Source organism: Topomyia yanbarensis, chromosome 3 (genome assembly GCF_030247195.1).
Source record: "Topomyia yanbarensis strain Yona2022 chromosome 3, ASM3024719v1, whole genome shotgun sequence".
Classification (NCBI taxonomy): Eukaryota; Metazoa; Arthropoda; class Insecta; order Diptera; family Culicidae; genus Topomyia; species Topomyia yanbarensis.
This window is the reverse complement of record NC_080672.1, coordinates 13,092,359-13,556,936: the sequence shown is the minus strand read 5'-3', so window position 1 is coordinate 13,556,936 and position 464,578 is coordinate 13,092,359. Positions and strand designations below refer to the sequence as shown.

General features: G+C 40.0%; 11 protein-coding genes and 2 long non-coding RNA genes across 21 annotated transcripts; 6 read left to right on the top strand and 7 right to left on the bottom strand.

Annotated features, from left to right (window-relative positions):
* Positions 1–16,867: 16,867 nt before the first annotated feature.
* Positions 16,868–19,741, bottom strand: LOC131686783 (uncharacterized). Its single transcript, XM_058970777.1, has one exon. It carries the CDS (start codon positions 19,739–19,741, stop codon positions 16,868–16,870), a length of 2,874 nt encoding a protein of 957 aa, XP_058826760.1.
* Positions 19,742–20,065: 324 nt separating this feature from the next.
* LOC131686782 (uncharacterized) lies at positions 20,066–21,109 on the bottom strand. The gene has a single exon (XM_058970776.1). It carries the CDS (start codon positions 21,107–21,109, stop codon positions 20,066–20,068), a length of 1,044 nt encoding a protein of 347 aa, XP_058826759.1.
* Positions 21,110–36,368: 15,259 nt separating this feature from the next.
* Positions 36,369–290,246, top strand: LOC131691208 (putative polypeptide N-acetylgalactosaminyltransferase 9). Of its 5 annotated transcripts, XM_058977436.1 has the most exons (12): positions 36,370–36,691; positions 37,687–38,097; positions 86,348–86,408; positions 171,799–171,867; positions 271,973–272,604; positions 272,668–273,039; positions 273,099–273,263; positions 273,323–273,516; positions 273,570–273,788; positions 273,852–274,085; positions 274,169–274,279; positions 288,252–290,246. In XM_058977436.1, the coding sequence occupies exons 5-12, from the start codon at positions 272,211–272,213 to the stop codon at positions 288,519–288,521; spliced, it is 1,959 nt and encodes a 652-aa protein (XP_058833419.1). In that variant the 5' UTR covers positions 36,370–36,691; positions 37,687–38,097; positions 86,348–86,408; positions 171,799–171,867; positions 271,973–272,210; the 3' UTR covers positions 288,522–290,246. The 5 variants fall into 5 exon arrangements, with proteins under 5 accessions (XP_058833422.1, XP_058833419.1, XP_058833420.1 ...); XM_058977439.1 differs by lacking the exons at positions 86,348–86,408; positions 274,169–274,279 and adding an exon at positions 274,512–274,616 and having other exon boundaries at positions 36,369–36,691; XM_058977437.1 differs by lacking the exon at positions 86,348–86,408 and having other exon boundaries at positions 36,370–36,687.
* LOC131691210 (uncharacterized) lies at positions 36,564–37,716 on the bottom strand. The gene is made up of 3 exons (XR_009305734.1): positions 37,610–37,716; positions 36,888–37,525; positions 36,564–36,701 (listed from the first exon to the last, which is right to left on the bottom strand). It is a non-coding gene; the product is annotated as an uncharacterized LOC131691210 (long non-coding RNA).
* On the top strand, positions 220,251–225,514 carry LOC131686780 (uncharacterized). Its single transcript, XM_058970775.1, has 2 exons — positions 220,251–220,324; positions 220,399–225,514. The coding sequence occupies exons 1-2, from the start codon at positions 220,251–220,253 to the stop codon at positions 225,512–225,514; spliced, it is 5,190 nt and encodes a 1,729-aa protein (XP_058826758.1).
* LOC131693911 (uncharacterized) lies at positions 266,267–266,992 on the top strand. Its single transcript, XM_058982177.1, has one exon. It carries the CDS (start codon positions 266,267–266,269, stop codon positions 266,990–266,992), a length of 726 nt encoding a protein of 241 aa, XP_058838160.1.
* Positions 290,247–314,799: 24,553 nt separating the features above from the next.
* On the bottom strand, positions 314,800–315,661 carry LOC131693906 (transmembrane protease serine 9-like). The gene is made up of 2 exons (XM_058982171.1): positions 315,610–315,661; positions 314,800–315,545 (listed from the first exon to the last, which is right to left on the bottom strand). The coding sequence occupies exons 1-2, from the start codon at positions 315,659–315,661 to the stop codon at positions 314,800–314,802; spliced, it is 798 nt and encodes a 265-aa protein (XP_058838154.1).
* A 10,825-nt stretch (positions 315,662–326,486) lies between these two features.
* Positions 326,487–327,487, top strand: LOC131688791 (uncharacterized). Its single transcript, XR_009305305.1, has 3 exons — positions 326,487–326,634; positions 326,691–326,804; positions 326,856–327,487. It is a non-coding gene; the product is annotated as an uncharacterized LOC131688791 (long non-coding RNA).
* A 1,572-nt stretch (positions 327,488–329,059) lies between these two features.
* Positions 329,060–332,715, top strand: LOC131691404 (uncharacterized). Of its 2 annotated transcripts, none has more exons than XM_058977767.1 (4): positions 329,060–329,375; positions 332,099–332,146; positions 332,253–332,423; positions 332,482–332,715. In XM_058977767.1, exons 1-4 carry the CDS (start codon positions 329,362–329,364, stop codon positions 332,702–332,704), a joined length of 456 nt encoding a protein of 151 aa, XP_058833750.1. In that variant the 5' UTR covers positions 329,060–329,361; the 3' UTR covers positions 332,705–332,715. The 2 variants fall into 2 exon arrangements, with proteins under 2 accessions (XP_058833750.1, XP_058833749.1); XM_058977766.1 differs by having other exon boundaries at positions 332,241–332,423.
* Positions 332,716–341,909: 9,194 nt separating this feature from the next.
* LOC131693900 (uncharacterized) lies at positions 341,910–342,311 on the top strand. The gene has a single exon (XM_058982167.1). It carries the CDS (start codon positions 341,910–341,912, stop codon positions 342,309–342,311), a length of 402 nt encoding a protein of 133 aa, XP_058838150.1.
* Positions 342,312–343,102: 791 nt separating this feature from the next.
* LOC131693893 (transmembrane protease serine 9-like) lies at positions 343,103–344,169 on the bottom strand. Its single transcript, XM_058982148.1, has 2 exons — positions 344,118–344,169; positions 343,103–343,892 (listed from the first exon to the last, which is right to left on the bottom strand). The coding sequence occupies exons 1-2, from the start codon at positions 344,167–344,169 to the stop codon at positions 343,153–343,155; spliced, it is 792 nt and encodes a 263-aa protein (XP_058838131.1). The 3' UTR covers positions 343,103–343,152.
* A 9,913-nt stretch (positions 344,170–354,082) lies between these two features.
* On the bottom strand, positions 354,083–354,832 carry LOC131693892 (transmembrane protease serine 9-like; the record flags this gene model as incomplete). The annotated part of the gene is made up of 1 exon (XM_058982147.1): positions 354,083–354,832. A coding segment is annotated over one exon (750 nt), but the record flags the coding sequence as incomplete, so codon positions are not given.
* Positions 354,833–366,453: 11,621 nt separating this feature from the next.
* On the bottom strand, positions 366,454–450,722 carry LOC131693502 (serine-enriched protein). Of its 4 annotated transcripts, XM_058981368.1 has the most exons (8): positions 450,681–450,722; positions 450,255–450,386; positions 450,010–450,132; positions 449,181–449,527; positions 448,722–448,760; positions 390,978–391,253; positions 390,605–390,919; positions 390,213–390,537 (listed from the first exon to the last, which is right to left on the bottom strand). In XM_058981368.1, the coding sequence occupies exons 4-8, from the start codon at positions 449,508–449,510 to the stop codon at positions 390,355–390,357; spliced, it is 1,143 nt and encodes a 380-aa protein (XP_058837351.1). In that variant the 5' UTR covers positions 449,511–449,527; positions 450,010–450,132; positions 450,255–450,386; positions 450,681–450,722; the 3' UTR covers positions 390,213–390,354. The 4 variants fall into 4 exon arrangements, with proteins under 4 accessions (XP_058837352.1, XP_058837351.1, XP_058837349.1 ...); XM_058981369.1 differs by lacking the exon at positions 448,722–448,760 and having other exon boundaries at positions 366,454–390,309; positions 390,487–390,537; positions 450,010–450,386; XM_058981366.1 differs by having other exon boundaries at positions 450,010–450,386.
* Positions 450,723–464,578: the final 13,856 nt, after the last annotated feature.

The window sequence follows — 464,578 nt, the reverse complement described above, 5'->3', positions numbered from 1 at the left end:
GACCTTCATATAACAGTATTGTTGAAGTAAAAAAAATGTGATATCCTTCTGTTATATAAATGCATCAAATTATTCAACATAGTTTTTAATATTTTTAAATGAAATAAGAGAATCATTCAAGTACTTTAAAACGACTGTCGTAGGTATGGTAGACCACTCTGCAAAGAGCTTAATTGAGTGCATCAAGTGCAATACTGAAACCCAGAAACTAAGCATGATTTCGATTATCAAATGGGGAACTGATGAGAGTTCGACTCGTTGCAGCTAAGATGTAACGATTTCCAGTATTACACACACTAGCAGTAATCTTTAAAAGACGCGCTTATTGTGGTTTTTAAATCATCAAACTAATCTTCTACTACAAAAATTAATGGGTATGATCAAAGCTTCATCGACGAAGATGAAAACAGAGAATTGCGCGAATGAAACAATTCCTATATACAGTATGTAAAAAAATTAAAGACACCCCTTTATCGTTTCAGTAGTTTTGGTCATAGGAAAGGTTTGTTGTATTGTACGATGAGCATTCTTTTAAAAATTTTGATATACCGTTTCACAGCCAACAAATAAAAAACTAAATAAGTTACTCGTCGTAATAAAGTGTGACAGTCCAGTAGTGGTAATGGGATTAAATAGAAAATAACGAGGGTGTCTTTAATTATTTTACATACTGTACACTTAGGCTTCTTTATGTAGGGGATGCGCGCATAAAAAACCGCCTAAAAGACTTCAGTGTATATTTGCATTTTCGATAGCTCCATTATGTTTGTTGGTGGTATGGTAGGGTGGAAGTAAGGGGAAAGCGATTATAGTTTCTATTGCACTCGTATACAAGTTATTTAATATACTGGTTTTCAGGAATGAAGCAAATATATTGACCCTAACGCATTGATCATAATTTATATGCATTTCAACGATTGTACATAGGTCTAGAAATTAATGATAGAGTGTGCCACCCTAACGAATGAGCCCAAAATAGGGTCATCACCCTATTTTCAATATGAAAAGCCTGCAAATGTATGTGATCCTTGAAAAGTCTTGACAAGAATTCACAGAATCCGCGTAAGACAAATATTTTTTTTAATATGAGCCCTGTAGGATTATACGCAAAATGCTTTTACTTAAATTTGATTTATTTGAGAAAGACAAAAAAGCGTTCTCCAATTTTTCAATATATTGTAGGCAAAAGTACAGCCTTTCAAATGCAATCAAAATTATCAATTTTCGTTTGCCCCCTTTTGAGATATCGACATTTGAAAAGGGCGTATTTTTAAGTGAAAATTAAGTATAACTTTTGAACCAAACAAGATAAAATTTTTCTTTCTTCAGCAAAAGTTGCCTCTAATCATCCTCTAAAAGTACACTGAAAGGTACTTTTGTGAGAAAAATCATATTAAAAAACTGTACGGAGAAAACTGCTTTTTTGAGAGACACCCTAAGTTATGATATGGAACGCACTATAAAATGAAAACGGTTTGAGATACAAAGTTAGTATCTTCAACAAAGTTGCTCAGAATTAATTGTTCTAGAATATTGCAGAAGAAAGTATCATTCTCTTTGAACTACAATTTGAAATAATGTCTATAACTTTGACATTTTAAGGGCCACCCTAAAACCGTTTCAGCCAAAAGATGCTGTTTGTCACGCACAATAAATGTTTCTAAGACACCAAATCTCTAAACCTAAAGATGAATGCGTTAACAATTGTTTCCCGCTAATTTCGCTTCCTGGACCACTGTGCAATGATCGGTCAGCGAGCTGGCAACAGTATTTAAGGAGAAAAAATAACGAACGAACAACACGAACTCGGAGAAAATCGAGATATCATAGATAGCTTACGAAAACAGGCATCGGTATCGGGAGAAATTCTGCCATCGGAAAACACTCAGCACCAGTTAGTAGATAATTAAGAACGAGTATCGCCATGAAGGATAAAAAACCCTATGAAGATGGTTGGAAAGATATGTAAATCGTTATGTTCGGCATGAGCAGGTCAGTTTTACCACGAAGGTTGCACAGCAAGTAAGAAACAGCATCAACGGAAAAAAACACGAACACAAAGCAAAAAGAGCAAGAGCACAATCCCAGGGAAGTAATACCAAAAGGTGGCTCCGGAAGGATGAAGATTGGGAGGAATAAAAGGTTTACACTGAAAATCAAAGTTACCTATTTTTTGGGTTAAATTTGCTCACTGGAAAGTTTATACATGGGCAACCCAAAATTAGGTAGAAATTTGAACATGGCGATTACCCATAATTTGAGTTGGTCGCTGTGAACTTCGTGTTGGGTAGGAATTGAATAATGACGTCTACTCAAATTCAAGTTCATCGCTTTGTACTTATATTTTGGGTAGTCCATTTCAAACAAAGTAGTAGGTAATGTTTTTGACAGCCATTGTTATTGTTGTGAATCAAATTGCATGAAGTGGCTCTGGAAAAGAATGGTAATTATAATGCATAATGCAATAATTTCAACTAAAATTAATGATTAATTTATTTCAGCCTAGAAACTTAGGATAAAGCAATTAGCGCTGGATCTAAAACATGAGTCGGTGAGTACTGAAACGTTGTTTATTTTTTGCTTGTGGGTTCATGTTGAGTTGCTCATAGTACTTAAATAGCGGCCACCGCATCATTCCGAAACCCGATCGGACCTCGAAAGACACATTGAACTCATGATGGGACGTTGATGATTCATATTTTTTGGAAATGTCTGAAATGCATATCGCTAGAGTTAAAATAGAATATAACTACTAGAGGGCAATGGCAGCGGCTAGCGGTGATTAAATATTTTCTCGTTCTTACATATGATGGGCCCATTAGATTGACATTTGTTGCCCCTGACACACGCAGGTTAAAGTAATGAGTAACAATAGCAGCTACAAAGCGATACAGTTTGGCAATTATATGCCAAATGTTCCAGGATGCAACAATTCTAATTCGAGTCTATTGATCAAAAGCAGGCAAAAACCTCAAGCGGTGTGAATTTAGTAAACGGGGTAATTCTAAAAGATGCGACGAAATGTTGAATGATAAAAGGTCGAATATAGCAAATGATTGAAAATAACAAAGGTTCCAATGTTACTAAAGGTTTAATGAAACAAAAGTTTAAAATTTAAAAAACAGAATAATGTTTTCTCACCGTTATGACGCGTCACCTCGCCTAGTTTGGTGAGGTGAGAGCGAAAAAGATGGGTGGGTAATGTCTGCGACATAACCGGAGAGATGTAGAATACATAAGGAACACGTTCTTCAAATATGTTGATACTCATTGGAATTTTCGGACAAAAGGTGATTTGGGCGAGGAATATTTCAAATTATTCTTTACAAAAATGATGGTGGTCCTGAAAAGGACCGGTTTTGTTGGCGTTGTTGGCCTTGGTGAGGGAGATGGCTAACGATGAAATTAATTGTTAGCATGAGGAAGTCGCGTAGTACTGGCCAATGGAAGAACAGATAATAATTGATTCCTGAAAATCAATTTTTCTTTATTCATGTAAATTATACATACTTACAAATCTAACAGAAGATTCCTGATCATATTTCTGAATCATTAGTGCGAACATTGTGTAATTTGGTTAAGTACAATGAAAGTTACAAACTTTCCAAACTCGACCTTCTGTTCATTCAGAAATATTGAAATGGGGTGTCGTGGTCACAATAAAAAAAGATGGGTGGGTAATGTCTGTCACATAACCGGAGCGTCGTTATTTCAATTCGAGACGTTAATTTCAACAGAATCACGTTTGAATGGGAAATTTTCAAATAATTCTCTATGGTAATAATGGTGGTTCTGAAAAGAACCTTTGGTATCGGCGTTGGTGTTGATGGTGATGCGCTGGATCGTTGGATATTTTTGGCATGATAGTTACGTGCCTGGCGAACTGTTTTGTAGCCTCGAACAAAACGACAAGACTGGCTTCTTCGGGTACCATTACGGCTGAACTTTATAAGCTTAGCTCGACTTTGAAATCCTGCACAATCTCACGAATCAGACACTGGTAGGGCCATTTTGTTTGCTACTAGCACGGAGCTGCACAAAAAATCATTTAATGCAGTTAGTTCACGGGGGCTGCCAAAAAGCTTGAATAGAAGCATGCGACTTCAACGTTTCTCTTAAACACATGCAACAACACATTCGTTTTGGTAATACTGATAATAACAGTAGAAAGTAATGGAAAAGCAGTGCACGAAACGAGCGAGAGGATAATTTAAATTTTTGTTCCGTGTGCAAGCTACTTCTTTCCACCCAACGTATTATGTTGCTTGTTGAAAATTTGCTACACACCTTAAAATAAAAGTTTCAGTTTAACTCTCACTAGAACACAATTGATTGGTCCTGAAAAGAACCGTTGCTTTTATTGTAATTTACGCCCACTCCCACAAACCGACCAAGTAGGCATCACTGGCTTCATTACGGCTGAGTTTTGTAAGCGTAGCTCGACTTTGAAGTAATACACAACCTTACGAACCAGACGCTGGAATGTTAGCCAGCGGATTAGTTGCTCCGTTGCCCTTTAGTTGGGGCGAAATACTAGCATGGCGATAGTTCCTGATCGGTAGTTGGTTGCGATGGGCCACCAGTAGCTGGGGCACTTTTGCGGACCGTAATCATCGCCAACTGCTTTCCTCCGGTGGACTGGCTGCTTGCTAGTGTTTGAACGAATACGAATGATGAGAAAAACCAACCGACCAATATTCATATATGAAAACACGAGAAAGCACTACTATCGCTCTCCCGCTCGTTTTCGTGCCATTCCTGTGCCTTTCCTTTCCGTTCGGCTACCAATACTAGCATAACCAAAACGAATATTCTGTCTTTCCATCGCCTTCAATCTAGTGGCCAGTGCTAGCAAACTTGCATGTTCAGTTTTTCAATAACAACATTTTCAATATTTTCAAAGGATGTTGCAGATTTGAAAAGAAGGAAGGAGAAGATTTTCACAAATTTAAATTCTTTTGTCTTATTTGTTAGCGCTGATAAAGGCTATTTAGTTTGCTACTAGCAAGGAGCTGCACAAACAAATCGATTTATGCAGTTAATCAACGGAGGCTGCCAAAAAGTTCGAATAAAAGCATGCGACTAGTGTACTTTGCATGTTCTATATTTTATCAATACTAGAGAGGATCAATAAAATATTTCAAATTGTTATAGCGACATGCAATTGTGGCAACACTGGCCATGAGATGGTGGGGGAACACGCACATTCGTTTTAGTTATGATGGTAGTAGCAGCAGAAAGGAATGGAAAAGCAGTGCACGAAAACGAGCGAGAGAAGATAATTTAAATTCTCTTTCTTTCTTTCCACACATCGTATTTCTTATATTGCTTTCTGAAAATTATTTGTTATACACCATAAAATGTAAATTTCAGTTTAACTCTTATTAGAACACAATTAATTGGTCCTGTAAAGAACCGTTTATTGTTTTATTGCGGGAGCATAATTCAGACGCACTCCCCGCGGACACGGTGAGCTAGAAAGCACTATTTTGCATTCTCGAACAAACCGACCAAGTAGGCATCGTTGGCTTCTCGGGGCATCATTACGACTGAGCTTTGTAAGCGTAGCTCGATTTTGCAGTCCTGCACAATCTCACGACCCAGACGCTGGAACGATAGCCTACTCTGTTGCCCTTTAGTTGGGGCGAAATTCTTGCAGGGCGACAGTTCCTGATCGGGTTGCGATGAGTCACCAGTAGCTGGGGCACTTTTTCCGCCGTCGTCATCGCCGACTGCTTTTCTTCGGTGGACTGGCTGCTTGCTAGTGCTTGAACGAATACGAATGATGAGAAAAATCGACCGACAGATATTTATATAATCGCGCTAATATGCACTACTATCGCTTTCTCGCTCGTTCTCGTGCCGTGCATGAGCCTTTCCTTTCCGTCCGGCTTCTAATGGCCTAACCAAAGGAATATGCCGTCTTTCCCCCACCAAGTGCTCTCGTCAAGCAACCCAATGCGAATAACCATACGAACAAACATGTAATGGACCTATATATAAACTTTTCATTATTTTATTGTTCGGTTGGTCTACCATAACGACGGCTCTGTGCGGGATGAGCTGAAAATTTTCACTTTTCCGAGTCGTTTTCGAAAGATTTTTCAAAACACATTTTTTTTGTTATTAGTACATGTTATACATACTTCAAATTTTAATACAGCATAGAGGAACATATTTGCAACAAATTGGTCTAAAAATCAAATCATTCCGTTAAGTATGATAAAAGTTATTAACGTTCAAAATCTGACGCGGCGCCGCAGCCGATATTTTGAAACGGGACCCCTATATTGAAACCTTAAATGTATTCTACATTAAAAGCGATCACCGCAGTCACTTAGGTGACTATAGTCACCCAAGGTGACAGAAGTCACCTGGCAGAGCGATTCCAATAATCATTTTGAGTGACGACGGTCACCGTAAGATGGGAAAAAGTGACTAAATGCACGAAAAAGAATTATCTATGTTTAATTCCACAAATTATTTCTTCACTTTTAATCAAGATAAAATTTTCATTTTAAATCAAGGAATTTATTAAACTAAAATGGATTTTTGGGTTGGATCAACCAAAATATCTATTACATTAATCTTACAGGTTTTGTTATCTGTGTTTTTCGAAGATCAACCAAATTATTGTTTATTTCAAATAAATCAGTGATTGAAGCATAAACATGCGTCTGATTGATTCCAAAAGTCTTCCTGTATTAGTTCGACAATCCTTGCTGGATTGAAACAAAGAGATAAAAGTTTGTTCTAACTAATAAGAACGTTGTTTACACGTGCGACAAACAATCGAATTCTGAAGCGATCGAAAGTAATTTGTTTTTGATGCGTTACATCGAAAACAAAATCCCAAAGAAAATATACTCTCCAGCGATTTGTTGGATTCAATAGCAACAAAGGTCAAGTTAGCATTACTGCCGGATTCGTTGAGTCGTTCGAAGTCGATGTCAAGCGAGCATTTGACCGAGGAACTAACTGAGCAAAAGCATCCCGCGGAAGTAATGGTCTTACGCGAGTAGGCCGTCGCTATGCCGAAGGTTCTAAACATAACAAAATTCTTCAGTGGTAAGTTACTTATCATTTAGTCTTGCGCAATGAGTTGAGAACAATTTATTCATTTGAAGGTACAACGAATGCTACGAAAAATCTGCTGTTGGATTTTTCGACGCATCAAAGAATAGAACAGAGACGATCGCATCCATAGAGTCTTGCTTGCTTTCAACTTCATTTTATAGAATAACTCTGCAGAAGACACAGTTCTAGTAGTACGAGATATTCGTCGGGCTACAGCGACAGTGGCGATGTTTTTTCACGCTTAAATAGTCCTTATAGATGCTACTGAAATTGGCCCAGAATAAGTGAATTCTGCAGATGAACAGGAGACACTCGATAGTGTCACGGAAAATATACCGATTGTTACTACTGAAGTTGATGCGAATGTACCAGGTGAAGGAGCGATGGTTGAAATTATATGCCCTGCAACAAATATAATTACATTTTGCAACAAAATTGGTGTTGACTCAACATTTCAAAACCATTATTTTGAACGTTTCTTATATTTAAAACAACGAAATGTACAATTTGAATTGATAAAATAGTTTTTTTTTCATTTCAATGTTTGATATGTATTGATACAAATATTTGTATTGTTTAAAGCAACCAAACGGACTTATTGAAACAACAAATTTGTATTTTTGTTTCGATTGTTGTTATGATGAGATCAATAAAACATTTTTTTGATTCAACTTTTTTTCATGTTTGACCCAATAAATTATTCAGAGTTATTTCAACAATTGTTTTATTTAAATTAACAAACATTTTTTATTGAACACTGAACAATTTGCTTGTTGTGGGTTAAAACCCTCATTTTATTCGACTTTAATAATTATTTTTCTGCGTGTGCACACCTAAAAAATGTAGGTGATTAGAACCAAAAAGTGTTGCGTTTACTTTCAGATTTTTTTTTTGAATTTTCGGGTAACATTTCCTTTTGGATAATGGCAGTTGGGAGGTTTCTGAATGACGTAAATTGAAGATAGGCGTTTTTTTGAAATTCAAGAAGGCGGCTTATGGTTACAACCAAACACTTAAAACCACCGTTAATATAGGTGCCATTTGAAAGGTAGTGTTTATTAGAAGGCAAAAAATGATGATTGGAGCCATTTAAAAATCCAAGATGGTGGATTCCGATTATCACAAAACACTGAAAACCACCATCAGCATGGGTGTCATTTGCAAGGTAGTAATTAGTAGATGGCAAAAATTGATAATAGGGATCTTTAGGGGTGTGCGGGTTAAGGCATTTTCTGATGCATATTAGTACCGTGAGTTAATATCTCAGTTCTTTTTCAATTTTAGTCCAAAAACTATTGAAAAAACATGTTTTAGTTTGTTTCCTTTTAAGACAATAACACATCCAAACCCATGCGACTTGCACAACTCTATAGGTTGCCTTATCAGATCTACCATAGTTTGCAGATGAAACGTGGGATGGCAGGCTGCTAGCGGATTGCAAAAGTACCAGATCATGCCGTGTGGGGTGCTGACCCGGTTGACAATGAGGCGAACGAGATATTTGCAGTTACGTCATTTAGTAGAACAACTGTCAGTTTGTTGGTTGAATTTAATTTGGTTTTTTTAAATTTAAAAATCAGAAAAGAATAATTAAGGTTTAAGAATGATATGAGTGTACTCGTGAGGACACCCGCTATCAGTACATATGAAACACTGACATAATTTTTCCAAATTAAAGATCCCTATTGGCGCCATTTTGAGTTCCATCATGGCGACTTCCGGTTACTACAAAATATTGAAAACCATCATCAATATGGGTGTCAATTAAAATGTAGTGTTTAGTAGAAGGCAAAAATTAATGATTGGTGCCATTCCGAAATCCAAGATGGCGGCTTCCGGTTGCCACAAAACACTGAAAATCACACCCAAAATGGTAGGTAGTTATTAGAAGAAGGCGAAAATTGATGATTGGTTCCATTTGGAAAACCAAGATTGCCGCTTTCGGTTATCACAAAACACCGTAAACCACCATCAATATGGGTGTCATTGGAATGGTAGTAATTAGTAGAAGGCGAAAATTGACGATTGGAGCCATTTGAAATCCAAGATGGCGGCGTTCGGTTACCACAAAACATCAAAAACCATTATCAATATGGTTGTGATTTGAAAGGTATTGATTAGTAGAAGCCAAAAATCGACGATTGGCGCCATTTTGAAATCTAAGACGATTGACTTGGCTTGTTTGATAGAGCCCATCAAACAAATTTTCATGCAAGAGGTGACAGAATGGGGTCAATGCACTGACAAAATCGGGGGTAGACTGAATCAGGCACAGACAATATCGGTGGCTGATAATATCAGATCTTCCCTATATTTCTAAGTACTTCGATAGTACCATTAAAAATAACTATGTTTCTAGAATCATCCATTTCGTAAACTAGCATTCGGTGAAATGGAAATCATCGTACTGACGCTCTTCCTTTTTTCAAATCATCTATCTATTGCTTTTAACCCTTTCATTCCCAAAATTTTTCTAGTGCACGTAGGGTTTCAAAACTATTTTTCCTTGAAAACAGTGATGTTAAGAAACACGAATTCTTTTTTCATAAAGATAGGAGCTTCCCTCGCAGCACTAGAAGCTGCTCAATTTCTACCTTCTAATGGTCAATACAATTCCCCTAGAATATTCGATTTGAAACAGATTTTGCTTAGTGACCGCACCCCACAACCCATAACTCTGGAATCGGAAATCGGATCGAGATGAAATTTAATAGCCATTTACGGGGATAAAACACCTTTCATTTGAGACCAAGTTTGGTCGAATCTCCGAAAAACCAATGAGACTGTAATTCTAAATTTGGATACTTCCGTCGGGGCTTCCGGAACCGACGATGGTGGCCAATGTGACCAAAGAGACTTTGAATGGCTGTTAGTGACCTAGTACTACAAATCTAAGTAGATGTGGCACCAGTTTGAAAAAGTTTTCACCTTTATACATTCATTACAGAATTTTTTAAAATCAACATTTTCTGCGTGATCGTACTCTTCACTCTGTAACTCCGGAACCGGAAGTCAGATCCATTATAAATTCAATAGCAGATAGCAGCCTACAGGATGCACGTTTCATTTGAGACTAAGTTTATGAAAATCGGTTCAGCCATCTCTGAGAAAAGTGAGTGAGATTGTGGTCACATACACACAGAGAATTGACGAACTGAATCGAATGGTATATGTCACTCGAGCCTCCGGGTCTCCGTTGAAAAGACGGTTTTCAGAGCAGTTTTCTATTGAGAAAGGCAAAACGTAAATCGTACGAACAAGTTATAGCAAATAGTGGTACATTTAACACTTTTATAATGAGTGGCTCATGTCCCTTCAGATTTGACCGCACTTACCGCTTGATGATGTCCCAGTTTGATATTTCTTTTGAGTGGTTTGAGAAAACTGAGAAAACAAAAAACGTCAACGCAGGCCTGGATACGGTTAAAGAAATATAAACAAATTTTGGTAGCCTCGCATCGTTTTCCGGAGCAGTTGGATATGTAAGGATATTTATTATTTTAAATCTAGTCCTTTAATTTAATTCTATTAATCGAATCGTATATTTAAAGCATTGTCATCAATACCCCCAGGGTTACAAAATTGATTCGGTCCTGTGACTCCGAATCTAAAGAATATGGCGTGCGGCATCGAAGAATTTATTCCGTGCATTTTAGGTCGTCTTGTTTCAAACACCTATTAAATCTATCTAAAGGGAAAATGTTGCAAAATTACACAAACTAAAAATTAAAAATCTGACGCGTTTCGTTTTGCAGATGATGATCGAGTTGCACTTTTTGTTGCCAACGAACGGAAAACAAATAAATAATTGAAAAAAAATTTCTCCTCAAAATATTTGGTAAGTAAATAAGAACAGTTTTGCATGTAATATAAGTTGTTATCGTGGGCGTGGAAACGACATTTATTCACTGTTACTTGTGGATACACTGGAAGATAAACTAATGGCGTTTTCGTTTTTGACTCTGCACTACACCAGTGTAGTCGGTGCTACACTCATTCAAACCTTAGTGTAATCAGTCTATCTCTTTTTTTGCACTACACCTGTGTAGCACCAAGAACAAACGAAAGCGCCATAAGACTAATTTAATTTCTACCACTTTTTATAGATTATTTCTGCTGCCTCTGCACTCCTTGCTGTCGTTCGATTCCGTTCACGTGGCTTCGACGTGCTGCCTCGTGGATCGGCAACTCGTTGGTAGCGAGCCGCGTGGCTTGTTTCGATATTCCACCTGTTGCTATGGGTCTTGGTTGCGTTTAGATGACCTCGCATCTGCGTGGTGACTTCAGGTATGGTTAAGACGTGGTTGTGGTATAACGTATATATAATACCATTTTTTTCAGGAAACTATTCAGTCATGTCAAACTGAGGCTTCCAATAGTCAACACCGGTGAAACAACGTCATCTCGGTTATTGACTTCAGATACATCGAGCAATACGGAACATTTGAACAAGACTGTAGCTTACCCGAGCTCCGAGCCACTACAATTCCATTTGACTTTAGTCATACCGGCTGGAATATAATATAGAATTCTGGCTGTCTAAGAGACAAGTATTTTAATTGTGCATTCATTTTTTTTTTGTTTTTTGTTGATGATTAATTCATTTCAAATATATTTGTAGCTGGGACTGTGGCCACATTTGCAATTATGGTGCCACTGACATATGAGCAAGCGTATGGGGGATAGACCACTAGTGAATAATTGTTCTTAAACCTGAGGGGTAACCACCCATATTGATGGTGGTTTTAAGTGTTTTGTTACCAGCCGCCATCTTGGATTTCAAAATGACGCCAATCATCAATTTTCACTTTCTACTAATTACTACCTTTCAAATGACCCTCATATTGATGGTGGTTTTCAGTGTTTTGTGGTAACCGGAAGGCGCCATCTTGGATTTCAAAATGGCACCAATCATCGATTTTTATCTTCTACTAATTACTACCTTTCAAATGACACCCATATTGATGGTGATTTTCAGTGTTTTGTGGTAACCGGAAACCGCCATCTTGGATTTCAAAATGGCACCAATAATCAATCTTTGCCTCCTACTAATTACTAACTTTCAAACGACACCCATATTGATGACGGTTTTCAGTGTTTTATGGTAACAGGAAGCCGCCATCTTGGATTTCAAAATGGCGCCAATCATCAATTTTCGCCTTCTAACAATTACTACCTTTCAAATGACCCTCATATTGATGGTGGTTTTCAGTATTTTGTGGTAACCGGAAGTCGCCATCTTGGATTTCAAAATGGCACCAATCATCGATTTTTATCTTCTACTAATTACTACTTTTCAAATGACCCTCATATTGATGGTGGTTTTCAGTGTTTTGTGGTAACCGGAAGACGCCATCTTGGATTTCAAAATGGCACCAATCATCGATTTTTATCTTCTACTAATTACTACCTTTCAAATGACACCCATATTGATGGTGATTTTTAGTGTTTTGTGGTAACCGGAAACCGCCATCTTGGATTTCAAAATGGCACCAATCATCAATTTTTGCCTTCTACTAATTACTAACTTTCAAACGACACCCATATTGATGATGGTTTTCAGTGTTTTGGATTTCAAAATGGCGCCAATCATCAATTTTCGCCTTCTAACAATTACTACCTTTCAAATGACCCTCATATTGATGGTGGTTTTCAGTGTTTTGTGGTAACCGGAAGCCGCCATCTTGGATTTCAAAATGGCACCAATCATCGATTTTTATCTTCTACTAATTACTACCTTTCAAATGACACCCATATTGATGGTGGTTTTAAGTGTTTTGTGGTAACGGGAAGCCGCCATCTTGGATTTCAAAATGGCGCCAATCATCAATTTTCGCCTTCTACTAATTACCACCTTTCAAACGACACCCATATTGATGGTGATTTTCAGTGTTTTATGGTAACCGGAAGCCGCCATCTTGGATTTCAAAATGGCGTCAATCGTCAATTTTCGCCTTCTAACAATTACTACTTTTCAAATGACCATCATATTGATGGTGGTTTTCAGTGTTTTGTGGTAACCGGAAGCCGCCATCTTGGATTTCAAAATGGCACCAATCATCGATTTTTATCTTCTACTAATTACTACCTTTCAAATGACACCCATATTGATGGTGGTTTTAAGTGTTTTGTGGTAACGGGAAGCCGCCATCTTGGATTTCAAAATGGCGCCAATCATCAATTTTCGCCTTCTACTAATTACTACCTTTCAAACGACACCCATATTGATGGTGATTTTCAGTGTTTTATGGTAACCGGAAGCCGCCATCTTGGATTTCAAAATGGCGTCAATCATCAATTTTCGTCTTCTACTAATTATTACCGTTTAAATGATAGCCATAATTATTACCGTTTAAATGATAGGTGGTTTTCAGTGTTTTGTGGTAACCGGAAGCCGCCATTTTGGATTTCATAATGGCACCAATCATCAATTTTTGCCTTCAACTAATCAATACCTTTCAAATGACACCAATATTTATGGTAGTTTCAAGTGTTTTGTGGTAACCGGAAGCCGCCATTTTGGATTTCAAAATGGCACCAATCATCAATTTTCGCCTTCAACTAATCAATACCTTTCAAATGACACCCATATTTATGGTAGTTTCAAGTGTTTTGTGGTAACAATAATATATATTGGAAGCCTATATTTTGGGTTATCCGAACGTTACAGAAATTTTGGGTTATCCGCTCGTTATAAATTTTGGGTTATCCGCTCTTTACTCAAATTTTGGGTTATCCGCTCAGTACTCAAATTTCCAGTTATCCGCTCAGTACTCAAATTTTGGGTTATCCGCTCAGTACTCAAATGTTGGGTTATCCGCGCGTTACTCAAATGTTGGGTTATCCGCTCGTTACTCAAATTTTGGATTATTTCATCGTTACTTAAACTTTGGGTTACCCGCTCTGTACCCAACGCTTGGGTTATCTGTAACCCAAACTTTGGGTAGTCCTCACACTACCCAAAATTTAAGTTCAAAGCTTGTTACCCAAAAGTGAGGAGATGCACTTTAGTTCATTTTGGGTAGGATTCTACCCAAAATTAGGTAACGGCCGGTAAGCGTGTAGGTTTAGTCGGTAGGCTACCACCAGAGTAAGAATCCGACACTACCATGAGCCAACAGGCGGTGGTGTCTGATCAAGATGCCTTCTCGATAACAGACATTCGCTCAATTTGTTGAGTTAAGTCGACACAAGACTCAGCGCTCCAGGACTCGAAAAAATCAAAACTCCTCCCTTGAGAATTTTCTGCGCACGGGCCTGCTGAAGTCTGACATGCACTATACTTGAGAATGTACGTTAATGCGACCGAGATTAAATACAGAATTCCTAGAACTTGGAAAACCTAAACGAGTTCGTGCATGTGCCGCTCCGTGGATGCATGCAATCGAGGAATTTATCTTACCAATGGCGCATTTAATACATTAATTTTCATAAATTATTTCTGAGAAGCTGCACCAGCATGGTCTTTCAACGACTCTAAACAACTTTTTGCTAAACTTGTTACCTGAAAAACACATGCATTTTTCGCATGGTGATTTATCGACATCACGAATTAGCTACATAGGTCTTCCGCAGGGCTCATGTCTAAGCCCCCTTCTCTATAACTTTTACGTGAATGACATTGATGAATGTTTTCTCAATTCGTGCACGCTAAGCCAGCTTGCAGATGACGGTGTGGTCTCTCTTACATGCCCCAAAGCCGTCGGTTTGCGAGGACCATTGCAAGATACCTTGAACTATTTGTCTGCTTGGGTTCTCCAGCTGGGTATCGAGCTCTCCACGGAGAAAACTGAGTTAGTCGTAAGGGTGACCGGGGCTGGTTGGCCGAGTGCCTTTTATGAAAAGGCTATTATACGCAGTAGCGACATCTATAGTGATTTTGGTGCGGTATTAGGTCACCAATGTACCGACGTAATTTCAGGTGTTTTGGTGGTGTCGTTTGTACAGGAGCACGTTTGTTCTTTTTTCGGCACTGGTGAGTAAATTTCTGTTTCTGAAAAATAATATGTGTAACGCGAATCAATCTACATTCGATTTCCAATAACTTTGTACTGCTGGAAAGGGTATTCAAAACCCAACAAAATGGTACAACGTGTAACCAAATATTAGTTTGTGTAAATCGTGATTGTTCTCGAAAATATACATTGGGGTAGGTTGACCGAGTTGTAAATTTAGTGTAGAGTAATGTGCTTTTTGATATTTGTGAACCTTTTTCAAAGCAAAATTTGATATTATGCTAATATTGATGACTACAAGGAAAAATATACACGAGAAATAAGTAATAAAAATAATTTAAAATTATTACCAAATAGAAATAAGAGATTTGAATCATTAAAAGTCGAAAGTTGTCTATAAAAAGTTGATTCCGATATTTTATGAAATAAATGCCAAGCTGGTTTCAGAGTCTTTGGCGTGGGCCCCTTCAATCCTGATTTTTTTCCTCCTGAGGAGTTTCTGGCAGAATTTGTCACAGATCGACCCAACCCCGATCAAAACTCGTCCATTAGTATAGAATCTGCTGCAGAAGACGTCAGACCTCTTCCCAAGACGAGTGCACGATCTGATTTGAAGAAGTGGCAAGGTCGTAAACGCCGATCGACTCAAATTTTGACCGAGTCCCCAATAAAAGCAGTATTGGAGAAGCAGAAAAATGAAATCAAACATAAGCGTACGCTGGCGGAGGAAAAAATCAGCGAGAACTGGTAAAAAGTTCACTAAAGCTGCCAAAACTAAGTCCAAAACGGTTAAAAAGACTGAAAAGTGAAGAGTGGATTTCATTTTTTTTTTGAATTGAAAGTTCTCTACTGATACATTTGACGTGTTTGACTTATTTTACCAAACTCGGCCAACCTACCCCAGCCCTGGGGTTGTGGTACCGGTAATACCAGTACCGAAAATCCCGGGAATACCGACCCATTATTGGTACCGCAATTCCCGCTGCTGAACTAAAGCCAGTACCGGTATTTTCGGTACCATACAATTTTTTTTTATGAAAAATTTGTAGACTCTCTAGCGAGACCCGTTTCCAAATATAGGTCTGCAAAGTGGCTTTTAATTATATTTAATTATCTTTTAAATAAATCATTCAGCTTACGCCTTTCTGGAAAAATGAGGTGGGGCCATCATCATAATAATTCTAGAAGATAACTATTGCTAACTCCCGTTGTTCTGAACGATATGTTCAAATTCCTACACTATTTATAAAAACTTCAACTAACTTCTACTAAATTTCAAAGTATTTACATCTAGCATAAGAGTAAAAATTTGTTTTGATTTTGTTGGGGCCGGGTTTCCTGGCGTACCAACTTGGTCTAACGCGGAGCGGATTCTTCGTTTCCTTCTGTGGTGGACTGTAAAACCACGGGAGCAGAATGCGACACTATGGCGGACTTAAAACACCAAACCTTTGCTATCGGTTAGCATTTAAACAAACACTTTATTTGTTTTATTTAGTCTTTAATTTTCTGAATTTAAACTAATTTACATTTGCTGAATTTAAACTAATTTACACTTTTCCGCATGGTAAAAATGGCGTCCTATTCACCTCGATTGCCAAACTTGAATGTCTTTTTTTTCTTTCTTCTGGTTTTTATTGGCGCGCCAAACCCAAAAGCGCGCGATTGTCATCGGTCGATCAAAGCAAACAGGGCTGCCGGCTTCGTTGTGCTTAATCGGTTACAAAAAATTAAACTGTGGCAGTAGGCCAAGGGTTGCCACGACACACATTAAAAATTTTCTTCAAGCTGACAGGATGTGGCTTGAACATCCTCCGCCCGAAAACTTCACGTACTCAAGCTTCGTTGTCTGGAATTGGAAGCAAACCCAATTTATGGATTGGTCGCTGCAGGATTCCTCCTCTGGTGCGCACGTCAACTACCCGAACCAACTTGTCGTCTCCGGCATAGATTTTCTCAATTTTGCCTAAACGCCAAACTTGAGGCGGTAAGTTGTCCTCCTTTATGATTACCATCATACCCGGTTTTACATTGGTGTGCCTGTGTGTCCATTTAGTTCTACCTTGCAGCTCCACAATGTACTCTTTGGACCAACGCTTCCAAAAGTGTTCGCGAAGTACTTGGATATGCTGCCATCGTGAGCGCCTGTTCACAGGTATTTCCTCGCACGAAGGCTCTGGAATGGCCGTCAGAGGACGATCAACCAGAAAGTGTCCAGGTGTAAGAACCTCTTCATCTGCTGGATCATCAGAATGCGCGAACAGTGGCCTGGAGTTGAGGATCGCTTCAATTTGGCAAAGGAGCGTGGCAAACTCTATAATATTTAGTGTCGCTTGCTTCAATATTTTATTCAGCACAGATTTTACGCTCTTTACGCCTGCTTCCCATAACCCACCAAAATGAGGAGCACTAGGCGGGATATTCCTCCATATGATTTGTGTTGTTTGACAAAATTCAAAGACTTTCTTCTCCGTCACTTCGCGTTCGAATAGCTTACGCAACTCCTTCAACTCGTTTCGTGTGCCAACGAAGTTTGTTCCATTGTCACTCCAAATTTCCGCTGGAACACCTCGTCGGGCTACGAAACGCTGCAGTGCTGCAAGAAATGCCGCAGTGAACAAATTTTCAACTGCTTCTAGGTGTATGGCCTTTGTTACTAAGCAAACGAAGACACAAATATACCCCTTCGCTGGTATGGCCTTGCGAATTCCTTGACGTATGGAGATTGGTCCCGCAAAGTCAACCCCGACCTTAAAGAACGCTGGTACTCGCTCAACGCGACCTTTTGGTAAGTCTCCCATAAACTGCTCTGCTAGCCTTGGATTTTGCTTAAAACACTGTACACAACTTCTGGTTACACTGCGTACTGTATTTCGACAGTTGGTGACCCAAAACTGCTGCCGAACAATAGCCATTACGCCGGAGGGTCCAACATGGAGATTCTCACGATGAATGGCCGCGATGAGGCTTCTTACTACCGGATGCTTATGCGGTAATATCCACTGATGCTTTACATCGTACGTTAAACTTGTGTTGCGTAATCTGCCACCAACTCGTAGTATGCCCTCATCTAGGAACGGACTAAGATTTTTGATTTTCTTGCAGGGCTCGCTGGATGATACGCGCTGGACTTCCTCTGCCAGACCTTGGTTTTGAATCACTCTAACGATGACCTTCATTGCCTGCCGAAGCTCGCTGATTGTGGGAAATCGCTCCATGTTGCGGCTTTCCTCTCTAATTCTGGCATTTCGACAAAAACGCAACACATATGCCACTACACGTTGCAATTTCCGAAACGACTCAAATCTGATGAACACTGGCAACTCTTCATATCTAGTCACTATATGAACTCTGACGATAGGCTTCAACTCGGGAATTTCTTCAATTGCCAACGGTGGCGGAGTCTCCATACGGTACGCTTCATTTCTTAAAAAAGTAGGACCATTCCAATAGATGTCGTTTGTGGCAAGCTTGTTAGCTGCTTGACCCCGAGAAACTACGTCGGCTGGGTTATCCTTGGATCTAACGTATTTCCATGCAAAACGATCGCCCGTTGAAACTATCTCGCATACTCTATTGCGAACGAACAGCTCCAGCTGTTCTGGCGGATGCTTCAACCAAGCCAATACAGGTTGGTTATCTGACCACAGCGTCATCTCCTTAAAGTCCAGATTGATTACTGAGAGAACTTTCATAACCAAACGATGAAGCAGAAGTGCTGCCAGTAATTCCTTCCTCGGAATACTCAGCGGTGTAATAGGTGCAATCCTTGACTTTGATGCAATCAACTTCATACTTGCAGATCCTTTACCTAACGACCGGATGTACACGCAGGCTCCGTAAGCTACTCCGGAGGCATCCGCAAAACCGTGAAGTTCATGTGCACTAACATTAGCCGCTACCACTCTTCTGGGAATCCTCAACTGACTCACATCCTCTAGTGCACTTAGAAATAACTTCCACTGTTGTAGTAGAGCCGCTGAGATTTGCGCATCCCAGTCAGATTTCTCCTTCCAAACCATCTGCATTATAAGCTTTCCGAGAACTATTACTGGAGCTGCTAAGCCCAGAGGATCAAACATCGTCGAAAGTAGCGATAATACTTGTCTCTTCGTTGGGTGCTCGATGTCTGATGTTGGCAAAGAAAGGTAAAGTAATTCGTCGCTATCTGGTTTCCACATCAGTCCCAAGGTCTTGATAATTTCATTAACTCCAGAATCGTGAATGCTAACAAGTTTTTCTCGATCATCTTCAGGTATCCTTTCCATCAGCTCCTTGCTGTTAGCTGACCACTTGTGCAAATGGAACCCTCCGTGCTTCAACATTTCGATCAGCTGCCTTTGTGCTTCAATAGCTTCATCTATGTCATCGAACCCAAATAACGCGTTATCTACGTAGAAGCATTTATTTACGATCTCTGCAGCTACCGGGTATCGCAACTTCTCGTCGACAGCCAGTTGTGTCAATGTTCTAGTGGCTAAAAATGGTGCCGATGCTGTGCCATACGTAACCGTCTTGAGCTCCAAGACTCGTAATGGATCGCAGGAATTCTTTCTCCAAAAGATTCTTTGCAGCGGAGTATGGCATTCTGCGACGTCAATCTGCCGATACATTTTTTCCACGTCAGCGGTCAAAACGTACTGGGGGATGCGAAATCCAAGAACTATTGCTAGCAAATCGTTTTGGCAAATCGCACCAACCATCATCATTTCGTTCAGCGATCGACCAAGTACCCTTGCCGAAGCATCGAACACCACTCTACACTTGGTTGTAGTATTTGATGGGCGAAGAACGGCGTGGTGGGGTACAAGGAGTTTTTATTCTCAGGTGATACGATCCTCAAAAACGCCAATCGGCCATGTTGGTTTAAGAAACAACAGCTAACAACATTGTTTACTATTTCTCTCCATATGTTTGCTTAGATTTCAGGCGGTAAACAAAGTTGTTCGCTGTCATTTTTCTTCCCCGCAGTATGCTGCACGCTTACCTCACTCCTCACCTAGTTACTGCCAAAGACGAATCACCTTATAACTCTAATCACCTTGGTGGGGTAGGTACCACTTCAACATTCCTTGTGTATCATTCCTTTCAAACACTTCCTTGCAGTGCCCCAGACGCTCATATTCATCCATAAATTCGATATATTGCCGCTTCAAATCTGGCTGTTGATCGAATCGCTTCTCCAGCACGAAAAATCTGCGCAATGCCATCAAACGGGAGTCGCCGAGCTCATTCACGTCATTCTTTAAAGGCAGTTCAACAACGTATCTTCCAGACGCATTCCTACAGTGGGTGGCCAAAAAATGTTTCTCGCATAATTCTTCCTCGGTAGTGATTTGGAATTGTTGTGGCACGCTTTCCACCTCCCAAAACCTTTGTATAGACTCACTAAGCTCTTCAATGGTTACAGCTTGTGCTCGAACCACTCCTTCAAAACCTGTGCCAACGCCAATCGCTCCGCCAAAAACCCAACCAAGCTTTGTTTCGCAAAGTGTTGGACGACCTTCTCCTAGTTCAATTTTGCCGGACATCAAAAGTTGAAGGAACCACTGGTTGCCGATGAGCATATCGACCTTGTCAGGTGAATTAAAACTTGGATCGGCAAGTTGGATTCCCGCCGGAATCTCCCATGTGGTGACGTTTGCCTTGCTCGTTGGAAGATCTGCTGTTACCTTCTGCGTTACAAAACACTGTATGTTGAGAAGGAAGTGCATATACCTGGATCGTAGCTGGACAGTAACCCCTCGGTTAGATCGAGACTGCATACCATCGACACCGGCGATTGAAAGGTTTGCCGGAAATTCGTCTACTCCAAGAAGATGTACCATCCGTTGTGTTATGATATTCACTTGGGAGGCCGAGTCTAATAAAATACGACAGGGTTGTGGGTTGCCGTTTTTGTCCAAAACGTCTACGACCGCTGTCATCAACAGCACGTGTGGAGGTAACTGTCCTCGACCAGTAACGCATGTTACAGTTGTTACTTGACTCGTGCTTGCCCGCGGTAAGTCATCAGACCCTTCTGTTGATAACGTTGGTGGTTGCTTATTCGGTTTATCATTTTTTGCCTTTCTCATATAAAGAAAGGCTATGCAATCACTGTAAAAATCGACTTTTTAACGGAGGGCCGAGTGTCATACACCATTCGATTCAGTTCGTCGAGATCGGCAAATGTCTGTGTGTGTATGTGTGTGTGTGTGTATGTGTGTGTGTCTCATTTAAACTCACACAATTTTCTCAGAGATGGCTGAACCGATTTTCGCAAACTTAGTTTCATATGAAAGGTATAACGCTCCCATAAGCTGCTATTGAATTTTTAGTTGATCCGACTTCCGGTTCCGGAGTTACGGGTTGAAAAGTGCGGTCAAACAGCAAATTCCCATATAAACTGGTACCACCATGATGTTCAAATGATGTAAAACATATCAAAATTGATGTAACATTACTCTAATTTGCGGGTCTGGATCACTAATGATCAATCAAAGCAGCTTGGACCACATTGGCCACCTATAACGCTTCATGATGCCTCCGGGGAACTCGCCAAGCTCCTAAGCTAATATCACACCCATTCCCCAACGAATTCTCCACCGATTTTTACAAACTTGATTTCAAATGAAAGATACAGTAATGCCATTAATTGCTGCTGAATTTCATTCGGTTCCGACTCTTGCTTCCGAAGTTATAGGGGTGTTAGTAAGGATATACTGGAATTTCCCATATAAATCGCTACAATCGTAATACCTCAGAGGGTAAAAACTATTGAAATGGTCACCAAATTACTTCTAATCGCAGATCTAGATCACTGATTTCCAATCAAACATTCTTTGAATATATTGTCCACTATCGACGATTCCGGAGTTCCGGAATTCCGGGCATATTCCACAATTAAAGTCACATCGGTTCATCGGTGATGACTGAACCGATTTTCTCAAACCAAGTCTCAAATGGAAGGCAAAATATGCAGTTGAGTATTGTGTAGCCGCCCCTTCCCCCCCCCCTCCCCACCTTGCCCTTACACCTCCCTCCTTCATCACTCCCCTCTTCTTGGATCACCCTCACGCCCAGATTTCCTTCATCCACCCCGTATACCGAAATAAGATGAAGGTTTTCTGACGCATGTCGCAACAAAATGTCCACATCGGTTTCTCGGAGATGGCTGAACCGATTTTTACAAACTAAGATTCAAATGAAAGGTATAATATTCCCATAGGTTGCTATTGCATTTCATTTTCAACTGACATCTTGTTCCGGATTACGAGTTGAAGAGTATGGTTACAAAACAAAATTTATTGATTTGTCCACATCGGTTCCTCGGAATTTTCTGAACCGATTTTGACAACCTTGATTTTAATTGAAAGGTCCATCAGCTGCTGTTGAATTTTGTGTGGATCCGAGTTCTGGTTCCTGAATTACAGGGTGATACGTACGATCACGCAGCAAATCCCGATTCTAACGAATTCTGCGATGAATGTAAAAAGGTGAAATTTTTTCCAAAATGTAAACACAACTGTTTAATTTGTAGATCTAGGTCCCCAACAGTCATTCAAAGTCTCTTTGGCCACACTGGCCACCATCGACGGATCCTGAAGTATCCAAATTCAGAATAATGGTTATATTGGTTTCTCGAAAATGACTAGACCGATTTGATCAACTTAGTCTCAAATGAAAGGTGTTGCGTCCCCGGAAACTGATATTAAATTCCATCTCCATCCGACTTCCGGCTCCGGAGTTACGGGTTGTGGAGTGCAATCACATAGAAAACTCCGATTCAAACCGATACCGCGATGAATGCACAAACGTGCTCTTATATATACTTACCAAGTGTAATTAGAATGAAAGACGTTTTCATAATGTTATATTGTACGAACCAGCTATTAAATCATAGTTTGTAGAAATGAGAAAGGCACAATTGCACCTCTAGGTGGATTAAAACAGGTTTTTTTAATTTTGAAAGATGGCAATTTTCCGTGCTCTAGTTCACCCACAAGAGGTTTGAAGCTTCTATAGTAATATATATGGAAACTCGGAAATAAAAACTTAAAATTAAATAAAAATTCCACAGTAACTTTGCATACCTCCAAATTTTTGGTCATATAGCCTATTTTATAAGGAACAGCTTTGTTGAAGGTTGCATATTGATTGGAGATTCCCCGACAAAGTTATTTAACTTTGAAGATCAGCCGATTTTTTTTTTTTGAAATTGCCTATTGTAAGCATATGCAAGAAAGAGAGGCAACACATAATTTTATATGAGAAAATCTTTTTACTTTAAAATCGGATCTACTTGCAGTCTTCGGCAATGCTGATCCTTACACCTTAAGCTTTATATCTGAAGATTTCGGGATGCACAAGATGATACTGGCATTTTGTACTGAATTTATTGTTTCAATTGCATATTTTTCATATATTTTTACATACAAACTTGAAAACTCTTGTGAGTGAACTAGAGGTTGTAACCGGCTTCTTTCTTCCTCTCAACTGAACGCATAACCTCGCGACTTCACTACCGAAATTGAAGTAACACGGTTACCAAGTTACAGTGATTTAAGCGCCATCTTCCTAAGAAGGATCACTGTACCAGATGGTGTCCGGCCAAAGACTCTTAACTCGGGCGGGGTAGGTATTCCCGATCTTACTCTAACCTACGGTAGTTCAGTATACTCTTTGATCACGCGAATCAGGACGAAATCTCGAAACCACGATACCACAGTGAAGGCGCACGATAGATTAGTCTAGCTTGAGTAAAAAAAAAGAAACAAAATAGCAAGAATCCAAACGCTTCTTAATAGCTTCCCAAACCAATACCGCGTTTATTTTGTAAATCACAACGAACCAAGACTACCGGATGTGAACGAAAAATCGTGCTATACAATTGGCCAATCTACTATCGCGAACACTTTATTCTGTTCTCTCTAGTGAGTGCGCACAACCGTAACGGAACGAGCTTACTTGTGATGCCGGCCGGCAGGGTGACGATGACAATCCCTCGGAGCTTGGGTTTTCGAGAATCTTCGGGTGGCAGTAGCGTAGTTCGCTGTTGTCGGGTCGATCAGGCTAGGAGGCCGCACCGTAGGCCAGAAATGACGACGGCCAAGTCCTTGGGGTAGATGTGTCCCCGTGTAGGTTTTGGTGGAGATCCAACGGCTTGCCAACTAGCGATTCGACCACGATGTTGCGTTCTTCACCCAGAACTAGCACCCACGTTGAATGGGTAGCGTCACCTGTTCAACGCGCATTCACATTACTAACGCACTCATTTTATTCGCAAATGGCTTACCTGATTAGCACAAAGCTTAGTTCACACAATTCACTAAACCAATTAAACGGTTTTCGCACCTAAAATCTAAAATTAGTTGGAAAAACTATTAAGAACTTTTTTTTAAATTTCAAATTAAAGGCACACAGTACTTTGCCTCACACTCTATACGCGCAACGCGAACTTTAAACTTTTACTCAAACGCAACTAATCTCCAGAACGGTCTCCACCAAAGTGACGAGCTTATCGGGAATCTGTTCATGCGTACCCTTTGGCGGTATCGTGTGTTCGCGCGTAATTTGTTCTGATTGGCTTTTGAATAAATCCCTTTTGTTCCCTTTTGGGACCGTTCATAAACCACGTAGACCGAAATTTGAGAATTTTTAACCCCCCCTCCCCCCTAGTAGACCTTAGTAGACTTTTACCAACCCCCCCCCCCCCCCCCCCACGCCCAAAGTCTACGTAGACTTTTAATTTTTTTTTATTCGCAGGTAATGTGAAATTAGCAAGAAGCACATTATAATGTTCAATTAAAAATTAGTGTTCAAATTTATTTCAAGCTTTTTAAATATTAAAGAAAGGTTTTTACATTGGTTTTTGTCTATGATTGATCAAATCAATTAATACCAATTCAAGGTGATTTCCAACGTTTGTGTAGCGGAATACTTCTTTTCAAGATTAGTAACTCAAGTATATGTAAAAAGATATATTGCTTCAAATTTTGACCGAAGTGCTACCTACACCAACAATGCAGAATTGATAAACACTTTTTGAGCCTTATTAGTGCATTCAAAATTGTTAAATTATGAGAAACAATTACAAAATAATACTGTAGGTGTGTACTATCATCTAGACTAAAATAATAAACTAAACATGCACACAAATTTCAATTTTCGTGAACAAATTTCATTATTTCTAAGATAATAAGACAATATAAATTGCCTTATGTGATTAAGGGAACGAAGCTATTTAAATTTTCCCAAAAATATATTTATTTTTCTTATGTAATAAATAGCCTTATCACCTGAGAATATTATCGTAAAGTATCAAAGTTTAACTCCGCATATTTTCGAAGATAAATATAGTAGAACCGGTCTGCACGGAGTTGCGTAGGGTCAAGACGTAAAATGTAACGGGTGTTTAATTATTTTGAAATCAGTGTAAATGATTGCAAGAGAAACTGATTAACTCGAGTAAACTCTTTGTTGTAGAATTTTAATTACACTACTGCTTTAACCACCGATATCAATAAATAAAAAATAAAAAAATTAATCCACTAATCCTAACTGAATAGACCGATACTTTGAATACAACTCTCTTTAAATCTCATTTATAATTAGTAATACGAGAATAACAAAAAATAAGTCTACGTAGACTTTTTAAAAGACCCCCCCTCCCCCCTCGTAGACAAACGTAGACTTTTGCCAGACCCCCCCGTCCCCCCTATGAGTCTACGTGGTTTATGAACGGCCCCTTTGATCATTTCCATTTGTTCGGACTTTTCATTTGTTCCACTTTTCCCGCGATTAGCGTAAGTGAGAATAATTTTACGCAGACAAGTAGGCTTTTTTGTGTAAGAGTTGCCATAATCGAGCTTTCTATATTCTAGTTCAGCTATCGTCCGCTAGGGTGTCAAATTTATAACTGGTATACAGTAAGGTAGTTTTGTTAATTGAGATGGAACAAATCAATTTGTTACAAGGTTTCAGAAAAAGCTCATATTTGAAAAATGTTATTTTTTTTATTCAGTTCGTTTATTTATTAGCGTGACGAATGAAAAAATACTTTTAAAGTCACGTAAATAAAAATAAAGTAAAAAAAAAAGTTTATTTATTAGGCACAAATGCGTTAGCTTGGCGGTGCCAAATTCTTTTTTTTAACATTTTGGATATCTTAAAACTAGGAGGTTACAATGAAGTATGTTTTTCATATAAAGAGGAAAAATTTTACAGCTATCTTATAACTAGAAATACAATTCAATGTACAATGGTGGGAACAATGGTGTTTTATAGGCAATCTTAAAACTAAGAATTCAGTTTGGTACTCAAGAGGGAGAACATTTTTATGAGAAATTTCACAGCTATCTTAAAACTAGTAATACAGAATACATTTTCGATTTATTTACAACATCGGTGTAGCAGCAGTTGTGTCAGGGACAGGACTTGATGACAGAGAATGAAGAACAAACTTTTAGGCAATCGGGAGATCAGCGACATGACTTAGAACCACTAGTATCCATGACGTCAAGAACTGGGTTGATAGGTGAAATTCATCGGACCCACGGGGATTCGGGCCACTCTCGCTACAAGTTCTTTTTATGCAGGCGTGTTAAGGGCGACTGCGGTCACATAATGGCACTTTGGTGCTGGTCGGCTCCACAAGGCAGGACAGGGAACTTCTAAAAATGAGAAATAAAAGAGAGGGGCTAAATTGGGATATTTATCGTTTTAATGAAATTGTAAATAAGGGACATATAAAGAAGATCGCGATTTGCTAGCATATCCCGGACTGGGACATTGGGTGGTCTACCTCGGGCCCGAAGGGAATTCTTTAACAGAGACCTGGCGTCACAATACTCGGCACAAACCCAGACAACGTGGTCGATGTCGTGATAACCCTCGTCACAAGCGCACAAACTACTCTCCGCAAGCCCAATACGCCGCAAATGTGCATGTAACGTGTAGTGGTTAGACATGAGCCGGGAAATTACACGAATGAAGTCCCGACCTACATCAATACCCCTGAACCATGGCTTCGTTGATACCTTCGGGATAATAGAATGTAACATCATACAAGTTCCCCATTGCTCCACGAGGTTTGCCAACTGTTGAGTGTCCTCTGATGACAGATGCTGAAAAATTCGTTGAAGCAAATTGGTCTTTCATAGATGTCACCATCTAATGCGCCCACCTTTGCTAAAGAGTCGGCCTTATCATTGCCCGGGATAGAGCAATAAGAGGGGACCGAAACAAAGGTAATCTGGTAAGATTTTTCAGATAACGTATACAAGGACTCTCGTATCTTCCCCAGAAAATACGGAAATTGCTTTTTAGGCTTCACCGCACGAAGAGCCTCGATAGAGCTGAGGCTGTCCGAAATGATGAAGTAGTGATCTGTGGGCAATGTGTCGATGATCCCAAGGGCATACTGAATAGCAGCTAATTCGGCGACATAAACTGAAGCAGGATCATCGAGGTTGAATGGAGCGGTGACATTATCATTGAGGATACCGAAGCCAGTGGACCCATCGAGATTTGATCCGTCGGTGTAAAACATTTTGTCGCAGTCGACTTCTCGGAATATATTATAAAATATATTAGGGATCACTTGTGGGCGTATATGATCCGGGATTCATGGATGTGTCGAAGAACACAGTAGAATCAAAAGTATCTAGGAGACGGACGCGGTTGGGATTATACGAAGAAGGATTAATGCTCTGTGCCATGTAGTCGAAGTACAAGGTCATAAATCGGGTTTGAGAATTAAGCTCGACTAGCCTCTCGAAGTTTTCAATCACCAACGGGTTCAGAATGTCGCATTGGATGAGCAATCGATATGAGAGTTCCCAAAATCGATTTTTTAGCGGAAGAACGCCCGCCAGCACTTCGAGACTCATCGTATGGGTCGAGTGCATGCAACCCAAGGCAATGCGCAAGCAACGATACTGGATTCTCTCCAGTTTGATGAAGTGTATGTTCGCAGCGGAGCGGAAACAGAAACACCCGTACTCCATCACCGACAATATCGTTGTTTGGTACAACCTGATCAGGTCTCCTGGGTGAGCACCCCACCATGTTCCAGTTATTGTTCGGAGAAAATTGATCCTTTGTTGGCATTTCTGTTTCAGATACCTAATGTGACATCCCCAGGTACCTTTAGAGTCGAACCAGACCCCGAGATATTTAAATGTGAAAACCTCGTTGCACCCATTAATAGAAGCTGGAGTTGCGCCGGGGCGCGCTTCCTAGAAAAAACAACCAATTCAGTTTTCTCGGTGGAGAACTCGATACCCAGCTGAAGAGCCCAAGCAGACAAATTGTCCAAGGTATTTTGTAATGGTCCTTGCAAGTCGGCAGCTTTGGGCCCTGTAACAGAGACCACCCCGTCGTCTGCAAGTTGCCTTAGCGTGCATGAATTGGCAAGACAATCGTCAATGTCATTCACGTAGAAATTGTAGAGCAGGGGACTTAGACATGAGCCCTGGGGAAGACCCATGTAGCTAAATCGCGATGTTGTTAAATCACCATGCGAAAAGTGCATGTGCTTTTCAGACAACAGGTTTAGCAAAAAGTTATTTAAAATTGGCGAAAGACCATGCTGGTGCAGCTTCTCTGACAGAATGTTGATAGAAACTGAGTCAAAAGCCCCCTTAATATCCAAGAAGACTAATGCCATCTACTCTTTGTTAGCATACAGCAATAGAAAGCAACGCAAGGCAATCGTTCGTCCCTTTGCCTTTGCGGAAGCCAAATTGTGTATCTGACAGTAAGCCATTTGCTTCAACCCAATTGTCGAGGCGAAACAAGATCATTTTCTCGAACAACTTCCGAATACAGGACAGCATTGCAATCGGCCGATACGAGTTGTGGTCGGAGGCTGGTTTTCCTGGTTTTTGGATGGCGATGACCTTCACTTGCCTCCATTCATAAGGGACAATGTTACCCTCAAGAAACTTGTTAAATAAATTCAACAAGCGCCTTTTTGCAGTGTCAGGCAGATTCTTCAGCAAGTTGAATTTGATTCTGTCTAACCCTGGGGCGTTATTGTTGCACGATAAGAGAGCAAGTGAGAACTCCACCATCGAAAACGGTGTTTCGGCGGTATCGTGAGGAGACGCGGCGCGGTACGTTTTCTGTAACGGGACAGATTCCGGACAGATCTTCTTGGCGAAAGCGAATATCCATCGGTTTGAATATTCCACGTTCTCGTTGGTACTGTTTCGGTTACGTATACGTCGAGCCGTACCCCAAAGAGTGCTCATCGCTGTTTCTCTCGTTAACCCGTTAAGTCCACGATGTTAGCAAATTTCATTAGTCCATTACTGGGCTGAGTGTCTGTTTGAAAAAGAGGGACACTTGGGGTTTCTGGTGTCCATGGAAGTGGTGGGTACTCCTTGTTTGAATTAAAATTTACAAATCCGGGAACAGATTGCTTCGGCCTTAGGGCACCACTTCTGTTGGATTTATTAGATGTTGTTGGCGCACTCTCAGAGGAGGACATCTTGGGACCTTTACGAGGTAGTCTAGGGGAGGCAAGATTTTTCCTCTTCTGGATTCCCCCGGGTTAACGAGAGATGTTCCCTCTTAAGGATCATCAGATTCTTGCTCGACGTTAGCCAAACCAGCAAAGGGATTTTTCGGACAGGACAGATGGCGAAGCATTCTTTAGCATTTCTGCATAAGAGTGCCTCGAGCGCTCCTTAAGGGAGCGCCTAATTTTATCCCCGCGCTGCTTGTACGCAGGGCATGATTTAAGAGCATGCGAAGGAAGCAGCCAACCCCGTGCTCCAACAGTTCTTCGGACTTCAGGCCCGATTCCGACATTACCCCATCGATTCCCACGGCCACACAAGGCACGTAGGCTTTAAATTCCCGCATGAAGCGCTCGCAGCGAGAAATATCGTTTGCCTGACCGAGATCATTCACTAAAACTCGTATCTTGTTTGCCCGAATACTTGTGATCTGAGTAACCGCCGGGAACTGAGTAGTCAAGTCTCGAGAAAGTTTTAATATATTAACCGGTTTCTCCCCGGTCAGAAAGTACACCACCCATGGCCCAGAGGAATCTAGAGTGTACAGTTTTATACGGGGGGCAAAGCGCATGTCAGGGGAATCAGGGACTTCCATGAGAATATCAGATGACATTTCGCCCGCGGCCATTTAAGCACGGGGGCAGAGCGTTGTATAAACGGGAATGTGTCTTATTATTTAATTACAAGGTAGAGTAAAAGAAAGGTAAAGGAAAGAAAGCAAAGGAGGGAAAAAAATAAACAAAACTTATCTGCAGCAACGTCGATTGTTCCACACTAGCGAAAACAATGTACTGGATTTGCTACCGGCACCAGCAGAACAGCAGCTATCGAATGAACAAAGGCGACCTTCACTCACTGAAACTTACACACCGAACACCACTGTAAAGTATAGCGATCTGCTCCGTTCAAAGGCTTGGAAACAACTGAAACCAAACGAATTTGAAGATCACGTTTCGCCTAATGTCTGTTCGCGTCACGTGCCCCTACAGGACGAAACCGTCGGAGGCGGTAGGTGTCATTGCCTGATTAATCACCATCTGCATCACTGTGGCTAGGGGTATGGAATGCTGCCAGCGGAGGAATATACGAAATGTAAGGTGATTAATTTGCCGTAAGAATGGGAGAACGTGAAGAATGGAAGGTGGATCCACCGATTCATCCCGAATGTGTCTACTTGGGTACATAGGATGCATAGAGAGGTGAACTTCCATTTGACGCAGTTTTTGTCCGGGCACGGATGCTTCCGGAAGTACCTGCATCGGTTTGGACACGCTTCATCACCCCTTTGCCCGGAGTGTGTGAACGTACAAGAGACACCGGAACACGTGGTCTTCGAATGCCCTAGATTCGAAGAAGTCCGAAGGCCTGGTGTGACAGTGGACAATATTGTGAAAGAGATGTGCCACAACGAGCACATCTGAGATGCTGTCAAAAGAGTATTTACGAGTAAGAGGCGAAGGGATCAACAAAGTAGCGCCATAGGCTAGAACGCCGCCTTGGAACCACAAATCGGGTTTCGGGAGAAATTCCACCGCCGGGGACATGTTGAGTAGTACGCAACGTAGCACCGGCTTCACCGGAATCGCCGGACCGACCTCGACACCCTACCGGCTAGCTCGTGAGTAGGCTAGATCCACCGCTGGGGATTAGATCGGGTAGATCGGGGCGAAACGGGAAGCTTAATTGATCACGGAAACGAACATCGGTATCAGGAGCAATCTGCCGCCGGGGAATTCACGGTTGGGTGGAATCGCCGCCGTGGACTACCCGTCAGTCGTGACGAAAAAGAGAGCCAATTGGCTCATGAAGCAAACACCGGTACCGAGAGAAATTCCGTTGCCGGGGAACTCTCAGTCGGAGTAGGACAATATTCGAGTTGATCTCGCTAAAGCTGGGAGCTAAATGGCTCAAGGAAGCGGGTATCGGTGTCGGTAGAAATTCCACCGTCGGGGAACTTTTGGTCGGAGTAGAGTCGTCGGGGACTATCCAAGTAGATCGTGATAAGGCTGGGAGCTGAATGACTCACGGAAACAGGAACTAAATGGCTCAAAGAATCAGCACCTAAACGGCTCACGTAATAGATGGAGACAAGAAGCAAGCGAAGAGTCAAGAGTCAAATCAAAGCTCAAAGGTCGAGCCATTTCATGAACCAAGTGAGGCTCCGAGATAGAACAAAGAAGAGAGGACATTTTGCGATCTTTACAAACTAAATCGATTGGTATATGACACACGGCCCTCCGTGCCTTGGTTGGAGTTGATTTTTGGAGTGATTGCATAACTTTTCTTTATATGAGAAAGACAAAACGTTCCGCCACTTCGAACTTTATTACGTACACATTTTGCTAGTTCCAGCTGTCGAGAAGTGTGAATAAGTGTGCCTCAAGGAAATCACCAAGGGCCATTTATCTTTCTCTTATTTATCAACGATCTCTGCACTAGCATCAAGTCTGGATCTAAAAAGCTTTCGTTCAATTACCTCAGGACCCAGCTCTGCTGTGCTCAAGGACGATATAGCCAATACAGAGGACTGGTGCTTGCTGAACGGCATGCGGATCTTAAATGTATGGTGATAAGTTTCGGGCGCCTAAAGCCTACCCTGCAAGCCTGTGCCATCGAGAGGGAGGATTCTATCCGTGACTAGGGAGTGTATTTCGACAGAAAACTTCGTTTTGCCGATCACATCACCACAACAATTTCGACGCGCTGAAATCTTCATACTGCGCACTGGTCCTTTGGAGCACCAAAAGGACAGAAATTTTAAAGATAAGTTCACTGCAGCTTTTGCTGTCATATCATCGTTGTGGTGATCGAAGACGGACGAAGCATTTTCTCGTAAGACTGTAAAAGCATGAGCTGACGATTTATTGGGGAATTCAATTCGCCCCCATCATATAAAAATTCGAATTAATTTTATTTTTATGAATATTTGTTAATATCTTCATTTGTACTTCAAGACCAGTATACTAAAGTGACATTTATAATGAGCTGTGACCTGGTTGGTGGATTGTTGTTTACGGTGTATAATATTAAAGTTGAATTAACAGTCTAGATGCCGTTACGACATTCTTTTTGCACAAGCGAGTAAAAGAGATGCTTTTATGATCTGCTACTGTTAATAGTTTTTACACATTTTTATTGCCATTTGCTATCGATTTTGCCATTTGGTATCGGTAGCATCCTGTCATCATCGTCAAGGTGACCAAATTTTTGTTGTTCTATCGCCTGACTCGTCTTTCAATTACTTATGTATCCAGTAATTGCTGTCTCTTCAACTTTTCACTTTATGGCGGGCTCTAGGACCGTGCTTAACTGAACTAGCTTGAATAAATCCTATTCTAAAAAACTGACACAGAAACATTCAGTCGCGAATGATATCACGAAAGTGCGTCCAAATTTGCTTGGCATTGTGATATCCTATCTAAAGCAAGCAAAGGATATTGGTGACGATTAGTATTTTAAAATCGACTGCTGTGTCTACATTCCCGCCTACAAAGTAAAGATCGACGGTGTGCCGCTTTTGCTAAAATATATGGCCACATTACATTTAAATTCATGTTTACAGCTATAGTGAATTCAAAATACTGTTTGTTGCGAAGAAGTTTTTCAATCGATTGCTGAATGCTGATTAAAATCAGAGAAGCATACATAATCCCAATGCTTTTTTTAGAAACACTGAAGAAAGCCACATCATTTACCACGACAAAACATTATGATCTCTTATCTCAGGAAGAGAGCGACTTTAACATCGCTTTGTAACTGCACATAAAAACTATAGGAAGATGAGATTCCATTGAAGGACTAAATAGAACAGCTCGAGGAAGCGTTGATAGAAAGCCTAATAAAACCTCCTCTTATCTTAGTCATTCCAGATCAAACAAAAACTTTCTAGAGCTTGCAGGAACACCAAAAACATTCAACTTGGTGCATCACTGGTTGGGTTTGAGCTTAGGGTGTTATTGCGGAAATCTTCCCGCCACCGGGAGACTTCAATTCTCACGGTACACAGTGGCTAAAAACTGCATTTTGAGGTACTTAATTCATTGGAGTCAAAACTGCCCATATCAGCGATTTAACATGTTCTACAATGTTTGTGTGTGTAAAAAGCGCCATCTTTTGGCAAAATTATTTTTTGTTTAAATTGATCATAGTAGGCTACAGAAAATTTTACTTTTGAACCAAAAGAGATGGCGCTTGGCCGTTTTCGACAAAGTTGTAGAAGATAGTATTTTTATAAATTTTGTAGAATATATGTTGTCTCTGTCACTCACAGTAATCGAGTTATGAGATGTTTTCTATGATGAACTTCTTCTATTCTTATTTTTATTTATAGCTTTTTCGTTTCTGATTTTTCGCATTACCAATGTTTGAAGGTATCTTACATCATTACATAAAACGCAATTTTTTTTGAAGAGTCCAAATGCTGTATAAAGACTTATAGTTGATTATTTTGGCTTGCTTTTGAACTCGTGTAACTTCTCTATCGGCAAAAATAAAAATTATATTATCAATTATTCTGATAGGACTGGGTTTCACCTACAAAACTAAGATAAAATTGTTTGTCCTTAACAGCCCTCCCGCAACTTGACATTTAGCCTAAGTTGCTTGAAACCACCGTGTTTGGGATGATGTCGCCACCATAGAGTGCCGTCCACTAATTGTGATACTGTAGATTTCTATGCGAGAAAATAATTTCGTGGCGTCTTTTACGAACATTTTTTCTTTATTTACATTCGGAGGAGATAATCAGGATAATTATTTCGAAACAGCATAATATTTTAATGTAAATACAAACCACTCAATTCGTCATTTTGGTGCTTCATAAAGTGATTACAAATAGTGACGAATGTGAAATGTAAAATGCATGATTATATTTATTGCGTTTCTAGTGTGAATCTTGCTTTCCCGTCGCCCTTGAAACATCTTTCGCATATGACTATTCTCGAAAGTTTGTCGTTAATTCTTAAATACATTTAGTTTTGTGATTGTCATTTTTAACTTCACATTTAACAAGGACGGAAGTGACGTCGTTTGTTTATCTCTGACCGCATGTCATCTAACTGATAGGCACAGTTACATTTTTGGTGTAAAGTTATGAGAGCTTGTTTTTTATAGCAGAAGAAAAAAAATAGTTCAGTTTCATTGTGTGCAACGTTTACATTGCAATACAAATCATACTACCATAATATATTAAAATTATATGAAGCTATTAAATAACTAGTATGCAGCGCACTGGTTTGTATGCCGATGATTCCAAAAAAATGACCGAAGTACATATGTATTATTTTTATAACAACACCAAACCTCCCAAAAAGTCTTCAAAAATGAATTATCGAATGTAAAAAAAATCTGACGAGAGAATTTTTACTGTTAACAAGTTTATGCTTTTTTTAGAAATTGGTCTTGAAAAAAGATTGATCCGCCATTTTAGACCCACAGACCCAAAAAAAGTGGTTTCATCGATTTGTATAGGAACTGTCAAGTTGTTCCCCCTCTGTGTGAAAGGCTGACTGAACGAGTAGGCGCCTACTATGATCAATTTAAAAAATACAATAGAATATGGAATATGTAAAATAGCTAATATGGACAGTTTTAATTCCAATGATGTAAGTACCTCAAAATGCTGTTTTGAGCCACATGGACATGACGTTGTCTTCTCTTCTGTGAAGAAATCTGGATGGGACTGACAACACCGTAGTGTGGTCTTTAAAAAATCAATCCGTCGTAATGGAGAGTAAGGTTGAATATCCAGCAGGTCCACAACCGCATTCGTGCATTCTAATTAATTATAGTTGCTATCAAAATTCTAGCACACAAATCTTATGAAAAAGCCCTCCAAAGAAATTTGTGTGCTTCCGTCCGATTACCATTACTTTTTGTGTTACGGCCATGGCTGAGAATGAGCTGGATATCCAAATTAACCGAGGGTCCGGGTCCTTCTATGGCTGTCATCTATTTCTTCTCCGCTAAGACATCAGAACTTTTATGGTATGTTTGACCTCACAGTACATTGAACAAATGTTAAGTCCGGTCGATTGTTAGTTTACAATTTTTGATTCTTTTTGTAGACTGTTTTAATACTTATGAGGTTTTTATTGAAAAACCCCGGGGCAGTGGATTGCACTGGTGTTGCATTTTCTAGCAGAAAAGCAGGCCACTGGGCATGTTTCATTCCCACTTCTGCTAGAAAGTGCAAAATCAGTGCAATCCACTGTCCCGGTGTTTTTCAATGAAAAACGACATTAGTTACTACACACAGTCATCGTATGTGGAATTTACATGTTTCTTCACTTTTTCACGACTCTCGGTTCTCTTCATTCATTGTAACACATTTCTGTTTGTACTTAATTTAGAATAGTTTCACTAGAACTATGCTGTTGTGGTATTAACTTTATTGCACCTTACCTATGTTTAGCATTATCAAAAGCTCTCGCTAGGTGACACCATACTTCACAAAAAAGAAAAAGCTAACCCAAACCGGTATTAGATCTTTCCGATTCGAACTTTTACCAACATCAACACAATAACCAAAACATCCACACTCATCCCCTGAACCGGTTCGAGCTTACTGCTTTCTGCTTATCGTGTAAAGTTTTGTTTATCATTTTATCCAACACACATTCCGCCCCAATGCCAGTGTGTATTGGTGTTGACGTCTTTCAAACTTTGCTGCATGGCGGCTCCATTCGCTCTTTGCGATGCTGCTGATGGTTCCATCTGGCACTGTGGCCACGATATTTGAACTTCTCTCCAGTGAGTCGGCTATCCAACCAAACCAGTTACTGTTTAGCAGAGGCTCACTCTCTTTGGCTTTATTCACCAGCGCCACAGCCAACGGATACCAGTCGGAATCGGGTTCTCTGCACGGTCGCTCGTAGTGCGGTAGTAGTACGCTGCTGCGGCTGCTTCTTTCCTATCTGTGCTGCTCAGTGGGTTCACAGTTTGCAACTTGAACCACTTGAATAATCTGCCGTTTCGAGTGCTTCCGTTTCATCCTCGGGATACGACGGGTGACAGTTCGCGAATCCACGTTTCGACAGTCCGCTTAGTGCCGGTGGGGTTCGTCCCTGTTGTGTGATGTGAGCGGATGTCACATCAAAATAAGCAGTGATTCCGTTCACGCAAACAAGTGGATACGACATCTGAAAATAGTGGGTAAGAAAAGCTACCGAAGAGTGGTCACTATTTAGCAGCAAAGGCACGTACCACCGGACGATGCTTGCTTCTCTATTCGTACGTGAACAGACGTTTTCAAAAGTCGTTCAGTGAAACGCGTACTGAACATAAAATAGGGCAGCCGAATCTTGATTCTGATCCAACATAGGAGATTTGCCGGACCTCATGTGCTCACCTGTGCCGTGTGCTAGATTCCTATCGTCGCAGCCGTCGCCGCCACCTTTCCGAAACATCGACCAGTTTCTGGTTCTTCTTTGTTTACTCAATGCTTAACAACCTCTGTGTTTTTTTTTCTCTTTCGCATCTTTGTGTGCCCAGTCAGCTCGATGAAATTCTTGGCCAGCTTCGATTTGTTATGCTCTGGTCGTCAATAGGAGATGCTACGCAAGCTTTTATCTTCGATGTTCGATTTCATTGGAAAGCGATTTTTTAGTTGAAGATGATGCTAATGACATTCCCCGTTAGATCTGCTCATTGATTGGCTTTTTAATTTAAGTTTCACTTCTCGGCGAGAGTGGAAATAGTGAAAGAAAACACCGAAAACATTCACTGTCTGGTTTTTTACACTTATTCAATTTGACTAGATGGCAACCTGAAAATGTATGTTTGTGTTGGTCCGTATGTGGGTGGAATCGTCCTTATTGTGTAGCAGAAATTGCATGTGCTAGTGTTGGTGCCCTGTCAGAACATGAATCAAGTTCCTTTCGATTCTTGCAGTTTGCTGTGTGCGTGTCCGAGCGAACGCGAGAGGGGAAATTTTGACACTGCGTAACCAAGTAGTCATTGAACCACTCTTCGTCAATGAAATGTCACCTGTGGCGGTCAGAAATCGTTATTCGGTTGTTCTTGAGGTGTGATGAAAGATGATATCAATGTTCTTGGCTCAAAAGTACTTACGTGGGCGTGTATGTGTGAATAGTGCAGTCACAACTCTAGGAGGAGAAATCTTACTGTTATCGATTTTCTTCCGCTAGGCAGCAAACCTACTGTATATGTACTCCTCCGTGATTTGATTGCTTTGGTGGTGTGCGTATGCAGGAAACAGAACGACCGTGCCGGATGGGATAGATGTGAAAGTCATACTAGAAAGTAAAATATAGAATAACAACAAAAACAACGGCAGCAATATAAATACCAGCACATATCGGCATAGTGTAAAAATATATCAATTACGAAATTACAACCGAGTTCTGATCCGAGAAGATACTAGAGAAGAAAATAGAGAGTGTGGTTCGTGTGTTCTAGCTGTGTGGTGTATTTAGTAACCAGTGCACTCGTCCGCATCATCATCATTCAACACATGTGCTAGATGACAGCTCGTAGTAGGCCGTGGCAGAGAGGAAGACAGCGTAAAAACAGCAGGCCGATGTTTCAATAATCATCAGGTATGGATAGCAGCTACTACACGCGACGTCTGGCTGTTTCGCGCGCAGGAGGCTCTGCGGAATTTGAAAGTTCATTCGGGGTTCCCCCGTTTGGCCTTCTTGTTCGTATAATATGATAATTATTTGCGATAATTTCTCAATTTACGACCCCTTGTTCGTTTGGAAGAGGTGTTCGATCAGATCTGTGTGGGGGTCTATCTCGATTGGAAACATGGATGATGAGTTTTGATGCGAAAAATATATTGCTTTCTGTAGGTTTTGGATGGTCTTTTTTGTTGCAAACGTTAAGCAGACTGGAAAGAGGAAAGTTTATATCCGGGGTACTTAAATATAAATTATTAATGTTAAAACATCGGCTTAAATCACGTTTCTGCTGGGTTGTTGTACATGCGTGTAACCTTTATTTCGCTCCTGCAGCTGCTTCGATTGCTGCAAGTTGGAGCCTTTTGCTTTTCCTTTTGGATCGAAGGGAAGTAACTTGTTTTATCTCATTGAACTGCTACCTGGTGGCTAAACCGGATTGGTTGGATGAAGCGGATGCTTTTGCGTATAATTTATGTGCTGCCGGGGTAATTTTTCTTTGTAAAACTGATTTGAATCTGCTGCAAGTGTGTCATCCGGTTTGATATCAGCATTGGAAAATTATGCTTACCCCGAGGATTATAGCAGCTTAGGTCTCTTGAACTATATTCAAACTGATTATTTTTCAAATAAAATTTTTAGTTTTATTTGTGAATTGCGGGTCCGTCTTTATTCAGACGATATTATCAACTATTTACTGCTATCTCGCATGGGCCTGTTCCACTTGAAGTAAATAGAGAATGTAACTGCAAGTTGAACTTTCATCACTTTGTAAATGGACACATACAGGTCAAGCTTATTTATATTTACGCTTAAGAAACGCACTGTTGTAATGGTAAGTAAAGAAACTGGATACGTTTTGTTGCAGGTTTATCTTTCTTAATCAAACACCAACAATGTTGCTTTGAATCAAGAAGCATTATCGTGTCCATACTGAGGTTACTAGTTTTTGGTACAGTAATCATGTTTATTTTGCTACCAGTCATACACTACTGTGGTCACAAATGGTTATGTGGTGTGAGAATTTTTACTTTCAGAGATATTACACTCTCATGTAATATTCCTTACAGGACATTTTACATGAAGATTCCATCTCGAGAGAAGTCGTTGTCTAGCTATATAAAGATACAATGGCAAGCGCAAGTGACTTGTTACACTGACGGCTCTCTGATGGAGGCACGTATAGGTGCTGGTGTCTACTATAGTGAAATGGGATTGGAACAGTTGCACTCGCTTGGTAGGCACTGTACTGTAATTCAAGCAGAAATCGTCACGATTATGTGATCTATACAATCGGCTCTTCAACAGAGTTTGTCCGGTAAAGTTATAAACTTTTGCTTCAATAGTCAAGTTGCAATATAGGCACTTAGCTTGGACAACTCACGGTCCAAGATAGGAATTGCGTGCCGAATTCCAATCGAATAAGCAGCATTGATAATACTATTAACCTCGTTTTGGTACCCGGGCATTCCGGTATTACCGGTAATAAATGGGCAGACGAATTAGAGAAGGCACGGATATTTACTTTGGTGGTGCTGAACCTGCTTTGCCAATTTAAATAAGTTGGATGAAGGAAAAGATCCCGTCTTGGGTTTCACCCGAGCACTTCAATTAGCGAAATCTACAAATTTGTTGTCAAACAAAATCTTTTTTGGACAAAACCAGGCCTAGTGAGTTCCAAAAATCTCTTGCTATTATTCTGAGAATTCTACTTGTTGCCGGACAGCAGTGAAAACTAGCAAATCTATGAATCTTCTTTATTCGTTGTGAATCAAGGTTGGATTATAAATTCCTGCATGGAGGATAATATTGTGTTAGGATTAAGTTTTAGAGTATAAATACAAATTCTTACTGTTAATATTTTCGCTGCCTTAAGAGCTGTCTAAATCGTACCCGTACAGTAATCAGTCTGTGTCCTAGCATTTAAGTATAATAGTATTAGAGATTCACGGTAATCAAATAAGCTAGGTTGGACTACTAACCTTAATGACCTGTTCGGTTTCGAAGTCTATTTAAATTGTAATTTAAATGTGCTCCTAATGGTATTGTTCGCACAGTCTTCGATCCGTACTGTTTCTCCGTATAAATTGTATCCGTACTGTTTCCTACCCGCACTAACTCTGTCCGTACCGTAGCTTTAATTCCTGTTAGGTTAAATTTTAGGTATTTATAAACATCTAATATAATTAAACTTACCACAGTACAGTTAGGGTAGATTTAGTTAGAAATGGGAACAATTATTTAACTTGAGAATTGGGTTAATTTATAACAATTGTGAAAATGTGTTCTAGCTTACGCTACTTTTTACCGAATGACTTGACTTTTTTTCTTTCTTCCTATCTGACTGTCTTGTCCGTGACCGATATTCGTGCCAATCCCTCGAGAAGGCGAAGGGCGCGGTTTGTTGATGTTGATTTGCTGTATGGGCGCCGAGGGGCTCGCTGAACTGTATGGCGCTATTAACACTACTATGGAGCCTCATATCATCTGATATGGAACTGTTCAGTAGTAACGCTATTGCGACTTCGAATATTTTTGGTCGTCCTACCATAGGCGACACCGTGTTTGGACGACTGACACTCAGAGACGTTAAAGTTCCTTATCCAATGCGGTAAACAGATTTAGGCTGTCTTGTCAGCGATTTGAACTACTTGTGAGTTTAACTTATCTGCTGTTTATCTTTGTGCTGTTATTTTTCCTACCCTTCCAATCCTACTTCCTCTCTTTCTCCTTCTTTTCCTTCCAATCAGGGAAATGATGAGAATGTCGAGGAAAATGGAGCCGTGGAACTGTCGGCGTACGGCATATTGGTAAAACGAAAGGTTCAGCATCCTCCGTGCTGCCTCCCTAAAAGCCAGAAGACGTGTTCAGAGAGCAAGATCTGAGGCAGTCAGAGAAGACTGTAAGGTAACATTCCGAGCGGCCAGGGCCATTTTTAAACGCGAGATTGTGCTAAGCAAATCCACCTGCTACAAGGAGCTATGTCTAAACGCTTGGAACAATGCATACCGTGTGGTGTTGGTCAGCGTCAAGGGTTCGTCGACGCTGACGACGTTCATGTGCGCTGACAAAATGAAGAATATCGTGGAGGGTCTTTTCCCGAAGCACGACCCAACCGCATGGCCGTTTACACCGTACGTTGATGCAAACGGCGGAAATGCTGGTGACAATCGAGTCTTGAACGACGAGCTCCTTATAGTGACATAATGGCTGAAAGCGAAGAAAGCTCCCGAACGGTATCACCAACGTGGCACTGAAGACCGCGATCCTGGCGTTTCCGGACGTGTTCAGGATAGTACTACAGAAATGCCTGGACGATAGCTAATTCCCACATAGATGGAAGATCCAGAAGCTGGAATCCACCAACGGACTATCGCGGAGAATGTTCGGGTTCCGCAAAGGGATATCGACGGTGGACACCATCAGCACCGTCATCACGAGCGCGGAGAATGCATCGAAGCTGTTCATGTGGCCCGTACAGAATGATATCGTCGGAGGTGGTATGCGTAATTGCCGGGATGATTTCCATCTGCATCACTCTGGCTGAGGACATGGAATGCTACCAGCGGAGGAATGCACGAAATGAAAGGAGACTGGTCCGAGCGGACTCATTGGCTAAGTGACAGCAGGAATGGGACAACGCGGAGAAAGGAAGGAGGACCCACCGACTTCTCCCAAATGTGTCGGCTTGGGTGCATAAGATGCATGGAGAGGCAAACTTCAATTTGACGCAGTTTTTGTCCAGGCATGAATACCTCCGAAGGTACCTGTATCGGGTTGGATACGCTTCGTCACCCCCTGGAGTTTCAAGCCTGGAGTGTGTGAACGTGTAAAAGATACCGGAGCACGGCCCTAGGTTCGAAGAAGCTCGAACAGTTGACAGAGAGTTGACGATATTTTCGAATATATGTGCCACGGCGAGCTTCTGTGGGACGCTGTCAACAGAGTATACTAACCGAGCTGCAGAGGAAGTGGCGAAGGGACCAACAAAGTAGGGCCATGAGCCGCCGTGAAACCACAAACCACAAATCGGGTTTCAGAAGACATTCCGCCGCCGGGGAACCCTTCGTCTGTGTAGACTAGGTCCATCGCCGGGGATCAGTCGAGTAGTACACGATGTAGCACCGGGTTCGAGTCGTCACGGCGCCAGTGAACGGGACGTCAGGCTTCACTGGAATCGGACCGACCTCGACACCCTACCGGGTAGACCATGTCGAACTAGATACCAGTGGGTCGTTGGGGCGCCAGTGAACCGGAAGCTGCGCGTTACCCGTATTCGATGAACAGACCTACTGGCTGGCCCGTTGAGTAGGCTTGGTCCACCGCCGGGGAGAACAACGAGCACCACCACGAAGCAACAAACATCTCTCCGGCTGCAACGCCATCTAAATTTGACTGGTGGCATTCTCAGATATGCGATCAACCGCAAATCGCACGAGAACTTCATCGCATGCATGGACTTTTGTAAAAATTGTGGTGACTGGAAGCTGAAAGCGATTTTGCTAGGCTAACCGACGAGGTGCAAACCTGATAAAGTTCTGTACCCGTTCGATTTGAAGTCCTAATAGTAGCTCCATTTTCTACCACCTTCATACCAGTGTGATCTATAGTATTTTTAGACAATACACATCATTGAGAATGATACCAAGGTCCTTAACGGATACGACTCGTTATACGGAAGCAGAACACGAGTATTCGAAGGTGATTGTGCTGCATTTTTGAATATTTACACTCATTCCGTTTCTGTCGCTCCGGTCGATGATCCTATCGACGCTCATTTGCAATGCACAACAGTCTACCATAGTAGTTATAACACTGCTAATTTTCAGATCGTCTGCATACATGATTTTAGACGACGATAATTCACTGCAGAGGTCGTTCACAAAGAGCACAAATAGAAGAGGTTCGAGATAACTTCCTTGAGGAACGCCCGATATAATGTGGAAAGGATCCGACAGTGTAGTCGCACCGAGGCGGGTACGACGAGATTTATTTAGTCAGCCAGTCCTGCAGCCTTGTCCGTTTTAACTTTTCCACAGCAAGCTGATGACGAACACGGTCCAAAGCTATCGGGAAATCGATGTACACGATCTGTTGTCATTTTTCCAATTTTTCAATCAGCGATGACACGTAGCTTATCAGATTAGTAGTTATCGAGCGCTTTCTTACAAAATCATCCTGCTCCGAAGTGATGATGTTTTTTAATGCGAGATAGATAACATCTAACAACATACCCCCGAAGATTTTTGGGAAGCGAATGGCGGCGTCCAAAAGAGGGTAACCCATAATTCACATGTCCTTTCCTTATCTTTCGGTGTAGAGTTATGGTGTCCGTAGCAAAGTTGTTGCACAGCATCTAGCGTTTTATTTGATTATTTCATATTAGTTCGAAATTTAGTCGCTAGAGCGGCGCTGTTATCAACTTTTAATGAAATAAGATAGAAAGATATCTACGACTAACATATATATGTTAGGTAGTTATAAGTATGTCTTGTGAAGATACTAACTTTGTAGGACCTACAAGTGTTAAAATATGGTGCATTTTTGGAAACATAATCTGTAAGTTAAATTTTTAATCAAAACATGCTCCATCTCGTAACATACAGGGCCTACGAAGTTTGCAGCTTTAGAAGATACATTTTACATGATAGGACCTCTAACTATCTTGAAGACACCACATTTCCAACTAGCTTTCGTAAAAAATTAATAACAGCGCCGCCCTAGCGACCGTATTCCGAACTAGTATGGTTCAATCAAATAAAGCGCTATGTGCCATACAACAACTTTTCCGAAGACACCAATAACGAAAGATAATAATTGATTCCACGTTTTCTTAATTTTCCGACCACAATGTGCCGTTTTTCTCTTGATTCCTTATTACTCGGTCAACTTCCACTTTCACTGGAATTTTCGAAAAAATGCGCTCAACAATATACATCCTTGGAATAGATAGATATTAGATAGAGCATAACCATTTTTTTTCGCTGTAGAGCCTTGATTTCCACTGCGACCATTTAAAGGAATATTGTGGTATGACTAAATTTGATGTTATGCACCTCAGCTCCCCCTTCATAATTGAGATACAAAGGGCCTTGTCTGATTTTGCATATTATCCCAGTTAGAATCAACTCGTTTAATGAATCTGATTACCTTACTAGGATTTGATTGCCAAATCTCAGAGGGCTGTAGGAACCCTTTTCCAAGAGTTGAATATCTGTTACTAACAAGAGCGCTGCAATCACAAAGTAGATGCTCCCCTGTCTCATTCTTAAATTGACTGAAACGTCAGCTCGGACTTTGAATTTTTCCCCATTTCATGTAGATGATATCTACTAGGGCAGTGACCGGTAAACAAACAAGTTATTATTCTAAGGATCCTCTTACTTAGATTAAGTAAAGTTCGAGCGGCTTTGGCACTCGGCTTTATAAATTTCCTTGCATGCTTTGCAGTATCTGTGGCGTTCCAGTTCGATTCTACCATAGCCATTTCCCATTTCCTAAGTTCCATATTTAAAACACAGGTTAAACTCGGTCTCGGAACCTTGTCTTGACAAACCATCAGCTGATTCGTTTTCTTGAATTTCACTGTGACCGGGCACCCAAAGCAAGTTTACTTCATTATTCCCTGACAGTTGCTTAAATAACTAACTTCGACTGACAAGTTGAGGCTTTCAAAGCATTAAGAGCTGCTAAGCTGTCTGAAAAGATACAGATCGTTGCAAATCTATATTTCCTCTTGAGACAGATATACGCACACTCAAGAATTCCTTTAATCTCCGCCTGAAATACAGTTGGGTAGTGTCCCATCGGGATAGTTGTTCTTATCCCGCATACAAACACCCCGGCTGCTGTACTGCTATTCATTTTTTAACCATCCGTAAAGAAAACAATAGAGCCTGAACCTAGATATGGCCCACCTGTTTCCCACACTTGTCTGCTTGTTACAGTCACATTATAGAGAATTTCTCGGTTTGCCTTCATCTGCATCCAGTCTATTATTGAATGTGAAATAGGATTTATATTGATTTTTTCGAGGATCGTTAGATGTTCTGTCATCTCCTTCTACAATTTTTGTAGATCGAGTTAATTGGAAGGCACTTTTTTCTGCCTGCAATTCCACGAACTGATGAAGCGGTAGGAGATTTAGAAGAGCATTCCACGGAAGGTGTGCTACGAATCACCCCAGTTGTTGCAATACAAGCTAGTCTTTGCAGTTTATTCAATTTTTTCTGAGCGGTCACCTCTTTAGTTTTAGGCCACCATATTAATGAAGTTTAAGTTATTCTAGGCCTTACTATTGTCGTATAAATCCATTGAATCGTTTTAGGCCGAAGGCCCCATGTTTTACCGTAAGTTCTTTTGCAGACCCAGAAGGCATTTATAGCTTTACTAATTACCTGTTCCAGGTGTAAGTTCCAATTTAGCTTGCTGTCCAAAATAATACATAACCATACGTAGCAAGAATGTAAGCCGCACTCATCTTCAGGAACGTCTGTTTGGGCCGAAACATCAACATTCAACGCAATCCAACTTAAATCAGTATTATAACGAATTCACTGATATGTGAGTTACAACATAACTTTACTCAGTTCGAGTAGATACACGGTACGTGCCGCACGTACGACCTTTTGCTCCGGGCTTTTTATTCTGTTTAACCAGCTCAATTCACACCGAATTTGCTACAACGTTTAACTTTCGCAGTATAAATCAGTGGTAGAAGTCTTCGGTTAAGTGCATTGCATTTATACTGCATGCAGTTAGCGCATGACATCTCCAAAAAGCAAGTGCGTGCTAATATAGATCCCCCTAAAAGTGCTATATTATATCAAGAATAAAAAAAAAAAATGTGAGAGTGATTTACCAGCCTGGCCTAAATTAAGCTATCCCATGGGGGTTAATAGCCCCCCTCCCGATGGGGGGGAACCATCTTTGCAACCCACCTTGCCTAATTGGATGGTGCAAGACGGGGATAGAATCTTCACCCAAACCCTTCTCCTGCAAGCGGTGAGTAACACTGATAAAGATCAAAATTCAGAGCATGCTACTATCCCTTCCTCAACCAAACTCCCCACCAACCCTGTCATCATCAACAAGTCGCTGCAGCAGTTACTTGGTCGCGATCCAAAGTTATTGGTCAATGCCTCAAAGGAAGCGAGAGGCACAAAATATATTCTTCGCACGAACTCTCAGTCGACATTCCAAAAGCTGTTAACCCTCAAGCAGTTAATCGATGGCACCACAGTCGAAATCATACCGCACCCTTCGATGAACTTTAGCCAAGGAGTGGTGTACGATGTAGACACCATCGATATGAACCCAGAAGACCTCAAAACAAATCTTGTTTCGCAAGGCATCCATGATGTTAGAAGGATCACCAAAAAAGATGGGACCCAGATTCGCAACACACCCCTTGTAGTCCTCACCTTTAAGGGACAAATTCCCCCATCTCACGTGTATTACGGACTTATCAGGTTGCCAGTACGCAGGTACTACCCATCGCCTCTATTGTGCTATGGTTGTGCGAAGTACGGGCATTCCAGAAAAAACTGCACCGAGTCCCCGATCTGCCCCAACTGCTCAGAAACAGCTCATGACACCCAAGCATGTGGCAACCCCGAGTTTTGTCGCAACTGCAAGGGCAATCACGGGCCCACGGATCGGAACTGCCCGATCTATAAAGAAGAAGAAGCGGTAATTAAACTTAAAACTGATAACAACCTTACATACGGAGAGGCTCGGGCACATTTTAGAAAGGCAAAATCGTCATCTACCTTCGCAAATCAGACAAAGTCTCAGGACGACGAAAAGGATCGGCTGATAACGGAGCTCCGCCAAGAGCTAGATAAAGCCCGGAAGCAGAATAATGAGATTAAAGCTCTGCGAGATGAAGTAATGAACCTCCGCAAACAAGCAGCTGCCAATCAACAGAATAACCCCATAATTGAATCCTTGAAGGAAGAACTCGAAAAATATAAAAACGCGTACAGAAAACTTTTAGGAGAACGCCTAGTTTCTAAAACCGAATCAAAAAGTAGTAATAACGAATCCGGCACAACTGCACACAACCAACGAAATAAAAAGGTCGGAATTCCTGCACCGCAACTAGCGGGGAAAGCGCGGACGAAGCAGCAACCAACAGCCAGCAACGAGTACCAACCTCTTCGGACAACAACGAGCTCCCACAATTCAAAACACCAACCGGTCCGGCAACTAGAACTCGTTTCAAGAAACAAAAATTAGATGGACCTAGTGCCAGCACATATTCCATTGAAAGTACCTCTCGAATTAACCACTCCAGCATCAACGAAGGTGGAACAGGCCAAATAAACGTCGAGAATCAAGAGGTGCACAATATGTCTGAATAACTATTCAACTTCAATCAAATAATTTTTATATCTATTCACGCACACCCACCAATCATAGCATCGAAAACATCAGCGGCTATGTCAGAAGACCAACTGCAATAAACTAACACTTTCTCGCTCCCGCAAACGCACAACAAAACGGCTATAGCAAAAGGCCAACTGCAGTATACAAAAACTAGACTTCAAAGAACGCAAACCACGATCTCTTCAGCTATGGTAGAAGACCAGATCACCGTATACCCGCTCAGGTTCCTGGGTAGCCGCGGCCCCGTCAGTGCGGACGCTACACTCTCACCGGAACTGACGGACAACCCACGACGCCCAGGAATCGCCGGAAGAGAGACGCACAAGGGACTAAGCGCCTATTCCTCTAGGATTTCGCACAGATCTTGGATTGTTCCCATTACTGGCCAGAGCACTGGCAGAATGCACCACCATGGGCAGAAGCCAAACCGAGCAGCTATAATCCTGCCAAGATACAACAGAGCAGCGATGGCAGAAAGCCAACCGCAACAAAATCACGCTTGCTCGCCCCCGCATAGGTACAGCAAAGTGGCTATGGCAGAAGGCCAATCGCTGTATCCAATCTGCGCCCTCTATCTGAGCGTAACCGAAAAATTCCTTATAAAAATGGGTGTTCCACGCAAAACAACGAAGTTATGGAGGCCTCTGACCAATGGTATAAATGGCTGAACAACCAAACATAGAACAACACCGGTACAAAAAACAGCACCCCGAATCAGAAACACAAAACCTTCTAGCACGAAATCGATCAGACTCAGAATCTAGCCTTATATCATCATCGACGACTTTCGCTATCCAATGGAATATAAACGGCCTTCGAACCCATCGGAACGAACTGCAAATCATACTTAACAAGTATCAACCAACAGTAGTCTGCCTACAAGAAACAAATGCGGAAGAACACAATATCACAACCAACTACGTAGGTAAGTCCTATCATCTCCTGTTAGGACCATGCTCCCCCCACGTCAGACAAGGTGTAGGATTGGCGGTGAAGGATGGAACTCCGTTCGAACGAATTCAGATACACACCAACATACAGGCTGTTGCAATACAACTCCACGCACCTTCAAAACTGACAGTGGCCTCAGTATACCTCCCACCAAGAGACAAAAACGCTGCTGAAAATCTGAAATACCTGTTGGAGGAACTACCGAAACCACTGATCGTCTTGGGTGACCTCAATGCGCACCATTCTGCTTGGGGTAGTCGTCTAATAAATACAAAAACGGAAGCACAAAAAAGAGGTAACGTAATTCTGGAAACTGTAGTCAACAGAGATCTGGTGGTGTTGAATGACGGTTCCCATACTCGAGTTGATCCTTCCACCGGAAGCACGCAAGCGCTGGACGTATCAATCTGCTCTACATCCATATCAGCCAAATTCATCTGGAAAATACTCCCAGATTGTGCAGACAGCGACCACTTCCCTATTAAGATCGATACACCTGGAACACCAGACGAACCAATTCGACGACCAAGATGGATGTACGAGAGAGCAAACTGGGATCTCTACGAAAAACTCACCAGCAGTACCATTCGTTCCGACCAGAAAATGACAGTTGAGAGCTTCACTAAAAACGTTTTAACCGTAGCCGAAGCCAGTATTCCTAGAAGTAGCGGAAAATCCGGGCCCAAGGCAGTTGTCTGGTGGAGCCCTGAGGTAGAGCAAGCAGTGAAACTCCGACGAAAAAAACTACGTGCTCTCTGTCGCATTGCGGACGGCGAACCCAGTAAAGAGGCTGCCCTCAAATCTTTCCACGAAGCCCGATCGGCCTGTCGCAAAGTCATTTCAGAAGCTAAACAAAAAAGTTGGGAAAATCTAGTGCAGAGTATCAACCCCGACAGCCCCTCAACACTGATATGGAACCGCATTAATCAACTACAGGGGAAAAGGCGCACTAACACGGTCACCCTAAGCCTTCCAAGTGGTATCACCAATAATCCACAAGAAATCACTGAAGCATTTGCGGAGGAATATCAGAAAAAATCCTCAAACGCTAACTATAACAAAAAATTTCGTAAAAAGAAAGCCGGAATGATAAAGGCGTTACCTAAATCACGACGACCGAATCTCTTCAAACGTTTTAATGGAGACTTTTCCATGGACGAGCTTATGTGGGCCCTCTCCAAGGGCGGCGGAGCATCAACAGGACCTGACAATGTTGGATACCCCCTACTGCAACGACTTCCTTTCTCCGCTAAAGCAGCTCTACTCGAACTTTTTAATCAGGTGTGGGACTCTGGCACATTTCCGGACCAGTGGAAAGAAGGTTTGGTAAACCCGATTCCAAAACCGGAAGGAGACCGCTGTAGTCCAGCTGGTTACCGCCCAATTACTCTCCTGAGCTGCATAGGTAAACTGTTCGAACGCCTAGTTAACCGTCGTCTTATCACAGAACTGGAAGAAAATGAAAGACTGGATCGCCGCCAACATGCATTTCGTCCGGGTAGAGGCATTGAATCCCATCTAGCCCAGATGGAATCGCTCATCGGCCTTAATGGCAATCAGCATGCTGAGATAGTTTCACTCGACATATCTAAAGCCTACGACACAACTTGGAGACCAGCCATCCTTCAAACTCTCGCGAGCTGGAAAATCTCTGGCCGTCTGTTCAACATCGCATCCAGTTTCCTATCTGATAGAACCTTTCGGGTCTTAGCGAACGGAGCAACATCCAGCAGTCGTATGGCAGAAAACGGTGTCCCGCAGGGATCTATTCTATCCGTTACTTTGTTTCTGGTTGCAATGGAACCGATTTTTGCAATTATTCCAACTGATGTCGAAATCTTACTCTACGCAGATGATGTACTACTTATAGTGAGAGGAGCAAGCCCCGGGCAAATACGATGTCAGCTAAGAAAAGCTGTCAAAGCGGTCGTCGATTGGGCAGCTAGTGTTGGTTTTGAGATTGCACCCACAAAGTCTAAGCTACTGCACATTTGCAACATAAAGCATCGTAAACGCGGCCGGGCCATCCGAATAAACAAGGCCCCTGTTCGGACGGCAGGCGAAAACAAGATTTTTGAAAATCCGCCTTTTTTTACTGTGCAGATCAAACTAAATAACTTTATTTTAATTTACCGTAAATAATCGATTATTTGTCTTACTCACAATTGTTTGTTCTCCTTACTTTACAGCTTCCTCTTTTCCTTCCTCTATCGCTGTCTATCGCAATTTATCTACAATTTAATATTCACATTTTTCATTTTATCGGTTTTAGTAATTAATTTGTACGTTCACTTACTTCGTTTTATCTCGGAATTGATAATCTCAACTGTACCGTTCGTATTTGTCCAGTGTTTGCCTCCGCGTATCTAGTCATAAATTTGTTGCTTTAATTCACTGCTTTATATTGTTTCACAAACTTACGTATTCTGGATCTTAGTACAGCTTAATCTTTAATCTATCCACTATCCGAATAATTTCCTTGCTCACAACTTCTAATTTATTATTCCAACGTATTTTACTATTCTACTACTATCACTTTCAAAATGGTGTTTTTCTATCCTACTTTCCTTCTTAAGTTGTTTGTTTACTTATGTTGTCTGACAGTTCCCTCGCACTACATTCGTGATGCACTTCGTCGTCTGTCAGCATGACAACAAATTTGTTGCATCTGTCAATTCGACACAGGTGCAATGGTGCAACTGCCAGTGATGCCAGAACAGCCCCCATCCCCTCTTTTAGAAAGATGCGAATCTTAGGAGTTCTGGTTGACTCCAAACTGAACTACTTACAGCATTTCACAACCATCAAGAATAGCTGCAGCCGAAGAATTAACATATTACGGATTTTGGGTTCCCGTCTAAAAAGAAGTAGTCGAGCAACGCTTTTGAACGTCGGTTTCGCGCTAGTTGTCTCCAAGCTATTTTTTGGACTTTGTATCACCAGCAGTAACCATGAGGGAATGGAACGAATCCTCGCTCCAACATATAATGAAGTGATACGTCAGGCCTCTGGTGGTTTTAGGTCCAGTCCAGTTCCGTCAATTATGGCTGAAGCAGGCTGCCTGCCGTTCAGACTATTACTGATTCAACGACTATCGCAGCTAGTAACTCGCCTCACAGAAAAAACGGTGCTGTAGCGGATTATCCTGTGGCCAAAAGATCGGCAGAACTTGTCCACCATATCACCGGATACCACATGCCAATACCATGCAATCTTCAAAGATTAACTGATAGGGAGTGGTATAGCCCAATACCAAAGATCGACGACAAAGTACGAAGAAACATCCGAGCTGGCACATCAGGTCAGATTGCTATGCCAATATTTCAGGACTTCATAAATAATCAGTACCCCACGCACAAACAAATCTACACTGATGGCTCAAAAGAGGGCGAGAAGGTAGGTGCAGGTTTGGCGACAAACAGGACAAAAAATCACTACACCCTACCAGGACCATGTAGCGTATTCTCAGCCGAAGCATATGCGCTAGTTGCCGCTGCAACGATGACCAACGAGCATGATGATGTACTCATCCTCACCGACTCCGCTAGCTGCCTTGACGCACTCCGAGGAGGTCACTCGAGACACCCGTGGATTCAGCAACTAGAGCGTGCACTTCAAGGACGAAAAATCACGCTTAGTTAGATCCCAGGACACGCAGGTATTTCTGGTAATGTTGAAGCGGACAGACTTGCAAACGTTCCCAATGTTGCAAGACGCAAAAAAAGTGAAAACCCAAAAGGCGCCGAATCACGATGAACGACAGAATACAGTGGGGAAATTACGTGTGAGGCAGCTCTACACTCAGTTGTTGACAAAATCGCATTATCCCATCATAGACGAATAGACTAAAATAAAAGTTGATTTCCGGTAGCTTCCCGGGCTCCTTTTCTTCACTGCTCGTCATAGGTTCTACGTCCCTGATGGAGTTAGAAAGCAGAAGATGTATAAATTTGCTAAACAATACATGATTTGGCAGGCAATTTGACTGTATGTAAAGCGGAGCGGCTCTCTTGTGGCCAATGGGCAGATATACTTGAAAGAAGTCACTTTGATTCCGTACAACCTTTAATATTGCTATGACAGGACGCTCAAAATCTTTTGTCGACAGAAGCTAAGTGCGTCAAGTATAGCGGATGTATTTGGATGGACGATCAAATCGGTGAGTTGATGATTAGGCAGGGTATCTTCGGTTGTGGCAGGAAAGCCAACGTTTTCATCACTAAAGCGGTATCAAAAGGAGTTTAAATTTTAAGGAATGCTAAAACATTCCCAGCCACGAATAGTGTAAATTGGCGAATTGAAAATACTCTCCAGAAAATAGTGGGCTAGTTAAATTGTCTATTTAGTGGCACTTCACAGCAGTCCACCGTTTAGTGTAAAATGTATTTGAAGTATGACGAATTGCATTAGGACAACTCTATACAAGTAGAACTTTTCCAGCATTAAGAGAAATTGCTATTGAGTTCGCATCACCCAGAATTCCCCCAAAACTGCCGAATAAAATATAACAGCAAAAGCAGGAACCGACTCGAACCCCGAAACGCGCCAGATCTCACTTCAACTCATTCACATTCACGTGGCCAACTTCACAAGCCGAAAAGTAAACACATGACGATATACCGTCCGTTATCTGCCTAGCTCGGCATTAATCAGTAATTGTTTGCGACGTACACTTATCTTGCTCCGCCGAGTTCCCTGGAGCATAGCGGTGAGAAGAGTGACTGAGAAAACACCTTCTTCTTCGCCCTCCTCAAGGAAAACTGAACCAAAAACAACACCTCCGCTACGTGACATGACAGGCTGAGTCGGGTTAGATGTACGTGCGTCGTAATTGAAGCTGTCGTATTTTCTTACCTTCAGAATAGAACAAAAAATACGTATCCGTTGGAATCTGTTTCTGCATATTTGCATGAATATCAGTGTGAAAGTTACACCAGTTTCCATTGTTACCGATAAAAACATGAACACGAACCGCGCCGCCGCCTACTGCGCGATAGCAATCCAAGCAGCTCTTATCGTTACCGCAGTCTGGAATATGTACACAATTGCATTAATCGTTCGTGCCTGTTATCATTTATTCTCGTTGGTGAGTGTGAAAACTAACTTCTCCGTTGACACATCCCGAAACTGCAAGTGAGATCACCGAATGTGGACTTTCGGTAACAGAGTCACTACTAGTGACGGTGGAATAGACGCAACGCGTTTTGGAACAATGCCAGCGATTCAGCTGGTTCTTCTCGGGGCATCAGGTACTAAAACTGTTTCGAACGAGCTTTGGTCCCAAATGAACAGACGTATCATCACGTGTTAATGAACACTCGAAAATTTTACGACTGCATTTGACTGCGTACCACCGTGAGTTTATGATCCCAATTTTCGCAGATGCCACAACACTAATGACATAATAAATGAACGGAAGTTGCCAAGGTTACCAGCCTTGGTGAGATTGGATGATTCCACCATTCTCTGTAGAGCTTGAAATTTGCAGACCCTTTTTCATTAGGCATGTTAATTATTTGTAATTATAATCACAACAATGTTTTGAGGTTCGTCATTACGACGCTATTTTTCTTTACGAGCGGTCAGTGTATACTTGAAACCTAAAACTTGTCCGTGACAAGCTCTCTCACTTCGAAGCACTAATCGTAAACATACCAAAACCGAGACTTTACTACCAGCAACGTTATTATTCTCAGCACACACAGATCAAGTATATCTACCGCAGCCTACTGGTTAGGTTGTAGCGCACGACAGAAAAAGAACTGGAAACAATGTTCTCCCCAAAACCAAGTAGGGTGATGAGCCTATTTTGGCACCATTAGGGAGAGGGTCGCACTATTTTTTGAACAACTTTAATAGAAGCCATATTATCTATAACCTTTCTCAGAATAAAGTATCAGTGTACTGTTACTTAAACATCTATACAATGCTTACTTAGCAGAATTGCCTCAATTTTCAGCATAAATGCAAATAAATGTTCCATTCTGAGCATCTATTCCCACCTCAACGATCCAATTATCGCCTCATGGGTGTGCCAATTTCCACCTCATCGAAAAACAATCTAGTTGAAACGCAATGCCTCATATTCCATTTGCGTCGATTCTAACTAGGTATCCAGATCATGGACGCCAACATGTGATTTGTAAAACGAATCATTCTGCTTTTTTCAGCCGATCAAAACAAACGTAAACATCACGCACATCAATGAAACTCATCAGCTGTTAGTAGAAGAGCGCCCAGAATTGCACACGCAGAAAAAAACCATTCGAAGGTTAGCAACTGGAATGATAAGTTTCACATCACACATTGCTTTCTCGCAATCCGAATTGTATGTGCAGATGAAAATAAAATATCTGCAATCAACAATTAGTTGAATAACTTGAAGTAATTGATTACTTATACCTGAAATTGCATTACATTATATTTACAAGTTCATGTTTTGGTTTGGCCGCACTGGTGATTCTTTTCTGTATGATGGATACAAAAAGTTGGTTTTGATTGTGGTAGTGTATCAGCAAAACATGCCAATAATAGGAACCCCCGTATTTAGTTTTATCCTATTATAACACTAGGCCTATTCTAGTGTTTGACGAGTGATTTTAAAGTGAAATTATCATAAAAAGGTTCTCCAACTAAAATAAAGGTATGTATCAGTGCAATGTTTAATATATTTGTGCTGGAATAACGAGATATGAGGCGGTAAATGCAGGCTCGTAAGTGTTTATTTTGCTAAGCGCCGTTGCATCCAGTTTCGGTTCACTACGTGAGTGAGGCGGATTAGTAGATATTTCAATAAGGTGATTTTGTTTTAATTAAAAGTTGGATTTAGAGGATAGTTCTAAATACATATGTGCACAACAAATAAAGAATATAACTTGAGCTTATTTTTTCTCACCTGTTTTAGCCAAATCGATAGTGTCATTATCTCATATGCTTGGTTCGAAACCAAGGGGTACGAAATAGGGTCACAATAGGCTCTACTGCCATAATAGGCACATCACCCTACATATGCACGAAAGAAAATCCTGCAATCCAGTGTCACGTTCAAGGGTAGAGGCCAATACCGACTGCTCGAAAATGAAAACAAAAAAGCTTCATTCGTCGCTTACATAGGTATTTGTATACTGGCTCAGCATCCGACCATTGAGACCGGTTGTCGACCCACCCGACGAGCCAGCCAATCCGATAAAGGGCACATATGAAACCATAACACGGACCAGTTAAGTCCGGAGATCCACTTTTCACTGCAACCACCCAACGTCATCGTCGAAACGTACGTAGGACGTGCAGAAGGAAAGGCATCATTAGTTTCGCAAATTTGCAAGTTTACAAATGAAGTAGCGGAACGGCAGTTTTTTTCTTCTCTTCAATTTATTTACATCCCGAGTCAAGTTCGCTGTTCCATCCAGGAATGTACACTGCAATGCAACTCTGGTGGCCGATTGATTTCCCACCGGGGATAATTACGGGAATACGTGACGGACACCGCAATTGTTTTCATAGAGAACTGGTTATTTCCATGGTTACCATGGTAGCTTAGGGCGTTATAGATTAAATGGTTACTGAGGGGGTGGGCGTAGCGTATTGGTAAATCGATTGCCTTGTACGCAGCGCACCTGGGTTCGAGTCCCGACCCCGCACATAGGGTTAGAAATTTTTCATAAGAGATTTTTCTAACCCGAAGAGGCGAATGACCTTAAGGTTAAAACCTCTATAATCGAAATAAAAAAAAAAAAAAAAAAAAAAAAAAAATGGTTACTTTGGTGTCAAAAATATCATCTGAAAAGTACGATTCGAATGTTTTTCTTGACCGCCCATGCTCATCGAATGACATTTTGCCGAGTCTGTAGTTTCCGGGTTCCCGATCAGAATGAAATAACAAGATTATAACAGAACACAATTTTTATAATATATTGTCTTATAAATTAGGTCTCGTTAGTAGTTAAAATAACAGAAATTTATAACAAGTAACAATACGAGATATAGTTTTGAAATATTTCTGTTATGTGTTTCTGATCGGGTTGTGTGGCTTAAATCGAAATTGGACACCAATATGCTTCATCCGGTGTTTAGCTCTCAGTTCTGTGTTGTTTCGTTTCTCCTCTACCGCAGATCCGACAGTGCGGGTAGATTTGCTATAACCTACACGCGTTCGGAATAAAAACGAAATGGTTTGATTCTGTTCTGCTGGCGTGGGACGGAGGAACGGAGTTTGCGATGCAGCATGTGCCCCGACAAGGTGGGTTGGGAAAAATTCAATTACTTAGAGAAGGCCATTAAAATGTATGAAGGTCATTTTGAATCGTAGAATAGAGTATATCATTTCAAAATGATTAACTGATAAAGAAAAGGTTCATATCCAATATATTAAAGTCGTGTAACCTTGGCTGAGTTTATTATTCTCAGTTTTAAAATCATTTCCAGAATCTTTTGCATTCCAAAAAATGTTAGGTAGTTCTTCGAAGAAATGTTTAAAGGTGTTTCCAAAAGTTCCCTTTTCCCCAAAGGATTGAACATATTTTTAATAAAAATAACGGCTTCCATGATTTTTTTAATTATGCTATATTTCTACCTGATGGCGAAAAATTTTGGTAAATCTTTTTTTTCCACTAAGGAGGAAATTGCTTAAAACCATCTTTGTCCGTGAAGAGCACAAAACCTTCAATCAAATTACTTAAGGAATTTCGTATCCACTCCGTTTCATCAGAACTCGACACCAACTTAGTGACAGGGTAACTGATGAGAATTTATGACACCGATATTCCATTGTTCTTCAAGATTCTGTTACTTGCTCGTCTATTCTACCGACCAACTTACATCCCTTCGCAGTCACCCTCACACGGTTTCTTCACCGGATTGCTACTCACTGTTCATTTCGCCATTTTCGTTTTTGTTTCGGTAATATTAGTGCCACAGTTTTGCTGACGACAATCCATGTACCCTCATTTCGACACATCTCAGAAACATCCACGCTAATTGAAGCCAAGACAGACAAGGATCATTTGCTGCCATGTTTTCCGACATTTTTAAGCTTACAGCTTTTACAATGGCGAAGAAGTGTGTCCGAACCGATGAAGATATTGTTTGAAGCAACCATGACCAGACAGCAACTGCGTCAAGTAGAAGACATCATCTACCCCTTCAGAAAAACCCCAATCCTATTGTCATTTGGCCATCGAGTCAGCTCGATGGCCGATGTCTTAAGTATTCCATATTCTTGGTATCCTTTCACTTGTATCTTATAAAATCACTCCAGCCATAACGCAACCGGATTCCGATGATGTACTTCTGTACGCGTTCGCGGCTCGCATCGTAATGAGCCTGAATGTATTACGCAGTTATGCACGCTTCACTCTATTCTTCTGTGTCAACAGCGCTACAGAACAGAGCATTCGTATGTTAGTAACAAAAATGAATCACTGACCAGTAGCACCTGTGTTTGGTCGTGGGGTACCTGCAAATTCTCTCCTCCAATTTGGAGATTTTTTTAAGATTAAAGGAGTAAACTAGCATTTTTAACGACAACGATCAACGACATCGATTATGGACTCGAACGGTCTTCATCAAAGACATCATCAATCCAATAGTTGAGATTTGGCAGAACAGTATTCGGTGCATTCCCAGACAACATGTTCGATGTCGTGATAACCGTCGCCACAAGCGTAGGTACCGCTATTCGCAAACTAAATACATCAGAGATGAGCCTCTAACCTGTAGTGATTGGACATGAGTCGAGACACCACACGAATGAAATCTCGACCCACTTCCATTCCTCTAAACCAAGGCTTCGTTGATACCTTCGGGATGATGGAATGTAACCACTGCCCATTGCTCCAAGGTGTCTGCCAACTTTCTAGCCTCCTCTGACGAGAGATATTTAAAAAAATGATTGAAGCAGATTGGTCTTTCGTAGACCAATTCCCACCTTAGCTAAAGTGTCCGCTTTATTACCTGGGATGGAGCAGTACGGGGGAACCCAAAGTAAGGTAATCTTGTACGATCTTACAGACAAAGCGGTAATGATCGGTGGGCAAACTATCGAAAATCCCAAGTGTATACTGAATGAAATCAATTTCGGCGACGTAAACTGAAGCAGGATCATTGAGTTTGATTGATGCGGCGGAAGATTCGATTGAATATACCTAAGCCAGTGTAGCCCTCGAGACTTGATCCTTCGGTCAGGCCCGTTGCCAGGATTTTGTTTCGGGAGGAGCTTTTAAATTTTTTTGCATAAAGCTTTTAATTCTGATGACTTGATGTAATCACTAGAAACTAAATGAAATTTTGAAAATAAATCCAAATCTAAGACAATCTTAAAAAAGATGGGTGGGTAATGTCAGAGACATAACCGGAGTGAAGTAGAATACACTTTAGACCGGTAAATTCTGCTCTGGAATAAGCAATTTCTATGCGATTTTGTCGACTTTAGCACATTCATAGTTTATTTGGAGTATTTTTGGAATTATCAAGTTGACAATTTGCAACATTCTTTGAATATATTGTTGAGCTTTTATGAATGAAGGCACGCAAACGAGCGTTTGACCGTCGTCCTACTACCAGCATCAGAGAAGTAGCAGATCAGCATTTTTCGCCACATGACCTGTACCAAACAAACCGTAAGTCCACCGGAGGAAAGGCTCCCCGCAAGCAGTTGGCAACAACTCCCTGGCAACCCTATACCATCATATGGAGTTTGACAGCGACCGACATATATGGGGCGTTATAGCTATAAAGCCCCAAAGAATTATGTTCGGCACTATGCTCGATATTCAAGCATTTCACACGACGTTTTGCATCTTGTGGGATGATTTAATAATTTAATTTAATCGACATTTTGTAACTAAATACAGCTTCTAATCATTCGGCTCAAAATCAATGTTTTGCCTTTCATGGCAGTGATGCTGGCTGTACAGAGACGTCGTCCTTGACAGGGGCTGGTTGGCAACGAAGGCCGTGTAAAAGTGCCCCAGTCACGGTTAGCGTTAAGAAGCCCCATCGCTACCGAACAGAAACAGTCGCCCTGCGAAAAATTCACAGCTATCAGAAATCGAGCGGGCCTAAATTGTGACCCAAAATAAACCACAAACCAACAAGTTGTTTTCAGGACCAGCCAATTATAAAGTATTATTATTATAAATGAAATTTTCCATTGCCTTACAACCTCCCACCCCCTTTCCACCCGGCTTGAATAACTATCAATCTTGATGATGCTGTGCGGCGGGGGCACTAGTTTTTATTATAGTGGAAAATTTAGGTTTTCGCGTTTTTCCCTAAAGTTTTTTAGCTGTGCTGTTTTCAAGGAAGTTGTAGTTGAATTCAAAATAAAATAGTTTATTTCTGTTGTCAGAGATGGACCTTCCAACGAAAACTAGTCTGGCTCGCTTGGAATCGAATTGTATGGACCAACCACTGCTTTCACAAAATCTGTTATTTTCAGTAATTGTACATTCTACAGAATTAGTCACAACTATTTCCAATCAGCGCAAAAATCGAAGATTTTCATTCAGTACAATAGCAGATTTTCACTTTTAGAAAAACAGGCAACATTCTGGCCGAAAATTTTGAAACGGAGCACCTATATCGAAATGTTAGAAAACGTTCGATTTTTGTAAATTGAATCATTACACTAACCTGTCTACAAATCACACAAATAACTTTTTTATTTTGTGCCATTCTACTTGAAAGCGACGATATTGTTCACAAGTGGCTCACTTACCATCCAACGCTCTTGGCAAGCCACTTTCTGATGCTTGTAATAAAATTTCAATTCGATTCTTTGTCGATAAATTGATGGCCCTGAAAAGGGCCTTTTCTTTGGGCAGTTTTCGAAATTTACTTGGTGCTGGTGTATATGGTAACAGTTTTGGTGCCATCGAAGACGGCGTGCTTGGCCAACTCTTCTGACAGCAGCAAATGGACGGTGGTTTGAATTTTGCGGGAGACGCTGCAAACGAACTGCTGCATGCTGATGCTGCAAGCGAACTGATCGTGAACAACAGCATGCTGAGTTTTTATACCTGACTACAGCACAATGTAAGCTCGTCCTTTTTTGTGTTGTCCTCAATATGTGTTCGTCGTAGCTCCACCCCTTGGTTGGTCGACCACATATTTTTGATAAAGAACAAAATTGAAATTGTGTTTCCAATACGGAGGTTATCGAACACTCAGGGTAAAAAGAGTAATGTAATATGGCACCTTGGTAAAATGTTTGAGAATTGAAACCTTTTTTGAATGCGCCTAGTAAACACGAAACTGTAAACAAACACACAAATGATAACTTTTTATTTTATGTCATTCTACGTGAAATCTACGATATTGTTCACAAGTAGCTCACTTGCCATCGAACGCTCTTGGCAAGCTACTTTCGGATGCTTGTAATAACAAAATTTCAATTCGATTCTTTGTTGATAAATGGCCCGTACCAAACATACCGCTCGTAAGTCCACCGGAGGAAAGCCTCCCCGCAAGCAGTAAGCAACGAAGGCCGTGTAAAAGTGCCCCAGTCACGGTTGGCGTTAGGAAGCCTCATCACTACTGAACAGAAACTGTCGCCCTGCGAGAAATTCACAGCTATCAGCAATCGAGCAGGCCTAAATTGTGACCCAAAATAAACCACAAACCAACAAGTTCTTTTCAGGACCAGCCAATTATATTCCAGTAAGATATAAATGAAATTTTCGTTTTTCATTGCCTTACAACCTCTTTCCTCCCGGCTTGAATTACTATCAATCTTGATGATGCTGTGCGGCTGGGCACAGGCAGTTTCCATTATAGTGAAAAATTTAGGTTTGCGCGTTTTTCCCAAAAGTTTTTTAGCTTTTAGCTTTTCAAGGAAGTTGTAGTTGAATTCATAGTAAAATAGTTTACTTCTATTGTCAGAGGTGGACCTTCCAACGAAAACTAGTCTGGCTTGGAATCGAATTGTATGGACCAACCACTGCTTTCACAAAATCCGTTATTTTCAGTAATTGTACATTCTACAGAATTAGTCACAACTATTTCCAATCAGCGCAAAAATCGAAGGTTTTCATTCAATACAACAGCAGATTTTCACGTTTGAAAAAACAGGCAGCATTCTGGCCGAAAATTTTGAAACGGAGCCCCTATATCGAAACGTTCGATTTTTGTAAATTGAATCATTACACTAAACTGTCACAAATAACTTTTCATTTTGTGCCATTCTCGTGAAAGCGACGGTATTGTTCACAAGTGGCTCACTTACCATCCAACGCTCTTGACAAGCTGATGCTTGTAATAACAAAACTTCAATTTCATTCTTTGTCGATAAATTGATGGCCCTGAAAAGGGCCTTTTCTTTGGGCAGTTTTCGAAATTTACTTGGTGCTGGTGTATATGGTAACAGTTTTGGTGCCATCGAAGACGGCGTGCTTGGCCAACTCTTCTGTGACAGCAGCAAATGGACGGCGGTTTGAATTTTGCGGAACATGCTGCAAACGAACTGCTGCATGCTGATGCTGGAAACGAACTGAGCGTAAGCAACAGCATGCTGAGTTTTTATACCTGACTACAGCACAACGTAAGCTCGTCCTTTTTTGTGTTGTCCTCAATATGTGTTCGTCGTAGCTCCACCCCTTGGTTGGTCGACCACATATTTTTGAAAAAGAACAAAATTGAAATTGTGTTTCCACTACGGAGATTATCGAACACTAAGGGTAAAGAGAGTAATGTAATACGGCACCTTTGTAAAATGTTTGAGAATTGAAACCTTTTTTGAATGCGCCTAGTAAAAATTCACTTCACTCCAGTTTGTTTCTGACCATATTTGCAATTTGCGTACTGAAATAAATCATAATTTAGGGTTTAACCCAAATAGCTCTCCAGGGAGAAACAGTCCATGAAACAGAAAATGCAAACTCATTCTTTGAAATGATTTTGGTGGCCCTGAAAAGGGCCTTTTTATAATGATACAAGTGAGTTCTACCTTTTCAACTTCCCCATACAAAGTGCGTCCCTGCCGCTTCAGAGTATAGACGACATTCATTGCGGTTTTGCGCTTGGCGTGTTCAGTGTAGGTCACGGCATCTCGGATGACATTTTTCTGCACACCATCAGCATTCGTTGATTAAATTGGAGATGCATTTTACATCACCACGACGAGCCAGACGCCGACTGGCAGATTTGGTGATTCCCTGGATTTTATCACGAAGAACCTGGCGATGACGCTTGGTACGGGAACGCAAACATGATACCGCTCATTGTACCGTCCGGACGAGCATGTTGCTCGTGTGGTAAGCGAGCACCCACTGATACAAAACAAGCTCGCGTGACCTGTATATATAACATTCCCGTATGTAATGAAACGCTTACATGCTCCTTTTTGACGGCTCTGCGTGGGATATGCTGACAAATTGTGCATTTTCCTCGCTGTTTCCGAAGGATTTTCTGAAAATCCTTGTTTTGGTTTATTTATAGTAGTCGCAGTAATTCCGAAATTTAATACGATATACGTGCACAAATTTCCGATCAGATAGTGCAAAAATATTGCGATTTCGTCCAGTAGAACGGAAGATACTCGCATTTCAAACCTGGGAAAATTTCTCAACTGAAATTTTTGAAACGGGACCCCATATTGAAACGTTAGAAGTATTCTACTTCAAAACATGTAATCGATCGTAACGGTAGGACCCGTTTCTACCTTTCGATCATCAACCAGCGCAAACAGAACGAAACACACGGAAAAGCGGCACTGTTATGGACTGTGATACAGAAATAGAAACAATGTACCTAAGAGCGAACAACCAACCGTCAGCGATGATGACTGGACTGGACTGACCGATCTTTACTCACATCAAATAAATCAAAATGAGTAGAAAAATATCCATCAAATGTTCGAACGAAGAGAATGTCGAAATTTTTACAAAATCTTCTGATTTAGCAAGCGATTTGTAGATGGGCAGAAACGGTTCAACTTCTATTTTCTTGATCTGGCGTCCTGCAACTATTGGCAGTTCTAAGGCGTCATGCTAACTCAATTTTTAAAATCTATTTAAATGAAACTATTTTCAAGACTGGCCTTGGTCTGGCAGATGAGAGCTTCAGTTAGGAAGGATTTTTGGTTATCAATAGGATCAAAATATACATTTCAATGAAAGGAAACTGCCCAGAATTTAATCTATTAAATAAAATTGTCCCCAAATCGAATGAAAATCTCATAAACTGATGAATAATATCTTTTAATTTACGTAAAATTTTGATTAATATATCATTGATGACACCACCAAAATAATTAGAAACTTGATCATAGTTATTATGATCAAGCTCAATAATTTCAGCATCTCTCGATTTCGACACATAGAAGGGAATACATCGCCCTTCCCGTTTGCCCAAGAATAACGTGGGTGTAAGGCCACCTTTCCATGATGGTTTCGGTTACACTTTCTTAGTCAATTCGTCACTTCGTTAAAAATATATGATCCAATTGGTTTGGTTTTTTTTTTAACAAAAAAATAGTTCGCTCAAATTTTTTTTTTTCCAAAATTACCACGACGATTGATAGATCAAAGCCCTGCGGATAACAAAGACGTAAGAGTCTTTCGAAAATGAGAAAACCAGAGTGCAATTCCGAAAGCACTCGTGTTGAGTGTATAGAAACTATAGAAGAGCACCTCATGAGTCGATTTCAATTTATTGATTCATTGTTCTCTCTTTTTCTCCGTGATTTCTGATCATCTCTCTCGTTTTATTCCGTAATGATCAAAAATATATACTGAAAACATGAAATCGAAACAATAATCCCAACTTACTTATTGACTTATAGACTCAACTAGTTGCAACATTTTAGTCGCTCTCCGTGATAGACTACTGAAGTCTGTTCACTGAATTATTATGATTGATTGACTAAAATGTGGTGTAGTATCTATTGACATCCGATGAAAAGTAAGGATAAAATCATGACAGTTAGTCCTACCGCTAATATTTACGTTTCTGTATGTCAACAGAATTAGTAATATACAAGGGTATATAATTCGTGTGTTGATGAACACCTCAGGAAAGCAACTGTTTTACCACTTTTTGGCTTGTTTTCTATTTCATGCTTTTCTTGCTTATTAAAATATAACGATTTCCTGACTAACAGTGTATTAATACGGAAAGCATTGCGTGACGAATGAAAACAAATTTAAAGTCACGTTAACAAAAATAAACAAAGCAAACGGAATGCATGCCCCGCATAAAATGAAACTGGGTGTCAATAGAAATGCTATTGCGTTAAAATGACGCGAAAACAAAAATGGTCTTCTCGGTTATATTGTCATAAGCTAAGTGAAAACTTGTTGTCTTGCACGCTTGAGTGAGATGCCTGATGTTCATACTAAGCGTACAGTGCACTGGCTTATTACAAAAATTCGTTTTTCGTATGATTTAACTAGCTTTATTCTGGCTAATATCTTGCATAATATCTGAGTTTTGTAAGACTTAATCACTAGCAATAAAGTGCTCATTTTGGGACAGTTTTTGTGCACAGTTTATTATAACACTTCTTCATTTTTATTATATAATTCGTTTATTTGGTTCGGTTCAATGCATTAGCTAAATGAAGTCTTGGGCATTTATATTAATGTTCATGATGTTACATCAATGAAAATGGTAAAACGTTAATGGTTATTCAACAGATCTCGTGCGAGCGACTAGCGATTGCGCGTGGAGACCTATTTACTAAGCCGGAGAATATTTTTTCTAATCAGCAGCGTTTTTTGGGAATTCGTTTAAGGCAATTAGGTGAGAGAAATGTATAACAACAAAAAAACAATAACTAATTACAGCAATCTATTTAATACCACAATCCATTTAAAAAATTGAATAGGGTAATGTACCCATTTTGGATCTATTATGGAGGTTGTCACATCATTTCATTAATTATGAATTTCACTAATTCAGCGTCTTTGCTTTGTCCTTAAGTATTAATATAATAACAAAAATTGCTTGAGAATGGAGAAATTTTTTGTTAGAGCGCACAGTGTTTTTTTTTCGCCAAAAACGTTCGAAAAATTACGTTGTTTGTGAATGGCCCCTTAAAATCTTTTTTCAACATAACTTCTTAAATATCGCAAATATAGCTTTTACATATTCCAGAAAGTTGTTCATCTTGTCAAGATACATTTCTAGAAGAGAACTATCGGTCTCTCTTGCGACTTAGACGTTATAGGGTAATTTTTGGGAAAATTTGCAAAAGTTTTAAAAATAATAACTTTTAAACGGGCAGCCAACTCGAGTTGCAATTAGAAATGGTACATCAACACTATAAAGCTCAATAGAGTTGACTTGTCTCTCGTTGTCTTCGGTAGAGTTATGGATGATTTGAAAAAAGACTATTGTTTTTTAAATGTCCAAAAATACACGAGATATGAAAAATTATACGTAAATAAAGATTGTGTATTTTGACGATTGAAATAACTTCGTAGAATATGTATATGTAACGCGTAGGAATGTTATTTAAAAAGATATTTAAAAAAATCTTTTTTGGGGTCATCCAAATATAACGAGCTATAACTTCTTAACCCTTGTGAAGGCAAGCTAAAATCCTAACATAGGGCTCAGGCCCGTTTAAATTCAAGCTCCTTTTTGCCTTTCTCATGTCTTATGCAATCGGTCGAAATTTCAACTGTTTAACCCAGACTCTTATACCATTCGACTCAGTTCGTCGAGATCGTAAAATGTCTGCATGTGTGTGTATGTGTGTATGTTTGTATGGATGTATGTATGTGGCAAACAATTTCACCGATTTTTCTCAGAGATGGCTGAACCGATTTGCACAAATTTAGTCTCAAATGAAAGGTACAGCCTTCCCATCGGTCGCTATTGATTTTTTGTTGATCCGACTTTCGGTTCTAGAGTTACGTGTTGAAGAGTACAATCACACAGCAAATTTCCATAGAAACTGGTACCACCATGATGTACAAATGATTCAATATATATTAAAATATGTGCAACATTACCTGGCTTTGCATGTCTAGATCATTAATGACCACCGAAGGCAGCTATGCTATGACGGTTCTTGATGCCCCGGGGGAACTTATCACGGTCCTAAGATATTGCCATATCTATTTCTCAGCGAGTTCTTTACCGATTTTTACAAACTTGGTTTCAAATGAAAGGTACAGCATTCCCATTGGATGCTGTTGAATTTCTAATTGATCCGACTTCCGGAACCGGGAACTGAATTACAGGATGATGAGTACGAACACGCAGCAAATCCCGATTTCAGTGTTTAAGGCGCTGGATGTAAAAAGGTGAATTTTTTTTTCCAAAAGGTGAGTATTAGGGTGACAGGAAAAAATGACCCCTATCGGCCCACCTCTGCGTCGATTCCTAGTCCCACTAGGAGCACTTGCACCAAATTTGAAGCAAATCGGACAAGTCTAACTACCGGACCAACGGGCCTGAAGTTTGTATGGGAATTTTCAACAATTTACATGGAGAAATCCCACCAGCACGCATTTTCGCCGCTAGGTGGCACTGTATGCATCGTATTATCACTGTAAGTGAAAATAAGAAGGATAATTGAATTGTCTACAACTTAGTCGAAGACTGCAAGTAAATCCGACTTTGTTAAAAGAAGTTATTAAACTTTTAACGAAGTGATGTCTGAGTCAGTTTTGCATGGGGCCTAGCAGTGCATGGTTGTGTATCAGTACTCGATTCACACGAACTAAACATTTTTGTGAAATAATCGTTAGGTTTAGCTCAATGGTATGTTCAGAAGAATTATAGTAAATATTACGAGTCATGCTTTAATTAGAAAATTTTAGTTCCACCTGTTACCGCATAGAGGGCGCCAACACTAACTTTTCAACGGAGAGAGATAGAAATTTGGTGTCTTCTACAAAGTTATAGAACAGGCATTTTTCAGTATTTCTTCTGAACATCTTGATACTCTATCTCTCTTCTATGAAAAGTTAGTAGTGGCGCCCTCTATGCGGTCTCAGGTGGAACTAAAATTTTCTTACCAAAACATAACTCGTATTATTTACTATAATTCTTGTAAACATACTATTCAGCTAAATCTAACCATTATTTCACAAAAATATATAGTTCGCGGGACTCGAGTACTGATACACAACCATGCACTGCTAGGCCCCATGCAAAACTGACTCAGATATCACTTCGTTGAAAGTTTAATAACTTCTTTTAACATAGCCGGATTTACTAGCAGTCTTCGACAAAGTTGTAGACAATTAAAATATCTTTCTTATTTTTACTTACAGTGATAATACGATGTATACAGTGCCACCTAGCGGTGAAAATACGAGCTAGTGAGTTTTCTCCATGTAAATTGTTGAAAAATCCCCATATAAATTTCAGGCACGTTGGTCCGGTAGTTAGACTTGTCCGATTTGCTTCAAGTTTGGTACAAGTACTCCTGGTGGGACTAGGAATCGACTCAGGGGTGGGCCGATTGAGTTTTCAAAAATTCATCATTTTTCTGGGCAGTCTAGTGAGTATTCGGAAGATCACGTCGCACAGTGATTCCTCTTCATACAAAAGTCGGAAAAAATTAAAAAAGTGTATTAAATATTTTCAAACAATGGTTTCTTGGGTAATTTTGGGTCGCTGATTACGAATATGATGTCTACATAGCCCTAATACCTGAAGATATCATGATAGGGAGGTAAATGGGTGGTGGCTGACGGTCAAGACGGCTGTCATGTGCTGAAGAGCGGAACGCGAAACGTTAAAAACAATTTCAAATAATTTAAAGAAAATTTCACGTGGTTACTTGGGTCCAGGAAGGATTGTACAAAATCTCTAAACAAGTGGTCCAGTACATTTTGAGTTATGATGGACACTGCATTTTTTCAAAGTGCCTCTGGAGATTCACTATCACTCACTCAATTTCTAACACTTTGCTATGCAAACTAAAGAAATTATTCTTCAAATGTTGCCATATACAATGGAAATTGGTTGACTATTACCACTCTCTGTATCGCAAAGAAATCTAAAAATTATTCCTTCTTTTACCAATTTACTTGAAAACTTAAAATTGTGAAATTTGCTTGAAATAAGGTGTTTGGATAAATCAATGTAACGACTATAGTAGTTTTGAATCGAAAGGACACTGAACCGTCAATAAAATGCACAGAACTTTTTTTTATAATTTTAAATTTATGTTCATGCACATATTTGGAGCATGAATATTTATGTAAAATTAGGTCCCACCACACACACACCACTTGTCGTGCTTTCTTCAACGACTTTTTTTTATAAATTTACACGTTGATTGAAAATTACAGCTTCATTAAACGGGATACCAATGCACTTTAAAGTATTTTTAAATGACATGTAATATCACACGAACGAAACTGTAAAATCGTATGCTTTTTGATGCTCCCATTGAGTACATTGCATTCAACTTAATTTTCAATCAAATTTTTGATTCAAGCTGTGTATGTTTACATTCGTATTGATTAACATGCCGTTTGAATTTCATTATTTTCTGGTGTGTGGTGAAACACATAACTTTATTTAAATAAAATAGACTCGCATGAATATTCATTTTCTCTTTCGGTAGTACTCCCATTTCAATATGTTTGATTCATTAACTTTTTACGGTTCTAAAATGAAAAAAATTCTTCTGGTTTTTGAAATTATCCAAATTAGATTTGAAATGATGCCAAATTGTAGATCCTTTATTTTATTCGATTTTACAATAAAAAAGTTGAGAGAAAAAAACAATTTTGAACTAAAGTCACACAGATAAAAAAAAACGCTTTTAATCCAGTTTAACAGTGTGATGAGACATTTCTTATAACTCTTAGCACTCTCTTCGAATATTATTTCGATTGAGAACATTTAGAACTTGATGTTTCGCGATGCTTTTGATAACACATACTCAGAGAAACGCTCAAATCAGCATAGGACAACATCAGTGCTAGAAATCTCAAAGGCTGAACCAAATCATTGGAAAAGCGGAAAAATGGCTCATAAAATAGACGGACAAACGAATTATTACTAATGCTCTGTTAATAATATATCTAAATTCTTCAATCAATGCATTGTGTAGGAAAAACTGAATTTTCCTAAAGTGCTGGGCCAAAAAAATCGATTTTTTTTAATCTATTTGAATTTCATACTCTCAATTGCGCTTACTCAAGTTTCCAACACGCGACTGTGAACTAAGAACTGAAATTGCAGCTCTTGATATCAGGCTACCTCTGAAGTGCATGCGTGAATAGTTCAAACTTTACCTCGATATCGACTTTTTTTAAAAGTGACTTCCCAGTAATATCTTTGATTTGAATTAATGTTACTAATCCTAATGTCAAAGAACATATTATAAAAAAAAACTCTCATATCTCCTCACGGAAAATCATTATCATTACTAGAACATTTTTTTCGCGAAACTCTTCGACAAACTTCTGTCACCCGCGCTAGTGCACTGTTCACGCTGCTCTGAAAATCTAGTGAAATCGTCTTAGGGGTCTGATTCAGAGCCATTTGCGCGATTTAAATCTGGATGAGTAAAATCTGTAAAGAATATTAAAAACTAACGCCTATTCTATAATATTCAGTTCAGCAATTGGAGAGATCGTGCTCACCGCAAGCCATGAAAAATAAACTGCGTTGTGGAGCGACGGTCATTACTCAGTTTATTAAAAAATAATACTCAATTCGCAACATATAAGCCCTTAAGCATACCAAATAATTTAGGATATCCTTTTAACATAAACTATCGCACGAATGAGAGTAATCGTCGACAGGTTTTTAGTGGTGATCTTACTTGAATTCTCTTTTATCGGTTCTCACGTTAAAGAGGGACAAGTCTGTTTTTGCCGTTGAGACATGTTGGTAGACTTGAGCGATTCGTAGTAATTCTGCCTATGCTCAACTGCTAGCAGCAGAAGACAAAAGATTAGACCCTAAGATTTGAAGCCTGTTTCTAATGACCTTGCCACTTCTAGTTTTCCGATCTGTATATTTCACATCCTTGCTCTCACTTGAGTACAATGGCTCTAAATTTTCATAACTTTCCCTACTCAGTAATCTCTAGCTAACTGAATATCGTTAAAAAGTAAAAAAGAAAATTTGACTACATAATAGCCGAAATAAAGAAGAGATAAAGAATGGGAGTAGGTTCGCCAAATTTTGGAAGAAGTCGATAAAATAACTCCTTGAAAACTACTAAAATATTAGTGTAGTTCGTTGCAATTGAAAAAATTATCCTCAAAAAAAATGTACCAATTAATGTGGGACACAGTGAATAATAAATACAGTAAAGAACCGTTTTTATCAGCCCCCTGGTGTATTTTAGGCTGACGAAACGGGGACTAAATCGGGACATATTTCTTTCTCTCTTTAGAATAAACCGAAGCTGTTAGAATATTTTTCTTTAGTTCCTGAAGCCTCATAACTATTTCTGATTATTTAATATAAATTTCGCTTAGAGGGAAAATTTAGAGTAGATTGATCTTTTTATTTTTGCATCTTTGCATCTTTAAGATAAGAAAAATATGCTCAAGAAAGGATTTACTCGGATTCAGCCTTGTTTGTCTGCTAGAGCTCATAGAACATAGTTTGATATGAAGCTGACAAAATCGGGTCAAAAAGCTGACAAAATCGGAGGCTGATCGAATCGGGGGCTGACAAAATCGGGGGCAGATTGAATCGGGGGCTGATCAAATCGGGGGCTGATTAAATCGGGTCTTCACCGAATTATAATGGATAAGCAGTATTCGAAGAAGTTTCTTGTGGACGAGTGTAGAACGACTTTGTTTCTACTTACTTGGAGTCAGCGGCCAGAAATTCGGTTTGGTGAAAACTTACTGTCAAAATGGCATTCCGAAACCGTCATCTTTGAAGTTTTAAAAATGTGCAGAATAAATTTTTCATAAACAATAGTAGCAGACTTCGTGTCTTTAGCGAAATGTTGAGGCTGTCATTTGAAACAACCTTGTTGAAGGCATGAATACTTCGTGTGGGGAGTATATTGAGCTATAAAATGATATCTTTCAAAAATAACTTATTATTGTGAGCTTCACAAACTCAAGCTTTGGATAAAATTTAAATTATATTGTTTATAAAAAGTAGAAAAGATTTATCATAAACAGTAAAATCATAATAGTTCATTTAAAGGGTAGATTCAAATAGCCTAAATATTTTGATACCCTGAACACATAGAGCCTTCATGTCTTCAACAAAGTGGTTTATAATAGCACTCTCGAAAACTTTGCTGAAGACATTAACTCTCGAACTAAGTTAGTTGGAACAGTGAATTCTCCATAACTACTTCTAGGAGAATTGACCGCCAAAATTATTTTATCAGATGATGTGCTGTACTATACCTCCGAAATTATCGGTTTCGAAATAATGTCCTCTTGACCTTAAATTATTTTTTTCGAACATATATTTTACCTAATCATATAATACATACAATACAACAAAAATCAGATGCTCATAAAAATCGATCAGAACCTGTTAGAGCCAAATGGAAAACGCAATTTTTCAAAAATTTCCTTCTAATTTCGGAAAGTGATATTCTTGATATTAATCATACTACGATTTCGTCTCAACTCTACGCATTCCCAAAATAAAAACATGATCAGTGAATGTTGAAAGTTATGCAATTTTTCGGTGAGCAGTTCTATGTTTCATAGACATTAAATCAGTTCCAACTTCGCTTCCTATTAAAAAAAATTGACCGTAATCCATATTTCGATACATTCCTTCAAAGGTGAGCTCAATATGACAGGAAATCTGAGGATTATGATTGATTTTGGAACTCCTGAATGGATTTCTATTGAAATGTTTTCATGCAGGTATTTGAAATTTATACAATTAGACAACTGTGAGATCTCGACCAATAGATCAGTTACAGATCAGGATCTCATTCCCAATTTTTTTCAAAAATCTTCATGATGTTTAAAACAATAGGTTATCAATGTGCTGATCATATAATTACTATCGTAATATAAAATTAAATTAGTCAGCATCACTAAAATTTTCTCTTCAAACCAATTAATTTTAGTTGGGGGGGGGGATGAACCTCCCAAACCACCTCTTGGCTACGCCGCGGCTTGGAGTTATTTATATCGCTTTTCATTTTACGAGATATGTTTCAGATTGATCCGATGGTTATAAGTTAAGAAGTTTTCAGTCAGAAGGTTCGCGCAAATGAACATTTTTGCACCGATAAGTGATCAAGTCCCATCTAGACAACTTGAAATTGTTCGGTGGTTATTTCTAGCGGTTGTAGATAGAAAAATGAAATACGAAATTCGTTTTATCGAAATAATATTTGGCTTATTTAAATGGATTATTGCTATATTGAACAATAAAGAGTAATCCACAAACAAACAGCCATAGCTTTTAAAGCATTTAAAATAGATATTCGATGTCTTCAGTAAAGTTATTCGCAAAAATAAGACCAACAAATTTGCCGAAGGCATCATTTCAATACAATTACTTTCAAGAAAATTTATGAAAATATCTCACTTGTAGGAGGATTAATCAACAAAAACACAATTCTAAAAGAAAGGGCATATTGCATCCATTAAATTCTCCGAAGATACTATTTACCTAAAATTAGCCGCTTTTGGCGTTAATAATAGATTTCAAGTTTTTGGTCTTATTTCTGGCTATGGGAAATGATAAAAATCTTTCGTCCGTGTTTAATGTTAAATATCTCTTTTGATAATAGTCCGATTGCAACTATCCATAGCTCGTTCGAAAGGTATTTGTATAAGCTGTCTAAAGATATATAAAGTGTTTATCTCTGTCGTCAATTTCGGCAGTTATTTAAAAAAAACTGCAAAAAACGCCATTTTTACACTTTTAAATATTCATATCTTGGAAACTAAACATCAGAATCAAAAACCATTTAATAGCGTTCTGTCCGGGTGATAGGCCTTTCATTTAAAATTAGTTTGGATAAGATCGGTTCAGCCATTGATGAGAAACACGAATGAGTTTGTTCATTACATACACACACAGGCATTGTCCCAAATCGTCGAGCTGAGTCGATTGGTATATAAGACTCGGCCCTGTCTTTTGAAACGGGTCAAACTTTTTTTACCATTTTTTTCAAATGGCTATAGTCTAAAAATGACAAATCCTACAAAAAAATGTCGTAGGATTGATTTTCTCAAATTTAGTCAAATTTTTGAATAAAAATATTGAAAAAACTCCTACACTGAAAAAAATCGATTTAAAAAAATTAAAGTCGTTTTACAAAAAAACCCCATTTTTGATTTGGATGAAATTTTGTTTGTTGATAGGTAATTATGTTCCCTACCTACCGTCAAAATTTCAAGTTGGGCACTTTCAAGGAAAAAAAGTTATTTGAAAAAAACTTTTCCTTGTCCAAACTGAATTTTTTTTTCAGTGTATTTTTAAACCAATGAAAGTCATAATCATCTCAGAATCCAATTTCCCAACTGCCTATTGGCCGGATACATGCAAAAAGTATCAGTAACGAATTTGGTATATATTCATAACAAACTTGAATTAAACTTTCAAATGAGCGAGTGGTCGTTACTGGTCGTTACTGGTGGATAATATAAGCTAAAGTGGGTAAGACAAAGCGACGTACTCACGCTCACATAGCAACACTCAGGAAATACGCCTTAATATACAATATTAGGTCAAGATCTTTCCACCCGTGCTTCATTCAAGTTTGTTATGAATATATACCAAATTCGTTACTGATAGTTTTTGCATGTATCCGGCCAATACTGCCCATAATCGCAAGTCAGTCCCATGTTCTATGGGATTCCCTATCTACATGGGACTGACTTGCGATTATAGGCAGAATAGGCAGTTGGGAAATTGGATTCTGAGATGATTATGACTTTCATTGGTTTAGTTTTCGATAAAAATACACTGAAAAAAATCAGTTTGTGCAAGAAAAAGTTTTTTTCAAATAACTTTTTTTACTTGAAAGTGCCCAACTTGAAATTTCGACGGTAGGTAGGGAACTTAATTACCTATCTTGAAAAAAATTCATCCAAATCAAAAATGGGTTTTTTTTTGCAAATCGATTTTAAATTTTTAAAATCAATTTTTTTTTTAGTGTAGGAGTCAATGGAGAATTTTTTCAATATTTTTATTCAAAAATTTGAATAATTTTGGGAAAATCACTAATACAACATTTTTTTGTAGGATTTGTCATTTTTAGACTATAGCCATTTGAAAAAAATTGGTAAATAAAGTTTGACCCTTTTCAAAAGACAGTCTAGATCATTTTTGGATAAACAAAGTATGCAAAGTGGCTTTTTGTGACAAAATCTTCATGTACAGAAAGTTTCATTAAAATCTGAGAGGGTGCTGCCAACTCTGAATACGATTTGGCGCGAAATTCGTTATCGCACTACTAGGTGAATTCAATCGATTTCGTCTCTCATACATGTATCTAGATATTTTATGAAAACATTTTTCTTTGAGTTTCGGTTTATTTTGGAGTTTACAAACTCTTATTTAATTTAATTTAAACTCTTCTTGATCGAAAAGAAAAAAGAAAGTTTTCTTAACAACTTTTATCATATTATTAAAATTCATACTCCTTTCAATAAAGAATACTATTTTATTATTGAATATAATTCCAAATACTATTTCAAATCAAAATGCTCATAACAAATAATTTCAAAAATGCATTAGTTTTCGATATATTTTAAATTTTGTTTTAACCAAAACTATTATTTTGTTTGATTACGACCTTTTCATAAGATGTGGGCGTTTCTCTTTCAAAAATAGTAGGTTAATGAAAATGCTCATTGAATTTCTTGTGGCTTTTCTTTTGACATCAAGGTGTTATTGTAAACCTTTTGAAAGCTATCAGAAAACTACAAAAATATGATTCAACTATATAGTTTGATCATCTGATCCTATAGCTGAATCATATATTCATTGTTTTCTTGTAGCTTTCAACTTGTTCCCAATAACGCCTTGACGTCAACAGGAAAGTTGCAGGATATTTTATGAGCATTTTGCAAAACCTTCTGTTCTTGATGAAGAAACACAAATAACTTATGAAAAGGTCGTAAACAAATGGAATAATTGTTATTGCATTTATTGGAACAAAATTTACAATATTTCGAAAACTACAATATTTAAAAAAATCAGTGTATATTTTTTCGTGTAGAAATTTCCATTCCCCGCAACTATTTCTCAGATAGTTTTGCTGTATAAAATACGGTAACCGAGAAATTTTTATTTTCATGCTGCATGCAAAAATTTCTACGCCCTTTTAAAAAAATGCTCTTGTATCAAAATTGACAGAGAAAATCATGGAGATTCGTGATCCGAACACAACTGCAAAGTTATGTTCGATTCGGAGATGGTCATATTTTATGGTCAGCCACTTTCGCATGGAATCCCTCAAGTACGCTAAATCGATGTATACCTGTACACTGTTAATACCAAAAAGATGTGGTTTGCGCAAAATTGCGCAAGATGTCATAGAGATTTTCGAAAAGCTGATAAAAAAATCTTCAAAATGGGCCTAGTGTGACAAGCGAGAAAGTGTGTGCTCCTATTCGAAAATCGAGATAAAGTTTGTTTCAGTTTCTCCATATATTTTACAAGGGAAGAAAAAATCGAACAATGAGCGCACTGAACTTTGAAATACTGTAGCGGGCCAACCACTCATCCAAACGTCCTGAAATTTTGGCAAATCATTTCTCATATACTGTACAATAATACAAAAATAACCTTGGAACAAAATTAAAAGGTGCATTTTTTGACTTTTTTCCGCCTCGGCATCACTGTGCGTCGACCGTCGATTGGTTCTGAGCTCCATTTCGTTTGAACACGACCAATAAATGTTTCTGGGTTGGTATTAACTTCTTCTGATGCATAACCGGAGTACATATTCAGATTCTTCTTCCGAGTCTGCATCAGATTCAGCGTCTTGCTTTTGACGATGAATCTGATGCAGACTCGGAAGATTTCGCATCTTCTTCCTCGCTTTGCAAATCAGTTTCGGAATCGTCTGCTGTTGAATTTGCTCGAATTTCTTCCATTATTTCAGAAACCTTGAGACGATTGAAAACATGGGCAGATCGTCTTATAGCCATTTCAATTTTCTGTTGCTTCTAGATCCTACAATTTGAATAATTACGACAACTATAACACAAACAATAGACAACAAAAATAGACAATAACGATAAAGTTAGGTTATGTTGTACCACAGTGGGTGAAATGAAAGTATTTACCCAAAAAAAAATGACACACGTCATTATCGTATGCGATTTTTTCTTATAAGAACAGGTAAAAAACTAAAATCAATCAAAACGTAAAAAAACCTGCTAATATGAAGATGAACTCATCAAAATGTTTTTTCAGATAAACATTAATGTATAAAACCTAGTAAATATTGCATGCACACCGGGCCTGCCAGGCCCGACTTGCCTTTTTGTGCATGTCAAAAATTCAAACATAGCTGCGCACCACTTCATAGAAAAAAGCTTATACTGCATACACATTTTTTGTAACTAAAAAATTGTAACGTGCCGGGCCTCTGCGACCCGCGTGCCTTTTTGAGGGTTAAGCATTACAAAAAGAAACTTCAAGTATTAAGAAAAAATATTCATGATAGCAATTTCCACAACTCTTCCAAAGACGATAGCTCAGTTTATGCAAAAAAAAATTGTATTGAAAAAAAATTAATCCTCCTATAAGTGAGATCACTTATAGGAGGATTAATCCCGAAAATCATAGCAGCAAATGACAAACCTAGCAACTCTTGGTAAGTAGTCCGAAAACATTATTGATGTAAACTCAGTCGTTTCCACGCTTACAACCAAACAGCGTTTGAAATACTTAATATTTCAAAAATTACAAAATAATTTAGAAAATATACTAGATAAGCCGTTGTCGTAATATAGAAAGTTGTCCATTTTGATAATTTAAACTTTTATATAGAATATATCGAACCTGTCAGAATGATATTTTAAAGTTATAGTAATGAATTTGCTTTAAAAGGTTCATCCACAAACAACCAGAATTTATGTTGAAGATATTTCGAATGAAGGTTTTGTGCCTTCAGCAAAGTTATTGGCAAAATCTTGCTCTACAACTTTGTCAAAGACAATTTTAATATACAGGGTGTTTAGTTCACGATTAAGAATCTCTGGAGGGGTAATTCACTGTCATATTTGGAGAAAAAAAATCGTTCTGCACGTACCATCAAATCTCAACCGATACAGAGTTATTGAACTTTTTGTGTAAATAACCTATTTATCCTAAAATACATCTAACTCAAAAAGTAAAACTTGTATTTTAAAACTTCTAGTTCCATTGGAACGGTGAGAAAATTTTTTATTGAATGGTGTTCTCATATCTTTCAGTTAATTAATTTTAATTATATTTTAGTTGTAAAGTAGTTAAACGTTGGTGTTTTTGAAGAGGTTTTTGTTAATTTTCTCAAAATAATGAATTATGATTATAGCAATACCTATTATCCAAAAGTTGGGTTTTAGAACGATTCATAATTTGTTCTTCAACACCATATTCCTATCTCGTCTCGTTTCTTTGCAATTTCGTTACTGAACTTTTCTTGTAATCTACTTGCAAGTGCTTAAAAGACACTAATCTAAAAAATATGCTTTGTATTGTTATTTCCAAGGCTTCATTGGAAAGCTAAGAAAATTTCCTTTTGACATATGTACAAATATCTTTTAGTTAAGGGTACTAAATGACTTTTTACTAGTAAAATAACTGTAATTAATGTATCGTTACTATTGTTCATTTGCTGCCGCTTAACATTCTCTATAACTTGTTATTTGACATTTTATCCCTATCGCTTTTCATTTCGCTGTAATTTAATAGTTAACACAGCATGACCTTAACACAAATGTAGTGGGTTCGAAATCGTTGTTTTTGCATATGAAACGAGGTGATAAAAATGATTTTGCTTCGAAACTAAAAGAGATATTTGAATGGAGTCAAAGAAAAAGTTGTAGAACTTGCTGAGATGTTTATTATTTACTATTTTTAGAAAATAACGAAAATGCTAATAATATTACTAACTTTAAACTAATAAACTTATAAATGAATACTAAATTCACTTAACTGAAAGATATTAATACATTTTTCTCTGCAAAATTTTCCTGGCTTTCGAATAAAAATAAGAAAAGGTACAATAAGTGCCATACTTTTTCAATAAGAGCTAGTATTAGCGAAAATGAGATAAAAATATCCAAGTTCAATAACCCAAACACATGAAAACAAGAAAAGATATAATACACTATGTCAAAGAACAAATTATGCAGCTCTTCAAGCCTAACAATTTGAATTATTAAATTGGTGATGTTAACTATTAAGATTTTCGTGAAATGATCGAAAAATCGATCAAAATTGTTAAATTTTAAATAAATAACTGTGAAAAGGTTACTTAACCTCATTAGCCTAAGCATGTGAGGACATCATTCAAAGGAAAATTTTCTCACCTATTCAATGGATCTAAAAGATTTCAAATACAAAGCATAATTTTTGAGTTAGAGGTATTTTAAGACAACTAAGTTTTTAACACCAAAAGTTCAATAACTTAGTAACGATTGAGATTTGATGGTATGTGTAGAACAATTTTTTTCTCCAAATATGACATACAATCATCCCTCGAGAGATTCTTAACCATGAACCAAACACCTTGTATGCACTTGCAAAAAGTTGGCATATATATCTCATTTTTAAGGAGGTTAATCATCAAAATAACAAAACAAAATGAAAGAGCTTGTAATGGTCACAAATTTCTCCGAAGACATCATTGATCCAAACCTAACGGTTTAGGCGTAATTAATAGATCGCACGATTTTGGCGAAAAAAAAACATTGGAGCGCAGCGAAAACTCAAATCGAGCGCCCCAATTATCGAACTGCCATTTCAGCCATTCCATTGGGTAAAAAGAGCAGGCGCTGCTCTAACCAAAGGCTTGGGTAGGGTGATAATAAACGCAGTGAAAATATAGGATTATTACCCTACATGCTATTTTAAACATGTTTTCGAAGAGGAATCAAGTATCCTAAAATTAGGGATCAAGTCTCCACTAATCTACGCAATTTCCACTTGTTTGTTGTTTTCTAGAATTTCTCATAGTTCTTGTCAAGTGTAATATATCCATGTATTTTTTTATGATTATCAGTTATCGCTAGAAACTACATAAAACTACAAAAAATACTTAACTTTTTTATCGTTTCACGGAGTCGGATTGAAAAATAGGAAAGGGGATCATGTCTCCTCAGTCTTTCCTATGGTTCACAGGAGTTTTACGACTTTCAAATCTAAATTTCGCTGAGTACATGTTACAAAATCATGAATAAATATAAGTTCATGTACCTTTGTATTAGTGTCAAAAAAATTGATTTTGTTTGGCTAAGAAAATGCAAGGAAGACAATTTAGAGAGCTTACTTTTGGAATATCTTTGATTTATTCTCTCCATCCCAAAAACATTCATCGTTTTCGGTTTAGGTTCGAAGAAATAAGAAAACAACGGCCTACCAAAGAGTTAGAAATTTGAGACTCAGTAGGTCGACAAAATAACATGTTCAAGTTCACTAGCGCCTCCTGGTGGAAGAATCCCATAATATTCGATACACCATCTCAAAAGTTTTGATCTCATAAGCAACTTTGCCGAAAGCACTGACCTGCTGAAAAATAAGGAAACTGAGATACTGTTCAGCCACTAGTTAATGCTCAACCAGCCCAACATAATAAACTGAAACACGTAGTTTTTTAAGAAATCCAATCCACGCGAACCACATCACCAAACACCTAAAAGTAGCTTAGATGCGTGTAATATCTATTTTTTCTGTAGCTAATATATTTTCATTTACTGAATAGTGTAGAAAATCTCTATATTCTTCCAGTTTTTAGATTTACTCTGCCCTAGCATTATTCGAGCAAAATAAAAATGATCTATATTTGTATTCTACCTCTATCTATCTTTGCTTGACTTATTTTTCTTTTATTACTATATCTTAAATCAGATTCATACTAACACTCACTAACACAATAAATTGCATATTCCTTCATATACACTCACAATCTCTCCCCTTATAAACGTACAAACGCTCGTGACCTTCGCGATATCACAAACGCGAACATGCAATTGCAATCATCCACACATCCTTGCGTCCGCGATTTTGCCAACATTAAAATACCCCGGTAATTACAAACGCGGTTTCGAGCATTAACCCACCGCTCGCGCGATCATGAATCAGTCCCGTCCGGAAGTCTCTACCCTCGATCTTAGCAGCCTAGCCAGATGCCTACAGTTAGACCAAACAGAAAATGTCGCTCATACCCACTGGACAACACGTTCCATGGCGATATGACCGGGAACTCTAGTTAAACGGGAGCACTCACTCTCTTCTAGCATCTGAATCCGTACACTGAAAATTAAGTATCAGATTCACGGTCCGCGCAATCATCTAAAAGCACGCGAATATGCGGTTATAGAATCGTACTTATACATGCTAAGTCACATACACGAGACACACGTTAACATATAAATGCTTGAGCCCTTCGCGATCACCTACACGACCTACATCCGCGATCTCGCCAGCATGAACACGGTCATGAATCGGTCACTTCCGGAAGTCTCTATCCTCGGTACCACCAGTCTAGGCCCATGCCTTCAATTGGACCGTTAAAAAAGAAAGCTCTCGTATCCACTGGACAACACGTTCCATGGAAACATGACCGGGAACTCTAGTGATGTAGGGTGACTGTCAAAATTTGATCCGAACACCGAAAACTAAATATCAGAATGACGGTCCGCGTGGCCATCCAAGAACACATGCGAATATGTGAATGGCATACGGTTTCAAAATCGAATTTATACACACGAAGTCACATACACGCGAGCACACGCGACAAATACGTTAACGTACGAAAGCTTAAGCCTTTCGCAATCATATACGTACACTTACTCCCGGGATTGCGTTAACTTGATAACACCCCGGTAATAAAGTGAACGTTTGTTTTAGTACTTACGAAGTTAAAAACTAGGTCTTAAACTAGGCAACACATGGCAACATGACCGAGAACTCTAGTGATATGGAAGAACTCCCATTTTTCTAGCACCTGAACCGTACACCGAAAATTAAGTATCAGATTCACGATCCGCGCACAATCATCTAAAAACACATACACGAAAGGCCCACGGTTATAAAATAGAATTTATACATGTGAGGTTACCTACACGTTAGCACACGCGACATACTAACGCACACGCGATCGAACACGTTAACGTACAAATGCTCGAGCCCTTCGCGATGATCCACGTGATCGCAAAGTCTCTACACTCGCACATATCTGAACCGTACAATGAATTTCACATTCAGAATCACGGCCCACCGCAATTGGTCTTAAGCAGTGTTTTAGTGGGCGACATTGCCTGTCTCGTCTGCAATAGCTCCAGTAGGACAACTCTCGAAGGAAGAGGTCGCAGTTATCCTACGAAAACTTGATATACCGAATGATGGTTCTAAATGCAATAAGTTGTAAAGGAGCATCAGTCGGAACATGTACCAGACTGGCCAAATTTTATCAAACTGCATCCTTTGTTTCTAACTCGAACGCGAATTATAATTTCATGAAGTTTGATGTACAGTAGAACAACATTTATAAGGAAAGAAGTTTTGGATGTGAATATCTATGTATTTAAAATTCACCAGACATCCAAGTGACCAGCATTTAGGTTGTGAACCTTTTGGTGATTTTTTTACATTTTAGTTAAAATTTGACAGTTCGAAAATTATTTTGCCTCAAATGTTAAAATTTAACCGAGGGAGCGAACCATTTCAAAAGTTGACATTTGCATAGTTATTTAGAATTTACAGCTGCGATCATCATAAGCTGGTGAAGGTGTGAACATTTATCGATATTTTAAAATTAGTTTTTTCTTTATACATTAAGTATGACCGTCGTAGCCTCGAAATGTAAGCATCCATATCATGAAACAATCCAAATAAATCTTGACACAACACGTTATCGTTTCCATCTTTATCCCTTTATTTTGCATTGAAAAATATAAAAAAAATATAAATATAAAAACAACCTCAGTTAGGTACAGAAAATGTTTCCACCTTTTTATTCTGCACCATATGCAAAATTTTAATTATTGAGCTGTCAATTCTAACAATTGCTCTGTCAATTTTAACCATGCTCCAGAGCAGGGTTATTTTGCAAATAACTTTCGAAGTGTCAGATTTTAACCAAAAGTTAAAAATTTCGCCAAATTGTACACAGCCTACAGAAAGTTGACTTTAATCGTATCGTAATAATTATCGAATTACATATATTAACTACTGTTCTGCTGTTCATACTCCACACGAAGTAAGTATGGAGCTGTCAAACAATTCTAAGCTATTGATCTGCTATATTTCTCTAATCCCTTGGTAACCTTAATTAAATGGTAAAACTTCTACCATAAACAAGGGAAATGCACTATCCGACATAGCAAAGTCTGTAAACTCCCCGCTGTCCAGATCTTTGACGTAACTTACACCCTTAGCTTAATGAACATCCAATAACAGAAATCGAATAACTTTCTTCGCCGGATTTCAAAACCAACTTTGTCAAGTTGCAGTCAACTTTCTAGGTTTAGAGTTTTCCCTCCGTTTGGGTTTTCGGCAAAACATCTTCAGACGGCAGATACGAAAACTTATTTGACCATTTATTTTCGCTATTCCGGAAGAAAAACAAACACCCAGCCCAGCACAGCGTCTAGTTTATTCATAAGAAACCAAAGTAGGCACTCTGTTGGCTAAATACACTCTCGCGTACACATTGATGGTGAGCACTTAATGACGCCATTGACGACGACGCGGCAAAGCCTGCTTTTCCGATATTCAATGCTATTTCTAGCATATTTAGCCGACATTAGAGAGGTGGGCCAAGGGTCTATGTATTGATATGTGTATGCTGTTGCTACTGCTGTTTATTATCATTCACGATGAAGGAACACAAATTTGCCTAATTGGAAACTATCTGGCTTAGAAATTGTTTACCTTACATGAACCATTCGAGTGATTGACGTACGCGCGCAACACGGACGGACGGTATGGAAACTAAAACAAACAATCGTTAAATAATCCTGCTATGAAACTGTGATTGCGTTCACGTTGAAAAGGGAAAAAATAAAACGTTGCCTTTGACTGCATAGACTTGCAAGAAAACTCAAGTGGCTGAAAAGTGCGAAGGAAAAACTTTTCCTCACCACCCATCTCTGCGCTCAAAAACCCCCGCGTTACACACGAGAGCAAAGCTTTTAGCCAAGTCAAGGTTTTCTTTTGAAACAAGAAAGCTAGGTGGAATACAATACAGAAGAAAAGAGCAGCCACAGACGGTATAGACGCAGCACTCCATACCACCGTTCCAGATGAGCTAACTTTGTCAAGCGAGGTGCGATTTTCGAGCCAAACATTAGCCCGGCGGGCAAGTGGGCGGCGTCCCATGTGCTGTGAATTTTCCCATCCAGTACGAGGTGCTGACTTCCGATCATGGTTTCACAGCATCTTGAGGAGAGCCTGCTTTGTAGAAAAAAAAGAAAACAAAGTGTGCCAAAGGCACGGAAAACGCAGTCAGTTTTTTTTCTTCTTCTGCTCAGTAGGCGAAGATTAAATGCATCACCAGTTGAGCACGATTATGATAAGGAAGAGGAAAAAGTTGAAACGCGAGAAAAAAAAACGCTGTAAGTATATGAAATGTTGCTTCCTCGAGCCTCGAGGGGTGGCTAGCGTGTGGATTGGGGTGTGTTATGTAGGAGAAGTGTTTTTTGCTTTCTGTACTGCATTTTCAGTCTTATCTGCCGTCAAGTTTGCAAAGAGGATTACGAATCACTTCTCTGCAGCTGAACGGTGGGATTAATTAAAAATGAGTCTTTCCCAGAAATGCGTGCTTTGCAAATGGGAAAGCCTTGTAAGTTTGAGATCCGTTCATGATTGCTACATTTCCTTTCGGTGGCTTTAATAGATCATCAAAATTAGTACCTATACTATTAAAGCAAACTATTTTTCTGGTTTGTGTAAAATTGAAAAAAATCTAGATCAGCTAGCAAAGCTAAATTCGATGAAAAAAGCTGCCCAAAGTAGGCGTAGATTTTTCGTAAATCAAAGCAATTTGATATTGAAGGGGAAACTTGACGAGTGTCTCTGCCGAAAAGTGGGAACTGTATACGAGAAATAAAATTTAATATTACAGTTGAAGTAAACAACTTAGCCGCATATTGTTTGTCAGATCATAAAATTTTACATGTAACAAAGTAGGCATTTCCCCCCATTTAGCCTTCTGTTTGACTTACGTCAAACTGCTGGAAAGTATTTCGGCATGCAGTAACTCCCGCATTGGCTTATCAGAGAAACTCTCGGCACTAAATATGTGTGCTGTTGACTTTAACAAATAGATTGTGTTTTTTTGTCACCATTTATGACAAGTTAATATGCTCTGCATTGTGGAGATAAGAAACGCACGAGCCGTTGTGCTATTGCTGTTCTGGGGGTTTGAACGAGCGCCACTATCGGGACAATTATTGTGCTGCGTGGGTTAGGAAACCTTAACCCTTTAGCTGTCATTGTAATCGTTTTTGGTTTGGAATTCTGTTTGTCAAAACACCTGCTTCCCAAACCCAGCCGAATAAAAATCAATTACCTAACCACAGTAGGCGATGAAACTTTCCTGGTTTGGCATGGCCAACTTTGCACCGCTCTCGCCCAAAGATCAGCCAACATCGAATATGAATTGCCCCCGTATGGAACTTCTTCGCAATGCTTCCCCCCCCACCAAGCAGCTTTAGCTAAGCGATCCGGGCGAAATAATACATCCAGATCGCACAGTTATAGTCGGTTGTGGTAAACCTCTTTACGGCGAAACGAATAAGCGTAAACGGGGGGTAGAGTAACATCCGCATGAAATATAGATCACTTATGAATAAATAAAACAGTTTTCGAACGAAAAAAGTTTTCCAAACTGGCCGTAAAAAATCAAACGGCGGTATTCTTACATTATTCAGTGCAGAAGTTTGTTTTTCGGCTGCCTTTTGGTTAGCTCTTCGCCGCGGATGCGATTGGTTGACTGCGACGAAAATGTAAGTTGCCCAATTGCCCATTAACTTGGCCGCAATATTACCGCAAAAACTGGCCCCGGATGGATTACATGATGGAAGCAAATTACCGGGTCAAAGTTCGGAGTAATAAGGTGGTTCGTAATGATCATCTATCTTTCCTGCACTCGCGAAAAAAAAACATCTCTCGGTAATAGGTTAGGTAATCCCACTTCCCCCCGAAGTAGTTGAAAAATCGATCCCATCAAAATGGGGACGTGACCGGCACCGGTTCCGCCGCAATCGTGTATCCTGTTTCACCTGATATATGGCACACCTTCGAAATTACGATTTCAATCTCCCCTCTTTGTTCGGAGGAAGGCTATTTGAGGGTAAAACTGGTCATGTATTCATCTAAAATTCCAGCCAGGTGCCATCATCATTTATTATCTACAGTATAGCTGATTCCGCCTGACCGCCCGCCCACCGGCACTCGTTTGCCCACCATTTTGATTCCCGTTTTTCGATGCTATCGGAAAGTGTTATCAATCTTTATCATTCATTGTCGAACGAGTAAAGCCACTTTGACTTGTACAATTTCGTTGGAAGGAGCAGTAATATCATATTTTCTACATGAGCTCGTATATAAGAAGTGCCAAAAACGTTCAATTTTTTCCGATTGCTCACTCTGTGACAGGTTGATAATTGCATTTTTGTGACGGTCGGTATAGGATCGAAGCAAGCCGTTTTGGGTTTGTGACATTATTTGAAGATTCTCGGTTAGGGAAGCTTGCCGGGTGAGCAGTATTATTAATGCGATTTTTTCTTTTTTTCAGGTTTGTGATGGAGTTCTAAATTGAAGAAGTAGCTGGAAAAGGTGAAACGAAGCTGTGCAGGGTAATTGTTTCATTACGATCCATTGTCTTCAATCGTTTCAATGCATTTCAATCACTTTCGATTGAATTATAAGAATTTTAATTGTATTGAGGATTAACCTAAAGAGCTATTGTCATTATAGGAATTTCTTTTATCTACGGTATGTGTGAAAAGTTAACAACATTGGGTTTGTTGGTATGACCAAATACGAACAAGTTAAAATGGAATGCTCTGACAATTTTTCGAGTACGTCGTCAAATTCCCTAGAAAACTGCCAACACGGAAGAACAACAAAAACAGAAATCACTTAGAAAATTTAAGAAATATGCCCAAGGAGAATTACACATTTTTTTGAACTTTTCGTTCAATCTTTTAAATTGATAATATTTTTAGACTACGGAATCCTGACTGTAGATGGCATGCTCCGCGGATTATGAAAAATTGGAATTCTAGATAAATACATATTTGAATCTTGACGAGGAAAATTGTATGTAAAATTCTATTTAAATCAAACGATGTTGTTGTCTACGTAATATTAACACGAAATCGATTGGTTTCGAAGGCCTGTGACCATGGGCAGATATTTGTACCAATAAAGATGCCTAACGGAGAATTCGCCACTAAGTTTGTTACTACAAGTTATTATAGACAAGTCAACCAGCCGAAAAACGTTGCAGATAGGTTTGGTCAGTCACATCCCAATTACACAAACGCCGTTGTGAACGCCAGTGAAAAGGTTTCTCCAAGTATCGCTCGCAACGGGTGCCACTTCACCATATTCCAACATGAATTTTTATTGTAATCTGGTTTGGTGCGCAATGCTAGAATTAAGTACTTTGATTTCTACATCGATGTAATCAGGAATCTGGATTGCAACGTTGTCATGTTCGACTTAGTGTTACATGTAATTCATTGCAATGAAGTTTTCTGTCAGCGCTAAACTTCTCAACGTTACTATTACGAACGTGGTGCAGCTGTATGTATGCTTAAGATTACGCTCCAATAACTGTAATACCTTGCTTTCAATAACTGTTCCACCTAGTCTACTGCTGGTCTAATATGAGTAAATAGAAACAGCGTATTCCCGTATGCATAACAATATTAATTAGTGAAATTTCGCTAAAAGGATGAGCCGAATACTAGATAATTTAATAACACTTATAAACGAAATTAAAGGGAAGGGAACAGCTTGAACGGTTCTTGAGATATTAATGGTACCAAAGACATGGTTTCTAGAAAAACGCAATTTTGTATACGATTGCTTGCAGATTGAAATCGGTTTATTTTAATGATTTTATCTCCTTGAATAATAGTCTGATTTGTTTGCTATTTTTGAGCGAATATTTTTCGAAAAATTTCGCATGTAGAAGATATAGAATAATATTTTTTCGAATTATCAATTGGACCTTAACTAGGTTCGACGATTCGGTTTGCGCACGCAGTCCGATTTGCCTACGCGGAGCTTGATAACAACAGCTGAAACTTTGTCTATCGGTCGGATTTCAACGACGCCGATAGTTCAGTAGTAAGCGTGGCAGGTTCTCACCCCAGTAGGTCTGGGTTCAATCCTAACCGAGGTCGTTGAGTTTTTTTTTTAAGATGAAAACCTATGGTCATGGTCACTTCTAATACCACATTGCTGGTTGATATTTGAAATGGGCACTTACAGTAATGTTTCGATTATATCACGCCTATATATCCATATATGTAGGGTAAGGTGGGGCAAATCCAACCGTTGGGTAAACCCGACCCCCCTCTGTTACCGAAAATCAGAAGCACTACGCGAACTAATATCAATGGTGTCGTGTAGAGCATCGAAAATAATCATAATGGTGGCATGACAGCATTTTATTAATCTACATTGAGATGCTCAAACGACAAAAAGTGTGTTTTTACAACTTTTTATTTGACTTTTGTGCATTATTGCCTACATGATATTTCTGATTGTTAAAGTGATTACATAAAAAATGTAAGTGGATTTAAATTCTTTGAATAAAGTCCTACAAAGTGTGTAGATGAATTTGGTTCAACCTTTTTTATAACTTTTTTTAATTGCATCGTAATGAAAAATGACGCGGTGGGGCAAATCCGACCTCAAAACAGTAGGGTAAATCCGATCGCTTTTTTGCTAAGAAAATGTTTATTTATCAAATTGAAATATATTTTTATTGTTATTATTTATTATTTTTTTGCAATATGGTTCATAATTACAAACGAAAGACACAAAAATGTGATGATTATAGTATTCGTCAAGCAATTGCTCCCATGCAAATGAGAATATCATTACGTGCTACTGCTCGTGATTTTAGAATTCCAAGATTGACATTGAACTCCATTTTCTTCATGTTACAATTCAATAACACAACATTCATTGATTTATCATTGAAAAACCATAAAATTTGGGTAATATCTGCGCTAAATCAACCAAGAACATAGGGGGTCGGGTTTACCCCACCATTTTTGAAAACAGCAAAAATGAACATTTTTGTTAAAAGCTTGTATCTCAAAATATTCCCAAGATACGAATAAAACAATGTATATAGAAAGTTGCCCAGGAGTTTACCCTTTAATTTGGTATATAAAACGACTTGATCCGATGTAAAATGAGCATTTTCAGCCAAAACCATTTACTAGGTCGGATTTATCCCACCTTACCCTATGCATGTATCTGTGTATCTATGGATGTATCTATGTATTTTTTTATGGTAAGGTTAAAAAAGCTTCAAAAGCCTGGCCTGTAGTGTATTGGCACTGTGTGGGACTCACGACTCACGTTCGTGCCTAACCACTAAAAACATTACTTACTTTTTACGCCCTTCTTCCACACGGATCTACGTCATCGTATTACTTCGTGGAGGGTTCGTTGCGCTTTCGTCGCACCTCTTTCTGCTGCTCTATCTCGCTTGGTTCATGGAGTGGCACGACCTTGTCTCCGTCCATTACGTCGCCGTTTATTTCTCGTCCCTGTGGTGAGCCGTTTAGATGCTGATTCCATGAGCCATTCAGCTCATGTTTCCGTGAGTCATTTAGCTCCCGGCCTTATCACGATCCGCTTGGATAGTGCTCAACGGTGAACTCATCCTACTCCGACAGATAGTCGGAGAAATTTCCCTCGACACCGATACCCGCTTTCTTGAGCCATTTAGCTCTACTAAAATCTTCCAGCTTTACAGCTTATCCTACTCCGATTGAGAGTTCCCCGACAACGGAATTTCTTTCCTTACCGGTTTTTGTTTCGTGAGACAATTAGCTCCCCTTTTCGTCACGATTCTGTCGGGTAGTCCACGGCACCGAATCTACCCTATCGTGAATTCCCCGGCGGCCGACCGCTCCCGATACCGATGTACGTTTCTGTGAGTTATTAAGCTCCCCGACTCGTCTACTCGGTCTAGTCCCCGGCGGTGGACCTAGCCTACTCAACGGCCAGCCAGCAGATGCTGAGGTCCATCCAGCGATTCCGGGTAGAGCGTAGCTTTCGGTTCACTGGCGCCCCACGACCCACTTCTGGCTATTCGACGCCGTCTATTCGATCTAATCCCCGACGGTGGATCTAGCCTACTCACGTGCTACCCGGTAGAGTGTCGAGGTCGGTCCGGCGATTCCGGTGAAGCCTGACGTCCGGTTCGCTGGCGCCCCGACGACCCGAGCCCGATGCTATATCGCGTACTACTCAACTGGTCCCCGGCGGTGGACCCAGTCTACACCGTCGGTGAGTTTCCCGGTGGCGGAATTTCTCCCGAAACCCTATTTGTGGTTCCACTGCGGCGTTCCAACCAATGTCGTTACTTTGTTGGTTCCTTCGCCACTTCCTTTGCAGCTCGGAGAGTATACTCGTAATAACTCTGTTGAGAGCGTCCCAGATATGCTCGTCGCGGCAAATCTCTTCGACGATATTGTCCACTGTTATATCAGGCATACCCCTTCGAATTTTTTCGAATCTGGGGCATTCGAAGACCACGTGTTCCGGTGTCTCTTGCACGTTCACACACTCCGGACAAAGGGGTGACGAAGCGTGTCCAAACCGATGTAGGTATTTCCGGAAGCATCCATGCCCGGACAAAAACTTCGTCAGATGGAAGTTCACCTCTCCATGCTTCCTATGTACCCAAGTAGACACATTTGGGATGAGTCGGTGGGTCCACCTTCCTTTCCCCGCGTAATCCCACTCTTGCTGCCACTTAGCCAACGAGTCCGCTCGAACCAGTCTCCTTGCATTACGTTCATTTCTTTCTTGCCGATGCGCTAGTTGTCCTCGCAGCCTTCTCACATACATAGTCGACATGGCAGTTGTAATTCAACCGATCGTCAACCATCACACCCAGGTGCTTCAACGCGCGCATCGATGGAATGGATTGTCCCCCGACGCTGATCTCGACACGCTGGATTTGCTTACGGTTGCTGACCAGCACTACCTCAGTCTTGTGGTGAGCCAGCTGCAACTTGACGTTAGCCATCCAGGTTTCCACGATGCATATTGTCTCTGCCGTCAGCATCTCCATCTCCTCAAGGGTCTCGCCCGTTATCGTCAGGACAACATCATATGCAAAGTCGATGATCTCCACTTCCCCGGGCAGTTCCAGTGTTAACACTCCGTTGTACATAATATTCCAGAGCGTTAGGCCGAGTATGGAGCCCTGAGGTACTCCCACCGTTACCCTAATCGACCTCTGCCCCGTGTTCGTTTCGTAGACCAGTACTCGGTTCTGAAAGTTACTTTTCAGAACCTTGCACAGATAGTCCGGAACCCGCATTCTATGCAGCGCTACGGCGATGGCTCCCCAGTTAGCACTGTTGAACGCGTTCTTCATGTCTATCGTTACCACGGCGCAGTAGCGTTTACCCCTTCTCTTTTGCTTCAATGCTTTCTCCGCGTTCGCGATGACGATGCGGAAGGCGTCCACCGTCGATATTCCTTTCCGGAACACGAACTGTCTCTGCGATAGTCCGTTGCCTTTTGAGGATGACTCGTTCCAGGATTTTACCGAGAGTATCCAGCAGGCATATAGGCCGATACGATGCTGGATCTCCTGGTGGTTTCCCTGGTTTTGGCAGCAACACCAGATTCTGGATCTTCCATCTATCCGGGAAGTAGCCATCGTGCTGGCATTTCTGTAGGACTATCCTGAACATGCCTGGAAACGCCAGAATCGCAGTCTTCAGTGCCACGTTGGGGATATCATCCGGTCCGGGAGCTTTCTTCGCTTTCAGCCCTTTTGCCACTATAAGGAACTCGTCGTTGGAAACCCGATTATCACCTGCATTTCTACCATCTGCATCAGCCATGCGGTTGGGTCGTGCTTCGGGAAAAGGCCCTCCACGATAATTTTCAGCTTGTCGCCGCACATTTCGATTGGCGTCATTGGACCCTTGATCCTGGCCATAACGACACGGTAAGCATTGCCCCAGGGGTTAGCGTCTACTTCTCTGCACAGCTCCTTGTAGCAGGTGGACTTGCTTAGCACTATCTAACGTCTAAAAGCGGCCCTAGCCGCCCGGAATGTTATCTTACACTCTTCTGTGACTGCCTCAGATCTTGGTCTCTGAACGCGTCTTCTGGCTTTTAAGCAAGTAGCCCGGAGGATGCTTAGCCTTTCGTTCCACCAGTACGCCGGACGCCGGTAGTTCCTCGGCTTCATTTTCCTCGGCATTGTTATATCGCATGCCCTAGTTATTGTTTCCGACAGCTCATCGGCACTCGGAATTGGAGTGACGCTGTCAGCACGAAGTGCTTCCACAAAAAGGTCCTTGTCGAATTCTTTTATTTTCCACTTCCGCTCGCCAGTCCTCACTCTCGGCATCATTGTACGATTTCGCCGACCAATGGTGTAGTGGATGGCTTGGTGATCACTATGTGTGTACTGCTCACTAACTCGCCAATTCATGTCATCCATCAGCAACGCGCTGCAGAATATTACGTCGATGATGGATTCCCGACCGTCTTTACGGAATGTGCTAGCGGAACCTTCATTGCACAGCTTTACGTCCAGTTTCGCCAGTGCTTCCAATAGGCTGTAACCTCGTGCGTTGGTCAGCCTGCTACCCCATTCCACGGCTCAAGCGTTGAAATCTCATCCTATAACAACCGGCGTTCGCCCGACTAACGAGTCGGTTAATGCGTCCAGCATCCGGTTGTATTGCTCTGGTGTCCACCGTGGAGGAGCATAACAGCTACACGTGAATACGCCGTTTATCCTGGCGAAACCTTCGTGTGTGCTATCCACCATTTCTTGAACAGGGAAACCGCCCATCACTTGGATTGCCGCCATCCCTGCACTATCCACCACCCAGTTACCGTTATCGGGAGGGACACGATACGGCTCTGCAATAATTGCGACGTCGCACTTCATTTCTGTTGTTGACTGCCACAACAGTTGCTGTGCAATGTCACAATGATTGGGATTAAGCTGGGTAACCTCCATCATTATTGGCCTGCCTTCGCCTTTTTGTACTCTGGGCATAAGAAGCCTCCCGTCATGTGGTCTTTTTCGACCTCATTTGTGCAGAGAAAGCACTTCGGTTGCTTTGTGCAGTCTCAGGATGTATCTATGTATGCATATATAAATCAGTATCTATATATTTAAATGAATATATATATATATATATATATATATATATATATATATATATATATATATATATATATATATATATATATATATATATATATATATATATATATATATATATATATATATATATATATATATATATATATATATATATATATATATATATATATATATATATATATATATATATATATATATATATATATTCATGTATTTATATATTGTTTTATACATATATACATCCATCCTTTTAATCGAAACATTACTGTAGTTTGGTCAGGGTACAACTTTGCGGTAAAGTTAGTACGCGAGCTCGCTATCCTTTCAACTTTTCGCTCGTCGCTTATATCGCTTAAAAACTGCAACTGCTTGCTTCCAGCGTGGATTGAAGAATCGGAGACATATAATAAAAACTTCAACGTCGCGATTTATGTTTACTTATACTGCGTTATTCTATTCATGCGTGCGTCGATTGACTCCAGTTATTACCGGTTAGGTTCTGGAGGCGATGGAATTTTGATTCTCGCCAAGTTTAACTCTAGGTTAGATATACTCTTTATCAAAAGTTTTGCATGGCACCAAAATAAGGTTACTTATTTTTATTCAGGACAGGTGTTTCGCTTATTTTGGAGCCGTGCTGACGGAATAACTTAATCACCACGAGACAGGACACAACGTCCTGTAGATGGACAATATTGGGCACGTAACTGGTATTACGGTACCCAAAATGGATCGCATCCCCCCAATTTGCGATTTCGGTATTACCGGTACCACAATCCTAATAGAAACAATGCTTTGCTTATTGCTAAAAAAAATCGAAATTGCTTTTGATACCAAATTTATTCTATTTGCTTTCACTTGGTTAAATAAAGTGGTACAAAGAAAAAAGAAATAAACTGATCACCTTGTTGCTCATTTCTAAAATATTGGCATATTGAAGCAGGGAAAAAGAAATATCTTTTTACCAAAACAGCTTCTGGTTGAATAGAGTGGGCACGTGCTTCTCCCTGGAGCCGCCAGTGGAACTTGTACCGCTCCTCCAGTTCTGATTTTATGTACTCCGTCTTGGTAGACACCGAATGACCGCATTTAATGGTTTCTCGAACAGCTAGTCGTGGGTAAAGTACTCCGCATTTCGTTTGTTCAGAGGTCCTATTCTCACAGTCACGTCACTTAGTGACTAGCAGGAAATTTTCTTCTAGTCACTAGTTGACGTGACTGTGAGAATGGTGGCCCAGATAGCTTCTGATTATTTCGTAACTCCCACGCGATTCGGTCATCACCGTGATCCCTATCCTAGTGTGCTCTAGATTATTTCTTTCGGTCTTAGGTCTTCCGATAACTTGATCAACCCAATTGACTACACAACAATTGGGAAAAGTCTCACTCTGGGGGTACAGCGACTTCACAGATCACTGGCAGTGTTGGCCGATTCCTTTCTAATGATACCGAACCTATTTTTCGATAAATTCTATTCTGCTCGCGTTACAAACGAAACTAAGTGGTAGAGTAAAACGAACACACTAAATCTATACACGGTGTCTCTGGTAGAACAATATTTTGACAAAAAAATCAGTATCGCTGAAATAGTCACTAATTGAATGCTTAGATACTCCTCTTTCATCTGAGACTAAATTTGAAATAAGAACAACATTTTTTAACACTTTAACATTATTTTTGAAGATTGCGTTTCAATGAAAAGTTCTCAGAAGATATATCACTTTTAGGGGGATGAATCTTTGGACATACAGTATCAAAAGGAGGGGCTTGTTACGTTAGTGAATACCTCCGAAGACACCAATGTCCGAAATTTAGCCAATTTCGGGCTGATTTAAATTTAATATTTGAATAATTTTTAATTTACTGGGGGCATTTTTTGTCTCTGGCAGAACAATATTTCCACAAACAAATCAATATCACTGATGTACTCACTATCCGGAATTGCATCTATTTTAAACAAGACAAGTTTTGAATTGTTTTTCCTAAGGTTCTAGAACTTTTTTTAATATGAAAACCTGTTTTAATCCACCTAGAGGTGCAATTGTGCCTTTCTCATTTCTCCAAACTATGATTTAGTAGCTGGTTCGTACAATATAACATTATGGTAATGTTTTTCATTCTTATTACACTTGGTAAGTATATATAAGAGCACCTTTTTGCATTCATCGCGGTATCGGTTTGAATCGGAGTTTTCTATGTGATCGCACTCCACAACCCGTAACTCCGGAGCCGGAAGTCGGATGGAGATGGAATTTAATATCAGTTTCCGGGGACGCAACACCTTTCATTTGAGACTAAGTTGATCAAATCGGTCTAGCCATTTTCGAGAAACCAATATAACCGTTATTCTGAATTTGGATGCTTCCGGATCCGTCGATGGTGGCCAGTGTGGCCAAAGAGACTTTGAATGACTGTTGGTGACCTAGATCTACAAATTCAACAAATGTGTTCACATTTTGGAAAAAAAATTCACCTTTTTACATTCATCGCAGAATTCGTTAGAATCGGGATTTGCTGCGTGATCGTACGTATCACCCTGTAATTCAGGAACCAGAACTCGGATCCACACAAAATTCAACAGCAGCTGATGGACCTTTCATTTAAAATCAAGTTTGTCAAAATCGGTTCAGAAAATTCCGAGAAACCGATGTGGACAAATCAACAAATTTTGTTTTGTAACCATACTCTTCAACTCGTAATCCGGAACAAGATGTCGGTTGAAAATGAAATTCAATAGCAACCTATGGGAATATTATACGTTTCATTTGAATCTTAGTTTGTAAAAATCGGTTCAGTCATCTCCGAGAAACCGATGTGGACATTTTGTTAACAAATCCGCACATACACACATACATACATACATACATACATACATACATACATACATACACACATACATACACACAGATATTTTGCGATCTCGGCGAACTGAGTCGAATGTTATGAGTCGGTTAGAAAGTCGGTTTTTGGAGCAATTGCATAACCTTTCTATATGAGAAAGGCAAAAGAATAATATTTAGCTTAATCAGCATGAGTTCAATAGTATTTTCATGTGATTATATTTTGAAATGATGGTGGAATGGGTTTGAAAGTGGAGGGAATGGGGGGTTAGTAGAGTGGGAGTGGAGGATGCGTCAGAAATCCTTCATCTTATTTTGGTATACGGGATGGATGAAGGAAATGCGGGCGTGAGGGTGGTCCAAGGGGAGGGGAGTGATGAAGGATGGAGGTGTAAGAGCAAGACGGAGGGAGGGAGGGGGGCGGCGACGCAATACTCAACTGCATATTTTGTCTTCCATTTGAGACTTGACTTTGAGAAAATCGGTTCAGTCATCACCGAAGAACCGATTTGACTTTAATTGTGGAATATGCCCGGAATTCCGGACTTCCGGAATCGTCGATAGTAGGCAATATATTCAAAGAATGTTTGATTGGCAATCAGTGATCTAGATCTGCGATTAGAAGTTATTTGGTGACAATTTCAATAGTTTTTAGCCTCTGAGGTATTACGATTGTACCGATTTATATGGGAAATTCCAGTGTATCCTTACTAACACCCCTGTAACTCCGGAAGCAAGAGTCAGAACCGAATGAAATTCAGCAGCAGTCAATGGCATTACTGTATCTTTCATTTGAAATCAAGTTTGTAAAAATCGGTAGAGAATTCGTTGGGGAATGGGTGTGATATTAGCTTAGGAACTTGGCGGGTTCCCCGGGGGCGTCATGAACCGTCATAGGTGGCCAATGTGGTCAAAGCTGCTTTGATTGATCATTAGTGATCCAGACCCGCAAACTAGAGTAATGTTACATCAATTTTAATATGTTTTACATCATTTGAACATCATGGTGGTACCAGTTTATATGGGAATTTGCTGTGTGACCGCACTCTTCAACCCGTAACTCCGGAACCGGAAGTCGGATCAACTAAAAATTCAATAGCAGCTTATGGGAGCGTTATACCTTTCAGATGAAACTAAGTTTGCGAAAATCGGTTCAGCCATCTCTGAGAAAATTGTGTGAGTTTAAATGACACACACACATACACACACACACATACATACACACACACAGACATTTGCCGATCTCGACGAACTGAATCGAATGGTGTATGACACTCGGCCCTCCGGGCCTCGGTTAAAAAGTCGATTTTTACAGTGATTGCATAGCCTTTCTTTATATGAGAAAGGCAAAAAGTAAATATCTATGTTTATATACATAGGGACACTTCATTAATCGTTTATATGTCGATAAATAAAATTACCTTTTTTTTTGCCTTTCTCATATAAAGAAAGGCTATGCAATCACTGTAAAAATCGACTTTTTAACCGAGGCCCGGAGGGCGGAGTGGCATATACCATTCGATTCAGTTCGTCGAGTTCGGCAAATGTCTGAGCGTGTGTATGTATGTGTGTATGTGACCAAAAATGTCACTCATTTTTCTCAGAGCTGGCTGAACCGATTTTGACAAACTCAAACTTAGTCTCAAATGAAAGATACAACGTTCCCATAGGCTGCTATTGAATTTCTGATGGATCCGACTTCCGGTTCCGGAATTACAGGGTGGTGAGCACGATCACGCAGAAAATGTCGATTTTAATAAATTCTGCAATGAATGTATAAAGGTGAAATTTTTTCCAAAATATGACCACAACTGCTTCGATTTGTAGTATTAGGTCACTAACATCCATTCAAAGTCTTTATGGCACCATTGGCCACCATCATCGGTTCTGGAAGCCCCGGCGGAAGTATCCAAATTCAGAATAACAGTCACATCGGTTTCCCGGAGATGGCTAGACCGATTCAACCAAACTTAGTCTCAAATGAAAGGTGTTGCGCCTTCGTAAATGGTTATTTAATTTCATCCCGATCTGACTTCCGGTTCCGGAGTTACAGGTTGTGGCGTGCGATCACATAGCAAATTGCGATTCAAACCGATACTCCGATGAAAGCAAAAAAGGTAAAAATTTCGCTAAAATGTCTCTCAAACAACTTAAATTTGCTGTTCTAGGTCATCGACGGCCAACCAAACTTTCGTTGACTACATTGACCACCATAGACGGTTCCGGAAGTGCCCGGGAAAAGCGGCCATCTTTCAAAATTGACGTACTCACATCAGTTTCCCGGAAATGGTTGGGCCGATTTTCACAAACACTGTCCCAAATGATAGCTATAGTATCCCCACAGATGTCTATAAAATTTCGTACGGATCGCTTGGATGCGTCCGGAGATATAGACTAATCCATCCGGTCACATATGAAATTCCCATATAAGCCGGAACTAATTTTTTTTTTCAAAGGGGGGACCCCATGAAATTTCAGAAATCAAATTCGTTTTTGATGCCAAACATCTTTAAAATGCATGAAACGTCGAGATTTTATGTTATCTCGAAAAATTTTTTTTTATGAAAATCGACTTTTTGGGACTGCCGATTTCGCACCTTTTTGCCTTTCTCATATAAAGAAAGGCTATGCAATCACTGTAAAAATCGACTTTTTAACCAAGGCCCGGAGGGCCGAGTGTCATACACCATTCGATTCAGTTCGTCGAGATCGGCAAATGTCTGTGTGTGTGTATGTATGTATGTGTGTGTGTGTGTGTGTATGTGTGTGTGTGTCATTTAAACTCACACAATTTTCTCAGAGATGGCTGAACCGATTTTCGCAAACTTAGTTTCATCTGAAAGGTATAACGTTCCCATAAGCTGCTATTGAATTTTTAGTTGATCCGACTTCCGGTTCCGGAGTTACGGGTTGAAAAGTGCGGTCACACAGCAAATTCCCATATAAACTGGTACCACCATGATGTTCAAATGATGTAAAACATATCAAAATTGATGTAACATTACTCTAGTTTGCGGGTCTGGATCACTAATGATCAATCAAAGCAGCTTTGACCACATTGGCCACCTATGACGGTTCATGACACCCCCGGGGAACCCGCCAAGTTCCTAAACTAATATCACACCCATTCCACAACGAATTCACTACCGATTTTTACAAACTTGATTTCAAATGAAAGATTCAGTAATGCCATTGACTGCTGCTGAATTTCATTCGGTTCTGACTCTTGCTTCCGGAGTTACAGGGGTGTTAGTAAGGATACACTGGAATTTTCCATATAAATCGGTACAATCGTAATACCTCAGAGGCTAAAAACTATTGAAATGGTCACCAAATTACTTCTAATCGCAGATCTAGATCACTGATTGCCAATCAAACATTCTTTGAATATATTGTCCACTATCGACGATTCCGGAAGTCCGGAATTCCGGGCATATTCCACAATTAAAGTCACATCGGTTCTTCGGTGATGACTGAACCGATTTTCTCAAACCAAGTCTCAAATGGAAGGCAAAATATGCAGTTGAGTATTACGTCACCGCCCCTCCTACCCCCGCCTTGCTCTTACACCTCCCTCCTTCATCACTCCCCTCCCCTTGGACCACCCTCACGCCCGCATTTCCTTCATCCACCCCGTATACCGAAATAAGATGAAGGATTTCTGACGCATCCTCCACTCTCACTCTACTAACCCCCCATTCCCTCCACTTTCAAACCCATTCCACCAACATTTCAAAATATAATTACATGAAGATAACATTGAACTCATGCTGATTAAGGTAATTAAATACTATTCTTTTGCCTTTCTCATATAGAAAGGTTATGCAATTGCTCCAAAAACCGACTTCCTAACCGAAGCCCGGAGGGCCGAGTCTCATATAACATTCGACTCAGTTCGCCGAGATCGCAAAATATCTGTGTGTATGTATGTGTGTTTGTATGTGCGTATGTATGTGTGCATGTATGTATGTATGTATGTATGTATGTATGTATGTATGTATGTATGTATGTATGTGTGTGTATGTGCGGATTTGTTAACAATGTCCACATCGGTTTCTCGGAGATGGTTGAACCGATTTTTAGAAACTAAGATTCAAATGAAAGGTATACTATTCTCATAGGTTGCTATTGAATTTCATTTTCAACCGACATCTTGTTCCGGATTACGAGTTGAAGAGTATGGTTACAAAGCAAAATTTATTGATTTGTCCACATCGGTTTCTCGGAATTTTCTGAACCGATTTTGACAAACTTGATTTTAAATGAAAGGTCCATCAGCTGCTGTTGAATTTTGTGTGGATCCGAGTTCTGGTTCCTGAATTACAGGGTCATACATACGATCACGCAGCAAATCTCGATTCTAACGAATTCTGCGATGAATGTAAAAAGGTAAAATTTTTGCCTTTCTCAATAGAAAGGTATTGCAATTGCTCTGAAAACCGACTTTTTAACGGAGGCCCGGAGGGCGGAGTGGCATATACCATTCGATTCAGTTCGTCGAGTTCGGCAAATGTCTGAGCGTGTGTATGTATGTGTGTATGTGACCAAAAATGTCACTCATTTTTCTCAGAGCTGGCTGAACCGATTTTGACAAACTCAAACTTAGTCTCAAATGAAAGATACAACGTTCCCATAGGCTGCTATTGAATTTCTGATGGATCCGACTTCCGGTTCCGGAATTACAGGGTGGTGAGCACGATCACGCAGAAAATGTCGATTTTAATAAATTCTGCAATGAATGTATAAAGGTGAAATTTTTTCCAAAATATGACCACAACTGCTTCGATTTGTAGTATTAGGTCACTAACATCCATTCAAAGTCTTTATGGCACCATTGGCCACCATCATCGGTTCTGGAAGCCCCGGCGGAAGTATCCAAATTCAGAATAACAGTCACATCGGTTTCCCGGAGATGGCTAGACCGATTCAACCAAACTTAGTCTCAAATGAAAGGTGTTGCGCCTTCGTAAATGGTTATTTAATTTCATCCCGATCTGACTTCCGGTTCCGGAGTTACAGGTTGTGGCGTGCGATCACATAGCAAATTGCGATTCAAACCGATACTCCGATGAAAGCAAAAAAGGTAAAAATTTCGCTAAAATGTCTCTCAAACAACTTAAATTTGCTGTTCTAGGTCATCGACGGCCAACCAAACTTTCGTTGACTACATTGACCACCATAGACGGTTCCGGAAGTGCCCGGGAAAAGCGGCCATCTTTCAAAATTGACGTACTCACATCAGTTTCCCGGAAATGGTTGGGCCGATTTTCACAAACACTGTCCCAAATGATAGCTATAGTATCCCCACAGATGTCTATAAAATTTCGTACGGATCGCTTGGATGCGTCCGGAGATATAGACTAATCCATCCGGTCACATATGAAATTCCCATATAAGCCGGAACTAAATTTTTTTTTCAAAGGGGGGACCCCATGAAATTTCAGAAATCAAATTCGTTTTTGATGCCAAACATCTTTAAAATGCATGAAACGTCGAGATTTTATGTTATCTCGAAAATTTTTTTTTTATGAAAATCGACTTTTTGGGACTGCCGATTTCGCACCTTTTTTCAATTTAATATTAATGTAGCTGTTTTTTCTTTTACAAAATTTTAGAACTCGAATAGTGATTTTTTCTTGTATATTTGTCATGTCATGTATAATAATAAAATGTAATATATTCATTTGAAAGCTTTTAATGAATATAAACAACGCAAACATTCACGTGTTCATGATTGAGAAAGGCACAATTGCACCGCTAGGTGGATTAAAATAGGTTTTTTTTTTTAAATTGATGAATAATTAGTATCAGAACATGATTTCTTAGTTAATGATTTATTTATGTTCTTTGAATTCAATTAGTTATGCATATGTATTGTTTAATACTTAAATTTAGAGCATTTTTCACAAACGAGCATCCCTTTGAGCAAGAAGTCATTTTGATGTGTACAGATTTCAATGATTACAGTGTTTGTTAGTACACTTACTATAAGTACATTGGCCTAATATTTGCTTCCTACTTCCATGGTGAAAGAGATGAAACTGTCTTTGTAGATTAATCTTCTGAAATTGGCTGAAATTTTGAATACTTTCTTTATGGATTTGCGATCAATACACTAAATATTACTACATAAAAATGCTACCATATAGAAAATGTTACAGTTTTTCGCATCTACCAAGTTGTGAAAATATTAAAATAAATTTTTTTAAATTTATTTATTTTAAATAATTGAGTTTTTGGGCCAACATAGGGTTTAAACCTGTTACAATAACTTTTTAGAATTTCTTCAAATCCGCATATTATTTATATTTTATGATAATAGAATTTTTTTGCTCGGGATACTTTTCCGGCCCTTTTCTTGTTCAAAATTATGTCATTTTTGGATTCCTCAGAACATTTTACCTTTATTTGATGTATCCTTTGTTTTGTTGGCTACTCAAATCAAAATACTTGATAAAGTGCACATTGAAATTTCAATTTTGCCCATATTTGTTATAAAAGAATTGCTACTTTGAACCAATAAACAATCCCTAAAAACACCATACTGCATTCAAACATTTTCCGCCTCTTCCAAATCAGATAGTATGAAACGATTTTGCGGAAAATATAATTTTCTACTAAAATGTGGACTACTGCTCCTATGTGTTTTTAAAGAGAGAGTCTGTCGATCGTGTTTAAACTCGTAATTTTCAAGGAAACTAAAAACTAAAACCAATCAAATTGAGCTAAACTTGTTCGAAAAAACCATAGAACAATGATAGAATTTTGAATGTAACATTAGTTATAAAGAAACCCCGAGCAAAAATATATTCCGAAGAAGAAAAATTGAAGGAAACGATTTGTTTTGTAAATTTCAACACCCCTTAATACCAATGCGAAGCTGGCTAAATGGTGTCTTCGAAGCATTTCATTAACGTTACAAGTCCGTTCGTCTGACAGTGTGTGCTCACTGATTTAACCTCCTAAAAGGGAGATGTATGTTTTGAAAATTTACCTAAAAAGTCATCAAAATGTTGAAAAAAATGTGCTAGACCCCCCGATAGAACATTTCAAAGTTATGCTCAGATGAAAGAGGAGCATCTAAGCTTTCGATTAGTGAGTATTTTGGCGGAACTGATTTTTTTGTTAAATATTTTCTACTAGAGACACCGTGTATATTTAAAATCTTACAGTCTTGCAGGGGGTTTCTCAGACTCCCCATATCTGCTTGAAATAGGCAGGACAAATTTCGTTTTTTTTCACGTCGCTTTCGAAAGAGTTTCTGAAAAAGTTAAGGGTTGCTATGATTAATAATAAAATCCACTTGTTTTGAAGTCATGCTGCTTTTTTAGTTAATAACTTTTCTCAGCGAATTTTCACAAACTTACAATGTTCCCCGAATAGTCCATCAACAGCTACCCTCCTCGGCATGCTGGCATACAGCGGTCAGGCGGAACCGGCGATGAGAAGACGTGATGCAACACGATGCCTATTTTAATGGGAATGTACGATCCTTAAAATTGAGTCGGTGCTAAAAGCATCATTCTGATAAGCGAAAGTTTTTATTGGAGCCACCATTTTCGTTCTAAGAACGAAACCAATAAAAATGCACACATTTCAAGACATTCTGACGGGACCCTGCTTGCATATTAAACAGACATGTCACATGCTAAAAAGCGTTAGAGTTGGTCAGGATGGGAGACCGTTTTCCACTTGAAGCACTCGATGTGAGTTGAAAACTGCCCATAATCGGAAGTCAGTCCCATGTAGATAGGGAATCCCATAGAACATGGGACTGACTTGCGATTATGGGCAGAAAAGTACCCCACTCTGAACCATAATGACCCAGAAAAGAAAATCAAGAAAATGCTTGAATAGCTGCCCGCAATCTTCTTGTGCGTTTTCCAAAGGAAAACACACATCTTCTATGGCAAAAGTGAACGAAAGGAGCGTTCATTTTTCTTCTTTCTGCGACAGATCCTTTAACTCTACATTCATTATCGTCGCTTATTTTTCTTTCGCATCACGACGTTTCAATTCACGTTAAAGTGTGCACATTTTTCACAGTATATGATTTAATGATGCAAAAGGAAAATAACATTCTAAACGGTAAAAAAACTTCTGTTCGGGTAGTAAACACTCCCGAACAAACTAATCCCACTTCCGTCGTCATTTCCGAATGAAACTACCTTCACGGAAACGTTTTTTCCCCCTCTTTCGAACGCATGCGAGCCTGCGGTTCAACGCTAGTTGATGTAAATGAAGCTTTATACTGGAGGAAAAGTTGACACTAACCGTTGGAAAAAGCAGCGGCAGTGAAGCTGGACGTTGATGTCATTGACGTTGACGTTAGTTTCTCATACAGACGGGTACATAAACGATGAAGTCATTATCGTAAAAGTGCCTACTAAATCTATAGTTCGAGTACCCCCTGTCTGCACTTGAGCTCTATGCCCGTAGGAGTTCCATGGCATGCTATCACATTTCCAAAGTGATACTCAATCATGAAATGTCTGCATGTGAAAAATCTTGAAGGAAAACCATCGCGGCCTACTTGAAACGGTGATCTCCTGATTCAATTGACATTTTTTTTCAAGCTAGCTGGTTTCCGCTAATTTTCTAAGTACTTTTTGGCTGGGATCCAGTGCACTGTTAATGGCTTAACGAACCGCGAAAAAAACACCAATTTATTTTCAAATGAACGAAATCAATTCTCGCGCCAACGAACATTACGGTTTGGCATCGAATGGGTACCCAATTTCCCAACTAACGCTATTTCACCAATGTAAATTTCACTCCCGCCCCCGTTCATATACGTTATTCATGTTTTTGAAAGTACCACGCGTGTTTATGATAGTTTCGATTTTTTGGTTGTAAAAAAAATGGCGTTTCATCCTAGCCAGGTGAGTGTCCGCTAACTGCCTGCTCGATGGGATCGAATTGCTAATACCATTTGGTCGAACTGCAAGGTTTAAAAATTTAGTACTTCTGGAATATGTGGCGGATATATTAAATTGCATAACAAAAATGGCACATGTAATGCTTTTTGACAGATCAGTGGGAAACCAGTCGCACACAGCCTTCTGCGACGTGTTGTTTGCTTTCAAACTTGAAATTATTTATTTGAATTTGTTTTAAAACTGTTAGCAAATTTCTGACAGGCATATTTGCTGCGGTTTGATAAACCGAGTGAGTGGCGAAACGCGTGCAATTTTATTCATCAATTTCACATCCTTAGGTAGGGTAATTGTGCCCTTTCGAATCCTATTGATCAGAGTGTCACACTATTTCATCGATAAATTGCATAAAATTGGATATAAACACTTTTAGTTCGACCACAAGAAGCAATTAAATACCAGGACGAGCTTCAAAATAAAAAGATATTCTTGGTTAAGTAACGAATCCTACTCTCGATCCTTCTATTTGAACTTAAACTTTGAACAGGTCTATCAGAAGTTGTTCCAACTAATACGCTCAAACGGATAGGATGACGAATAAAGGGACCAAGATGAAATAGGAAACAGTGACCATACAAGCGATTACAATGGATCTTATATGTACATATATAAGAAACCTTTCGCCATCTTACAACGTGAATTGCTTATCTGCGGTCCAACTAGGTTCGATCGAGTGACGTGATTGTTGCGGGTAAATTGAAAACGAAATTTATTACATTCCACTAATTAATGAAATTTACTTCGATTCGGTTCGTACCAATGCAGCGAGTACAGGGATACAATAAAACGATACACGCGAATTGAGGCAGATAAGATAAGAAGAAATTAAAGGGTGGGGGAATCGATAAGATAGCTAGCCATGAAAAGTACGCGGGCACGGCTAACTAGATTTCATGTTTGAGTATTTGGTTTACGATGTTCATTTTTGCGGGTTGGTTCATCGTGTTATTGAAGAGTGGATGAGTGTTTGGCCATTATGAACTAATAGCTTTTTAATATTTCCGACATGCAACTAATTTGAGCTTAGGTACAAAAAACGCACTGAATGTTCAGGTCCGTAGCGTGCGGTTGGCCGGGTTGGCCCTCGCCAAGGGCGCCAACTTTAGAGGGGTGTTGAAATCTTGATCTGCTCTATAAAATTAGTGAACATAATTCATAAAATATTTCAATATAAAATGTACCATTTGCATGGTTACACTAAATTATTCACTATGCTATATTTTTGTATATATGAAGATAAAGAAAGACTACGAAGGGAATTGAGCAAAATCACTATAGTCTGCGAAAGTCACAGCTGACCCGATGAGAGGGGGGGAGGGTCAGCCAGGGCAATTGCCCTGGGGTCCGGGTCCTAGTTGGGAGCCCGAATTTTTACCTGAAAGTAAAATTGGATCGACAGACGATGGGCGAAAAATTCTGGTATTCATAGAATAGCAATAAAATAGTTATTCGCTAAGCTTATTAAATGGTTAAACGATGAAAATGGGGAAAAAATTGAAATTTTGACGTTTGTTAAAACTAACGTGCTTATGAAAATTGTCTACTTTATGTACATGATAAAAGCGAGTTTTTATTGCTTGAATCGAGGGAATACACAAAAAAAATATTAAAAAGCCAACCCAAAGTGTTCTCGATTAAAGCAATAGAGCATCAAACAGGAATGCAAGTGCACGAATGAGCATATCAGTCCTCTTCTGCAATCGCTTCTTTGCCGGTGGTTGTTGGTTTGGAGACACTGGGTGCAATTGTTATTGAGTAAATATTTGTTCCGCAGATATTGGTTTGTAGCCGTAAGCGAAAGCTGCTTATAATTACAGTAGTAGGCGCTGCTTTTACGCAAGGTTTTCCTGGCGCAAACCTGCATAAAATTCACGATTAGACAACTTTCTCGGGTTTTCTTGGACTCAATATGAGATCAACTTATGTGAATTTAAAATCTTTTTATATTTTGAAGCGAGAATTACGAGCTGCGTCTGCTACCTTCTCATGTTGCTTACAGAAAAAACTAAAAATTACTCCACCGCTACTAACAATTAAATATACCCGTGTATCGCTTTGTCTACACAGCAGAAGCAAAATATCGTGCTTCAACCCACTCTTCGAAAGTGACAAAAATAAGTGACGATTACAAGTAGAAAGTGGCACTATTATTTACTTTTCGAGATGGCCCTTAAAATTATCTGTTTGAGTAGTAAAAGAATTAACAAATGTACAAATGAAGCTAAGGATGGTCAATGTTTACACCCTATAATTTCACCATGTTAGACATAGCGTACTGATTATGTTTTAGACAATTAATGAAGAAGAAAAGTTTTTTTTTGCAAAACGAAATATATCGTTTAATGTAGTAACATGAAGTCAGTACCTCTTTATACATAAAGGCGATGACACAATCGAAGTACGAATACACGAGTTAGCTCCGTATCCCTCTGATAACATTGTTAACCATTGTGTACACTTTTAACAGACCGCAAGCATGTACCCGAACCTTGAAAAACTCGTAACCATGGCCATTTTAGCTGATTCGGATACCACGGAATAAGAAGCTGTCGAAATTCACCTGTCTGGCACGCTATCTGTAGATGTGGCAATGTGAGACAACCAGAGACTAATACAAACGATAGACTTATAAGTTTTCCATGGCTCAAGAAGTACTAACTCATCTCCAACACTGGTACTTATTTTCAGAAAGGAAATTTCTCCAAGTAGACGAACTTTATTGTGTTCAACAAGTCATGTAGTTGATCTTCTATTGCACTATCTTCGATACAGTTGGAAATCATGTATTTGTTCGTTGTCGTGTCTACGGTTATTTGTAGCAACTAACTGCGTTGTGATTTCCCCATTACACGACTTTATGAGTACGTCAGTGGACACACTTTACCTATTAGAATCAACCGATGCACAACATCGCTAAAGGTTGGACGGGTAGAAAAGCCTTTGAAATCGATGACTGCTGTGTTAATATTCCACAGTCACAAGTTTTTGTTTCTGGAATTCGTTCATTTCTATAAAAGCGCTATAATAAGACACAGATCAACAGAAACATCAACAGTGGCAACGTAGTTTGATTTGAACAGTTGAATGTATACAATTCCTCTAATCAAGATTTAATTGGTGTGGGTTTAGAAGGGTCCATCAGTAATACCAGCCTTGGGGCCCGACGCGGCTCTAGACGGCCCTGAGGCACACAGCATATAACTAGATGGAATTGGCGTTTCGACTTCGTTTCATCAGGATCCAACACACACTTTGATCCAAAGTCAAAACCGGCGCTAGTTTAGTCCTGGCTTTTAGATGGTGTCGGATTCTGAAGTCCCAGCGAAAAAATTCATATATTATCGTTCGACAGTCGAACTGAAAAGGGGACCCAAACTGAGAGCTTGAGCTTGAGCTTGTGCGACCACCCCTGGCTGCTACTCAGTTATCGATCTGGACTAGCTGAAGTTGCACAGAGAATAAGTACATGATTTATGCTTGGGAAGTTAGATCACTTCTTCTTTACCGACACCAGAGAGGTGACTTCACTATCTGGAGTAGATATCGATCCACCTAACTAATAGACCGGGGACCAACGGCTTTACTTCCCTTCCGAAGGCAGACGTGACCACAGATCTTTTCACCTCAGAATAATCTCAACGACCTCGGCTGGAATTGAACCCAGGCCAACTGGAATGAGTGGTGGTCACGCTTACCACTCAACCATCGGCGCCGTCTGAAAAGGGGATCCAAACTGAGACTACACAAATGCATCAGAGACAACACTGTACGGCAGTGCTTGTCCCATTCAGATTAATTAAGAATAAATGGTGCTATTCTTTCACATAAATTGGCTAAAAGAACAGATAGCGATCGTGTTTGAGTCGTACGACAGATAATAGTCATTAGGCTTTACTTGAAACTGTAGCAAAAATCCTGTAGTAATCTATATCGAGTATCATCGAGAAGACAACCCCATGTCTTAACGTTAGAATTGAAGAGTCCTTGGTACTCTGAACCAGTCCTGCACTAAGTGTAATCTTGATGAAAATGTGTTTGGGATTTATGCGGGACATGTTAATATATCATGTGGACTCTCCCCATAATAGGCCCACTTCTCAGCAGTCTCTATGAAAGAGTCATTTTTATGAATCTCGGCGCACTTACCACACCGGGTCTTATTGCTACAATGGCCCATTTGCTTGTATTTATGTGGCCAAAAGCATGACGCGTGGTACAAACAATCGAACAGGTAGACTAACCTTGTCAGAGAAGACGTAATCAGGCAAAGAAATCCCGCTAAAGGTTTCCCGCTACGAGTCCAAGGGGATACACAATTTTGTCTCGTCCAGTGGTTTCGTTATTTCAATTCTTCGCTCACTAGAACACTAGGGTTGTTAAAATAGCCAATCCTGTGCTTCAATTGAATCGTTGACAACACCGTCGATCTCAACATTGTGAGCGGACATGTAAATGTGGTAGTCCTTTCTAAATGTATTGTCGCCAGTATCGCAATTTGCTTGCTTTAAAAATAACATCACAATTTTCTTTTGAGATATCAGTCACAGCTGAACATTTCTGAGCCAGTGTATTCGAAATCTTTAGAATACTTTCGGATCTGACCTTCATTAGGGTCAAAGATATTTGACCCTAATGAAGGTCAGATACGATCCGATCGAGTTCAATAAATATTATTTTAAACGAGGAATTGGAGGATTGGATGATGAATCTTATTCATTTTTCCATCAACTGGGTCTTTTCATGAAAATTGATTTATGAACGGCCCCAGCTCATGGTTCAAGGTGATATCTTAATGGGTTTCACACCTTTTTATTTTTGCGAAATAGGTTTCTGTATGCAGAAAAAATATTATCAATTCAATTCCTTCAGGTACGAGGAATACTTCTGTACCAATACCAATTTTTGAGTTTTGCTATTTTAGTGGATCTGAGGGACTTCTATTGTGACCACCGCAAGTCTCTTAAACAAAAAAGAGTTCAAGGAAATGATTATAACTCCACCAATTATCACTATATTTTTATGAATTAATGTTTGTTTCTTTCTCTGAAAAATGTACTATCAAAATACTGTTAATGTAATAAAATCATCATACCTATAAATAAATTCAAACTTTCTTCATTTATTCTCGCAAAAATGTAGGTAAAGAAAAAGATATCGTACGTGCCGAAAGAAAGGAACCCCACCAACTTGCCCCAGTGCCGTCCCATTGAGGATTTTTTGGCTTCCTCAGTACCCTAGTGTACAAAAATAATTGGTGAGTCAAGGAGACCAAGCAGTTGACCACCAGGATCCGGAATGGTATCCGGAAAAACTTCTCATTTTTTATTGAATACCCGTCACATGAGGAGCAATGAAAGGCACACAAGTTCTTTTACAATTTCGAACATAAGTGAACAGCGTAATCTATAAAAATATTCCTTTCATAGCTTCAATTTGCAATTGAAGTTGAATTTTAACCGAAAATATCTGAATGAATTCGTTGCACCGAACGAATGAAGGATGAGACAAGCAACTGAAATATTCCCTTCCATGTGGGGGGTATGATTTGAATTTCGTTCTCGTTTCAAGCTCACTCAAGTATATCAATTTTTCTTAGCTCTGATGCGCCTTAATCAACAATCCACCAACCAGGTCATAACTCCTAAAAAAATATCTCCTCAGTGTACTGATTTCACGAATATACAATTTAAGATATGTGGCTGGAAATTATAGGAAATGAGCGATATTGCCACAATTTACCAGTCGCATGTATTTATATGACCAAAGCATGACACGGGATACAGACAATCAAACAGGCAGACGAACCTGACCCAAAAAGGCTACCTGCTACGAGTCCAAGGGGACATACAATTTTGTCCCGTCCAGTGCTATCGCCATTTAAAATCTTCGGTTCCTAGACAGCCAATCCTGGGCATTAGTAGATCTACCCTTGATAAAACTCGAACCGTTGACAACACCGTCGATCTCAACTTTGTGCGCGGGCATGTAAGCACAGAAATTTCGGTTTCCACATCGCATCGTGAATGTACTGCTCTTCAACTTTGTGTTACTGGAATGGTAAACAACTTTTATTGTATTAACATGTCTTTATAAAATGTAAGCTGACAAGACCGCTAGCGTTGATATTACCGCAACTTTGAATTCATCAGCGAGCGCCAGCCTTAAGAGGACGTAAAAGCCCGAACTGTATTATAAAATAAATGAGGTTAAGAGGGGCGTCGAAAGTAATTTTGTTTTACGATTCTGAAAGCAAGGCAACAATGGACCTCTTGTGTAATGTACACTGAAGTTTTTTTTATGTGGGGGATACGTACCGCATAAAAAAACCGCATAACTTTGAAAATCCGCATAAAAAACACATAAGGTGTGAAATATTTTTCAATATTAAGAGCCTTAGTACTCAGGGAAGAGCAAGGATTTGAAGTAAGAAAGTTTAGAGAAAAGCGTGGAGTAGGGTCATATGAGCAAGCTTAGAGTTTCCCGGCTACTTAACTCTTTTTCTTCTGCAACGCTGGAGTCAGGATCTTTTGGCATTAAATGCGAATCACCTGAGTCTGCGGCATGTCCAGACAAGCGTAAAGTGACTTAATGACTTACGCTGTCGGAACCGTGACTCCCAGGAATCGCAAGACTGATCTCGGCACCTAACCGACCAGCATCGAGATAACGATTTCGAGAGAAATTTCAACGTCGGGAAATTTCTCCGTGGGAGTAGACTAGGCCCACTGCCGGGGACTAGTTCGAATAGATCGGGAAGTAGCTCTCGGCAGATGGTGCCCCACCTGTCACCTGGAAGTCACCCAATCACGCAATCCTCCACCGGGAATCGCTGGACCGACCTCGGCATTCTGCCGGACTGCATCTAAGTAAGAATAACGTGTCCGTTAACGGTTGCAGGAGACATTCTTCAGTCGGGGAACTCTCCGCCGAGGTAGGCTAGCTCCACCGTTGGAAACTACGCCGATTAGCACCGAACGCGACAGACCCTGGTCGTTGGGGCACCAGTGAACCGGAAGCCACCCTCCAACCGGAATCGCCAGATCGACCACGGCAACCAACTGGTCAACGTAGAGAGGAAGGCATGTAGAATATCATGCCGTGCAGGACTGATATGGCTGTTACGAGACAAGCGAAATCTAGCACGACCAGCTAGACCTGGAATCAAGTGAAGTACATTAGCACGCCTCCCCCCAAAGTAGTCATGACAAATGGAATCCGGGGGATCAGGCAAATTTCGGACTTCTTGGTGGAGTTTAGAGGAATAGGGTTCAGAGTTATCTTCTCTGTTCAGAGTCCCTCACTCTGGCACACGATGGACGAAATCGGTAATATGGTCTAACTACTGAACGTGTGCCGGGTCGGCGTAAAAGCTTTATCACCAAGTAAAAAAAATGCACGCTCAGAGACTTTTTTCCGATCTCGCCGAACTGAGTCGAATGGTATAAGAGATTCGGCTCTGCGGGCCTCGGTTAAAATATTCCGATATTCCGACCGATTGCATAAGTTTTATGATGAGAAAGGTAAAAAGGTATTCAGACCTTTTTCTGTTTTTATTTTCACTGCATCAAGAATGGTTCTCATATCCTTAACCCAAAGACTAGTAATTTATAACCTTTTGTTTAAGCATGTGCATTCACGAGGATCTATCTATCGATAAAAGTCGCTTCAGGTGATGCCCTAGAAATTAAAAGGAAGCTGCATAAAAAGAATCACATAACTTTGAAAATTCGCATAAATAGTCGCATAAAAAAATCCGCATAAAAAAAGACTTCAGTGTAAATGTTTTAATATAAAATTCGTTCACTTTTCTTCAACAAGAAGATTTTTTTTTAGTCAGTTTTCCTTTCCAACGAGCAACTATAACTATTCAAGCGATTATCCAGCTAAATTATTTGTTGGGTTAGTTCATCGATTGGCTACACATAGTACGCATTCTCTTTAAAAAAACAAGTAAATCCGTTGAATAGTTTCTGACAGACTTCCCAAATGAACATCAAACCCCATGTTCGCTCTAGTTCTGCGCTCATCTTAAATTCGTGTGCAAACTCGAACGCGCTAATGCGTACCAAACCACGTACACATGTTCGTCTGCACAACCGAATCCCATGTACGTACGCGGTGTTCGTACACACAGGTTCTTGACACTAGTTTTCTCTTTCTATCATTCATCATCACTAGTGTTGACTCATCCTGTTTTGTGTGTGCCTTTCTTGTGTACGCACACGGTGTACGTATACAGTGTTTAAACCTAAGTTTGCACATCGTTCGCTTGGGTTCGGTGTTCGAGGCGAACCTGTACACAAAGACAAAGTAAGTTTGAGGTTGAACGCGTGCACGAAATTTTATACACAGGTGCAAACTTATCGATGTTCATGGGAAGACTGGTTTCTGAAGAATGCGGTTTTGAGAAAAACGATATTAAAGTTGCCGATAGATTGAGATCTGCATGTTGTACAGCAATCAACTGGCGGATCCAGGGAAGGGAAGCATGTATCCCACCCTTTTCAGCCAAGTAATCAAAATGAAGGAACCGTTTCCAGAATATTTCCAGCTCTAATTTCAAAATTGCTTAAATTGTATGGTAGTTTCTATAAGCAAAATTCAACTAACTGCACATTTGTCAGACGCAGACTTTTGTTTTAGATTTAATTTTATATTTCATGATACAGTTTCTAAAATTTCCAGTTTCTTTATCTTTTCGGATTCATTACGAAATTAAACATTCACACTTATATTTAGGAATTTCTGTAGAAAGTACTTATAAGTTAGAAATATTTCCGATCTTTCAGGATGAATTATTTAGATCGATTGTAAGCACACGTCAAACCAATGACCAGAACCAAGAAGACACGCATTAGAGGCTAGATCATTTAGACGTCACTTTCACATGTGTGTATTTTTTTAATTTTACTTCAATCGACAACTTTGCCAAGGACAAAGAACTGACTCCATTTTCGTTGTAGCATTGTACGACGTCTATGCTATTATGGCAGCTGGTTAGATATGGCTAAAACGTAGCTGGGTCGTTATAAGACTTAATGATTGGTAAAATCTGTTTGTAGAGGCACTTTCTGTTGAATGCTTCCAATTACATACTCTTTTGCGGCACAAAAACGCCACTATTCTTGCCACAGGAATACATTCCTTGCCAAACCATAATTTTTTCGGAAACTTATTCACGAAAACAAACTTGAATCTTCTAGGAACCTTGCCGTGAGTTGTGGCCTTGTAGAACTTCAGTACAGGTATTTGCTAGAAATTCTCATATATTTCATCGTCGATCTAATCATATCCATCGAGTTTCGTCAGCACGTGGTTATACAGCTAATGCGCCTGCGTTTTGAACGAAATTGGTTATTTGAGACTCGGTTGTTTGCTTGCTCGGTAATTTGTGTTAAGTACAGCATTCAGCTTTCAGTCAAATTATAATCTAAGGTACTGGGATCAGCCTTGATTTTCCGAATGACCTTGAACTGTAGATGACAATCAACGGTTTCACTCCGATACTCGGGTTGCATTTGTTAAAATTTCCTCCTACTTTTCAATCACTCCAATTTTATTCCAACTGTATGTAACTGTACACAATTATTTTTATTTTCTCTTCCTGCTTGAGAAATATCTCGGAACTATGTTCGTTTAAGGGCCGATTTTTTCACCCTCGCCTAACTTTCAAACCAGGTACACCTGTATGTTTAAACCTGCGTTTAAGCGTTAAGTGTTAAGCGAAGGTGAAAAATTCAGCCTTAAATCTTTAAAATAAATAGACCGAGTAGAACAGTTTAAAAATACCAAAATGCTTTAAATTCTTTAAGTTTTTTTTTCCTTTGCTAAACTTCTAAAAGTAAACAACAGTTTTTGACGTGGTGTAGCTGAATGTACATAACTTCCGCGAGGTTAAGCTCCCTTTTTAACTTTAACTAGTTGTTCCTGATCCTAAGCTGTGAGTCTATCACGAATGTTATTAAAGTCGATCGAAATTGTGTTATCCCGTAGCACGGACACATTTATTTCCTTTGACAGACTCATATCACTGCGCAGCCGGGGGTACAACACTGTTTGTGCACTGGATTTAGAACAAAGCGCACGTTTGCTTATCTGGTGCCTAGCGAGTTTTTGCTTCTGCTTCAGTCAGAAGATAGACTGATCTATAACTTTTTGTTCACTTAAACGAAGATTGCACCCGCATAAAAGACTTTGTGACTTTATGGAGTACTACTATCATTTTGCAGCATTCAGAAAAGATTAGTTTTACAGAAACCCTAAAACACGTGGTTGAAAGCGACAGCGTTGAAGTTAAGATTCCCGTGTATATGGAAAATGACAATATGGAAGTAAGGCTACATGACCTACCACCACGTACCCCCCGTGAGCTAATTGAACAACACATGTTGCATTTCGGAAAAGTAGAATCCGTTACTTCGCATATTAGAAAAAAAAAAATAGAAAAAAAGACCTATCCCTTCCTACTTGACCATAAATCTTAAAACTCACGGAACTACTATTAACCCCCCGGAAGTCGCGCAAACGGCTCGCTGAACAAGCACCCGCTGGAGCCCTAAGACAATTTCGCTAGATTTTCAGAGCAGCGTGCACTCCGTTCACCAGCCGGAGGGTTAAACTGCCAGCTGCTTGAGGGTTAAACAAACTATGTTATACACCCATGAAGAGCAGAATCCTATGTACAAGTGCTGTAACCAGAAGGTACGCCATGAAAAACCTTGTGTGGATGATAGTGAGGATAATGCATCACAACCGATTGCCCACTCATCCACGGCACACCAATTCAAAACAAAGGCTTCAAACAATACCTCCATCTGAATCGCAAACGGCTGCTAACTTTGTGGCGGCCACAATGCCAATAGCAAACGCAGCAGCAAGTACCTCAGTTTCAACGGCCAGCGCTATTAGTGATGCAGTAGGTCACTAAACAAATGTTTTCGTATCGCGAAAGAAGCGCAATCGTGCTCGAGATCCGACGGGCACTCATTAATATTTGTTTTCATTTATTTTTATTTATTTTTGTTTTTATTGAAATATTGTAAACGTATAAAGGACTTGTGGCTCCGTTAAGTCATTGCAATGTGTGCCAAATAAACGAGTTATAAAAAAGGACTCATTATTCGTCACTCTCTAAATATGAACCGTGGTAATAATTCAGTTTCCAAATTCGACGCTTCTAAATTTACTAACTTTTTAAATCTTGATTAAGATATATTTTGTCAAAATGGTCTGCCCCGCTTTTGTCAGCCAGCTAGAGCCGCCTATGCAGCAAACACGCGCGAGGAACGCATGGATGTTTAAAACAAAAGAAGTTCAGCGTACCCACCGAGATTACGGGAGACTATTCTATAGCTTCAATATTGTATTGTATTGTATTGTTTATTTTGGGTTTTAACCATTAGGTCATTCGCCCATAAAAAGAAAAAGAGGATTACACAGTTTACAAGTATTTTTACAAATTTTTACGCAGTATTTGGTGGTGAGATTCTTGGTTGTCTGTGTTGCATAATTGTGGGTTTGGTTTGTTTTATTAACTGTCAAAGAGGCCGGAACCTTTAAGGAAACAGGTTATAATTTCCTCTCTCTTTCATGTTTTTGTGAAAGTGAATATGGTAACTTGTGTGAAAGAGTGCGTAAACATTAATCGGTTAAATCGTGTGAAATACTTTACTTTTCGTTGAAAACTTTGTGGGTGCCTATTGCTAATCGAAATATCATTCAGATAAGTATAGTGTGTAGTCATACAGACTATTATTGTTCTGTGATTTTCACATTTCATTTCGCTGCGGCTGGCTTTATAAGCTTGCCCGCAGTGGAAGACGCAGTGTTATATTGTTCTTTGGTATTGTCCCGCTTCCCCAGCTGTAGTTTAATTTGCCTATAATGAGCGGCCTGTGTGCAAAGTGTACGAGCACGGTGAGTCTCGCCGAAGGCCTGGTTGTATGTCTTTTTTGTGGTGATAAATATCATCAAAAATGTTCCGGGCTAACAAAGGCCATGGTAAATTGGGTGGCTGATAATGCAAGTCTTTGCTACAAGTGTGCGAAGTGTTTATCAGATCAGTCTTCTGGTGTGCAGGATGTTAGTTCGATATCCATTGAGTTGAATAAGAAGATGGAACAATTCGCTTCCATTTTTGAGTCTCTCACTGATGCCCGAAAAAACATCGATGCACAGATAAACATCGCAGTAGAAAACGGAATAGAAAAACTGATCAGGTCTTTCAACAACTCTCTCGAGAGTAAATTGGCTAGCTTGGAAAACAGTGTTGCCAAAAAGTTGGAAGATTTGAAAAGTTGTTTAAATGAAAATGTTAAGCGTGAAATTGAATTAGTTGGAATGAACAGAAAGAGGAATTTTAGTAATAGGAAGGTTCATTCTGAATCTGACGGGAATCCCAGTAGAAAACGAAAAATTTTGACGAATAAAGAAGATGAACCGATGTTAATTGAAATAGACGATGATGGAAATAATGACGAGGTTTTTGATAAAAATAGTAGAATTACTTACGCGAATGTTTTGTCGGGAGCTATTGGGACGAATAAAATTAGAACTAGAAGTCAAACGAAACGTAAGGCTCGCCCGGTCATTGTAATTAAACCAGTCGAGCCGTTGCAATCGAGTGACGCCACGAGGAATGAATTAAAAAATAAATTAGATCCAAAGGTGCACAAAATTAGCAACTTTAAAAACGGTAAAGATGGCTCGATTATTGTGGAGTGTGCAACTCGGGATAATATTGAATCGGTGAAAGAAAACATTGTAAGCAATCTGGGTGAAAAGTATAATGCTGTTATACCGATACCCGGTAAACCGAAGTTGAAAATAATGGGGATGAGTGATCGATACTCTGAGGAAGTTTTCGTTGACTTATTAAAGAATCAGAATGAGGGCATTCCGGTCGATTTTGTTAAAGTTGTTGCCAATTTTGAAAATCCACGCTTCAAATATAACAAATACAATGTTATAATTGAAGTTGATAAGAACACTTATAGCGGCCTGATGTCAGCCCGTACGGTGAACATTGGTTGGGATAGGTGTTCTGTTTTAGAGGCCTTTAACGTGCTGCGCTGCTTCAACTGTGGAGAATTTGGTCATAAGAGTACGGGATGCGTTAATAAAGAAACATGCTCCAGATGTAATGGAGCACATAGAACATCTGAATGCTCGTCAACTGATTTTAAATGTGTAAATTGTATAAAAAAGAATAGTGAACGCAAAATGAATTTGGACGTAAACCATGCGGCATTTAGCAAGCAGTGTTCAGTATATCGGAGACTGCTAGAATCTAAAAAAAGCAACGTTTTGTTGAGTGAATAGCAACTAACAAACGGGAGGCTGTCTGAAATATTATGTTTAAATATAGCTGGGTTGTCTACAAACTTTATTGCAATGCGACATCTTGTAGAAAACAAACGTCCATTGTTGGTTTTTCTATCAGAAACACATATTGTTGATGCTGATGCATTTGATCAGTATAGCATTCCGGGTTATAAAGTTGCTTTTTGCCTATCTCATTCCAGACATACCGGTGGAGTTGCTATTTACGCCAAAGAATCGATTAAATTCAACGTTCGGTTAAACGAAGCAGTTGATAATAATTGGTTCTTGGGTATATCAGTTGAAAGAAGCATGCAGATGGGAAACTTTGCAGTAGTATACCATTCTCCTAGTTCTAGCGATCGACGATTTTTAGAAATTTTAGAAAACTGGTGGGAGAATTTCGTTGATTTAAGCAAACTTAATGTAATTTCGGGCGATTTCAATATTGATTGGCTCAACGATCAAAATTCGAATCAGTTGAAGCAGTTGGCTGAGTTTTTCAATTTCAAGCAAACGGTTAGTGAGTTTACAAGAATTTCCAGACACAGTAGAACATTGATAGATCACGTGTATTCCAATTTTGATGGGGTTTATTCGTATGTAGAGGCCGATAGTAAAATTTCAGATCATGAGACAATTTCAATTTTACTGGAGAGTGAACCAAACCGTGAGGAGGATAAAGTTAAAATTAAGTGCTGGAAAAGATATTCGAAACAAGCCATGTCTCAACTGGTTTCGAGAAGCCTGGATTTTACGGAATTGAATGGAAATTTGGATAACAAGGCAGCTGTTCTAACTAATGTGTTAAAAGAGTGTACAAATAGTTTAGTTTCTCAAAAGTATATTAATTTAAATAACTCGAACAGCTGGTACTCTTTAGATCTTTTGCGCCTGAAACGTAAAAGGGATAAAAAGTACAAGAAATTTTGCAGAACTAATAGTGAACGTCTTTGGAATGGGTACACACACGCGCGAAATATTTATTCACGAGCTTTGAAAAAGACCAAATGTGAGTACATTCAAAGGAAGATCGATCAACATCAAAACAACAGCAAAGAGTTATGGAAAATCCTAAAGAATTTAATTAAACCTAAACCTAGTTCCTCGCAGTCCATAACTTTTAACGGGGTAGAAGAACAATCTGAGCAAATAATAGCTGAAAAATTGAACAGTTATTTCGTTAACAGTGTGCAACTGATCAATCAAAGTATTGAGCTGGTCAGTGAACCTGCGGAAATAACACAGCCGATTAATATTAACTGTAGATTTGATGGATTTCACCCAATCACTTTTGAACAATTGAAAGATATTTGTTTTTCTTTGGGAAAATCGGCTGGTATCGATAATGTCAATGCAAAAGTGATACAGGATTGCTTTCATGTCATCGGACACGATCTGCTGGACCTTGTAAATGAATCGCTACAAACGGGGCACGTGCCGACAGTTTGGAAGGAATCACTTGTGATTCCTATTCCCAAAGTTACTGGGACGGATAAAGCCGAAGAGTACCGCCCCATTAACATGTTGCATACATTAGAGAAAATTTTAGAACTTGTTGTTAAGGGCCAGCTGATGAGATATTTGAATAATAATAATTTGCTAATTCCGGAGCAATCGGGATACCGAGAGGGACACTCTTGCGAAACCGCTTTGAATCTAGTGTTAGCAAAATGGAAAGAGAAAATCGAAGTTAAAGAGACTATTTTTGCTGTATTTTTGGATCTGAAACGCGCTTTTGAGACAATTTCGAGACCATTACTTTTGAAAACTTTAGAGCGATTTGGTATCGGAGGGATAGCGCATAAGTGGTTTGAAAACTATTTATGTGATAGAACTCAGAAAACTAGTTTCAACGATTTTGTATCTAGTCCTCTCGGCAATCCTCTTGGAGTGCCGCAAGGTAGTGTCTTAGGTCCTATTTTATTTATTATGTATATAAATGACATGAGGCGAGTTTTACGATTTTGTGACTTAAATTTGTTTGCTGACGACACTGTTCTGTTCATTGCAGCTAAGGATATAGATGAAGCCGTGGCGCATTTGAACGAAGATTTGTATTCCCTTGCTCGTTGGTTAAAATTTAAACAATTAAAGTTAAATGTTGCTAAAACTAAATATATGATCATCTCTTCGGCTAATACTAGGCCTGACGTTAACGTTGAAATAAATGGTGAGACTATTGATCGCGTTAGTGAATTAAAATATCTTGGAATAATCATTGATGACAAGTTAACCTTTAAGTCTCACATCGACAATGTCATCAAAAAGATTGCTAAAAAGTATGGTATATTGTGTCGTCTGAAAAATGATTTAACAATTAGTAGTAAAATTTTATTATATAAATCTATTGTTTCACCACACATTGACTTCTGCCCATCCATTTTGTTTCTTGCCAATCAAACACAAATATTGAGGTTACAGCGATTGCAAAATAGAATCATGCGATTAATTTTAAAATGTAACAGATACACTTCCTCTAGTTTCATGCTAAGCGCATTACAATGGCTCTCTGTGAAGCAAAGAATTTATTACTTAACAATGGTGTTCATTTTTAAAATTATTAATGGAATGCTGCCTCGATATTTGTGTGATCGAATTGAAAGAGGAAGTGATGTGCATAGGTACAACACTAGAAACGCGTCGGATCCAAGAACACCAAACTTTTTATTTAGTAGATCACAGAACTCCTTGTTGTACAAAGGAATAAGTTTTTTCAATTCGATGCCTAGGCATATTAAACGTGCAGCAACATTAGCGGAGTTCAAAACACTGTGTATTTCACACGTAAAATCTGCTTTGTAGACAGATTTTTTGAATTTTTATATTTTGGAGTTATTTGAATAACTATGTAATACCACGAAGATTGTATTTTTTTTCTCTTCTATTATTTGCATTTAGTCACACTAAGTTATTATATTCGCTATGATGATGATGGATTTTTGTTACTTGTTTATTAAAGTTATTAAAAAATAATGAGATGTCTACAAAAGTCTGAGCCACGCGCGCGCTAAGCAGATAGAGACTAACTTGAAATCGAACATGGTGACCAGCACTAAAAGCTCATCGGGTTGAATCGAAGCTTTTAGACTTTTGTTGTGATCAGGGTCTGATTTGATGATGGAGTTGTGTTGACTTTGCTCGACAATAGAGTTAAGTTCGGTTATTGCTGCGATAGTGGTAATAACGGAGTTAGCTCGTTGAGTATGGGGCTTGATGACTCCTTCTGATAACTACTAGATATCGGGTTCAATTCCTGATCAATCAAGGATGTTCTCGGATAGGAGTATCCCTTGATTGCCTTGGGTTAATGGTAGGAACCTTTCAATAAAGGGGTCTGATGTGGATGATATAACTCGACCGGACTCTGCACTGCCACTAGGCTCGTCACTGCACACCTTAGCAGGTGGTAGTACCGATGTCTTGGTCAGGCGGGAGGAGTCTTACAGAGAATTATCGGAAATGGAAGCTATTGGGTTCAATTCCCGATTCTATCAAGTATCTTCCCGGAATGGAAATTTTCTTGATGGACCCTGGTTGTTCGCGGAATATTCGAAATGTATCTGGTTACGTTCTTTTGAAGGAAAGCTATGTCTGCAAATTAAACCAGTCCGTTTCTTTTTGTTAACTGGTTTTGTTATGGATCAAAATATTAATTATCTTTTAGATAAATCGTTCAACTCACACCTTTGTGGGGGTATGAGGTGGGACCATCATCATCAGATTGGTTCAATTGAAGGCATTAGTCCAGACTGGTAAAACTTTGGATATTTAAAGATGCCACGTTTACTTAACTACCGGGGAGTTTTCATGTAGGCGAAATCGCTGGCGTAAGTATATGTGGATTATTACAAATGCATGGCCGCGTTTGTGGCCAGGTTTGTGTTATCGCAAAGGCCACGAGCGTTTGTGCCTATATGAGTATAGATAGCGTATAGTAGAGATATACTAATAAAAGGAATCAAACCATTCCGAATAATGAAAAAAGATGCAAAGAGCTTGATTAGAAGTGTATAAATTGAACAATACTATTTTGGTATACATAAATAATGGAAAACCTAACTAATAGATGTACAAAAGAAGACTAATGAAATAGAATAGAAAAACACATGTAACATGACATCAAACTCGTCTAAATGCAGCAAATGTTGTATATTTATCATTAACGACAATTGCATGCTGTTAGACTTTAATCATGCTATGCTGGCCGGGAATGGATGACTCACGTGCGTCGGTAAATTTTTTTTACCCTAATTTATCTAACCCGACTTTCCCGAATGAATAGAACCAAACGCTCATATTGATCACCAGAAGTATTAGCCATTATTCTATCATATACGTCAGTTCTGCATCCATTCCCTAACCCAACTGTCACAAATACTCCGACGAATACATACATAGATAAACATACGACTAGCACATAACAGTAGTACACTAGTACGAAAAACTACGATTATCACAAAGCTACAACTAATAGGTTTCTACTTATTTTACTTTATTAATTTAATTATTAAATTAATTCAATTAGTATATGCATGATGACGAAGTCGACCGATAAATGGACACACAATGACTCCCTCTGTGAGCCCCGTCCACGAATACCACCAATAGAACAATATTTGCAAACATGGCACACAGCAACAGTCAATCTACGTCGATCCGCCAGTCGGCCACGATACCGCGCATAGACCAGTGGTTTAGCGTTGGTATGCGCAGGTGCAGAGTATGAAAAAACATATAACATAAAAAACGCGCATACGCCCTCTCGGTCTCCTCGATGCACCACTATCGAGGCGTAATGCAATACCCATCTTAAAGCAATTGATGCTTGATGATATTTGCAATACCGTCAAACCCCTAAACCTTTGGGGAGGGACTATACTGCCAGGACAAAATATTGACAATAAAATGTGAAAAAGTTCATTTTTGTGTAGACCCTTTCTAATATTTTTATCATATTTGTATGATATGAAAAGGTAGGAAATTATTGAACACTTTTGAAAATTCATTGTAAGAGGGCGGCAAATTTTTTTTGGCCTCGAGCGCCAAAACACTTCGCGCCGCCACTGGCGCCTACTTCGATAATCAGAAGAAGCATCTCATAGTCGCCAGTCATAGGTCGATTTGAGACGCAAGAATCTTATACCTAACAGAGTACGCTATCGAAACCAACCAAAAAGGGTCAAGCCTAGAAACCAATTGACTGACTGCGATTGAAGCTCAGTTTCCACTCGAATACCCATCGGAAGACGGACGAGATGCAAACCATTAATTTCCTCACAAAGTGTAACCCAATAGGGCAAAAAGGCCCATTGTTCGGAAATACTAGACGACCGATGCTAGTCCGTACTTTGCCGGTGAAATAGGCACATGACTATTAAAATTGAATCAACTGGCAGCAGCTGGTGGTTTCCGATTGTAAGGCTAATTTCTGCACTATTGCATCAAATTATGGCGCTAATGCAAGGGAGACTTTTTAAAACCATTCAATTGTACTGCAATTCGATGCACATTCTGCAGCTGATGGCAAACGATTCTGTTGTAATCGAAAAAATAGCAATCGAATTCAACCCTCTGGCACATCCGGACGTGGGCCGCCTTATCTTTAATTCAGCATGTGCCGCAGAACGCTGTTTAAAAACACAATAACATTTGGAAAATTGATAACTGGTTTGAAAAATGTTTTTTGATAGGAAATTTTTTTTTTACTTTATTCAAAAATTGATCACTGTTTGCAAACATAATTTTCGACCATCTGCCAAATCGATTCAACGTGACTGACAAACATTTTCCTAAGCCTACTGAATAAAAATCAGGAATCGATCTGATTGGCAACACGGCAAAGGCAATCATTACCACCCGTCGATTGTCCCCGCAGTGCAGAACGAGAAGAAGCGCTGTTGGTTGCTTGCTGCATCGTGACAACAAATGCACCTTCGCTTCGACACAATATGCAATGCGGTAGCAAAACTCGAAGAATGAATGAATGAATGAATGTTGGCCGGTGATTGCTGAGTTCTGTTGCTGCTTGCTCAAGTTCCTCCACTTCCTTCAATTGGTTGTAGAGAAGCAAAAAATGTAAAAAAATGGATTGTTATAATAGTAGGCCGTTGTGAGTGTATCGCGAGAGAATGCACCGCTGATGGTGAAAGGTGCTTCTGCAGTCGAGCGAGGTCTTTGGGGCTACCAAACACGGTGACGACGATTGACGATAATTCAATTAGGCAATCGATACGGAGATCGTTGCGAGATTCCCGCATCCATCGCCGTCCGTCCCGCCATACGATTAGGGTTGTCTCTTGGAAGCGGTGGCAGCGGCGGTAATAGCTACCGAGCCGGGTAGGTCTATAACAATGGAGTTGTTACGCGATGAGCTAGACTTGATGGTAGTCAGAGTAACCATTGCCGCCTCGAGTGATGTTGGATGGCTCTGGTAAGTAGATCCGGATATTGGGATGGTTACGATGATACTTTCCTGAAAGACTACCTTGAGCTTTTTTTGTGTAGGAGTAACTTCGTTATCCATTATTTTTCGTTTTTTTTCTATTCTCCGTGCTCCTAACGTTATTGAAACTGCAAAATGTGCACTTTAACATGAATTGAAACGCCATGATGCGAAAGAAAAAAAAACGACGATAATGAAAGTAGAGGTAAAGGATCTGTCCTGGAAAGAAAACAAAATGAAAGCTTCTTTCGTCCACTCTTACCACAGAAGAAGTGTTTTTTTTTTCTTTTGGAAGACACACAGGAAGATTGAGGACAGCTATTAAAGCACTTTCTTGATTTTTTTTTCTGGGTCATTATGGCTTTTCATCTCACAACGAGAGCTTGAAGTATAAAATGGTCTCCCATCTTGACCGACTCTAACGATTTTAGGGCTATTTGATATGCAAGCAGGGGTTTTAGTTTTTAGAACGAAAATGCTGGCTGCAATAAAAATATCTGATTCTCGGAGTGACGCTCCAAACACCGACTCAATTTTGAGGATCGTGCATTCCCATCAAAGTAGGCATCGTGTTGCATCACGTCATCTCATCGCGGCGCGGTTCCGCCTGACTGCTGCCGGCCTTCATAACGAGGGGGATAGCCATTGATGGACTGTGTGATCAGTGATTATTGGTTACTGCACTGTAGTAAACCAGAGACCAGTGATTGACTAATAAGCTTGGGTACACGTTTACTGCTTCGCAGGGGATGGTGTGATTCAGTAGTGCTGCAATGGGATGCAATTAATAAAGGGTTGAAATGATGCAATGACCTGTGCAAATGTTGTTGGCATGGGCCACACCATTGCGTCATCGATGCAGTTAATGGTAGGCTTTTGGTAATTTCTAATTGAATGTTGAGAGTGTTTCCTGCTGTAGCTACTGTTTATATGATTCCTTTGCTTAAAACGTAACGTGGTTGATTTTTGTTTGGTGGTTGCGAACTTTAAATTAATTTATTTTTCCTTTATTTCGTTTCAGGTAAGTGTGTTATCTTGTTAGCCGTAGAACACATCTATGTAAGTTTTACTTTTGTATTTTTTGGCTAAAATCAGCAACCTATTCCATGACCATGTGATAAGATTTACCTACTGAAGCACTTAGAGAATCCCGTATGTTCTTTAAGCGGCCTTCAAGGAACGATGAGCGTCAGTTCTAGTCAGTGAAGATGAAGTAGGCGTCTATGGGTAGAGCATCGAAGATACTGACGGTACACTGGGTTGCAACTAATTCTTCAACGAATATGGAGCTTTTATGATACCGAAGCTCTAAACTGTGGACCCGGTTTGTAACAAAAAAGTTATTTGACCATGGGGTACATTGGCTCCGATCATTGGAAGAATACGTGGACTGGATTCGCAGCCTCAATAGGACTGTAGATTCTGCCTCATTACTGTAATTTTCGATACAGGAGTTGTCCTTTCTTCCCCTACACTAGCAGAAGAATGTCGTCAGCGTACAACAGAATTGTTACGGTATTCGGAATCACCCGGAAAATTGGTTGGATAATGAGGAATAGCGTAACTGAGAGCACATAACTTTATGGCATTTCATTTTCTAATTGGTGCGTGCACGATAAATGTGTGTCTACGTTTACTTAGAACATTCTCTCTGCCAGAAAACTATTTAGCATGTTTATCATATTTCCATGTGTCTACCAGTTTCGAATTCTTCGTAGGATGCCAGATCACCATGTGTCGTCATATGCTTTGGACAAGTTAAGTGATGCTATAAGACAATGTTCTTCCTGATCTCTCAAGTCCTGCCAGATTAGTGTACCCCAACCAGATATAAATTAATGTTAGCATTTGTGGAATGGGCTGAATGTTTTTTCATCTCTTATAAAAGAAATGGCCCGGAATGCCAACCGACTCAGCTCGATGATTTGGGACAATGTCTATGTGTGTATGCAACGGACAAACTCTCACTCGTCTTTCTCAGCAATGGCTGAACTGATCTTATCCAAACTAATTTCAAAGGAAAGGCCTAGCACCCAGACTGAACGATATTATTTATTTTTGATTATGATGTTTAGTTTCCAAGATATGGATAGTTGTGTGCGTAAAAATGGCACTTTTTCACCTTTTGCCTTTCTCATCTAGAAAGGTTTTTGGATTATCTATCATCTGATATAGATTGGTATAATGGTACTATTATCAAAGAAGATATTTAACATTGAATCCGGGCGAAAGATTTTTATCTTTTCCAAAGCTAAAAATAAGGCAAAAATCATGGAATCTATTATTGACACCAAAACGAATAATTTTAGGCCAATAGTATCTTCGGGGAATTTAAGAAATGCTATATTCCAATTCTTTTGATACTGTGGTTTTGCAGATTAATCCCCGTATAAGTGAGATATTTCCATTAATTTTCTTTTAAGTTATTGTATTGAGATGACGGCTTCTGCAAATTTATAGCTCTTACTTTGGCGAACAACATATTTCATTTCTCTATCTACCATCGCTAAAAGTTGTCTGAATTTATTTGCATGAGTCTTCTGACAGATAATTTCTCAACTTATGACCATCGGATCGATCTTGAAAATATCTCGGAAAAAAAGGAAACAAAAGATGAACAAGCGGCGTGGCCGAAACTAATTGGATTTAAGAAAAAGTTATTGATGCTGACTGATTCAATGCCACATTACAATAATAACTCTCTGATCATTGTGAAACTATTGTTTTAGCCATTATGAAGACTTTCGGGAAATCGTAGGAATGAGACACTTATCCGTCACTGATCTATATTAAAACACTCTAATAGTAACTCATTCCGGAGTTCTGAGAGTAATCTTAATCCTGGGATGTTCAAATATATTGAGCTCACTTTTGAAGTGATTGCCGAAATATGGTAAATTTTTCGAATGGGATGAGAAGTTGGAATAGGATGGATATCTATGAAACATTGAACTGCTCACCGAAAAGTTGCATATATTGCAACATTTGCAGACTATGTTTTTGTTTTGAGAATACGTTCAGTTGAAATGCTAACTTAATATGATTGATAACGAGAATAACACTTTCTGAAAGCAGAAGGAAATTAATGAAAAATGCTGTTTTCCGTTCGAATCTAGCAGGTCCTGATGGATTTTTGTGAGCATTTGATCTTCGTTTTCTTATTAATTATATGAATAGGAATGTTCGAAAATAGTTATTTAAGCTCAAGATCACATCATTTCCAATTCGCTAACTTCGGAGGTTTAGTATCTTCGAAGAATTTTACAACGTAAAACAGCACATCATCTGATAAATTTACGGAGAATATGCTCTTCAAACACATTTAGTTCGAGACTTAATGTCTTCAGCAACGTTTTCGGAAGTGATTTAGCAAACCACTTTGTTGAAGACATGAATACTCCATGTGTTCAGGGTATCGCAATATTTTAGGTTATTTGTGAACCTTTAAAATAAGTTATTGTGATATTACTGTTTATGATCAATCTCTTCTACTGTTCATAAACAATATAATTAACATTTTTCCAAGGTTTGAGATTGCTTGTAATAAAATGTTATTTAGAAAAAAAAACCGGTTTTAATGGCATTTCGTAAATAGTGTTCTATAGCTCAATATGGTCCATACATTCAGTATTCATACCTTCAACCTTGTTTTAAATATCAGTTGCAATAAATTTGCTACAGGCACGAAGTCTGTTTGACAAAAAATTGTTCATAATTACAAAGTTTTAAAACTTTTTTGACGTTTTACAACTAAATGACGGTTTCGGAATTATGTATGTCATAGGTTCAATTTTCATTAAACCCCCACCTAACCAGATTTCGGGCTAAGCCACTGACTCATAGTAATTAGAAGCAAAGTCATTATGTACTCGTTCACACGAAACTTCGTTAAGTGCTGTCTATTAACTATAATAATTATTATTTCTTGATTCAATATAACAAAAATATTGAACAAACTTTCCATAATAAGGTCGTTAATTCTAAATAACGTTAATAAACGATTTTCTGTATTTTAATAGGGGCGTAGTTAGGGGTATGCTGTGAGGGGCTACCCTCTCCTCTCCCCACATAACATGCTACCAAATGAGCTTTAGTTTCAAATGAGACTAACGCTCATATAACCTGTTATTGATTTTTTAATTGATCCGGTTCTGGAGTTACTGGTGGAAGACCCCACCAGGAGAAAATGCCTGGGAAATAACCCGAGCATACTATATTCTGGTATCATACCAAAACCAGATATCAATTGATTATTAATACAGCATTGAGGTATTAAGCAGGTATTGAAGAAACATTCTTCAATACCTGCTTAATACCTCAATTAGGTATAATACTTTAATTTAGTATTATTTATATATTTCAGTGATTTTTACCTGGGCGGTATGGTATGGTATAAAAAAATTCGAGTGGGTCATAACCCAGCCACAATTTGAAATCCTCCTCCCATGTACCTTGCGCACACATTGCACGTGTGTGAACCCCTCGGTGCGCATGATTCTATGTGTTTTTAATGCAAGCGAGCATATTCCGGAAATGAGATCGATTTTATGCTTATCTTTCTATCGACTCAGGTTAAAAGTACCGGCGGAAAGCCACAAGGATAATTGTGAGGACTGTATATCCGGGAGATAGGGATTCTCATCTTCCTCTCTGTCAATTCCTTTATTACGTAGTGGTGGAGGCAGGCCAGTGCGCAGAAAATTCTCAAGGGGTGGGGGGGTTGATTTTTTAACGTTTATTTTAAAAGAAACACACAGAAACCCTTCAACTTTGAAGATTTTTTCAGAGGCCTGGACCTAGTCTTGTGATCCAAACGACTCAGCTCAACAAATTGGGTAAATGTTTGTTATCTAGAAGGAGTCATCAAACGACACCGCTGCATAGTGGTCGCAAACCCCAAACACCTGAACTTAATTCACTAGAGGCCAAACGATCGAATATATTCACAGGGTATCTTTGGACGGATTGTTCGTAGGAATATTCCCGACAACCTGATAAAAATTAAAATTAGGCATTGCTTACTACGATCAAACTAAAAAAATAACTTTTTATGCTGAAGAGATAGAAAGTTGATGTCTTCGACAAAGTTTTAGAAATACTCGTAATGAGGAATTTTGTTAAACAACTTGAACTTGTAGGACCTAAAGTTATCGATTTATAAAGCGTTTTCTGTGGCAACACCCTAAAATTTAGTTTTTTTAATATAATTTTTACCATTGTGATTTTTCGTGTAAACGATGTTCCAAACAAATGTGGATTCATTAATACCACATAGTATTGTTGAAGGCTGTAAGTAAAAATACTCATTCGTTTCAAAGTTATTGAAGATTTTAACATTTCTTACCATTAATTACCATTAATTTTACGAAAACAGCAAAAAAAAAATTACGTTGATTTTTATATGAAAAAAGTAAAAAAAACATTACAAAGTGAGCTTACTCTATTCATAGGGTTCTAGAGTGCCACGCATCAAACCTTCTTACCTTTATTATGCGTAGTCTGGACATTGAAAATAGTGCCTGCTCGTCCATTTTGGTTGGCACCTTTCTTTCTTATACGCAGTTGAAGTTGGTGTAAAAAAAAATTAAAATTCTTCAATAACTCTAAAACGAATAAGTATTTTTGCAGAGGTGTGCGCCCGTCGCCGATTTCAGGTTACATGCAGTCTTCAAGAATATTATAGTGGTTTTAATACCTCAAAATTTGTCTGAAACATCGTTTGCACGAAAAGTCACAGTGGAAAAAGTTTTATTAAAAAACTATATTTAAGGGGGTTGCCTTAGAAAACGCTTTATAAATCGATAACCTTAAGTCCCAGAAGTTCAAGTTGTTCAACAAAATTCTTCATTATGAGCATTTCTAAAACTTTGTCAAAAACACAAACTTTCTACCTCGTCAGTACAAAAAGGTTTTTTTTCTAGTTCAATCATAGTCAGCCATGCCTCAATTTAATTTTTAGCAGATTGTGGGGAATATTCATATGAACAATTTCTCCAAAGACACCATGTGAATATATTCGATGGTGAATTAAGTACACTTTTTTGGCATTTACGAACACTGAGTGCTGCCTGCTGGCTCGTGGTGGATTCGGATTGGTTTGTAGTAGTTGTTAAGCCAACCGACTAAACCTAAACCTCTTGTATCTCGCAATCCTCATCCATCCGGAGCAACTGTTAAGTACTGCTTTAGTAGGGATTGTGTTCTTGCTTATTTTGTTTTGTGTTAATCATCATGTTTTTCCATAGCTACTTTTCCTTACTTGCTGTCCAACCTTCGCGATATCTGACCTGCTCAGGTCTGCTGTCAGTATCGTCACCTGTTGAGACATGAACCGATCCGGAGGTATCGACCATAAGGATTTACATCTGCTTACAACCACCTTCGCCGGGTTTCTTATCCTTCTTGGTGCTAGTCGTTCTTATTTATCTGCTAGCTGGTGCTGAGAACTTCTCGGCGGCGGTATTTCACCGTATACCGATGCCGATTTTCGCGATCCATTTCGCATGCCTCTCACCGAAATAATCATCGGCGGTAAAATTTCTCTAGACAACGATATCCCGATTTTCTCCCACTTCGTGTTTTTCCTCTTTAGCTGCCGTTGCTAGCTCGCTGTCCGACATCTGCTGTCTACTCACTACTGTTGCTAATATCGAAGCTTGTCGAAACGTAAACCGATTCTTCAGAGAAGCCATCCAACTTGACATACATCGCTTTCCAGCCACCCTCGCAAAGTTTCGTCCTTGATTTCTTCATTGATTTGTTTCTAGAGTGACCGAACTCAAATGACATTTTATGTGTCAAAACGGTTTGCAGTATATTTTTTTCCTGAACAAGAAGTTAATAAATTTTTGAAAAGTAATTCAAGCCCTCATGGGTGCGTTTGAACCACCAACCTCCAAATTGTTATATTTGAGGTGTGTTAAACTAATTTGTACAACAATCTAAAATTACTTTTTTTTGAATACCTATCCACCTAACCTAATGAAACCTCATAGTTTGTAACCTCGTCGGATTCATTGAATAGTTTGGACACTAATTTGTAAGTAAACTGGAAATATTAAAAGTACATATTTTGGAAATACCCCGAGGGTGGTCCAGTCTCACAGCGCTGTCGTACAAACTAGAGATGGTCGGGTTTCAATTTTTTCAAACCCGAACCCGACCCGAACCCGAGCGCATGAAAATTTAAAAACCCGAACCCGACATGAGCCCGAAATTATAAAATTTAAAAAACCCGAACCCGACCCGAGCCCGAACATTTTAAAACTTAAAAACCCGAACCCGACCCGTACCCGAGAATGAAAATTTTGTAAAACCCGAACCCGACCCGACCCGAGAATTTTAGAATTTGAAAACCCGAACCCGACCCGAACCCGAAAATTTAAAATTTGAGAAGCCCGATCCGATCCAACTTGCTAATACGGAGAATCAACCACAGATCTCGAAGATTTTTAATTCTAGGCACCCGACCTGGACCCTTGACTCATCTAAGAATAGTAGAATCACTCGAATCTGAAGTAGCACCATACGAATTGAGTTATGGAAAAACAAATCACTGCCGAGTGGAATCCGCATTTATATTTACTATTATTGAACGTCAAATATGTAACGTGCTGAGAAACTTGATAAATCGTTGATATCTTAACCGGAAATTAAGTTAAATCAGCGGCCAACTCATGGGGAAACAGAAAGCTTAATGGTCACAGTTTCCAACAGCCTTGCCCGTCGTATTTAACCAAAATTTCTGATTTTTTATCAGAAACCATTCCTGCAAGGCAGTTTCGTATGATTTATTACATGTATTAAATTAAGCTATGGCAATTGGCAATTCGTATTCGACAGTTTACATGACGTCACCCACGTTACTGGTTGGAACGGTCAAACCTGTATCGAAGGGTATCAATCATTTTCTGACATGTTCTTGATGTCCCATCATTAGCGTTAGGACGATCTATGATTGGGTATCTAAGTTATTTTATGCTTCAGATTATACGGTATGCGCGCCAATAGAGACGCTTCGACATCTCCAATATAGCTCTCGGAACGACTCCAAACTTTCAAAAATCCGTTAATGGCTTCAACAGAACACACAAAATTTTTGCGATCATTTCGTTAAGTTCGTGGAAATACATGTATTTTCATGAAGGAAGCCGGATCATGCAACAGCTCAGCCCGGGAACAATCTGACAGAAAGTGCTTGTATCATATATGTACCACTGATAGCACCATTATGCTATTATCCCATCACCATATGAGTGTCAGCTGTGAAGCTAGGTTTAGGTCTGATGGAACAAAGACAGTCTCTAGAAAATAAATTTGGCCTAAACTATCTGCTTTTAAAAAAATAATGTGCCCTTTTTAAATTTGAACCGCCATAATGACACCAAAGTACCACCAAATTTATGAGTCCGAATCCTTATTTTTCCGTTACAGTTTATTTTAATTGCAAGAAATCTTTATCATAAACCAATTTGATTATTAATCTTCCGTGAAGGCAGGTGCAACCTATTTGTTTCATTTGACCAATTTAACAGTGCTTGATTAAAGTTTGTTTGGGGTACAAATGTACCCCACAAAACCGTTAGCATTAGTGTTTTGTCATATGTACATAATTCAAAAAAATAATATATATTTTTTAAAGCAAAATATCGATACATAGTAAGTGAGAAACTTGTGTAAAATTGTATAAGTTCCAACTCTGCTGAATAATAGTATCTGTTATTTGGTATAACAAAGCACTATAGCAAAGTAATTAGAAAATGCGTTTGGATCGCGATCGTAATTTTTGCTTTTGCGGATGAAAGAGTCAAAACACATTCGTGAATATGATCTAAATCTAAATCTAAATCTATACACGTACAATGCACCGGCTCTACCTATTCCTTCGACGCCTTTCTGTTTCATTTCTGTTACTGCATATTGCTGTATTTTTAACGTTTGTGTTGGCGTTTGGTTTTCAAAAAAGTATCGGAATAAATATACTTTTTGACCGGTTTTTGAAAAAAATTGTTCAAAAGGAAAATCAACAAGCTTTATAATGTGGTATAAAAGATCAAAACCGATTTGAAACTACCGGAGTTATAGCAATATGAAGAAACAAGGGAATTTTGACGTATTTTAAAGACTTGTTCTATACATGAAATATTACATACTTAAATAGTCAATACACGAATATTTTTAAACAGGTTACTTTACGAATGATTTTAAAATAAAACTATCTGATTTTATTATAAATTTAATAAAAATTAGACCGACTAGAGCGATTTTAGTTCTGGGGTACGAATGTACCCCACAAAACCGTTTACGTAGAGAAAAAGTCGCCGCGGCCTAAGTATCGGTTTTAAAGTACCTGTCGAAATTTATATTCCATTATAGAAATTTGAACCGATATTTTTCGATAAATTCCTGTTGACTTTGTTTATTACTAATTATCATGAAAAATAATACGCAAAGAAATTTTAGATGTGAAACACGTATTGTTGAATGATCTTTCATGAATGTTCGTTTAAAAAAATAAATAATTCAGGTAGGCGGAATTTTATGCAAGAATGAAGAAATTCAATATTTGAGCACCAGAAAATACGACAAATTCTAGCGATGCAGAGGTGCTAACATTTGGTACGGTTATATGTGTCATCCATTCGTATTACGAAGTATAATTCACTACTACAAAAAAGACTGCGTTTTGTGTATAGACGCAAACAGTGTCGTGTAATGGTTGGGTTGTTTTGTTCAAAACCCGAACCCGACCCGACCCCGATAATTTGTAATTTGAAAAACCCGAACCCAACCCGAGCCCGAAAGTTCAAGATTTCATAAACCCGGACCCGACCCGAACCCGAGAATTTCAAATTTGAAAACCCGGAACCCGACCCGAACCCGAGAAGCTTAAATTTACAGAACCCAAACCCGACCCGAAACCCGGTCCAAAAACCCGAACCCGACCATCTCTAGTACAAACTACACATCTTCAGACAAAGACTGCGGCCGACTCTGTGGAAAGATTTCGTGCAGTTTTGCTGTTCTCCTTCTAGGTTGCCGGTTGGGTTCTCCTGCGTGGCTGGTTTGTAAGTTGTAGTGTAGTGAAGTCGGTGTTCTTATCGGCCACAATGGTGCAATCATAATCAACGGGATGTGGTAAGACAGCCCGGATAGATCCTGACTAATCTTGCAGCAAGCAACGACTGCGATTAGTTGCATAAGCATAAGCTTTTACACGTGTGCTTTTTTGGTTGCTAAATCGGTTCAAAAATGGTTCACACAATTATTGAATTTGTTGCAGAAACTGCAAGTCAACAACCGGTGTTGCTAGGATAGGATAACACCTGGGTTCCTGATGTGTTGTACGTTTCCATCAGGACTGCAACGTTCAACCGAACCAAACACCAATATCGCAGCCTACTTAGTTTCCACAGTGAGGGAAAACAAGTCACAGATCCCGAATAAATTGAAATGTGCTGTTTGGCGTTTGTTATTGTGGTTCGCTCCACGCGCCACCCAGTGAATGAAGACGGCTGGCACTCGCGCAGACCAGAAAGAGCAGAGGTGTGCAGAAAAAGCGCAAACCTTCACCCATGTTTTCCTTTTGTTTACATCTACAATGTTTGCGTGTTTATTATTATTGTTTGATGCCGGTTTTGGTTACCTGCGTTTTCGGTTCGTTGTTGTTTCATCGTGCTCAAGTGGACGCTTATGAATGGTTTTGTATCATTAAAATTGGCGAAATAGTTATTTTGAAGTTTGCCATAATTACATATGTGGAGATTTAGATGTTTTGCCAATACCGGAGTGAACTTGCTTGTTTGAGTTTTTCGAACTCGTTGTATTATTTTTGGTGCTTGTAGTGTGCACCTCGGTTTTTGCCATGGTATCTTCCTAAAAAAGTTGAGATCGTGGCATTCGAAAGCTTATTTACTGAACTCAATTAGCTTAAAAATTTGTGTACATCTGAGGTGATTAATGATTTCACGCATAACCTTCTTCATTTGATAATTACCTACACTAATTAGTTTCCGCATGCTAACGGCACTTTGCTGTAATTTGTTTGGATTCAATTGCATAATTTTACCCGGTTCACCATGGCCACGACAGTGTGATCGTTTACTTCCGCCTGTCCTGGCTCCAACCGGACACTTGGTTATTTCAACTCTAACTTATTGATATTCGAATGAATGTTTATTTATATTTTCTAAACAATGTGTTTGCTTCCTACGTACTAACTAAGCGTTCAGAGCATCATCCACCCTGACCACAGATCAAAGATCCCACCCATGCTCATTCTAAAATCGCTGATTATTTTCCCGCTTCAAAGTCGATCCAAGTGAGGCACCACCGACGCCGCCTGTCCCAGCCACGGTGCGGTTTTGCGGTGTAGGTATGCAGGTACAGAGATCTTGAACTTTGTGCGGTAGTATGGCTTGGTTGTGTGATGCCGATCGCATAGCAGGCTGTGAGTCGCATACACATTTCCTTCCCTGCCGCCTGTTTTGAAAGTGGTTCTACCGGATTGCTAAGGTAACTGTTAAAATGAGGCACAGTCCGCGCTCCCACCCACCCAACACGTCACTACCGTGTCTTGTCTCCACCATATCGTCTGCGGTTCTTGTTCGCAGAGAGGGAGAGAATCGTGATTGTATTTGCTGTGGTTGAAACTGATGGCAATGCGAATGTCTACTTGGATGAACGAGGGCTGTTTTGCGGACATTCATTCTCTATATGCGAATCTCTTGATTGGATTTCTAAACGAATGGGATGTTCATTTGAGAATAACTGTTCCAATCCCGTGTAACGTGGTAAACGTTTAATTTTCCAAAATTAAGCGATTGTTCAATTATCTTTCCATCCCAGAACTATTATTTTCTAATGAAAGAACCCGCAATGAGCAGCACTGATGCCAGCATAGCTGGCCATGAGAACCGATTCTGCACCCTTCATACCCGGATTGCTTTGATGTGCAATTTACGAAAGGAAATTAGGCAATTAGACTGGAGAAGAACTAGAAATGCAGCATTCTTCTACGAATGGTCAGCCTTTTTTGGGTGGTAATTTCAGTTTGTCGAAAGAGCAGGGGAAGAGACGGCATACCTGCCACGTTGCTGCCAACGGTGAAGGGTTCTCAAGTCGATTGGCCACAGTCGGCTCAGTGGCTAGTTGTTGGGTAATAATGGTCGATTGTCTTTTCAATTGCGCGCAACAGCGGGGAAGATATCGATTGCGGCGTCTTCTTTCAAGTACACCTACCAATCGGTACTCTAGAAAAAGCAATCCGGCAGCCATCAGCATCCTGCGCCAAGCATTGGCCAATGCTTGAGGCAAACTTTCGAAATTGGTTTTGTGTAATGATGCTGGAGTAACTGCAACAACAATTGGTCAAATGTTCGCCTTACAGGATGCGAACAATCGACCAACTGACGCGGTTGAGCTTTGGTATACTAAATTGAAAACAAATATGCTGTGCTTATGTTTCATTCAATTTGCACCGAATTTAACCCTTGTGAAGGCAAGCTAAAATCCTAACATTAAAGGGCAAGCCGGGCCTCTCAGGCCCGTCTAAATTCAAGCCCCTTTTTGCCGTTCTCATATAGAAAGGTTATGCAATCGGTCGAAATTTCGCCTTTTTAACCGAGACCCGCAAGGCCAAATCTCTTATACTATTCGACTCAGCTCGTCGAGATCGTAAAATGTCTGTATGTGTGTGTATGTGTGTATGTATGTATGTATGTATGATTTTTCTCAGAGGTGGTTGAACCGATTTGTACAAATTTAGTCTCAAATGAAAGGTAAAGCTTGCATATGGGTCGCTATTGATTTTTTTATTGATCCGACTTTCGGTTCTGGAGTTACGTGTTAAAGAGTACAATCACACAGCAAATTTCCATAGAAACTGATACCACCATGATGTCCAAACGATGCAATATATATTAAAATATGTGCAACATTACTTGGCTTTGCATGTCTAGATCATTAATGACCCACCGAAGGCACTTCGACCACATTGGCCAGCTATGGCGGTTCTTGATGCCCCGGGGGAACTCACCAAGTTCCTAAGATAATGTCATACCTATTTCTCAGCGAATTCTTTACCGATTTTTACAAGCTTGGTTTCAAATGAAAGGTACAGGATTACCATTGGCTGCTGTTGAATTTCTAATTGATCCGACTTCCGGTTCCGGAATTACAGGAAGGTGAGTACGAACATGCAGCAAATCCCGATTTCAGCGTATAAGGCGATGGATGTAAAAAGGTCAATTTTTTTCCAAAAGGTGAGTACTCGGAAGATCACGTCAACTGTCGATTGGTTCTGATCTCCATTTTGTTTGAACACGACCAATAAATGTTTCTGGGTTGCTATTAATTTCTTCTGATGCATAACCGGAGTACATATTCAGATTTTTCTTCCGAGTCTGCATCGGATTCATCGTCGGAAGCAATATCATTCACATCTTCTTCCTCGCTTTGCAAATCAGTTTCGGAATCGTCTGCTGTTGAATTTGCTCGAATTTCTTTCATTATTTCAGATTCTTTGAGACGATTGAAAACATGGGCATATAGTCTTATAGCCATTTCATTTGTTTGTTGCTTTTAGATCCTACAATTTGAATAATTACGACAACTATAACACAAAGAATAGACAACAAAAATAGACAATAACGACAGAGTTAGGTTATGTTGTATCCAAATAATTGTCAAGTAGACCACAGTGGATGAAATAAAAGTATTTACCCAAAAAATATAACACACGTCATTATCGTATGCTATTTTTACATTTCTTATATAAGAAATGTATATAATTCGCTCAAACTTTTAAGATTTTTTTCTTATAAGAAAAGGTAAAAAGATAAAATCAATCAAAACATGAAAAAAATTCCTACTAATATGAAGATGAACTCATCAAAATGTTTTTTTCAGATAAATATTAATGTATAAAACCTGTGGTATTCCTAGTAAATATTGCATGCACACCGGGCCTGCCAGGCCCGGCTTGCCTTTTTGTGCATGTAAAAAATTCAAACATAGCTGCGCTTCACTCCATAGATGAAAATTTCACAATTTTTTATTTTTGTTATAGATTTCAAAGCTACTTATCAAAATTTCCATGCCCAAGCTTATACTGCATACACATTTTGTTCTAACTAAAAAATTGTAACGTGCCGGGCCTCTGAGACCCGGTTGCCTTTTTGAGGGTTAAGTGCCTACAGTGCCCAAACAATTCTGCCGGCTCGATTACAGGATGCTATTTTATTTTAAATTGTATAATTATTATTTTGTAAACCTTTTCTCCAAGCATGCCATGACCTGCTCACCGCAAAACAGTTGTGGTCACGTTTTGTTTGTGACCATCGACGAAAAAGAAGAAATCTTAAAATGAGCCTGAACAGCAAAACCACCAGCTACTTAACATTTTCGTTGAGTTAAGGCTTTTTCGTACACAGCCAATGGACTCTACCGACAGACCGAAACTTATTGCATCTTTCCGTTCCGTTAGTCGTTTTATTATGAGCAAAAAATAGAGGAGCTTCATATGGTTCGATAGTTGGTTACGACGTGCAGTCATGGCGTAGACTTGACCTAGACTCCACCAGGGTGAACTACGTGGCAGATGGAACTCGTCGAATTGAAGAAAAATAGTTGAAAAGGGTGCTTACATCAGCAGGCTGTTCTATTATTGCCATGGCAACCGGTGCTGGCCAGGCCACTTGGATGCTGCTGGAAATGTTCAATCGTACAGAATTTCGAAAGCATTCTTCAGATTGCATTCTCGAGAGCGAGTTTGCAGATAGAAAGTTGCTTTGTTCCGAATGTTACTGTCCGATGGTGTGCAGTACAGTGGAAAAGAGGTCATGAGTGTTTGTAATGATGTCATGTTGGCGAAAGAAATATTCGAGGATGGGATGTTCTTCTGATTGCAAAATTTTTGAATCACTTATAGCTTCATTATTCTTGAGTTGGAACAAAATATATTAGGCATCGTAAATGGAGAGTGGGGGATTGGATTTCAGTATTATGAAACGGGAATTTTACTTTAGATTGGGAATCGAGTTACGAAAATTGTGGATTGGGAATTCCCAATCTGAAGAATACATTAGGCTTAGAACAAAAGATTGTCTAAAGTCAAAACTTCGTCATTTTGGTTCGAATAATTATTTAAATTTGGTACGCTGAATCCGTTTTTGATATTTTAATTTATTAAAAATAAACATTAAGTATTCAATAAGGTGGCTCATAAATGTCTATTTTGTCATGTCTTTGTTTTCGATATGGGGGTGCACCTTGCAAATAATACAAAAATGGCATGTAACGAAAAGTGGTCCAATTTTAAACGCATGGAATTCAGCCATCTCACGATGAATTTTCATTTTTTTTGCGCATATCGCCACGAAATACTTCTAAGAATAGATTCCAATAGATAAACTCAAAGATTTTTGATATCATGGCATTAAAAATTTAAATAATGTACAACCTAGTCAAAATTTCGCGCATATACACACACAGAAGATAGCGCATTCCAAGTCCGGCACGACAGATTTGTGTACCTAGTGCGCTACGCTTCCATGAATGACGTCATCATCGACTATTTAAAGAACGGATTCGGCTGAGTTAGAACTCCGTTACCAGCGTTGCCACAATTAAATCTGTACCGGGAGTTGAAAAATATTTTCTATCTGTACCTTTAGAATTCTGTGCCGGATTCTGTACTGAAACGATAACAAGGTTGTTTTGAAAAAGTCATTTTTTTTATGCATATTTTTCATTCTGAGAAATCAAACCAGACATTCTAACTTGGTTGAGCTGGAAATTCGCTAGAAACTAGTTAGAATTCCGGATGAGTTTGACTGAATAATGTCAATATCAGCTCCAGTTCGAATTCTCGCTGCCACTTTGTTTGCAACCAAATGTGGCCAACAGAGTGGCGGCGAGAAACTGAGATGAGGCTGGTAATATCAATAGGATGCGAGAAACCTGCATGCAGGAATTCAAATGGAGCAGGTCAGAGTAAACGTATGCACTCCGAGAAGATTCGCTCGGCATTCACTTAGACATCATCCCTTTGATTTGCTGGAAGCAGGTTTCTCGCATATCGCATTCTAATGTCAGCTTCAGTTCAAGCCCAATCAGTACCAGCTCTACTTCAGATTCTTGCCATCGCTGCTGCCCAACTCAATGTTTACCTGCTGTTTACTGGGACGCATCGCAGAGTTGAATAATTTTACCTTACCGACATTTAAAAAAATCTTTACCAATCTGTACTTTTTTTCAAAAATCTATACCGTACATATTTTTATTTTTTATTTATTAACAGATTAAGGCCGAAGTGGCCTGTGCCGTATACAAAAGATTCCTCCATTCCACTCGGTCCAAGGCCGCGCGTCGCCAGCCACGCAGTCTGCGAAGGGTCCGCAAATCGTCTTCCACCTGGTCGATCCATCGTGCTCGCTGCGCACCACGTCTTCTTGTACCGGTCGGATTGCAATTGAGAACCGTTTTCACCGGGCTATTGTCCGACATTCTGGCTACGTGCCCGGCCCACCGTAGTCGTCCGATTTTCGCGGTATAACAGATGGGCGGCTCCCTCAACATCTGATGCAACTCATGGTTCATTCGCCGTCTCCATGTGCCGTCTTCCATCTGCACTCCACCGTAGATGGTACGCAGCACTTTCCGTTCGAAGACACCAAGTGCGCGTTGGTCCTCCACGAGCATGGTCCAGGTCTCGTGCCCGTAGAGAACTACCGGTCTAATCAGCGTCTGGTAGATGGTCAACTTCGTACGACGGCGAACTCTGTTCGACCGAAGTGTCTTGCAGAGGCCAAAGTAAGCACGATTTCCTGCCACGATGCGTCTACGAATCTCTCTGCTGGTATCATTGTCGGCGGTCACCAGTGAGCCCAAGTACACGAACTCTTCAACCAACTCGATTTCGTCGCCACCGATGCAAACTCGAAGCGGGCGGTTCTCATTCTCTTCTCGTGAACCTCTTCCTATCATGTACTTTGTCTTCGAAGTGTTGATGGCAAGTCCGACGCGCTTGGCTTCTCTTTTCAGTCTGATGTAGGCTTCCTCCATCTTCTCAAAGTTTCGTGCAATAATATCAACGTCATCGGCGAAGCCAAGTAGCTGAACGGACTTTGTGAAAATCGTACCACTCGTGTCGATCCCTGCTCTTCTTATTACACCTTCCAGCGCGATGTTGAATAACAGACACGAGAGGCCATCACCTTGCCGTAACCCTCTGCGTGATTCGAAGGGACTCGAGAGCGTCCCTGAGACACGTACTACGCACATCACCCGATCCATCGTCGCCTTCACTAATCGCGTCAGTTTGTCCGGGAATCCGTACTCGTGCATAATCTGCCATAGCTGATCTCGATCGATAGTGTCGTATGCGGCTTTGAAGTCGATGAACAAATGATGTGTGGGCACATTGTACTCGCGGCATTTCTGCAGTACTTGACGAAGAGCGAACACCTGGTCCGTGGTAGATCGTTCGCTCATGAAACCCGCCTGGTACTGCCCCACGAACTCTCTTGCAATTGGTGATAGTCGACGGCATAGTATTTGGGAGAGTACCTTGTAGGCGGCGTTCAGCAGGGTGATTGCTCGGTAATTACAGCAATCCAGTTTGTAGCCCTTTTTGTAGATAGGACACACGACACCTTCCATCCACTCCTCCGGTAAAATCTCCTCCTCCCAAATCTTGGTAATCACCCAGTGCAGCGCTTTAGCCAGTGGCTCGCCACCGTGTTTTAGTAGCTCGCTTGGTATTTGGTCAACCCCAGCGGCTTTATTATTTTTGAGCCGGCTGATCTCCTCCTGGATTTCTTGGAGATCCGGAGCCGGTAGTGTAATGTCTTCCGCGCGTGCTCTCAGGTGCGTTACCGTGCCATCCTCGTCGTCTGCTGCATCGCCGCCGTTCAGGTGTTCTTCGTAGTGCTGCCGCCACCTCTGGATCACCTCACACTGGTCCGTGAGAAGATTCCCGTTTGTATCTCTGTACATGTCAGCCTGTGGTACGTGGCCCCTGCGCGAGCGGTTCAACTTCTCGTAGAATTTCCGTGTGTCTTTAGCGCGGTACAGCTGCTCCATCGCTTCGCGATCTCGGTCTTCCAGCTGGCGCTTTTTGGTCCGGAAAACCGAGTTCTGCCTGTTCCGTACCTGTTTATATCGCGCCTCGTTCGCCCTCGTGCGGTGTTGCAGCATTCTCGCCCATGCTGCATTCTTCTCTTCGACTAACTGCTCGCATTCGCCGTCGTACCAGTCGCTTCTTCGGTCCGGGCCCACCGTACCTAGTGCAGTGGCTGCGGTGCTACCTATGGCGGATCGGATATCTCTCCAGCCATCTTCAAGGGCAACTGCGCCTAGCTGCTCTTCCGTTGGTAGTGCCACTTCCAGCTGCTGCGCGTATTCTTGAGCCACTCTGCCATCTTGTAGCCGCTCGATGTTTAGCCGCGGCGTTCGGCTTCGACGAGAGCTATGCACTGTCGAAAGTTTTGAGCGCAAGCATACTGCAACCAGGTGGTGGTCCGAATCTATATTCGCACTGCGATAAGTGCGGACGTTTGTGATGTCCGAGAAGAATCTACCGTCGATTAGAACGTGGTCGATTTGATTTTTTGTTACTTGGTCCGGTGATCTCCAGGTGACTTTGTGGATATCTTTGCGAGGGAAGAAGGTGCTTCGGATTACCATTCCACGGGAGGCTGCGAAGTTCACACATCGTTAGCCGTTGTCATTTGATACGGGATGCAGGCTGTTAGGCCCGATCACCAGTCTGTACATTGCCTCCCTTCCTACCTGTGCGTTCATGTCGCCGATGACAATTTTCACGTCTCGCAGAGGGCAACCGTCGTATGTCTGCTCCAGCTGCATGTAGAACGCTTCTTTCTCGTCGTCGGGTCTCCCTTCGTGTGGGCAGTGCACGTTCATGATGCTGTAGTTGAAGAAAAGGCCTTTGATCCTCAACTTGCACATCCTTGCGTTGATCGGCTGCCACCCGATCACACGTTGGCGCATCTTGCCCAGCACTATGAAGCCGGTTCCCAGCTCGTTGGTTGTACCACAGCTCTGGTAGAAGGTAGCCGCTCGATGCCCGCTTTTCCACACCTTCTGTCCCGTCCAGCAAAGTTCCTGCAGCGCCACGATATCGAAGTTGCGGGGGTGTAGCTCGTCGTAGATTATCCTGTCACATCCTGCGAAGCCGAGCGATCTGCAGTTCCATGTTCCGAGTTTCCAGTGTACCGTACATAATCTGTACCAAAAATGCTTCAAAAATCTGTACCTTTCCAGATAAATCTGTACTTGTGGCATCACTGTCCGTTACACTGACTGTGGAGATAAGCTTGTCCGTTCAAACACTATGCTTTTTTGTGTTGTGATCGTTTCCAGCACACTTTTATGTACAATTTCGAGCACAGTTATTCGTACACAAAATCGCTCGTACATTCGAGCTCCATTTGCAAACACGGTTAACATAGTGTCGTGGTACTAGTTGGAATAAGGCAAACTTCAACACGAGTGTTTCCATAGAGGGCCGCCTTGGGGAGATTTTTCCAGCATTTGTTGTGCTTTTCCTGCACTTTAATTTGGTTACCAAGTGGTTTGCCCGTTTTTTCCCGTTTAAAAGTTATCGGCATTGGAAAAAGAGCTATTTTCAATAAAAAAAAAACCTGTTTTAATCCACCTAGCGGTGCAATTGTGCCTTTCTCAATCATGAACACGAGAATGTTTGTGTTGTTTATATTCATTAAAAACTTTCAAATGCAAATATTACATTTTATTATTATACATGACATGACAAATATACAAGAAAAGAAATCATTATTCGAGTTCTAAAATTTTGTAAAAGAAAGAAAGAGCCACGGTAATATTGAACTGAAAAAACCTGTTTTAATCCACCTAGAGGTGCAATTGTGCCTTTCTCATTTCTACAAACTATGATTTAATAGCTGGTTCGTACAATATAACTTTATGGAAATGTCTTTCATTCTTATTACACTTGGTAAGTATATATAAGAGCACCTTTTTGCATTCATCGCGGTATCGGTTTGAATCGGAGTTTTCTATGTGATCGACCTCCACAACCCGTAACTCTGGTGCTGGAAGTCGGATGGAGATGGAATTTAATATCAGTTTCTGGGGACGCAACACCTTTCATTTGAGACTAAGTTGAGCAAATCTAGCCATTTTCGAGAAACCAATATAACCGTTATTCTGACTTTGGATGCTTCCGGATCCGTCGATGGTGGCCAGTGTGGCCAAAGAGACTTTGAATGACTGTTGGGGACCTAGATCTACAAATTCAACAGTTGTATTTACATTTTGGAAAAAAAATTCACCTTTTTACATTCATCGCAGAATTCGTTAGAATCGGGATTTGCTGCGTGATCGTACGTATCACCCTGTAATTCAGGAACCAGAACTCGGATCCACACAAAATTCAACAGCAGCTGATGGACCTTTCATTTAAAATTAAGTTTGTCAAAATCGGCTCAGAAAATTCCGAGAAACCGATTTGGAAAAATCAACAAATTTTGTTTTGTAACCATACTCTTCAATTCGTAATTCGGAACAAGATGTCGGTTGAAAATGAAATTCAATAGCAACCTATGGGAATATTATACCTTTCATTTGAATCTTAGTTTGTAAAAATCGGTTCAGCCATCTCCGAGTAACCGATGTGGACATTTTGTTAACAAATCCGCACATACACACACATACATACACACATACACATACACACATACATACATACATACATACACACATACATACACACAGATATTTTGCGATCTCGGCGAACTGAGTCGAATGTTATATGAGACTCGGCCCTCCGGGCCTCGGTTAGAAAGTCGGTTTTTGGAGCAATTGCATAACCTTTCTATATAAGAAAGGCAAAAGAATAATATTTAATTAGCTTAATAAGCATGAGTTCAATGTTATCTTCATGTGATTATAATTTGCAAAGGTTGGTGGAATGCGTTTGAACGTGTAGGGAATGGGGGTTTAGTAGAGTGGGTGTGGAGGATGCGTCAGAAATCCTTCATCTTATTTCGGTATACGGGGTGGATGAAGGAAATCTGGGCGTGAGGGTGATCCAAGAAGAGGGGAGTAATGAAGGAGGGAGGTGTAAGGGCAAGGTGGGGAGGGGGGGGGGAAGGGGCGGCTACGCAATACTCAACTGCATATTTTGCCTTCCATTTGAGACTTGGTTTGAGAAAATCGGTTCAGTCATCACCGATGAACCGATGTGACTTTAATTGTGGAATATGCCCGGAATTCCGGACTTCCGGAATCGTCGATAGTGGACAATATATTCAAAGAATGTTTGATTGGCAATCAGTGATCTAGATCTACGATTAGAAGTAATTTGGTGACCATTTCAAAAGTTTTTAGCCTCTGAGGTATTACGATTGTACCGCGATTTATATGGGAAATTCCAGTGTATCCTTACTAACACCCCTGTAACTCCGGAAGCAAGAGTCAGAACCGAATGAAATTCAGCAGCAGTCAATGGCATTACTGTATCTTTCATTTGAAATTAAGTTCGTAAAAATCGGTAGAGAATTCGTTGTGGAATGGGTGTGATATTAGCTTAGGAACTTGGCGGGTTCCCCGAGGGCGTCATGAACCGTCATAGGTGGCCAATGTGGTCAAAGCTGCTTTGATTGATCATTAGTGATCGAGACCCGCAAACTAGAGTAATGTTACATCAATTTTAATATGTTTTACATCATTTGAACATTATGGTGGTACCAGTTTATATGGGAATTTGCTGTGTGACCGCACTCTTCAACCCGTAACTCCGGAACCGGAAGTCGGATCAACTAAAAATTCAATAGCAGCTTATGGGAGCGTTATACCTTTCAGATGAAACTAAGTTTGCGAAAATCGGTTCAGCCATCTCTGAGAAAATTGTGTGAGTTTAAATGACACACACACATACACACACACATACACACACACATACATACACACACACAGACATTTGCCGATCTCGACGAACTGAATCGAATGGTGTATGATACTCGGCCCTCCGGGCCTCGGTTAAAAAGTCGATTTTTACAGTGATTGCATAGCCTTTCTTTATATGAGAAAGGCAAAAAGGTGCGAAATCGGCAAAGTCCAAAAAAATCGATTTTTACAAAAAAATAATTTCGTGATGACATAAAATCTCGACGTTTCATACATTTTAAAGATGTTTGACATCAAAAATACGAATTTGATTTCTGAAATTTCATGGGGTTGAAAAAAAATTTGAGCTCCGGCTTATATGGGAATTTCATATGTGACCGGACGGTTCAGTCTATATTTCCGGAACCATATAAGCGATCCGTGCGAAATTTTGTAGACATCTGTGGGGATATTATAGCTATCATTGTGAAAATCGGCCCAACCATTTCCGGGAAACTGATGTGAGTTCATCAGTTTTGAAAGATGGCCGCTTTTCCCGGGCACTTCCGGCACCGTCTATGGTGGTCAATGTAGTGAACGAAAGTTTGGTTGGCCGTCGGGGACCTAGAACAGCAAATTTAATTTGTTGGAGAGACATTTTAGCGAAATTTTTACCTTTTTTGCTTTCATCGGAGTACCGGTTTGAATCGCAATTTGCTATGTGATCGCACGCCACAACCTGTAACTCTGGAACCTAAAGTCGGATCGGGATGAAATTAAATAGCCATTTACAGGGACGCAATACCTTTCATTTGAGACCAAGTTTAGTTGAATCGGTCTAGCCATCTCCGAGAAACCGATGTGACTGTTAGTCTGGATTTGGATACTTCCGCCGGGGCTTCCGGAACCGATGATGGTGGCCAATGTGACCAAAGAGACTTTGAATGGCTGTTAATGACCTAGTACTACAAATCGAAGCAGTTGTGGTCATATTTTGGAAAAATTTTCACCTTTATACATTCATTGCAGAATTTATTAAAATCGACATTTTCTGCGTGTTCGTACTCATCACTCTGTAATTCCGGAACCGGAATCCGGATCCATTAGAAATTCAATAGCAGCCTATGGGAACGTTGCACCTTTCATTTGAGACTAAGTTTGTTAAAATTAGTTCAGCCATCTCTGAGAAAAATGAGTGACATTTTTGGTCACATACACACACAGACGCACACACACACACATATATACATACACACACAGACATTTGCCGAACTCCGGAACAAGATATACATTAGAGTGGGACATAGTTATATGAAAAAAATAAAATTTGGCTCCGAGTAATTTTTTGGGTCCCATTTAGCTCCCAGAACAACTCTGTAAATTTTTAGCTCGATCGGTGAAACTATATTTTTGCGCCCACGGTTTAAAGTTTACATGGGATTTCGTATGGGAAAATTGTCTTTTGCAAATTTATTCTTCCAAGAGTCGCTCGTTATCTTCTAAAAATAAGTAGATGTCTGCTTTTTATAGGAAATTTGTCAAGGAAACAAAATCTAGAAGACTGCAAAACGATCTGATGCTTGTGGAAAAAGTTATTAAGCAAAAACCGATTGATGCCCTGAAGATTGATAAAAATTTCACTTTTCATAGCATCACTGCGTCTGACGGTCTAATTGTATACAATTTTTTTTAACTTTCTCTTATTATGTACAAAAGAAGCCTCAATTTGTTCCTTAAAACCTTGCGAAGTGGCCAAATAGTATAGATAAACGATATAGACAAATTAATAGAGCATCAAAACAAAATTGCGTATAATCAGACAACCAGCAGCAGTGGTGCTAGAAAAAATGAATATTTTATCAATCGTCAGAGCATCAATCGGTTTCTGCTTAATAACTTTTTTCACAAGCGTCAGATCGTTTCGTGGTTTTCAAGACCTTGTTTCTTTATTAAATTTCCTATAAAAGCCACATAACGATTTATTTTTAGGAAGTAATGGGCGACTCCTGGAGGAATTATTTTGTAAAAGTTAATTTTCCCATGCAAAATCCCATGTAAACTTCAAACAGTGGGCGCAAAAATATAGTTTCACCGATCGAGCTAAGAATTTGCACAGTTGTTCTAGGACCCAAATGTTACCTAAAAAGTTGGTCGGAGCTGGAATCTAATTTTTGTCCCACCCTAATATACATACATACATACACACATACACACATACATACACACATACATACACACAGATTACACACATACATACATACACACATATATATTGGCGAACTTCATCTTATTTCGTTATACGATGAAGGAAATGCGGGCGTGAGGGTGGTCCAAGGGGAGGGGAGTGATGAAGGAGGGAGGTGTAAGGGCAAGGCGGGGGGGGGGGGGGTGGGGGGTTGTGCGGCGACGCAATACTCAACTGCATATTTTGCCTTCCATTTGAGACTTGGTTTGAGAAAATCGGTTCAGTCATCACCGAAGAACCGATGTGACTTTAATTGTGGAATATGCCCGGAATTCCGGACTTCCGGAATCGTCGATAGTGGACAATATATTCAAAGAATGTTTGATTGGCAATCAGTGATCTAGATCTGCGATTAGAAGTAATTTGGTGACCATTTCAATAGTTTTTAGCCTCTGAGGTATTACGATTGTACCGATTTATATGGGAAATTCCAGTGTATCCTTACTAACACCCCTGTAACTCCGGAAGCAAGAGTCAGAACCGAATGAAATTCAGCAGCAGTCAATGGCATTACTGTCTCTTTCATTTGAAATCAAGTTTGTGAAAATCGGTAGAGAATTCGTTGGGGAATGGGTGTGATATTAGCTTAGGAACTTGGCCGGTTCCCCGAGGGCGTCATGATCCGTCATAGGTGGCCAATGTGGTCAAAACTGCTTTGATTGATCATTAGTGATCCAGACCCGCAAACTAGAGTAATGTTACATAAATTTTAATATGTTTTACATCATTTGAACATCATGGTGGTACCAGTTTATATGGGAATTTGCTGTGTGACCGCACTCTTCAACCCGTAACTCCGGAACCAGAAGTCGGAACAACTAAAAATTCAATAGCAGCTTATGGGAGCGTTATACCTTTCAGATGAAACTAAGTTTGCGAAAATCGGATTTTTACAGTGATTGCATAGCCTTTCTTTATATGAGAAAGGCAAAAATCCAACTAGAATTTAGCTAGAGACCTTCTAGGCTTTGTGTTATTTATTACCATTCAATGACAGATAAATGTTCGCGAAAATTACAATTAAAACTTGTATCTGCAAGATTTAAATGTTTTGTTTCTATATTTTCTACTGTCCGTTGCTGTACTGTGTAGTTTGTCTTACACTAATTAGCTTAACATAGAATTCGAGAAGACACAGAATTCGACAAGACAAGATGAAACCATGTTTCCAATTTCGTTTAGGACGCTGCGAACATAGTTCGAAATCTGAAATCATTTAAATATAAAGTCATACAAATTTCAATATAATACATAAATTGCCCTAATGTTAGATTGAAATTCTGGTACAGGACTATTGTAAATGCACTCCTCAACTAACACTGATAAATGGTCAAAATTGCAAAGAAATATAAAATTAAAAGTAATAAAAATATAATGATTAAAATCAGTCAGAATCTGAATTCAATCCGGCATCAAAATCTTATTCTTCCAAAGTGTCTAAATTATCATTTGATCTCTTTAAGTATTGCTGATTTTTTTCATCAAACTGCGTATTCCTCAAGGGGTGAGTCGCTTAGAACAATGTGCCATACACACTGTATCACCTACGATAACACGATATAAGATTACGATTCACAGTAATACACGATCATTTCACTCGTTACCACAGTGTGTGGCACAATGAGGCACACTTCTGACAACTCAAAAACTGTCAACAAAGTGTAGTTAAATAATCATAGCAACCATTGCTTTTGTTTAACTGAACACCAAGCTACCACGCTGTTTGTTTGTGAGCACAATTCGATTTGTGCTAAGCGACTCACCCCTTGGTATTCCTCGATTGTGTGGCTTTACTAGACTTAGAGATTATGCGATCGGCGATACATGGATCCGTCCACGCTAGAGCAGCTACTAGCATATCCTCGAGATTTGCTTCAGGCGACACCTAATTCAAAATCGACATGTTTAAAAAATTAAATTACTGTTGGGAAACTTGCCTTCCGTGATTTATTTATTTATTTATTTTATTTATCATCTTACCTAGTTGGTCTTAAAGAATGTGGGGATGAGGAAAAGCCTATTTGAGTGAAACATTGACTCTTCTCAAATTGGCATAAAAACCCCATATCTTTTCAATTGAATACACAATACAGAACTTAACAATAACAATAATAACTTAACAATAAAAATAAAAATAAAAGAAAAAAAGTAACAAAACAGGCTAATACAGAAAAGTAAAGAAAAAGTAAAAAAAATATAAAAGAAAAGCAGCAAATAAAACTACAGATTAAAAAATCGTCGGTAAATAACTGTCAAGTGGGGGTGGGCGTAGCGTATTGGTAAATCAATTGCCTTGTACGCAGCGCACCTGGGTTCGAGTCCCGACCCCGCACATAGGGTTAGAAATTTTTCATAGGAGATTTTTCTAACCCGAAGAGGCGAATGACCTTAAGGTTAAAACCTCTATAATCGAAATAAAAAAAAAAAAAAAAAAAAAAACTGTCAAGTCAGAGACTCCTTAGCAGCCGGTTCTTGAAAGTGGTGGATGACACGTTGAAATCGAAATCCGCAAACACATCGTTGAATATGGCAGACATTAAACGAATCGGATCATGACCACCATATAGGGAGTTCCTATGTTCCAACAGCAAAAAGCTTCGTTGACGGAGCACACGTTCTGGTGCATAGATGTGGAGTTGACCTAATAATTCCGGCGTATCTAACTCACCTAGAAGAATCTTAGCGACGAAAACAGCTTGGGCTATTCTCCTTCTCGTTTCAAGCGTGTGTAGACCTAATAATCTACAGCGGTCTTCGTACGGCGGAAGATTAATAGGGTCCTGCTACGGAAAGCGTCTTAATGCATAACGAACGAATTTTCTTTGAATGGCTTCAATTCTTGCTATCCATGTGGCTTGATACGGATACCATATTATGGAGTTAGATTCCAATATCGACCGTACCCATGCGCAGTACAGTGAGCGAAGACAAAGAGGGGCGTTAAATTCATTCGAAATTTTAAACATGAACCCCATCTGACGGTTTGCCTTGTTAATGATATAGTCGAAGTGAGGTCCAAATCCAAAGTGACTCCAAAGTCACACACTTGTCGTACACGCTCAAGATGTTGATCTCCAATACAGTAGTCGTACGAAATTGGCTTGTGCTTGCGATGATACGATATTAGACTGCACTTGTGAATACTAATTGTAAGCGAGTTTAAGGAGCACCAGTCATTGAAAGTGTCCAAGAGCTGTTGTAAAGCTAAGCAATCCATGATGCAATTGACGATCATGTATAATTTAACGTCATCAGCGTAGAATATACGACAACCCGGAGGTAATACCGTGGCTAGATCATTGATAAAGAGTGTGAATAAGAGTGGGCCCAAGTTACTTCCTTGGGGAACACCCGAGTTGTTCGTAAAAGGGACAGACAACACGCATCCAATTTTTACTACAAGTGTTCGATATCTCAGATATGATTCGAGCCAACGAATCAGATCAAAAGACACTCCTATTAATTTCAACCGTTCCAGAAGTGTTGCGTGATCAACTCTGTCAAATGCTGATTTCAAGTCGGTGTATACAGTATCAACCTGAGCACCAGCGTCCATATTACGTAAGCAGAATGACACGAATTGAGCGAGATTCGTGGAAGTTGATCTTCTTGGGGTGAATCCATGTTCATCAGGGGAAATGTAGCTTTGGTAGGATGCAGAGAGCACATCGTTCACTATGATCTCAAAAACTTTGGAGCAGGCACACAACGATGTAATTCCGCTGTAATTTTCAACATTTCGCCGTTCTCCTTTTTTGAATACAGGAAACATAATTGATCTTTTCCAGCTGGAAGGATAATGACACTGCCTGACGGAAGTGTTGAATAGAGTTGTCAGCGGTAAAATTAGTAAATTCGCGCATTTCTTGAGAACACATGAAGGTATGCCGTCAAGACCAGGAGTAACTGAATATTTTAGCTTGTTGATTCCTGCAATAACCTGCCGAATAAAGTGAAACTTCTCAAAGGACAAATATTTAATGGAGTGTCTCTACAAGCGTGAGCAATTTGATCGGCAGATGAAATTGTTTCATTGAATGCGCTTTTAAAGTGAGTAGCGAATAGGTCACACTTCTCCGAAGCCAGATTGGCAGTCTGCTCCTTCAAAAACATATCAGTAGGTAAGCCGTTCTCCTTCCGCTTGGAGTTCACAAATTCCCAAAACTGTCGGGGATTACTGCACAGGTTTGCTTGTGTTCGAATGGAGTAGCGTTTGTAGAAGAGAAGGTTATAAGATCGATAATTATTACTCGCTAGCGCAAAATGATATTTGGCGAAACGACAGCGTGTACGGCAATACAATCGAAGTGTCTTAGATCTGATCCGTTTAAGATATTGTAGATGTGCATTACCCCACGGTGGCTTACGAGCTGGCCTACGCAAAGCAACATAATCAGCCATGAGAGCATTAATCACGGCAGTGAAATGTTCAACGGCGCAGTCAATATCTTCCATATGCTCAAGTGAATGCCAATCAGTATGAAGGAGTGCTGATGCAAGTCCCAAGAAATCAGCTCGGTGAAAGTCAAAACCAAGATCATTCGGGATATCCTCAAAAATAACAGGTTTCGGCAGACTGATAATAACTTCTACTGGTGGATGATTTGCATCAATCACAGAGATGGATTCGGCAGGTTCGCGGATCTGACAGTCGGCAAGTGCAGTCTCATTCAATAAGACAAAGTCCAGGATACGACCATAACGGTTTTCCATGCTATTAATTTGTGTGAAACAGTTGAAGCTGAATCCATCTAATAGCGCAGCGCAACCGGTAGAAATGTAAGATCGGAGTACGTTGACTACTAGTGCGACATTGTCATGTGTGTCCCAAATGAGGCCAGACTGATTGTAGTCTCCAAACAATAATGCGCAGTCATTACTTCCAATGCAAGAAAAAACAGCATCAATTGATCGCACATGGTTGTTTGCACTGACTAGATCACTCTTACGATCTGGTGGTAAGTAAATTACATCAATGCTGACAAAACGATCATGTAACTTCAGTTTAACGAACAGCTGTTCAAGTGAAACGTCAACAGGTGTTGGATCAACGAAACTATTCAATGTAGTAGATATGGCTATGAGTACGTTCCCTCCGCGTGATTTACGGCTGTTCTCAAAACTGCGATCGTTTCTATAAACAGCATATGAAACACCAAAAAACTGACGAGAATGAATTCTATCATCTAACCAAGTCTCGGTGAGAACAATTACATCGTAGTGGGAGGAAGAGATTGCTATGAAAACTTCGTCGATTTTTGTGCGCAGGCCTCGGACGTTCTGGTAATAAATCGTCAGTTTACCATTCAAGTCTGTGATGAGTACAATCGATTTTTTGTCCATATCTCGCAGTCAACGGAGACATGTTCGTCACGAATCCACACAGCGAACTTCTTTTTATCCTGACCGAACTCGAAAAAATTTAAACTTAACTCTCGGTTTGTTACCATATTGAATACTAGCAGAATGCACTTGAGTGAATGAAAAGTTATTTTGACTAAGAATGTCGAGTGAACTAGTTGGTTTGATGATTATTGATGATCTTGGTAGGCATAGCAACGCGTTGAAATCAACTGCAAAAATATTCTATCACTTGAGAGAATATTTTTGCATGTAGTAGTTTAGGAAAGAGTTTCAGGGGTTTCAGAGATAATTTTGAACAGATCTCATTAGGTAATATAAAAGCCCACAATAGATGTTTATGTATAATATATTTTCGACAACATGACGTTTAAAATTGTTCCAATATTTTTAATTATTCCTTTTTTTCCAAGCTATCCGCACAGTAATAGAGAGATAAGAGAAGGCGTCATAAACGCGTTTATCAGTGCTAGCTACGAGGCTGTAACAGCACCGTTACACAAAATGTGGGTCCCCTAATACTTTACAATATTCTGAAAAGCCTTACAATTAAACAAATACTGCATGAGAGAGTCAGAAAGGCTCAGGGTTATATTGAAATTACAAGTGTGATCGCACCTTTCAACTCATAACACCGGAACCAGAACTCCAATCGAAAGGAAATTCGATAGCAGTTAGCAACGATACTATACCTTCATTGGAGATTACGTTTTCATGCGAAAGGAAAAAATTCAATTATTCCATCTGCAGAATGATTTGTATTCTGACTCTATACATTTCAGTATGCTTGCCACCTCCTTTGTCTTTGTTCCAGAGCTGAACCGGTTAAAGTTAAATTAAAATCGCTCGGCAAAACCCAAACCCCGAAACAAATTCTAACGATAATCGCAAAAGTTCGCAGAAAAAAAGGAAATTAGCAACATCGGCCAACTGCCCCAGCTGATACCGTCAGCATTCTCATTAAGCATCCCGGGGAGAAAAGCACAAACCATGTTTTGTCAATTACCTTTCACCGCTTGCTACGTTCTGTCAGCGAAATTCAATTACATTCCAACAAACTCGGACGACGACGACGACGACTAGGACGCCCGATGGAAAATTATTTGTTTCAATCTCGGCTAGATTGTTGTAGTTACTGGCTGTTGAGTTGATGATGCAGTCACGTGATGCTGCCTCCTCCGGTCCGGTTCGGTTGTGCGAACGAAAAAGTTCATGGAAACTAGTTTTCATGGCATACTGCTGCTGCTGCGGATAAAACTTTTTCAGGTCTGCAAACGGATGATGCTTCGGCTTTGTAGTACCAACAGGGGGGCGAAGGTGGAATGATTACAAATTGGAGAAGCAAAACGAACTGGGGCTGAAGCGCATCCGGTACTCATCAATGCCGCAAGGCTTGGTCATCCGTAGCGGACGGGTTTGGTTTTGTGCTAGACGGGGTGCTACCGCTGCTGTTGCTGCTGCTGCTGAAGTTGATGATGACTTGACGCTAATGACAGCGAAGAAGGAAGCATGGCCGGTTGATGAGCATAATTGTCAAGTCCCAACAGTCGTCTTGAATGACAAGAATGTGAATAGTTGTTGAACGGGTTGCAGAGCGTGCCTGGTAATTGCTGTTTGAAGTTCAGATCAAGACGGCTCGGGTTTTGGTGGGGAACTGGTTGGTGACGTATGAGGCTTTGAAATCGCTAAAGTGTGCGCTAAATCTGTCACTCTTCATTGGAAATGACGGTAATTAAGAGGTAGGTTGCTTAGACAAAATCAGACTAATAACAGCAATTATAACTTTGATACAAATTGTAGCCGTAGGCGACGGATATTTGAGAAAGAAATATTATTTTAATGGATTGACATAAAGTATCTCAATCTAGTTAGCATTGCTAAGAAACTATGAGATTTCGTAAACATTAATTCCATTGGATATGAACAGTAGCAACACAAGGTAAACAAGAAACGGGTTTCAACTTCGGGTGGCATCTCGGGCTATATTTAGCAACGTACCGTCACCAGCCTGCTACTGTATGTTTGTAAGTGCATATCCGATGACTAGATCCCATTTCAAGATAAATATTTTCATTACCATTTGATCAAACGGTCGATGATTGCAATTATTATGTTTTACGATTTTAAATCAGCAACGGAAGCAACCAGCAGTTTTTACAAACTAGCTGAACGCTTTCCTATCAGTATCGTTCAATTGCGAAAAACTCGGAACAATATAAGCAAAATTGAACATATGTTGCCCCAAAGAGTTTTCTTTCGCTTATTAGAAATTCTCGTTGTGAAAGTTTCGCATTACTACGTGAACACCGTCATCATCACCGGTTCGGGACCGAAAAAAAAACTTTCAAGCGCAGCCTTTGCTCGCGATCAAATTTGCATTATTGAGTTCGGAAAGGGACGACACCTGTCAGGCAGCAATAAAAAAAACCTACGTCGTCAGTTCAGACAAAATTGGAAATATTTGCACGTGCTGCGATTGAACGGCCTACTGTGATGAGGAGTGAATGTTCTATGAAAGCCGCATACACGCCAGTGATGCCATTTTTGTCAGTCGGTTTTTCCGGAGATTTTGCATTGTGGTTTGTTATTCTACATTTAGTTAAATTAGTATAAGAAAATTGGGACAATGTACGTGTGTCTACTTTATTTTCATGCATGTTCCTCCGACAGAACGTTAATAGTTTACTTTAGATTCTGATGTTTACTTTCTAAGGATAATTGTATGTGAAAAAATGTGTTTTTGACAGTTAACTGTCCCAAATGACGCTAAAAATAGGCGTTGTTGAATCAGCATTACTGAAACCGGGCAGGAATGCCATAGATTCGCTAGATGTGAAGAAAGAACATACCCATGCTTGCCATCACTCCGTTCGAACTTATCGGAATCTTTCTGGTTACCGAAGTTAAATTCACTAACAACATGTTCTTAAGCCTCTTTGGACACATTGATTACTTTTGACAACTTGAGGTTCATTTGGATTGCATTCTCTCGTGTTAACGTACAGGTCCATGTTGTTATTGGGACTGCTAGCTTGCAGCCCATGGTTGGCCTTTTTTATTTGTCGTTTGTTCTTTCGGGTCGCTATTGTATACAGCTGGCTTCATCGGTGTTTGATAGTGTTGGTTGTTGATTTCAAGGTACTAGGCGCAATCTTTGTTACTTCAGTGTTTGTACTGGCGGTTGGTTTAGGGATACAAAAAGCATGTCTTGTTGGTTAGCTGTTTGATTGTGGTTTAGCAGGGCATTTCGACAGCTATTTGTTTAGGCTTAGGCAGCTTCGGCGTATGTTTCCCCCCGAGTATTTTGCTTTAAATGACGATCCGCGTTCAGAAAACCTGGTTTCCAGCATACCATCGCTTGGCACGTGGCGCCGACGGTTTGCGATTGTACTATCAAAACGTGAGAGGGCTAAGGACGAAAATCAAAGACTTGTAATTGGCTGCGGCGACTACGATGTTTACGTTCTGACGGAAACTTGGCTTGATGATCGTATTATATCGATGCATATCTTCGGGGATTCTTACGCGGTTTATCTTGCGGATCGTGGTGCTCGTAACAGTATCCATGGTCGCGGCGTGGGAGTTTTGATCACTAACCTGTTATCATCGACAACAAATCCTGCTGGCTTTTCACGGACTAAATCAAGTAAGCACGATTTCCAACCATCAATCTCGTTTTCTTGACCTTGTCTTGACGAAGAATGCTTTGCCTGAGTGTTCTCTGAGTGAAGCTTCCAGTGTGATCGTTCCTTTGGATAACTATCATCCCGCTTTAGAAATATCCATTTCCATCATTAGTTCATCACTATATGAAGAATCTTTAGCTGTGAATCGTCATAATTTTGGCAAAACTGATCTAGTAGTTCTACACCGCTCACTATTGCTGATCGACTGGAGTGTACTACTTGATCAAGTGGATGCAGATGCTGCGGTTGATCTCTATAATCGATTACTCCTTGACTGTGTTGAAAAATCCGTTCCAAATTATCAACCTCCCAGGAAGCCTCCCTGGTCGAACGCAATGCTTCGGAATCTGAAACGCATACGTGCCAAAGCTCTACGTGCGTACACAAACCGACGATGCCCTATTCTCAAGCACTTTTTCGCTATAGTCAGTAATGAGTACCGCAGTTACAAAAAATTGCTGTACAAAGGATATATGAACCGCATCCAACAAAGTTTACGACGAAATCCGAAGGGTTTCTGGACTTTTGTTAATACGAAGAGAAAGGAAACTAGTCTTCCGTCTAGGATTGTCTAGAATGGCAAAGTAGCGACTACGACGGCAACAAAGTGTTCCCTATTTGCAACCTACTTCTCGAGTGTCTTCACAACTGATTCGTCATCTTCCATCGAGCTCGTCAACGCGTCCCGTGATTTCCCCGTTGGTGCGGTAGATATGGATGTATTTATCATTTCAGAACAATCGAAATCGTTTTTTTGCTCCAGGACTGAGTGCTATGCCTTCAGCTGTTCTGAAAAAATGTTCCGATATTTTACCGATCCCACTGACGCACCTTTTCAATGTGTCACTTCAGCAGCAAAAATTTCCCGATGATTGGAAGTGTTCAGTCATGGTTCCGGTACCCAAGAAAGGTGACAAAAGCAACATCGAGAACTACCGAGGAATCACTTCGCTGAGAGTCGAGTCAAAATTTTTCGAATCGCTGATCAATGAGGTGCTATTTTCAATTAGTAAACATTACATAAGCACTTGTCAACACGGATTCTTTCCTGGTCAATCGGTTGAGACGAATCTAGTTAGCTTCACATCGTTTTGCATAGAAAACATATCCAGGAAACTCCAGGTGGACACGGTCTGCACAGATCTTCAGGCCGCTTTCGACACAGTTAACCATGAGATACTGCTAGCGAGGTCGTCCTGCAAATTGGTGACAATGTGCCTGAATTCTTTTCTAATAATTCAGGAGTTCCTCAAGGTAGTACACTAGGTCCGTTACTATTTTCATTATTCGTAAATGGTGCGGTTTTCGTTCCAATGCGTGGAGGGAATCTGTTTTTCACTGATGACTAGAAAATATTTCTTGTCATAAGGAGTGAAACCGATTGCCGTGGGTTACAGTGTCTCATCGATACATTTTACAACTGGTGTCAAAGAAATATGTTTCTTCTTGGGCAAATCAATCTCTACGGTCCAACCCGAGTTCTTCGCCCTGCTACACATCGAAATGCGTAACACTAACTTGCTACCAATAGTTTAGTTTACCGAGCAGATCGATTTCGATACCAATTCATCACAATTTCGTCACCGCTTGCTGTTAGGTTAATTATTTTTAGTTTCGTTCATTAAGACTTATTGTCAGTTAAACACAAATTTTTGAATACAAATCGTATTAACGATTTTTTTATCATTCCCGTAAAATCGTTAATCCCGTAAGTTTTAAGGCTGTCATTCGATGTGGTCTTGCAGTTGGTTCGTCACAATAAGGATTTTTGTTTTGGCCATACTTCGGAACGTTTTCAGCACACAATTATTTACATGATGCAGCTGTATATAGATCACTTCCGTGAGGTTCAGTCCCCTCCTCTCTCGATTCTACGAACACAAGTAGCAGAAGTAGTGACTTTCGATATCCTATGACAATCCGAAGTTTCAATTTCGTTTTAATGTATGCTCAGTAATTTTCGATTCTCATTAAAGCATTGTTCATCAAAAAATACAACTAGAACATAGATAAATCGAGAAATATGCGCATCTATTAGGCTTCCGTCTTACAATACCATCACTAGCTTGCAATTCTACAGAATCGAGCAGCAACAAACAAATATCATTGAGAGTGTGTTTTCGTTTCCCCAGCAGTAAGTTCAATATCGATATCATTCTGAATCTCAAAGCGAGTGTGCGGAGGGAATAATGAAAACGCTCTGCTACATGCATGCTTTGTCCAAGGCCGTTGACTCATTTTCGATTTCGCGAAGTGCTGATGGTATGGAAAATAGCTTCGTTCTTTCGTCAGTTTCGCTTGATTTTGGCAAATGAAAAAAACATTTTCCGACTCTGATGACGGATGATGGATGCTGGACGCTGTACATTCGAAAGGGGTGTGTGCAGGTTACTGTTATCAGTACAGTGTGAGGTAGTATATATTCGAAGTATACTTGTGTGCTGATGTGGGAGCCGAGTAAGACATACAGAAGATTTATGTGTGATGTGGATTTGTAGATCTCTTGGATTTTAGTTCAGGCGGTTAATATTCCACTGCATCGCTAGGATGCTGCCTTCTCTTTCGACTGACTGTGTGTCGCGGAGCTGCTCCTCAATAAGTTAGTATTCTTCCGAAGCTGAGGTATATACCAGCTGATAACCGGGTACCATTGTTTATTGTGGTGTGTTATTTCTGTTCTCCTAAGTTACAGGATCTGATATCCGAGGATACCCGGGTTTCTCTGCACCGGCAATGCTAACCGAATCAGGCGACCGATTTCAGATTTTCCTAGTTTTTCTCAGGGGTAAGGAAGGGTTGAAAGTTTTCATCGATGTCTCCGAGAGTTGGCGAGTAGATGTATCCGATTAAGATATGAAGTTAGAGAAACTTATCCGGGAAGACCACGGGTTCAATCGTCGGGATTAACACAGAGAAAGGGGCCCTGCTGGTGCAGATATCCGCTATTATGGTTGTGTAATATTGCGTACTTCGATATTGACGTAGTTGTTCCTGTATTGGAAGCGAACTGGAGCGCAGTTGTTGTCCCGACAGTCATATGTCGATGCTGTAGTGGAGGTGTTGTTCTTTGCTCTGGATTGAAACGAAAGGTCGTGTAAGAAACTTTGTAAATCCCTACCGATAGATGCCAAAACGACTGTTGGAATCTTAATACCCAAGTCTCGCCATAAATAGCCCCCAAATATATTCTGTACCCAAAATGAAGGTATACCGGACCTGAACCTTAACCGCATTTCGTGGGCTTGTCATCATCTGAACATGGGAATGTGGCAAAATATCGGCCTCCAGAGGATGACGTGAAGATAATTTCTGCCCTCTAGCAATTTTTGCGGTTGTCATCCATTCCTTTAAAACCTTTTAATTTTTAAACAGCGACACCACGCTGTATTCCCACGACCCAGGATCATCCATTGATTTTGTAAAGACTTCCGACTGGACTTTTCTGTTTCCGGATCGAATAGGCTTGACATGCGAGAAAGAACAGTTTCATGTACGTTTCTACTGGCAGCCAATCAGCAATTTTATAGCTGAGAAAGTCAGTCGACGGTTCCCAAATCAGTCCCAGTGCCTTTAAATATTAAATATTGGCTCTCAAATTCTAGTAGAGCTTTCCTAGCGTTTTGAGAACGAGATCTACAATGTTTTGAGAATTGGACGAGAACTTACGAAGAGGAAACCTAGCAGAGTCGAGCATAGCGACTGTGGGAAATCCACTTCTGCTTCTTCTGCAAGTAGCTACAGAACGTGACCAGAAACGATGCGCTATTCGTCCCGTTTGTCACAATCTGTATATTCTTTGCAATGCTTGATCGTTCGGATGTAATCGTGCATCCGGAATCACATAACGATTGATAGCGATACATCGTTGAGCATGTGTCCTAAAGAGATATGTTCATGAATGAACTTTAAACCGAAATTTATTTAAACCGAGTATGCGCTTCAGCCACAAGGAATGACATTGAGCGTTGAAGCTGTTGTCCTGCAGCTGCGGCTTCAATCTTCTTTGCTAACTTCACAACGTATCTACCTTAGGAGTCACGCGATTTGATTTTCTAGAAGTGCTATTCACAGTCGCGTTCCGATGGAGACCAGATGTTTACTGATGAGCACGATGAAAGCTCCCAAAATCATTTATATCATGATATCTTCTCGAAACAATCCATCCGAAGGCGTACAGCACTGGTAGCTTCTCGCAAAACCAATTTTCCCTAACTGCAGTATATCAGCAAAGCAATCATTACCAATAATCGGATCAACGACACCTGGGGAAGATCCGAAAGCCGTACGTAACGTTGCAACTCCCAGCTGGTGACGGTAGCATCCTGGTTATAGACGACAGGACGAGCAACGACATTTGATTTCGGTACGAAGAGGCTCGAGACGATACGAACGCTCCCACAGAACGCTCGGCTCGAGTGAGACAATAGAATCAATTCCGGAAACCTCTGTGGGGCAAGCTTGGGCTTGCGGTATAAGTTTTCCGTCATGAAATTACACTATGAACCGCAGTCGACTCGGCTCTCGATATTTTCAATCACTAAAGGGTTCAAGATGTCACAGCGGATGAGCGTACTCCATTACCGACAATATCGTTTTTTGGTACAGCCTTATCAGAAGTTGTGGGTCAGCATCTCACTGTGTTCAGGTTATTACCCGAAGAAAATTGATCCTTTTTTGGCATATCTGTTTAAGATATTCAAATGTGAATATCTGAGTAACTATTATACCTATTAATAAAAGCTCCGTGGAGAACTCGATACCAAACTGAAAAGCTCAAGCAGATACATTATCTGAGATATTTCACGATGCATCCTCTGCTGTTGACTTTGCGTGAAGAAATTGGCAAGATATTCGGCAGTGTCATTCACATAAAATTGTAGAGTAGACTTAGACACAAACTATGGGAAAGAAAATTAGTTAAATAATGATGTTGATAAATCGCCATGCGAAAAATACATCTGCTTTTCACATAATAAGCTTGGCAAAAAGTTACTTACATTAACCCTCTTAATACAGATGTCTTCCGTTTATTTCCATTATAATAATAATGAAAGAACGTTCTTTGCCTTTGTGAAAGCCCAATTGTGTATTAGACAGTAAGCTATTTGCTTCGACCCAATTGTCCAGACGGAAACGGGATCATTTGCTCATACACAACAGCATTTCCATCGGTCAATACGAGTTGTGGTCGGAGGTTGGTTTTCCTGGTTTTGCACTAACAATGACCTCCACTTACCTCCCATCGTTGTCCTTGATGTTTTCTTAGGTGGCATCTGTTTTTCCTCGACTTATTCTGCTACGGGCGGAATATCCTTATCCACAGCATATGTAAATGCTTGCGTTAACACACGGGTTTTGTTGTAGACTGCAGGTCAAGCAAGTGACGGCGTTGGGACAGAAACGAATGTCGTTCCCGAAGCGAGCGCACTTGAAGCACAACATCGCCAGTTGGTAGTACGGAGAGATACTGCGAAGTATAGCAATGAACACGTGTTACAGAAGGGTAAAACCGGAGAAGAACGGGATAACCAGCTGTAGTGTGCTCGGCTTACCATCAAACATTTTTTGTTATTCGGTGAACATTCGTGACTCCCTGAACCTTCAGCTCTTCAGGAATCTGGCTTCTTCCATATGTTTAGTAACAGCTATGTTGAGGATTGGGTAGCCGCCTATGAGCATAACTAACTTCTGGAGGATTGCATATCTTTTTTTTAAATGGGTTCTCAGCACATATCTTGACCCCTTTAGGCATAATGGACGTTAGGCATAATGGACGATAGGCATAATTTACAAAAATATAAAAATAATCGCAAGGCTTTCGTTAGAGATTTCGCTTGTTTTTTCAGGTTTGGAAAAATTACGCTTTGCTATACCATACCTTCGCATAACTCTAGCGAGAGACTCCAAAATGAAAAATACCATGCGAGATAATTAACTCTTACAAGTGTAGAGCTTTTTTTTCTATTTTTCTGTAGACGAGATGAAGAAAATATCCCTTAAGTTTTGATACAAGCAGCCTTTTAGATGTATTACCAATACAGTTGCATCTAAATATTTAAAAAAGCTAAATAATAAACAGACTGTTGTAACGGCATTTAATTGGCAAGGGACTGGAAGGTGAAGTATATTTTTCAATATTAAGAGCCATAGTACTCAAGGGAGAGCAAGGAGTTGAAGATCGGTTCCGACAGCATGAAATACAAAGTTACTTTACGCTCGTCCAGACATGCAGCAAACTCAGGTGATTCGCATTTCTAATGCCAAAAGATCCTGACTCTCGCGGTAGCAGACAAAGGGTTAAGTCGCCGGGAAACTCTAAGCTTGCTCATATGACCCTTTTCACTATTTTCTAAACTTTCTTTCTTCAACTCCTTGTTCTCCCTTGAGTACTATGGCTCTTAATATTGAAAAATATACATCACTTTCTGGTCCTTTGCTAATTAAATTCCATTACGACATTTAACAAATTGACTCAATAGATTGTTATCAAAAAATGCCAAAAAAATGAACAATGACGATACCTTTTTTATTTTGGTAACTCATCACAGTACAGAAATCACCATCAAACATTTTTGTTATTCGGTGAACATTCGTGACTCCCTGAACCTTCAGCTCTTCCAGGAATCTGGCTTCTTCCATATGTTTAGTAACAGCTATGTTGAGGATTGGGTAGCCGCCTATGAGCATAACTCACTAATAAACTCAGAAATAAACTCTCTCACATCAAAAAGCTTCCCTAGTTCTATTTGTGATGGCTTCGAGAATACAGTCACTGTGTTTAAGAATATGGGAGATAATCAGTATAGAACCTGCAATATTCGTATATTCGTTGAATGAATAATAAAATGCTTCATTCTTTCTTTCATGAGCTGTTCGTCTAGGTTATAAATTTTCTTCTTGGACAATTACACCTTGCATGCATGAATAACTAATCTAAGTTAATCCTCACATGTCCAATTTTTTTCTAGCGTTCATACGGTTCAAGAAACACGAAAAAATCGCTTTGAAAGATGCTTCTTTCGTAGTGCTGGAAGCTGCTCAATATTTACCTTCCGGTGTTCATCACAATTCTCCTAGAAAATTGTGAATATTCTATATGATAGGAAAAGACAGTCGACGATACGCTTTAGCAGTTTTCAATAATAATGGAAAAATAATGAAGATATATCAAAATGTCATTTATCAACGCCAACTGTCAATATCTCTGGTGGTACTGCTCCAGTAAAGTTATATCAGACTAATTGCAATAACTTCAGTTCTAAGTTCTAATAGTCCCAGTTACAGGTCTTCCTTATTTTTGTGAGTAAATTCTGCCTAAATCAAAAGTTTTAGCAGCTTAAAAACGTTGTTCTTTACGTACAATGAATGGGCATGAAGGGGTTGATGTGCTTTATTCATACCTTAATGCAAAAAAGACTGATTTTAAACAAGAGTATTTAGCCTATTTTAGAGATGTGCAATTTGTTCATTTGATGTACATTCGTTCTGCATCATTTATTTGAGTAAAGATTTCTTGAAGTATATACAATAGAATAAAAGGGGGATCGAGTTTTATCAGCTTCCAGATTAATTAAAAAAAATTCAAACATTTGCGCTCTTACCACCCGAGGGTGTCACCACCAAAAAGTCATTTCCTTAAAGGATACTTCAATATGATAATTTATGCCTAACGTCCATTATGCCAATCGTCCATTATGCCTAACGTCCATCATGCCTAACGTATATTATGCCTAACGTACATTATGCCAAACGTCCGTATGCCTAACGTCCATTATGCCTAACGTATTTATGCCTAATGGGGTACACCCTCTACTAATCTATCACGTCCCCGTAATTCATGTAAACCCAACGATCGGATTAAGGAGTGGTTCCCCATCCCAGTCAGATAAAGGGTGCGGATAAAGTATTCTTGATCGACGAACTGCAGGATATCTACTGCTTCATGCGAATAGAGGACAGCGCAAGAAGGAGGGGTAGCGTAATGTACCTTGTTTGAAGGCTATCTACACTTCCCGTTGGTTCTGGTTGTAGCACTACAATAATCTAGAAGACATGATTTGTTGTTCTAGGGAAGCGGCACATACTGTATTGCTGGATTCCTCCTTTGCCCAGTAATACTGGTACACCTTCGTTGTGACAGTCACTACACTTTCGCAGAGGTTATTTCACACACGCACACGAATTCATCGATTCTAATCTTCCTCGTCTCAAGTTTGAGACTTCACACACGTACATATCGCCGGCGGTTTGCACGAGGTAGGAGGCGCAAGTTTTTCGTTTGATTTAACATTTGTACTCCGTACTTCTACGCGATCAGTTCACTGATTTAAAATTAAAAAGTTGATAGAGATGCGAGTAATTTGCCTACTTATCAATCTGTACTTCTGATACCTGGTTTAAAATGTGTGCAAACTGGCATATCCCTTCTGGAGTATGAGTATTTTAGTATTTAGTATTTGTTAAATTAAACATAAGTATAAGCATAATAGATCGCCCGTAGTTGCTACTCCGTTATTGACCAGAACCACTTGAGATTGTTAAATGTTCATTGGAACAACATGCTTGGGAATAGCACGATGAGCCACATTGTGCATTCTATATTGATCCTTGCATGCTGATCAATACCGACGCCGGCCACGTCCGAGTGCAGATCTTCTGGGAAGGGAAGGAATGTTAGTCCGATACATGTTGCTGCTAGGGACCGAGGAATCCTCTTCATCTCCACATGTATCACGGGAAAGCGATATTTGTTAGTAAGTGTGCCAATAGCGTGATCATGTAAAAATTGCTCTGGGCAGCCGGTTGCCGAGAATTTAGGAGATTTATCGTTTGGTGCATTATTGCGATTGGTTAAATATGCAAATTAAACTCCGGATAGCCGTCTATGAGGAGTATTATACTTTAATAAATCTATATCGTTCAATTTGTGTATGTGTAAAGTTTTCCCGGCGATCGTTTAAATAAAATTCCGAATCTTAGGTATTTGTGAGCGATTTCCTTTTTCTCGTTTCAGGTACTATTCTTATAGATAGTTGGAATTGCACACGTATAGCGGTTTCTAATAATACTAATGAGGAAATTTTCCTAATCTTGAATAGCAAAAATAGAATGCCTAATGCAAAAAAGATTGCCTATTCTAAACAATCGTTTCCGCGCGCGATTTGTTTATTGTTATGCTAACTACTGGTTATACTAAGTAAGTACTAGGTAAGTAAAAAACGTGAGATAGTTGAAAGAATTACAGTTCTGAATGATGATATAGGTATGGAATTTCTTTTAAGTTTAACGGGATATAGGAGACTCTTGCTTGCTCCGACATATTAAAAAAAATCTCTGAAACGGTAAGGAAAAACGGATTGAGGCTTCCTTGCAAACTACAAAAAAACACCCCGGTCCCGAACAACAACCCCCAGTTGTACGCGAAATCCCGTTCCCCACTCCTTAAAAAAGCCGGGAAGCTGCCAATGCACAAAATAGATGCAACGCGGCACCATGAACACCGGCGCCGGCTCGCACGTTCACCGAAAATGAACAATCTAAAAGGGTACCAAACACATTAAATCATCCAGTCCACGACCCATACCCCTTCAAAAAATCATTAATATAATGTTAATTATAAATAAGAGCTATCGGCACGATCGCACGTGATATGCAGAAAAAATAAGTAAAGCGCGAAATGGTCGAGAAATAGAAGAATAAAAAATTTGTGAAATTTTAGAATGATTCGCATTAATGAATGAAAACAACGTCTATATAGCTTTAACTACGATTTTTACGGAGGAAACACCGATCGACGTTTAGACAAGAAATCATGTTTGTAGAAAAATTTTCCCATTGTCTCGCTGTTGAAAAATTAATTCGTGTTAAGCTGCCAGATTGGCTGACGAAATGGATCTGCAGCTATCTGACAGGTCGAAATACTTTTGTTCTGCTTGGAGAAACGATATCCACATCTTTCGACTTATCCTCGGGTATGCCACAAGGGAGTCATTTAGACCCACTGACGTTCGTGTTAGTCATCAAAGTCCTCTGCAAGCTACTTAAGTACTCTAAACCAATGTACGCTGACGATTTCAAAGTATTTGTGTGATGGCAAAATCCCTGAATTGCTGCGTACTTCAGTCGATCTGGTTACGGAGTGGTGCAAAATTAACTGGATGAAAGTTGACATAGACAAGAGCAATGTTATCACCTTCTCACGCCTACGATCTCTTTTTTTCCTTCAACCACTTTCAGCTGGGCTACAGTAATAAAAAACCTTGGAATCCACCTTAATATGAAACAGAGGTTTTCCGAACATTTGCCTGCAAACGTCGCTAAGGCTTTCTCAATGCTGGGGTTTATCCGCGATCCTGAAGACTCTGCGTTGCTCCATCGTGCGCAGCATCCTTGAATACGCAATGCCAATATGGGCACTAGACTGGTTGAATTTGTGACTTTTAGCACCACCAGGCTTTTCTGATTCCTTTTATGGTCCTTAGTAATTGTGCAAATTTTGGTACCGATTGGTTGTGTCTACGGACCCTCCAAAATGTCAAAGTTTATATGGAAGTTTGTATGGAAAATCGGTTAACATTGAAAATAAATTCTTCAAAAATTACCTCATCATTCAATTAATCAGAACACTATATATTTCTAAAGGTATTCTTCTAGTGAACACATTCGGGAAACATTGCAAGTTTATGAAAATTCGTTGAGAAAAGTTATTAACAAAAGAAGCAGTATGACTTCAAAACAAGTGGATTTTTTTAGTAACCATAGCAACCCTGTTTGAATAGCTACATCGTTGTACCAGTGTAAACTAGACTTGCCACCCACCGCTCGCGTATGGCAGATACAGCTATTCAAACAGGGTTGCTATGATTAATAATAAAATCCACTTGTTTTGAAGTCATGCTGCTTCTTTTGTTAATAACTTTTTTCAACGAATTTTCATAAACTTGCAATGTTTCCCGGATGTGTTCAGTAGAAGAATACCTTTAGAAATATATAGTGTTTTGATTAATTGAATGATGAGGTGATTTTTGAAGAATTTGTTTTCAATGTTAACCGATTTTCCATACAAACTTCCATATAAACTTTGACATTTTTGGAGGGTCCGTAGACACAACCAATCGGTACCAATGGGCACCCAGTTACCCACGTTGGCCGACCGTAGCAGAATGAGAGGTGGCGAACAGATCTAATCGAGAAAACACTACCGAAAAAATGAATAGTTGATCGGAAATTAGCCCCAATAAGACTTCAATCGGACTAGTATCGATGATCATGGGCAATGAAAATTCGTCGCGTCTGTTTTTGTGAATCTAATTTACAAACAATCCGATATGTAAAATAGGAAATAATTTCCTTGATTTATAACATCTCAGGCTATCATAATTTGTCTGTATAACGTGTTATGTTATCATGTTATCGTTTTCATTCCAATTAATATATCATAGAGAAGAAATAGCGAAATCTGTCTAAATATTGTTGCAATAAATAGTGATCCGGCCCATTACACTGATAAGATTAGCTTTTCTAGGCAATACTCCCACGGATAGCTGTGTGGAGTTCAAATTTCTTTTGTTTAGAAGACATATGATACTCTCGGTAGCCGGCTACCCAGAACTAAAAACTAAGCACTCGCTTGCTTGGAGCGAATCCTAGACCTTATTCCCTTCTAAATCTCCAACTCCGCAACACCTATGGAAGAGTCTGATGAATCGTCGTTCGTCCGTTAAGTAGGTGAAGCATCAACACTTCCCGCCTATCTTATTCTTTATCCTTCCCCATGAACGATGGAAATGGGGTCGGCTGGGGTATCATGCTGTTGAGGTTTTAATATGTGTCGGATTGGCATGAATTCCTACGTACAATTTCCTTGGCAACTCTTATTAGATAATCAGCAGTCAAACATGATGAAGTCAGTTGCAATCCGTCAAAATCGTCGTCATAACGCAAGGCAAACGCTTGTTCAGTCGTAGTCATTTAAATAAACGTATGTGATTAGAATTTGAATGGAAAAATTGAGAGTGAAATGTTTGACTGTCTAAAATTAGTTCAGAAATACCAAAAAGTAAATTTGATCCGTAAATCCGCAGAAAATGCGAAACTTAATTCTTAATTTACGCAACAATCCGCAGGATTGGCATCACTGTCTATACGCCTTGGCTGGCGCAATGTTAACGCAGAAAAGAACCTAGCCGAAATTTTAAATTAAAACGTGCAATCCAGAGCACCCTTGGATGGATACGACCCATGCCCAATCAATTTCAAATTTCCCGTCAGACGGCGAGCGCCTGTGTGTTCTAATGCAACGTTCACGCTCACTCATTCAGCCAAAACAAAAAAAAACAACGATTTTCACACTCTGTACCGTATCTTTGCCCATCATCGTGCGAAACCGAAAATTGGCTTCCGCTTTGTCTGTTTGTGCTGATGGTTCGTTTCCCCGCGTCATCTGATCAAACATTTCGCAGTTTGCGAGTTTTTTGTTTCATCACGTTTTTCGGAATGAAAAGAAATTTTCTAACGGGCCGATTACTGCGAAAAATCGGATGTCTCATCCAAGAAGGCGTTCCTTTTGTTTTGCGCTATCGGGGACAGGAAGAGACGCTGGGCGATTCAGTCAGCGGGTCAGTGCTGTGGCACGGCGCAGCCTACTATCATGAGGAGCGGAAAGCTTCAATTATTCATGCCGGTCAGTTTGTGGAAATGACCAAATCATTGAAAAGGGGGGAAAAATAGATGTAAAATACACAACTTAACTACAACTACCGGGCTCGAAATTGGTGGTCGGTTGGTGGTTTGAATTTTAGTTTAGACTCAGAAAAAGTACCGATATGCCACAGTGGCCGTCACCCGTATGGATCAGTTGGTGTTGGTACATGAATGGGGGTCGACGATCGAAATAGAAAATAAAATGTCCCAAATAATAGATCTAACAGTGTTAATAAACATTTCTCTAGATTGATATTGGACTTCAATAATTTGTAACATTCCAATTAAGTTGGGGAACAGTCATCTAACATGCTGAAGAGAAAATTGCTCCAAATTTATCAGCCGGTCATGCTGCGTGACGAACCATACAAAAATTTTAGAGTTTTGCGCTCTGGATCACATATGCCACCATGGTCGGACTTATTGTGGCGTTTGTTACCTACCCCTCGGTTTGGTCGTCTTGGATTGCTAGGTTTTTTCAACTCTTTATTTATGAACATTTGGCGATGCAAGTCCCGTTTCGGTCGTCATCCAAGCATGCTTGCCATACAATGGGCAGTTTTTGTTGTTCCACATTTTTTCAGCTTTTGGGAATTTTCGTTGGTCATTTCGGATTTGATCCTTCGTTTCGGTCGTGTGTGTGTTCCATTGCCAGTTTCCGTTCATTTCGACATCCTGACCGAGGTCTAACAACTATGACTGCAAAGAGGATAAAAAAGTACAGACCAATATTTATGGGACGGTTTAATTCCGGCGTGATTTGCACAATGAATATTTATTGCTCTCTTTTCGGACCGGCCTATGGAAAACTAACGTTATGTTGACAGTGCTATTTTTATCAGACTTCAACACTTGATGTTCGCAGGACATCGCCTGCTTTAACTGTAATAAAGCAATCAGGAGGCTCTGATTGCGAGCAACAGTGGTTGCCATGGGCGAGAAGAACCATCGTAATTTTAATCGATTGCAATCACTGATAATTAGACATTTGTCAGCTTGGACCAGCCAAGACCGAACGCTTTCGATTAACGTCGGTTTAACTTGGTGGACTCTGAGTAATGACACGCTAAAAGCAAAGCGAGGAAAGTGATAAAATCTTTGTGAATAAATACTTTCCCAGCCGGCTTGTTATGCTGCCCGGGCGCACCGTTCGCAGCAGGTCATGCTAGGTTGCCTAATCACCTGCTGGTAGTGGTGGCAAGTAGGTGACGTTGTTGTGTCATAGGCGTCCGGTAATTTGTTTTTTTTGTGTGCGAATTGCTCAGTTTAGTACAAATGAAATGTGTTGATTACGTGTTGGTAATTTTTTGGTCAAAGTGATATTTAATCTAATCTTTACCGTCAAATTAACTTTATGTACCTAGTTGCACGCGCAATTCACTGAAGAAAGTTTTTTTTATGTTGTTTTTCTCCTTTCAGACGGACGAACGCTTGGTGCAATCAGGGGCCACTGCAAAAGCCACCGGCAAACAAGAAATATCAATTAAGGTACGTCATACAGAGGCAATAGAAGGACTGATTTTATCGGACACATAGCAAACGATATAAAAACCTGCGGGTCGTCGTCAGTGAGGGAAAGTTGTCAAGAGAAAAACTAGAAAGTGAAAATTCAATCAGCCTGTGGGTGACAGTATTGTCACACGTGTGTATGTGTGTCGATGTCGGTAGTTCGCAGTTGCAATAATAATCACGACGATTGCTCCAGGCTTCCCTGGCACCGAGATCATTCATCAGCTTTCCTTTCCGGTCGACTCTCCCGTACCGGCCTCAACCAAGCTCGGCTGTCGGTTAGGCTTTCTAGGTTATAAAATATACACAGCATCGTAGTTGGCCGTTATTGAAACAGCTCGGTAGCATCAGTTCACGGTGGTTGGTGGCAACCGGCTAACCAGCAACGAACGGTGGCAGCGGCTACTACGACGATGATGTTGCGGTTTTCGGATGGGAAAATGGTTTACGACCTAATTTGCAGCAGTCAGTACCGATACCTGTCTGGTTGCCTTCTCTGGTTGTTTGTTGCTTGTTGTTTGTCAGCTGCCACAGCTTAACTACGATAAGTTTGTTTTGGTCCCGAGTGTCACTCGGATGTTGGCACTTTGTCGTTGAATAGTTTACTACCACTGGAACTGGTGGGAAGGGGCAACCGACTACAGGATGTTTTCCAAGTTAAGCCTAATTGTCACTCTACTCGGTGTTATTAGCTGATTGGTTACGGTAGTTAAGGAAGGGGGGGGGGGATTAACAAACAGTTTCCATAGCATCTAATTTACCTAACTCGGTCGATGGTGGACGAGAGTGATAGTGGTATGAGGTTTTACTTGTAAGGAAAGCGAACGTACGTAATGGTGTTTTGGGTCCGATCGATTGAACGTAAAATAGCAGTGTACAGAAACCGCTCAGACTTTGTAGATGTTTCCGAGGCACAGAGAGCTGAGTCCCATATCAATGGATTCAGTTCGATAAATTGGATCAAAATATTGAATTTCAAGTCTATCTGATTTTTTTTCGAAATCACGGAATAAATTTACTTCGTAATGACGCGTTTGATAGGCCGATCGATTCGAGAGTCATAGCCATTTCAGATATTGAAAGTGTTACTGTTAATAAGTGAAATCTTCAAGAGGTCAAACAAAGCAAACGCCGCTAAGGAACGAGATTAACAGCAATGGTTGAAGATGGCTCCCTTGAGGTACTCTCGTTGTTCTGGTTACATGTTTCTCAATTTCACGTATAGAGATATTTGCGGAAAACCTAGTTTGTGGTGCGCATAAAAAATAACAACCCATGTTGCTCAGTTAAGATGCACATTTTAGCTTAACATTTCATTCTGGAGTCTCAAATAGCTTTGATCCTACATAAAGAGAGTGATCGTTTTGATATAAGCTTTAGAGGAGTATACAGTGCACTCGTGCAACTTTCCACTAGAATGGCATGAATTTCGTCTAGGCCAACTGATAATGCGGGATTTAGCTTCCCTGTACTAGCCAGAACATCTTCTACAGAGAAACCTGTATACCCTAGGTTCGTGACAGTGCAGAGGGAGCATCGCGAACACCGCATTCCACCTGAGCGAATTTAGCAGAAGATCTATTGAATACACAGGAGAAACAGTTTACGAATAGATTCATTGCGATTCGCAAGGCAGAAGCGCGTTTTCCTGAATTTCTATTGAAAAAGGATTCTGTTAAGGTCAGACCGGGTCTGTAACACGTGTCCGAGAATTTTCCTTTTTAGTACTTATAAGTATTGATGGGACCCTGGCTTCAGTCTAGGGTGAGATGCTCTAATAGTTTGAAAATCCCTATCTTTTAGCAACTTATCATAAAGACCCTGTGAGGAAAAAGGAATGTTTCAGCGGACTTATACAAGGTCATCGGTTTTCTGAAGTAATGTAGAAACGGCCAACTAACTTCCAAAAGTCACAAGATTAGAGCTAGATCAACAACCTCAACTACAAGAGAAGACGCACCGGTTTTGCCCTTGAAATTAACGCAATTGTGCCGTGGATTCTCTGGAGATCGCTACCGAATTGGGGAATTACTTCGCCGTAATATCCGCTGACATCGCCCTACATATATCCTTTGTCAATCGCAAGAAAAATTTGGAATCTAGCTACTACACTCGCTCCGGACTATACTTCAATAAACTTTTCTCAGGTTCCGAGTTAAACCACGCTTTCATCTTAACTCACGGAGAAGTACCTGGCTTAGATGGTATCGGCTACCCGCTACTACGGCATCTGCCGCCGCTCGCCAAGAGAATATTACTCAAAAGCATCAATCAAATGTGGGACCGTGGCCTATTGTCGGAGAGCTGGAACACCACCTTTAACACTCGGTCAGACTCTCTCCGAGAGCCAGCATGCAGACATCGCGGTGTTAGATATTGCCAAGGCATTCAATACGGTTTGGCGGAAAGAAATGCTTTACCAACTACTGAGATGGGAGATTAGGGGAAATCTTAGACAGTTTCTTCAAAACTACCTCAGCAACCGTAGTTTCAAAGTCTTCATCGGCGGCCATCAATCAGAAACGTTCCACGAAACGAACGGAGTATCCCACGGATCAGTTCTCGCCAGGCCCGGCGGAATACGTGGGTAGTATGGGTAGTACTACCCACTCGAAAATAACCGAGGGGAGGAATTATCCACTCGAAAGTTTCGCGCACAAAATGAATGCGTCCGAAACTCTCGATGTACAACAATTCTATATTTTAATTCAGATACAAATTTCTTTGCTTTACAATTTCAATTTCTTCAAAATGTGGGATCAGGATGCGATTGAAATTTGAAATTATTTTTTATTTCTTAAAACGAGGAATTCTAATCGATGTACAAAAAATATTAACGTGATTTTATTCAGAATGAAGGATGCAGTTAGAAATATGTTAAAAGTCTAATTATATAATCCGCAATTTTTCAAAAAGAATTATTATTTGATTAAAAATTAAAACAAAGAGAAACACTTTTATAAGGAAGGCAAAAGACATACACAAGAGGGATCAGAGTAGCAGAGATCGTGTCAGGGGAAGTGAAGAGAGGGCGGACAACAATGACAGGGAAAGGAAGAAATTTAACTTGCAGCTTTTTGGCAAACGGAAGATCACTGTCAGAACATCATGAACCGGATCGCCGACTGACCTCTTTGGATCTGCTGGAAACTCTTTTGGGACCTGATTGCCGGGTAGATGTTAACATAACTATCGAGAGAGGAGATAACTAAATTTGGATATCTAGGGTGGTTAAAATGTGTATTTGAGAGACATATAGGGGAGATCGAGGATACCCAGCACATCTTGCAGTGGAATGAGGTCGAATGTATTCGGTTGGCAGAGATCTGCCGTTAGAACACTAGGCGCATGACCAGACAACATATTCAATGCCGTGATAAACTCTCTCCACGACTCCAATATCCCGGAGATGCGCATTCGACGTATAATTATTGGACATGACCCGAGATATCACACGAAGGACCTCATCAATCCCCTTTAACCAAGGTTTGTTGTTACTTTTGGGATCTCTAAACTTCCATGGTTCCATGACAGTTGCCAGTTTTCCAGCGTCCTCTGACAAAAAATACTGAAAAACTCGTTGAAATTACGCGATATTTCATAAAAATGACATTCTAATGCCTAAGTGTTCATCTGCTCATTACCCGCAATAGAGTAGTGCAAAGGAACTAAAACTAATATTTGTATCTGGCAATCTGGCATCATTTTTCAGATAAAGCCCTCAGGAACTCTCATATTTTCAAAAGACGCTGTAACGATGTGGTCGCCCTAGCCACTCCAATACTGTCATAGTAAATAGCATAGAAGCTATGCACAGCTGTCATCTTTTGATGCACGTTACGGTAATATGCGAGCATTTATGCTGTCAGATAAATTTGTGTGTTTAAAAACTCATCATTTCGTTTATATACAGCATTATCATTTCGTCGTGGAAAGTCGATTTGACTGTGGAACTACATGGAATGGTGTTGTCACCGAAAGATTATTGGTTGCGTGTATTTCGATCAAAGGTTGAATCGTAGGGCCTAGCTTCCAGTTGAATCATTTTTTTCTCTCTGTTGGGGCAAAGCGATTGAAAGTCCTTTAAGCAAAACACCTTCGATTTTTGCGGTGACATGTTGCTAAAAGCTATGCATTTTTATTAGTTCGGAAATATAATGACTTACATTAAAGCTAACCTCACTTTCTTAAATGCCTCCAAGGCATCCAGCATATAGGGATGGGTACAGATTAGGTAGCTACAAATTGGATTCAATTATGAATTATATAAATTCCAACACTCCTACTTACAGTTCAAAATATCTATTTACTTTCAATACGTATTCATATAATTTAATTCCAAATTATAGAAGCTCCTTGCGTGTTGCTAACGTCGATATGCCTGCTTTTGTCTTATCACTGTTCTTCTCGTGAGGAGTTTGACATGTGATGGTGATCGATCTGATACCTGGTACATGTTCGAGAGGATCGACGATGTTATCGCATTACTCTCAGTGACACTCTCGTTATTTCGTCGACAAACCGGTGCCAATAACTGCGTTTTTCAGCTCTCGTCAAGTTTTTCATTTGTATTTCTAACGTCACATATATTCGGAATCATTCGGGCGATTCGACTTTCAAAAAGTGCTTATAAGAAGTTTTCGCGTATAATTTTGAGCACTCTCCACGGAATGGGAGACCGTCCACTGTTGCTCGCGCCGGGTACTGGTTTCGTCTGACATTTGATCGCAGTGAAGAATCAAACCAGTCCAAACCTTGTACGCCTCCACCGCAAGAATTTCTTGTTTTAATTCGATTGTTTCGGATATAGTGGACGCGTGGCTCTTTCAATCAATGGAATTTGTGTCATTTTCACCGTATTTAAGAAGGTCATATTGAAATTGTCGCAAATATCAGGCAGTTAGATAGATTGGTTATCATCGTGAAGACAATCTTATGGAATACCGTGAGAATTGAAGTCTGCGATGTATATGGAAACAATACTAATAAGTCTTTGCTTTTGATCCGGATTTGACAAGCGACAACTTCAATACCTGGTACCGAGCAAAACTTAATCCGATTGAAAGAACAGCACATTTTGATCACCAAAAATACTCTTCCATAGTGTTTTCTCGGCTTCAGCGATTAACGTTAAAATTGTGGAAGATCTACATTGGAAGTTAACCAGGTTTTACACAATGCAAATGCAAAAAAATGTAGGGACACTTGGTGTTTTTGATGTCCTATGTGGAAATCTTGGTTTTGTAACAGCATCCTTCAAGGGACAGTTTCAGGCTTTTACAAGGAAGCTAAGCAGAGAAAGCGATTTTCCTCCTTCGAAAATGTATATGACACACTAGAAAATGTTCCCACAATGGAATGGTCAGACTCTCGCTTTTTAGTGAACGAGAAAGCATGGTCGGTAGCGTAGCCCTATTTAGCAATTCTTCTCGAAGCATTCTTCAAAAGAGTGCTTCAATTTTTCCCCAAATATTTATTATGTAGAATATGTTGAGAGATCGTGCGGAGTCTCTCCACAGTAGGAAAACTTTTCATAGTTCTTTCCGCATTTTCCACACCGTGCCTTGTTTCTACAATAGGTAGCTCTGTAGGCCCAATGATTTGCGGCGAGGGCAGTTCATGCCTCACGGCACAAAAAGATGAACAGGTAGACGAGCCCCGTTAAAAAAAAACAAAGTGTAGAAGAGCAAACCCTGCCAAAGGCTCGATATGAGGCTGGTGGAAAATTAGTGGTTTTCTTACATTCCTCGATTTTGCCGAAAGCAATTACTTGCAAACCAGAATTTTCACTGACTAAAGCAAAGGGTTCTTAAGAATCCAACTTTATACTTCACAATTAGGGCCACTGTAGGAGACTACACCATCAATCTCTACTTCTCAGGCGGGTACATAGACAAGACTTCTTCATACATGGCCGAGTGTTTAGTTAGATCCCGCATATATCGATGATGTTAAATGGCTTATATTTGCTCCGGAAGAAGACATTTCTGGTACCGGTTGTATTAGATGGATTAGATTTGTATCGAAAAGTGGACTTATTGGCATTATTTTTGCAACCGCAGAAATATCTAAATCGACCTGCACTGAGGGGATGTCGGTCGTTGGAGATACTTTGCCGTTTGCCAACACTATCATGCGGGCTTCAGTACCTGCGAAAGGTGGGAACGGAAAATAATGCAACGAAATTCATAAGAATGGAGTAATTGGTAGTTAGCTGTGGAACATTTGAAGTATCAGCAATCAACGAACACATTTTCGCTGAGCCGTCGGCCATACAGCCCGTTAGGAAAGTGTGTTTCCAAACAGCTATCAGATATTATCCGAGATTCCTGTTCACTTAAACACGCCAGGTCTGATCGTTCGTTACCAAGGGTAGAAATCTCTCCGAATCTTAGTACCCACTCGGGAAAAAAGTGTTCCGCCGGTCTTGGTTCTCGCTGGTGAGCATCAATGCTTTGTTCTAGGTCTTGTCAAAAGGTGTGTACATGTTTGTCGACATCGTCATCATGCTTGTCGGAAAGCAAGTTCGGCGCATATGAAGAAAGCTATGTTATCACACATTGTTGAAACCCACATCACCTGACCTTTCGCAGGGTATCTCGTTCCCTACCGACGAGAACCCAATATTCTAGGAGTAACGATCAACCGCAGAATGACATTCCTCCCACACTTCCGGCAAATTAAGAGGGACTGCGAAAGCAGGCTAAGATTCATCCGCACTATCAGCTATCGACATCCTGAATAATTAGGAGCACAGGCATGCTGGCCAGGCTATCATCAACGGTGGGATTTTAAATGAAATAGAAATCACGTGCCTAAATTGGGACGGCCTGATCGACGCACTTGCCTCTGATACTACAGCGTCCATTGACACGGGCATACCCCCATTCCATTGGACAACCGCCATCGCCAACACTGACCGGGCTCTCTGCGATCTCGAGAAAACATCAGGTGGTTATTGTGCCTTGCTCGAGGCGGTGATAGAGATTTACCGAGTTTTTATGGGCCTCGAACTCTCACCTCTGGTCCGTCTGCACAAAGTCCGTAAACGGCCCTGGTTCAATAACAGATTGAATATCTACACCAGTTTTGCCAAGTCAACAGAAGCGGGCGCCCTTCCTAGCGTAGTCCGAGCCAACTATCGAGTCAGCTAGTCAACGATCGCTACCCGAATCACTTCAGCATCTACACGCATGCTTCCAAGCTGGACAATGCAGTAGGCACCGGGATGAGTGGAGTGGATGAGTAGTTCACCAATAAGCTCGGCTCTCTCAGCAGAATCTGCGGCCATCGCGTAACCCATTTTCCGAAAACCAGCAGACATTCCAATTGTCGTGTTCTCTGCCTCACTATCCGTGATTACATTCCACAAGATGGGTGAATCCTGACACCCTTTCGCACAAGAAATCAAGGTCCGCTGCGACTCAATGACAACTGCGGTCATTGTGGCGTCGAAGGGAAGGCCGATAAATTTGCTGCACTCGTACGAACCGCTAGAGAGTCAATCACCCACGAAGCCCCCTCCACCGGCATAATGAGAGACCATCCTGATGCACTCCTGGCGACTGTTGGCGCGAACGCTTCGGAAGGTTAACACTAACGATACACTAAACACACAGTATGAACGCAGGTCCTCCGCCGCCAACTGTTTCAGATGAAGAGAAGGTTTACCGCGACCTATAACATCAACCAGTAACAACTTAACCGCCCCTCGATTTGTAATCAGCGCATCGACGAGTAGGACACCCTTAGGGCTTGCATAATCGCTTCTGATGGAAACGACCAGTAACAACTAAATTATGTGAATCAGTACCATGTACCATTTTATTTTGCTTTACTTTTCTTAATCGGCGAATCCAATCAATTAAAAGGACCACCGGTAGGGACCCGGTTGTCACCGCTTTTATGTGAACTCTCCATCGCATACGTCGATAAAAAAAATGGATGAAAACATCGCAGGAGGATAATGTTGAACGCTGGTGGAGATTCGTCGACAATATATTCAGCATCATCGAACGTGAGGAACTACTAGACCTATTAGAAGCTATCAACAACATCCACAGGGATATTCGTTTCACATGTGAACAAGAACGACAAGGAAAGCTCCGGTTTAGAATCAGTTCAATCAAGGAAGAACTGAGGAGGATATCAGTAGTATATGACGGAAATAGAAAGAATTCTTCGCTCAAAAATGAGGAAATTTGATATAGAAGGACAAAAAAAACTCAAAACAAGTTTGGGATCCATGAAAAACTCGATCGAAGAATTAAACAAATTATGAATCTACAAACTTGCGCCTACTGTAACAAAATATATATATCGGATAAACGAAAAGGAATTTAGAAATCAGATTCAAAGAACACAGCGAAGAAACAAAAAAGGCCAAAAAAGATACGCTAAATGGAACACCATATCACATTAAATCAAAAGTAGCAGACAATACACCTAACACTACTACCTATTCCGTATAAACTACTATAGTTTTCTTCACATATGAACTGTACAAGCGGCACTGAGGAAGTCGACAAGATGTCAACAAAATGCGTATATGTTTAATTATTAGATACCACCTGGTTGAATTAAAAGGAATTCTTTTTCTCTTTTTGTCTGCAAGGAAAAATTGGTGTACCAACTAAGTTGTTTGTTTGTTTATTTTTTTATTTACGTGACTTTAAAAAATGTTTCATTCGTCACGTGTACCAACTAAATTCGGTGATAAGAATCAATTTGTACTAAGGCGAAACATTGCAATTAAATTTAGCTCTCTCAATAATAAACAAAAGATCCAATGTTCGATTCTGTTCATAGAATCGAAAGGATCGGGTTATAAGTTATAATCGCCAAACTGAATTGATCGTGTAGGTTTCTAACGAGTTGACTATACCGTGTACTGAATCGAAGCCTTTCTGGCAATGGATGTTAACCCAGAGTTTCGTTTTTTCTCTATTTGCAGAGTGGGCATTTGGGGTTGCCAAAGAAAACGCCTCATAAATCGATAACCTTCAAGTTCATTCAAATTCTTCAACAAAATTCTTCGCTATGAGCATTTCTAAAACTTTGTCGAAGACACCAACTTTCTAACTCGTCAGTATAAAAAGTTATTTTTTTTAGTGCGATCATAGTAAGCCATGCCTAATTTAAATTGTTATCAGATTGTGGGGAATATTTATACGAACAATTCCTCCAAAGACACTCTGTGAATATATTCGATGGTTGGGCCTCTAGTGAATTAAGTTCACGTTTTTGGCGTTTCCGCCCACTGTGCGTTGGAGGAAACCAATCCGAGGCAATACCGGTAGCTACAGGGAAAACGCGTTATTTCGCACTACTGTTACTCTTACTATGTAGCCACTAGTAGATCGGTCAAACTAGATGGAACCATAATTCTATTCCGGAAGGAGCCTTAATTCCGTGGTGTGACTGTTGATCGGACGATCACGTTCCTTCCGCATTTTTAAGAAAAGGAAAAGGGAATATAAAGGAGAAGACACCTTATCCGCACTATCAGTTCACGTTACTCGGGATAGAATACCGCGCTCTAAATCAGCCAGGATTTCCTCCACAGTCGCCTGGTCTACGGCCTTGAGATAACCAGTGACAATTGGAAAGCTTTAGTCGGTATCCGGAAATTGCAATATCATGGAGCAGATAGAGTTAGCTCGATTATACTTTCGAAGATGCCTGCGTTACGACCGGTAGGATATCCGTCCTAGAGATAGCTGTGGGTTTCTTAGAAAAAAATATCCGGTGATCAGTGCCATCTACTACAGACAGTCATGGTCATAAATGCTACCTTCGTCACTATCTTTCTCACTCCTTTTAATTACATAGTTGCACCTTGAACGGCCGTGAACCAAACACTAGGCTGCCAACAGAGTGGCGACGAGAAGTTGAGCTGGCTGGAGAGCTAGAACTGACACTAGGCTGCGAGATGCGATAAACCTGCTTGCAGCAAATCAAAGGAAGCACGTCAGAGCAGAAATCGGGTGGATATGAGCTGATTGCCAGCCGTCACTTTGACAGGCTCCTTTCTATTTGCTGCAAGCAGGTTTCTAACAGCTCGCTTCTCTCAGTCCCTCTGTCAGCGACCCATCTCCAGTACCGCTAGAGTTATGTTTCTCCAAATGATCGAGGGCAAATACTCTAATCATCTTCATACTCTCGTCGACAGTTCAAAACGTTGCCAGTGTTTTGGGTGTGTGCCGCCATTGCTATTGCCATACCAAAGAACACGTAGATACTCTGACAGTGATCTACTACGATTCTGTCCCAATCATGAAGGCGTTGAACTTGGGGAAGTCGAAGCACCTCTCATTGATCCTCCTCATGTTCTGGGTTCCCGGACATAGCGGAATCCACGGTAACGAGGATGACACCAATTGGATGCACTGCCGGCGAAAGCCTCTGAGCATTTTGTCACTCACTGGAGGAACTTTTGAGGCTGAGACTTAAAAGATAAAGAAGATCTCGAAAAGTGGACAGACAGCGATAACCAAATGCAACAAAAACGACTCCGCGGCCCTTTCGATTGCCAAGATCTTTCAGCATTCCCATCACCATTGTTCAGTGGGTCAGTTTCTCCACTACCCAGCGTCATCTCGTTGTCACGTTGTGAAAATTTGGAATCAATTCAACCAGTGTGGTAGTTCACGTAAATATAGAATGCACTCGATTTGTTATTCGTAGCAACCCCAAGACCTTTCCCATCGGGGTTCTCTGACTTCGTTGTTCTTCCACAATCTTTCATAGATCATTTCTCCAACAGTAAATTTTCGGTAGTACTCAAGTCGCACTCGTCTTCCGGTCATTTTAAAGGATTACTGTGTCCTAATTCATTTTAGCTCTTGTATTCATCCCACTCATTGGAATATATTAGTTAGAGCAGTATCTGCTCTTTCTCTCTCTTCTCTCTCTCTCTCTCTCTCTCTCTCTCTCTATTCAACGCATTAGGTCAAATGGTAGGATGAATAAGAGTGCGTTGTACTCGACTTTTCACTTCGCTCAAACGCGAGTATTTTACTTTTTCCAAACCACATTTTTTATGTTACTGCTTCTTACTGTAAGCCGAGTTACAATCGGAATAGTGTGACATGCTGACTAATGAGATGAATAAAGGCTCGTCTACCCACCTCACCTGCCAAAACCCGCTACATCGAAGCAATTATACCAGAAATCAGATATCTCAGTCATAACAAACAGTTTCGCTTGCCTCTATATAGTTCCTTTATAAATAGTTTGGCTAGAATTCATCTATCGGATCTTCACAGTAAGGAGACAGTTGACTTTGTAACCATAACGTGATTGATTTACAGCATCGCAGAGTAACTTAATGTTCAAGTAACTGGCGGTAAAATTGGCGATATAAAAGATTCCGACAGTTTTAGTTTGATATGTTTCATTGGGTATCAGGTCGTGTCGTTGGTTAGCACTCCTAGCCCTGCTCTATCCTCGCTGGTCGCTGTGCACACCAATGGGTTTATTCAAGTATTTGTTGGCTAAATTTGAGAAGGTAATTGACACGTGCCTGGTTCGCGGAAAACATGAGAATTTTAAACAACTGTCTCGATACAGAATATGTGAGTTCTGTCATTGTGAAGTTTGGTACTCTCATAGAACTTTGATGACATGCTTCTGTCCAGGATTTTGATATATTCCTTTCAATGATTCTGTGGTAGTATCTTTCTGAATTCTGATAGGGATTACATTCCTATCTATTAAACATTTTTATACTTATTCGTATTTTTACGTTTCCTGGTCAGACTTCTGGTGGCATTTATCTCAAGATTCTTATGGAATCCTTCTCCGGATTCGAATGGTATGCTGCTCAGGATCCGATAGGTTTTGGTTGTAACCATAGCAGGATTTTGAAGCAAAGATTCTCAGAGTTCTGGTAGAAGACTTTCTCAAATCGAATTCTGCTGAAGATTATGACAGAAACATTTTCATGGAACCTTGTTAAATATTTTGGTAAAAATCCTGCTCAAAATTTTGACGGGTTCTGTTAAGTATTTTGAAGTAATCTTGCTTACGATTCTGACAACTTCAATATTGGGATGGAACCTTTCGCAAAATTTTGATATTATTTGGCTTGTAATTCCAGTTAACTGCTGCTAAGATTTTTGATGGCTTCTTTATCAGGATTTTGTTTCAGTACATTAATTTCGAAAAGCAGCATTGACCTCATATACTTTACCACATTTTGAATTCCTTCTAAGCCATATCGGTGGGACCGTTACATGTATCGTATTTAATTGATTTATCTACCTGTCTTGAGCTTATTTATGAATGGAATTAATTATTGAACGATTCTGAATGTTTTTATCAAAGCTAGTTGGAACCTGAAAACAAATACAACTGTTAGATCTACCAAATTGCCATTAACTTTGATTGCTAATCAAATCACTGCCATTAAAAGTGAACACAACAAATAGATGCAAATAAAAACGTCAATAGGTCATGTGCTCGATTTTCATGATTACTGTTGTCCGCAATCCAGCAGCAGTAGGCCATGATGTGTTTTGCTTGGTCGGCATGGGTATAAGGCTGTGAACACTACCACATCAAAAGGGAATAGGTGTTCATATTCTGCTTGTTTTCCTTAAACATTACTGATGCTCGAAGACCTAGTACAGGCTCTTAATTTTACATCCGTAACGGTGTAGATTGATTTGAATGGGCTTGAATGGTGTAGGCTTCTTTTATCCCATCCAATAGTATCGAGTTCAAAATATTGCTCTGCGTTCCTTCGCTATGTTAACTCCCTACAAAAACAGGCATCGGATATGTAACATGCAAAGGAATGCCCATCGAGGAAACATAAAACATGGAATTGATCGAACATTTTTTTTTCTATACCGTATCTCGGGGTGTGTTAAACCACTTCGAAGATTATCTGTTTTTTTATCCGGGTTTTGAGTAACATTCGCTTTTGTTCGACCAAGAAAAAAAATACAATTTTCATTATTCCCGAAACATTTTGTTATTCCTAAAGTTTTCGCTGTTTATGGGTTCAAAGACACCTCGTTCGACGGCCCAACATAAAACATATGAACATGCTTCCTCTGACAAGCTCTCGCAGACAAAAATCCACTACCGGTTAGTTGAAATGAAAGTGTAAACATCGAACAATATAGATATTAATAAAAGAAGAGATGCCAAAAACCGCATTCAACAAAGTAGCATGCTCTGGTAACTGGTGTTTTTAGCCTATCACAATGCCAACAGGAAAAAAACGGTATGCATCGAAGTTGGCGTTGCTGCGGGTTATTGCCATGACTGAACTATTTCGGACGTTTGTTCAACCGGTCAACCTATTAATATGTGGTTGAAGTATACCTCCAACGAATCGTGCAATTTCAACAAATAGAAGGAATACACGGATTGCGTAACTGAAAGTTTTCCCATAGCGAACGGTTACCAATGTATGTTCGCGTTCGAAACGGATTTATTCAGTTAACTTGTATAAATTTTTCCTTTCGATAACGTTCGTCACTGCCGTTCAAGTCACGAATCACCATCCAAAACAAGCTTAGAGGTCTTCGACATTGAACTAACGAACGATCTCAGGCCAAGTCTTGGAAAACCTTAACAAACGGAGGTGTGCCTGAAACCGTCGCCTTTTAACGAATTGTACATTTTCCACGATCCCATAAAAGGTCATGAATGTATAACGTTACCAAGACGTCTAGCATTGTTGTTTTGTTTACGTGCAGCATAGTGTCGTTCACCGCAACGGGGCTCACTAACAAGTTTAATATGCAATCTGTCTGGTACCTGGAAATGTCATGGCAGTGAAATTAATCTGTGTAAATGTTCTACCACAATGTCATTCTTTTGTTTGTGTAGTTTTAGTTACTTGGTATATAAATATGGTCAACCTCCAGTTTTTTTTGGTTAAAAGAGTAGATCAAAGATAGGTTCTCATTTGAATTAATTTAAGTTGAATTTTACTGAAAATATAAAAAAAAACCTTAGTAAACTGTGCATAATTTGGTTTGAACTTAACACACAACATAAACGTCACCGATCAGAGTAAGCACCGGCCGCCTTTGAGTTATGTTTTCCGCGGTTGGCAACCCCAACCTTAGGCTAGGTGAAGGTAACAACACGGTGCGCGACCAGTAGCCAGTAGTCAAGCAACCTACTACTAGATCATGGCTAAATGATTCGGCTGCCGCGCGAACTGTGTGTGTGTTTGTGTGTAGGGCAAAAATACCATGCGTCAGGCTTCGCGTTTCTCGGATGGACAGCCGGCCTGCGCCTGCTACTTTGTTTTCACTTGCTCATGTTTTCGAGTGCAACGACGTTTCGCTCGTGCCCCGTCATGGTCACTGGAGCTTAAGCAGCTGGACAACGACGCCTGTACAGCCAGCCACTGCGCGCCGACGGCTATGACGGCGCTGCTGCTGCTGCTGCCCGTCGTCGCTCGCATTTTCAATGTCAAAAAGTATGCTTAGCAGCGCACGCTAAACGAGTGTTGCAAAATGTTAATGTTTTCTTGTTGTTTCTGTTTTATTTGGTTGCATTTGCAGCGGATTTGTGTGCACTATCGGTATACGCGGTGGCAGGCGGTGAAGCTTGAAAAGGAAATCACCGCATCATCAACTCTCGCAGGCGACCGATTGGCAAATGCGCACGGCTCTGATCTTATCTAGTCAGATTTGATGGCTCGCCAAGGTTGCGCCTAATGAGGTTTTCTAATTAACTGGTTTTATTGCGGTAATTCTTGACATTCTTGGGCTTAGATGAAAAAATGCCCGTCTCATTTTATTGTTGCTACATAGTTCTTGGAATACTCATACTTGAATCTTTCTATCCGTTGGTTGTAGTTGAACCTCTGATGAAGTTTAAGTTATTAAGTTAATAGTATATCAGCCGAGTACCCCGTTATCTATTTTAGTTTACGCTGGACGTATTCAAGCTAGAACAATTTATTGCTCTGATTGCCATAGGGGGCCGCTTATAAACCACGTGGACAGAAATATTTTAATTTTTGACCACCTTCTCTCCCTCTGTGGACAAGCGTGGACAATCTCTGTACCCCTACTCCCCTACCCACGATATCCACGTGGACTTTTCCAATCTTTTGTTCGGTGATTTCGTAAAAGAGTTTTAAATTCCAGGAAATTATGGATTTTTACAATGCATTGGACTGCTTTGAGGCTGTTATTCGAAAACTATATATTTTTGTCCATTTGAAAAATTCGTAAAAATATTTCGTTTTTAACAAAATTATCAAATCCGAAAAAAATGGTAATTGACTTACAGAAGATCAGCTTAATTTTTCTGAAAGCAAAATTGTGTGATGGCAGTTACAGAATTGCATGTGCGACTTAAGTATTTCATATTATTGGAAAAAATAGGAAGGAAAGCAAACGCCTATGCTAATAATGGTGAAAATTTGTTTTACATTCTAGGCAAGGAAAAAATCATCAAAAGTTCACGTGGACAATTCTCGTAGCCCCCTTTCTCCATGGACATAGGTGCAAACTTTTTCGTACCCCCTCCCTTGCCCTAAACTGTCCACGTTGTATATGGACGGGCTCTAATGTCATGAAGGCAAGTTTTAATTGCTCTTTCACCCAATAGTAGGCGGTGACGGAAATCAACCTCGGTGGATTGTACAGCACCAATTGTGACAATCACAAACACAGATTCTCGTGAACACAATTTCGCACCGTGACTCATTGTTATATATGTAACGTGATGTTTTACATTTCTTATAAAAGAAATGTATAGAATTCGCTCAAACTTTCAAGATTTTTTCCGAGGCCCGGAGGGCCGAGTCTTATATACCAATCGACTCAGCTCGACGATTTGGGACAATGTCTGTGTGTGTGTCTGTGTGTGTGTATGTAACGGACAAATTCTCATTCGTGTTTCTCAGCAATGGCTGAACCGATCTTATCCAAACCAATTTTAAATGAAAGAACTAAAAAACAGTATGAACGCTATTAATTTGTTTTTGATTCTGATGTTTAGTTTCCAAGATATGAATGTTTGAATGCGTAAAAATGGAGTTTTTTGCAATTTTTTCAAATTATCTGCCGAAACTGACAATATAGATTAACAAGTTATATGTTTTTAGACAGCTTTAACGAATACCTTTCGAACAAGCTATAGATTGTTGAAATCGGACTATTATCAAAAGAGATATTTATAATTAAATGCGGACGAAAGATTTTTATCATTTCCAATTGCCAGAAATGAGCGACCGAAAATAAAAGTCGCAAGGACAGAATATGCTTCGTAAAACCCGTTTGAAATATATTAGAGTATAAAAACCGGATATAAACTTCAAGCATAATAATCGGACTGGGACATTCCTCTGTAAGAGTCGGGTAAAAAAACCTTCAGTAAAAAAACCGGAAAGAAATACATCCGATTCTTACAAAGTAGTTTTTGTTAGCCGACTTTTAATCTTGAACATCAAGATATACGGATGCTCCTACGAGCGATTTATTTATTTTTAAACGATTTTTATACAGGAGGTTGATCCTTGCCGAGTTTTACGGGAGAGATTCTTATGCTGAAGGATTTCTGTCCGATTTTTATGCTTGAAATTTATTTCCGATTTTTATATTCCAATATGTTTGAAATGGGTTTCGCGAAGCATGTTCTATCCTTGCGACTCTTATTTTCGGTCGCTCAAATATGACCAAAAACATGTAATCTATTATTAACGCCAAAACGGCTAATTTTAGGTAAATAGTATCTTCGGAGAATTTAATGGAGGTAATATGCCCTTTCTTTAGGTATTGTGCTTTTGCTGATTAATCCCCCTATGAGTGAGATATTTTCACAAATTTTCTTGGAAGTGATTATATCGAAATGATGTCTTCAGCAAATTTGTAGCTCTTACTTTTGCGAATAACTTTACTGAAGACTTCAAATATCTATTTTGAATACTTTAAAAGTTATGGATTGTTGTTTGTGGATTACCTTTTGTCGCCTATTTATTGTTCAATATAGTAATAATCCATTGAAATATGTTACTAGCCGGACCAGAAGGGTCGCGGCCTATATTGCCCCTAGTCCCTGGTCAAGCCACGGGGACCGTTTGGGGTGGGCTCCGAAGGCCTCTTTTCTTGGCTAGCTCGAGCTTGAGGCACGGAGGCTTCAGGGTCGGCTCAATGTCACTCTATCCAATCGGAAGACAAACACGGTCTTTTCACTTTTTTTAATTATTTATTGTAACTTACAATTTTTGTGTGTGAGTGTAGGTGTATAAAAGGCCGGCAGGCGAACGCTGGGACGAAGCGGGAAACGGTCGGCTGCTGTTGCGATGGCTACGACGACGGGATGCTGCTGCGATGGTCTGCTGTTGGTGTGGCGATGGTACGCGTGGGCTGTTGGGTGGCGGGGTCCGATGTGCCCAGCGATGCCACTTTCTGGTGAGTGCGTCGATAGGCGGTCACTGCGGTTGATCTTCGGTGACAGGCCGGCGATTCAAGGGCACTCTGGCACCTCGTAGCTGGTTTCAGCTACCTGCTGATGCCTCGGAAGTCGCGCTGGAACCTCGTGGCTGGTTCAGTCAGCTCGTGGGCACTTTTGACTTGCTTTTAGCGATGATGGTGCCACTATCGACGACGGGCTGTTCAGGGACACCACGCTCGGACTATAAGCCACTCCGATGGCTTTAGGATCTAATGTAATGGGTCCTGCAAGCGGATAATATTGACGAGGGAGGGAAATCTTATGGGTTTGCTACTGGGAATGTTTTAATTTGCGTTTCATACCTGATTCCTTCTCGGTATTTAGTTAATTCACTTTCTATCCTTCTCTATTTGATCCACTATAACTTCTATCATCTCACGTTTACATTATAAAAATGTTTCCAACTGTCTATCTTTAACTTTGAAGTCTGCCTTTCTTGAAGTCTTTAGCAAAAGTGATTAGCATATTCTTTCTATCCTAACCCAGTAGCTTCCCTCTCACTCGCAATTTTCCTCTCCCGTTTGGCTTTATTTCCTGCTTTCCCAGTGTTTTCCAATCCCGAGCGTTTCCTGTTTTCCTAACGTGTGTGTAATTTGATGTTTTGTGTTCATGTGTTACATATTAAAGCTTAAGTATTTATTTAGACCGTTTAAAAATAATTTACGTGTGCTTTACTTTAATTTTCCTCCTAATCACATTAAACATTATATGAAATATTTATATATAAAATAAACGTTATATACTTTCATTATCCAAGACACATATTTGAGAGTATGGTTAAGCCCCCTAACTGTTATACGCAGTATTATAGCGCTAGATAACTGCCTACGTTCGTGTCGAACAGCAGTATGGCAAACTCTCTTGCTCGCGTTTTGCTCTCGCTTTTTGCAACTGGTCTATGGGGTAAAGGGCCCAAATGGTAACAAATAAGCCAAACATTATTACGATAAAACGAATTTTGTATTTCATTTTGCTATCTACAACCGCTAGAAATAATCACCGAACACTTCCAAGTTGTCTGGAAGGAACTTGATAACTTATCAGTGCAAAAATGTTCATTTGTGCGAACCTTCTGACTGCAATTTTTCTAACTTATAACCATCGGATCGATCTGAAACATAGCGGAAAATGGAAAGCGAAATAAATAACTACAAGCAACGCACAGTGGGAAAAAATGGACCCAAAACGCGACTTTTCTTAAAAAGGCTGGATGTCCTTTACCAGGTAAGGTTTTTCTTATGTAAAAAGGGCTGAAAAATTTATTGCTAGTATTTATAACGACCGCACGGTACGCTATCATGCCCGTTTCGCCCCAATTCTCCTTTTCGTTTGAGTTTATTTTCAAAACTGAATATATAACTCGAAAGAAAGTTGGAAACGGCTGACACAAATTGATATTTCTTATGTAAAAAGTCCAGAAAATCAATTGAAGACATTTAGAATCATCTCACGAAACGTATATACCCATTTTACCTCAATTCTCCGCAAAACTAAAGTTTGAAGTTAATCCTGGCTTTATATTTCGGTAAAAGGCTATATGCGGCTGATCACAAGTGATGATTCTTATGTATAAAAATCCAGATTATCGTTTGAATATAGTTAGACTGGTCGCTTGAAACGTATGTACCCGTTTTACCCCAATTCTTCCCATAACTCAAGTATAAAATCAAACCAGGCTCTATATTCCAGAAAGAGGCTGAATGCGGTTGATCAAAAGTAGTATTTCTAATGCAAAAAATTCTGGGAAATCGATTGAAGATAATTAGAATGGCCGCACGAAACATGTGTACCCGTTTTACCCCAAATCTTCCCATAGCTCAAGTATGAGGTTAAACCTAGCTCTGCTTCTCCGAATGAAGCTGAATGCGGCTGATGAAACGTAGCAATTCCTATGTAAAAATTTTCGGGAAATCGAATGAAAATAGAATGACCGTACGAAACGTGTATACCCGTTTTACCCCAATTCTTCACATAATGTATGTGTGAAGTTATACCTTACTCATTATTTCAGAAAGAGGCTGTAAGCGGCTCACCAAAGTAGTTTCTCTTGTGTAAATCAGCTCAGGGAATCGATTGAAGATACTTGGAATGACCGCACGAAACGTGTTGACCCGTTTTACCCCAATTCTGTCCCTTACACTTGTGTGTGATTATACTTACCCAACATTTCAGAAACAGGCTGAAATCGGCTGATAAAAAGTAATTTTTATGTTAAATACTTCAGGGAATCAATTGAAGGTAGCTAGAATATCCGCACGAAACATGTGTACCCGTTTTACCCTAAGTTCCTCTGATAACTCAAATATGAAGTTAAACCTGGCTGTTCTTCTCCGAAAGAGGCTGACTGCAACTGATGAAAAATAGTAATTCTTATGAACAAAAAATTCGCGTTCAGCCTGTTTTTGAAATGATGAGTAAGGTATAACTTCACACATACATTACGTGAAGAATTGGGGTAAAACGGGCATACACGTTTCGTGCGGTCATACTAGCTATCTCCAATAGATTCCCCGGAATTTTGTACCTACGAATAACTACTTTTCATCAGCCGCATTCAGCCTCTTCCCGAGAGGTACAGCCAGGTTTAACTTCACATGTGAGCTATAGGAGAAATTTGGGGTAAAACTGGTACACATATTTTGTCCAGTCATTCGAACTATCTTCAATCAATTCCCTGGACTATTTAACATAAAAAAGTTACTTTTAATCAGCCTGTTTCGGAAATAACGAGTAAGACATTACTTCACACATACATTATGTGAATAATTGGGGTAAAACAGATACAAACGTTTCGTGCGGTCATTCCAACTATCTTCAACTGATTCTTCGGATTTTTCTACATAAGAATTACTACTTTTCATCATTCAGCCTCTTTCCGAGAAGTACAGCCAGGTTTAACCTCACACTTGAGCTATGGGAAGAAGTTGGGGTAAAACGGATACACGTGTTTTGTCCAGTCATTCGAACTACCTTCAATCGATTTCCTGGATTATTTGGCATAAAAAAATTAGTTTTGATCAACCGCTTTCTGCTTCTTTCTGAAATATTGAGTAAGGTGTATCACCACGCTTGTATTATGTAAATAATTGGGGTAAAACGGATACAAACGTTTCGTGCGACCATTCTAACTATCTTCAACCGATTCCCCGGATTTTTCTATATAAGGATTACTACTTTTCATCAGCCACCTTCAGCCTCTTTTCGAGAAGCACAGTCAGGTTTAATTTTCCACTTAAGATATGGGAAGAATTGGGATAAAACGGGTACATACGTTTCAAGCGACCAGTCTAACTATATTCGAACGATAACCTGGATTTTTATACATAAGAATCATCACTTTTGATCAGTCGCATATAGCCTTTTACCGAAATATAAAGCCAGGATTAACTTCAAACTTTAGTTTTGCGGAGAATTGGGGTAAAATGGGTGTATACGTTTCGTGAGATAATTCTAAATGTCTTCAATCACTTTTCTGGACTTTTTTACATAAGAAATATCAATTTTTGTCAGCCGCTTCCAAGTTTCTTCCGAGTTATATATTCAGTTTTGAAAATAAGCTCAAACGAAAAGGAGAACTGGGGCAAAACGGGCATGATGACGTACTTTACGATCATTTTAAATACCTGCAATCGACTCCCAAGACATTTTTACATAAGAACTATTCATTATTGATTACAACACTTAGCCTTCTATCAAGCTATTGAGTAAAGTCGCGATTTTGATACTTTTTTCCCACTGTGCAACGGCGTAGCCAAGAGAAGGTTTTGGGGTTTAACACCATACAACCCCCCCCCCCCCCCCCCCTCCACCACACCCAAAAAAAATATTGGATTGAAGTTGAAAATTTATTGATGCAGACTGATTTAATTCAATTTTACAATAACAATTATCTGATCCGTAGATTGATAACCTGTTGTTGTAAACATCATGAGGACTTTTGATAAATTGTCGGAATGTGATCCTGATATGTAACTGATCTATTGGTCTTGATTTCACAGTTGTCTAATAGCATCAATATCAAATTCCTGCCTGAAAACATTCCAATAGAAAATTCCAGAGTTCTGTAATCAATCATAATCCTCAGATTTATTTTCAAATTGATCTCGTTTTTGTAGAAATGTATTGTAATAAGGGTCTTTGTTTAATAGGAAGCGAAGTTAAAATTGATTTAATGTCTATGAAACATAGAACTGCTCACCAAAAAAATGCATAACTTTCAACAGTTGCTAAAAATGTTTTTGCCTTTCTCATACACTCTAAAATTCGTCAATCTAATTCCGACCCGGAGGGCCAAGTATCATATGCCAATCGACTGAGTTCGTCGAGATCGGAAAATGTCTGTGTGTGTATGTATGTGTGTATGTGGAAAAAATGTGACCTCTGTTTCTCAGAGATGGCTGGACCGATTTGCACAAAGTTAGTCTCAAATGAAAGGTACAACCTTCCCATCGGCAGCTATTGATTTTTTAATTGATGGGACTTCCGGTTCCGGAGTTACGAGTTGAAGAGTGCAATCACACAGCAAATTTCCATATAAACTGAAATGAAAATTTTTCAAAATCAAATTTGTATTTTTGATGCCAAATGACTTAAAAATGCATGAAACATTGAGCTGTTTGACAAAAATTGATTTTTTGGACTTTGGTACATTTTTGCCTTTCTCATATAGAAAGGTTATGCAATCACTCTAAAAATCGTCAATCATACCGGCCCGGAGGGAGTATGCAGTGAAGGGTTGCTACTTTAAAATTAAAACTAGTTTAAAATTTCTTAACAAGTTGAAAATTTTCGGCAGGACCCGGATCTCCCGGATCTTTCTCCTTGATCCGCCGCTGGTTTCAAGCGATGTTTCAGTATCACATAGTATCTCAAGATCGTGGCTGTCGATCCATTGTATGTATGTGCAAATCGTGCTGAACATGTAATATTCATTTCCACCATTGTATTGAACATAACCAGCCATGGAATCGTAGTCTGGACAAATGAGACAAGCACAATTGCACCACTAGGTGGATTAAAACAGGTTTTTATTTTGGGAATGCGTCGACTTGAGACGAAAACGTAATATGATTAATAACGAGGATAACAATTTCCGAATGTAGAGAGAAATTTATGAAAAATGACGCTTTCCATTCGACTCTAGCAGGTTCTGATCGATTTTGATGAGCATTTGATTTTTGTTGTATGACCAATTATATGTATAGGTAAAATATTCAAAAACAGTAATTTAAGGTCAAGCTATCATCATTTTGAAACCGCCAATTTCGGAGGTTTAGTATCTTCGATGAGTTTTACAAACATTAAACAGCGCATCATTTGATAAAATAATTTTGACGGTATATCGTCCAAGAAGTATTTATGGTGAATTTTCTCAGGTTAATTTTCATGACTACAATAAAGTCTCAACAAATTCGCTAAAGGCACGAACTCTGTTACTATTGTCTGAAAAATTAATTCTGCATAATTTTAAAACTTCAAAAATTACGGTTTCGGAATTATGCCGTTTGGGCAGTAAGATCGATTTCCACCAAACCCCCACCAATTGTAAAATTGGTATTGTAAAAAAACGTAAGGGCGATACTTCAATGCTGATAAGTGGGACCGAAAAAGTAAACAATCGTCAAAGGGGCGATACTATCATTTTGTCAATTTCAATAGCAAACACAAATTTTAATTTAATAATTTTAAATACTTCATGAAGTTTTGGGTTTCGATCACTGAATCATGCAATCTAGGATGTAAAAAACACAATAGTTCTTAAAAAGGAAATAAAACCAAGTCTGGAAATATTCACTGTTGATTTTCTTTGAATGGTGTCAATGCTAGTATCGCTTTTCTCAAGAAAAAGTGTTGATTTCTTAGTTCTCAGTCACGTTGGAAATTTGAGTAAAGTATAAACTTCAAGTCGATTAAAAAAAAATTCGATTTTTTGGCACAGTACAATATATAACCCCTTTAGGAAAATTCAGTTTTCCCACTACAATGCATTGATTGAAGAATTTAGATATTTTATTAACAGAGCATTAGCAATAATTCGTTTGTATGTCTAGTTTAGGGCCATTTTTTCGCTTTCCCATTGATTTGGTTTGAGATCTATCCCATGTAGTATGTGTTATCAAAAACATCGCGAAGCATCAAGTTCTAAATGTTCTCAAACGATGTAATATCCGAAGAGAGTGATAAGAGTTATAAGAAATGTCCCATCACACTGTTAGGTGGATTAAAAGCGTTGTTTTGTTTGGTTTTGTTTGGTTGATAATTTAAAATTAATTTATTTTTCTTTTGTTTCATTTTAGGTAAGCGTACTATCCTGCTAGCTGTAGAACACATCTATGTAAGTTTTTGTTTTCATAGCTATTGTGTTTTTAACTTCATTGAAGAATAAGAACGAACCTATACCATAGTCACGTATTACGACCGGAGCTCGTCCATTGCAGTTCTTTCAGTTCTGAAATTATTGTCGCAGATTAAGTTAAGTACGTTGGGGTACTTCTTGACTCATCAATTTTAGGATCAAGAAAGCTTGATCTTGGGGACTCAAACCTAAGTACATTCAGTGGATCTACACAACCATTGTTAGACCAATACGGGCATACGGGTGCCTTTTTTAAGACTAAAACTTTTTTTCAAGAACAATTCAGCCTGTGCATAATGCCAATGAGAAGAAAACGCAATCACCTCCGCCTACAACAGTGATGATCTCCGACTTCAAAGCCTTTCGAACTGAGCTTTCGACGTTCCTTCCGGACGTGACTTTTCTTTTCAGATTGGCCGAAGAGGAAAATGTCGAGTTACAGCAGATGAATTGATTTGCCACAAACGACTACTCCAGTATCTTACGGAGAAGTTATATAAATTTTATTCATATGATTTCCAGACAGCTAGACCATTCAAGGCTGTCTTGAAAGGGCTACCTGAAGGTTAAAGTTTGGATAAAATATCCAACGAATTGATAAATTTACTTGGCTTTTCTCCTTCACATGTTATTCTTATGAAGAGAAAGGCTAGCGGCGATAACACGCCAGTACGCTCTGGAATTATCCAGGAGCTTTATTTAATTCATTTTAACCGTAATGAGGTTAATAATTTGAAAGTATTTGAAAAAGCACGTTTTATGTTCCACGTGCGAGTAAAGTGACAACATGGGGGCAGAATTCAAAATCTGACCCAGTGTCGTAGATGCCAAGGCTTTGGGCATGGCACAAAAATTGTCATTTGGATTCCAAATGTATGTTCTGTGGTGATAAATCGCACACGAAAGATACTTGTTCGGTGAAAAAAACCACAAAAGGTTTCAAATGCGCTAATTGTAGCGAAAATCATAAATCGAATTTCTGGGGTTGTCCTGTTCGAGAAAAAAATATAAATTCTCGTTCTAGACAATAAAAACGAAAAATAAAAAATGTACCTACTTCTTCAGGTACACTTCAACAAAACACGTCCAAACGTGTTAATCCGATTCAAAATAGATTAACAACTTCTTCTACCTCCGTCACACCATCCTACAATGGTGTGTCATCTTATGCTTCAGTGGCAGGTAACAAGGCCAACATAACGGCTACCGTTACCACGCCTACAAACTCGTTTGCACCCAACGTTTCCTTTAGTCCAATGGATCTAGGTAGCGTAACGGAAGAAAAATTAAAATACTTGCAAGACTCTATGTTACCTATGATGATTGCTATGTTAAATTCTACCTCCATGTTTAAAGCTTTTCAAGCATGGTGGGAATTTGCTAATGAAATTAAAGTTTAACGATGACTTTAAATAATCATTTAAATTTATTAATTTGGAATGCTCGTTCATTAAAAACGTGCGAAGACGAATTTTTCAACTTCTTGAGGATACATAATGTGCATATAGTCGTAGTGATCGAAACTTTTTTAAAACCAAATATTAAATTGAAGAGTAACTCTAGTTTTGTTATTCATCGATTTGATCGAATTGTTGGATTCGGCGGAGGAATCGCAATAGCGGTTAATCGCAGGATCAAACATTCCGTTACGCCGTCTCTTGACACCAAGGTGATCGAGAGTTTGGGTATCGAAGTTGAAACAGATTTTGATATCATTTATATTGCTGCAGAGTATTTTCCATCCCAGTGCACTGACGAGCAAATTGACTTCTTGGGAGGAAACTTACAAAAACTTACAAGAAATCGGTCGAAATTCTTCATAATCGGTGATTTTAACGCCAAACACCGAGCCTGGAATAATGCTCAAAGCAATTCCAACGGTAAACTACTTTTTAATGATTGCTCTGTTGGTTATTATTCAATTTTGTTCCCGAATGATCCTACGTGCTATTCGTCTGTAAGGAATCCATCAGCAATTGATTTGGTTTTGACAGATCAAAGTCACATTTGTAGCGAATTGATTACACATGCTGACTTTGATTCTGATCATCTTCCAGTAACTTTTTCACTTTCTCAAGAAGCTGTTTCCAATCCCATTAGCTCAGTGTTCAATTATCACAAAGCGAATTAGGAAAGGTACAAAACTTATATTGAGAATAATTTTAATCATAACCTTGATTTAAAAAATAAAGCTGACATTGATACGGCATTACAAAATTTAAGTAATTCTATACTGGCCATGATCGCATATCAGTCCCATAAAGATAGGAAATCCTATAGAAAACGGGACAACTATGCGATCATGGGTAGTATAGTTGATGCTAGAAATTTATCAGTACCAACAACACAGAAAAAATTTAAAACTCCTATTATTGACGACGATCTTCAACTTCTTATTCGCTTGAAGAATGTTCGAAGACGTCAATATCAACGTTCTCGTGATCCTGCTATGAAATGTATCTATCAGGATCTACAAAAAGAAATTAAGCATAGATTCACACTCTTAAGAAATGAAAATTTTGCGAAAGAGGTTGAACAAATCAAGCCAAATTCTAAACCTTTCTGGAAACTTTCTAAGGTTCTTAAGAAACCTCAGAAACCAATTCCAGCCTTGAAGGAAGGTGACCACATATTTCTCCATCGAAGAAAAAGCTCAAAAACTTGCTCAGCAGTTTGAAAGCGTCCATAATTTTAATCTCAACGTTGTGAGTCCTATTGAAACCGAGATCTTACAAAAATATGAAAACGTTTCAAATCAAGTATTGTCTCTAGACGGTATTGTTGAAACAAACTATGATGAAATCAAATCCACCATGAAAAAGTTAAAAAATATGAAAGCTCCAGGTTATGATGGAATTTTCAACATTCTTCTTAAAAACTTTCCCGAAATCACCATGAGATACTTGTTCAAAATATTCAACAAATGTTTTGAATTAGCATACTGAAAGATGGAAAAATGCCAAGATTATTCCTATTTTGAAGCCAGATAAAAACCCAGCAGAAGCATCTAGCTATCGACCAATTAGCTTACTCTCTTCTATTAGTAAATTATTTGAAAAAATCATCCTAACTAGAATGATGTCACATATCAATGAGCATTCTATTTTTCTTCCTGAGCAGTTTGGATTTCGTATTGGGCATTCAACTACTCATCAACATGTGAGAGTAACTAACATGATAAAGGCAAATATCTCAGAGGGCTATTCCACTGGAGTTGCTCTTCTAGACATCGAAAAAGCTTTCGACAGTGTTTTGGCACAAAGGATTAATTGCCAAAATGTGGGATTTCAATTTTCCAATTTACACAATAAAGATAATTAAAAATTATCTTACTAACCGTACCCTACAGGTTTCTTATCAGAATTGTAAATCTAATAAGCTACCCGTTAAAGCAGGCGTCCCTCAAGGATCAAGCGTCGCACCAATCCTATATAATATTTTTAACTCTGATCTTCCAAATCTACCTGCAGGCCGTAAAAAGTCACTTTTCTGTGATGATACTAGCATCTCAGCCACTGGGAGGAGTCTTCGTATTATCTGCAGTCGACTGCAACGAAGCTTGAATATTTTCAATGATTACCTAAAAAAATGGAAAATTTCCACTAATGCGATTTTTTATCGTTCATAGATTCGGTATGTGCTCAGTGAGACTCTTGGAATTGAGTAGCATAAAATACTGAATTTAAAGGTTTTCCAAAAAATTTCTGGAGTTTAAGATCTACATAAGTAACTAGTAGTTACATTATAATCTATGATACTTTTAAAACTGAGATGAGTGAGGTATTGAGTACTATGAACCTCCGTGAAGAGATATCATTGGTTATAGTTGTAGTTCTTAAGATCAGTTGTCAACGACGTTCTTGGAGGGCACATTGAAATTTAAAGAAAACTCCCAAAGCAGTACGCAAATTGAATGTTTCACTGGTTTCAGTATGTATAACATCGGCTCTAGTCAGCTGTGAAATTCTGAAAAAATTAGCATCTACAAATGGCAATTATCTCTATAAACTTCCCAAGCAATAAATAAATCTCCATAAAAGTTTACATTCTACACAGACTCAAACATCCGAAGCGGAACACTTGAGACAAATTCCAAATATCAATACGTTTCCCAAGACCAATCCAACCTTGCACGAGTTGAAAACTCATCCTCTATCACCACGATCGAACCTGAATAGAGCATGTTCCTTTGTTCAAACCACGTACCGACTCTTTTTCACGGCTTCAATTGGCTCATTGTGCAGTCCATTTACCTCGCAATTGGTTTCTTTTCATAATAAAAATATTAAATATTATGATCAGACAGCTGTTGCCATTCCGGTTCTATCAGCCTCCAGCATCTTGGCACGTTCCGAGCTTTTCCAGCTAGTTTGTTAGCGTATTCTTGCTCAAGGCTGACTCGACTCGACCACCATCTCAGTAGGCCGTTGCGAGAGAAAGAGAGGAAAAAAAACGGCGGCGATCGAACGTGATTTCCTCGTGGTAATCAGCGCACAGTTATGTTGCCCTCTTTTCTCGCTAGCCCTCGGAGAGTAAAGTGATCTTCACTTCTTTCCGAAGAAATTGTTTTATCACCGTCGGCAGACCTTCACCTGGTGGAGGACAGAATTGATCCTTATCCGAACACGACGACCGCGATCGATTCACCACAAAACGGTCCGATTGTAACTGTACATTGTGGGAGACAGGTTTTACCGGTCCCAACCATTGCAACCGATCTCATCTCGTACCTTTGCAGCAATCCAAGCAGTCTGGTTTAAGTTTCCGCGATGGGCGATGGGTGAATGAAAAAAAAAAACTTTCATTCGTTCACCGTTCTGGGCCAACTGCGATCCTCTTCGGTGCGTATGGCGCAACTGGCAAGCCGTTAGCGAGTTTTCGGCCAGTTTCAAGCATTTTTTTTCACGATCAATAACAACTCGAAAGTAGGTCCGCTGCGGTCAGTGCGCAACCGAATACGCGCAGTAATGGGGAAACATAAGTGGGTGTGCTTTCAGGTAAAAGTTTTCTTGGCACAATTTGCGGTTGAAAATGGTTCAATTTGTGTAAATTGATGGGATCGATTTATATCTTCATGCTTCAGTGGATGCCGATTGAGACGTGTTACCAGATTTTCTGATACCACTAGAAACGTTAGAGTACGACGGGCGATATGATTGATGAACAATAATATTTTATCGGAGCTGTGCGTCATACATCATGATAAGGGTTCGACACTTGCTTCTAACCTATAAATCTTACACCGGGTAGAATTTTTCGAAATTATTAAACGGCTCTCGCAAGTCACAAGTCAAAGTTGCGTCAACGGAAAACATTTGAGCTAACAACGACTACCCATTTCCATTTGTTTGCACTTTTGCACAGCTGTACCTATGTTGTTTTGACACAACAAACGACTACAGACAACAGCCTACCGCGATGGCACACGGGTGATTACCATGACGACAAACCTACAAGCCTACTTCGACGCGATGAAGCCTACATGGGGGCTGATCATGGGTCGAAGCGTGATAAAGCGCAAGTTTGCTACATTCTGTCTCGGAACTATATGTTTTCCGCGGAATTGAACCATTAGCTACGGCTTGCGAGCGAGGGCCTCTATCAGCGTTATGTGTAGTAATTTTACTTGACCCAGTCTCTGCTTGACCGGCATGCGTCCAAATTGCTGCGAAGCACGGAATGCTTGACACGCTTCTTCGTGTATGTGTGTGTGTTTGGTATTGTTCTGTGCGGTAGCCAAGACCTTTAAAGTTATCGGACTGTGTGAATGAAGTGGCAAAATTTAAACCACTCCCTTCGTGGGTTTAAGATATGCAGTACTGGATTTTGAAAAAAAAAATTAACGATACTTTGGTATTTGTAAAAAGGAATCACGATCTTCATGGACAGAAAGCCAACAAGCTATAATTGTGCACAAACCGCAACAGCCAACCTCAAAATTAAAGGTTACTCCAGTATAATAGCCTATTAATCTTTCAATCTTAAACCGAAAACCACACAGGAAAGCACCGTAACGTAGCACACCACCGAGTCGCGTGTACCGTCATTGAATTGTCAAAGGAGGCAGTGGGTACTATGCTCCACTGCCTATCGAGGTGGCTAGGCTACCGACCGCGTGGAATCAAAGCATCCCATTTGTTTTTTTTTAGAGGGAACACACTCCCATAGACATTGGTGGGGGATTGGTGTGTGCTGCCAAACGAGCAGACCTGTTGCATTTTTAACTTTATCAGTGGATGGTATCATCGCAGCAGGCGACCGATGTTTGCCATTTCAGTTGCGTGTTTTGCATAGAAACTGGTTTGCTGATCACCAAGTTGATTGGTTTTATGTAAAGTCCTGTGTAGTGGTGAAAGAAATGAACCCATGGACTACTTGGATCGGGCAGGGATTTTATGGAAATTTCCTACACTGCTTCGTTTGTAGGTTGCCGTAATTTTAACGAGCTCTTCATTTGTCACGATTATATGGTGATAATGCCGATAGTTTTCGCGAGAAAAGAGAACGGATTTACGTGGTGAGTGCTGACTGTTGAGCTTTTGATTGATTTGTTCGTTTGTTAATTAATCAGTGCCCTTCAATTTAATGCATTCTATACGGGTTTAAATTTAGACTAAGAAATATAAATAATTCAGCAATCCTTTCAAGAAAGTGTTCAAAAATACTTAAAAAAATGCTGTAAATTATTGCATTGAAATTATCTTACTTAATAATATTTTGATTTTTGTAAATTAAAGTTACTAATTTTCCTTTTCCATCACAACCAAATTACCATTAAATTTTACGAGTTATCGGTGCCAGCTAACAAGACTACAAAAAGCTTATAAAGCTTCCAAAATTAGCGTTCGAATCAATTGACTTCCTTCAGTATCCCCACTTATCTATCATACGACCTTTTCCCCGATCCTTAAAAGCCACATAATTTATTTCCAGCATCATCGCAGCAACCGGACCTGGGAAAGTAAACGACAGACGATAAGCAATGCTTATGGCAACCAACCAGTCTGTTATTGTTATGCGGCACTGTCGCGTGGGTATTGCGTAATGTGCCATCTTTTCTCCGACCCCGCCGCCGATTCGATTCGTAACGATCGTGACTAAAATCTCCACCCCGCCAACCCGCTACCCGGTCTCGGTAGGTACTCAAAATTTAATCTTCCGCTTCACAAGCGCACCGTGGTTCAGTTTCCCAAAGCGAAGCGTACACAAACTATAAACGGCACCATCACCAGCATCATCATCAGTGCCGCGGCCTACTGCGGTGAGGGAACTGTTTGCTGTTGCATTTTCGCAAGTTTGCCTTTTCCGGAATCTGCCATTATGTAGCCTGCAGAGACGAAGGAAAAGTAAACAGTATTAAAATGGTGTTCCCTCTCATAAACTGCGGTAAAATTCCATAGCTCCCCGTCGGGGTTTTATTTTAGCAGGCACCTTTCACCTTCAAAATTGATGTAATGTACAAAACGGTTCATATTCAGCGAAGAGGATTCAATAACCTTTTTTCTTCGAACCGAAAATCTTAGTCGGAAATATATTGCTAAATCACCAAATCGAAAGTTATTATGGAGCGCATACCGAAGCTAGAGATCGCGCTTTAGCGAAATATTTCAAATGAAAAAATCAAAGTAACCTTATGATTTATCACGTTGAGAAAACAAAAATTACACACTCAAATGCAACCAGGCCAATTAGAGATCAACACGACCGTGCGTTCGTTCGTCATCAAATCACCGATTAGCCCCGCCTCATACCACATTTACACCATATTATATTGACGAGAGGCAATTAATCAATTATTCGCCAAATTTGATTTGTTCACCGCTCTAGCGCATGAGAAAATCAGCAGCACGGGACGGACGTGTATACCTAGAAGAAACGAACCGTCGCGTCGCGTACGTTGAAGAAATGAATGCGAAAAGATGAGGGAAAAAAATTGAAAGGAAAATGCGATACCACAAACAAGCGGCGTAATTAAGTCGATAAGTGTACCGAGCAGGTCTGTGTGCATGAACTTGGCCGTGAAACGATGCATCGACAAATAGCCGTAAAATTGAGCTGGTTAGACAATGTTTGTATGACAAAAACTTACCGTGTTTATGCGAGAAAAAAATAAAGATCTGATCGATCCCTTTCATATAAAAATCGATGTCGATCGATCCTAAAAGATCGGATGAAAAATTCACAAAATTTTGTTCAATGTACGAAAATATACAAACATTTAGTAAAATAAGGGAAAATGTACTTTTGCATATAAAATATTTAAAATAATCCATAAAGAATTGTAAAACGATCCATAAAAAAGTTGTCAATGTTCCATAAAACAAAACTGAAAATCCATAAAACAATGTGAATGATCCATAAAAAGGGGTGATTTGATCCATAGATTATGTAAAATTGAACCATAAAATGGTAGCAAAATAGCACTAAAATAGTAATAAAAGAGCAATTAAAATCAACCAATGCCCCATAAAAATATTGGAAATGTTCCATAAAATGATACATTTTGCGCCATAAAATAACTGACATTGATCCATAGAATATTAACAATGTACATTAAAACACGTCGATATGTTCCATAATATCGACAAAAATGTTCCACGGTATTACAAAATGGAGCAATAAAATGTCAGAAAAAGTTCCATAAATTTGATGAAAATGTTTGCTAAATAATTTTTCTTGGTCCATTGGCGATTTGCGGCAAAACCAAAATTAGTCATGCGACACCTATGATTCAGCTCATAAACTGGCAAAGTGATACAGTTTGCTTTTTTTCACCCGCAAGTGAGTCGTAGCTTACTACTAAAACTTCATTTTCTTTTCGGAAAAAGCTTACCCCTGCCAAAATATGAATGAAACGAGTAAGAAATTTAGTTTTATTTGCAACTATTCTGAAATAACAGCCATTTGCAACTATTTGGCTCATACATTTCTTCGAAATGTAATCGGGGTATTATTGTGGTTATAAAAAATCGTTCTGTAAATAGAGTTCCAACTCGAAACCGAGACCCAATCAGTTCCAATGCCAAACTCCTTCATATTTTGGACTACGTAGGAGATTCAGTGAAGACTATCAGAGAGAAGGATCGGCTGTGTATGATAAAAAGCTCCTATTAGCCGGATATATTTTTCCTCGTGTGATCTGGAGAGTTTCAAGAATTTACACCATCTCATAAAGGTTTAGCTTAACTTAAGAGGAACGGGAAATGATGTTGCGGCGGCTACGGTGCTCAACAAATTACATTTCGGAACAGCACACATATAGCTTTGTGAATAATATTAGAAATCACCATGTTTTACACTCTTTTCGCAAGATGTTTACTCTTCATCTTATAAAATGATGGTTTTCCTTCATTTTCATAAACAATTATCAACAAATTGTTCGGTGATTTGGTGTTTAAAAGTTATTTTTTACCAATGTTTACAGAAAATATATGCACTATGACAGAACAGAATGAAATCAGCAACACTTTGCTTCCTGCGCTATCTGTGAGCTGTTTCAACGTAGAATCGCCAATAGAAGATGTAAAAATGAACATTAGAAATGATTCATATATCGAACGTTAAATAATGGTTCATGTATATTTACAAAACGATCCATAAGAAAAGAAAATGCAAAACGATCCATGAATATGTGCTTTTCACTAGAAAAAATAAATTTAATGAATTCATGCGAAATTTTATGGTAAACTGAAAAAATAAGTTGTGCTTAATAATTCTCATAACAGTGACAGTGTTTTAACAAGTGAGCTTATACTGGGAGCTAGTGTGATGCGGCTTGGCCGCATATCCGAGGCCAAGGATCCGAAGCGGCGCAAAGCCGCTGAGGATCCGTTGGACGAGGCATTGATTAACCCGTAGCTGGAATTGCAAGCAAACCTGTGGTCCTCTCGTTTGCCCGGTTTACTTAAACATAGGGGCTATAGCTAGTTAAAAGCCGACTGAGCGGCAACGAAGTCGGACAGTGCACTAGAAAGCGATGTGGCGTAGCCACATTAGTCAGTGTTCGTGTATAAAGTGTCCGTTTTCGCTTCAGATAGTTATTCAGATAGTATTTGCGACTCATGCCAGCCTGTATTAGTGGTCTAATAACTCTCAGCGCTCTAATATCATAAATACCCTGACGTTTAAAGAGTTGCCATAATGACTTCAGGTTAGCTAAGGTCAGTTACATGACTAGTAGGATACGGAAGCTTAAGTTTAACTATAATGTATGCATTGTTTGTTGTAGTTATATGCAGTGCATGTATGCATGGTTTGTTGTAGTTTGACATTACAACCAAATGTAATAAACTTTATTATTAGTTCGAATAGCAAAAATTTCGCATGAATTCATTAAATTTAATTTTTCTGGTGAATAAGCACATATTAATGGATCGTTTAACATTTTATTTTCTTATGGATCGTTTTGTAAATATCCATGAACCATTATTTAACGTTCGATATATGAATCATTTCTAATGTTCATTTTTACATCTTCTATGGACCAAGAAAAATTATTTAGCAAACATTTTCATCAAATTTATGGAACTTTTTCTGACATTTTATTGCTCCATTTTGTAATACCGTGGAACATTTTTGTCGATATTATGGAACATATCGACGTGTTTTATTGTACATTGTTAATATTCTATGGATCACTGTCAGTTAATTTATGGCGCAAAATGTATCATTTTATGGAACATTTCCAATATTTTTATGGGGCATTGGTTAAATTTAATTGCTCTTTTATTACTATTTTAGTGCTCTTTTGCGACCATTTTATGGTTCAATTTTACATAATCTATGGATCAAATCACCCCTTTTTATGGATCATTCACATTGTTTTATGGATTTTCAGTTTTGTTTTATGGAACATTGACAACTTTTTTATGGATCGTTTTACAATTTTTTATGGATCATTTTTGTTGTTTTAGCGGCGCAAACTTAGGGCTGCCGTAAAATAACGAAATATTTCATTTGAAATGCAAAAATTAGCTTAATATTCGACGATATATTTCGTGAAATGTACACTAAATTGTCGAAACCAACTATTTACAATGTACGGAAATGCTTCGTTACAGAAAACAACGAATAAATTCGTTATTATATCTTTTTTTAAACCAAGATATCGATACATAGTATGCGAGGAACTTGTGTAAAATTGTATGAGCTTCAACAATAAAGCAATAAAATTCGTTATTTGATATAATAAAGCTACTACAGCAGAGTAACTAAAAAATGCGCTTGGATCATTATCGTAATTTTTGCTTTTGGAGATCAAAGAGGCAAAACTTATTCGTGAATATTATTTGTACATATGTAATATGCAAGACGCATCGCTCGATTCATCACCTTCTGTAGCCCAGGCTCTGGAACATACTTATTTTATATACTAATCTTCACCAAGCCGTATAGATGGTTAAAATCGGCTAGAAACTACCGAAGTTATAGTAATATTTAGAAAAAAGGGCATTTTGTAGACCTATTCCATAAAAAATGAAATATTATCGAATCTGGTTTGGAATGATTTTGAACTTAGAATGAATTTAAAATAGAAACTATTTTAAAATTTCTCAAGAAGTTAAAAAATTTCGGGGGGGGGGGGTCGTGAAGCCCAAGATCCTCCCCTTAGATCCGCCACTGAATCTCAGAATTCAGATTTTGAATTTTTTGATCATTGAATTGAATATCTGTTTATTCAGTTATTTGGATCTTTCAACGGATTTCAGATCTACGAATTTGTGCATTTTTTGGATCCCTTAGATCCTTTGGCTCAATCGCATATTTCGAATCTTTGAATTTTCGGATCTTTGGATCATTCATGCGATGACGGGGATTTTTAATAGTTGAATCATTGAATCTTTGTTTAGACCTTTGGATCAGTAGTTATTTGGAATATTGGTTTGTATGTTTGTATCTATGTATCTATTACTCTTTTGTATCTTTATTGGTATGTGTTAATTGCCGCAAGCTTCTACTGTACCGATTTTTATTGGCTATTGGAACAAGAGAAATGCAAATTTAAAGGCATTCTAGAGCGAATCAGTTATAAACTTAAAACGGAAACGAGGCAGGTTCATAAAGGCATGATCGAATGAAAATATGAAGAATCTTTTGCCTTCTGCTGGTAGGAGTTGGGCATTCCACACGAGTCTACTAGCATAGTCGGTGAAAGAGCATAACTAATCGCCATGTTTATTCACATTTTCTTTCGATCATGTCCTTATGAGCCAGCATAGCTCTAGTTTTCCTTTCTAAGTTTATAACTGATTCGCTCTAGAATGCCTAACCGCCTTTCAGTTTCCATATCTTTCATTTCTCTTATACGCCAATTTACTGAAAATGGTCAACAAAAATCGATACTTTAGGAGCTTTGCATTTTTTGGAAGATCGTTAAATTATTGGATGTTTGGCTCATTGAAATTGCTGCCTGGCCGTTGGACCTTTGTATATTGGAGCTCTTGGATCGTTGGAGATTTTAGTGTCTTGATTTTTAGAGCTGGCAGTCTCTCGTCTTATGTTCAGTCAGGAAGGATTCTTAGTAATTAGTTGGATTGTAGCACTAACCTCTTTTACACTGAGAATCAGCTGCGATCTACTCCGTTTTTTTTTGCAATTGTGAACTTGTAAATCTCCGGAACATTCGGATTCAAATGGATCAACGCAAGAAAACAAGCAGGAAAGGATGCAGGTAGTTTTGGAAGAACATTTAAAAAAATGCATTCAAGAGTCGGTTTTTCAGTTTTCAATTAGTAGCACAGTAAGCTGTTCGCGAGTTACTTTTCCAATGTATTTAAAACATTATCGGTCAACTCCGGGCAGGTTGAAAGCGGCCTTCGGGATGTTTTATGTGATGCCATGAATCTGAAGAAAATGTTCTTACTTGTATAAGAAAGTTACAAGTAGCATACAAATTACTTTTAACTGCGTCGATCGAAGATTAAGTGATTGGGTACTTTGTTAAATTTCACCAAATAGTTGTAATCAGGCATTGTAATTCTCACGCGAGAAGAGGCTTATCCGATGTCCAACTTTTCCGAGATAAGATGAGTCGCAATATTCTCCGTCTCCACAAATAGTGTGAGAATAAATTTTCCGGATAAAGTTTATTTGATTTTTTCCTTCTCACCGGAGAAGGTGATATTTTAAATTCGTTGAAATCAATGAAAGCGTCAAAGTATAAACTTATAATTTCAAAGGAAAGCGGCAAAGAAGTACGACAGACTTGTTTTTTCGTATTTTGGAATTGCAACAGCAAGCCAGCGAGCACACATAGGATGCCATGATAAACTCATTCGCTCATTCTTCGGCGGTTTTCTTTATCCGGAGAAATAACACGTTGTATTTATCCGGAAATGTTGTGTGAGTGCCAATAACTTTTCGTGTGAAAATGTGAGTTTTTATTGTCGCAGTAGCAAATTATCCGGACTCATTTACTCATATGAGCGATAAATGCAATGCCTGGTTGTAATTGAATGGAATCCTATACCTATACTAACCCTTCGGGAGTGTTACAAGGGAGCAATAGTGAACCATTACTATTTACTCTGTTACTTAATGACGTTGCAGACATATTAACGCTGATTACGTTGAGCTACAAGAACAGCTAGATGCTTTCTGTAATTGGTGTTTTCGCTATTTGTTAACAATTAGTGTCGTTGAATGATCTGTAATTGCATTCATAGGCAAGAAAAGCCCACACCCAGATATCGAAGAGCAGAAACGCATTGGACAAATTCCTGCGATGTGCCTCCGAATGCTTCACGGTTTCTAGGCTGGGTTTGTCCGGAGTAAGGTCATAATGATATAACTCTCCTAGCGGACACCAGCCAGCCCCTGATAGTGTCAGTAACGGCGCCGGGTACGTCCTTAAAGTAATCAGGGAGGAAAGGGAATGTTAGGAAATAGGGGTTGTTTCCTTTAAAAAAGGTATAAACTGTATTGTTCTAGAGCTACTTTAAAAGTTATTGCATTTAATATACATTAGCCCACTTGAAGCGAAGTGGCCGGGGATCTAAAATTGACCAAATGATGTGAAATTCGGTATCTGAGCTTACTTCGACTTTTGTGACAATATGAATAGGGTGACTTTAAGATTTCAAAAATGACTATTTTTTGCAGTGCCCTATTGCTCATACGTGCGTATTAGACCGGGAACAATTTCCACCTTTTTTCGGAACACCACTAAATCAATTATTAATTGGCTCTACAATCCATGTCCCAAATATGAGCTTATTTCGACAACTCTAGTTCATTCGCATAAGTTTTTAAGTTTTTATACGAAAAAATCGGATATAAAAACTCAAAATTCCACAGTAATTCTGTGTACCAAAAATTTTAAGGCCACTTAGCTTATTCTATAAAAATCACTTTTGTTGAAGGCTGCTTATTGATTGGAGGTCACTGGATAAAGTTATTCAACTTTCACGGACAACAGAATTCTTAAAAATCTCCTAACGGGTGTTCAGTAAAAAGGGAGGGAGAGAGAGAGAGAGCAGAGCGTTCAGGATAGAGACTTATTGTGTCTTGCTGTATGTAGAAGCCGTCTCTACTTCACTCGATCCATTGCTGCTTGTCGCCAGCCTCGCAGTCTTCGAAGGGTCCACAGGTCGTCCTCTATCTGGTCGATCCACGGTGCTCGCTGTGCGTCCCGTCTTCTTGTTCCTGTAGGGTCGCCCTCAAGAATCATCTTCATCGGGCCGTCGTCCAACATTCTTACGACGTGTCCAGCCCACCGACCGCAAACGTCCTATTTTTGCGGTATGCGCGATGGTTGGTTCTTCCAGCAGCTGATGCAACTCATGGTTCATTCGCCTGCGCCACATTCTGTCTTCCATCTGCACGCACCATAGATGATACGCAACACCTTTCGTTCGAAAACTCCAAGGGCGCGTTGGTCCTCCACGAGCATAGTCCAGGTCTCGTAGCCGTATTTGTTCGACCGGAGCGTCCTCCGGAGTTCAAAGTAAGCACGATTTCCCGCCAAGATCCGTCTCTGAATTTCTTAGCTGGTATCATTGTCGGCGGTTACCAGTGAGTCCAAATACACGAATTCGTCGACCATTTCGATTTCGTCACCGTCAATACGAACTCGGGATGTCGTCTCTAGAACCTCTTCCTCTCATGTATTTTGTCTTCGAAACGTTGATGTCAAGCCCAATCCTGCTGGCTTCAGCTTTCAGTCTGATGTACGTTTCCGACATCACCTCAAAGTTCCGTGCCATTATGTCAATGTCGTCGGCGAAGCCAAGAAGCTGGACGGACTTCCTGAAGATTGTGCCATTCGTGTCTATCCCCGCTCTTCTTATTACACCTTCTAACACAACGTTGAACAGCAGGCATGATAGACCAGCACCTTGCCGTAACCCTCTTCAAGATTCAAAGGGACTCGAGAGTCTCCCTGATACTCGAACAACGCACATCGCCCGATCTATCGTCGCTTTGATTAATCGTGTTAGCTTATCCGGAAAATCGTACTCGTGCATTATCTGCCATAGCTGATCTCGATAGATTGTGTCATATGCCCATTTGAAATCGATGAACAAATATTTGGTCCGTGGTGGCGCGGGAACCCATGAATCCCGCTTGGTAGTGCCCCACGGACTCCCTTGCAAATGGTGACAATCGGCGGCAAAGAATTTGGGAGAGGACCTTGTAGGCGGCGCTAAGTAGTGTGATCGCGCGGTAGTTGCAGCAATCCAACTTGTCACCCTACTTGTAGATTGGGCAAACGACACCCACCATCCACTCCTCCGGAAGAATCTCCTTCTCCCAAATTTTGGGGAGCGCTTTGTTTCACAACCGTATTTTAATAGCTCGCTGGGTTGGCAGATTAGTTGTTTTTCAGCCGACCGATCTCCTCCTTGACTTCTTGGAGATCAGGGGCCGGCAGCCTATCGTCTTCTGCGCTTCATCTAAGATCCGTTGCCATACCGCCTTCGTCCTCTGCTGCTTCACCGTGCTCGTTATAGTACTGCTTCCACCTCTCAATCACCTCACACTGGTGCGTAGGAAGGTTGCCGTCTAAGTCCCTGCACATATCGGCTTACGGAACGTAGCCTTTGCGCAAACACGCAAGTTCTCGTAGAACTTGCGTGTGTCATTTACGCGGTACAGTTGTTCCATCGTTGGCGCTTCTTTCTCCGGAAGACCGAGGTTTGCCTATTCCCTGCTTGTTTGTATCGCTCCACATTCTGTCTCGTTCCGTGCTGCAGGATCCGCGCCCGTGCTGCATACTTCTCCTCTATTAACTGCTTACATTCGGCACCGAACCAGTCGTTTCCTCGATTCGGAATCACTGTACCTAGTGCCGCTATAGCAGTACTTCCTATGGCGGAACGGATCTCTCTCCAGCCGTCTTTAAGAGTAGCTGCGCCTAGCTGTTCTTCCGTGGGTAGTGCTGCTTTCAGCCGCTGTGCGTAGTCTTGGGCGACCCCGGCGTCCCGAAGTTGCGCGATGTTGGGCCTTGGCGTTCGACTACGACGAGTGTTGTACACCGTCGAGAGTTTTGAGCGCATGCATACTGCAACTAGGTAATGGTCCGTTGGTGATATCAGAGAAGTCCATCGATTAGAACGTGATCGATTTGGTTTTCGGTACGTTGATCAGGTGATCTCCAGGTGGCTTTGTGGATATCTTTTCGAGGGAAGAAGGTACTTCGGACTACCTTGCCACGGGAGGCTGCGAAGTTCACGCATCGTTGGCCGTTGTCATTCGATACGATGTGCAAGCTGTTTGGTCCGATTACCGGTCTAAACATTACCTCCCGTCCTACCTGAGCGTTCATATCACTGATGACGATTTTTACGTCCCCTTACGAACAGCCGTTTTATACCTCCTCCAGTTTCGCATAGAACGCTTCTTTCTCGTCGTTGGGTCTCCCATCGTGTGGGCAGTGTACGTTGATGATGCTGTAGTTGAAGAAATGGCCTTTGATCCTCAACTTACGCATCCTTGCGTTGATCGGAGTTCATCCAATCACGCCTTGACGCATCCTACCCAGCATTACAAAGCCGGTTCCCAGCTCGTTGGTGGTGCCACAGCTCTGGTAGAAAGTAGCCGTCCGATGCCCGCTTTTCCATACCTTTTGTCCTGTCAGCAGAGTTCCTGCTGTGCTACTACTTCAAAGTTACGTGGTTGGAGTTCGTCGTAAATTATCCTGTCGCGAGCTGGAAAGCAGAGTGACTTGCAGTTCCATGTTCCGAGTTTCCAATCGTAGTCCTTATTTCGTCGCGTAGGTTTTTGCTGATTGTTTCGATTCGTATTTTCTTCTGCATTGTTCGTAACGGTTAGTTTTCCAGAGCGGCTTGTTGGGCGTTCCCCAACCCCCTGTCTCGCCGGAGGATCATCGTGTCAGCTCTGTTTAGAGTCCCACGCTGACACGAGGACGATACATCAGCCGCCCCTTACACGGAGAACAGGCGCTGTTTTGAGCCGCCCCTAATATGGGAAACAGACGCTCGGATGGACTCACCCTCCGAAAAGAGGAGCCCCCCTTCCCTGTCAGCATACGACCATGTTCCCAGCGGGGTTGATTACCCGATCTTTCCTATGGTTACTCGTACCCCAGCTGGCACAGCGGGGAGGTAGGGATAGGAGTTATTGGACAAGAGGCTAAGTGTTCAGTAAACAATGAGAATGCTTTCAATACCTTTCTGTAATTAAAGTAGTGCGTATTTTTTATATCTCCAAGAAAATTGCTCTCTAGACTCCCTAGAAATGGGTGGCATGTTTCTTTTCGCTCGGGTGCTGTCAGTTCGATCGAAGAATGCGTCGAAACAGCAAGCACTCTGCGAGCGTGTTGTACGGTTTTACGAAACGCATGGTCATCGTTGAAAACAGTTTTGGATAGACCACTTTCGCGACGAAAACGTGCCAGTGAGTACAGTTTACCGGATTCTGGCATCCCTGAGCGTGGAACGGAAGGCCGATAGCGTTGAAAAAGTTGATCGGCAACAAGGACGAAACAAGTTTGCGTGACGCCGGTCGAAAATATCACGGCTCCCATACATTGATTCACCGATCCCTCAAGATAAAGGACATTATCTGTCGGAAGAAGACTCGGTCCCCCGATTTCACGTGTGCGAGTGCGAAATGAAGAAATGGGGGGGACGTATGAGAACGAAAGGCGTTACTTTGTCTTTATTGTTTTGTTTTATTTGCTTTTGATAATGATCGAGGTAGTGCTGCAGCAAAGAATAATCGTCACATCTCATTTGGAAAAGCATGGACATCAACGAAAACTGAGTCGACCAATTTTGTAAAGTAGTCTAAATGCACTGCCCGTTGCAGTACACGTTTGTATCTCAACGATGGAAGCAGGCTACGTAATTGAGTGTGGAAAGTTATTTATATTTTGGTACACTGCTTATCGGCAAAAAGCATTCCGGAGTTAACCACGAGTGGTACTATGGACACGAGTTTTTATTTTAACAGGAAACCAAATTATTGATAAGATATCGATTGTTAGTTATCAAACTAGAACAACCGAATGGCACACCATCAATCATAATTTCATTATCGGTAAAAAACAACCATGCAATCATTTCTGATAACTACAAGCAGTTAACGAGAGGAAATAAAAAATTATACATTTTTTGTGCATCTATGTGGTAGAACGAAGCGCACATAATTACTAATATGCACCGTTGGTGGATCATTGATGTGCTGAATGACAAGCCAACTTTCAATACGTCACGTTGCAACATTTGCTTCGCCTAACATTACCATCCCAGCCGTGTCGGATCAGAGCGTCGTCAACCATCAAAGCTCAACGAGCACAGACGCACAGCTTTTCGCACTCAATCACGCGGCCGCCTGCTTGGTTTTCGACGTTCGAGCAGACAACGAACCAGAACAGCAAGACGTTAATAATATGACGAAATGGAAATTGATGACATACTGATTATTATGGACTGCGGATACGTTTATGTAAATAATAAACAAGAACTGCCGCGCCATTTTGCCTTCCTTCCGACAACATGATGATTGCACTCGGCCAAGCCGACCAACGCTCGCAAACGGCAACCACGACGCACCGAGCGCGGTAATTGATTGTCGTTTGGGTATTAACAAGAATAATGATCTGGGATTACCCGGTAAACATCGCCTTCCGAACCAGTTTGTTTGATAGATACTGCAGCATAATTATGACGTATGATCAACCGGGGAATGGGGATCATGTTTTCAGAAACAAAAAAAGCGGTCATTCGAATCCGTTCCATAATTCCCAGGGGGTAGTGTATAATCAAAAGAAAATCAGTTAGGTTCAACAGACAGCAAGCTGATCGAAAAGCTGCGCTACATTGGTTTGACCACTCCTTTTTACTTGATTCTGTACGGTTTTTCGTATTGACTTATGACCTTTCACGTTTGCGGATGCTTGGATTGGTTTGGTATGACCTTTCGTACTCCTCCAAAAGAAAAACAAATATGAAGACTTTGAATCTACCCCTTGATATGAAAGCAGTGCTAACTTGATATGTTTGATTTATCTGATTCAAAATGATTTACCTTCTTAGGTAAGCAAAGAGATATTTCAGCAAAGGTTGACCTTAGCTTATGACATCCCAACAGGTAAAAACGCCTTCCAAAATGCCAACGAAACCGTACGGAATGTGAGTCATCATGAAACCGTTCACTTTATTCAATAGCCTCCAAAGCATCTCATACATATATTTCAGCGTATATGGCTGATGATGCATTCAAATGTTCATGCTAATGGGCAAAAAACGCAATCTGTCGGATTTTTGCAGCTCCTTAACCGCCTTCGCGACTTTTCAGTTCACCGCACATAACTCAGCATAAAAACAGCAAAAAGAGGTGAAATGACACCATCAGACGACTGTATCGTTATAACCGGTTGATTTTTAAAAAGGAGCGAAAGTTGCAACACCCTCCGTCAACGGGCGCATCTTCCGAGATAATTAATCGATTTCCGTTTCATCCGATGGCGATTTTTTTTAACTTCAGTGTCTCACGAAGCACCCACAGCAGGCAGAAGACAACTTTCTAAAACTTGTGTCCAGTGGCGATCGTGTTTTAAATCACTTTGATGGTGCGATATTCCGAAAAAAAATCAACTTCTCCGTTCAGTTTTAGATTACGCCACCCGTAACGAAACGAAACCACCGGGTTGCGAAGCAACGTAAACATTTTAGGGAAGTGAATCGATGAAGCGTGGCGGCTTCTTCATCCAAGTAGGCACCTAATCGAGGAAGCAAGCGAAACTTTCCGATGGAGATTTTATCACCCATTTTCTGCTTGCTTGGGTTCCCCCCCCCCCCCCCCCCATTAAGACCCGGGAAAGGAGGATAGCGATCTCGCGTGCAAAACTGTGTGTTTAGGCGCTAGTTATACCAAAGCGGCCATCATCGTCGTAGCTTAGCATATATGAAGAGGCATAATATGGATTGGGGCAGGGAAAATTGAAGAGATGAGATAACTTTTCAGATGCGATGCGAACAATCGTAGGTATATGGTTGGCAGATTGGTTGGTAGAGGAATGTGTTTCGCTTGCTTGGGTGGGTGCCGAAAGCTCATGGGAAACCGAAATACGAACCGACGACTGACGGACGGACGGACGGTCGGTCGGACGAACTCAGCAGATAGCGAAGCGACGACGACTTTGGTTTTGGGTTGCTTGGATGATGTGAAAATTGTTATGCAGAATGTGCAGAGGCAAGGGACTGGAATGGTATTGACTAATTAGTGGATTGCGCAATGAAATTAACGCTTTGTTTACAATCTCATGTGCATACATTTTATCTGATTGGAGATTAATATCTGTTGCAGCAATCGGAATGCGTGTGAGCACTATCAGACGTTTGTTCGTTTGCGGCTGGGAATAAATTATTGAATATTACCGTTCGTCTGGCAGAGCTGTTTGTCGAGAAGCACGGTACACACTGAATCGTTGCAAAAGTTTTGTGAGAACAGACATCTTTCGTTATTATATGAAATATTAGACGATGAAAGGTAAAGAACATGGGGAGTGTGTTAGGTTAAATGTATAAAAAAAAAAACTTTTTTACATTTTTTTGCAATGCAAGGCACCATTTGAACAATATTTTTTCCATTCTCCAAGCACTTGGATGCCAAAAAATCATTTTCGCTAGAAACGGCTATTTTTTGTGTCTACCATGAAACATATCTAGAAACAAAAGCATTTTCTGTTGTTAACTATAACACCGTAAAAGGCACCTCTACAAATCCACTGTCACCCACTCGATTTTCAACATTTTGCAATGAAATTTTTTTTAAAACATTGAAGAAATGTTGCATTACAGGAAAACTTCAGTATTATGTAAATTTTGATTTTGGGAATTTTCTTCAAAATGGAACAAATTTTAGGGATGCCTTAAGGATTTCAAGGGAACTTATACAAACTTTACAGAAGTGCTATGCAACTCAAAGCAGTTTTGTGAACTCCAGAAAAGTACTTCGAACTTCAAATAATCCATAAATTTATTATAAAAACCCTGTCACCTATCTAGAGAAGCCTACAACCTCCAGGGATATCTTTTAAAGTTCGAAGAATTCCTAAGCTACGGAGAGTTCCTTAGAGTTTAACAAAAGTAATCAGACCTGTCCAACTATATTCAGGGAAGATTAACAAATGTTATTTGTTGTCGAACTTCACAATATTCACTTCAGAAAGACCTCCTAGCTTCAGATAATTTTCACCAACTCCACGAAAGGTGACCCAACGAGTTCAAGCAGAATTTGGAGAAGTCAATAAAATTGTTTATGAACTCGAGCAAATTCTATAAATTGCCACGTCCACGAACGTTAGGTGGTGGTTCTGCAAACTTCAGAAACGTTTTCTGAACTTCGAACAAACCCTACTACTTAAAGGCAATCTTAAGAATCTTTGGGAGGTCTTGGAAACTGGGCAGTTCATACAAATACAAATTCTTTGGAAATTTAACCCGATCAGAATGAAATAACAAGATTATATCAGAACACAATTTTTGTATCATATTGTGTTATAAATTAGGTCTCGTTAGTAGTTAAAATAACAAAAATTTATAACAAGTAACAATGAGAGATATAGTTTTGAAATATTTCTGTTATGTGTTTCTGATCGGGAAGGGAATCATTACGAACTTCACTGTAGTCTTAAGAATATCAGTAATATTTAGCAAGTCAAACAAATGACGTGTACTGCAATGTGCTACTAACGTCAAGAAAATCTGTGAACTTTGGAGAAGTTTTCCGCACTTCAATAAGGGTGACTAGCCATCTAGATCAATAATAAAACTATTATTGCTAAACGATAGAACTGTCATAAAGAAGTTCTAATCGATTTTGTTGGATATTTTTGGAAAATTGATATGAAAACCAGAGCATATGAACATCATTGAAAGGAAATGTGAAGAATATTTGGTCGGTGTTAAGTCAGACCGGACTAAGTGACGTATTGATTTAGAGAAAAACAAGTTTAGAATTTAAATCGCAGCGATATAATTGGAAATTGATTTTTTACATAATTCTTGCTGAATGTAACATATTTCAAATCCGGCAAGTCGAATGTTGCTGAAGCAATTCTTTATTCATTGTTATCAGTATATCATATTTGAAGATTTCGCGACTTAGTCCGGTCTGACTTAACACCGACCATTTTGTGTTCTACTTGCTAGAAGTCGAGTGTTCCACTCGAGTCAAACAGCATTGTGGGTAAGAGAGCAAAACTCATCATCATGCTTTGCCACTGGCGGCGGAGATACATTATTTCGAATCGCAGTAGCAAAAATGTAGCTTAATTAACCCCTCCTCTGGAAACCACATTTGTGGAACTTGGAGCTTGGAAGCAACGGTTTATATATTTTGTTGGAAATTTAAAATCAAATAATGTATTTGCATATTGAATAATACTTAAATGTCAGTCTATTCTCAACCACCAAAGGAATCTGTCACAATACCAGTGTGCTCTCTGCTGCTACCCAAACCAGCGCAAACAGTTGCTGTTATCGGACCCAACTGGTCCGCGCGCACCTCATCTGCTACATGCCTTGGCCCGCACTCTGCATGCATCGAACTGTAGGAACAAGCCCACTGGGCTCATGACAGGTATAGACACCCGTCAAGTGTCACTTCGGCAGGTATAGACTGTATAGCAGCTGTCATGTGTGATCCCGGCGAGTAGACAACTAGAAGCGGGCAGAAGAACGTGTGAAAATTTTATTATACAAGTGAGTGAATTTATAAATTGAATTTTTGAAGTACTTGGGGTTTATAAAGCCTAAAATTACTCCTTTAAAACCTAACTTACATCTGCTTACAAGCCTAGAAGGTGAGATTCTGTATGCTACATACTTAAATTGAGAGTTAAAACTAACTTAAATTACTTATGCTATCTTAACCTAAAAGCCTATGTAATAGCGACGCCAGTACAGTACAAATCGATACAGGAATCAACTTCCTCAGCAGTAGACAGCCAATTGAACTATAAACTGAATTGCCAAATCAATTAGAAAGCGATCTCAAGACTAAGTGAAGGACTAAACGTAAGTGATATCTCTTTAACTAAACCTAAATTGTCTGTACTGAACTGTACCTAACCTAAAATTATCGTCATTGTAACCGCGTTGCCCCAACAGGAATATTATAATCTCCCTATCACCCCGGAAACCTACGCTGGTTGTTTTATTGTTGGAGATTATACGTTCGGAATCAACCCTTTAATTCACGTTGACTAAAATTGTCAACATCTTATAATATTCGTTTACGGATTGAGTTTAAATTGAGCAATGTCGGGTCGGTCAAAAGCGGTCGCGAAAAGTGGTTCGAAAGGTTCGCGGTCAAAGGCAAAAACCGGAGTTGAAAGTGGTAGTGAAATACAAGTGGAAGATGGTGCGTTTGGTGGTGTGTCAATGGTGGCCGAAGAGAATGTGGAGGTAGAGCAACAACCAGATATAACTCTTCCCGGTCAGGCGTGTAAGATATGTGGTGGTCCGGACACCGACGACATGGTTCAGTGCGACGAGTGCGACAAGTGGCATCATTTCGCTTGCGTGGGGGTAACGAAGGAGATCGAGAACCAGAGCTGGAGCTGTCCCAACTGTACTATGGCAAAAGGGATCCGGCGAAAATCTACGATTTCACACCAGACTCCAGCGATAGTGAATCAAGTCACAGACAGCATAAAGCAGAGACCAGGAGCCAGCCAGAACCAACTAATTTCCAGTACCCCTCAGTTGCAGCAGCGAGAACAGCAGCAACTGAATAAAACAGGCAAGTCGGTCAAGCAGAAGGCTCTTTCGGAACAACCACCCAGAGGATCTCTCTCAATGGTCTCATACGCATCTTCTAAGAACTCGCTGCTGAAACTGGAGCTATTGAAATTGGAAGAGGAGCATGCGCTTGATCAACAAGCAGCAGCGAAGCAGCGTCTGTACGTGGATAGGAAATACAACATTCTCCAACAGATGGCAAGCCGGACGAATGTGTACTCCCACGACGGTTTGAGTCGCGTGACAGATGGTCGATTCGGCTCCAAAACACTTCAACCCACAACAACATTCAACGCACAACGCTTCTGACAGGGCAGAAGACCATCGAGATATTTCGAATGGGCAGTGTTCGGATCAAAATGCATCGCATCGAAGTAACCAATCGTATTCTCGGATTTCTGACAACGGTAGCATACATTCTAGGCCAATTTCGGTACAGAATTCGAAAAGATGTGGCCCTTGTCCAGACAGTCAATCATCCGTTCGAATCCCCAGCCGCATCAACAGATCCAATTCGATCACCAATCCGGACCGATCGGAGCAGCAGCAACTTCCACAGGACAGTGGCTTGACGTACCAACGCGCATCGAAGTGTAGTCGATCCATTATACATCGGAACCCTTTAGAGCCACAACAACCTCGTCAGACCACCCGGGCACAGCTTGCAGCTCGACAAGCAATATCAAGGGATTTACCTACATTCTCTGGTAATCCTGAAGATTGGCCGATCTTTCTGTCATCGTTCAACAGCACAACGGCGATGTGCGGATTCACGATGGATGAGAATATTATCCGGCTGCAGAAGAGCTTAAAAGGACGAGCATACGAAGCGGTGAAGAGCCGTCTGATGCACCCCTCTAACGTTCCAGGAGTGATGGCTACTTTGAAGATGATGTTTGGGCAACCTGAGGCCATTGTATATTCTCTGATCGCCAAGATCAATGCCTTACCACCTCTGAGGGAGGACAAGTTAGAGACTATTGTCGACTTTGCGGTGAATGTACAAAACTTCTGTGCAACAGTGGATGCGTGTGGGCTGGAGGACCACCTTTACAACGTCTCACTACTTCAGCAACTCGTCAATAAACTGCCGTCTACGATAAAGTTAGACTGGGCGTGCCATCGTCGAGCTCTACCCAGGGTCAACTTGGCGACCTTCGGCGACTGGGTCTACTCTCTTGCTGAAGCCGTGAGCACGGTGGCCGTCCCTTCGATTGTACAGGAGCATAAGCCGGCACGTAATGAAGGTCGCGGTCCTAAGAAGGGCAACGCTTTCTTGAACGCTCACCTTGAATCAACTGAGCAGATCCCGGCATATAAGACGCCCAACGCAGACGCCACCGACAGGGCGCCACTCGTGCCCAAAGCTCGCGTCAACTACGACTGTCCAACGTGCAAGGGTACATGTAAAGCGGCAGACAAATGCAAGCGTTTTCTGGAACTATCTCGAGATGCGAGATGGGCTGCGGTTCGGGAATTTGGTTTGTGCCGAACATGCTTACGTCGTCACAATGGGAATTGCAAAGCAAAACCCTGCGGCAAAAATGGCTGTATCGTCAGACACCACGAGTTATTACACAACGACCAGAAAAACGAGCGTCCTCCACCAAATACCGTGCATTCTTCGTCTGTACAACCTGGACCGAGCCAAGGGCATGGGATCAACCATCATCGAGCATCGTCGTCTGCTATACTGTTCCGATACTTACCCGTAGTACTGCAAGGAATCAACAAGGCCGTTCATGCCTATGCTTTCTTCGATGACGGTTCAGAACTTACACTTCTCGACAGCGGGTTGGCTGACGAGCTTCAGTTAGATGGTGAAGTCAGTCCACTGTGTCTGCGGTGGACAGGAGGTAAAGAGCGTCACGAAGAGAGCTCTCGAATCGTTGACGTAGGAATAGCAGGAGTAAACGGCAACACCAAGGTGTTTAATCTGCGTAACGTAAGAACGGTAGGTGAACTACAGCTTCCACGCCAAACTCTGGATATCACCGAGTTGTCGCAACTGTACCCACACTTACGAGGTCTGCCAATAGAACCGTATCATGAGGCACAGCCGCGTATCCTGATAGGACTGAAGCATGCACGGGTCGGTTTGGTTTTGCAAAGCAGAGAGGGTCGAATAGATCAGCCGATCGCAGCTAAGACAAGGCTAGGATGGACTGTATACGGTGGTCATGTCGAAGAAGCTCCCCATATAGTCCAATGTGCGTTTCACGAACACCACCCAGAAGAACAGATGGACGAAAGCCTACATCGTAGTATGAAGGAGTATTTCGCCTTGGATAGTCTTGGAGTATCGAAACCGGACAACACACTCTTATCTACCGATGATCGTCGGTCACAACACTTGCTGAAGTTACTTACAAAATTCAGAAACGGTAGATACGAGACAGGGTTACTCTGGCGATTTGACGACATTCGCCTCCCTGACAGCCGTGCGATGGCTCTTCGACGGTTTTACTCTCTTGAGAAACGCATGGAGAAGGATGCAGTGTTAGCCAAATCCCTCAACCGACAGATTGCAGATTATATTACCAAAGGATATATCAGGAAACTTTCGAGTCTGGAGCTCGCTCAGTCATACGCTCGTACGTGGTACCTTCCCGTTTTTCCCGTAACAAACCCAAACAAGCCTGGGAAACTGAGAATCGTATGGGATGCAGCGGCCACGGCTTACGGCCAATCTCTTAACTCCGGACTACTGAAGGGTCCTGATCAGCTTTGTTCTCTATTCTCCATACTTCTTCAGTTCAGGGAGCATCGAGTTGGACTGACAGGAGACATCCGTGAAATGTTTCACCAGGTGGATATCCTAGAAGAAGACCAGCAGTGCCAACGGTTCTACTGGAGAGACGAGAACGGAGAAATCGCAACATACGTTATGCGTGTGATGACATTCGGTGCCTGCTGTTCTCCGAGCTGTGCTCAATATGTTAAAAATACCAACGCCGAGCGCTACGCACAACTTCACCCGGTAGCAGCGGAAGTCATAACGAAAAGGCACTACGTGGATGACATGCTGGTGAGCGTAGAAACAGAAGAGGAAGCAATCAGTTTGGCACAGGAAGTGAAGTTCGTACACTCAAAAGGCGGGTTCGAAATCCGTAACTGGATTAGCAACTCTGGTCGTGTATTGGCAGCCCTGAAGGAAGAAACCATCGAAGAGAAAAATCTGGATCTGTCATCCGAGATGGCCACCGAGAAGGTGCTAGGGATGTGGTGGTGTACGTCGTCGGACGCCTTCACCTACAAGGCCGGCTGGAGCCGGCATGATCGAGCGCTGCTAGAAGGCCAACGGTATCCTACTAAAAGGGAAGTACTCCGGGTGCTCATGACGATCTTCGATCCACTTGGACTGATTGCTAACTTCCTGATGTTCCTGAAGATTTTACTGCAAGAAGTTTGGCGATCTGGCGTTCAGTGGGATGACCCGATCAGCGAATCTTCATTCGAGAAGTGGAAGCGGTGGCTGCAGGTTCTCCCGCGAGTGGAACAGGTTACGGTTCCGCGATGCTACCGTATTCGGACTAGTTCCAGTGCAAATTATGAAGTACAGCTGCACACATTTGTCGATGCCAGTGAGAACGGCTTTGCCGCCGCCGTATATCTACGCTTTGTCCAGAACAAGATCGTGGAGTGTGTTCTAGTCTCGGCCAAGACACGGGTGGCGTCGCTGAAATTCACTTCAATTCCGAGACTTGAACTCCAAGCAGCTGTTATAGGTGCAAGATTAGCACGATCGATTGGAGAATCCCTTTCTATTCCAATCTCTAACCGTTTTTTCTGGACAGATTCCTGGGATGTAATGTGCTGGATAAACTCGGATCATCGACGGTACTCCCAGTTTGTAGCGTTTCGAGTTAGTGAGATTTTCGAAATCACTGAGATAAATGAATGGTGCTGGGTGCCCACCAAGCTCAACGTAGCCGATGACGCTACCAAATGGACTGGTCAGCCGGATATGACTCCCGACAGTAGATGGTTTAAAGGACCAGATTTTCTTTGGCGTCCGGAGGCGGAGTGGCCACAATCGCCGACCAAAAGCGGTTCCACAATCGCAGAGCTTCGCCCCAATCTTCTGTTACACTACACGGTCCCTGAAGCTGTAATCGATGTGAATAAGTTCTCCAGCTGGAAGCGACTCGTCAATATCGTCGGATATGTATACCGCCTTCCAGCCAACTGCAAACTGCAACTCCAAGGAAAGCCGATCGTTTCGGGTCCACCAACAACAGAAGAGCTCAAGAAGGCAGAGAGCTACCTTCATCGCCACGCGCAACTGGAAGGGTACCAAGGAGAAGTGACCCTATTGCGTAGGGCACAGGAATTCCCGGAAGAACCACGCAAGCAAATTCCAAAGAACAGCGAATTGTATCAGCTAACGCCCGTACTCGATCAACGGGGCGTCATCAGGATGAAGGGTAGAACACGGTTCTGTGACTACGTAACAGAAGACGCAAAGAATCCTATTGTTTTACCTCGCGACCACCACCTAACCACCTTGATCATAGCATACTACCACCAAAAATACCACCACCAGAACCATGAAACCACCATAAATGAAATCCGACAGAAATATAAGATTTCGCGACTACGAGTTTGCTACGCTAAAGTCAGAAGGCAATGTCAACGTTGTAAAAATGATAACTCAGTTCCACGTCCTCCAATCATGGCCGATCTTCCGCCAGCACGGCTCGCGGCATTCTCACGTCCTTTCACGCACGTTGGGGTCGACTACTTCGGGCCAATGGAGGTCGTCGTCGGTAGAAGAGTGGAAAAACGATGGGGAATGCTCGCAACCTGTTTAACCATTCGTGCGATACACATTGAGCTGGTACACTCACTTAGCACGGACTCATGCATCATGGCTCTACGCAGCTTTGTCGCCCGTCGCGGTTCGCCCAGGATGATATACAGTGACCGTGGGACAAACTTTGTCGGCGCAAGTCGAGAACTACGGAATGCCGAGTCCGCTATCAACCAACAGGCGATAATGGCAGAGTTCGTCAGCTCCGAAACTAAATGGTTGTTCAACCCTCCAGCTTCGCCGCACATGGGCGGCAGTTGGGAACGCCTGATCCGCACTGTTAAAAAGAATCTGGCCGCCATCTGCCCGACGAAGAAACCGACCGATGAAGTACTCCGGAGCCTTCTGACTGAGATTGAGAACGTAGTGAACTCTCGGCCATTGACCCACGTTCCGATCGATGATGAATCGGACCCCGCTCTAACTCCGAACCATTTCCTGCTCGGTTCCTCGAATGGAACGAAGCCACTGACTGTAAACGACGACAGCGGCATCGTGTTGCATCAAGGCTGGCGCACATCGCAAGCGCTAGTCAATCAATTTTGGAGGCGCTGGTTAACAGACTACCTGCCAGAGATCATCCGAAGGACGAAGTGGTTCATCCATACGAAACCCGTATGTGTAGGAGACGTCGTTGTCATCATCGATCCGAAATTGCCGAGAAACTGTTGGCCGAAGGGAAAGATCATCGAGACCTGCAATTCCAGAGACGGTCAGGTACGATCAGCCACTGTACGGACGGCGAATGGCGTGTACGAACGGCCTGTAGCCAAGCTTGCTGTCCTGGATGTTCAGCGCGACGTGAAGTAAGCCAACCACAGGATGGCGTACTGGGGGGCAGTGTTATCGGACCCAACTGGTCCGCGCGCACCTCATCTGCTACATGCCTTGGTCCGCACTCTGCATGCATCGAACTGTAGGAACAAGCCCACTGGGCTCATGACAGGTATAGACACCCGTCAAGTGTCACTTCGGCAGGTATAGACTGTATAGCAGCTGTCATGTGTGATCCCGGTGAGTAGACAACTAGAAGCGGGCAGAAGAACGTGTGAAAATTTTATTATACAAGTGAGTGAATTTATAAATTGAATTTTTGAAGTACTTGGGGTTTATAAAGCCTAAAATTACTCCTTTAAAACCTAACTTACATCTGCTTACAAGCCTAGAAGGTGAGATTCTGTATGCTACATACTTAAATTGAGAGTTAAAACTAACTTAAATTACTTATGCTATCTTAACCTAAAAGCCTATGTAATAGCGACGCCAGTACAGTACAAATCGATACAGGAATCAACTTCCTCAGCAGTAGACAGCCAATTGAACTATAAACTGAATTGCCAAATCAATTAGAAAGCGATCTCAAGACTAAGTGAAGGACTAAACGTAAGTGATATCTCTTTAACTAAACCTAAATTGTCTGTACTGAACTGTACCTAACCTAAAATTATCGTCATTGTAACCGCGTTGCCCCAACAGGAATATTATAATCTCCCTATCACCCCGGAAACCTACGCTGGTTGTTTTATTGTTGGAGATTATACGTTCGGAATCAACCCTTTAATTCACGTTGACTAAAATTGTCAACAGTTGCTTTTATCTTGTGCGCATTGTCTGAACAACAAAAGAATGCGTGAGAATACGAGTAGACCAACCCATTTTCTCTTACGTTAACCCTGCAGTACAAAACAGAAGAGGGTGATGCCATTACACAGCGAACTCTATGTACATATCAAGGACAAACTAACACGTGCCAGTTCTGTGAACAAACGGCACAAACCACTAAGAAAAGCTCATCTACAGAAAGAATTGCCAACACTCAGTCTCCAATATCACTCCGTGAGTCCAAGGATGCAAAATGCCTACCTTTTCTACGGCTGTAATATTTCTGCCTACATTCTCCTTCCTCATACGACACTGCTGTCGTTCGTTAATGCAGGACGCCCAGTGCTGTATGGCAGCCTGTGTGTAAAGCAGTAACATGACAAAAACTACTGCCCCTAGTACAGCCACCAGATGCGAGCGGTACAGATTCTCTTTCCTTATTTTACATTTTTTAATATTTTCAATCTATTTAATACTTTTAATCACAAACGACGACAATGAATGCGGTTCATTTACGCCACGACCGGCATCAACGCTTCCGTGTGCGGGCCTCTCCCTTTGACTATGCAGAGAAAAGTGTACAAAGCGAGAGGGCAAACTTTACTACGCCTTACTCTCACCGAGCAGTCGGAGTACAGCAGCAAAACAAAAATGTATTTTACTGCTGTACGGAAAAATCTACTCGGTTTGGCTACCGTTCTGGCAAGAGCAGTAGTGATGCGTCGCTGTAGCGGGCTGTACGGCTTGTGCAAATGTAAATATACCGGAAAAAATGTAGTTTACCGGTACCGTTCGCATCCCTGCCTGAGCCACAAACGGTTGCCAAATTTGTGGCTGCTGTTCAAGCAATGATGACAACTGCGAAAGATGCATCAATTACCACAAACTCAACAGCTAATACCATCAATGAGGGAGCTACTAGCAATGACGGAGGGTGACCCGAAAGGGAAATTAGTTAGGAATAACACCTAATCGCGAACATTAAGGCAGTAACCCCGATGATGACCCGGACATGTGCGACGACAACAGATATATGAATGACCCCCATAATACAGATGACGTGGATGCAGATATTTCCCCGACACGAAAACGGATCTCCGCACGCAACGGAAAGTTGCGCGTTCGGGGTCGGATAAACTCTTAGTATTAATTGTTTATCATTTTTATTTTTTTCATCATGTAAATATATAAAAGATCCACGGCTCCGTGAAACTATCGCCTGGAGCCGTGCCAAATAAACGAATAAAAAAATGTCCATTTTCGGGATTGTTAAAGTTTATAGGCATAAAAAATATTTTGCATTTTTGTTCCTACACTGAGAGGATATATTCGTACATCTCTAAGAATTAGTTTCGGACGAACAATTTTCGTAAAAAATACGAATTTTTCGTACATTTTACGAATCTTTCGTAGTTTTATTGCAAAACTTTATTTTATTTCGAATTTTTCGTAAAAACCACGAAGCGACTTTTGCAGGTTTCTCACTAATCGGTGAAACCGATTCGAGAGTCTTTCTAATATTTACGAGCACCTTTCGTAATATGAACAATGAAAATAAAAACAACTTCAAAAGTGCTTCAATAAAGGAAGTTGGAATATGGTGTCTTTGTTGTTGTGTGTCAGATAATTGTTGATTATCACGACGGTCAAATAGTCAGTAACTTTGTCCGTGTCCACCGAGTTCAGGAACTCTTTCGCTTTCAAGTGATCCAGAATTCGGCGCAGTACGGACTCGATCGGGTTCAATTCGCGAACTGCTCATTGGTTTTGATATGAATAAGTTTGAGTTCCAGATCCTCGTGAGCATAACCAATTTTTATACTGGTGATGAAATGCTCGGGCTGGGAGAAAGCCAACGTTTTTGTTACAATCTTCCGGGCCTCCCTGACCTGTTGCTCTGCAAGCGCAACAGCATAGGTACTGCATACCGGTGTTGTTTAAGCGTCCAATAGGCATTAATCACTGGATAATTTGTAATAAATATCCCGGCGAAGAAAGAGCTTTGATTGGGGTGTAAGAATCGCAGTCTTTTACACCACTACCGAATGGGTTTCATTACCTTATCCATTCGCATACAGAAGCCGGCTTGCGAAAATTACGTCAGCACATTGGCCATTACCCGTCTGCTTGAAGGTTTCACCATTTTTGGGACACAAACACAGTTCAACCGAATCACGGTGTGTTTGGTAGAACTAGTTTATTAAAAAAAAACGGCATCTCTAAAACTTCAGTATGCGATAGAATGGACTTTTGTCTTTCATTTGAAAGCAAAAGTAAAATAATCGGTCAGTGCTCCAGAATACTTAGGTTTTGCAATGAAACTGTTTCATATTTTTGCCACTAGCTTTTGCTTTCAAATATTACTAAACGTGATAATCGGATGGACAATTTCATTTTCTACAACTATGCAGAAAACTATAAATCGATCTAAAATCAAAGGTCGAATCGTGTACACAATATGGGGCCTAGCCACCAGACGAAAAATTGTTTCTCTTGTTAATCCGTCGACGAACCGTTGCCAATAACCGTGCTTTTCAGCTTTTATTTCGTTTTTCATTTGCGTTTCTAACGTCCCGTATATTTAGAAAAATTCAGGCGATCCGACGTTCAAAAAGTCCTTACAGGACCTTTTCGCGTATAATCCTAAGCACGCTTTGACCACCATGGAGTGGAAGACCGTCCACGGTTGTTCGCACCGGGCACTCGTTTCGTCGGATCATTAATCGCAGTGTACAGAATCAAGCCAGTAAAAACGTAGTACGCTTCCTTCGGAAAAATTTCTTGTTTTGATTCGATTATTTCGGATATAGTGGACGCGTAGCTGTTTCAATCAATGGGCGCACTAATTGTAGCGAGGTCGAGTACAACGATAAATCTAACGCGTTTGACCGCGCTAGTGAAGTAGGCATTCGTGTCATTTCCACCGTATTACAGATCATCATATTAGATATTGTCGCGAATGTCATGCGGTAAGATAGATCGGTCATCAACGTGAAGACAATCTCATGGCACACCGTGGGAGTTGAAGTCTTCTAGAACGAGCTGAGATGCGATGTATATGGAAACAATGCCAATAAGCCTTGGTCTTTGATTCGGACTTGACAAGTGACAACTTCCATACCTGGTACCGAACAAATCCTAATCCGATTGAAATAATAGTACGTTGTGATCCCCAAAACGCTCCTCCATAGTGTTTTCTTGGTTCTGACGAATAATGTTAAATTTGTGGAAAATCCATGTCCCAAGTTAACCAGATTTTACACAATACAAATGCATTGTGTAAAAGCTATGAAAATAATAGGATTGAAATATAGAGACACTTAGAGTTTTGGATGACCCATGTGGTCTTTCCGAGACCAGGAGCCATTTATCTCGTTTTTGTAAAAGCATCCATCAAGGGACACTCTCAGTCCAGGAAGCTTAGGAGAGGAAATGATTCTCCATTTTCTAAAATTTATAGCCACATTTGGTGGTGTAGCCTTCTTTAGCATTTCTTCTCGGAGGTTTCCTCAAAAGAATGCTTCAGTTTTCCCTATACAATTTATAAGTGGGATATGTCGACAATTCATTAGGATCCGCTCCACAGAAGGAAAACTTTTCATGATTTTCTCTGAATTTTCCTCACCGTTTCAATAATGGGTAACTTTATGGCTCATTGTTTGCAACAACGAGAGTTCATGCCCCGCGGCACAAAAAGGCAACCAGTCCTGCTCAAAAGAACAAAATTTGGAAGAACAGATCCGGCGAAAAACTCGAAATGGGGCTGATAAAAAATAAATTGTTTTCTTATGCTCCTCAATTTTTGCTTAGCGCAATTGCTTGCATACCAGAATTTTCACTGACTGAAGCAAAGGGTTCTGGAAGAAGCTAACTCCATATTCCGTAATTAAGGCACCTCTTGGAATCTACGCCATCAACCTCTACTTCCCGGGCGGGTACATAGACAAAATGTTTCTACGTACACGGTCGAGTGTTGTTTAGTTAGGTCACACGATACATCGATGATATTAAATGGTTTATCTTGGGTCCGAAAGCAGACCATCCAGAAGCCGATTGTATTAGATGGACATAATTTGTTGGCATTATTTTTGGCATCGGAGAACTATTCAAATCGACCTCCATTAAAGGATTACTCACCTTTTTATTTTTCAAAAAATCTAAAAAAAATTATTACTTTAACTGAAAGTACATCTCCTTAAGGATAATTTTTCAAATTTTCATACAGATCCGAGCAAAAGATAGAAAGTTACAGCGCTTTGAAGCGCTTCTCGTCCACCAAAAGCAGTGGAAACTTGAAATTTCAAACTCGATTTTCTCGTAATGACGATGAGTTCCGTCGTAATCCTTGTACGCCCCTGTTAAATAAAAAAAGGTTTTGGGGAAAAGGCCATAATTCTTCCATAATTACTTCGAATCTTACAACACACTCGGGAAAAAAGTGTTTCGCCGGCCCTGGATAGTTGGACCGATTTTCACAAACTTAGGCTTAAATAAAAAGTATATTATCACCAGACTACTATGAAATTTTGTACGGATTAGGTACATGGCTCAGGAAATAGAAGACTTTTCAGTGGTAGCCAACAGGGAAAATACAGATCGAAAGGGTGAGTTTAACGAAAGCAATTATGTGCAAAAATCACCCCAGAGACAGAATTCGAACGTGCAACCCTTGGGACTCCAGCCCAATGCACAAACACTTACGCTGTTCCTGGGCTATGATGACGTCCCAGGAAGAACACATGATTATTGCATTGGCGACAATGATCGCACCACGGAACTGGTTTCGTCTCTTACAAAATCGGGTCTGAAAAATGATTAAAGAAGTTTAAAGAAAACGCTGGGCTAAAAATGTGAAGGAACTCTCACCCGACGTACTAACGATCGAAATCAGCAAGAGAGTTAACGCGTGGAACGATAAGAGACAACTCACTGGTTTTGTTCTTGAATTGAATGGAACTTCAATCATTAAGCCACTGTAGATCGCTAAAAAATTGGTATATTAATCCTTCTTGTTAGCCGCACTCCTTCCGTAATTGTGTCAATCGGAAGAGTAACTTGTAATGTCACCCTACTAACGTGAGTAGTGTGGGTGGGACAGTAATAAACCATTCTCTAGTTCTAAGCCCCTTCTTTGACCCACGAAAAAGCAACAGGCCCTAAGGACATCGGCTATCTGCTCTCACGACAGGGACTAGCATTGCTCGATGGTTTCTACCGAGTCCGGAAACGCAGCCTACTCCCAGGAAGCTGGACAACCAATAATTTTATCCCAATCCCTGAGAAATGGGAGAGTGCAGACATAGGATTTCAGTCCATCCATCAGCCTGATATTATATGAGTTGGATTTGTATGTTTCACTCGTCAGTAGCTGACATCAACTAGCTGCCAGGTAGACGATATATCCACACTAATACTAAAGGGTCTAGCCGGGTAAACATGTGAAAGCCAAAATGAAGCCATTTGAAGCAGTTTTGCTTAGAGAATATTTTTGTAGTTTTAACCCTTTAGCGGCCATATTGGGAGAGCTTGGGTGGTTTTTTTTCGATTTTCGTTTTATTTTTTTTTTTCAAAAAATCCTTTCATAGGAAAAATCTGAAAAAAATCACGATTGTTATTTACGCTAAGAGGCACATTTCGAATTTTTTCAATGGAGCTCAATAATATTTTCCCATTTCAAGCCAGTAAATACTTGGAAACACTGATAGCGAATAATCACTTGCTGAATCCATTAGAGCATTCCTAGTATTGATCGGTAAACAATTAAAAAATGTATCAAATCGTCCATTTCTAGAGCGTTCATTTCAATGAATACGAAGGTTCCGGAGTTCATCTTCATACAACCGATTTTTAATTATATGATACTTACAACACCGATTTCCTTTCCGGATCAACAGACGTTTTCTTAAAAAACAACTTCACGTCTCAAAAGGAACAGTGACTATTCAACGTAAAGACCCGCAAATAAACAAATTAGAACACTTAATCGCATACAATCTGTTCGGAAACTAGTTTTTGAAAACCGGTTCAGTCATCACCGAAGGACCGATGCCACTTTATTTCTCGAGTATACTTTAATTTAGCACCACCGAAATTGTCGATAGTGGACAATATATTCAAAGAATCTTTGATTAACCAACAGTGCATATCGAAGTTATTTGATATCGATGTCAAAATAGATTATTAACCTTCGAAATATTACGATTGTACTGGTTTTTATGGGACATTTCTATATGACCAAAACGCAGATGTGAATGAAATTCAATAGCGTTCAATGGGAGTATTGTATCTTTCATTTGAAAGTAAGTTCGTAAAAATCGGTCAAGAATTCGCTGAGAAATAGGTGTAATATTAACTTAGGAGCTTGAGAGGCTCGAGGATGTTCGATTTACTATTATTCAATAGCATTTATTTGAAAATAAGTTAATCGGTTCAGCCATCTCTGTGAAATAAGACAAGGAAAGACAACAACAAACGCAAGTGGTCTGTTACACTAATAGCGGTAAGCTTGAAATTAGTTGGTACCGCCACACGGTACTATCTTTGATTTTAGGCCTGAGTTTAGTCCGGCCTAAGACGTTAGTACCTGTCATTGCAGAAATGGCTGCATCCTGAAACCAAACGAAAACAGTGTAAAAGACCGCCGTGTTCCTCTTGCATACATCTCAATAATTTGAATCAACTGTTTGACCTTCATTTGCATTATCATGGCCCATGTTGCACACAAACCATATGAGGGCAAGTAAGCAAGTTTTATCCCGTACGAAAAACAGGTGTAATCGAATTTTAAATGCATTTTTTAAATATTCTTTATCGTCCTATATCTAGAAGGTGCAACACGCTCATTTCAAAACGCCACATCGAAGAGTTATATTGCAGGTTAGCAGAAGTCGAATCATTTTGAAACAAACTGTCGAACGACATTTGATAATTGGATTCAGAGATGAAAATTGTTTTCAATTGTTAGTTTACCTATGGCTATCAAAATGAGTGAAGTTTAATTTGCTCACAATTTTTTAGTTATATTAACAAGAGTAAAAGAAAAGAATATATAATCACAATGTGTACCCTTTTCTAGTTGTATCTTTTCACAAGAAACACAATAAGCAAGTAGAAGTTTATTTATATTTTTACTACTTTCGAAGGAGCTCAAAACTAAGATTGAATAAAAAAATGTAAATGAAGCCATGCCATATAGCCCAAGTAACATTTTTAAATATGAAGGCAAACAAGCTGCTACAAATATTCTCATTTTGATCGTTATTTAACTGTTAACGGAGCTTGCTTATATTGTTTCGTAATTTATACTTTTCTAGCATATCTTGAACGATTTGCATTTCCGCTGAAGTACAAATTTTGGTTTAATTCTTAATGATAGAACAGCAAAAAGTTGAATACGGAAAAATCGCCTAAATCGTGTCGGAACTTAAGGAAGGTTGTGTAAAATATTATCGGCAGGTATTTTCGATACAAAGATTGCTTGTCTTTTCAGTCAGGCGCCACATCGAAAACTTGTTTTGCGGTATACACTAGGTTTGTTCCAGTACACGGAAGTCACTCCGGAGTAAACAGGAGCAAAAAATCTTTGCTCCTTTTTACTCCGGTTTGGTACCAGAAGAAGAAAAAAGAGAAGAAGAGAGTACGGGAACGATTTTCTCCGGAGTACTTCCAGTTTCTCCTGGTACTGGAACAGACCTACTATAACTCAAAATCTACTGGATCAAACCTAAGACAAGACGTACCAATCGGCTTCTTGTTTTTCATTCAACATTCTTCTTTTCACAGATTTCCACCTGCCGAAATCTTCCGAACAGTGCACAGTGGTCCCAAAGAGCAAAAAAGGGGGTTATTTAGATTGCGTCAAAACGGTTTACTTTAGCAATATGGTGTCTTTGAGAAAGTTTCTTGGAGTAGAACTCCCCTTCTTTCTGTTTTAACGAATTGATGATTAATCCCCCTAATAGTGAGTTACGAAATTTATTTTCTACAATAATTCAGATAGAGAAATACTTACTTCAGCAAAGTTGTAGAGAAACTCGTTACAAACATTTTACCTGCAGACTTTAACTCTCTATGTTTTAAGCTTTTTGAGATATGGGACATTATTTGTAAAAGGCCCCTTAAAACCAGTTTTTTCATCATAAGTTTTCTTCAGGATTTTTTTCATTATATAAAATGTTCTAGAACATTGTTTGAACTATTAAACTGCATTACTTTGCCGAAGACGGAAACTTGCTATCGCTAGTATGTGTGGAGATATTGACGTTTTTTGATTGAAAATAGCTCTTTTTCCAATGCCGATAACTTTTATACGGGCAAAAACGGGCAAACCACTTTCTAAACAAATTAAAGTGCTAGAAAAGCACAACAAATGCTGGAAAAATCAGATCTCCCCAAGGCGGCCCTCTATGGAAATACTAGAGCTGAAGTTTGTCCATGCTAGAGCTGTTCCGGCATCACTATATATTACTGTTAGTTCTGAAATAAAGGGTTAAAGTCGCGATAATTAGCCTTTCTTACTTTTGTAAGCACGTCTTGAGTACAGACCCAAGCAACCAAAAGTTGATATAAAGGAGCTGCATAAGCTTCTCGTTTTATAGAATTTTGCAATACGTTTCATGTTCTAATGGCAGGTTAAGCAGTTCTATTAAAGCTTGGGCAGCTTGAAAGTTCGCTAAGAACTTTTTGTGTGCTTTTTAAATATTATCCGAACTTCTGTTTGCTTGGGTCAAAAGTTACAGTTGCTCAAAAACTCAATGCATACGCCTGGCACCGGAAACTTACCATTTCCTTTGCGCCTACTTCATAACAATGGCGCAAGTGCAACCAAACGGCGAGTAATCAATTGCATTTGATGACGGAATGCGACAAACTTCAGCTCTAGTATTTCCATAGAGGGCCGCCTTAGGGAGATCTGATTTTTCCAGCATTTGTTGTGCTTTTCTTTCACTTTAATTTGTTTAGAAAGTGGTTTGCCCGTTTTTGCCCATTTAAAAGTTATCGGCATTGGAAAAAGATCTATTTTCAATCAAAAAACGTGAATATCTCCATACATATTAGCGATAGCAAGTTTCCGACTTCGGCAAAGTAATGCAGTTTAATAGTCTTCAAGTAAAATGTTTGTAACGAGTTTCTCTACAACTTTGCTGAAGTAAGTATTTCTCTATCTGTATTATTGAAGAAAATAAATTTCGTAACTCACTATTAGGAAGATTAACCATCAGTTCGTTAAAACAGAAAGAAGAGGAGTTCTACTCCAAGAAACTTTCTCAAAGACACCATATTGCTAAAGTCAAGCGTTTTGACGCAATCTAAATAACCCCCTTTTTTGCTCTTTGGGACCACTGTGCAGTGTTGCTATTTTTTAAAATGAAATTGGATTCTTGTTAATTTATTTTATTCCGGCAATATTTTGTATCTTGAATCCATTATATTAATAAAGGGCACCATTTTTCAATGTCATGGGTGTTTAGTAAGGTTTGATGAAACCATTTTCTGACAAATTTTAGATTCATTTATTCATTTTTACTCTTTTACCGATAATAACATTATTTGTCAAAAGTAATTACATAATTTTGCTATAAATATAGCAACACTGCCAAACATCATTTAGCTATCCCTGCAGTAACATTGCGTACGGTGCAAAAAGTCAGAATCAACCAATCAGGAGCTGGAACATTCTGACGTAAAACTGGAACAAAAACGACCCCTTCTATTGTCATGTCTTGTCTTAGGACCAAACGTTGAGACATTTGCACAGTTGTTTTTCACAGCATTTCACAAGTAATTAAGGGAGCTTTTATTTTTTGGTCGATTTTCGATTTTTTCGTAGCACTTTAAAATCAAAGTCCGATTCTTGATAAAACAACGATTAACATGTTATTGTAAAATAATAATATTAAGCAGTTTTCAAAAAGCTCTTGTAGCCTGGGTAATGATGTGAAGAAGAAAAACTGTGCAAAATTCAAAACGATTGGTCCAAGAAATTTTGAGATATGATTTACATCGGATTTCGTCGAGATCGTGAAGATTCACTCTCTGCATCCAGTACCAGACTCAATTTGTAAATTTATAATGGACAATTTATTATCAGACAGATCGGAGACTATAGGAAGTAACTAATTGTAATTTTTATTAATTAAAATTACTGGACTTTTGGTATTTCAGGCTTGATTGGGTAATCGTGATGATAATTTGGATTACTTCATTTTCAGCAAAGTAGGTCTTCCATATGCATGGTTAGCAGAGAAGATGGGTAGGATGGTATAATAAGCCCCACCAGGCTAAAATGTCAGATTTCTATTCCATGGATGACTGATATAAATATTTCAAAAGATTTATGACATTTTCGACGTTTTTACACTCACTCCGCGTAAAATTAAAATATCGAAAAAATCCTACGTACGTCGCTATTGACATAAGGAATCAGAAAAACTTTAGTTTTTGGCGCTAGGTTAAACATCACGGCCGTGGACCCCTTTTAAAAAACGCGCATAAGGTAAAAAAGCTGCAGAGCCGCCATCTTGTGATGAAATTGCTCGAAAAAAATATTTTGCTTGATTCAATACTTATGTTATAAATCCCATTCAACAATCTGTCGATTGACCTTTTTATTGAGCAATAAAAAATTCTCTAAATAAGACTATTTTTTCGTGCTCTACCTTAACCTAAATCGAGAATTTCAAAATCGTTTTAAAACATAAATACATAGACTAATAAATGGCATAAACAGTGAATTTTGAATTAACTTCACTGTACAGTTTTTTAACATTGCCGTGTATAGCTGACCAGAACGCAGAAATGCAAATGGCAGCATCATGTTACCGGAAGAAGACAAAAATATGTAAAAATTTGTCATGCTTCTCTTGCATACATTTCGTTATTTTCAATCCTCTCTTCGGTTTTCTTCTGGATAAATATGGCTCTCTTTGCTCGCAATAAATTTAAAATTAAATAAATAATCTTAAGATGGCAATAAATAAGCCAGTTTAACAGGTAGGAAAGACAAGCGACGAACTACACTGATAAAATAAAGTACTAATTAATGCATTGTCAATAAAAGTGGAATTACCCATTAACTGGGTAAAGAGTTCATATCCATAAATGAATACAGATCTTGTACGTCAACCTGGGTATGTTTTACCCATTATTTTTTGTAGAATTGTTACAACAAAATGCGTAAAAAATATTCATTCATGAAAATCGCGCCAGAATGAAAAAATACTGCCAATAGAATTATTTCTAAATTTAAAAAAATAACATTCATTTAACATTATTGTCTCTTTAACTACTTACCAAAATAAAATCGCCAACTGGATATATTTTTGATTGCTGGATCTTTTGGCTGCTCTAAAAATGCCGAACTGGCGCATATTTGTAACATCCTCAGTAGTCTAAAGAGCCGTTGTTTTATGAGTGTTCTTAATGATTTTTCACTCATTATTAAGATTAAAATGTCAATGGACATTACCTCATCGAGTAGGATAAAAAGCACTCATTGTTAGTAACAAAAAATACCCATTTTTTGACAGCGCGAATAATTTCCGAAAATGGGCAATTTGAATACAATGGGTAAAGTTTTTTTTACCGTGTATATTTATCCGCATTACACAGAAAACTTGCATTTCCTAGCAGTAGGTAATCTTAAATCTGCGCATCCTACTTCCTCCAACGAAAAACGAAAGAGAGGGAGTCCAAATTTACCCAAAAATAATGAGATATTCCCCAAAGCCGATTAAACTTCATCCCATTAATTTTAAGTAAAAAAATCATTCCCTATCCCTTGTTTTCCGGCCTTGAAATAAGGGCAGCAAATTAAAATTACCTGCTGGTAGGTAATATTTTAGATTTTAAGTGTGTAACTGCTATGAACTGTGTTTATCCAGTAACGGTTTGTCCGGAATTTCCTTTCAAAGAGAATTTTGACAGTTGGCTTTTAACCCGTAATCATATGTTTGTCGAGAAATAACTATCATGGCACCAATTACAACCACCACCTTTAACTCGACGAGCGCCCATTCAAACTGAATATAAACATGCATATGTATACCAATTTATTTTCTTTTGTGCATTTAATATTATGTCACTACAAAGTGCTGTACATCATCGGCCAACTTTCAACTATCCAACACGTTAAAGTTCTAAGTTCAGAAACATATCGGCAACAAGTTCACAAAAATTGTACTCAAACGCTATAGAACGAGACATTTGACGAAGAAAAGCTATATTACTGCACGAAAATATCGGAAAGAAAAACAATTCACCATGTTGTCTAATTTACACATTTTCTTTAACTTGAATTTGTTGTTTTTTAATATTGACGTGTAACGCAGATCAGAACGCAGCCATATAAATGACAGCATCGTTTGATTAAAGCTTACCAAATATTTTAGTCCGGTTTAAAAGTTAGTCCGGTTTAAAAACTGTTGGTACGGCTTTGTGCTTACGGCTATAACTGTTCTCTGATGGAGGGACGTGCTGGTGCTGGTGTCTACTGTCGTGAAATGAGACTGGAACAATCTCACTCAATAGGTAGATACTATACTGTATTCCAAGCAGAAATCTGCGATGCGATTATGTGCTGGGTACAATCGGCCCTTCAACTGAGTTTGTCCGGCAGAGTTATAAACTTCTGCTTCGATAGTCAGGCTGCAATCAAGGCCCTTAGCTCAGACAAATCCCGGTCCAAGCTAGTGATCGCGTGCCGAACCCAAATCGAAGAACTAAGCATTGTCAACACTATCTACCTTGACTGGGTGCCCGGACATTGCGGTATTACTGGAAATGAATGGGCTGACGAATTGGCCAGGGTAGGTTCAGCGATTGACTTCGTTGGTTCTGAGCACACGCTGCCAATTTCGACAAGTTGGATAAGAGAAAAAATACGGTCCTGGGCTTTGTCCGAGCACCGCAATTATTGGAGAAATCTACAAACGTGTCGACAAACCAAGGCGTTTCTAGAACAACCCTGCCCAGTGATTTCGAAAAATCTCCTACATTTTTCGAAGCTCCACTGCGGCGTGCTGACCAGGGCTTTAACCGGCCACTGCAAACTCAATTATCACATGGCAACTATTCAGCGCGCTGAGTCTTTTTCATGTGATCTTTGTGAATCCGACTACGGAACCTCATATCATCTGATATGCAACTGTCCAGCGGTAGCGCAATTGCGATTTCGAGTCTTCAGCCGTCCTTATATAGACGAAACCATGTTTGGTCGACTGAAACTCAGAGACATACTAAACTTTCTTATCCAATGTGGTAAAAAGCTTTAGGCTTATTCGCAGGCAAGTGGAACTACTTGTGAGTTTATCTTACCTGTGTGTTAATTTTTGTTTTTGTGCTGTTATTTTTCCCACCCTTCCAATTCTACTTCTCCACACCTCCTCCTTGTCTTTTCCTTCCGCTCAGGAAATGATGAAAACACACGGCAAGGCACAAATCCCCGACTATATACGGGGAACGTGCCATTTAAGCCAATATATTCTGTCCTGATTCCTGAAGTTCGTAAAAATCGGTCAAGAATTCGCTGAGAAATAGGTATAATATTAACTTAGGAGCTTCAGAGACTCCCCCTGTAACTCCGGGACGAGGATGTTTGATTTACTATTATTCAATAGTATTTATTTGAAAATAAGTTAATCGATTCAGCCATCTCTGTAAAATAAGTGTGAGTTTAAATGACACAGGCTTATCTATACACACATGAACACGCAGACATTCTCCAAAAAAAAAGGATAACTAGTGTTTTCAGTGGTTAGGCACGACAGTGAGTCGCGTAGCTCACATAGTACCAGTACGCTAACGGTTAGGATTTTGAATATTTTTAAACCTCACTATAAAAAACACGCTGACATTTTCCTATCACGACGACCTGATCCTAATGAACTTAATGACATATGGCACTCTAAATCTGGCGACACGTTTGTAGATCGCGTTTTTGAGTGATTTCATGGCTATTCTTTATATGAGAAAACCAAAATGGTGCGTCGAGAAAAATGTAGTTGAAAGTCTACTAAATTCACAGTATTAAATACGTCTTGCAGTTGAATAACGTGCAAACACGATACTGTGAACTAATTTACGAAAATCGTGACCATGTTCTTGAGATTATGAATAATAAACCTAGTAATCATGATATTATTTGTATTCGTGCCAAAACTGTACTTGGCGTACTCTGAATATTTAGCTGGGTTACTGTAGTTGTTTCTTGGATATGTTTATTTTTTGTTATGATACTTGTTCAATTGTTTGAAAAGTGTTGTATTCCCCCAAAATCTTGATTTATAGCAAAAAATCTAATTTTTGGGACTTTCGGCATTTAAAAATTATGTGCGCTGTCATTTTTAGCCGATTTTAGATTTTTTAACATTTCTGGAAAGAATAAATATAGACCTTTCTAACGGTATACTATATTATGCCGTTTTGTGAGAAATAATGTACGATTTATGGACAACAATATGAAAATTGTCATTTTCTTGAGATATTTTCGTAAAAACATGCAAATGGTTCAAAATTTTTCCAAACCCACGTCCTAGTTCTAATCACAAATCGAAAGAACAGTTGATTCCGCGACCAACGACATTTTTATTATAAACATCGGACGGGAAATGGCAAAGTTATTTATTTATTCCTAAGTTAGGAATTGTTCGAGATAACCGCTGCGGTGCAATGCTGATCGCAGTAGCAATGCCACATAAACCCTTTAAGAGTCATGGGAGACAATTCCTGATTTAGGCAAAATCGAATGATTCCGCCATTTCTCAACCGATTTTGATGATCAGAATAACGTTGGCAGTGGAATTAAATGCTCTTTCGATTTGTTGTTAGAACTAGAACGTGCCTTTGAAAAACATATTGAACCATTTGCATTTTTTCATGGAATATCAATTTTCATAATAGCATACCGTTGAAAAGATTTCTTTTTCTTCTTTCCATAAATATTAAATATCGCAAATTGACTGAAAATGACAGCCCAGTTAATTTTTTTATGCCGAAAGTCCCAAAAAAATGATTTTTGCTATAAATCAAGATTTTAGGGGTATACGAAACTGGCCAAACGTGGTTTTGTGTTACATTTGAGTAGACCTACAACCTATATGTATTGAGTCACTTGAAAAGTTCGTTCAATGTTTGATTTTTTTGTAGTAGCGTGTACGCCAATTAGACACTAAAGTTGAATTTTTAAGCCAATTTGGTGTTGCATTCGATATATCGTCTAATTGGTAGCAAGTTGGTGTCAGTTACTGACGAGTGGAATATGACTGTAGAGATTTTCGCAAATGATTCAGAAAACGAAGAAATCCTCCTATCATTTTTCAAAGGCTCTGAACACTACGACTAAATATAATTGAATTCAAGGAGAGCAGGCCAATCCTAACCAATCGGTGTAGAGAAGATTTCCTGCAAAATTCCATTCATTTCAAATTACTGTTCCGCATACCAGAGGCTATCAGATTTCGAAAAAAAGCATGCATTTTTTTTAGGATTTTGAAAAAAAGTATGCATTTTTTTTATTTCTCCAGACAACTATCAAATTGCTAACTAAATTATTAGAAATTTTCTAGATTTTATGGCGCTATCCAGATTCCATCAAGCTGTGAAAATCTACACTCCATAACTCAACAAACAATTAGAAATTGCAATCATGTACCTTCACAATGACAAATAAATTACCGAGCACCATGATGCAACTATGACCTTGCCTCTGACATAACAGTAACCAAGAGAGCATAAAAGAGTCGCACCTTTCCCGTCACCAGCTATGGCGAAACAGGCGATAACAAAAACGTTCAAGTGTTCCGCTCAAACCATCGCTCCTAAGACACCAACCGATGACCCAAAGCCCTTCTAACCACCTTTCGCATCGCAATGGAATCCGTCTGAATTCTCTCGACTTCCCGACATCTATGTAACAGATCTATGAATCACACAGCAGTCGGTGAATGTTGTAACAACAGCCCGGCTTCGCACGGCATTGCCACCTCTCCTACACAAAGCCTACCACGATCCAAACGATCATCACAACAACAATAATAATAATGCTGTAACTCTGCCGCCTGCCCCTCCCGGTTGCTGTGTCTGTGGGAAAAGTTTGTCGCGTGTACCTCCTAGCATCTCAAATCAGCCGAGAAAGGTGTTGAAAGGAAAAGTGATGTGTCGGTTGGTATTTGTAACTGTCGATGAAATGAAAAAGAGGCGGCGCGGGGGACCCGCAAAGGCGCCGCGTTCAATGAGATGATGATGAAGATTATGATGAGATAGCGCAACAATTAGTCTGTATACTGGTTGTGTGCGGATTCCTTGCTGAAGTTTTCGCCTTGGCGTGTCTGATGGCAACTTTTCACAGTCACTGAGCCGTTTGATGAATGCTTGTTTTTCTGTGAGTGGGAGTTACATTTTTTTCCTTCTACAAAATTGATTAATGACGACGTACGAGGGCATGCAACATTTGAAAAACTTTTTATTGCGATTGAAAGTGTTTACATATGAAGCATGAAATAGAAATTAAAATAAAATAATTATGGGCGGAAATGTTTTCAATCAAGCAAGAGTTCATCATACTTTAATTGAAACGTGTAATAACAAGCCACTAATTGCTCGTAACACTGACATTGAACTGACCAACGGCAATCGACTGCTAGTTACCGCGATAGTGGATTGAGCGGAGAAAAAAAAAACCGACACAGTTCGGTCGTATTCAGACAAAACAAGAGAAAAGCATAATGGAAATAGATGTACAGCAAAAAAAAGCTTAATTTGACTGTAACAGGCTGGTTTATTGATTAATTATTCACGTTGAAATAAAAAAAAATCAAGCGGTAAACGAATTTATTGGAAATTCCTGATCTGTACCGGTATCATGTCTACTGTTGCGATTCAATCTGATATCGATTGCACTTCTGAGAATTACGTAAGCAGATAAGTAGTTCACGGTCATGCTGAAAGTGACGTTGCTTCGCTTCTGAAAATTTTAATTAATCCATCAACTAACGGTTAAATTAATCGGAACGGCTTCGATCCGAATCGTTTATTTATAGGCTTCACTTAATCAATTAGTGGCCGAAAATTATTGGTGGAAGGTCAGAGTATGCTTCGTAGAACTCTGCATTATATTAAAAGTTAAACGTCGGCTATAAACAACAAACATAAGATTCTTTGATGCATGAGTTGACTTTAAGGAAAACTATTGTGAGAACTGAACTAAGAAGTAGTGTTCTGTACATTTGTTCTTTACCGGTTTCTACATAGATGATTGATCTTGGCCGATTTTTCAGGGAATATCTTTTTAAAGGATTTTTGCCCAAGAAGTTTTTAGCTGACTTCAAAATTCGTATAAAATAAAAGTGGTTTTAAGAAACACCTTCAGTTACAAAAGGGTTACTTTACCCTGAACCACCAATATTTCGAGACTTTTCAGGGAATTCTTGGCCTGACGGATAATTCTAGAGATAATACTATGGTCCCACTTGTCTTATTACAAAATAGATAATATCTGCAACACCTGAAAATTTAGCATCGCGATTTTCCAACATTTCAATACCCAACTCCTTTCGCTTTCATCGCCATTTGATTACGCTTCACAAAACAAAACAAAACACTCAAACACGACAACTATGTTCCACCTCGCGAAGCATCGCCTGCCGTGATCAGGTGTTACCGCCAAGCATTTCAATATTTCACTAATGATACGATAATTTCCATCACACCTCGGCGGCGTCGGCGTCGACATGCTAGGTGTACACATAGACAACAGCGTGCCGGCTATGGCCCATTATCACCACGAGCGAAGATCGGTGAACTACGATCGACATTTTTTATGTTTTCTTCAAACCGCAGAGCTGCACAAAAGCGAAAACGATTTCGCTTTCATCTGCGACTGGACACCGCAAAAGGTCTGTTTTTTTTTTCTACTGCACACTACACGTCATTTTTACTTTGTGCAATAGTTAGCCGGTGCTCGACCGCGTGTCTCACGTATAAAAATCGTACCAAAACTAAAGTGAAATTGTTTTGTTTTTGATTTTAATTCGTCGATTCGGGATTCCATTCATCCCCGGAAACCTGCACGAATTATCTGATTTTATAATGTACACGTGCTACGCTCGGAAAAAGTGCAAAAGCGGATGTTAATCAGCTTTTTGTTCCATTTCAAATGTGAATGACCATTCTGCGTTTATAAATAGTTTCATAAAAAGTTTCGTTGTTTTTTGCCTTCCAAGTCTTTTGTTCCGATACCAAATCGTATACATATGTATGTTCTGCTGCTATTGACGGTTCATGTGTTCTCGCCACTTACTAGTGACTGACCGGTGGCGCGCCGGTTCAAGCAACTAGAGCGCATCGCTGTCCTTCAACACATTCAGCATCAGTTACGCCAACGCTCCGGGCGGGGTGTGGGGTTTCGCCCTTCGTGATGTAGTTTTAGAATAATGACGTATCTCACCACTCGATTTGAACATAGGCGTTCAACACGCAATGGAGAACGACGGATGTAGTCAGAGCATGCTCTGATTCCGACATTCGCCGATGTACATTTGAAATGACGGAAAGTGAAATTAGAATGTTACGGAATGTAAAATGAATTAAATTCCTTTCCTAAAAGCTTGGCATGCTACGATTTCTCTCGTTCGTTGGCTTATGCTGATTTAAATTTTTCTTTAAAAGTGAGTTGTGATACGTTGCAGAAAACAGTCGCCGCTTGTTATCGATCCCTTAAGCTTATTTGTTGTTGAACCGATTCATTCGTACGTGCGATATTGAGAACTTCTTCCAGTGTTAAGTCCTTCTCTAACAATTTTCGCTTCAAAGCACAATGCAGTGTTTCCAAATAGGGAAAAACGTGATCGAAATTGTTTTTACCACAAAAAACGGCTTTTGAGATATAGTGTCTTCTGCAAAGTTTGTTTATAGAATATTTACCATTTTATAGAATATAAAATGGTAAATATTCCGCCTTTGCGGAATTCTCTCAAACCCAATCAATATGGATATTTTAGGAACGGACTTGACCAGTAGACGCCAGATAACGATGTCCGAAGTCAATTTGAAAACCAAGATGGTGACTTCCGGTTCAGTGGAACTCTCTAAAACCCATCAATATGGGCATTTTTTGCAACGGGTTTGACGAGTTGACACCAAGTATCGATGTCTGAGGCCATTTGGAATACCAAGATGGCTACTTCCGGTTTTGAAGGCAAGGGAACAATGCATCTTTTATGTAATGTTAAGATTTATTTATACGTTTATTGCGCACGAAATTTTTTTTCGCAGCCACGCAGAGCCACACATACGAGTAGACGTTCAACCATTTCCATGCCGAGGAGCGCCGCGGATAACACGATAACTCTTGATAAAATTGTTTGATACAGGAAATTAAATAAGTTTTGTAAAATTTAGACTTGTTGTTACTCGATGAACCAAAAAAATAGAAAAAAGTTTGAGTTTGGGAAAATGGCTTCATGCAAACCGAAAAATCTCATATTTTACTGTAAAATTCGCGCACTTTTCTTCAAAATACTAGAGAGAAAATCTCTTTTATTCTGCTCCTGTGGTTCACAGACATACTACAAATATTGTGCATTTTCATAAAAAAAATCAAGTCAATTCGCTGATTAGTTTTTGAGTTATCGCCAATTTGATAAACGCGGTTTCGAAGAAACGCTATTAAAGGATATTCTACATCAAATTGTATCACGGAAAAAACGCTGTAGAAAATAAACCATTCGGTATTTTCTCTTGAAAATGTGGGTGGAAGTAGTTTAGAGAGTATTATTCACACTGTATTTTTATCACTGTCAGTTTTTCGAAAATTGTTGCCGGTAGATTGAAATCTGCGTGTCTAACGGCAAATACGTGCGAGGAATGCATAGCTGTTTAAAACAAAAGAATTTCAGTGTGGCCACCGAAATTGCGGGAGACTATTTTAGAGGTTCAATACTAGCAATTAAGCGGATTAAAAAGAAGTCGATTTTTTGCCCACTACTCTTTACGTCCCCCTTAAGATGAGTGAGATGTCCACTAAAGTAGAAGTCACCATCTGAGATTAAATCATGACTTCCGGAATTGACATCCGGTATCTATTCATTTACGCTATTCAAAAAAATTCTCACATTGTTTTGATAATTGAAAATTTTACTAAACCAAAGTCGCCATCTTGGTTTTAAAAATGGCCTCAGACATGGACATTTGGCGTCTACTCGTTAATACTGTTCCAAAAGCAACCACTTCCACTTTACCAAAAATCTTCGAAATTCTTTGCATTCAAAAGGGAAAAAGCTGAAACCGTGTAAATTTCAAAATCCGTGCACAAAAAAACTTGGTCAAAAATCGTCTAAGTCTTTTGCTTCCAAAAGGACTTGCGAAACCCGCGCAAAAAAAAATTGTTGAGAAATCGTCTAAGTATTTTGCCCTTAAGAAGACGTAGAATATTTTTGCGAAAAACCGTGTTAATTGCGAAAACGGTGCAAAAAAACCGTGCTAATTAGTTTGGTGATTAATCCCCCTCAATCAAGAAGCGCGTTCGACACAACCCTCAGTCAGCTACAGGCCCGTTTGATGTACTTATTCATCAAATAGAAAAAAACCCATCAACGGGTGTTTTTTCCAACCGAGGATAGAAAAATAACGTGGTGAAAAATGAACGTTTGAATAATGGATATAGTGTATATTCCAAGGGGTGAGTCGCTTAGAACAATGTGCCATTCACACTGTATCACTTCCGATAGCACGATATAAGATTACGATTCACAGTAATACACGATCATTTCACTCATTACCACAATGTGTGGCACACTGAGGCACACTTCTGACAACTCAAAAACTGTCAACAAAGTGTAGTTAAATGATCATAGCAACCATTGCTTTTGTTTTACTGTATACCATGGCACATCGTGGCACATCGAGGCACATTGCGGCACAAGCTACCACCCTTTTTGAATTGTGAGCACAATTCTATTTGTGCTAAGCGACTCACCCCTTGGTATATTCCTAATAATTCCGCTGTAAATCAGACTGATCGCGATTTTGCACATGTTGTAAAGGAAGGCCCTCCGCTCCACGTGCAGGGATGCCAGGATACAGTAAACTGTACTCACGGGCGCGTTTTCTTCTCGAAAGTGGTCTACCATAAACTTTTTTCCACGATGTCCATGCGTTTCGTAAAACCGTACAACACGACACATTTGGACGCCATCTTTGATTTAACTGACAGCTCCCGAGCGAAAAGAAATATGTCACCTATTTCTAAGGAGAGAAAAAATGTACGCTCTTTACCTTAATTACTGAAAGGTATTGAAATCATTCTCATTTTTTATTGAACACTCGTTATGTTATTTTTTAAACGAACCCTTGAAATCTCTTTGCGAAAGGAAATTTGTCGACAAATATTGGTTCAACTTTCCGTTATTGAACATGAATTTTGACAGCTGATTCTGAAGTTGCGATCGGAGTAAACACGTGAAACTCGTACAGCACTAGGGTGGCCGTACCAATCCGTAACGCGGGTGACGTCGTGTAAACTGTGGAATAAGAATTATCAGAGCTTAATTTAATACATATAATAGATTATACAAAACTGCTCTTGCTACTAAACGACTGGCGTAACGTAGTAGGCGCTTGAAAAACCAAGAATTTCATTCGTCCAGATATAACAACAGCCAAAAAACTAATGGATCTAAAACGTAAAAACTTGCGTATAATCACAGGTTTATTTACGGGGCATTGTCCTGCCAAGTATCGTCTGAAAAAATTGGCAAAAGTCAAGATGATAGTTGTCGATTCTATAACTACGAACCTGAGAGCCATTGTGCAGAACAAGTTCTTAGTTCCTTAGCCTTGCACCACTCCAGAACATCTTTCGAGTAATAGCACGAGATTAAATTCGGCCAGAAAAAACGTAGAGCTATTGTGAGATCTCAGAGGTGGAAGTATACACTTTTCGAGCCATTTTTTTACGTACACCTGCCCATTGACCGTTCCAGTTATAATAAACGGAGTGCTCCGCTTGCCACTCGAACAAATTGCCGGACAAATCATGCATTTTTTTTAGCAAAATTTCTCCTTTTCGGCTTCCTCGGGAATGTCGAACTTATGACGAGGAAACTGGAAAGGAGAACTTTGCTTTTTAAAGAAAAGGAAGCTGTCGGAAATTTGCTTTCACGTAAGTCTCGTCATCCATAATAAGGCAATGCGTTTCATCAACAGTGGAGTGTTGAGCTTCCGCGCACGCGACCTTCACACAGGATTTCGTCGGTTATCGTGATTATTGTGATTATTATTGTTTTTTTAAATCTTGCGTAAAATATTTGGTTAAAGGCAGCTCTTGCACCACATTACTCACTGATCTATTGGGATTCCTCTTCAAAGACGATCCGCTTGAAATTCTTCCCACTGTACGGAGATTTATTTAGGCCACTTTTTCCTTCGAATCGACGATCAAACGTAGGTCTAACTGGCTTCTTATCTAATCCAGCTCAATCGCTTTGAACGACGCCCTCTTTCATTCCCATTTCCGGTTCCTTCATTTCTGTTTCTGATATCTTGGCCCGTTCCAAAATTACTTTCCATTGGCAAGTTTCCTCTCACGCTCAAGCGGATGTTGAAATAAAATCGATTACTCGGTTTGAAGTTGCATCTAAGGCCCTCATTCGGGCCCTTTGTGGGTTTCTTCCGCGTCAAAGAAAAAATAAATAAAACAAGCGTTGGCACAATGATATTTGTGTGTGGGCGAAATATCAAACATATGCTCTAATAAGCCCTTCTTGGTAACAAATCTAAAACAAAACAAATGACATTACTAGCGACGACCGCTTTTCGAAAGTAGTCCGCGTGTATATGCCTACAAAAGAAGTTGAGATCGACGGCGCGATCACCGACACGAGTTTGGTTTGCGTGAATCTGCTGAAGCACGGAGTTTACTGTTTTAAGGATCCAATGAACATTGTGAACGGTTGTATTCAACATCAGACCTATGTCAACTTAAATTCACATCGGGTGACCTTCCCTGCTTTACATAACTATTTCCTCATTGATGAGGTTCATCTATCTTTTCGTTGTTTTGTGCCACGGGTTCTAATCGGATTAATGGCAAATAAGTGGGCCACACAACAATAGCTAATAAGTGCTTGCGCCCTGAATGCGGTGAAAGTTGGAGTGAGAATCTTAGAAAACAAAGTTAAAATTTTAACTTTTGAACGTGCTAAATCGATTGTATTTCACAAGAATCTCCATTTATAAGACAACCGAATTTACAACAATGTTATTCTGAACATGAACGGGAGCAGTATAATGTTCCTGGTGAGCATAAGCATGATGACCGTACAATTCGTAGTTGCTATTCCGGGATTGATCAGAACAAGTAAAATTGCACAGAGAATCAACGAATGGGGCCTGGGAGTAGCTGTCCATTCTCAATATGTACGTTTCGAGAGTTCAATACTTTGAAATGCCCATAACAGCGCCGGTCAAACCATCGGGGAAGGAAAGAAATTCCGAGATCCCGATTCTTATATTATTCGCGTGCGTTGTAACACTAATTTTTAAAGTTATAAAACAAGCACTATCAAGATACCTGTAATGAGTTACAATCAGGGCCTTCGAGAGCCGCGCCGGGCCCCGGGGTTTGAAGTACTGACGGGCCCTACCATATATGACTTCTTATTTCAATATCGATTAGAGAAACTATACGGATGCAACCTTTTCAATTGAACTATTTTTTATGAAAATTGTTTATTTGACACGATTCAATGCGTTAGCTTAACAGAGTCGTCAGTATTTTAAATAAGTAATAGACTGAAAAAAAAATAAAAATAGTGAAGAAATATTTGTGGCTGGCCATTAGAATGACTTGCGCCCGATTTGCCATTGCAATTGGAAACCTTTTTTGCGGCATTGCCATACATTCCATATTGCCATCGTTCATGCTCCCTTGACGCACGTTAATACTACCATCGTTAATGCTGCCAAGAATCCGAGCTTAGAAAAATTGACATCCCTTCGTGAGCTTGAAAGAGAAACAAAATTCAATTCATGCCCGCCGCGATGAATCGAAGGTTTGTTTGTTTCCCTCGTCCTTCGCTTTTTCGGTACAACACATTCATGTTTGCATATATTCGGTTTCAGGAGCAAACTAAATCTTGTTTCTATGCTAGCTCTGAGATCATCAAGCAAAAGTGCACCAGATATAGATTATGCAGTTCAGTTATGATAGAAAATGTAAAAGAACTTCTGCCTTCAAACTGTCCACATAATAACAAATGAATGCTTTGGTTGGTGAATGAATTTATATTTCCTCTGCATTCAACCATTCGATTCTGCATAAAATTTCAGTCAGTTTAGAAGTGAATGAATGAGGGAAGAATTGAAACTGAATATTGAATTCGGCAAATTAATAAGAAATACTGAATGTGAAATTTCGCACCACTGATGCTGCCTTGTTTCTTGTTGTTGATTTTGAGGCACTGGATGCAGCTATTGCAGTTGTCACTATGACCTGAACGAATTTTCTTTATTAGTTTTTGAACATAATAAAATCGGTTTTGGAATCAGTTGTTACATTTGCGCTGACATTCAGAGAGAAAACATTCCGAATGCGATTACTGGGATCCAACAGCGAAGTCTGCTGTTAGAAAGATTGAGACAGAGAGTTGTGAGAGAAAGAGTTTCAACTTTTGGTGGAAACTAATGGGTAGAATAAGTATCTAGTTAAATTTCCATATTTTTCTGCATCAAGTGTGTACACTGGAACCTCCATTTACGAACCAAGCCAAGGGTTCGTAAATTTAATTAGTTCGTTTTTTGGGATTTAGATCGTGAAAAAAGTTCGCTTCACATTCTTATTAAAATTCGTTGGTTGAGCAACATTATCGATAACCTTAACAATATGGGTATTTCCGGAACGGGCTTGACAAATACATGATGAAAATGGATATTTGGTACCTTTTTGAAATCCAGGATAGAGACTTCCGATTGAACAATAATCTCCATAACCCTAACAATTTGGGAATTTTTGAAACGGGCTTGACGAGTAGATGATAGAAATGGTAATGGAGCTATTTCTAACAATATCTGTATAAACTATGAGGGTATTTTTAAGCGGGTTTGACGAGTAGATGAGCGATGCCCTTTTGAAGGCCAATATAGCGTCTTCTGGTTGAGAAAAGATTTCTATAATCATATCATCCGCATCACAAATCAATATACCTATATCTCTTCTATGATTATCCTTTTTCGAAAATGTCAATATTTTCGGTTATAGAGATGTCTTAACTGCAATTCGCCATCTTGGTTTTCGAAATGGCTTCATTCATTGATTTTCGTCATCTACTCGTCAACCCCATTCCGAAAATATCCAACTTTTATTAAAAACAGTTAGCTAAGCATATGATAAATTGTATACAACTTCATACTGTACATTTTGACAAACACTTGCGATAAATGAAACCAGAATGGTCCAATTGCACTGTTAAATGAATCTAATTGGCTAGAGGGTGGGACATCGGACCCTAGCCCAATGTATCCATTCGTAATGACGGTACTTTCTTGGCAGGAGGAATCTTCTCCGATAGCGACTCCTTAGTCGCTCTTTGGTTGAGCAGCAGTGGACGATACGACGCGCTCAGAATTCGGTAGTGAACTAATTTTACCCAAAATTTCAATAGAAAATACAGTAATAGCAATTCGAAAATAATGCTATTTGATTCCGTACACCCTTCATGTGCGCGAGATGCATTCGTGACAGTTTTCAAATTATAAGTTCATTGAAAATTTCGAGTGGGTAATTACCCATTCGGTGGGTAGTATTACTCATAATACCCACCTCATCCGCCGGCCCTGAAACTGACCATTTTTTTTTTGCGAAAAACAGACTGGTAGTCTCGAGGCCCCACAAGGGGTCAATCTCCTCTGATATAGAAATCCTACTCCCCTGCGGTACCAGCTGGGGTAAGAGCAACCTTTGCAAAGATCGGGTATCCAACCCCGGTGGGATCTTTGGTCGTATGCAGACAGGGAAGGGATCCGGGTGAGCGCCGATTGCTACGTCAAGGGGTGGCTATTCACTACAACCTAATTATGGAGCAATGAACTAGAATAATCTTGGCCATTCGATCGCCCGTGGAGGGAACCCCAGCTACTGCAGGTCTTACATCGTTTAGACCAGTGGTTTTCAACCAGGGGGGGAGGGGAATTCACCCTCAGGGGCGAATTAAACTAATGTAGGGGGTGAATTATGCGGGGTAAATTTTAAGTGGTTATTTTAACATTCCTGTAGAAAACCTTTACATATTGGTTCAGTGAGTCAAGAACAAAAATGCTGTCTGAGAGAGTTCAGGAACAGAGTTCAAATTGGAATACTATGGCGTTCATTTAATTGAAAATAATTTTTTCGGGTTTTTAACAAGAAAAAAAATCACCATTTTGCGAATTTTCTGTAAATTTAAACACTTTTGCCGTTGTCTTTCGTTTAAAAAAACTCGCAAAAACTCAGCGTAGGGGTTAGGTATTTTTTACATTAAATGTGCATGCAAAATTTGAAAGAAATCCATCCAGTAGTTTTTGAATGGCAGGTAACACCGCAAATCGTGTTTTTCCGGAGACGTTCTACAAAAAGCTTCATCACCGGGCCGCTTGTCGATATTTTTGCACGAAAAAATTACTCCCCACCCCCTTAAAACTTCACTATGTGTTAGAATGGACTTATTATCTCTTTCTTTTGCAACACAATGTAAAATAATCGGGGGCTTTAGAACAACTTTTTATTTTAAAGACTTTTTGTGTGAAAACTTAGGATATGCAATAAAACTGTTTCACATTTTTGCCACTAGGTATTGCTATAGACATTCAAATATGAGTAAAAGTAGGAATCTGATGGACAATAGAAAACTACAATTCGATCTAAAATCGCCCGGAAGGTTATTAAAATTTTTTGAAAGTTTTAGATTTGCACGGGGCCTATTGGTTAATAAGTTTTATGACCATCTCCTAGAAGGGTAGATAAAATTTGTATGAAATTGGTACTCTTTTCAAAGATGATGGGTAATATAGTCAAAAGTAATAGTTTTTTTCTGTGGAAACTATTTTCGTTTCTTGCTTTTCATTTCTTCCCTCGTTTTGGAAGATGGCTGATATAACCTTAAATCAACCTCCTTTTTCATGAACATTTTTTTTTTATTTTGATTATAGAAGTCTTAACCTTAGGGGAATTCTTTTCGGGTTAGATAAATCTCTTTTGGAAAAATCTCTAACCCTATGTGCGGGGTTGGGAATCGAACCCAGGTGAGCTGCGTACAAGGCAATCGATTTACCAACTACGCTATGCCCGTCCTAAAAATCAACCTCCTGTAAGATACATTTGGCTTAAATTTAAATCTTTATATTTGAATAAACTCGATAAGATATTTAGTCATTTAGAGAATCCTGATTGACCGTTTCACAATTAGTATAAAAATGATGGATAAAGGTATAATTCTATGAGATTTAGGTTCAAGTTCCTCAGCTTTTTGGAAAAACCGGAGGATTTCTGTTCATCGAACGATATACCCACAGCGCTTTTCTTGCACTTCACATTTTGATCAATGATGATGATGGTCCCACCTCATACCGCTACAGAGGTGTGAGCTGAACGGTTTATCTAATAGATAACTGATATTTTACACACTAAACCAGTGAACAAAACAAATAAGGACTGGTTAACTGTTCAGACATAGATTTTCTCTCAAAAGACCGCACACATTTCACATAACCTAGGAGAAAGGTGTCAATGCCTATTGATTCTCTTTAAGAAGAAATTCCGGAATCGTTATACGCTGAACAGAAATGGCAATAGATGGGAAATAAAAGTTTTGTCTATAGTACGAAAATAGGGAGCTCAATATAAAGGTAGATATAGAAATTACCACCTTTATCCGAAATAGGTGTTGCTGTTACTGTCTCCAGATTTGTTCAGCTTTCTCGATATAGGTCTTCGCTCTTACATTATGCGAGATATCTTCAATAAACAGACTTAAATTGCTAAGAGATTTTACTGAATGTAGGTTCAGCGCAATGCTTTCATGTTCGTTTACTGTTATGATCCGTGTTTTGCGAGTAACACTGTTGGAATTTCTTCTTAAAGGGAATTATGAAACTTGATTTTTATGCCTTTTCCTAAGACTTTGTGAAATGTGTCTCTATTGGTAATAAAATGTGATTTGAGTTTAAGCGAAACACTACATTTTTACATTCTGATGAATGGAATCTGCCCAAAAGTTTTCAAACGTATACCACTAACTCGAAGTTTTCGAAATCATCTTTCTTTTAACATTGAAAAGGACAAACAGAATTTTCAATCACTAGTTGCAATGAATTCCTTCATTTGTTACAGTGACTCGAATTGTCTGATTAAGTTCATTCAAATAGAAAGTTTTGTATTTATACAAATTGTATTTTATCAGGTAGGATCTGATCAGGAAGGATGGTAATCCCACATCTTTAAAAGATGAAAGTATCGAATAAGTCTGGTCAACATTTCTCTACATATACTTCTATGTTCATAAAATACCAATGGCACCGACGGAATATAAAAATGTATCTTTTTCGTTTAAAACGGGACCTTGTAAATACTGAGTCCTTGCAAAACGACTTTTTAACCAGTAGGCCCCGCGCAAAACCAAAAACTGATAAAATGTTAATAACTTTCTCGGATGATTTTATATCAAGTTATAGTTTCCTACAAAGTTATAGAAAATGAAATTGTTTCATCAGATTTTCAATTTTAGTATTATTTGAGTGTATACACGAGCAAAGTCCAACATCAAAATTACAGCAAATAGACAACATATTTTGATATCAAGCATCAAATTGAAATCTTATTTTGATATCAGTTTAAACTTTTTCAGATATTATCAGGAGTTTTTTCGGCTAATCAGTCATAAATTAGACAGCGAAAACAACAATATTGCTTTTACTTCCAACGTTTCAATGGATTTATTCCACCTTTATCAAGGATTAAAAACTTTGTGTTTTCTTGTAAAGTGTAATGTTGTGGTAAAACATGAACTGTCCTAATGTATACGCGTCATCTGATAGTGCTATTGTTCGCATATTCATGCACCTACTGTATTTTTTGAAATTTTTGATGTCATAGTGCAATTTTTCTGCTTTCGATTTTGATATTTTAACCGTTAAAACGTCCAAAATGATAACAACCTGAGCAATCATTCCCTACTACATCACAACATCAAGTTTAGCTCTCAATTTGTTATCAGACTCTGCTCGGGTATAGTACCACCTAGTGGCAAAAATGTGAGCTAGTATCCTTGTAAAACTAAGTTTTCAAACAAAAAACTTCAAATAAAAATTGCTCTAAACCCCCCGACCGATTATTTTGCGATCGGTTGCAAATGAAAGAGAAAAGTTCATTCTTTCGTATCCTGAAGTTTCGCGGACGCTGATTTTTTTTTTGAATAATTAAATTAAAAAGTTGCTTATTTGGCAGCACTGTCGTTAAAAACTAATGTTTTTTTTTCTAGATTCCTCAAAAAGAAGAACAACAATTCTTTTAAGCAATTCGTTAAAATTAAATTCTTGTAGAATTTCAATCAGAATTATGATGAAATATTTCTCAGGTTTCTTACACGGAAAAAAATTGTTCCCAAAATCATGATTAAAGTGCTATGAATTCTGGAACGATCACTTTTTTTACGAAAACATGAACAAAATCATGTGTTTTATAATTATGTTCCATTTTCATTCAGTAACGCTTATACAGGGTGTTTGGTTAATGGTTAAGAATCTCTCGGGGGGTGATAGACTGCCATATTGTTCTACACATACCATCAAATCTCAACCGTTACAGAGTTATTGAACTTATAGTGTAAAAAACTTATTTGTCTTGAAATACCTCTAACTTTAAAAGTATACTTTGTATTTTAAATGTTTTAGTTCCATTCGAAAGGTGAGAAAATTTCGCATTGAGTGATGTCCTCACATGTTTCAGCTAATGAGTTTAAGTAGCCTTTTCAAAGTAATTTATTGAAAATTAAACAATTTCAAAAGATTTTTCGTTCATTTCTTGAAAATCCTAATAGTTGACCTCATCATTTTAATAATTCAGATTGTTAGTCTTGATGAGCTGCTTAATTTGTTCTTTGACATGATACACTTACCTTTTCTTATTTTCATGATTTTGGGTTATTCAACTTGGATATTTTTATCTCATTTTTACTAGTACCAGCTCTAATTGAAAAAATGCGGCACTTATTGTACTTTTTTTTCTTTTTATTCGAAAGCCAGGAAAATTTTACAGTGAAAAATGTATTAATACCTTTCAGTTAAGTGAATTTAGTATTCTTTTAAAAGTGAATTAGTTTAAAGTTAGTGCTATTATTAGCATTTTCGTTAATTTTCTTAAAATAGTAAATAATAAATATCACCATTATTATTATGGAAATAATGCATCTCAGCAAGTTCTACAGTTCTTTCTTTGACTCAAATCAATTATCTCTTTTGGTTTCGACGCAAAATCGTTTTTATCACATCGTTTCATATGCAAAAATAACGATTTCGAACCCACTACATTTATGGCGAGCTCATGCTGTGTTAACTATTAAATAGCAGCAAAATGAAAAGAGATATAGACAAAGTGTCTAATAAAAAGTTATAGAGAACATTAAGGGGCATCAAATGAACAATAGTAACGATAAATTTTGTTGATTAATAGTTAAAATAATTAGAAAACTCTCCAAAAATTACAAATTTTGAGTTATTTTGTTAGTAAAAAATCATTTAGTACACTTAACTAAAAGATATTTGTACATACACTGATAGGACATTTTCTCAGCTTTCCAATGAAATCTTGTAAATAACGATATAAAGCATATTTTTTAGATTATAGTCTTTGGAGCACTTGCAAGTCGGTTACAGGAAAAGTAATGAAATTACAAAGAAATGAGAAGAGATAGAAATATGACGTCCAAGAACAAATTATGAATCGTCCTAAAACCCAACTTTTGGATAATGGATATTGCTATAATCATACTTCATTACTTCGAGAAAATTAGCAAAAACCTCAAAAACACTAACTTTTAACTACTTTACAGTTAAAAGGTAATTAAAACTAATTACTTAAAAGATTTGAGAACACCATTTAATAGGAAATTTTCTCACCTTTCGAATGGAACTGAAACATTTAAAATACAAAGTATACTTTTAAAGTTAGTGGTATTTTAAGACAAATAAGTTTTTTGCACAAAAAGTTCAAGAACTCTGTAACGGTTGAGATTTGATGGTATGTGTAGAACAATTTTTTTCTCCAAATATGGCAGTCTATCACCCCCCGAGAGATTCTTAACCATGAACCAAACACTCTGTATAACGCATTTATTACTGGAGATATATGATTCTGTTTTGCGTACAGTCACGGTTTACGCCATACCATTACTAAATCGATTTTCTGCAATTGTTACCTCTCCGTAGTGCGTTTTCGAACCATACCGTACCAACAGACGGACTTCTACAATGCCCCTAGTGCCTGGTCAAGCCACGGGGACCGTCTGGGGTGGGCTCTCAACGGCCTCTTTTGCACAGGCGAGCTCGAGCGTGAGAGACGGAACTCTCAAGGTCGGCTATAGGGACACCAATCAGAAGGATAAGAATGCGACTCAAATCAAACTTAACTTTATTACCTACAATGTGTGTTGTGTGTACCGGCCGGCGGTGACTGGATCTGCTGCAGGTAGAAATTTTCCGATCGTCGGGTGCTGTGTGAAAGGGGGTATCGATGGTAGCTCCGATGGTCGGCTTTTTGGGTGGATGAGCTCCGACTCGTTGGGCGTCCACCGTCGCTCGGCGGAGTGGTTAATTATTACTGGGTCGGATGATCACCACCGTTTGCAGTAGGATTTGGTAGCGACCGAATGAAGCGCGCCAGGTAGTTTGGCTGGATTTGGTTTTCCACGTGCGACTTTCCCACGAGGGGGGCGATGGCTGAGACCGGCGTGGTCGTTCCGACAACTTTGGTCACGTGCTGTCTCCTGGTTCTAGTCTTTCGTCTACACTGCGCTTCTTCGACGAAGGTTTCGCAAAAGAAACCGAATGGGTCCTGATTCGTTTTATAATTTTAGCTAGCTGTCCTTTTCCGTATTTGCCTTAATTGAAAGGTGTTTCAACACCGGGATTATAATTTTGCACTCAACTCTTTTCTTAAATTTTTCAGGTCTTATCGCTGGGTTGCCTTCGCGGTAAATGAGCCCAATGAATCGAATGACTCAGTAGCTACCTATCCTAAGCCAATTTCCTCTCTATTCTTCTCCTTTTCCCGAACTTCTCCGATTTTCCCCATTTTCCGGCAAATCAGCCAGTACATGTATGTGTTTTGTGTGTTAACTTAGGTATAATGTATAACAAATTTTGTTCTATGCTTTTTAAATTGACCGTTTGTCGCAGATATATTAGTGGAGTATTTTAACTTTTTCCTATAATTTATCACATTAAACATTAAGTAAACTTTACATATAATACCTTGACATACATTCAACTAAACTTTTATTCCATACATCGTACATATGTGTATATATATAACTAATTTTAATCATTCCGATTTTATGGCGATCACTCACGGATCCGCGCTCATTTTAAGTGAACAGCAGTATGACCTATACTTCTCTCACTCTCTTATCACTCACATCTTATCGCTGAATAGGGCAAAGTACCCAAACGGTAACACAATTCACCATATAATGAATATTATTTATAAAACCGAAGGTTGAATCGTGATTTTATTCATAGCATTTGGCACATCATTCAGAGCCCGACTATGCGACGTGAACTGATTCATGATTTGTTACATCTTGAACATGATCTGGTTTTCGTGGTTGTGAAGTAGTTCGCAAAATTAATACATATTTGCTCATGAACTTTTTCACAAAACCCGGATGATTTTTTTCACTTCATGCTGTGTTAACTATTAAATAGCAGCAAAATGAAAAGAGATATAGACAAAGTGTCTAATAAAAAGTTATAGAGAACATTAAGGGACATCAAATGAACAATAGTAACGATAAATTTTGTTGATTAATAGTTAGAATAATTAGAAAACTCTCCAACTAGTTCATGATTCCTAATATAATAGTCACGATTCAATATCCGTGCTGGTGAAACAGTTTACAAAATCACACTATTCATGCTCACGAATTAGTTCACAAAACCATGAAATAATTTTAAATATTCGTGAACTAGTTCATGTTCCTGATTCGTAAAAACATGAATTGATCCATGAATTCACACCTGTTTTAGTCATCTGACCATGTGTGCCCGAGAAATAGTTTACAAAATTATAAAATATTATTCATGAATTCGTGAACTGGTTCCGAGCAATAGGGGATCAAGATAAAAACGGTTCCTTGTGGCTAGCAGGCATTCTAATTCTCTCTCACTCACGCGAGAAGAAGCTTATCCGATGTCCAACTTTTCCGAGATAAGATGAGTCGCAAAATTCTCCATCTCCATAAATAGCGTGATTTGACTTTTTTCTTCTCACCGGAGAAGGTGGCCCTTATTACCGTTCTCACTTACACGTTCACTTTCACTTCACTTACACATCACTTCACTTGTTTTTACCTATTACCGTTGTCACCTACAGTGAAGTGATTAAAATGAACACCGTGAAGTGAGAGTGACAGTGTGGTGATGTTCGGAATAACCTTAGCCGAAAAATTTACACTTTCGGTGTATTTTTTTTTCGCCATCATCAAAGGTGAATTTCAGTCACGTAAAATAAAAACATTTCTGAATTGGATTTTTTATTATTTTCACACAGCTTAGCATGAAAAAGACGAACAAGAGAGAATTAGCCTGCCTTGTAGATTTTATGATGAAGAAGCTCGAAGTTTTTTTTTCATTTTTATAAACGACCTTTTGAGTCAATTTTTTAACTGTTGTAACGGCACTTAATTAGCAAGGGACTCGAAGGTGAAGTATATTTTTCCATATTAAGAACCATATAGTACTTAATGGAGAGTAAGGAGTTGAAGGAAGAAAGTTTAGAAAAGCGTGGAATAGGGTCATATGAGCAAGCTTAGAGTTTCCCGGCGACTTAACGTTTTGTCTGCCACCGCAGGAGTCAAGATATTTTGGCATTAGAGCGTAAAGTAACTTTGTACTTCATGTAGTCGGAACCGAATCTCCTGCGGTAGCAGACAAGTCAATGGGAAACTCTAAGCTTGCTCATATGACCCTATCCCACGCTTTTCTAAACTTTCTTCCATCCACTCCTTGCTCTCTTTTGAGTACTATGTCTCTTAATATTGAAAAATATACTTCATCTTCCATCCCCTTACTAATTAAAGACCGAAATAGCTAGGGAAAGCAGGTTTGATTAAAATTTCCAGGTGGTGGTTAATGATCCAACTTTTTTAATTGTCATGTGTCGCATGAATGCGTTTTGGAGAGATATCTGCTGCGCCGCCATGATTTCAAAGCCAAGATCTTGAACGTTGCGTTAAGGTCAATCCACAATAAACATAATCGATTACATTCGACACAACTTTGTGATGGTCGAATTCGTTTAATTTGTTGATGCATCATGATGTAAAGTTTTTGTTATTAACCGACATGTTCAAAACAACACAATTCTTCAATTCGCAGTCCAGTATTTTCGCTTTTCAAATACATCTAAAGATCGAGTTATGCCATACCGAGTCTGACTAATGTAGATGGTTTCTAGCAGAACGAGTAGAACAATCTGAACTATCTTCTGAGAAATCGAGGGGCTCTGAATTATCCCCACGATCTTAATAACCCCTAGTTCCCCTATTATATGGCATTGGTTAAGGATGTTTGTACAAAACTAATCAATATCTGCATCACTTCGAATAAAGTCCCAACTTGTCCTTGCTTCTGCGCATCGAATTAATGGGATTTCCTACCGAACTAAGAAACATTGGAAAGCTCATTGAGTTGATCGACCGGTCCCACATTTTCACGTTTTTTTTTGGTTGAAAACAATTCCATTTGCTTTTGCCTTTTACAGTACGTGAGCAGTAGAAAGGCTATTGACAGACTGAGTCGGACCGGTCTGACTCCACGCATCGAAACGTAAAAATTCCGCAGGTCCAAAAACATCTGCTTTCGATTCCCGGAACCTGCCGCAAATCTCGGTGATCCACACGCAATTTACCGCAGTTTGTTATGTGGATATTGTTGTTGAACAGCTGCTCTCGACATATCTAGGTACATGTCGCTGTACTTCCGGCTGCATTATGGACGCGATGGAACTCACCTGGCAGGCCAACAGCCATGTTCACGTCGAGCGCGTTTCATAAACCGCGGACAGTAAACGCTTACGCTTGTCAATTTATCGACCGATAATACATGACAGAACTAAAAAGACAAGAAAAAAACAATAGAAGAGGATATTTGTATGCATCGATTAGAATCTTCGATCCTTGCAAATACATGCGAGGAGAAAACAATACAACCAAAGCAGTTGAACTTACTATTGCCAGGCTGCAACGGCACGGGTGCGAGGACCCAAGTTGTTCAATGAATCCGTAATAGTTCACCAGAGGGAAGGTACCAATTCCGTCGAAATTGTATACTAGCTTCCTCTAGCTAGTTCGTCGAATAAAATCAACAAGTCAGCAAAATTGTCGCTTGTTTGGCATTTTCTTGCGAAGCACTTTATAAAGATTCACAATACAAAGCATTAAAAATTCAAACTTTAGACTTATTCCACTCTACGTGACTGGTTTTCACCTTTGAAAATGTTGGTGGAAAAAATACACGCGAAGTGTCATTTTTTCGACAAAGTGATCGTGACGTGACGTTCATAATAACACCGAGTTCATTCAAGTTGTCACTTCGAATGAACTCTACACATTTTATCACGAAGGTGACACCCGGAATAGGGTGTTGATCACTTCACTTCGATTTCACCGTGAAGTGATACCCGTAATAAGGGCCGGTGATAAAATTTTAATTTCGTGGAAATCAGTTTGTTCGTGCTGCATAATGACAGCCCGAGAAAAAATTGAGAATGAGTATTTGCAGACCCCTCGCTTGCTGTAATTGTTCGAGAAATTTCTCGACGCGTCGCCGTTACGGAAACAGTAGAAGGGGAAAGGACATTTTTTTGGCGCGTGTGTGCAATATAAAATGGCGGTGCGTAAGCGTTTCATCATCAAAGTTTTGTGAGCCGTTCAAGTGAACAGTTGTTATATTACCAGTTACTATATTTAAAGTAAAAATGTTTTAAGTTATTAAATAGAAGCATCGAAAGAAGTTAAGTGGTTTCAATCGCAATTCGACCCTCCGAACAAGTGTCCGCTAGGTTCCAGAGTCCACTTCCCAAGTTCTAGAATTTACAGTCCAGCTCTGAACATGGTCCTAACGAACCGGATCTAGTGAACTAAAGCGCAGAAATAGTGGAACAACTCAAGGAGGGTCGTTTGCATCGCTTCTAGTAGTGCAAAATGTGTTGAAGTTAACAAATTTAATAGACGCGGCCATATTGGTGAAAAAAGTGAGCTAGAGACAAGACGCCATTTTGGTGAAAAAATGTGGTGATAGAATAGGCGCCATTTTTTGAAAAAGTAGTGAAGTGAAGTTTCCGCCACGAGGACACCCTTCCCCCAGGCACCGTGTTTATAGACTTGGCTGTAATCCGTGTTTGGTTCGGGCATAAGGTCCGATAAGTGCTGGTGTCCCTCTGGCAATGCCAAAAAATATTCTGGAAGCTTCTGCTAACAAATCCGGAAGCGGCACTGCACTTGGGCAGTCAACCGTTTCGTCAACTCCAGTCAGTAAGAAGGAAAAGAAGAAGCAGAAGTTGCAGGAAAAAATCGACAGGATGGAGCAGATTGAACTACTCGTCCACCGCCGTGGTCAGGCAAAAGGTAAGGTGACAAGAATTTATAATACTATATGCCCCAATGAGAACGATGAAGTCGTTCAGCTAAGCGAAGCTCAAATCCGGGTGTTCATGAAGAAGCTGGAAACAGCTCAAAAGGAGTACCTTGCTATTCATGAAAGCATCCTTGGCTTAGCAACGGCGGATACCCGAAAAACTCATATCCAACACTACGAAGAGTTCGACGAACATTATGATACGGTGGCCATTTTGCTCGAAGAGCAACTGATCGCTATGAATACCGCTCCAAGAGCAAATGCAAACCATAACTCGTTGAATGCTTCCATGCTTAATCAGGGTCCAGTCATTGTGCACCAACCTTTAAGAATGCCGATTCCTTCTTTCGATGGTCGATACGAAAGTTGGCCAAAGTTTAAAGCCATGTTTAAAGATCTGGTCGACAAGACACCCGATTCCCCAGCAGTGAAGCTCTACCATCTGGATAAATCATTGATGGGTAGTGCTGCTGGCCTAATTGACGCTAAAACCATCAATGAGGGAAATTACGCCCATGCATGGGAAATCCTAGAAGAAAGGTATGCGTAGCTTGGTAGACGAGTGTACCAGACATGTGGAAAGCCTTAAGTTTCTGCAACAAGAGTTCACAGGAATATCGGAACTGATTGTGGTTCATCTACTCGCTGCCGCTCTCGATAAGGAAACCCGAAGACGCTGGGAGTCCACCGTAAGACAAGGTGAACTACCTACCCGAGCAAAGTCCAACATCAAAATTACAGCAAATAGACAACATATTTTGATATCAAGCATCAAATTGAAATCTTATTTTGATATCAGTTTAAACTTTTTCAGATATGACATCATATTTTGATCTCATTTTGATGTGCTTACATTTTTAGAAAAAAATGTTTGTTTCTATTTCTTTGACAAACATCAAATTGATTACTTATTTTGTTTTCAATGAAATATTTCACCATCTCAATGAGTTTTAAATTTGCTTTCACTGATAGCATAAATAGTTTTCTGTTTGATGTCAGAGTGCAATTTTTCTGCTTTCGATTTTGATCTTTTAACCGTTAAAACGACCAAAATGATAACAACCTGAGCAATCATTCCCTACTACATCACAACATCAAGTTTAGCTCTCAATTTGTTATCAGACTCTGCTCGGGTAGCTACAATCAATTGTTGGAATTCTTGAAGGAACAGTGCTTCATACTGGAGAGATGCGATAGCTTGAATCCAAAGCAACCCACAATTCAACCTAAGCCTACAACGAAGCTAAGTCAAAAATCGTACGTTGCAGCTGCTTCCGAGCATGATTCAAAACCCGAGTATAAATGTGATTTTTGTGGGAAGGGCCATCAAAATTTTACTTGCTCAGAATTTAAAGCGTTGTCGATGCAGCAGAGTAAGGCCGATGACATGCTTACGCGATTTGCGATGCGGTAGCGGTAAGCGAAGCGAATGCGTTTGACCTATCTCTTTGGCGTGTGCATGTAGAACGCGTAATACTGTCATAGTAAAAGCGGGGCGAACGCGGCAAAATACTATGGACGCGTCCGCAAACGCTTCGCTTTCCGCTTCAGCTTGTCATCGGCCTAAGAGAGCGGAACGTTTGCTTCAATTGCTTGAGGAAGGGGCACCAGAGCAAGGATTGTCCTTCGGATAGAACATGCTCGAAATGTAAACGCCATCACCACAGTCTACTACACGCAGACGAGCGTTCCAAATCAACGGTGGAGGAACAGAAGGTGACTCCACAATCAACCCAAAATCCAGTTCCAGAGACCAAACCTCAAGATGAAGTCCAGCTGACATCCGCCAGTTGTTGCAACCAGAAGATGATAACTTCGCAAGTGCTGCTCCTCACAGCAGTGGTGGATATAATGGATCAAAATAACAAAGCCCACCCCTGCAGAGTTTTATTAGACAGTGCATCACAAGTCAATTTGATTTCCAAATCCATGGTGGAGACTTTGGGCTTGAAACAGTTTCCATCGAATGTCACTGTGGCAGGAGTCAACAGCACGAGAACCCATGCTTCAACCGGTAGCGTGGTACAAATTCGTTCAAGGTACTCCAGTTTCAGTGCCAATGTCAAGTGTTTGGTTACTGAAAGTGTTACAACAGAACTGCCAACATCAGCTGTAAGCATTGATACCTGGGAACTGCCCCATGGAATACAACTTGCGGATCCTACGTTCAACCAGACTGGGAAGGTTGATCTGTTGCTGGGTAATCAACTGTTTTTGAAGTTGCTGCTGCCTGGTGAGATTCAGTTGGCGGAAAATCTGCCAATGCTACGTGAGACTCGGTTTGGCTGGGTCGTTGGTGGCGTGTGTGGTGGCAGTAACATTGCAGAAGCTGTCGTCCATTCGCACTCAGTCACTCTCCAAGAATTAAGTGAAGCCGTTCGACGATTCTGGGAAGTCGAAGAATACGAGAGTGATACGCAAAAGCACAATGAAGAAACCGAGTGTGAGCTCCACTTTCAAGAAACACACCGCCGAGATGCAACTGGGAGGTATGTAGTTAAATTGCCCCTCAAGGCGTCGATCGTCGAACTCGGCGATTCTCGTTCGCTGGCATTAAGAAGATTTTATGCATTAGAGAGAAAGCTTGCACAGCAGCCCGATTTGAAAAGGCAGTACGTCGAGTTCATGAATGAGTATGAAGAGCTCGGCCACTGCAAAGAGATAAGGGAAAGTGAGGATCCAGCTGACATAAAAAGGTGGTACCTACCCCACCACGCTGTTCTGCGTCCATCGAATACAACTACTAAATGCCGTGTAGTTTTTGATGCTTCTGCCAAAATAGCTGGTTTGGCGCTCAACGATGTAATGATGGTAGGTAATTTAAATCAAAATACATTAATTTCAATTGTCCTGCGTTTTCGATTCCCGCGCTACGCGCTAACAACCGACGTCGCAAAAATGTATCGACAAGTCCTTGTCGACAAGCAACACTCCCCACTTCAACGCGTGTTCTGGAGAGATGAGCTATCAAGCCCTATGAGAGTGTTGGAGTTAACAACCGTCACTTACGGTACAGCATCTGCGCCTTTCCTGGCCACAAGAGCACTCCAGCAGCTAGCCAGTGACGAGAGAAAAAGATTCCCAATGGCAGCCAGGATAGTTGAAGATTTTTATGTGGACAATGCCCTGTTCGGCTTTGATGATATTTCTCATGCAACAGAGGCACAAACACAGCTGATTAAGATGTTGAAGACGGGTGGATTCGAGTTGCATAAGTGGGCTTCAAACTGCCCAGAGCTGCTGCAAATTATCCCGGAAGCTGATCGTGAAGAGCTTACCTGTGTTGGAGGATCCGTAAATGAGGTCATCAAGGCATTGGGATTGCTGTGGGATCCCACAATGGACCAGTTGCTTTTTGTTTCACCATCAGCAGTGCCCTGCAAGCTACCGACAAAGAGGCAAGTGCTTTTGCTAGTCGCGAGTATGTTTGATCCGACTGGAACTGCTGCGCCTGTGGTTCTTATAGGAAAATTGTTGATGCAGCGAATCTGGGAAAGAAGAGTTGGATGGGATGAACCAATACCGACCGATTTAGTGAAAGATTTCGAAGACTTCCTGGAAGCAGTGTGTGATGTCAATATGATCCGAATTCCGCGTATGGTGGTGATAACAAATGCTTCTGCTTATGAGCTTCATGGTTATGCAGATGCATCCCAGTTTGCGTATGGAGCCTGTGTGTATGTTAAATCCATTGTCTCTGGAGAACCTCCAGTAGTGCGATTATTGTGTGCCAAATCTAAATTAGTCCCGAAGTCAGTTCTTACGATTCCACGCAAAGAGCTTTGGCTGCTCGTTTGCTGCACCGTTTAGTAAAGAATATTCTGGAGGTAGTGCATCTTTCCTTCAGAAAAATAGTGTTGTGGTCTGATAGCCAGGTGGTCCTTGCCTGGTTGAAGAAAAAACCCGATCAACTTGAGGTGTTTGTGAGAAATCGGATCAGTGAGATTGTTTCTACTGGAGATATGTTTGAGTGGAAATATGTGCGTACTACTGAAAATCCAGCAGATATAGTGTCACGTGGCCTATCAGCTAAGAAATTGGCAACTAACGAATTATGGTGGAATTGTGCACAGTATCAGAGAAGTGAATTTTGTGAAATGGAGATACCTGATCTTTTACCCGATAATGCCATACCTGAGCTTCGTCATTCTACGATCGTCAGCGTGGCGGTTCAATACGAATCTTTTCGTCTTTTGTTCGAGAGAATCGCTTCCTTCCGGAAACTGCAGCGCATATTTGCCTTTGTTGTGCGATTTTGTCGAAACTGCAAAGAGAAATGCAATGACAAGCGTATCGTTTATGATTACCCGACGACTTCAGAGCTGCGAGAGTCATTGAGGGTAATAGTGAAGACGGTGCAACATTTGGAATTTGCTACAGAAATTGCCAACCTCGAAAAAGGTGAGTTACCCATGAGACTTTACAGCTTAAGCCCTTTCCTTGACGATGCAATGCTACGAGTGGGTGGTCGGCTACGCCACTCAAACTTACCGTATTCTACCAAGCACCAATGGATTCTACCTCACCGAAGTCCAGTTGTGCAAAGTCTGGTCAGATGCATTCACCAAGAAAATTTGCATATTGGCCCTTTGTCACTGTTAGCTACTGTTCGGAGACAGTTTTGGATAACCAACGGCCGCTCTGTTGTCCGCAATATCACACGGAGTTGCGTTAAATGTTTCAAGGTCAATCCAATTACAATGGAGCAGTTTATGGGAGACCTTCCGTCGAGTCGCTGTGACAGAGCACCATCATTCCAGAAGGTTGGCTTGGATTTTGCTGGTCCGTTTCTAATTAAGCAAGCTGGACGGAAGGCAGCCCCTGTCAAAGGGTATATATGCGTGTTCGTGTGCATGGCAACAAAGGGAATTCACCTAGAGGCTGTTGAAAATTTGTCTGCTGAAGCATTCATCGCTGCACTACTTCGTTTCGTTTCCCGTCGTGGTGTCCCTGAAGAGCTATTTTCGGATAATGGGACAAACTTTGTAGGCGCAAAGCACGAGTTGCATGAGCTGTGTTTGTTGTTTAAACAACAGCTGATGGAAAGAAAAATTTTTGAATTTTGCCAACCGCGCGAGATTCAATGGAGAATGATTCCGCCCAGCGCACCCCATATGGGAGGAATTTGGGAGGCAGGAGTGAAAAGTGCAAAGACAATACTGAAGAAGGTGTGCAATACGGCATTGCTCACGATGATGGAGTTCGCTACTCTACTTTGCCAAATTGAGGCGCTTCTGAATTCGCGGCCTTTGTATGCGCCATCCGAGGATCCAAATGATCTCGAACCGCTTACACCTGGCCACTTTTTAATCGACCGTCCGCTGACGGCGATTCCGGAGCCAACTTATGAGGAGATTCCTACCACTAGGTTGTCTCGTTGGCAGTACGTGCAGGTACTTCGTGACAACTTTTGGAGGCGTTGGTCACGTGAGTATCTGATGGAGCTACAAACCAGGGGCAAATGGACTAAGAAGAAGGCCAACGCCAAGGAGGGTATGATTGTCATGATAAAGGAGGACAATCTACCTCCCCATTCATGGAGACTTGCAAAAATTATTAAAGCTCACCCAGGTCCAGACAACATGGTTCGAGTTGTCAGCTTGAAGACACAGTCCGGAATACTGGAACGGCCAATCCACAAGCTGGCCCCGCTTACAATTCTTGAAACTTGAAGTCGTCAACCACTTCCGCTGGGGAGGATGTTCGTGCTGCATAATGACAGCCCGAGAAAAAATTGAGAATGAGTATTTGCAGACCCCTCGCTTGCTGTGATTGTTCGAGAAATTTCTCGACGCGTCGCCGTTACGGAAACAGTAGAAGGGGAAAGGACATTTTTTTGGCGCGTGTGTGCAATATAAAATGGCGGTGCGTAAGCGTTTCATCATCAAAGTTTTGTGAGCCGTTCAAGTGAACAGTTGTTATATTACCAGTTACTATATTGAAAGTAAAAATGTTTTAAGTTATTAAATAGAAGCATCGAAAGAAGTTAAGTGGTTTCAATCGCAATTCGACCCTCCGAACAAGTGTCCGCTAGGTTCCAGAGTCCACTTCCCAAGTTCTAGAATTTACAGTCCAGCTCTGAACACAATTAAAACTTAAAAAAATACACTTAATTACAAAGAAAAGCGGCAAAGAAGTATGATAGACTTGCTTTTTCGTGTTTTGGAATAACGGCTGCAAAGCAGTGAACGAAAAAAGGATACTGTGATAAACTCCCAAGTAACAATTGAAGTTTTATAGCACGCTAGAAGTGCAATCTAAGTTTTATCAGTGGCTATAAAACTATCATAAAACCACAATTGTTACTAGGGCTCATTCACTCATTCTCCGGCTGTTTTATTTATCCGGAGAAGTTGTGTGAGTGCCAATAACTTTTCGTGTGAAAATGTGAGTTTTTATTGTCGCAGTAGCAAACTATCCGGGCGCATTTACTCATATGAGAGATAAATGCAATGCCTGGTGGCTAGGAAATTAAAAAAAAATCATAGAATCAATTATTACCCTTCGTTATAGAGTTAAGGTGTCTTCGAAAAAGTTGCTGTATGGTACCTAGCGCTTTATTTGGTTGAATCATACTAGTTCGGAAATCAGTCGTTAGGGCGGCGCTGTTATTTACTTTTTAATAAATCTAGATAGAAATACGGTATTTTCGAGAAAGTTGTAGGTCCTATCATTTTCGATATATCTTCTGACGATGCCAATTTTTTAGGAACCGCATGAGATAGAGCATGTTTTCAAAACTTGTTGGACCTACAAAGTTAGTGGGCCCTATTCTGCGCGGCGTGTGACGTGAGACGACTAATCTCACCTCACTTTACGTGACTTTTCTCACTCGATTCTGAGAGTCGACTCGGGTGAGGTGAGATTCCCTATTGCGGTTAAATGGGCAATGGTCTCATGTCACTCGAAGTGACTCTTCTGAATTGGGTGAGAAAAGTCACTTAGAGTGAGGTGAGATTAGTCGTCTCACGTCACACGCCGCGCAGAATAGGGCCGAGTGTCTTCGGAAGATATACTTATAATTAGCTGACATACAACTTTATCGTTGATACCATCTTTCTATCTCGTTCCATTAAAAAGTTGATAACTGCTCCGCATTAGCGATTGAGTTCCGAACTAATATGAAATGAACAAAAAAAGTGCTAGATGCCATGCGATAACTTTGCCAAAGACACTATAGCTCTAAAACGAAGGATACGGAATTCAATTATATTGTCATGTTATTCCGAGTAAAAAATCCGATAGCAATGAAACATCATGAGTCACATTAGTCCACGTGTCCAATTCTAACATGATCTCAAGAATAAAACATCACGATAACATGAAGAAAAATTACGGAAATCGTAACTGAGATCTAGAAATCATGAACAAAAGTCACACTACTTTGCCAGAATAATCCAACATGAAACTCTCGAATAAAATATCACAGTAATGTAATGAGAGATCATTAAAATCGCGACTAAGCTCCTGAAATCATGAACATCGTTTTTCTTAAAATACTACTACTTATGCAAACCAGCGTATCCCCAAAGTATAAACAAGAGTCACAACGAAAACTAAACATGCTCAGAGAACAACCACAGTAACCCAACCAAAAATTGCCATGCACATTTTTGCGCGAAGTGATTTTCTGAAAACACACATAGTTTCATGAATACGAGGTTTACTATCCAAAATTTCAGGAACTTGGTCACGATTTTCGTAAATCGTTCAGTTCACGAAATCGTAATTTTTTGTTCATGAATTTATGAACGGATTCTTGCTCAGGATTCCGACGGAATCTTCCGGATTCTGATGGTGTCATTGTCTTTTGAAAATTTTGGAATGGAAGAACGATTACAAATGTAATTTGGAAACCGAAATGCAAAATCTACCAATATTTGCTTCCGATCTGTATCACACAATCTATTGCTTAATAACAACTGTAATATCAAACCAAATATACACAGTAATCACGAATTAGTCAAAAAAATAATATTCAACCGCTCAATATTGATGAAATTCTAATCTGTTTTTTTAATGCATCTCCATCCTACCATTATTCTGTTTGTATTCTTCACTTAATCTAGTGGTCTAATATCAGATGGCATCAGTAGGACCCATTAGTTAAAAAATAATTAAAATCTAACGTCTGTTAACTAAGCGTCTAGATTAGTATGATAAGCTGCGCTGAATTTCGTTGTTAGTGATGGCAATTTTTACCTGCATGGATTTTATCTGTTCCCATGATGATTTCAGTACCTGTTTCGAATCGGAAACAGATGAAACTACGTTTGTACTTGTCCAGTAAAATGTTACGTTTTTGAGATAAAAAACTATTATGTTGTCTATACCGAAGCAGATTTACCAAGTCGTTTGAGTCCCCACAAATAATCTACCGGAAAGACTGTATGCCGGAAACAGCGATGAACCCGCATTTTTACATCACGTTTTTCGCACTTTTCACGCCGTCCTTCCAGTTCCAACGAATGTTTTAATACCTGAAAACGAACTTGTAAGCCGGTTGCTAGGCAATGCGGAATTATCGTTGCCTATGATGGGTTTATGTTTCTTCTTTTTTTTCTCTCTGCCGCATCTGGTGAATTAATAGCACCCATCATTGTCGTGACTTGCTGCGATGCGGGTGCGCTAGGTTAATTATGAAACGCGAGAGAAGAAGCCTACTTTGCACTTGTCCATTCATGGCTTGGCTCATTTATCATACCATCTAATAAGCATTATTATAAGATATTTCAACACGATCGCGTAATTAATAATGCAATTCCCTTTCATTTGTTCTTTTTTTTGCAGAAACGCACATATCAGCTGATTAGTCAGAGCGCTGCGAACAAAACGATGCAACCCAGTAAACTCATATCTTTGGCAATGTGTGAGAAAGTACGCAACTAATCTTCGCGATGTGAATTGCCACGATCTGTGCAAGATCTCAACCAAATAGCGAATCGATCGACTTGATCGCTTGCCAATAACAAATTACTTCTAAACATACGCACACACACAAACACCGATACAAATTTAAACCGAAACAATGGGACTGATAGGTAGGCGGAGATCGAGCTTCCTGAAGATCATCGCACTGCTGGGGGTGGTGTGGTTTATGGTCGTGTTCGTGATCTACTCCGACGACGGAAGTGGAAGCAGTGGACGATCGGTAGCGAGTGGCGGTAGTGCGGCAGGTCCCGGTGAAAGTGCATTTGAGGCTCCCAGGAGGCTACCGCTGCAGGGTATACGGGATAAGTTGAATCAGTTCATCATCAATGCTCGGGAAGATGCGAACAAGGACGAACTGGGGAACGATGGAGACTTGCCGGACTATGTCGATAATAACATCGACCGGGATGGTGATATTGCTGTGAAGCCAGCGGAGAAGGAGCTGCAGAAGAAGATTCCACCGAAGAGTAGGAAGCGAAATGAGAATTTAGGTGAGTAAATCGGAGCCACAGTAATCGTAACGGGATTGTTAATGGTTTCTTACAATTTTACAGATATCGAAGGAGTGATTGCCCCACCGAATGAGGACGGTCTGGATTCACCCGGTGCCATGGGTAAGCCGGTAGTTTTACCCAAGGATATGTCACCGGAGATGAAGAAAGCAGTCGACGATGGTTGGGCCAAGAATGCATTCAATCAGTATGCAGCCGATTTGATTTCTGTTCGCCGCAGTCTCCCGGATCCACGGGATCAGTGGTGCAAGGAACCGGGACGCTACCAAACCGATCTTCCAGCCACCTCAGTAATCATTTGCTTCCACAACGAAGCCTGGTCAGTGCTGCTGCGAACGGTACATTCCGTACTCGATCGTTCCCCTGAACATCTGGTCAAAGAGGTCATCCTAGTAGATGACTTCTCGGATATGCGTGAGTAGCATAGATTGAGGTTATAATACTTGGAAACATCGTTTTCTTCCTATTCCCAGCACATACTCAGAAACAGCTAGAGGACTATTTCGTGGCCTATCCACGAGTGAAGATCATTCGGGCACCAAAACGAGAAGGATTGATTCGTGCGCGGTTGCTAGGTGCTCGCTACGCAACTGCTCCCGTACTGACCTACTTGGATTCGCACTGCGAGTGTACCACTGGTGAAATTCGTCGACATTTTTGACAGACCAACAAAAATACAAACTCGCTTTGTTTACAGGATGGTTGGAACCGTTGCTGGATCGTATTGCGAAGAATTCAACCACCGTGGTTTGTCCAGTGATTGACGTGATCGACGATAACACGATGGAATACCATTATCGGGACTCTGGCGGTGTCAATGTGGGAGGATTCGACTGGAATCTGCAGTTCAATTGGCATGCGGTCCCTGACCGGGAGAAGAAAAGGCACAAGGTAAGTGGCGAAAGTTTTTGAAAAGAAGGTGTTAACTATAATGTTTTCATTAGAGCACCGCGGAACCAGTCTGGTCTCCAACGATGGCGGGTGGCCTTTTCGCAATTGACAAGGAATTCTTCGAACGGCTAGGAACGTACGATTCCGGATTTGATATCTGGGGTGGTGAAAATTTAGAGCTTTCCTTCAAGACGTGGATGTGTGGAGGCACACTCGAAATCGTTCCTTGTTCTCACGTAGGTCACATCTTCCGAAAGCGGTCGCCTTACAAGGTGGGTTAATGGCAGTCGGTCAGTTGAATGTGAATGCTAACATCTTCGAATAAATGGTTACAGTGGCGAACGGGCGTGAATGTGATCAAACGGAACTCGGTCCGATTAGCGGAGGTTTGGCTGGACGAATACGCCAAGTATTACTACCAGAGAATCGGCAACGATAAGGGCGATTACGGAGATGTATCCTCACGGAAAAAGCTCCGAGAGGATCTGGGATGCAAATCTTTCCGGTGGTACCTGGATAACATCTTCCCGGAGCTATTCATACCAGGAGAAGCGGTCGCTTCCGGAGAGGTAATCTTTATCATTTTAATGTTCTTTCTCTTATTTCCTTTCCGAGTAACAATTTTGCTACCCATAAAACGTAAACAATCAAGGTAAGGAACATGGGATACGGAAACCGTACGTGTCTGGATGCTCCAGGAGGCAAAAAGAATCTGCGAAAACCAGCGGGACTCTACCCTTGCCATAATCAAGGCGGAAATCAAGTAAATAACCATTGTTTTGACTCCTCGATCTAGGCATTTAGCAGAGCAGTTTGCAGGAATCTGTCAGCCGTTATCATCACCATCGCCGTATTTCATAGCCGTCTCAGTTGCCCTACTAGAACAAAGCATGCCATGTTTTGGAGTTTGATTTCATTTCATATTTTCTTTTTCTTCTTCGCGTTTCTTTTTCTTTCTTTCCGATAATTTCCTCGCTTCCGGGGGCTGTCGACAGGTAGCGAACCCGTGGTCAGGTTTGTGTATTGATTCGGCCGCCAAACCTGAGGACATGCATACACCGCTCGGTGTGTGGCCTTGCCACCAGGCGGGTGGTAATCAGGTATTTAACCTCAAACCGTAAACGTAACAAAACAAAAGAAAACCAAAAAAACAACTAAAGACATTTACTACGTAGGGCCTTTTGGGTTACCCGGTGATAGGACGCTTCTCTTCGATCATGTACCGTTTATATTAGTTTGCGGGTGAACCGGGACATCGGAACGGTTCGGGGTTTGCCTTGGTTACATTCAAAATTTTACTCACACTTTCACAGTTGCTGCTCAATAATATCGCTAGCTGCTTTACTCACACAACGACGGAATTTTTGGACGGTTTCGGGGGTTATAGTTGACAGCTAGACTAATTCGTTTAAGCATAAGATGGATAAAAGCTCATTAGGACAGAGTTTTGGGTTGCTTTGGCAATCTACAGTTTTAATGTACCGATTTATTAATAAGAAAAATTCTTTTGCCGTTCTCAAATCCAGTTTAAATGAATGTTGGAAAACTATTTTTGCAAAGCTATTTAGTTAAACAGAATTTTTGCTCACACAGTTTGATTCAAATTTGAGACGATGCTGCCCAAGTAATAGTTGAAGTTTTGTAGTATACTACAAGTGCATTCTATGTTTTATGGCCTTAAAACTATCATAAAACCTTAATATCCTTTGGGCCTTGAAAAATTATTATTTTATGTAGTCTATAATGTTGGTAAGAAGAGTGTCGCTCCGTAAGGATCAACAGCTTTTGATAGAGTAGTGTCGACAATGGAGTATGGTCGGTACGGATGCGTATAACTAAACTTATCCATTCAGTCGTCGTTCCAAACCAATGTGAAAATTACCAGAAGCTATGCACTGAAGCACCGAATTAGAATAGAACTCCCACGAGTTATCGCTGCATCCACAATCTATGAATACTCTATTAAAAATGACTGCAGCCAGTACTCTCAAATCAATCGCCAGCGCAAAGAATTACACAACGAAAATAATTCACAAATAAATACAACTAACTGTAACCGCTAAGAAACCGGAATGGTCGCGAAGAATGCGGAATGAACAACCTCCTGGTAACTGCAAAGATTCCCCGCTGTGGTAAAGAATTTCCGCGCGCACTGGCAAATTGCGTGCATCACTCTCCATACAAAAATCGGACAAAACCCTATGTTTTTGCGAGCTACAAAAAAAGCTACCGAAACTATTAGTGCAACACGGTCGGAGATCAAATATAAGCACACAATGGTTACTATTCTAACGTTTCATTCAAACTGATCCATGACTACCTTTTACCTCTCTCTTTGTAGCATCCGCTTAGGCCGTTTTGTGAGCTGTACTCTGGTATTATTGTTTCCGTGCTAGTAAAAGACTATACTTGGAGCTGCTTGTTCCAACAGAATAAGATAAAAAAATATTCCCAATGATTTCCGTGCATGTAAAAAATATGCCTGATTTGCCCAGTGTTGCTAAAGTAATAAGGTGAGATGGAAGTTGAAATAAAACTAACTCCTCGGCTCATGATATATCCATACTCCTCGACCGGGCCATACGTGATTTTTTTTCCGGGCCAAAGGCAAAAAGTTTTTAAAGCTATTGCAGATTTCTCGAATTCTGATGGAGCGATATTCGGCCGAGACAGAAATATCGAAAATTCGCCCTGATAAGCTTCGGGTGGTGGTTAATAGTTTGAAACAAGCAAATGATATTGCTGGCTACTAGGCCTTTACGAATGAGTGCAGAGTATATGTACCAGCGAATTGGGTGGAAATCTGCGGAGTAGTTTCCGATTCGAGTTTCAATTGCGCGGATCTGCTGCCATATGGGGTTGGCTGTTTTAAAGAGCCTATGCTACAGCCAGTGAAGATACTGGAGTGCAAAAGTTTGCATTCAACATCAGTGGCAGCTGACGGAAAGAGAACATACGTCAACTCAGACTCTTATCGGGTGACCTTCGCTGGATCTGCTGTTTCCAACTACCTCCTCTTTGACAAGGTTCGTCTACCTGTTCACCATTTGCAAACAATTGGGACACACAGTCTTCCATTGTAGCAATGAGGTTCGTTGTGGAAAATGCGGTGGGAATCATGTGGGTGATTCCTGTGGATGGGATGTCGAAAAGTTTTTCTACTGTGGGGGAAATCCACATGATCTTCCGACATATCTCGCGTACAAACAGCTCGAGAAGAAGCGTTCCCTTGAGGGACGCTCTAAGCGATTTTTCGCTGAAATGCTAAAGATAGCTACGCCACCGGCCTCTTCGAACATCTATACTAACTTGTCTAGTGACGAATGCGACTCTGATGACCCCCAAAAGGAAACATCTTCTGTTGTGCCTAGAAGCAATAGAAAATGGAGGAACATTTACTCTGGTGCAAAACCGAAGCAAGTCGCTCCCGGACTCAGAAACCTAAAAAACCTCAGAAAAGGAGTTCCCAGCACTTCCACGAACATCAAAAACCCCAAGTATTCCCATATCTTAGCCAGAGAAAGAAACCAGCGGTGGCTCTATAAATTTCTCTGACATTGTGGACCGTATTCTTACAGCACTAAATATTTCTGACCCTTCGGAGGAAGAGTACGGGCTCCTGGCTGGCTCGATTCTCGATACTGCGATTCAAGCTCAGACTAAACGAGTACCAGACGGGAGATCACGCGGGCGTCCTCCCAACCCATGGTGGTACAAAGAGTGCTCATACGTGTACACGAGCGCAGCGTATAAGACCTTCCGGGAAGACGTACTGCTCGCTAGCAGTAGTCGATGTTAGGAACGTGAATGAAGAGTTTAATGAAAGCCAAGAAATGTAGCTACTGGCGCCGGTTCGTTGATAGGTTAACGAGAGAAACACCGATGTGCACTCTTTGGGGCACGGCCCGGCGCTTACGAAACCGAATTAGTCCTAACAAGAGCGAGGAATATTCAAAGCGTTGGATAATCGATTTCGCCAAGAAGATTTTTTCCGGTTCCGCCTCGGAATTGAAGATTTACTACGGCGCGTCCCCTCACAATAGCGCGAATGAAATTCACTTTTCGATGGTGGAGTTCTCACTTGCTCTCTTGTCATTTAACAATAAAGTCCAAATTCAACTTGCTGAATAATCTGCCAGGCTCTGCCAAGTGACGTTTGCTGATTTTATTTGACAAATTTCTCGAGAGTAACATTGTCCCTCATGACTGAAGGCAAGTGAAGGTCATCGCCATCCAAAAACCAGGAAAACTTTTAACTATAAACAAACATAGTGGAATTAAATGGTAGAAAAATATATGTAAAGTACGTGCATTCTACTAAGACCTCCGTTCGCGTATAGATTGTCAGGAAAACCAGCCTCCGACCACAACTCCTATCGACCGATTGAAATGCTGTCATGTATCCAGAAGTTGTTACAGAATACCTTGGATAGTTTGCTACTTGGGCTATTGGGCTGGGTATCAAATTCTCTACAGAGAAAACTAAGCTAGTCGTATTTTGTAGAAGGCGTGAACCAGCACAACTACAGCTTCAATTAATGGGTCAAACTATCGCGCAGGTCTTCACAGTAAGATATCTCGAGATCTGGTTCGACTCGGATGACACATTAGGTATCCGAATCAGAAGTGCCAACGAAGGATCAACTTTCTTCATACAATAACCGGAACATGGTGGGGTGCACACCCAGGAGACCTAATTAGGTTGTATCAAACAACGATACTCGTTGTCGATAATGGAATACAGATGCTTTTGCTTTCGATCCACTGCGAACGAACATTTCACAAAACATGAAAAAACTCAGTATCGCTGTGTATGTATCACCTTAGGGTGAATGCAGTCGATTCTATCGGGCGTAGTTGGTGTTTGAAAACTTCGAGAGGATTGTCGAGCTCATTTCTCAAATCTCAATTTGAGCTAAATTCTCATTTTGATTAAATAGTGCAGAATACTAACCCTTCTTCTTCCAATCCAAACCGTACTCATTTCTTCGATACTTCTGAATCTACTTTTTCCTTAAAGCATCTATGAAAGACGTCATTCCTGGAACACGATGAGATGGGCTACCCTTTTCTACAGCATCCACCGCCGGTTCCAAAAAATCTCTACTAAACAGCTTTAATAGACAATGGGAAGGCAGTCAAGTACCTGAGGAGTGGCGTAAGTCACTTGGAGTACCAATTCAAAAAAAGGTCTCAGATAAGGAATCCATCTTGGGTCGGCTGGTTCTGAACGGAGTTTCTGTGAGAAGTATCTCCATAGCGACCACCAGGCGATTCGCTACCGCATCGGCCAATGGCACCCTGCTACAGCACGGAGAAGGACGACCGACAAGCTAAAGTGGAAGACGAATGTTTTTAACAAGAACCTCTTTGTTGAGTCACTTCGTGAACAGCGGAATAAGGTTCGTTGATACGGCTGATCTAACAAGAAAGATTGTGACGGCTTGTGACGTTACAATGACAAGAAAACTGGAGCCATACAGCTTGCTGTTTATACGAATAGCTCAGTACGCTACACGCTGCTTGTCTTAGAGCCAGAAGACCGGCTCAGAGAGCAAGATCGGAGATGAGCGAGGTGCACAAGCGACGTTTCGAGAAGGTAAGGACGTTTGAAAAGGGGAGATCAAGCTTAGCAAGCCAGTTTGCCATAAGTAGCTGGGCTGAGATGTAGACGCCAATTCCTGGGGGACGCGTACGGAGTCGTCCTGACAATGATGAGGACCCGTCGACACCAGCCAAAATATGCCCGGGTAAGCTAAAAGATAAGGGTTGAGGGTCTCTTCCCGAAGCACGATCCAACTACCTGTTCACCGACAACGTACGGCGAAGAAGAAGAAGCAAACACAGCCGAGTGTCAAGCGACTAACGACGAGCTCAAAGAAGCGTCTATGCGACTAAATCAAAGAAGCACTCGGTCCAGATGGAATAACAAACGCAGCGCTGAAAGCTACGATTCTAATACATGCGGACATGCTCAGGATGCTAGAGCAGAAGTGTTTAGATGATGGAAATTTCCCCGAAATGTGGAAGGTACATAAGCTGGTGTTGCTGTTAAACTCAACGAAGTCACCGGACCATCCAACCTCGTATATGCCAATGCCGCAGCGCTCCATAGAAGCATGTGCCTGATCCTGAAGAGCTACTTCTAGAGTAGAGTACTGCTATACGAGACGAACGAAGAGTAGAAGTCAATGCGAGTCGCAGCGGGCGTTCCTCAGGTCTCCATTTGTAACGGGTCACTAAAGGAACCGTGTTTCACGGGTTAAAACTGCCTTCACTTCGCGCTAAAGAACGGGATAAATCCCGATTGTATGTGAAGTAGCAAGACTTCGTTTGCCCGGCGAGACTCAGGGCGAGTCCATCAAATTCCCCGAATTACATCCCCAGTTACTCCGCGAACACATTAGCCCACACCCAACGACAATATCGTGTAAAAACCCTTGGAAGACGCCAATCATGAATCGAATTACACCCCACCAAATAACTACTCTTTCTTTCTTCTCGGCAATACCATAAAACTATATTTGGCTTGAAGACGTTAACATCGATCACTGTTCTACCCGTAGAACTCTACTTAACCGACCTATACCACTATCTATTTCCAAGCGCTTGGGTTTCAACTTCTTTATGGCACTTTTTGAAAACACAATCGATATGTCTTACTACTATATTTACAATATTTACAATTTGTTCAGATCTGACCTTATCGTCCACGGTGTTTACCTCTAGAGTTGAAGCGAGGCGGCTGTAATCGCTGTTACTGCTTTGACACCGATGCTGTCAGTGTCTCGACTAGGTATCCGAACTGCTATGCTGAGCGGTGGCGAAAATATTCAATCGGCTGATCGTGATTATGACATTTTAATTCCTGCCTCCCGAGAGGGTGTTGCTTCGAGGCTATGTGGCTGCTGCCCGACTTGTGGTGGCCGGTGAATCAGCTCCAAAGGCGTGGTTTTCCTTTGGGTGGCCCGCAGGGCGAGGAAGTCGAACACTGGCCCGACGGCGAGCTAGGCTACAAGCCGGCAGGCTTCGGGAACGTCTCCAGAGACAGCGTGGCTGGTCGCTATCCCCTACTCCTGCTTGGATGCTATAGCACCCGGACGGAACACCTTCGCTTGAAGGATCCTTCAAGCGAGAACATATAATGTGTGCATTAGTTAGCGGTAGGATAAAATGGCGTATCACACATGACGATGGTTAAATTACCTGAACCCCGAGCAAAATTGCTATCAAGTGCTGGACTGAATTGGCGGTCCTTAACACTGTGTAGTATTTCATCGAGCATTTTGAAATAAAAACTTGTTTATAGTTTTACACTGTTATAGGCATTTTACCGACTTACAAAAGGAGCTACACTATCCCGCACATGGGCCTGTCAACTTCCACTTTTTTACACTTTTCTCGATCTATAATTTTCAAAATATTAAACTTGAAACAATATTGCTTTTTTTAACTAAACTTACATACCGAAATCGATCGGTTTTCCGGTACTCCTAACTGCTAGCTTCTCCTAAATTCACTTTTTTCCGCAGCTTAAAGCCGGCTTACTGGTACACCGAACGAATCGAGAAAGAATAGGTATTCAGCCCATAGAAATCTTTTCCCATTTCACCCATCAACTATCCGCATTCCCACCAACACCAATTCGCGGACTCATCATGTACAAAGGTTTTTTTTTTAAATTTGACCATGAGTACCAGCTGATGCATTTTTTTCTCGCGACTAAGATGTGCAATAGTTCGACTATTAGTCGCATATTGCGCTGCCGTCGCACAAGGGCTAAATATTGCTGCTTTAAACATTAGCGTGATCGAGCAACTTCTACCATTCAACAGGCTCTATCTGTAACATCGTTACAATTTTAGTCACTCTTCGATTTTCGCTTTACCATTTCGATCATTGCATACCCTTTTTAAACAACAGCCAGTACGGTGCCAGAGGCCATGTATAAATGACATAGCACTGTAGGGGGTAGAGGGGTGACGATGTATGACAAATTTCTGACGATGTATGACGAGAGGGAATATTATGACAAAATGCTACGAGGGGGAGGGAGGGGTCGAAAATCGCCAAAAAACACTACGTCATTTGTGTAAGACCCCAATGGGTAGGGTTACGACATGGGTCGAGCTAACTAGGGCTCAACATTTTCTATACGCACAAATTTTAATCGACTAGCATATTATTATGTTACTATGTTTTTTAATTGCCGCAAGGTTCTACTCTATCGATTTTGTTGGCAAATTTAAGACTAAGAGGAACGAAAGCAATGAAATTGAAGGACGGATAGGTATTCTAGAGTGAATCAGTTATAAACTTAGAATGGAAAACTAGGAAGAGGTAGGCTGGCGTCGGCGGTAAAACATGATGATGAGTTATGTTCTATCAAAGACCATACGGTAGACCTGGGTGCAATGCCCAACTCCTACTTAGCTTAGGACTCTTCACATTTCCTCTCGATCATGCCCATATGAGCCTGCCTAGTCCTAGTTTTCCGTTCTAAGTTTATAACTGATTCACTCTAGAATACATGTACGTCTTTCAATTTCGTTGCTTTCGTTTCTGTTAGTGTTAAATTTGCCGAAAATTGCCAACAAAATCGATGCACTAGCATATTATGCTAAGAGTTACGGAACAAACGTATACACGGTTGAGTTATTAGCGAAAGATAAAGTAAACAAAGAGAAACTGTCAATTGCACTTAGAACCATTTGACATGATTGGCTAGATATCTGTCGGCTACTGCTATCGTCTCCGCTCCGACGCTCGACCAGAGAATGAGCTCGCCCGAGCAATGCTGAAAGTTATATATCCGAGGTTGACGTCATCGGCAAAATCAATACACCCAATCAGAGCCATGGAAAGGAGACATCACGTGCGCTTGGCCGCTGGATGCCTAGATCTGTCGTCGTCCCCACCCCCAGCGGTAGCAGCAGTGATGCCACAAGTACAGATTTATCTAGTAAGCTACAGATGTTTGAAGTATTTTGGTACAGATTCTGTATGGTACAGATTACAGATTTTTGTAAAAAAGTACAGATTGGTACAGCTGCGTAAAATAATAACCCTGCAAACCCAGTAAACAGCCAAATATTGAGATAATCCGCTGACAAAATTACGGCGAGAAGCTGAGCTGGAGCTGTCGACAATAGGATGCGAGATATGAGGAATCCGATGGCAACAAATCGAATGGTGCTTGCCATATTTATCCACCGAAACGTACACGCCGCACCAACTGCTTCCTAAATGCCGCTGTAATGTTGCCAGTAAATTTTTTGTTTAACTAGCACATGTAAACTAAACTCCATTGAGCTCCGCCATCTTTCCCCCAGGAACTACCTCCCGGCATTACTTTTGGGGGGATGGTAGTACTTAATTCTCGCACAGGCACTGACACATCCAGTATGAGGCTTACTTGGGTGCTCGCTCTGACACTCCATGTGAGTCTGACTAGTGTGCTCACTTTCCCATGGGGTCTGCCCACCCAGCTCGATATGTCAGGTATCAGCCGGTGAGTCCACCTACCTTTCGAGGAGTTACTCTGCTCGCGCTGCCATCTGACGACCGAAGCCACCCTGGTACGCTCGCGGAATCCCCTAGTGGCACGCTGCTCAAAACACTCCTCGTCTTCCCGGATGACCAGCCCGACTGCCATCATGTTCGCTATCACGCAGGATGCATCGTGTGATACCGTGCGGTAGGCAGATATCACTCTGAGCCACATCAAGCGGTAGGTGCTCTCCAGTTTCCGAAGCTAACTGGTTACTCCCAGTGCTCTCGCCCAGAACGGACTGCCGTACCTAAGGATAGATACGGCAACGCCTGCCAGTAACCTACGTCTACTGGTGCACACCTTAGAGATGTTGGATATCATCCTGGATAATGACTCCCCATAGACCTCCAAGGTTACGTCGTCGGCAAAGCCGACGACCTTGACCCCAGGAGGGAACTTTAGTCTCAGAACCCCGTCATACATAAGGTACCATATTGCCGGGCCCAGGATCGAGCCTTGCGGAACTCCTGCGGTAATAGGAACGCTTCTCTGCCCGGCACAGACCCACCGGCAGGCTAAGCCGGCGTAACGATAGCGCGATGGAATCCCAGCTTGAGTACGGGGTTAGCCTGTTGAGGATGATCCTCTCAAGCAGTTTACCCGTCATGTCGATCAGGCAAATTGGTCTGTATGCCGATGGGTCACCCGGCGGCTTCCCGGGCTTCGGCAACAGCACCAACTTCTGCCTTTTCCATCTACCGGGAAAACGGCACTCGTCAAGGTATCTCTGCATAGCTAGCCTAAACATGTTCGGGTTCGTTACGATCGCTACCTTGAGAGCGCTGTTTGGAACTCCGTCCGGCCCTGGAGCTTTGTTCGTTACTAGGGAATTAGCCACTGCGAGTAACTCTTCATTCGTGACCGGGGCCACCATTTCGGCCGCCCCCATAATGTCTTGCGGCGCAGGAGGCCAGGGACTTGTGGCTCGAGACGGGAAGATTACTTCGATAAGCCTGGCCAACCGGTCCGGAGACCTTTTTGGGAGTAAAGAGCCCCCTTTGGTCTTAGCCATCACGATCCTGTAGGCGTCACCCCACGAATTTACGTTGACACCCTCGCACAGGTTGTCGAAACACGCTCTCTTGCTGCTTTTAATAGCCTTGTTAAGGGCCAATTTCGCAGCTCGAAACACTTCACGGCGGTTCTCTCTTGCATCCTCGGTGCGAGCTCTTTGCATCCTACGTCTAGCTCTGAGGCAGGCTGATCGTAGAGCTGCAATCTCGGCACTCCACCAGTATACCGGGCATCTACCGTTTCTTGGCAGTGTTTTTCTCGGCATAGTGGCGTCGCACGCGCGTTATAGAACGACTACCAGCGCATCCCCGCTGGACTGTCGGTGTTGGCATCCAGTCCCAGGGCCGCGGTGAAAGCTTCGCTGTCGAAGTGATTGGACTTCCACCCGCGTACCTGACAGGGATCTCCCGCCCTCGGATGCTGCACACCATAGTTGATCCTAAAGCGGATTGTTAAATGATCGTTATGGGTGTAGCCTTCGTCTACCCTCCATTCCATGCCTGGAACCAGAGCCGGGCTGGCAAACGTTACGTCAATCCATGCCTACATCCCGTTTGTACGGAATGTGCTAGCGGAGCCATTATTAACTAGCACAGTATCGAGTTTCGCAACCGCCTCCATTGGCGCTTGGCCCCTGCTATTTGTACAGCGGCTGCCCCACTCTACTGCCCAAGCGTTAAAGTCTCCAGCTATAACTACCGGTTTCCGGCCCACTAGGTCTGACGAGAGCCTCCACCTTGGTGGAGCGTAGCAGCTACAATAGAAGTGTATTACCTCTTGGACCGGGAACCGTCCCGTTGTACAGATTGCCACCATCCCAGGTCCGTCCTCCACCCAATTGCCGTTGCAGGCAGGGATGTTGTACGGGTCTGATAGGAGGGCGACATCTGTCCTCGACTCCGAGACCGAATGCCACAACAGCTGTTGGACTGCTGCACAACGGTTAAGATTTAGCTGCGTGACATTCACGGCTTCTTATTAGCCTCATCGAAGGGACACGAAGGTCCGCCCATAGCATGGTCACTGGTTTGCTTCTTAGCGGTGCAGATAAGGTATTTATGCGCCTTAGTGCAGCCCAGCTCCTTATGACCCTCCTCGCCGCAGCGACGACATAGTTTGCTCCTGTCTATGTTCTTGCACTCGTAGGCTTTGTGGCCGGACTCAAGGCACCGATAGCACCTATCCACTGAAGGCGGCTGGGGTATGCTAATTGGGCATACCCCAGCCGATCTTCAGTTTACCTTTCACGGTAACCTTTTTGGCATCTGCCTTCATTAGCCTGAGGTGGGCTACTTGGGTGCCCTCTCAAGCGCACAGAGGCGCGCTCGATTCTTACGTCGCATTGCTCCTTGACGGCTGCGACGACATCGTCTGCGGTCACGAACTCGTTCAGATGCTTGCACTGGAGAGTCATTTCCGCCCCTAACGACCTGACCTGGGCGCCTTCACCCAGAACCTCTTGTGCCAAGGCCTTATACACCGCACTAGATTGTGCGCCTCGCTTCAGCACCAGAAGCATTTCTCCTGTGTTGGTGCGTCTCACGCTACGCACATCTTGCCCAAGGGCCGAGAGGGTTTCGGCCGCCTTCATCGACTTTAGGACGTCGGCGTATTTGTCCTTGTCGGTTTTTAACCACAAGGCCTCGCCTCTGTCCTTGGTCTTCTTCGCGGGCCGCGGTACATCCGGTGTCGGTGCCGACTTCTTCTTGGTAACCAGCGTCCAGGGGTTTACGCCCCCTTGTCCCGGTTACACCGAGTTGCTGGTACCTTCTCTTTGCCCAGCGGGGTCATTCTTGCCCCGGTTTACCTCGACCAAACGGCGTTTGGCCGTGACGGTTACACGCCGTGTAGTGTTGGTTTTTTCACCCTCACCTGGTGACTTCTTAGGGCGCTTCGCGTTCGACGCCGTCTTGCGCTTGCCCTTCGAGGGGAACTCAGCCGCCGCTTCGTGCGACATGGCTGCTCCATAGAAGGTGAAGGCCACTGTCTGAGTACCTGTACCGGCCTTCTCTCTTCCCTCCCTCTTGGTGGCCACTGTCTGGGTTTCTCTGTCGGACTTCTCCCGACATTCCACCCTCTTGGCGTAAGCCTGCTGTTCCTGTTTTGCGACACGAACAGCCTTCCGGAGCATTAGCAGGCTCCGTTTTAGCTCCTTGCTAATATTTTGTTTCGCGGTGGTGAACTCGATTATTGCATCGAGCTGCTCCACCACTTTGCGCATCGCGGATAGTGGCCCGTCCAGCGCGTTGGTAGGGCTATTTTCTACCACTGCTGGGGGGTCACTGGTGCTGTCGGATACAGCACTCGTCGCTCCACTACTCTCCCCACTGGGGGGGGAGACCTCGCCAAACCACCTCTAGCAAAGGGGTTCGGCACCTCCGTTTGTTTATTTTGTTTATTTCTATTTACTTCACACATTAATCCCACGAGTGGCGCGAGAAAGAAAAGTCCGCCACGCCAGAGCTCCGCAGTAACGCTTACTGTGGGGGTTGCCCAGGTACCCCACAGGCTCCGTTAACGATCGAGCAGCGATCGTGCGAGTGTGTAGGAAATTCTGTTCGCCGAATCCAACAAGTGTTACACTTTACATCTACTACCGTTCATTATATTTTCACGGACGGAAAATCACTGCTAGCTGCAATCTCCTAAAACGATTGCAGCTACCAGTGAAATAAAGACTTCAAAATATGTGAATGTATAGCATGTTCTCAAAACTTGTATACCATCCAGAATACAATCCAGTGCTCCAGAATATCTCTGAGAACTGCAATCTTTTCAAACGATTGCAATTCTCAGCGTTAGCAGTACCTCATTTGCGATGTTAAATAGGATTTTGCGAAAAAATAAAAACAATCACTAGGAATTGCAAGCAACGTGTAGACGCTTGCATTCATCAATGACCGAATATCAATTTCTAGCAAATGCCTTTCTGTAACATTTTCTTTCAAATGCTACCATACCAGCGGATTGTAACGGTTGGGGCTAACCTGAATTGCTGCAAACTCAGCAGCATGCGAAAAACTGGTACACAAATAGCAAAGATTTGTACCCAGTACCTATAAACCGTCGTCCCGGATGGAAAACAATTTTCTTAAATTAAACCCCTTTTGTCGTTTGTGCGTTTGTCAAATAGCGGAATGGGGAACATTTAAATCGATTCGTTGGTAAGCACAGATATTCTTTTTGTTCACAAACAGTTTTTAAAGTTTTTTTTTCCCTTAACTTATTGATTGTTGCTTTGCACAATGGAATTCGACAGAAGACTGATCCGCAATTTCATTGTTCCCTGTCCAAAAGCAAGTAATTACCTAAAGTATTTAGTTCAAGTTTTCGTTTAAGGTTAGAAAATGGTTATAAGATTATTCTTTTGAGTTTATCACCCAGGTGCTGGTTTCAATGGTTTAGCTTCATAGCACGTACATACTTCAGAATTAAAACAGTTTTATTAAAATTAACAACACGCAAAGCGTCATCAAGTAGTCTTAAAACACATTTTAATTCTGTAGTGTGAACGAAATATAACACGTTATTTTAGTTCGCTTAAGTCATTAATACAACCATCAACCCTCAGATAAGCTGGTAACGATTTAATAGGTTCAATAAGTTTGATAATGTAACCCACATTTTCGAAAAATCGACTTAAATCAACTGCATTATAGGTTATGTTATATGACTTTACTAAACGGTACCAAAAATGCATGTCCTCGCTGGAAACGGAAAAAAAGAATTGCGGAATATCGAAATAGTTTTGGTTGTGGGTTTAGGCTATTTTCAAAACCATCGATTCAAGTTAACTGATAAAACAGCTTTTTACTACCCTTTTGCAGACCAAAAAGTTCAAGCTGGTTAAGATGATATTGGTAACAGATTCCTGTAAATACGTTGCTCTTTATGTTTAGTAAAATAGATTATATTAACCTATTACTGCAATAGGCAAAACCAAGCCCAGTAGACGATGCTTAGTTTTGGTTGCCCTGGCTACAGTAAAAAAAATATGTACGTGACCAGTTCACCATTGCAACTGTTCAGCCAGGGCAACCGGCTTGCTTTGACCACGCGCATATCGACAGCACGTGTGTGTGTAAACTTTTATTTCAGCCCCTGCCAATTACCGCCTACTAATGCCCCGCATTTTTTCCCTTACCCCACGCACACACACACACATCAGTACTGGATGCTGAGCAAAACGGGTGAAATCCGTCGGGACGAAGCCTGCCTGGACTTTGCCGGTCAGGATGTGATACTGTACCCGTGCCACGGTTCCAAGGGCAATCAGTACTGGAACTATTCGCTCAGTTCGCGCCTGCTGCGGCACGGTTCCTCCGACAAGTGTCTGGCCATCAACGAGGGCAAACAGAAGCTCATCATGGCGGACTGTGATGCGACGGTCGACGCGCAGAAGTGGATATTCCAAAACTACGATCCTAGCAAGCTGTGAGATGGCGTCGTGCGTTCCCCGAGCAACGGGGAATGAGTTTTAGGTTCGATGTAACAAGATGACCGTTGATTATTTTTCGATGGAAAGTGGAAAGTATGGACGAAAAAAATCAAGTCAGGTAGGACTGTTTAGTTTTTAATATATTCAAAACTATTTGTTTTCCAACCCGAGAGAAACAGACAGAGAGTTAGTCGTAGATAGAGAAATGATTTTAATGTGATTTTTATGGTAAACTATTATTTAAACAATTGAGTGAGCGTCCTGGTTCAATTTGCCTACTAAACGGCGCACACTGTAATCGTCATAGTTACACGCAAATCAAACAAATGAGATGAGATACTTTATTCCGCCAGTAGTTCGTAGTTCAATTTTTTTTTCGCTCTACCAAACCCCCCGAAAGTTCACTAGTGAAACCATAAACTGCCATAAACATTTCCCGAACTGAGCCACGCACTTTCGGCTAGAAGGTTTGTTATTGTTTACTTTCGAGTACGAAACTGTCAAACATATCGAAAGATTTCAAGGCATGCACCCCTGCTGCATGTGACGCCGCCGCCGCGCTTAGTAGGCTATGAATTAACGATGCTTCCCGTTTCCGTTCGCCCTGACAGCAACTTGCGTAAAATGTACAGAAACGAAAATCAGCCGCAGCCTGCTGCGCGGCTATTCATTTGAACGTCGCTGAGCATATCTGCGAAGAAGTCAAACTGAGAAATTCCCACAAAAAATCTACATTCCAATTAAACTGAACATCACCTAGTGTAAAGTTTAGAAGCAAAGCATATAATAGTATACAAAAGGCAGACAACTACTGCTCCTCAAACATATCAAGATACGACATTCAGAGAAGTTTGCCATATAGATGAACTAATTTTTCTGACCTCTCCGGATAGTTTTTAAACAACTGATACATGTAGCAAAAGACTTTATTACACCGACATATCTAGGAACTGTATTTCTTCCCATTCTCTACATAGAAACGAACTGCTAGACAGACTTTTGAACTGTTCTTTTACCCCTCTATTCCTGTACAACAAATAAGTTGACAAATGGGACTTTTCAATCGATGAACGTAGAGATCCTACCCAAACACACACACAAATAGAACTATCCTAAGGAGTTGAAACGTTGCCGAACGAATGCGTTGAAGACCGATCGTAGATCGCGAGTTGTTTTTCGAACAAAATGGGAGTGAATGAGCGTGTTTCTACATGTGCCTTGTAAATTATTGTCAAACATATTAATTGATTCAAAATTGAGCAACCAAGCGATTACTTAACTTAACTTATAAAATTATAAAAAACAAGAAAAAACATGTTATTTTTAATTATTGTACTTAGTTCTTACAGTAGTTATACAAAGCGCAAGTTAAATAATCTAGAAGCAAACAAAGCAAATACTGCATACATGAAAAATTGTACATACATATCTTTATCAAAAAAAAAAAAACAAATCTTTCGATGCAATAAAAATAAATGTGAAAAAACAAACTACCTAGATGATAGCAACAACACAATTATAAAACAAAAGAAAGATCATACTTTAAAAGTAGGTTTACTTGATGTGAAAGCATTACCTTAAAAAGTAGGGGCAAATAGCAAAAACAAAAGGAAGAACATCAATCTTCCAAGTATGTAACTATTCTACGTGCTACGTTTAGCTCTTTTGTACAGTTAACGAGAATTACATATCTTCACAGATGAATAAACAGAACGAAAACTCCGATGGCCGTTGGGACGTTTCCTTGTTTCGAATTCCTTACCGGTCATGTGTTCGCGTGACTTCGATTCAATGGAGGCGCTTGGTTATTCAAAATGACAAGCTTTCGCTTGCTTCCAATAATGTCGACTTGTATGCGATTTTTAGCGGTGGCTTGTGTGAAAGTACAACTTCAGTTTCGCAGCATGGTGAACCCAATCACAGCAGGCCTTGTCGAGAGTGGTAAAACAAAATGACAACAAACTGGTGACCGGTGTGTTGTTCGGCCTTGTTATAAATATAATTCAAAGAAAACAGGTATGAAAGTGAAAGAAACATTCAATTAATTATGAAAGTGAAGTGCCGATACCTCATAGGACGTGAATAAAAGAACTCATCGTACTCATTCAAATCCGTAGAAGGTAAGAAATTGTTACTTGCCGGACCTGAAGGGTCGCGGCTTAGATCGCCCCTAGTCGCTGGTCAAGCCACGGGGACCGTTCAGTGTGGGCTCCGGAGGCCTCTTTTCTTGGCTATCTCGAGCTTGAGGTTCGGAGGCTTCAGCGTCGGCTCAATGTCACTCTGTCCCAATCAGAAGAACAAACACGGTCTTTTTCACTTTTTTCAATTATTTATTATAACTTTGTGTGTGAGTGTAGGTGTGTATACGGCCGGCCGTCGAACGCTGAGACGAAGCGGGAAACGGTCGGCTGCTGCTGCGATGGTTTGCTGTTGGTGTGGCGATGCTACACGTGGGCTGTTGGGTGGCTGGGTCCAAAGCGACCAGCGATGCCAAACGGCTAATCTTCGGCAACAGGTCGGCGACTCAAGGGCACTCTGGCTCCTCGTGACTGGATTCAGCTACAGGCTAATGAATCGCAGTTCTCGATGGAACCACGTGGCTGATTCAGTGTGCTTGCGGGCACTTTTGACGTGCTTTTAGCGATGATGGTTAAAAATTTCTAATGGTTTATTTTCTTTTAATTTTAAACTTTGATGTCTACCTTTCTTGACGTGTTAAGCAAAAGTGATTCGTAGTCTGTCTATCCTAACCCAGTAGCTTCCCTCTCATTCACAATTTTCCTCTCCCGATAGTCTTTATTTTCTACTTTCCCATAGTTTCCCAATCCCGAGCGTTTCCTGTTTTCCTAACGTGTGTGTAAATTGTGTTTTGAGTTCGTGTGATACATATGACCACTTAATTATTGATTGAGACCGTTCATATACAATTTACTTTTGTTCGTTGTCCTTCTAAATATATTCACCATTCCATAGAATATTTATACATAAAAAGAAACGTTTTATACATATTATCCAAGACGAATAGTTCCTCCTAACTGTTATACGCCAATATATACATTGTGGCATCATTATAAGCTGTGCACGTTCGTATCGAACTGCAGTATAACAAACTCTCTTGCTCGAGTTTTGCTCTCATCGATTGTGCTGGTGTATGGGGCAAAGGGTCCAAATGGTAACACTACCCCACACTCCCCCTTAAAAAAATAATCGTCATTATTTTTTTTTAACTCTTGAGGTTAACCCTGCCCAGGGTTGAGTCGCTTCTTTTAAGCTAATGGATTTTCCCAAAAAGAAATCATCTGTATGTCGATTTACCAAATAGTTAATTTTAAAATTAACCATTTTCGACCATTTACCCTATCGCGGATCTCTTTAATCGATCTTCTCTTCTCCCGGTAATCTTAACGATATCTATTGCTCAGAGGGAGAGAGAGATTTGATCTACACCTGATTCTCAACGGTGAATTTGATCAAATGAATGATCAAATGATCAAATCAAATGTGGACTGTCATGGCTACCGAAAGTAGCTTGGGTGCAGTTGTGACAATTTTTTAGTGAATTTTGCCGAGTGGATTGGGGCGAATAGTGTTAACTTTTTTAGGCTAATTTGTGAAGTTTTGCGGACATTTATATATTTTTTGTTAATGACAGCTATGAGCCCTAAAATTGTAACGCAAAGTAAACCGGTTTAGAAATTCTGCTACGCGAAATTTAGAAATAATCATTTTTGCGTTTAGTTTTCCTGGATCGGTTCGAAATTCGCCAATTACATTTTAGGAAATTTATTTAGTATTTATTTGTGAAAACATGGTGGACTACGCTTATTGGACAGTACAAACGGATCATAACAGAACAATATTGGACTCAGGGCCGCCGAGAGGGGAGGAGGAACGGGGTATTCCTCCCCGGGCCCGGAGTTGTAGAGGGGGCCCGGTCTTTGAACAGAAGGAATGATTCTGTCAAATGTAATTTCAATAACAATTTATTTGAAAGTTCAATTAGAGTTTGAATGTTGGTATGATTCAATTTCCAATTTCCCTGGGCTTCCGCGATGAGCCTAAGGGCGCGTACTCTTGATTGGTGGATAAGAGTGGGAGATCAGAGCGAGTGCTGGTTCTTTGTTCTCTGAATACCATGAATAATAGTCACTGGATCGAGTGTTTTGGCGGGCAGCTGATGCGGATGTTTCCACTTTCGAATGGGGGACACATTGGCTCAGCTGTTCGGGGACTCATTCGATCTTGAGCATAGTGATCGATTCATTCGATTCGGATCAATGGACTATCACTTATAAGAGATGATCAGACTGAAGGTGGGTGTTTTTATCTCTTAACTCGCTAGAACTGTCGCTCTGGTTCAGGAAGATGGCGAGTAACACTCGTCTACAACGAATCGGATTTGCTGTTTTCAGAAACAGGGACGACAATCTCTTATGGATGGAACCTTTTTCCTAAATATACCGTTCAGCCACTAGTTAATGCTCAATTAGCCTAACATAATAAACTGAAACACGTAGTTTTTGAAGAAATCCAATCCACGCGAACCACATCGTCAAACACCTAAAAGTAGTTTAGATGCATGTAATATCTATTTCTTCCTGTAGCTAATATATTTTCACTCACTCGGTAGCATAGAAAATCTATATTCTCTCTCTTTATAGATCAATTCACTTGGCCCTAACATTATCCACGCATACTAAAAATAACTTATATTTGCGTTCTAACCCCATCTAACCATCCTTTGGCTTGACATTTTAATTGTAAATTAACTCACCCTAGCTCATATGTCTGTTTTCTATGACAACTTACATTCAATCTAGTACGAATTTATAGCCTCAACTGAGAACATAAAAACCCGCTAGCTTGCGCAGCTAGTACAACTCGTTAAATCCTACTTTACTTATTGCCTTTTCCCGTTTCTATTTTCCCATATCCCATCAACGGAAGCTAACACCGAAATAAACAACCGAAAACGATACGTGAGACTGATTGGAGTGAACATAATACAATGGAAGTTGTAAGATTAGAAAACGGCGCTGTTCTGGTAAGGCTGGTAAGGCTGAAAGCAAAAAAAAAAACGATAAAGTAAGTACAAAATACATTTCCACTACCAACTTTATCATTCCTGCATAACTGCTTCATAATTTGGCCACACAACTCAACACTAACTCCCACCCCACTGGTAGTTGCTGTATTTCAGAGCAGGAGGGCGTGTGGGGGTGGGCTGACATTAAACGATGACTGCGCCACATGACCATACAAAATACTAGGCCCCTGGTCTGAAATGTGACACGTGGAATAAATGGACAATCTACCGCCTTTATATCCGCTAAGCCAGTTGGATGGGAAACAACCATAACGATGCTGTTGGAAGGTGTGGGGAAGTTTCCACACTGGAGACAGGCCGCAACGACCCCCTTCAGCATCATCAAAAGAACAAAAGAACAAAGAAAGTTCAATTAGAGTTTCAATGTTGGTATGATTCAATTTCCAATTTCAATCACAAAGTTTAACGCGCAGTGGGCACAAAGACAAGATTTTTTTTATAAATTGTGTGGAACTGAAATTAATTTTCTATATCATACTTTATAACAATTATTTCATGGATTTCGACCAACTATTTAAAAAATTGAGTTAGTTAAAGTTGAAAGTTCTGGGCCCTCACAATTGCTTTTCATATTTCACTAATTCATTCGAAACTTTCAATATGTGGAGGGGTTTAAAAAACGGTGTTTTTTTAATCATTAGTCCAATCGCGATTCATTTTTTGAATTCTGAATAACTCCACAAATCAAGAAAGAACATGAAAATCCACGAAGAAAACGATTCACAGTAATTTTTCGTATTCGCTTGAAATTTTTTTTTTAAATAACCCGAGCTTGAAATTTTTTGTCATCTTTAACTTACTTTCTCAATTTAAATGAATTTTTCAATTTTTTCTCTTGTTTCATATTTGCTTTTTTGTTTCTTTTCTCATTTCATCCAAGGTTTGTATTCTTTATCACGGTGTTCCTAAAACCGTTATTAACAAAAAAAATACCATAAATTTGCCATACGGCATTCGGAAGATACAGTATCCAAGCATCTTCTCAGTGAATTTCAAAATGATCCATCGAGGGATTCGAGAGAAATTGCAATTTGAAGTTTTATAACACGTTTCATTAGGCTACCAGCAAACACCCACGGGTTTGGTCCTATCTCTACAAACAAAAATTTTTTTGTCTACTTATTTAGTACATGGCATTCGAAATATATAGTAATCAAGTATATCCCCTCCAAGTTTGAAAATATTTCATTGACGGAATCGAAATTTATAACGGTTTGGATGTGGTATGCGGTCATAGATGGATTTTCTACCAGACTTCAAGCGTCCCATGTAACAATTTTGGTTATATAAAAGTTTTATAGCGTTTATTACAACCAATGTTTAAAACCTTCCATGCATACTTCATGGTTTTGACACCTTTCTACAGGCCGCTATAAACCCGTGTTATGACAAGTTGGCCCAGTTGTATTGCTACCAGTATAACTTTATATGCAAACCACCATAGGAGTAATCGTTTTATTTCAGTCTTTAAAGCCTCTTTTGCTTTCCATGTTAAAGCTTTCAGTTCTAGCTTGGCTTTTCTCCATTGATTGTATATATTCAATAAAATTTTATCATGGTTTTATTCCTTCACACCTTATAACTTCAATCATCGAACGAAATGCATGATGGTTAGGTATATAATATTTCCCAAAATATTAAATATACGAAATCTTTATTCTTGTTTACGACCCATTTTTACTTGTTTTAAAGGCATGCCGTTAAATATTTACGGTGAAATATAATGCAAAAGTTACGCAAAATAAATGCGCCCCGTGAATTCGGCCTAAAATGGGTTTTCTATGATACTTAAAATGCTAGAATTAAAATAACATTATACCAAATTCTGATTAAAAATGAAACATTTCGTTGAAAGTGCATAGATTTTTACTCGATAAACGCCTTGAAACGTATAATTCTCATTCAAACGAAGTAATAAGCACATATTTGAGAAATTTTAATTTGCGTTTTTTTGTGTTTGCATGAATTTTTGTATCGGACGACATATTTTTCCAATAAAACTTGATATACCTAAAAAATACTTCCATATGACACGTCCTCCTGGGTTTGTTATAACATAACAAGTCATATAGCTAGTGCGTTTATCATAGCGCTTTTGTAGCTATGTTACGATCGACAAGTTTTATGGTGGGCTGTATCGCTGCTTGCAGGTTATAATTATTTTGACAGCGACTTTGACCAAGATGGTAGATAAAAAGGTAGGCGTTTTTTGTATGTAGCGGTTGTCAAACTTGAGTTATCAAAGAAAAAAAGCGATTACGTCACATTTTTCTTTTTGAATAGCACAAAATATCAATATCGATACAATGGTTATACATTCCGCACTTACAGCTAATACTGTAACATGTATCGGAACTGCTATTTTAAACTATATTCGAAAATGGCAACCTGTTGCTGAGACCGCCGTCAAATAAATGACTTGTTGACAGCTATAGCAAATATCACACAATGTAATGTCCTTCTAGTAAATGTCTTTATTAATTAATTTGAAGTGACCAAATTAGCAGGAAAATTCCGTATTCATGTGAACAAAGAATCTTGTTTTGGAATCTCATATAGGAAGCATTGTGGTATTACCTGATTTAACTTTCAAGATCCGGTTGGCTCCTTAGGAATAGAACTGAAGAAGCCACACTTACCGTTTCGAAGAAGGATTGTAAGTGCAGAATTGTAGTACTATCCATGAAATTGTTTTGTTCACTGAGAATTGGCAACTAAGTCTTTCCGAACAGAAAGGAAAAAAATCCTCTTTACTTTGAACAGACAATTTATTTCGTCGATCAGAAAATAAAACGAGTAACGAGCGGAATGTTTGTGTAATAGCGTCACTAAGCTCTACGTTGATTTTTATGCTTTTCGATGCAACTAACGCCAAAGAAATCTAGTCAAATTTCTTTTTAATATTATGTACGTGAAATGACAAAACAAATAATTTGTAAATTTGAATTAACAGGTTAACGAATCTAACCTCTGCGGGTGAAATGTCTGGCAAAAAGGCTGATAGTATGAAACAGCGACATGTTTACGTTTACGTAGAATATAAATAAAAATAGTAAATACAACCGCAATCTCCACAGGCACAGCATTTAAGCTCAACCATCGCACTAATTCAATGCGTGGATTATTCAAATATTGTAATTTTTTGCATCGGTAAACAATATTTACTATTCAACTGATAAATGCTAAAGTTACCTTATTATTTAACTTCGCTAGTCCTGCTGTCATATATTAGTCTTTTTTAATTTGCTGACGCTATATGTATCCTGCATTTCTTAAGTATGTCCACCAAATCGTAAAATTTATTCATTAAATTCCATTGTATTTCGCTCCTCAAGTTGGACAACTGCGTCGGTATAAAAGCTCCCACCATTTATTTATTTTATCTTGACAATCATTATAGCTCCGGAGTGCATATTATACTTTACGCAAGAATAATTGTTTTGAATAGGTTTTATTAAAGAAATCGATCAACTTCAAGGTTTGCAATAGTCTACAATAAAACTGTCTTATGACTTGATTGCTTGTTTTATGTTAGTTTTATTCTAGGTTTAAAGTAGTGCACAGAACCTTTTTACAACCACACATAAAACTTAAAAGTTCAAGTTATATTGTTGAAGTCATAACAATGTTTTATGGAGTACTTACAGAGCAAATCTAATGATAGTTATTTAAAACCATAATAAAATCATCGGCTTCGATGGTGCCTTCTTAAAATCAAGATAAAACAATGGTAAATCCTTCAAGCATTTCAATTGTTACTTGGGGTGAATCTATGTTTGTCCATTGACTATTTAGATCGTTTATACGTGTCGCGGTTTTTAAAGGAAAACCTTACCATTTAATTACATAAATATAATGTACAAAAGGTGTTATTTATATGGTTCGCTGAAAAAATATGAAAATAGGGTTGTCTACCAAACGTTAAATATAATGTGTAAATTAAAAAAATGGATAAAAGTCGGAATGTTTACTTCAAAAGGCCATATTTCAATGGTTTGTTGACCGATTCTAATTATTTTTTCATTATTGAACAAGTAGACGTTTCATCGTTAATTTTCATTAAGAAGAATATAAAATAGAGTTGCTTACTTCAAACAATAGACAACATAATTATCCCCAATTATATGTATTATCACTATTTAGTGAATATCTTTGTATTCAAAATGATGACCTATACATTAGTTGAATGCAACGAACGCAAACTACAAATGATGGCAAAATAAAACCATAAATTTAAAAAAATATGAAGGTATTTGCTGATTCAGATCAATTTATGTTATGATACGGTTGACAGATGTTAAAACTGGTCAAAGGGGATGTTATTAGTACAAGCTCATCTGCTTATATCTCTAACTATTGTTAGTTTTATTGTCGAATTGAACTTATCATGAGAATTTGACATTCAGACGTTTATACAGCAATTGCAATCAACTAGTATATAAAAATGGATAGGCAGCTATTTTTAAAACAAAAATATTTACTAAATAATTATAATACATATAGTTGAGATCAACTATATCGCCTATTTATTGATGTAGATGTCTCTGTTTTATATTCTTCTTAATGTAAATTAACAATGAAACGTTTACCTGTTCAATCATGAAAAAAATAATTAGAATCGATCAACAAACCATTGAGATATGGCAATTTGAAGTAAACATTCCGACTTTTATTCATTTTTTTAGTTTTCACATTATATTTAACGTTTGGTAGACAACCCTATTTTCATATTTTTTCAGCGCACCATATAAATAACACCTTTTGTACATTATATTTATGTAATTAAATGGTAAGGTTTTCCTTTAAAAACCGCGACACGTATAAACGATCTAAATAGTCAATGGACAAACGTAGATTCACGCTTGAAGTCTGGTAGAAAATCCATCTATGACCGCATACCACATCCAAACCGTTGTAAATTTCGATTCCGTCAATGAAATATTTTCAAACTTGGAGGGGATATACTTGATTACTATATATTTCGAATGCCATGTACTAAATAAGTAGACAAAAAAATTTTTGTTTGTAGAGATAGGACCAAACCCGTGGGTGTTTGCTGGTAGCCTAATGAAACGTGTTATAAAACTTCAAATTGCAATTTCTCTCGAATCCCTCGATGGATCATTTTGAAATTCACTGAGAAGATGCTTGGATACTGTATCTTCCGAATGCCGTATGGCAAATTTATGGTATTTTTTTTGTTAATAACGGTTTTAGGAACACCGTGTTATATTTTCTTCATTCAATCTTATTTTACTTTTTTGTATATTTTGTCCCATATTCTCCTTTTTCTATTTTTACAGATTTTGCAGCATTTTTGAAAATTTGTTCTATTTTTTTTCATTTGTTTCATTTTTTCAATTCGTTTTATCTATTCATGTTTTTTTTCCATTTTTGCATTTTATCTATCGTTTTAATCGTTTCTTTTGTATTTTGTATTGTATTAGATATTCAGCAGTCAAACATGGTGAAATCAATGTGCAATCCGCCAAAATCATCGTCACAATGCAACGCAACGCAACGCAACGTTTTATTCGTTTCTTTTGTATTCGTTTGTTTAATTGATTTCATTAAATTTATTTAATTTATTAAACTAAACTTGTATTTTCTATTGTTTCTTTGTATTTTTTCATATCTTCCAATAAACTTATTTTAGTATTTTTGAATCCACCTTTTTTCTATATTTTTCATTTTAGGTTTCTTTCGTTTAGCGTTTTCGTTTAGCGAAATTTTCTGCTCTCCATTCATCAGTTATGAAATTTATGCTTTACTTGTGTATGAATTTTTTTTTCAATATTCTCTCATTTTGGTTTATTGCTATATTTCATTACCTTTAGTATTTTCCATTTTTACCCATTTAAATAATTTTAAATTGCATATTTTTTATTTTGTTCCCTTTTTCATTTGTATATTTTTCGCCGAAAAGACGCCCAAATTCTTCCCCAGCTCATCTTCAAGCCTATAGGAGTTTGTTCCTCGCTTGGAAATGATCTTGCATATAAGTTGGGCCAAGTTTCACGTTGAAGTTTCCCCCAGCCGATGATTGGGTAAAGCTTTTTCGGTAAACCTTCTGACCAACCAAGTAAACAGGGGCCGGTTTCTTGAAGCGAAGGTTATAATTTGTGTTACTCTTTTCATGAGCCTGTTCTAAATTTTTAACAACCGTATAGTAAATAGTGCTGTCTATGTTTAATTTTTGTGTTAATCTTTCACGGTCGGAGAGTTCATTGGTGACTACATCGAGCCGTTGTTTCTCGCCACTCGCAATAATCTCATGACCGAACAGTACACGCTAGGGTGAAAAACCTGTAGATGAGTGAAGAGTGTTGTTGATCGTAAACTCCACTTCGGAGATTTTCGTATCCCATGTACGCTGATCCGGCTTTACATACGTTCGGATGCATGCATTAATGCTCCTATTCAATCGTTCTACTGGATTTGCTTGGCTGTGGTGGCGGGCATTGGCCCAATGAACAATCTTGCAGCTATCCAGGAACTGCTTAAATTTTTTTCTTAGGAATGTGCCAGCGTTATCGGAAATCAGGATTTTCACTGTTCCTGTGTAGTTTTAATCACCAAGGCTGTGCTAATCTTTTTCATTGGAAATATCATTGTCCATATCGAAAAAACTTCCATTAGGACCAGCAAGTGCATATTGTCTGCTTTTGAACGTGGAAGTGATTGTATAAAGTCAAGAGCTAATATTTGAAATGGCTCTGTCGAAATTTTTTGCTTCCCCATTTCAGGGTGCTGGGAGGTATTTGTAAGCTTGCACTCACGACAATTAGTGCATCGCTCCACAAACAATTTAACAGTAGCTGCTAACCTCGGCCAATGATATTTCCTTCTTTTTCATGTTCGGTTTTTAATATTATTTCACGGGATGTCTCGGGTACACAAACTTTCCACTCGAATCGATAATCGAGAGATTCGGTCTTTGTAGGAACAAATTTATACAGAATATTATTCTCTATTTTGAAATCCAGGTGATCGTCTGGCGATGTTTTGCCTTTCTCATATAAAGAAAGGCTATGCAATCACTGTAAAAATCGACTTTTTAACCGAGGCCCGGAGGGCCGAGTGTCATACACCATTCGATTCAGTTCGTCGAGATCGGCAAATGTCTGTGTGTGTGTATGTATGTGTGTGTGTGTGTGTGTGTGTGTGTATGTGTGTGTGTGTCATTTAAACTCACACAATTTTCTCAGAGATGGCTGAACCGATTTTCGCAAACTTAGTTTCATCTGAAAGGTATAACGCTCCCATAAGCTGCTATTGAATTTTTAGTTGATCCGACTTCCGGTTCCGGAGTTACGGGTTGAAGAGTGCGGTCACACAGCAAATTCCCATATAAACTGGTACCACCATGATGTTCAAATGATGTAAAACATATTAAAATTGATGTAACATTACTCTAGTTTGCGGGTCTGGATCACTAATGATCAATCAAAGCAGCTTTGACCAAATTGGCCACCTATGACAGGTCATGACGCCCCCGGGGAACTCGCCAAGTTCCTAAGCTAATATCACACCCATTCCCCAACGAATTCTCTACCGATTTTTACAAACTTGATTTCAAATGAAAGATACAGTAATGCCATTGACTGCTGCTGAATTTCATTCGGTTCTGACTCTTGCTTCCGGAGTTACAGGGGTGTTAGTAAGGATACACTGGAATTTCCCATATAAATCGGTACAATCGTAATACCTCAGAGGCTAAAAACTATTGAAATGGTCACCAAATAACTTCTAATCGCAGATCTAGATCACTGATTGCCAATCAAACATTCTTTGAATATATTGCCTACTATCGACGATTCCGGAAGTCCGGGCATATTCCACAATTAAAGTCAAATCGGTTCTTCGGTGATGACTGAACCGATTTTCTCAAACCAAGTCTCAAATGGAAGACAAAATATGCAGTTGAGTATTGCGTCGCCGCCCCCCTCCCCCCTCCGTCTTGCCCTTACACCTCCATCCTTCATCACTCCCCTCCCCTTGGACCACCCTCACGCCCGCATTTCCTGCATCCATCCCGTATACCGAAATAAGATGAAGGATTTCTGACGCATCCTCCACTCCCACTCTACTAACACCCCATTCCCTCCACTTTCAAACCCATTCCACCATCATTTCAAAATATAATCACATGAAAATACTATTGAACTCATGCTGATTAAGCTAAATATTATTCTTTTGCCTTTCTCATATAGAAAGGTTATGCAATTGCTCCAAAAACCGACTTTCTAACCGACTCATAACATTCGACTCAGTTCGCCGAGATCGCAAAATATCTGTGTATGTATGTGTGTATGTGTGTATGTATGTATGTATGTATTATGTATGTATGCATGTATGTATGTATGTGTGTATGTGCGGATTTGTTAACAAAATGTCCACATCGGTTTCTCGGAGATGACTGAACCGATTTTTACAAACTAAGATTCAAATGAAAGGTATAATATTCCCATAGGTTGCTATTGAATTTCATTTTCAACCGACATCTTGTTCCGGATTACGAGTTGAAGAGTATGGTTACAAAACAAAATTTGTTGATTTGTCCACATCGGTTTCTCGGAATTTTCTGAACCGATTTTGACAAACTTGATTTTAAATGAAAGGTCCATCAGCTGCTGTTGAATTTTGTGTGGATACGAGTTCTGGTTCCTGAATTACAGGGTGATACGTACGATCACGCAGCAAATCCCGATTCTAACGAATTCTGCGATGAATGTAAAAAGGTGAATTTTTTTCCAAAATGTAAACACATTTGTTGAATTTGTAGATCTAGGTCACCAACAGTCATTCAAAGTCTTATTGGCCACACTGGCCACCATCGACGGATCCGGAAGCATCCAAATTCAGAATAACGGTTATATTGGTTTCTCAAAAATGGCTAGACCGATTTGATCAACTTAGTCTCAAATGAAAGGTGTTGCGTCCCCGGAAACTGATATTAAATTCCATCTCCATCCGACTTCCGGTTCCGGAGTTACGGGTTGTGGAGTGCGATCACATAGAAAACTCCGATTCAAACCGATACCGCGATGAATGCAAAAAGGTGCTCTTATATATACTTACCAAGTGTAATAAGAATGAAAAACATTACCATAATGTTATATTGTACGAACCAGCTACTAAATCATAGTTTGGAGAAATGAGAAAGGCACAATTGCACCTCTAGGTGGATTAAAACAGGTTTTTACTTTTTCGTATAGCTTCGAGTACCAACTATTTTGCGTCTCAACTACATCGATAGTTTCAACTGCCCGCGAGAGTGCATCTGGAATGACATTATCCCTCCCACGTCTGTGGTGGATCTCCAGACAAATCGTATCGTATGCTTGAAGTTCAATGCTCCAACGACTCAACCTTGAAGACGTCCTCCATTCCCCCTTCATGTTGTGCGTGAGAGCCGAAGCATCAGTCGCGACGACAAAATTGGTCCCCTCAATATAGGGCCGAAATTTCTCAATGGCCAAGATCACGGCGAGCCCTTCTTTCTCGGATACCGAATAAGCTTGCTGCGCAGGAGAAAGCTTTTGGGAGAAAAACGCTCCCACCCCCTCTCCATCGTCATGCTCTTGGACTAGGATCGCCGCAACAGCTGTGTCATTAGCATCGCTAGGGTTCGTCGCGGTTGCGGTAATTACCGCAACCGCGCGGTATTTGCCGCACCCGCACCGCAAAAAAATAATTGATAAAGTGATAATTTTGGTTATTCTAAAATGATAAACATACTGCTATTACTATTAGCTATTAAGAAAATCTAGCTGTGTCCGAAATATTTTGACGCTATTATTTTTACGTCATATTTTGGACACTAGTTATTTTGTACTTCTAAGTAAAACTTCACAAACTAACCATTTCAAATACATAAAATGCAAGATCCAAATAGAGACAAAATTATTAGATCATTAAAAAACATTAAATTTTTACTCTTAAATTCAATTGCATCCAATGCATCACTTCTCCCGATTTCTGTTGGAAATCGTTGAAAAATGAATAAAATCCGATATCAATTTTTCAACTGTGAATTTTGATTAATTTAAAGAAATTAAAGATAAACTAATTATGCTGGGACTTAAACACAACCCAAAGAATATAATTATGCTCATAAAACCAAACGAATTTGGAGTAATTGGCAATAAAGGATACAAATGTATGAAAGCGTCCAAAATAAGGAGAGGGCCAAATTAGGATGATAATTCTATCATTCGTTCATCAACATCGTATTTCTATCTTCTTTGATTGCTGTGTAAATTCAATGTGAATTTTTCTACAGTCAATTTTATTGGACTCTTTCTCAAAAAGTATGCTACATAACTTTTTTTCGCGTACTTACATTCAAATTTACGATAGTTTGCTACCAAATTAAGTCCTAATATTTTTCAGTTAACCCTCCAGCACTCGCGCGAATGGTTCCCCGAATGAGCAGCCGCTGGTGCTGAAAGAAGATTTCGCTAGAGTTTCGGAAGGTGTTTCACAAAATATAACGGCGCCTGTGCTGGAGGGTTAAGACTATTTTGTAGCTTTTTTGAAACTATTTTTGCCAAATACCACATCGTCTGACTCCCGTCCACTTTAATTAAAGTTTTTGCCATTGGCTCTTTGGGAAAATATTATGGGAAAATACATTAAATGCTAGAACTTTCTAGAACTAGCCTTTAGAAAATTACACTTCATATATTTTCAAAGGGAGAAAATATATGTTTCTTAAAAAATGCGGAAGTTAGAGTGTTGGGTTATTTGGCCATAAAACCCCCTATTTTTAATAACATTTCTGCTGTATGTTACAAATCATACATTTTTTGCAGTTTTTCTAATGTTCAATAATTCTGTACCGGTTGAGACCGGACTCCTGATTAGATGTAATGTATAGAGCAATTTTTTTTGTCAAATGTGGCATCGTTCTTATTGATGAAATACAATGTTTTTATTTCACTGTATTGGAATATATGCGCTACTATATAGAAGTACTGGTATTTCGACTTTAACTTTTTTTGTTTAAATTCCTTTCAGAATGAAAGGTAGTTTTTACTACGTAAATGCGAAAATCACCCATTTCATTTTCATATGTCAATCACATTGAAAATATGACAATTTAAAGAAAAAAATACTTCATTTCTTATTACATTTTTAATACATTTTTATTACATTTTTTCAATTAACTGAAGGGTTGCTAAAATAAAAGTTTTCCTATTACTGCAGTAGAACGTTTTTGAATGTATACACGGTGTCTTTTTTAACAACTTTATGCAAAAAAATTCAGCATCTCTGAAACTTCAGGATATGAAAGAATGGGCTTTCACCTTTCATTTGAAACCAACATCAAAATAATCTGTCGGGGGTTTAGAGCAACTTTTTTTTGAAGTTTTTTTTCGTGAAAACATAGATTTTACAATAGAACTAGTTCATATTTCTATCCCTAGATGGTGCTTTAGACATTCGAACAACACTAAAAGTGAGAATATGATAGATATTTTAAATGTTTACAATTTTGTTAACAACTAAAAACCTATTTGAAATTATCCGGAAAAGTTGTTTAATATTTTCACGAAGTCTAAGTCTAAGTTAGTTTCACAGAAACCCTAGTGGTTTGTAAGTCAATTATCATGTACTTTTTTCATTTGCCAAATACCTGTGTTTAATTGAACAGTGCATTCAGCGGAATTTGAGAGCTTGGAAAGTCTCATCTTTTAGCTGAAAATTATAATTCCAGATTCCACCTGATATAGGGCACCATTAATATTTTTGTGATGAAAAGTCGTAGATAAGTGTTGACCATCTTTTCCAAGATGGTGAGTGATTCCTCCAGCAGAAACAACTTTTTCAACTTTTTGTATGCCTTCTTTTTTATTTTTTCGATTGTTCTCGGGGATGACTGATAACTATTCTTGCATGAACCTCCTACTTTGTTAGCGTCTTCGTATAAAATTCAATTGTCCTGAACTTCAACCTTTATATTTGAACAAACTCAATGAAACTTTTAACACCATTGCAATATTTCGCGAATTTCATTGAAATGCTTGGTTAAAAACGATGATTATCCCTTTCAAAATTAACTCAATGTGACAAACAGTGAACAAAAAACTTTTAGTTTTTGGATCAAGATAATTTTTTTTTGGGATATATTCGTGGATTTGTATGTATATAAGGTTTTTCTTGTACTCAAATCATATTTTGTTTTCAAAAGTAATACATTTCGCATAATCTAGGATCATTTGATTAAAGATTTCTCGCATAATTGATAGGAAATGGTCGTAAAATCCAACTGCAACAATATACTTTGCGTAAAAAATTTGAATGAATCGTTTCACGCTAACCACTAATTTGGACAGTTACTTCTGTGGTTTGCATTCAATTATAAACTGTGTGTCCCAACATTTCGTCTTGAACAGAATTATAATAGCTGACTTAAACGATCATAACCTAAATTATGCGATGTATGGTCCTTTCTAAAACATAAATGTAAGCAAACCTTTGTAACCTATCGGGAAAGATTACAAACTTGAACTTTTGGTAGTGAAATAAGTGCAAGAAAATATATTTCCAAACCACTAGGCCTCATGTTAAATTATCTTAGATATAACTTCGTTAAAATCTTAAACAATTTTTACAGGTGATTTCAGATCAATTTTTAGTTGTGAGCAAACTTGTAGACAATTAAATTTTCTATCAAATTCTCACATTTAGTGTTTTTAGAATGTCTACAGCACCATCTAGGGACAGAAATATGAACTAGTTCGAGTAGTAAAACCAATATTGTTACGAAAAAAACTTCAAAAAAAAAGTTTGCTCTGGACCCCCCGACGGATCATTTTGATCTTAGTTTCAAATGAAAGGGGAAAGTCCATTCTTTCATATTCCGAAGTTTCAGAGATGCTGAATTTTTTTGCATAAAGTTGTTCTAATAAATACACCGTGTATAATGCTTGCCTTAAAATGTACGGAATTTTATTAATAAAAATGCAAAAGTTGATTTTTTCTTGAACATTACATTCTGAGGAGTCTCTTAAAGTTAAATTTCGTGTAAATAAGAATAACATTTTATTATATATGGTTATACAAATGAACAATTTTCAACACAATTTTTTTTTAACAGTTGATCACGAGCACTCGATGTGTTCAGTCGCATTCTTAAATCGTGTCTAAACAAAACTGTATATTTCTCAGTGATATTATCGTACTGACAATTTTAGAGCCGAGTCTTTCCGCTCCCGGTCAAAAACGGATTCAATCCGATACAGTTTCTGCTAGTGGCGAACCAGATGGCCCAGATCAAAAACTCCGTTGTTGCATTTTAGTGCCAGTGACAAAAACTTCCACCACGAGGAAAGGCGAATCGAACCTCAATCAAAACCCTAACCTCACAATGGAGATCCAATGCGATACCGCAAATAGCTTCGATGTTCTCAACACGTGAAATTCAGAAGAAATACCAGTAATTCCTCAGAAAACTGGACGATCAAAACGTAAAGATAAAATCCCACTGATTACGCTGACCGACTCAAACAATCCGGATGCACAAGGTAAAGTTTTTGCCGCTGGAGTTTCCATGTACAGCCTTAAACGAACGTCTATAGGCGTGAACATTTACATTTTCGCCTTGGATGATTTCAAAAAGTTAATAACTTTTCTAAAAGAACGAAAAGTAAACTTCTTCACATACGTGCTTGAAGAAGAACGCATCACAAAAATCGTGTTATCAGGTCTCCCAGACCTGGACATAGCTGAAGTCACGGCCGCCCTCAAAGATGATCTTGAAGAAAAAACGATACGATGATCAAGCGCTATATCTACTTCTCTTTCCGAAGAATAAAGTACAATTCTCGAGTACTTTTTCTAATGGACGTAAGTAACAATGAGAGATTCTCTTTGAGGTCTTTCTCTTCTGTTCATTACTCGGCCATTTCAACATTTACTACTCTACTCTTTGCATAATATTGTAGTAAAAACCGTCGGCTTTCGATATGTACTGGAAAATTAGTACAAAGTGTTGTAATGACGTCGTAATAAACAAAAGAGAAAGTAAACAAAGAGAGGCTCTCAATGTTACTTACGTCCATTTGAAAAAGTACTCGAGAATTGAGTGAGCTCAGGAAGATAAAAGCCCTCAACCACTGCATTGTTCGATGGGAATTCTACTCTAACAAGACAAAAGGTCTTGTGCAATGCAGGAATTGTCAACTGTATGGTCATGGATCCACACAGTGCTTTCGGCAGCCACGATGTGTTAAATGCGGCCTACTACACAAAACAATCGATTGTCCTCTAACGCTGGGATGCGAGGACAAATCTATTAAAATCCCAGTCGAAAAATTGAAGTGCGCCAACTACGGAGAACGACACACCGCCAACTTCACGGACTGCGCTAAACGTAACGAATTCATAGCTGGTAGAAACCGTTTCCTGCAATTATCCAGAAAACCTCCGTCGCCTGGCTACAGGCCACAAGCAAACGCGTTCCCATCTCTACCTCAGCGCCTAGAAGTAACACCACAAACACAACACAATCATCGCCCTTCGTATTCCTACGTAACTAGGAACTATTCATCGCCTCCTCAGGGCAACTCACACAGCACCAATATAAGGTACGGGCAGCCTACATCTGATTTTAATTTATTTTCCTCCAATGAAATTATTAACATAATTAATGATGTGTTCACGCGGTTAAGCGCATGCACAACCAAACAAGACCAGATTCGAGCAGTTCTTGAAATTACTTCCTTCTATTGCTTTCCAAATCATGACTAGTGCGAAAGATAGGTTGAATATTGTTTATTGGAATGCGAACGGCAATCATAGTAAAAACATGACTTTTTTCGATTTCTCGCAACAAATGATATCCACGTGGCCCTTATTAATGAAACTTTTCTCAAACCTAACCTAACTTTTACGCATGCTGATTATAAAGTGTATCGACTAGATAGATACGGACGTAGAAAAGGTGGCGTATCCATACTTATCAACTCTCAACTGAAACACACATTACAACCAGCTTTTCAACTGAAGGTGCTTGAAGCTATCGCTATAGATGTCGTACCATCTTCGGGGCCGACATCAATGGTGTCAGTTTATAATCCAGGCTCGAACAAAGACCATTCCGCCTTTTTAGATGATGTTAGAACATTGACCAATAGTAAAAACAGTTTCTTTATTTGTGAGGATTTAAATGCAAGACATCGACTCTGGAACTGCAGTAGAGCCAACGTAGTAGGAAACATGCTATTCGAAGAGCTCCAAAAGTGTAACTTTGTTATGCACCCCCCCCCCCCCCCCCCACCACTTCCACATATATACCCAGCGATCCAAACCGTATGCCTTCAACATTAGATCTTGTATTAACAAACTGTCTCCATGATACGACTCCCCTTCGCGTCTCGAACGACCTCACATCCGATCACCTTCCAGTGTTGTTTGAAATTAATGTTTCAAATCTTGACCTACAATCCATAACTAATTCATTTCAAATCGACAACATGCTGGAGTATTTAACCAGTCTGATTACAGAAGCACACGACCGTTATGTTCCTCTAGTCGTACCAGGAAAATCTAAGCTCATCCTCCCAGATGAAATTCTGTCACTAATTCGACTAAGGAATATTAGGCGTCGTCAATGGCAACGAGACAGAAGGAACCTATACCTTAAATCAATTTACAACGAGATTTCTGTAGAAATTAAAAAAAAGAATTGAGTGCCATAGGAACGAAGCTTGGTCAAAAAATTTACAGGAAATGAACAAATACACGAATAATCGCTGTAAGCTCTGGAAGCTCACCAAACTTGTTAAAAATAAACATAACTCAGTACCGCTATTGTTAAATGACAATATTAATGACTGAACGCGAAAAAAGTGTAGCAATAGGTAACCAGTTTGCATCTCGCAACTGCAAATCTGATTAGCCCATTAGAACAAGTAGTTGAAACAACTGTTAATAACTTCTTAGCATCAAACAATACGAACGCGCTTGAACCAAGTTATATGACCAAATCAAAAGAGATCTTAAACCATATTAAGAAACTTGTTCCGGAGTCGAAGTTAAAACGCAGAGTCCTGTTAGCAGTTGGACACAGTTTCAAGCTGGAATTTTATTAGTAAGATTAACCGGTTAAAGTAAGTGACTCACATCCTACTCACAAAATCAGTGCGAAACTTCTTCTAATCTCCGACAACAATAAAGCTTCACAGTACGCCCTTTTAGGCCTATTAATAAAGTAAGTAAATTCAATTCTAGTTCGTAAATTCGCTGTGAGGTACTTACAAATTTCCTAACAGTAGTAATTAGTAATAATAATTGGTCGCACGCCGGCGATTTAATAGTTGAAAATGCAGTTAAAGGTTTGCAACGTGATTGCTCAGGCAATAGCGATTGGAAGAATGACTGATTCCTTCTTAACGTTCAAGATTGTTCTCATCACGGTGAATATTGTTGGCAGCTGTCATACTCGGTCATTTAGCGAACCCCTGTGGCGCTTCTCTCTGACCGGGGCAGTGCACCCGGTTCGTAACAAACTAAAAAACAACAAATCTGTGGGAATCGATAAAGTTAACAATCGCTGTTTAAAAAGGCTACCAAATAAAGCATTAGTATACCTCACGTTTATTTTTAATTCGTGTTTAAAGCTGAATTACTTTCCCTCGGCATGGAAACACGCCAGGATTATAGCGATTCCAAAGCCAAATAAAGATCACAGAAATCCTCAGAATTATCGTCTGATAAGTTTACTGAGCAGTATAAGTAAAATGTTTGAAAAAAATATATTATCTCGCCTAAACAAGCATATTTCAAGCTTTTCAATTTGGTTTTCGTGCTGAGCATTCAACCGTCCACCAGCTTCAAAGATTAGTGAACATCGTAAAAAGAAATCGAGATGTAAAAAAATCCACAGGTTTAGTGTTACTGGATAACGAAAAAGCTTTGGACACGGTCTGACACCACGGTCTGATATACAAACTGATTCAATTGAACTTTCCATGCTTTCTGGTTAGGATAATACACTCCTTTATTACGGACCGAAGCTTTCATGTGTCAGTGGGCTTGGAAAAATCTGAATCACTTAATGTCCCTGCCTCAAGGTAGCGTATTGTCACCTGTTTTATACAATATTTTCACTAGCGATATCCCACTCATGGATGGGTGTGTAAAATATCAATTTGCGGATGATTTCGCAGTCAGTTCGTCGTCGACCGATCCTGAGGAAGTGAGGATAAACTTGCAGGCAGCTCTAAAGACCTACTATGAATACTGCACATCGTGGAGAATCAAGATTAACGAAAGCAAATCAGAATCCATTTTCTTTACGCGTTTTACTAGTCGTAAAAAAATTCCCAGAAAAAGCATAAAATTGAATAATGTCGAGATTCCTTGGAAGGACGATGTAAAATATCTTGGGTTAGTTTTGGATAAAAAGTTGCATTTTGCATTGCAAACATATTCAATATTCAATCTAAAAAAGCAAGAAATTATTAAAAATGCTATATTGTTTTATTAACAGAAAGTCTAAACTAAATCTAGCTAACAAGAAACTTCTCTACAAAACTGCCTTTCGCTCTATCCTCACATATGCTGCTCCGGTCTGGTCACATTGTGCATCGACGCATCGTAAAAAGCTCCAGATTATTCAAAACAAATGTTTGAAACTTATACATAACTTACCATATTGGTTTAGTACGAATGATCTCCATAAATTAAGTGAAATTGAAACAATTGATCAGTTTTGTCTTCGAATCAGCAGTAATCATAATCAGAAATGTGCTAGCTCTACCTTTGATATGCTACGTGAACTGTCTTGTTAAAAGTTGTGTTGTTTTAAATTAGTTATAAGGTTATCCATATAAGGTTTTTTTTAATTTTCCTTAACACTAGCTCAACTATTTCTTAAAATCACCATATGCAAAAGCAAATTGTAATAACATTTATATGCAGAAAGGTTATTACCGAACTCGTAGAACAAAATTATATTGAGTAATTATACTTTGTATGAACAAATTATGAATAAAGATACTACTACTACTACTCAACACATTTTTTAAAAATATAAAAAAATTTACCGCATTTACCGCATTACCGCGCGGTGCGGTGCAGTAAATAAAGTGCGGTTGCGGTAAGCGGTGCGGTTTTGATATTTTTTTGCGGTTGCGGTGCGGACAATCCATTTACCGCCCACATCCGCACCGCGACGAACCCTAAGCATCGCTTTGAATCTGGAACGGTAGGTTGAAATTTGGGTTAGATAGAACTGGAACAGTTATCAAGCATTCTTTGATGCGCATGAAGGCTTGCTCCGCGAATTCGTTCCATTTTATCGTTTTAGGTCTCTTCCTTAGAAGATTTGCCAGAGGCGCGGTATATTCACTAAAGTGAGATATAAACCGCCTATAATAATTGGCCATGCCAAGAATCCGACGGAGAGGTCGCTCGTAATTCACAATCGCCTCAACCCTCTCCGGGTTCGCTCTAAGTCCTTCAGATGAGAGAATATATCCGCGATATGCTAGTTCCTTGACACAGAACTTCGATTTTTCTATGTTGATCGATAAATTGGCTCTTTTTAATCGACTTGCAACCTCACGAAGCATTTGAAGGTGTGCCTCGAATGTACTGCTTACCACCACAATATCGTCGAGATAAACAAATACATTCGGTTCCAGCTCCCCATACCCCAAGACCTCGTCCATTAGCCTAGCCAAGGTAGCAGGGCTATTGACGAGACCGAAAGGCAGCCTGGTGAACTGGAACAGTCATCTCCCCAACACCGAGAAAGCCGTATACTTACGCGAGTTTGGATCAAGTGGTATTTGCAGGAATGCCTCTGTAAGGTCAATCGTGGACAAATAGTTACTCGATTACAATCTACTCAGTGTACGATCCTGATGCGGAAGAGGGTAGGCATCCCTTCTCGTGCGTTTATTCAGACGACGCGCGTCTAAACACAATCGTACCTCCCCGGTGGGTTTTAAAACGGTAACAGTACTTAAGGCCCATTCACCTTTACTTTTCTCTATCACATTTTGTTGAAACATTTTATCTAATTCCTTATTTATTTGACTTTGCTTTTCGGTTGGGTAAGGATTTATCCAGACTGGTGGAGTTTTCAAATACTCTTCTTTAATTTCAATTTTGTGCGATATCATTGGGGTGATATCAAGCATTCCTCCTTCCACCGTAACTTTGAACAACCCCTTCACTTCTTTCAGTTTCTCTCTCTCTCTATGCTCGATAGTGCGCTCTTGTTCGATTTTCTATTCTAAACCACTCTCTTCAGCAGAATTACTCAGTTCGTAAGCTTCTGCTAACAACGAAGGTTGTAGTTTAAAAGCATGCCAAAAATCTTCGTAGCCTAGAATTAGTCTACGCTTTAGCTTCGGCGCTACCAGAGCTGGAATGATGTGACACTGGTCGTTAGGTCGCGATAGGTAAATTTACATACCCTTGTATTTCTACAGATGCCTCCGACGCGGTTGTTATAAAAATTCGGACGGATACACTTTTAACCTTAAGTCTTTTATCAGTTTTTCTGAACCGATACCAAGTACGGTTCGCTGAACCCCGCTGTCTAAGAGGCCGATGGGTTGTTTGCCTAGTACATCAACTTTTACAAACGGGCGTGCGTCTCCATCGATTCTGACAAAAAGTTCTTCGACGGTTTGATCGAAAGTATAATCGGAATCAGACACTGGCTCAAAACCATTGTCAAGTAGATTAGTCGTGACCTAGTTTTTTGGGGGGGGGGGGGGGTAGGGAGGGTACACCAAATTTGTGACGAAGTGTGACGAGGGGGAGGGGGGGGGGGGGTTAGAAATTGTGCGATGTAGCATTAAGTTTAAATTTTTTGACAGTCATCAAAACCCATTGATTAGAGAAAACAATTTAATGTTCCTCCATTCACAAGAGAAATAAATTTAAATTCACACAAGTTACTTTTCATGCGGTTTTTCATGAGGTGAATTTTACGATTCACGGATTTACAAGCTCGCAAAAATACGAAAAGATTTTGTGTGCGGATTTAACTTGCTACATTAGTTAGCTAATGTTGCTAACCAGTAGACTTAGTTTGGTAGCTGAAGTAAATTTTCTCCAAACAAAATTTAATAATGTAGATGAACGTATGATTCTTAGAATCATTGGCAACTGGAGGATTGTGAACTGAAAGAACTTTTCTTGTTGCTCCCCTTGACATATAAAATTCAAAACAAAACTATCAACACTATATTTGTCAAGGAGCTTATTTTGTACGCAATTTGCTGTTATAATGAAAATGTTGATAACAGTCGTCAAACATTTTGAAAGTACTTACATGTATTTAAAATAATTAAAAAATACATGTATTTTTTCATCCCCCGGCCGCGTTGCCCAGGATTAGGGGGGGGGGGGGGGGTTGGTAAATGCTACGTTATTTACGAGGGGGAGGTTTGAATTTTGTGATAAAATGCTACAAGAGGGGAGGAAGGGGTCAAAAATCGCCGAAAAAAGCCACGTCATTTGTGGCCGTATCTTGTCAGCTTCCCCCATTAAGCTGAACTCTCTTCGTTTTTTGGACACCTTGGCCAAGTTTTCGTGAGCACATCTGGGAAACCACAAATTCGACAGAACTTTCGTCGGTTTTGAGAGCATTCCCTATAGTGATGGCCTATTTCTCTGCAGTTGTGGCAGGTGCCTATTGGGGGGGGGGGGGGCGCTTGTACTGTTTGACAAGCTGTTGAAGTGTACCTTTGCTCGACCCCTCCATAGGTTCTTTTCTCGCGATTTGTTCCCCCTTGCCCTTGTTGGTTGTCTCAGTAGATTTATATTTTTGTTTGTTTCAAGTGTGTTAGCATCAACATGGTGCTTATCAGGTTCGTGGTAGTCGTGCACTCATATATACTTACCAATTGTAATAAGAATGTAATAGATATTTTCACAATATAGAATGTAACCAGCTATTAATTATTAGGCTATAGCTTTGATAAATGAGAAAGGCACAATTGCACCACCATATCTTCTGGTGGTGGCTATACAAAATCTTATATATACTAATCGAACTTCTGAAAGGATAACAATCATTTTTTAAACGAAAGTTTGCCCCAATTTAGATCGAAAAACCCTTTATTGTGAAACGAAAAAATTGTATATCGTTCATCGCTATTATGTTCAACGTTATTTGTAATTTTAAAACGTGCTTTATTTTTACACAGACGATCGCTGTGTGGGGCAAGGGTCGCAGCATTTGTGGATACCTCGCTGAATAATTGCAGAATAAATTTTCAGTGGTATGTTCATAGCGTTAATGATCCATGCTGCATGAGCAGTGGCACTAACATCAGCAAACAACGTGGTGTTATAAATTGAACACGGCAATCCTCCAGCAACCCCAATCAGAAATCCATTGTTCACCAGTGGCTCACCGTTCGAAACAATTGGACATGAGCTTCCGGTGGTTTGCAGGTAGTTACCGTAGTGCTGATGTGCTGTTGACTCAGTCAACAAGTTAACTTTCATTTCGGTGTATTGCAGTTTTTCTGCTACCGAACAATTTAGCATTTCCCATCCGGATACGGTGACGTTCGGAAACCATTCATAATTAATGTAATGATTCATGGGAGCTGGGAGAACGAAACTGTTGAAATCGATGATTGCAGATGTTTTGATCAGCGCCATGTCAAACTCGTTCGTTGATGCATTGTATCTGTCGTGTTCGATAAATCGAGCCACCTTGTAGGCCGTTCCATTATTGCCAGTCGAGAAGATTGTTCCCACGATGACCTGGAATTCGTGTGGATCTTCTCCGACGGTGCAATGAGCTGCTGTCAAAAGGAACTGGCATTGAATTATCACAGCACTGCAGACAAACTGGTCGCCCCCCTTGCGAAGGAAGGCCTGATAGGTAAACTGTCCGGGCGTCGCCTGCTGTGATCCATGTGTGAACAGAAACCCTGGAATGAGTCAAACGGTTGACGGGAGCTATTTTTCAGAAGCAAAATTTCAAATGAAACCTACTGTCACTGGAGATAACAATGGCAATGGTTACTGTGACTACAAGTGAAAACATTCTAACACAGCTTTTTGGTGGCTCGGCCTTTTAGCTTTTAGAATTTGAAGTTGGCATTTAAATAATGTTAGATAATGCTTTTATAATTTTTGCCATTCGTTTATCATTCACGGTTCAGTGCTGTAGAAGTATCACCTAAAATGACTGGTAACGATTGGAACGATTTTTTCTATGCCGATTATCGGCTTTCGTAAAGCCTCTTTCCATATGTATCAACATTAAAAAAAAAAACAACGTTAAAACACAAGATTTCATTTGATTTGTTTTTTATTCAATTAAGATGTAGCTCATATTAGAAATTTGATATAAGGTTAGAATAGTTCTATTAGCAGCATTAATATGAAAAATCTACGATTATCGGATATCCAATAGCTTGAGCTTATCGACCTCCCTGGATTCCAACTCCGTTATTATTCAATGTACAACTCCTGGTAAGCAAAAGGTGTTTATTGATCAATACCGGAACTGGCCATACCCACACATAAATCGACGCAGGACAAAGGGAATGTTAGTCCTACACTTCTTATTACTAGAGACCGTATACAGTACTGCGCACTCCACAAGTGTCACAGGAGAAAGGAGATTGCAAGTACTCGATTGAAAATTGTGCTGGAATTCGAGAGTGATTTAAGATTTTACGAGTCTTTGGGCGTCCGGCCACCAGGAGACTTATTCGGTACCTAACAAAACACTTTAGAAAAATAAATACGACGAATTGCGAGAAAATCGTTCTTCAATCCGGGACCCGACGGTTTCCCTTCCGTACTTTTGAAAAGGTATATCGAAATTTTAGTGTGTTACCGTTGACACAGGAACAATGTCTCAGATCCACATTTATTGCATTGATATTTTTGTTAGTTTAAATAATTTATAATTTTGTTATCTTTCATCATTTTTTTCGTATAGTAATTTTTCAAAGGCTCATCATTTTTGTATTTAGTTTTTGGCAATTTTGTAAAATCATACTAACATAATATTATATTATAAATAATAGAATTTAAGAACGCTTTCTGAACTCGTCCACCCCTGATAACAAACAAATCTACTAACATCCCTCCGGCGAAGAATAGGTAAACTTAGAACGGGCGAAATTAATCGCACCGCAGAACCACTGTTTTCGAATTCGGCGAAGGAAGAAGAGAGAGAGATGGAAGGAGAGGTGAGAAGGAGAGGAGAAGTGATTGAAACGAGGAGTCGTTGAAAGCCACTGAAAGAAGACGGACGTCAAATAATAAGTCCCTCGAATTCGGGCAGAAAATTAAAAAAAGGACGAAAAGGTGTCGCGGTTAGTGAGACCGGTGAAGACGTTCGACGAAAGAACGGGACGAAGGACTGTGGTGACGAGTTAGTGTGTCGGCGGTACGTCTCCGTTTCTTCGAGACCAGATAGCAGATTCGAAGGAGGTTATCAGGACGACGCAACACCACCACGAGGACCCGGTTACATTCGTACGTCGCATCTCGGACAGGGAAAAGTCTCCGTTCCTTCGAAGCCAGAATCAGCTCCGTAGACAGCGTGGTTCGAAGGAGGTTATCAGGACTATCCAGTCCCACCACGTGTACCCAACCCTTGGACACCAAAAAGGCGCTGGTGGCCGGTGAGACTTACGCTATCGCCGAGTCACACGCTTTCGCTAAGTGCGGGAACGACCGTTTTGGACGTTTGGGTCTATACCTGGACTGATGAGTTCCCCCGGCGTCTGCGAGCACCGTGGATAGAGCAACCGTTACAATTTCCCCGAGCGGTCATCGTCACATCACCTACCGAGTTGGCGGTGTGCTTCATTCAAGCTTAGGATAGCTCTATCCACATCTACGAATCCACTCCCAGTGTGCAGCAACAAAATGTTCCAGCTCCTCACCCTCTCTCCACCATCGAAGCAGCAAGGGCCCCAACAGTTCCTGACGACAGTATACGCCATGTAAGAAAGCTAAATATATAAGTTAAAATGTATCTCTTTTGCTTTGTATACCTTTCTTTTTCATTGAGCCTTATGTCTGTCTTAAATGTCGATCTGTTTCGTTCGTTAAAAGTGCTATCAGGTAAGTCAAGGTTGTGAGTCCTCCCTTGAGCAGTGTGAAAGCCGACCCTGGGTGAAATAAAACCCGATTGAGCTAGTCATTTGTTTGTTTGCATCAAAAATAGGACAGCATAGAAAAAGAAAGGTGGACCTACCGGTTCATCCAATATCTGTCGACGTAACTCCGCCAGCGAATGACGGATATCAATAGTAGCATGTCCATAATAACCTACGAACTTGGAACGATTGAGAACCAGAGCTACAGGTCTAAAGCCCTGGTAAAGGAGGATGGTTGTGATGATCTGGGCCGCGGTCATCACGTAAAGTAACAAAGGTCATAATCCCAAGTCCAAGGCGTGAAGCGACCCGTACCGAGAGATGAGTGATCGAGGGGGTGAAAAAGATGCTCGATCGTTAACGGAGCCTGTGGGGTATCTGGGCAACCCCCACAGTAAGCGTCCCTTACCACGTTACTGCGGAGCTCTGGCGTGGCGGACCTCTCTTTCTCGCGCGACTCGTAGGAACAATATGAGTGAAGTGAACAAAAACAAAAACCAAAAAAACGGAGGTGCCGAACCCGTTTGCCAAAGCTGGTTTGGCGAGGTCTCCCGCTAGTGGGGGGCTGCATCCGACAGCACCAGTAACCCCCCAGCAGTGGTAGGAAATAGCCCCACCAACGCGCTGGACGGGCCACTAACCGCGATGCGTAAAGTTGTGGAGCAACTCGATAGCATCATCGAGTTCGCAAATGCGAAACAAAACTTCAGCAAGGATCTGAATCAGAGCCTGCTGGTGCTTCAAAAAAACTGTTCGAGTCGCAAGACAGGAACAGCAGGCATACGTCAAGAGGGTAGAAGGACGAGAGAAGGCCGACATAGGTACCCAGACAGGGGCCTTCCCCTTCCCCTTCTATGGAGCAGCCAAGTCGCTCCAAGCGGCGGCTGACTTCCCCTCGAAGGTCAGGGGCAAGCGCAAGACGGTGCCGAACTTGAAGCGACCTAGGAAGTCACCAGGCGAAGGTGCAAAGAGTAACCCCAAACGGCGTGTAACCGTGCCGGCCAAACGCCGCCTGGTCGATGTAAACCGGGGCGCAAATGACTCCGCTGGGCAGAAAAGGGCACCAGCAACCTGGCGCAACCGGGACAGGGAGGTGAAAACCCCTGGAAGTTGGTCAGTAGGAGGAAGCCGACGCCTGACGCACCTCGACCCGCAAAGAAGGCCAAGGACAGAGGTGAGACCTTGTGGTTAAAGACCGACAAGGACAAATATGCTGACGTGCTAAAGTCAATGCGGGCGGCCAAAAGCCTCTCGGCCCTCGAGCAAGACGTGTGCAGCATGAGACGCACCAATACAGGTGAAATGCTCTTGGTGCTGAAGTGAGGCGCCCAATCTAGTGCGGTGTACAAGGCCTTGGCTCAAGAGGTCCTGGGTAAAGGAGCCCAGGTGAGATCGTTAGGGGCGGAAATGACTATCCAGTGTAAGCAACTGGACGAGTTCATGACCGCAGATGATGTCGCCGCTGCCGTCAAAGAGCAATGTGGCGCAGTAATTGAGCGGGCCTCTGTGCGCTTGAGAGCGGGACCCTCTGGTACGCAAGTAGCCTATCTCAGGCTACTGAAAGTGGAAGCAAAAAAGGTTACCGAGAAAGGAAAACTGAAGATCGACTGGTCAGTATGTCCAGTTAGAATACCCCGCCTTCAGTGGATAGGTGCTATCATTGCCTTGAGTCCGGCCATAAATCTTACGAATGTAAGGGCACAGACATGAGCAAACTATGCCGTCGCTGTGGCGAGGAGGGGCATAAAGAGCGGGGCTGCACTAAGGCGCATAAATGCCTTATCTGCACCGCTAAGAAGCAAACCCGTAACCATGCTATGGGTGGACCTTCGTGTTCCTTCGGTGAGGCTAATTAGATGAAGCCGTGAATGTCACACATCTAAATCTTAACTATTATGCAGCAGCCCAACAGCTGTTGTGGCATTCGGTCTCGGAGTCGAGGATAAATGTCGCCCTCCTATCAGACCCGCACAACATTCCTGTCGGCAACGGCAATTGGGTGTCGGACGGGCTTGGGATGGTGGCAAACTGTACAACGGGAGGTAATACACTCCTCCGCCGATTGCCAAGATCAATGGTGTGTTCTACTGCAGCTGCTACGCTCCACCAAGGAACAGTTCAACCAGATGATCGACAGGCTCTCGACCGACCTAGTGGGCCGGAAACCGGTAGTCAAGGCGGGAGACTTTAACGCTTGGGCAGTGGAGTGGGGCAGCCGCTGTACAAATAGCAGAGGCCAAGCGCTAATGGAGGCGCTTGCGAAACTCGATACTGTGCTAGCTAATAATGGCTCCGCTAGTACATTCCGTAGAAACGGGGTGGAGGCTTGGATTGACGTAACATTTGCCAGCCCGAGTCTGGCTCCAGGCATGGAATGGAGGGTAGACGAAGGCTACACCCACAGCGATGATTTAGCAATCCGCTTTAGGATCAACTATGGTGTGCAGCATCCGAGGGCGGGAGATCCCTGTCAGGTACGCGGGTTGAAGTCCAATCACTTCGACATCGAAGCTTTCACCGCGGCCCCGGGACTGGAAGCCAAAACCGACAGTCTAAGAGAGGATGCGCTGATAGGCGTCCTATAACGCGCGTGCGACGCCACTATGCCGAGGAAAGCCCTGTCAAGAAACGGCAGACGGTGGAGTGCCGAGATTGCAGCTCTACGATCAGCCTGCCTCAGAGCTAGACGTAGGATGCAAAGAGCCCGCACCGAGGATGCAAGAGAGAACCGCCGTGAAGTGTTTCGAGCTGCGAAATTGGCCCTTAACAAGGCCATTGAAAGCTGCAAGAGAGCGTGTTTCGACAACCTGTGTGAGAGTGCCAACGCGAATCCGTGGGGTGACGCCTATAGGATTGTGATGGCCAAGACCAAAGGGGTCTCTCACCCCCAGAACGGTCTCCGGACCGGTTGGTGACGATTATCGAAGTACTCTTCCCGTCTCGAGCCACAAGCCCCTGGCCACCTGCACCGCAAGACATTATGGGCGCGGTCGAAATGGTGGCTCCGGTGACGAATGAAGAACTACTCGCAGTGGCTAATTCCCTAGCAATGAGCAAAGCTCCAGGGCCGGATGGAGTTCCAAACAACGCTCTCAAGGCAGCGATCATAGCGAACCCGAACATGTTCAGGCTAGCTATGCAGAGATGCCTTGACGAGTGCCGTTTCCCCGATAGATGGAAAAGGCAGAAATTGGTGCTGTTGCCGAAGCCCGGGAAGCCGCCAGGCGACCTATCGGCGTACAGACCAATCTGTCTGATCGACACGACTGGCAAACTGCTTGAGAGGATCATCCGCAACAGGCTAACCCCGTACGCGGAAGGTACGGATGGTCTGTTAAGCATCCAGTTTGGCTTTCGGAAGGGTAAGTCCACAGTGGACGCTCTCAACTCAGTGATAAAGACTACCGAGATAGCGATCCAACGAAAAAGGCGAGGCATTCGATACTGTGCGTTTGTGACACTCGACGTGAAGAACGCATTCAACAGCGCAAGCTGGGATGCCATTGCGCTCTCGTTGCACCGGCTTAGTCTACCAGTGGGTCTGTACCGGATCCTGGAAAGTTACTTCCAGAACCGCGTACTGCTATACGAGACCGATGCCTGTCAGAAAAGGGTTCCGATTAGCGCCGGAGTCCCGCAGGGCTCGATCCTAGGCCCGGTGCTATGGAACCTCATGTATGACGGGGTTCTGAGACTGAAGTTCCCTCCTGGGGTCAAGATCGGCTTTGCTGACGACGTAACCTTGAAGGTCCACGGGGAGTCAATCCCCAAGGTAGAACTGACCGCAGAACACGCGATCAACACTGTGGTGGAATGGATACGAGAGGCCTGGAGCTCGCTCATCATAAGACGGAGGTAGTTATCGTCAACAACCGCAAGTCGGCAGAACATGCTGTTATCCATGTGGGATAAGTCGCGATCACCTCACAGCGGAGTCTGAAGTCTCTCGGAGTCATTATAGACGACAAGCTGACCTTCGGCAGCCACGTCGACTATACATACAAGAGAGCGTCGACTGCTGTTGCGGCTCTATCGAGGATGATGTCCAACAGCTCAAAGGTGTGCGCCAGTAGACGTAGGTTACTGGTAGGCGTTGCCGTATCTATCCTCAGGTACGGCGGCCCGTCATGGTCAAGAGCACTGAGGGTAACCAGTTACCTACAGAAACTGGAGAGCACTTACCGCGTGATGTGCCTCAGAGTGATATCTGCCTACCGCACGGTATCACACGATGCATCCTGCGTGATAGCGAGCATGATGCCAGTCGGGCTGGTCATTCGGGAAGATGAGGAGTGTTTCGAGCTACGTGGAAATAGAGGAGCCCGCGAGCGCACCAGGGTGACCTCGGTCGCCAGATGGCAGCGTGAGTGGGACAACTCCTCGAAAGGTAGGTGGACCCACCGGCTGATACCTAGCATATCGAGCTGGGTGGGAAGACCCCATGGGGAAGTTCACTTCCACCTGACACAATTCCTGTCAGGCCATGGCTGTTTCCGTCAGTACCTCCACAGGTTCGGGCACGCGGAGGTCCCAGTCTGCCCGGACTGCCCAGGTGTAGATGAAACTGCCGAACACATACTGTTCGTATGTCATCGGTTCGACGTCGAAAGAAGAGCAATGCTTGACGTCTGTGGCTGGGACACAACCCCTGATACCCTTATTCAGCGGATGTGTCAAACGGTGGAGAAGTGGAACGCAGTCTCGGCTGCTACCATCCAGATTGCCAGTAGGCTACAGGTAATCTGGCGAACCGAGCAACAGACGACGGGCACGGCTAACTAGTGATTGGTTAGCTGGAGCGAAAAAGGCCAAGCGCAAAATAAGAGAGTGAATGGTCTGTTCATGCCGAGGCAGGTTGGCGCAGCGAATGGCAACCGCGTAATGGGTAAACCCAGCCACCCGAAGCAAGACAGAAGAGTGAGTGTATAGGCGTATAAGTGGACTGCCTCATGCACAGACGGGAGGGTCGTAGCGTAGTATGTTGGAACTAAGCTATCGATGCCTCATGGCGTGGCAGAGGAGTGAAAGGGTGAGCACCCAAGTCAGCCTCACATGGTATGGGTAGGGCGAGCACAAAAGTAAGCCTAGCAAGGAATGAGTAAGGTGAGCACACAAGTCAGCCTCATGTGGGAGTGTTTGAGAGTGAATCAAAGTGCGATTGAGAGAGCACCCAAGTAAGCCTCATACAGGATGTATGAACGCGTGAGTGAGAGTGAATGAGTACATTTAGTACAGCCATCCCCCCAGAAGTAATACCGAGAGGTAGTTCCTGGGAGGAATGATGGCGGAGCCCAATGGAGTTTAGTCGGTATTAATGGCTGGTCACCATTCGAGTCCGACACGCCCCCAGTGCACCCCGTGCGGTAGATTGGACCCTACCAATAGCACGTGTACTGGGCTAGGACATAAAGGTCTTCTCCATTGCAAAAAAAAAACACCATGGTGTAAAATCTTGCTTACCTTCACTTCCTGCGACTACGACATTATCGTTCTCACCGAAACCTGGCTACGTGATGATTTATTAAACGCCGAGCTAAAGACAAACTACGCAATCTATCGATGCGATCGAAACTCTTCTACCAGTCATGTATGGCGCGGAGGTGCTGTTCTTACAGCGATAAAGAAACATCTAACTGGGACTATACTAAAACTGCCTGGATGTGAACGTTTGGAGCAAGTTGCTATATTTGCTGCATTCTTCTGAAGCCGAACAGTGATTCTGACTTGTACAACGTCCACTCCTCTGCTGTCCGACGCATTCTGGACAAAGCTAATAGGCGCGACAATGTGCTTGTTGTAGGTGATTACCAGGGGCGGCGAAACACTTTACGCCCGAGTGGGTAGAAAGCATAGGGTGAGGGGTCCATTAGTAAGCATTTTTCCTTTGTGCATTACGCTTACATTACATTCACATTAAATCACGTTCGTTTATACAAATGAAATTGTGGTACATCGATGTTTTCAAATGTGTATAGTGCGAGATACATGCGTTGCACATCTAATTTTTTTGAAATGGTTCAAAATTTCGAGTGGGTAATTACCCACTCGGTAATTTTTGAGTGGGTGGTACTACTGTGTGAAGACTATATATGCAAGCTTAGAGCTTATCGGGGACTTAACTGTTTGTCTTCTACCGTACGAGTTAAGATCTTTTGGCATTAGAAATGCGAATCACCTGAGTCTACGGCATGTCCGGACAAGCGTAAAGTAACTTGTTACTTCATGCTGTCGGAACCGACAGTCGAATATCTGAACCAAGTTCAACGTATAGCCTTCGAATTAATCCCGCGACATTCTGGACATTCATAACTCGCAGGAAACGTTCCGGGGGTATTCTAGAAAATGTCTATCTTCGATATAAATATTCACAATCCGTAGCCGAGTCGGTGAACCTTTTTACCAGCCCTCCTGTGTATCCATCGCAATAGTACCTTGAAACGTTTCCAACGTATATCAACCTAACGTAACTGATGCCTGTCCAGCGTTGTTCTGTTGAAAGGGCTTGGCCCGGATTGCTTGCCTCCTGCGTTGCCCGAGCACTTTCTGCACCAGTAAGTATTATTTTCAATCTCAGAAAATGCTTTCCCAAGTGTATAGAAAGAAACTACAGAGGAATCTCGCTGCAAAACTGCCTGGCTAAAGTTCCGCAAAAGTTTGGCTACAATGCAATGTACGCTGCTTCTTCTGGCTTAATTGACAAACGTCAACACGGATTTGTAAAAAAAAAGTTCAGCCATTTCAAACTTGATGACCTACACAAGCTTTCTAGTTCCAGCTGTAGAAAAGTGTCAACATGTGGGCGCTATATATTTTGATTTCGCGAAAGTATTCGACAAGGTGTCTCACAACATTGACATTTTGAAACTGGAGCAACTAAGTTTTCCTGGATGGGTAACCAGGTGGCTTCATTCTTACCTCTCACAACCATTCGCCTTCGTTAGAATTGGTTCCACACGCTCAATTGCATTCGAAACGCCAACCGGTGTGCCTCAAGGAAGTAACATAGGGCCTCTGATCTTTCTCTTATTCGTCAAGAACCTCTGCACCCGCATAAAATCAGATAAACTACTCCACGCTGATGATCTGAAAATCTATCATTTAATTGCCTCAGTACTGGACTCTGCTGTGCTCCAATAGCCAATATTGAGGAATGGTGCTTGCTGAACAGTATGCAGATCAATGTCGATAAAAGTAAGGTGATAAGTGTCGGACGCTCTGTAACTCTAAGATGTTGCGAACCTTGGAATATGCTGTACAAGTATTATCCAATAAGGCTGACTAGAATGTTTTACATTATATACGACTAGAAAGAACAGCTCATGATAAAAAGAAGGATATAAGCAAATAATTGAGAAGTAAGAAAAACAAATAATAACCGAGAAAACCCGATAGCTTCGACTTATTTTCCCCCTCACTTTTAAACGTTCGACTTCTTGGCCTTCTGCCTGATACCCATTCGACCTCCTGGACCTACTGCGAGTTGGGGAGTCTTGCTAGGATATGGTGGGGTTTGGATTGGGCTCTGCTAAACCTCTAAAAAAAGTCAATGCTCCGAAAACAGCTCCGACGAAGCGAGTTTGTTCCGTTTCTGCTAAAATCCTAAGATTTCAGTAATCAAAGATCTTAGGAACAAAAGCACTCCAGCCCAATCGGAGTGCCAACCGGCACATCAGGATCGACGCCAGTAACATCTTGATCACGGCATACTGGCCAGGGCGAAGTTAACTAAAAGGACACGGATCACGAATTGGACGGTCGAATTTGGGTTGACAGGTGTGCTATTCTACTCCCTGAGTAAGGAAGGATGACACCGACTTGAAATGGCGAGTGGGCCAACAGCACGGCTGGCTCCGTTCCGCCAAAACCTTAACATGTCTACGGTACGTTAAAAAATTCGTCACTATTTAGTTGGTGGTACTAGGTTTAGATGGACCATTCCTGATTTTACGTCGATCCCGCTACGATGAACAGTACTCCCCGTGAAGGATAGTTTCAACTCGAACATGACTTCTCTGCTTACATACACGCAGAAAAAAAAATCATTAAGAATAAACAAATTTTGGTTTTAAATAACAATTTTCCCGTTTGATATAGTGAAAAACAAGATTCAGATTTGATTTAATCATCACTGTTGCTTGAAATTACCAACAAATTCATTTGTTGGCTTTTAAACAGTTTCAACAAATATTTCGTTTCAAACAACAAAATCATGTTTAGTTTAGCCTAACAAACAGGTTCGAAGAAACAAAAAAAATCTTTAGTATTAACAAAAGGAGAGAAAAACTCAAATTTAGTTGAAATCAAAAAAAAATCTATTGGTTTTTAACAGAGGGAACAGTTAGATTGTACCATTATGTACCCTAAGTAGTTATAAGCCACGCAAAATAGAGAAAAAGCTAAAAATAGCAATTGAAATGTTTGCCATAAAATTAAATTAAATTAAACCACCCTTCTCAACCGTCAAATCAAACACCTTACACCGAAGGCGAAAGGCCTTTCGCAAAGCGACGCTTGAAATGAACGCAAAGACAAACCACCGTGTGATCGAAACGCACTCTCACAACACAACCAAACACAACGGTAGTGCTAGAAACGGCCTGCTATGAACTGCCTCGGCATTGACAATTAACGCCAAAAGTAAAACCGACGCCGCAGAAGTAGGTTGCTGGGCACGTTGTTCGACCGAAAAAAAGCTCGGCTAGTGATTTTTTAGGCTCGATCTCAAAAAGTTCACGGCCATTAGTAGCCGTAGGAAAATTTTCAGCACTCAGATCAGCCGAAAGTGAATTGGTTCCCGCAAAGAGGTCACAGAAGGCAACATCGAAGCGCTGAAACGACGCCAAATAGCAAGAGCCGGCAAAGATCCGGAAGGCGGCTAGTATTCGACATCGAAGAGGTAAGAAAGTAAGGGCAAGCGACAGTAAAGCTCATCTAATGCGGTTGCATTTCTAGCACTGAGACGACGTCAGAGTGGAAGGACTCGTGAAGATTCTCAGGACGACGGCATTCGACATTGCAGCCTACAGTCAATAGCAGCCGTCGGACGGTTTCGCCGATATCGAAGCGGTAAGCAAGTACGTCACATTGTGGATTTCGCTTAACGTCGCCCACTTTTAGACTTCTTGCGACAGCCGATCTAAGAAGGGCACCGACAACCTGTATCAGAAGAGAGAGAGAGCATTGTCCTCGAGCAACCACAAAGTGCTACTAGCGGTAGGGATAATATCAGCCAACAGTGAAGCACGTCTAACATGCTTTCCTTCCAGTACTCAAGCGACGACCGCATAGAAGCAACCTGTGAGATTCCGTCCCAGGCAGAGCGTCTTGCATTCCGCCCGCAGCAAGAACAAAGACCCCTTCCGGAGGGTGAGCCAGTCATATGAGACCGCGGTGGACTAATGTCAGGTGTCCAATAGGGTCTTTTCTCTTGGCCTATTTTTGCAGCATCCTACGTTCCACTGATCAGGCCGGATCACCGAACCGAAACGACGGAGATAAATCTACGGAGATCGTCTGGGACCTAGGCGAAGGCCGGTGGTATAAATTCGATCCACGCATTACTCACGGTGAGGTACAATGACACTTCCCGGTTGTTAGTTAGCACGGTACGGAGAACAGCGGAGTTTGATTTGAGCACAGGTGGGAGCGGTATGGAACTACAGTGAAGTAACAGTGAGTAGTAAGATTTGAGAATGTACGATAGGAAATGAAGGAAGCGTGGCTAGCAGGATTTAAGAATCTACGATAGGGAGGAGATGAAGGTATAAGAAGAGGAAGAGGAGGACTTAGAAAGAAGAAATAAGGAGGATGAAATGAAGGGAGCAATGTATGGTTGTGTAAGTTAATAAGCAATGTTTGTTTTGATTTGAGTTGGTGCATCTTGTCCTTAGTATTTGCGTTCGGATTCGCTTTTGGTAGCGACGGAAGAGAAGCTGAAAGGTGCACTGAAGCAGCAATGTAGCCTGGACGAGGTGCACATGACGATCCGGTTAAAGAAGGGATACGGAGGAACTCAGACAGCGATGACTCGTTTACCGGTAAATGCTCCGAAAAGGCGCTGAAGGTATACAAGTTACGATTGAAGATGCCCTATAAGTGAATAAACAAGCAGAGAAATGCTTCAATTGTTTGGGCTTTGGACATTTCGCTTACAAAGGCCCGGATAAATGTGTTGGAAATGCAGAGAGACGGACCCTCTGCACGCAGAAGTCGAAGTTCATGCTCTGCACTCCAGCGGACGGAATTGACTGCCTACAAGAGGACCACTGCGGGTCACGTCTGTGGTTTTCTACGCCATAAGGAAATCAACCAGTGCGACGATCAGCAGCGACTTCGATTGCACGTCTTACCTCTTCAGCGTTAAGAATCCAAAAGCCGCGAATAATGGCGGTTTGCTTCTTTCTCGGCGGAAGTCGCTGTGAGTGTCGACTCAGTTATGTCGACGCCAAACAGTGTTCATGCAGCTTAACAGTTAGGTTGCTACTACACTATCTTATGCGGAAATTACACGCCACACATCTCCCCTCTTCTTTAAAAAAAGTCCAGGGGGTGCAAAAAAACGAAAACTTTACTATTCCACAAATACGTTTTATTGGCGCCACCTTTACATCTTCATCCTTATAGATACGTTTAATTTATAGTATACTACAATCACTTTATATAAATGTGGGGTGGGCGCAGCGCATTGGTAAATTGATTGCCTTGTACGCAGCACACTTGGGTTCGAGTCCCGACCCCGCACATAGGGTTAGAAAATTTCCATAAGAGATTTTTCTAACCCGAAGAGGCGAATTACCTTAAGGTTAAAACCTCTATAATCGAAATAAACAAATCTTTATATAAGCATTTCTATACACGTTGAAAAAAAGGCATTGAAATATTCCGTGATCAGAACAAACCAAGATCCTTTGACTTGACTTTGCATCTGTGGTTATGAAAAGGCAATCAAAAATCTTAATTATAGAGTTCGTTTTGCTTTTCGAATCATTCGGTTCTATGGAGTATAATGACAACCTACTTTATACATGAATAAATGTTTCCACCTTTCGTATTATCCTAGGTGCACGCTAAACTCCGACACATTATTACAACACAACCCTATCAGTCGCACCACAGTTTGTAAACTGGGGCTATATCAACTGTGAGCCCAGTAAGTTATGTGCTTATTTGATTTCTAGAACACGTATACGTATACGAAATAAAAGTGTGTGAGTAAGATTTTCCCTCTGATTTAGTCAAATTTGTCAAGAATTTCACCCGGTTTATCCTCAATCTCGCACTAATACAAATGCACATGGATTACTCCACAAGCGAAGGTGGCAAGCAAAACAAAAATGAGATGACAAATCATTTTGTGTGTCGTTATCAAATTGTAGCTTAAGAATCATGCATTTAATTTAATTAAAAAATGATATGTGTCGCCGTTGGCGGTAATTGTTTTAGCTACCGACCTTGATTGGTGCTCAAGAGTGGAATGGTAAATGTAGATGCTGACGAACAATCGAGTTATTAGTTGGAAGTACCTGGGGAGACATTCCATTCAAAAAGGTAGCAAGTGCCGATGTAATGATAACCTTGCTTTGAAAACAAATTGGAAGCAGAGCTAAGGATAAGCGTACAAGTGATGTACTGCATTAGGTAATGATTTTCGTTTGATGTTGAACTTTTTTATTTTCTCATTTTAGTACTGTAAGTTCTAAAAGGAGTTCGAAAAAAATGTTCCAGGGATTTAAAAGAATATTGCGCTTGTGAAATTTTATTGCTGGCTTCATTTCGAATTCAGTTAATTGCTACAGGTTGTACATAATCATTCAGATACATGGGGGTTTTCTTTTCGCGAGTCTTCCGTTGAGAAACATCAGTCGAATTCGAAGCATGGTCATCGCGCCTCTCAGCAACTGGTGATTTTTCTTTTCGCCACTCAAAGACTTTCTTAGTTTGAGTAACGTGACGTTTCATCAAATGACCACTTCCGTCACTAAGCGTTAGACTCCCATTATTTTCATCCGTAACTGTATATTGGATTGGGGAGAACCGCGATTCCCCCTTTCCTCGAGTTTGACGCTCCACAATCACCTTATCTCCAGGTTTAACTCGACACTGGCGCGCACAACGGCGTTCGTCTTCTCGTTTCTTACCGGCTAACTTTGCTTCTCGGTCCCGCTTATTGAGGAGTTCTTCATTGACAGATACCTTATTGTATTCTAGTAGGGGGAGTTTACGCTTAATCTTCCGGCCATTCATCACCTCCTCTGGAGGTAGTTTTGTCACGCTATGCGCTGCTGCATTATGCGCATGTATTGCTTCGCGCAACTCTACGATATAATTCGTTTTGTTGATCGTTGCGCTGATCATTGCTTTGTTGATAACCTTCATATAACCCTCAACAAGTCCGTTTTGTTGAGGGAATAGAGGGGTCGAAAAGACAGTAGTTATCCCACGATCTGCACAGTATTTTTTATATTCTTCTCCGTTGAAAGGAGGTCCGTTATCCGTTTTTATAGTTCTAGGTAGGCCCTCTCTTTCGAAAATCTCTTCCAGAATTTTCCGCGTATATTCATAACTCGTAGATTTGACGGATCGAGCGATAAGGTACCGCGATCTATAGTCTACAATAACTAGTATGGAAATGCCTCCAAACTTAACGTATGGACCGTTGAAGTCCAGCGCTATTGTTTCCCAAACGGTCTTTGGTGCAAAAATGCGTTGCATTGGGGTAGCCTTTTCAGGTTTCCCATTAACTGCACATGTTTCACACGATTCGACCCACTTCTGGGCCTCGGTTGACATTCCAGGCCACCAAACACGTTGTCTCAAGATACTCTTGAGTTTAGCTGCTGAAGGATGGCCATCGTGAGCCAGCTTCATTGTTTTATTTCGTAGTGTAGTAGGAATGACAACACAGCCAGTTTTCACTAACATTCCGTCTCGAGTGGTCAAATCATGGGCTACGAGCTGATATTGCCTCAAATGCACTGGCCATTTCCCCGAGTTCAGAGAGCAAATTACTTCTTGCAAAATAGTGTCATCGGATGTGGCTGCTTTTATCTCGTCGTCTGTCAGGAACCCAACCGCGTTCGCTTCAAGGAAAGCTATTTCCCAAGGGCTTGAATTATCGTCAAATGCCGTATCCTCACCGCTGTATAGTCGTGAAGGTGGATCAGCGATGTTTTCTATTCCTCGTATATACTCTACTTCATAACTATAAGGACTCAGTCTTAGCGCCCAACCGTCAGCTCGAGTTAAGGCTCTCTTGGATTCTTCCCGGGAACGGTTCAGTATGAATGATACTCCTTGTGCATCCGTCCGTAGAGTAAATTTTCTCCCCAATAGGAAATACGAAAAGTGTTCTACTGCCCACACCGCAGCGAGAGCCTCCCTTTGGTTTTGGGCGTACTTCTTTTCTGTGGTGGTTAACGATTTTGATGCGAAGCTTATTATTCTCGATGATCCAGTTTCCTCCTCTTGAACTAAAACTGCACCCAGTGCGATAGGGGAAGCATCGGTGTATAAAATTGTTCTATCACTCTCAGAAAAAAATCCGAGTGTGACACAGTTTTGTAGAATTTGCTCTTTGATGGTTTGAAATGCTCGACTTTGTTCACACCCCCATGTCCATGATTTAGTGGTGGTGATGGCCCACAGGGGGCTGGTGATCTCAGCGAAGTTCTTTACATGTGCGCTTATGAAAGAAGCCAAACCTAGAAAACTTCGCAGCTCAGAAATGGTTGTAGGTTCTCGGAACTGTCGGATGCTTCTTATTTTCTCTTCATCCACATGAAATCCTTCTTCGTCAAGCTGGTGGCCGAGAAATTTTAGCTGCGTTTTATCATACTCGCACTTACTTGGATTCAATGTTAGGTTGTTGGCTCGTAGTATGTGTAAAACTTGGTTCACAGTTTTGTGTAGCTCTTGCAGGCTTTTTGCAAAGATAAGAATGTCATCGATATAGATGATAACATTTTCGACATCCTTAAGAATTCGTGTCATCTCTCGCTGAAAAATTTCAGGTGCACAATTCACCCCGAACATTAGCCTTGTAAAGCGGTACATGCCACTTTCGGTGAGGAAAGTTGTAAGGTCTCGCGACTCGTTGCTAAGTTCGAGGTGATAGAAAGCGTTGCTCAAGTCTAGTTTTGTGAAAAATTTGGAACCGTGAAGCTTCACTTTCATTTCTTCCAATAGGGGCAAGCGGAAATATTCGCGGTTGATAGCCTTGTTTGGAGCCCTCATATTGACTACCAAATGGAAATCATCTTTGCCTTTTGCAACTGCGGACATTCCGCTTATCCAGCTGGGCGCCGATGTAACCTTTTCGATAATTCCACGCTTTTCCATTTCTTCTAATCTCGCTCTTGCAGCTTCACGATAGGCCGCAGGCACGTTATAGTAAGCGTTCTTGACTGGAGGTACTGTATTATCAACACTGAATTTCACTTTGACTTTCGGCATTTTTGGGAATTTCTCCGCCTTCAGAGGAATTTCCATATTATTAAGATTTAGCCCTACTTGTAGTAGTCCCATGTCGCTCGCCGTGGATCGACCGAGGAGCGATCTCAGCCCTCTTGGAACAACATGGAAGATCGCGCTATCTAGTGATTTGCACCCTGGCACTATAACTTCCGCTTCCACTAGGCATTCCACAATCATGGGTGATGGTGAGCCGTATGCATGCAAACCTTTTAAGTTAGTGTTATCAAGAATCTTGAGCTTCGCAATACCTGATTTTAACTCTTTTTTTCAGACGGATCCAGTCCTCCCCACCGATGACGTTGACATCTGCGCCCGAATCGACCAGGAACTGGATAGGGCTAGATGATCCTAACTGGCAGTTGACCAGTACGTCTGCTAGAGAGAGTGTGCACACAGTCTACAATAGGAGAGACGGAAATTTTTGTGTGAAATGCAAAATAAAAATATGTTTACGAGATGTATTTCGAACAAAAATATTACAGCAAACAAAATAAAATCTTGTTATACCTGATTATCGTCTAATTCATTTTCTCTCTTAGAAGGCTCATCCTTCGTCGTTCCAAGTTGCCGTATAATTGTTTTACGACACGCGACTGCGTAGTGTCCAAACTCTTGACACGAGTTACACTTTCGTTTCAACGCCGGGCAAGGATAGTTCACGTGGGGGAATCGATTGCATCTTGCGCAGCGGTTTCGACGACCACGATCCTTCAGGTCACGTCGATAGTTTTGTTCATCATCGTAGGGTCGCTTAGCTGGTTTTCGATTATACCGATTATTGGTCCATGTCCGTTTCTTATTGTCGCGTTGATCTTGCGATTGTTGGCGGCCACGGTATACTGTACACACTTCTGTCGAATCCGTGATCGCTACTTCGGCTTGGTATGCTTCGTCACGAGTCGCAGCCTGTACGATGTATTTCGTTACGTACCCGTATGTACGAGCGGCTTTCACTAACTCCTTGTTCCTCAGGCCTTTCAAGAGCTGTGCTCGAACGAATCTTTCTTGATCTGCTGGGCTATACTCGCACAAGCGGACTTTGCCCATTAGACGAGCATGAAAAGCAATTGCCGACTCAGACTTTTCCTGCCTCATGTTTGAGAATGCTTCGTGCTCGGCTGCTGAATCAGTCATCGACTGAAGATAGTTCTTGATGTTGTTTACGAAGGTATTGTAACAATTTGCATCGGTTAGACTTGGTTTTAAGTTCGCTGCTCTGATGATCTCTTGTAATTCTTCGCCAACCGATAAGAATAGGAGTTGTGACCTTCGGACTGGGTCGTTAGCGTTATTGAGAGTAGCAGCAATCTCGAAATTCTCAATATAACGGTTCCACGCCTCCCACATTTTGTTAGCTGCCACACCATTTGGGAAAGGTTTAATATTATCCCAGCGGATGCTTGGCGCGACGGCGTCGGAGGTGTGGGTGAAGGCGGTTGGAGCGCCCCAACTCTGATCGATGTCCTTGGTCGAGGTCGAGGTTGAGGTTTGAAAGAAATTCATTGCTTTCGTAATATCAGCCAGTACATTTTCCATTCTCTGAAGACGGTCATCGGTGCTGATCGGTTTAGGGCTGCTTACAGTGTCGACGGGGGCTTCGCTGCTATTGCTACTGGTCGCTTGGCAAGAACTCAGTAGTTCATTAACCGAGTTGACACCGCTGGTGGACTCATCCTGCTCCCGTTGGTGGCTACTGTCGCCAACCTCATTGCACGAAAAACTGTTTTCCGCTTCAGAAACATCGTCAGGGAGCTGGTCACTCGTAACTTCCTGAGTACATTCTTCATTACTGTCCTCACACGCAGGTGCTCGAACGTATTTTCCGTTATTTGCCATTTTTTTAACTTAGTCGCAATCTGAAATATGGGATATATTCGGAACATGTAAAACAATATTCGCAATTCAATCGGGTGGTATTTATAAACTACCATTATTAACATAAAAGATCTGTCAACTAAAAAAAAAAATATTTTTGCAGGGGTCAAAGAAATACGTTCTGTTCGATTCCATTCAATTCCATTGAAAACTGTCAAAGTATTTTAATTTACTTAAAATTTTCCGCGGATGTCCCGTTCCACTAGTGCAGTGTGGTCTTACTGTGCCACTCTACATTTTTGCATGACTCGTTTTGCTGGGCATTGTGGTCTTACTGTGCCACTTGGATTGAATGGCCATTTTGTTTGGCGGACGTCACGTTCCGCCGGAACACTGTGGTCTTACTGTGCCACTGTGATTACATACAAGTACATTTTATGGACGACTCGTTTTGTTGAGCGCTGTGGTCTTACTGTGCCACTTGGGTTAAAAACCATTTTGTTTTGCGGACGTCCCGTTCCGCCGGAGCACTGTGGTCTTACACCACTTTGATTACATACAAAGAGTACTTTTATTTATTTTTTGAACGTTCCATTTCACTAGGCATTGTGGTCTTACTGTGCCACTCATATTAAACAGCCATTTTGTTTTGCGGACGTCCCGTTCCGCCGGAACACTATGTTCTTACTGTGCCACTGAATACAAGTACATTTTCCGTTTTCCACTTTGACGTGAATAACTTTGGCTGTGTAATTGCTTACCTGAATTAGAACACCAACGTATTTCTTTACCAAGCCACTAACCGATTTTAACTTACTAATTTATTGCCTCAAATTCAGGGAATTGGGGGTTCAATTTGAGCTTCTGGTTGATTTCTTTTGCTTTTATAATCTAAGCCAGGTATTTTGATATAGAAATAATGTTGAAAGACTGGCAGGATCGCCAATGTGGTTTTCTACGCCATAAGGAAATCAACCAGTGCGACGATCAGCAGCGACTTCGATTGCACGTCTTACCTCTTCAGCGTTAAGAATCCAAAAGCCGCGAATAATGGCGGTTTGCTTCTTTCTCGGCGGAAGTCGCTGTGAGTGTCGACTCAGTTATGTCGACGCCAAACAGTGTTCATGCAGCTTAACAGTTAGGTTGCTACTACACTATCTTATGCGGAAATTACACGCCACACAACGTCCACGGTAATGGAGATAATACAGACAAATCTGAATCACTAGGACACAGAACAACAACTGACGTCGCTTTGATTGGAGAGCCGTATCAGGTCTCCCCATGAGAACAGTAACTGGGTGGCTGTAATACAATTTAAGGGCAGTTTCCCGATTCAAGAAGTGGTAGAACGCTCATACGAGGGCTTCGTGATCGCTAAAACCAACGGCGTCAAAAAAAAAACAAGCAACCGATATAAATGGAGCAGGCACGGTGAATCCGTTTGCCAGAGATGGGTTGGTGAGGTCACCACCACCAATAGTAGCTGAAGTCACCCAGCAAGAGCAGGAGGAGGGGAAGCCGAAGCAACAGCAACAGCAGCAACAAAAACAACCGGAGCAGAGCGGAATGAGCTACACCCCACAAACGCCAAAGGTAGTGGTAGCGAGGCACTTGGTGGAGGAGCTCCACAAGTTCGTGGACACGAGAAACAATGTCCACAAAGACATTAAGGAGATGGTCATCAAAAGACGGAAGGCGCTACTGTCTGCCGTGAAAGAGTACGATACGGCAACGCAGAGGGCAAATTCAGCTGAGCGAGCATCGGCGTCGGCTAAGGCCACTATCCTCCTAGCCCCTCCGAAACAGGGTAAGGAGAGGCAGATTGCAGTGAAGAACACGCCAGTTCCCATAACTCCAAAGAGGACAAGATCCTCGCCAGGAGACGAAAGATCAGGCGGGTCAAAGAGGCAGACGCTCGAGGACGCTGTTGCTGTCGAAGCAAAGGACGCCACCTTACAGGGTGAAAGCTGGAGTATCGTTGTAGGTCGGAAGGAGAAACGCGGGAAACAGAAAAAAAGAAGGAGGAGCGAAAAGAAAAGGAAATCAGAATCCTCGACTCGTCAGAAGGCGCCTAAGGGAGAAGCCGTGCTCGTCAAAGCAAATGACGATACTACGTACGCAGCATTGCTCAAAAAGGTCAGAGAGGACCCGGAGCTGAAAGATTTGGGGGAAAACGTGTTAAGAGTCAGGCGTACTTAAAAAAATGAGATGCTCCTCGAGCTTAAGAAGAATACTACGACTAGTAGCTCTGCCTTGCAGGAGACTATAACTAAATCAATGGGTGGAAAGGCAGAAGTTAAAACCTTAAGCCCGGAGATGGTAATTGTGTGCAAGGACCTCGACGAAATAACGACGGAAGACGAGCTGAGAGGTGCTATGAAGCAGCAGTGCAAACTGGGCGAGGTGCACATGACGATCCGGTTAAGGAAAGGATACGGAGGAACGCAGCCAGCGATGATTCGTTTGCCGGTAACCGCTGCAGACAAGGCGCTGGAGGTAGGTAAAGTTACAGTTGGATGGTCGAGATGCCTACTGAGAGCCGCCCCACGAGTAAATAAACAAGCGGAGAAATGCTTGAAATGTTTAGGCTTTGGACATTTAGTAGGGGATTGCAAAGGCCCAGACAGATCCGGGATGTGCTGGAAATGCGGAGAGACGGGCCATCTTGCGAGAGACTGCACGCAGAGGCCGAAGTGCTTGCTTTGCACCCCAGCGGAAGGAAACGACCATCAGACGGGTGGCTTTAAATGCCCAGCCTACAAGAAGGCGACTGCAGGCCAACGGTGATGGAGGTGACCCAGATAAACCTGAATCACTGTGATACCGCACAGTAACTGTTGTGGCAGTCTACTACAGAAACTATGTGCGATGTCGCTTTGATCGCAGAGCCTTATCAAGTCTCCCCTAATTACGGTAACTGGGTGGCGGATAGATCAGGAACCGCTGTGATACATGTAATGGGAAGATTCCCCATCCAAGAAGTGGTAGAACGTTCCTACGAGGGTTTCGTGATAGCCAAAATCAACGGCATCTTCGTATGTAGCTGTTACGCTCCTCCAAGGTGGACAGTAGAGCAGTTCAGCCTAATGCTGGATCAGTTAACGGAGCAGTTGATCGGTCGGCAGCCGGTAATCATTGGTGGTGACTTCTACGCTTGGGCTGTGGAGTGGGGCAGTAGAGTAACCAACACAAAAAGGTATATCCTGCAGGAAGCTCTTGCGAAGTTAGAATATGATTGTGCAATAAAGTTTCTGTTATTTCGGAGAGACGGGAGGGAGTCTATCATCGACGTCACATTCTGTATTCATTCATTGACGGCGAACTTGGACTGGAAAGTATGCGAGAAGCATGCGCATACGTTACCGTATCAGTCAACGGAACCCTACTGCAGCACGGAGAAGGATGACCGGCGAGCTAAAGGTGAAGATGGAAGACTTCAATAAAGACCTCTTCGTTGAGACATTTCCGCCGAACGGCGGGACCTAGAACGTAGATGCGGCAGATCTAATAGGAAGGATTTTGACGGGTTGTAACGCGCTGCTTTTCTCAGAGCCAGAAGGCGAGCTCGGAGAGCAGTATCCGAGCTAGTTAGAGAAGAGCGCAAGGCAGCGTTTTGGGAAGCTAGTGCCGCTTTAAAATAGGAGATCAGACTTAGCAAATCAGATTGTCACAAGGAACTGTTCCGAGAAGTAGACGCCAATCTCTCGGGCGACGCGTATTGTGTCGTGATGGCGAAAACGAAGGGCTCGACGACGCCTGCCGAAATGTGCCCGATTAAGCTGAAGACAATCGTCGAGGGTCATTTCCCGAAGCACGATCCAACTGTCTGGCTACAAACAACGTACGGCGAAGAAGAAGGAGATAACACCTGAAATCAAAGAAAGCCCCCGGTCCGGATGAAATTCCAAACGTGGCGCTGAAAGTTGCCATCCTGTCATATCCGGACATGTTCTAGATGGTGCTGCAGAAGTATTTAAATGGATGCAACTTCCCCGAAATGTGGAAGGTACAGAAGCTGGTGTTGCTACCGAAGCCAGGGAAGCCACCGGGCGATCCGGCCTTGAATAGGCCCATATGTCTGCCGGATTCTCTCAGTTAACTCCTGGAATGAATCATTCTTAACAGGCTGACAAAATGAACGGAAGATGAGATGAACGGACTGTCCAAGATGTAGTTCGAATTCCGCAAAGGACCATAGACTATGGAGGCAATTCGGACAGTGCTCGAGAGTTCTGAGAAGGCATCTAAACAGAAGCGAAGAGGAGATCGATACTGCACATGTGGTCAAGACAGATGTGAAGAATGCATTCAGCAGCGCCAGCTAGGAAGCCATCGCTTCACAGAATAAGGGTTCCTAACTATCTATTCCAGATCCTGAAAAGCTACTTCCAGAGCAGAGACCTCTGTACGAGACGAACGAAGGGCAGAAGTCAATGTGAGTCACAGCGGGCGCTTCTCAGGGCCCTATTCTCGGTCCAACACTTTGGAACGGGATGTACGATGGGGTCTTAACCCTGCTGCTACCCAGAAAAAGATGGGTGGGTAATGTCTGCGACATAACCGGAGAGATGTAGAATACATAAGGAACACGTTCTTTAAATATTTTGATACTCATTGGAATTTTCGGACAAAAGGTGATTTGAGTGAGGAATATTTCAAATTATTCTTTACAAAAATGATGGTGGTCCTGAAAAGGACCGGTTTTGATGGCGTTGTTGGCCTTGGTGAGGGAGATGGCTAACGATGAAATTAATTGTTAGCATGAGGAAGTCGCGTAGTACTGGCCAATGGCAGAACAGATAATAATTGATTCCTGAAAATCAATTTTTCTTTATTCATGTAAATTATACATACTTACAAATCTAACAGAAGATTCCTGATCATATTTCTGAATCATTAGTGCGAACATTGTGTAATTTGGTTAAGTACAATGAAAGTTACAAACTTTCCAAACTCGACCTTCTGTTCCTTCAGAAATATTGAAATGGGGTGTCTATATTAAACCGTTAGTCGTGGTCACAATAAAAAAGATGGATGGGTAATGTCTGTCACATAACCGGAGCGTCGTGATTTCAATTCGAGACGTTAATTTAAATCTAATAATATTCAACAGAATCACGTTTGAATGGGAAATTTTCAAATAATTCTCTATGGTAATAATGGTGGTTCTGAAAAGAACCTTTGGTATCGGCGTTGGTGTTGATGGTGATGCGCTGGATCGTTGGATATTTTTGGCATGATAGTTACGTGCCTGGCGAACTGTTTTGTAGCCTCGAACAAAACGACAAGACTGGCTTCTTCGGGTACCATTACGGCTGAACTTTATAAGCTTAGCTCGACTTTGAAATCTTGCACAATCTCACGAATCAGACACTAGTAGGGCCATTTTGTTTGCTACTAGCACGGAGCTGCACAAAAAAACCATTTAATGCAGTTAGTTCACGGGGGCTGCCAAAAAGCTTGAATATAAGCATGCGACTTCAACGTTTCTCTTAAACACATGCAACAACACATTCGTTTTGGTAATACTGATAACAGTAGAAAGGAATGGAAAAGCAGTGCACGAAACGAGCGAGAGGATAATTTAAATTTTTGTTCCGTGTGCAAGCTACTTCTTTCCACACAACGTATTATGTTGCTTGTTGAAAATTTGCTACACACCTTAAAATGAAAGTTTCAGTTTAACTCTCGCTAGAGCACAATTGATTGGTCCTGAAAAGAACCGTTGCTTTTATTGTAATTTACGCCCACTCCCACAAACCGACCAAGTAGGCATCACTGGCTTCATTACGGCTGAGTTTTGTAAGCGTAGCTCGACTTTGAAGTAATACACAACCTTACGAACCAGACGCTGGAATGTTAGCCAGCGGATTAGTTGCTCCGTTGCCCTCTAGTTGGGGCGAAATACTAGCACGGCGACAGTTCCTGATCGGTAGTTGGTTGCGATGGGCCACCAGTAGCTGGGGCACTTTTGCGGACCGTCATCATCGCCAACTTCTTTCCTCCGGTGGACTGGCTGCTTGCTAGTGCTTGAACAAATACGAATGATGAGAAAAACCGACCGACCAATATTCATATATGAAAACACGAGAAAGCACTACTATCGCTCTCCCGCTCGTTTTCGTGCCATTCCTGTGCCTTTCCTTTCCGTTCGGCTACCAATACTAGCATAACCAAAACGAATATTCTGTCCTTCCATCGCCTTCAATTTAGTGGCCAGTGCTAGCAAACTTGCATGTTCAGTTTTTCAATAACAACATTTTCAATATTTTCAAAGGATGTTGCAGATTTGAAAAGAAGGAAGGAGAAGATTTTCACAAATTTAAATTCTTTTGTCTTATTTGTTAGCGCTGATAAAGGCTATTTAGTTTGCTACTAGCAAGGAGCTGCACAAACAAATCGATTTCTGCAGTTAATTAACGGAGGCTGCCAAAAAGTTCGAATAAAAAGATGCGACTAGTGTACTTTGCACGTTCTATATTTTATCAATACTAGAGAGGATCAATAAAATAATTCAAATTGTAATAGCGACATGCAATTGTGGCAACACTGGCGAAGAGATGGTGGGGGAACACGCACATTCGTTTTAGTTATGATGATAGTAGCAGCAGAAAGGAAAGGAAAAGCAGTGCGCGAAAACGAGCAAGAGAGGATAATTTAAATTCTCTTTCTTTCTTTCCACACATCGTATATTTTATATAGCTTTCTGAAAATTATTTGTTATACACCACAAAATGTAAATTTCAGTTTAACTCTTATTACAACACAATTAATTGGTCCTGTAAAGAACCGTTTATTGTTTTATTGCGGGAGCATAATTCAGACGCACTCCCCGCGGACACGGTGAGCCACAAAGCACTATTTTGCATCCTCGAACAAACCGACCAAGTAGGCATCGTTGGCTTCTCGGGGCATCATTACGACTGAGCTTTGTAAGCGTGGCTCGATTTTGCAGTCCTGCACAATCTCACGACCCAGACGCTGGAACGATAGCCTACTCTGTTGCCCTTTAGTAGGGGGGGAAATTCTTGCAGGGCGACAGTTCCTGATCGGGTTGCGATGAGTCACCAGTAGCTGGGGCACTTTTTCCGACCGTCGTCATCGCCAACTTCTTTCCTTCGGTGGACTGGCTGCTTGCTAGTGCTTGAACGAATACGAATGATGAGAAAAACCGACCAACAGATATTTATATAATCGCGCTAATATGCACTACTATCGCTTTCTCGCTCGTTCTCGTGCCGTGCATGAGCCTTTCCTTTCCGTCCGGCTTCTAATGGCCTAACCAAAGGAATATGCCGTCTTTCCCCCACCAACTGCTTTCGTCAAGCAACCCAATGCGAATAATCATAAAACAAACATGTAGTGGACCTATATATAAACTTTTCATTATTTTATTGTTCGGTTGGTCCACCATTTTGACGGCTCTGTGCGGGATGGGCTGAAAATTTTCACTTTTCCGAGTCGTTTTCGAAAGATTTTTCAAAAACACAATTTTTTGTTATTAGTGCATGTTATACATACTTCAAATTTTAATACAGCATAGAGGAACATATTTTCAACAAATTGGCCTAAAAATCAAATCATTCTGTTAAGTATGATAAAAGTTATTAACGTTCAAAATCTGACGCGGCACCGCAGCCGATATTTTGAAACGGGACCCCTATATTGAAAGCTTAAATGTATTCTACATTAAAAGTGGAAATCGTGGGTTTCGCGGACGACGTGTCACTAACGGTGATAGGTGAGACACTTGAAGAAGTGAAGGTATCGGTGACCGAGACAATAGACGCGATTGAGAGCTAAATGAACGGGATCAAGCTGTAAATAGCTCACCACAAGACGGAGGTGTTGTTGTTCGGCAACTGCAAAGCAGTACAGCGGATGCAGATCGAAGGCGGAGGGCACGAGATTGTATCGGAACTTGCACTGCAGGAATTGGGAGTAATAATCGACGACCGGTTGAGCTTCAATCACCACGTTGACTACATCAGCGAAAAGTCGGCGAAGGCAACGAACGCAATAGCGATAATTATGCCAAACGTTGGTGGTCCGCGAAGCAGCACGAGACGTCTGCTATCTGCTGTATCGTCATCGATAGCGCGATATGGGGTTATTGCTTGGGGTGCGGCGCTGAAAATCAAGTGGAACCGTGAACAGTTGAACAGTGCTTACAGAACAATATCGTGTGTGTTATCGCTGGGATCCTCCCCCAGGGTGATGCAGATGGGGATCATCCCGGCGATAACTACGATTGATACAATCGGAGAAACACCAAAATCGTGAGGAAGATAGTAAGAGTCGATTCGATGGGGAGGTGGCAGCAGGAATGGGACTGTTTAGAAAAAGAAAGGTGGACCTACCAGCTCAACCCAAATCTGTCGACGTGAGTTAATAGAAAGCACGGAAAGGTGAACTTCCATTTGACACAGCTCCTGTCGGGCCACGACTGCTTCAGGAAGTGCCTTCATTGATTCGGGCATGCAACATATTCGTTGTGCCTGGAGTATGAGAACATCGAGGAGACACCGGCGCATGTGGTCTTTGAATGTCCGAGGTTCGAAGCGACACGCAGAGAGATGCTTGAGACGAGAGGGCCAGGCACCAACTCGGATAATGTCGTCTACAGAAAGACAAGTGACGTGAACACGTGAAACGAGGTCAACAGAGTGGTGGCGCAGATCATGACTACCTTACAGCAGAAATGGCGTGATGAACAGCGACTGACGGTTTCCGGAGAGCAATCACCGCCGGGAAACTATCCGCTAGAGTAGACTGGAGACGCCTCGCTCCACTCGGAATCGCCGGGCCGACCACGACCCGAGAGAATTTTAGCGAAAACCAATAAAGAATCGGATCAGGAGAACTTCTTTCGTCAAGGAATTCTCTGTCGGCGTAAACCAGATTCACCGCCGAGGACTAGGCTGAGTAGACCGCGACGGGACACAGCCAAGTGCGGGTCGTCCGACACTGACCCTCATTTAACTTCACAAAAGAAAATGATAATTTTTTTAAAAGAGAATTTACCCAAATTTTGATCTTAACGCGCTTTATTGTGGATCGAAGTAATGTATACCATTCATCATTACTATATTCAGTGTTTTTTGTAATTTGAATGTGTTTCGTTTTACCTAAACGGTGACTGTATGGGGCAAGGGTGACAGCATTTGTGGATTCCATGCACAGTTATTATATGATAATTATCCAATGGTATGTTCATAGCCTTAAAGATCCATGCTGCATGAACATTAACACTAGCAAACAACGTGGTGTTATAAATTGAACACGGCAATCCACCACCAATCCCAACGAGAAATCCATTGTTCACCAGTGGCTCACCGTTTGAAACAATTGGACATGAGCTTCCGTCGGTTTGTACGTAGTTACGGTAGGGTTGATTTGCAGTTGACTCAGTCAACAAGTTGACTTTCATTTCGGTGTATTGCAGTTTTTCTGCTATCGAACCATTGAGCAGTTTCCAGCCGGATACGGTAACGCCCGGAAAGTGATCATAATTAATATTAGGAGGTATGGGAACTGGGAGAACGAAACTGTTGAAATCGATGATTACAGATGTTTTGATCAGCGCTATGTCAAACTCGTTTGTTGATGCATTGTAATTGTCGTGCTCGATAAATCGAGCCACCTTGTAGGCTGTTCCATCAGTGCCAGTCGAGAAGATTGTTCCCACGACGACCTGGAATTCGTTTGGATCTTCTCCGACGGTGCAATGAGCTGCTGTCAAAAGTAACTGACATTGAATTATCACAGCACTGCAGACAAACTGATCGTCCCCCTTGCGAAGAGAGGCCTGATAAGTAAACTGTCCGGGCGTCGCCTGCTGTGATGCGTTTATGAGCAGAAACCCTGCAATGAGTCGCGTTGGTGACGGGGATGATTTTTCGATATATGTCGTTTCTCATTGAAGAACACCAGGGCAGAGGATTTCACTGGTTTTGCACTTTCTATCAGAAATAGGAATGAAACACGTCTGGTGGCCTGCTTTTCTGCTAGAACCAGTGCAACCCACCGCCCCGGGGTTTTTCACTGATAAACCTCAATAGAAAAAAAAACATTTCGAATGGAACTTACTGCCACCGAAGGTGACAATGGCAATGGTTGCTGTGACTACAAGTGAAAACATTCTAACATAGCTTTTTTGATGGCTCAGGCTTTTAGCTTTTATAACTTGATGTTCTAAATTAAATAATGTTAGATAATGCCTTTATAATTTTCGCAAAATTTATTATCATTCACGGTTCAGTGCTGTCGAAGCATCACCTACAACGACCAAAAGAAAACAGGTAACGTTTGGAACGATTTTTTCTATGCTGATTTCTGACTGTTATAAAGCCTCTTTCCATTAATGGATGTTTCACAGAAAACCATTAACATGCAAGATTTCATTTGATTTGTTTTTTTTCAATCAACATACACCAAATAGAGGATGTGTGTGAATGGAATAATGAACTGATCCATTTTTTATTTTTTAAATATTTTTGTCTCCCTCCCTATATATGCTTTTCACAATATTACCATAGCTAAGAAGCAGCTCGGGGTCCAAATTGGCCAACTTCCCCCTATCCTTCAAGAATGTGAGTAGTATCTCTTCCTGTGGTGAGTTGTTCGATTGTGTGTCCCGATCGAGGAGGGCAGGTTATGGAGTCGCCGCACGTCTTCGATTTTCGGGCAGTTTTAGAGTGGTTTTGGTGCTGTTCTGTGAGTCTTGTATTGCATTGGAGGGTCAACGAGGGTGATGGTGTGGGTATGAATGATCTTTGTGTGTCCTACCCGTAGGTGCGAGAGTGTTCTTTGTTTCCTCCGGTTTTCGCAGTCTGTCCACTTCGCGGGATCTCTTTTTACCATCGGTGGGTAGCCTCGTAGGTTCCTCCAGTGGGCGATAAAGTGCTCGGAGATTTTCGCTTTGAATGCCCTAATAACGTCAGAGGGACTTCTTTGGAAAAAAGAACCCGTGAATGGCGACGGAGTGCTGCCAAACGGCCCGGGAACCCAGCATATGGTAGTAAACGAGTCGCAGGATTGCTCTATGGCTTGAACGTAGGTGTGCTTGGACTCCCCCGATTTCAGTGCTTTGATAACCGAGAGGGAATCGGATAAAATCACAGCCGGAGTATCTTCAGGTTTCTTGGTGATGGCAATGGCAACTGCATTTGCGGAGAAAACTGAGCAAACTCTCTCCAATTCCGCTCACATCCGCCCCACGCCCTCGTTAAATTTCTAACCGTCAGTGTACATATGCGCATGCAGATCTTAATTTCGGCTAAGCAGTCTCTTATGGATTAAAACGAATTATGTTATGTTTACTCCGACGTTTCGATGCAGGGTTGGCATCATCTTCAGGGGACACTGTATATTCGAGAAAATTTGTTTTACATAGATGAAAAACGCGCAAAATATGCGCATGATTAGGGTATTTGCTTTCAACCATTTGGAGGAATTTAGCTCTGACTGTACTGGGAGGGTCACCTGCTCTGGCAGATACAGCCAGGCTACTGTCTAAGTTTGGGACACGCTAGAGCCACGCGCGGTTGCGGACATGATGAAGCTGTGCGATTGTAGGGAGAGGGTTATTGGTAAAAATGGTATGGATGTCCATGGGTGTTTGTAGCAGGTGACATTCATCACCAGATGTCTTCTCTAAAAAGCCAACGGCTCCTTTCAGGACAGCTTCCGCTAGTGCCCATCGGTAGGGAAGTACGCCGGTCTCAACGCAGACGGCTTCGGCGGGGGGTGCTGGGCACTAAATTCGCAGCCAGTCTGACTGCTTCGTGATACAACGGTGACAAGATATCTACTAATCCCTCCCAATTGCGATTGAGGCCGTAGAACAGGCGACTATGGATGAAGGCCTGGCTGATGTTGAGTGCGGTTCACCTATTCCACTTCGGGTGACGCGAGCTGATGTTGCGAATAAATCGTTTTCTGCTTTAGCAGTCCTTTTTAACCTGTCGGAAGTGCGAGAGAAAAGTCATCATCCGGTAGATAGTGACACTAAGAATTTTAGACTCCTTTCGGAAAGAAATTACGGTTCCAGAATGTTTGACTGGCATGCCGGTAACTACATGATGGGAGTTGCAGCAGTGCGTAATAGCGCATTTTGGGGCTGAGATACTGAAACCGACTGAGTCAGCCCACCGTATTCACGGCTGCCTGTAGCTTCAGTCTTGTGCAATCAATTGTTTTTTCGATAGCTCGTAGAGAAACACGTATATAACTTTCAAGAGCGTGGCGACGAATATACATTTCATCAAACTCGAAAGAATTCAGTATCGTTGTTTGCGTATCACCTTAGGGTGCATGCAGTCGACATACGATTTTTCTTGTAATATACATATCGGTACAGGCCTGTTTTACACATAAAATGTCATTATACTTACTCGGTCGGTTTCTGACACTCTCTTGGGACAATGATGACATGCTGTTCAGGATTCTGTTTGGATACTTTCTAGGATTCTGATCGAAGTTTTCTTAGCATTCCAATGGAATCTACTTCAAAATTTCGATTGAATCCTTATCCGTATTTCTATGTTTTTTTTTCTCTGAATTTTGATGAATCCTGCTAAAAAAAGCATTCTGCTGAAGATTATGATCATGTGCCTATTTTCAATGAAATCCGCTGTAAAATTCTGATGAATATCCTGCTCTGAGTTCCAGTGGACTTTGACACAATATTGCTCTTCTTCCATTATCCCCTTCAACAATTGATTTCTGCACAGAATTCTAATGGTATCTTTAACCCATTCATGCCAATGTTGTTGATATACAACCACGTTTTTAAACGACTGTAACTTTTGGTTTACTCAACGTATGTTTACAACTACAAGTAAAGCTAAGAACTGGGACTAATATCTTTTATTCGAGCAGTAACAGTTATAAATATGATGAGTAGAAAAAAAGTTATCACAATTAATCTGATTGGCTTCCGCTGAAACAGTGCTGCCAGGGATAGTTTCTTTTAATGGTGAAAGTGAAATTTTTGAATATTTCCGTAGCCAATATGAAAATATTATTGGAAACTGATAGAACTTTCAAATTTAGACTGCCTTCAACTACCCTTCTTCATGAAATTGGACTTGATCGAAAAGTAAATATTGAGCAGCTTCTACCACTGCAAAAGAAGCACATATCTTTATTAAACCAGGTGTTTCGTGTTTCATGATGCCAACTGTTCTAAGAAAAAATAGTTTTGAACCCTGTATGCGGTAGAAAAAAGTTGGTCGAGAAATGGTTAACAAGATTCTGATAAGACATCCGGCAGTCACTGGAGGCAATTTCAATTCTTGGGTAGCCCAAGCAAAAATGGATGTTAGGCTATATTAAGAGGGCGCCATCAGTATTTCTCGCTGAGGCCGCCGGGAACCCATTTTCTGCGTAACCTTCTGTAGTTCTTCGCTGGTGACAAACATGAGTGAAAGAGTTTGCGAAGACTGCATGCGTAGTGATTACCTGACAATCCGGTACGACATTGGTCAACTAAATGATGTTACAAAGACAAGCATCTCTTTTTGGATGCACAATGCGCCCTCTTCTAACTAAAATGAGTGTTAAAAGAAACGTTAGCTGTTATATGTGACACCTCCACGTAAATTATACTGGAAATAAGAAACAGACGACCCCCGTTTACTTACTTTATTTTTTTTTTTCTAGTCTACGAGTAATCGAATTATTTACCCCGGAAAATTGAAACCCCAGGTAATCGAGTTTGCCCTGTATTACAGAAGACACACCTTATTAAAAAATGCAAATAGCTATAAACAATTGATACATACTGTTAACTCGTTAAGAATATAAAAAATAAATGAACACCACCATAAAATACAAATCACGTCTTGAAATTCTGAGAAATCGACTAGGGCCAAAATAGGTACATTTGCATTTACCATGATAGGAAAATTTAACCAGACCATTTTATTTCCAATTTCTTCGCGCATATAGCTTATATTCATAAAATACAAAACATACAAAACAGTTTGATTCGATTATCCGGGGTGAGATTTTTTGAAATCCCCGGATAATCGAGTCCAACCTGTACTGGCATACGGGTGCCTTGTTTGCACTGTAAAAAAATCTGTTCATAAATTCATGAACATTGAATTCATGATTTCGTGAACTGAAAGATTTACGAAAATCGTGACCAAATTCCTGAAATTGTGAATAATAAGTAGATGTTTGTGAATTCGGGTTCAGATGCTACCCGTTAGCTTTTTTAGTAAGGCTTAGTTCCCAACACATACATACACACAGAATAAAACAGCGGGAAAGTGGTACAAAACAAAAGGCATCAATATCGATGCTGAAATACCGGCGCGGGCGGTAGGGAGCCAAATGATATTATCTCACGCAGCATTAGTGTGAAGCGTATACAGGGTGTTTGGTTCATGGTTAAGAATCTCTCGGGGGGTGATAGACTGTCATATTTGGAGAAAAAAATTGTTCTACACATACCATCAAATCTCAACCGTTACAAAGTTATTGAACTTTTTGTGTTAAAAACTTATTTGTCTTAAAATACCTCTAACTCAAAAAGTATACTTTGTATTTCAAATATTTTAGGTCCACTGGGAAGGTAAGAAAATTTTGCATTGAGTGATGCCAATACATGTTTCAGCTAATGAGTTTAAGTAGCCTTTTCAAAGTAATTTATTGAACATTAAACATTTTTGATCGATTTTTCGTTCATTTCTTGAAAATCATAATAGTAAACCTCATCATTTTAATAATCCAGATTGTTAGTCTTGACGAGCTGCATAATTCGTTCTTTGACATAATACACTTACCTTTTCTTATTTTCATGAGTTTGGGTTATTTAACTTGGATATTTTTATCTCATTTTCACTAATACCAGCTCTAATTGAAAAAGTATGGCACTTATTGTATTATTTTTCTTTTTATTCGAAAGCCAGGAAAATTTTACAGAGAAAAATGTATTAATACCTTTCAGTTAAGTGAATTTAGTATTTTTTTAAAAGTAAATTAGTTTAAAGTTACTGCTATTAGTAGCATTTTCGTTAATTTTCTTAAAATTGTAAATAATAAGCATCACCATTATTATCATGAAAATTATGCATTTCAGAAAGTTCTACAGTTCTTTCTTTGATTCCATTCAATTATCTCTTTCGGTTTCGACGCAAAATCGTTTTTATCACATCGTTTCATATGCAAAAATAACGATTTCGAACCCACTACATTTGCGGCGAGGTCATGCTGTGTTAACTATTAAATAGCAGCAAAATGAAAAGAGATATAGACAAAGTGTCAAATAAAAAGTTATAGAGAACATTAAGGGGCATCAAATGAACAAGAGTAACGATAAATTTTGTTGGTTAATAATTAGAATAATTAAAACACTCTCCAAAAAACACAAATTTTTAGATATTTCGTTAATAAAAAATCATTTAGTGCACTTAACTAAAAGATATTTGTACATACACTGATAGGACATTTTCTCCGCTTTCCAATGAAATCTTGTAAATAACGATATAAAGCATATTTTTTAGATTAGAGTCTTTCAAGTACTTGCAAGTTGGTTACAGGAAAAGTATAGTAATGAAATTACAAAGAAATGAGAAGAGATAGGAATATGACGTCCAAGAACGAATTATGAATCGTCCTAAAACCCAACTTTTGGATAATGGATATTGCTATAATCATACTTCATTATTTCGAGAAAATTAGCAAAAACCTCCTCAAAAACACTAACTTTTAACTACTTTACAGCTAAAAGGTAATTAAAACTAATTAACCAAAAGATATGAGAATATCATTCAATAGGAAATTTTCTCACCTTTCGAATGGAACTAAAACATTTAAAATACAAAGTCTATTTTTAAAGTTAGAGGTATTTTAAGACAAATAAGTTTTTTACACAAAAAATTAAATAACTCTGTAACGGTTGAGATTTGATGGTATGTGTAGAACAATTTTTTTCTCCAAATTTTACAGTCTATCACCCCTCGAGAGATTCTTAACCATGAACCAAACACCCTGTATATGCCATTTTACTAGTCAGCGAGTGCATATCGTCATGGAACGGGTTGTAACGTGGTGTTTTAGCGAATAGATGTTTGTCGGCTCTAATCTAGGTATTTGACGGTTGGATTTTTTTTACTAGAAGTTTCAGGTCATGAGCTATTCATAGCAGCGGAGAAAAGAATTGAACAAAACAAAATGCAGTGAGTGGGTGGCATGTAAGGTGTAAGGTGATGAAGAAGGAAATCTTTTGCGAGATTCGTAAGCAGCAATTTGATACGAAACAAAATACTAACAGAGGCTCGTTGTGTGTGAGTGTGTGTTATCGATTTTTTACGTGGGCGTTGCGTTCATCTCGAACTAGTTTACGAATCCATGAATGATATTTCATAATTTTGTGAGCTATTTGACGCACGAATTGTCAGAAGTATACTAGGGATCATGAACCAATTCACGAATACATGAATAATATTTTATGATTTCGTGAACTATTTCACGATCACGAATGGTAAGTCGTGACTATTATGTTAGGTATCATGAACCAGTTCACGAATACATGAATAATATTTCATGATTTTGTGAACTACACACCAAAAAATTCTGAATTTTATCGTTGACGTAATTGCAAACATGACACAATTTAACAAGCCGTAATTCACTAAATGAATAACCGAGTTCCGTTTTATTTTACATGAAACATACACTTTACATGCTCAATGATATAAAATTACACTTACCACCATTCAGAACAAACGCCATATGTGAAGAAAAATTACGTGCTTTACGAAATTCAACATCATGTAAAATTTAAATCATACGTAAAACTAAGTCATTTTTGATGCTCGTATATGTGTATTTCACAAGCATCAATGGATAATGGATCGTGGCTATTATATTAGGAATCATGAATTAGTGCACGAATACATGATCAATATTTGTTGATTTTGTGAACTATTTCACGAGCATGAATGAGTCGTGACTTTTGTACTAGGATTCATGAACCAGTTTACGTATACATGAAAAATATCTCATAAATTTGGGAACTATTTCACGAGCACGGATATTGGATCGTGACTAATATATTAGGAATCATGAATTAGTTCACGAGGATTGAAGGGATTCATGAATAAAATTCCGAGTTTCGTGAACTAGTTCACGAGAAAATATCCAGAATGTTAACCAATGTTCCTAAATCTATGAACAACATCATCAGTTAACCTTTGGTTTTATGAATAATATTCATAAAGTTGTGAACTAGTTCACGTACGGAAAATCGATTGGGTAGTGACATGGCGACAACCGTGACTGAAGTTCACAAAACAAAAACAAATGTTTCCACTAATGAAAGCGTTATGCGGGCGTTACTGAAGGGAAATTGAACATAATTATAAAACACATGATTTTTGTTCATGGTCCTGTTTTCGTAACGTAAAAAACGAAATTAGAAATCGCTTGTCGAACTCAAATCGAAGAACTTAGCATTTCAAATGCTATCTACCTTCTATGGGTGCCCGGCCATTCCGGTATTACTGGATATGCATGTACAGACGAATTGGCTAGATTGGCGATTGAATTCGTTGGTCTAGAACTAGTTCTACCACTTTCGAAAAGTTGAAAAAAACACAAGATTCGTTCTTGGGCTGCATCCGAACATGTTAACCATTGGCGTAGCTTGCAAACTTGTATTCAAACAATGATTTTTTTGCCGGATGTGATGTGATTCCAAACACAGCTGCAGTGTTCTAGTCAGGGCGCAGACTGGACATTGCAAACTCAATTTTCACATGGCTACTATTCAGCGCGCTGAGTATTATTCATGTGATCTTTGTGAATCCGCTTTCGGAACATCAAACCATTTGATATGTAACTGTCTCGTAGTAATGCAATTACGTATCCGGATTTTTGGTTCTCATTATATAGATAAACCTATGTACAGAGAGCTGAAACTGAAGGATATGCCATTGTTCCTAACCCAGTGTGGTAAAAAGCAATAGTTTTAGCCGCATTTGAAAGACAATATCCCCTCGGGGGTGTGTATATATCCGCTCACTGCTTAAATAAAAATTCTAAATCCCTCCGTTTTACGATTTGAAATTAAAGTTTCGGTGGAGGCGCGAGTAGTTTACCTACTTGTGAGTCTGCGCTCCTGTTACCTGTTACGATTTTCGATGTTCAATCTTTGCGCGGAAAAGTCGTAGTATGTGCTTGGTATTTCGCTGGTTTAGGTTGGGAACGGTCCTTTGGCGGCTCTGCTGTCCCTCGGGGTGGAGCAGACCCGCTTGGATGCGAGCTTCGACGCAGTTGATATTCGCACTATACACTCGCGTAAACTATCGTCGGGGTAACCAGATACTACAGCGGTCGAGAGAAAGATCCGGGTGGCGTAGGCCGAGTACTTGTTTTTCGGCGATCACGGGCCATAGCGAAAAACATTAAACTCAACCGATCGCTCCGAGTGATTGCAGTATCAATCACTGGCCTTTTGATTGGGTTTTAGTAGCGTATGTCGAAGATTGTTTGTTGGTGTTGATTTTTTAGTAGCTTGATTTTTCTTTTCAGCTTCGGCGCATGGTTTTCCGTAATGTGCCATCTGGATCTGGGAATAGAACAGACTCGTAGGAATCTGTGTAGAGAGCCAGTGTTATTTGCTTATAGTTACTGTTCATGATGGCTAAAAAGAGACATAGGAAGAAATAGGATTGGTCAGCCACACATCAATCACACAAACGGCGTGGTGAAAGCCAGTGAAAAGATTTATCCAAGTATTACTCGTAACGGGTTCCACTTCTCGATATTCCAACAAGAATTTTTAATGTGGTTTGATTTGAAGCGCAGTGCTAGGTCGTGTGAACGTACTTCGATTTTAGCGTCATCGATGCGCACAAGGATCTGGATTTTAACGTTATCATGTGTTACATGGTGTTCTTTGCAATGAAGTTTTCTGTATGGACTAAACTTCTCAACATTACCGGTATAGGATTACGGACGTGGTGTAGCTGTATACAGTCCTGACTCGCTGGTTGGTCACTTTTTAACTGGACCGGTTTTTAGTTGGACCTTCGCTAGTTGGACCATTGTCCAACTAATAAAACTAAACTAAAAATCTCGTGCCATCGAAATAGTGAATTCCCGTATGAGTTAAAAGAATAATTAGTTAAACTCCACTAAATGGATGGGCGAAAGACTAGAAAATTTTATAAGCTTTTAAACAAAAAATTAAAGGGGAGAGTTTGAACGGTTCTTGAGATATTCATGGAACAATATACATTGTTTAGAGAGAAACGCATGTAAAGTTTTGTATACGATGGCTTACAGTTTGAAATCGGTGCACGTCAATGTTCTGATCTTCATTAAAAATAGTCCGATTTTTTTGAAATTTCCAATGAATATTTTCGAAATATTTCACTTATTACTTATAGGAGGATAATCCAACAGAATATTTCGTTAAAAGAAAGGGCGTCCCATCGTCATAAATTAAAGGTTGCTATAAATATTCGTTTCGAAGTTATTAAAAAAATCTCATTTTTCGCGTTTTAAACCACTGTGCATTAAGGCGAAGTCTGTTGATAAAATAAACAAACAAATCTACAAATACGTTAAGGAGGACTACAAACTGCTTTTTCGGCAGAACTTTTATAAGGTAACTCGAACGAGAAGGGTGAACGAAATGTTCAAACATATGCGAAGTTTTCTGAAGAAATGTTTCGTTTGGCAGGCTATCTGCACCTGTGGTTTGAGAAACGGCATTTTCATTGTTAGTTACCAGTATCATTAGCACGGGAATGCACGCGAAAGAGTGTCTAGAAAAAAAGTGGTCTGTCGTTTCTGAAGGAACATGACTGTTCTGTCCTTTTTTGACCGGATTAGACATCCTATCATTACGTAAGTGTCAGCAACGTGCAAAGTGGTTGGGCAAACTTTTATATTTATTGAACTTCAAAGAAGAAAATAATTAAAATTTTAAATGAAAGTTTGCCCAAATTTTGATCGTAACACTCTTTATTGTTGATCGAAATAATGTATACCGTTTTTATATTCAGTGCTTTTTATAATTGAAACGTTTCGTTTTACCTAAACGGAGACTGCATGGGGCAAGGATGACAACATCTGTGGATTCCATGCACAATTATTGCATGATAGATATCTATTGGTATGTTCATAGCCTTAAATATCCATGCTGCATGGGCATTAACACTAGCAAACAACGTGGTGTTATAAATTGAACACGGCAATCCACCACCAATCCCAACGAGAAATCCATTGTTCACCAGTGGCTCACCGTTTGAAACAATTGGACATGAGCTTCCGTCGGTTTGTACGTAGTTACGGTAGAGTTGATTTGCAGTTGACTCAGTCAACAAGTTGACTTTCATTTCGGTGTGTTGCAGTTTTTCTGCTATCGAACCATTGAGCAGTTTCCAGCCGGATACGGTGACGCCGGCAAAGTGATCATAATTAATAGTAGAAAATATGGGAACTGGGAGAACGAAACTGTTGAAATCGATGATTGCAGATGTTTTGATCAGCGCGATGTCAAACTCGTTCGTTGATGCATTGTAATTGTCGTGCTCGATAAATCGAGCCACCTTGTAGGCTGTTCCGTCAGTGCCAGTCGAGAAGATTGTTCCCACGATGACCTGGAATTCGTTTGGATCTTCCCCGTTGGTGCAATGAGCTGCTGTCAAAAGTAACTGACATTGAATGATCACAGCACTGCAAACAAACTGATCGTCCCCCTTGCGAAGAGAACCCTGATAGGTAAACTGTCCGGGCGTCGCCTGCTGTGATGCGTTTATGAGCAGAAACCCTGCAATCAGTCACGTTGGTGACGGGGATGATTTTTCGATATAGAAGCACAATTTTGAATGGAACTTACTGTCACCGAAGAAGACAATGGCAATGGTTACTGCGACTACAAGTGAAAACATTCTAACACTGCTTTTTGATGGCTCGGCCTTTTAGCTTCAGAACTTGATGTTGGAATTTAAATAATGTTGGATAATGCTTTTATAATTTTCGCAAAATTTATTATCATTCACGGTTCAATGCTGTCGAAGCATCACCTACAATGACCAAAAGAAAACAGGTAACGATTGGAACGATTTTTTCTATACCAATTTCTGTCTGTCGTAAAGACCCTTTCCATGAATGGACGTTTCACAGAAAACCATTAAAACACAAGATTTCATTTGTTTTGTTTTATTTTTTCAATCAACATACACCAAATAGAGGATGCGTGTGAATGGAATAATGAACTGATTTATTTTATGTTTTTCAAACATTTTTTTCTCCCTGTGCATGTTCAGAGTCTCACCGCTAGCTGACATATTTGTTCTTCGTCATTTTTATTTCATAGTTTATTTAGTTGTAGAAGAATGTCACTTTAGGGATTACGATTTCACTCGTGTCGTACTAATTTGTAAATAAGGTTCTTTCGGTTAACAATAATATTTTTTTCCTCCAGCAATAGTTTTTGTTTGTTTTGGCAATAACAACAGATTAGTCTTTGACATTCATGCGGCTGAGGAAATGACTTTTTTGTGCCGTAGTCTTTTTGTATGTCGAAAGCTTAAATTTCCTCTAATGTTTGGATTAACGATATAACATCAATTTGTTGATGATGGGGATGGGTTCTTCGTTTTTGCAATCGGGAACATGGCACATATCGTTTCGAACGAAGGAGGCTTTGGTTTGAGGATTCTCTTCCTTTCTAGGGATCGAAAACAGATAGATTAGTTTGTTTATGAATAGACAACTATTTTCTGCACGCGGAAGCGCACGTTAGGTGTATGCAGTATGTACTGTTTGGTTACTGTTGCTGTTCTAGCTATTTCGGTACGGCCCCATAGTCCAGCATTTTCATTCGAGTGGGAGCATTCGCTGCCACCCGAAATGATGAAATGATTATCTCTGATTGATTTAGAATTTACGGTAGTTTATTGATATTGTTTGATTTGATGTCCCGTTGCCCCAGAGTCGATGCTCTTAACAGAAACTCTGTCCGTAGTTTGCTGATAATACTTGTGAAATTTTAATGCGTTAGAAAATTAAAAAAAGTGTTAGCCTAAATGTCGTTTTGAAGAAAAAAAAAACGTGACGGACGTGAGCCAAGAAATAACCAATAACTTTAAACTGACATTTAAAAAACAACACAAATTTCAAAACTAGCAAATTCTAATAATAATGCTCATGATTTGCTTATGTTTGTTAACATACATAAGTTTTCATCTTCTCGCAAGAGGACAGCCATTTTGTTACGGAGAATAACATTTTCTTAATCGATCTCTAGATTTTGATCACTTTCAATAAGTATAACATTTGTTAGTTTATGTCTTCAATAGCTGATTCTTACCCGGTACTTTTAGTTTGCATAGTTTTTGAACACTTTATTTACTTTGTAAGGTTTGATTTCATTTCGGTGTCAGTGCAGTGGAGTATTTAAAACGGTGTGATTGTACACTGGGAGGTTGAATCCTGAAATATTTTTGTTTAAATGCTTTTCGTTTGATTGTAAAACTTGAAAACGTTTATTGAAATTGTTAGAGAAAGATAATTTTTGATTTAATGTTCGGCTTCTAGAACGATACTTATTTCCTATATCATGATATATCCACCAAAAATGTACCGAATTTCTCATACTTTTTGTTAATTAGTATACTTGTTAGACGCTATTACAAAGGAATTATTTCAAATATTGTAAATTAAAGAATTTAGGACAGTGTTGCGACGGCAGGTGAGCTCAAAATTGCATTAAATCGATGACAACAGATCAAGAAGACTGGCAACTCTGTGCAGAATCTGGAGACAGTAACACCTCTTCCGGGTAAAGGTAGTACATTCCAAAGTGATAAACGCGCACATTTTTATTTTTACGTTTAGCTTTCTATCTTCGTACAATAGAGGAGCTGTAACCTCGGTTACTTCTCATTTATATGGAAGAAGGAAAGAGATGTCAGTCTTCTTAATATGTAATTCTCCATTAAATTCAAGATAGCAGGATAGGAATGGAAACAAACACCACACACGGTACGTAGATGGTAGTACGTGTAATGAAATTAAAGAACCCTCGACTATAAAAATTAATCAAGGTAGGCGACGCCTAAATCAAAAAAATATTTTTGTATGTCATCCATGTAAATGTGTTATCGGCAAATGGTTTCAACTTCAAAAGAATGTCCGAAAGGAATTGCAGTTTCCGGACAGTCATTTCGGAACGATGTGTGACCTTCTTGAAAATCGGATTTATCTTCACTGGAAAGTAGACAGTGGTGATGCTGTCATGTAGTGACGCGTAGGCTAATGGTACATCTGCCTCCATCGTGGCATGATCTTAGCTACCCTCCGGGTACGTTCGAAACTCGTCAATAAAGGTGGATTGGCCATACAGTTTTTCCACCGATCCTAGAATTTCTTCTTACCATATAACAATCTGAATATATATCTGAAAATTTACCGGGTGATAACAACTATGGTCGACTGTTGTGCATTGCAAATGGACGTCGATAGGATCATTGACTGGGGCGACAGAAACGGAATGAGTGTGAATATAAAAAAATGCAGCACAATCACTTTTACACGAGTACATACTCCAATTAAGTTCGACTACTCAATGTGTTCTGCTCCTGTAGAACGAGTCGTATCCGTCAAGGACCTTGGTGTCATTCTCGACTGTAAGCTACGCTTTACCTCACATTCCTCTTCCGTTATAGCTAAAGCCTACGCTATGCTTGGACTCATCAAACGCAACACTCGTGATTTCAATGATGTGTATTGTCTAAAAACACTATAAATTACAATGGTACGCAGTATTCTAGAATATGGCGTTACTATTTGGGCTCCGAATCACACCATACACATTGATCGCATCGAAAGGGTACAGAAGAACTTTGCACTTCGTCGGTTACCCTGGCAAAACCGTTTCCAGCTTCCTCCATATGAAGATCGCAGTATCCTCATCAATCTCCCTACGCTGCGAAACAGATGGATCTTTCTGCAACGACTTTGCATTTTCGACCTTCTGACAGACAACATAGACTCTCCTGCACTTCTAGCAAAACTTGACCTGGACGTTCCGGGAAGATCTTTCCGGAGAATTAATTTTTTTCCGACACTCAACACATCGCACGCAGTACGGCCAGAATAATCTTTTGGATGTTTGCTGTTAACGCTTCAACATTGTCTATCATTTGTTTGATTTTCATATTAGCAAAGAATCGTTTAAATTAAAAATAGGTTTAAGTTAGTGTTTAGTCTAAGTCTGTAAGATGTAACTTTTTTTTAATCGAAGACAATACAATTTTTATTACTGAGCAATACTTTAAAAGAGCCTAAGAATGTTTGCAGGCATCGTTTTCAAAAAATGTTGCTCGAGATCTGTATTTTATACAGCAAAATGCTCAAAAAAAAGTTGCAGGGAATCTCTTCGCAAAAAAACAAACAAATGCAGAATAAAAAGATGTAAATGATGGGGTCCCCATCAGAATCACTCATTACAACTGCAGACGAGACGGGAAATGTCACCCACTAAAACATTGCTTAAGTCCATTTGCAGCGGGCCATGATTCTGATTGCGATATCGAGTGTACGGTTCAGTCGTGCGTGCGTGTGTGTAGACTTTACGATCGCGTGGGAATGAGCGTTTATTTGTGTGCACTTTTGACCGCGTAAATCGGATTGGAAGTGCTCTAGGGTTCACTAAACGTGTTCACGTGTTTGTAGTTGCGAAATCTTGAGCGTAGTTGTGCGTAGATGATCGCGTTTGTATGTTCGTCTTTGTGTACCATTGCGAAGGGCTCGGGCATTTGCATGTCATCTTGTTCGATTGCTTGGGCGTGGACGTTTGTATGTCGCGTGTGCTAGCGTGTCACTTCGCATACATAAATTCGATTGTAAAACTGGATGTCCATTCGCATATTCATGTGTGTTCTAAGATGATCGTGCAAACCGTGAATCTAGTACTTACTAGAGATGGGCGATCCGCTCCTGAGCTGTTCCAACGGATCGATTTACAAAAGTGAACTGATGAGCTACAGTTCTTTTTAAAAGAACTCACCAAAATAAATATGAAACAAACAGTGTACGCAACTGGCAAGGTGAAAAAGAAAACGATACATGGCGTTTCCTCTTCACATTGCAGATTTTCTGCTTTGTTCCTCACACGATCAACCACAAGCTTCCAAAGCGAGCTGTAAGAGCTAGGTGCATTCGCAAATGTGCTCCGAGAAAGAGACGGGCACCATACAAACATCCAAAGCATGCTATGTGCTTCGGAATTATACTCCGAGCCCTTCTATATTTGCTCTCTTTTTTCATCGTTTCGTTTTATCTACCATTCTTTTCGCTCCCATCCCGGTGTGAAAAGAACGAAATAATTTAAAGCATCTCTTGACTGCTCCATAAAGAGCGTGTCTTCGGATCTTCGGTTCGTGAAAGAGCGGATAGAAAAAACTCGAAGAAGGAATGAGAGCTGATCGGGTCATCGGTTCAGAAAGAGCGAGAATATGAACCGAAGATGGTATTGCTTTGCCAAAACTAAATGAGCTGAAGAGCTGTTCAGAAGAATTGGTTCATTTCAATGAACTGAACGGTTCGGAGCCGCTCACTAAAAAGAGCTGGTTTGCTCTAGTACTTACCATAATTTTCAGTATATAGTTCAGATGCTAAAAGAGAGTGAGTTTTCTATCACTATCAACGCTATTACTAGAGTTCCCGGTCATGTCACCATGGAACGTGTTGTTTAGGGGATATGAGCATCATTGTTTCCTGATTGGTCCAATAGATGGCGTGGACCTAGACTGCTAGGATGAACTTCCGGACGTAATCAATTCATGATCTCGCGAACACGAGCGTTTGTAGGGTCATTCTATTCTTGAGAACGCGTTTGCAAATTTATAAGTGCTAAAACGTTCACTTAGCCACCGTGGTCTTATCCTGTTTGCAAGATCGTAAGCGTAGGTATGCGTGGATGACCGCGAAGGGCTCAAGCGTTTGTATGTTAACGTGTTTGTCGCATGTGCTAGCGTGTATGTAATTTCGCGTGTATAAATTCTATTCTAATTTTCAATGTATGGTTCAGATCCTTGAAGAGAGTGAGTTCTCCCACATCACTAGGGCTCCCGATTATGGCAAAAGAGGCACGTAAAATAAAATCATCTCAATGATTTTATAAACGCTCCTGAAGCCACGCAGTACACAGTACACAGTGATTACTGAATATAAAAATACGTGTCCGCGCATTTTTCACTTGTGCTTATCATGTTCTTTAGAGTGACAGGAAAAATATGACCCCTATCAGCACACCCCCTGAGTCGATTCCTAGTCCCACCAGGAGTACTTGCACCAAATTTGAAGCAAATTGCGCAAGTCTAGCTACCGGACCAACGTACCTGAAATTTGTATGGGATTTTTCAACAATTTACATGGAGAAAACCCACTAGTTCGTATTTTCGCCGCTATGTGGCACTGTATGCATCGTATTATCACTGTAAGTGAAAATAAGAAAGATAATTTAATTGTCTACAACTTTGTCGAAGACTGCTAGTAAATCCGGCTTTGTTAAAGGAAGTTATTAAACTTTTAACGTAGTGATGTCTGAGTCAGTTTTGCATGGGGCCTAGCAGTGCATGGTTGTGTATCAGTACTCGAGTCCCGCGAACTATACGGCATTCAAAAACTTCAAGCAATTCAAAATTCACGCTACCTGCCTTGTACCCTATACGATTGAGGGATTCCCACACCTAACGGCACTAAGATTGGTCTACCATTGTTCGACATAGGTTCCAGTCGTTCCTGCGGGCTTGTCTTGGATTCATCAGTGCTTTCGAGTCGGTGTTACATCGCTCCAGCTCAGTAGAATAAAGTGGTTCGGTGTTAGAGCTTTCTGTTGCACCTCCTTCAGAGGAATGTATGTTAGCGGTCTCGTATTGACCACACAACCCTAGTAACAATTCTGGTTTTATGGCACTCTTCAAGCCACTCTTAAAACTTAGATTGCACTTGTAGTGTGCTACAAAACCATAAATGTTACTTGGGAATGGCTTTCATTACCATTGTGGCCAATGTTTCTACGTTTGACGTTCGGAAAATCTCCGTCGCAGTGAGAGCCGTTTTCACCGACCGCCCAAGACACTCCCACTGATCACTCATGTGTGGTGCTCCAGAGATGATGATCGATTTCGATCATCTCCTGCTTAAGTGCACTCGAGGTAGACCGTGAATCATGTACTACGAGTCATGAACCAGTTCACAAATCCATGAATAAAATTTTATGATTTTGTGAACTATTTCACGAGCACGAATGGTCAGTCGTGAAAATGTTATTAGGAATCATGAACTAGTTCACGAACATATCCACGATATTTTTAGATTTTGTGAACTAGTTCACGGCCACACATGGTCAGGTTTGACTATTATATTAGGAATCACGAATCAGTTCACGTTTCTATGACTAAGATATCATAATTTTGTGAATTATTTCAAGAGCACGAATGGTCAATCGCTAGGAATCATAAATCAGTTCACGTATACATGAAGAGTATTTGATTTTTGTTCATGGTCCTGTTTCCGTAAATTAAAAACGTGAGTGTTCCTGAATTCATGGCACTTTATTCACGTTTTTGGGAACATCTACGTGGACATGCACCTGCATTGACGTGATATCAAGCCAGTGGCGTAGTAAGAAAATTTTTCGGGGGGGGGGGGGATATGAATTTTTTTTTGTATATATATGAAAAAATGTTCAAAAACATTCTGAGCAGGAAAAAATGTTCAAAAACCAACAACTCAGGGAACAGGTTTGGGTAGTCAAGGTAGGAAAGCTAGCTGTTGGTATAGAATAAATGCTCTTCCCCTACGAGGACAATCTGGGCGGCAAACTTCAGACTGTCTAATTTACTGAGCCCTTCAGTTCCCTTGTGCCATTCAATACCACTTCCTCGTTGAGCTTCCGACTGGTTCGCGAACTACTCGGTCTAGTCCCCGACGATAGATCTAGCCTACTCCGACGAAAAGTTCCCCGGCGAGAGAAGTTCGTGCCAACCAGCCAGGTGCTACGGTCAGTTCGGCGATTCCGGTAGAGTGGGGCATCCGGTTTGCTGGTGGTGTATCGTAGCGGTCTACGCGGTCTCGTTCCCGGCGGTGAATCTGACTGTAAGCTAAAGGAGAGGTCCCAGACGAAAGAAGTTCTCCCGATACCGATTCTTATTTGGTTTCAGTGCTACAACTTCTTGAGCCCTTTGGCTCCGTAACCGGTGCTATTTAGCACCGCAACTCCTTTAAGCCATTTAGTTCTCTTCTTGGGCCATTTAACACTACTTCCTTGATGGTCCATTCAGTCCTCGACTTGTTCGCGAACAATTCGGTCTAGTCCCCGACGATGGACCTGGCCTACTCCAACAGAGAATTCCCCGGCGAGAGAAGTTCTCCCGAGATCAAGCCAATGAGCTAGGTGCCGAGGTCAGTTCGGCGATTCTGGTGAAGCTGGGTATCCGGTGCACTGGTGCGCCGATGACCCGCGACTAGTGGTGTCTCATTGATGTCTAATCCGTCTAGTCCCCAGCGGTGAATCTAGCTTACGCTAACGGAAAGTTCCCTGGCGAAAAAAGTTTTCCCAATATCGATTCTGGGGAGCCGTGGTCGGTCCGGCGAATTCGCATGGAGCGTGACGTCCGGTTCGCTGGCGTTTCGACGACTCATACTCGCTGCTCTGTTGCGGTCTACTCGACTAGTCCTCGGCGGTGGATCTAGCTTATACCTTCGGAGAGTTCCCTGGCGGTGATTGCTCCCCCGAAATCGTTGTTCGATGTCTATTCCGCTGTAAGACGGTCATGCCATCATCGGTTCTCAACCTTTTTCGTACCACGGACCCCTTAGATATCACACTGGGTCCTGCGGACCCCCACAGATAAACATCAATTTTGTATGCTATCAATATGTTATTTTCAATTTGTTAGGAAACAAGATTTGAAATTTCAATATGCACTCGGAAAATATATTTTTCTTCGCGGACTCCCAGCAATGACCTCGCGGCCCCCTGGGGCCCGCGGACCCCAGGTTGAGAATCACTGATCTACATCATATCTCTGTTTACTGCGTTCCACGTCTCTACGTCGATTGTCATTCTGTAGGCTACATTATCCGGGTTGATGTCCGGTTCTCCCATTTTAAGTAGCACGTCACTTCAAACCTCGGACATTCAAAGACTCTCCTCGGACATTCAAATAAATGAAACCCCGGACATTCAAAGACGCTCCAGGTACAGTGTTGACGTTGCGTACCCACACCGATGAAGATACTCCTTAAGCAGCCGTGGCTCGGTAGAAGCTGTTTCAGGTTGAAGGTCATCTCTCCGTGCATTCTATTGACCCACGTCGACAGGTTTGGATGAGCCAGTAGGTTCACTTTCCTTTCTCCGTATTATCCCATTCCTGCTGCCGTCATCATCGAATCGATTCTCATCATATTCCTCACGTTTCTGACATTTCATTGATTGTAGCACTTAATATCCTCCGTCAGGGTAATGCAGATGGGGATCATCTCGGCATCACGGCATACTGCCTCCGGTACGCAATCGCAACTCGTACGACCAGTAGTCGAAGCGTCCTGTTCAGCTTTTCGCGGTTTCACTTGGATTTCAGCGCCGCACCCCAAGCAGTATCGATGACTAAACACTAGATAAAGACCCGACATTTCGCATGTGTAACCAACGTGGTTGTTTAAGCTCAATCAGTCGTCGATTATCACTCCCAATTGCTTCAGTGCACGCTTCGATGCAATCACATGCCCTTCGATGGTGATCTGTATCCGCTGAACCCCTTTGCAGTTGCTGTCCAACAACAACGTCTTGTGGTGAGCTATTTGCAGCTTGACCCGTTCATCCAGCTCTCGATCGCATCTATTGTCTCCGTCACCGACAGCTCCATTTCTTCAAGTGTCTCACCATTATTGACACATCGTCCACGAAACCAACGATTTTCACTTTCCTGGGCAGCCGCAGTGTAAAGACCCCACACTGATAGAATATATTCGTAAATCGCTAGGAATTAATTTCATACAAACAACTTTCATAAAATATACGAATTTTTCGTACATATGATGAATCGTTCGTAGTTCTATCGAAAAACTTTTATTTTTTTATTACGAGTTTTTCATGAAAACCATGAAATGACTTTCGTTAGCTTATTACGAAACAGCTTCATTCAGCAAACGAGTCGTTCGCTGTTATATACGAATATCTTTATAATATTTACGAGCACCATTCATCAAACAGTCCACGTCAAAAGAGCAATATGGAGCCATTGTTGATATTCGTCAGGTAATTGTTGTTGTCTGACTATTTAGTAGTCGTATCCGTGTCCGCCGGTTGCAGAAAGATTTCTTGAGCCTCTTTCGCTTCCAGTTGATTCAGAATCTGGAGCAGCACAGAATCAGTTGAGCCGTCGCGAACTGCTCGTTGATTTTGTATGAATAAGTTTGAGTTTTTCTCTGCCGGAGCAATATCGGTGCTGTCAAACATCGATCCTAAAAGATCGAATGCGACCAACGAAATCGTTTGTAATATACATAAACGTTTATTAAAATAAACGAAACTTTCGTTCATCAAGCGGCCATTTCCTTGAATCACAATAAAATCGAATTGGCCAGATCGATTTTTTTAAATAAAAAAAAAAACATCGATCTTAAAAGATCGACTGAAAACAATAAGAGGCCAATAAATACGAAAACTTTTCTAAAATAAACGAAAAGATTTCGTGCGACGAAATCGTTCGTAATATACACAAACGATTATTAAAATAAACAAAACATTTCATTTCATTCACGAAAAATAATGTCGTTATCAACGATATCATTCGTGCAGTGTACATTAAATGTGTAAAATTTACGAAAGCTTTCGTTCACCATACGGCCATTCTCGTTCATGAAATGAACGAAACTTACTATTTACAATGCACGAAAATACTTCGTTGCAGAAAACGACGAATGAATTCGTGCATTGCATGATTTATTTTATTCACGAATTTATGTTATCAGTGCATCTTACATCCCATTCCAAAGTGTTTGACAGAGAATGGAGCCCTGAGTAACGCCCGCTGCGACTCGCATTGCCTTCTGCCCTTTTGTTCGTCTGGTACAGCAGCGCTCTACTCTGGAAGTAGCTCTTCAGGATCTGGGTCATTCTTTTATGCCACGCTGCGGCATTGGTCTATTCGAGGCTGGATGGCCCGGTGACTTCCCTGACTTTGGCAGCAACATCAGTTTCTGTACCTTCCTCATTTCGGGGATTACTATCGTCTAAAGACTTCAGCAGTAGCATCCTGAACATGTCCGGATATGCCAGGATCGCAGCTTTCAGCGCCGCTGTTGGTATTCCATCCGGACCGGGGGTTTTCTTTGATTCGTCACATCGTCACATCGACGTGTCTTTGAGCTCGTCGTTAGTCACTTGCCACTCGACTGTGTTACCTCCTTCTTCTTCGCCGTACGGCGTCGGTGACCAGGTAGTTGAATCGTGATTCGGGAAGAGACCCTCAACGATTATGTTTAGCTTAACCGGGCATATTTCAGCTGGTGTCGACGGACCATCGTCTTCGTCATGACGAATCAGCACGCGTCCCCCAGGGATTGGCGTTTATTTCTCAGCACAGCTACTTATGGCAATTGGCTTGCTAAGCTTGATCTCCTGTTTTAAAGAGTCCCTACCTTCTAGATACGTCGCTTGCGCTCCTCTCTCACTCTCCGATCTTGCGCTCTGAGCCCGCCTTCTGGATCTAAGACAAGCAGCGTGTAGCGTACTGGGTTACTCATTTAACCAGTAAGCTGCACGCCGTCTACTGCATGGCCCTAGTTTTCATGACATTGTAACGTCACAAGCCGTCACAATCCTTCTTGTTAGCCGTCAGCCGTATCAACGTACTTGATTCCGTTGTTCGCCGAAGTAACTCAACAAAGAGGTTTTCGTTAAAGGCTTTCGTCTTCCATTTTAACTTGCCGCGCGTCCTTCTTCGTGCTGCAGCAGGGTTCCATTGGCCAATGCGGTAGCGAATCGCCTGGTGGTCTCTCTGGGGATACTTCTCTCACACTCTCCAGTACATGTTCGCCGTCAGTCAAAGACTACAGAATGTGGTGAAATTTCTCTCGGTACCGATATCCGTTTCGTGAACCATTAAGCTCCCAGCTCCTCGCTTCGCCGCGATCTTCTCGTTATAGTCCTCGGCAGCTGAGCTAGCCTCCACAACGTGCCGACAGGTAGGTGTCGAGTCTGCAGTCAATTTCCACTACAAGAAAATTTTTTTACAAGATAACTTTTGCAAATGAATCTTTGAGAATTTCATTTAAAATATTAGGCATATTTTTGTTTAACATATTCAATTTTTTCAAATTTCTCCAAAATATTTCGGGGGGGGGTTTCGTCCCCAAACCCCCCCCCCCCCCCCCCCCGCTACTACGCCACTGTATCAAGCGTTGAGTACTTCACATGCTCTGAATTTAAATTTTGCCATGAATCAAAAAGAAGCATACCGAGCTAATTCTCGTGGGTTCATACACCATACAACCCCTTCAAAGGACCATAGTTATGGTCCGTGCCAAGTTTCACCGTAACATGGTCTCAATTACCCATAAGTACACCAAAACATGGTAGTTGTATGGGATCTACCGGACCACGGTCGTGGTGTTCTCATGGGTTGATCCCATTTAAAAAACTATCAAAACACCTTGCAGGGGGGGGGGGGGTGAAATTGTACCATAACCATAGTGGTATTATGGGTTTTACGTTTGCTCAGGATAGCAACCCGGCTGGGCCGAAAGCACTTATGACCACTTGTAGCGCTTGGCGTTGAATTGAATGTTCTGCGTCCGTGGCCAGTGCAGTAGAAAACGTAAAAACGTCTCCGGCTGACTTACAGTTCATCCCGAGTACGCGTTCGTTGAGGTGTTCTTGTCCAGCTGAACTTGTTTTTCGGCATAATCGTCGGTGCTGTCGGTAGTGTTTCCGTACTATGGTATCGGATGCTATTGGATACTCCTAAGCATGTTCTTCGACGTTCAGAGTCTTCACGAACTGGGTAGATCACTGTGAACAAATAGTTCCAAAAGTAGCGACTTCCATCAGGCGCACATTAGGCGATCGTTCTTGACGCCGAATCTTAATTCGGTGGAACAAGAGATACGGTGTGACTTCGTACGAATCTTCGTTTTTTTTTTTGAAATTTAGGACGACACTCAACGTACACCGTGGGTCCGTCTTTTGGAGCGTCCTTCGGGGTCACTTTATGAATATACCCTTTCTGCTGGTATTCGTTCAACTGCCATCTTATGCCATCGCCGATCGCCGGGTCGTTCTGCATACGCCGTATCAAGCATTGTAGGCGCCGAACTCACATAGGGTAGCTTTTGGGAAACTGGAAACATTCGTACTTCCAAACAAATCTCAAAATGTTGTCTGACCCACTTCATGGCCTCCCTGGTTCGATCGTTGCACTTCCGCCGATTCTGGCAGCGCTATTTTCATGATGCATAGGCTCTCGACTATGAAAAACAACTACACTAGTTGGTGCTATGACTGGTCGTTCTCCCTACACTCACATCACTGAGAAATTTTTGCTCTTTCTACGGAACGAACGAATTCCCAGCCCATAAAAAGGGAAAGAAGCAATACATCAACAACTACCGTGAAATTACTTCATTGGGTGCTGTCTCGAACTTGTTCAACCTAGTGATTATGGAACCTCTTCAGGCTCACTGCATGCAATACCTAAGTGACGATCAATATGGCTTCACGACTGAGCTTCTGACAGCGACTAACTTGATGTGTCTAACATCATACATAACGGAAAGTATGGAAACGTTGCGCTCAAACCGATGTTATTTACACAGACCTATCTGCAGTTTTTGACAGAGTAGATGATGATATAACAATCACTAAAATGGAGAGATTTGGAATCAACCTTACAGAATTACCATACAGATCGAGAAACAGTGGTTTACTTCTACGTCAGGGAAGTCACTTGGCACCGTTGATGTTCTGCTTTAATTCAACGATGTCCATCTAGTTCTGAAAACTCCCCGACTGTCATTCGCAGACGATCTGAATATGTTTTTTTTTTCTCATCCGCTCGACTGAAGATTGCTGAATACGATAATTTGAAACCATTGCTGATTGGTGTAGCTCGAACCGCATATGTGTAAATCCGAGGAAGTGCTCGGTTATCTCATTCTCGCAAAAACAAAAACTAAGTATTCTTATCTAACAGATCGTAGGGCTGCCGAGAAAGAACTTCATCGCGATGTAAACGATGGTATGTCCGAAGGGTACTCGATAAGGCAGGGGAAAACGTTTTCTGGAACAACGATCAATAACACGAATGACGAACAATGTTAAACTTGGAAGTGATCGGTTGACAAAGCAACTCACTTTGTGTTCGGGGTGATCTGGGTGGAAAAAGAAATTCAGACTAGGTTGGATAGCCTCACATGCCCTGTTTACAAGAAGGTTTGTAAATTCAAGTTTAATCAATATTGAATCATAATGATCCTCACTACTGCGTGAAATTCTCCCCCATGTTCTGGTAAGCAGGCTGAATCTTTGTCGATTAATTTTAAAGCTGGTTTCGATTAGTACGATCAACGACGGTAAAGATGCTTACCCGATAAAATTTAAATATATTTCTTGCTTGGTGAAATGGGTGCTACAAGGTGTGATATGGTAGACGGTTGCGGTATTAAAGCCCTTAGTATCGGTATTATACAGTTATCCAAATGTTTTACTATAAAAGAGACGAGAAAAATTCTAGAGTGAAATTAAATGTTCCAGCGAATGATTTTGTTGGTCAACTTGCATAAGCTTAACCATACTGATCGACAAAGCTTATCTAACGTGTCGCTTGCTTAGTCACACATGTTTGCAGTTAATTTGTTTATTAATGCATCTTCTTTGATTTCGAGCTCATGTGTGCTTTTAGTACTTTTTACTAAAGGGAATCTTTTTGTCTGGGTCATTACTGTATGCCTGACATGCTGGAACTGGATAAAGACGACTTCCATAAACCGAAGCTTCATGTTCACCCTTCATAAGTATTCCATAGTGCGATTACTTGTTAGGGTGTTTGGTTCATGATTAAGAACCTTTCGAGGTGATTGACTGTCATATTTGGACAAAAAAATCGTTCTACACATACCATCAAATCTCAACCGTTACAGAGCTATTGAACTTTTTGCGTAAAAAACTTATCTATCTTAAAATGCCTCTATCTCAAAAAGTATACTTTGTATTTTAAACCTTTTACTTCCTTTGAAAAGGTGAGAACATTTCCTATTGAATGGTGCTCTCATATCTTTCAGTTAATTAGTTATAATTATCTTTTAGTTGTAAAGTAGTTAAAAGTTGGTGTTTTTGATGAGGTTTTTGTTAATTTTCTCAAAATAATGAATTGTGATTATAGCAATATCTATTGTCCAAAAGTTGGGTTTCAGAACGATTCATAATTTGTTCTTCAACATCACATTCCTATCTCTTCTCGTTTATTTGTAATTCCACTACTAAACTTTTTCTGTAATCGACTTGCAAGTGCTTAAAAGACTCTAATCTAAAAAATATGCTTTATATCGTTATTTCCAAGGCTTAATTGGAAAGCTGAGAAAATTTCCTTTCGATGTATGTACAAATATTTTTTAGTTAAGTGTGCTAAATTACTTTTTACTAGTAAAATAACTCAAAATTTTCGTTTTTTCGAGAGTTTTGCAATTATTCTAATTATTATTCAACTAAACTTATCGTTACTATTGTTCATTTGATGCTCCTTAATATTCTTTATAACTTGTTTCCTGACACTTTATCCCTATCGCTTTTCATTTCGATGCAACATAATAGTTAACAAAGCATGCACAAACGGAGTGGGTTCGAAATCGTTGTTTTTGCATATGAAACGAGGTGAACGAGGTGATAAAAATGATTTTTCTTCGAAACTAAAAGAGACAATTTAAAAGAGTCAACGGAAGAATTGTAGAGCTTGCTGAGCTGCATTGATTTCATGATAATAATGGTGATGGTTATCATTTGCTATTTTAAGAAAATAACGTAAATGCTAACAACACTAACTTTAAACTAATTAACTTATAAAAAAAATAATAAATTCACTTAACTGAAAGGTATCAATACATTTTTCTCTGCAAAATTTTCCTGGCTTTCGAATAAAAATAAGAAAAGGTACAATAAGTGCCATACTTTTTCAATAAGAGCTAGTATTAGTGAATATGAGATAAAAATATACAAGTTCAATATCCCAAACACATAAAAACAAGAAAAGATAAGTGTATCATGTCAAAGGAAAAAATATGCAGCTCTTTAAGACTAACAATCTGAATTATTAAAATGGCGATGTTAACTATTAAGATTTTCGCGAAATGAACGAAAAATCGACCAAATTTGTTAAATTTTAAATAAATTACTGTGAAAAGGTTACTTAACCTCATTAGCTGAAACATGTGAGGACACCATTCAATGGGAAATTTTCTCACCTATCCAATGGATCTAAAAGATTTGAAATACAAAGTATACTTTTTGAGTTAGATTGTTTTAAGACAACTAAGTTTTTTACACAAAAAGTTCAATAACTCTGTAACGGTTGAGATTTGATAATATGTGTAGAACAATCATCCCTCGAGAGTAGGGTGTCCCAAAATGACACCATGTTAAAAAAGTCATCGGGCTCACTTCTTAAATGAAAGGTTAGAGTATTGGGACCACTTTCTTCTTCGGAGTGAGTTTGCTAAAACGCTTCCTACTGGTGGCGACTTTTGATTTTTTGAAAAATGGGCCGATTTTGGATAAAATTTCAAATTTATGCCTGTTGAAGTGGTCTTGAACTGTCTTAGATTTTTTTTCAGCATTTTTAATTTTTCTGGAGATCCAAATGGAGAAGTTTGGTTAGTTAGTTTGTACAAATTTGGAATTATAAGAGCGGCAGGGCCATTAAAACTTAGTAAAAAGTGAAATTTTTGGTGTTTTCCAATATTTTTTCTTCAAAACTGGGTATCTACAAAATTTTAAAAGTACAGAAAACACTTTATATAGTTGAGCCGAATTCAGGGGCGTAATTTTGCCGAAGAAAGTGTATAGCTACGGCCAATGGGGTATAAGTTATTTACGTTTTTGTTAAATACCTTTTGACATTTTATGATATTCATAAAAAATAACACTGTTCTATAAAATAAAACATCTTAAGTGGGCTTAGTCTGCATATTATTTTTCGGAAAATAGAAGGAAAAGATGAAAAATGGCGTTTTTCGCTTGTCTCTAGTACATCAGCATCGGTTTTTATGAGCATTTGACGATTTTTTGAAAAAATATTTTCTATACTAATAGCCACCTAGCGGGTTTGAAAATCACTAAAATTAAACAAATATGTCGAGTTAATGGCAAGTTATGGTGTATATTTGAAGGCTGAATTGATTAACGTACTTACATTTTGTATATAAAGTCTTATTTTCATGTTAGGAACTCTGAAGTGGAGAAAAATGCAGAAGAGTGAGGTGAGTGTTGAAAAACTGATATTTACTGTTTAGATCACATAATTCCGAAATAGTCAAATTTGGGGCAAATATCCTCGAAAAAGTTTTACAACAGAATACAGCGCATCTTCTGACACAATCGTTTTGTTGAGGATGCCTCCTAGAAGTAGTTATGGAGAATTAACTCTTCAAAAAATAATTAGAGACTTGGCGTCATTAGCAAAGTTATTATTTTTATAATTTATGTTACAAAAAAAATCATCAGATGCTCATTAAACCTCGTCCTGACATACTAAAGACGTACAAAAAACGTCATTTTTCATGATTTTCCTTCTATTTTTCGAAAAACAATGTGTGGTCAAAGCACAATTGAACTGATTCACTTTTTGGAACAGCATTATTTTTGATAAATTGCTAAAAATGTCAAAGGTTATTTAACAAAAACTTAAATAACTCATACCCCATTAGCCATAGCTATACACTTTCTTCAGCAAAATTACGCCCCCGAATTTGGCTCAACTATATAAAATGTTTTCTGTACTTTTAAAATTTCGTAAATACCAAGTTATGAAGAAAAAATAATGAAAAACACCAAAAATTTCACTTTTTACTAAGTTTTAATGGCCCTGCCGCTCTTATAATTCCAAATTTGTACAAACTAACTAACCAAACTTCTCCATTTGGATCTCCAGAAAAATTAAAAATGCTGAAAAAAATCTAAGACAGTTCAAGACCACTTCAACAGGCATAAATTTGAAATCTTATCCAAAATCGGCCCATTTTTCAAAAAATCAAAAGTCGCCACCAGTAGGAAGCGTTTTAGCAAACTCACTCCGAAGAAGAAAGTGGTCCCAATACTCTAACCTTTCATTTAAGAAGTGAGCCCGATAACATGGTGTCATTTTGGGACACCCTAGTGGAGATGCTCCGTTAGTGAAACATCTACAGGAACGGAGAGAATTTGATTCCAGGTAAAACTAAACCAATGAAAGTCATAATCAGCTCAGAATCCAATTTCCCAATTGCTAGTTGCCTGATACATGCAAAAGGCATCAGTAACGAATTTGGTATAAATTCATAACAAACTTGAATGAAGTCTGGAAGACTGGAAGACTTATCATCTCAAAAATGATAAATTTTATGAAACGATTGACAAACTTTTCTAAAATTTATGTTTTGTCTGATGGAGCAGCAGTACAATACAAAAATAAGAAAAATTTCGCAAGCTTGTGTAGATTCCAATCAAAGTATGAATTAAGCGCAGAATGGCATTTTTTGCAACATCCCATGGAAAAGGACCCTGTGATGCTATTGGTGGCACTCTCAATCGAAAGTCAAAAAGAGCCAGTCTTGCTCGCGTTTATGGAAATACCATAACTTCCCGAGAATTATATAACTGGGCGGTGGAACAAACGGTTAAAAATATCACAAAATTAAATTTCTGCTACATATCCACTGAACAGTACAACAAATGAAGTAATAATGGAATGTTTGTTTAATAACATGAAATCTTTTCAATGGAATTCTTGAATAATAAAAATATATATTTTTATTAATCGAGAATCCCATTGAAAAGAGTTCATGTCATTAAATAAATATTCCATTATTGCTTCTTAGTATATACTTAGCTGCTAAATTAGACAATATCTTCTCACAAACTGAGTTTTATTGGATTCTGAGAAGATTATGACTTTCATTGGTTTAGTTTTCGATAAAAATACACTGCAAAAAAAAATCAGTTTGGACAAGGAAAAGTTATCTTCAAATAACTTTTTTTTGTAGGATTTGTAATTTGAAAAAAAAATTGGTAAAAAAAAGTTTGACCCTTTTCAAAAAACAGTCTGGGGTGGGCGTAGCGTAGTTGGTAAATCGATTACCTTGTACGCAGCGCACCTGAGTTCGAGTCCCGACCCCGCACGTAGGGATAGCAATTTTTCATAAAAGATTTTTCTATCCCGAAGAGGTGAATGACCTTAAGGTGAAAACCTCTATAATTGAAATGAAAAAAACAGTCTAGATCATTTTTGGAAAAACTAAATATGCAAAGTGGCTTTTCGTGATAAAGTCTTCATGTACAGAGGTTTCATTAAAATCAGAGAGGGTGCTGCCAACTCTGAATACGATTTATCGTAAAATTCGTCAAATGCTTCAGAAACTAACCTCAGAATTTGTATTTCAAATATAATTAAATTATATCTGTTTCTATGTTTATAGAACTGGTGAATATAAAATTAAACTTCTTATGAATACACTATATAATGTCTCTGACGAAAAAAGGACGAAAACAGAAATCAACGCGAAAATTTACGATAACGCTAAAGTTGAATTCAACGCAGTGCGTTGACGATGACGATGAAATCAACGCCAAATTCAACGCCGATAATGGCGCTGAATTCATCGTTATCGGCGGTAAAGTTGAATTCAACGTTAACAACCCTGCTGCCGACAAAAAACTTCATCGCGATGTAAACGATGATATGTCCGAAGGGTACTCGATAAGGCAGGGGAAAACGTTTTCTGGAACAACGATCAATAACACGAATGACGAACATGTTAAACTTGGAAGTGATCGGTTGACAAAGCAACTCACTTTGTGTTCGGGGTGATCTGGGTGGAAAAAGAAATTCAGACTAGGTTGGATAGCCTCACATGCCCTGTTTACAAGAAGGTTTGTAAATTCAAGTTTAATCAATATTGAATCATAATGATCCTCACTACTGCGTGAAATTCTCCCCCATGTTCTGGTAAGCAGGCTGAATCTTTGTCGATTAATTTTAAAGCTGGTTTCGATTAGTACGATCAACGACGGTAAAGATGCTTACCCGATAAAATTTAAATATATTTCTTGCTTGGTGAAATGGGTGCTACAAGGTGTGATATGGTAGACGGAAATTATCATATGTAGTGATCTAAGGTACGGCCCTTTTTACCGATAAGTGGTCGCGGTATTAAAGCCCTTAGTATCGGTATTATACAGTTATCCAAATGTTTTACCATAAAAGAGAAGAGAAAAATTCTAGAGTGAAATTAAATGTTCCAACGAATGATTTTGTTGGTCAACTTGCATAAGCTTAACTATACTGATCGACAAAGCATATCTAACGTGTCGCTTGTTTAGTCACACATGTTTGCAGTTAATTTGTTTATTAATGCATCTTCTTTGATTTAGAGGTCATGTGTGCTTTTAGTACTTTTTACTAAAGGGAATCTTTTTTGTCTGGGTCATTACTGTATGCCTGACATGCTGGAACTGGATAAAGGCGACTTCCATAAACCGAAGCTTCATGTTCACCCTTCACAAGTGTTCCATAGTGCGATTACTCGATCATATATGAAAAGATCGTAAGTGCTCAAATTTCCTTGGTGGCCGCCACGGCCGCGAAGGGAAGCATTTTCGTTTCGTTTCCGCGCTCGCGAACCGCTTCGGGAAGGAATTCGATTCCTTTGCATCCACGTGTCGTCGCGTGTGCAAATCGTTTATTGTCGTTCGGATAACGACATCGTCGGGAAATGGCCACCAAGAAGTTAAAGGACAAGAAACTGAAGGACAAGTTTACAGCCCGTAAGTCACTCGTTTCATCACGAAGGCCAATCGAAGATAGTGTTATCCGTTAAGAAGCAATTTAATTTACCGTGAAAATCAATTTTATTGCTGCCCTGTCAACCCGCTCATTTACGAGACAGCAGTAGCTTGTGGAGCGGCATTGATCGTAGAATCGTGTAATCACAACAGTTCGGCTTTGTGTGGTGTGTGGTGTGATTGAACGAAAATGAATACGCTGCTGTGCCACTCGTGTGCAAATGATATTGCGGGAACGCACATCTCCTGCCGTGGATTTTGCAATGCTACTTTTCATCCCAAATGCAGCGGGATTGCCGAAAACTGCTTTGACGATGTATTAAATAATAAGCAGATATTTTGGCTATGCAAATCCTGCACTAGTCTGATGTCCGATAAGCGTTATCGACAAGCTGTAAGAGCTGCCTATGACAGGAAGAGGTGTTAGGTGCACACAACCAAATTGTCGAACAACTTAAGGGTGAATTACTAACTGAGTTGAAGTTGGAGATTCGTTCGAATTTTACGGCCCTTATAAATTCTAATTCGTTGACACCGAAAACTACTCAACGTCCATTTGCCGAAGCCAGTCGTAACAAAGCTCGCCGTCTTTTCCCGAATAAAGATGGGGCTAAATCTGATGTCTCATCTCTATTACGTGGTACTGGTATGCCTGTTTCACCATCTCTTGGCACGATAACAGTAGCTGATCGTACACCAAAGTTTTGGCTTTACCTCTCACGTATTGCACGCGATGTTTCTGTTGACCAAATTTCCATTCTGGCGAAACAACGTCTTATCACCGATGACGTGGAAGTTGTTAGACTTGTTGCAAAGGATCGTGACGTAAGCACAATGAATTTCATCTCGTTTAAAGTTGGAATCAAACCTGAGCTCAAGGCGCGAGCCCTATCTGCTTCAACATGGCCCGAAGGAATTCTTTTCCGCGAATTCAAGAGCAATCGCACCGTATCAGCTGGAAATTTTTGGAAACCCCTCTATCCGCAGCCAGACCAGTCGCCAGCTCAGGCCGATACTCATCAGCCTGCTTCACCATCATCAGTTCAAGCAGCTATGACCAGCTACCAGCCAGCGACCAGCTCAGTCGTCCCGGCCCTGCGTTCGGAGGTCGTGAGGGGGTCTTCCGAACTCCCTTCTCAGGCGAGTATTTTGCTTTAAATGACGATCCGCTCCCTGAAAACCTTTTGGTTTCTAGCATGCCATCGGGTACATCACGCCCCTTCGGCATGTCGGCACGATTGCCACGTGGCGCTGGCGATTTACGGCTATACTACCAAAACGTCAGAGGGCTAAGGACGAAAATCGAGGACTTGTACTTGGCTGCTCTTGACGGGGACTACGATATTTATGTTCCAACGGAAACTTGGCTTGATGATCGTATTACATCGATGCAGCTCTTCGGGGATTCTTATGCGGTTTATCGCGCGGATCGAAGCGCACATAACAGTGTTCATGGTCGCGGCGGGGGAGTTTTGATCGCTGTTTCTTCCGCACTAGCCTCCTGTGAATTTGGTGTGGATAGTTCATCAAGCATGGAAGTTGTTTGGACGAAGATTACTACGCAGACGAAGAGCTACTTTATTGGAGCTGTTTACATTCCTCCTGAAAAGCGACTTGACTGCACTATTACGCAGCTCCATCTCGACTCTATAGAACACGCTTCTTCTCAGGCAGATGCAAACGATGTGATAATAGTTCTTGGTGATTTCAACCAACCAGGACCGATGTGGGTTTCTTCAGGACATGGATACGCTTACCCTAACCCGTTATCTCCGACAACAAATCCTGCCAGCCGCTTACTTCTGGACGGGATGGCTTTTCACGGACTAAATCAAGTAAGCACGATTTCCAACCATCAATCCCGTTTTCTTGACCTTGTGTTCGTCAGTGAGAATGCTTTACCTGAGTGTTCTGTGAGTGAAGCTTCCAGTGTTATCGTTCCTTTGGATAACTATCATCCCGCTTTAGAAATATCCATTTCCATCATTAGTTCACCACAACATGAAGAAGATTTAGCTGTGAATCGTCGTAATATTCGTAAAACTGATTTAGCAGCACTATGTCGCACCCTATCGTTGATTGACTGGAGTGTATTACTTGATCAAGTTGATGTAAATGCTGCAGTCGATCTCTATAACCGATTACTCATTGACTGTGTTGAAAAACCCCTGCCAGAATATCAACCTCCCAAGAAGCCTCCAAGATCTAACGCCATGCTTCGGAATCTGAAACGCACCCGTGCCAAAGCCCTACGTGCGTACACAAATCGTCGATGCCCTATTCTCAAGCGCTTTTTCGCACTCGCCAGCAACGAGTACCGCTGTTACAATAAATTTCTGTACAAAGGATATGTGAACCGCATCCAACAAACCTTACGACGAAATCCGAAGGGATTCTGGGCTTTTGTTAAAACGAAGAGAAAGGAAACGGGTCTTCCGTCTAGGATGGTCTACAATGGCGAAGTAGCAACTACAACGGCTCCCTATTTGCCAGCTATTTTTCAAGTGTCTTCACGACTGATGTGCCATCTGCCATCGAGCTCGAAAACGCGACCCGTGATGTTCCCATTGGTGCAGTGGATATGGATGTATTCACTATTTCAGTACAATCGGTTCTCTCTGCAATACGGAAAACAAAATCGTCTTATGCTCCAGGACAAAGTGCTATGCCGTCTGCTGTTCTGAAAAAATGTTCCGATATCTTAGCGACCCCACTGACGCACCTTTTCAATGTGTCGCTTCAGCAGCAAAAATTTCCCGATGATTGGAAGTTTTCAGTTATGTTTCCGGTTCACAAGAAAAATGACAAAAGCAACATCGTGAACTACCGGGGAATCACTTCGCTGAGAGTTGAGCCGAAAATCTTCGAAGCGCTTATCAACGAGGTGCTGTTTTTTGCTAGTAAATATTACATAAGCCCTTGTCAGCACGGATTCTTGCCTGGTCGATCGGTTGAGACGAATTTAGTTAGCTTCACATCGTTTTGCATTGAAAACATATCCAGGAAACTCCAGGTGAACACGGTCTACACAGATCTTAAGGCCGCTTTCGACACAGTTAACCATGAGATACTGCTTGCAAAGCTTGATAAACTAGGATGTACCTCGAGTTTCTGCCACTGGCTTCGATCCTACCTTGTTCACCGCGAGTGCGTCGTGCAAATTGGTGACAACGTGTCTGAATCTTTTTGTAATAATTCCGGAGTTCCCCAAGGTAGTACACTAGGTCCATTACTATTTTCATTATTCGTCAATGATGCGGTCTTTGTTCTAATGCGTGGAGGGAAACTATTTTTTGCCGATGACTTGAAGATATTTCTTGTGATAAGGAATGAAGCCGATTGCCGTGAGTTACAGTGTCTCATTGATACATTTTACAATTGGTGTCAAAGAAACATGTTGATCCTTTGTGTTACGAAATGTTTTGTCATCAGTTTTCATCGTACAAGAGACATGCTTAATTTTAACTACAACATTGCCGGAACTCAGCTGCAACGCGTTGACCACGTAAAAGATCTAGATCTAGTTATTCTCAATGAAAGGCTAACTTATACCAATCACCTGTCAGCGACCATCGACAAAGCAAATCGACTTCTAGGTTTTATGTTCAAAATTTCTAGCGAATTCCGGGATCCTCTGTGTTTCAAGGCTTTATATTGCTCACTGGTGCGCTCGCAGTTGGAATTTGCAAACATCGTCTGGTGCCCTTATCATGCAACGTGGAGTGAAAGGATTGAAGCTGTCCAGCGAAAATTTATACGATATGCTTTACGTCAATTGCCTTGGAATGATCCGTTGAACCTGCCACCATATGAGAACCGTTGCAGACTATTAGGACTACATACTTTGCAAGAACGTAGACATACTTCGCAGTCCATTTTCATATCAAAGCTTCTGTTGGCTGAGTATGATGTTCCCGATCCCCTTGGACAAATCAACCTCTACGCCCCAACCCGTGTTCTTCGCCCTCGGACATTACTACACATCGAAATGCGAAACACCAACTACGCTGCTAATAGTCCGATCTTAGCGATGGTTCGTCGCTTCAACGAGCTTGCCGAGCACTTTGACCTCAATTATAATTCATCACAATTTCGTCACCGTTTGCTGTTACATTAGGTTAATTATTTTTAGTTTAGTTCATTAAGACTTTGTGTCAGATTAACACAAATTTTAAATGCAAATACAAATACAAATACTAGCAACAGTCGAGTCCTTTGTGGAAAATTATGAGGAAGACCGCCATTTCCCTCAAATACCGGTTTGGTTGGACTTAGTGGACCAAGTGTACCGTGATTATGTGAAGGTACAATCGGAGATTGCAAGGATGGACGATGGAGAAGCTTCGTTAGTGAAACATCTACAGGAACGGAGAGAATTTGATTCCAGCTATTGTGTCACGAAAGGATGGTTGATGAATAGCAGATTTGTTGAGTTGAATTCAACAAGCAATGCCACCAATGCAAATGTACCGCAACCGTCCAATTTTCACTTGCGGTTTCCAAAAATTGATTTGCCATTCAAAATTCGATGGTGGCTAGGATTTCGGGACACATTCAAGTCCAAACTGCAATTCCTGCTCCAGTCGTTGGAAGGAGAGACACGGAAGCCTTATGAAATGGTGGATATCGAATCAGCAAACTATCTAAACACTTGGGGGGCCACTCCTCAAGCGCTATGACAACAAGCGCTTTCTCAAGATACAGTTATTCTGTGCGCTCCATGATATTGCTCCAATTCGTAAAGAATCCCCGCAGTGGACGATTTTCAACGCCACGTGAGGGCATTGTCGAAGTTTGGAGAGGCAGTAGAAACCTGGGACACACCGCTGGTATGAATGGTGTCCTGCAAAATTGATCCAATAATTCTAAGAGCCTGGGAAGAATATGCGTCAAAATCGGAATATGTTGGATATGATGCGTGCGTGGAGTTTCGCATCCTGCAGACTGTTTCGTCGGAAATACAACATCGCTCTCAAGCAGCTCCGGTTAAGATGATCGGTTCAAATACTTTCACCAAAAAGATTCTGTTTCATTAGTCGGGAGCCAATACAGCGACTTCAGTTACCCGCGCAAATCCTTCCACCTGCTTGGCGTGTTCTGGCGTTCTGGCATCAAGAACTGGTCTCACAGAAACGTTTTTTGCTGGAACTGCTTCAAATCGTCTCATATCTCTCGAAATTGTGATTCGAAGCACACGAGCCGTCCTTGTCGTGAACGGCATCACACACTGCTGCATCAGTCGCCAACCTCAAATCTGGCAGCAAAGGTCACAGCAAATTCGTCGGCTCAGCAAGCAGCTCTACCTACGGTTTAGCAAGGAAATCCAAGCGGATCGGTAAATATTCCAACGGAAGTAAGCGTGCCGGCTCATCGTAGTCCTCCAAGCGCCGATTTTCTTCCCACGGTGGCACTCTGAATCGAGGATAAATTCGGACAACCCAGAGCCGTAGCAATCCTGTTTTGCGTGAGGGGGCAATTTTTTTTTTATTAAACTTAACGTATATTTAAAGCAAGGGACTGGAAGAAAAAATATTTTTAATATTTAGAACCACAGTACTCAAGACGATTTGGTGTTTAATGTGGATGAAGCAATTGCGCAATGTCGCGACACGGATCCAATGTCACGCCCCAGGATCCCGAAGCTGAAGTATTCTTTTAAGTTAACCTGTGAACTTCAGGTCATGAATGGTAACGTGCTCCCAATTCACCTGGAATTTGTGCAGAACTTACTACAGTGGCAACCGTAAGATGTTTACGGTAGCGGAGATTGGAGAGTCGGATCTGGAACAACTCTGCCGCTATCATTTCACATACTGAGCTTCGCATGCTAGGAGCTCGCCAGCTGACAAAAAACACAACACACTAATTCAGTAATGGAGTGTTTTATCGAAATGGCTAAGGCGTTACACTTCTATGACCAAATCAGCCACAAGAAGCCCAATTTCAGCGAAGGTCTACCGGATATCAGCGATGTTATAGCTTTGAATCAGTATTTGGGAGGTCCCCGTACAATATCGCGAAGGACAACAGTGGTTTAGGCGCGTGGAGAAATGACCAGGCGAAGAAATCGACGAGATGTCAGCTGTCTCCGTCGAAACCAATGATGTATGCGAGGGTACACAGTATCTTAGAAATTGGGCGTTACGCGAACCCCATTTATCGCCGGATTTCATCACCCGTGGTACCACAATTCTCATCCCCAAGGACATACCAATTACCTGTCTAAGAAGTCTGCACAAGATCATGAGCACCTTCATCACTACATACAGCCCACTATGAGAAGAATAGCACCAGAAGGACCAGAGGAGCAGAAGGGTGTAAAAAAATACACAAGACTGAAAAGATCAAGTTATCCTCCATGCAATCATTGTTTGTATTTGTATTTGTATTTGTATTTATCATATATACACCAACAGGCAATTCAAAGCCACAATGATGTCTTAATGCTAAACTTATTGCTAACAGTCAAATCGTTACAAACTTTGATAAAAATAATAACAATACAGTGAAAAAATCAACAATGAAGGAATCAGCCGACATTACGGGTCCGTTGAAGGCTAGGTAAAATCATTGGCGTTGGGCGAGGCAAATTAAAGTCGAAAGCTGATGAGACTCGGTTGACGATCCTTTGTAGGCCCGTAATGGCCCCGTGCATAATTAGTGCGTTGAAATGGCAATCGGAGCATGAGGTTGTTACGCGTTGTTCGAGGTGCAACATTTATGTTAATTTTTTCCAAGGTGGCTGAGCAATCCAGATGACCTCACAAAGTATCAGCATCAAACAAAGCCCTTGCTGTATTCCATTGAACAATCAGGGGTTCCAAACTAATCAGCTGGCACCGGCTTTCGTAACTTGGCAGACGGACGGGATCTCTCTACGGTAAACTACGAAGCGCAAAACGTCAAAAGCGCCGTTGCACGGACTCAATTCTCTCAATACCGTTGTTATAGTTTGGGCTCCAAACTTCGCAGCAGTACTTCAGGATTGAGTACGACAAAGAGCAGTACAGCGCTTTGAGACAATACATGTCAGTAAAAATTTTCGCTATCCTGAAGATGCATCCCAGCATTCGATATGCTTTGCTAACTGTATAAGAGACGTGCTGTTTAAGCGCAAATTGCGAGTCTCCTAGACACTCCTAGATCCTTCACCTGACTAACGCGTTCAATTTCAGTATCAGGTAGACAGTAGTTTAAACAAATCGGGTCTTTTTTCGTGAGAACGATGTCACCTAGCACTTTTTTGGATTTACACACATACGGTTCGTGTTACACCAGTCAGCGAAGGTTTCATACTGTGGTTGGAGTAATCTGCAATCTTCAGTAGAGCTGATGAGAAGAAACATCTTGACATCGTCTGCGAAGGACAGGCGTGGAATCTTCAGAACTAGATGAACGTCGTTGAAGTAAAGCAGAAACATCAGCGGTTCCAAGTGACTTCCCTGGGGTACTCCTGACGTAGAAATAAATGTGGGTGCCTGATAATCTCCAATGACAACCACTATTTCTCGACCTAAAAGGTAGGATCGAAACAACTGCAACAGACTATCGTTAATTCCAAATCTCTCCATTTTAGCGATTGTTATTTCATAGTTCACTTTGTCAAAAGCGGCAGATAGGTCTGTATAGATAACATCGGTTTGAGCGCGACGTTCCATACTCTCTGTTATGTATGATGTTAGGCAAAGCAGGTTAGTCGTTGTCGAACGGCCAGACATGAAGCCATGTTGATCGTCACTTAGGTACTGCCTGCAGTGAGCCTGAAGAGGTTCCATAATCACCAACTCTCGAACAACTTCGAGACAGCACTCAATGAAGTAATTCCCCGGTAATTATCGACGTCTCGCTTATTACCCTTTTTATGGACTGGGAACATGTTCGCGGACTTCCAGCAGGATGGAAAGATGCCAATTAGGCAATCCACCACGACGTTTGATTGACAATTCAGCGAGTGGTTTTGTCAACAAGTTTTCTCCAGCGAACAGAAAAACCCGTCCGACGACCATACTTCGTTAGCCCGATTCGTTTGATGTTGGATCAAATCGGCGATTTTGTCAGACATCGCACCCACCCGAGTTACGCCAGAAGAAAAAATCATCTGATCAGAAATGCCTCATGGATTGCCTAATGGCAATAGATGCTCTAAAGATGCGAAGAAGGGGAAGTGCTAAAACGTCGATGTGCCTTTTTTAAAGTACTGAAGGGAAACCATCGGGTCCCGGATTGAAAGACGATTTTAACCGAGAACAAGCTCTGGTATTCATCTTTCATTGACATCAATAGCGCTTAGAGTTTGGCTCACAACCGGAACTTGACTAACAGCGAGTTCAATTTGATCAACTGTTAAGGCCTCATATGTGAACACATTCGCGAATTTCTCCGAAAAAATTCTGCACATATCTTGGGATGTGATAGCTGTGCGGCCGTTGAAAGTCATAGACGACGGCAGTCCGGATTCCTTGCGCTGCTCACTCACAAATTTCCAGAAACGTTTTGGGTGCAACTTGAGAATACGCTGAATGTTTTGCTGATATCGAAAGAAACAATCCTGGCTAGCTCGTTTATAAGCATGGTTGAGACTGACGTAATAGTTTCTGAGTGGAATTGTGCGATACTTGGTCAACCTCCGTAGAGCAGCTCTCCTAATGGACTTCAGCCGTCGCATCGTGCTCGTTTGCCAAGGATGGCCAATTTGTTGATGATGAATTTCGGGACGTGCCTGTCAATAACATAACCCAAAACGTTGGAAAATGTTTGAACTGCTGTATAAACATCTTCGGGGTCCAGAAAATTTAGCCAATCGAGAATGGAGAAGAGGTCTACGATGTTGTTGGAGAAGTAGTGTGTAACCAACGAAACATTAGTATACCGATTACAAGAAGACATACAACTCCATATCGCACTCGCTCCTCATCAAGGTATTAAAGATGTATAAAGCTGATCCTGTAGTCTAAGGTTCCTACGGCAGGTGATGGAGAGAGGAACGATAAAACTGCTCAGCTCAGAAGTGGAAAAGACGTGTTGCGGTCTAGAATGCTTCGCGTCTTGAGGGGGACCTTCCAAGACGATTCTTTTATCCCGCACAGTAGGACACCTCAATGACTATCAGATAAGGTATAAAGAAAGCTCACCGGAAGAGACGTCCCATACTTTCTACGTGGACGACATCAAGATCTATGCTGACTCGACAGAACGACTGGGTGTAGTCATCAAACTAGCCGAAAGAATTGGTGGCGATATCAGCATAGCGTTTGACCTAGAGAAATGCCGATCTGCTCCGCTACTATCAGGGCGATTGGTCGAGACTGGAGACTGCGAGATCGACGATGGTGAGATGATTCGGCACACGATTCGAGGCAAATCATATCAGTATATCGGATTCCGGCAGCTCCTCGGGATTCGCCACACCGACATTTGGCTTAAGCTCCGAAATAACGTTCCATTATATTACTTTTAGGTGAATTAACTAAACGATATACTTCTGGAGATGCGCAATCATAAGGGCAAAAACTTCTCCGAACAATCTATACTTCTAAAGTTAAAGAGTTTAGACGCTATTAATTTTGAGCACGAAAACGACGTTTTAAAACACTGTGCAGAGTGGAAGTGGCTAGCTGTGCAAGGTGCCCATCCACATCAGTTGGAGCAACCGTACATCGACAAGACTGCATCTAATTTTTGAAGAATTTGTGTTCTCATTCGGCTCTTCATTGTGCAATTTGCTATATTATGACAGATCGTCTAGGCGCGGTGTTTCATGAAGCGGCAATGAAATTTCGGGTCGATACTATTTAACCCAGAATACAATATACAAATAGTCCTCTTGCTTTTTATTTGATTAATCTATAATTTCGCTCGGCGCAAAACGCGTGGGGGGGCAAAGCCCCCTCTTGCCCCTTAGGTTGCTACGGCTCTGGGACAACCACACTCTGCTCGTGTATTGATCGACTCGGGCTCACAGTCGAATTTCATTTCGAAGAAGCTTGCCCGTCGTCTGTGCCTGCGATCAGAACGAGTAAGTGTCCCCATAATCGGTATTGGGGAAGCATTCGAGCGAATTGGAGTTTTTGGTTCTCCCAAAGCCAACTGGAGATCTTCTATCTACTAATGTTGACATCTCGTCATGGAAAATACTTCCAAACGTTGCTCTAGCCGACCCCTCGTTTAATGTTTCTGGACGCATTGATTTACTCCTTGGCATTGAGCAGTTCCACGAATACCTGAAGAATGGTAGAATCAACCTCGGCGAAGGATCTCCAGTCTTGGTTGAAACGGTGTTTGGTTGGGCCGTAATTGGCCGTTGGTATGGCACACTTCCACCCTCCTCTCGCGTCTTCCATGTAGCCCTGACCCAGTGCAGCCTAGAATCAGTCCTGAAAAGATTCTGGGAATTAGTATGCCGACTGTACTCAGTAGAAGAAGCTTCCTACGAGGAACTTTATAAGTCTTCAACTACACGCAACGATAGTGGACGATATGTCGTCCGCCTTCCACGAACGGATGATCCAAATATCCACCTAGGGCGAATCAAGGAGCATCGCCGAGAAACGCCTTCTGAGCTTAGAACGGCGCCTTAACCGGGACGAAGTCACAAAATCTGCTTACCACGAATTCATGGACGAATATCAACGACTTGGTCATATGCGGAAGATCCCTGATCCAGTCGATGAAGTTAGCGTTCATAGCTACCTCCCGCATTACGCGGGTTTCAAAACTACGAGTACCACGAAAAAATCAGCGTCGTGTTTGACGCCTCGTGCCGCACTACGTCTGGTTATTCATTAAACGATCTTCTTCTCCTCGTCGGCCCGGTAGTGCAGGGCAACCTATTATCGAGCTTTCGTACCCGACCGATCGCATTTGTAGCGGACATAGAGAAAATGTATCGCCAAATCGAAGTTCCCCAAGAGTCCTATAGCGAGAACAGCCGTCAGACCCGATTTCCACGTTCGAGCTATGGTCCAACTAGCGGAGGTCTAACTAAAAAGCGGTGCAGCTAAAGAGTGTCCAACCAGCGAATTACGACTGTATTCGTCGTATACAAAGCTGCGCGGGACCGTTGCGTATTTTCTTGTCTTCTACACTCGGATAACGCTACGAACTTTAAAGGGGCTGCGAACGAGTTAAACAAACTCCCGGGCGAATGACCAGGAGGTTAAAGCTCCAATAAACAAACAAACAAACAACTCTACAAGCTACTACACTACTACAACGATAGCAGCCGCAAATTTATTATCGACTGGTGTGCCAATGCAGACATCATCTGGGAATTAATATTATCGCACCCCTAATTTTGGCAGATTGTTGGAGGCGGTTGTTAACTCAGCAAAGAAACACCTCCTCAAAGAAGTTGGCTATCCCCAGAATGAGATACTGACGCTTCTAGCACAAGTGGAAATGTGCCTCAATTCTCGGCCTATTGCCGAGATGTCCAGCGATCCGTCCAACTTGGAGGCCCTAACTCCGGGTCATTTTCTAATAGGATCGAACATGCAAACGATTCCTGAATCCGATTATAAACAAGTGCCTGATCGCCTCAGAGTGCTCCAGAAGGAGTATTTTTGTCTTGTCACTATAATATCCATCCAAATCTGAAATATGTATTATAAATATGTGAGGACTGTCCTAGTGGTTAGGACAGGATTAGCAAATTTCCCGAATCAAAAAATGGTTCAAATCAATGCTAAAATCGACGAGCGACGTGGCATTAAATATCTACTGATAAGAAATAGCAGGCTAGGAGCTGATTGTGTGTAGTGACTACATGTCGGAACAGTATACTCCATAGTCAGTTGAGAGCAGTCGATAAAAACAAACTGCCCCGCCATTTGAAGCGGTGGTTCACTAACAACAACAAAAGTTTTTCTTATTTTATCGAGTTGGTGTGTTCAGAGGAGTTTTTGAATAACATTGGGTCAATCTCATATGCGAATAAAATATATATATGGGAATATAAAAATGCAAACTGAATTAACTAAAATGTATAATGTTGTCGGCTTGAAATTTTAGGAATTTCTAGTCAAAAAGATTACTTCTTCGAGAACTTACTTAAGAAACTGTGGTATCAAACTTATCAGTCCGAACAAAACTGATCTCTTGATCATAATATCCGTTTTGCTCATTTTCTACGTTTTCTTTTGAGCATTCGGATTATATTTTCTCACGACTAAATATAATAAAAAAATGATTACAAAAATTTAAGCTCACCTGCCGAGCAGAGGAAAGTACAGCAAACAACGATTCAAAAAAGGGGCACAAATAGAATCGCAAAAACACTTCTAATGTAATACTGGATGTAAACTTGTTAAAATTTAGTCTAACCTTCAAATGCAACAGCGCCTGCTGTGCTGTCATTATATACCCTTCTGATTTCCTCCGCTTTCCATTTCTCAGCTTGCTTTCCGCAGTGTATCTGCGCTAACATGATGGCATGTTCCCAGCGCCTACTGTCTAACCATCCTATCTACCTACCTACCTACGTACCCACCTACCTTAGAAGCTTTTACCGATCTCCAGCAGTTTCTTCCGCCGGCTGTCGCGCCGCTTGTGCTTGTCCGGTTTTTCCCGATTGCGTCGTTCCGCCGACGGACAGATCGCATCCGGTGAACTGTCGACCTTCTTCAGCACGATCCGGAAGGTGAAGGTGTGCTTCGGCGAGGCACTGGCAGCCCTCCGCGGTGACGGAGGCTCAAACTCGCTGCCACTGGACGTGTCCAGGTGGGTAGATGAAAGACGGGCTGGGCGAGGTTCGAAGATTGAGGCACAACGTTTGTCGGTACACAGGAAGCGCGAGGATTCGTTGGACGATTTACGGGGCATGTGGAAGTGCTGCTTGGAATCACGGTCCGAGTACGGACTGCGAACATCGTGATGAGGTAAGGATTCAAATATCGAGTCGTAACTGTCTCGGGAGCTGAAGTTGGAGGAGGTTTGATTCGAGAGCGGGGATTTGGCACGGTGTGGGGCTGAATAGTGGGTCTTCATACCCGCTACTTTACCGTGATAGTCGCGGTTTCGACCTGGTTCGGATATCTGCTTTCTAGCTTTCGGTGTGATCGTGAATGCACTCCTCGGACTAGACCCCTGATAACCTTCGGCCAGATCGAAGTGCGTTTCCAATGAGGATTTTCGTCCCTCCGGGTAGGATCTATGAAAGGTTTCCGGATCTACCATCTCGATCGAAGATTTTCGAATATCGAACGGGGAAACCTTCTGTGAGGGATCCAGTTCGACGAGCTCAAAGCTAGAGTTCTGATCTTCGTAGCTAGTCGATTGGTATCGGCTCATGTCGAAGCTGGTATCCATCGACGAATGCCGATGTGAATCACTGACACTGCTCTCACCCCGTCGATCAGTGGTATCGATTAGCTCAAAGCTGTCCCCGCCGGAATCCAGTCGACTGTGATGAGTCGGTTCATGATCGGTATCACTCATACTTCGTAGATTCTCCAGATATGGTGAACGCGGAGGATCAAACGAAGCTCGCCGCGACGGCGGCTCTATCTCAAACGTCGGACACTGCATTGTCTCCGAATCCTTGCGACCATCCTCCACCGACTCATCGATAGGTTCTTGCCGTGTAAAAAGTGCCTCCAATGATTTCTTGATCTCACTGACAGCCGTTACCTTCAACCGCTCTTCATCCACATCTTCACTTTCCTGAGAACCTCGAGGACTCTCCTCTTCCTTAATTTGATCATGTTTGATGTAAGAATCGCCTACCTTCTCGAATCGCACATTTTCCAACTCGAACGGCAGTTCTAGCGAATTGAAACCCGCTTCCATCTTACCCCCGTCGCTACTCTCGATATCACTGATCTCGTCTCCGCTGGACTTTTTGTCCTTCTTGTCGCTACTGAACTTCCTCAACGATTTCAGTGACATCTTGGATCCGACCGCCTTCAGCTTCAATGAGGACATGATCGGTTCGAAACCAATCTCCGACATCTGTTTAGTGATTGCATTACGTCCCGCGCAACTCGACGTATTCGGTATACTGGAGAAAGTACTTTGCCGTATTAAGGGAGCACCCGTGTTACCCTCGGCTCGGGAGAAAGCAGCCGCAAACTTACTCGTCCGCGTAGTAACTTTCTTCGAAGGCTTCCTCACGAAAGCCAAAATCTCTTTCATCACGCTAGTTTTCTCTTTCTTCTCTTGGTTGTTTGTACTGGAACAGGCTGATCCGGGTGTACTAGCTCCGACAGTGCCGGACGTGGACGTGGTTGGTTTTTGGAAAGAGGTAGACATTGGTACAGTGAACGGGGCGTCCGGTTTCAGCGGACTGCGTTCCGATTCCATTGATTTCTGAACGATCTCATAGGTTTCCGAAGGGTTTGAGATCGTGATTGGAGGGATACTGCCCAGAGTGGTAGGGCTAGTGCGAGCTGAGCGATCGCCGTAGAAACTTCCACCACCGTAGCGTGATTGGAAACCGATCGGACTTCGACTGCGTTCTGGCGGTAGATGGATGGTCGGGCTACGGCGATCCTGAACGGAGTGACTGCTGAGAGAGTTAGGTGAGAAGCGTTCCGCTTGGCTTTGCAGCAGACTAGAGTATTCGGATTGCAGGTTGAAGCCTAGAGGACTGCGTCGTCCGGATGGGCTGCACATACCCGATGGGCTACGAAGTCCAGATGGGCTACGATGGCCCGATGGACTACGTAAACCTGAAGGACTTCTAAGCCCGGATGGACTTCGCAGACCAGAAGGACTACGTCGACCGCCGGAGAAGGACATTGCAGTCGGTGACTTGCGATCGAGGCTGACCTGGAAGCTTTGGGCGTACATTTGGTCGGTGATTAGTAGGTTTGGGCTCTTGTGTCCTTGTGGACTACGGTCGTTGAGCAGGCTGTTGGGACTTCTTCGTCCCTGGTTGAGATTCAGCGATGCGCCTAAACTGCTCTTTCGGCGATGCGATGATCGCAGTGTACCCTGTCGGGATAGTACCGGACTTTTCTGTGAACTGATTGAACTTCGGTGTTCCAGGTGAGCGGAAGCACTGCCCGGTGATCTTGGCACATGCTGCTGGATTTGCTGTTGTAGGTTGCTGACGGGACTTTTACGCGGATCGGAATTGAAGTTCCACGGTGAGGACGAAACGAAACTCTTGCGCTCCGATGGACTGCGTCGGGTTCGGAAACTCTGGGACTTGGCTTTGCGAATCTTCGGGAGAGATTTTGAATGATGATGATGGTGGTGGTGATGGTGGGACTTGGATGACTCTGGATTTGGGGAGGAGGGGCCGTTTAGCCTTTGTTAGTTGCTATGAGGTGGTCCACTAGCTGGATCACTGCTGCCACTAGAACTAAGCGTAGTGTTGGAACCATACGGATCCAACGAACTCTGTACGGACATCGAACGACCATGTGACTGACGTGCCCTCCTTACTCGACTGGAGTTGGGGGAGAGCTTTCCGGGGTCCACACTTGTTGGGTCTGCCTGCAACAAAATCCGACAACTGAGTAACGCGAACCTAATGATCGCAAATCGCAGTACTGCTATTCACCTGAAACGCCAACGCATTCATGATGATCGAATACGGTACCAACCCGAGCGGATGAACCTCTCTCATCAGAACGTTTGCCGGAATCTTGTGAAACTGGATGTACTCCAGGAAGTTTCCAATTACCTCCTTTAAGGGGGTAGTCTGGTTTGTGTCGCAGTACTTCTTGCTCCACATCAAAGCAGCCTGGAATTTGGTAAACTCGTCTGCGCGAAGCTCGTCACGAGCCAAAATCAAACGAACCACGTGCTGCGGTAGCAGCGTAAAGCTTCCCAAGTTCAGCACCTCATTTCCGTGTTCGTCGACAAATTCCAATACCTAGCGGAAACAAAAATCAAACGAAATTTCAACTAAGAAACGTCACATTCGAACTTACCTTCTGTACTAAACTCTTGGTACATTTGTACTGTATGTACCGTTCGGCCGAGGCCAACAGTGCACAAACGGTGTCCACGTTGATGCAGCACTGGACGAATCCACCGCAAGCACGACGTAACTCTTCCAGTCCATAATAATCGGCTGCATTCATCACTCCTAGCAGCGTGCGGGGCTGCAGTGTAACGCAGCCAGTGTGAATATACTCGATCAGCTGGCGGAATACGTCCGGTTCGAACTCTTCGATGATCAACGTCTGGTGCTGCTGACCGGCGGGCTAGATTCGGGAAGGGATGAAGAGTGGAAGGTAGTGAGGGTTATACTGTTTAGCAGAAAAAAATCGGATCAATTAGAAAGTGACAGTAATTTTCTATTTGAATGCGTGCCTGAGAATGAATGCAGGTGAAATAGAACGACGATGTGATTGGAAGACGTTTTTTTTCGGTGCAGCTCAGTTGCAGGTTGAAGAAAACATTTTATGCCACAATTATCGGATGATTTGCAATAGAAACTTACACTCATTCACTGATCGATTAATTAATTGAGCATTACATGCCAGAAAACGCCATCTTTGGTGCATTGTTTTAACACAATTGGTTTTGTTTTTTTTAATCTTATCTCAATAGTAAGATCAGAAGTAGGCACATATAACATTAACAGAAGCAATGTAAAATTTGTTAAACGATTGCATGCTTCGAACGTTTGTTGCAGCTGTTATGAAAAATTAAATCTAAATTAGTTATGGAATTTGCGCATCGACTTCGTCTCATTAGAATCCGACACTAACTTAGTGACAGGACTAGGCTAGCGTCTGAGCAAACCCTTAGTCAAGCGTTGTGCCTACGAAACATCCAGATAATTGAAATTTTGTGAATCAAACCAAACTCGTAGGGTATTCTCAAACTCTTTGGCGCGCTAATATGATATTTTCATAACTCGCATGGCGATCCATCCCAGAATTTATGGGGCACTGGTATGACTTTCTCATAATTCGCAGAGCGTTTTAACACTGGTTTGATATTTCCATAGTTCGCAGGGCACTCTCAGACGCGTGTCTGATGTTCCTATTACTCGCAGAGCGCTTCCACATTGTCTGGGGCGCTAATATGATATTTGCAAAACTCGTAGGGCGCTCACAGACCCTATGGGATGCTATTATGATATTTTCATAGCTCACAGGGCGCTCTCAGATTCTCTCGAGCGCCAGCATAATATTCCCATAGCTCGCAAGGCGCTCTAAAACTCTCTAGGGTATTTTGATATTCTCATCGCACGCAGGGCGCTCTCAGATTTGACTAATGTTGAGCTGACTTTTTATCAAATTTCTTAGTGATATTTGCAATTTAAAAGTTATAGTGGATATTAGTTTTCCGGATAAAGCCATGTTCTACTAGTTGATAATGAAATTAAGTCGAGTACTGCGCGAGTGAAGTGATTTGATAGTGTAAATGAATGAAGAAGATCTCCAGAGATCCGGCCATTTGCATTCTGCCAAAAGGCGCACATCTATACAACCAAAGGAAGTATCTTTTTATTCTATTTTATACCGGGGAGCCGTCTTGTTTTTTTATATAACAGTGCAAGTAGCGACGCCATAAGATCGCTTTCGATTCATTCATCACTATACCGACCATATAGCTGAATGTGTTAAATTCCACCAGTCATAATATTCCAGAATATTCGATTCAGAAAGGTAGTAGACAGGACAGATTTATCTTATTGGATTCGATTCACAAGATGGTGGTAAGCCAACGATAAATTTTACAGCGAACTTATCAGTGTTACCACTTTCACAGATTTTTTTCAAGTTCAGCTGATTTCTTTATTATTTCCTCAAATACTCAGATGCATTGACGGATTTTTTTGAATTTCTCATAACATGAATGAACAGTCATGGCGATATTGCGCATTGGTCTCGGTTTAATTATATTTTGGGGATATTATGACGTTTGGCTGTAGTGGCCTTGTCCCGAATTACGCGAATATCTATTTTTGAACCAAAATCTGTATATTCGTACATACAGTTTCTTAGTTTATAAAAAGCATATGAATCGGTATACATACTGATTTTTATGCATTTTTTGGCAACCTTGATAGCAGTCTGTCAATATGCTATCTCTATTCCTCTCCCTGCACACGGAGTAAACGGCAGTGAGGTGATCAAAGTTTCATGCAACACATATATACATGCAAGCATGAGCGACACTGAGTACCAGACATACACACGCTCGTATTATTATGCACAGGTCGGACATACACTGGAATAGTTGGGAACCTGAAAATGATTGTGGAAAGACAACGGAGTGTTTATGTCACGTGATTTATTTGAAAGTGTTCGCGATGAAGGGACAGCGCCTAATTCATGTGATCTCGGATCAGCATCGTTCATTTTGTTTGTCTCTGGATTCGGGAGCTGACACGTACAACCACATTCAAGAGAAAGGGGAGCAATTTTTTTCTCAGACAGTGCTAGCGGATATCAAGACGATAGAGTGAGGTGCGGATTTTCGTCCTGTTGGGGGGGGGGGGGGTCTTGCCTCACTGATTCATTGAATGCTCGGCCTACGGTCGAGAGGATGCGTGAGGATTGGCATCGACAGCTTTGCTTCGTTGGTGGGAGCCAGGGTAGGAGCACGGATGCCCTCGGAGCGGTGGGGTGATCGTGTTTGGACGAGTCGGGTGCCGCAGTTGTTGCCATACCTTTTGACACGGCGCGTTGAGCGGAGGTGGCTGGTGCTGCTCTGGCCGGCGGCTTCGGGTGGGTAAGGTGGAGGTAGCGATGGGGTGGGGATGGGCTCATTACCCTATGTGTATGATATATGATATTTGATACAGGCAGCCCGTGAATGCAACTGTAAGCTTATTCGTGGTACGGTTTTCTTATATAGAGTAATATTCATGTTTTTGCACTGTTTATGCTGTCGCCCCGCCGCACAGTGGCGGCTCTTCAAACAAAAGTCGGACAAAACCTCAAATGTTACCTAATTTGGTTGAAAATCACAATTTAAGCTAATTTTGAGGTGCTGAGCTCATTTTTGATGTCAAAAGTCGTAAAATATTAAATGCATTTTTCCATACAGTGTCATTGAACCTTTCTTATAACTATGATCTCGTTTTCATGATAGATTTTCCGTTACTGTTCACCAATGTCAACAATATCATAAAAATGAAGAACACTACTTAAAAACCATTGTTGAACGTGTTGGTTTACTGTAGATTGTCTAACTATTTTACACAAAACACCATGCGTCTCCATATCAGCAACAAAGCTTCAAAATCTGCTTAAAACTTTTTGCGCACCTAGGCGCAGAACGAGACCATGATATTCGAAAAGTAGAGGTATTTTCACATAGAATGTTTACTATGTGACCGTTCCGAAATGATTCCGAAATTTGTACAGAATACATTAGTGAACAAAATATTTTTGATCTGACCACCTTAAACATATTTAAACTAAAAAGTCACAGTTCCAAGCAAATTCACCGAATGATTTTTACTCACTAACCAAGTTCTTTCGTTCCTCTACACAATGAAACTAGTTGTGGTAAAATCGGACCAAAATCAAAAGAGCAACATGCATTTGAAGTGAACAGAGCAATGGTGGTTTCGGAAATGAAAATCAATAAAAAATCCGGACTTTGGTACGTTTAAACTCGTGTTAAAAATCGTGTTCTTATCCAATGATCATAAAATTTTGAATGTACATCATTCAATACATGAGAAATTTAGGAAAAATATAAAATGTCAATATTTCAAAAATAATTTTTTGAGGTTTTGGCCAGCCTCCGGCCACTGTGCGCCGGTTTGTGCCCGTTGGACGGGGCAGCGTCTGCCGTCTTTAAGCACTATAAGCACCTGTTCGATCCGTTTCGGTGCCGTGCGCGGACACCGGTATTCTTTCGTACGGTTCGAGTGCGGGCGTTCACACTTGTCCGACACAGTGCCGTGCCGGACGGGTGTGGGTGCTCGCATTTGAGTCGTGTTGAGGAGTGTTGGTGTCCGTGCACGGAGCTGGACCGTCACTGGGACGGATCGGATAGGTGTAGGCCTGGCTTTGTCATCGTATTGGCTCGGATGGTGAACGACGGTTAGGGCGTCCAATTCGGGTTTTCGCTGCGCATAGGCAAGGGCAGTGCGACGTAGCATTAAGTTTAATTTTTTTTCGATACCGTAAAGAAAATAATTTAATACTCCTCTATTCTAAAGAGAAATAAATGTAAATTCACAAAAATTACTTTTCATACGATTTTTCATGTAGTAAGTTTTTCAGTTCGCGGTATTGTAAGATGTCCAAAAAACGTTAAGGTTATTTGTACGCTGTTACAAATTTAATCCATGACATAAAAAATTCAAAACAAACCTGTCAACACGATTTTTGTCATGTAATTGATTCATTGTGTATGTAAATTGTTGTTATAGCGAAAATTTTGATAAAAGCCGTCAAAAGCTTGTAAGGATATATATTTGAAAGAATTATGCGAAACAAATTTGAATTTTTTCGTCGGCCGGCAGGGGTACGAGGGGGGTGGGTCATAGAAAATGCTACGTTATTTACAAGGGTGAGGCTAGAATTTTGTGACCAAATGCTACAAGGGGGGAGGAAGGGGTCGAAAATCGCCGAAAAAAGCTACGTCATTTGTGCACGACCCCTTATTGTATTGGTTCTATGGAACGAGACAGAGATGTTGATGCCGTTTTCTGTGCGTTCCTTGGATTGTGGACCGGGTGGTTCGTGGGGTGGAGCAGAGTCCTCTCTGGTATCCTTGGTGGGGTCTTTGTCATATTACTGCGGTATACATTTTATTGCAAATGATTTTCTGCGGGTATGATTTTCGAAGCCGATGGGATACATTACCTCTATTTATGAACCAATTTATTATGCGATTCACCGACACATATCATAACATCTCGCGTACATAATGAAGGCAATATAGAGTCGGCATTTTGTTCACTCAGTTGAGGAGAAAGTATGTAATACATTATTATGACACTATCACGATTTAATCAAGGTAACTGTTAATTATAATAAAATTTAATTAGGTAATAACTTTTCTATTACGAGATAGCTTGAAGTAGTAAGCATAATCGTACCAGAACTATCTTATTATTCTAGTATTGTGGAGTTTCACCGGAACAAAGAAACACGAAAAAATAACATTTTCACTTGTCGATTCAAAAATTCTATTGAATATAAGCAACACTCCCGATAGCCGGCTGTCCGGAGTTTAAGTTGCATATTTCGCGCACCAATAATTTCTGTATTAATACAACAAACGATAAATCTAATCTCAATTCTCGGCAGCCGGCTGCCCAGAGCAATAAATACATGATAACGCTTCAGAGAGTTGCATAGATCGTGTCATTTATCAAGGTGAATCCTGATCTATGTAGCTATTGATCCCATCCCACTAACCAAAATTCCTTCCCGTGACAACCGCAGAGATGCAGAGGTATACACGGTCTCTATAACAACGGTTGTCACACTAACATTCCCTTCCTTCCCCGATGACTGTAAGGACGTGGCCGGCGCCGTTATTGACCTCAAAATTTAGAACCCTCGAAACGTGCACATTGAGGATGGAAAGCTACTCCTAGGCTCCATTCGTTGATTCTCTGTGCAATTTTGCTTGTTCTGGTCAATCACGGAGTACCAACTACGAATTGTATGGTCATCATGCTCATGCTCATGCTCAAATCGAAGAAAAGTTTTTAGCTTTATTTAAAGGTAAAACTCCTTGAGAATAATTTTTCAAATTTCCATAGAGATCTGAGCAATAAATCAGAGGTTGCAGCGCTTCGAAGCGCACTTTGTCTACCAAGAGCAGTGGTCCCTTGAAACTTTAAATTCGATTATCTCGAAATATTGTTTTCCAAAAAATGACTTTTCCGTGATCACGATTGCCGAACAAGTACTCCCTTTTCATACATAAAATTTAATTATACAGGTAAGAATTTTTGACATAGGACTACGTGTTTGATTTCGATATGGGGGTGCACGTTGCAAATGCAACAAAAATGGTATGCAACGAAAAGTGGTCAGGTTTTAATCGCTTATATTTCAGCCAACTCACGTTAAATGTTCGGAATTTTTGCACATATCGTTCAGAAATGTTTCTAAGAACAGATCCCAATGGATAAACACATGGATTTTTGATATCATGGCATTAAAAAAAAATTAAATAATGTATAACATAGTCAAAGTACCACGCATTTGCACACATAAAGTAGCACTTCCCGAGTCTGGCACGACAGATTTAGGTACCTACCCGAGCAAAGTCCAACATCAAAATTACAGCAAATAGACAACATATTTTGATATCAAGCATCAAATTGAAATCTTATTTTGATATCAGTTTAAATTTTTCCAGATATGACATCATATTTTGATCTCATTTTGATGTGCTTACATTTTTAGAAAAAAATGTTTGTTTCTTTTTCTTTGGCAAACATCAAAATGATTACTTATTTTGTTATCAATGAAATATTTCACCAACTCAATGAGTTTTCAATTTGCTTTCACTGATAGCATGCATAGTTTTCTGTTTGATGTCATAGTGCAATTTTTCTGCTTTCGATTTTGATCTTTTAACCGTTAAAACGACCAAAATGATAACAACCTGAGCAATCATTCCCTACTACATTACAACATCAAGTTTAGTTCTCAATTTGTTATCAGACTCTGCTCGGGTAGCGCGCTACGCTTTTATGTATGGCGTCATCATCGACTATTTAAGGAACAGATTTGGTCGGACTAGCTCAGTGGCCTGTTGAACTGCAGGCAGAGCACTCCGTTGCGTGCTTTCTGGAGGTACGTTGCGCGGTGCCGTTCAACAGACGATTGAGTTGGTCCGATCAAACATTATGCATTCTCTTGTGTTGTGTTCACTTCAAGTACATATTTTATGTACAATCACGAACCCATTAATTCGTGTAAAACACATGCACAAAATCGCTTGTACAGTCCAGCTACATATGCAAACACTGTTAACATAGCGTCGTGGTACTACTTTCACTCCCCCCCCTTCGTCACTATCGTTGACTGATTTTTGCTTGGTATACAGGGATGCCATTAAGCTAGATTAATCTGGCACAGCCAGAGGTTTTGGCAGCTTCCACACAAAAAAAAAAACAAATCTCTCATTCTGCCAAATTTTTAAGTTTCAGAAACTGCTACATACACATTTTGGAAATTTGGGTAATAATGTTCCAAATTTTACAGAAATGGAATAATGCACATTCTATCCAAACTAAAATGTATGGAAAATTTCGATGACTTTGAGGTCGCTGTCTAGTACCAGATTTTTCCAGATATTTTTAGTTGAACTGCCAGATTTTCTTTGAAAAATAGTGGCAACGCTGTTGGTACGTATCTTCATCATACGGAGACGTTTGTTTCAAGTATTGTACACCTTTCGCTTGGGTTCAATGCTTGAGGGAAATATGTATACGCGGTTGCATGCGTCCATGATAAATACCTGTTCTTTCGTTGCGCACAGATGAAAACTTTCTTAGTAATAAATTTACGCGAATCGATGGAAAGCGCAACGAAGATTTATTATTTACGTTAATTGATTCCACCCCTATCTACTTTGGTTCTACTAGTACAATATTCTACGCGAATAAAAATCGCTGCATTCGCTACATTTAAATGTTTACTTTAGGAAAGCTACAATAATCGCAAAATATATCTAGAAAGCCACACACGAAATGTGACTGTATTGCCTAAAATTTGAGTTTGTACAATTGTTCAAGGTTGAGATTGTCCCACTAATATTTAAAACAGTTCCAGCTATTGGTTCGGTTTTGGCTGCAGTTATCTGTCCTTTTTCATCATGTCTTCTTAAATAATTTTAATCGGATTATATCGCCTACTACGAATGAAATGACATGATAAGCAAGAAGCCTTGGTTCAATATGTAACATTCGATGTTGATTGGTTATGTTTAAACTGTACAGATGAAATATACTTGATTTAATTTTAATCCAAATGCACTAAGAAATTAAATATTTCACACTAAGTAGTGTAGTCCTACGTCCACAGTTTGGGCAACCCCATAGGGTTGTCCCTTATAGTTTTTAATACATTTTTTTTGTGAAAAACGTTCCCACATGCAGGAAAAATATCATTTATTCAACTAATCGTTAAGGTACGAGGAATACTACTATACTAATGTAGTTTTTTAAGTTTTAGGATTTTAGTTGAGCTGCTGCACTTCTATTGTGATCACCGCAAGCCTCTTAAATAACGGGTGTTCAATAGAATCTGTTTTAATCCATCTACTAGTGTGTTTTTCTCATATATCCAAACTATGATTTAATCCCTGGTTACGTTAATTAAATTACATTACATCAATTCCATTCAAAAAAGTTATACGATCTTTCAGAATTCTGCAATATTTGGTAGAATCGTTCCTTACCGAAAATTTTTAGATGCATTTTTTTTTATTTCGTCATTAGGGTGTCCCTTTCCACGTTAGACGGGTTCAAAAAATCGTGATTTTTAAAAAGTTGTTTTTTTTTTAAATTCATAACTTTTGAACAACTGAACTGATTTTCATAGGTAATAGATCAAATGAAAGGTATTTAAGTGTAGTTTCAAGAAAAAAATACTAACTTTAAAAACTATTGAGTTTTGTACGAACAAAATACGCATTAAATGGTTTTCCTTGATTTTCACTCCGAGGGTTCTTGAATACTCCATACTTTTATATTTTTATTTGAAAGATCATTCAATTCTACACAATATCTCCAAACATATTTTTGAACCAGATCTAGAGGTTTCGGAGATATAATTTTTTGAAAATAAAAAATCTATGTATACACCCCACATGAATGGAAACGATGTAACCGCATGGTAGTTCACCATACACTTCCAGCGAGTCACAGCAGCTGTGAATGAAGAAATCTATGATTTACTTACAAGCTGGGTGCAACATTCGTTTCAACCTGGAGGTTGTCCATTAACCACGTAGAAAAACATTCAGACATTGCAGATCCTGCCCTCTCCTCGCGTTTAAAATATGTTTACCGAGCGTCCACTTTGGCAAGTTTGGGAGTGTTGCTCGGATTTGAAAAAAAAAGAGTATTCAATCTATTTGCTGAGACAAAGGACATGGTTGGTATGACTAGCAGATAGTTTTTGGGTAGGTAGGGAATTTTTCCTGTATTTCGGGTTTGTTTCAATAGCTTTTGTCGCAAGCTAGTTGAAGAAATAATTAAATTTTGCTTTTGCTGGTACTACAACACTAGCTCGTAGGTTCGAATAAATTACATAAAACCAGGAATGGTAGAAATTATCAGTTAGAAAACAGAGTTTCCTACAACAACAGTTCAATTGAAGAATCTCTTGAAATGAAACGTAAGTGTTCAGTTTGTGGTATTTGGATGTTGAGTACGCGTATCAGAAAACTGACCAATAAATTGTACGATTGTGCAATGAAAAAAAGATGAAAATAGATGAGAGCAGCTCCTTCATTTGGTTTCGTTGCTACAATAAACTGTAAGAATCAAATGATCCCGAGACCGAAGAAGCCGTTGCAGGACCATCGAGAGTCGCTGTTCCAGGTATATTATCGAAAATATGATATGATTGTTTTTTAAATTTCAATTCATTTCTTCAAACTACTAACACGAACTCTTGTTCTTTGAAACCTTTTTTCAGAGTCTTTCGAAACATTGACCGCCATTGCAGGACCTTCCGGATTCGTTCCATTTTCCTACCAAGGTAAATAATAAAAAAGAAATCATTTGCATGATTTTTTTTTCTGATAATCAATCTATTATATGTATTTTCAGAATCGTTAGAAGCACCCAGTTCTGAAACGATCGTTACCACGTTGGACGATAATGAAATTCTTACACAACTTAAGGAAAAATATAAAGAAACAAGAGACAGCAATGGGCGATACGGATTTTAACTACACTTCCCAAAAGTTGGACTACATATAGAATTATTCAGGAGTTAAATGTTTCTCAATATACGGCCAACAAAGCAAAAGCATTGCAGCAAGAGAAAGGAATAATGGTGGTGCCTGAAAAGAGTTTAAGCTCTGCGGCAATAGGAAGAGAAACGATAACATGTGTTACGAATTTTTATAATAGTGACGATGTAAGCCGCGTCGGTGCAGGGAAAAGGGATTATTTAATATTTAACAACGAAGAAGGCACAATTTACATACAAAGAAGATTAGTTTTGTGTAACTTGCAGGAGGCATATTCTATCTTCAAAAATACTTATCCTGATATTAAAATAAGATTTTCCGTGTTCGCTATATGACCCTTTTAAAACCACCTGAATGTTTATTGAAGTGGAATTTCTAACCAAAGATGACGCCCGATAAACATATTTTGAACGCGAGGGTCTGCAATATCTGAATTTTTTCTACGTGGTTAATGGACAACCCCCAGGTTGAAACGAATGTTGCACCCAGCTTGTAAGTAAATCATAGATTTCTTCATTCACAGCTGCTGTGACTCGCTGGAAGTGTATGGTGAACTACCATGCGGTTACATCGTTTCCATTCATGTGGGGTGTAGGGGAACATGGGGAGACTTGACCAAGAGCAAAATTCTATTTTCGGCTATTGCGTCTTCTATTCGATTCTAAATTTTTTTTCAAAAATATTTTTATACTTGTTTTGATCCCTTAAGGTAATTTTGAAAGTTTGGAGTAAAAAATCCTTTCCTTGCAGAAAATATTACGTGATTAATAAATTTGCATTAAATGATGTAATTTTTTATCAAACTTTTTATGGACATATCTACTTGACTACTAATTACTATTAAAGGACTAATATATCATCCTTATCCTTATGAAGCAGTGAAATGATTTTACATAAACTGGAACATTGGAATAGTTATTACTAGAATTCGCATGAAATTGAACGCAATAACTAATGTTGGGGAGACTTGACCAAGATTTTATGGGGAGACTTGACCAAATGGCGATCAGCTGAAGAAAGATACAAAATTCCTAATATTTATTATGCTTTGGTATCTCTTGTTAATGTTAATCACGCCATAAAAAAATCCCACCCCAAACATAAGTCTTTATATTTTAAAATTTGTAAGCAAAGTTAGCAATAGTAGGACTGATTTCGTGATGTTTGAACACGCAATGCAAGCAGTACAGTTAATCCTTAAAAAGAAATGCATTTAAAAAAAATCAAAATTTATCATTATATATCTTTTATATTTTTCACTGCTACCTAAGGATCTCGACAATAGGGAAAAAATAATTATAGTATGTTTTATGTCATTATTTTTTGTTGTGATTTTTCAAAATTCTCTTGGTCAAGTCTCCCCACGCCTTGGTCAAGTCTCCCCGCAATGGGGAGACTTGTCCAGAAAAAACGATCACAGAAAAACTTTTGTAACTTTTCAAAAATTAAATCAAAAATTCTGCAAAAAATCATGAAGACGCGCAATAACTTTGTGCATTATATCTGAATGATTTTTGGGGGATTGAAGGCTTTTTTAGAGATTTATGCCGTTTTAGCTGAAAACCTGGTCAAGTCTCCCCATGTTCCCCTATACATAGATTTTTTATTTTCAAAAAAATCTCTGAAACCTCTAGATCTGGTCTAAAAATATGTTCGGAGATGTTGTGTAGAATTGAATGATCTTTCAAATAAAAATATAAAAGTATGAAGTATTCAAGGACCCTCGGAGTGAAAATCAAGAAAAACCATTTAATGCGTATTTTGTTCGTACAAAACTCAATATTTTTTAAAGTTAGTAAAGTTAGTTTTTCTTGAAACTACAATTAAATACCTTTCATTTTATTTATAACCCATGAAAATCGGTTCAGTGGTTCAAAAGTAATGAATTTAAAAAAAAAACAACTTTTGAAAAATCACGATTTTTTGAACCCGTCTAACGTGGAAAGGGACACCCTAATGACGAAATAAAAAAATATGTATCTAATATTTTTCGATAAGGAACGATTCTACCAAATATTGCAAAATTCTGAGAGATCGCATAACTTTTTTTCATGGAATGGCTGTATATATATTAGACTGCCCAGAAAAATAATGAATTTTTGAAAACACAATCGGCCCACCCCTGAGTCGATTCCTAGTCCCACCAGGAGTACTTGCTCCAAATTTGAAGCAAATCGAACAAGTCTAGCTACCGGACCAACGTGCTTGAAGTTTGTATGGGATTTTTCGACAATTTGCATGGAGAAAACCCTCTTGCTCACATTTTCGCCGCTAGGTGGCACTGTATACATCAGATTATCACCAAAAGTGAAACTTAAGAAGATAATTCTATTGTCTACAACTTTGTTGAAGACTGCAAAGCGATCCGACTCGAATAGGAAAAGTTATTAAACTTTTAACGAAGTGATGTCTGACTCAGTTTTGCATGGGGCCTAGCAGTGCATGATAGTGTATCAGTACTAGGTTCTAACAAACTAAACATTTTTGTGGATTAATGGTTAGATTTAGCTGAATAGTATGTTCGGAAGAATTGCAGTACATAATACGAGCTATGCTTTGGTTAGAAAATTTTAGTTCAATCTGTGACCGCATAGATGGCGCCATCACTAACTTTTCAACGGAGAGAGATAGAATATCGAAATGTTTGGAAGAATTACTGCAATATTCCTGTTCTACAACTTTTTAGAAGACACCTAATTTCTATCTGTCTTCGTTGAAAAGTTAGTGTTGGCGCCATCTATGCGGTCAGATGTGGAACTACAATTTTCTAACCAAAACATAACTCGTATTATGTACTACAATTCTTCCGAACATACTATTCAGCTAGATCTAACCATTATTCCATAAAAATGTTTAGTTTGTTAGAACCTAGTACTGATACACTACCATGCACTGCTAGGCCCCATGCAAAACTGACTCAGACATCACTTCGTTAAAAGTTTAATAACTTTTCCTATTGGAGTCGGATCGCTTTGCAGTCTTCAACAAAGTTGTAGATAATAAAATTATCTTCTTAAGTTTCACTTTTGGTGATAATCTGATGTATACAGTGCCACCTAGCGGCGAAAATGTAAGCAAGAGGGTTTCCTCCATGTAAATTGTCGAAAAATCCCATACAAACTTCAAGCACGTTGGTCCGGTAGCTAGACTTGTGCGATTTGGCTCAAATTTGGAGTAGACATTCCTGGTGGGACTAGGAATCGACTCAGGGGTGGGCCGATGGGGGTCATTTTTTTTCTGTCACTCTAATATATATATATATATATATATATATATATATATATATATATATATATATATATATATATATATATATATATATATATATATATATATATATATATATATATATATATATATATATATATATATATATATATATATATATATATATATATATATAAGTGCACGACTGTCACCTGGGAATGGGAACAAATTTCTGCAAGATACCGTACAGTAAAAATCACCTGAACTGTCGATTGAACAAAAAGTACGATCTTTCAAGGTTCAAAACTTTTCCAGCATACTTTGAAAAAATCCATCACCGGCCATAGAACCCAAAGGGTAATAGGTCATATAGCCGTACCTTTATATAGTCATTTCCCATATACACGGGAATCTTATTTTCAACGTTGCCACTTTCAAACGCGTTTTTCAAGTTGTTCTGAAAAACGAAACGTTCGTCTTGGAATAATGTGTTGAATGATAACAATACTACATTGTGGAAATGATGATATTGATGATACTGATGATAGGCGACTTCCGTAATCCTAAGCTCCATTTTTACCTTTAAGAGGTATTCCACTTTGACAAATACTCGGTGGTATTGTTCCACATTGAAAATCAACGACCGCGGCGTTGTTGGGTCGGCGAAGAGTTTTTCTTATCAACTTTACTTATGATGGCTGGAATAAATACAATGTTTCCTTGATTCTCCAAACAATGCACACTAGATCGAGAGACTGTTAGTTGTCGCTCACTTGGCTCGATTGTAGGACTGACTCGAGCAGAAGTAGAAAGTAGACTGTGTACAGTATATTGTTTCGGCGTAATTTCGGAACTTTCTAAACAAAAGCCACAGCGTGAACTTCTGGCGACCCTTTGGTATTTACGTTGGCCTTCCTTTTTTAATGAAATGTTCGAATAATAATTAATTTAAGGGGGAGAAATTATGTTTTCAGTCTCATTTCAAAAACTCATTTCTCGGTCAAATGTATTTTGCATACTGCAAAAGGCACTTTAGACATCAAAAACCATTACTAGTATCATGCGAAAACACCTTTACCACTCCAACCGGCAAAACATCTTGACCGCTCCACTCCACTGACCGTTGCTGGAAACCAATCCAGTGAGCTTTGCGTCGTGTATAGATAATATATGCAAAAAACTTCCAGTGGAAAAGAGCGAATGCCCCTTCGAAGTTAAAGTAAATAATTCATTACAATAGAATACTTCAAGTGGAGATACATAGTTTCGAAAGTTATTCACGATATCCTGATTGCTTTCCCAAAATTGCTTCTTTACTAGGTTCTGCGAATGGTTTCAATCTATCTCGTTCATCGTTAAGTTTCTATTTGTATTGGCACTGCTCAATCTAATTGCTTTTCAAACAGTTGAAGTTCCTCAAGGTAGTACTGCCGGAGCATTGTTATTTATGCTGATTGTTAACGACATTGCCCATATTTTGTCTATTCTCAAAATCAGAATTTCATCAGCTTTTGTCACACTAGAAATGCCATCTAATGTGACTAGAATATTTCCGGAATCGGTTGCAACGTGTTAACTACATTAAGGGCCCTTAGGGTAAGTTCTAGATTACTAGCTTAATTTCCCTCCTTACCTCTCCGCTACAGTCGACAACTCATGTTTGAAATTTGCAGCGAATTTCGTGATTCTTTGTGTTTTTAATCTCTTTACTGTTTAGTAGTGCGTACGCAGTGGGTTTCTACATTTCTCATATAAAGAAAGCTTTCGATTCAGTTCGTCGAGATCGCCAAATGTCTGTGTGTATGTATGTGTGTGTCAAATATTGTCAGTCGATTTTCTCAGAGAGAGAGAGAGAGCTGAACCGATTTGCACAAACGGTATAACGTTCCCATAATACGCTATTGAGTTTTTAGTTGATCGGACCTTCGATTCCGGAGTTACGGATTGAAGAGTGCGATCACACAGCAAAAGCCAATATAAACTGGTAACCCTATGATGTCCGAATGATGTAATACATATTAAAATGGGTTGAACATTACTTGGATTTGCGGGTCTAGATCACTAATGACCAATCAAAGCAGCTTTGATCACGGTTGTTGATGCCCCCAGGGAATTCGCCAAGTTTCTGAGCTAATGTCATACCTATTTCCCAGCAAACTCTTTACCGATTTTTACAAGCTTAATTTTAAATAAAATATATAATACTCCCATTGACTGCTTTTGAATTTCATTCAGTTCTGACTTTTGGTTCTGAAGTTACAGAGTGCCTATTGCGGTCACATAAGAATTTCTCCTATAAACAGGTACACTCGTAATACGTCATAGGTAAAATTTATTGAAATGAACATCAAATTACTTCGATTCGCAGGCCTGGATCACTGATGCCGATTTAAAAATTATTGAAATATATTACTCACAATCGATAATTCCGGCAGTCCCGGGTTCCGGACATATTCCAGATCTAAAGCCACTTCGGCAATGGCTGGAACAATATTCACTAACCTAGTCTCAAATGGAAGGAATGAAGTTCGGTGTTGAACCCTTCATATACCCCTCCACCTACTATCTCTCAATCCCCCCCTCTCACCCCCAACCCTCTCAGACCAAACTTCAACCTGCATTCCCATCATCCACCCCGTATTCTAAAATAAGTTAGATGATTTCCGACGCATCCTTCCCCTCTCACTAATTTTATCCCATTCCTGCTCCACCATGAAGTTAACATGAAGACAACATTGAACTCACGCTGATTAAGCTATATAAATTTGTTTGTTTCAAGTGCGTCAGCGTCAACAAGGTGCTTATCAGGTTCGTGACAGTCGTGCACTTATATATATATATATATATATATATATATATATATATATATATATATATATATATGTATATATATATATATATATATATATATATATATATATATATATATATATATATATATATATATATATATATATATATATATATATATATATATATATATATATATATATATATATATATGTACACAGAAAAATTTAGCATATTTAAACCAAAAATATGTGTTATTGAATTCAATCAATTATTGTTTATCACTTTAACCAACAAAATTATTAATTTCACAATATTTTTTTATTAGAAAAACAATGTATTTTTGCTTTCAATAAAAACATTTTTAATTTCAATAATTTTCTTTTATTTTCAATTAAAAAAATTATTAGAAAGCAAAACAATAAACTTTTTTTATTGAAACAATAAATAAATTTTATTGAATTCAATAAATAAATTTATTGTCTCCCGACCAATAATTTTATTTATTGAATTTAATCCATATTTTTATTGAACCTACAAATCTTTTTTCTGCGTGTATATATACATATATATATATATATATATATATATATATATATATATATATATATATATATATATATATATATATATATATATATATATATATATATATATGTATATATATATATATATATATATATATATATATATATATATATATATATATATATATATATATATATATATATATATATATATATATATATATATATATATATATATATATATATATATATATATATATATATATATATATATATATATATATATATATATATATATATATATATATATATATATATATATATATATATATATATATATATATATATATATATATATATATATATATATATATATATATATATATATATATATAATACTAAATATAAAGACTTATGTTTGAGGTAGTATTTTTTTATGGCGTGATTAACATCAACAGTAGATACCAAAGCATAATAAATAGCAGGAATTTTGTATTTTTCTTCAGCTAATTGCCACTTGGTCAAGTCTCCCCATAAAATCTTGGCCAAGTCTCCCCAACATTAGTTATTGCGTTCGATGTCATTCAAATTCTAGTAATATTCAAATGTTCCAATTTATGTAAAATCATTTCACCGCTCTACAAAGATTTAGATGGTATACTAGTACATTAATAGTAATTAGTAGTCGAGTAGATATGTCCATACAAAGTTTGATAAAAAATTACATCATTTAATGCAAATTTATTAATCACGTAATATTTTCTGTAAGGAAAGGATTTTTCATTCCAAACTTTTAAAATTATCTAATTAGGGATCGAAACAAGTATAAAAGTGTTTTTGAAAAAAAATTAAGAATCGAATAGAAGACACCATAGCCAAAAATAGAATTTTGCGCTTGGTCAAGTCTCGCCATGTTCCCCTATGCAAAGGGGCTTTTTGTGACAAAGTCTTCATATACCAAAAGTTTGGGTGCTACCAACTCTGAATACGATTTAGCGCGTAATTCAGCTTTGCTTGTTTTGTGGGCAAATCATGCCTCAATCGAATGTTAAAGCTCTTTAAAAGCATTGTTGTTTATAAACATAATGGACATGGAGGGATTAAACATGGAGAGCGTATATTATACACGTGTCTAAATTTTTTTGATTACTTTTAATAATATTTAAAAAATCTCCAAGTACATCAAGGGAGAAAGAAGGGAAGTGTATAGCAATTTTAATCTGGCGCTCACAACAGTTACTCGGATACTCGGATAATGATTGGGTAATATAATTTGATGAATGTGTAAGTGTCTTCACTGTCGCATTTTCAAAATGCTATATTACTCCGTAAGGAGAAAATTGGTTTAAAAACGTCTTTGCGCATGATGGGCACAAAACCTAACTATAATTATTCCAGGTGTTTGCGGTCCAGTGCCGTGGTTTTGAAGAGACGAAGTCGAAACGCAAACACCTGGACTAACGACTCCTCTAATTTATTTTAATAGAATGGTATGTAACAATCTCTTGATATACTCTGCTATTAAGAAATAGGGTGAATGACCATTTGGTTAAAGTCCTCAATAAACAGTTATATTACATTATTTAGAAATAATCTTCCCCTTCCAAACAGGTATCTCGCAATACATATACACGTTTCGACTTTCAGTTTGAAGTGCTTGCACGCCGATGTAAACAGACGACTTCCGATTTAGGTGTGATTCTATCGTAGATAAAGCTATTAAAGCTGATTGCATTAGTTCAACAGAATTGATAAAAAATTTCAATCAGCCAGGTGTTGTTACCATTCAAATACATAAATTTCTCTGGCGGAAGGTAGGTTTCAGTTTTCCGATTAGACCCCGATTTTAGTATCACTTCTGTTAACAAGCGAATCAATCGACATTCACGAAATGAGCAACCATCTCAGGCTACTTTCTTCCAGGCGTGTTCAGATCGCTTTCGTAGCCAGTCTAGTTTTTTGTATATACTTTCTTTGGACAAACCACAGTCACTCCAGTTATCCCGCGTTCCGAGCATTCAATGGAGACAAACAAATCTCAAATAACACCTGGAGGTGGTTCAAACCATGGAAATTCCATGAACACCACGGTTACACTGGATCCGAAGCTTCCAACACCCCCGGGTGACCTCGGAGTACCCCTACCGAGTAATTACAGTGACGACCGTATCAATGCACTGATCAAGGATGGAATGAAAGTACAAGGATTTAACCAGTACAACTCGGATATGATCTCTGTTCGACGAAGACTACCCGATCTGCGGCATCGCTGGTGCTTAACAAAGCAGGAACTTCTACCTGATCTTCCATCCACTTCTATCGTAATAGTGTTCTACAACGAGGCCTGGTCAGTGCTAGTGCGCACCGTGCATTCCATACTGGATCGATCCCCACTACAGCTGATCGAGGAGATCATTTTAGTCGACGACTGTTCCTATTTAGGTAAGCGCATTGAACAACCAAGATCACGTAACTTGAATAAAAGCTTCATCGATCGACAGCCCACACCAAAACTCAGCTGGATGATTATTTTCGACCCTACCCGAAGGTGAGGATCTTGCGTTCCTCCGAACGACTGGGTTTGATGCGTGCTCGACTGTTAGGTGCACGCAGTGCTATAGCAGAAACGGTAACTCATCTGGATGCGCACGTCGAGGTGAATGTCGGCTGGCTGGAAGCACTGCTGGATCGAATCGCTCGGAATCCGACAACGATAGCAATCCCAATGATGGATTGGGTTGAGGCAACGATTTTCAGCGTCACATCGGATCGTAGTTTACAATTTTATGGTGGTTACGATTGGGACTTGGATTTTGCCTGGAAACCAAGAGGGGCCAGATTCGTGCAGCCAGACAATCAATTCGAACCGTTCGAAACACCGGCAATGGTCGGGGGATTGTTTTCGATACGGAGGGAGTTTTTTGCCAAACTGGGATGGTACGATGAAGGTTTTAAGGTGTACGGAATCGAGAACATCGAACTGTCGATGAAGAGCTGGATGTGCGGAGGGCGGATGGAGATTGTGTCCTGTTCACGGGTTGGTCACGTTGCGAAGTATGGCCATCCGTATCTGAGGGAGGAGAAGACAAATGTGGTGCGGGATAATTCGCTTCGGTTGGCGGAGGTTTGGATGGACGAGTACAAGCAGATTGTGTTTGACAATTTTGGGATACCGGGGTATAACGAGACAGAACTGGGGGAGGTTTCCTCCAGAAAAAAGTTGAGGAGTGATCTGAAGTGTACTTCGTTCAAGGATTACATTAGAAACGTGTATCCGGAGTTAAAAGTTCCACTTGGTGGAAGATTTCACGGTGAGGTTAAAAACAAAGCACTTGGTAATAACACTTGTATGGAGTATGATCGGGTATCATCGCAACTTCTTATGACCCAGTGTGACAAAAGAAAACAGGGTCAATATTGGGCATACAATAATTACTACGAAATGATTAGTAACGGTTTCTGTATGGACTTTACTGGCTTCAAGCTGGCGATATACAATTGCCACAAATCGTACGGGAACCAAAAGTTTGAATATCTGACAGCTACTGGACAGATTACCAGTGCAACTCACGGTCAGTGCCTAGCGGTGGATCGAAACGATCGGAGTAGGCTGATTATGGAGCCGTGTGACGCACAAATTGACTTTCAAATCTGGTACAACGCCAAGTCGAGTGACGTTGATTTGGCACCTTTTGGGAAAAAATAGACAAGCGTAAAATAAACACTCATAGATTTAATTTCCCACGGATCCCACCACTCTTGGATTAAGTGATAAATAGAACACCTAATAAATCTTTTGACAAACTTAGAAAAAAAAACATATTCTACAACACAATCTCGTTTCCCATACGCTTCGAGTTTGATAGCTGTTTGATAATAGCTGGTGGCTATTTGGATACACCCTTTGTTAATGTAAGACCGACGGCGCAGCGAAAATGTGTTGATTGCTGATACTACAAATGTTCCACAGCTAAGTCCCAACTACTCCATTCTTCTAAATTTTGTTGCATTAATTTTCCGTTCCCTCTGATAAAACCTTCTTTTCGCGGGTACTGAAGCTTGCTTGATAATGTTAACTAATGGGTAGGTATCTCTGACATCCTCTCTGGCTCAAGGGAGGTCGATTTGAATATTTCTCCAATGGCAAAAATAATGTCCACATAAGGGTTTGTGCATTGGGCCGGAGTTCCAAGGATTGCCGGATTTCCCCGTTGGATACCACTAAAAAAGTTTTTTTAAGTCTATTTTTCGATAGAAATTAGACTCATCGGGCAAAGCTGCATTATTTTGAAACATGAGGTCAAACTATGCCGCCATTCACCTCTGATAGAGAACTCCTATCCCTTATCTCCCCGCGGTACCAACCGGGGTACGAGCCACCTTGTGCCGTTTTTGGTTGGACGCGTGGCTGGGTCGGGTTCTGGCCCCAACCGCTGTCAATTCGTACATTTGGACAGCGGTTGCGGGTTGGAGTCTGACTTAGTTTCGCTTCGGGCAGGAGCTGCATTAGTGAAGATCTGTGGGCCGTATGCTGACAGGGAAGGGGAACAAACACCGCGTACGTGGAACTATTAATATATTTGCCATGCGAAGTAATGCTTTCGGTACAATTATTGCTTCGGATTATCTACTACCCTCAATTAATGTTATCGAGATTATTTTATTGTTTCCTTAGCTAGTTTTGCTACTGTAAAAACTATTTGAAAAAAAAATATCGATTGGGTATGATTCTAAACATTTTCCCGCTATTTAAAATGAAGTTCAAGCTCAAGTTTAACGAAAACTAAAAAAATCTGGAAATGATCATTGAAACGTTAATAAGAAGTAACACAATTGCCTTCCCGTGATGATTGTGGAGATGCAGATATAGCCTTGGTCTCTATCAACAGCGACTGTCGAGCTAACATTCCTTTCCTTCCACGGTAAAACAGAATTGGACGTGGCCGGCGTCGTTATTGGGTCAGTGAAACATGCACAGTGAGAATGATTTGCTTCTCTCAAGCATAATTTTTTGGTTCATTTTGCATTTTCACTCATTCGGTCAATCACGAAGTGCAACTACGGGCAGTCTACCTAAGCTAAGCTCAGCTATGTAATAATATTCATCTAATACAACCGGCCCCTAGAAGGTCTACTTCCGGACCGAATATAACCCACTTAACATCATCGATATATCGCGTAAACTAACTAAACAACACTCGGCCGTGTACGAAGAAGTATCTTGTCTACGTACCCACCTGGGAAGTAGAGATTGATGGTGCAGTCTACAACAGAGAGCTTAATAGCGAAGTATATGGTAGGTTTCTTCTGGTTTCTGCTCCTAGAAGACTGCAACTACCACGGTGTATCGTGGGATTGTCTTCGCGATGATAACCGATCTATCTTACTGCATGATATAGGCGACAATTTCAATATAATCATCTTGAATACGGTGGAGAAGACACGAATTTTCACTCCATCACCGCGGCTAAGCACGTTTGATTTATCGTTTTTTTTTTTTTTTTTTTTATTTAAACAATATAAACAGTACAACTTAAACTAATACTAATAAGGCTAAATCGGCAAATTAAATCACCATCACGAAGCCGGATGTTCTAGTGTGTAGAATTAATCAATAGTTAAAGAATTATGGTTAAGGAAAGAGAGGGATAGAGAGAATTTGTAGTTCTTCATAAGTATGTGTCATTTCTGTTGGTCTGTAGTTTCTTTGTTCCTCGGTTCAAGTGGCTGCAATGTATGTGTTTCGAGTTCCTGTAAAGATACACAACAAAAGGGGGCACGTATCAAATTTTTTTAGGTATGGTGAGCAGGAAGTCGTTAAGAACCTTAATGTAAGGAATATCGATGTTCGCTAGGACGTCTCTGATAGGGGCCGATGCAGGTCGACCTATTTTGCTGAGATTCGTTATAAGACTTACTCTGAAGTTGGCTAATAATGGGCAATTCCACACAATATGGTCAATGTGATCATAATCGTCACCGCATTCACACATATTGCTTTCGACAATATTAATTCGATAGAGGTGGCTATTTGAGCCATAGTGGTTTGTAATTAGTCGAGATATATTTCGAATGCAATTCCGTGTTAATGAAACATCTGCGAACCATGCTTTCCTGTTGACGTTTGGACGGATAGAATAGCACCACCTCCCTAATTCACCTTCATTCCAGGATCTTTGCCATTCTTGTGTAACATATTCTTTTAAGTTTGGAAAATATTCGACATGTTCAATCGGTCGATATATTACCGAAATGTTTGAAACACCATTCTTGGCCAAAGCATCAGCCTGCTCATTACCGTAGATTGAGCAATGTGCAGGGACCCATAGGAATAAAATGGAGTAACCTGATTGATGAAGCTGATATGCAATCATGCGAATGCTAAGTAAAGCATGACCTTCTTTCTTAGCATTGCGATTATTTTTAAGAGCCTCGAGTGCGCTTAAACTATCCGAACAAATGGCATAAGTGGATGGTGGTAGTTTCTGTATCAGTTGGCAACAATAGAGAATGGCTGTTACTTCAGCTATAAATACTGAGCATGGATTTTGTAGTCGGAAAGCAAATTTGGTTTTGACATTGAAAATTCCGATTCCCGCAGAATTATCCATCTTAGATCCATCTGTATAGAAAATCTTTGACGGGTCAATCTCACTGAGTTTCTGTTTGACAACTGCATTTGCTGTTCGTGAAATGTAGTGCTTTGGGATTCCTTGGAGCTGACTATGGATTGATGTGTCTATTTGAAGATTGCACGTGTGTACTGCTATGCCATGCGAAAAGTAGTTACTTGCTGAAGAAATTTCTAAGTCTACTGTGATACAGTGTAAATATGCTCTCAGGATTCTACTAGCAGGATTTATTGCAAACAAAGAGTCCAGAATATGTACAATGGGATGTTGATGTGAGAAAGTTTTTAGTATGAATCTACAGTTAAGCTCAAAAAATCTTAGTTTTATGGGAGGAATTCCAGTGATCACTTCCAGGGATTTGATGTGAGTAGACTGCATCAAACCGAGCGAAATGCGAATGCAACGATTCTGTATTCTACTCAATTTCAAGATGTGGGTATCGGCTGCTTGTCCGAAAGCGAAACATCCATATTCTAGAACCGAAAGGATGGTTGTTTTGTACAGTGTAAGTAAAAGTGATGGATGGGCACCCCACCAAGTGCCAGTTATCGTTCTAAGGAAATTAATCCTCTTTTGGCATTTTTTAACTACATAGTTAATGTGAATTTTCCATGTAAGCCGTGTATCAAACCATATACCCAAGTATTTGAATTCATACACCATTTTAATTGTCATATTATAAAGCTGTAAGTCGATATTGGGTGTTGTCCGTTTTCGAGAAAATACCATTAATTCCGTTTTTGCTGTTGAAAATACGAATCCGTTTTCGTTTCCCCATTGTGTTAATCCATCAAGTGAACTTTGAAGTTTTCTCTGCATGACTTGTCTGTTTTGACCAGCAACGCAAAGGACATAATCATCGGCGTACTGTGTCAATACGCAGTCGTCAGTAACAAATTCCTCCACATCCCTTGTGTACAAGTTGAATAGGAAAGGACTGAGGCTTGAACCTTGAGGTAAACCGAAGAAACTATGCCGAGTGGTTTTTATCGAGTTGTTTAAATGAAAATGCATTATTTTTCGCGACAGCAAGTTTAGTAAAAAATTCACAAGAGTCTGTGGGATGCCATGGGTCTGCATTTTCGAGCAAAGCCTTTCAATAACTACCGAATCATACGCCCCAGTTATATCAATGAAAACCGATGCTAATTCTTCCTTTTTATTCAAGGTTGTTTCTGCTTGTGCAGCTAACAGTGCTATACAGTCACGCGTCCCTCTCCCTTGCCTGAAGCCATACTGATGTTTAGCCATCACCTTTTCTCTTTCCGCCCAGATTTCTAGTCGGCTCAAAATCATCTTCTCCAGCAACTTTCGCAGACACGATAACAGACATATTGGACGGTACGAATTCTCCGAAGATGGATCTTTTTCTGGTTTTAAAACGCACACCACTTTAACCTGCCTCCATTCATCTGGACAAACATTTTCTCGAACAAAAGCGTTGAACATTTCCAATAACATTTCTTTAATCTCTAACGGTAGCTTTGTTAGAACTACAAACTTTATATTGTCCAACCCAGCGGATGTGTTGTTCGCTGAAGCAAGGGCATATTCGAGTTCCTCTAGTGTAAATGGAGAGGCTAGCTCGTCAAAAACGTGTATACCTCCTGTAGCAGGATCAAAAGTGAAGTTATGCTGAACGTAATCGGGGCAGATTTTTGTTGCGAAGCGGTTTACCCATTCCTCTGAGTATTCCCTCATTGTAGAAGGTGGGAATTTGTTGTTACGTAAATGTCGTGCTGTCGTCCACAGAGTAGACATAGCCGTATCTTTGTCCAAACTATCTACAAATGATTTCCAGTACCCTCGTTTTTTGGACTTAGTCATTCGCGTGAAAGCCCCTTCTAAACGTTTATATTCTAGAAGATCTTCTCTATTCCCTGACGAGCGGAACCTTTTATACGCTTCCGACTTTAGCTGCAATAAATTTGAACATGCGTCGTCCCACCATATCGTAGGGGATCTTTTTTTATTGGTCATAACCGGGATTGGCTTGGTTTGAGATTCTCTCATACATTCTACTATTGTGGTGGACAGTATTCGATACCTTTCATTTAGATTAGTGATATGCCTGAATTTTTGAGTACTTTCTAACAGTTTCTGAGTAAATTGATCCCAGCTCACATTTTTTGTTAGATCGTACCAATAAACGGTTTCTGAGAGTTGATTTAGTGAAGTCAAATTTATATGAATTGGGAGATGATCGCTTCCAAATGGGTCATCCAACACCTTCCAGTTACATTCTAACGCAAGCGAAGCGCTGCACAGGGAGAGATCGACGCAAGAAGGAGACGCTGGTGGGCAAGCAACTCGCGTAGTACTACCATCGTTGAGAATGCAAAAACGAAACTCATCGATTAAATCACTGATAATGCGAGATCGACCGTCGTCTTTTGAAGAACCCCACGCCATCCCATGAGCGTTCAGATCACCCAAAATGAAACATGGCTGTGGTACTTTATCTAAAATGCTTCTCAGATCGCTTTCTCTAAAGCTACAATTGGGCGGAATATAAATTGATATGATAGAACTCTCGAATTGGTTCATTTTGATACGACAACCTACACATTCTATCGATCCTATTTTGGGTAGATTGAGTGACTGGAATTGAATGCTATGGCGGATGCCAATCAAAACCCCTCCGTATGGCTCCGATCTATCATTGCGAATTACATTAAAAGACGGGATGCTAAAATAGTGTTTATCCGTTAGCCACGTTTCACTCACACAGAAAATATCAATGTTCAAATCAGCTATCATAGTACGCAAACCCGTGAGTTTGGGAATAATACTTCGGCTATTCCACTGGAGTATCGAGATACTATATTTACCTACTGTATTAGCCATTGTTTACGGACAGTAGCTTAAAGAGAGGCAAATATGATTTCACTTTATCCCAGAGTAGTGAAAGGAATGGGCTCAATTTGTCGAAAAGATTTCGCCAGAATTCGTCTAAATTAAGAGCGTCGCAGATTAATTTGAGAATCCCTGGCAACGACCAGGAATCTGTCTCTGAGGCTTGAGTATCGTCAACCTTGCGAAATCCAGGAACGTCTTGCGTTTTCGGAAGCGTTGGAAAGGAAAGTTTTTCCTTCTTTCGAAGGGTTGTAGTTCTACTTGGCAACGTAGGACGACTTCGTTTTCTTTTTTTAGGTGTCAAATAACTACATTGGGGAACATGGAGATCGTCAGAATCAGATTCGGGTAAATTACTGAGCTCAGAGTACCTGTTCGATGTTTCAAGAGGAGAAATAGCCTTCACCATGTCAGCGTATGTACTTTTGCTGCGATTGTTAACTTTGTCTTTAATTTGCTTGTGCTTATCTCGATATGCTGAGCAACTTTTCACTGTATCGTGTGACCCTCTACACAATAGACACGCTTGCTGAGAGCTTGAGCAGACCGACGCTTCATGGTTCTCACCACACTTACTACAACGGATCTTATTTGCACAGTACTTGTTAGTGTGTCCCAGCAATTGACATTTACTGCATACCATCACCTTTGGAGAATACAACCGCACTTTTATTAAAGCTTGACTCACACATACATAATCGGGCACAGCAGTCCCCGAAAATGTGACTCGAAGAGCATTTGATGCCACGAATTTAACCTCACTTTCTGAATTTTCTTGGGCAAAGAGTCGTTCACATTCCAAAATAGGGACTGACGGAAGATTTGCATTTCTGAACTTTCCAACACCTAATTTTACAATATCCGTAGGGTCAATTTCACTGTCGTATATCACTCCATCGATCTGTACTTGTTCCGACGGAATATAAATTCTATAAAGGTCTACAAAACGCGGGATTTTTATCATATCGTTAGCCTCTTCGCGTATGTTCACAGTGACTCGAACTTTGTATAGATTCACTTTTCTGATTTCCTTGATGGATTTGAATTGTTTGTAAAGCTCAGATGATATTAATAGGATGTTGATAGGAGTGGAAATTTGTCTAAAGTACACCACGAAAGGACCTTTCGCACTCTCTGGATAAACTCGGTGTCTGTGCGACCTTCGCGACTGTTCCGGCTTTGGATCTGGGGTTGGGGTATCTCGGTCATCGACCGACATCGCACTGTTCCCACCCTCTGCCATTATAAAATGGAGAGGGTAGGATGTTCAGCAATTATACTTATTTGCAGAAAAGGATTTATTTAATGGAAAACCAATTTTAAAACCAATGAACTTAGCTGAGTAACGCAGGAATCGAAACACGTGCACCACTAACTAAAGAACGCTACACAATTCACTTTTAGACAATAGACACTGCAAAGGAATGGATCTCTACAACGTGACCGATCGTCACGACTACTGATAGCGGAATGTTTGATTTATCGTTGTAGGGGAGAGAGAGGGAAACAGTGAAACACATTTTTTCTACGATTTAATCTTGATGATAAAACACATTAATTGTCTAGATAAGGGATCATTCATAAATTACGTAACGCTTTTCGGGGAGGGGGGGTTGGTTCCGAGAAATTGTGACATATTGTTGCATATCGGGAGGGGGAGTAAGCTATAACGTTACGTAACATGCTTTTACTCAAGAAATTTTTTTTTTCATGGAATTTGTTACGTAATAGGAGAGGGGGGGATATAGGAAATTGTGACAATTTGTTACATGGGGGAGTCAATCTTGGGCAATTTTTGCGTTACGTAATTTATGAATGACCCTAAAAGTGGCACGTAGTGTCAACTAATACGTACATTTTTTCAGCTGATAAAATTCACGGGAAATAACTTTTTTTCTGATAATAAACAGTCGGTGCTCAAATTTACCACTGTGCCCCATGGGTGGGAACTATGAAATACGACGTCTTCTGAGTGATATATTGTACTTAAAAATTATTTGCTTCAAACATTACGTGCAAAGATCCTAACGATTCTATTTAAAGTTATATTGAGGTGAAAATCGTTTGCTTATGAAAGAAATCACTAATGTCGTATCCGAAAGGATAGTGAGGGAAGGAGACCATTCTGTTCATGCATTATGATTTCATTGCGAATGTGTCATAGTTCCTGCTGTTCCACAGTTACCCTCTCTCCACTACTCTAACTCAATTATTGTGTCCATTGATTGGACGAGCTACGCGTCTACTATATCCGAAACAATTTAATCAAAACAAAGAATTCTTTCGATGGAAGCATACAAGGTTTGGACTTGACTTCTCGCCACAGCAATTTAAGCACTGAGAACTAACATACAAGTAAAGTTTTCAATGTGTGTAAGAAATAAAATTGTGGTTTTGAAATGCCACCAGCAAGTTGAAGCTTGCTGATAGTCGGCGCTGCGATTGGCCAGCAAACGCTATACGGGAGTTACATGCAAACTTGGATGCAATGGTGATTCATGCGTACGAACCTGTATGCGATGGTGATTTTCACCGTATTTTCATTTAAATGATTACACTAGCTTTCAGGAAATTTTGTTCAGGCTTATGTGTCTGTTCTCTGCGTTTTAGGTCAGACAAAACGAGTACCCGGCGCGAGCAACAGTGGACAGTCTCCCACTCCGTGGTGGCAGAAAGTACTCAGAATTGAAGATGAAAAGGCCGCATGAAACTCGACTGAAAAAATTAATGAATGTTGAAAAAACGCAGTTATTGGCACCGGTTCGTCGACGAATTAACGAGAGAAAAGGGTTCAGCAAGCTTTGGTTCAAGGGGATGGATAGGGGTCGTGACTTCATTCGGGTAATATCTTGGGTCATGTCCAATCATTATACGTTGGATGAGCATCTCTGATGTATTGGGGTCGTAGAGAGCGGTCTTGCGCTTATTGTGACGGTTATCGCGACATTAAACATGCTGTCTGGTCGTGTGCCTTAAGTCCTAGCGCAGGATCGCCGTTAAGCGAATCCCTTCGGCCTCGTTCCAGTCTGAGATGTGCTGGCTATCCTCGATCTCCCTATATGTCTCTCATATACATATTTTTAAACACGATAGATATCCAAATAGAGTTTTCTCTTCTCTTTTGGTTGATATGCTAACAGCTATCTAGAGATCTGGTCACAAGAGAGTTCCAATTTTTTTCCCTGTCATTGTTGTTCCCCTTCTCTTCTAGTCTTTAAAATATATTTCTGACTGCATCTTTTAGTCTGAATAAAATTGCAGTAATATTTTCTTTTATATTAATTTCCTTGTTTTAAGATGTAGAATGACATTAAAATGAAAAATAATTTCCAAATTTCAAACAAATCCTAATTATTAGGGGGGACTCGGGGCTGTTAAAACAATGGGGGTAATTCGGACCCCTCGATTTCTCAGACAATCGTAAGACTGTCTGATTGTTCTGACTGTCGTATATATTCGTGGAACCGCTATACAAAAACACTAATTTTGGACAGCTAAATCTAATTCTTTGTTTATTTTTAAAAGGAGATACACCGTGTTTCATTTTTTTTGCCATCCTCAAAACAAAATTCATTTTAATGGTAAAACCGTGATTAAAGCAACAAATAAAAGTGAAAAAATAACAGGTAAGTGTTTTGGAAAGCATGATGCTCCTATTTTATGGAATGATTTTTGTTTGGGTGAAAACACCGATATTTTCATAACGCTGACCACTTTTGTGCTAAATGAGCATATGAAGCTATTCGGACCTCCACTTCCATCAAACACCATTCAGCGGCTTGCGGCTACGCAGGCGATTGCACACGTCCCATCAAAGAAAATACATGATGTGCCAATGGACTGCTGTGACTGACCAGATTAAGTTTTTGTTACGCAATTTATTTATTTTCTTAAGGAGTTTCTCCAATAAATTTTTCATAGATAAACATTGTAAAAAATAAAATTGACTATGGATGGGCCAGGATTACCCCATAGAGAGGTCCGAATTACCCCTACATTGTAAAAAGATGTATGAAATTAGAGTTTTGCAAATCGTCGCCTAGCGCTGCCATGGAGTGTTGCAAATTAACGTTTATGGCACCAAAATGTAACTAAGGTTTCAAACAAATAATTAGGACCTTTAACTGATAATTTTTTTTCACATCTATCCACCTAAATGGGCGATTTTCTTAGGTAGCTTCAAATAGCCCCGAGTTCCCCTATCCTATATTTTCTAGAAATTTCAATCGTAAAGCAAAAAAAAATTGAATCTGAGTAAAAAATGAAATTGTTATGCATTGAGAATTTCAGACGCATGCATTTTGTGTGCGTGGTTCATCATTTTGGTTTGGTTTGAACTTTTTGAGTGGGCAATTCCCCTCTTGATAATTTTCGAGTGAATAGTACTATCCATACTACCCATGTGTTCCGTCGGCTCTGAATAGTCTCAATTTTGACATATTATTTGAAAATTTTAACAGTAAAAATGAGGGTGCGCATAGCGTAGTAGGTAAATCTATTTTCTTGTACACAGCTCACGTGGGTTTGAGTCCCGACCCAGCGCATAGGGTTAGAAATTTTTCATAAGAGATTTTTCTAACCGGAAGAGACGAATGGCCTTAAGATTAAAACATCCTTAATCGAAATACAAAAAGAACAGTAATAAAAAATCTTTAAGAAGGATGAATTGTTGCACTTCATGAAAAAAGTTATTAACGAAAAGCACTGAGAACTGACATACAAGTAAAGTTTTCAACTTGTGTAAGAAATAAAACTGTCGCATTGAAATGACAGCAGCAAGTAGCAACTTGCCACTGGCCGGCGCTTCGATCGGCTAGCAATCGCTATACTGGACTTGTGCGAACTCACGCATGCGAACGTGTAATTTTTAACGTATTTTCATTTAAATCTTTACACAGGTTTTTCGGGAAAGTTTGTTCCAGCTTATATGTCTGTTCTCTGTGCGAAAAGTTAACATAAAAAAGCAGCTAAGGTTGGGTCACTATCGACGAAATATGCATTTGAAATTTTGAATGAGCAAATATAGATCTTTTTATTGTTCATCATCAAATTTTACATAATTTTAATGAGGAATGCTCATGAGAACACTAATCGGAATCGCAATTTTAGCACATAAAATAACTTTTCAGAGTTGTACGCATGAAAGAGTTGAGTTTAAGGGTACATTGTACCGCCTTGCAGCAGAGAGCGAGTAAAGGCGCTAAACCTAGGCCCATTAGCCAGGGTAAGGTGTAAATACCTTTGCTCCTTCCCTAAGGACCAAAGGAGTGACCTTAACCTTCTTAGCCAAGTCACTCCTAACCCACTATAAACTGAAACGGTCGGTACGGTTGTCCTTCTTTCTTCCTCATTCAAGATTCAAAACAATTCGTTAGTTAAATTATTCGTTAAATGAATAAATTAATTGCCGTATAATTTTGAAACATCTTCAAACCTAACTCTGCACAGTAGGCCTGGCCGTATTAATATTTGCGACATATTATAATATACTTCAAATATTAATGTTGACAAAAACCCTAAAGAATAACTGCAGTGTTTTCCAGGATGCTTTTCAATACTGGCTGTGTAAGGGTTAGAATAGAATAGAACATTGTAGCGCCCTGGAGCAGCTCTTAAGGGGGGGGGATAAGGGTTACAGCATGAAAAAAACGTTTTTGCGATTTTTTGAGCTTTGTGTGAAGCGATTTCATCAAAACTTTTGCACATTATAATCTATCATTTCAATAACATTCTGTAATTTTTCTATTGAAAAGACTCGGTGACGCCCAAGCAACACGGTATGTTGATAAGCTGTTTTTACAACACCAATGTCAAACATTAATTTGTGAAAATATTACTGCAGCAAGCGTTATTCAACTGTTATGCAATTAAAAAATCGCAAGATGTTCATTTGTTCCGAATGATGCACCAAGAATCATAATAACAACAGAAATTGTTGCAATAATGCTAGCGATTGCTTTGAAAACAACTTTGTCGACATGAAATGAAACTTAATGTGTTTCATGAAATTGTTATGCAAACAAAGCATAAATATTATGTTCACATTCAAATAGGACAATATCATTAATGTGGGTTAAAATGTATAACCAATAAAATTGAATCGAGTAATTTTTGAAAATACTTTGATATTCTTAAAGGGCCTTAAAACAACGTTGATATAAACTCAATAAATTTTATACTTATTTTGTGAATTATTTATCGTACGCAAAGAACTGTGTTCAAATATGCTTTTTTCCAGAGTAATCAAAAATTTGAAGCATATTCATGATGAAAATTTTGGGTTCCGATTAAAAAATCTATACATATTAACTGTTCGTCAGCAACTTTTATCGAAAAAGAATTCATTCTATCAATAAATATGGCGGTTGTTTTAATTTCTACTATGTTACAAACTGAAGTTGAGTAAAAGTTTTATAAGTGTATCCGGAATCAAATTTGCTGACAAGTTGAATAATAATGTCATCTCCAGTATTCGCAATGATGCTTGCAACGAAATTGTTTTAGCTGTACAGTAGAGTCACAAACACGTTGCAAAAAACATCAATAATATGTGTCAAAGTTGATTGTTTCAGAAAACATTAGCACTACAAAAAAATAACTAAGATGTAACGTGCAGAAACTGTGTTTCACACATGCAACAGTCATGTTTTTTGCAATTCTGTTATCATTGTAATGCAACATATAACTTTTGTTATTTTTCTAGAACATGTTGCAAGTGCTGTTGGGGACGCAGCTTCCCAAGTAGCACGCTTTGTTACTGTATAGTATTTGTAACTCTCTTGGTAACAACTATGTTATGGAAAAAGCGCACTTTGTTTGTATGTTGTGCAACATGTTCCTAATTGCAGCAAAGTAATGAAAACAATAGCTGTGCCATTTGCCGAGCACTGGGTAGTTGGACAGTTCTGTTTTAGGGTGGAATGGCAAACAAAGTGGCATTTACAACTTGTTAGACTGTTTGTGCAAGTTAGCAAAGTTTCTGATTAGTTTCACAACTGTTATTGATGTTTGCATACTTAACACTATGGGCCAGCTCTATAGTTACATAGTTGCACAATCAGTTTAAAAACTCGTGGAAATTCTTTTCAAATATATCCAACAATAAAAAATATTGTGTAGCATTTGTGCAACATTTAAAACTTTCAACAAGTTGCAATTGCTACTTGGGTTTTTGTAGAACATCTCTGGAAAACAAGGTTTGCGGTGTTAATGACACATGTTCTATTTTTACATCAAAAGGTGAAAAATGGAAACTGAAAACATCACCAACTAGCCCCGGTCTTCCTTATACTTTTTTGTTTAAAGTGAGTCAGCGTCTACTTTCATGGTAGTCGTGGAATACGTAAAAAAGTAAAATAAGAATGTAATATTGAACAAAACCAGCTAATGAATCATGGTTTGGATAAATGAGAATGGCGCGATTGCTTCACTAGGTGGTTTTCCCATTATTTCATTTTGATTTTTTTTGCGTTTTGTGCATGTTTTTTGTCCATTAGGGCATTGCAATTTTTTTTTTGAATTCTCAAAGGCCCCTCCCCCTCTCATACTGTGACAAATGTCAAAGTAAGCTCAGATGCCAAATTTCACATCATTTGGACAATTCTAGACCCCCGCCCACATCGTTTGAAATTTTTGAAATTGGTGCTATGGGAAAATGTGCAGGAAAAATATATTAAATGCTATAACTTTTGAAGCAGCAATCAGAAAATTACAATTTATATCTCTTTTTAACGGAAAAAACCTTAGTTTTTGAATGAAGATATTCCTGTTCCTAGAAAAATACGGGATTGCGGGGTACTGGGTCATTTTGGCCCAAAAATCCCCTATTTTTTAAATTTTTCTGCTCCGTGGTGCAAACCATACATATTTTGCAGTTTTTCTAATGTGAAAAAACATCAAAAATCGAACGGAACCTTTTAGACCTTTGTCCGAGTACGAGAAGTTGGGGTTATAGGGCCTTTTGTCTTCTATATTAAATTTTATCATTCTCTCGTGCATATATCTCTATTAATCTTCATTCAATTTTCATAAATTGTATGTACCTTGTTGAACGTGGAAAACTCTTAGAAATACAACAAAAATAGATTCGTTTGCGTTAAAATTCAAAAACATCAAATTTTTTGACATTAACTCTACAAACCAAATTTTTTCATTAACTTCACCTATTTTTCCAGCTATGAAACTTTTCTCATGTGATTCCTTAGTGCATTTTTCACTATAAATAGTAAATTAAATAAGAATTTTGTTGTTGAATGGAGTTAATATGTGCAATTTTATGATAAAAATGTGAAATCGAGACTCTATGTCAGATAATTTGATGTTTCTGAATTTTACCGGTAACGAATCTATTTTTATTTTGTTCCTAAGGATTTTCCACGTTGAACAAGGTACAATTTATGAAAATTGAATGAAGAATAATAGAGATATATGCACGAGAAAATGATAAAATTTAATATAAATGACAAAAGGCCCTATAACCCCAACTTCTCGTATTCGGACAAAGGTGTAAAAGGTTTCTGAGATTTTTTCACATTAGAAAAACTGCAAAATATGTATGGTTTGCACAACGGAGCAGAAAAATTAAAAAATAGGGGATTTTGGGGTCAAAATGACCCAGTACCCACTTTCCCGTATTTTTATGGAAACAGGAATATCTCCATTCCCACACTAAGGTTGTTTCCTCAAAAAAGAAATATAAATTATAATTTTCTGATAGCTGCTTCAAAAGTTATAGCATTTAATATATTTTTCCTGCACATTTTCCCATAGCACCAATTTCAAAAATTTCAATCGAGTTGGGGGGGTCTAGAATTGTCCAAATGATGTGAAATTTGGCATCTGAGTTTACTTTGACATTTGTCACAATATGAGAGGGGGGGGCTTTTGAGAATTAAAAAAAAATGTTTTGCAATGCCTTATTGTCCATCTCATCAAATATAAAATTTAATCTTTCGCTTCATAGAAATTTATTTATTATTCAATCCATTTGTTTTAAATTTTCTCGTATTGTACCTATTTTATGTACCAATCATTATCGCAATGTACCTTTTTTTTCCTATTCCATGCAAGAAACAGTTCAATTTTTACCCATTTAAACCATGTTGATATTAGTTGTTTTCTTTAGTTTGTGTTTTTGTGCTATTTCCTCTTGTTCATGTTTTCTATTCTTTTCTTCAATCTATTCCGTACAATTGTTTCCATTTATTTCGATTTCTATTATTCCATTGCACTTATAATTTGTCCACTTTCTGATTTTTCATAGTTATTTTAGTTTTATCTATTTATCTCATTCTTCTACTTCGAGCTATTTATTAAACATTTTTCCCATTTTCTTATTTTCATTCCTTCCATTCTTTCCATTTTAATTTCTTTGTCAAGTTTTATATTTCAAACATTTCTACGTCTAACTCAGTGGATCCATTTTGTTCATTTCTACAATTGTTTACTTTTTGTGGCTTTGTTTTTATATTTTTTGTTGCATTCATTTTTCTTCCCTTTGCCATTTTTCTTGTTTTCCTTGCAAAGGATATTTTTTCCGTTTTTAACTAATTTTTTGCTAACGATATTTTTCCGTTTCATTTTACCGTTTACCCGTTTTTCATTATTTTATTACTTTTGCAAATTAATATTTAATGTTTAATATTTGTTTAATACAGAAACAGGCATATCAAAGCCCCAATGATGTTGGCCTAAATACTAATATTTTTATTAATAATCAAGTCGTACATAAAAACAATAATCATATAATAATTACAAACAAAGAATAAAAAGGTCAAGTGTTGTTAACGATTTGATTAAAAAATCTGGAAAAACGTATACGCAGAGTTTGTTGAGAAACGTTGAAATCGGATGCTGAAGCTACCTGGTTAAAAAATCGCTGCAGACCAGTGATGGATCCATACATACTATAATTTGTGCGTCGGAATGGTAATCGTAACATAATGTTGTTGCGTAGTGCTCGACGCGGGACGTTTATGTTGATTTGTTTCAAATTAGCTTGGGCATCTATACGGCCTTGCAGAGTGTCAGCGTTGAACAAAGCTCTTGCGGTATTCCTGCACACTTTCAATTCTCACAACGCTATTATTATAGTTTGGGCTCCCCACTTCAGGGCAATATTCTAGAATTGATCGGGATAATGAGCAGTACAGCGATTTGAGACAATCAACATCCGTAAAGTTTTTAGCTATCCTGAAGATGCATCCCAGTGCCCGAGATGCTTTGCCAACTGCATAGGAGACGTGTTGTTTAAACGTAAGTTGAGAATCCAGAATCACTCCCAGATCCTTCTGTTTCTAGTAGACGATAGTTAAAATAAATCGAATCCTTCTTCCGTGAAAAAGATATTACCGAACACTTCTTCGGGTTTACATATATGCGGTTCGTATAGCACCAATCAGCAAAGACTTGAATCTGCTGTTGGAGAACTCTGCAATCTTCAATTGAGCGAATTAGGCTAAAAATCTTAAGGTCATAATCGTGGAGTCTTTAGAATTAGATGTACATCATTGAAGTATATCAAAAACATCAACGGTCCCAAGTGGCTTTCTTGAGGTATTCCAGACGTAGAAGTGAATTTAAGGATCGAAACCACTGCAAAATACTACCATTTATTCCAAATCTCCATTTTAGCTATTGCGATATCGTGGTTTATTTTGTCAAAAACGGCAGATAAGTCGGCGTAAACAACGTTGGTTTGAGCGCGGTGTTCCATACTCTCTGTTATGAAGGATGTTAAACTTAATAGGTTTGACGCAGTTGACCGTACAGACGTGAAGCCGTGTTGATCGTCACTTAGGTACTGCTTACAGTGAGCCTGAAGAGGTTCCATAATCACAAGCTCGCACAACTTCGAGACAGCACTCAATGAAGTTATTATTTTTCTATTTCTTCATTTTTACATTTCTTACAAAAGAAATGTATAGGATTCGCTCAAACTTTGACAACTTTTTCCGAGGCCCGGAGGGCCGAGTCTCATATACCAATCGACTCAGCTCGACAAATTGAGACAATGTCTGTATGTGTGTGTGTATGTGTGTATGTATGTATGTACAAAATGTCATGTAATTATCTCAGCAATGGCTGAACCGATCGTAATGAAATTATTTTCAAATGAAAGGCCTAACGTTGCCATTTGACACTATTATTTTTGATTTTCGATATGTTGTTTACTTTCTGAGATATTGGCGATTTTGTCAAAACACAGCAGGTTTTTTGCAAATAACTTTCGAACAGTGCAATATTGTCAAACAAACTGCACATAAATAGAAAGATTGTAAAAATACCTTTCTAACAAGCTATAGAATGTCTAAATCCGTGCACGAGCGGCGGAGATATTAGACATTTTGTATTTTTAGTCCTCGCTTACCAATTTTCACTAACTAAAAATGAGATTGTTTCATACAGAGTATTGCTTTACTGGTGTTTTAGGGGCAAAACTAAACCGATTTTGAATATCGGGGTATGAAAACACATCTACATGATTCAAGGAATTCGATGTTGAGAACATTTTGTGAATTACCTTTATAATAAATGAACTATTTCTCAAAAATCAATATATAAGTTCACTTCAAAGACAAAATAATGTGTTGATAAAGAAACAGTGAGTTCTAGTATTTATTCCTTGGATTAGGCATTGCGTTCAATCATGAGGTAAATGTTGGATGGTATATCAATAGACACATCAACAAGTAATTCACCTAGTAGTGAGATAAAAGATTTCTAATATACTTGTTATACTTGTGGCGTCACCGAAAGCAACTGTATGTTTGAAGCCCAAAAATCTAGCGAAAATTTAGCTCTTTTGCAAGATTTAGGTTATACTGGTTATGGCACAAAAATTACTACTTACATTATTTATGATAAGAATGTAAGAATCAATATATCATAATAATATACCTCTAAAAATAATGTCACTGCATTAACCATCATTTGCCATTCCTCACACGCCCCCCCCCCCCCCCCTCCCATCTCTCACTCTCTCTCTCTCTCTCTCTCTCGCTCTCTCTCTCTCTTTCTATCTCTTTCTCTCTCTGTCTCTCTTCTATCGCATCTATCTAGCTATTTCTGTATGCATTTCTAAGTTGTGTGATAAGATCTTCTGCCAATCTGAAATATTTATTAATTGTAATTGCGAAGGTTTGAGAAAACAAAACTATTTTTTATCTGCTGCTACATCAACTCAACTTTAATTCAATTGTATTCAAAGCCTGTATCTACACTATAATTAACGAAATTCATGGCTATATCAGAAAAATATTTGGCTTAACTGGTTAATATGAAAGTTTGACGATGGAAATTTTCAAAAGAGACATTCCACGTGCGATATTTAAACTATTCGTATCTCTATTGAATTTTGAATGAAATATATGCTCAAAGACTGAAAGCTGAAGCCAGCAGGATTGGAATTTCCATCAACGTTTCGAAGACAAAATACATAAGAGGAAGAGGTTCTAGAGACGACAATGTGAACCTCCCATCCGAGTTCGGATTGACAGTGACGAAATCGAGATGGTCGACGAATTCATGTATTTGGGCTCACTGGTAACCGACGACAATGATAACAGCAGAGAAATTCAGAGACGGATCATAGCGGGAAATCGTGCCTACTTTGGACTCCAGAGGACGCTCCGGTCGAACAAAATTCGCCGCCGCACGAAGTTGATTATCTTCAAGACGCTGATTAGATCGGTGGTCCTCTACGGCCACGAGACCTGGACTATGCTCGTGAGGACCAACGCGCCCTTGGAGTTTTCGAACAAAAGGTGTTGCGTACCATCTATGGTGGCGTGCAGATGGAAGACGGAACGTTGCGCAGGCGAATGAACCATAAGTTGTAGCAGCTGCACATTCGTTGTATTGGTACGAACTTTCATGAAAAATAACGGATCAAAGACCAAAAATATCCACAAATTAGATCCAGGAAAAGAAGTCTCCCAAAGTACCCACTCTCGATGGGGAATGCAACTACAATGTGTCTTCTAACTTATCGTCGTCCATATTTGAATATACTGAGTAGTTTGAACCATTTCTTTTTCACAGTATTGGTCTGTATAGGACTCATTTATCCATATTTGCTGCACGAGAATTCCGAACGAAACAATACAAACACGGCTTTTATGCAATCGACATAGCCTAGACATTTCACACTATTTACTTCAAATAAAAACTTTGAAATATCTACCTGTCTCATTCACGAATCGCATTCTCCCTCTGTCGTTCTCTGTTCAAGAGGCTTGAAAGCACATGTGACCTTGTCTCACTTTACTATATTCAATTGCGCGTTAAAATACTGGACCAGTAAATTATGATCTGCACATAAATCTTTTTTCGGGAATATGTGACCAAAAAGTAAACTTCGAATTCGTCAAGTAAAGAAGCATGAAAACAAAAAGAATAAAACCCAAAATGATGGAAGCCCTAGAAAGTCTATTGCATATTTATTAGCCTTTTCTCAGAAGATGGGATTTTTAAAAACATTTCAAAACTTTCTGATGCAATGGTTCTCAAATTCGTACAATCCGGTTTATTCATTTTCTTTATTCAAAAATGTTTTTGGCTCAAATATATGGCCATTTCATTTTAATTAATTATTTCATTCCGCATTTATTCGTTTTGTTCATCTGCGTTCATTTTACTTATTTTATTCGTTTCATTCTTTGGAATCACTCTGATCAGTTTATTCTTTTTGTGCATTTTACTCATATCATTCATTGTTTTCATTGTATGCATTTTATTATTTTTTCCAGTTTATTCATTTTGTTCAGTTTCTCCATTTTAATTATTTGACTACTTTTTCAGTTTTAATCATTTCATCCAAATAATTTATTTGATTCAATTTATTTCTTTATATTAATTTATAACCTTTTACTGTTGTTCAATTTTTCATTTTAATCAATGCATTTAATTCTGCTCATTTTCTTCTTTTTATTCATTTTATCACTTCAGCTCATTTTGTTTATTTGATTCGTTTGCTTTATTTATGCATTTCATTTATTTTTTACTTTATTCAATTTGTTCATCCATTCTTTTTATTCATTTGATCCATTTCATTAATTTAATTCATTGTATTCACTGGATGAATTAAATCAATTTAATTCATTTAATTCATTTGATTCATTTGATTCATTTGATTCATTTGATTCATTTGATTCATTTGATTCATATGATTCATGTGATTCATTTGATTCATATGATTCATTTGATTTATTTGATTTATTTGATTTATTTGATTGATTTGATTCATTTGATTGATTTGATTCATTTGATTGATTTGATTGATTTGATTGATTTGATTCATTTGATTCATTTGATTCATTTGATTCATTGGATTCGTTTGATTCATTTGATTCATTTGATTCATTTGATTCATTTGATTGATTTGATTGATTTGATTCATTTGATTCATTTAATTCATTTGCTTCATTTAATTAATTTGATTCATGTGATTCATGTGATTCATTTGATTTATATGATTCATTTGATTGATTTGATTGATTTGATTCATTTGATTGATTTGATTTATTTGATTCATTTGATTCATTGGATTCATTTGATTCATTTGATTCATTTGATTCATTTGATTCATTTGATTCATTTGATTCATTTGATTCATTTGATTCATTTGATTCATTTGATTCATTTGATTCATTTGATTCATTTGATTCATTTGATTCATTTGATTCATTTGATTCATTTGATTCATTTGATTCATTTGATTCATTTGATTCATTTGATTCATTTGATTCATTTGATTCATTTGATTCATTTGATTCATTTGATTCATTTGATTCATTTGATTCATTTGATTCATTTGATTCATTTGATTCATTTGATTCATTTGATTCATTTGATTCATTTGGTTCATTTGATTCATTGGATTCGTTTGATTAATTTGATTCATTTGATTCATTTGATTCATTTGATTCATTTGATTCATTTGATTCATTTGATTCATTTGATTCATTTGATTCATTTGATTCATTTGATTCATTTGATTCATTTGATTCATTTGATTCATTTGATTCATTTGATTCATTTGATTCATTTGATTCATTGGATTCGTTTGATTCATTTGATTCATTTGATTCATTTGATTCATTTGATTTATCTCATTCATTTTATTCATATCTTTAGTTTTATGCATTTCATGTTCAGTCATTCGATTTATTTCATTCAATTTGTTAGTATGAGTCAATTTATTCTATTAATCTTATAACTATTTCTAAATATAATCTTAATTTTTATGTAATAACCTAATCTAATTTGATTCGTGTATATTATAATTTTGATTTCCATTCATTTTTCTACTCATTTTATGAATTTAAAAACCTATTGTTTCATTTTTTACTTTACTTTTTTATTTCGGTCGTTTTGTTGATTTCTATAATTTATTCAGTTTATTCGAGATTTTATTCGTGCAAGACTAGAAACTGTTTTCATCCCACCTGTAGTTGGGTGCCTACTTCTCGTGAGTTCTGCAAATTAATCCAATAGTGAAATGTGTAAGAAATGTCTCATCTCACTGCTAGGTGGATTAAATCGGTTTTTTCCTTCGTTTAATTAGATTGTTTCAAATATTCAATCTGTTTTATTTTGCAATTTCTTCAAATTTTTATATACTTAAAAATTTTAATTTTTCCATTATCTTAATTTTATCTTTTTTCTGGTGTTTCTTTGCATTGGACTTTTTTTATATTATTAGGTTTTTCACTATTTGTATATCATTATTTTTTTCATTATTTTAAATGTAATTTTTTGAGCTTTCTCGTTTAATTCCATTTTATCTATTTAACAGTTTTTCCTTGTTTGCTTGTTAATAAACTACATTTCCATTTTGCTACCATTTCCGTGATTTGTACAATGTTATTTCGATTTTTACTGCGTCACTATAGCACTTTTCACTTATATTACAGTACAGATCGAAAGACGGTGGCTTTGGCTAGCATATTATGCAAAGAATTGAGGGATAAATGTAAAAGCGACCAAATTATTAACAGAAGAGAAAGTAAAGAATGAGAGTCACTCATTGAAGATGTCTCTTTGAAAAAAGAAATATATTTCAGGTTAGAACCCAACAGTTCGGTCCGAAACTGAGTTAGTTTCTGCCTCAAGTGAAAACGACATTAGTTTGTTTATAGAAGACACTTCGAAATATGAAATAATTTTCTTCCATGGAAAGGGGTGTAAGTTTCATGCCACTTTGTTGAAGTAACCAATCCTTCAGAAGGTTAATTGAATTTTTACGGGGATAGTTGGGAATAAAGTGGTTACATCAAAATAGACCATTATTCCGTCCTCTTCGATTCACCTGAATTCTGAAGTTGAAACGCGAAATCTTGTGTGCTCCTGACTGCTTGGCTGGAAATTTTTTTAGGCATATTCTGAAACTCATTTACGAGCCATTTTGCAAGTTTTTAGGTATGGGGTAATTACTACTGAAATAATTTCCCTGATTTCGTTGCCAGGCTTATGAATTTTTGAAAGTCCCTTTATTCTGTGTAAGGAGAAGTTTGATACTGTAAGTCGAGTTAGATTTTCTCCCAGGGTTGGTTTGCACTCTTTGAGGAATTTATCCACTCATTTGATCATTTTGAAGAGATAGTTTATTTCCTTTGCTCTCCATGGGTCAGATGTAATTTTCTGTCTCATGTCAACGTCATATTGTTCTTTGTCCATGATTACTACTTTGCTCCCCTTGTCAGCCCTAATAAAGACAACCGGCTTTTCCCTCAATTTTGTAATTATTTTTCGTTCTTCTGTTTATTGTTTGTCAGAAATATTGTAGTCGTTAATTTCTAAAGCGTCGTTAATTTCCAAAATAGGAAGCTTGCAATTGTTTAGTCCTAGCCGTCTTAAGACTACGCGGGGCCCCTGGTCACCATTGAGCTAGAGGGCCCCAATAATATTTAAGATACTGCGCACCTTAAACTAGATCCACAATTTCAGCATGCCGACGGGTGCATTCAGCCCGATTCCATCAACGACGTTCTGCTCTCCACGGGATTTTTATGTTGTGGTAGCAACCTTTCCCTGTCAGGTAAATGCAATGAATGTATATGTTCTTCCGAAGTAGGACATACAGATGCTGTCCCCGCTGAAAACCCACCCCCATTACAGGTGGACGCCATCACCGCTCATCTTTCTACCGCTCAACCGTCAGGACATTACTTGCAGGAACATCTTAGTATCTACTATCAGAACGTGAGAGGACTACGCACCAAAATTGACGAGTTGTTCATCGCTGTTTCAGATGCCGAATATGATGTTATTGTTCTAACCGAAACGTGGCTGAATGATCGCATCAATTCACTCCAGTTATTCGGCTCAAAGTACACGGCTTACTGTAAAGATTGCGATCCAGACAGTACAGGGAAAAAACGCGGTGGCGGTGTGCTTATCGCAATGTCCAACCGGCTCTCGTCTAAACATAAAACTGCTAGAACCGATCTCGAACAACTATGGGTAGATATTCGCGGTCGCGATACTAATATTTGTGTTGGTGTAGTGTATATTCCCCCCGACTCCGCATGTGATATAGATATTATTCAGAAGCACATAGACTCAGCACTTGACATCGCAACTTCCATTCAACCCAACACGGTTCATCTACTGTTTGGTGATTATAATCAATCTGGACTTCTATGGAAAAATACCTCCTCCGGCTATGCCTTCCCAGACCCTTCTGAATCAACCTTCTCTAGAGCGAGTACTGCCTTACTGAACGGAATGTCTGTGTTGAACATGCTGCAAATGTGTACAGTAAATAACAGACGAAATCGAACCCTGGACCTCCTTTTCGTAAATGAAGAAGCTTCTATTAAGTACACCGTTTCAGAAGCCCTTGCGCCGTTAGTTGCTTGTGACGCACACCATCCTCCTCTTCTAGTGACGCAGATCTGTCCCCAGTTAGTTGTTTATGACGAAATGCTAGTTGTCAGGGAGTTCAATTTTTCAAAAACTGATTTCAATAGGCTCCAGAACTCACTGCAGGCAATCGATTGGGAGACTTTGCTGAATTCCGCGATCGATGTAGATGTTGCTGTAGAAAAACTTTCACTGGTCCTAAAACAACTTTTCAAACTACATGTTCCCGCACCACGTCCCAAGTAACCAATAAGCATTATAACGTAGCCTAATATCTGCTTTAGATCCACATATAAAGCAGTCCTTAAAAGCCGTGAAGCCCTAAATACTTATTTAATGCTGATATTATGCCAGAAAAGGCGAAATATAGTGCTATTACTGTGCGGAGATCGACAGCTCGTTTCTGCAGTACTAATGCTATTATATAGCAAAAGCGTACAAATGTCAAATTTGAAAGCCTTATATTGGCACTACTAATGCTATTAAAAAGCTTCAGTTGGTTGTCATTGTTCGCCATGGTTTTAAAACCATTTCTTATGTTTCCTTTCGGTATGATGAGCAAAAACGAAAAAATTTAAAATAAAATATTCTGTTTAAAACCGTAATTGACTCTGCTCTAATGCATTGTAATGAATATCCTTAATGGGTTTCCGTTCTCACATGATATGAATGTTTACGAAAATTACCTTTAGTAAGTCTCGAACTGAGGTACCTTGCCTCGTCCTTCACGGTAAGTGGGCTGCGTTTGCTTCCTGGACTATATTGCATATGTTCGATTGAAATGAAATATGCCGAATATAATCTTCAAGAAAAGTTGCATAACAAATAAACCCACAGCATTACAATAGCATTATATCAGCTTTTTATTTGCTCTATAATGGCATTAAATGCATTTGTAAAGCTTACATGCTTTAAAGATCCTTGAAGCATGTACGCGTTATATCAGCTTTATATACGCATATAGAGCAAGCTATAATGCTATATGTCGGCTGTGCAGTTATGCATTATTGATGCTAATATAGAGCTTTATTGCGTTGTTAATGCTGTAATGGAGTTTCAATGCAACATTAGTGCAAATATATAGCCAATATAGTGCAATGGTTTAATGCTTATGGTTACTTGGGTTCCACTTGAATTCGCATAATTTTTGATTCACTAAACAAGACTTGGGCTTTACCAAGATTTAAAGCGAACTGACCCAACAAGGTTTGCTATACAGTCTGTTTCTTTCCAACAAAGACAACGCTTCTCAGTATATTTTCTGCGTAGACTCGAGCCAGCGTAAAGCGAACGACAAAAACAGTAATATTTGTCGTGTGTGCATTTTTAAAGAACGTTTATTCTTGCACGATGAGTTTAGGTATCTTTGTTTTTTGGCGGTTTCTCCGTATAATAAACTTATACACTTAGATATAGATTTATCCTTGAATGCTTCATTTTGAAGATAGCATTAATTCGTTGAAATTTTCGTTTTTACCCCAAAATTGACATCACGAAAGTTATTGTTTTACTTTTAGTCCATTAGCTCACCAGTCAATTATACTGAGCTAAGAATAAGCACGTACTATTTGGAAACGAGGGGTGTTTAATTCGTGCATGCTGTTAATATCGTTTAGCATTTGTATTTTTTTCTGTTTCGCGTCTTCATTGTAATATCGGAACGTTTAACTCGAACGAGGTGGAAAATCTCAATGTGCTTGTGATTATGCCAATAAAGACCATTTATAAATTCTGCCACGCTATTAGGAGGAAGAGATATGAATAATTGTGACATAAATGGAAAGGGAGCACGTCATGTGCTTTGACGCAATCGGCCGTTTTACGCACGATTGCGCCATGTATATAGGTGATTCCATAGATCATGAACACTTTTGCGAGTAGCGGCATAAAAGTGCTACTACAAAATGAAGGAAAAACTAAAATAATTTGATTCGTATTAGACCAAGGGGAAAAATAACGTGATAATATGACAGAGAGTTAGTTAGTACACCAGATTCTGTTTTTGCACGGTTTTTTTTTGCACGACTTTTTTTGCACGGTTTTGCAAAATAATACGATTTTTATGTATAAAATACCTATTTCGATATACAAGTTTAATGATTTGATCATCCCGTGAAAAAAAACCGTGCAAAAAAAATCCGTGCTATTTCGAGAAACCGTGTAAAAAAAAATCCGTGTTATTTCGAGAATCCGTGCAAAAAAAATCCGTGCTATTTTGAGAAACCGGGCAAAAAAAATAAATAGGCATTTAGTAACGGCAGATGAAAATAAATGGCATTGGATATTTGCAATGCAAATGGGGATGATCTGCCAATGTGTAAAAATCGCGTATTTTTCAATTTTAGGAAATGAGTTGTTATTCAAAATTCAAGTTATGGTAGTTGAAAATCAATAATGTTGGGCAATGGTTTTTCTAGGATTGTATGCTTTTTAGATATCATCAAATAATATTCCGATTCATATATCACATCGCATTGGCAATGGAGCAATTGGTATATGGCCAAGTGTAGTGCCACTACACAAAGTATATTAATTTTGCTTGTTCAGTTTGATAAGCTAGAAACTGATAGCGGAGATTTTAATATGCAGGGATACGCAATACGTATTGTTTGGTCTGAGTAGATAACGACTGATGTTTCTTTTTACCAACCCATTAGTGATCTCTGATTAAATAGAGCTTTCAAAGAGTTAGGGACAGGCACAAGTCTATTTTTTTTACTGAGATGGGACAAGTTGGTGCTGGACCTGTGGCCTTCATCTGGTATGATCAATTCTCGTTGGTACGGATGTGTTCATGACTGGTTTGTGGATGAGTGGTCCTACTTACAAGTGAACTGATCACTTCGCTTGGGTGGAGATATATGTGAATTCTGCTAGCTGTCGAGCTTGGATATGTTAGCTGGTTCCAAGAAGATGTGCAGGACTGGCACCTACGAGAATGTTGATTGTTTCACTCGAGCTTTACAAACAAATTAACAAATCGCTTTCTCGGTGTGATATGTTCGAGTTGAATGCTCAGTGGTATAAATGTGCATTCGGTTCGAGCAGATTGAGTCGTTTGGAGGATTGGTGGTCTCCGAGAGCAGATGCGAATAACTCTGAAGTATCCAATAAAGGGAGATTGTATCTGTGGAACTGAAAAATATTGTCACTACTCTAGCTTATTGGTACATCATAACAACTACCAATATCGACTATTTAGAACAAAAACTTTCAAATTCTGTTATAAGATCGAGAAGAAATATAGCACAGTTGTAGTGTATAAAGTATTTGCGAATAAGGGCCAATACTGCTGGCATCTTTTATCATATTTATTAATAGTCGATTGATCCGCTTCAGACCTAGGAGACGAAAGAAAAGAATAGGTACAAGACAAAAGGCGGTTCTAATTCTAAATTTAGTATAGATACAGACGACTCAAACGCACTGACAGGAGAAAATTTTTCAGAATTAGACAAATTAGAGGACATCACACTTTTTGAGACACACATGCACAAAACTTTATCGTCCTCCTAAAGATTGGTGTTTAATTGGCAGATAGTCGCCATTTCGTACGATTTTGCAAAGTTTGCCTCGCGGGACGGACCGATATCCACCCAGGCACAGGTTGCAGTCGTTAAAAAAACTAGATTCGCTAAGTGTAAAGTAGCAAATTTTCAGCTTTGCAGGAAAGAATTTTTCATCAAAGTGCAGTTTTGGAAATTTTAATTGCAAAGAAGGGGTCTGTCAACATTGCAAAATGGCAATTGCTGCCTCTTATCAGGAAAGAGTATTTAATTAAGTAAAAGCCAATCAATAGGCCGTTGAAAATTGACAATTTCTGACATTTCAATTGCGCAAGAGAGTCTTTGTATCACAATGATTTTTTTTACTTTTCATGAAAATTCTTTTAATGAGAAGATAACCATTTACATGAAAAAATCGCAAAAAATTACAATTTTGATATTGTTGTCCCAAAATCGAACAATGTTTCGTACCAAACTGTATATGACCGCATACTGTTCGAAAGGTCTAGTTTTCTTCGTTCAAAAAATGTTACAAAACCGAAAATCGGCTGAAAATGACAACGTAGCTAATTTTGTTGTGACAAAGGTCACAAACGTTTTTTTGCTTCAAAATTTCGTGTGTACATTACTTTGTATCGCATTTGCTATACTAGTTCATTTTAAAAATTTAAAATCGCTGTAGCACAGTGTAATCTACAAAAAGTTAACAAACTATAAATAGTTGAAACATTTTACCATTTTAACTATTGCTTTTCAACGGACAATAACTTCTTTTAACGAATAAAAAAATTTAAATCTTTCTAAAAAAAACATCCTCGAAAAATTAAAAACTTCTACTGGGCACATTGACAGCCCCCTTGTGCATTTAAAAAGTCCAACAGTATTCATTGTTAAGTACGATAACCAAATAGCTGTTAATAAAAAAATTCAGATTTTTTTTACACGGTTTCTCAAAATAGCACGGATTTTTTTTGCACGGTTTCTCGAAATAACACGGATTTTTTTTACACGGTTTTTTTTGCACGGAACGCATCCCCCGTGCAAAAAAAGAATTTGGTGTATTGGGTAATCTTTGCGTGACATAATTTTTGAATGTTCCACCATACCACTTTTAAACTCATTGTTTACAGTCCATTTTACATTGTCCACAACACTCCCGACAGTCGGCTGTCCAGAGTTCAAGTTGTTTTCGATGAAACAATCTCAATAAACGATTAGCCAGGGTTTAAACGCCTAGAAGATTTACGTATCCTACAGTCAATAAACTATTCAAACATGCACGAAAATATAGTCTCAGTCGCATCGCTTGCTTGTAGCGAATCCTGACTAACAACCCACCCACTACCCAATCCGTGGTACTTATGGGAGTGTCACTGAGTCGGGGCCTTCCGTTAAGTAAGTACCACATCAACACTTCCGTGGCCCGCAATGGTGGCTCTCAGGCGAAACTCTCGCTTGGACTGGATCAATTGTTATTCCCAAACAATGCTCCTCAAGTAGTCTGGCTGGAAATGAGAGTCATCAGTCTGCAATCTACGAAGTATACCATGCTTACGCAACGCAATCCAACGCAAAATTGACATCACGAAAGTTAGTGCCTGACACTTTAAAGAATAAACCGAAGTAACCACTATTCAGATACATATAGCCCGTTTAAATATATAGATAAATAGATTCATAACCCTATGTCACGGTAATAAAGGGCGAACACGAAATTATTGCGACACATTCAACAGGGCATAACTTTTTACCATTGGGTAAAAATCAACCAAATTTTGCACACTTTCTCATTGATGTGTATTGTTTACATGCTGTCAAAGTCGAAGTCGTGTTTTTCCAACCCTCCCGCAACTTGACGTTTAGCCTAAGTTGCTTGAAACCACCGTGGTTCGAATGATGTCGCCACCATAGAACGCCGTCCACTAATTGCGATACTGTAAATTTCTTTGCGAGAAAATAATTTCGTGACGTCTTTTACGAACTTGTTTTCTTTATTTACATTTGGAAGAGATAATGAAGATGATCAATTTCAAAACAGCGTAATAATTTAAGATAAATACAAACAAGTAAAGGATTACAAATTGTGCCGAATGTAAAATATAAAATGCATAATTTGATTTGAGTGCGCTTCTAGTGTGAACTTTTTCCTCTCCCATTGCCCTTGAAATATCTTTCGCATATGACAATTCTCGAAAGTTTGTCGTTAATCTTTAAATACATTTAGCTTTGTGATTATCATTTTTCACTTCGCATTTAACAAAGGCAGGATTGACTTCGACTGTTTATTTATGACAGTATAGTATCTAACTGATAGGTGCTGCGACATTTACGGTGCAAAGGTTTCCACGAAATTCAGAAGTGATGACAGTTCATTTTTTATCGGGGAGGGAGCAAAACAGTCCAGTATCATTGTGTGTGTTTTTTACAGTGCAATACAAATATTACTACCTAATATCTTAATACTAAATAAAGGTGCTCACTAACTAGTATAAGCGCCGCTTGTTTGTATGCTGATGATTCCAAAAAATCATGAATCATTTAAAAATAATACATCGGAATAAAGATGCATTTTTATAACAAAACAACACCAAACGCCCAAAAAGTCTTCAAAAATGAATTATCGAAAGTAAAAAAAATGAACAATAAAATTTTCACTGTGAACAAGTTTACGCTTTTTTTAGAAATTGTTCTTGAATAAAAATTGATCCGCCATTTTAGACCCACAGACCCAAATAAAGTGGTTCCAACGATTTGTATAGGAGCTGTCAAGTTGTTCCCCCTCTGTGTTTTTCGATTCAACGAAAATGGAGGTGAACCAACGCGAGTCGAGAAAACAAATTCTTTCCAGACAACTGGAATTTCCTGACCTGTCGCACCGGCAGTTGGGAAAAATGTTGAACATTCACCATTCAACCGTCTCCAGACTGTTGAAGCGGTTCCAGGAGCGGTTGACGTTGGACCACGGCAAAGGAGCTGGAAGAAAACCGGGACCGGAGAACAAAAAGACGGAGGGAAACGTGAAGATTAAAGCAAATCCCAACGTCTCAAGTCGACGGCTAAAACTCGGGCACGGAAGCTCTACGAGAAGATGCTGACAAAATATGGCTGCAGTGTGATGGACGACGAAACGTATGTAAAAGCCGATTTAAATCAAATTCCGGGGTTGGAGTTTTTCACCGGCAAGAGCAAGTTCTAAGTGGACGACAAATTTAAGAAGAAGAAAATGTCGAAGTTCGCCTCCAAATATCTCATTTGGCAGGCCATCTGCTCTTGCGGACTGAGGAGTGAGCCTTTCGTGACAAAGGGCACAGTAAATGGCGAGATCTACAAATCTGAGTGCCTCGAGAAGCGCCTTTTGCCGTTCTTGCAGCAGCACGACGAAGCTCCGCTATTTTGGTCAGATTTGGCATTATGCCACTATTCTAAAAGTGTCCTGGAGTGGTATGAGGTCAATTCTGTCCATTTTGTTCCAAAGGACATGAATCCGCCAAACTGTCCGGAGCTGCGCCCGGTGGAGCAGTACTGGGCAATGATGAAGCGGGAACTTCGGAAGAGCAAGAAGACAGTCAAAGACGAGAAGGACATGTTAAGAAAATGGAGAAAAAACCGAGAAACTGGTACCGGATGACACTGTAAAGACTTTGATGGAGGGCATCAAGCGAAAATGCGTTCAATTTTACACTCAAGGCTCCATCGATTAACTTTTCTTTTGATTTTTGAAGTAAATATATGTATAAAACTACCCTAAAATTTTGGTTTGATTTTAAAAATTATAAGAAAATTGGCATGACATTTTCGGTGTCGCAATAATTTCGTGTTCGCCCTTTAAGTCCGTTAGTTTGTGGATTATATTGAGAACCTATACCTAACACATATAAGTCCCTCAACTCAACATACTCAACCACGGAAAAAGGATTCTTCACACACAAAATCCCGCAGGAAACGGTTCAGCATGAATTGTTTCCGAAATGTTTTGATTAGGTTTAAAGATCTGTGCTCTTCTGGAACAGCTGATAAGTTTTAGGAGCAGCAGAATTTTTGATTTGTTTGGAGAGTTTACGGTGAAAAATTTTCCGTGATCAAGATTCGGCATGAAATGTATAGGTTGCAGCATGTCCATTCTTCAATCAACAACCCCAAAAATGTATATGATTGGATTGAACATTCGGGGCACGTTGATGATAAGACAGGGCGAAAGGCTAGAATGTATAAAGCAGAGGCGGATCCAGAGAAAAAAATCGGAGGGGGTCCGAAATTTCGATTTTCAAATGTGCATTATGCAATACGTAATATGTAATAAGCTCATTAATTTAAAATCAGTTTTGGTGATCGAATCTGGTTTGAAATGATTTTGAGTTTAGAAAGAATTTATAATAGAAACAGTTTTAAAATGTTTCAACAAGTTAAAAAATTTCGGGAGGGGTCCGGACCCCCAAGACCCTCCCCCTGGATCCGCCACTGGTATAAAGGTATTTTTGTTCCGAGTATAAAGGTTTTAATCATTTTGTTGGGAATCGAACCCAGGTGAGCTGCATCTAAGGCACCTGAGCTACTATGCGATGTTCGTCCCTGTAAACTTGCCATGTGGCTGTTAATACTCATATTATGAGGAAGATTCGCGCATATCCACTAAGGTAACTTATCAACACGGTATCAGGTTCGCCATTGGAAGGTTTGCTTAACGACGAACAGTTCTGAAAACAATAAAATTAAACCGTTTAACTTACCAAAAACATTTTAACTAGTATGATACAGTAGGTTCTCTCTCGAGCGGATGTCGAGACATAACTACATAGCATAGCATGAATCTCTCAAATCTGTAGCACACAGATCGTATAACGGATTCGATAGATGGCTAACTTTGAGCTGACTGATAATCCCTTGCTCCATCAATTACGAAGTCTCTGTTTTTGTTATAAACGTTTGAATATGACGATATTCAATGATCGCAGCCATGATCGCAAACTCTTCGAATCATATAATATCCGCGTAAAGTGCAGCGTAACTATCATCACTCAATTATCTTTCAAAATTATTTCTTCCCTAGCTTTGGAAACTAAATTGCATTTTGAATGTCTGTTTAGATGAGTCAGCTTTTAGATCTAGCCGTTTGGATCTAGCGGAGCGAAAATCAAACTTTTTATCTATTCCGCTACCTTAGCTTTGATTTGAAATGGTAAATCTTTATCCGATTCCCTAGAAGCTTTAGGGATCTAGGCTATGTGCGTTGCGTTGCGTTGCGTTGCGTAAGCACGGTATACTTCGTAGATTGCAGACTGATGACTCTCATTTCCAGCCAGACTACTTGAGGAGCATTGTTTGGGAATAACAATTGATCCAGTCCAAGCGAGAATTTCGCCTGAGAGCCACCATTGCGGGCCACGACCATCTTTACCGTAACTTGGGATGAGAAAGGAAGTGTTGATGTGGTACTTACTTAACGGAAGGCCCCGACTCAGTGACACTCCCATAAGTACCACGGATTGGGTAGTGGGTGGGTTGTTAGTCAGGATTCGCTTCAAGCAAGCGATGCGACTGAGAACATACTTTCGTGCATAAGATGTTTGAATAGTTTATTGACTGAAGGATACGTAAATGTTCTAGGCGTTTAAACTCTGGGTAATCGTCTATCGAAATTTTTTCATCGAAAACAACTTGAACTCCGAACAGCCGGCTGTCGGGAGTGTTGTCGACAATGTAAAATGGACCACAAACAATGAGTTTAAAAGTGGTATTGTGGAACATTCATAAATTATGTCACGCAAAGATTACCCAACACTAACTAAGTCTCTGTCATATTACCACGTTATTTTTATCCTTGGTCTAATACGAATCAAATGATTTTAGTTTTTCCTTCATTTTGTAGTAGCACATTAATGCCGCTACTTGCAAAAGTGTTCATGTTCCATGGAATTTCCTATATACATGGCGCAATCGTGCGTAAAACGGCCGATTGCGTCAAAGCACATGACGTGCTTCCCTCCCATTCATGTCACAATTAGTCATATCTCTTCCTCCTAATAGCGTGGCAGAATTTATAAATCGTCCTTAAGCATATTGTGATCCCGTAACTTGAAATTTTCCACCTCGTTCGAGTAAATGCTGCGTTCCTAAACGATATTAATGATGCACGAATCAAACACCCCCCGTTTCCAAATAGTACGTACTTATTCTCAGCTCAGTATAATTAACTGATGAGTTAATGGACTAAAAGTAAACCATTATATATGACTATAAAAATTTGTTTTTTATGTTGAAATGATTGCCGCAAATTGGTAATTGGATTTGAATTGATCTTGCGAATTGTCAATTCTCCATCCTCAACATAATTCAAAAGTCATACACTCAGACAAGACCATGCGTATTTCCTACACGCATTAAAGACCCAGTGGATTCGTTACCTAGTTGGTCAAATAAACACTAAACAAACAAATAACTTAGTTTGCTCAGTCTAAAGAAATGTCAGCTCGATTAGCATCAACCGGCGGATACGTGCACACTAAGCCAGCCAAAAGTTGTTCAGTAATTTTTTTCGACGACTTGCACAGTAAAGTGATATTTTTACGGAGCTGTCTGCAAATTGTTTGAAAAATTGCGGAAAAGTTTTCATTTTTTAGCGATTTTCAGTAATTTTTCGAATAATTTGCTGAAACTCGCAATATATTCCACTGAATTTATCAGCACTTCTATTGTTTTCGGTACATAAACATTATTCAGTAAAATTTCGACAGATTGTTCGGCAAAATTATACCAACATTACCGAACCTCGTCAAAAATTTACAGAACAGGTACAGCAAATCATCTGTCAAGTCGCCATTTTCAGAGGAAACTGCTGACTGACCAGTATTTTTTGACGTTTAGATGGAACGGATTGCGGAGAGTTCGGTAACCGAATTGTTTTACTGAATTGATTACCGAACGGTTTGCTGTTCAAAACCCCAGTAAAATTTTACTGTACCCAGTAATTCAAATTAAGTGTGTGTTCCCTTACAATGCCATCAAATGAAAGTACATTTAAAATTACATACGACAAAATACGTGCAATTCAGAATATAACGAAATGAAGATTGCTTAATGATTTGCATTTAAAAAAGACCGGAAAAATTAGTTGCATAACCAAGGTGGTTCATTTTCAAAGATAGCACTGCTGATGAATCACTTTATAAAAATAGGTGATAAGGGACGCGGACGAAAATAGCTGACCACCGCCCTTTAGGGATCTAGGTTATGTGCTCCTCAAACCGAGTTTCCCATGTTCTCTTGGTTTGTCCAATATAAATTTTATCGTAGTGAGGATACGATGTTTTGTGGATCCCAGATTTGCTTAGAGTGTATATTGGATCTTTTGTGGAACCTAGCATTGATTTTAGTTGGTCGTTTCTACTACTGAAAACCAGTTTCACACCGAACTTTTTTAAACTTTGTTCTAAGTGGATAAACTTTCAGTTGTTGGGGTTAAGGTTGTGAAAGTTTGTTTGTTAAACATTTTTGATTTTTTAAGTATTATTGATTCGATGGTTTGCTCTGGATATCTCTGGAATTTACCTGTTTCGAAAATAATATATATTACGAAACTCAAGGACCCCTCCTCTATCGTTGCAAAGATATCCAAAAGGGAAAATTGTTATCTTTCTCTTTCTTATGTAAAAACTTGATATGTTTATGCATGTTGTTCTAAGTGGATAAGCTTCCAACATCTGGGATACATTTTTAGGTTTGATAATTCAAAGATATCTTTTGAATTATCAAACCTAAAAATGTATCCCAACGTATCAACGTATCTCCATCAGCGTTCTGGTAGCACGCCTTCTTTCTACAGACATTCCTTTAGGTTTGCCATGAATAGGTCACAAAAAAATGAGAAAGAGAGAGGGTTGCCGATTGAGGCACCCTTAGTTTGTTCATAGAAGACACTCCGGAATGTGAAATAGTTTTCTTCCATGCAAAGGCGTGTAAGTTTTATATAAGCTCTTACTTTGCTTTTCCACAGGTTACTGCCACTTTGTTGAAGTGACCAATCCTCTGGAAGGTTAGTTGAATTTTTTACGGGGACACTTGGGAATAAGGTGGCTACATTAAAAGATACTATTATTCTGTCCTCTTTGATTCACTCGTATTCTGAAGTTGAAGTGCGAAATCTTGTATGCTCCTGACTGATCGGCTGGAAATTTTTTAGGCTTATTTTGATACTCATTTACGAGCCATTTTGCAAGTTTTTGTGATGGGGCACATACAGCTTTCCTCATTTCGTTGACAGGTTTATGCATTTTTGGAAGTCCTTTTATTCTGTGTAAGGAGGGGTTTGATACTGTCAGTCGAGTTAGATTTTCTCCCAGGGTTGGTTTGCACTCTTGGAGGAATTTATCCACTCGATTGATCATTTTGAAGAGATAGTTTATTTCTTGTGCTCTACATGGGTCAGATGTAATTTTCTGTCTCATGTCAACGTCATATTGTTCTTTGTCCATGATTACTACTTTGCTGCCCTTGTCAGCGTCAATAAAGTCAACTTGCTTCTCCTTCAATTTATTATTTTTCATTCTTCTGTTTATTGTTTGTCAGAAATATTTCTTTGATTAGACCCGCTATTATAGTTCTAGCGTCGTTAATTTGTAAAGTAGGAAGTTTGCAAATGTTTAATCCTAGCCGCCTTAATACTACGCGGGACTCCTACGCACTATTGAGCTAAGGGGCCCCAATAATTGAAAAGGTATAAACATCCGTAGAGTAGGATGATCAAAAAATGATTCCCAGCATTACAGAATTATTTCTACTCCATGCCACCATGACTCTTTTCCAAATTTGTGCCAAATCAGTCAACCGTGTTGAAATTATTTTAAAAAGTAAAGTGGGATTCAAAATATATTGAGAACAAAGAGTATTTAAGATTTCCACAACCAGATGTCGTTGCTGATGTCAAACACACTAAATGCGGTGGTGGGAGTTCGATCTCAGGTGACGTACAGTGTAATGGACTCACCAGCAACGCTAAAGTCTTCCTAGACGATGCAATCTGACCTTCATAGTTGTAAGACGTTGTTTGAGGATTAAAAGTAACTTCATCAAGAAGGATGAATGTGGGAGTATGGTCGGTTATACGTCCATTAAATCAAAAGCGAAGCGCACTGCTGTTCATGATTTCTGGAATACTTGATGTAATTTGCACATGTTCATTTACATTATTTCGTTTAGTTTTGATCTTGGTAGCTTCTTGATGTACCTGATACGATGAAACCAAACAGAGTCGACTTCCGACTTTGGAAAAAGGCACATTTTTTATTTCAATCGAAGATAGTGAATAATACTTCGCTTACAGATGGCCGAATTTGGGAGCTTTTGAAATCAATCGATATTATTTTGAGTCCAAGCGCGCGAATCGCCTTGAAATTCATTAATTTTGTTCGCATTTCTTTCTGCCGGAATAGGAATTACGTTTCTTTGAAATAGTATTTCTTCATTGCACGAATTGTTAGTGAATTCCATGAAATATTTCTATTTGAATTTCTTTTTAGAAATTTCCTCTTGCGTTCCGCTTCGCATTTTCCGGCCACTTGTACTTTTGTTAAAAATAAACAAAAATGTCCTTTGTGTTCTATTGCTAATTTCAATTAGAGACTGTGGCACTCCAATGTTGTCACACTTAACACACTGTATAAAGATTTTTTGCTAAGTTGCATGAAATCTGATTCCATCCTCTTTACTACACTAATTGGAACGGATGTCTTCAACTTGATTCTATGGCAAGTCGAAGTTAAATTATATTTTCTGGACTTTCTAAGGAAAGCAATGTCTGTATGTAATCCCGCCATTTTCTTGTTTGACCCAATTAATTTGTTTGGCTCTGAGAAGTATTCATCTGTTTTATACATGGTACGACCGATCTTGGATGTTCAGAATTACGATTTCGATGCCGATTCCGGCAGTACAATAGTATTTATCATAATACCGAAAAACCAACAATGTGGTCAATCAATAAAACTGTTCACATCCCATCTACAATCATATTGATACTTTGACTCAAATATTGACCCTGGATACTTCGTGAAAATCATGCATCTAGTCCTAGAACTAGTTTTTCACTTGCTTTAGCGTTTTCCAGAAACAACGAGCAAAAATTCGATCTATGAACATAATATAAACCATTCAGAAAAGTAGCAGATGAGTAGGCTTCAATAGTTTCTTGATTTTTATTCTTCAATCAAAGTAGCTCTGAATAAGTAAAAGCACACATATGAGTGACAAGAAGATAACAGCAAGAAATACAGCAAGATTTATTCATGCAAAAGTACAAACTTGATTCAATCATTCAGATGAAAGCATATTAGGACATAGCACAGGAACGAAAGAGATGCTCATTGAAGGAACACCGAAGCTGTACGGCAAGGTCGAAATAGATGAGAGACGCAATTGCTTCCGTTTACCTCAGCGATTGGAGCCAGTTGTTGATTGAAGCCACCGCGCTGTTTGATGTTTGTTTGTTTTTTTGTTTGTTTGATAATTTATTTGTGTGATTGATAGTGAATGACAAGTGGCAACAATAGTATGTTTTATCGGTAGCACCGGAAGAAAAAAAGATGGGGATTTGATAATAACAAACATGAGATTTTACATAGATAAAGACACAAACTCAGTAATGAACTATGTACAAATATCAAATGTGAAAGCATGGTAGGCTGAGCGTTTTCTGCGTTGACTTTTTGGATTTCGCAGTTCCACAGCATACTACGACCCATGCCTCGATAAGCAAGTAATGTTGAAGGTAAACCGTGAGTGTCAAGATGATATTTACAATAATGTAGAAAGATGTCAATTCTTTCGATGTTAACCGACTTTGGAGTTAAAGCATAAACTTATCAATCTATTCAAGCAAACTTTCTTACCTGCTGGGCAGCATTCTGCAAATTCAGCAACGGTTCGGACGAACGCTTCAGGAACAGCCGCAGCTTGTTCTCCCTCGGCGGTGGTTCCTTTTTACGCTGCGGCGACGGTGCCTGATAAAGCATCTTCTGAAAGACCCTGGAACGGGCCGCCAGGACTGCCTTAACCGCACACACCGGTTCGCGCGTTTCGCCAACCAGAAACGTTACGTCACACAGTTCCGGCATCGAGGCGAGAAACTTCATATCCTCCGCCAAACCGGACTTGTTCTCGAACGTCGACAGATCCGGCTCGGCATCAGCTATGCCAGAAAGTGTCAACACCTCAGGCATAGCTGTGATTTCTATTGCTGTTTCGGCGGGTGAAGGAGAAAAAAAAACGAAACTCTAGTTAAAATTGCATAGAACTTGGAAAATTTCCACATTTAACAGAATACTATTTACACTATTCTGGAAGCAATGCCAACCAGCCGGATCTGGAAAAATCTGGCAAGATAACTTGCTTCCTGAAATGAGCATTGAACTGAAAAACAATTATTGATTATAATTTATTCCAACTTGAAACAGTCCCGCCCATCAATCATTTTTCCATCACAGTAGGCAACGGACGAACCACTTCAAGCCAACCCGAACCATATACGCAAGCAAAAACAATGAAAAAACGGGCACACATATCCAAGCAACCGTGTCAAGGAACAGAAAACAACTCTCGTTAGAACCGACATCACAGTTATGTTGCAATATTCTTTTCGTATTTACATCGAACGGTGGGGTTGGTGTATGAGGGGGGGTAGGTGTGCGAGTGGGTAGGGATGTCACAACCAAAACAAACCTGTTGCAATTTTCGGTAGCTTTTTCTGCCAACGGCTGCTCAGGAAAATGGGGGGCAAAATATGGTGCGATGGTAGAGGTGTTTAATTTTGGGTTGTTTATATGGTGGTCTGGTTGGTTAGGTCTGGAATCATATCACGCTGTCAGTCAGCACCCGTTCTCTCAGCGCGTACCTCGGTCGGCGTTTGGGGAAGGAGGAAGGGCGCGCGCCCGAGAGAACCAAGTGTTGCTTCCTCACACACTCACACAGCTAAAGAGAAGTAGTCTCGGAAGGAAGCGTTCCTCTCGCTCACGTACACCAACGCCTACTCTACGGTAGATGGCCTCCAAAAAATTTTCACTTTTTCCACCTGCGACGATTGAATTGCTGATTTTGGCCTGTGGATGAAAAAAATATGGTTGCTTAGATGGTTTTTCCACTTCTTCAAAGTAGATAAGATTTTGTGTTGCCGGAAAAAGGGGCGGAAGTGCTTTTTTAGTGTGGCCTTGCCGTATGGAAAATACACTCCCAAAATTTTCACTTTATCAATTTTCCTTGTTCGCAATTAAAGAAAACGTTTTTTCTCCGAAATCAATGGATTAAACAAAAATCCACAACAAATGACCACTTTATGCACTAAAACCTCTAATATGTTCCAGCCCAAAAATGTCAGGATGAAAAAAACGACCTACCGTCACTGGCCAAGAGTTTTCGGTGTTAACAGTTTGCTGGTGATAAGAGAACTGATGAAAAGTTTGAAACGGTCACAAATCTTTCCACTGAATGGTGTCGTAGAGAAGCGCATGCCCGCTCCGAAAAGGATTTTCCACTTGTCTCCCTACTCCCATTGGAGCAGGAAACAGAAATGTCACATTGCTGCTGTTTGTAAACTGTGCCATGTGACCGTGTGTAGAATTGTGGGTTTGAGTTTGGGGTTTTGGCGCCAACAGCCACCCCGCGACTATCCTGATAAGTTCTTTGGATGCATTGCATCTCTCACTCTTGCTGCTGTTCCACTGTTACTTCCGGCTGAAAATATGTCGTCATGAATCAACAAGTTATCGAACATTTTACGATCAACAATCAGAGTAATCCCAGTTTTCGTTTGAGTGATTGGTTTCTAACAAATGTTGGCCTTAAAAATATTTGCTATCGCTATCTGAGTCTGGATATAAATTATTTACACGGAAACGCTATCGATTGTATTGCAACAATAATATTGGCTGTATTGCTGAAATAAAATTAATTTTCGACATCGGAGTGACAACAGTATAATATAAACTTTATTTTTGACCAGCGGTGGCCTTGGGCCTACAATACCATATACAGTATTTTTTAGCAACACTCAGCATGCCGAATTCGTACTAATAACACTAAGAACTAGGGTTCGTTGCAACCGCGCGGTATTTACCGCAAAATCTGCGGTGCGGTGAGACACCTTTTCCCGCAAATGCGGTGCGGGAAATGAGTTTTTACCGCACGGTATTACCGCAACCGCACCGCTTTAATAAAAACTAGGACTAGCACCATTTAAGGAGATCGCAACCAGATGTGTTTCCTTAGCTGTGTTCAAAATAATTTGGCACAATTATATTTTCAACATATTTTGGACACCATTTTCTTTTTATACCTCTGAGCAAAACTTTACAAATGAACCATTTTAAATACATAAAATGCTTCTACCAAATGGAGACAAAATTATTAGATCATTGAAAAACAATTGAATTGTATTCTTAAATCCAATTTTTAATGCATCACTTTTCTCGATTTCTCTAGGCACTCATGGAATCATTATTCGTTTTCGATGTCAATTTTTTACACTGTGAATTTTGATTAATTTGAATTAATCAGAGATAAACTAATGATGCTGAGTCTTAAAGACAATCCAATGAATGTAATTACCTTCATCAAACCAAACGAATGTGGAGGAATTGGCAACAAAGGAGACAAATGTATTAAAAGCGTCCTAAATAAGGAGCGGTTCAAATTAGGCTGATTACTCTATTCGTTCTTTAAATCGTGTTTCTATTTCTTTTGATTTCTGAGTAAATTCATTGTTTCTATTTCTTTTGATTTCTGAGTAAATTCATTGCGAATTTTTCTGCAGTCTACTTCTTAAGACTCTTTCTCAAAAAGTTTGCTACATATCCTTTTTGAGAAAGGAAAAATAGGAAAATTTTCTTCCATGTTATATCTTAATATTTTTCAGTTAAGGGTATTTTGTGATTTTTTTTAAGTAAAGTTATTCGAAGGTAGTATTTTTATAGTGTGGGCTATTCCGATTTTTTTGTATATTCCAAAGCCCCCTTCATATTGTACAAGTCTCAAATTTGGCTCAGATGACAAAATTTCACATAGTTTGGACAATTTTTGACCCACCCCCACTTTAACTGAAGTTTTTGCCATTGGAACTAAAGAAAAATATATTAAATGCTAGTACTTTCGACTAGTCAGTTCATACATTTTTAGCGAGAAATTTTAGTATTTGAATGATCCGTTTCTTGAAAATCATGCATTTTTTGTAGTTTTTCTAATATATTGCCAAATATCGCGTCGTTGTTATTGATACACCCAAAACACGAACCGTATGATTTACGTGCGAATAAGCATGATTCTAATGAGAATTTTGCATTGTAACTGGTATAATGCATATAAAGCGATATTGGTCCGGGACAAAAATGCATGAAATGGTGATTACGCAGTAGAAACATACACAAACTTACAATTGGGAATGTATTCGTGAATTCAGCAACATCGGAGTATTAGTTTTAAAATGACCTGCGCTAATACACATGTAAAGAACATCTTCGCTTGTATACATGGGCGCTCCAAAAATACTAATACACGCTCAAGAACTTTTTTCCATTTAGCCTGTCTATCGATTGCTTGCTGCATCTTACAGAGAGTAGAGAGTAGCACACGGTAATCATCAAATTGATGGGGTGCGATGATGAGATGATATTATGATAAACTTTCGGCGTTCTCTCAACCTTCAATATGCCAGCGGTATGGGAGTTCTAGCCGCTAAATAGTCTTATGCATTTTATTAATGATTGTAATGATTGATAAATAATTAAGCGCACTATAGGCAGGAAAAAGTTGCCCATATGGGATCAATGGGCCAACAAGTTAATTGAACTTTTGATCGATAAAAGCCTGTACACTAATCATTTCTGGTATTCACCATTGTGACAGTATTTTTAAAAGTCAGGTGATATCGTAACAATATTTTACGTCAAAAGCATATAAGTGTAAGTCACCATAAACTATAAGGGCAGTGATGAATTGGTTTTGCATTTTTAATCACAAGTGGCAGTTGCTCATTTCAATTATTTGTATGTCATCCCGATCATGCGAATCCAGTTTACAGCATCGCCCTGGTTAACGATCATCAAAAATCAACCTGAGCACAAATCATTTGCTTCCACCTTTCTCTGAAGCATAGAATGAGAGAGCGGAAATTTTACTGCATATACCATTCGCTACGCGAAAAAATTATTGTGTATTTCACACACCATCGTGAATAGGTAAACTACACACGCGTTTAGTGTGGTTGAAATGAGCCTAAGACTATCAGCACCGGTGCGTAAGCAAATGCGTGTGTATTTTGATTACGCTAAACGATAATATTTTATTTAGACACCTGTTTTCGCACCGGTCGTTGGTTGCCAAAATAATAATCTGTTTTTACACCGGTAGTTGTTATTATAGTTACGTTACACTTTTTTGCAATTATGCAATAAAATAATCGTTTTTTTAATGATATGGACTTTATTTAGTGAAAAAAATATTGCTAGAAAGAAAATACATTTATTTATTGAATTCAATAAAACCATTTCAATAACAAACATCGTTCTCTTTTCTAAAAATATTTTATTGCAATGATTGTAACATTATTCAAACTGGAAATGTTTATTGAGATTAAAAGTTAATTATTGTTTCAATGAAAAAAATGCTCATACCATTAATTTTGCTGTTTGAAGCAATAAACATTGTATTATTGAATTGAATAAGATATTTTTTTGTTCAAATATGCTAAAATTCTCTAGGTAATAAAAATTCTAAGAAATGTTATGGGTTCGGAACAGACAACGAATTCTAATAACTAATGTTTACCCAGAAGTTATTGTCTGAAGCACATACTACGGCCACTCTGAATCAGGAGTGTAATGAAAAGGATCTCATGCTAGATATTACAAACAAACTTGCGGAGAAGGAACCTTTACGACCATTCAACGATTGTTTTGCGGAAACAGTTTATACGAACGATCAGTTTCGAATACGCTTTCGTTTTTATGTATTTCGAAGCCTTTGAAGAGAAGCTAATACTATATTGAAAAGCCAGAGAAAGTTGGGTTTTACTAAATTATACAGAAGCCATCTGACGTACGTCCTTCAGACGCTGCAGTCAAATATATTCGGATGGGAGAAAAATTGCGCGTTAATGTATGTGAGAATACTGCCATACCCCAGGTAATAGACGTTTACACTGATTTTTACATAAATTTTGTAGCCCAAATGTCCATCAGCTGTGGTCATATTGTAGACAGCATAGCCGGGTAAACATATCTGGGTTTTAAGTATATTCAAAGGCAATTAAGGGCTTATTCATGAATACTTGGTACGCTGGACTGTAACCATTCGAAATGAAAACATTACTGTACAACTTGGGCAGAACAGTATACAGAAAAACAAAAATAATTAAGTGATAGTATTTTGTGTGTGGCTTCAATAATAATATCGACTTGTGTAAAATGCGTTGTTTTCCTAGGTTGATACACGGAGCACGTTTGTATAGTAATCATATCTCATCTAATTAACCTAGAACTAGAATCAGGAATCAGTAGCGACTGGTTCAAATAGCACGTTCCCCATGTTGATCGGAGATTTGTGCTTAAAAGACAATTATCAAAATTCACGTTGAGAGGAAGTTCCAAACCAATATTCACCAAACACATCTAGTGCTCGTGAACAAAAGGAGTATCGTCAACTCTTTCGTGACTGCTGTGAATTGCGCTGAACCAACAATAGTTTCTCCGGAATTTCCCCTCAATGTGGATTTTGACCCATACCCGAAGTAATTTTACTTTTGCTATTAATAAATGACATCCAATTCAGATTGTATGTGTAAAACATATAACTATCATTTTTAAGCAAACAAACAATTAGTGTCTGTGGTATTATAGAGTCCCGTACAGAGAAATGCGCAACGCTGCCTAAAATGATCCCATCTTCTTTGTTTCTGGCACCCATAATTTTTGCTGTAATTTTGAGTGACTTCAACCGAGTTACACAATAAATTACTATGGAGTGAATTGAAACCCACTGTTTCGTGGCTTATAGCACTTTATTCTTGATACTATTCCATGTAATTTATTTTACATTGTTACAAAAAAGCATAATAAACTGAATACAGTTGCATGTTCTCCGAAAGAAGAATATTTGTTTACTTTGCACGATAGGTAGCCATCTGACTGTTCGATAGGTACATTTGGGTTCACTCTGGGCGAGCCTTTATAACATAAACAAGGCCTTTGGAAACAAGTAGCCGCTAGCCGGCGCTACTATCGACCAATAGGCTTCCAGTGATCGATATATGAACTTTGCGTGCACCTATGGGTAAAGTTCAATCGGAAATTCCGGTTGGTTCTAATTCGTATTCGTAATTCGTATTCCGGCCGATTTCCCGAAAAAGCTTAACTGTGTAGTATTCCGGCGCCAATAACACAACTAATTCTAATTACAATCGGTTGTATCGCTGGAGCTGAAATACTAACTACAACTACATCTACTTCAAGAAATAAACATTAAGTGCGTACCCTGGAGCAAATTGGTACACACGAATTTGTGGCAAGTTAATACAGATATATATATTAACTGAATTCAACATTTTGTCGTTGATACGGTAATTCCAAAGATGGAATCAAATAATGAGTTATTGCTCAAAAATTATAAATTTGATTCCAATTTATCAGTATGGCAAATAACATAACACGGAGTCTTGCTTTCAAACAACGGTCCTGCGGGGTAGTGCCAAATTTCGCTGCTTACCAAATTGGTCATCAAATCCACATCCATGTATCCACAGTTTGCATAAACTTGTCGGAGTAAGTCAAAAACTATTGCAACGAATTAACAAAGGTGGTTATCCTAGAATTACAGGACATTTCCACATTGTTCGACGCGGAATATTTCTAGTAAATTTATAATAAACGTCTTGAAACAAGCAATTTCATTGTCCAACAATAAATTATAAAGTTAATTAACATTTCGTGTTACTGTTTCTAAGAACAATATTAGAAATGTTAAAATGTATTAAAAATATCATTTTTATAAGTTAAGTACAACCACCCAACCCCGTCTACTCCCGCCTTTCCCTTATTTACAGACTAAGTGAATTGAATTCCAAGTGCATTCACGTTCATGCATTTCACTATACTGCCTATGATTGCAAGTCAGTCCCATGAAGATAGGAAATCCCATAGAAAACGGGGCAAATAAGCGATCTTGGGTAGTATACAGTCGTGATTCGCTGGTTGGGCCACAGCCTTGACCAACTAAAACCACAATCGTCACCATTTGTTCGCAGCGATATTCGATTTTCGTTGGACACTATCATTAGCTTTCGTATTGGCCTCCACATATAAAAATTTTCGGGCTTTTACAAGCTTGACATAATGATACATCTTCCAGTTCAATCCAAGCTGCTTAGATGCACTAATTTTTACTTCCACGCAGAAAACATACAGCGTAATCAAAACTGTGGGTAATTGAATACAAACAAATACTGTTCATTGTATCAAACGACAAAATAATTGGTGTGAATCGAGGTTTGAAAGTATATTTTCATTAAAGTTACAATAAACTTTTAATTTCAATACTTGTTTTAATTTCTGTAAACTTTAAAAAATGTTATTGGATTCAATCAAATAATTTATTGTCTCACAACCGATAGTTTTATTTATTGAGCTCAATCCATAATTTTATTTAAAATAACCCAGCCAACATTTTGATTCACTTTAATAAGTTGCAATTTGATTAACTGCACTCTTCAACGATATGAATTGATTGTATAAAATGCGCAGATCTCTTCTATGTGAACAAAAGTGGAGGTCATATACGTACAACAAATCGGTATAGTAGAACTATGTGATTTACGACGAATTTTGATCTCATAAGAAGCATTGTACAATCATCTAGCTTATCATTTTGAGTTTATATGTGATCAACTTTACAATCACACATGAAGGTTTATGCAGCTTAAGGTCCCCAATGTGGTAACAAGAAGTATTTTTTTTAAAAAATAATATTATGAAAATAAAAAAATCAGGATGGAATTTCCATAATTCCTTCATAAGACACAGTTATGCCCACACTAGTAGATATGTTTTTCATGGGTAAGGTTGGGGTTATTGGAACACCAATTATTAAAATTACCTGATACGATTTACTTCCAGTTTCGAACCTGAGATCTTCGTATTCCCAGCATAGCCGCTATGTACTCATCTATTTATACACTGTCAAGCAACGATTATATTTGATAATTTTTATCGCTTTGTGATTACGATCTAAAAATACCATAATGCAATTTAAATATGGCACTCCAATGATACCTTCTATACCTGTCAAATCACAACCTACATTCTGTACTCAAGTCATTTTTTATTGCTCAAATATTGAACTAGTCTGGCAGAGAATTTGCGAAGTGCTATAAGGAGGTGACTATTTTTTGAACGATTTTGCAGATTAATCCAATTGCAAATTAATTTATGTACAATGCTTCAAAATTGTCTTTATTATTCCGCATATACAATTTTGTTTTAAGTTGTAGTGGACTAATAAATAACTTCAAGTCAACATTATATTTCGATCACAGATTTGCATTTTATGTGAACTTTTTACAACAAAACATAATTTTTGCTTGCACTATTTGTAATTTTGATTTAGTCTGTCATTATTTGTAATTTATTGTAAACTTTTATATACGATTGCTGGTTTGCTGGGAAAAATCTTTCACGAGTCGAATCAAAATTCACGCAGAACACTTCTGCATAACATTTATCGCGAGATCCTATTTTTTACATTTTCCTTTGTTTTGCCTCCTTTCTGCGAATAGCAACGTTGGCGTCGGTTAGAAGAAGTTACCAAATATAGACACTCGCTGTAAACCGAAACGATAAGTTTCCATTTCCCAACCTGTTTACCAACCGCCGGTGCGGTGTCGTGTTATGATGACGGTTAGTAAATTGCTTATACCCACGCCCGGTGCTGATAGTCTTACAGACGAAAGATCGTCACTGTGTTGGAAGACAGAAATTCGTTCAAACACCAAAGAAGTGTCCATGCATAGAATACACCACTTTGTAGGGCAAAGATTCAGCAAGCAAAACCAACTAATATTTCTACATGCGAACAGACTATACTGTAGCGTCTCTTTTCAACCAACCTATTTCATAGCAGATTGAGTTGTGTTTGTATAATGCGGTAGGTAAATTTGGTCTATAATGCGAACAAGGCATGATTCGAATTCAAAATATGTTCGAAATGATGTAATGCTTTTTTTGCATTGGGAAATTGTTTTGGGTGTATGTTTTATATAACTGTCTTGGGAAATATGCGCTATTATCGGAAGTACCTTTGAATTTTTTTTTGGTGAAATTGCTTTAAGAATGAAAGGCAATTTTTTCTACGTAAATGCGGGAATCATCTCAATTTCATGCGCAAAAAAATATAAAACTTCATTACTCATAACACTTTTAGTACATTTTTTTCAATTAACTGAAGGATAGCTTAACCCTCAAAAAGGTAAGCTAAAATTGCGACTTCAAGTAGCATCGCTCCTAAGACCCAATGAGATCAAATCCTATTTTTATCATTTTATCAGTGAGAGAATCGAAAGCCCCAAAGCACTCGATCATTTGTATTTAAAATTACAAGTTAATTGAAACTAGAGAATTGTAATAAACCGGGCCTCTGAGACCCCATGCCGTTTTAAGGGTTAAATAAAAGTTTCCCTATTAATTGCTATGGAAGAGCATTTTTGTATGTAGAATGATGAAATATAGTTATACATATTTCGTAGGAGTTTAGGTCTATTCTAATATTAAGAGGAAGGACAAAATATTTACCTTGTATCGAAAGTATTTGTCCTAAAATGTACGGCATTTTATTAATAAAAATTGGAAAAGTCTTTTTTCTCACAAACCTTACATTCTGAGGATTCATTAAAGCTAAATTTCGTATAAATAACATTTTATTATATATTTTTTCAATTCAATTTTTCAACGCCATTTTCAAAAATACATTAATTTTACCGCATTACCGCGCGGTGCGGTAAATGCAGTGCGGTTGCGGTAAGCGGTGCGGTTTTATTATTTTTTTGCGGTTGCGGTGCGGACAATCCATTTACATCCGCACCGCGAGGAACCCTACTGGGAACCCTTTCTGGGTAAGACTCAACCATTTGACCATTTGAGTCTTTTGTAACGTCTCGAAATGTTTGGAATTCCATCTTTAAAAATGTTCATCTACTTTACAACACAAAACACGATTGTCGCGAATTGAGACACCCTAATATTTTTTTTAATTCGTTTATTTGACACGGCTCAATGCGTTAGCTTAGAGGAGCCACGGGTCTTTTATATATTTACACAAAGTAAAAAATAAAAATAACATTAAATTTTATTTTGAGCCTGTCAGATCCCCTGCACGCAACTTGGTATTGCGAGCGGAGATCTCTTTACGCGTCGGGAAGATGTTCCTTCTTTCGCCAACTTCGGGGTTATCCATGTCTGTCTCGTTGTTGTTTACGTCCGTATCATCATCTTGATTACTGCTATGATACTCGCGATCAGATGTTCTTCCTGGCTTCTTGCCCTTGCGGGTCACGAATGTGAACACTCCATCCTTGGTAGTAGCTTCTTCACTGGTGGTATTAGTTGGTAAGTTTGAAGCTTTTGCAGTTGTCATTATTTCCTTAACTGCAGCCACAATTTCGGCAACCGTTTGTGGTTCAGGTAAAGATATTGGAGCCTGTGTGTTGGCATATCTTTCTGGAGCTTTCCTCAGCTGTTTTTGGGCTTCCGTAATGTGCCGTTTGTTCACAGAATTGGCGCGTATTAGTTTGTCCTTGATATGTACAAAGAGTTCGCTGGGTAATGGTATCACCCCCTTCTGTGTTGTACTGCAGGGTAAGGTAGGAAAGAATGGGTTGGTCTGCCCGCATTCTCGCCACAAAGACACCATTTGAAATACTTGGGAAGTAGTTTCTCCATGTGTCCTCCGTAATAGATTCCACTGCTCCGAAATTCGACATGAATCTTTTAATTGCCACTTTGCAAGTAAGTGGAGATAAATCATGTAATTTAACTTCAATACTCCCATTATCCATGTGCATAGGGATCTTGATTTCAGCGTTGTCACAAACAAGCACGTGTCTTAAGTTGTTCTGCGAAATGAATCTTTTCGCCTGGGCGAATTTTTTGAAGGTTATCAGCACCGCATGCCTGACGTGCTCAAGCTGTATAGAGGTGACTTCCGAAAACCGAAGCTGCATTTTCACCTTCAGCAGATGTTCCACATCACGAATACTTGGTCTTATGCGAATAGACCTGAAGTCAATGGCCACTGTGTTAGGCCGAATAATCACGTTTTGTTGATGAGACTCAGTCATCTTGATGGATCACGCAAGAATAAAAATAACGGTATCCTTTGTTGTTCAGACAATGCACACAAATAACTGTTTTTTTTTTCGTTCGCTTTGCTCTGGCTCGGACAGAAGCAGGAGCACACCAAGTATCGTGACCGATGCTTTTAATGGTTGAAAATAGACTGTGAGTCACCCTAATATAAATCTAGGTTAAGACTTTTTCTTCAGTGTTCATCGTGCGTAGAGATCGATTCGGATCGAAGTAACCATGCGCATCGGGTGTAACAAATTTCGCTGCCGTTAATTAGCTTTCTTAATGAATAGTGAATAATTTAAATTTTGAAAATGTTGACGTGTTGAAAAAATGAAAATAACTTGTGTGAAGAACTGAAGAAACGAGGAGTAAGATACGATAGACTCTCCGCTACAGGGACGAAATGTTTCCAGGATAGTGGAGATGTTTGAACTCCACCTCTATTACCGGTGAGCCCGTTCTAGTTATATTTTCTTTCTTGGATATTGTTTTTCAAGTATTTTTGAATATTTATTCCATCGAAAACTTCGCTAGTATGTTGAACACAGCCGTCTTTCTTCGGACAAAATCAGCTTAGATGCCATGTGGTAACGGGTGGCTGAATCAGGATTCGATCCCCTGGATACCTGTTTCTGTGTCTCATTTCTTGCATCATCTCAAATTTCTAGATTTTTCTGTGTTGTATTGGGCGGATCTAGTTGCCTATATGAAATACTCGAGAAGAGCTACTGAAGTCCATGAATGGGTTTCATTTTATTGTGTCGAAGTTTTTCGGATACATGCCGAAGATTTCCAAATGAGCGATATGAAGTAATGCTTATTTTAGAAATAAGAAGTGACGTTTCTGGAATTCAGTTTGTCGCATAGTGGTTGGAGTATAGAAGATGAAAAGAGATAGGAAATTCAACAATTGCGCAGACCTGAAAATCAAGATGAAGTAAGAAGTTTATTAGGATTGATCAACTACATCGATAGATTCATTCCCCATAGGACACTTGGCGATTGAGGGAACTTGCGAAAGCGGAACGATTCTATTGGTCCAAGGAGTTCGAGTTGATGCATCACCGCATGGTCTTGGTGCTGTTCTATTAAAATATCACAGCAGTTCTAAACCAAGGGCCATAGTGTGTGCTTCAAAAGCATTGTCTACCGTAGAAAAAAAAAGTACCCGCTTATACAAAAAGAGAATTTAGTCACAGTATGGGGTGTGGAAAGGTTCTTCAGTTCTCTGATGAGCACAACTTTCAAGATAAGATCGGACACGAAGTCAAACGAATTTATTTGCGGTGGTATTCATTGGATTGATGAAGGAGCTATTTTACGAGAAGAAGCATGGGCACTGCGGTTGCAGCCTTATTTTTTTTATCTGCTCGTTTATTTGATAGACACTGGCGAGTTGGCTTTGCGGTGCCAATTTCTTCTTTTACATTTCAAATATCTTAAAACTAGGAGATTACAATTTTGAAATTTCATTAAAAGAACGAACAGGAAAATTTTACATCTATGATAATACTAGAAATACAAAATTATCTACAAAAGGGTGGGGCACAAATTTCCATGGGAGGTTTTACAGTTATCATAAAACTGAGAATTCAATAGACGAATTGCACGCCAACTCGAACAAATTCTGGCAGCACCCTCTCAGATTTTAATAAAACTTTCTGTACATGAGAACTTTGTCACAAAAAACCACTATGCATACTTTGTAATACACATATGGCTATAGTCTAAAAATGGCAAATCATACAAAAAAATGTTGTAGGAGTGATTTTCACAAAATTAGTAAAATTTTTGAATAAAAATATTGAAAAAATTCTTCATCAACTCCTACACTGAAAAATAACAATTTTAAAAATCTAAAGTCGATTTACAAAAAAAAACCATCTTAGATTTGGATGAAATTTTGCTCCAAGATAGGCAATTATGTTCCCTACCGACCGCAAAAATTCAAGGAAATAAAAGTTATTTGAAAAAATCTTTTCCTTGTCCAAACTGAATTTTTGGGCAGTGTATTTTTATCGAAAACTAAACCAATGAAAGTCATAATCATCTCAGAATCCGATTTCCCAATTGCTGTTGCCTTATGCATGCAAAAAGTATCAGTCACGAATTTGGTATTCGTTTGGCATATTACCCTGGTTACCTGTACCTTACCTGCATCAATACTCATTTTACCAAAGAATAGTTCTATAAAATTAAGGCCTCAAAGCAGTCTAGTAACAACAGTTGTTAAGAGCAGTTCTAGTAAAATTATCATTATGGATCAATCGTATAAATTAAAGTTAAACAGTATCAAGTGCTGTGCAAAGATAATCAATCCGAAGTGTAATCGTATTAATTTACGTCCGGAAGTCGCCATCTTGGATTTCAACATGACGTCAGACATAAATTTCTGGCACCTACTCGTCAAGACCATTCCGAAAATACCCAGTCAGTCTAGATTCTAGACTGTGAACTCTGGACTCTTCACGCTGGATTCTAGACGCCGGGCTCTGGCCTCGATATTCTAACCTTTGGTATCTTGGGTCTTGATCCTTCACTCTGGAATCTGAACTCTGCACTCTGGATTCTGAACTTTAGGCACTGCACTTGGGTCTCCGGATTGTGGTCTCTGAACTCGGGACACTGGGCTCAGTATTTTGGGTTGATGGCTCTGCTCTCTGAACTCTGGACTCAGGATTCTCGTCTCTGGACTCTGAGCTCTAGATTCTGGACTTTGAACTCTGGATGCTGCACTCTTCATGCTGCGTTCTGGACTCTGGGCTCTCGCCTCGAGTCCAGAATCTGGAGCGACATTACGGAACCATTTCGAATCGACTTTTTCATACAAGGTTGCATACAATAAACGTTTCGTTTCGAGATGCGTGATGTCACCCCTGGATTCTGACTTCTGCGCTCGGTGCTCTGGAGTCTGAACACTTGCCTCAGTATTTTTGGTTAAGTACTTCGGGCTCTGGACTCTGGTCTCAGAGCATTGGACTCTGGTCACAGTAATTCGGGTTGAGGACTCTGGACCCAGTATTCGACTCTGTTCTCTGCGCACTGAACTCTGGACTCTGCATTCTTAACTCTGGGTTCTGAGATTCTGTGCTATAGACTCTGGACTGTAGACTGTGGTCTCTGAGCTATGAGATCTGGGTCTTCATTCTGGACTTTGGACTCTGAACTGTGGACTCTGGACTATGCACTCTGCACTCAGGACTCAGTGCGGTAAAATATCAATTTCAAACGAAAATATTCGTTTCAATTGAAACTGCGAGTCTTTCACTGTAAGCATACCATTACTATATCAGTTGAGTTCTGCTGCCGTCTTCGTTTGAGTCACTCAGAGTTCACTGTCAATTGAATAACAGGTTCTGGTCATTTGACGTTTTTGCCTGTTTAGTTTCTATTGAAAACCAACCTCACATTAGCACGGTCTCAGTTAATGGAAGTGAACCATGAACCACTCACAAATGAATATGAATGAACACTCACTGACATGAAAATAACTCCGACCAAGATAATAAATACGTATAGGGTAAAGGCTATGATAAGACGAGACAACTCAAGACGGATACAGGTAGGAACATTTTTTCTCTGTACGAGTGAGGTTGTCATTTTTTTGAATGAACCTGATAAATCAGGAGGATATGAATAAAAAAGAATAATCAAATGACGTAGTGGGCTTTTCTGTTAATATAAGTTTTGTTTCGGTTTGGTAATAATTATTTTTCATCAGTAGTTTCGAGATAAAAAGGTAAAACCCGGCCTTTTCTCTCTTTCCATCGTGCGCCAAAGAATCGGGATGCTCGTCCGGATGATTATGTTTACTACCAGGGGCCCGGTGGCCGTGCTTTATTTTACAAGTATAAAACAAATACACTCACAATGACAAATGTTCCGAACCTTTCTTGGAGCAGTTGTCT

Bases quoted from the DNA above. Each gene is read 5' to 3' on its own strand.
- LOC131686782 (XM_058970776.1), bottom strand. From the start codon at position 21,109: ATGAGAAAGGCAAAAAATGATAAACCGAATAAGCAACCACCAACGTTA.
- LOC131693900 (XM_058982167.1), top strand. From the start codon at position 341,910: ATGCAGATCGAAGGCGGAGGGCACGAGATTGTATCGGAACTTGCACTG.
- LOC131686780 (XM_058970775.1), top strand. From the start codon at position 220,251: ATGCATCGCATCGAAGTAACCAATCGTATTCTCGGATTTCTGACAACG. The intron at 220,325-220,398 runs GTACAGAATTCG...CCGCATCAACAG, and splicing joins TACATTCTAGGCCAATTTCG to ATCCAATTCGATCACCAATC.
- LOC131693906 (XM_058982171.1), bottom strand. From the start codon at position 315,661: ATGTTTTCACTTGTAGTCACAGTAACCATTGCCATTGTTATCTCCAGT. The intron at 315,546-315,609 runs GTAGGTTTCATT...GACTCATTCCAG, and splicing joins CATTGTTATCTCCAGTGACA to GGTTTCTGTTCACACATGGA.
- LOC131691404 (XM_058977766.1), top strand. The intron at 332,147-332,240 runs GTACTGTATTAT...ATTAAGATTTAG, and splicing joins GTAAGCGTTCTTGACTGGAG to CCCTACTTGTAGTAGTCCCA. The intron at 332,424-332,481 runs GTTAGTGTTATC...TCTTTTTTTCAG, and splicing joins TATGCATGCAAACCTTTTAA to ACGGATCCAGTCCTCCCCAC.
- LOC131686783 (XM_058970777.1), bottom strand. From the start codon at position 19,741: ATGATGATGGTTGGTGCGATTTGCCAAAACGATTTGCTAGCAATAGTT.
- LOC131691208 (XM_058977437.1), top strand. From the start codon at position 272,211: ATGGGACTGATAGGTAGGCGGAGATCGAGCTTCCTGAAGATCATCGCA. The intron at 273,264-273,322 runs GTGAAATTCGTC...CTTTGTTTACAG, and splicing joins GCACTGCGAGTGTACCACTG to GATGGTTGGAACCGTTGCTG. The intron at 274,280-288,251 runs GTAAATAACCAT...CACACACATCAG, and splicing joins ATAATCAAGGCGGAAATCAA to TACTGGATGCTGAGCAAAAC.
- LOC131693911 (XM_058982177.1), top strand. From the start codon at position 266,267: ATGGCAGCCAGGATAGTTGAAGATTTTTATGTGGACAATGCCCTGTTC.
- LOC131693893 (XM_058982148.1), bottom strand. From the start codon at position 344,169: ATGTTTTCACTTGTAGTCACAGCAACCATTGCCATTGTCACCTTCGGT. The intron at 343,893-344,117 runs GTAAGTTCCATT...GACTCATTGCAG, and splicing joins CATTGTCACCTTCGGTGGCA to GGTTTCTGCTCATAAACGCA.
- LOC131693502 (XM_058981369.1), bottom strand. From the start codon at position 449,510: ATGCCTGAGGTGTTGACACTTTCTGGCATAGCTGATGCCGAGCCGGAT. The intron at 391,254-449,180 runs GTAAGAAAGTTT...TCCCGAATCTAG, and splicing joins TGCAGAATGCTGCCCAGCAG to CCCGCCGGTCAGCAGCACCA. The intron at 390,310-390,486 runs GTAAGGAGGGCA...GAGTCATCCAAG, and splicing joins TCTCCCCCAACTCCAGTCGA to TCCCACCATCACCACCACCA.